The sequence below is a fragment of the Ornithorhynchus anatinus genome, chromosome 2 (genome assembly GCF_004115215.2).
Source record: "Ornithorhynchus anatinus isolate Pmale09 chromosome 2, mOrnAna1.pri.v4, whole genome shotgun sequence".
Classification (NCBI taxonomy): domain Eukaryota; kingdom Metazoa; phylum Chordata; class Mammalia; order Monotremata; family Ornithorhynchidae; genus Ornithorhynchus; species Ornithorhynchus anatinus.
Genome location: NC_041729.1, coordinates 53,028,596 through 53,605,311, shown reverse-complemented (window position 1 = coordinate 53,605,311; position 576,716 = coordinate 53,028,596). Strand labels below are relative to the sequence as shown.

Here is a 576,716-nt window from a genome sequence, read left to right as displayed (position 1 = left end):
TTGTAGCAGATTGGCTGCTACTCGCTAGCCACTGGCCAAGTTAGGAATGGAATGGATAGGCCTCTGCTTGTCTCTCCCTCCCATAGTTGAGCCTGGTAGAGTACTGGAAACTCTCCAGGTGTTAGAGTATTACTATTAATGCTACAACTATTATTACTATTATAATTACTACTATTATTCTATTACTGCCCCAAATCCAGTTACGCCTCCAACCCCTCAAAGCAGTCTACATGCCTTGAGCATCCCACAAAAGAGTTAGAGTTTTCCAAAAATATGGACAGAAATATGCAGTAACGTATTTACAGAGGACTAATTGAGTCTTCATTTTATCCATATGGTAAACACATTAATTATGGCTTTCATTAAATCACACTAGTAGGAAGAATAACTTTTTAAACTATTGATTTTCAGCTTTTGCCTGCCATGAAATTTTTGTTGCAGTTGTTTTGAGAATTAAAAAGTTGAGCATGAAAATGTATTATTGATCTTCTCTGTTCGTCTACCTCTTGCACTATTGATTAAAACACTCAGCAACCCTAACCTTTCACTGGATCATCCCAAGGTAATTTTTTTTTTCCCTGAGAGCAGCCAACAGTCAGTTCTCTAAGTTTCTGCTTACAGGGGAGTTGAGGTAATTAGTGGGGCATCTTTGATGAAGAGACATAAAAGGTTCTTGTCAATAACACAAGGGATCCCTGCCAGAAAAATAAAGGTAGGCAATCTTAGCCAGTTTACAAAGTCCTACAGCCTTGTGAAGTACATCTTAGCCACTGTGGTCTAAAAGTCCTTCCTTTCAAAATGAAGGAAGAAAATCCTGATTTGGAAAGATACTGAAATCATTTGCCCGAGGACAGCAGAAGGGAAGGAAAAGAGTGGTTGTCAGCATGTCATCTGAAACCTCCAAAAAACTTAATCAGAAACCTGCGCTGCAGGAGAAATCTGAACGAAAGTCTCATTTTGTTTCCCTGGATGTTCACTGATTGGCTGGATTAGGCTACGGTCCCTTCTATGGAGTCCCTTAGGCTTTCTGAGTGCTTGAATTTACCCCTGTCAAGGATAAAACCCTTGGGCCAAAATGACTTAGAGATGTGGGTGGAATAGATCCATAAATGCTACTTTCATGTCTTTAGAGCCTGTAATGAATCAGTGTTCAAAGGAGTTGGGGAAGACCAACTCTAGTATATGAGGAATCAGAGTGGAGTTTGGATATTCGAAGAAGGGAAGTTGTCAAGTTTCTTTGTGTCTTAACGCACAAAAGTGGCAGCATGGCCTAGTGGAAAGAGCACAAGCCTGGGAATCAAACCACCCGGGATCTGATCCTGGTTCCTCCATGTCTGCTGTGGGACCTAGAGCAAGTCACTTGACTTCTCTGTGTCTCAGTTACTTCATCTGTAAAATGGGGAGTAAGACAAGAGTTCTATGTGGGACTCGAACTGTGTCCATCATGCTTAACTTGTATCTACCCCAGCTCTTAGTACACAGTTAGCACATAGCACTTTAGACTATTAAGGAAAAAACAACAACACCCAGAATGGGCTCAGAGAGAATAAGCCAAAGATTGGAGAGAGAAAAGATAATGTAAAGACAAACAAAGAAAAGAATAGATGTTTGCCTGAAAAGTCAAAGGCACTTGACAGGCATGAAACAGAATCCACTGCCTGGTAGTAGCTTGGAAGAGTGAAGAATAAAGCCAAACAGGCCAACTGCTACAAAAGTCCCGACAGATGTGAAGATCTCTGCCACCAGCTGGAACTTAGCGATTATATTTATGACACCACCACCCCCAACTAGTTTATTGGTCAGCAAAAAAGCCACTCTGGTTTTATAGTTCTGTCTTATCTTTGCAATTTGGAAAAAGGAGCCTTGCCCTTATGGACCCTGATTAATTGTCCCAGACAAATACACCAGGGTCAAATGAGAGCCACAATAGAGGAGAGTGATTCCAAGCTCTTCCAGTAGATAATGCAGGGCACTGAAAATCAGCTCCTTCAGAAAAGACTGATGTTATGTAAATGCAAAATCATTAACATTAACCCCACTAGCAGAGTCATCCAAGAGAGACATGCAGGTCTCCTTGGTCTTTAACTTGTAACATTCGCAAGTAAATGTGTTGAGTATTGAAAATTACACACCGTGGAGAGCATTTTAATATGCACACAGACTCCCTCCCCGAACTTCAGCCCCACACACTCAGAATGAGAGTCAAGAATGACAATGGTGTGATGACAAGGGGAAAGACGAGAACGGCAGGGGCAGGAGGTTTGACTGATGCCATGGGCTGGAATTGCCAGTCTTTGACGAATCACGTCTGACCTAGTAATTGTAGAAGCGAGTGATTATTCATTCATTCAATAGTATTTATTGAGCGCTTACTATGTGCAGAGCACTGTACTAAGCGCTTGGAATGAACAAGTCGGCAACAGATAGAGACAGTCCCTGCCCTTTGACGGGCTTACAGTCTAATCGGTTATTGGGGTCCCAGTTGACGTCTATCAGCCTGGCATGTCTTTAGGGGTTCTGCTGTGTTTTCTAACAGTGCAACCACTCTCCTCAAATTCAAATCCTTATTGAAGGCACTTCTCTAAGAGGGTTTCCATGACTAAGCTCTCTTTTCCCCTTCTCCCTTCTGTGTTGCCCTGACTTGTTCCCTTTAATCATCCCCACTCCCAGCACTACAGCATTTATGTACATATCTGTAATTTTAGAAGTGTTTGGCAAAGAGTAAGTGCTCAACAAATACCATAATTATTAATTTTATTTGCATTGTCTGTCTCCCCCTCTAGACTGTAAACTCACTGTGGGGAGGGAATGTGTCTGCTATATTGTTATACTGTACTCTCCCAGGCACTTAGTACAGTGCTGTGGACACAGTAAGTGCTCAATAAATGCAACTGACTGATTGGGTGGGGATAGACACACGGTTTTGCCGAGGTGGTTAAGCACAAAGACCAAGCATGCGAAACATGAATTCTGGGTTCACGGAAGGAGAAAATTCAGGCTAACTGCATCATAAGTCTTATTCATCCACTCTGGGATAGAGTTAGTGGGATTTTGGTGCTGGGCCTAAGGCACCATTATGACATCACTGAAGATCCCTGGCTTTCCTGTGTCTGGGAGCCCCTGTGTAAGGCACAGCCACTCTAGGGAGTAGCATGGCACGGGCTTGGGAGTCAGAAGATCCTGGGTGCTAATCCTGGGCTCTGCCACTTGTCTGCTGTGTGTGGATGTGGCCAAGTCACTTCACTTCTCTGGGTCTCAGTGACCTCACTTACAAAATGGTGATTGAGACTGTGAGCCCCATGTGGGACAGGGACTATGGCCAACTTAATTTGCTTGTATCCACCCCAGTGCTTAGTACGGTGCCTGGTACATAGTAAGTGTTAACAAATACCACTATTATTATTATTATGGCACAGGGGAGATGGACATCTGAGGTGGTATAAACCCAGACCTGGACTAAAGAGGATGCAGGGGTCAGTTTGAAGCCGGTCCTAGCCCCGGGTAGCACTGGACCTGATCTGAAGACCTGTCTGGGACCAGAGAAGACCTCTGGTATTTATTGAGTGCTTACCATGGTCAGTTAATAATTGTGGCGTTTGTTAAGCACTTACTGTGTGCCAGGCACCGTACTAAGCCCTGGGTTGAATTCAAGCAAATCGCTGGGGTAGATACTAGCTAATCAGGTTGGATACAGTCCATATCCCACATGGGGCTCAGTCTAGGAGCTTACAGAGGAGACATACACTAAGATAAACTACAGTTAAGGAGAAGCAACAGAGTTTAAAAATATGTACGTATATGCTGTATATGTGATGTGTGGGGAAGTGAGGGTGCTCTTGCGGGTAGGGTAAATGCTTGAGTCCGTGGGTCACACAGTATGGAGGGAGAAGGGGTGGAGAGGGAAGGCTTCCTAAAGGAGATGGAATTTTGGAAGGGTTCTGAGGATGGAGAGAGTGGTGTCTGTCAGAGGTGAAGCAGGAGGGAGCTCCAGGCAGGAGGGAGGATATGAGAAAGAGGGCGATGGCAAGAGAGACAAGATCAGTGAGCAGGTTGACCCTTCATAGTTCAGCTCTAGGGTATTTCCCCTCTCTCTCCTTATTACCCTAACTATCCCAGCATGGGAGAGAGTCAAGGGTGGATACTCAAGTTTACTGCTTGGAAGGAGGCAATGGTAAACCGCTTCCATATTTTTACCAAGTAAACTCTATGGATACACTATCAGAACGATTACAGAGGGAGACAGGGCATTCTGGGAGAAACACGTCTATGGCACTGCTACAGTCGGAGAGACCTTGATGGCATAAGACAAAAATGCTTCTAGCTCTGGTGAGGAAAAAGTGCATAGGATGCTGGGAATTTTGTGGCGCATGCTCAGTTGAAACTCGCATCAGTTTGAACCAAACATCTATTGTTGACATTCGGCCAGTCAGATGGAAGAGATGAATGACTATTATTCTGTCTAAACAATGACAGTCTGATTTTCTGTTTACTCACCTTCCCCATAGAGTGAAATAGAAAAAGATGTGAGAGAAGCTGAGAAAGGAAGGAAAGATTTGAAGCCTCAATGGCTAGGTAAAATATTCAGCAGAATTTTCTAGTGTTTAGGATCCAGAAAAATGAGTTAGACAACCTGACTGAAAACCCAGGGGAAAGGTACTGATTCACTGAGAAGAGCTGCACCATGGAGTTAGGGGAAAAGAGAGCAGTGGGGGAAATTCCATTCCTGGCACCTCAGACACTGCAGATTAAAATCGCAGGCTATGGGTCTGGGCCTCTGGTTCAGGAGAGCAGATCAAATCAGAGACAAGTCCAGGCTAAAATAAACAGATAGGCAAAGAGACACAAGGAGAGAACTGTAGAATATTTCCCTGGGAACCAGGTCTTAAAACCCTTGAGACTCTGCCTTTCATTTTGATTGATCTATTTAGGACAACATGGTAAAAGGTCAGGGGACTCTTCCACTGAGAAACCAAATAAAACATCATTGCCTGTCAAGTATTTCTGTTAGTGCTCTTCAAATTAGCATTCATTCCCCTGGTTTGGAGACAGCTGCTACTGAAAAGACAGTGCCCGTAAAGAGGTGTGAAGTTCCTTCCTCTCTCAATAAACCTGGCTCTTTAGGTTTCCAAGAGAAAAGGGAGGAGAGAGGAGAGAGGGGAGGAATTTTGGGATTCCCTATCATCTGGTGGGTTATGCCGCTGAGCTGACTGATAGATGACCTTTAGGAAGAAGTCCCCGCAGTTGCACTCAGGGGTCAAGGTGAAGCTGAGAAAGGAATGGGGCGAAGCTTACATGGCTGAGTTTGTCGGGATCGATACTGGACAAGAGACAACACAAGTAATCCCTTCTCACTCCCATCTTCCCCATCTGTGAAAGATGCACAAGTCCCAGGAGGGCTGGCAATGACTATCTTTCTCCGTATTACTGATTCAATTTGGAGTTGGGTTGGGTTTTTACTTCATGTAGAGATTTGATGGAAGCCAACATTTAACACTGCCAATCCAAGGGGTGATTCTAACAAGGATCAGTTAATCAATCCATCATCTGCATTGAGCAGAGAGGCATATCAAACTCTTGGGAGAGCACAGTGTAACAGAGCTGGTAGACATGTTCCCAGCCCACATGGAGCTTACAGTTTAGATGGGGAGACAGACATTAAGATAAGCAACAGGTATGTACATATGTGCTGTAGGCCTGGGGGTGGGATGAATAAAGGGTAATGATAATGTTGGTATTTAAGCACTTACTATGTGCCAAGCACTGTTCTAAGCACTGGGATAGATATAGGGTAATCAGGTTGTCCCACGTGAGGCTCACAGTTAATCCCCATTTTCCAGATGAGGTAACTGAGGCACAGAGAAGTTAAGTGACTTGCCCACAGTCACACAGCTGACAAGCGGCAGATCCGGGATTCGAACCCATGACCTCTGACTCCCAAGCCCATGCTCTTTCCACTGAGCCACGCTACCAAGCCAAGTGCGAGGATGACACGGGAGAGGAAGTAGCAGAAAAGAGGGCATAGTTGAAGAAGGCCTCTTTGAGGAGATGTGTTTTAAATAAGGCTTTGAAGGTGGGGAGAGTGGTGGTCTGTCTGATCTGAAGGGGGAGGGAGTTCCAGGCCAGAGGCAGGACACGGGTAAGGGGTTGGTGATGAGATATGAGAAATCGAGGTGCAGTGAGTGGGTTGGAATTAGAGAAGTGAAACAAGCATACTGGGTTGTAGCAGGAAATCAGCAAGGTAAAATAGGAGGGGGAAAGGTGATTTAATACTTTAAAGTCAATGGTAAGGCATTTCTGTTTGATGAGAAGATGGATGGGTAACCACTAGAGGTTTTTGAAGAGTGGGGAGACATGAACTGAACTTTTTTGTAGAAAAGTGACCCAGGCATCAGTGTGAAGAATGGACTGGATTAGGGAGAAACAGGAGACAGAGTCAGCAAGGAGACTGATGCAGTAGTTAAAGTGGGCCAGGGTAAGTGCTTGGATTAACACAGTAGCATTTTGGATGGAGAGGAAAAGGTAGATTTTAGCAATGTTGTGGAAATAGCACCAACAGGATTTGGTGTCAGATTGAATATGATCCTGCAGGGCTGTTGATGTATTCATTCACAGGGGATATCTTCTTATGAGATTATCAACCCTCCTTCCTGCCCAGCCCTGCCTAAAACATCCACTGAGTAGAAAATCAAGGACTTTAAAGTAGTCTCATCCTCTTAGTCAATGAACTCTAAGCCAGTGTTGAAGCCACATGGTCAGAGACTGGTCTTTGCCCACTTGAGATTCCCCTGCTTTCTCAGGCATCAGGCAGGCTTGTGAGGGCAGGGCATTGCACAATAATAACAATAATGAATAATAATTGTATTATTTGTTAAACATTTACTACCTGCCAATCAGGTCCCACATGGGGCTCACAGTCTAATGTGGAGGAGAAAAGGTGGAGAAGTCAACACTTTGCAGATGAAGTAACTGAGGAATGGAGAAATTAAATTACTTGCCCAAGGTCACATGGCAGAATAGTGGAGGAGCAGGGATCAGAATAATTGTAGTATTTGCTAAACGCTTCCTGTATACTAGGCACTGTACTTATTGTGGGAGGTGGATACAAGCAAATCAAGTTGGACACAGTCCCTGTCACACATGGGGATTGCAGTTTCAATCCCCATTTTGCAGTTAGGCACAGAAAAGTGAAGTGACTTACCCAAGGTCAAACAGCAGATAAGTGGCAGAGCCAGAATTCGAATCCACAACCTTCTGACTCCCAGGCCCTTGCTCTATTCACTATGGCACACTGTCCAGGTGAGTACTGGGCTCAATCATATTTTCACGGACTGTCTCGGGCAGTCTGTCTGGAACAGAAATATACCCTGCCAGCTCAATCGCCAGTGAAATAAAACAATGCCGGGGGTTTTTTTTGGAGAAAATCTCCTCAGCTAGGCAAGGTGCCGGGTGAATTACAACTGTTGTGTCTACCTCAAGATACAGTCACCAATGAATCCATCCCTAAGTGGTATTGAGTGCTTACTATGTGCGAAACACTGTACTAAGTGCCTGGGCAAGTATAGTACAATAATAATGTTAGTATTTGTTAAGCGCTTACTATGTGCAAAGCACTGTTCTAAGCGCTGGGGGGATACAAGGTGATCAGGTTGTCCCTCATGGGGCTCACAGTCTTCATCCCCATTTTACAGACGAGGTAACAGGCACAGAGAAGTTAATTGACTTGCCCAAAGTCACACAGCTGACAAGTGACGGAGCTGGGATTAGAACCCATGATCTCTGACTCCCAAGCCCGGGCTCTTTCCACTGAGCCACGCTGCTTCTCTACAATAGAGTTAATGGATTTGATCCCTGCCCACAGTGATCTCATATAGTCTAAAGGGGAGGCAGAAATTAAAATAGTACAGTCTTTAGTAGAGTGCTTTGCACACAGTAAGCGCTCAAACACAAATGAATGAATGAAAATAATTACAGATGGAGGAAATGGCAGAGTATAGGGATGTATACATAAGTGCTTTTGTGCTGAGGGTGTAGTGAGTTTTAAGTGCTTAAAGTTTAATAATAATAATAATGTTATTTGTTAAGCGCTTACTATGTGCAGAGCACTGTTCGAAGCGCTGCGGTAGACACAGGGGAATCAGGTTGTCCCACGTGGGGCTCACAGTCTTAATCCCCATTTTACAGATAAGGTAACTGAGGCACAGAGAAGTTAAGTGACTTGCCCACAGTCACACAGCTGACAAATGGCAGGGCCGGGATTCGAACCCATGACCGCTGACTCCAAAGCCCGTGCTCTTTCCACTGAGCCACACTGCTTCTCAATGTCTGGAACCCATTACTTCCACTGCACTTCTCTAATGAGTACTTACTCATTGTACGTCAATCACTTCTATCTTGCCACCAGTCCCTTGCCCATGTTCTGTCTCCGGCCTGGAATTTCCTCCACCTTCATGTCCAATAAGACCATCACTCTCCCCACCTTTGAAGTCTTATTCATAATAATAATAATAATGATGATGATGACGATGGTATTTGTTAAGCACTTACTATGTGTCAAGTACCATTCTAAGTGTTGGGGTAGACACAAGCTAATCAGTTTGGTCACAGTCCCTGTCCCACATAGGGCTCACAGTCTTAATGCCTATTTCACATTTGAGGGAACTGAGGCACAGAGAAGTAAAGTGACTTCCCCAGAGTCACAGAGCAACCAACTGGCAGAGCCAGGACTAGAACGCAGGTCCTCTGATTTCCAGGCCCATGCTCTCTCTACTAAGGCCATGCTGCTTCTCCCAAAAGGAAGATTTACATATATATTTAAATAAACACACATAGGCTGGGGGAGTTGTGTATTAATGTGTGTTCAGGAGTGTGGATGTGTATATGTTGAGCTATATATGTATGCATATATGCTGCCACAATCTAAGAGGTAGGAGAAGCATTATTTGATTCCCATTTTACAAATGAGGAACTGAGACCCAGAAAGTTAAAGTGACTTACCCAAGGTCAGCCAGCAGAAATGTAACAGAGATGGAATGAGAAGTCAGATGCCTGATTAAGCCTTCCTATCCCTTATATCATTATTACCAAAATGTACCAGATGTACCAAAATGAGAAGCAGCACATGGCGTAGTGGATAGAGCACTGGCCTGGGAGTCAGAAGGTCTGGGTTCTAATCCCAGCTCTGCCATTTATCTGATGTGTGATCTTGGGCAAGCCATTTAATTTCTCTGTGCCTCAGTTACTTTAACTGCAAAATGAGGATTGAGACTGTGAGCCCCACATGGGACAGGGACTGTGTCCAACCCGATTTGCTTGTATCTACCCCCAGTGTTTGGTATGGTGACTGGAACTTAGTAAGCGCTTAACAAATACCATAAATATATAATATACCATGACCCCCAGCTCTTTCCTGACCCCCTTTAACAACTGTCCTACAATGGCTCTGAAAACCTTATTTATGAACATTTTCCTCTCTCCTTCAGGCCTAAACTGGAGTCCAAGCATCCTAGTCTGCAGAGAAAATGCCTGAGAACCCCGAGCATCTCGCCTGGATACACATAAATGAAACTTTATACACTTACATCAGGTGCAGTATATCACAGAGCCACTAGTTAGTCCTCTAGCTTGTCAAAATATGAACCCTCTAGTTTAAAGTTTAATTCTGGGGTTTAGTTTTCCTTTTAAGTACATTCAAATTGTTAGCCCATTATGCACATTACACAGCTGCAATATAAATCTGTAACATTTGGGAGCAGTGCTTGCCACTGCCGTTTCAATGTTTAAACATTTAAATGTTTCATTCTCCCTCGTCCCATATTCCCAACGGTTGCCTTCTCAGTATGAAAGCATGAGTAGCATTGACATTTTCTACTGAGATAATTTTATAAGGAAATTCTAAAATAAGAAATATGACCTAAATGATTCGGTCTGTGTATTTTAATCTCTCTCCATTCATATTCAAGAGCCTGGGGAGTAAGGGGTGAGCTCTTCTGAACAAAAGGCAAAGAGGGGAGAGAGCGCATTAGGAAAAGGCTAAAGGACTTGTCCTCGAGCAGGAAGCACAGGATCTGGGAGTCTATCCAAAGGCAGAGACATCTGCACTAAGAGAATAGTGCCAATAATGAGGAAAGCCTGCATGAGCCAGGAGGAAAAAGATTGGGCAGAGGGAGCTCAGAAACGAGGCTAAGGAGGGAGGTGGGAGGTTAGGGGGAGTAAAGAGCAGCATAGCTTTGCCAGGACAGGATGATTCATTTCGCAGACCTTCCATTCGGAGTCATTTTGGATGAACGGTAGTTCTCAAAGGAGGGATATTCTGAACCACAAACCACCAATCGTGTCTGCACCCTGCACACAAGCCCAGTGTTCTCAAGTAAAGCACTTGCCTTTGAGGGTGGAGGCTCTCTACCCTTCCCTCACCTCCTCCAGCCAGAATTCTGGCATCTTTGCGGTCTCTTTAGCCAAACAGGAAGGGCCAAACTCACTGAAGAACAAAGTTTACAGTCTAAGACTTGGACTCTCCCACATTTCCCTTTTCCAATTCGCCAGCAAACAAGGGGCCAGCAAGCTGGAAAGAGAGGTCAGAATCAAGAGGCTGGAAGTTCAAGGACCAATTCAGCATATTATACTTTTTTTTTCTTTTTATAATATTCGTTAAGTGCTTACTGTGTGTCAAAGTTAAAGTTCAAGGACCAGTTCAGCATATTATACTTTTTTTCTTTTTATAGTATTTAAGTGCTTACTATGTGTCAAACACGGTTCTAAGGGCTGGAGTAGATACAAATCAATCAGGTCAGACAGTCCCTGTCCCACATGGGCTCACAGTCTAAGTAGGAGGGAGAATGGGTATTGAATCCCCACTTTAAAATTGAGGAAACTGAGGCACAGAGAAGTTAAGTGACTTACCCAAGGTCACACAGAAGGCAAGTGGCAGAGCCAGGATTAGAACCCAGGTCCTGACTCCCAAACCAGTACTCTTTCCAATAGGCCACGCTGCTTCAAAGGAAAGCAAGGCCATGCAATCACCGAGTGTGGAGCTAGCGCTCACAGTAGCACTGAGCGTTGCAGGAAAGATCAATCAATGCGATTTATTGAGCAGTTACTGTGTAGGGATCCCCATTCTAGGTACTTGGGAGAGTACAACGCAACAGAGTTGGTACATACCATCTCTTCCCTCAAGGAGCTTACAATCTAGCGAATGTGGCCAAAGAAAGATGTGTGAAACTGTAAATTATTTTATATCTGTGTTTTCCTTTAGATTCAAAGATCTTTGTGGTAGATTCAGAGATCTTTCTTGTCTTCTACTCTTTCAAGTACTTTCAGTTCTTGTCTTCTACTCTCCCAAGTACTTACTCCAGGGTGCTATCCATAGTAGGTACTCAAAGTATTTTGCTTAATAACCCCCAAAATAACAGGAGTCTGTTCAGTAGTGGAAAGATTATTCTAAGAGGAAATGCTGGGCACTAGAGCAACTAGTAAGTCAGTCATATTTATTAAGCGCAGAGCATTGTATTACACACTTGGGAGCGTACAACACTGAACAGACATTCCCTGCCAATACATATGAATGAATGAATGAATAGCACTGGATCTGCCCCTTACAAGGGTAGCATCCAATCGCTTCCTCTTTCACTGTGAACACATATCAGGAGGCACCACATCCATTCCCACTTAAAGCCCTAACTCCCCTTCCCAGCTCCAGCCAAGGGAATAGGTAAAGGGAGTTCTCTAAATAAGATTTAGATGGGAGTCTGCCATAGAGGTCAGGTACTAATGGTAATTGGACTTGTGTTATTTAGAGTAATGTCACTGTGATCAACTATGGACTGTTCTAACACTTGATTCTATTTATTGCTATTGTTTTTGTCTGTCTCCCCCGATCAGACTGTAAGCCCATCAACGGGCAGGGAGTGCCTCTATCTGTTGCCGAACTGTACATTCCAAGTGCTTAGTACAGTGCTCTGCACGTAGTAAGTGCTCAATAAATGCTACTGAATGAATGAATGGAGACAGGGACAGACCAGAGCAGGGTTAGGAGGCAGTTTCCCTTTCTCCTTCCTTTCCTGACCAGCCCTGGAGGTGGAGAGGAGGTGCCTGAGAAGCCAGCCATCTGGGCATGCTTTGAACGACATTTAAGAAAGAGCCAGAGAGACCCGAGTTTGGGAAAAGAGGGGAAGAATGGAAACAGCAGAAGCAACTGAATAATGAAAGAGGTGGAAGCAGGAAGGGATAGAGTAATTTTTAAGTTACAATAATAATGGTAATTGCAGTATTTGTTAAGCGCTTACTTTATGACAGGCACTGTATTAAGCGCTAGGTTAGATGCAAGCAAATCGGGTTAGATGCAGTCCCTGTCCCATGTGGGGATCACAGTTTTGATCCCCATTTTACAGATGAGGAAACTGAGGGCCAGTGAAGTGACTTGCCCAGGGTCACACAGCGGACATGTGGTAGAGCCGGGATTAGAACCCACAACCTTCTGAATCCCAGGCCCATTCTCTACCCACTATGCCATGCTGCTTTTCTTGCTGCTACCACATTAGTACAATCACTTATCCTATCCCACCTACACTTCTGCATCAACCTTTCTGACCTCCCAACCTCCTGCCTCTCCGCACTCCAGTCCATACTTCACTCCGCTGCCTGGATTTTCTTTCTACAAAAACATTCAGGGTATAGCACCCTGCTCCTCAAAAATCTCCAGGGGTTGCCTATCCACCTCCGCATCAAACCAAAATTCCTCACCATTGACTTTAAAGCACTCCATCACCTCGCTTCTCTCCTCCTACAACCCAATCCGTACACTTGGTTTCTCTGGTGCTGTCCTTCTCACTGTGCTTCAATCTCGCCTGTCTCAGTGCCGACCCCTGGCCCACATCTTACCTCTGGCCTGGAATGCCCTCCCTCCTCAAATGCTCCAGACAATTACTCTCCCCCCCTTCAAAGCCTTACTGAAAGCAAATCTCCTCCAAGAGGGCCTTCCCAGACTAAGCCCCACTTCCTCCTCTCCCATTCCCTTCTGCATCACCCTGATTTGCTCTCTTGGCTCTTCCCCACTCTCCCCATCCCACAGCACTTGTGTATATCTCTGTAATTTTATTTTTATTGTCAGTTTACTGGTATTGCTGTCTCCCTCCCTCCCTCTAGACAATGAGCTCCTGTGGGCAGGGATTGTCTCTTTATTGCTGTATTATACTTTTCTAACACTTAGTACAGTGCTCCGCACACAGTACGTGCTCAATAAATACATTTGAGTGAATGAAGTTGCAGAGCTGGGATTAGAATAATAATAATATTGGTAATTGTTAAACACTTACTATGTGCACAGCACTGTTCTATGCGCTGGGGTAGATACAGGGTAATCAGGTTGTCCCACTTGAAGCTCACAGTTAATCCCCATTTTACAGATGAGGTAACTGAGGCACAGAGAAGTGAACTGACTTGCCCCCAGTCACACAGCTGACAAGTGGCAGAGCTGGGATTCGAACCCATGACCTCTGACTCCCAAGCCCGGGCTCTTTCCACTGCTCCACACTGCTTCTCTATTAGAACCTATAACCTTCTGACTCCCAGACTGCTCTATCGACTACGCCACGTTGTTTCCCCAAATCATCTTCTGGCAAGGCACCTAAGAAATTGCATGCAAGGTGATGAGAAAATGTACCCATGAAACAGCCACTCACGGTACAGGCACTTGGTGAGAGTGGTGATACCCCACGATGTCAGCTATGAGGTAAGCCTGCAATGACAATGAAGTCACGTGAACTAGACTTGCCCTCTAAGCTATTCTTGAGAAGTAAGTTGGATTTGCTTTAGAAAGTTAACTATTCAGGAAGTGTCCTGGAGCCTGAGAAAGTGACGGCAGCTTCCAAACTGTCTAACCTATTTGCAGGCAGAACTTAGATGCTCAATGAAACTGCTTCATTAAGACGCCAGAGTTTTTTCGTCACAATGTACACTGTTTAGCACTCCAAATGGCTCTGGGTTTTCTCTTTGCACCTTCAGTTTTCAAATTTCTTTTACCAAAGGATATGTAACTAAATGTTCAATGTAATACAAATGTATTTATATTAATGATGCATGATCCTCTAATCCATGTTTTATTAGCATAAATAAACCATATGTTAATTAGGATTTCACAATCAAATAATTCTTTTCCAATCTTCTCCTGACACCAGTCTTATTTCCAGAAAAGGAAGAATAGATCTTCAATTATCTGCTATAAATCATTTAGCACAATCCCTCCAAAATAGCAGTGTCTATAACCTTTCATGGGATAATCTTCCAGATTCCCCTACTCTACGAGGATCCATCCTCAGAGGTCATCCTGTATCTGAACAAATCACTTCTCTGTGCCTCAGTTACTCGAGCCCCATGTGGGACAAGGAATATGATCAACCTTACTAGCTTGTATCTATCCCAGCGCTTAGTAAAGTGCCTGGCATTGTAAGCCCTTAACAAATACTATAAAAATAGAAGATATCACTATTTTTCTCGTAAACAGAAATGAAAATCATTCACATCAAAAGAGCCTGCCAAATTGAATTATCTAGCTACCCTCATCCCTCAGTAGGATTGACATGGGATATTAAACTATGGTTGCACATCATACTGCTCCTGGATAGAGCACTTGTCCTATTTGTTAAACTGTAGATTGACTCATAATATGAACATGCTTTTGAACAGTCTTACCTGTGATCTTGGACTGGCATAATTGGGCCCTGGCTGTTTCCTTCACTACTCAGGAAATAAGGGAGTCTCTCAGGAGTTTGTAACTGCAGGATATGTGTGTAACCCCAGTAGAGACTTCATCTGGCCCCGCTGAGAACACACAAATCTGGTCCAATTCTAGAGACCCTTATTGGATTCAACTCCCGGGCCTGTACACTGCAGCAGAAGGAAACCAAGAAAAGAGGGGGAGTAGAAAGAACTAAAAAAAGTGTCAGTGTTTTCACCGCCTCCTATTTTCACCACAACCGTCCTCAAGGATTGAAACCACATTTTCAGGACACCAACTTCCATAAAAAAAGGCGGAGGTGGTCTTCCCATAATAACCTGAATGTCCTTTCAATGATGATGATTTATAACATTTCAGGAAAAAACCTAGGAAATATATCTCTAGACATTAGCTCAGACTGAATTATCTGTGTGACCTCTGTTTCCATTCTCTAATCTTTGAAAGATATGAAGAAAACCCAGGTTTTGGTTGCAGTCAAATGAAGCAGCTCCAAGCACTCCCTTCCACCTATATTCTTGGTTTTCTACAGTCAATCAATAATAGTATTTACTGAATGCTTTCTCTAAACATAGCACTGTACCGAGCACTTGGGAGACTACTATAGTTAGGAGACGTGATCCCTGCCTTACAAATTAACAGGGTAGACCGACACTAGAATAAATTATAAGTAGGAATAGGCAACAAAATTTAAAGACATTTACATCAGTGCAGTTGCAGGAAGAGACAGTGGGCCCCATGCAGGACAGGGACTCTGTTCAACCTAATTAACTAGTATCCACCCCAGCATTTAGAACAGTGTTTGACACATAGTAAGTGTTTAACAAATACCACTGGGGGAGGGGGAAGTACCTGAGTACATGGCTTAGTTGAAAGAGCCCGGGCTTGGGAGTCAGAGGTCATGGGTTCTAATTCCACTCTGCCACTTGTCAGCTGTGTGACTTTGGGCAAGTCACTTAACTTCTCTGTGCCTCAGTTACCTCATCTGTAAAGTGGAGATCAAAATTGTAAGCCCCCATTGGGACAACCTGATAGCCTTGTATCTATCCCAGCCCTTAGAGCAGTGGTTGGCACACAGTAAGCACTTAAATACCCTCATTATTATTATTACTTAATAGATGATGATGACTCAAAAGAATAGGTGATGCAGGATGTGGGGGAAATGGATGGGGAAATGAGAGATTAGTCAGGGAAGGCTTCCTGAAGGAGATGTAATTGAAGAAGGGCTTAGAAGATGGGGAGAGATGGAAAGATGAAAAGGGTGAGGGAGTGAACAAGAAGTCATTGGTGAGAGAGGAGAGCTAGACAGTGAGCAGTTTGACTTTTGAGATAAGAAGCATGAAGTCAGGGTTGTAGTCGGAGCACAGTGAAGAGGTGAGGGGATAGAGCTGATTTAATACTTATTCAACATTTCATTCCAGGTCGGTCAGCATCGTATCAAATTCCACGTTGCAGAGAGGCTCTTCTCTCAAAGAAATATTTCGTGTGTGTCTTTTTTGGTGCTTTGTTTTTTATGGTGTTTGTTAAGTTAGAGAAGCAACAGAACATAATGGATAGAGCACAAGCCTGGGAGTCAGAAGGTTGTGAGCTCTAATCCCAATTCTTCCCCCTGTCTGGTGTGTGGTCTTGGGCAAGTCACTTCACTTCTTGCTTCAATTTACCCCATCTGTAAAATGGGGATTGAGACTGGGAGCCCTGTGTGGGCCATGGACTGTGTCCAACCCGATTTGCTTGTATCCTCCCCAGCGCTAGTACAGTGCCTGGCACATAGTAAGTGCTTAAATACCACAGTTATCCTTACTAATGTGACAGGCACTGTATTAAGCACTGGGGAGGTACAAGCTAAACACCTTGGACATAGTCCATGTTCCACAAAGCATTCATAATCTTAATCCCCATTGTCCCAATGAGGTAACTGAGGCACAGCAAAGTGAAGTAACTTACCCAAGGTCCCCCAGCAGGCAAGTGGCAGAGCTGGGATTAGAACCCAGGTCCTGCTGACTCCCAGGCCTATGATCTATTCACTAGACCACAGTATTGTCCCCATAGTCTAAATGAATAGAACCAGCATCTCTCAGGAGTTGAGTGAATGGCAGACCAGATTCCACCCCAAGGGCTCTGGTGAACTATTAGTATGTCAGGGGACTGACTCACACATTCTTCTCTCTTGGCCCTGTCCAGAAGGACTTGCTGGCATTAGAATTAGCCTGGCATCATCTGCTATTCTTAAGCCCGTGTATGTCAAGCTCTCCTCCGTACCAGTACCTCTTCATGCCCTGGTGGGCTATTGGGAAGCCCTGACTTAAAAGTCCCATGAAAGAGTAATCAATCAAATTTGTTGAGCATGTACTGTGTGCAGAACACTGTATTCAGTGGTTGAAAAAAATATAACAGAGTTGGTAGATATAATCCCTGCCCATAATGAGTTTAGAGGAGGAGACAGACATTAATATAAATAAATTACATATTTAAACATTAGTGCTGTGGGGTTGAAAGAGGTGAACAAAGAGAGCAAATCAAGGTGACACAGAAGAGAATGGGAGAAAAGGAAATGAGGACTTAGGGATGGCCTCTTGAAGGAGATGTGCCTTCAATAAGGCTTTGAAAGCAGGGAGAGTAATTGTCTGTCTGATATGAAGAGGGAGGGTATTCCAGGCCAGAGGCAGGGCATGGACAATAGGTCAGTCGTGAGATAGACAAGTTTGATGTACATGTTTGGCATTAGAGGAGCAAAGTGTGAGGGCTTGATTGTAGTAGGAGAGCAGCGAGGTGATATACGAGTAACAGAACTTCAGTCCATCTCTACCTAGGGGTTTCCATGTTCTCTGAGCACACTCTGTTCTTCTGGGAGTTTGCTGTGTGTATAATTAGCCAGAAACTGGTTCATTTAGCACTGGCTGATTAAGGCCTGTCCAGATGAGACTTTGTGAGCAGACAATGGTTCCCCCTGAGCAACTGTCTGTGAGCTTCCGCTTCAGGAGTGACTGTATCCTGGCGTGCTTTCACATTCAATGACTTCCTTCCTGTCCCCCAATCCCTGAGGCTGAGAGAGGCACTACAGTACATGGCCTAGTGGAAAGAGTATGGGCCTGGAAGTCAGAGGATCTGGGTTTAGATCCCTGTTCCACCAAAACTGTCTGCTGTGTGACCTTGGACAAGTCTCTTAACTGCTCTGAGCCTCAGTTTCCTCATCTGGAAAATGGGAATTCAATGCCTGCTCTTCTCCTCCTTAGCCAGTGAAGGACTGGCTCTGACCTGGTTATCTTGTTTCTACCCCATTGCTTAGTGCAGTGTTTGGGACTTATGAACATGTACCACAATTATCATTGTCACTAGCAGCCCAACTCACTAATTTTCTTTGGAAACTAGTGAGTTCATTTTAGCACCATATCTCCAGGGCTGCTGATTGTGATTCTAGCCCTTCCCTGAGCATTTGGGCTAAAACAGGACAACTTAAGTTATTCTCTTCACCTGCAGGGCAAGGATCAATATCCCAATATCAGTCCCACTCCAGGGGAAATTATTTGGCACCTAAATAGGGTCACATCCCTAACCAGTTCCACATTACACATGCCTGAAATCATCCACACAAATAGGCCAATGCCACTCAATAATAATGGTATTTGTTAAGCATTTACTATGTGCCAGGTAATAATGTTGGTATTTGTTAAGCGCTTACTATGTGCAGAACACTGTTCTAAGCACTAGGGTAGATACAGGGTAATCAGGTTGTCCCACGTGAAACTCACAGTCTTAATCCCCATTTTACGAATGAGGTAACAGGCACAGAGAAGTGTACAGGACATCCTCTGGGGTGGTACAAGCAAATCAGGTTGGATATAGTCCCTGACTCATGTGGAGCTCAGTCTCAATCCCAATTTTACAGACGAGGTAACTGAAGCACAGAGGAGTGAAGTGACCGGCCCAAAGTCTCAAAACACCACACACACTACAACCAAGGTCTCTTTGCAGCTACTGGTGTTGGCAACTTTGGCTGGAGTCCTCTTTCTGAGTTTTCCAAGCAGTGTTATATAGTGAAAAGAGCACAAGCCTGGGAGTCAGGAATTACCTGGGTTCTATCCCTGCACTGCCACTTGTCCTCTGTGACCTTGGACAAGTCACTTCATTTCTCCATGACTTAGTTTCTTCTTCTGTAAAATGTGGATGAAGACTGTTAGTTCTAGGTGGGACATGGACTGTGTCCAACCTGATTATCTTGTATCTACCATTGCGCTTAGTATAGTACTTGGCACATATTAAGTGCTTAACAAATACTATAATTATCATTGTTGAGCCCAATATTCATTGTTGTCTTATGCTGCCGAGTCCGGTCCGACCCATAGCAGCACCATGGACACATCTCTCCCAGAATGCCCCACCTCCATCTGCAATCCTTCTGGTAGTGCACACACAGAGTTTTCCTGGTAAAAATACTATTCATTAGGGCTCCGCAGGACCACAGGGTTCTTCCACCCTCCTTAATGGCTAATTCAAAAGAAGCAAGATCTTAAGTCTCCTTGACCTGACCAGAGGCTCAGATCATGCCCTTCAGAGAAGCAGTGTCTTGGTGGAAAGGACATAGGGCTGGGAATCAGGAGACATGGGTTCTAATCCCAAATATACAACTTGCCTCTTGTATGACCTTGGGCAAGTCACTTACTTTCTCAGTTTATTCATCTGCAAAACAAAGATAATAATAATATAGTATTTATTGAGTGTTTACCATGTGCCAAGCACTGCTCTAAGCACCAGGATGGATACCAGGTTATCAGGTTGTCCCACGTGGGGCTCACATTCTTATCGCCATTTTACAGATGAGGTTACTGAGGGACAGAGAAGTTAAGTGACTTGCCCAAAGTCACACAGCTGACAAGTGGCAGAGGCAGGATTAGAACCCATGACCTCTGACTCCCAAGCCCATGCTCTTTCCATTAAGTCACACTGCTTCTGTAATACTTGCTTGAATGTGAGCACTGTGTGGGACAGGGATTGTGGCCAATTGCTTTGATTCTACCACAATGCTTAGTACAATACTTGACACAGTCGAAGTGCTTACCAAATATCACTATTATTGAGACCTACTCCAACTAAGCTCTCATTTCATCTTCTTCCTGCTCTCTTCTGTGTTTCCCTTGCACTACGATTTGCAGGCTTTATTCACACCTCTCTCAGAGCTACAGCACTTTAGTACATTTCCATTGTTTCATTCATTTCATGTCTGTCTCCTCTATGGTGAAAACTCATTGTGGACAAGGAATATGTCTATCAACTCTATTATACTGTACTCTCCCAAGCATTGAGTACAGTGCTCTGCACACAGTAAGCACTCAAATACAATTGATGATGACGATGATTATTGTGATCTGTTGTTGGAACAGCCTTTCCAAGACCTCAAGAAAATGTTCTGCACAGAGATCTACATCGCTCTGGTCCAAAGAGTTTGAGAAGCTTCATCCCCTCATTTTTTTCCACAGCTGAAAAAAATGGCATTTTAATTATTGAAAAGATAGCAGAAAATCCCCCCCTCAAAAGATCAGCAAACTTGATCTCTAGGACTCCCCCCCGCCAACCTCTAGGACGCTTCCTCCACAGGAGGAGGGGAGGGAGACAAGACTTGAAAACAAAAATATTCTCAGGAATTTATAAGCATTTGCCCTCAAGCCTAACAGGTCTTTCGACAAATATTCTCTACAAAGAATTTACATTCCCACAAATTTATCATCTTCTCCCCAAAGGGTTCATTTTCATTCCAGCCCCAAGAAGCCTCTCGGCTAGGCCAAAATGAGATTTTTGCCTAAAACCAACAGCTCAGTCACAAAAACGCCTGCCGAAAGGGTGACAAATGGAATTAAGTGGCTGATGATATTACAGTGAGTATAAAAGACGTGTCATTTTAGGACTTCCATCATTCTGCAGTGAACGACTTTCCTGAGCAGAGTTAAACGGATATAATTAAAAGAATGTTTCTTTTTGGAATGTGACAGGCAGAACTGGTACATAAAACAACAACTGTCAGTCACACAGCTTCTCTCCCACCTTGCCTTTCAGACAAAACCAAAGCTGGAGAAGGGCTGGTCAGGCCTGGGGACTTGGTTTGGAGCCAGGAAGGACACTTGAAAATTGGCTGTGATGGCGGTGCCACTCAACTGTGGCATGAAGGTGGCATTTCTGGGTTGTAGTTCTGAGATAAAATTCCCAAGGAACTGCCACTACCCTTTTCCCTTTCCCTACCATCCTCCACTTCCCACTCTTCCCCTGGACACCCTGACCCCTGGGTCCCCTTCTGTTCTACAGATAGGAATTCCCCAGATCTGGCTCAACAGGTGGGGTGTAAAGGTCTCTGGGGAAGCCCAGCTCCCAGAAGAACCTGGGGTCTAATCCCAGCTCTTCCACTCATCTGCTTGGTGACCCTGGGTACATCACTCCTCTGTGCCTCAGTTCCCTCATCTGCAAAATGGCGATTAAGATAGTGAGCCCATTGTGGGACAGGGACTGTGTCCAACCTGATTAGCTTGTACCTACCCCAGGGCTTAGTATAGTGCCTGGCACATAGTAAGCACCTATATACCATAGAAAAAAGTTCTGAAATGCAACAACGAGGAAAGAATTGCAGTGAGGAAGATTCAGTGATAGGCCACAGAAGAGAAAAAACAACCACTTATTGCCAATGTGCCCTGGATTTGAGGTCAGGAAGTAGGGGCATAGACAATTCTGCTCCTGCCCTGTGGAGCTTGTGGGTTCAACCTCAGTGATTAGAAATACTGCACACAGTAAGCACTTAATGAATACTAACTGAATGAAATGGCATCCGGGAGGATGGTCAAGATCTCATGCAGATTTCAGGATTGGAGGTCTTGTCTTCCTCTTCCACCCTGGCACTGCCATCCCATCTTCTCTCCCACCCTCCACCAGCCCCACAACACTTATGCCACATAAATAAATTATGGATATTGTCCGTCTCCCCCTCTGGACTGTAAGCTCATTGTGGGCAGGGAATGTGTCTCCCAGTTGTATTGTACTCTCCCAAGCGCTTAGTACAGTGCCTTTGCATACAATAAGCACTCAATAAATGCAATTGATTGATTGAAAAGGCAAAGAGAAGTTACTGTGGATGTGGAGTTTAAAAATACAGCAGAGTTGAAAGTTCCTGGCTCACTCTAGCAGTCTTCGGAAAAGTGAGTGTTTTGTGGAATCTTACCTCCAGGAAATAACTATGCGGAAGAAAAAAAAACATCGGCTGACCTCAGGTAAGATGGGGCAATTCTGCCTGGAAACAGGGGATGGAATTATTGACCCCTGGAGAATTCCCCAGATCTTAGCATTTGGGAAAATGTAATAATAATAATAATGATGGCATTTAAGCACTTACTATGTGCCAAGCACCGTTCTAAGCACTGGGGTAGATACAAGGTAATCAGGTTGTCCCACGTGGGGCTCAGAGTCTTCATCCCCATTTTCCAGAGGAGGTCACTGAGGCACCGAGAAGTGAAGTGGCTTGCCCAAAGTCACACAGCTGATAAGTGGCAAAGCTGGGATTCGAACCCATGACCTCTGACTCCCAAGCCCGTGCTCTTTCCACTGAGCCACACTGTATTTTCCTTTGCAGTTGAATTTGGCAACCAACACTACCTGATGACTCTACAAGGAGGCCAATTTAATCCTGCCGGGTCATCAAGTGTCCAGAGACAACTCCTCAATGGCATCTTCAATGTTTAAGACTTTAAACCAACCATCCAAAGCAATGCTTTCCCCTTCTTATTCCCCCACCTTATTCCTTTCTCCCTCTATCTTCCCCATCCCTTCTCCCTCCCCACAGGTCCCTATCCCAAAGCCTCTGCGGGATTAACTCCTCCATCCCAAAGTTATGACAATCAGTTGCATTTAATATGTGCTTAATATTTGCAGAGCACAGTACTAAGCACTTAGGACAGAACAAATAACAGACTTGATAGACACATGGCCTCCGCCTTCCAGCACTCTCTAAAAGCAGCGTGGCCTAATGGATAGAAGATGGACCTGGGAGTCAGAAGGACATGGGGGTCTAATCCCGGCTCCACCACTTGTCTGCTGTGAGACCCTGAGCAAGTCACTTAACTTCTCTGTGCCTCAATTATCTCATCTGTACAATGGGTTCAGGGAACTTGTCTGCTAAATGCTATATTATACTCTCCCAAGTGCTTAGTACTGTGCTCTGCACATAGTAAGCACTCAGTAAATGTGATTAAGACTGTGAGTGAGCCCCATGTGGGACAGGGACTGTGCCCACCCTAATAAGCTTGTACCCACCCCAGCACTTCGTACAGTGCCTGGCACATAGTAAGCGCTTAAATGCCATAAAAAACAAAAAACAAAAAAACCCCACAACAGCAGGGGCTCTAGGCCTGAGGCCAGGGGAGGCAAGGGCACACTTCATTCTTCTAATGCTAACCGTCTCACTTTGCCTCGGTATCATCTATCTTGCCACCCACCCTTTGCCCAAATCTTGCCTCTGGCCTGGAACGCCCTCCCTCTAGTCAAATCCAACAGACAATCATTCTCCCCCATTTCAAAGTATTGAAGGCATATCTCCTCCAAGAAGCCTTCCCTGACTAAACTTCCCCTTTCCTCTTTTCCCACTCCCTTCTGTATCGCCCTGACTTACTCCTTTTATTCATCCCCCTCAAGCTCCAAAGCACTTTTGTCCCTATCTGTAATGTATTTATTCATATTAATGTCTGCCCTTCTAGATTGTAAGCTCACTGTGGGCAAGGAATGTGCCTGTTTATTATACATCATCTTATTACATTGCTCTGTGTACAATAAGTGCTCAAAAAAATATGATTGAACAAATGAAAGGAGTCCATGTGGTGATTCCAAACAGCATGGGGTCTGCTCACGAAACCCCAGGAGGCTTGACAGGGGGAACCATCTGGGCTGTGCTACATACAGTCATGACAAATCAACAGCATTTATTGAGCACTTATTGTGCACAGAGTACTTACTAAGCGCTTGGGGACAGCTCAATGTAATAGAGTTTAGACATGCAGCCTCTGCCTTCCAGCACTTGCTAGATGTAGTTACAGGAAAGTGACTGGAAAAGAATAAAGAGGACCAGAGGGGGCTGAAAATAACGGCAAATGATTCTCCCTTTAAGGAAAAGTCTTCACACGGGGTCCTGCTATTCGCCATCTGGGTGCGTCTGTTCATAGCTATAAATCTGAAATGGAGATTCCTTCCTTGCTTTCATTATATTATTAATTAAGCACATGGGTTACAGCACACCCTGGGTGCAACCGATAGTTACATTTTTCATTAAGCAGCCACCAGGCTGGTGGGAGGCTGGCTGGCTTAGAGGATGGAAACCACAAGGATTTTTTCCTTTTAAAACTGCTTTAAGGGAGGGGAAGGGTGGTGGTGTTTTTCATGCTTTAGAAAATCAGGGTGGGAGACTTTGAGCTATGCTTTCTCTAAAAGCAAGAAAGGTACAATGTTGTTTTCATATTTTCAAAGAAAATTAAAAAAAAAAAAAAGCTGTTCCTTTTCTCATCCACCCCACCCCAAACATGCCTTTTTTCTATGGAGCATCATCAGTCCCGGAAAAATATAGTGATCTTAATGACAATACTAGTGGTATTTGTTAAGTGCTTACTTCATGCCAAGTACTGGATTAGATACAAGATAATCAGGTTGGACACAGTCTCTATCCCAAATGAAGTTCACAGTCTAAAAGGGACGATATGTATTTTATTCCCATTTTACACATGAAGAAACAGACACATCAGTTACGTCACTTGCCCAAGATTACACAAGATGGCAGTGCCGGAATTAAATCCCAGGTCCTCTGACTGCTTGGGAGAGTACAATATAGCAGAGTTGGTAAACACATTACCTGCCCACAAGGAGTTTACAGTCTCGAGGGGCTTATAGTCTGCAGTCTCGTCCCACTAGGCCACTCTTCTTCCCCAACACACCCACAAACACGTCATCACATCACCCCTAGAATTGGGTCGATGGAATCTTACTCCTCACGAAGAGGGGATTCTAACCAGAAAGGAGAGGACACCACCATGAACTCCAACACTGACTTCCATCATTGGGGAGAGACATTCTAAACAGAAAACTGGTCAGCTTTGGGGGACGGGACCCCCAAATAACACATGGATAAAACATTTCGTGGTATCATGTCACTGAGGCCTTGAGTCCTCACACTTCAACTACCTCATCACCTATACCCTTGAGTCTTCACCTTCCATTCTCTTCGATACCTCACTACTTTAACCCACAGCTCTTCTAGACATATCTATAAACTTCATTGCTTCTCCCTACTTGTAATTTTTGTTAGTGTTACCCCCACTACGTTGTAAGCTCCTTAAAGACAAGAATCAAGTCTCCTAACTGTATTTTAATCTCCCAAATGCTTAGTAGAATGCTCAAAAATACTTTCCAATCAATCAATTGTACTTATTGGGCACTTACTGTGTGCAGAGCACTATTCCAAATGCTTGGGAGAGTACAACACCACAGTATAACAGACACGTTCTCTGTCCATGACCGGCTTACTGCTGGGACACTGTGTTGAGTTTGAGAATTTTCCTGATTTCAAGACTTCCTTTTAGTATCCTGAATGTCATGCTTACACTTCTGTTTAAGGAGAGTAACCTTGCTGCTGTTTGCTGCTCAACAGACGTATACCTTAGTAATCTCCCAGAAGTCCAATGCATCACTAGGTGTAAACCTGTCTCCCTAAAAAGGAACTCAAGTGCTCTAGGTTCAAAACAGTTATTAGCTCCCAGCCTACCTAGAAAAGCTCTTGAACAAGTTATGCTGCGTCCCTATTCTTCATGCATCATGGTTTTCTGCTGCAATCACATGATCCCAGGATCTGATGTCATCTTATACAAGATCCAAAAGTATCTCTCTAAATCATTTTCTCCAATAGAACAACATCTGCAGCATTCCAACTGGCTGCCCACCAGGACTCATTAATGAAAAAGTGAGGAGGGAACTTGGAGGGTGGAATTAGCCAAGCTGGTCAAATTAGAGAATATTAGAACAGTTAATGCTACATTGCTCATTTTCACAAGTGAAAAGTCAGATTCTCCCTAGACCTAAGCTAATACCAGGGAATGGGAGAGGCTTTCAAGTCTAAAGGGGGCCTCTGCTGAAGGAGGAATCTGTCAAAATAATTTCAGAAGCCAAAGGAATGGGGCCAAAGTTTTCCAGAAGGAAAGTGATGTAGGTTATACGGGACAAGTTTTCCTACCATTGCTGGTTAGCTTTGGTTTGCCTTTGTGGTCTTTCCTATATCAGTTTGCCATCTTGACTGCTAGGCAGTGGTTTAAGTATTTTCCTCTAAATTATTCAATGTGAGCATTTTAATTACATTCTCAACATCCTAATGAGTCAGGCTCTCTTGTGCCTCGGCTACTCTCAGGTTGAAAATTAGGGAATTTTGAAAACTGAGCAAATATTTGCAGGTCACTAAGTCTCCTTCCTTCCACTCCCCTCCAAATTCTCCCTTCCTTCTTTCCTTCACCTTTTCTCCCCATTCTCCCTTCCTCTTTCCTCTCCTGTCTCCCCTCCCTCTCCACTACTATTCCCACTTCCTCCCCATTCCAGCAATGCCCTTTCGCTTTCAACTTCAGGATCCAGGAGGTTCTGAGAAGCGGCAATCATCCCAACACAGAATATTTCCCTTCTTAAACAGATAATTAAAATGATTTTCACTTGCAAATGAGGGCATATAGTAATAATCTGTTACCGAATAAGTTTATGGATTATGTGCTCTCTCTCCCATATATGGATCATTGTCCATACACATGGAAGAGACCACAATCTGTAAACCCCATATTAAGAATGTGAGGTCCATGAGGGACAGGGACAACCTGACAAACTTGTAACTGCTCTAGTGCTTAGAACAGTGTCTGGCACATAGTATGATTAAATACCACAATTATTATTATTTCAGGTTTCAGGGCAACATTGCTGATCGAATTAACTCACTGCAAAGCATGTGTGGCACTCCCTTTTAGACTTCACCAACCAAAAGGTGGTCCTTTGCTGGGAGATTGTATATGCTCTCTGAAGTTTCTGGTGTTTTTTATTTTGCTTCTTGGGATCATTTTCTTTCAGAGGTCTCCTCTCTACAGAGTCACTACTTTTCTGACAGCTACTTATCAGACCAGTGGACAGCTGCTTCTGTTTTCTCCTAGTGGGTCTGAGAAACACTTGTTCACCTCAGGTCAGGCTCAATTCAGGGCACTAATGTTCACCTAGTGGCCTGAAAGAGACAAACTTTTTCTCAAATGGATGGTCAGGGTGAATTTAAGAGATTCCCATATGACCTACAGAAATCACACAAATGTGAAAAAACTTCCTCTAGGTGTTTGTTAAATTGCATCATAAAGGAGTTTGCCAAATCCAATTGATCTCAGAGTTTTGTAACAGTTTGGGTATCCATTTAGCCTTTAAATATAAGCAAAACCACCTTTTTAAAATTGGCTACCAGAAGCTGTGAAAGTGAAACTCCAAAAGGGGATGTAGTCAGTTTGAATGGTTATTAGAATGAAGACTCTTACATTTGTAATATTCACAAAAAGAAGAAATCAGGAGAGAAAGATCCACAATTTGAATTGTTTCTTATCCTTCTTCTGGTCCCCAGTCAGTCAACCAGCCAATGGCATTTATTGAGCATTTACTCTGAGCAGAGCACAATATAAAAAAAAAAAAAAAGAGTTCTCTGTACGTTCCCTGCCCACAGGAGTTTACAGTTTAGAGGGACCTGCAATGTAACATGGTCAAAGTGACCTCTATAAGGATTCATAAGAAACCCAGAGCAAATAAACAAGTCCTAAGAGGATAGTCCCAAAAGAATTAGGATTGCCTAGCCTTTAGAAGAGAGGATTGAGTCTTGTAGTGTAACACAGAAACTTCAGAGTCTTGAGAGTTAACAGATTTCATTGGTATTGGAGACTTTTATATGTTATATCATATACACACACACACACATCCCTCTCAATATATTTATCTAGACTGTGAGCTCATTGTGAGCAGGGATTGTCACTGTTTATTGCTGTACTGTACTTTCCCAAATGCTTAGTACAGTGCTCTGTACACAGTAAGCACTTAATACAATTGAATGAATTAATATATCTCTGTCCATTGTTTTTGAAGATGACACTATTGACACCCAGTCGATTCCCACTCCCTTGCAGAACTCATTCACTTCCATGGCTTCAATTACGTCTATCTGGATGATTCTCAAATCTACCTCTCCAGCCCTGACCCTTCTCCCCACAGCCTTGCATTTCCTCCACCTTTCCGACATCACGACTTGGACATCCCAGACACCTCAAACATTTCCAAAACAGAACTTCTCATCTTCCCACCTGATCCTGTCCTCCCCATCACTACAAACAATACTACTGATCCCTGACTCACAAGCCTGTAATTCTCACAAACCTGGAACCTCGGCATTGTCCTTGACTCAACTCTCTCATTCAACCCATACACCCATTCTGTCACTAAGTCCCGTCGGCTCTTCCAAAACAACATTGTTAGATGCGGATAGAAATGGGAAGCCAATGGAGCTTTTTGAGGAATAGAGGTGTTTGCTGAGTGATGCTTCAAGAAGATCACCCATTCAGCAGAATGAGGTGAGCTCCTTGGGGGCCAGGATCATTTGTTTAATCCTCCACCCATATGAAAGGAAACAATCTCAAAGTTCTATAGTTCAGTCAACTCTATTATATTGTAGTTCCCCAAGTATTTCATACAGTGTGCTGCACACAGTATGTGATATATATCATAGATTGATTGGAGCAAAGAGAAGCTAAAGGCAGAGTGACCAATGAGGAGGTAGATGCAATAATCTGACATCATATGGTGCTTAGATCCAGGGAGTAGCAGTTTGGGTGGAAAGAAATGGTCAAATATGGGAAAATGTTATTCAGACTGTAGGATAGGGGCTGTCTGACCTGATTAACTTCTATTGCTCCAGTGCTTATTATGCTGCTTGACAAATAATAAACACTTAAACATAATTATAATAATTATAATGTGTTATGCACACTTGCTCAGCTATTTGCTCATTACCAAGTGGTAACATAAGTGCCAAGTTTGAGATTAACTCTCTCTACCCAAACTACTCTCATTATGATCAAATCCTGTATATAGAGTCAGTCCTAAGGTCTTAGGACTGAGCCTCATCCACTATTCATCATCATCAGTATTCGAGTGCTTAGTATGTGCAGAGCACTGTACTAGGTACTTGGAAGAGCATATTATAACAGAGTTGGTATGTTCCCTATCCACGATGAGTTTACAGTCAAAGAAACACTCCATCATTGTCATCATATCCAAGTGTTCAATTGAGATGATCAATGCACAGAATGTAAATGGGAAATTCCCTCACTGGTGCTAGTTTGGGTGAAATTTTATTTTTATTTGATCCATCCCAACCAGTCTTCCTGTCCTGAGCCAGCCAGAATTCCCTGCTTTGAAGATCTCAGGTTTCTAGTCCTTCCATCTAGTGGATAGAGTCTGGAAGTCAGAAGGCTGTAGGTTCTAATCCCAGCTCCACTAATTGTCTGCTGTGCAATCTTGGGTAAATTCATTCATTCATTTTATTCAACTGTATTTAATGAGTGCTGTGTGCAGAGCACTGCAATAAGCACTTGGGAGAGTATAACAATAAAAAGACCCATTCTTTGCCCTCAGTTAGCTTATCATCTAGAGGGGGAGGCAGACATTAATATAAATAAATTACAGACATGTATATAAGTGCTTTGGGGCTGAGGGGCGGGATGAATAAAGGGAGCAAGTCAGGGTGTCACAGAAGGGAGTGGGAGAAGAGGAAAGGGAGGCTTAAATCAGGAAATGTCTCTTGGAGGAGATTTGCCTTCAATAAGGCTTTGAAGCCGGGCAGAGTAATTGTTGGTTGGATTTGAGGCCGGAGGGCGTTCCAGGCCAGAGGGAGGACGTAGGCAAGGGGCTGGTGGCAAGATAGACGAGATCGAGTCACTTCATATCCTTGGGCCTCAGTTCCCTCATTTGTAAAATACGGGGATTAAGACTGTGAGCCTCAAGTGGGACAGGGACTGTGTCCAATCCAATTTGCTCATATTCAACCCAGCACTTAGTACAATGCTGGAACATAGTAAGTGCTTAACAAATACCACCATTAGGGATGACCCTATATCTGGGTCCTCCCTAGACTGTCAGCTCATTGTGGGTAGGGAATGTGCCCATTTTTATATTATACTCTCCCAAGTGTTTACTACAGTGCTTTGCACGCAGTAAGTGCCCAATAAAGAATATCTGGGCCTCTATGTTGGATTCCTTGCTTGTTCCCTTTCATGTCAACAATGGCCAAGTACATATTTTCCCACTTCTAAAAGATCCAAGACACTACCTGGTGATTATCCTAGAGCTTGTGGACTTCTTAAAATTAGATAAGCATTCTTTTTAGATAAGGCACCTAAGGTTTAGAGCAAATACCTCAAAGGAGGAACACTAGCTCTCTAACTCTTTCTTTCTTTCTCTCTCATCTTCCCCACTTTTACCAATGGGATGGAAGACCTGCTGGAGTCATCTTACAAACCAATTCCCCAGTCCAGCATTCAGAAGCAAACACAGAAACTGTTTTTGTGATATTTTTTCACCCTTCATGTTTCAGTCTGGGAGGGTAGCAGACCAAATTTATTCATCCAAACCTTCTACCCCATGCATAGTTGAGAACAATGTCGATACAATTTGGGAATGCCAACAAGAATAATAATAATAATGATAGTGGTATTTGTTAAGAGCTTACTCTGTGACAAGCACTGTATTAAGCAGTGTGGTAGATACAAGATGATCAGGTCAAACACTGTCCCTGTCACACTTGGGGATCAAGTCTAGGAGGGAGAACACATAATGAAATCTCATTTTAGATAAGAAAACTGAGGCACAGTAAAGTTAAGTAACTTGCCCCAAGTCATCCATCAGGTACGTGGCAGAGTCAGATTTAGAACCCAGGTCCTCTGACTCCCAGCCCCAGGTTCTTTCCACCAGGTCACGCTGCTTCAATAGTACGCTATTATATCAAGCTATATGACCTTACTATAAGCCAAGAGCCCAGTCACCCTCATTTGGTTAAATAGCTGGCACAGATTCTTTAGAAGGCTGGACAGTAAAGAATCTATCCATGGTTACTTTCAATTCACTTGTTCATAATGTAATAAATCCATAGTATTTATTGTGCACTTACTGTGTGCAGAGCACTGTACTAAGCACTTGGAACAGTACAATATAACCCTATCACAGTCCCAGTCAACTGAAGGAGAGCCCATCTGCCTCCATCTTCACACTGGATTTCTTCCCTTGGAGAAGTGCAGTGAGGGCAAACCAGGTTTTAGAAGGGGAGGAGCTAATAATAATAATAAATTGTGAAATCTGTTAAGTACTTAATATGGGCCAGGAACAATACTAAGCACTGGAGTAAATACAAAGTAATCTGATTGGATACAGTCCCTATCCCACATGGGGTTCACAGACTCAATCCCCTTCTTACATATGAGGTAACTGAGGTTCAGAGAAGTGAAGGGAATTGCTTAAGGTCACACAGCAGACACATGGCAGAGGCAGAATTTGAACCCAGGTTCTTCTGACCCTCAGAGCCGTGCTCTATCCACTAGGCTAAGCTGCTGCTTCTGTGTGCAGTGGTAGCAAAGTGGTCTACCTGTTGGGCACAGGGGCATCCTGGCAAGCAGATCTGCTATCTTGGCCAAACAAATGCTTGCCACTGAAATAGATGTATGGCACTGGACATGGGCACTAGGCCAATCCAGCAAGTGGGGACTGAAAGGAAGTGACCTAGAGAAGAGTTTGGAAGAGCAAGTGTCGGGGTGGAGGACCTCAAAGCATGTTCAAACTGATCCAGTCAGTGTGCAGCATTTACAGTGAGGAAGATAGGCCATCCATGGTGCAGGACTGATCTTACATCAAACTGTGAATAAAAGAGATGTAGGGTAAGGGCTAGGGAAGACAGAAATTCTGTTTCCTTAAGTCACAAACAGTAAAGGAAAGAGATGGAGACAAGGGCTAGAGGGGACACAACTCCCGTTCCCTAAAAAAAAAAAAACAAACTGTGAAGGAAAGAGACACAGAAGAAGGGCTAGGGAGGACAGAAATTCTATAGGAAAGAGACATAGAAAAAAGGCTAGGGAAGACAAAAGTCCTATTTTCCTAAGAAACGAACTGTGAAGGAAAGACAGAGAACAAGAGTTAGAAAGAACCGAAGTTCTGTTTCCCTAAGAATCAGTCTTGAAAGTACAGAAAGAGTCAATAGAAGAAAAATATATTTTTAAAGAGATCACTCAATAAATGGTATTTACTGTGTGTTGAGCACTGTATTAAGTCCTTGAGAGCACAATATAATAGAATTGGTAGACCCATTCCCTGTCCAGAAGAGGGACAGACATACATTAAAAGTAATTATGGATAAGCAGGGTAGCAATTATGGATAAGCAGAGAAGCAGGGTAGCTCAGTGGAAAGAGCAAGGGCTTGGGAGTCAGAAGTCATGGGTTCTAATTCCAGCTCTGTCACTTAGCTGTGTGACTTTGAGCAAGTCACTTAACTTCTCTGTGCTTCAGTTTTCTCATCTGTAAAATGGGGATTAATACTGTGAGCCCCATGTGAGGCAACCTGACTACCTTGTAACTCCCCCAGTGCTTAGAACAGTACTTGGCACATAGTAAACACTTACCAAGTGCCATCATTATTATATGCACATAAGTGCTGTGGGGCTGAGGTTTGGATGTATATGCTTAAAGGGTACAAATCCAAATGCATAGGCGAGGCAGAAGCAAGAGGGAGCAGGGGAAATGAGGGCTTAATCGGGGAAGGCCTCTCAGAGGAGATGCACTTTAAATGAGGCTTTGAAGGAGGAGATGGTGGTGGTCTGTAGGTTATGAAGAGGAAGATTGTTCCAGGCCAGAGGGAGGATGTGGGCAAGGGGTCGGTGGCGAGATAGAAGAGATTGAGGTACAGTGAGTAGGTTGGCGTCAGAAAAGAGAAGGGTGTGGTTTGGGTTGTAGCAGGAAGTCATGGAGGTAAACTGGTCTCTAGGTGGGTAGACAGGAGAAGCGGCATGGCATAGTGGATAGAGTGGGGGCCTGGGAGTCAAAAGTTCAGGGGTTCTAATCCCAGCTCCTCCACTTGTCTGCTGCATGACCTTGGGCAAGTCACTTCACTTCTCTGTGCCTCAGTTACCTCATCTGTAAAATGGGGATTGAGGCTGTGAGCCCCATGTGGGACAGGGACTGTGTCCGTCCTGATTTGCTTATATACAGCCCAGCATTCAGTACAGTGCCTGGCACACAATAAGTGCTTAACAAATCCCACAATAATGATTAAGTTCCCTCAACACCCTCCATGCCACTGGCATTCTTCAGTTTCATATGCTGTGGTCTCCAAACCTTGACCCCTGGGGACCCCCAGAAATCCCACACTGCTGCCTAGAGGGACGGACTGACCTTCCAGCCATTCTACCTTCTTTTCCAAAACAGGGGTTTATGACTCATCCCGTCTCAAAACATTGCCTTGTCCTCTAGACTGTAAGCTCATTGTAGGCAGGGAACGTGTCAGCTAGTTTTGTTGTATTGTCCACTTACAAGCACTCTGAATGGTGCTTTGTACATAGTAAGTGCTCAATAAATACTATTGATCACCTGTTTAATAAACTGCTTAATCCTAGGAGTGGTCCAGGCCCCTCTGCAATCTCTCCTTTCTCCTCCTGCTCTTCCACTTGGGGCCAGCTAGCATCCTACTTCTGGTATCCTGCAGTGACTCTGTGGTCTTTCTTTTTCCAACAAGCTTTTGTGATAAAGTATAAATCAACCCTTCAACATCAGTTAATGTTTTCTGGTGCCTCCAGGGAAAATGAAAGCTGAAAGTGATTTCTCAACTCTTATGAGTGTTCTAATTCCCCTCTCTGTAATCTTTCAGCATCTGAGGAGCAGCATGGCCTGGTGCATAGAGAGTGGACCTGGGAATTATGGAGGTCAAGGGTCCTAATCTTAGCTCTGCCACTTGTCTACTGTATGGTCTTGGGCAAGCCATTTCACTTCTCTGTGCCTCAGTTACCTCATTTGTAAAATTGGGATGAAAATTGAGCCCTGAGCCCTATGCTAGTACAGATCCTGTATAAAGCAAATACTTAAGTACCATTTCTCTCCCCCTGTAGGCTGTAAGCTCCTTTTGTGTGGGGATCGTGTCTACCATTCCATAGTGTTGTAGTTTTCCAGCGCTTAGTACAATGCTTAGCATACTGCAGTCACTCAAAAATACCTTCAATTGATTGGATATAAAACTTATGAACTAGGTAAGGGTCCCATAGGATTTGCTGTCTGAGGAGCCTATCACATCATTATTATTACTAGTATCATTAAACTACAGTGCTTACTACACACCAAGCACTGTGCTAATGCTGGGGAAGATACAAAAAAAAAGCAAAATCAGATCAAACACAATCCTAGACAGCAGATCCTTTTGGTAATACCTATTTAGAAATGCACTGTTCCCCCGATAAGGAAAGAAAGTAACCAATCAATAGTATTTATTAATCATAATGTTTGCAGATCACAGTAAGCACTGAGGCGAGTAAAATAAAATTTAGGAATTTCCTGCCCTCAAGGAGCTTAGAATCTAGCAGCAGAGGAAGACACTTGGAAAAGTTAGAGATAGGCACCTTATTGTGTTTTCATGTGTACAGAAGCTGTCCTACTTAGGCTACACTGATACAAACAGATCAAATTCCCACAGCAGCAGCCTGTTTGAATATAAAAGGGAAACTCTTCCAGAGCTCCAAAAGTTCCTCAAAGAGTGGAGAACCTGCACTGTAATGGATAACAAACCAGTTTATTTCACAGCTTCTGAGAACCCAGTTACTAACCCACTTCCAATTTTAGCTTCTCTGAAACCCAGAAGATCAATGCTAAAACTTCCCAGCTGGGTTCTCAGATTATATACATTACACAAGTTCAGGCATTCCAATTCTACGTGATGAAAGAGGGGATTAAGGTAGCACAGCTTTAATGACAAGACCCTGAAAAGATTCTAAACTTAAGCTTTAATTCGCAAACACAGACTTCTGTTCCCTCAGCCTGCCCCATAGCAGCTACCACGAGCACTTCCATCTTCGAAGGTATTTAATGAGTGCTTACTGTGTGCAGAGCACTGTACTAGGGCTTGGCACAGTAGAATACAGCAGAGTTAGCAAAAACATCCCCTGCCCACAACGAATTTACAGTCTACAGGACTTTTCAATTATGAAGGCCTGAAGTTCCTTGCCCATGACAAGCTTACAATCTAGAGGATTTTCAAATTAAGAGCACCCAAAGTCATTTCCCACCGCAGATTGGCTAACCAACCCCATCACTGGTGGTACTTCCTAAAAGCTTACTATGTGCCTGACACTGTACTAAGTGCTGGGGAAAAGCAGCATGGCTTAGTGGAAAGAGCATGGGCTTGGGAGTCAGAGGTCATGGATTCTAATCCCAGCTCTGCCACTCATCAGCTGTGTGTCTTTGGGCAAGTCACTTAACTTCTCTAGGCCTCAGTTACCTCATCTGTAAAATGGGGATTAAGACTATGTGAGCAGTGCTTGGCACATAGTAAGCACTTAAATACCATCATCATTATTACAAGCAAATCTGGTTGGACAGAGTCCCTGTCCCCCATGGGGCTCGCAGTCTTACTCCCCATTTTACAGATGAGGTAACTGAGGCACAGAGAAGTTAAGTGACTTGCCCAGGGTCACACAGCAGACAAGTGGCAGAGTTGGGATTAGAACCCAGGTCCCAAATCCCAGACCCGTGCACTATCCACTACAGCAGCTGTAATTTATCATTTGGATTTTAAGTTTTTGGCCAGACAGGAAGGGAGTCGTATGGTGTTCTATAGTAGTAATTGTGCCGTGACCTACCTCTGGAAGGAGGGGATGGGTTCCAGTTGGATTCTAATTTTTGGACAAGTGAGGTGCTATAGTTCCCTCCTAAAGCCAGGACAGGAGTTGTAAGGGGTTTAGAAGCAAGTTGTAGGGGATTGAGAAGCAGCATGGCATAGTGGATAGAGCACGGGCCTGGGAGTCAGAAGGTCATGGATTCTAATCCCAGCTCTGCCACTTGTGTGCTGCATGATCTTGGGCAAGTCACTTTGCTTCTCTGTGCCTCAATTACCTCATTTATAAAATGGGGATTGAAACTGTTAGACCCATGTGGGACGAGAGCCTATGTCCAACCCAATTTGCTTGCATCCACCCCAGCACTTAGTACAGTGCCTGGCACATAGTAAGCACTTAAATGCCATAATTATTACTACTGTCTAATGGTAGTTATTAGAGCATGACCCTCTGGGGAAGCAGCGTGGCTCAGTGTAAAGAGCCTGGGCTTCGGAGTCTGAGGTCATGAGTTCGACTCCCGGCTCTGCCACTTGTCAGCTGTGTGACTGTGGGCAAGTCACTTCACTTCTCTGTGCCTCAGTTACCTCATCTGGAAAATGGGGATTAACTGTGAGCCTCACGTGGGACGACCTGATGACCCTGTATCTCCCCAGCGCTTAGAACAGTGCTCTGCACATAGTAAGCGCTTAACATATACCAACATTATTATTATTTGGACAGAGGGAATGGCTCCACGGCCCTAGGGGAATCTGCCTTAAACTCATCTTCAACCCCTACCTCATCCTGGGCCTAGCTGTTTTCAGTGGACATTCACAAACACAAAGGAAAGTTTACTGAGTCTTGGAGGACTGCTGAGACCCCCACGTTAGTAGCCCAAACAATAGACCCTCTATTCACAGCTGTCCTTCACACATGAAGAAGGTTCTTCTGATGGGAAAAGCCTCCTATCAATCAGTGGTATTTACCGAGAGCTTACTGTGTGCAGAGCGCTGTACTAAGCTTCTGGAAAATATATTACGGAGTTGCTAGTCACATCTCCTGCCCACGATGAGCGTACAATCTATAGTTGTATACGTTCCAGTCAGTCACCAAAACCTAGCGGTCTCACCTTCAAAACATTGCTAAGATCCACCCTTTTCTCTCTATCCAAACCGCTACCACATTAAGTGGTGGTATTTGTTAAGCGCTCACTATGTGCAAAGCACCGTTCTAAGCGCTGGGGGATACAAGGTGATCAGGTTGTCCCACGTGGGGCTCACAATTTTAATCCCCATTTTACAGATGAGGTAACTGAGGCACCGAAAAGTTAAGTGACTTGCCCAAAGTCACAGCTGGCCAGCGGCGGAGCTGGGATTAGAACCCACGACCTCTGACTCCCGAGCCTGCGCTCTTTCCACGGAGCCACGACATTAGTACAAGCACTCATCATATCCCGACTGGATTACTGCATCCGCCTCCTTTCTGATCACCCAGCCTCCTCTCTCCCCCTACTTCAGTTCATTTTTCACTCTGCTGCCCAGATTATCTTTCTACAGAAACATTTTGGGCACATAACCCCACTCTTCAAAGATCTCCATTGGTTGCCTACTAATCTCCATATCAAGCAAAAACTCCTCATTAATGGCTTCAAAGTTCTCCATCACCTTGCCCTCTCCTACCTCACCTTCCTTCTCTCCTTCTACAGCCCAGCTCACACACTCCGATCCTCTGCCACTAGCCTCCTCAATGTGCCTCGTTCTCCCCTATCCCCATGTCAACCCCTGGCCCATCTCCTACCTCTAACCTGGAATGCCCTCCCTCCTCAAATCCAAACTAGCACACTTCCCCCCCTCCAAAGCCCTACTGAAAGCTCACCTCCTCCTCCAAGAGGCCTTCCCAGACTAAGCCCCCCTTTTCCTCTGCTCCCCAACTCCCCACGGCACTTATGTGTATATATATATATGTACATATTTATTCTATTTATTTTATTGATGTGTATGTATCTGTTATTCTATTTATATTGATGCTGTTGATGTCTGTTTACTCGTTTCCATGTCTGTCTCTCCCCTTCTAGACTGTGAGGCCATCGTGGGCAGGGATTGTGTCTGTTGCCGATTTGTACTTCCCAAGCGCTCAGTACAGTGCTCGGCACAGAATGAGCACTCAAATACGATTGAATGAATGAAAAGGTCAATGTGAAGCCCACGGTCTCTACCACAATATTCTCACTCTCTCCCTCCCCAGTCTCCTCCCCTCCCCCCACCACTTTTTGTGAAGCAGCATAACTTAAGGGATAGAGCCTGGATCTGGGAGTCAGTCTGTTGTGTGACCTCGGGCAAGTCACTTATCTCTGCCTCAGTTACCTCATATGTAAAAATGTGGATTAAGAGTATGAGCCCCATGTAGGACAGGGACTGTGTACAACCTGATTAACCTATATCTACCTCAGCCCTTAGAACAGCGTTTGGCACATAGGAAGTGCTTAACAAGTACCATAATTATTATTGTTTTGCTGCTACTCTTGTTGTTTGAACTGCCAGGTACTTTTTTCACCTTTACATCCTTATATCACAATCCTAAAGAGGAATCTGCTTTAAAAAGGACTACTTTCCCCATCTCAGCTCTCCACGCTGGACCAGCTGAAGCAGACTCTGTCTCTGCCCAGTTTTCAGCCTAGATGGGGAATCTTCTCCAACTTTGCTTTACTGCATCCTTAAACATTTTCCTCCGTCCTCTTTGCTTTGGGTTTTCCAATTTCAGCTCATCAGTTGTTTCAGACTCTGGATGAGTTAAAAGAAATTTCCCAGAGGAATAGAGGTATGTTGTAACACCTGTGTCCAGGTTTCTTGCTGCATCCTCTAACATAGTAGCATCAAATAAATTGAACAGACTCGCTATGCGTCTCCACTCTACATCATTTGTGATGACAGCCATCCCCCCCCCCACGCATCTAACCAGAGCATCATTGAATTATTTTTCGTTTTTTTTTTCCTAAATGGTATTTGTTAAACACATACTATGTGCTAGGCACTGTACTAAGCTCCAGGGTAGATATAAGACAATCAGGTTAGACAAAGTCCCACATGGGGCTCAGAGTCTTAATCCCCATTGTCCAGATGATGGAACCGAGGCACAGAGAAGTTCAATGACTTGCCAAAGGTGACAGCATGTAAGTGGCAGCAGCAGGATTAGAATCCAGGTCCTACCACTCCCAAGCCCATGTTCTCTGCACTAGGCAATACTGCGATTCACATTTCAGGAAGCAGCCATATTCACTAAGTAATTTCTAGCATCTAACCTATTGATGGTGTCAAAAACATTTGTAAGGTCACTGAAAACCACATAAAGGGTTTGGAGTTTCTCTCTGCACTTTCCTCTCAAGATGCAAAGATCAAGACTGCTGTGATTTCCCCTCTAGATTGTAAGATCACTGTGGGCAGGGAACATGTCTTTCAACTCTGTTATATTGCACTCTTTCAAGCTTTTAGTACAGTGCTCTGCACACAGTAAGTGCTCGATACATGTGATTGATGGGTCCAAAGCCAGACTGTCACTCTAAGAACATTTCATCAACAATATTTTTCATTGTTAGGTTAGGCTAATACAGCAACATACCCATGTTACAGCAATGTTGACCGAATCCCATCGGTTTAAGACTATCCCAGACACTGCCTTCACCATTAGGAGTAGTAAAGGTAGTTATGAAATAGAGCACAGGCCTGAGTATAAGAAGGACCTGGGTTCTAATCCCAGCTCTGCCATTTGTCTGCTGTGTGACCTCTCATATCACTTATCGGTGCCTCACTTTCCTCATCTGTAAAATGGGGATTAGGACTGTGAGCCCTGTGTCGGAGCGTTTAGTACAGCGCTCAAAATATAACTGATTGGGGACTGTGTCCACCACAATTATAATAATAATGTTGGTATTTGTTAAGCGCTTACTATGTGCAGAGCACTGTTCTAAGCGCTGGGGTAGATCCGGGGTAATCAGGTCGCCCCACATGAGGTTTTCAGTTAAGTGACTTGCCTAAAGTCACAGCTGACAAGTGGCAGAGCTGGGATTTGAACCCATGACCTCTGGCTCCCAAGCCCGGGCTCTTTCCACAGAGCCACACAGACCAGAAAGTCCCAACCTTTGGACTCCAAGGTTTTAATCATCTTGTATCTACCCCAGCACTTAGTACAGTCCCTGGCACAAAGCAAGAGCTTAAATACCATGAAAAAAAAAAAGGAATCCTCCTTCAGAGTGGTCCTTTCCTACCAGCCCCATTTCATAACCAAGTTTGCTTGTACCCACTCCACCGCTTAGTACAGTGTTCGGTACATAGTAAGCGCTTGAATACCACAATTTGATGGCTGAGGGTGATGGTCTTTCCTTCTCATTAGAATCATTCCTGGAGCTTCTGCCTCTGATCAGGGGTTGTCCTGGGTTGTCCTTTGGATACCAAAGAAACGTGTTGGCTCCAACTCAAGAAATGTTTGGCAAATCAGAGGATGGATCTGAGATCCGGGTCGAAGGTGCAGTCCTCATGAGAACCCAATTTAATCGCTAGGTGGCAGCAAAATCCCCCAGCAATCCCACTTATTATGTAATATATGGTGATCTGATCAAATATAGACATCAGGAAAGTAATAAGATGTTTAGACAATCCACAACTTTTTCTTTCCCCATTTACAGAACTGGTTTCTGAAGAGATCTAACCAACCCAATTACCCTGACCTACAAAAGAAAAAAGAGAGATGGGTCTCCTCTGTTCTTTACGTTCGTGATTGTGGCCCAATACACCACAGCAAATAGTTCTTAAATGCGCTAGCCTCAATTTTCTTACAGGGCTACTTCTCTGAATAAAGTGCCAGGGGGTCCACATTAATAAAGGCAACACTGCTTGCCCCTGACTGGTCCACAGATGAAGAGCTCAATACAATCACCTATTTTCTGTGTAGGACAACGCCTCCAATTTGGAGCAAGCTCTCTCATCCTGTTCCGGAGAAGAACGCTCATCTCAGTCACGACAAGTTCCCAGATAAAAATAGTCCTGGATGCATACATAACATCCCTTCAGGGGAGCTGGAAGCTGAAGGCAGGCCTCCCCTGGACCTGGAACAAAATCATTGTCTTGCAAAAGGCCCCTCTCTTTAATGATTATAAAAAGTCACAGTCTGACGCTGCTTCCCTGTCGGTACATCTTTGGACAGAAACGTCCTGTCTTAGTTCCTTGCTGACCATCAGGTGTTGAGCTGTGGATGGTAAAGTGCCAGGTGGCCTGATGTTGCAGACTCTGTCTGACAGGATGTAGTGTGGTGGTGATGACACAGGGATCATAGTCTCACTGTCATCAGTGATATTTATTGAGTGTTTACTGTGTGCAGAGCACTGTACTAAGCACTTGGGAAAGTGCGGTAGAGTTGATAGACACGTTCCCTGACCACTGTGAGCTTACAGTCCATCATCACTGGTACTGATTGAGCGCTTACTGTGTGCAGATGACTGTACTAAGCACGTACACTCCCCAGTGTACTTAGCTTTGGCATTGATTAGGTTTGCTGGACCCCCTTACTGAAAATAAGCTCAAGTGCTAATAAGTGCTTGAAAGGGGGACCAGTGAAATGAGTTCATAGGGTTCTAAATCCACAACTCGGACATATTTGCTGCAGGGGGGAGAGGGAGGGGGATACAACACAAGTGAAGAGGCAGGCAAAGATATGTAGATGAAATAAGGCCGATGGTCTGGGATTCAGAGGACCTGGGGTCCAATCCCTGCTCCACCACTTGCCTGCTGTATGACTTTGGCAAAGTCATGGAACTTCTCAGTTTCTTCATCTGTAAAATTGGATTCAATATTTAACAATAACAATGGTAATTGTTAAGCACTTACTATGTGCCAACTATTGTTCTAAGTGCTGGGATAGATACAAGAATCAGTTTGCCCTGCGAGGGGCTCACAGTCTTCATCTTGGCTCAGTGGAAAGAGTCTGGGCTTGGGAGGCAGCGGTCATGGGTTCAAATCCCAGCTCTGCCACTTGTCAGCAGTGTGACTGTGGGCAAGTCACTTCACTTCTCTGTGCCTCAGTTACCTCATCTGGAAAATGGGCATTAACTATGAGCCTCATGTGGGACAACCTGATTACCCTGTATCTACCCCAGCGCTTAGAACAGTGCTCTGCACATAGTAAGCACTTAAATATCAACATTATTATCCCCAATTTACAGATGAGGGAACTGAGGCACAGTGAAGTGACTTGCCCAAGGTCACACAGACAAGTGGCAGAGGCAAAGTTAGAACCCATGTCCTCTAACTTCCAATCCTGGGTTCTTTCTACTAAGCCATGCTGCTTCTACTTAGACTGTGAGGCCCATGTGGGACGGGGCTTCATTAGTAAGCACTTAACCGATGTCTTAATTGTAGGAAGGCCTCAAGTGCTTAGAATAGTGCTCTGCACCCAGTAAGCACTCAAATATGATTGACCGAAAAAAGCAACTTAATAGATGTCAAACCCATATTCCAACAAAGTAAGCAGACCTCCTCTTACCAGGAAACTTCCAATGCACCTGCCCCAGTTCCCACTAACAGAAGCTCAGTGCATTTTAATAGTGGTCTTTGTTAAACACTTACTATATCCCAACTCTCCCACTTGTCTGTTTCTGCTGTGTGACCTCAAGCAAGTTACTTCACTTCTCTGTGCCTCAGTTACCTCAATTGTAAAATAGGGATTAAGACGGTGAGCCCCATGTGGGACAGGGACTGTGTCCAATCTGATTTGTTTGTATTCACCCCAGCACTTAATACAGTGCCTGACAAATGTAAGCACTTCAATATCAAAATTACTACATGCCAAGCACTAGTACTAAGCGCTCAGGGAAATAGAAAATGACCAGGTCCCACATGGGGCTCTCAGCCTAAGTAGGAGGGAGAACAGGTATTGAACTTCCTTTTTGCAGATGTGGGAATTGAGGCATGGAGGAGTTAAGTGATTTGCCCAAGGTCACAGCAGTCACGTGGCAGAGCCGGGATTAGAAGCCAGGTCCACTGAATCCCAGGCCCAGGCTCTATCCACTAATCTACACTGCTTCCCACCTTTAGTCACACAACATCTGTTGTAAGCACTCAATAAATACAAGTGACTGTGACATCACAAAATGGGGCCTGTCCTCCCTTCCCATTAGAAAAAAAAACCTAGGACACTGAAAATAAAGGTTCAATAAAATACCACATAAAACTATGCTCATTTAACAGCCACTTAAGATCAGCACGGCCTAGTGGATCAAGCGCGGGCGTGGGAGTCAGAGGACCTGGGTTCTAACCCCAGCTCCATTTGCCTGCTATGGGACCTGGGCAAGTCACTTATCTGAACTTCAGTTCCCTCACCTGCAAAATGGGGATTCAATGCCTAGTTCTCCCTCCTACTTAGACTCTGAGTCCCACGTTTTACCTTCCCTAGTGCTTAGTACAGTGCCTGGCATATAGTAAGTGTTTAACAAGCACTGTAATTATTTTTATTACTACCAGTTTGTATTTTTATGAACTTCTGCCATTTTCTGTAGACTGCAAGCTCATCTGTGGGCAGGGAACATCTCTACCAACTCCGTTGCATCATATTCAGCCAAGCACTTAGTACAGTGCTCTTCACTCAGGAAGCGCTCAATAAATACCATTGATGATGATGATGATAAATCTTACAAGGATAAAATTCTCTAGCTCCCCTTGAAATGTCTGGGATAACCATTTTTCATTCCATCGTATATGAGCCGTTTACTCTGTGTACAACACTGTACTTACTGCTTGGAAGAGTAAAATAACACGATACACAGACACATTCCCTACCCACAGGACTTTGATGCTTGTACTGTTGTATTCACATAATCAGTGATGTCCTACTATCGGAGGACCAGAGTTCTGGTCCCTGCTCCGTTGCTTGCTTGCTGTGTGACCTTGGGTGGGTCACTTCTCTTTGTCTCAGTTCCCTCATCCATGCCACGTGTGCCAGAGACTGTGTCCAACCCAATCTGTATCTACTCCAGCACTTACCACAGTGCCTAGCATATGGTAAGCCCTTAAAAAATACCAGAATTTAATAAAATTAATTAAATCTTCCTGAGAAGAATGGCTTAGCAGAACAAGCACAACCCTGGGAGCCAAGAGACCCAGCTTCTAAACCTGGCTTTTCCACTTGCCGGCTATGCGACTTTGGGCAATTTTTCAGTTTCAGTTTCCGTCTCCATAAAATGGGGATTAAATGCCCATCTTCCTGCCCCCTTAGACTGTTACTCCCATGTGGGACAGCAACAGATCTGATTGTACTTTATCCAAGCATTTAGCAAATACCACTGTCGTTATATTCTTTTAGTTTTGGCTTTACCTTCACCCTCTGTTCTTGCTTTGAGTGGGATAAAATCGTGGCTCTTTCCCTATGCATGCCAAGCTGATGATAATTCCAGGTTGGAGTTTTAACGTCTCTGTAAATTCACTTAATTTGACATTTATGATGCTCTCGTTATTCTACGTGAAGCCTATCGTCAGGGTAAGCTCACCAACCGCATGAGACTGGTGCTGGGTTTCACCTCATTTTAAATGTACAGTGGGATTTGTAGCTTGCCTCTAGGCCTTTTATGAAATGCTTTTCAATAAAAGTGATTTTATTTTTTCATCAGGAACTGATTGCCAATTAATTCCAACAGCTGATTTCAGTTGCAGAAGCCTCCAAGGAACTACCAAGTGGATACCAGTTAACAGTGATATTCCATTTCCTTTTTTCAAGGGGAGGTATTTCATTTGATCATATTTAAGTGCTTACTATGTGCAGAGCACTGTACTAAACACTTGGGAAAGAACAATACCATAACAAACAGTGACAAACCCTGCCCACAACGTATTTGTTAAGCAATTACTAAGTCCCAGACACTGTACTAAGCAATGGGGTAGATACCAGCTACTCAGGTTGGACACAGTCCATGTCCCTCATGGGGCTCATCCTCTTAATCCCCATTTTACAGATGAGGTAACAGGCACAGCGAAGTGAAGCGACTTGACCAAGGTCACCCAGCACACCATTGGTGGAGCAGAGATTACAATCCGGGTCCTTCTGACTCCCAGTCTCATTCTCTAACCACTTGGTTGCACTGCTCCTCCTCAACCCAGTTGAGTGAATTCTTGTTTCGTTGTTTTGTGTGGGTTTTTTTTTTTTTTTTTTTGACTCACAACATCTTGGAGATTTTAAGCTACATTGAACGTTCACACACCCTGGGTCCTGAAAAAGAACTTCTCTCTGTTGACTGGTATAGAAGTGGTTTCTCTGACTTCACAGGGAAGCACCATGGCATAATTCATAGAGCACAGACCTGGGAGTCAGAAGGTCACGGGTTCTAATCCCAGATCCACCACTTCTCTGCTGTGGCACCTTGGGCAAGTCACTTCACTGTGTCTAGGTTACTTTATCTGTAAAATGGGAATTGAGACTAACAGCCCCACATAGAACAGGGACTGTGTCCAACCCAATATTCTTGTAGCCACACCAAAGCTTAGTACAGTTCCTGGCACATAGTAAGTGCTTTAATACCTTTACTATTATTATCCCCATGCCCAGAAAGGGAAAAGCAAAATAATCACTCTTGGGAACTGCCTTGCTATTTCCTAAACTTTTAAACTAGTCACTACCTATTTTAATGAACAAGGAACTGCTTTACAGGATTTAGACAATGGATTAGGAAATCTGTCCTGCTGTTCAACTTCCTATTCCTGCATAATTTTATGGTATTTAAGCATTTACTATGTCCAACTCTGTTCTAAGCCTTGAGATAGAAAGAAATATTACATTGGACACACTCCCTGCTCCACCTGGGGCTCACAATCTCAACTGGAGGAAGGAGGATTTAATCCTCATTTTGCAGATGAGGCAACTGAGGCACAGAGAAGTTAGGTGATTTACCCAAGATCACACAGCAGTTAAGTGGCAAAACTGGGATTAGAACACACATCTTCTCCCAGGCCTGATCTCTTTCCAATAGTCCCAGCTGTTTTCCTTGCTTCCATACTGCCCAGATCCTTCCAGAAACTTCTCCTTGTAGAGTAAAACAATCTGAGCCCGCCACCATCTTTCTGAATCCCATCAAGTACATGTGGGCAACCACACTAATATGCTATTTGACCGGGCTGATCTTCGTTATGATCGTCGTTTAAGATTAACCAACCGCCCATCCCGTTTTTGAACAAGGGTCACATTGGGGAAGGTCTTCAATTCTAACCAGTTTTATTTCTCCCATTAAAAAAACCCCTGATCCCATTCCACATTTGGCAGCTCTGAATATTAAACAAGAGAATGATAGGGCAGCCAAGGAGTTCGACAGTCAGGAACTCCAGAAGCTTTTTGGCATCTCACTAAGAGGGAAAAATCCATGCCTTGACTTCACCTGCATATCAAGTAGAATCCAGCAGCAGTCATTGAATAATAAATGCAAAACAATTAACATCCCATAGAACTCCTGAGATTGGGGTGTAGGAACAATCTTCTTTAGGCATTTCAATCAGGCTTATAGCGCCTAACGAAGAAGGGGCTATGTTGGAGCAGAGTGAATCACTGCGCCAGGGTTGTGTTGACAAGCTGGGAGCTATTCCCGATAGTCGTGGCCTAGGTGAATTTGCCCAGGTGTGTCTGTCTCTAGATTGTGAACTCGCTGTGGACAGGAATCCGTCTGTTATAGTGTACTCTCTCAAGCACTTAGTACAGTGTTTTGCACACAGTAAGCATTCAATAAACACAACTGAATGAATGAGCACTAAACACTAGGGAGAACACTCCAGAAAGGGAATAAACATTCAAAAATGGATTTTTTATTCAGAAAAGCATTTGAGATACTGTGTGTCATGAGCCCCCAGTTCATACTAACCAGGACCTTCCTGGACTGGGGAAGCCTCAGTGACACATAGTAGAAGTCAAACCACACCTCTGATTACAAATGATACTGTGAAAAGCTTTTTTACTTACTTTTAGTAGCATGCAAGGGAATGACAAATACAGACTCACTCCAAGTATCCAATACCAGTCTGTGATCAAAGGAACCCATTCTGCCAATGCTTCTTCTTTCTGCTTCCAAGTGGTGCTGCCTTCTGCAACTCTCCTGCTACTCTCAGCATATTGAATTCTCTACCTACTTATGCACCTCTAAACCTCCATGCTGCCTCCGGGTACCCCCATTTTATCAGCCTTAGGCATTGCAGCCATTGTTCTATTTGGCACTCAGGTAGAACAGGGAAAGAAGTCCACACCTCCCTCCATGCTCCGCCCCCACAAGCCAGCAATCACCTGTCTCAGGTAGAGCCCATCAGTGGCTTCCCAAAGTCTCTTCCTGTTGTTGTTTACAGGGTCACTAACAGTCCCTAACAAGGCAGCTTGTTGTAAGCTCACCAAACTGTGGATCCTTGTAAGTGGGAAACTGATGCTGGAAATGATAAGGCTGTGTCCGGTTCTAGCCCACAGTATTCAAACCAAAACGAGTAAAGGGGCATACCCCCAGAGTCATTCATTCAATCATATTTATTGAGCACTTACTACATGCAGAGCACTGTACTAAAAGAAGCAGCACAGAGCAGCGGAGAGAGCACGGGCCCCGGGAATCAGAAGGTCACAGGTTTTAATCCCGGCTCTACCATTTGTCTGCTTTGTGACCCTAGGCAAATCACTTCACTTCTCTGGGCCTCAGTTATCTCATCTGTAAAATGTGGGTTGAAACTGTGAGCACCAAATGGGACAAGTAATGTGTTCAAACCGATTTGCTTATAACCACCTCAGTGGTTAACACAGTGCCTGGCACATAGTAAGGGCTTAACAAATACCAATTTTTTTATTAAGTGCTTGGGAAAGTACAATATAACAATAAACAGACATATTCCCTGCCCTGAGTTTACAGCCTAGAGATGGGCTTATCAGATGCACCTGATAGGTCAGATCAAATGTCTTTCCAGTCAATGGAGAAAATCGGGCAAGATGAGCTCACTGTGAACAGGGAACGTGTCTACCAATTCTGTTATATTGTTCTACTGTACTCTCCCAAATGCTTAGTACAGGGCTCCTCACACAGTAAACTCTCAATAAATAGGATTGATTTATTGATGACCCAGCTGTAGAAACTGTGAGAAACTTAATTATTCTAATAACGTTCAGTGCATAGCAGCATGCTCCTAACGGACTAGCTGAAGAGAGTTTTTCACCTGGTGAAAGGAAAACCAGCACATGAAAAACTGAAGTCCGCTGGGTGAGCTGAGAGGAGGCTAAATACATTTTCTTCCTGAAGTCACTCATCACTTATACCCAGATGTTACATCACCTAGGGACAGAAAGGAATGGACACAAGCAGATGCCCCAAAGCTGGGTTAAAAGAGTTAATTTTTTAGATCTGGGTCCATTTTCCACTCCCCCCATCCCCGCAAATCCCACATTTCAAGCAGCTGAATATGAATCACCATACACATATATACCCAAAGTTCAGTTAGTTGTCATGCTCTTTAACAGTTAAATCAGTTTGTAACCAAAAAAACTCAGCTAATTATATGCCTGTTTTTCTTCACTGTTATTATTTGTCAAAGGCACCTGCAGCATTAATTATGCCCTTTTAATGAACATCTCCAGCCAACCAAATGGGAATGCACTTTTGTATCTGGTCTTAAAACTTTCATTTAGGCTACTGCATGCATTAGCAGGCAAATAGTCCTACCCCTGAGAGAAGTAGATTTCCTTTGTTTAGGAAGAAAGATGTGTGTCCCTGGTACTTCAAATGGGACTTTCCATTGTCTTGCTTAATGGCAGAGAGACAAAAGATGGGGCTGGAGCCACCTGCTTTCAGAAATGATCGGCGTGGTTTAATGGAAAGGACCAGGGGCCTGGGAGCCAAAGGAGTGGCGTTCTAATCCTGGTTCTTCCATCTGTCTGCTGTGTGACCTTGGGCAAGTCACTTCAAGTCTCTGGGCCTCAGTGACCTTATCTGTAAAAGGGGGATTGAGATTGTGAGTCCCACATGTGTTCAACCCAATTTGCTTGTATCCATCCCAATACTTAGTAGAGTGCCTGGCACATTGTAAATGCTTAACAAATACCATAATTATTGTTACTGTATTATCATTGCCATGTCTAGCCCGATGGATGTGACTTCACCCTGATAGGTAATGCTGGCATCTCGAGTGGTGCCTGAAGTCAGTCTAGGCCTGGTTGGTACAAGCATTGCAGTAACTGGGTATCAGGGAAGAGCAGAGCGGTGGCTCCAGTTATGGGCATGGGGCTAGACTGATGGAAGATACCTTGGGCACAGAGGAGGGGCAAGGGAGTGGGTGAATAGCGGTCCACAGCCAGGGTGGGAGTCAGGTGAGCAAATAGGACAAAACGTGAAAAAAAGTCATGCACCCATCATCCCGCACTGCTGCCCTCATTCCTCTTCTCCTGAGGGGACCAGAAAACCTTCTTTCCTGGAGGTTTCCAACCACTGAATAAACAGAAATGCAAGATTGTCACCTGTCACATGGGGATGGGTTCGAGGATCAGTGCAGCGAGAGGGAGAGACTAGAGTCAGAAAGGCAGAGCCATGCAAAATTCATTCTACGAGACAAATTGAACTTCCCTTTTGGGAGGAAGAGACTTATTTTAGCTATTCACACGGGGTAATTTGAACTTCCCTTTCAGGAGGTATACACTGATATGTTGCTCACACGGGGTGAAGCACCTAGCCCCCAACCTCGAGCGCTTCTCACTCCAGAGGAATTCATTTATGTGTTACTTGCACACAGTGAAACGTAGCACCTGACCATGAATGCTTCCCATTCAGGGGAATTCACTTATGTATTTCTTGCAAATGGAAAAGCAGCTAGCTCCCTTCCATAAATGCTTCCAATTCAGGAGGAATCCACTTATGTGTTCCATGCACATGGAGAAGTATCCTAGTTTCCAGGAAGCAGCACGGCGTAGTGGTTAGAACACGGGCCTAGGAGTCAGAAGGTCATGGGTACTGCTGAATGGACCTTGGGCAAGTCTATTCACTTCTCTGTGTCTCAATGACCTTATCTTTAAAATGGGGATTGAGACTGCGAACCCCATGTAGGACAGGGCACTGTGTCCAACCGGATTTGCTCGTATCCACCCCAGTGCTTAGTGCAATGACTGGCACATAGTAAGTGCTTAACAAAAGCCATAATTATTATTATTCCAGCTCTCACAAGCATTCAGCGGGTTACTCACCTGTCCTACAGCTGCTCACATATTGTTCTTATCAGGCACATTTGAACAACTGTTACTATTCTCGGCATTAGTAGCATCTTACCCATCTTAAAATCTGAATGACTTTAATGCAAAAAGTCATTACATCAATCAATCATTGGTACTTACTGAGCATTTACTGTGTGAAGACCACTGTACTAAGCACTTGGGAGAGTACAGGGTAATAAAGTTAGTAGACATGATCCAAGACCAGATCATAACTTTGTATCAATGTGGTAAATATTACCAAATTGCCACCCTCTTAGACTTACACAGAAGCATAATGATTTATCTCCAGGATTTGCGCAGGATATTCCTTTCAGCAATCAAATTTCAGATGTCGAAAACATAGGATAGTTTTTCCTGTGGATTCCACAGTACTAATAACATTATCCATCCTTGTCTCTTGTGAGAACTACCTCTTAGAAGCTGGGAAGATACCTATGTTTAAGAAGCTTAGGAACATCGTTGATTATTTTAGCTAGTGATAACTTCAGATTATAAAAGGAAAAGGAAAAATAGTAAGTTGCTATAAGATATTATCCAAGGAATTGAATTTAGTTGCGGAGACCTAAATGTGACCTCATTCTAATAAAGACATTCCCAAGTTCGTCATCATTATCAATGATATTTATTGAACACTTACTATGTGCAGAGGACTGTACTAAGTCCTTGAGAAAGTACAAAACAACAGAGTTGGCAGACACATTCCCTGCCCTAGAATGATGAATTGCAAAGTCCTCTAGAAAAGTAAGGTTTTTGTTTATTTTTTAAGGACATATTATTTGTTCAGAGTCAGAGGGAGCAGGGGAGCTTTTAAATTCAGTATTAAAAGCTAAAACTCACCCCACCCCCGCCAGACATACCCCTAGTCCAACCTTCTTCCTGCCTCAGTAAGTGATACTTGGCCCCGCATTACCCTGTATCTACCCCAGTGCTTAGAACAGTGCTCTGCACATAGTAAGTGCTTAACAAATACCAACATTATTATTATTATTATTATTATTAAGGTACCTTCCACCTTCGGGACACTACCAGAAAATCCCTCCCCATGGGAACATAAGTTTTTCCATCTGTGAGCACAGAATGGTAACACCAGTTACCCAGAAGGCTTACGCAATCACCCCAACAATTAGAAATGCAGCAAATGCTTCCTTGGACATGCATATTCATGCTACTGACAAAGGGTGCGGTTTTGGGTTCCTAAACCTTCTGCTAATTGTAGTAATTATCACAGATTAGTCCACCGATATGCAAATTATGACATTGAGAAGACTCACATGGCTCATTTCTCTAATCAACGAATTTTTATCCTGAAATCCTGTCCACAAAATGCCAGCTCTTTCCAGAGAGATCACCAGATTTGATAAGTGAGGTAAATGGCTACATCTTAGCCCTGTGGAAATCACTTCTTAAAGTGATTGAGGGGTAAGGCTGGAGATAGGGACTTTCAAGGGCACTGGGTTAGTTTTTAACTGCCATTCTTGGGAAAGTGTCACTTTTGGAACTTCTGAGGGCCCCAGAAGAAGGAAAATTAGCTACTCTGCTGGGTAGCTCACTGGCTTCCTCTGTGTCGCTGGGGAAAGCAATTTAGTCTTGTGGCCCCTAATGCAGTCTCAATTTCTTCATCTACAACTGGAGAGTAAACACTGCTACTGTTAGAACTATCTGAAGATGATGTGGGAGAAGTTTAAAAGCACTATTACCACTCTAAACTCACTGTAGGCAGGGAATGTGTCTACCACCTCTGTTGCATTGTACTTTCCCAAGTAAGTGCTCAATACATGCGACTGATTGATTCAAAAGTCCCATATATTTCTCTCCTCATTAAACTTTAATTTAGTTTGACTTTTGGTCATTTTGAAATCAGTGGTTTCCCTCTAGAAAAACTCTCTTCAGCAACCAAGATTCTTGGTTCTTTCTGTTTGGCCGGGTAGGAAGAATCCTTCAGTCAGTTGATCAATCAGTCCCATTTCTTGAGTGCTTACTGTGTGCAGAATTTTGTATTAAGCACTTGGGAGAGTACCAATCAAACAATCAATTGATTGAAGATGGGATGTTCTGAAGAGGGTGTATCCACGGAGTTGCTTTGAGTCAGAAACAACTCCCTGGCATTTGAAGAAGATGACTTTGTGCAGAACACTGTAGTAAGTGCTTGGAGAATACAATATAACAGAACTGGTGGACATATTCCCTGCCCCCAGTCAGCTCACAGTCTAGAGGGGGAGACAGACTTTAATATTAATAAATGAATTTTGGATATGTCCATAAGTGCTGTGCAGCTGAGGGAGGGGTGAATACAGAGTTCAAATCTAAGGGGAAAGGTGATGCAGAAGGGAGTGGGAGAAAAGGAAATGAAGGCTCAGCTGGGGAAGGCAACTTGGAAGAGATGTGCTTTTAATCCAGTTTTGAAGGTGAAGAGAGTGCTCATCCGTCAGATATGAAGATGGGGAGCATTTCAGGCCAGAGACAGGATGTGGTTGAGAGGTCAGTGAGGAAATAGATGAGATTGAGGTATAGTGAGAAGGTTGACTTTAGAGGAGCAAAGTGTGCAGTCTGGGTTGAAGTAGGAAAGCAGCAAGATAAGGTAGGAGAGGCCCGCATGATTGAGGGCTTTAAAACTGATGGTAAGGAGTTCCTTGGTGATGTGGTGGTAGATGGGCAACCACATGAGGTCCTTAAGGAGTAGAGAAACATGGACTGAATGGCTCTGCAGAAAAATGATCCAAATTAAATATAGCCTGGAGTGGGGAGAGACAGGAGACAGGGAGGTCAGCCAGGAGGCTGATGCAGTAATCAAGGCAGCATAGGATAAGTGCTTGGATTAACTTGGTAGCGGTTTGGATGGAGAGGAAAAGGCAGCTTTTAGTGATGCTGGAAGGCTGAACCAATAAGATTTGGTGACGGATTGAATACGTGGATTGAATGAGAGAAACGAGTCAAGGATCACGCCTAGATTACAGGCTCGTGAGACAGATAGGATGGTGGTGCTCTCCACAGCAATGGGAAAGTCAAGGGGAGGATAGGGTTGGGGTGAGAAGATAAGTTCTGTTCTGTACATGTTGAGTTTGAGGAGCTGGCAGGACATCCCAGTAGAGAGGTCTTGAAGGCAGTTGGAAATGAGGCTGCAAAAAAGGAGAGAGATCAGGGCTGGAGATATAGATTTTTGAATCATCTGCATAGAGATGATAGTTGAAGCCATGGGAGCAACCACTCTAGGTTCTTGAGGCGAGGCGTGGGGAAATAGGGACTGAACCTTTTTTTAGAAAAATGTTCTGGGCAGCGGAGTGAAGTATGGACTGGAGTGGGGAGAGACAGGAGGCAGGGAGGTCAACAAGTAGATGATTCAGTAGTCAAAGCAGGATAGGATATATCCTTGAAGTGCAAGTGGTTCTGAAATACGGTTTGCTCTTGCTTGATGTACACTTTCTGACTGCCTCAAAAATTGGATTCCCAAAGGTTTTAAGGTTCCTCACCCTGAGCAAAAGAGCTGTTAATAATAATAATGATTGTGAAGCGCTTACTGTACTAAGTACTGGGGTGGTTACAAGCAAATCATGTTGGACATAGTTCTTGTCTTGCATGGGGCTCACAGTCTTAATTCCCATTTAACAGATAGGCAACTGAGGCACAGAAAAGTGAAGTGACTTGACTACACAGCAGACAAGTAACAGAGTCAGGTTTAGAATCCATGACCTTCTGACTCCCAGGCCTGTGCTCTATCCACTACGCCATGCTGTTTCTCTACTTTCAGTCACACCAAGGACAGAGCATAGGAATCGTAATGGTGCAAGTTGGGCATAAGGGAAAGGAGGAACGGTAGTGTGATCAAAGTCCGAGCTTCTGAGCTTCTGTTGTAAGATGTGGTCTTTGGGCTTGCCTCCTCTATATGCAAGTCGGGCATAGGAAGCTTCAAGAGTTAGGAGAAGCAGCGTGGCTCAGTGGACCTTTGGAGTCAGAGGTCATGGGTTCGAATTCCGGCTCGGCCACTTGTCATCTGTGTGACTGTGGGCAAGTCACTTAACTTCTCCGTGCCTCAGTTACCTCATCTGTAAAATGGGGATTAAGACTGTGAGCCCCACGTGGGACAACCTGATTCCCCTGTGAATACCCCAGTGCTTAGAACAGCGCTCGGCACATAGTAAGCGCTTAACAAATACCAACGTTATTATTATCATTAGGTTCCAGTTCACGGACAAAGCACCCAGAAATGTGCCCCCTTTCAACACCCTTAGATGCACTGGGGTGGTACTCCTGTTTTGTTCTCAATGACTCTTGGGACAAAGTTTCAGTTACATAGCGTTTTTCAAGAAAGCAGTTATGGAACAAGCCCATGTCAGTCCCTGACTCATGGTCAGATTTTTTGTCTCTCACCTGTTCTAAGATGTGCTTCTATAAAGAACCATGCACATTTTACTCCCTCGGAATTTCCTTTCAATTTATGACGTTTTCTTTCCATAAACCATATTAGCATTCCTCACCAGGACCCCTGAGGAACCAGAAAGAGAACAGCCCCATTGAAATCTAGAAACTGTACAATCAATCACCCCACAACCGCGAAGCTTAAACCATAAAATGGAATATAGTTATTTCATTCACTATAAATCAGTCACCCCGAGCATGTTTCTGAGAAGCAGTGTTGCCTAGTGGATAGAACCCGGGCCTGGGAGTCAGAAGGACCTTGCCTATCCACCTCTGCATTAAACAAAAACTCCTCAGCATTGGCTTTAAAGCATTCAATCACCTTTCCCCCACCTACCTCACCTCACTACTCTCCTACTACAACCCACTCCGCACACTTCGTTCCTCTAATACTAACCTTCTCACCGGACATCAGTCTTGTCCCCACTGACCTCTCTCCTACATCCCACTTCTGTCCTGGAACACCCTCCCTCCTCATATCGGACAGATAATTGCTCTCCCCCACTTCAAAGCCTTACTGAAGACACATCTCCTCCAAGAAGCCTTCCACAACTAAGCCCTCCTTTTCTCTTCTCCCACTACCTTCTGCGTCGCCCTTTCTCCCTTTATTCATCCTCTCTCTCACCCCCATAAAACATATATTAGCTGTGATTTATTTCTTTATGTAGTTATATGTGTATATATGTATTAATTTATTTATATTAATGTCTGTCTCCCCCTCTAAACTGTGAGCTCATTGTAGGCAGGGAATATATCTGTTTGTCGTTTTATGTAAGTACAGTGCTTTGCACACAGTAAGTGCTCAAAAAATGTGATTGAATGAATGAATGAAGGATCTGGGGTCTAATCTCATAGCTACCACTTGTCGGCTGTGTGACCCTGGGCAAATCACTTCACTTCTCTGGGCCTCAGTTACCTCCTCTGTAAAATGCGGATCAAGACTATGAGTCGTATGTGGATCAGGGACTGTGTCCAACCCGATTAACTTTGTATCCACCCTAATGCTTAGTACAGTCCTGGTACACAGCGCTTAAAAATACCACAATTATTATCATTATTATTCTGAGTATCACTAAAGTATTCCTACTGGGTTGCTGGAACAGGATCACTAAATGAAAGTTGTACCGCGAGACCGATCTTAGTAATATAGGAAAAAACAGATGGTAACTTGGAATTGCATGTTGCCTCAGAAAGCCTGCTATCCCAAGCATCCCTTCTCAGTGGGATTCACCTTGGGCAGGGAATGTTTCTACTGACTCTCCAGAGTGCTTAGTTCAGTGCTCTGCACATTGTAAGTGCCCAATAAATATGACTGAGGATGACTGCACAGCCTAGGTGGCATCTCAGCTCACTCGCCGTGAGCTGAGCTCCTTCAGAAGAAGGAGCAGTGGAGATGGTGGAGGGAGAGTTGGTGGAGAAGGTGGGAGAAGCAGCAAGGCCTAGTGGAGAGAGCACAGGCCTGGGAGGACCTGAGTTCTAATCCTGACTCTGTCTCTTTTCTGCTGGGAGAATTTAGGGAAGTCATTTAACTTCCCTGTGCATCACATACCTCCTTTGTAAATTGGGAATTAGAGCTGTGAGGTGTGAAGTAAATCACAGGTCCATCCTGATTAGGTTGTATCTAGACTACAAGCACCTTGTGGGCTAGGGAAATGTCTGCTGATTCTGTTGTACTCTTGGAGAAGCAGCATGGCATAGTGGATAGAGCATGGGCCTGGGAGTCAGATGGTTATGCGCGCTAATCCTGGATCTGCCACTTGTCTGCTGTGTGACTTTGGGCAAGTCACTTCAACTCTCTGTATCTCATTTACCTCATCTATAAAATGGGGATTGAGACTGTGAGCCCCACATGGGACAGAGACTGTGTCCAACTAGATTTGCTTGTATCCACCCCAGTGCTTACTACAATGCCTGGCACACAGTAAATGCTTAACAAATACTGTTATTATTATTATTATTAAGCACTTAGAAGAGTGCTCTGAACATAGTAAGTGCTCAATAAATGTCACTGATTGATTGATTCACCTACCCAGTGCTTAATGCAGTGTGGTGGGCAGGTCGCTTAACTTCTCCATGCCCAGATCTCCTGTTTCCGTCCTCAGACTGTAAGCCCATGGAGGACAGAGACTGTGTTTGACAATTCATTTGTACCTACCTCAGCACTTAGAACAGTAATGCATAGTAAGTGCTGAACAAATACAATAAAAAAAGAGTTTGCAGAAGCTGGTTACTTCTAGCCTCATGACATCCAGCAGCTGAGTTTCCAGCTGAGATGAAGCTACTTACCTTGTTCTGTGGTGGCAGGCGGTTGAAAAGCAGCAGTGGACACTGTATTATCTTCAGGCCCATTGTCATCCCTTCTGGTTAAGGATGTCAGGGAGAGAGTGGGATTGCTGTCGCGTTTCCTTTATCGATGTAGATATGTTTAGAGTCTCTTTTCAGGAGCATCACCATGTGAGCGCCTTTTCAATGATTTATTCCGATTTCTAAACAAAGAGATCTAAGGGGGGAAAAAAAGTGTTACAAAAGCAATCTTCTTGAGGTTTTAGAACCATCTCCTTAGGTAGGCTAATATTCTTGGATCGGACAACAGTCATCCACAGGCAATGAATCAACAGAAATCCAACGGCAAAGAGCCCCCAGAATGAGTGCTTAGAGAAAAAACAGACACTAAAAGAAGCAGCATGGCCTAGTGGAAAGAATACCGGCCTGGGAGTCAGAGGACCTGGGCTTTAATCCTGGCTTTGCCACTTGACAACTGTGTGACTTTGGGCTAGTCACTTAACTTCCCTGTGCTTCAGTGGTCTCATCTGCAAATTGGGGATTAAAACTGAGAGACAGTGGCCAACCTGATTAGCTTGTAATCACTTAACATATAGTAAGTACTTAACAAATACCACAAAAAAACACAAATACTAAGATAAATTACTGGCAGAAGGAAGCAACAGTGATGAAAGATAAGGAAGATAAGTGGAACAGGATTGTCCAGGAGTGAGTGCTATAGGAACGGGGTGATAAATGAGACTTTATTTTTACATGTGGATCGTAGCATAGTGTTGCAGTTACACATTTATGCCCTAGCACCATGACCAAATAAGTCGGTTAATATTACTTTCTTTTTTTTGATGAGGGAGTTTGTTTACATTTTTTATGGTATTTGTTAAGCACTTACTACGTGCCAAGCACTGTACTAAGCTCTGGGGTAGATACAAACTAATGGGTTCATTCATTCATTCATTCAAAGTTATTTATTGAGAGCTTACTATGTGCAGAGCACTGTACTAAATGCTTGGAGTGTACAATTCGGCAACAATAGAGACAATCCCTGCCCAATAATGGGCTCACAGTCTAAACTAGTTTGGACACAGTCCATGTCCCACATAGGCCCCACAGTTTTAATCCCCATTTTACATATCAGGTAACTGAGGTAATGGAGATGTAAAGTGACTTACCCAAGGTCACACAGCAGACAAGTGGCAGAGCCAGGACTAGAACCCAGGTCCTCCTGACTTCCAAGTCAATGCTCTATCCACTAGGTCACACTGCTTCTCACGATGTCTGCATAGCCCCTGTCATCTTTACTTCCCATTCTAGGCAGCTTGTTTTTCAGTATTCTTCCAGGACCTGCCACCTTGTAAAAAGCCACACGTGGTTCGAGAGGAAGAAATACCCTCCCTTTCCATGTGCTTAGTATAGTGCTCTGCACACAATTAAGTGCTCAAAAGATACTACCGATTGATTGATTGATTGATAATCGAAACCTTTATCACTGTCGACATAATCCCAGCTGGAAGAACCAGAACTAGAATGCTGGTCCCCTGATTCCTAAATCTTTGCTTTTTTTTTTAATGGTATTTGTTAAGCACTTACCATGTGTCAAGCACCATTCTATGCTCTGGGCAGATACAAGTTTATCAAGGTGGACCTAGGCCCTGTCCCACATGGAGCTCACGGTCTAGGTAGGAAGGAATAGGATTTAACTCCCACTTTTAAAGTTGAGGAAATTGAGGGACAGAAAACTTAAGTGACATGCCCAAGGTCACACATCAAGGAATGGTTGGAGCTGAGATTAGAAGCCAGGTCTTCTGGCTCCCTGGCCCATGCTCTTTTCGCTAGGTCACACCGCTTCTCTACTCGGCCCGTGCTTCTGCCCACACCGTCAGCCGCAGGTTAATAGCAGGACATTTCTTCTGAATGTTTTAGATATCCTGGTGCTTGAAACAGTTATCAATCAATCAGTGGTGTTTCTTGAGGGCTTACTGTATGCAGAACACTGTTTTAGGTGCTTGGGAGAGTTTAATAGAGTTGCTACCCATTGCCCTCAAGAGATACATATAGATGCCCTTTGGGTTCACTGACCACTGGAGTTTATTTTGTGCATCTGGTGTTCTGCAGTGGCTAAAAAGACCAATGCGAGGCTGTCAGTTCCTTCATATGCAGTAAAACATGTCTTCCTCCTTCATTAATCACCTACAGTCCTTGCTACCATTCTTGTTTCTCTCTCTTCGGGTTTCAATCTCCTCAGAGCATCTGCTCTAAAGCAGTCATCCCGTTTTCATTTGCTAAAATTTAAGCTTCTCTCTTCTGCTGTCTTCTGTTTCCCAATTACCAATGACAATGACACATTGTTTGAAGTTTCATTTCCTTGTATCCCTAAAATGTCTTTTCAATTCCCCCTGTTTACAGTTCCTCTATTTCTGCTTGCCCTAGAGCATCTATTTCGATATCCACATCCATCCCTCTCCTTTCAGACGTGATGTGCCAAAGATTGCTTCGATCCTATTGGATTCCACTGTTTCATGAAGTGTGTGTGTGGCATCGGTCAAACTACTCTAGAAGTCAGACAGGGCATTTGCTGATTGGGAAAATTGGTTCCCAGACATCAGCATGTCTTTTGTGTGTGTCCTCTAAAGCACAGACATTGCATCATAGGAGCTTCTGAACACTTGATTTACTAGATTCATTCATTCATTCAATCGTATTTCTTGAGCGTTTACTGTGTGCAGAGAACTGTATCAAGAGCTTGGAAAGTACAATTCAGCAATAAAGAGAGATAATCCCTGCCCACAATGGGCTCCCAGTTTAGAAGCAGGGAGACAGACATCAAAACAAGTAAACAGGCATCAGTAGCATCAATAAAAATAAATAGAAATATAGATAGATACACATTAAAACAAGTAAACAGGCATTAATGTAAATAAATAAAATTATAGATCTGTACATATATACACAAGAGTGGTGGGGCAGGGAGGTTGAGTAGAGCAAAGGCAGAGAGTCTGGGGAAAGGGGAGGGGAAGCTGAGGAAAAGGGGGGCTTAATCTGGGAAGGCCTCTTGGAGGAGATGAGTCTTTAATAGGGCTTTGAAGCAGGGAAGTGTGATTGTTTGGTGGATTTGAGGAGGGAGGGCATTCCAGGACAGAGATAGGATGTGGGCTGGGGGTCAACGGCGGGACAGGTGAGAACGAGGCACAGTGAGAAGGTTAGCACCAGACGAGTGGAGTGTGTGGTCTGGGATGTCGAAGGTGAGAAGGGAGATGAGGTAGGAAAGGGCAAGGTGATCGAGAGCTTTGAAGCCACTAGTGAGGAGTTTTTGCTAGATATGGAGGTTGATAGGCAACCACTGGAGATTTCTGAGGAAGGGGATGACATGCCCAGAAAGTTTCTGTAGAAAGATTATCCAGGCAGCAGAGTGAAGAATAGACTGAAGTGGGGAGAGACAGAAGGTTGGGAGGTCAGAAAAGATACTGATGCAGTAATCCAGTCGGGATATGATAAGAAACTGTACCAACAAGGTTAGGGTTTAGATGGAGAGGAAAGGTTGGATCTTGGAGATATTGTGAAGGTGAGACCGGCAGGCTTTGGTGACAGATTGGATATATGGGGTGATGGTTAGCTCCCTGTGGGAAGGGTTCATGTCTACCAACTCTATTGCACTGTACTCTCCCAAGCGCTTAGTACCGAACTCTGCACACAATAAGCATTCAATGAATAGAATTTCATTCATTCACTCATTCATTCATTCACATTTATTGAGTGCTTACTGTGTGCAGAGCATTGTACTAAGCACTTGGAAAGTACAATTCAGCAACAGATAGAGACAATCCCTACCCAACAATGGGCTCACAGTCTAGAAGAGGGAGATAAACAACAAAACAAAACAAGTAGACAGACATCAATAGCATCAAGATACATAAAAAAATTATAGTTAATAATAATAATAATAATGTTGGTATTTGTTAAGCGCTTACTACGTGCCGAGCACTGTTCTAAGCGCTGGGGTAGACACAGGGGAATCAGGTTGTCCCATGTGGGGCTCACAGTCTTAATCCCCATTTTACAGATGAGGGAACTGAGGCGCAGAGAAGTTAAGTGACTCGCCCACAGTCACACAGCTGACAAGTGGCAGAGCTGGGATTCGAACTCATGAGCCCTGACTCCAAAGCCCTTGCTCTTTCCACTGTGCCACGCTGTTATAAACACATCATTAATAAAATAAATATAATAATAAATATGTATAAGTATACACAAGTGCTGTGGGGCGGGGAAGGGTGTAGAGCAGAGGGAGGGAGTAGGGGCCATGGGGAGGGGAGGAGCAGAGGAAAAGGGGGGCTCATTCTGGGAAGGAATCCTGGAGGAGGTGGGCTCTCAGTAGGGCTTTGAAGGGGGGGGAAGAGCTACTCTGGTGAATGTGAGGAGGGAGGGCATTCCAGGCCAGAGGTAGGATGCAGGCCAGGGGTCGACGGTGGGACAGGCGAGATTATTGATTGAATCTTGATTCAAGATCATCTAACCATAGTCTTGGCCAATAGATTAGATTTTTTTATAGTATTTGTTAAGTGCTATGTGCCAGGGCTTGTACTAAGTGCTGGGGTAGATACAAGGTAATCAGATTGGACACAGTTCATGTCCCACATCGATCAGTTAATCAATCAATCATCCAACCATATTTATTGAGCACTATGTGCAGAACACTGTACTAAGCACTTGGGAGAGTATAATACAGCAATACAGGTGGGCACAACAAGCTCAACAATCTAAAGGGTACAGACTTCAATATGAATAAATGAAATGGGACTCAACATAGGGTTTACAGTCTTAATCCCCATTTTATAGATGAGGTAACTGAGGCCCAGAGAAATTAAGCGACTTGCTCGAAGTCACTTAGCAGAAAAATGGCAGAGCAGGAATTAGAACCCAGGTTCTTCTGACTACCAGGTCCATGCTCTCTTCATTAGATCACAATGCTTCTCTTGACAAATATTTTTAGCCATTACCTGTTCTCTGCCCTTCTTAAGCTGTGAGACCCATGTTGGACAGGGACTGTATCTGACCCGATTAACTCGTATCTACCAAAGTGCTTAGAATGTAAATATATCAGTTTATTATCATATTGTGCTCTCCCAACCTCTTAGTACAGTGTTCTTCACACAGTAAGTGCTCAATAAATATGATTGAATGAATTAATGAACAGTGCTTGACAAAAATAAGTGCTTAACAAATACCATTATCATTATTATTAGAATTATTATTAAAGAAAGGAACCAGTAAACTGGGGAGGGCAGAGAAGGCAAGAGAGGCGAGAGGGTTCTTTGAGACATCGGCGATATCTTGGATTGAAAACAGACGATACGGAGGCAAAGAATTTACTTCATCTTTAAGAGCCCAAGAGATGAAGTTTCTTAATAACGAAGAAAAGTAATGCATCTGTGAAAGTATCTACATTCATCTTCCAAAATAAAACTGGAAATTAACCAGTCATGTGTGCCTGTACCCTCCAGCCAAATGAAAATAAAAAATCCAGATTAGCTAATATTCTTAGCCAAAACCCGTTCTCCCTCTGACTTAGATTGGGAATGGGGCGGGCATTTGGTCCCACCTGATTAACTCGTACCTACCCCAGGTCTTAGAACAGTACTGGACACACTGTAAGCACTTAACAAATACTATAATCATTATCATCTCCAGTGAGAGAGATGGGAGCGAGGCATTGTAACTAGGTTGACATTAGAGGAAGGCAGTGATTTGGATGGGTTGTAGTGGGAGAGGAATCAGGACAGATAGTGGGGAGATGTGTGTTGTATTGGGAAGACAGACATCACTTACCTAACAAGACTTACAAATGGGCCAATCAGAAAAAATAAATTGACCAAACTATTGATTATATATGTACATAATAACAATAATGGCATTTGTAATGTATATGCACAATGTATATGTATATGTGAGTGTGTGTGATTGTACATATATACCTATATGTTGAGGGAGAGTATAAATATGTCAGTCCTAGATGTGACCTATGGTTGATGTAGGAGTTCATGTTTAAGGTAACATCTCCTCCAGGAGGCCTTCCCCCATTCAGTCCTCTTTTCCCCAGCTCCCTCTCCCTTCTGTGTCCTCTATGCACTTTCACTTGTGTATATATATACCTGTAATTTATTTATTTATATTAATAGCTGTGTTCCCCTCTAGACTATAAGTTCACTATGGGCAGAGAAGGGGTATACCTGCTCTGTTGTACTGTACTCTCCTAACACTTAGTACAGAGCTCTGCACAGAAATACATTTAATCGATTGATTGCTGATCAGGTTGGACACAGTCCCTCTCCCACAAGGAGCTCACAGGGAGAGGGATTGGAGATTTAATTTGGGTGCCCCCCACACCCCGTGTTAACGAGAGGGTTATGTAATCATCATGATTCTCACCACTCTTTGCTGACAACTTCTTCTTAGAAGCAATCATTGTCTTCTGCTAAGAAACAACTGTGCTCTCAGCTCAACATTCCAGCTTGAATCCGAAGGGGCTGGACTGGAGATGAAGCTCCCACCGGCATTTCAATTTCTGGCAGGAATCCATCCTCGACCATCCATATCTTCCTGCCTACCCTGATCAACGAAGGTCTCCCCATTAACCCCGGCTGTCTACTTATCTTGTACTCTCCCAAGCAGTTAGTCCTGCATACAGTAAGCACTCAATAAATACGTTTGACGGACCAACTGACTAGTTCATCTGCACATTTCACTTTTTCAAGGGGCAGTAGTGAAGCAGTGGGGCCCAGTGGAAATAGTTTAAATCTGGGAGTCAGAAACCTGGGTTCTAATCCTGGCTTGGCACTTGTCAGCTGTGTGACCTCAGTTTCCTCATCTGTAAAATAGGGATTCAATATCTGTTCTCCCTCCTTGTTGGACTGTAAGCCCCTTGGAGGTCAGAGATTGTGTGCAACCTGATTATTTTGTAACTACCTCACTGCTTACTACAGTGTGTGACACATAAGCGCTGAACAATTATTATTATTATTACCCTTATTGCTATTATCATTTTTACCTTCATAGCGGAAGGAGGATTGCCAGGAAGAGGAACTTTAATTGTTGGAAAGGTTATGTTCCAGAAACTGCACTGATAGAGAGTCAGGGGAATAATTCTGCCCCCGTAAGTTGTGCGTAGCACTCTAGTTCTGCATTTCAGTGATTAATCTGCTCTCCTCGTTCTCTTCGGGGGATGACGTCAGAGCTGTAGTGCCTGCTGTATTCTGCGGAGTACAGCAATATCCCATACGGCTTTGCACTTTTCAATATTTAATATTTTGCTTTGATTAGGCTTCTGCTCATCCCCGGTTTACAGCTAAGCTATTAAACTGTGACCCAGGGGGTGAAATGGCCAGCAATCTAATGCAAGCATTAATAAGGTGAAATGAATCACGTGCACTACTCAAATCTAATAGCAGGCTGAACAGCACTGCTGGTCTATCTCGATGTTTTGGGGAACTGTAATTAAAATGTGTGAAACCAGGCAATCTCTCCTGCAAACCCTACCAGTAGAATAGAAACATCTCACAAGGCAAGACAGACTTCTCGCAGTGGTGACGGTTGCAATACAATAGTTTCTACTTACAGTGGGCTATATTTTGGCTTGCATCGCTCATGAAAACACATCTGTGGAGTTCAGAGTAGTAGGCCAAGGTGTAATTATAATAGTACCTACTAGCACAGTCACTATACTAAGCATTTGGAGAAGTATAACAGAAACAGAAGCAAAGCTGGAGTAGTTTGGAAGCAGTTTGGAGCCGTCCCCCTCTAGACTGTGAGCTTGTTGTGGGCAGGAAAGTGTCTATTTGTTGTTATATTGTACTCTCCCAAGCCCTTAGTACAGTGCTTTACACACTTAAGTGCTTAATAAGTATGACTGAGTGAACGAATGAACAAAGGAGGAGGAGAAGAGGGAAGCTGAATAAGAAAAGATGGGAAAAGGGGAGGAGAAAGAGAAGGAGAAGGGAAAAGAAGTAGGAAAAGGAGTAAGAGAAGGAGTAAGAGAAGGAAAAAGATGTGGAGGAGGATAAAAAGGAAAGCAGCTTGGCTTACTGGAAAAGAGCACAGGCCTGGGCATCAGCGGACCTGGGTTCTTATTCTGGCTCTGCCACTTGTCTGCTGAATGATCTAAGACAAGTTACTCACTTCTCTGTACCTCGGTTACCTCATCTGGAAAGTGGGGATTTAATCTCCCTCCCTCATACTTAGACTAGGGGCCTCATGTTGGACAGGGACTGTGTCCCACCTGTTTACCTTATATTTACCCCAGCCCTTAGAACAGTGTTTGACACATAGTAAGCACTTAACAAATACCATTATTATTATTATTATTATTATTATAGAATATTATTATTATAATACAATATTATTATTCTATTATTATTAGAGAAGCAGCATGGCTCAGTGGAAAGAGCACGGCCTTGGGAGTCAGAGGTCAGGGGTTCGAATCCTGGCTCCGTCTCCTGTCAGCTGTGTGACTGTGGGCAAGTCACTTAACTTCTCTGTGCCTCAGTTCCCTCACCTGTAAAATGGGGATTAAGACTGTGAGCCTCACATGGGACAACCTGATTACACTGTATCTACCCCAGTGCTTAGAACAGTGTTCTGCACATAGTAAGCGCTTAACAAATGTCAACATTATTTATTATTATTATTCTTATCATTTGAATGAAGAAGAGGAGGACGAAAAGAAAGAGGAATATTTATTGAGATTGCACTTGTTTATTATACTAGGCACTGTTGAAGTCAAGAATAACCAAGTGATATATTCCCTACTCATAAGGAGTTCACACTCAAATGAGGAACAGTACTGATCCCTCTTACTCTTGTTCATATATCTATTTTTGTATGGTCTTTGTTAAGTGCATGTTACATGTCAATAATAATGGTATTTGTTAAGTTCCCAGTACAGCCAGGCACTTACTAAGTGCTAGGGTGGATACAAGCAAATCCAGTTGGACATAAACCATGTCCCACACAGGGCTCACATTCTTCATCCCTATTTTATTCATTCATTCATTCATTCAATCAATAGTATTTATTGAGCGCTTACTATGTGCTGAGCACTGTACTAAGCACTTGGAATATACAAATCGGCAACAGGTAGAGACAATGAGATCAGGTAACTGGGGCGCAGAGAAGGGAATGAAGTGAATGAAGGGAATGAAGTGGCTCATCCAAGGCCACACAGCTGACAAGTGGCAGAGCCAGAATTAGAACCCATGTCCTTCTTACTCCCACCCCTGTGCCCTATCCACTCTACCGTGCTGGGTAGATACAAATTTGTCAGGTTGGACACAATCCCTGTACCACATAGGACTCACAGTCTAAATGGAGGGAGGAAGATTTAATCTCCATTTTACAGATGAGGTGACTGAGGCACAGAGAAATGAATTAACTTGCCAAGGTCTCACAACAAGGAACTGGCAGACTCAGGATTAGAACCCAAGTCCCCTGAATCACAGGCTCATGCTCTATCCCCTAGGCCATGCTGCTTCAAAATTTTGCTCTTAATCTTTTATTCTCGTATTATTACATACTCCCATTGTCTGTAATTTATTGATCTTCTGTACGACTCAATAGTGTAAGACGAGACAAGATATGCCTGTCCACCCAGTCACTTGTGAACCTCAGGTGAGAAAGGGAACGTGACTGAACTGTTTATCCTTTTGTCACCCTACCACTTAGCACAGTCCCTGAAATATAGTTAGTGCTTAATAAATACCATAACTAAATATCTTTGGGTATCCATTCATCCAGAAGCAGTGTGGTGTAGTGAACAGAGGTTGGGACCAGGAGTCAGAAGGTCATGGGTTCTACTTCAGCACCCCATCTCTTGTCTGCTATGGAACCTTAGGCAAGTCACTTCACTTCTCTGTGCCTCAGTCCCCTCACCTGTAAAATGGGGATTGAGACTGGGAGCTCCAATTGGACAGACACTGCGTCCAACCCAATTTGCTTGCATCCACCCCAGTGATTAGTACAGCGCCTGGAACACAGTAAGTGTTTAACAAATATCACAATTGTTATTGACATTATTATCAAGTACTGGAGTTCCAAGGAAAATGCAGGTTGAGGAGTGATTTTCCAATGTAATTTAACCATTATGAATATTTAAGAATATTCCTCCAAATATCCCCCAACTGTGACTTCACCTTTTCCTTACTCTGATCCCCTTTGACCTAAAAATGTTCCAGGCAATTGCAGGCAGGACCTGTATTTTCTGGAGAACTATACAACTTGATGGGCCCAAACATCAAAAAACCTCCCTTCCTGTGGTCAGATACTTAAACAGGGCCAATTCAAGCTTGTTTCTTCCCATTTCTTTTCCTTCTCCTCCTCCCCTGACACTTCCTCCTCCTCCCTCCTCCTCTTCTTTCTTCTCCTTTTCCTTTTTCCCTCATAAAGGGAAGGAGATGAACAGGCGTGAAGAGTTGATTGGACACTGACTCAATGGCTAAATGAGTTATCCACTGCAATGAACTGAATTCCTGCCAAGCCAGTCAGGAAATCCTCTGGAAACTGTGAGAGCTTCTCAAACAGAAGTAGAGGGCAACTGGATCCAAATACTTTCTATCCTTGCTGGCGGCCAAGCGAGGCTGAAATCGGTTCGGAGGATTTTCCTAGAAACACAACCCAGGAAAAGACAATATTTTCCCTGGGCTGAGGAAATCTTTGGACTCTGCTTCCTGGGACCCAGGTCAAGTAAACTGGCACAATTTGGTACTTGCTTCTTCCAATGAATTCCCAGCATGACAAGCTTAGCATGTTTCCTTGGTCAGCTGGGTTCTAGTCCCAAATCTGCCACGTGCCTGTTCTGTGACATTGGGTGAGTCGCTTTACTTTCTCTAGGTCTCAGTTTCCACCTCTGTAAAATGGGGATTAAATATCTGTTCTCCCCCTCCCTTACATGTGAGTCTCAAGTAGGACAGAGACTGTGTTCTGGTTGTATTGTGTCTATCCTAGCATTCAGCTCTGAGTGAGCTCAGTGTAGGCAGGGAATGTGTCTATAAATTCTATCGTAACATATTCTCCCAAATTCTCAGTACAGTGTTACCCACACAGTAAATGCTCCATAAAGACAATTGCTTGACTGATTGGTTGCCATGTAACACACTCTCAACAAATCTTCTGATTCTCATTTCCTGCCAATGATGGTGGTTACCTGGAGTGAAGCGGGTCAGACATCAGAGCCCTGTTGATCCCATCCTAAGCCCACCCAGGAATCAACTTTTACATCTTTTCACCAAAGTGATTTAACAAGCAGGAAAGGGAACGCCTTTTCATGAACTAGTGTTGTGTTCTCTTGGCAGAGCCTGGGTAGCCCTCTGAATATCAACCAGGAACCTACCAACTCTAGGATTGTCTGAACATCTGCATGTGATTTGTAAATAATAATATCCCTCTAATTCATCTATATTTATTTCTCTCTGTCATTTTCTTTTCCATATGAAAATAGAACCGTCATACAAATGTGCTGGACTCCCCTATCTTTAATAGTGTTAATAAGCAGAAGAATATTATGTTCTGGGAGCTAACTTTATTGGAATCCAACACTATTTCTGGAATGAAGAAATCAAGTTTGGATTGTTTTGGCTATCTAAAGCAGTGAATATTCTCCTTTTCTCATAAACTTACTTTTGTGTAAAGGGAAGAGAACTTAACATCTCTCTCTCCCCACTCCTCAAAAACTTCCAGTGGCAGCCCATTCCTCTCCTCATCAACCAGAAATCCCTGACCTATGGCTATCCAATCAGCATCCTCTTATCCCTATTAATCCTCGCTTCTCTCCCACATCACCTCAGTTTATACCCTTCTCTCCAGCTGTCTGGCTTTGCTTTGGCCACAGAGTAGCTCCAGAGTAATGCTTTCATCAATCAATCAATGTTATTCATTGAGCACTTACTGTTTGCACAGCACTTTACTAAGCACTTGTGAGAGTACAATAGAGTTGATAGATACATTCCTTGCCCACAAGGAGTTTATGGTTAATCTATCAATATCCTCGTGAGAGCCCTGAAGTTACTGTTTTAGTTCATCTGCCTTCGGATGTTTGTCCCTTTATTGATCCTGAAAAACTTAATAATAATAATAATAATGATGATAATAACTGTGCCATTTGTAAAGCACTTTCTATATGCCAAGCATTCTTTCATTCATTCAATCATATTTATTGATCACTTACTGCGTGCAAAACACTATTTTAAGCACTTGGGAGAGTACAATATCACAACAGACACATTCCCTTCCCACAGTGAGCTCACAGTCTAGAGGACTTAATGGATTGCTTTGCACACAGTAAGCACTCAATAAATATGATTAAATGAATACTAAGCATGGAAGTAGATAGAAGATTATCAGGTTCCACGTGGAACTCACATGCTAAGTAGGAGGAAGCACAGGTATTGAATCCACATTTTGCAGATGAGGAACTGAAGCACAGAGAAGTTGTGACCTAAGGTCACCCATGAGGCAAAGGTAAGACCTGGGATTAAAACTCAGATCTCTGCTCTCTTCATTTGACCGTGCTACTTCCAACAGAATAGATTAGAAGAGTACTCATGGAGCCCAAGAGAGTTATAAGAAATGCCTTCAAGGAGAGGCACTGAAATAGGCTACTTCCCAAGTGAAGTTGAGCAGTTATAGGATGAACTGAACAGTGTAGACAACCCACCTGAATCAAGAACCCTCTCTCCACCCCCTCCCATAGTGAATCAAATTAAAAGGTGCTGCAGATCAGGAGTAAGGGTGGTAATAATAATGTGTTAATTACTTACTATGAACTAAGCACAGGGGTAGATGAAGCAGCATTGCCTAGTGGATAAAACACGGGCCTGGAAGTCAGAAGGACCTGGGTTCTAAATCCTAACTCCACCACTTGTCTGCTGTGTGACCTTGGGCAAGTCACTTAACTTCTGTATGCCTCAGTTACCTCATCTGTAAAATGAGAATTAAGACTGTGAGTCCCATATGGAACATGGACAGAGTCCATCTTGATTAGCTTGCATCTAACCCAGTGCTTAGCACAGTGCCTGGAACATAGTAAGTTCTTAATAAATGCCACTTATAAAAAAAATCAGGGCTTGCTGTCCAAATAGGAAGAAGGAAAGTTATTTTATTCCCATTTTAAGGATGAGGAAACTGAGGCACAAATAAGTTAAGTGACTTGCCCAGGTCACAAAGGAGGCAAGAGGCAAAGACAGTCCTTGACTGTAGGTACTCTGACTCCCAGGCCCAGTCTCTTTCCACTTGGGGAAGCAGCATGGCTCAGTGGAAAGAGCCCGGGCTTGGGAGGCAGAGGTCGTGGGTTCGAATCCCGTTTCTGCCCCTTGTCAGCTGTGTGACTGTGGGCAAGTCACTTCACTTCTCTGGGCCTCAGTTCCCTCATCTGTAAAACGGGGATTAAGACTGTGAGCCCCACATGGGACAACCCGATTCCCCTGTGTCTGCCTCAGCGCTTAGAACAGTGCTCTGCACATAGTAAGCGCTTAACCAATACCAGCATTATTATTATTATTAGGTAACACCGTTTTTGACAGGAAGATCTGGGGGAGAGGAGAAGGAAGTCTGAAAAGCAGAAGTTCCCTTGTTTCTGGCATATCTGGCTTTTACCTCGCTGGGAGCAGCCCCAGGGCTTGGCTCTAGCTAAAGTGGACCTAACTAGACAGGAGACCTAGAAAAGCACTTTGGCTCGGGATATCTCCTCTGAAATCAATTGCAGAATAATCCATCTTTTCCCAACCAGAGGGTCCTAGCCCTTCTGAAAAATCCACCAGGAATGAGAAAGTGGGCCTCAAGGTCATCTGTCCTATGCTTAGTAGGCAATCACAATTATTGAATTTGTTAATCTATCAATCATATCTATTCAGCACTCAGTATATAAAGAGCACTGTACTGTTTGAGAGAGTTTAATATAACAATATAATAGAGTTGATAGACTCATTCCCTGCCCAGTCTAGAGGGGGAGAGGGGTTTATTATGTTCCAAGCACTGGGGTAGATACAGCTTAATCAGGTTGGACATAGTCCCTGTCCCATGTCGGGCTCATAGTCTCAGTAGGATTAAATCCCCATTTTGCAAATGAGGTAAATGAGGCATATAAAAAGCAACATGGCTTAGTGGAAAGAGCACGGGCTTGGGAGTCAGAGGTCGTGGGTCAGAATCCCGGCTCTGCCACTTGTCAGCTGTGGGATTTTGAGCAAGTCAGTTAACTTCTCTGTGCCTCGGTTCCATCATCTGTAAAATGGGGCGAAGACTGTGAGCCCCACATGGAACAACCTGATAACCTTGTATCTACCCCAGCACTTAGAACAGTGCTTGGCATATAGTAAGTGCTTAAGAAATACCATCATCATCATCAACATCATAGAGAAGTTAAGTGCCTTGCTCAAGGTCACCAAACAGTCAAGTGGCAGAGTTGGGATTAGAACCCAGAATCATAAATCTTGTTTCCTAACCCTGCTACTAACTGTTAGGGCAGGACGATTAGCCGAAGTTCCATGGTAGAAGCAGTAGGGATAGTTGTTGTAATAATAGTAATCATTAACTGATTACCGTATGCACAGTACCTAAGAATTGGGAGAAAAGTACACTGGTGGGAATTAGACAAAGGTCCTGGATCTCAGGGGCTGCCAATCTACTCACATAAGTGGGAAAGGGGGACTGGTGATGGCACATAAGGAAAGATGAAATAATAAAATCCTAAAGCCCTCAAAAAAGACAAGGGCAAGGACTCCTCAGTCACATGGAGGAGAGTCGATGTGAGATCCCTGGGAAGCAGTCAGTCAATTATATTTATTGAGCACTTACTGTACTAAGGGCTTGGGAAAGTACAATACAACAATATAACAGACACATTGCCTGACCACAACGACCTTACAGTCTAGAGGGGGAGACAGAAAATAATATAAAGAGCTGGGAGGGGGGGATGATTAAAAGGAGCAAGTCAGGGCGCCGCAGAAGGGAGTATGAGAGGAGGAAAGGAGGACTTTGGCAAGGAAGGCTTCTTGGAGGAGATGTGCCTTGGATAAGACTTTGAAAGAGACTTAGAAGCAGCATGGCTGCTCAGGTAACGGTAACAATGAAGGCCCTGAGATCCGTAATAGAAGGCCAGCAGTCTTGGGAGTCATGATGTGAAGGTTCCGGGTTCCCATTTTATTCGCTAAGCTGAGCCACCATCACCCTGTGAAGTGGAGTGAAACAGGAGCCACAGAAGGAATGAATGGACTGCCGAATCAAGTGCTTGGTGGCTTCTGTTCCTTCTTCCTACTGTTGTTTGTCTCTGCTCTGTGCAAATGTGTGTGTGTGTGCATATGTGTGGTTTTGCATGCATCTGTCTGTGCATTAGGAGTGAACGTGGGTGTGACTGAAAGTAGGGTTTATGATAACCTCCTATGTCCTGCTGTCTTCAGTCTCCCTTTTCTGTCTCCCTCTCTTGCCCTCCTTCTTGGACAGTTAGATAAGACTCCCTGGAAGCCTTTCCCATATTCCATTTTGAGCTCCAGGCAATCTGGTCACTCTAGCAAAAGAGACAGACCTAAATAGTTGCCGAGTCTTCGCTGGGAGAAAAGAGTTTGGAAAAGGGAAGAAATTCCTAGGAAGCAAGGAATGGCTTGAAAATTTGCATTTTTCAAGTTCCCACTCAACAGCAACAACCAAGCCTCCTTCCATTCCCTTGCAGGCTCCCAGAACCCCCTGCTTCAGCCAGGCTTGGCTCTTTGCCCTGGGGCAAAGGAGAGCTCATTTTAAATGGCCAAAAGTATGCATAGTTTCTTAGTTTAATGAAATGCCCCTTAAAGGCAGACCACTGAGTTATTGTTGACCATCATTTGAGAAGAGAACTGGAAATCTGCCCATAGTACTCTACCCTTGAAACCAGTATGAAAAATGATCATCTGCTTACTGTCCAAATAGTCGAAGCCCTAATTAAATGAACAACTGTTCCCTTCCCCTAGTTGAAAGTCAGCCTGGAGAAGCCAAGCCAGGCCTAGGCTGTGGGGAAGAAAGTCAGGAAGTCAGATTCCTGCCAGAGGGTCATGATTTTCAGTAGGGTTTTGTTAAATATCTTTATTCAGTCCGGATGGCCTGCACTTCTGACTTGTTCTTTTGGTCAAAGAACCAGGGTATTAGATTACTTGTGACTTTCACTTTGAACACACTCATTCCTGAGTGAAGTTTAATCAGGATCACATCCTGGTAGACGTAAGAAAAGAAAGAATCTAGGACCCAGAAGCAGAGGAAAGCAAACACAAATGAGAGCCTCTCTCCCCTCAGAGGAATCATGTTGTAGTTTCTCCTACTTGGTGGAGAAAATCAACCAATCATAATAATGTTGATATTTGTTAAGCGCTTACTATGTGCAGAGCACTGTTCTAAGCACTGGGGTAGACCCAGGGGAATCAGGTTACAGATGAGGTAACTGAGGCACAGAGAAGTTAAGTGACTTGCCTACAGTCACACAGCTGACAATCATGAGCACTTACTGTGTGCAGAGAACTATCCTAAGCACATGGGAGAGTACAACCCAACAGAATTGGTGGATACATTCCCTGCCCACAAGGACCTTACAGTCTAGAGGGGGGAGACAGACATTAAAATAAATTACGGATGTGCACGGAAGTGCTGTGGGGCTGAGGGTGAGGTGAATAAAGAGAAGAAGCCCAAGTGCAAGGAGGACCCAGGGGGAGAGGAGGTAGGGGAAATGTGGGCTTAGTCAATGAAGGCCTCTTGGAGGAGATAAAATTTTACCAAAGCTTTGAAGTTGGAGAGTATGTTGGTCTGGAGGATAAGAAGATAGAGGGAGGTCCAGGCAAGAGGTTAAACATGGGTGAGGAGTTAGCGGCAAGAGAAGTGAGATCAAGGTACAATTAGTAGGTTGGCATTAGAAGAGCTAAGTGAGCATGGTGTGCTGTAGTGGAAATTGGTGAGGTAAGTAGAAGAGGGAAAGGTGATTGAGTGCTATAAAGCCTACGATAGTTTGTGTTTGATGTGGAAGTGGCCGGGCAACTACTAGAGGTTCTTGAGATGTGGGGAATCATGGACTGAACTTCTTTTAGAACAATGATCTGGGCAGAAGAGGGAATTGGACTAGAATGGGGAGAGACAGGAGGCAGGGAGGACAGCAAGGAGGCAATTGCATTTGCAAGGCATTGTAGGATATGTGCTGGGATCACTGTGGTAACAGTTTGGATGGAGAAAAAAGGGAGGATTTTAGTGATGCTGTGAGGGTAGAACCAACAGGATTTGGTGACAGATTGAATATGTGGGTTGAATGAGAGTGATGAGTCGAGGATAATGCCAAGAATAAGGGCTTGTGAGACAGGGAGAGTGCTGATGCTGCCTACGGTGATGGGAAAATCTGGGGGAGGGCAGGGTTTGAGTAGGAAACTGAGGAGTTCCGTTTTGGACATGTTTAGTTGGAGGTGTCATTGGGACATCCAAGTAGAGATGGCCTGAAGGCAGGAGAAAATAGAGGAGAATTTGACATGGAGATAAAGATTTGGAAATCCACACAGGGATGTTAGTTGAAGCCATGGGAGCAAATTCCCCCCACCCTTAGACTGTAAGCTTGTTGTGGGCTGGGAAAGTGCCTGCTTATTGTTGTAGTGTACTCCCCCAAGCACTTAGTGCAGGACTCTGCACACAGTAAGCACACAATAAATACAATTAAATGAAAATGGAGAATAGAAAGGGACCAGAACTGAGCCTTTAGGGAATCCTTCATCTAGGGGATGGGAGACAGAGGAGGAGCCCGTGAAAGAGACTGAAAAGAAACAGCCAGAGAGATAGGAGGAGAAACAGAGTGAGAAGCAGCACTGTCTATTGGCCTCTAGACTGTGAGCTCATTCTGGGCATGGATTATCTCTCTTTATTGCTGAATTGTACTTTCCCAAGGGCTTAGTACAGTGCTCTGCACACAGTATGCACTCAATAAGTACTATTGAATGAATGACTGACTGACTGAATGAATGAATGAACAAATGAATAGCAGGCTTGGGAGTCAGAAGGACTTGGGTCGTAGATCTGGCTCCACCACCTGTCTGCTGTGTGACCTTGGGCAAGTCGCTTCACCTCTCTGGACCTCAGTTACCTCATCTGTAAAATGGGGATTAAGACTGTGAGCCCTATGTGGGACAGGGTCAGTGTCCGACCTGATTAATTTCTATCTACCCCGTGGCTTACAACAGTGCCTGGAAATCTACTCACTGAAGCTCAATCTCGTCTTTCTCACCTCCAACCTCTCATACATCCTGCTTCTAGCCTGGAATGCCCTCTCTCTTCATATCTGACAGATGATACTCTTCCCACCTTCAAAGCCTTATTGAAGACACATCACCTAGGAGAGTTTTTCCCAACTAAGTCCTTATTTCCTCTTTTCCCACTCCTTACTGCATTGCCCTTGCACTTGGATTTGCACCCTTTATTTAACCCTCCCTCGGCCCCACAGCACTTATGTACATGTCTGTAATTCATTTCTTTTTATTAATGTCTGCCTCCCACTCTAGACTGTAAGCTCACTGGGGGCAGGGAATCTGTCTACCAGCTCTCTTACATTGTACTCTCCCAAGCACTTAGTACAGTATTCTGCACACAGTAAGTGCTCAATAAATATGACTGATTGATTCATAGAAGAGCAGGAGGGTAAATTCCTGCCTTTTACATTCTGTCATCTCATAACTACACCTCAGCATCACACTGGGTTTTTGAATAACAATATTGCATTGCTGAGTCATCTTGTTTCTCCTCAGCTGGAAGCTTCCCCCATCTTCAAGTCTTTGGTTTTTCTATATTTGGGTTCAGCCAGTCTTTCCCAGCCCAGTATTTAGTGTTTTATGTCTCTAAGTGTGCTTGGGCCAATAAAATTTCATCTATGTTTAGTATTTGTTTGCCACTTTGCTGTAAATCAGCTCTCCCCCTCCTACCTTACCTCGCTGCTTTCCTGTTACAACCCAGCCCACACATTTCGCTCTTCTAAAGCCAACCTCTTCACTATACCTCAAACTCATCGAACTCTCTGCAGACCCCTTGCCCATGTCCTTCCTCTGGCCTGGAACTCCCTCCCCCCTTCATATAGGACAGACCACCACTTCCCACTGTAAAAGACTTCTTAAAAATCACATGTCCTTCAAGAGGAGCTTCCTGACTAAGCCCTCATTTTCCCTACTCCCTCCTGCATCACTTATGAACTTGGATCTGTACCATTTTAGGTACTCTGGACTGTAAGCTTGTCTCTAGACTGTAAGCTCATTGTGGGCAGGGAATGTGGTCTATTGTTATATTGTACTGTCTCAAGTGCTTCGTACAGTGCTTTGCACACAGTAAGTGCTTAATAAGTACAATTGAATGAATGAATGAATGAATGAATGAATGAATGAATTTAAGGACTTGATATTCACCCCTCACTCAGTCAAATGGCACAAAAAGCTTGTCCACCCCTGGCCAAGAGGGACTTGGCCTAAATGAAAGTTCTATGAGAAGCACATGGGCCCTCATAATGTTCATCAGATAGCTACTCCAATCAAGGACACGGCCAGTCAGCTTTCAAGAATCCCATTCAATCAATCAATCAATCAACCAATGACATTTATTGAGGGCTTACTCTGTGTACTGTACCACACATCTGGGAAAGGACATGACAACAGAATTTGTATACCCAATCCCTGTCCAAAATGAGCTGACAGACTAGAGTTTGGGCAAGATTTTCAGTGACATCACTTCCCTATTCACAACCGGATGACGCACTGCTCTCTCCCAAGAAAACGAAGCTCATTGCGGGCAGGGAATGTGTCTGTTAGATTATACCCCCAAAGCATAAAAAGTCCACACTCAGAACTTCACTAACCATGTTGAAGAAGCTGTGACATAAATTCGAGAGAGATTGATCTGTCAGTCAGTGTTTGGATAATGGAACTTGGTTCTAAAGACTGAGTTTGTGGAGAAATCCAAGGCAAGTGGAAAACCTACAAGTTAGCAAAAGCAATAAACACTCAGTGGGACCCTCTTCCTTTTCCCCCCAGACCTCTGCATGACCTGAATTAAATTAGGTGAAGTGCGGAGGAAATGTCTTTGAAGTAGGAGCTACCAGATGCTAGAGCTGGAAGGAAGTTCTTTCAGTCAATTAGTTTGGGCCCCAGTCCTCCAGAGTCTGTGGGAGCACCTTACTAAGACTCGGGAAAGAATACAAAGAGGAGAATTAGACCTGATCTCTGGCCCTCGAGATCAATATCTAAGAACATAGGAGAGGAGAAAGGACTGGTGACAGAGGCATAAGGACTAGTGAGCCAATAAAACAGTATCAAAGACACAAGCCAGCAATTAGTAGGGTTCTGTCTCTAGTAGAGCAGTATTTCAGGCTCCTCATGGCTCAGATTCCAAGGCACAGCCTTAGCCACAGGGACTGCTACAGTAGCCACCAGCCTTTCTGAGGTTTTGCGGAGGCCTCTTTCCCGCTGGGGTAGTGGAAGGCAGGATAGGATGGAGTCTCCTCGATGATGTGGATGAGAGTCGGTGTGGGTTCCAGGGAGAAAGTGTGGTTGTCACTTGCAGGGGAAGGCAGGGTTGACCTATGGCTGCTTATAGTAAGGGAATATGTTACAGGACCTCCTTGCATTGTTTCAGTTGGCCCTGGGTTCTAGTACTTGTTCTGCCACTAGCTTGATGTGTGACCTTGGAAAAGTCAATTAACCTTCCGATGACTCGGTTTTCTCCTCTGTAAAATGGAGATAATAATGCTTGCCTTTCATACCCCAGAGGGATCTCCTGAGGCCTAGATGAAAGAGCATGGGTCTGAGAGTCAGGAGAACTGGGTTCAACCTCAATTAGCTGATCCCCACTCTAATCCAGGCCAGCCCCCCCCAGTCCCTCCCCACAAGTCTTCCCCCACATCCCCCTCTTCCCCTGAAACTCACTTCTCCCCTAACCCTGCCTACTTCTGGTTGCAATTGTCACTTGGACAATTTGCGTGTTTTCTCATTTGGGAGCAGTTTGCTGCATAGAGAGCAGAATTCAGTATCAGAATTTAACTCTGTGTTTTCAGAGAATTCTTGACTGTACCAGGTCTGATTGGTAAACACTGAAATCCAGTAAGCAACTGAAATATATGCAGGTGTGCAAAATCCATGAGGAGATTTTTCTAGAAATTCCCAACAAGAGCAGAAGAATCTACTAAGACACCTGAAGGAATATGTTTCTCTGGATTTTCCTCTCAGCCTGTAGACAGTACAAACATCTGTCCCAGAGGCCCAGTTCTTTGTTTAGGAAAATTTTAAGAAATCTTTTATTGAGTTGCAAAATAATGAGCAAATTAGCACTTCATATTTCTATGTCAATATCTTAAGCACTTGGATGTAACAGGCCAGGCTCGGTGATTTCCACAGGGAAAAACTGACAATTTAGAGGGAGGAAAAGACTTCTTGTACACACAGGACAAACTGATATTTGGAAATTCTAAGCTAAATTGGCATGCGGCTATTTTCATAGTGAGTCAGATACGAAGTTTGGGAAATCACTTCCAAAAGGGTTTTATTTTGTTCATGGAAGATTCTGGGTGGTTATAAGCTTGTTGTGGCAGGAAATGTGTCTACCAATTTGGTTATACTATACTTTCCCTAGCGCTTATATAGCATTCTGCACAAAGTAAGCACTCAATAAATAGAATTGATTGAGATGAAAGGTTTTCAAGGGTTCGTTCTTCTCTACACCTAGATCCCCTCTGGGTCTCCTCTTCTTGCCCCCCAGCCCACTGAGGTTTTGATGTTCTTGCCAAATCCAATGGCCTCTACTCCATCCCAATCCTCCTCGACCTCTAAGCCGCTTTTTATAGTGTCCATCCGCTTCTCCTGGAAACTTTATCCAACCTCGGCTTTGCCGAGACTGTCCTCTCCCGGTTCTCTTCTTATCTCTTGGCTACTTATTCTTAGCCTCTTTTGTGGGCTCTTTCTCTGCCTCCCACCCCCTAACTGTGGGTATCCCTCAAGGTTCAGTTCTGGGTCACCTTCTGTTCTCCATCTACCCACTCCCTTGGATAACCTATTCCCTCACAAGACTTCAACTACCACCTCTATGCAGATGATTTCCAAATACACATCTCCAGTCTTCATGTCTTTCCCTCTCTGCAGTTTCACATTTCCTCCTGCCTTTGATGTCCTGCTGTCACCTCAAACTTAACATGTCCAAAACAGAACTCCTATCTCCCCACCCAAACCTCGTCCTTCCCCTGACTTGCCCATCACTACAGAGCACACGACCAGCCTTCCTGTCTCACAAGCTCATAACCTTGGCATTATCCTTGACTCCTCTCTGTCATTCAGCTCACATATTCAATCTATCACTAAATTGTCAGTTCATCCTTCACAACACTGTTAAAAACTGCCCTTTCCTCTCCATCCAAACGACGCCACCACATTAGTCCAAACACTTTTCCTCTCCTGCTTTGATTACCTTATTGACCTCTCTCTCCCTTCCACTCCATACTTCACTCTACTGTCCAGATCATTTTTCTACAAAAATGTTCACTCCATGTTCCTCCACTCCTCTCGAGTTGCCCATTCACTTCCACGTCAAACAGAAACTGAGGCATATACAAGATAATCAGGTCCCATGTGAGACTCACATTCTATGTAAGAGGGTGAACAGGTATGGAATCCCTATTTTTCAGATGAGGGAAGTGATGCACAGAGAAGTTAAGTGACTTGCCCAAGGTTAAATAGCAGGTGTGTGGAGGTGACTGGGTTAGAGCCCAATCCTTCTGACTGCCATGCTCTTTCCACTATGCCATGCGCTTTGAAGATGAAAGGAGAGAGCTCTGGACCCCTGAAAATTCAAGAAAAATTCCACCTTGGGGAAAGGGATTCATACTGGGGAGACGTCAGTAAGGACATATCTTCAGCCCAAGGAGGTCCATCCATGGGGAATCCAGATTGTCTGCACAAGGTAGGCCAGTTTTAACTTGCTCAGTTTCCTTCCCTAGGTGGATGGGATAACCTCTATAAAACTTCCCAATATTTTTCTGTTTCACTGATCTCGGATGAAAGTCATTTCAGCCAAATGCCAGTGACTTCATTGTCTCAAAAAAGCCAAGAGCTGAAAGATCTTCAAATTAAACTCACAAATGTCAGAATAAATTAAATTGCTAATTGAAGAACGGAGATTAGCCAGCTACCTCAGTGAGTTTGCAAATAAATCTAATAAGCTTTATATAAGAAGAGGGAAAACAAGCAAACAAACAAGGATGAAATGTTTTGAAGACAGGTTGAGAAACTGCAGTTTGTAGATCTCAGCACTGGGTAGAGATTGCAAAGCATGTTTTTCAGTGGAATCTTAGAAATTGCTTGAGGCAGGGAACCAGGGATAATAGGTTTAGGGATGTGGAGTCTGAAGTTGGAAATTAGAGCACCTTCCCTTTGTGGAACCTGCAGTCCCCGTTTGCAACACTGTTATCTTATTCGTGGTCAGCCAATGATTCCCCCTATTCCCCCCGGCCCAACACACACACACACCTCTCCTTCTTAGCCCTTATTTGCAAAACCAAATTTGTATACATTTCAGAAATAGGGAAGAGGCACAGGGATCTCTTCCCTAGAATTTTCTCAACCTCCTCCTCAGACCTCCCTGCTAACAATGGCTGGATGACGCCAGAAGTTCGATCCACCTGTCTCCCGTCTTTTTTTCTTGTACTGTCTGATGAGCTGTTCTGGTTCTTTCTTCATGTCTTCCTCTGTCTATCCTTATCTGAAGAGGGAAGGATTCACACCTGTGAGGTGATTTGAGATCCAACTAAGAAAACTTCTATTCCCCAAAACCTTTCAAAAATATCTTCAGATCTATTAAAGATAAAGGGGCCAGGGGCCATGTCTAGTGCTTAGCCATGTATTCTCTCCAAGCATGCAGTGCACACAATAAGTACTTACTAAATAGTAAATACAGTCACTACTAAAGGGAGATATTCGCCCAACACAAACTGATCCATCATAGGCCAGTTATGTCTTTGGTTTTACAGTTCTTTCCACTCTCCCAAGTGCTTAGTACAGTGCTTTGCACACAATAAGCGCTCAATAAATATGACTGATTGAGTGTGAATGAACTCATGACCTAAGACAATGAGATGTGATAACCTGGAGATAATGATTCTAGACCAAAGCCAGGGCAAAGGGATACACTTAGATTTCTTAGAGAAAGGCGGTTTGAAAACTCCATTATGGCCTCCCAAAGCTCTCCATTAAGAGAAGGGGAAAAGTACCTCTGATAGGGATGTTAATAAGGAACGGCTTTGTGGATATGAGTTATGGGAACTATAGAAAAAGTGACCTTTAGAAATTGACAAGAGATAGAAATGGTTGCCCCCAAATTGGAATGCTAGCCTTCCCCCAGTCCACCTTTCCTCTTACAGGACCATTAAATTTCCTTCTAGAACCCCACAGAATGCGAAGTCTTTGGTACTGCAGGAGTTGGCCCCACCTAGTACAGGGGCCAGAGATGGTGGTGAGTACCATTATCGACACTGTCCTCTCCTAGTTCTCCTCCTATCTCTGTTCACTCATTCTCAGTCTCTTTCGTCGGCTCCTCCTCTGATTCCCACTCTCTGACTGTCGGAGTTCCTTCAAGACGCAGTTCTGGGCCCCTTCTTTCTCCATCGACACCCACTCCCTTGGAGAACTCATTTGTCCCCACGGCTTCAACTACCATATCTATTCAGGTATTCCCAAATCTACGCCTCCAGCCTCGAAGTCTCTCCTTCTCTGCAGTCTAGTATTTCTTCCTACCTTCAGTATATCTCTACTTGGCTGTCCTAACGATACCTCCAATTTAATATGTCCAAAACAGAACGCCTCATCTTCTCAGTCGAATCATGTTCTCCCATCGGCTTTCCCATCACTATAGATGGCACCGCCATCTTCCCTGCCTCAGTAGAACATACCTTAGGCATTGTCCTCAACTCTTCTTGCTCTTTTAACCCACATATTTAGTCTGGCTCCAAATCTTTTTATTTCTTCCTTCATAACATCTCTAGAATCTGTCCCTTCTTCTCTATACAAAGTGCTCCCACTCTGGTTCAAGGATTTATCCTATCCCATCTAGATTACTGCATCAGCCTCCTCAATGACTCCCTGCTTTCAGTCTCTCCCCCTTCCAGTCCATGCTTATCTCTGCTGCCCAGATTATTTTTCGAAATCCTCATTTTGCAAACATCTCCCCACTCCTCAAAAACCTCCAATGGTTGCCCAGCAATCATCGCATCAAATAGAAACTCATTACCATCATCTATAAGGTACTCAATCAGTTCTCCTCCTCCTACCTATCCTTCTTAATCTCCTACTACCTCCCAGCTGTACACTTCATTCCTCCATTGCCAACCTACACTCTGTACCTTGATCTCATCCCGTTTGCCGCCATCCTCTTGCTTACTTCCTCCTTCGAGCCTGAAACTCCATCCTTCTTCATAACCAGCAGAACATCACTCTCTATCTTCAAAGTCCTACTAAAATCACTCCTCCTCCAAGAAACCTTCCCTGACTAACCTCACATTTCCCCACCCTAGTCTCCCTCTCTTCTGTGTCTTACAAACACTTGGGTGTTTACCCCCGAAACACTATGATACTATAATATGCACCACCCCAGCCCCCAGCTAGTATTTTTTGAGCGCTTACTCTGTGTAGAGCACTGTAATAAGTGCTTGAGAGAGTACAGCAGAATTAGCAGATACATTCCCTGTCCACAATGAGCTTCCAGTCTAGAGGACGAGCTTACATTCTAGAGGACGTACCTATCCTTAAACTCTGCCTCTTCCCCATTGTAATTCATTTTAATTTCTGACCCCCCCCCCCCAGTAGATTGCAATTTCCTTTAGGATAAGGACTGTGTCTACGAACTCTATCTCATCGTACTCCCCTAAGTGCTATTGATTGAAAGGATACAGGGGAATTTAGGAGGCAATTTAGTGTACTGCTAGTTTAATGATAAAAATAATAATAATAATATTGGTATTTGTTAAACGCTTACTATGTGCAGAGCACTGTTCTAAGTGATGGAGTAGATACAGGGTAATCAGGTGGTCCCACGTGAGGCTCACAGTCTTAATCCCCATTTTACAGATGAGGTAACTGAGGCACTGAGAAGTGAAGTGACTTGCCCACATTCACACAGCTGACCAGTGGCAGAGTCTGGATTCGAACTCATGACCTCTGACTGCCAAGCACCGGCTCTTTCCACTGAGCCACGCTGCTTAATGATAATTGTTGTATTTGTAAAGCACTGAGGTGGGTACAAACAAATTGGCAGTCCCTGTCCCACATGGGTTCAGTCTTAATCCTTAAGACTGAACCAAACATGGGACAACCTGCTAACCTTGTATCTACTCCAGCACTTAGAACAGTGCTTGGCACATAGTAAGGGCTTAACAAATACCATTATTATGAGAAGCAGCTTGGCTTAGTGGAAAGAGCACGGGTTTAGGAGTCAGAGAACATAATTTCTAATCCCAGCTCCACCACTTGTCTGCTGTATGACCTTGGGCAAGCCACTTAACTACCTTGTGCCTCAGCTACCTTATCTGTAAAATGGTAATGAAGACTGTGACCCCCAAGTGGGACCACCTGATTACCTTGTATCTATCCCAGCACTTAGAACAGTGCTTGGCACACAGTAAGTGCTTAAAAAATACCATTATTATTTTTTTGACACAGAGAAGTTAAGTAACTTACCGAAGCCCACACAGCAGACGGGTGGCTGAGCCAGGATTAGAACCCATGACCTTCTGATGCGCAGGCCTGTGCTCTAACCACTGTACCATCCTGCTTCCCAATGCATCGGCTGCTCCTCCAGGAGACTGAAGGAATAATGCCATTGCACAGAAAGAAGTATATACGTCTTCATACAGAAACTGAGATACCTGTCATAGGTGGGTAGGGCGACTGAAAGGGGAATCTATGTCATTCAGGGGCTCTGGGCTTCAATTAGTGAATCAGTTCTGATTCAAACGCTTAGTGCTTTGTAGCGCTTGTTTGTTTTTAAAATTTAAATTCGTTTTCACTACCAGCCTAATAGCTGCCCTCATTATGGCTGTTGGGGCTCGGATCAGACCCAGACATAACACAGAAAATTCAAAAAATCAAAGTGGAATGAGGCTGGGTTCTTCGATGAAGTTAGCATTCGGGCAGTTTAATAAATGAAAGTATTATCTCCACCTGTCCCCAGCGTTCACCGGACTTGAGCATCTTTAATCACATGCTCTGTTTACTGACAGTTCAGTTATCAGGCATAATGAATCAGTCTAGCAAGTTTTATGTTCATTGCTGGCCTACTTTCAAAGTCCCTTTGAAATCGGAGTTAGGCATTATCTAAATGGGAAGATTTCGTCAACAGTCATAAACAGGATGACTCCTATTGCATGGAGATCGTTTTGCTTTATTTAACCTTTATGAAAGTTCCCCCATTGGGTTAGTGGGAAGCAATCAGCTCCGAGGTAAAAACACACTGCTAAGGTCACCGACTTGGGATGGCATCTGACGGGGAGGGCATAGCAAAGGCCGGCTCAGGGGTGTCATTGTGAGAGACGGTAAGAACTTTTTATGGGACCACAGTAGGCTTTGGCTGAAGTGATCCACGATCCTTCTCTCTCTGTGACCCAAAGAACAGCACCAGCTAATTACTGCTACTTGGTCTGGTTTCACCTTGAAGGATGTGAGATTTGATGGAAAGCAGCGTGGCTCAGTGGAAAAGAGCCTGGGCTTCGGAGTCAGAGGTCAGGAATTCGTTTCCCTGCTCTGCCACTTGTCAGCTGTGTGACTGTGGGCAAGTCACTTAACTTCTCGCTGTGTGACTGTGGGCAAGTCACTTAACTTCTCTGGGCCTCAGTTACCTCATCTGTAAAATGGGGATTAACTGTGAGCCTCACGTGGGACAACCTGATTACCCTGTATCTACCCCAGCGCTTAGAACAGTGCTCTGCACATAGTAAGCGCTTAATAAATACCAATATTATTATTATTATTATGGAATGGCTGAACCTGAGAGGGTGCAGATAGATTCTGTATGGATTGCTTTCCCCATGTTTGCTCTCCCTACTCAGCTGTGAAACCTTAGACCAATCTGAGAAACCTGTTTTTTAAGTGCCAGGTGCTGTACTAAGCACTGGGGTGGGTAGAAGATAATCAGGTTGGACACAGTTTATGACCCATATTCCCATTTTACAGATGAGGTAACTGAGGCCTAGAGAAACTGTGACTTACCCAAGGTCACACAGCAGACAAGTAAGCCATAGCATAATACTAAGGATGATGGTGATGATGATGATGATGATAATTGTAGTATTTATTAAGCGCTTACCATGTGCCAAGCACTGAAGTAAGCACTGGGGAAGAAATGAAATAATCAGGTCCCACATGGAACTCACATTCTAAGTATAGGAAGAGCAAGAATTAAATCTCCTTTTTACAGATGAAAGAACTGTCACAGAGAAGTTAAGTGACCTACCCAAGGTAACCCAGCAGACAAATGGCAGAGCCAGGATTAGAACTCAGTTTAAATGACAGGGAGCCAACTCAATTGAAGGCAAAAATGAGTGCAGAATCCAAGCAATGACTAAAGTGACAAAAATGAAGTGCCGTTTTTCATGTCCAATTTTCGTGTCTTTAGAACTTAAAATTCCAGAGCAGACCGTGAGAGAAAATACCTTGGCACTGAATTTGAAACCAGAAAGCAACATCGTTTATCTGCTTTAACAGCTCCAATCTTCAAATGTTTGTTCTTTCTGAACCTTAAAAAGCAGGCTCTAATGTTTGCATCGGTGGAGGTGAGTGACGTCTCACGCAATCTCAGTCTCCACAGTGGGTTAAGATGCACAGTCAGGATCTCAGGATCTTGAAGTCATGGGGATTTTCCTCTCCTGCTCCAGAGAGTTTCAAATACCCAGAATAGCGGCTCCATGTTGACTGCAGAACTGGAGAAGCAGCGTGGCCTAATGGATAGGACACAGACCTGGAGTCAGAAACACCTTAGTTCTAATTCTGGCTCTAATATTTGTCTGCTGTGTGACCTTGGGCAAGTCACTTCACTTCTCTGAGCCTCAGTTACCTCATCTGGAAAATGGGAATAGCTTTGTGAGCTCCATGAGGGACATGGGCTGTGTCTAACCTGATGAGCTATATCAACCCCAGCACTTAGTAATAATAATGTTGGTATTTGTTAAGCGCTTACTATATGCAGTGCACTGTTCTAAGAGCTGGGGTAGATACAGGATAATTAGGTTGCCCCACTTGAGGCTCACAGTCTTAATCCCCATTTTACAGATGAGGTAATTGAGGCACAGAGAAGTTAAGTGACTTGCCCATAGTCACACAGCTGACAAGTGGCAGAGCTGGGATTCGAACCCATGACCTCTGACTCCCAAGCCCGGGCTCTTTTCGCTGAGCCACGCTGCTTCTACAGTGCCTTGCCCATAGTAAACACTTTAACAAACACCATAAAAAAGGACATGAGCCTAAAATGTTATGGAGCAGCAGCAGTGATAATCATGCAGTCTCCCTAATAAGGATAATTGATTGATTGAATTTACGAAGGTTTTACTGCGCCCAGATCAATGTACTAAGCGTTTGAGAAAGTACAGTACAGTAGAGTTGGTAAACATGATCCCGGCTCTCAAGAAACTTACAGTCTAATGGGGAAGAAAGAAATGAAAATAAATTTCAGAGACAGGAAATGGGAGAGTATACGGATATGTGTATATGTATTGTGAGACTAGAGATTGGGTGACTATCATAGTGTTTAAGGGGTACTGACCCAAGTTCAGAGATGGCAAAGATAGTAAATAAATGAGAGGTTAGTCAGGGAAAGCTTCTTGGAGAAGGTATGATTTTAGTAGGGTTTTGAAGACAGGGAGAGCGGTGGTCTGTTGGAGAAAGAAGGGGGTGGGAGTTCCAGGCCAGACATAGGATGTGGGTAAGGGATCGGTGTTGAGCCAGACAAGATCATGGTACAATGAGAAGTGTGGCTTTAGAGGGATGAAAAATGAGGGCTGAGTTGTAGTAAGAGATTATTATCAATTAATGCCACGTGCAGCCCCTTGTTTTTCGGAGGGATTATCCAAAGTGAGGAGGCTACCCTCACGTGAGTCCCTTTGACTGTAAGCTCATTATGGGCAGGGAACATGTCTGTTAATTCTGTTGTACTGTATTCTCCCAAGCGCTCAGTACAGTGCTCTGCACTAATTGATTGACTGATGTGCGGCTTTCCATCTCCCATACTTGCAGGAATTCTTGGCAGCTGCAATAAAAACCCCTTTCAGCCTCCAGATTGGGAGCACTAATGACAGTTTTTAGCAAAGTGGACAATTCAACAGGACAATGTATTTCCTGCCTCAGAACAGTTGAGAGTCTTTTTTTAAATATTTGCTCATCAGAAACAAGTGAACTTGGTCTCAGGACTAAAATGCACAGGACATTCTGGGTGAGGATGCAACAAGACTTTTTAGAAAGAGGGGTCTTCCCGTAATCAGCTCTGTGATATTCAACCGGGAGCTGGAAGTACCAGAGTGGTGAGCAAAAAATGGTCTCTGGCAAAATTAAGGCTGGAGTGCATTTGTCCCCCTCCTACAGAGAAGAGCCTAAAGTCCATGAGAAAGTGTTTTTAGGATCCAGAAAACAAAGACCAATGAGATTGGCTTGCAATGTTTAAATAAACCTGCAAAATGGATAACCCCTCCCCCAAATTGGCTTTCTTCTTTCCAAAGTGCCTTATGCTCACTACCACCCTATAAATTAGTGCTGTGGTACTACAGAGAGAAGAGGAAGTGAGTGAATTTTGCAGAATGAAAAGAAACTTTGGCAGGTTCAAAAATAAAATCAATTAGCCCATTTGGAAAGTTGCATTGACTCCTCTTACAGGATTGCTCCCACCAACTGAATCGAATTGAACAGTAACTGCCTAATCAAAGAGATGAGAAAGATCCGGTCAACAATCTCTTTGTTCCCCTCTCTCTTTCTCTCTGTCTCTGTTTCTATGTCTCTCTCTTCCTCTCTCAATTTCTCACGTTTCAATTGTGATAATCAAGTAGTGGACATGTAAATCCCATTGTGTGTATTTCTGGGTTCAGCAAGACCATAAGCTCGTCCACTCGACTATGAACTTGTTGGGGGCAGGGAATGTGTCTGCCTTCTCTGTTGCATTGTTCATTCAATAGTGTTTATTGAGCGCTTCCTATGTGCAGAACACTGTACTAAGCGCTTGGAATGTGCAATTCAGCAACAGATAGAGACAATCCTTGCCCACTGATGGGCTTACAGTCTAATAGGGGGAGCCAGACAGACAAAAACAATAGCAATAAATAGAATCAAGGAGATGTACATCTCATTAACAAAATAAATAGAGTAATAAAAATATATACATATGAGCAGACGAGCACAGTGTTGAGGGGAAGGGAAGGGGGAGGAGCAGAGGGAAAGGAGGGGAAAGGGGAAGCTCAGTGTGGGAAGGCCTCTTGGAGGAGGTGACCTCTCAGTAGGGCTTTGAAGAGGGGAAGAGAGTTAGTTTGGCAGAGGTGAGGAGGGAGGGCATTCCAGGACAGCGGGAGGACGTGGGCCAGGGGTCGACGGTGGGATAGGCGAGAACGGGGGACGGTGAGGAGGTGGGCGCCAGAGGAGCAGAGCCTGTGGGGTGGGTAGTAGAAAGAGAGAAGGGAGGAGAGGTGAGAGGGGGCAAGGTGTTGGAGAGCCTTGAAGCCTAGAGTGAGAAGTTTTTGTTTTTGTTTCGTGCGGAGGTCATTAGGCAACCACTGGAGGTTTTTAAGAAGGGGCGTGACATGCCCAGAGCGTTTCTGCAGGAAGATGAGCCGGGCAGCAGAATGAAGAATAGACTAGAGCGGGGAGAGACAGGAGGAAGGGAGATCAGAGAGAAGGCTGACACAATAATCCAGCCGGTATATTATGAGAGCCTGTACCAGTAAGGTAGCCGTTTGGGTGGAGAGGAAAGGGCGGATCTTGGCGATATTGTAAAGGTGAGACCGGCAGGTCTTGGTAACGGATCGGATGTGTGGGGTGAACGAGAGAGGCGAGTCAAAGATGTCACCGAGGTTGCGGGTCTGAGAGACGGGAAGGATGGTCGTATCATCCACGGTGATAGGGAAGTCTGGGAGAGGACCGGGCTTGGGAGGGAAGATGAGGAGCTCAGTTTTGCTCATGTTGAGTTTTAGGTGGCTGGCAGACATCCAGATGGAGACGTCCTGGAGGCAGGAGGAGATACGAGCCTGAAGGGAGGGGGAGAGGACAGGGGCGGAGATGTAGATTTGTGTGTCATCTGTATTATTCTCTCTCAAGCTCTTAGTACAGTGCTCTGCCCATAGTAAGCACTAAATAAATACCATTGATGGTGAGCAAGGTGGTCTCATCGCGTTTTATGAAAGTCCTGAGGGCTTTGCTCATTTCTTATTGCCTGCAAATTTTTTAGCTATTGTACGCTGAACCTTCGGAAACAAGGCAGCATGATCTAGTGGATACAGCACAGGCCTGGGAGTCAGAAGTACCTGGGTTCTAATCCAAGCTCTACCCCTTGTCTGTTTTGTGACTTGGGCAAGTCATTTAACTTCTCTGTGCCTCAGTTACCTCATCTGTAAAATGGGGATTAAGACTGTGAGCCCCACGTGAACAACCTGATTACCTTGCATCTACCCCAGCACTTAGTGCTTGGCACATAAGCGCTTAACAAGTACCAAAATTATTATAATTTACTAGTGAGAGTGTGGAATCCAAGGGCAATGGAGCTTCTGGTGCTTGAAATACACTTTTCTGCCTACACAGAGGTGAAACTCTCTAAGGATCTCACCTGGAGAGTTTCCAGTACTCTACTAGTCTCAGCTATGGGAGGGAGAAATGGCAGAGGCCTATCCGTTCCATTCCTAGCTTATGCAGTGGCTAGTGAGAGAAGGCAATCTGCTACAAGTCAAAACTCACCTGTGCTGGGCAGCAGCTGCTTGGGAGGCAGCCGACGGCAGAGACTCAAGTTTACCGCGTGGAAGGAGGAAACGGTAAACCACCACCATGTTTTTACCAAGAAAACTCTATGGACACACTACCATAAGGATTGCAGTTGGAGGTAGGGCGATCCGGGAGAGATGTGTCCATTGAGTTGCTATGGGTCTATGGTTAGGAAATGACTCGACAGCATAAGGCAAGACAATAGAAAAGTAAGCCTCCATTTCCCTGACCCCTGAATGGAAAATAGATGCTGTATTTTCATACCTGTACACGGAATGTTATTCCTAACACATTCCCTCTCAGTGGGTCTGTAGAAGAAGTGACTTTCAAAAGGAAAGGAGAGAAAGTGGCAGGAACACAGCTGAAACTTCCCTGAATTTTGTTTATAAAATTCCAAGTAAAAGAGAACTAAGCCTCCATTTTCTTGACCGTTGAATGGAGAAAAGATGCTGTATTTCCATGTCTGTACAGTGATTGTTATTCTCAACATGTTCCCTCTCACTGGAACTGCACAAAGAAATGGCTTTCAAAAGGAAAGGAGAGAAAGTGGCAGGAACAGAGCTGAAACTTCCCTGAATTTTGTTTGTAAGCTTCCGACTAATAAAGAATTAAGCTCCCATTCCCCTGACTCCTGAATGGAGAAAAGACGCTGTATTTCCATGTCTGTACAGGGAGTGTTATTCCTAACATTTTTCCTCTCACTGGATCTGAACAAAGGAATGGCTTTCAAAAGGAAAGTCCTGCCAGTTGTTCAGCCCTTAGGCTGACATCAGTTTGCATCCTGGTGAAATAACCCAAGAGGAATGAGATCAACTAGCAAACACATGAAAAAGAACTGCCGGTTCCCTGATTCTCCCTCCTAGGCTCCTGGTCCTTTGAACTCGACCAAAGACTATAACAGCCTCTACACATATGGGTCATTCTACACATGTGGATCATTTATTTAAAATAATCAGCTGGGACCTAAAAGCATTGGGTCCCTGATATCCATGACCATAAGAAGATACAGTGTCCCACTGGGACACTCTTTTGTCTTGGCTTAATATCGCATTGGTTTGGAAGAAGAATTTATCAATCCATTGATCAGTGATATTTATTGAGCACTTACCCTGTGTAGAGTTCACTCAATCTTTGATAAATGATACGTTGTGGAATCTGATAAGCGCTGAGCATGTGCCTGGCACTGTACTATGCACTGGGTTCGATGCAAGCTAATCAGGTTGGACACATGAGGTGCACAGTCTTAGTCCCCATTTTACAATGAGGGAATTGAGGCACAGAGAAGTTAAGCGATTTGCTCAAGGTCACCCAGCAGGCAAATGGAGGAGCTGGGATTAGATGCCAGGTCTGTGCTCTATCCACTAGCCCACACTGCTTTTCATTTGCAGAACACTTTACTAAGCACTTAGGAGAGTACAATACAACAGAGTCGGTAGACACATTCACTGACCACAATGAGCCTATCATCTAGAGGGGAATAATTATTGAATTTGTTAAGCATTTAACAGTCACTCTTCTAAGGCCTGAGGTAGACAAGTTTATCAGGTCAGACAGAGACTTGTTCTGAGCACTTGGAAGAGTACAGTACAACAGAGTTGGTAGACATGCTCTCTGCCCAAGTTAAGACAAATAAATCAATCGGTCATATTTGTTCGTTACTATGTGCGGAGTGTGGTAATAATAATAATAACAACAATGGTATTTGTTAAGGGCTTACTATGTGCCAGGCACTGTTCTAAACACTGGCGTGGATAGAAGCAAAGCAAGTTGGACACAGTCCCTGTCCCACGTGGGGCTCACAGTCTCAATCTTCATTTTACACATGAGGGAAAAGAGGCACAGAACAGTGAAGTGACTTTCCCAAGGTCACACAGCAGACAAGTGGCAGAATTGGAATTAGAATCCATGACCTTCTGACTCCCAGGCCCGGGCCATATCCACTATGCCATGCTGCAGATTTGATAGATACATTCCCTGCCCACAAGGATAAAAATTGAAAGTTACAATAAGATCCCTTTAGACATCTTTGCCAAGCTGACCTCTACTTAACAATGTCAGTGCTATGCGGCTGTGGAGGTCAGCAGGATTCTGAAGCATCAGATTAGGAAACATTTACCAAAACTAGGCCCCCCATTTGAGGTCATTTGTGTGGGGAAGAGGCAGATTAACAATCACTAGGCCTTGGAAACAGTGATGTGTTTGTAGCAGTAAATTGTAGTAGTGAATGTAAGCCCCTGGTATATGTGTTGACTGACACATCCAGAGTAAAAAAATAGTTGGTGGATCCACAGCAATCCATGGTATTTATTGAATGCTTATTATGTTCTGAGCACTGTACTAAGCATTTGGGAGAGTACAGTAGTATTAATAATGTTGGTATTTGTTAAGCGCTTACTATGTGCAGAGCACTGTTCTAAGCGCTGGGGTAGATACAGGGGAATCAGGTTGTCCCACATGAGGCTCACAGTCTTCATCCCCATTTTCAAGATGAGGTCACTGAGGCCCAGAGAAGTTAAGTGACTTGCCCACAGTCACACAGCCGACAAGTGGCAGAGCCGGGATTAGAACCCATGACCTCTGATTCCTAAGCCCGTGCTCCTTCCACTGAGCCACGCTGCTTCTCAGTATTAGAAGATACAATCCCTGCCTACTGGGAGCTTTCAGTCTAGTCAGAGATTCAGTCATTCCAACAAATTCCAGGAAGAAGGAATGGATAAGACTGTAGATAAATGCTATGGGAGTGAGTAAGTATCAAAGAGTTTAGGGGGTACAGACCCAGGAGCATAGGTGATGCAGAAAAGAAGGAGAATATAGTGATTAGAAAAGAGGTTAGTCAGGGAGGAAATAGGGTTTAGGTATTCAGCATCTCTCTCTCTCTTTCTCTATCTCTTCCTCCTCCCTACCTTCTTCTTCCACTCATCACTTACCCTCAAGCATGTAAGGTCAGCACTTAGTCCGGTCCCTGGCATAGAGTAAGTGCTTAACATATACCAAAAAAGATAAATAAAAGCAAGACAATTAGCAGCAGAATCTTTGAGCAGGCAAGTCGATAACTTCCGTGGGCTTATTACTAAGAGAAGCAATCCGAGCGGTGTGTGGACCCTTTTAAACCAAACTCCCTGCATGGGTCATTAGGTCCTTCACTTGATTTTTGTGTCTCTCTTGGACTGAAATTCGATCGTTGCTTAAAGGGAGAACAAACCCCGCAATCCGTGATCCGGAAAGAATCCAAACTGCTAATCCAATCACTTATCTTACCCCGCCTTGATTACCGTATCAGCCTTCTTGTTGACCTCTCAGCCTCCTGTCTCTCCCCACTGCAGTCCATACTTCACTCTGCTGCCCAGATCATTTTTCTACAAAACATTCAGGACATGTTTCCCACTTCTCAAGAAACTTCAATGGTTACCCATCCACCTCTCCATCAGATAGAAACTCCTCACTGCTGACTTTAAAGCACTCAATCACCTTACCCACTCCTACCTCACCTCGCTACTCTCCTTCTACAATCCAGCCTGCACACTCGGCTCCTCTAACGCCAACCTTGTCACTGTACCTCGATCTCGTCTTTCTCGCCCCTGACCTCTCACTCACATCTTGCCTCTAGCCTGGAATGCCCTCCCTTCTCAAATCCAAAAGACAATTACTGTCCCCCACTTCAGAGTCTTACTGAAAGCATATCTCCTCCAAGAGGCCTTCCCTGACTAAGCCCTCCTTTCCTCTTCTCCCACTCCCTTCTGTATCATTCTCACTCACTCCCTTTATTCAACCTCCCCAAGACTCACGGCACTTATGTTCATATCCGTAATTATTTATATTAACGTTTGTCCCCCCTCTAGCCTGGAAGCTCACTGTGGGAAGGGAATGTGTCTTTTTATTGCTACATTGTACTCTCTCAAGTGTTTAGTACAGTTTTCTGAACACAGAAAGCTCTCAATAAATATGAATGAATGAAAAGATCCAGGAGAAATCCAGGCCCTTTTCGCCAACTCACAAATGGATAAAACAAGTGGTCTCTGGCCAAATCCTGGCCCAAATAATGCCCCAGGCCATGAAGATGTCCAACTCCCCTACCCTCATACCTCTCCTGAGCGACAGAGCTAAGAGTAAGGGTGGAAAGGAAAGTAGCCTCAGTGCCCACCAAATTTAGCATCCCCTCCCACCCAGTTACCTGGATATCTTGCCCCCAAATCTGAGACAATTCTCTCTGTATTCCTGCCTCTGGGACTGCTTTTGGGTTTTCTTGTTTGAGATGGCTAATTATCTGTTCTGATTTAAGACCCACCCACAAGAAAGGAAAGAAACACTAGAAGAATCTTGGATGCATACTCTGTAAATTTTCCTTTTATGAAAATTACCTCAGAATAGCTAAACCACTCTTCACCCACTACTGTTATGTGGCTGGAGATCAAAGCCTCATATCCTAGAATCGTTGGCTCCAGCAAAGAACATTGGTTTCCAGTTTCTTGCTTGGCACTTTCATCAGCACGAACCTTTAATCAATATGAATGTGTCGCAGTTCAATCAATTTCCAGCCAACACAGTCTCTCTTTATCCACTGATGCACTGAGTCTTGAATCTCTGACTCTATCGGTTCATCTGCTGTTACTGCTATAGCCAGAGTGCTGTTTGATTACAAAACAAATGTGAATGCCTCCAAAAACATGTACACAGATTTCCTTTAGCACTAACCCTTATAACATCTCAAGATTCATCTCATCTCGAGTCACTCCACCAAAGGAACTGTGGGTACCCCACACAACAATATTTTCTCCTAAATAGCCAGACACCTATTAATATCTTTATTAGCTATTCATCTGCCATCTTGGAAAGAAGGACCAGGTTTCTAAACCCAGCTACTCCTCTTGTTTGCTGTGTGACCTTGGACATGTCACTTGACTTCTGGGTGCCTCAGTTCCCTCATCTGTAAAATGGGATTTACATCTATGAGCCTCATGTGGGACATGGACTGTGTCCAACCTGATTAACTTGTATCTACTCCAGGGTTTAGTACAATGCCTGGCACATAGTAAATACTTAACAAATACTGTTTAAAAAAAGTCTGATTTGGAGTTAATTGATGCACTGAAGGGCGTAAAGGGAGCACGTTTCAATCCGAACTATTTAGTTATTTATGATATACCCAAGTTAGCTCTCTTAATTTGTTCCATGAAAACAGAATGTGAAGTGAAGATGTTAAATGAGGTACAGTTTCTCATAGGAAATAATGTGAAATGTAAACATATTTTTTGAATATGATAAAACACAATATAATTACATGATCAAATAGAAATGTAAATATGTGTTAATTCAAAAGATTTACAAGAGTTTTTTTTTATGTACATGCATGAAAATACTTAATTTTTAAAATGTTATTCACATCCAATTCAGGAAAAAAAAGTCACTTTATGCTAATATCCTAGAAATCTGTCATTATCTATCCTAAACAGATCTGCCATTTTCTAAAGCTCAGGGGAAATGGGTCTTAATCATTCTTTTCAAGTCAGTCCAAACATTTCAAAGGTTGAGTAGAAGAGGAGAGGAAAAGTTCCTAGGCAACTTCAAGTTGAAATGAGGGAACGCTGAAAGAAATACATGCATTAAAATTCAGCTGGAAAATTGGGAAATAAAGTTATAATAGGGGATGTTTTTACAATTAGGTCAGATAATCAAATCAACCTCAGTTTCTGCCTCACCCAGCACTCACTATCTAAGCAGTAATAATAATAAAGTAATAACAACAATTATAATAATTGTGGTATTTGTTAAGTACTTACTATGTGCCAAGAACTGTACTAAATGCTGGGGTGCATACAAGAGAATTGGGTTGGACATATTCCCCGTCCTACCTGGGTCTTACAGTCTTAATCCTCATTTTACAGCTGAGGTAACAGCCACAGAGAAGGGAAATAACTTGCCCAAGATCTCACAACAGACAAGTGGAGGAGCTGGGATTAGAATCCAGGTCTTCTGACTTCCAAGCCCATGTTGTATCCACAAGGCCTCACTGCTTCTCTAAGAAATAGGGAATAGGAGTCTTGCTCCTTTCTACAGATGAAGAGCCTGAGGCCCAGAGTACAGTAGTAATAGCAGCAGTAAGAATATTTATTAAGCACTTACTGTGTGCAAAACACTCTACTAAGCACTAAACACGGTCCCTGTCGCTCAATCTAAGAATTTCAGTTGGGAGAATTTCAGCTGGGAGAAGGGATTGGAGACAGAAGCATCGGGAGTGATGAAACTTAGAAGCGGCGTGGCTCATTGGAAAGAGCCTGCACTTCGGAGTCAGGTCATGGGTTCGACTCCCGGCTCTGCCGCTTGTCAGCTGTGTGACTGTGGGCAAGTCACTTAACTTCTCTGTGCCTCAGTTTCCTCATCTGTAAAATGGGGATTAACTATGAGCCTCACGTGGGACGACCTGATTACCCTGTGTCTGCCCCAGCTCTTAGAACAGTGCTCTGCACATGGTAGGCGCTTAACAAATACCAACATTATTATTATTATTAAAAATGTACTGCAAACATAATATACAGAATAAACTCATAATCTGAGTGGGGTTGGAGGAATCTGAGAACATGTGGGAGCAGATTTTATACCTGGCCTGGCATGCACAGAGCACAGAGAGAAGTTAAGAAACATGTGCAAGGAGAAAGAGCCTGGGGTCTGGGGCCTACTGTCTCCGAAACTCATGCTCTTTCCAGAAGACCAGCCTGCCTCCCCCACTTTAGGCTATTGGAGTCAGATTTCCAGGCTGTCTTTCTTGCCAGATAGAACTGGGAAATTCTGAGATCATGTCTTGGACAAAGGCTACCTTTTGGTACTCTTCCAAGTGGTTAGTACAGAGCTCTGCACACAGGAAGCATGAAATAAATACGATGGATTAAGTTCTGTCACTCTCCCAGCTTCCTGTGATTCAACATGAAGGCTGAAAAGAGGGAGTGGTAATGAGACCTACTCTTTTAGGCTAAGGAAAGGGCTGAGACAGAACCCCAGGGTATTGAAGAAGAGTTAGAAGTGGATTGTAGGGTCTTCCAGAGTCCCTGACCGAAACAGGAGCAGAGCCATCTTTTTACGGTATCCAGTGGTGGCTGCTCTATCGAGGCTGTCCACGGGCTGAAGGGCTTCATACCTCTGGAGCATGGCATAGTTGATAGAGCCCGGGCCTGGGAGTCAGAAGGTCATGGGTTCTAATCCTGTCTCTGCAACTTGTCTGCTGTGTGACCTTGGGCAAGTCACTTCACTGCTGGCAAATTGAGGCTGTGAGCCCTTTGTGGGGCAGGGATTGTGTCCAGCCTGATTAGTCTGTATCTACTCCAGTGCTTAGTAGAGAGCCTGGCACATAGTAAGCACTTAACAAATACCATTATTATTATTATTATTATCTGAGTCCCTTCTGCTCTGATTAAGCTGTTCCTCACTCCACATGTGAAGGGCCACTCTAGGAGCTGGGATGTGATCAGTCAGATGGGCCCTAAGGCTTGGAAATGGGCTCCAGGGTTCCCTGCAGGTATAGCCAGCTTCCTGGGAGGAGAGGCAATTCCTCATCAACTAGAAGTAGAGGAGAATATTGAGCTATTCCTTTTAACTTCTGCTCTGAAGAGGGAGTAAAGAGAAAATGAAATCATGAGAGATTTAGCACACTGAAAGAGGAGAAACAACTTGGCTTATTGGAAAGACCATGGGGCCGGGGAATCAGAGGACCTGGGTTTTAACCTGAGTTCTAATCCCAGCTTCACCGCTTACCTGCTGAGGTACCTTGGGCAAGACATTTAACGTATCTGTGCCTCAGTTCCCTCATCTGCAAAATGGGGATTTAATACCTGTTCTCTCTCCTCCAAAACCGTGAGCCTCATGTGGGACCTAATTATCTTGTATCTACCCCAGTGCTAAGTATAGTGCTTGGCACATAGTAAACTCTTAAGGAATATATCATTATCATTATTACTGACAATGATAATAGAAATAATGATAACAAAAGTTGACTGAAAATTGATATCTTCACCCAACAATGCCTTAGAAATAGTCCCTTCCACAGTGAAGAAAAAAGTCCCACTCAGATCTACTGAAAATTTTCAGGCCTCATTTTGACCCAGTGGTTCTAATAATATTAATAATTATGACACTTGCTAAGCACTTACTATGTTCCAGGCTCTGTTCTAAGCACTTGGGTAGATACTAGTTAAGCAGGTTGGACACTGTCCCTGTCCCATATAGGGCTCACATTCTTCATTCCCATTTTACAGATGAGGGAACTGAGGCCCAAAGAAGTGAAATGATTTCCTCAAGGTCACACAGAAGACACTTGGCTCTGATTGCAGGCTTCCCGTAGCCAGATAGAACTAATCCTTAAATCCCATCAATGAATACTGCCAAAATAGCCTGGAGATTTATAATCAGTATGGAGGAGTTGTAAACTAAACTCCCCAGATATCAATCTTCATTTTCCCATTAAATTTTCCCCAACCTGATTATCGCACTGTCTCTGAGGAGGATCCCAGCAGGAAGAGAAAAACCTGCCTTTTCAAAGAGGGCCCACAGAAGCCAAACTGGTATCAAGTTTATTCATCTTGTAAGATGAGGAAGTTCTAAATCCTGGAGGGTGCATTCTGTACCTCATTTATTCTACTTCAGCCCCAATTGAGGAACTTTGGAGATATATAGGGGTTAGTATTGGACAGAATATTACACTATAAGGAAAACTGAATTGCGTATACAAATCCCAGTTTTAATAATCAGAATTCTTCTCTAGGGGTTGAGTTACCATCTCTGGGATGTGACCTATCTTGACTCTTGACCACGGTTAAATGAGTTCCATTGGTTTAGGTGGCTGGATATATCTCACTATAATCCCTATTCTCTCGTCAAACTTAACAGGCTGTAGGGCCCTTGTTGCTCTTATTTTAGCCAAGAAAATTACCCAGAGTATTATATCATCCTGATCTATTTATGCTTCTTCCTAAACCCTCATTTCCCCTATTTCCTCTTCCTTCTGCATCACCCTTGCTTTTGGATTTGTACCCTTTAAGCGCTAGAAATTCACCCTTCCCTCAGCCCTACAGCACTTATGTAGATATCTGTAATTCATTTTAATGTCTGTCTCCCGCTCCAGACTGTAAGATCCTTGGGATCAGAGAACGTGTCTACCATCTCTGTTTTATTGTACTCTCCCAAGTGCTTAGTACAGTGTTCTGTCCACAGTACGCACTCAACAAATACGACTGATTTTTGCTCTTTGCTCTTACTCCTCTTCCTGTTACTGGCTGACATCTTAGCAGAGAGGTCTTCTTTCTGTTGTTCTCTCCCAAGTGCTTCATTGAGAGCTTTCATAAACAGGAGGCACTCAATCAATATCACTGATTGATTAATCGACTGATTAGCGACCGCCTGGAAGCCAAGGAATGCAACCACACTGAAGCAGAGTGTCCTAGTGGACACAGCATGGGCCTGGTAGTCAGAAGGACCTGGGTTTTAATCCCAGCTCCACCTCTTGTCTGCTGTATGACCTTGGACAAGTCACTTCACTTCTCTGTGCCTCAGTTCCCTCATCTGTAAAATGAGTGTTAGCCCCTCGTGGAACGTGGACTGTGTCCAACCTGATTAACTCTATTTACCTCAGTGTTTAGTACAGCACCTGGCATATAGTAAGTGCTTAACAAATACCATAAAAAACACAACTCCCTTATCCAGGCTTCACGAAGCGATACTGGTGAGAGATGCTTTTGAAGTGGGTTTGATTAAAGTATAGTTTAGCACTTTCTCCATATGGTTAATAGAATGGCAAACACCCTGACAAACACATGAGCTGAAGTATTGCAAGTTAATGGTGCTCTTCCTCCTCTAATCACACACCCATTCCAACATAATGAGAAAGATGACAAGTGAGCCCAGGGCCTGCCTGAAGGAAACAAACCCAGCTGACATTTTTTTATGGTATTTGGTAAGCTCTTTCTATGTTCCAAGCACCGTACTAAATGCTGGGGTAGATACGAGCTAATCAGGTTGTACCCACATGGGGCTCACAGCTTTAATCCCCATTTTACAGATGAGGTAACCGAGGCCCAGGGAATTAATTAATTATAGTATATGTTGAGTACTTACTACGTACCAGGCGCTGTTCTAAGCACTGGGGTGGATACAAGCAAATTGGGTTGGACACAGTCCCTTGTCCCACATGGAGCTCAGAGTATCAATACCCATTTTACAGACCAGGTAACTAAGGCTCAGAGAAGTGAAGTGACTTGCCCTAGGTAACCCAGCAGACAAGTAGCGGAGCCAGGATTTGTTTGTTTGTGATATAGAAAGTCCACTCCTACAGCTGTTCTTCTTGTTGTCTTATGCTGTCAAGTCATGTCCAACCTATAGTGACGCCATGGACACATCTCTCTCTCAGAACGCCCCACCTCCATCTGCAATCGTTCTGATAGTGGGTCCATGAGTTTTCTTGGGAAATTACGGAAGGGGTTTACCATTGCCTCCTTCCACATAGTAAACCTGAGTCTCTGCCTTCGACTCTCTCCCATGTTGCTGCTGCCCAGCAAGGGTGAGTTTTGACTTGTAGCAGATTGCCTTCCACGGGCTAGCCACTGCCCAAGCTGGGAATGGAATGGATATGGCTCCGCTTGATTCTCCCTCCTCTAGTCGAGACTGGTAGAGTACTGGAAACTCTCCAGGTGCGACCCTGAGAGGTTACTCTTACAGCTACTAAGTTCTTTACTTGGATACCATCTTCCCAGAGTCCAATCTGGTAAAAAACTATATCCAAGACAGAGAGAATCCACTCTTCTGACCCAGGAAAAGCAGGTGTTTAAAATTTGTCAGTCAACAGTATTTATTGAACACTTACTGTGTGCAAAGCACTGTACTAAGCACTCAAGAGAGTACGCTATTAAGAGTGTCATAGATGTGTTCACTGCCCACAATGAATCTGTAGTCTAGAGGGACTATGCTTTGTAAGCACTCAGTAAAAAACAATCGGTTGATTGAAAAGCCTCTGGAGATGATGAGTTAAAATGGTTATAATGAGACAAAGCTCATCATTACGGTTTCATGGAATTACCATTAGGACTAGTTCAATTCTTAAAATGCAATTAGAATTCCAGAATTAAGTGACAGATCCTTTGTTCCCGAGCGCTTTTTTGCTTTAGCTCGGGGAGTGGTTGGTACTGTTGGCAGAGCAATTAATCTCAAAATGCACCTTACAGTACATTCCTTTCACGTACAGGTCATATAACAGAAGCCCTGTGGTTGGAACAGAGATGAAATTAAGTTAAGGACTCCATGGAGCTGCACAGATCTTTGGGGCTCATTAATATCCTGCAGAAACTCAAGTGGCCTTTGCGGGATAAAGCAGTTTAAATCAAAATACTTTTTCCCTTATGAATGGGGCTTGTTCATTTTTCCGAGTTGGCTTTGTCCTTGGGTCATTGTTTCTAGGACTGTGCAATTTCTCAATCAACCAGTGGTATTTATTGCATTTGATAATTGCCTAACCCTCAGCTCCACGGCACTTATGTACATTATCTATAAATTATATATTATAAATTATTAGTATATATTGATGTCTCTCTCTCCCTCTAGACTGTAAGCTCATGGATAGAAAATGTGTTTACCAACTCTGTTGCACTGTGCCCTCCCAAGTGCTTCGTACAGTGTTCTGCACACAGTAAGTGCTCAATAAATACCACTGATGAGGAGGATGAGGATGATAGAGTTCAGACTGTGAGCAGAGCATTGTATTAAGAGCTTGGGAGAGTGTAAAATAATCAAGTTGGTTGACGAGATCCATGCTACTTGGTTAGCTTTGATTCCCCTTGATGACTTCACAACTCTGGCAATATCCTCAATTTCTCTTTAGTTTCCTGATTTTGCATTCTCCTTGTCACTGACAAAATCAAAGATCAAACCAAAGTGAAATTTTCCCCACTTCTCTTTCCTCAGTTTATCTTTCCTTTTCAGACTGTGGTGTTTAGTTAGTGTTTACTGTGTGCGGAGAACTGTACTAAGTGATTGGGAAAGTACAATACAATCCCTGCCCACAAGGAATTTGAAGAATCTCATCTGAGTCAGTTGATTTAGCTTTGAACTGGTTCAGTTATGACCATCTTTGGCATCTTCCTGTGTCACTGACAGAGAAATTGGGTTGGGTTGGACTTTGCCACCCTTACAACTAACACCCTATTTGAGTGATCCAATAAAATTAGGTCACTGTCCTGGCCATCTCAATCCCTGGTCATCTCGATTCCAGTCTCCTCAGTCCCTGGCCAAGTATTAGACTGCAAGTTCCTCAAAGGCAGAGATTGCTAGCTGTATTGTACTCTCACAAACACTTAGTACACTGCTGTGTACACACTAAATATTCACAGTAGGTGTACACAGTAAGAGTCCCATTGATTGATTGATTGATTGAATGATCTTCAGATTGATCAAATGGATCACATTTCCACCCTGCTGGTCTCCACTCCTTTACAAGGTCATTCTCACTCCAAGCTATCAATCTATCATTGGATGGTATTTATTGAGAGCTGACTGTGCTAAGCACTTGGGAGAGTACAATATAACAGAATTGGTAGACACATTCCCTGGCCACAAGCTTTCAGTCTAGAGGGAAAACAGGCGGAAGCCACACTCCCTTGACAAATTTCCTATTCCGGCCTACAGCTCTGGATTCCCAGAATTGGGATGGCTGTACCCATCTGAAAGCAGGAACTCCAGACAGAATCGGAAACCTCTAGACTGCAAGCTAGTTGTAGGTGGGGAACGTGTCTGCCAATTGCTCTACGTTGTGCTTAGTACAGTCTTCTGCACATAGTAAGTGCTCAAAAATTGCCATTGATGATAATAGTGAGAAGTGACCGAATTCAGTTTTCTCTAGGAGCATGTGAGAGATAAGAGAAATAGAACCGGCTAGCAGATGTGAACTGTTATATTTTCATAAACGTATTTCTTTATGGTGAATAGCTTATATAGAAGATTTCTGATTCCAGATAGATAGACCTGGCTTTTTAGTTGTTGTCTCCAGATAGGCAGTGTTTGGGGCTTTCGTCTGCTCCACGCTAAAATACATAACTGGGACTTTAGCTTCTCAAGATTTCTGTAAAATCAAGCTATGCCTAAACAGCGCTAATTAGAAATCCCTTTCATGCAGGCCTTTAAGGGTACCTAGAAAATATTTTCTATTCCAGACCCCTACGAATTCTGGTCTTTGTCAGTGATTGTTTTTACTGTACAAGAAGTAGTTTGTTGCATTAGTGAAACCTCCGCTAACCCCTCACCTGCAGATTTCATTGTGTACTTTTTCTGCACTGCAGAACCATCAGATGGCTAGAATTATGACATCCGTGGCCCTCAGTGTGACAGTGAGGAATGATCTAAATATGAACTTTAATCCCCAGAGACCTAATTCTAGAAAAAGTCGTAATGATAGTGCTGACCTACAAATCCCTGTCAAAACGCACCTAGGGAAGCAGCAGCTTCGGCTAGAGGAATTTCTGTATCGTGACATCAAGGAGGACAGAGAGGGGTCATATTCAGCCTTAAGCTCCCCGGGCCTCGATGGGACATAACCAAAAAATTAACCTTCCTTTCTGAACAGTTATCAGTGCAATTTCCTCCTACTGTTTCTAGGTTAGGGTTGCACTGGGGCCTTCGATCAATCACTTTTTTTTTAAATGGTATTTGCTAAGCACTCACTATATGCCAAGTACAGTGATAAGCACTGGGGAAGCACAAGCAAATCAGGTTGGGCACAGATCATTTAATAATAATGTTGGTATTTGTTAAGCGCTTCCTATGTGCCGAGCACTGTTCTAAGCGCTGGGGTAGACACAGGGGAATCAGGTTGTCCCACGTGGGGCTCACAGTCTTAATCCCCATTTTACAGATGAGGTAACTGAGGCACCGAGAAGTTAAGTGACTTGCCCGAAGACACACAGCTGACAAGTGGCCGAGCCGGGATTTGAACCCATGACCTCTGACTCCAGAGCCCGTGCTCTTTCCACTGAGCCATGCTGCTTCATTTCCCACAAGGGACTCACAGTCTTTATGCCCATTTCATAGATGAGGTAATCGAGGTACAGAGAAGTTAAGTGACTTGACCAAGGTCACACAGCAGACAAGTGGCTGATCTGGGATTACCTGCTGGTGGATCTGAGTGATACAGGATTGTCAATGAAGATACCTGAAAGGACAAGGACAAAGATAACATGGAAAAAAAAATTAAAAGTAGGAGGACAAGACTAACTGTGGGTTGGAAACCTGTGTATTAACTCTGTTGAGTTGTACTCTCCCAAGCATTTAGTATAGCGCTCTGCCCACAGTAAGCACTCGATAAAAACCACTGGTTGATTGATGCCGAATTTTACGGAGTTCAAAGACTGGAATCGTAGTTGTTTTTATTCGCACTCATGCTTGCCAAGCTGATGGTCAACTAACGTTGTATGCTGAAATCTTTGTCCTGGGAAATGGCTCATCCCCTCTAGAGAGTTATTCCCCTTGGGATGGCAAGCATGGAGACTTGGCCAAGAGTTCTGCTGTTCCTTTGCTCCTTATCTGAGAATGGGCCTGCTCAGAATCAACATCATCATCATCGTCGTCGTCAATGGTATTTATTGAGCACTTCCTATTTGCAGAACACAGTATTAAATTACTGGGAGAGTACAATCCAACAGACTTGGTAGACACGTTCCCTGTCCACTACAAGCCTAGAGTCTAGAGGGGGTTTATGGGAGCCTAACGGGCCAGAAATTGCTTGAAGCAGCGTGGCTCAGTGGAAAGAGCCTGGGCTTCGGAGTCAGAGGTCATGGGTTCGACTCCCAGCTCTGCCACTTGTCAGCTGTGTGACTGTGGGCAACTCACTTAATTTCTCTGTGCCTCAGTTACCTCATCTGTAAAATGAGGATTAATTGTGAGCCTCATGTGGGACAACCTGATTACCCTGTATCTCCCCCAGCGCTCAGAACAGTGCTCTGCACATTGTAAGCGCTTAATAAATTACCAACATTATCATTAATAGTATTCTCTTAACTTCCCTTTCCCCATCCCCTTTTCTGGGTAAGAGCTGTCCACTATGAGGATCCTCAGAAACTGAGGTGGCTTCCAGCAGGGGTGACACACAGAAAGAGGCAGTCTCTGTGAGAGTGCAGTGTGCAATTCATTTATTCATTGAATTTTATTTGTTGAGCGCTTACTGTTTGCAGAGCACTGTACCAAACACTTGGGAGAGTGCAATAGAGTAATATAATAGACACATTCCTCAACCATGACGAGTTTACAGTCTAGAGGGGGAAACAGACATTAATATAAATACATGGAATCGTGGCTTCCTCTTTGGCCTTTTGCCATAGGTGAATTTCACCCTCCGTGGCCACTTGTTCGAATACAAAAGGACAACTATGCGTATGAGGTACGTTCCAGTCTGTACTGGAACACCCTTTCCTGGAATCTTTTACAATCCCGTGGGGGAGAACTGAACTTCCTCTAAATGTCTGTGCAATCACCATCCTTTGGGAAAGAGGGACCGAGGATGGGAAGGAGTGGGTGTGTGGGAGTGTTTGTGATATGTTGGTTGGGGAAGGATGCTCTATTGCAAATTAAAATGGTAAAAGATAATGAAAATTCAGAAATTAAAAACAAAACACAAACTCATCAAAACTTACTGATACACCAAGTGTTCATTCCTAAAGGGTGGAGCCCATCTGCAGATGGATCCTGTGAGAAGCACTTAGCATAGAAGAGTAGTTAGTCTGCAGGAAACGAGTAAACGATGAGGATTAGCTGCAGGGGGACCAAGTGAGAAGCTCCTCAGTAGAAGAGGACTTAGTCGGCAGGAAGCAGGATTTAAAGTGACTGGAAGAGCAAAACAAAAGAGTTAATGATTTTCCTCAATTCTCTTCGATCACTTGCTGCTTCCCAACACCAAGCCTTTGAGGGACCTCTAGATTTTCTCTCTTCACCATCATTTTAATGAGAGCTGAGGCAGACATTCGATAGCTTAGGAGTGAGTCCCTCGAAGGGACGAGCCTCCGCAATTATTAAATATCAAACGTGTCTGCGGTGGCTAGAAGTGTTCAGCAGGAGGAACACTGAAGGTGAAGGTTTGAAGAGGAATTTGGAGACACAGATGGTATTTCTGGCTCTTCTTGAGACTGACAGAAACCATTAAGAAATCTTCCTGGACATGCAGATGCCTGTGTCCAAGCCATGGGAGTGATGGGTTATTAATAATAATGATAATAATGTTGGTATTTGTTAAGCGCTTACTATGTGCAGGGCACTGTTCTAAGCGCTGGGGTAATAATAATAATAATGTTGGTATTTGTTAAGCGCTTACTATGTGCCGAGCACTGTTCTAAGCGCTGGGGTAGACACAGGGGAATCAGGATGTCCCACGTGGGGCTCACAGTCTTCATCCCCATTTTACAGATGAGGTAACTGAGGCGCAGAGAAGTTAAGTGACTCGCCCACAGTCACACAGCTGACAAGTGGCCGAGCTGGGATTCGAACTCATGACCTCTGACTCCAAAGCCCGTGCTCTTTGGCTCACAGTCTTAATCCCCTTTTTACAGATGAGGTAACTGAGGCGCAGAGAAGTTAAGTGACTCGCCCACAGTCACACAGCTGACAAGTGGCCGAGCTGGGATTCGAACCCATGACCTCTGACTCCAAAGCCCGTGCTCTTTCCACTGAGCCACGCTGCTTCTCCAATGGGTTCTTAAGACTGACCTACAGGGAGACAATAAAGCATCCGGTGCAAAGCACTCTGATCTCAGCTGCTTTTGTTAGCGTTCTTTTTCGATCGACATCTAGTACAGAGCTCCCCAAAGAATTTATTAAGTGCTTACTATAATTGTGGTATTTGTTAGGTGTTTACTCTATGCCAAGCATCATACTGTGTGGGACAGTTCAATAAAACTCAGAGGCTTCTCACGGTAGGAAGTAGAAAAGGAGTTTATTACGATCTCACGACAAAGGGCAACTCACACACACACACTGAGGAATTCTCAGTGCCGGAGAGAGAGCGCGCCGTGGACGGAAAATACAGATTCTTTTATAGGCCCTAATCGCAAACTCCCCCCACCTCCTCCCTAACCCACTCCTTCCAGATCATTGGCTGATCCTTCAGGGTACAATCTAGACGTGAAAATTCTACTCGGTGACAGTGAAAGAATACAGGCTATAGGGGGGTCACTGGGGTTATCTTACAGGGACTAGAAGCTCAGCCATATATGTCATTTTTGAGAATACACAGATGGGGCTATATCCTATCCTCCCTCTTGGAACATCCTGGGGCTGGTTTGTTTCACAGCGAGGTCAGGACCGGGTGTTTCTATACCTTATATTTAAGTTAAGATGAGGGGTCTTCACCATATATAATAATGTTGGTATTTGTTAAGCGCTTACTATGTGCCGAGCACTGTTCTAAGCGCTGGGGGAGATACAGGGGAATCGGGTTGTCCCACGTGAGGCTCACAGTCTTCATCCCCATTTTACAGATGAGGGAACTGAGGCCCAGAGAAGTGAAGTGACTTGCCCACGGTCACACAGCTGCCAAGGGGCAGAGCCGGGATTCGAACCCACGACCTCTGACTCCCAAGCCCGTGCTCTTTCCACTGAGCCTCAATACTAAATGCCGGGCTCCTGTCTTATGCTGTCGAGCCATCTTCGACCCATAGCGACACCGTGGACGCATCTCTTCCGGAACGCCCCACCTCTTTCTGTAATCGTTCTGCTAGTAAGCAGATCCATAGAGGCTTCTTGGTAAAAATCCGAAAGGGGTTTACCACTGCCTCCTTCCACTCAGTCAGCTTGAGTCTTTGCCCTCGATTGTCTCCCATGCCACTGCTGCCCAGCACAGGTGAGTTTTGACTTGTGGCAGATTGCCTTCCACTCGCTAGCCACTGCCCAAGCTAGGACTGGAATGGATGTGCCTCTGCCTGACTCTCCCTCTTGTAGTCGAGATGGGTAGAGTACTGGGAACTCTCCAGATGTGACCCTGAGAGGGAAAAGGGCAGGGATAGATCCAAGATAATCGGGTCCCACACGGGGCTCACAGTCTAAGGAGCAGGGAGAAAAGGTATTGGAACCCCATTTTGCAGATGTGGGGAATGAGGCACAGGAAAGTGAAGTGACTTGCTCAAGGTCACACAGCAGATAAGTGGAAGAGCGGGGGTTAGAATCCAGGTCCTCTGACTCCCAGGCCCATGTTCTTCCCACTAGGCCACGCTGCTTCTCACCCAGCGTACTCTGTGCCAAATTCGGTAAAAAAAAAAAATGGTGGCATTTGTTAAGCGCTTACTATGTGCAGAGCACTGTTCTAAGCGCTGGGGGATACAAGGTGATCAGGTTGTCCCACGTGGGGCTCACAGTGTTAATCCCCATTTTACAGGTGAGGTCACTGAGGCACAGAGAAGTTAAGTGACTTGCCCAAAGACAGAGCCGGCAAGCGGCGGAGTCGGGATTAGAACCCATGACCTCTGACTCCCAAGCCCGGGCTCTTGCCACCGAGCCACGCGGCTTCTCGAAAGAGCACGTCGACTATAGATTCTTTGAAATTCTAAAACTACCCACCTTTCCCCCTAAACCCACTCCTAACCTTTCCAGTTCAGTCGATGGCATAATCATACGAACTGTATTAGGCGCTCATTATGTGCCAAGCACTGTTCTAAACACTGGGGGAGATACAAGATAATCGGGTTGTCCCACGTGGGGCTCACAGTCTTCACCCCCATTTTACAGATGAGAGAACTGAGGCGCAGAGAAGTGAAGCGACTCGCCCTAAATCACACAGCTGACAAGCGGCAGAGCCGGGATTAGAACCCACGAACCTCCGACTCCCAAGACCGGGCTCTTCCCGCTAAGCCCCGCTGCATCCTTAAGCGCATCGCGCACGTTGCATCGGTACTCAGCGCTGGTGTGGATACAAGATCATCAGGTCAAATACAGTCCCTGTCTACAGCAAACGGGGCTCTCAATCTAAGTAGGAAGGAGTAGGTGCTTAATACATACTAGTTCTACTAGTTAGATTCCGGGAAGAGAACATGCTTTATTTACACGAAATAAGGGGAAAATCAGATCGTCCTTTATCAACCCTGCCCCTCGCTTCTTTGCTGCCACCTGGGTTAATGGCCCAATGCCCATCCATGGTAGCCCACAAGACGCCCCTTAAAATGGAAAATCTTGAGAAGCAACACGGCTCTGTGGCTAGAGCGCGGGCCTGGGAATCGGTAGGACCTGGATTCTAATCCTGGCTCTGCCACCTGTCTGCTGTGTGATCTTGGGCAAGTCACTTCTCTGGACCTCAGTTACCTCATCTGTAAAATGGGAAATAGACTGAACCCTGCGTAGGATAGACTATGTCCAACCTGATTAGCTCATATCTACCCCAAGACTTAGCACAGTGTCTGGCATCACATAATAAGCACTTAAAAAATACCAAAACAAAATTCCTTCCCCACCCTGGAGCTCTGCGGTGGGCAGTGGGCAACCTGATGTTGGTCCTTCTCGTCTGTTTCGGCGCTGCCTGCTGTGTGACCTTGGATAAATCACTTAATTTCTCTGGGCCTCAGTTACATCATCTGTAAAGTGGGGATTAAGAACCTGAGCCCCATGTGGGACAGAGACTGTGTTCGACCTGACTCACTTGTATCTACTTCAGCACTTGGAAGAGTTCTTGGCACATGGTAAATGCTTAACGACTACCAATATTATTATCGTTATTATCATTATTAAGGGGAGAGAGAATTGGACCCGCCCGGGGCACCAAGTCAAAGCCACTCCAATAGACATGAGCCCAGCTCTTGTCCACCGTGGATGGACCTATCTCTGGCCTGCCTGTTTCCTCTAGACCGTGAGCTCGTTGGAGGCAGGGCACAGGTCTCCCAACTTTGTAATACTGTACTTTCCCAAGGGTTTAGTTCATTGTCTGCAGATAGTAAGAGCCATAAATACCATCACTTGATCAACCGAACGTCTTTCCCTTCCAGCCTGTTAGCTTCTTTGAAAATGTCACGTTGGACCATAGCCATCGGATTGAATCTGACTGACGGGCTGGGATTTAGATGTCTCTCCTCTTTACACTTCAGCCTTCGCGTTGAATTACATTTCTCAGTCTCATCACGCCACGTTGCTTCGTAACGTGTTGCTCCGTCTAATGTTATAAATCACTAAACCCTGCTCAGATCAATTTGTGTTCTGCTGCGGTGCCGTATCCTCCTGCATTATGTCTTGTTTAATACATCCCTCTCTAGCGAGTTATGGGTCAGCCCTTGGCCTTCAAAGTCCCATCATTTGAGAATCGCACCCTTAGCTACCGCAGTTGGGCAGGTTCAGGTTTCTCCCGGCGGCGGCGTGGGGCGGGGGGCACTGGAGAGTGGCTTCCAGTGCAGTGCTGGCGATTCCAGCCGGGATGCAGTGCTGCCCTGGAGCTGGGACAACTGGGCAGTGGAGGAGGAATCCTGACCCCAGCTGGAGGGGTCTAAGGGGGTTGCATAGGGCCAAGACTAGGTAGGGCACACTAGGATCAGGAGATGGCTTTGGTCTGGTGGAAAGAGCATGGGCCTGGCAGTCAGAGGGTATGGTTTCGAATCCCAGCACTGCCAATTGCTTTCTGGGTCATTTTGAGTGAGTCGCTTAACTTCTCTGTGCCTCAGTTTACTCAACTGTAAAAGAGGATTAAATATCTGTTCTCCCTTCTAATCAGACTGTGAGTCCTATGTGGGATAGGGCCAGTGGTCCACTTAATTAACCTGAATCAACCCAGAGCTTAAAATAGTGCTGGACACAGAGTAAGTGCTTAATGCATATTATAATAGGTGAAAATAAAATAAAAGTTTAAGTGAGCGCTTATTGTATACAAAGAACTTTTCTAAGTGCTTGGCAGAGAACAGTACAGCAGAGTTGTAGATAAAATCTCTAATAATAATGTCGGTATTTGTTAAGAGCTTACTGTGTGCCAAGCACTGTTCTAAGCGCCGGGGTAGGTACAAGGGAATTAGGTTGTCCCACGTGGGGCTCGCAGTCTTCATCCCCATTTTACAGATGAGGTAAGTGAGGCACGGAGAAGTTTAATGACTTGACCAAGGTCACACAGCTGACAAGTGGCGGAGCCGGGATTCGAACCCACGACCTCTGACTCCCAAGACCGGGCTCTTTCCATTGAGCCATGCTGCTTCTCTACCCCCAGGGAGGAAAAGTGTTACCTAGTGGAAATAGCAGGGACCTGGAAGTCAGAGGGTCTGGGTTCTACTCCCAGCTCCACTACTCGTCTGCCGTGTGACCTTGGGCAATAAGCTTAACTTGTCTGTGCTTCAGTTACCGAATCGGTAAAATGGGGATTAACGCTGTGAGCCCTGTGTGGAACAGGGACTGTGTCCCAACACAATTATCTTCTATCTATCCCAGTGCTTAATACGGTACTGGGCAAATAGTAAGCATTTCTCAAAAATCTTTTTTAAAAAGAGTTTATAGTCCATAAGGGGAGACAGATGTTAAAAATAAATTGAAGGTAGGGGAAATGAGTATAAGGATATGTACCTAAGTGCTGTGGGATTGTCAGAGCTTCTTCCTCCCTTTATTTAGGAGAAGACAGAAGCAGCCTGAACTAGAGGATAAAGCATGGGCCTGGGAATCAAAAGGACCTGGGTTCTGATCCCAGCTCTGCCACTTGTGTGCCGTGTGACCTTGGCAAGTCACCCTCAGCACTGAGAAGAATGCTAGGCACGTAGCGCTTAACAAATATGATTGTTATTATTATTATTATTCTCGGTGCCTCATTTACCTCATCTATAAAGTGGGGATTAAAACTACGAGCCCCATGTGGGACATAGACTGTGTCCAACCTGATTATCTTGAATCCAGAGATTAGTGCGGTGCCCGGACCACAGTAAGCATTTAACAGATATCATAAGAAAAGGAAGCAGTCTGTCGGCCAGGTTTCCAGGGACAGCAGTGACGTTATGGAACTTTACAGCTTCGGCAGCAGGGCCTGGGCCTCTGTGGCAATCCTGGAGCTAAAGTTTCCCCTGGATCTTCTGGTCTGGCCTCAGCTCAGCCACAAGGAGCCTCTGGGCTTGGGAAAAAGTCAGTGAAACTGAAACCAATGACATTCTTCTTTCTCCTTTGCTGGTACGGAATTTCAGTGCCTCTTCTTCTCCCCCAACAGGCTGTGAGCCTGTGTATGCCTGGAACTGTGTCTGACTTCATTATTGTGATATTTGTTAAGCGCTTACTGTGTGCCAGGCACTGTACTAAGTGTTGGGGCGGATACTCAATGAATCAATCAAGCAGATCATGTTGGACGGGGTCCCTGTCCCCCATGAGGCTCACAGTCTTCATCCCCATTTTCCCAATGAGGGAAGGGAAGCACAGAGAAGTGAGGTGACTCTCACCCTCAAGAGAAAGTTGCCAGTCAAACTAGCAGAGCTGAGGTGTCCGTGAAAGCACTGTGTGAGTCCCCTCCATTTTAGATTCCCCCCTAGGGGGTCCCACCACCCTGAGACTCTCTGCTGCTTCTGAATCTGAATCTGGAGAAGCAGCATGACCTTGTAGAGAGAGCACGGGCCTGGGAGTCAGAAGGACCTGGGTTCTAATCCTGACTCTTCCACTTGTCTGCTGTGTGACCTTGGGCAAGTCACTTCACCTCCCCGTGTCTCAGTTACTTCAACTGTAAAATGGGGATTGAGAGTGTGAGCTCTATGTGGGACTTGGTTATCTTGTATCTACCCAAGCGCTTAGTACAGTTTTCAGAACATAGTGAATGCTTAACAAATCATTATTACTATTGATCTTAAAATAAATCAATCAGTGGTATTTATTGAGCACTTACTATTTGCAGAGCACTATACTAAGGTCTTGGGAGAGTACGGTTCAACAGAATTAGCAGACTCGTTCTTACACTCCAAAGAAGGAGGTAAACATGAGCGGCAGAGAGGCGTGGTGGATAGAGCACGGGCCTGGGAGTCAGAAGGTTTTAATCCCAACTCTGCCACTTGTCTGTCGTGTGACCTTGGGCAAATCACTTTACTTCTCCTGGGCCTTGGTTGCCCCATCTGCAAAATGGGGATTGAGACTGTGAGCCCTTCACGGGACAGGGACCGTGTCCAATTCCATTTGCTATATGTGTTCAGTACAGTGCCTGGTATAGAGTAAGTGCTTAACAAATAATATCATTATGAATATTATTATTTTTTACAGTTCCCACTCCCTCTACAACCTTAGTCTCCTTGGACAAATCGAAACCTTGAGAAGAGTCAAAGTGAAGAGTCTGTTTCCTTCCAGCAGTTAACTTGGCCTGTCCTGAGGTCTGAACAGAGAGAGAGTTGACTCTAACAGTGCTGCCTGACCCACGATGAGACAACAAGGTATTCTGGGATAAGCACTCCCCAGAGCCCTGCAGATAATTGCAGGTTGATTAAAAAGGGATGGAAAAGAGTTGGTGCTTACTCAAGATATACCAGATATGTACGGAGGCACTCTGGGGTTTTGTGGGTACACAAGTGTGTAGGTGCAGAAGTGATGAAATGGCAGTTGGGGATGATACAACCTGAGCAGAAGAGAAATTGAACCGGGACGTCTTCCCGAATTGTACTTTCTAAGTGCTTGAATGAACGAATGAATAATAACGTTGGTATTTGTTAAGCGCTTACTATGTGCAGAGCACTGTTCTAAGCGCTGGGGGAGATACAAGGTCGTCAGGCTGTCCCACGTGGGGCTCCCAGTTAATTCCCATTTTACAGATGAAGTAACTGAGGCACAGAGAAGTGAAGTGACTTGCCCACAGAGCTGACAAGTGGCAGAGCCGAGATTCGAACCCGTGACCTCTGACTCCCAAGCCCGGGTTCTTATTCAGAAGATGTTCACCCTTTCTAATGTGGCTTCCGACCCTTTCACTCCATGGAAACCACCTTCTGAAAGATCGCAATCACAGCTCATTTTCTTCTTGCTAAATCCAATGGCCTCTACTCCATCCTATTATGCCTCAACCTCTCAGCTGTTATTGACATTTTCGACCAGCCCTTGCTCCTGGAAACGTTATTTAACCATGGTTTCGCTGACACCATCCTCTCCTGGTTCCCCTCCTATCTCTCTGGTCGTACAGTCTCAGTCTCCTTCACAGGTTTCTCCTCCGGCTCTCACCCCCTAACTGTGGGGGTCCCTCAGAGTTCAATTCTGGGTCCCCTTCTATTCTCCATCTACGCCCACACCCTTGGAGAATTCATTCGCTCCCATGGCTTCGACTACCATCTTTATATGGATGATTCTTAAATCTACAACTCGAGCCCTGATCTCTCTCCCTCTCTGCAGTCTTACATTTCTTCCTGCCTTCAAGACATCTTTAATTGGATGACCTGCTGTCACTTCACACTTAGCATGTCCAAAACAGAACTCCTTATCTTCCTGCCCAAACCCTGTCCTCCCCATGACTTTCCCATCATTGATGATGATGATGATGATGATGATGATGGTATTTGTTAAGCACTTGCTATGGGCCAAGCACTATTCAAAGTGCTGGGGTAGATACAAGGTAATCAGGTTGTCCCACATGGGGCTCATTGTCTTAATCCCCATTTTACAGATGAGGGAACTGAGGCACAGAGAAATTAAGTGATTTACCCAAAGTCACACAACTGATAAGTGGTGGAGCTAGGATTAGAACCCATGACTTCTGACTCCCAAGCCCTTGCTCTTTCCACTAAACTACACCATCCTTCCTGTCTCACAAGTCCGTAACCTTGGTGTTAGCCTTGACTCCTCTCTCATTCAACCCACATATTCACTTCATCACTAAGTTCCTGTCGGTTCAACCTTCATTACATGGCTAAATTCCAATCTTTTCTCTCCATCCAAACTGCGATCATTTTAATCCAAACATTTATAATGTTGGTATTTGTTGGTATTTGTTAAGCGCTTACTATGTGCAGAACACTGTTCTAAGCGCTGGGGTAGATACAGGGTAATCAGGTTGTCCCACGTGAGGCTCACAGTTAATCCCCATTTTCCAGATGAGGTAACTGAGGCACAGAGAAGTGAAGTGACTTGCCCACAGTCACACAGCTGACAAGTGGCAGAGCCGGGAATTGAACCCATGACCTCTGACTCCGAAGCCCAGGCTCTTTCCACTGAGCCACGCTGCTTCTTATCCAATCCTTCCTTGATTATTGTGTCAGCCTCCTTGCTGTCCTCCCTGCCTCCTGTCTCTCCATACTTCACTCTGTTGCCTGTATCATTTTTCTACAGCAACAGTGAGTCCATGTTTCCCCGCTCCTTAGGAACCTTCAGTGTTTCCCCTTTCACCTCCGCGTCAAAGAGAAACGCCTAACCATCAACTTCAAAGCATTCAATCACTTGCCCCCTCCTATCTCACCTCACTGCTCTCCTATTTCAACCCAACCTCCACACATCACTCCTCTAATGCCAACCTAATTGTATCTTAATCTCACCAAAGAGCATGGGCTTGGGAGTCAGAGGATGCGGGTTCTAATCCCGGCTCCGCCACTTATCTGCTGTGTGACCTTGCGCAAGCCACTTCACTTCTCTGTGCCTCAGTTACCTCATCTGTAAAATGGAGATTAAGACTGTGAGCTTGTAGTGGATCAACCTGATTACCTTGTATCTACCTTAGAGCTTAGAACAGTGCTTGGCACATAGAAAAGGCTTAAAACCATAATTATTATCACATCCATAATTTATTTATTTATATGAATGCCCGTCTCTCCCTCTAAACTGTAAGCCCATTGTGGGCAGAGAATGTGTCCGTTATATTATTATATTGTACTCTCCCAAGCCCTTAGTACAGTGCTCTCCACATGGTGACTTCTCAATAAATGAAATGGATTGATCGACTGACTGATGGTTAGTGCTCTAATTTGAAAAGAGAGGGAATTGCAGGGAGGAGGAAGGGCTTAAGCAACAGATCGGTGGCAGGAAAGATAAGAACAAGGAGTTGTAGGAGGAGGAGTAACAATAGTAGATTAGAGGAAGTAATAATAACCAAATTTATTGAACTCTCATTTGGTGTAGTACTCTGTACTAGTTGCTTGGGAAGTCTTGTCTTACGCTGTTGCTTTCACCTCTCGTCTATTATCTCCATGCTATGATAGATAGGATAGATATCATGCTATCATCTCCAACCCATAGTGACTTCATGGACTCATCTCTCCCAGAATGCCCCACCCCCCTCTGCAATCGTTCTGGTAGTGCATCCGCAGAGTTTTCTTGCTAAAATTATGGATGTGGTTTACCATTACCTTCTTCTGTACAGTAAACTTGAGTCTCCACCCTCGATTCTCTTCCATGCCGCTGCTGCCCAGCATAGGTGAAATTTGACTTGAAGTAGGTCGCCTTCCACTCTCTAGTTACTGAACAAGCTAGGAATGGAATGGGCTTGCCTCTGCTTGACTTTCCCTCCCAAAGCCAAGACTGGTAGAGTATTGGAAACTGCGATCCTGAGAGGGGGGCTTGGAAAGTACGGAATAACAAATTGGCATGTTCCCTGCCCATGAGGAATCGGCGTGCCCTAGTGGAAAGACTATGGACCTAGAAGTAAGGGAACCTGTGTTCTAATCCCGGTCCCTTCTTGCCTACTGTATGAGCTTGGCCAAGCCACACTTCTCTCTGCCTCAGTTTTCTCACCTGAAAAATAGTTTCATTATCTCTTCTTTCCCCCCATTAGACCGTGACCCTATGTGTGGCTGGGACTTGGTCTAACTTATCTTGTATTTACCTCAGTGCTTATATGATTTTTAGCACAGTGCAAAACATCAACAGACATTATTATTATTTCACTTCAATGGGGAGGGAAAATAACACTTTTTACAATTAGAAATGTCAAAAATAAATAAATTGATCTGTTTTGTTTTTCACATGTGGTTTTAAGATATCAGAACCAACTTCAATTTCAGGTGTTATTTCTGTTGCTTGATTCTTGGTTCAGATAAATCCAGTTATTCTATTTCCAAAGAAAGTCAATCAGTCTTTTAGGCATGAAATAACCACATCAACTGCATTTCCTTTCCATGGATTGAAGAATCTCACAGTATTTACAGAAGACATAATGTTACATCACACAATCATTGCAAGTATGGATTCAAAATTGAGAGACTTCAGAATTGATCAGAGATCCTCATTTTTCACTTTTATGATGTGGAATTCTTCAGCAACTTCAATGAAGGTGTTCTTGAAATTGTTTGCCCAGTAACATTGATTTTTACAGTCACTACTTCACATTCTTCCTTCACGTCTGACAATGGTTTGGGTATTAGAGAGGGACCATTTGCTCTTGGTATTTGTCATCTGTTTGTTAAAGCTACAGAGGTAATGTAAATTCATTATTCTATTCCCCAAAGTGTTATTGCTGAGGATCTTCACTCTCCTGCCAGATTTAAACTGAGGCAATTCCATGGAGCCATCACTCAGTAAATATCTTTAATTTATTGATTGACTGAAAAAAGCTCTGTATTTGATGTGAAAGATGCCTGTCTTTGATGCTTTATCCATACATACCCTATTGCTGTATTCCTGATTCCTAAACCAAGAATAAAGCAGCCAAGTTCATATAGGATCTGATCATCTTTGTTCGCTTTCCATTTGAGCCAGAAATGAAAAAAAAAACCCAACAAAAAAACTATTCTTTGCCTTATTTATTTTTTCAGAAGTCAGGTCAAGGAACTCGGCCATGGACAAGCAGCGTGGCCTCATGGAGAGAGCACAAGCCTGGGACCTGGGTTCTAATCTCAGCTTTGTCGATTGTTTGCTCCGTGTCTTTGGTTGTCACTTAACTTCTCTCTGCCTCAGTTTTCTGAACTGTGATATGGGGTTACTTGTCCTCCAGATTGTAAGCTACTTGTGGGCAGAGAATGTCACCATTAATTGTTGTATTGGCCTTTCTAAAGCACTTAATACAGTGCCCTGCACGCAGTAAGTGCTCAATAAATACCATTGACTGACTGACTGACTGACTGACTGACTGAATGAATGAATGAATGAATGTTCTCCCTCCTTCTTAAACTGTGAGCCTCTTGTGGGACAGGGATTGTGTCCAACCTAATTAACTTGCACCTATCCCAGTGCTTAAAACAGTGTTTGACCCATAGTAAGCTGTTAACAAATACCATAAAAAAGGGAATGAAAATCGATAGACTTTTGTTGGCACTGACCAGGGTTATCTGCAAAACTATTTGCTGTCTTTACCTTCCGAGAATTGTTCTTCTGCACTGGTAATGCCATATTGGGATTAGCTTCATTTGCTCACTAAATCGAAGATACTGGTCATGAGCTTCTTCATTTTGGGTGCCTCAGAAATGTTCAGACAGGATCAAATTTAGATGTGATCTCAATTCACCCAAGGAAGTGGCCATTTTTGTGTTCATAAGTATTTGCTCCTCAGAATTATAATCATCAACATCAACAGTGTTTATTGAATGCCTAGTGTAGGCAGGACACTCTGCTGAGCTGCTGGGAACAGCTGAATGCTGGTTTATTCTAAACTAGGTACTGCATGACTTTATAACATGTCAGCATCAATTGTCAGTGATTCCCATCTTTGTTTACTTTCTGCAGTGAGAGTTTAACTACTGTCTTTATTGCACTGCCTTTATTTCAGTCTATTTAATTGGATTTAAAAATGTCATCATTGGATAATTCTTAAAATTATAATCTTCTCTTGGTAAACTTTTGCTCTTGTAACCGTCCTTTACTAATCCCTATGTTCTTTTTGAACCATAGAATTGGCAGCAAAGACAAAAAGAGGCATCGGCTTTCCTCCATTCTGTCAGAGACTTATTTTCAACCCATTCTCTGATAGGCAATCTTTACTCATTTAAATCTTCTGAAAAGCATCAGTTGTTATCGGTCTTTGGAAAAACAGTCACAGGAAAATCTTTTCACAGGCCCTTTTTCTGCTGAAATGTCTATTGTCTTGTCAAATAAATCAGATCTATTTGGATGAATTGTACAGATCATCTTGAGGAGAAATAGCATCAGAAGAAAGCCCTCTTTACACAGCCTAAACACATTTTGCACCTTTATCCTCTTCCTCAGACCGAGCCTTGATTCAGTATTAGAATCCATTCATTCAGTCTTTTCCTTACTAACCAAACACCAAATATATTTCTTTCCAGAGAACATTTCTTTATCTCAGCCAATTATTTTCATTTTTGTTCTGACTTCTCTCCACTGCCGAGTTGTATCGTCTCTATTTGTCTCTGTCCCAGGAACTGGTTTCAGCCACAACTGTTACAGATATCAAAAGAATCAACACATTTATCAAGTGTCTACTATGAATCAAGCACTTACTCAATCACCTTGTCCCTTCCTACATACCTGACTTCGGTGATTTCCTACTACAACCCAGCCCACACACTTCACTTCTCTAATGCCATCCTACTCACTGTACCTCCATCTCGTCTAACTCGCCGCCGACCCCTTGCCCACGTCCTGCCGCTGGCTTGGAACGCTCGCCCTCTTCGTATCTGACAGACCATCACCGTTCCCACGTTCAAGCTTTTTTGAAAGCACAGGTCCTCAAAGAAGCCTTGCCTAACTAGGTCCTGATTTCCTCTTCTCCCACTCCCATTTGGATTTGCACCCTTTATTCATCATTGCCTCAGTCCCGCAGCACTTATACACATATCCATAATTCATTTATATTGATATCTGTCTCCCCTCGAGACTGTAAGCTCAATGTGGGTGGGGAATGTGTTCGTTGTTGTACTCTCCCAAGCGCTTAGTAAAGTGCTCTGCACACAGTAAGCGCTCGGTACATATGACTGATTGATCTACTGATCGATTGACCTAGGTGTTTTAAGGAACATAGAAAAGAACTACAAACCTAATCCCATCACTGAAGAAGCTTACGGTCAAATGGAGGGGAGAGTCAACATAAATAGATTAATATACCACAATTGTGAGAAAGAGAATAGCTAGCAATACTAAATACTGCTGCCAACAACTGTCCTCTGCTGACAGTATATCAAAATTCCTAGAGGAGAGCCCCCCAAAGAGCCGTGACCCTCTGACCCGAGCAGCTCAACTCTGTTCCCCGAAGAACAAGTCGATTCGTGGAGAGGTGGGAAGGAATGCTGTTTACCTGTGGCAGATGGATTGGATCTCAGCCATCCCTGGATCTCTGGTCCCCTCGAACTGCATAGTGGGGTTTGGGAGATCCCACTCTCCCCCAAATTCCCCCTCGTACTCTATCCAATATCCCTCTTCGCTTCCCGGTTTCATCCCAGGGGTGGGCTTCTTCATCTGGGAATTTATTTTTGAGTGATTTAGGACAGTCCTGTCAGTCAGTCATATTTATTGGGCACTTTCTGTGTGCAGAACACTGGATTAAGAGCAGAACTGTGGCTTAATGATTAGAGCATGACCTGGGAGTCAGAAGGACCTGAGTTCTCATCCTGGCTCTGCCACATGTCTGCTATGTAATCTTGGCCAAGTCACTTATCTTCTCTGTGTCTCAGTTACCTCATCTGGAAAATGGGGATAAGAGTCTGAGCTTATGTGGGACAAGAACTGTATCCAACCTGATTAACTTGTATCTACTTCAGTGACTAGAATAGGGCTTAGCACATAGTAAGCGCTTAATGAGTACCCTAAGTTTTATTATTATCATTACTAAGCACTTGGGAGAGTGCAATATAAGAGACACATTCCCTGCCCACTATGAGCTAACAGTCTAGAGGGGGAAACAGACATTAATAAAAATAATAAATTCCTGAGCTGTATCCCCATAGATCGGGGTGCCCACTGGACAGGATTTTGTCCTCATATCTATTTATCGGCTTGCTGATTCCTGCAACTTGAGGACACATTCAAACGCCAACCTATTCCTTCATTCATTCAGACGTATTTATTGAGTGCTTACTGTGTGCAGAGCACTGTACTAAGCATTTGGCAAGTGCAATTCAGCAGTAAAGAGGGACAATCCCTGCCTGCACCTGGATTATGGAAGCGGGGAGACAGACATCAAAACCCAGTGTGAAGGGTGAATGAGTCAGCGCTTGAGCAGGACTGCACTTGAGCACAGTTTGGGTTCCCCAAATTGCAGGGCTCGCCACAACATGGTGCCCAGACTGCTTTCCCCCTTTCATAAAAACTCCTCACCACTGGCTTCAAAGCAGTCGATCACCATGCCCCTCCTACCTCACCTCTCTACTCTCCTACAACCCATCCCACACACTTGGCTCCTCTAATTCTAACCTTCTCACTGTACTTAATTTCATCTTGCCCAAATCCTGCCTCTGGCCTGGAACATCCTCCTTCCACGTATAATAATAATAACAATGAGGGTATTGGTTAAACGCTTACTGTGTGCCAAGCACTGTTCTAAGCGCTGGATCTCGCAGAAAATTACTGTCCCCACCATTCAAAGCCTTACTGAAGGTACATATCCTCCAAGAGGCCTTCCCTGACTAATCCCTCCTTTCCTTTTCTCCCACTCCCTTCTGCACTGCCCTGGCTTGCTCCCCGTATTCACCACACCCTCCCAGCCCCACAACACTCATGTACATGTCTGTCATTTATTTATTTATATTAATAGCTGTCTCTTCCCACAGACTGTAAGCTCACTGTGGGTAGGGAATGTGTCTGTTTTTTGCTGTAATGTACTCGTCCGAGTGCTTAGTACAGTGCTCTGCACACGGTAAGCTCTCAATAAATACAATTGACTCACTGATAGACTGGACTGGCCTTGCTCAAGTGGCAAAGCCAGGACAACTGCAGCAGTGACATCACAGCTCTCTCAGAGGCAGCCTGCTCCACAGCCAGGCCACTAAGCATCTGGCAAAGCTTACCTTCCGGCTCTTCCACTTGTCTGCTGTGTGACCTTGAACAAGTCATTTCACTCCTTTATGTCTCTGTAAGATGGGGATTGAGACTGAGCCCCATGTGGACAGGGACTTTGTCTAGCCCGATTTTCTTGCATCCGCCTCAGTGCTTAGTACAGTGCCTGGCACATAGCATGCGCTTAACAAATACCGCAGATACCTTCCTGAGGAACTAGCCGAGCACCGCGACGGAGAAGGGTTAGGATATAGGATCTTGCTACCTATCAGATGCCTATACGCACCATCATTTTAAACCCGGGTGTACCAGAGGAAACCTGACCTCTTCAGAAAAAGAGGGTTAGGTTCAAAAGGGGGGTGGAGGTAGGCACCAGGTCCTGTGTGACCACAGTAGAGTTAAAGGAGGAATACCAGGTTGTACTTACGGGGCACGATGAAACGTAGCCTAATGGAAAGGGCGCAAGTCTGGGTGTCAGAAGGACCTGGGTTCTGGTCCCACTTCCGCCACTTGAGTGCTGTGTGGTCTTGGGCAAGCCAGCTAAATTTTCTGTGCCTCAGTTAGCTCATCTGTAAAATGGGGGTGAAGACTGTGAGTCCCATGTGGGACATGGAGTTTGTCCAACCTGATTAGCTGCTATTTACCTCAGTGCTTAGTACAGTGCCTGGCACGTAGTAAGCACTTAACAAATACCATTTAAAAGAAGACCAATGAAGGCAGATGAAATATAAGGGGAAGGCTGGGTGTTAGATGAAAGGTCAGGTGGGCAAAATAGGTAGAAGACTGGCTGTTGTAGAAAAGATACCGTGGTAACGAAGAGAAGAAGCCCATTTAGGAGGTGCTGATGAATGAGTGTGCCTTTGTGACCAAGCAGTGGGATCAAGCAAAGAGGACAAAAGTTGAAGTGGGAGGGAGTATCCCTTTAGCCTATAAATACCAGAATCATTTAGCCTGTATTAAGACTCCTTGCCTGCTGTGGGTTGGAGTGGAGAGGCGGCTCCCTTGGGACAGCATCTGATAAAAAACGGGAAAGTAGCAATAATGGTTATTTTTATATCAACCTTAGGGCTCAGGTTCTTCTCTGTGGAGGGGAAGTTTTGGGACCTCTTGGCCACCGGGATAGGTTTTCCAGAAACACTGGGTAAGAAAAGAAGGTATAACCATTGAATGAAACAAATTATCTGTGATTCTAATTGATCCAAGCCATTCGTGAACCCATTACATGGCTAATTCAAGCAACGGGACTTGGAAAAGTGCATTTTCTTTTCCTCTCTCAGCATAAGCAAAACAAAGAGTACTCAGTGGCTGCATTAAAGTGTTATGTTTCCCTCTAGCAAAAAAAGAATGAAGATCCAATTTTCCATTTTATTTACAGAAGATGCCCATCTGATGACACCTCATTTGTAACTAAACGAGACTCTGAGGTCTTATTCGATGTTTCAGGGTCCTGACAATATTTCTTGGTCATATGTGATTTTGAAGATGTTGCCTAAAATGACCTGATACTGTTTCTGTTTCTGTACGTGTTTCAAGCCACTGCCATCTGCTCAGCGTTTCAGTCCAAACATACATATAGCAATTAAACCTCAAGCAATTAAAAATCATCCACAATAAGGTTGAAATTACTCAGTCAGATGATTGTAATTCGCTCTGTTCCGGAAACATGCTCCTACATCCTAATAAACCTTTCCTTCCTTTAAGGTTCAGAAATTTAGCTTCAGAAATCAAGCCAAAGGGGGAGCATAATAATAATAATAATAAAAATAATAGCATTTATTATTATTATTGTACTAAGATCACTGAAGAGGAAATCTCTGAAAAGTGGTGATTTAAACTTCCTCTTCCTCCTGTTAGGGGAAGCAGTATTGCCTAGTGGAAAGAACACGGGCCTGGGAGTCAGAGGCCCTGGGTTCTAATCCCAGGTCCCCCACTTGCTTGCTGTGTGACCTTGGGCAAGCCACTTAACTTCTCTATGGTTCAGTTTCCTCAACTGAAAAATGGGGATTCAATACCTATTCTCCCTCCTACTTAGACTACGGGGGATAGGGACTCAGTCCAACCTGATTTATCATGTATCAAGCCTAGCACTTAAAGCACTTCTTGACACAGAGTAATCACTTACTAATAAGGATAATGATGATGATGATAGTGATGAAAAGATAAGCTTTTCTACAGTAACTCTGACTTTGGGCCATCCTGAATTTTAGCAGACCCTGGTTTTTTATTTTAATGGTATTTGTTAAGCGTTTATTATGTGCCAGGCAGAGTTCTAAGTGCTGGGGTAGATACAAGGTAATCAGGTTGGACACAGTCCATTTCCCACAGTCTTAATTGATTCTGTTTATTGCTATTAAGTTGTCTCGTTTTTGTCCGTCTGTCTCCCCCGATTAGACTGTAAGCCCCTCACTGGGCAGGGATTGTCTCTATCTGTTGCCAAATTGTGCATTCCAAACACTCAGTACAGTGTTCTGCACATAATAAACACTCAGTAAATACTATTGAAAGAATGAATGAATATAACAGCTAAGGGAACGAGGCACAGAGAACTTCAGTGATTTGTCCAAGGTTGCCAAGCAAGTAAGTGGCAGAGCTGGGATTAGATTCTTGTATTTTGTATCTCTCTGGAGTGTAAGCTCCTTTGTGGGTAGGGACTGTGTTTGCTATATTGTCGAGTTGTACTCTTCCAAGTGCTTAGTAATGCCCTACATCTACAGCGTGGCTCAGTGGAAAGAGCCTGGGCTTCAGAGTCAGAGGTCATGAGTTCGACTCCCAGCTCTGCCACTTGTCAGCTGTGTGGCTGTGGGCAAGTCACTTCACTTCTCTGTGGCTGTTCCCTCATCTGTAAAATGGGGATTAAAAGTGTGTGAGCCCCACGTGGGGCAACCTGATTACCCTGTATCTTCCCCAGCGCTTAGAACAGTGCTCGGCACCTAGTAAGTACTTAATAAATACCAACATTATTATTATTATTATTATTTAAAAAAAGATAATTCATCCCCATTTTACAGATGAGGTAACTGAGGCACAGAGAAGTTAAGTGTCTTGTGCCAGGTCACACAGCAGAAAAGTGGCAGAGCTGGGATTAGAACCCTTCTGACTCCCAGACCAGTGTTCTATCCACTAGGCCTGACTGATTTGTGGCAGACAAATCCATACTTCCATTGTACTTCATTATCCAATTCCATTGTGATTGGCTTCATCCCATCTAGCAGCAGTGAGCTCAAATGGATATCTCCAGGTACCTGGGTTTACACAGCTACACACGTTATCAGTGATCATAAATTATCCCATTATTTCCTGAATCTAGTTCCATTTGTTCGGTGCCCTCCTGGGACACTGCATTTCTCAAGCTTTTACACCGCTCTTCAGAATCGTTCCTCATTGTTAGTTGCAAATTATTTGCCCTGTGCTGTCTCCCACGCCGAGGACAAGGGCAGGAAAGGCTGACCTTCATAACCACCACCAAGCTGCCTCTCCACAAATCATAACTCCGGCCATTCTTGGGTTGGATTTATTTATTTTACAGCCTACTTCGTTTCTAAGCACCTCTGTCCGCAAACCAAATCTGCCTTTTTACTCAACTTCTAACCCTGACAACCGAATCTGTCTTTTCACTCAACTTCTAACCCCGACACCTAGTCCCCTCAGGACAACTTTCAGATTCCCCCACCTACCCCTCCACTCCCTCACATTCTGGTCCCTTTGAGAATTGCTTGGGTTCCCTCCTGAAAGGCCAACATACCGAGGTTTACCTCAGACAACACTCCCGAAGATTATTTCAGTCCTTGAGATTCTCATCAGAGAACAGAGTGGCGATCCCTTCTCCCTAAAGTAGCTTTGCTTTCAGAGAAGGAGCCCAGTAGGCCTTTGTCACACTTCAACTCCTTACCGAGTTTGCCCCCTCCACTTGAATTTGGCAGGACTTCTGGCTATTTTCTACCCGAGGAACTTCTTCCTCCTAATTGACCCTTGGAACTCACCTTGGCTAGGCTGCTCTACTCTTGAGCTCTACAGGACTAGACCATCTGAGGAGTAACCATGCAGAACAAGAAGGCCCACGGGGCTCAGCGCTTATTCGCTTCCTCTAGGACCGTAAGCTTGCTGTGGAAAGGAAAAATGTCCATTTAGTGTTATAGTGCACTCTCCCAAGTGCTTAGTACAGTGCTCTGCACACAATAAGAGCTCATTAAATACGACTGACTGACTTACTGATGTATATTTTTATTTATTTGTCTATTCAAGGATTGATTCAACTATTTCATCCAACTCTATTTGTACTATGTGCTCTTCCTTTGTTTTTCATTCTGCTCCCAGTTGGAAATCAGTTCAGGGTTGTCTGTCACAGCCATTATAAACTCCATGTGGGCAGGGATGAGTGTTTGTGTGTTTGCATGTGTGTGTGTGTTGTTAAGAGCTTAATACAGTGCCCTGTACACAGTAAGTGCTCAATAAATACAATTGAATGAATGAATGAATTCTTAAGCACTTAGAACAGTAGTTAGCACTTGGTAGGTGCTCAATTAATTCTATTGATTTGTGGGTTGTTAGGTCTTCTGGCAAGGAAAGGAGCTTGCTGGGAGTTACAATCCCAAGAAGGCACTAGAGATGAGCACATCTCAGTTAATTGTCCTTTTAGGGTTTCAGGCCCAAACACTGTGATCTGAACATATCCACCGGATGTGTTTTGGATACACAAGGGTCAGACCGCCAGTAGAAGGCAGGAAAAAGGATAAAAGACTTTAAATACCAAGTCTCTTTGGGCACCCTAGTTGTAAGGTTTTGTTGTGGGTCACTTTCCACCTGTGTTTCCAAACATTACTTTTACCTAAAAAAATCCCCAACTGGTTCATTCTTCTCACACCCGCCAGGCCAGACAAGGTTCCCCCAAAGACAAAAACAGAACTTAAAATGGGCTACTCTTTTTGATCGGCTTTAAGGCGCTCAATCAACTTGACCCCTCCTACCTCATCTCGCAACTTTCCCACTGCAACCCAGACCACACACTTTGCTTCTCCAATACCAACCTGCTCATTTGTACCTCCATCTCATCTATCTTACCACCGATCTCTCACCCACCTCCTGCCTCTGGCCTGGAACAACCTCCCTCTTCATATCTGACAGACAATTCCTCTCCCCCACTTCACATCCTTATTGAAGGCTTATCTCCTCCTCATCTTCCCTAAGCCCTTATTTTCTTTCCTCCCCCTCCCTTCTGTCACCCTAATTTGCTCCCTTTATTCACTCCTGTTTCAACTCCAAAGCACTTATGTACATATATGTAATTCATATACTTATATTAATGTCTATCTCTCGTTCTAAGCTTACAGTCTAGACTGTAAGCTCACTGAGGGCAGGGAACATGTCCACCAACTCTATTATACTGTACTCTCCCAAGAGCTCAGTACAGTGCTCTGCACAAGTAAGCATTCAGTTACTTCCACTGATTGATTGATCGATTGATTGTTTGGCCCTCTGCCCTACAGTTCTTAATGGGCAGGGAATGTATCTGTTTATTGTTTTATTGTACTCTTTCTATCGCTTAGTAAAGTGCTCTGCAAAGAGCAAGTGGTCAATAAATACAATTGAATGAATGAGTGGACTTCTAGAAAGTTTGTAACCTGAGGGTCCCAGCTGTTGTCCCTCTCCTTTTCTCAGGACATCACAGTGTTCTTCCTTGTGAAATGTCAAATGAGAAGCAGCATGGCCTAGTGGATAGAGCATGGTCCTGGGAGTCAGACAGTCTTGGATGCTAATCCCAGCTCTGCCACTTGTCTGTTGTGTGACCTTGGGCAAGTTGCTTAACTTCATGTGCCTCAATTCCCACATCTGTAAAATGGGGATTAAGACCGTGAGCTCTGTGTGGGACAGGGACTGGGTTCAACCCAATTATCGTGTATCTGCACCAGCTCTTTGAACAGTACCTGGAATATAGTAAGCGCTTATCAAATACCATAATTATTATTACCTTTCATTCATTCAATCATTTTTATTGAGTGCTTACTGCATGGAAAGCACTGTACTAAGGCTTGGGAGAGTAAATTCTAACAATAAGCAGACTGCCCACAACGAGCTTACAGTCTAGAGGTATCAAGGTCCAAACTGTGAGCTGTGCAGCCTGTGAGATTTCCCTTTGGACAATCATGAGCTGAGCATGAGCTGATGGTCACAGTTACTACTCTGTCACTTCACCCTGAATCGAAGCTCTTCACTGGTAACTGACAGCAAAAACTATGCTCTTCCTAGATCGTCTTTCCAAATACAAACGGCAACATAGTTCTTTAGTAAAGAAGCACAATATCTAGAAAGGAAAGCAAAGAAAGGCATCCTTAATTTATCCGAAAGGTCATGGAGGGATTTAAGTTTGTTCTGTAAACTGTAAATAGAGACTGACTTTTAGGAAAGTAATTTGATGTTCTTCTCTATTTGGTTCATTAACAAAATTCTCTAGTAGCATTTTACTGAAGAATTCTGTTAACTGGAATGAAATGAAATTAATGTACACACGGGTCTGGATGGTAAGTAGTGAGTACTGTGCATTAATTTGTTTGTCAAAGTATCTTTATTTTAATTATTTGTATGTAACCTTCTACTCCCTCACCCATTGTGTATCTGGAAAATTTTGTTTCTTGCTCTCATTAAATTACAAACTCTTCAAAGGCAGGCCATATCTATTATACAATGTTTCATCAGAGTAAGTGTGCATAAATAGAAATGATGATAATGATGGTGATGGAAAATGATAATAACAATAATAATCATGGTATTTGCTAAGTGCTTACTATATGGCACTGTTCTCAGCACTGTTCTAAGTGTGGGGAAGATATAAGATGACAAGGTCAGACACCTCACCTCAGCTGCTACTCTCCTACTACAATCTAGCCCGCACACTTTGCTTGTCTAATGCCAACCTTCTCACGGTTGATCTCGTCTATCTAGCTTCCAGCCTCTTGCCCTCGTCCTGCCTCTGGCCTTGAACACCCTCCCCCTTCTTATCTGATAGACAAATACTCTCCCACCCTCACAGAGCTCACAATTTAAGTAGGAGGGAGAACAGTTATTCATTCAGTCGTATGTACTGAGCACTTACCATGGGCAAAGCACTGTACTAAGCGCTTGCACTGCATTAAGATAAGGAATCCCTGTTTTATAGATGAGGTAACTGAGGCACAGAGAAGTTAATTGACTTGCCCAAGTCACACAGCTGGTACATGATGGAACTGGGATTAAACTCCTAGGCCTGTGGTCTTTCTACGAAGCGACACTGTCCCTCTAGCACTAGCAAATAGTTTTCCCCAGCCATATTTATCCTAGGACCAAGTGAGTTCAAGTTGGTCACCTAACTCATTCCTCGCCTATAAAAATGACATCCTTTTACCTAGAGCAGCCTGGGGAAGAAGATGTAAAACAGGTGAGATGTCACAGGTCTCAGATGTGGGAGCTGATTTTGATGGTCATATGGAAAAGGACCTTCAACTAGCACACAAGGAATATCATCCAGAGACTCTATTTGGAAAAAAAAAATCATGAAAACACCAACTGGATTTTGGAGGAAAAACCATCCAGGCAATAGAGACCTTGTTGTCCCCATTTGATTTGAGAAACGGAGCTGGGTAATGTTGTCCCCACAGCAGGATTCCTTTCTGCCTTATTCATTTAGTATGGTCTAATTGCCCTCCAGCTGTGCCCCCAACCAGGGGTAGTTTACTGGTGGGCCTTTAGGAAGGATTTTTTGGTATTATGCTTCAATCTGACAGCCACACGAGGCAAATTTCCCCCTATGGTTCTTATCAATCAGTAGTTCTCTAAACCAGGTTGTGTGGTGATGATGTTGCCCATCAAAAATGATGGGCAAGTCTCAGTCAAATTAAAAACTTGCATGAGGTGTTAGCGGTTTCAGTGAATTACTTGGTTTTCACATTCCCTCGGGGTGATAAATTCAATCATATTTATCAAGTGCTTGCTGTGTGCAAAACACTGTACTAAGAGCTTGTAAAGCAGCGTGGAATTAGAGGAAAGAGGCAGGTCTGGCAGTCAAAGGACCTGGGCTCTAATCCTGGCTCTCCCACTTGTCTGCTGTGTGACCTCAGAAAAGGTACTTCAAATCTCTGGGCCTCAGTTTCCTCATCTGTAAAATGGGCATTAAATCCTACTCCCTCTTCCTTAGAATGTGAGCCCTATGTAGGACAGGGACGATGTCCAACCTGATTATATCTACCCCGGTCCTTAGTACAGTTCTTGGTACATGGTTAGCACTTAATAAAATGATAATTATTATTACTTTCTACTCTGCTGAACTCTGCTTTGCCAGGGTACCTTTCTCCTTTTTAGATTTGATGTCATTTCAATCTCAGTTGAAAATATTTCTTGTCTAGCGATCCAGCCCTCTGCGTATTCTGGTTATGAATAATACAGTCGGTGCAGATGACGTGAGCAGGAATAGTTGAATATAAAAGGTTGAGAGAGAAAGAGAGAGGTATGGTTAAGGGAGAAAGCATGACAAGAGATAGAGAGACAGAGAGTCAGAGAGAGACAGCGAGAGAGAGCACTGGGCTGGGAGTTGGCACATCTGAGCTCCAATTCCTATACTTTCACGGATGTGTGCTGTGTGATGCTGTGAAAATCAACCAACTTCTCTGGGCTTCAGTCCTTTTCTATGTCTTGCTCTCCTCTTAAGTGCTCAATAAATAAAATTGAATGAATGAATGAATGAATGATCCCAGAGACGTGGTGAGGGAAATTGCTCTCACAGTTATGAAAGAGTTTTGTATTTGGAGGAAAGTGTTACATAATAATGATGATGATAATAATAATCATAAAAATAATAACAATGATAATAATATGCATTAAGTACTTATTAAGTGCCATTAACTAGGGTGGATACAAGATGACCCCAGAGCTTAGTAAAATGCCTGGCACATGGTAAGCACTTAGCAAATACCTTTAGAAATATATGATACCAATGTTAGATTCATAGATTGATTACAAAAAAATGTTCACAGTCTGTCTGTAATAAATGGTTAGACTTTAGACAACATTTCCTTCAGCCCCTTCAGTCCCTAGGCTGTAAGGTCATTTTGGGGTCTGTTTGTTTTTTGTCCTGGGGGCACTTATTAAGCACTCACTATGTGCCAAGCACTGTACTAAGAGCTGGGATAGATACAAGTTAGCCAGGTTGGACACAATCCATGCCCCAAGAGGCTCATGGTCTTAATCCCCATTTTACAGAAAAGATAGCTGAGGCACAGAGAAATGAAGTGACTTGTCCAAGGTCACACAGCATACAAATGGCAGTCACAATTAGAACTCAGGTCCCTCTGACTCTCAAGTCCAGGCCACTCTGTTACTCTTGTTGTGGAGAGGGAACCTATCTGCCAACTCTGTTTTATTGTACTTTTCCAAGCACTTAGTACAGTGCTCTGCACACAGTAAGCACTCAATAAATACAAATTGATTGATTGATAGATTCTCTAATATCCTCCTCCTCCCACCCTCTTTCTCTCTCCACCTCCACCCAAGAAGAACTATCCTCGCCACTCTTCAAGAACCTCACAGTCCTTCAGAGTTCCCTTGTGTCCTTAAAAATTTCGTCCCAGAAATAAAAACAAGGGAGATGACAAAAGTCTCCTCTCAAGTTAAATATCCTTTAAGGTTTTATACTAAATCAATCTATCAGTGGTATTTATTGAGTGCTTCCTTGGTGCAGACCACTGTAATAATAATAATAGTAATAAAAAGTATGGTATTTGTTAAGTGCTTACTATGTGCCAGGCACTGTACTAAGCGCTGGACTAATCACTTGGGAAAGTACACTACGATAAGGTTGGTTTATACATTCAGTGGTCACAGGAACCTTACATCGTAAGCATTAAGCATTAAGAGAAGAGGCGTGGCTCAGTGGAAAGAGCCCGGGCTTGGCAGTCAGAGGCCATGGATTCGAATCCCTGCTCTGCCACTTGTCAGCTGTGTGACCGTGGGCAAGTCACTTCACTTCTCTGGGCCTCAGTTCCCTCATCTGTAAAATGGGGATGAAGACTGTGAGCCCCACGTGGGACAGCCTGATGACCCTGTATCTCCCCCAGCGCTTAGAACAGTGCTGTGCACATAGTAAAGCGTTTAACAAATACCAACATTATTGTTACTGTAGAGGTCACATAGCCAAATAGCACTACAGGGATGGACTGGGAAATCCCATTGCCTTCACAGGCTCTCTCCCTTATCTATCTGCAAACTCTTTCTAGATTATAAGCTCCTCATGGGCAGGGAATGTCGACCACCTCTGTTAGATTGTCCTCTCCCAAGTGCTTAATACAGTGCTCTGCATCCAGTAAACCCTCAATAAATACCATCTATTGAATGATTCGCCCCATCGTCCTCATTCTCCATCCCTCCCAATCTGGCGATGCCCATTTTGAACACTGGCACTAATTTCCCTTCTTAATCACGTCATTGATTCAATCATATTTATTGAAGGCTTCCTGTGTGCAGAGCACTATACTAAGCGCTTGGTAAAGGACAATACAACAGAGGTGGTAGACACATGAGACGTCTCAGTTCCCTGTACCTCACAGGATGGTCTTCTTACTAGATAAAATCCAGCAAGAGATCATTTATCAGGGCGACAGAAGTTTCACATCACAAAGGCAGGGCAGAGACAATCCCAGTCAGAGCTATAATTTATCTTGAGAAGTCCCAGTAGAATAAAATGAGCTATTCACCTCAATGTATGCCCAAACTCCTCTGATTATTCTTAGTAGCCTCTTCTTCCTCGCCCCTGGATTTAGCAAGGGCTGGTTATAGATGTCAGTGTCAGACTAGAGCACTTAGGAGAGCACTCTGGGAAGTGATCTCCCACCAAGGCTCTCCGAATATCTGGATCTCCATCAATAAAAGGAAAACCACACTTCATTTGCTGCCATTTGGGTCAACACAAATAGAGCGATAAATTTTGGGCTGGATCAACCCTGCAAGGCTGAATCGAAAACCAAATGAGAGGTCGCATCTCCACCAAGAGGTCTTCCCCTATTAAGTCCTCTTTTCCTTGGCTCCCTCTCCCTTCTGAGTCATCTAAACACTAGGATCTGTGGTCTTCGGCAGTCAAAATGAATAATAATAATTGTGGTATTTATTGAGCATTTACTATGTGTCAGGCACTGTACTCAGTGTACTCGGGCACTTAGGGTGGTAGGACTAGTGCCCTTGGAAGCTTGATTTTCGAGGGAGCTACTCCTCCAAAATCCACTCTAACATGTTGAATGCTCTGAAAGGCCTGAAAGAGGGGTTGCCTTGTCAGGGGGATTAATAAGGGTAGCTTAGGTTGGGAGAGAATCCGGCTCCTTCGAGGTCCATGCAAACTATATGGATGAAGTTCTGGGAATCAGGAGCTCTGGGAGCTATTCCTACATCATCCCAAAGTTGGCTAAAGTGAAGGAAGACCGCATACTTTCAAATGAGCTGCACCGCTGCCTACCTACTTGCTTGTGACTCTCCTTCCCCCAGTGGAAATCCTCCTGCCAGGCATGGACGAGAATATGAGAGTGGTGCTGTCCAAGGCCGGACACTATCCTTCTTCTGCACGGATTCTCGGTCCCGGAATCCCAAGGCTGACGCTCATCCATCGCTCATGACGGGGGACACGATGTGGCTCGGTGGGTAGGACAGGGGTCCGGGAGTCAGAAGGTACTGGGTTCTACCATCGGCTCTGCAACATTTCTGTTGTGTGATCTTGGACGAGTCACATAACTTCTCTGGGCCCCAGTTACCACATCTGTAAAATGGGAGTTTTTAAGACAGGGACTTTGTCCAAACTGATAAACCTGTATCTACCCCAGTGCCTAGAACAGTGCTTGGCACTTAGTAAGCGCCTAATGAGTACCCTGATTAATGATTAATGTTACTATTAGCTTGAGGACAGAGGCTTACGACACTAAGAGGAAGAAATGAAAATGGTGTCAGAACTACAGGTCACAAATGCAGAAGTGCAGCATGTTGTCATCTTTCAAGCGTACTCTGACAAAGATCTCACCGACAGTAACGTCATCGTCGAATCTGAACGGCTGACAGAGTGTATGTGTGTGTTTGTATGTGTGTATTTGTGTTTGTGTGACCTAGTCCCGGCTCTGTGCAGTTTGGCATCACTCAAACAGCCAACAGATTGCTTGCCCATTCTTGCAGGAAGGAAAGAGAGAAGTGAAAAAGTTAATTTAACAATAAATTATTATCGATCGGGGAACACAAGTAAAGCTCAATAGCTATACGTTTTCCGCCCGCTGCTTGGCTGTGGGGTTATTAAACGCTTCAGCTTCAATTCATCCTTTGAAATGCCTTCCTCGGGAGACAGATCAGCCAAATGTTCATAACTTTCCCGAATCCCTGGATCTTAAAGCCACAAGTGACAAGCGCTCATTATCATTTCGGAAATGAGGCAGCATATGGGGTGAAGAGATGGCAAGTTATCAAAAGTTGGGAGAAATCTGGGCCGCATGCACCCAGAGCCGGCTCTCACCCACGGCCAAGACGACTGGCTTTTTTTGAGGAGGGAAGTGTGATCATTCAGAAAAAGCAATCTGATTGCTCCTTACTGTGGCTCTGGAAAAAAAATGACATCATTTTCCTGCCATTACCACTGTAATGAAGATGTCTAAACTAAAATGTTAGCGTACCTGTAAACTCCCTGTGGGCTGAAAACATGTGTACCGACTCTGTTGTATTGTATTCTCCCAAGTGCTTAGTACAGTGCTCTGCACCCAGTAAGCGCTCAAGGGAAACCACTGATGATGAAGATGATGACATTCTTAAGGCTGCAACATCTGGGATCTTCTTCCCCAAATCAGGAAGGATGGTGGTGTCGTCTACAGTGATGGGAAAGTCAGGAGGAGGACAGGATTTGGGTGGGAAGATAAAATGATCTGTTTTGGACATGTTTAGTGGGAGGTGTCAGCAAGACATCCGAGTAGAGACGTCCTGAAGGCAGGAGGAAATGTGAGACTGCAGGCAGGGAGAGAGGTCAGGGCTGGAGATGTAGATTGGGGAACCCATCTGCAGAGGTAGCTGTTGAAGCCAGGGGAGTAAATGGGTTCTCCAAGAGAGTGAGTTTTAAAATAGAAATAGAAATAAATAACCCTTCTATTTATTAGTGGGTTTCATAGAAGGAAGCCCAGAACTGAGCCTGGAGGGGCTCTCACAGATAGGGGGTGGCAAACAGAGGAGGAGCCCATGAAGGAGACTGAGAATAAGCAACCAGAGAGATAGGAGGAGAACCAGGAGAGGATTGCATTCGGGAACCTAAAGTTGGATGAATGAGGAAGTCAACAGTGTTGAAGGAATCTCAGCTACTAAACCCCTCCTTTCCTCTTCTCCCACTCCCCTCTGCATCACCCTGACTTGCTCCCTTCATTCATCCCCCCCCCCCCCCCCCAACCCCACAGCATTTATGGATGTATCTGTAATTTATTTATGTGCATTAAAGTTTACCTCTGCACTATAAGCTTGTTGTGGGCAGGAAACATATCTATTTATTTTTATATTGTACTCTCCCAAATGCTTAATGCAGTGTGCTGCACACAGTAAGTGCTCAATAAATATGACTGAATGAAAGAATACTAGCTAACCTGGACATTGGACGTTATTTATATCAATGGCTGTGCCCACCTCTAGCTCATTGTGGACAGGGAACCTGTCCCCTGACTCGTTTGTACCGTGCTCTCTCGAACGCTTAGTACAGTGCTCGTACATCAAACCGAGGGGATCCAGGTAGGGATTGTCTCTACCTGTTGCCGAATTGTACTTTCCAAGCGCTTAGTACAGTGCTCTGCACACAGTAAGTGCTTAATAAATACGAGTGAATGAATGAATGAACCTGCCACTTTACAACGTTCATTCTCTGGGCAAATCATCTCCGATTAAACTGGCTGAGACCCATCCTCCCTTCTGCCAACTCTAGCACTCGTGAATTTACTTAAATGCTGTGGAGCACTCGTGCGTTTATGTCTGCCCAGATTAATTATTTTATTCACTCTAGTTCTAAGTATTTTAATATGTGTTTCTCCTATTAGTTTGAAAGCTCCTTGTGGTTGGGGAATCAATGAATCAATTGTATTTACTGAGCACTCAATATGTGCAAGGCACTGTCCTAAATGCTTGTAGGGTCAGTAGACGCATCATCTCATCATTCTGTAAGTACTTGTTACAGTGCTCTGCACACAGTAAGCGCTCAATGAATACCACTGATTGATAATACTTTCCAAGCTACCACTGACTGATAATACTTTCCAAGCTCCTAGTACAGTTCATTATAGAAAGTGGGCACTCAAGATATGCTGCTACTATAAATACTAGCGATATTACTAAATTACTAATACTAAAACCTAGTCAAGTATCAACCAAATACTCAAACCATGAGAAGCAGCATGATGTACTGGATAGAAGAGGGGCCCGAGAGTCAGAAGGTCATGGGTTCTAATCCCAGATCTGCCTCTTGTCTGCTGTGTGACCTTGGGCAAGGTGCTTCCCTTCTCTGGGCCTCAGTGACCTCGTCTGTAAAACGGGGATTGAGACTGTGAACCCCTCTTGGGACAGGGACTTTGTCCAACCCTATTTGCCTGTATCCGCCCCAGCACTTAGTACGGTGTCTGGCACATAGTAAGTGCTTAACAAATACCCCAATTATTATTATCATAGTTAAGTCTCAGTACAAGTCGGTGTGGGGAAGGTGGTGCACCACCTAGCTAGAAGTCAAATGAGAGAAGTGTCACAAAGAAAGGCAGGAAACTGTAACCAGGTGACACTTGGTTTTTTTTTGGTTTTTTTTAAAATGACATTTGTTAAGCACTTACTATGTGCCAGGCACTGTATCAAATGCTGGGATAGATACAAGCTAAGAGACTGGGCACAGACCCTGTCCTCCATGGAGCTCACAGTTTTAATCCCCATTGTACAGATGAGGTAGCCGAAGTCCAGGGAAGTTAAGCGACTTGCTCAGGGTCGCACAGCAGACGGGTTGCCGAGCTATAATTAGAACCCAGGTCCTTCCGACTCTCAGGCTCACGCTCTATCCGCTAGGCCACTCTGTTTCTCTAAATGACATGCTATGAACTCTCCTCTCTGCTTTCTGGCTTGATTCATTCTAATATTATAAAGAAAATGATTTTCTAGCCCACTCATAAGGGCTTTTGGGGTTAACCCCTAGTTATGTTGTGCTCAGGGTGAGGTAGATTTTGAGATAGAGTGTGATTCAGAGATGACAGCACTGGACCACCTAACTGTAGGTTCTTCCCCTAGAAGGAGAGGCCCGACAAGTTATAGGACAGGAAGGGGAACAGCCTAATCCCCTGTCACTGTGAACCCCAGATGGGATAGGGACTGTGTCTGACCTGATTATCTTCTAGTTATCCCAGAACTCATTGCAGCGCCTTTTTTATGGTATTTGTTGAACACTTACTATGTGCCAGGCACTATACTAAGCACTGGGCCTGATTACAGTGGACTGATTACAAGCTAATCAGGTTGGACACAGTCCCTGTCCCACAAGGAGCTCCCAGTCTTAATCCCCATTTCACAGATGAGGTAACTGAGGCACAGAGAAGTGAAGTGACTGGCCCAAGGTCACACGGCAGGCAAGCGGCAGAGCTGGGATTAGAACACAGATCCTCTTGATTCCAAGTCTACGCGCCATCCAGTAGGCCACGCTGCTTCTCAAATAGTAAGCACTTACAAACACCATTATTCATTTTAATTATTATCATAATTTCTATTGCTAGTCTAGTGGAAAGAGCTCAGACCTGGGAAGGAGGAGACTCAGTGTCTCAGTGCAAAGAGCCTGCGCTTCGGAGTCAGGGGTCATGGGTTCGACTCCCGGCTCTGCCACTTGTCAGCTGTGTGACTGTGGGCAGGTCACTTCATTTCTCTGGGCCTCGGATACCTCATCTGTAAAATGGGGATTCAAATCGTGAGCCCCACGTGGGACAATCTGATCACCCTGAATTCCTCAGCGCTTAGAACAGTGCTTTGCACATAGTAAGCGCTTAACAAATAACACCATTATTATCCCGGCTCTGCCACGTGCCTGCAGTGAGACCTCGGACAAGTCCTCCTGTATCTTCTCTGTGCCACAGTTTCCTCATCCGTAAAGTAGGGAATTAAATATGATTTCTACTCTCCCTCTAAGACTGTGTGCTCCATGTGGGACAGGGACAATGCCTGACCTGATTGTACCCAGGGCTAGTATAATACTTGGCGTAGAAGAACTTATCAACAAAGGCCATTATGATCATCGCCATTAGTATTATCATTATTCAGCGTGGCGCAGTGGAACGAGCACGGGCTTTGGAGTCAGGGCTCATGAGTTCGAATCCCAGCTCTGCCACTTGTCAGCTGTGTGACTGTGGGCAAGTCACTTAACTTCTCTGTGCCTCAGTTCCCTCATCTGTAAAATGGGGATTAAGACTGTGAGCCCCATGTGGGACAACCTGATTCCCCTGTGTCTACCCCAGCGCTTAGAACAGTGCTCTGCACATAGTAAGCGCTTAACAAATGCCAACATTATTATTATTATTATTATTATTATTATTATGAAAAGGAAAGATAAATATAGAGGTTCAGTGGTCAAGGATTTCAGAGCAGGAGCAATGGAAGGAAATAGGGGGTTCTTTCAAAAGGGAGGAAACATCCTCAGCCCCACGGAAGGGAGAATGAAAAGCATACAAGGGATTCCTGCCACAGCATGACTCATGCCAGTTTAGCCTATTTCCTAGGGGCGAGCAAGGCGCATTTCTCTCCCACTTGCCGGCCCCAATTAGCACAGTACCATAAATAACCCCCAATCTGTTCCTTAACGTGGAGCTGCCTCCCAGAGAGATTAACAGGCCTGAAAATGTTCCTCTGGTACGTTAGCAGATGTCCTTCAGTGTCTATGGACACTCTCCGTGCCTGTAGAATTCAATATATTTTTAATTACCCAACTGTAAAGAAGTGCAAAAGAGAGTCCTACGCAAACGCAGCCCCGGTGCTCAGCAAAAACTGGGTCAAGGAGCCACTAACTGCAAAGAGAAACTCATTCCATCGCGTATATTGTGCACTTCCTGTGTGAAGAGCGCTGTACTGAACACTTGGGAGAGTACACGGAGTCGGTAGGCACGTTCCTCGCCAATATTGACTTGACAGCCTAGAGAGGGTCAACTGGGGAGAGTCAGATGCTGGAACTAATCTTCCGTTCTGTTGCGCTTGACCATATTTATCAGAAACAGAACAGATTTATCAGAAACAGTAACGTATTTATCAGAGTTGTATTGTGCTCTTCCAAGTGCTTAGCACAGTGCTCTGCACTAAGTGCTCAATGAATACCACTGAAGGAGTGCTCAGAGTACATTCTTCACTGCACCACGGGCAGCATCCCAACTGGGAAAGGAGAAATGTGATAGGAAAAGAAATGAGTTGTCAAATAACGTATTGGACTTTTATCCTACAGAAGCTAAATGTTGCCCCAGATCTTTAGCCTTCTCATCCCCCGATCCGTTCCTCTTTCCCACCCATTGCTGGAGGCGAGAAAAAGTAATGGTGGGGAGATGATGGGGAAATGGAAAATAACCATAGTCTAGTGGAAAGAGCAGGGACCTGGGAGTCAGAGGACCTGAATTCTAATTCTGCTCTGCCAATTCCTCGCAGTGACCTTGGGCAAGTCACTTAACTTCCCTGTGACTTGGTTTCCTCAACTGTAAAATGGGGATTTCAGGTCTGTTCCCCTTCCTACTTAAACAGTGAGCCCTATGTGGGACAGGGATGGTGTTCAATCTGATTAACTTGTATCTACCATAGTCCTTAGAAAAGGCTTGACACATAGTAAGTGCTTAATGGACACTATGATGAGGAGGCCTGCCTGTGCCCCCCAGGGCCTGCCCACCCTCTCCGAACACCCCCCAAGCCTGCCACTCTCTCACAAGGCCTACCTGTCCTGCGACCCACTAGGCCTTCCCTCCACCCCCGGGGCCCGCTCATCCCCTCCATCCCTCCTAGGCCTGCCCGTCATCCCCGAGGCCCCGATTAGACTTTAAGGCCGTCAGAGGGCAGGGATTGTCTCTATCTGTTGCCAAATTGTACATTCCAAGCGCTTAGTACAGTGTTCTGCACATAATAAGCATTCAATAAATACTATTGAATGAATGATGATAATAATAATAATAAGTGGTATCCTCTGCCTACAGTGTTTCCAGATCACTCTCCTAATTCCCATCCAGCCAACTCTTCGTATAAATGGATGAATCAATCAATCGTATTTATCGAGTGCTTACTCTCTGCAGAGCACTGTACTAAGCTTTTGGGGGCGTACAATATAACAGAGGTGGAAGACATGTTCCCTGTCCACAAGGAGTTTACAGTCTAGAGGGGGAGACAGACATTGGGAAAAGGTCAAGCTGCCTCTACTTCAGGTCGTGGCTAAAGAAGAAAAACACCAAGAAGAAAAATGAGAAGCAGCATGGCATAGTCGAGAAGGAGCATGGCTTAGTCAATAGAGCATGGGAATTAGAAGGTCGTGGGTTCTAATCTCAGCTCCGCCACTTGTCTGCTGTGTGACTTTGGGTGTGTCACTTCACTTCTCTTTGCCTCAGTTACCTCATCTGTAAAATGGGGATTAAGACTGTGCATACAATGTGAGACAGGTACTGTGTCCAACCCAACTTGCTTATATCTATTCCAGCCCTCAGTACAGTGCCTGACACATAATAAGTGCTTAACAAACACCATAATAATAATAATAACAATAATATTCCAGTTCTGGGACACCCCCATTCACCCCAAGTTCCTGTGACCTTGGGCTAGTCATGTAACTGCTCTGTGCCTCGGTTTCCTCAAATGTAAAATAAGGATTAAATACCCGTTCTTCCTCCTAGTTAGACTGCAAGCCCCCTAAGGGACAGGGACCACGTCCAACCTAGTTAACGTGTACCTACCCCAGTGCTTTGAACAGTGTTTGACATATAGGAAGCACTTAAATACCATTAAAAAATGCCACGTTATCCTTCCCTAGATTCTTCCATTCCTGTCACCAAAGTTGCCACCCCAACAATTTACAACCAATGAACAAGTGCTCAAAACAAACACAACAAGCTCCTCAGTGAGTAATGGCTGTCTTCCTCCCATACTGCCCAGGGGTGGACAAGATAAATTGAAGTTGATGGTTATTGGACTGTCTGGTTATGAATAATCAGGTGTAGAGCAGAAGCTCCTGGGAGCCGTTTTCATTTTAAAGCTAAATCCCACTGCTAGAGTCAAGACCAACTGCACAGCTAGTGTTACCACTCCTCTGGTCTTTTGCCAGAGGCAAAAGCCAGCCAAGATCAATCTACAGCAAGGTGACACCAGAAACTTGGGACATTTCTTCCACGAAGAGTGACTTAGGCAAGATCACAAGGACAAGCAGTGCCTGAGGTGAGGCTGGATTTCAGCTCTGCTGATTCTCAAAGCAGAGTGCCTCCTAGTCTTCCCAGGAAGCAGCATGGCCTAGTGGATAGGGCAAAGGGCCTGGGCGTCAAAAGACCTGTGTTTGAAACCTGACTCTGCCATTTGTCTGCTGTGTGACCTTGGGCAAGTCACTTGACTTCTCTGTGCCTCCGTTACCTCATCTGCAAATGGAGATTAAGACTGTGAGCCCCATGTTCATTCATTCATTCATTCAATAGTATTTATAGAGCGCTTACTATGTGCAGAGTACTATACTAAGCGTTTGGAATGTACAAATCGGTAACAGATAGAGACAGTCCCTGCCCTTTGACGGGCTTACGGTCTAATCGGGGACATGTGGGACACGGCCTGTGTGTCCAACCAGATTAGTACAGTGCCTGGCAAATAGTAGGTGCTTAACAAATACCATTAAAAAAACCAAAACTCTTTTAGATGACCACTGCCCAGATACTTATTTTTGTGCCCTGTTTACATCTTGGGGGTGTCTCAGGATAGAAACGAGTCTTGGAGATAAAGGAAGCAGTGTTATCTAGTGGAAAAACACAGGCCTAGAAGTCAAAGGACTTGGATTCTCATCCTGGCTCTGCCATTTCTTTGCTGTGTGACCTTAAGCAAGTCACTAAACTTCTCTGGGTTTCAGGTTCCTCAACTGTAAAGTGGGGACTCAAGAGCTGCTCTCCCTCCTACTTAGACTAAGAGCCCCATGTGGGACAGGGACTCTGTCTGACCTGATTAACCCGTATCTACCGCAGCACTTGGAACAGTGCTTGACACATAGTCAGCGCTTAATGAATTCCACTATTGGTATTATTATTATCATTATCATTTATTAGAAAGAATCGAGAAACCGGAGAGGGCAGGGGAGGTTAGAGAAGCAAGAAGGTCTTCGGATACATCGGTGATACCCAATATTGAAAATACACAATACTGAAGCAAATAATTTACTTCATCTTTAAGAGCCCAAGAGATACAGTTCTTAATATGGAAGAAAAACAATGCATCTGTGAAAGCTTCTACATGTATCTTCTAAAATAAAAGTGAAAAAAAGAAAGCCAGGCATGCCTATATCTTCCAGCCAAGCCTATTTTTATTTTAACGGAAACAAAAATTCCAGATTAGATTGCTTATTCTTTGGATGAGGTATAAGCAATTGTAGTGCAGCTGCGGAGGAAAGGAAAAGCAGTTGAAAGTGGTTAAACACTGTTTTATATTCTGGCTTCTACCGACAGCACAGAATCCTCTTGCATAAATCTTTCACTTGGGAGAAACTTTGATTCCTTAATAAATATTTCCCAAAAAAATTCCTCATAAAATCTCCTTTCCTTGCTCACTAGAACTCTTTCTTGGTTAGTAAAGGGAGGACGTACTCTTCCCGCCCTGGTGACGCACTGATATTTTTCAGTTAAGGAAACATGCAAGTTGAGAGTCAAAATGAATGGCCTCCTGTTTGGCTAAATGGTTTTTCTACATCTTCTGAGGGTCTCAGCTGGGCTTCTGGACACCGCGTAAGGTAGTGTCACTCTCCTGCAAGATCCCAAAGCCCCTTTAGGAACTGTAGCTGAGCAGATTTTCATACAAGTGTATCCGGTAGCAGCCTGCATTCAAACCACCCTGGATTTCAGTCATCTGTTCCCTCCCTGCTGCTTGAATGTGTTCACTGCATGGAAGGAAATCATGTTCTTGAGGGTTTTACAAGCCCTGAATGGTAAAGAAGGAGAGCAGCTCATTATCACCATATGCACTGCTTTCCTCTCCATATCAACTTGCCCACCAATTTAGCTTGGAAGATGGAAGTTCGCCATCTAAAGGACTTGGGATCCCAAGTAAATCTGAATGGGTTTTGAAATAGTCTCTGGCAAATCTGCTCCACTCCTGTTGAAAATAAATCTCAGTTCCAAAATGGGTTTCCTTTTCTGCCTTTAATGACCTCATCTGGAAGTCACTCCTTTTTTACAAAAATGCTTTTTGTTAAGCCCATACTTTGTGCCGCGCATTGTACTAAACCCTAGGGTAAATATAAGCTAATCACATTGGATACAGTCCATGTCCAACATAGGTTTCACAGTATTAATCCCCATTTTACAGATATTATAAGTGAGCCACAGAGAATTTAAATGACTTGCCCAAGGTCACACAGCAGACAAGTGAAGTCAGGATTAGAACACAGGTCCTTCTGACTCCCACTCTAGAGACACCACCAACACCCAACTGAGACAAGTGTGATCCAGTATGATGGTCACTTACATTTATTAGGTACTTTTATGTTCATCACTAAATTCCATAGAACTCAGTTCCCTTCATGTAACAGTGGGTCTACCCATCAAACAGTAAAATGAATAAAAATATTTTTCCTTCCTCTCTTCCTCTCCTTCCCCCTTTCTCTATCTCTCTTTCTCTCAATTTTAATCTCTCTTTCTCTCAATCTCTTTCTCCCAATCTTTCTCTCTCTCTTCCTCCCTGTAAACCATTTCCTCTTTCCCCAGAAAGAACTGAAATGGCAAGGATACCAGGAAGGAGCTGCAACCCAAACCATTGCCTAGACGACTTCCCCTTCCTCAAAGTAAAGAAAGAGCCCAACATTTTAAAGCTAATATCTCACGTAATACTTATACTAAAAATCAGGTAAAAAACCCAAACTAGAGTCCACCCAGATTGGAAAAAAATTATTTTCAAAGAAATGCCAGGAAATGGACTTATCGAGGCAGCCGTGATCAAGTGTGTGAGCCGAAACAGGAGCTCGTGGTCTTGTTGTACATCACATTCTGTAAATTGCCAAATAGCTCGCACAATGGCCGAGGAATTAATTTCGCCTGCAGCAACTCTCAGATCTGTGTATTGAATCGTTTGGGGATTTGGATGTGAGAAGCGACCGAAATTATTCCTCTGAAATGAGAAGAATCAGCAAAACACGTGGAAAAGATGAAACCAAAGAGAACTGAGCAAAATGAAACGAGAGAAAAGCCACTGGTAGCAAATGTGCTGATTACTTCTGATGTACCCAGCTTTGGGGGCTTGGGAAAAAGAGTGCATTTCAAAAGGAGGTTTTTAAATAGCAGTTCTGACTTAATGCAGAATCAGCTGTTTACACTGTAGAGGACTTAGAGCTACCTGAAGGAAAGCAAGTGGAAGGATTTGATCTCATTCATGCTGCCTTTTGTGTGGTCAGAGGAAGCCTCACTAAGGTTGGCAGGAGGCCTGAGATAATAAGGTTCGAGTCTCCTTTCTCTATGGCAGGAAAGTGTCCGGTCACTGCTATCCTATATAAACTAGAAATATCAGTGCCTAGGACTTGATTTGTAACGGTATTTGTTAAGTGTTTATTATGTGGCAGGCACTGTAGTAAGCACTGGAGTGGACACAAGTAAATACAGTTGGACACAGTCTGCAGAGCCTCCTGCTTTTTCCATTGTGAGCAGGGAATGCGACTGGATATTGTTGTATTGTACTCTACCAAGCAATTAGTATAGTGCTCAGCACACAGTAAGCGCTCAATAAATACAACTGAACGAATGAAGGTCCGAATGCATGCTCCAAACCTGAAAGAGGCCAGGAAAATGTAGGAGCTGGAAGATAACGGTGGTGGGGGCAGAGGATGGAAAGAAAGAGGCTTTTAAGAAAAGTCATCATTTTGTAACCTCCTGCTAACCAAACCCTCACATTTTAGGAACATGAAAGCTGGAGAAATTGTGTCGATTTATGCAGGAAGCGGAGTCTTAAAAAGATAATTGGTGAGCGGTTCCCATACAACTTCAGATTTTCTTTTCCCCTGCTACCAACTGAATTCACAGTTCCTGGGTGGTTGGTAATCATGAGGCTTCCCTGGAACTATAATTATATGCACAGGACAGGCTCTGTCTCTCCCCTTTGAGGTGCTGTATTTTCAAAGTGGGCTTGTCAAATCTGATTTTTCCTTTAATGAAGTCATGCTGGCTGACTTCCCCCCAAACTGTACCTTTCTGAATTGTGGGCAAGTCTGAGTGCTTTCCCTAGTGCTGCTGGAGGAACAGAAGGGATTCTGGGAAGGCCAGGGTCTTCTCATTTATTCATTCAGTCGATCATATTTATTGAGCTCTAACTGTGTGCAAAACACTGTACTAAGTGCTTGGGGGTGTTCAGTATAATAATAAATGGGCATATTCCCTGCGCACAATGAGCCTAGAGTCTCATTCTCGTCTCTCCCACTGCCAACATTTCGCCCACGTCCTACCCCTGGCCAGAAACACCCTCCCTCTTCGTACCTGACAGGCGACTACCCTCCCCACCTTCAAAGGTTTTTGAAGGCACAGCTCCTTCAGGAAGCCTCCCCTGACTAAGCCCTCGTTTCCTCTTCTCCCACTCCCTCCTGCATGTGTGGGAGAGACATGTGGACACATTTGCAAATAGGTAGAAAAGCAGCGTGGCTCAGTAGAAAGAGCAGAGGCTTGGGAGTCAGAGGTCATGGGATTTAATCCTGCCCCACCACTTGTCTGTTGCGTGACCTTGGGCAAGCCACTTAACTTCTCTGTGCCTCGGTTACCTCATCTGTAAAATGGGGATTAAGACTGGGAGCCCCATGTGAGGTAACCTGATTACCTTGTACCTACTCCAGTGCTTAAAGCAGTGTTTGGGCCGTAGTAAGTGCTCAACAAATACCATAAGTATTATTATTATTATTACCTCACCCTGATTTGCTCCCTTTATTTACCAACACCCTCAGCCTCACAGCACTTATATCCATATCCCCCTTTTATTTATTTATATTAATGTCTCTCTCTCCCGCTGGACTGTAAATTGGTTGTAGGCAGGCAGTGGGTCTACAAATTCTATTATATCGTCCTCTCCCAACTGCTTAATATAGTGCTCTGCACAAAGTAAGCACTCAATAAATACAGTTGATTGAGGGCAAGAGGGAGCACATGCCAGCACCTGTGATCTGGACCCATGTCCAAAGGATGTGGGTAGAGGGAGGGAGAGTTGTGTGGAGTTTCCTCACATACTGATGGCTACAATTTTGCACCTGAGTCTGACCCTTGTAATTCAGATCAATCAGAGACCAATCAATGGTATTTATTGAGTGCTTACTGGGTGGGGAACACTATACTAAGCGATTGGGATAGTACGATGCAACAGAGTTGATGGACATGTTCCCTGGCCACATAAAGCTTATAGTCCAGATGGTGAGAAGCAGAGGAGAGTCAGATGTTGGAATTCATTTCTGGCTCTGTTTTGCATCATCATATTTATCAGATTACATGCCACCCTTCATCATAAGAAGCATCACAGTATAGAAAGGAGAAATATGACAGAAAAAACAATGGCTGGGGAGGGTCTGACCATCGGCTTTAAGGCACTCAGTCGGTTCTCTCCTTGCTATTTATCCTCATTCCTCTCCCAGCTGGCATGCTTCACTCCTCTAAAGTTAAGCTGTACACTCTGCCTCCTTCTAGTTTCTTGCTGTTGACCTCTTGGTCAACCCTCCCTCCTATATACAGCTCCCTTGCCTTTCACATCCAGGCCACCACTGTTCTTCCTATCCCCATAAAAATCACCTCCTCCCGGAGGCCTTCCCTGACTAATCTCTCATCTATCCGCCTTGTTGTTTTTTTATGACATTTATTAATCAGTCGATCAATCCATGGTATTTACTGAAAACTTACAATGTGAAGAGCACTGTTCTAAGCACATCGGAATGTACAATGTAAAAGAATTAGCAGACATATTCCCAGGCCATAATGTGCTTACACACTAGAGACTCATTAAGTGCTTACTATGTGTCAAGCACCATTCAAAGCACTGGGGTAGAAACAAGTTAATAAGGTTGGTCACAGTCCCTGTTATGTAGGGGGCTCACGGTTAAAGTAGAGAAGAGGATGGGTAGTGAATCCCCATTTACAAAATGAGGAAACTGGACAAGTCACTTAAATCCTCTGTGCCTCAAAGTCACACAGCAAGAAATTGGCAGTCAGGATTAGAACCCAGGTTCTGTGACTCTCATACCTGTGCTCTTTCCACTAGGCCACGCTAAGGCCACTTCATCATCTATAGTATTTATTGAGCATGTACTTTGTGCAGACCATTGTATTAAGAGCTTGGGGAGTACAACAGAGTTCGTAGACAAGCTCCCCGACCACAGTGAGCTTACAGTATACAGGAGGAGCAGACATTAATATAAATAAATAATTTATAACGTACAACTTAAAGATATGTACATAAGTACTGTGGGGCTGCGGGTGGGGTGAATATCAAATGCCCAAAGGTCACAGTTCCAGATGCATAGAGACACAGAAGGGAGAGGGAGCCAAGGAAGAGAGGGTTTAATTAGGGAAGGCTTCTTGGAAGAGTGTGGGGATTTGGGAGGAAAATGAAGAGTTCAGTTCTAGTTTGAGCTTTGGGTGCTGTTAAGACATTCATATGGAGACATCCTGGAGGCATAAGAAAATGAGAAACTGAAGAGGAGGTGAGAGGTTGAGGCTTGGAGGTAGAGAAGCAGCAAGGCTTAGTGGATAGATCATGGGCTTGGGAATCAGAAGGACCTGGGTTCTAATTCCAGCCCCACCAGATGTCTGCTATCTGACCTTGGGCAAGTCATTTCACTTCTCTGTGCTTCATTTTCCTCATCTACAAAACTGGGATAAGAGCATGAGCCCCAAATGGATCAGAGACCGTGTCCAACTTGTCCAACTTGTATCAACCACAGTGCTTTGAACAGTGCTTGGAACAGACTAAGTTCTTAAGTACAGTAATAATAATAGTAATATTAACATTTGGGAATCGTCCACAGACAACTGAAGACACTTGGGAATAGATGTACTCTCTGAGGATGTGAGGATAAATTGAAAGGAGAAGAGGTCTCAGACAGCCCCTTTAGGGCCACCACCTACAGAGGTGAGAAGAAGAAGAGCAAACCAGACTAAGAAAGAACACCAGAGAGGTAGGAGGCAAACCAAGAGAAAACTACATTGGTAAAACCGAGATCAATCACTGGTATTTGTTGAGTGCTTTCCGTGAGCAGAACGCTGTACTGAGCACTTGGGAGTGTATAATCCCCCAAAGTTGGTAGACACATTCCGAGCAGGATTAGATTAGTTAATACTTCCAGGAGAAGGGAGATGATTTAAGATATCTTAGATATCTTAGTTCTTATCACTAAGAACTTCTCCCCCGATTAGACTCTTCTCCCCCGATTAGACTGTAAGCCCATCAATGGGCAGGGACTGTCTCTATCTGTTGCCGATTTGTCCATTCCAAGCGCTTAGTACAGTGCTCTGCACATAGTAAGCGCTCAATAAATACTATTGAATGAATGTATGAATGAATGAAGATATCATAGCAGGCAAGGAGACGTAGGATAGAGGAGTCCGCTAGGTTGGGTAAGAAGGAGGTCCTTGGTGATCTTGACCTAAAGGGGCCAGAAACCAGTGGAAGCAGAATGGCCTAGGGAAAGCGGCATGGCTTAGTGGATAGAGCACAGTCCTGGGTTCTAATACCAGCTCCGCCAATTGTCTGCTGTGTGACCTTGGGCAAGTCACTTTACTTATCTTGCCTCAGTTGCCTCCTCTGTAAAATGTGGTTTGAGACAGCATCTTGTGGGAGATGGACTGGGTCCAACCTAATTAGCTTGTATCAACTCCAGTGTTTAGTTCAAGTGCCTGTCATATAGTAAGTGCTTAACAGATATCATTAAAAACACACAACCCCCTGCGACTCACACACAAAAACAGATTGTATTGGGTCAAAAACTGAAGCGGAGAAGAGGAAGTGGAGGCAATGGAAGTATCCGGTCAGTTCGAAATTGGACAGAGACGGGAACAGGGAGATGGGACGACGGCTGGAGTGTGCAGTGATACACAGAGAAAGTCTTTTTTGTAGTGTAGGAGAAAATTGAACATTTCTGAAGGTCAAAGAGAGCAGCAAGGGAGAAAAGCAGGGTGGGAGCATGTGTTTTTAGAAGGTGAAGTGATGGAGTCAGAAGGAGAAGATTTTGAAATCAGGAAAGATTTCTTGAGAAATAGCAGGGAAGCATGAGAGTGGACAGAGGAAAAAGAGGAAGCTGAAGAGGTGAAAACCGATGTTCTCAATTGTCAGCAAAGTAGTTGATTGTGGTATTTGTTTAGCTCTTAATATGTGCCAGGCACTGTACTACTAAGTGCTGGGGCGAGTAAAAGCAAATTGGGTTGGGCACAGTCCCTGTCCCACATGGGACTCACTGTTTCAATCCCCATTTTACAGATGAGGTAACTGAGGCCCAGAGAAGTGAAGTGACTTCCCCAAGGTCACCCAGCAGACAAGTGGTAGATCCGAGACTAGAACCCATGACCTTCTGACTCCCAGGCCAGTGGTCTATCCGTTACCCCATGCTAATAGCTAAGACATAGTTATTAGGGGCAAGAAAGAAGTGCACGTCGGGCAAAGGAGGGAGTGAAAGATTTGAAATAGTTGATGGGTCATTGGTGAAAGGAGTAGATGACAGAGAAGAAGTAATGTAATTGGTCATTTTGAAGAGATGGTGGATTTGGATGGGGAAAGTGAATCCAAGAGCATAACCCTGAAGACAGAAGCTACTGACCACCTACTGCTTTTCTCCATGTTTTTTTCATGCATCCTGCTAGTAAGTAGCAGGGGAAGGAGACATTTAGTGTGTCTTAGACCCCAAAGCAATGAACTTCATCCCTACAATAGGCAGACCTAGTTTAACACATTCCTCTAACACTTACACCTCTGACATTTGGTAATCAGGTTCACAGAGGTGAAAGCGAATCTTCAGCCTATTTAAGGGAGAAGATTAATTTCTGATAAGATCTAAAGTGTCATCAAGCCAGGAGTGATTTGGTATCCACGGTTTTATCAAGGCAAGCCTTCCCTGGAGGTCATTGTGTCTGCATCAAGTTGATCGACAATCCTAATTAATCTTGGCTTTAACAAAACCCGAGTTTGGCTACTTAATGATTAATTTAATCCTTCAAAGGCATGTAATAGGCGAATGAGATAAATAAGGGGAAAAAAAAGCGGGCATAAGATGCCTTCTCCATCTGGAGTCAGCGATTCTCTGAGAGCAAAAGTCATCGGAAAGTGAGTTACTAACGAATCTGGCAAAAATAACTCTGGCAGAAGAAAAATTCTGGACATGTATTCCCCTGATTGTTGTCCATTAAAATACAATCCTTCATTGTCAAGAAGTGATTGCTAGATAAAGAATCTTATGTGAAATAAATAGGAATCAAATTTCCCCATTCATTGTCCTAATGAATGAGAAGCAGCGTGACCTAATGGATAGAAGGCAGGCCTGGGAGTCGGGAGGACCTGAGTTCTAATTATGGTTCTGCTACTTGTCTTTGACCTTGGGCAAGTCACTTAACTTCTTCTCTGTGACTCAGTTATCTCATCTGTAAAATGGGGATAAAGACCGTGAACTCTCTGCAGGACCGGGACTGTGTCCAACCTGATTAGCTTGTATCTGTAATCTGCTTTGCTTGTATCCACCCCGGGGCTTAGTACAGTATCTGACACATAGAAAACACTAAACAAATAACACAGTTATTATTATTATTATTATCTACCCCAGCACTTAGCAAACGCTTAACAAATACCATAAAAATACACATACATTAGAATACACATGAACAAAAGGACCAGATGATACCCAAATCTACATCTCCATCCCTGATCTCTCTCCCTTTCTCAGTTTCACATCTCTTCCTGCCTTCGGGACACCTCTTCTTGGATGTCCATCCCACACCTCAAATTTAACATGTCCAAAACAGAGCTCCTTAATTTCCTACCCAAACTCTGTCCTCCCCTTGACTTTCCCATGATGGTAGACAGTACCACCATCCTTCGAGTCTCACAAGCCCCTAATCTTGACATTACCCTTGACTCCTCCCTCTCATTCAATGCACATATTCAATCCGTCCCCAAATCCTGTTGGTTCCACCTTCACAACATTGCTAAAATCTGCCCTCTCCTTTCCATCTAAACTGTTACCACATTAATATCACTCATCCTATCTTGCCTGGGATTACTATATCAGCCTCCTTGCTGACTTCCCAGCCTTCTGTCTCTCCCCACTCCAGTCCCTAGTACGCTCTGCTGCCTGAATCATTTTTCTACGAAAGCATTCAGGACGTCACCCTGTTCCTCGAAAAACTCCAGTGGTTGCCCATCCATCTCCACATCAAACAAAAACGCCTCACCACTGGCTTTAAAGCACTCCATCACCTTACTCGCTCCTACCTCACCTCGCTTCTCTCCTTCCACACCCAGCCCACACACTTCACTCCTCTAGTGCTAGCCTTCTCACTGTGCCTCGCGGTCTCACCTGTCTCACCACCAACCTCTGGCCCATGTCCTGTCTCTGGCCTGGAACACTCTCCCTCCTCAAATCCTATAGATTTATTGAAGGCACATCATCCTATAGACTTATTGAAGGCACATCTCCTCCCACAGGCCTTCCCAGACTAAGCCCCACTTTTCCTCATTTTCCACTCCTTTCTGCATCACCCTGACTTGCTCCCTTTGCTCTTTCCTCCTCCCAGCCCCAAAGTACTTATATGCAAAGCTGTAACTTCATTTATTTGCATTGATGTCTGCCTCCTCCCTCTCTAGACTTTAAGCTTGTTGTGGGCAGGGAATGTCACTCTCTATTGCTGTAATGTTCTTTCCCAAGTGCTTAGTACAGTGGTCTGCACACAGTAAGTGCTAAATAAATAAAAGTGAATGAATGAAGAAAGGAAAGGAGGAAGAGAGAGAGGAAGAGGAGGAGGAGGAAGAGGAGGAGGAAGAGGAAGAAATGGAGGAAGTGGGGGGGGAAGAGGAGGAGGAGAAAGACAAGGAGGAGAAAGAGGAGGAGGAGAAAGAAGAGGAGGAGGAGGAGGAGAGTTCCTTGCCAAGGGAACCTGAGAAGAGTGAAGGAGGGGTGAGAGGGAGGGGAGTAAAGAGAGGGAAAATGAAGCAAAGAGTGCAGGGCTGTCCAGGAAGGAGGGAGGACTGAAAAGGAAGAAGGGAGGAGGAACAAGATTTGGGAAGACTGTGCAAAAGCAAGCAATAGATGTAGCTCTGCAGGAAGCCCTGCTGGCAGAAAAATACAGCCTGAATTTTTTGAGGCCAAAAAACTAAGGTTTCAAAAAATAAACCAGGAGTAAAGTTGGTGTCACATTTGGTAACCTCCACCCTGCCAAGCCCACAAAAACTAGGATATTCACCTGACAATGGGCTCCTCCAAGGGCTATTCAGTGCACTACCCCTTAAGCTGTGGTGTGTTCAACCTGTCAATCAATCATTAACTTTTTTGAGCATTTACTATTTGCACTTGGGAAAGTAACAATAATAATAATGATTATGGTACTTGCTAAGTGCTTACTATATTGCAGGCACTGTTCTAAACACTGGAGAAGATGCAAATTAATGAGGTTGGACACAGTCCCTGTCCCACCTGGGACTCACACTCTTAATCTCCATTTTAAGGGTGAGGTAACTGAGGCCCAGAGAAGTTAAACGATTTGCCCAAGGTCACACAGAAGACATGCCGCAGAGCTGAGATTATAACCCAGGTCCTTCTGACTCCCAGGCTTGTGCTTTATATACCTAAGTCATGCTGTCGGACAATCGAGTCGGCAGATACGATCCCTGTCCATAGGAAGCTACAGAACAGCCTAGACATCGAATGAATTGAAGCTGATAACAGAAGCTTTGCTTCCTCTCTCCCCGAGTGCATACTGCACCATCCCAATCAAGTAAGAGAAGCAGCATGACCCAGTGGATAGAGCACGGGCCTGGAAGTCAGAAGGACCGGGGTCTAATCCAGGCTCTGCCACTTGTCTGCTGTGTGACCTTGGGCAAATCACTTCACTTCTCTTGGCCTCAGTTACTTCATCTGGAAAATGGAGACTAAGACTTGGAGCCCCATGTGGGACATTGACCGTGTCCCACCTGATTAGCTTGCAGCTACCTCAGTGTTTAGAACAGTGCCTGGAACAAAAAAGCACTAAACAAATGCCATTTTAAAAAAAGGGTGCAGTGAGCATGCCCAGCTGAGTAATGCGTGAGAGGGACCAAGCCCCGCTTTTCCTCCCAACTCCCGCTTCAAGATAACATTCACCTTCTTCTAACACAAGGTGGGTGTGGCGTTTCTTCTGGCCTGTGATTCTGTGTCGCCCAGAAAACACCTATTTTCCTCCCTTTCCAAGTGAGCCACCGCCTTCCATTTGTTTTAGCCCATGTGGTTTAATTTTCATTGAAATAAAATGAGGAGCAGAGTGGCCTTGGTGTAAAAGAGCATGGTCCGGGGAGTCAGAGGACCTGAGTTCTAATCCTGACTCAGAGAACTTGGGTTCTAATTTTGGCTCTGCCTCTTGCGTGCTGTGTGACCTTGGGCAAATCACTTAATTTCTCAGGGCCTCAGTTTCCTCAACTATGAAATGGGGATTAAATATCTGTTCTTCCACTTACTAAGACTGTGAGCCCCATGAGGTACAGGGACTGTGTCCAAACTGAATATCTACCCCATGCTTAGTACAGTGCTTGGCGCATAGCAAGCACTTAACAAATACCATAAAAAAAATTAAAAGAAGGAAGTAAAACCTTGGGCTGCCTAGTTCGGATAGACCAACTACTGGAGACTGACGTCTTAGATGGAGAGATTTTACCTCAGTTATGCGGCTGGGAGCTCAATTTTGAGGATTAACTGAGGATGCTGACGAGGGAAAACAGAAACTGACAAGGGAAAACAGAACCAGTGATTACACTTTTCATGGAGTAGAAACTCCAGTGCACTTTTGCAACCAAAATGTGCTGGTGGTGATTACTGGAATTTTAGGAATTACTTCAAATTACTGATGTTGCATTCCACCATCTCAGGGATATACTTCCTTGTCTAAAAAGAGAAGTCGAAGTCAGCTAGGAATTTTCCTTTCACTACCATCTGCCTCTGGCCTGGAACGTCCTCCCTCTTCATATCCGACAGATGATCACTCTCACCATCTTCAAAGTCGTATTGAAGGCATATTTTATCCAAGAGGCCTTTCCCCACTAGGTCCTCATTTCTTCTTCTTCCACCCCCTTCTGTGTTGCCCTTTTACTTGGATTTGCACCCTTTATTCACCCCTCCCTCAGCCCCACAGCATTTACGTACTTATCCATAATGTATTTAATAATGTTGGTATTTGTTAAGCGCTTACTATGTGCACAGCACTGTTCTAAGCGCTGGGGTGGATACAGGGTCATCAGGTTGTCCCACATGAGGCTCACAGTTAATCCCCATTTTCAGATGAGGTAACTGAGGCACCGAGAAGCTAAGTGACTTGCCCACAGTCACACAGCTCTCAAGTGTGTGTAAACTGTAAGCTCACTGCGGGCAGGGAAGATGTCTACCAATTCTGTTATACTGTACTCTCCCAAGTGCTTAGTATAGTGCTCTGCACACAGTAAGTGCTCAATAAATGCCATTGATTGATGACACATTTTAAAAATTGTTTCAAAAATAGGAAAACATTTTTGCCCTATTGTTTTTCAAGACTTGGTTTCTCTCAAATTCTGAAAATCAATGCAAAAGACCAAGAAAAATTAAGCTGCTGCCAGAGAAAACACTATTTGAATTCAGAAAAATCAATGAGGTAACTACTGTGGTTTTAGTAGTTTGACTACGTTTGACCTCCTAGCAAATGACTGGTGACCTTCTGGGAATTGTCAGAGTGCTAGAAAGAGCCTGCAAAGTGAGGCAATACCCTGAGACCAGGCTGAAGTAATCATACAGAACGAAGGCAAAGGAAGCAGTGTGGCCTAGCGAATAGAACACAGGCCCGTGAGTCAAAAGACCTGTGTTTTAATCCCTGCCCCACCACTTGCCTGCTATGTGACCGCTATTTTCTTTGCTTCAGTTTTCTCAATTGTAAAATGGGGATGCAATAGCGGTTCTCCCTCCTCCTTGACTGTGAGCTCCATGTGGGACAGGGACTATGTCCCACCTGATTATCCTGTATCTACCCCAGTGCTTAGAACAATGCTGGATACAAAGTAAGCACTTAACAATTACCATTAAAAAAAAGGAAGAAGCATTGGGCCATAAATCAGAGAAGCAGAGTTGCCTGGTGGATAGACCGCGGGCCTGGGAGTCAGAAGTTCCCGGGTTCTATTCCCAGCTCTCCCACTTGTCTCCTGTGTGACCTTCGGCAAGTCACTTTAACTTCTCTGTGCCTCAGTTCCCTCATCTGTAAACTGGGGATTAAGACTGTGAGCCTCATGTGGGGCAGGGACTGTGTCCAACCTGATTTGTTTGTATTCACACTAGCTTTTAGTACCATGCCTGGCGCATAGTAAGCACTTAACAAAAACGACTCATTATTATTATGTTTGTAGTCGATTCTGAACTGAAGAAAATGCCAAGAAAATGACTACTAGAATGGATCTGAGGGAATGGATGGCTCTCTGGCATGGTAATGTCAGTGTAGTAGGTCACCAATTACTATCAAGCACAGATTGGTAATGATACTATGCCTTCTCCCTGCTCTGATGTGCCAGCGATTTGCACAACCCCTTGGCAAACTTTAAGAGCTGATTATTCGGTGTCCCTCCCTCAGGTCTCCACTTCCATTGGGCTCCGACACAACCAATTTCATTCATTCATTCAATCGCATTTTTTGAACACTTACTGTGTGCAGAGCACCGTACTAAGTGCTGGGAAAATACAGTTCAGCAATAAAGAGAGACAATATCTACCCACACCGGGCTTACAGTCTAGAAGGGGAGAGACAGACATCGAAACAAGTAAACGGGCATCGATATAAATAAATAGAATTATAGATATATACACATCAAAACAAATAAACAGGCATTGCTTGTGTCTAATCCCAGTGCTTAGTACAGTGTCTGAACATAGTAAACACTTAACAGATATTATTATTATCACAGTAAAGTTAAAACATTTCAATGATTGTTACGTTATTATTAATAATAATCATTATTATTGTATTTGATAAGTGCTTACTATGTGCCAGGCACTATAGTAAGCACTGGAATCTCAACTTCACTGCAGCTAATGGATTTTGGTGGGCTTTCCCCAGTGATATGTGAAACTACTGCATCATACTATATATGACCCCATTGGTGCCATCTTTCCAGTGCTCCTTCCCCGCATTCCCAGTTGAGTCTTCCCTTACCCGTCTCTCCCAGCCCTGAAAAGAAAGAGGAATTACAAAGAAGCCAGTGGAAGAGAAACAGGAAGCTGAAAAAAAGGGGAGAATGGGTGGTCCACGGGGAGAAAGTGAAGTAAAGCTAAAGGGCCAGAGAAAACCAAAGCAGAAAAGGAAGTCAGTCAGTCAGTCAATCGTATTTATTGAGTGCTTTCTTTGTGCAGAGCATTGTACTAAAAGCACGGAAGAGCACAGTTTAACAGTAAACAGGCACATTCACTGCCCACAATGAGTTTACAGTTTAGGGGGGAGACAGATATTAATATAAACAAATTACAGAAAAGTACATAAGTGCTGAATAAAGGGAGCAAGCCAAGGTGATGCAGGAGTGGGAGAAGAGGAAAGGAAAAGCAAGTGTAGCAGAATTAGAACCCAGGTCCCCTGACTCCTAGCCCTCTGCTCTTTCCACTCTGCTTCCCTGCTCCCTTTAGGGGCTTGGTATCCTAACAGTGCCTTGCCCCATCTGCTCTGGAGCATCTAAAATAGTGCTTAACAAATGCCACAATTATTAATAAGCCTCTCACTTCTGAGGATCAGGTGCCACATACCTTCAGGGCAGGCTTTGATTAAAGTCCCCAGTGGCCCAGTTAAAGGCTTAATGGAGTAAAGCTGGACTCTTATTCCGTAGGCATCCAGAAGAGCGGGATTCTGTTTACTGTGGAAAAACACCAAATAAGGGCTCAGCGAATACCAACAGCCATAGCACTAGAGCAGTGCAGTTCAGTTTGGGAGGAAAAAACGTAGAGATATTTGAGGGAAAAAAAATTTTTTAAAGGGCCACATCCACCAAGTAAAGGCTTAGAGCAGGTGGTCTGCAGGACCATCCTCACTGAGGGAATCTGCCAAAAATGAGTTTCCCCATCATCTTCCCTCATGAATCTGCTCTTCTCCTACCTTACTGGTCTCATAGCCAGGCTCAGAACTCAAATCTACAGACCTGGGACACTCTTACAGGAAAAAAGCACTTGAAATCAACAAATCAATCATATTTATGGAGCACTGAACTAAGTGCTTGAGAGAGTACAGAGTTGGTCGACACGTTCCCTGCCCACAACGAGCAGGCCCTACCTAGCCTCTCTCTTCCTCTCTCTACTGTTCTCCAGCCTCCGTAGTTTCCAAGAGAGATCAGGTGGTTTCCAAAGAAACAGGAAGTTAAGTTCTGGAGGTTGTCGGGGAGGCTATACAGGTCTCACAGAAAGACAGGCTGCCCTAAGATTTGCGATTTGTTGGTTTGGAGTCCAGGAGGGGAAGTTTCTATTTACCAAAAGTACCTTGAAGCATATGTTACAATTTGAGGCAGCTTGGTAAATGACAGAGAAAGCTCACTGTGAGTAATTTCCATTCACCCCAGAAATGACATTGGTATTCTCCCCATATGTCAAAGGAAGCTCCTTCCATGGGCCTTTCTAGAAAGTGATACTCTTTTGTATTTGCTCGGTGTCCTGGCTGAGATAACCTGACATCACCAAGGAGAGTCGAGCAGTTACTCACACACAGAGGGCAACCCACTACAGACCCTGCTGGTTTCTGATTTGGTTAACTTCCTTCGGATCACGATTCTACAAAAATATCCTGCCACCTCACTCTCGCTCTCAATCGTCTGAAAAGTAGTATGGGATTCTTGTTAATGAACTTTTTCCTCTTGGAAAGAATTCTTTCAGAGTAGTCCTGAATCTCCTAGAACACTCTTCTGGGAGAATCAATCATTCAATTTCTTGAGTGTTCATTATGTGCAGAGTCATGTCCTAAGTAGATTACAATAGAGTTGTAGACACAATCCCTACCCTCAGGGAGCTGACAGACTAGAGATGTAATAGAAATGTGGTCAGCAGCACTAAGAGGAGATAGGGGTTTTAAAATGCTATGCCTCCCTCTTCTGAAAGGGCATGGCAGCATTAACACTTTAGCTTCTCCTCCATATTGTCTTGCCAAGACAGAGTAATTGCCTGAGAATTCTCTGCCTTCTTCACACTAAATAGATTCTTAGGCCGGGATTTATTTTTATTTATTTTTTAAGTGGGAATTCTCCTAATGGGTAGGTGTGTTGTAGCTAAACACTCTAACCGCACCAAAAGAGTACTGAAAATCACCTTGATAAAGGATATGTGATTATAGTCCATACCCATGCCTGGTTTGCTACCAATAATATTTGTAGTATTTCTAGTAACATGAAAGATTAGCAGCCTACTAATATGCTGGGTTGATTTCATCGTCTCTTTTTTAATGGCATTTGTTAAGCACTTACTATATGCCAAGTACTGTACTAAGTGGTAGGGTATATATAAGATAATCAAGTTGGATGCAATCTCTGTCCCACAGAGGCTTTACAGTCTTAATTCACATTTCCCAGATCGGGCAACTGAGGCACAGAGAAGTTAATTGGCTTGCCACAGACCACATAATAATAATAATGATTATTTGTTAAATATTTGTTAAGTGAAGCAGCGGGAAGCAGCAGTACGGGAAACAGCTGTAGGGGAAGCAGCGTGGCTCAGTAGAAAAGAGCCTGGGCTTCGGAGTCAGAGGTCATGTGTTCGACTCCCGGCTCTGCCACTTGCCAGCTGTGTGACTGTGGGCAAGTCACTTAACTTCCCTGTGCCTCAGTTACCTCATCTGTAAAATGGGGATTAACTGTGAGCCCCACATGGGACAACCTGATTACCCTGTATCTACCCCAGTGTTTAGAACAGTGCTCTGCACATAGTAAACGCTTAACAAATACCAACATTATTGTTATGTGCCAAACACTGTTCTAAGATCCACTAAGATCTAGTGGAGAGAGCACAGGCCTGGGAGTCAGAAGGACCTGGGTTCTAATCCCAACTCTGTCACTCTTCTGCTGTGGGACCTTGTGCATATCACTTAACTTCTTGGTGCCTCAGTTACCTCATCTATAAAATGGGTATTAAGACTGTGAGCCCCACATGGGGCAGGGACTGTGTCCAACCCGATTATCCTGTCTTGTCCAACCTGATTAGCTTGTCTCTTCCCCAGTCCTTAGCACAATACCTGATATAGAGTAAACACTACACAATGGTATTTAAAAGAAAAAAAAAACCTATGTCTTCTGACTCCCAGGGACAGGCTCTTTCTACTAGGTCCTGTTTCTTCTTCAGAATCCTACCTCTTTCTTGGTCTCACATCCCCTCTTCCCGTCTTCTTTACGCTGTTATCACTTCTGAAAAATAAATAGTGGTATCTAATAGCATCTTATATAGCAGATTGAATCTTTTTTTAGCAAAGCATGCAACTTATTTCCGGGTTTAAGATGAGCAAATCAGCACATAGTCACATACCCAGAGCCTAAAATCAATTAAGGGAATCCTCAAAGAAATTAGGCAGCAGTCCTAACAGAAACTTAAATGACATCTTTTCCTATTCTTTTCTCATTTAATTTTTTCCATAACTTGGGTTTTAACAGGGTGTTTACAGTCTTAGCAAGCAATTAGGGGAGTTTAAACATAGGGGATGAAGTGCCTTGGCAACTGTGGGGTAACCGTTTCGGGGGGTTGGGTGAGCCTGAATGTCTAGCAAAATAGAATTGCATTTCTAGGTGTCTGGGCCAGAAATCAGCATAACACATTAGTTCCATTCCTGGGTTAAGTCGATCAGCCAGGTAACAGTATTTTTTGAGTACAGAGTGCAGGTAGACCCTGAGGGGGTTGTTGGAGGGGAAGGACACGGTTTCTGCCCTCAAAACTAATCTAATCCATTTGGTGTGGAAACCCATCAGGGTTTCTTCTCTCCAAAGCATGAAAGTTTCTCTTCCAAGTAGCTTCCATTAATGCAACATTTTCTTTTTAAAGCTCATACCCCTGGGGTTAGCTCATGGAGTTCCTTCTTCCTGCCCTGATTTCCCAAAAAGAATGCGCCTCTGTCCCTCTCCTCATCTACTCTGAGTTCTCCTTTGGTATTTTCTCTCTAAGAACATTTTGGGGCTGGGGGAATGTGGAGGGGGTGGGTAAGCCTCCCGTGCTTTCCTTTTAGGTGTATCCTGAAAGTGGTTCCTAGGGGAAGCAGCGTGGCTCAGTGGAAAGAGCTGGGGCTTCGGAGTCAGAGGTCATGAGTTCGACTCCCGGCTCTGCCGCTTGTCAGCTGTGTGACTGTGGGCAAGTCACTTAACTTCTCTGTGCCTCATTTACCTCATCTGTAAAATGAGGATTAACTGTGAGCCTCACGTGGGACAAACTGATTACCCTGTATCTACCCCAGCACTTAGAACAGTGCTCTGCACCTAGTAAGCGCTTAACAAATACCAACATTATTATGATTAAAAAGCTCACACACTTTGCTCCTCCCAAGTTAACCTGGTCACTGTGCCCCATTTCATCTCTCTTGCCTTTGCTCATATCCTCCCCACTGCCTGCCACTCCCTCCCACTTTGCAGACCTTTACTCTGCTCGTCTTCAAAGTCCTGCTGAAATTTCATCTCCTCCAGGAAGCCTTCCCAGACTAATCTCTCTTTTCTACACCCTATTTCCCCCTCTACTACCATTATAGCACTTCTGTGTCACCTAAACACTTAGGTACACTAATCCCCACCCCACCACCTTCAAAAGCATTTATGTACATACCTTAATACACTATTGTTTCACTCTACCTGTAATTTTAGTGTGTCTCCCCAACTAGAGTATAAACTCCTTGAGGTCAGGGATCGTGTCTCCCAAGTGCTTAGTACAGAGCTTAACACACAGTAAGCGCTCAGGGTAAGTAGAGAAGCAGAGTGGCCTAGTGGATAGAGCACGGCCCTGGGAGTCAGAAGGACCTGGGTTCTATCTAATTCTGGTTCCGCCACTTGTCTTAATTTCTCTGTCTCTCTCTGTGCCTCAGTTCCCTCACCTGTAAAATGGAGATTAAGTCTGTGAGCCCTGTGTGGGACAGAGACTGTGTCCAACCTGGTTATCTTGGATAATAATTAATAGTATCTGTTAAGCTCTTACTACGTGCTAAGCACTGTTCTAAGCACAAGGTAATCAGGTTGTCCCATGAGGGCTCACACTTTTAATCCCCATTTTACAGTTGAGGTAACTGAGGCACAGAGAAGTTAAGTGACGTGCCCAAGGTTACGCAGCAGACAAGTGGCGGAGATGGAATTAGAATCCATGTCCTCTGACTCCCAAGCCCATGCTCTTTCCACTAAGCCACGCTGCTTCTCTACCCCAGGAACTACCCCAGACCTTAGTACAGTGCCTTCTTCATTCATTCCTTCAATCATATTTATTGAGTGCTTACTGTGTGCAAAGCACTGTACTAATAGCTTAAGAGAGTAAACTATAACAACAGATACGTTCTATGCCCACAGTGAGCTTACAGGCTAGAAGGGGGAGACAGAGATTAATATGAATAAATAAATGAGTTACAGATAAATTACAGCACCTGGCACATAGTAAGGACTTCACCTATCTCATCAAAGACAATTTTAAAAATTCCACTGATTGAAAAGAATGGATGAAAACTTCATTTTTTTGAAAGTGGCACAGACTGCTGAAGGTGGGAGGTCTCCATCCAGCCTACCTGTGCCCCCGTGGGGGTGTTTACGACAGACAGCTCTCGGCCACGGAACACTTTCCTATCCTGCAGGAGGCCCCGCTCCTGGACTTTGAGCCCGCCTACCCGGTGAAAAGCCCCCAGAAAGATGGAAAATGGCTGAGTCCGCAGTCAGAACTGCGCCTGGCTTCCTGGCTTGATCGGTTTTTCTGGTCTGTCTGTTGCTCTGTTTTGTGTCACAACAGAGAAGCCCAGATGCCGCACATCCCGCTGGGAGCATGATGTACTTGTGTGTGTTCGAACAGCTTCAGAAATAGAAAGCTCTCCCCTTGTCAGCGCAAAGGGGCTCATCTTATTGGCAGGGGGCAGAGGGGGACAGGCAGAGGAAAAGGCTCTAGAGAAAGAAAGTGAAGACAGTTCTGATCAGCGTCAGGGCTGAGAGTGTGTACTGTCCAGCGAATGGCCACAGAGAAGCTTTTGGCCATCAGAAACGGAGGTACTGTCGGAGTTAGCCACTGGGGACAAGTCTTTTTGAGGCAGGCCAGGAGATTCAGCCAGTGGCCTCAGGAAATAAATAGTGTGGATGTAGGGAGTCATTCATTCTTTCACTCATTCAGTCAAATTTATTGAGAGCTTACTGCATGCAAAGCATTTTACAAGAGCTTGGAGAGTACAGTTTAGCAATAAACAGATACATTCCCTGTCCACAGTGAACTTAAGCCTTACTCTTTTGATTTGTTTTTAACGGCATTTTTGAAATGCTTATTTTGTGTCAAATACTGGTCTAAGCACAATGGTCGGTACAAGTTAATTAGGTAGGACACAGACCCTGTCCCCCTAGGACTCACAGTCTAAGTAGGAGGGAGAACAAGCATCGAATCCCCATTTTACATTCTAGGAAACTGAGACACAGACAACTTTAGTGACTTGCCCAAGGTCACACAGCAGGCAACTGGCAGAGCTGAAATTAGAACTCAGATCCTCTGACTCTCAGGCCATGCTGCTTCTCCACCTCCTTCTCTTCCTTCTCCTCCCTAAACCTCCATCTTATCCCTGTGGAATGACTGAGAGACAATCAATAATCAGCATTCATTCATTCATTCAACAGCATTTATTGAGCGCTTACTATGTGCAGAGCACTGTACTAAGCGCTTGGAAGGGACAAATCGGTAACAGAGACAGTCCCTGCCCTTTGACGGGCTTACAGTCTAGTTATTGAGCACCGACTCTGAGCTGCATGTTACATTTAGTGCTACAACAAAATTAGCAGGCATGATCCCTGCCCTCAAGGAGCTTACAGTCTAGAAGGGGAGACAGACACTAAAATACTTCCTTGGCAGGACAAAGCGAAAGAGTTTAGAGATAACCATTGATGGCATCTACTGAGGGATTTGCTGAGTGCAAGACTCTGTATTAAGAGCCTGGGAGAGTACAATACAACGGAGTTGGTAGATGCATTCCCTGCCCACAGTGAATTTACAGCCTATAATAATAATGATGATGATGATGATGATACAGTTGCTATATGCCAAGTACTGTGCTAAGCACTGGGGCAGATACAAAGTAATCAGGTCCCACATGAGGCTCACAGTTTAAGTAGGAAGGAGAACAGATATTGAATCCACATTCTGCAGATGAGGGAGGAAACTGAGGCCCAGAAAAATGACGTGACTTGCCCAAGGTCATGGCATAATGGACAGAGCACGGGCCTGGGAGTCAGAAGGTCATGGGTTCTAATTCCGGCTCTGCCACTTGTCTGCTGTGTGGCCTTCGGCAAGTCACTTAACTTCTCTGGGCCTCAGTTACTTCATCTGTAAAATGGGGATTAAGACCGTGAGCCCCATGTGGGGCAGGGACTGTGTCCAATCCGATTTGCTTGTGCCTGGCACATAGTAAGTGCTTAACAAATATCATGATTATTATTGTTATTATGTGGCAGAGCCAGGATTAGAACCCAGATGCTCTGACTCCCAGGCCTGCGCCCGTTTCTTTAGACCACACTCCTTCTCTATATGTGGTCATCAGTGCTAGCAGATGGTGGACCCAAGCACTAAGCAGTGAGTACCCCAGTGCTCCCAGTGACACAGAAGTGATGGTGACTGTAGTTAGGGGCCGGGGGGGGAGGGGGGCGCGGGGAAGAGACAACTTTAAGGCAGAAGTCTTGTATGAGATGTGATCTTAAAGGGTTTTAAAGATGGGGAGGACAGTGGTCTGCCGAATATAACAGGAAGGGAATTCCAGGCTGGGAGGGAAGGCATGAGCTAGAAGGGGACATCAAGAGAAACGAGAATGAGTCCCAGGGTGTAGTGAGTGAAATCAGATATTGGTGTTTTCTGAGGTTATCGAGCCCTGTTCCTTAGCAGTCAGCAAACACAATAAAGGACAATTAAAAAGCCAACTACAGGAGTACAGTCTGTCAAAAGCACAGAGCAATTTTACACCAACTTTACAAAGAATGAAAATTAAAAAATGATGGATAAAGGCATTTGGCTGAGTCCTCGGCCAGCAACAAAGACTGACACTCGAGGAGCAGAGCGGGGGTTACGTAAGTGGGAGCTAACGGGTCGTCTATGGAGACTGCGCACTTTCTGCTGAAACCATTTAATGGACTACTGCGTTGATGTATCCCCATGGACACATCCCCATCCTGTCTGTCCTTATTGATCCCTGAGGGTCTCTGGAAGCTCACTGGTGCTGCAGTCAACATGGTCCGACAAGTTCTTCAGTCCCACATCACCTGCGAGGTTACTTAAGGTCTTCCGCGCTCCAGAGCAGAGCACTCTGAAGTGGAGGAGAGGGGAGGGTTTGAAAACCGCAGAGCCTTCCTAGCCCTTTCTTAAATGGGAAACAAATTAGAAATGCCCCAGTTAAATCGACTGAGTCACGGTACGCCTCAGAGCCAGGGACTAGTCTGGGTGCCGATGGGCAAGCTTTGAGCAGCGGCAGGTCACTGAGAAGAGCAAAACCTCTTCTCACCATCTGAGCTAAGACAGAGTGTTTCTTCTCTATCAAGATCATGTCTATCAGTTCTTTGGAGTTGAGAAAAATCGTTAACCAAAACTTACAAAAGAAAGGCCCTGCCATCACTCATTCATGGTAGAAGAGAATAGGAAAATTAAATATCGGATTTGATGATGACCACTCTCTCTGTCAGTAATGTACTGGGATCCCAGGAAGGAAGGTCCCGAAAAGTTATAACCCCCCATCTAGTTCCCCAGCATACTTACCCAAAGACTGAAGCAATGCCATTTACTGGAAGGAGATATATTTCATGGCCATTCCACTGCTGCATGTAGCCCCTTTAGCCCCCCGTTCCCACATTCCACGTCTGCGAGTGTATGAGTGGGTAGACAAGATCCCTGCCCATAAGGAGCTTACGATCCAATGAGGCAGATATTACAGATCTGGGAAACAGCAGATGATAAGGACGCATACATAAGTGCTGTGGGGTGTGGATTGAGATGAGCATAAAAGTGCTTAAAGGCTTTAGACTCCAGTGCAGAGACAAAGCCAAAGGGAGAGCAAGTAAGGTATGGAAATTAGAGATCAGTCAGGGAAGGTGTCTTGGAGGAGATTTGATTTTTGGAGGGTTTTGAGCATGGGGAGAGTGGTGGTCTGTTAAATATGAAGGGCGGGGAAGGGGGAGTTCCAGATGGGAGGGCAGGGGTGAGTCGGGGGGGGTCGTCAGTGAGATAGGTACGATGGAAGTACAGTGAGAAGGTTAACGCTAAAGAAGAGAGGGCTGCTGGCTGGGTTGTAGAGGGAGTTGAGCCAGGCTCATTATGAGGGAGGGAGATGATTCAGTGTCTTAAAAGAAGCAGCATGGTCTAGTGGCAAGAGCAAGGGCTTGGGAGTCAGAGGATGTGGGTTCTAATCCCGGCTCTGCCACTTCTCTGCTGTGTGACCTTGGGCAAATCACCTTACTTTTCTGGGTCTCAGTTACCTCATCTGTAAAATGGGGATTGAGGCTGTGAGCCCCCCGTGGGACAACCTGTTACCTTGTACCTACCCCAGTGTTCAGGACAAGGCTTGTCACAGAGTAAGCACTTAAATACTATAATTATTAAAAGAATTTCTGTTCAATGTGTGGATGGAAGGGCAACCATTGGAAGTTCCTCCCCAGCTCTACCCTCAAAGGCGAGTCTCCTTGTCTCTGTTGTCACTTCTCCCTTGATATGGGTGTTTCTGTATATTCTAGATTGTGTCTGAATATCTGGAGGGGCGGTGGGGGTATTACAGTGGCACCTTTCATTCATTCAATAGTATTTATTGAGCCCTTACTATGTGCAGAGCACTGTACTAAGCGCTTGGAATGTACAAATCGGCAACAGATAGAGACAGTCCCTGCCCTTTGATGGGTTTACAGTCTAATCGGGGGAGACGGGCAGACAAGAACGATGGCAATAAATAGAGTCAAGGGGAAGAACATCTCATTAAAACAATGGCAAATAAATAGAATCAGGGTGATGGACATCTCATTAAACAAAAGAAATAGGGTGATGAAGATATATACAGTTGAGCAGACGAGTACATTGCTGAGGGGATGGGACGGGAGAGGGGGAGGAGCAGAGGGAAAGGGGGGAGAAGAGGGGTTAGCTGCGGAGAGGTGATGGGGGAGGTAGAGGGAGCAGAGGGAAAAGGGGGGAGCTCAGTCTGGAAAGGCCTCCTGGAGGAGGAGAGCTTTAAGTAGGGATTTGAAGAGGGGAAGAGAATTAGATTGTCGGAGGTGAGGAGGGAGGGCGTTCCGGGACCGCGGGAGGACGTGACCCGGGGGTCGACGGCGGGATGGGCGAGACCGAGGGACGGTGAGGAGGTGGGCGGCGGAGGAGCGGAGCGTGCGGGGTGGGCGGTAGAAAGAGAGAAGGGAGGAGAGGTAGGAAGGGGCAAAGTGATGGAAAGCTTTGAAGCCTAGAGTGAGAGGCTTTCTCCACCCCCACCGCCCCCCGTGGTTCTGCACATCTCTTTCAAATGGTAACCACCACCTCAGCTGATATGAGTTTTTTCACTCAGAAAACTGCCTTATCTGGCAACCTCCGAAGGTAATCTCTTTGGGCCTCTGTTTGACTGTAATCTCGACCACCATCTGAAGATAAATTTAATCCTTGATTCCAAGTGCCCCCAAATCTTACATCATAACTGCTCTCAACTTTGGGACCTTATAACTTGGCTGTCTTCAAGTAAGGCTTCATTTTTTGCAGGACTGGCTATGGTTTTCCCCTTCTAGACTGTAAATCTTGTTGTGGGTAGGGAAAGTTATCTACCAACTGTTATGCTGTACTCTCTAAGTGCTTAGGACAGTGCTCGGCATGTAGTTAGTGCTCAGTAAATATGATCGACTGATTGATATTTGTTTCCTGTCATAATATTACAGTAATTATCTTGGGCTATTTTAAGTTTCTTTCAGAGAAATCAGTACTTCATATTTCATTCTAAAGAAAGGTCAGCATTATCATCCCCAGTTTACCAATGAGAAAACGGAGGAAGAGAGAGGATGTTCTCATGGCATTTGTTAAGCACTTACTATGAACCAGGCACTGTTCTAAACACTGGGTTATACACACACTAATCAAGTTGGACACGGTCCACGTCCCACAAAGGGCTCACATTATTAATCCCCATCTTACAGATGAGATGAGGGAGGCACAGAGAAGTTAAATGACTTACCTAAGGTCACACAGCAAACAAGTGGCAGAAGCGAGATTAGAATCCGGATGCTTCTGATTCCTAGGCCTGCGCTCTAGCCACTGGGCCATACTGCTTCTCAAGGTGAGGTTGAGTACCTTGCTGAAAAATCACATAACTCAGTATCAGAAGCAGACTCCAAAGTTAACCGTCTACGAGGCCATGCGCCCTCTCAGAGTGGGGCAACGTGTATCTCAACAAACAGGGGAGTTCCTTTGGTATTTTGGATTTGCTGTTCTGTGATTTATTAAAACCAGAAAGCTTTCAATACCAAGAATTATGTTCCAGAGAGACCACCAAGCATACCTAGACAGCTCCCGTTGACTAGCAATGGGCCAGAAAGTAATCTCAACAAAATGAAATCACCCTGTGTACAGCATATTTGTAAAAAGACAGTGGCACTAACTATTCATATTTTATAGCACTGCTTGCCCACTCAAAAGAGGGAAGAGAAAAAGTGGAGAAATTTGAATCACCTCCCTCCAAGCTCAACGGAACTCTAGTTTAAACCTTTAAATATCATCAAGTCTTAGAAGGATAATAAAAAAATCTCTAAAGCCCTGATAAATGTTCTTAATATCTCTGTGAAATTGTGCCCCTAAGCAGAGACATTTTATAGAATGGTATTAGGTCATTTAAATGGAGACATAAGTCCAACACAAAACAAAGTCCTCGGAGTAGCATTTTCACCTTAGTATTTTTTATTTTCTTCATAATCACCCAGTTATCTAGTGTCTCATGGTGGCGGAATTATTACAAGTGCCCAAATGCCAAGCAGGAAAGACAACAAACTCACCAATACCCATCTTCCAACTCCCCAGGCTACCCAAAATTCACTTTTCTCAGCACCCAGCAACTTTTCTGGCACTACTCTGAGGTTCACCATTTAAAGCTATCCTTAGTAACTCCGCCAGGTAGAATGAAGCTCAACCTATATAACGAGCCCTATTGGTTTCTTCTCTCTTATCATCATCAGTGGCATTTACTGAGGGGCTTACTGTGTGCAGAACACTGTATTTGATGCCTCCAATATTCTAAAGCCATCTTGCCCTATTTAGTCTCCATACGCAAAGTGGCGCCCCTGCTCCTCTCCAACCCTGCATTCTCCTCCACCATCTTTGACTCTCCCGATATTCCCTGTAGTAACTCAAGATGAGATCTCTTGCCTCCCCTCTACAAATATTCACCGACCTGTGTGTTTGGCACATAGTAAGTGCTCAACAAATCCCATTATTATCATTAGTAGTAATTTTGACCCCATCCCTTCATTCTTATTTAAAAACACTCATTCTGTCCCTTCTTCCCCTTTGACTGTTACCTTTAACTGTTCACTTTCCAATGGCGTCTTCCCCACTGCGTTCAAACGTGCTCAAGTATCCCCTATCCTAAAAAAAGCCTCCCTTGACCCCATGGCTCTCTCTAGTTATCGCCCCATCTCCGTCCTACCATTTCTCTCCAAACTTCTTGAGTTGTATATACCTGCTGTTTCCACTTCCTCTGCTCCAATTCTCTTCCTGATGCCCACCAATCTGGCTTCTGTCTCCCCCCTCTAGACTCTAAGCTTGTTATGCTTGTCGGGAAGCAGCTTGGCTCAGTGGAAAGAGCACGGGCTTGGGAGTCAGAGGTCATGGGTTCGATCCCGAATCTGCCACTTGTCAGCTGTTGACTTTGGGCAAGTCACTTCACTTCTCTGTGCCTCAGTTACCTCATCTGTAAAATGGGGATTAACTGTGAACCTCACATGGGACAACCTGATTACCCTGTATCTACCCCAGCACTTAGAACAGTGCTCTGCACATAGTAAGCACTTAACAAATACCAACATTATTATTATGGGCAGGGAACATATCTGCTAATTCTGTTGTATACTCCAAAACATTTAGTAAAGTGCTCTGTACATAGTAAGTACTCAATAAATATCATTAAATGATTGATTACAGTGCCACAGGTGGTAAACACAATCCTGGCTCACAGTGAGCGTACACTATCCCTAATATTTCTAATATAAATTCTTCTTTTAATTTGTTCCCTCAAAATTAAATGTACGTTTCCCTGACAGGAATGTAATCTTTCCTAAGATCAATTTTATAGCTAGTGTGTAACTAATCTGTGCCTTCAGATCTGTCTTATCTATCTTCAACATTACATCACATTCCCTTTGCCAATCGTACACTTTTAAAAATTAATATAAGCACTAAATCATTTGTTAATCCCAAATTGCCACAACAATCTCTTTTAACGATAAATTGAACAATCTCCTTACCTTTAAATTATACTGCTGAATTATGGGAAGCCATGGGTCAGTTGTTTGTTTCCTGAATAGTAGTGCTGAACATTTGAAGAGATTCAATTTCATGTTTTAACTTGATATATGTTGTGATGATTTGTGTCGTTTTATATGGTTGTTTATTAGCTTGAGCACACCTGTTCAAAAAAAAATTTCTTTTTTTCCCATTAGTTTTATATTTCTATTTCCAATTATTTTAGTATTACCTATTATAATGGTCATCTTTATAAATCCACAGTTGTCTTTATTCTTCATTCTAAAGTGTTAATGTGCTGCTATCTATTCTAATAGTTAGCACATGAAGCATAAAGACCCATGTGAGGACAAGGGTTTTGTCCAACCTGATTTGCTTACATCCACCCCAGCATTTAGTTCAATGCCTGGCACATAGTAAACATTTAACGAATACCACAATTATTATTAGTCAATCGTATTTATTATTATGTCTTTACCTCTCTTTTGTTCCCATATTATTGTTATGGTTGCAAACCAATATAAAATGATTACATCCTCTGGAACAGTAACAGATTTCTGCAAGCCTAAGACACCTGGATCACAAACCTCTGCCCTGCCTTTGGCAGTGTAACATTAATCCCATTTTTATTCGCTTGAATTGCTTTATTTGATCCACACTGTCCAAATTCTAATTATCCTCTCTTCTAAAATCTTGTCTGTCATGGTTCCCCATCGGTTGTAGAGGTAATAGAATCGTTTCAGCTGCTTGATATATTTTATTGATTTTGATTAATACCAGTTGAGCTAAGCCAGCCATTTTCCCTATGTCCTCAACTCTTAATTACTATTTGGTCTCTGATTAAGGAATCTGATAACACTCCAAAATTGCAATTTTGACTTACATTCTTTTGCACTGTTACAGTCGCGAAGCTTTCAACTTTGGTCAGCTCACTTACCAGATATCTCAATCTCTGCTGTCTGAATCTGCCACTATTTTGAAGCACTTACATACATATTTATGTTCTAACTTCCTCTTATCTGTAACTTAGTTTAATGTCTCTCCCCCGTGGATTATTGTAAGCCCCCAGAGGGCTAGAATTATCTCTACTCATGGGTCATGGGTTCGAATCCCAGCTCTGCCACTTGTCAGCTGTGTGGCTGTGGGCAAGTCACTTCACTTCTCTGTGCCTCAGTTACCTCATCTGTAAAATGAGGATGAAGATTGTGAGCCTCATGTGGGACAACCTGATTACCTTGTATACCCCAGTGCTTAGAACAGTGCTCTGCACATAGTAAGCGCTTAACAAATACCGACATTATTACTCATTCTTCTGTACTCTCTCAAGTGCTCACTTTAGTGCCCTGCACAAGGTAGACACTCAGTAAATACAATTAATTGCTTGATTGACTTTCAACAGAAGATCTGAAATATTTGGATTATCAGGTTACAATTCTTCTCTTAGGTCTGTGTTCATGTAAATTAAATGAGGAAATTTCTTCCCTTGCCTTATTTAGGAGATTCCACCTTTTAGATTGTCATCTTGCTCTGAGTAATAGGTCAATTTTTCTAGACATGAGAAGTATTAAATGGGGTCAATTTTAAAGCCTCGGGTGCTTTTAGCTGATTCATATGAAAGGACTTCCAAACGTTCCTGACATGCAAATGAACACTCTCACCACCGGAGGGTGGAAGTAATTCCAATTCTCATGGTTCTCATCAATAACGATAATAATAATAATTGGGGTATTTGATAATATTGATAACAGCTTACTATGTGCTAAGCACTGGGGAAGCAGCGAGGCTCAGTGGAAAGAGCCTGGGCTTCAGACTCGGAGGTCATGAGTCCGACTCCCAGCTCTGCCCCTGGTCAGCTGTGTGACTGTGGGCAAGTCACTTCACTTCTCTGTGCCTCAGTTACCTCACCTGTAAAATGGGGATTAACTGTGGGACTCACGAGGGACAACCTGATTACCCTGTATCTACCCCAGCGCTTCGAACAGTGCTCTGCACATAGTAAGCGCTTAACAAATACCAATATTATTATTATTACAAGGTAATCAGGTTGCTTACTACTTGCCAGGCACTGTACTAAGCTCTGAGGTGAATACAAACAAATCAGATTGGACACCACCCCTGTACCACAAGGGGCTCACAGCCTTCGTCCCCATTTTACAGATGAGGTAACTGAGGCCCAGAGAAGTGAAGTGACTTCCCCAAGGCCACAAAACAGACAAGTGGCAGAGCCTGGATTAGAACCCATGACCTTCTGACTCCCAGGCTCATACTCTATCCATTACGCTGTGAGCTTGGGCAAGTCACGTCCCTTTTCTGGGCCTCAGTTTCCTCCCCCATCTGCAGAATTGGGATTCAATATCTGTTCTCCCTCTTAGACTGTGAGCCTCACTTGGGACCTGATTATCTTGTATCTACCCCAGTGCTTAGTACAGTGACTTAAATGTAGTAAACACTTAAATACCAAAAAAAGAAAAAAAACCCTCCATGCCTCAGTTTCTTCATACGTAAACCCATTCACCCTCTCACTTAGACTGTCAGCACCATATAGGGAAAGGATTGTTTTCAAACTGCTTATGTTGTATCTACCCTAGTGTTTAATCCAGTGCTTGGTGGATCATAACAAACGGCAACATTATTCATTTTTATTTGTAAATCTCATTAAAGAGAAAGGAATGTCCACGTGCTTCATTTCAAGCTGTACAGACCACTGGCATTCAAGATTTCTTTCACTGCCCCAGTCACTGCATACCCCAATCTTTAGCCAAATTCAAGATCACTTGAGCTATTTGTGTCAGAATTGACCACCCTAATAAAAAGGAAATGGCTGCTCTTCCTAGAAAGTTCCTGAAAATTCTGCTTAGTCTTTCTCTCACCTCTGTTAGCCGTTATCTAAATGGCAAAGGGATTAATGACCTTGGAAAACTTTATCACTTTAGCCTAGAAGATATAAACTGCATTTTAGCTGAAATATTCACAACTATGTTATAAAACCTTGTCAAACACAGTCATGAAGACTGACAAGAAAGGAGTGAAATGTGCCTTTTAGAGCTGTAATTTAGCGGGGTATTACAGTACTAAAAATGACAGTGGATTGTAGTTATCAGCTCTAATACAATTCTGAAAGGCTGCTCATTTGTAGGTCACTAGCAGCTTTCCTGAGACTTTTCAGACTTTTATAATAAACAGCTAGTACACGTGAAGGAGTCCTGCTGCTTGCAGTCATTCCTAGGAAATAGAACAGATGTCAACTGCTGCAAACTCAAATCAATAAACACAACTGTCTTTGGACCTTGGTCAACATGGCCGAGTGGCAAGAGCGCAGACTTGGGAGTCAGAACGTGGATTCTAATCCCGGCTCCGCCACTAGTCTGCTGTGTGACCTTGGGCAAGTTACTTCACTTCTCTATGCCTCAGTTACCTCATAGGTATAATGGAGATTAAGACTGTGAGCCCCATGTGGGGTAGGGACTGCGTCCAACCTGATTACCTCGTATCTACCCCAGTGCCTAGAACAGTGCTTGGCACGTAGTAAGCATTTACAAGTGCCATGATTATTAACAATGTCAGGTTCAGCAATGTTCTCAAGCCTAGTGAAAAGCCGATCCGATCGAGGAGGCTGCAGGCAGAAGCTGATGAATGTATAGTTGGGAGAAACTGGAAGCTGAAGATGAGGGCTATTCCCTTTCTCCAAGAATCTGCCTCTCCTCCAACAAGCTCACCACCCATCTTGTCCATTCTTAATTGGCCCTCTCCTGATGAAACTAACTTGGAGTCACCTCCGAATATGTTTTGCCAGCCGCGTCTGCATACTTTTTCTCATTCTTAGAACGGGGCAAAACATACATTGCTTGCATTTAATTTTCAAGTGTCGATGATGATGATGGTCAGTATTGAGCTTTTAGGTGATGACGTTGAGAAACGGAAAGAGAAGAAGAGTGGCCTAGTGCACAGAGCATGGGCCTGGGAGTCAGAAGGACCTGGGTTCTAATTCCTGCTCCTCTGCTGTGTGATCTTGGGCAGATCAATTCTCCTCCTCTGTGCCTCAGTTACTTTATCTGTAAAATGGGAATTTAAACAGTTGAGCCCCATGTGGGACAAGGGCTGTGTCCAACACGATTAGTTTGTATCCATTCCAGCCCAGTACCTGGCACACGGTAAGCACTGAACAAATACCATTAAAAAAAAAAAATCAGGAGGTACACCTTATAAAGTGGTCTGAATCTTTTCTGTCATTGCCACTGTCACCATTACAAGGTTTCCTGAGCAAGAACAAAAGAAGTCAACTAAAGAAATGTTTTCATTAGTTATTCGTCTCTCTCTAGTGCTGCAGGCTGATCGAGCAGGGTTAGAAAGAATAGTCTCTCCACATAGAAGCTCACAATGGAGAGTTTTGGCATACGAAGAACCCTGAGGAAGCAAGGTGGAGTATTTGTGTAATGAATAACCACATTCTGCTGCTGGGGGTTTTTTCAGTGTTCAGAATTAGGACTCAGAAAATGTCCAAGGAATTGCTGAGGCAAAAATTCATCAATTTTCAATCCTATATTGCCACACTCATACCAAGGGGTCACCGCATAATAGTAATAGTAGGTGTTGAAAAAAAAATAATCAACAAATCCAAAATTGTACTTTAAACACGTGATTTTTAGGATGGAGGTCAAAGGGTGAGCATGGAGAATCCTGGCCCATAGGTACAAGTGCAGTGGTAAAGGTCTAGAAAGTGCTCCAGGATCTGTTCTGTTAATCAGTGAACCCTATGTGGGACATGGACTGTGTCTAACCTGATTAGCTTCTATCTACCCCAATAATAAGTTCAGTGCCTAAAATGTAGTAAGTGCTTAACAAATACCATTAAAAAAAGAGAGGGGAAGGGGCTGAATTGGCAACAGATACTTAAAGAAAGATGAAACAATAGAACACTACAGCAACATAAACACAATGATGATTACAAAAATAAAAATATCAAGCAGTAGGGTACTATGAGTAGAGGAGCAGAATTTCAAGCTCCTCATTGCATAGATAATAATAATGTTGGTATTTGTTCAGCGCATACTATGTGCCGAGCACTGTTCTAAGCGCTGGGGTAGATACAGGATAATCTGGTTGTCCCACATGAGGCTCACAGTTAATCCCCATTTTACAGATGAGGGAACTGAGGCACAGAGAAGTTGTGACTTGCCCAAAGTCACACAGCTGACAAGTGGCAGAGCTGGGATTAGAACCCATGACCTCTGACTCCCAAGCCCTTGCTCTTTCCACTGAGCCACACTACTTCTCACTAAGCCACGCTGCTTTTCAGACTTACTATGGGCAAAACACTGTTCTAAGCTCTGGGGTAGGTACAGGTTAAATCAGGTTAGACACAGTCCCTGTCTCAAACGGCAGGAATCATGTCTACCAACCCCAATGTTTTAGTCCTCCCAAGCATTTAGTATAATGCTCTTCACATAATAAGCACTCGATAAATACCATTAATTGGTTGACTGATCACAGTGCAGTCAGTACTTTGGGTCCCGTAAAGATTTTTTTTCAGTCACATGAATTCTTCATCCTATACCCCAAATAAGTTCCAGGTAATGAACTCGAATCGACTTGTTCTGATGTTATCAATAGACATCATGTCATCTGGTCTTCTCACCAATTGTTGAATTTAAAAACTACCAGGAAAAAGTTTTTATCGAACTGAAGCACTAAAAACAGTTAAAAACTTCAGGAAATTGTAGGTTCAAAAAAAAGATTGATGTTATCAGGTTCAATTTGGCTTCAGTCATTCAAGTACTGAGCCATCAGACTTTATTATAACCAGTTGATGGTTGCCTAGGTTTTTCCATCCATAAGTTGATGATTGTGTTTATGCAGAATAAGAAACAGCAGCAGGTGATGCGTACTTGGAAACGAAGGAGTTTTCAGCCCCAATTTCCAACAAGGAAAATTGACCTTGCTGAACTCAGGAACTTCTCTGAATCTGTGCAAGGTAGTTGGCAGTTGCATTTAGTGTCAACTTTACCGACTCTTGAGAATGAGGCTTCCAAAGGTGGGAGATGGTCACCTCAGGAGCCTGGACCTGAGCTGGTAAAAGAAAAAAGCTGTGGAAGTAGGTTTTCTGAGGTCTTCATGTCTGTCTCCCCTGCCCACTGAAAATTCCTTGAGAGCAAGGATCTTGTCTATTTACTCTATTTTGCACTCCCAGGTGCTTAGTATAAATAACGATCTTATTTGTTAAGCACTTACTATGTGTCAAGCACTGTTCTAAGCGCTGGAGTCAATACAAGATCATCAGGTGTTGCACAGTCCCTGTCCTACATAAGGTGCACAGTCTTAATCTCCATTTTACAGATGAGGTTACTGAAATACAGAGAAGTGACTTGCCCAAGGTCACATAGGAGAAAAATGGAAGATCTGGGATTAGAACCCAGGACCTTCTGACTCCCAGGTCCATGATCTATTCACCAGGCCAAGCTACTTGTATAGTATTGTATAGTTCTCTGCCCGCAATAAATGTCATTGATTGATTGGGTAGGATTTGGGGGACCTACAGATTTCAGGTGAATGTGTAACTAGAGGTTCAAAAGCTTTTTTGGGTACTAACACGAGCTCCCCATCCCCCCCCCATCCCCAGTTCATACCAACCAGGACCTTCCTGGACCCGGGAAGCCTTGGAGACACATAATACAATCAAACCACACCTCTGATCACCAAGATTACTGTGGAAAGTTTTTTTACTTAGTTTTACCAACATGCAAGGGAGTGACACATATACATACACTCACTCCACTCCTCCAAGGGTCCAATACCAGTCTGTGGTCAAGGGAGCCCATTCTGCCAGTGCTTCCAAGTGCTTTCTGCACTTCTTCCAAGCAGCCTTCTGCTGCTTCTCTGAGTGCTTCTGCTGCTCCCTTCTTCAGTGCTGCACCTACTTCAGTGATGCTTCTTGGATGCTTCTAACTGTGACTCTGTACACCTTCTCTGCACGCTTCAGCATGCCACCTCATGCTTCAAAACGACTGCCTTTAATCTGCCTTAGGCATCGCAGCCGTGGCTCTACGTAGCAGTCATTGATTGGTAGAGGCCTGTTGCTGGGTAGATCAGGGAGAGAAGGGCATGCTCTCTCCCTGTTCCACCCCCACAGGCCCGCAATCAGCTGTCTCAGGTAGAACCCATCAGTGCCTTCACCATTCTCCTCCTTCTTGTTGTTTGCGGGATCACAGATAGTCACTAATAAGGCAGCTTGTTGTGGGCTCACCATAGGTAGCTTGGTGGTGTAACGCAGATTCACCTCAGTCCAGCATCAAGCTTCCTCATTTCTATATTTTCTGCCCAGGCATCATGGGAAAAGGAAGGCGCGTGAAAGCACTCAGAGCAAACTGGCAGCAATAAAGGAATAGTCACTGTATCGTTGACTGAGCCTGTATCGTCATCGCCATCATCATAGTATTTATTGAGCACTTATTGTGCTCAGAGCACCGTACTAAGCACTTGGGAGAGTACCATATAACAACGTAACAGACACATTCCCCGCCCAAAGCGAGCTTATGGTCCAGAGTGGGAGACAGACATCAATATAAATAAATAGTATATAATATGAAATTTATCCATAGGCACATAAGTGCTATGGGCCTGGGAGAGAGTCAAATAGCAAATGAGTTGAATATCAAATGCCCTGATCCAAGTGCTCAGACAACTCAAAAGGGAGAGGGAGTGGGGAAAAGAGAACTTAATCAGAGAAGGCCTCTTGGAGGAGATGGGACCTCAGTAAGACTTTGAATGTGGAGAGAGTGGTGGTCTGATGTATATGGGGGGGCAGGGAGCTCCAGGTCAGGATGAGGACATGGGAAAGGGGCCAGTAATAAGATAGACAGGATTGGGGCATATTGAGCGAGTTGGTGCTAGAAGAACAGAGAGTGATGGCTGGGTTGTAGTAGGAGACCAATGAGGTGAGGTAGGATGGGGTGAGCTGAGTGAGTGCTTTAAAGCCGATGGTGAGGAGTTTCTGTTTGATGTGGAGATGGTTGGGCAACCACTGGAGTTTCTTGAGGAGTGGGGAAACTTGGAGTGAACTTTTTTTTAGAAGAAAATAGCCGTGCAGCAGAGTGAAGCATGGACTTGAGTGGGGAGAGGCAGATGCAGTAGTCAGGGCAGGATAAGTTAAGCGCTTATCTTACATACGAGATAGCTGAGGCACAGGGAACCCATGATCATGCAACAGATGAGTGGCGGAGCGGGGATTGGAACCCATGACCTTCTGTCTCCCAGGCCCATGCTCTATCCTCTAGCCCATGCCTCCTTTCTCCTTTTCCCTCATACTTAGAAGATTTTCTTTTTACCCACTGCTTCACTAAAAAAGCTTTGTTCACTGGGGTTTGCCAGAGCATGAACCTGCCCAGTCAGAATCCTGCTGGGCTTCGGAACAATCATTTTTGTTCCACGGAAAGCTTGGCAGGGAAGCAAAGCTTCTCCCTGTAGCTGAGGCAGGAACTGATCTCCCTATCCTCAAATACCCCCAAAGGCTTCCCATTTCCCTCTTCCTCGAGCAAAAGCTCCTCAAAGTCTGCTTCAAGGCTCTCCACCAACTTTTTCTTCTGTCGCCTCACTCACACTTTCCACCAGCCTGGAACACCCTCCCCGGCTATTCCAGCAGACCCCCAGTGATCCCCAACTTTAAATCCTCCTAAAATCCCACCTCCTCCAATGATCCTTTCCCTACTAACTCCTCCAACCTCAAGTCAAATCAACCCATGAGCCATCTCTAGCACTTAAAGATTTATGTATTTATCCTTTCCCTTGGCAGTGATGGAGATATGTATGATCCTAAGTACAATCTATTCTCATTATGCTATTTGTAGATATTTTTCATTTATATCTCCCTCATTAGAATCCTTATGGACACGGAATGTGTCTCATAATCTGTTGTCCATTTCCAAGATATTAGTACATTGTACTGCTGTGGCTGGACATTTGATAAATGCCTCTGCTATTATTATTACTAGTTCTATTCTCATTACTATTATCATTCCTACTACTACTATTACTATTATTACAAGCCCTGGCATCACAAAAACGCTGAGGGATAATAACTGTAGCACAGTCAGCCAGCCAGCCTGCCAGCCTAGAAATCCTGGGATGGGATTCCATCTCCATTCATGTGCCCCTGAAGACACATCATTACAATCCCCGATCTTCTTGTGCTCTGTGTCCCTCTCCCCTTGGCTTGGGTTGGATAGGCCCTTGGCTGGGATTTCTAGTCCACGTGATCAGAGAAGACTGTAAAAATAGGCCAGTCATGAAAGAAGAAAATGTGGAAAGTCTTGAAGTAGGAAATCTGAGTGGAGCTAATAGCAGATAACATGTCAGGGCAGAATACTGAGTCACAATGTGCGAGAAGTGAATAGCAACCACACAGTCTTTTCTGAACAACGTCCAGACTGTTCCTTTCAATTATTTTTTGATAGGTTTGACCGACAATTGTACTAGAGACTGAGCTCATCAGATATGACAAATCACCTTTTTCTGACATACAGAGACTTTAAACCTTGTTGTTTGAGGGACACTAGACACATTTGAAAAGTTCCATCAACACTATCATATTTCACCTGGGCTACAGAAAGGTTTATTTGCCTTTGACAGCTACGGGTTTATCTTCATGTGCCTTGTTTGAAGTATGCATCATGTCAAAATTCAAATAGACAGATATGGGCAGACACTAAATTCATCACCAGTCCTCTCTTACCAATGGTTCCTGAAAGGAAATACAAACATCTGTCCCAAAATATGGTACATTTTACTTCCTGAAATCCCTGGAATTAGGTAAAAACACCAATATCAAAATAGGCTTCACTAGGAAAGCAGACTCCAAGAAGAGACAATAATAAAAACAACTATGGGATCTGTTAAGCACTTACTGTGTGCCAAGCACTGTACTAAATGCTGGAGTGGAGACAAAAGTTAATCAGGTTGGACACAGTCCCTGTCCCACATGGGGTTCACATTCTTAATCTCCATTATACAGATGAGGTAAATGAGGCCCAGAGAAGTGAAGTGACTTGCCCACAGTCACACAGCTGACAAGGGGCAGAGCCGGGAGTCGAACCCATATCCTTCTGACTCTCAGATCTGTGCTCTGTCCACTAAGACCTTATGATTCCCCAAGAAAAGAGAGAAACCATCTTTACCAAAATTGCAAATAATGTTTTAATTTTGATTCATCTCTTTATCCTTGGGTGAGTGTGCTATCTATACCAGTAGTGACTGGATAATTAAATCTGGTCTAGACATCCCAACTATTACCGCCCTAGCAGTCTTCTCTGGTTAGATGGAATCCAAGCCAAGGACCCATCTAAACCTAAGCCACAAGGATAGCAACCAGGAACTGGCATGACACTGGAGTTAAAATACGAAGAATGTTAGAAACAGAGTATGCTTAAGACCTGGAAAGGATGCTGACCAGTTATTTAAACTGGATCTTCAGATTCCTTATTTATTCTTACTCTTTCTTTATGGACTTTATTGGTGTATTTCATAGTTGGACCTTTTCTACAGTGATGTGTCACCTCCTACTTCAGACTGCAACTCCTGGAGAGCAAGTAGAGTTCAGTTCATTTCAACTTCTCCAGGCCTAACAAGGCTGAACACGTTGTAGTGCACTTGTTTAATCATTGTGACGGTGTTAACAAAAAGGAAGAAGAGGAGGAGGAAGAGGAGAGGGATGTGAAAAAGAAGGCGAAGGAGGACCGAAGGGAGAAAAAAGATGAAAGAGGGATAGTAATTTACATTTCCTTTGCTTGCTCCCCTTGGAACAAAGGCTCACAAAAGAGCAAGAGCATTTCTGTTTTCTTTTGGGTTTTGGTGAAATTCCACCTCAAGAATTTAAGTCAACTTCATTACACCTAACGGCAATCCATCCCATAACAAAGCTGTAAAACACAAAAACCTCCCACTGTTCTCAGAGATCTAAGAATTAGAATTTGGCTCTTGACTTCACATATTCTGTCATCAGATCTGAGGAGTGTGAAATGTGTCTTTCTTTAATGTGAGGTGCACATCACCTTTGAGCCTGGGCTATAAGATCAAGGAATCATCGATTTGTGAAGAGTATCATTCAGGTCATCAGTGCTGCCCGGTTGGCTCAGGGGGAAATTTGTGGTTAGCAAAGGTTTTCAGGTAAGAAAATAAACTGGAGCTGAAGGCCCATGAAAATAAGTAGTGTTTTTTTAATAGAGAAGCCAACAAAATACTACATATTTTATGAAATAAGTAGTGGTTTTTTTTTAGAGGAACCAACAAAATAATGCATATTTTATGAATCAATAATAATGGAGTGTTTGTAAGGTACTGGACATCCTCAGTTCTGCTGTGTGTCCCTGATCTCGGATTTCCTATGCCCCTGTGGAAGATTTCCTCTCTTAGAGTAAGGCGGAGGAGAAGCGAGAGGGTCATGCCCTACCACCATTCCACCCAACCTTAGCTTTCCCAGCTGCTCACTTCAAATCCAAAACAAAGGATTGTGGGTAAAATGGGGTTAGGGAATTGATCATTCAATGGTAATTATTGGGAATTTACTATGTGCAGAGCACTGTACTAAGCGCTTGGGAGAGTTCACTACAACACAATTAGCAGACACATTCCCTGCCCATAGCGAGCTTACAGTCTAGAGATGAGGACTGTGAGTCACCCTGCAGATGGCCAGTGTCCCCACTGCTGGATTGGGAAGGTCATTAGTCAGAGAGAATGGGTTAGGATGGCACAGTCCTGAGAACTACAAGTAGCCACCTCTTTTACCAAAGTCACTCCGTTTCAGCAGAATCACGGATGTTTCCCAAGGAACTCCAAAATGGAACACTCTCTTTTCCCTGTCCTTGCCAGCCAGAAGACCTTTTGGATTCTGAGAATGGGTGCGTAGGTTTGGAAGAACAGGCACATGGAGAGAAATCACTCTCCTTGCCAGCAAAGAAATATTATACAAGGGAACAGAAAGATTGTCGAAGAACAGGATGCCAGGAACCTAGTGGGAAAGAACATTAGCAACAATGAAATTCCATAAGTGCTTTGGAAGCCAGGTAGTTCTTACCGTCCTACAAACAGCCCATGGATAGGCTAGAGATGGAGCAGGGAAGTCAAGTCAGGGACTTGCCCCGACATGTGGGTTTTTGACGGGAAAATTCCTATTCCAAGGACATTTAATGAGAGGTTAGAGTCTGAATTCTCCACAGAAGAATTGCTGGTGCCAGCTGAGAACTTTGAATGGAGTAAATCACTGAGTCCAGATGGCTGGCAATGGAGGACTCTGGTGGAAATAAACTGGGAAAGCGGCAGCGGCTCTGGCTGAAATATGGAACTTGTCCCGAAAACTCAGCCAAGAGGCCCTGATCATCTCAAGTTGTTCCCCGGGAGCTTGATTTTTAGAGAGGAACTAGTGGAGGCTCCAGAGATGAGAGAGAGTCTTGAAATGGCCTGAGAGGAACTGATGGAGGACCTGGTTAAAAGTAGAACAGCATGGCACTTCAATAAACATAATCTTATCAGCCCAGAAGACTGAGGCTGTTACAAGCTATTAGTCAGCTACAGTTATGTGGAAAAAGCTAATAAAGTGGTTGAGAAAAGGGCCCAATGGAAACAATTTATTTGGATTTTGTTCTGACATGCAATTAGTCAGAGGTCTGTAACAAATGGCTTTGTGGGAAGTAAGGACGCTGGGGCCAGCTCCTCCCAGGATGCATCGCTTCTCTGTAGTCATAAAGCTAATCTCCGCACCTATGTTTTCCCCGTGGCCATTCTAGCCCTGGGTTTTTCTGAGACAATTTCATTTATTTTCTTTCTTTTTTTTTAAGAGAACAATCCAACCCTTTGATGTCAAATTCAGGATTGCAATTGTGGGTAACATTTGGAGTTGTGGTTTTCTATCAGGGAAAAGGTCTTAGAGAAAACTCACAGTATCTGAAGTGAGCCTTAGGGCCTTGGCTACAATTTCTAAGACACGGAAAGGAGGTTTTCTTGCTTTAGTTCTTTGCTTTGAATAGATGTTGGATCTTTTTAATGTGAGGGATTGCTTACTTTTAATAATAGTAACAATATTATTTGTTAAGTGTTGACTATGTGTCAAGCACTATAGTAAGCTCTGAGGTAGATAGAGACAGATCCAATCTCTGTCCCACGTGGGGTTCACAGTCTAAGTAGGAAAGTAGGTATTGCATCCCCATTTTACAGGTGAAGAAAATGAAGCACAGAGCAGTGAAGTGACGTGTCCAAGGGCACACACAATAGGCAAATGGTCCTTGTAAGTGTTGTGTCAGTTCTCTATCCTGGATCTATCAGCTGTTTCCCCCTTCCAAGGAGAAGGAGAAGAGAAGCAACATGGCCTAGTGGGAGAAGCACAGGCCTGGGAGTCAGAATAACCTGGGTTCTAATCCCAACTCTACCAATTGCTTACTGTGTGACCTTGGACAAGTCACTTAACTTCTCTATGCCTCAGTTTCCTCCACAGTAAAATGGGGGTATCTGTTCACCCTTCTACTTAGACTGTAAGCTCCATGCAAGACAGAGACAGTGCCTGACCTATTTAACCTGTACCTACCCCAGCACTTAGATCACTGTTTGATACATAGTAAGCGCTTAACAAATAACATAATGAAAAAGAAAAAGGCCTCCCAGTTGATGGTGTGTGGGCAAGCACTATAATGCTTTCATTCAATAGTATTTATTGAGCGCTTACTATGTGCAGAGCACTGTACTAAGCACTTGGAATGTACAAATCGGTAACAGATAGAGACAGTCCCTGCCTTTTGACGGGCTTACAGTCTAATGCTTTGCTGGTGAGGGTATAGGACTGAGCAGAGCCCACTGAGCTGTGAGCTCAAAATAGGAAGCAATAGCTTGGACCAGACTTCTAGTCCCATTCTTGCATCCAGCCCAACTTGGATGCGTAAGGAAAATAGCCCCCCCAAATTTTACAAGGGAGGTGGGGGAGGAGAATCCTAGAGCTTTGGGGAGAATTCTATTTAAATGGCACTCTACTAAATGTCTCACTCTGCTTTTTCAACCTGAAAGGCTTCTGATTAGTCTGTTTGGTGTTGTCGGGACAAATGGTGTAGAGAGAAGACTAGCCTGTCCTGATGAGTCTGGCCCACTGATTGGTTGGCTTACTCTGGCAGAAGATGTTTCAGGAGCGATGTTGTAGACTTTTGGTTTCTCTCCCACTCCCTTCTGCATCACCCTGATTTGCTCCCTTCATTCATTCATTCATTCATTCATTCATTCATTCATTCAACTGTATTTATTGAGTGCTTACTGTGTGCAGAGCACTGTACTAAGCAATACAGCAATGAACGGACACATTCCCTGACCACAACAAGCTTACAGTTCAAAGCTGGGGGAGACAGACATTAATATAAATAAATAAATTACAGATATGTACATAAATACCATGGGGTTGGAAATGGGGGGATGACAAAAGGGAACAAGCAGAAGGAAGTGGGAGAAAAGGAAAGCAAGGCTTAGTTAGGGAATGCCTCTCCCCCAGCCCTACAGCACTAATGTACAAAGTAATATATTTATATTAATGTCTGTCTCACCCTCTAGACTGTAAGCTTGTTGTTGACGGAGAATGTGTCCGTTAGGTTGTTAGATTGTATTCTCCCAAGCACTTAGTACAGTGCTCTGCACACAGCAAGCACTCAATAGATATGACTGATTGACTGATTGGTTGAAAGCAGCTTGTGGTGTCACAGGAAAATAACTGATTGAAACATCCTCTAACATCCACCGGTCATTCCTGAAGTTGACATCTTGAATTGGATGCAAAGGGGTAATCCAAAGACCAGATGCCTCAGAAAGACCCAGGCTTGCACAAGCAATACTCCCACGTGTCTCCATTTTTCAAGGCACACAAGTATTTTCCCTTAGAAATGCAGAGAAAATAGAATTCAGCGGCAGTGCAGCTACCAGCCTAATTATACGAACAACGCGTTTAGTTTATTGAGCTATCAGAGAGATTGAGGTTAGAGTTACATTGCTCTAACTGTAGAAGCTCTCCCCAACTTTCCCCCTGCTTCCCCCACCTGTCCTGGCCACCTAACTACCTGGCAGCTTTCCAAAGTGACAAGCCTATTGTCTCTGAAGCAGAAAGTGCACCAGCAGGGCACTAGGGAAAATCATGAAGGCTCCAACAGCCTTATAATGGAAGACAATTCCCTCTCCCACCAGGCGACCGGAAAGAAAAGACTGTTCTCATTTTCTGTCTGTCTTTTCGCTTCTCCTCCACTGTCTCTCAACGGAGCAAAAGCAAGCCTAGAGGAAGCTGATCACGAAAGATGTCTGGCAGCTCCGCCAGAAGATGTGGGGATTTACTTTGAACGGTGCAATCCCACTACAGACTCAGGTAACATCATCGCATCCCACGTGATAAAACAACTCTGTAGTTGCCAAGTTTGGCAGGAGTCGCGACTGCATTGAACACCCTGATGGTTTTCGGGTTTTCAGGTTTTCCACGGGATTTGGCTGAAAGGAGGAGGACTGGAGAGAATGTAAGATACAAGAGGTGGGGGCTCCTCACTCTGTTTTTGTTTTTTTAATGTTATTTGTTAAACTCTTACTATGGGCCAGGCACTGTACTAAACACTGGGGAAGATACAAGTTAATCAGGGTGAACACAGTCCATGTCCCATATGGGGCTCACGGTATTAATCCCTATTTTACAGATGAGAAAGCTGAGGCACATAAAAGTGAAGCAACTTACCCAAGGTCACACAGCAGACAAGTGATGGGAGTAAGACAATGCGTTGATACCGTTGAGTGACATTTTAGTTCTGAGAAATTAGCTCCTTTATTCCCTCTTTTCCGACTGCCCTGGCATGAAAATGTTTTGGCCTGTCAGGGAGTGAATCTAGGGCACTTGTTCCCAAAATAAATGTGGAATAGGAAGGGATGGAGGTTAAAATTTGCATCCTTTGCATTCCTATTCACTCACTCCTTCACCCAGCTTGCTCCCAGGAGACAACATGTGCCAGGCAGCGCTGACTACAGCTCAACCCCCAAATTCTGTAGAGCCAGACATTGGGCACAAGCCCCTTCTCTGATCGTTCCAACCTGGAGGTTAGCGTGGCCTAGTGGATAGAGCATGGGCTTGTGAGTCAGAAGGACTTGGGTTCTGATCCCTTCCCCCCCCCCCCACACACACACACTTGTCTCTTGTGGGACCTTGACCAAGTCACTAAATTTCTCTGAACTTCATTTATGTAATCTATAAAATGGAGACTAAGACTGTGAGCCCCATGTAGGACAGGGGCTATGTCCAACCTGATTAACTTGTATTCATTCATTCAATAGTATTTATTGAGCACTTACTATGTGCAGAGCACTGTACTAAGCGCTTGGAATGTACAAATCGGCAACAGATAGAGACAGTCCCTGCCCTCTGACGGGCTTACAGTCTTATCGGGGGAGACAGGCAGACAAGAACAATGGCAATAAATAGAGTCAAGGGCAATAAATAGAGTCAAGGGCAATAAATAGAGTCAAGATCTACCCCAGCACTTAGAACAGTGCTTGACACATAATGAATGCTTAACAAATGCCATTATTATCATCATTATTATTACTTTGTGGTGTGGAAAATGATCCTGCTTGATGTTCAACCCTGACCTCAGGAAAATTGAGAAGTGCCATGACCTAGTGGAAAAAGCATGGCCTGGAAGTCAGAACACCTGGGTTTTAAACACTGACTCTGCAGCTTCCTTTGGGCAAGTCACTTAACTTCTCCATGCCTCAGTTCCCTCATCTACAAAATGGGGATTCAATCCTTGTTCTCCCTCCTACTTAGACTGTGAGGTCCCATGTGGGACCTGATTATCTTGGATCTACTCCAACGCTCAGTACAGGACTTAGCATATGGCAAGTGCTTAACAAATATCACAACTGTTAGTTTTACTGTAGCTCAGGGAACTTCATTCCAGGCCTGGCTTCCCTAAAGTTTGCTCTGCTCCATTCTGTGATGCCACACTCACCTCGTCACTGGCCAAGGGTTCAAGAAAACATTGTTGGATTTTACAGTGAGAAAGGAAAGTTATGGTTCATTACTGGATTGACTTGAGATCTTCTTCCCTCTCAATAACCACTCGGCCAAAACCTACTCTCAAGATGGCATTATATCAATTAAAAGAGGGACTGACAGGGTCATGTAGTGAGATTTACTGAAAGGACAAACACAACCTGGGAGGTTTCTTGGTTAACTTATTGTGCGTGGAATCTTGGAAGCTGGTTTTAACTGATTTGGAAATTGCTTAAGGAGATTTCCAATAATTCCAACCAATCCCAGGGCACATATGCATCTTCATGATAGACTTAGCTTTCTGGATCCCAAATGGGCCTAGACCAGACTGTTCCAGGCAGCTCATTCACATATTGTTTTAATTTCGGAATAAACCTCTGGGAACCTAGAGTGGCAACTGGACTGGAGACCGGCCCTTGGCTCCTACTGGACGGGAGCCCCTGGGCAGGTAGAGTGGGTCAAGGCAAGGTGGGCTTGGTTCAATTCCTCTGATCCAGAACTTCTTGACACTGCTTCTGGTCACTTCCCATTTGGGAACCATGGCTCTGTAAAGACTGTGCCAGCCTGGAACTGGTGGGATCCAGTAATAATAATAGTAATGGTATTTGTTAAGCACTTACTAAATGCCAAACACTGTTCTAAGTGCTGGGAAGGTACAAGGTAATCAGGTTGCCCAAGTGAGGTTCACCGTCTTAGTCCCCATTTTCCGGATGAGGTAACTGAGGCACAGAGAAGTTAAGTGGCTTGCCCAAGGTCACACGGCAGACAAGTAGCAGAGTCGGGATTAGAACCTACATCCTCTGACTCCCAAGCCTGTGCTCTTTCCACAGAGCCACGACTTGGGATGGGGAGTGTGTCCAACCCATTTTGCTTGTATCTACCCTAGGGCTTAGTATAGTGCCTAGCACATAGTAAGCACTTAACAAATGCCATAATTATTACTATGCAGTAGTGACGAGGACTTGGCAAGGGCATGGGCAGGGACAGGGAAGACCAGGCTGCGCCCTGGATGCCTTGCTTTTGCAATGTTCTCTTGGGAATTAGGACAAGCAGTGTGACCTAGTGGGTTCTAATCCCTGCTCCCTGCCATTTCTGTTCCTATTTCCACTGTCTACCAATTCATTCCTCAGTTCAGTTCCCCCTTGCAGGTTCCTCTGCTCTTCCACAGTGTTAAAATTCAGGAGAGGAGGAGGAAGAGGAACAGGGGAGCAAGGGAATTGTTGGTTTTCTCTGGGAAGTTTGCCTTTCATGGTATGTAGAAGAGCATAGGGCAGTTTTGATGATATTCTCTCTACCAGCAACCCTTCATCTCAAGCAGCACCTCCGCTTTCTTGTCTCGCTATGAAAGAAGCTCCAAGATCCCTTTTGGCATAGCAGTTGGCCACAGCAAACACCCGAGATAGAAGAGGCAGCAAAGGAGTGATTTTTTCCTTAAGCAGAGACAGTATTGGATTAAGCAAAGAGAAAAAAAACCTGAGCAAGTCTCAGAGCATTTTCCAGCAGAGGAGAGGCTTCTGAAATGTGGTAAGGGAACAAAAATGCACAGCCAAACCACCGAATTCAAACAGGCAGGTTCTTCTAAAACATTTCAGCTGAAGGAAAGATGCAGTCGAGTGGGTAGAACAGCACAAAAGAGTGTCGCCTACCAGCTCTCCCTTGCAGACCTCTCTCAACTGAGTCTACAAGTGAAGTCAGTGTCCTTTAGGCAGAGTTGTTGGCTATTTTGTTTGTCCAAGGGGCAGGGACACAAATTCACCCTTTCCTCTACAGCCAGTGGAAGAATGGAGGGAGAAGAGAGTAGAAGATGGTGGACAGCCTTGAATCCAACTGCGACAGAATTAAATGAGGTGGGAGAAGGGCCGAGGAAGTCGTCATTTCTCCCCTTCACCAGACCTGGGTTAGGAATAGGAATGGTTCCCTGGCTCATGACCTCAGGTTCCAGGGGTCATTCTAGGTCCACCCCAATTCTTCTTGGAAGTCACAGGATAAATTGAACCAGCCGTGGGGATGTTGGGTATGTGGGGGGGAGGTCTCCAAGAAATGAGGGCTGGGGTGTCACTGATACCCTAGTTAGTTGCAAACACCAACATTTTGTCCTGCTGAGAAAGCCATTTAACTGGACTGCTGGATGCATAGTTGGACGTTATAGGAAACTCCTGGAAATTTGACTTCAAGGCTTTCCCGTAGTGATCACCCTCTTACCTTTATGCTCTCTTTTACCACAACACTCCAGCTCATGCTCTTGGTCCCTCTCAAGATCACCAACTAACTATACCTCACTCACAAGTCTCCTATCTCTAACACCGAGCTACTTCACTGTATCCGTTCCTAATGTCTCTCAATATTGACAGCTTACATGCATCCTCCCTCTGGCGCGGAATTTCCTTCCCCTTTATATCTGACAGACCAACACTCTCCCTACCTCCAAAGCCCTGCTAAAATCATATTCCCTCCTAGAGGCCTTAACCTCTAATTTCCCTATCCTATTCTCCTTTCCTTCTGTGTCATCTATGATCATGGAACTCTACCCCCAAATTTTTGATATTCACCCTAGAATGTAAGCTCACTATGGACAGGATACATGTCTACCAACTCTGTTGTACTCTCCCAAGTGCTTAGTACAGTGCTCTTGACTCCCTTCTCAACCCACATATTCAGTCCATCACTAAATCTTGTCAGACCCACCTTAACAACATCGCTAAAATCCGCCCTTTTCTCTCCATCCAAACTACTGCCATGTTAATACAATCACTCATCCTATCCCATCTGGATTACTGCATCAGCTTCCTTGCTGACCTCCTGAAAAACTCCTCACCATTGGCTTTAAAGGACTCCATCACCTCGCTCCCTCCTACCTCGCTTTGTTTCTCTCCTACAACCCAGCCCACATACTTCACTCCTCTGGTGTTACCCTTCTCACTGTGCCTCAATATCACCTGTCCCACCTGTGACCCCTGGTCCATGTCCTACCTCTGGCCTGGAATGCCCTCCCTCTTCAAATCTGACAATCACTCTTTCCTTTAAAGCCTTCAAAGCTTTGGGACTGGGAGGGGGTCAGCGAATAAAGAGAGCAGGTCCTGGCAGTGCAGAAGGGAAAAGGGGAAGAGGAAAGGAGGGGGTAGTCAGGGAAGGCCTCTTGGAGGCGATGTGCCTTCAATAAGACTTTGAAGTGGGGAAGAGTAATTGTCTGTTGGACATGAAGAGAGAGGGCATTCCAGGCCAGAGGCAGGGTGTTGGCAAGAGGTCAGCGGTGTGCTAGATGAGACTGAGGTAGAATGAATAAGTTGGCATTAGAGGAGAGAAATGTGCAGGCTGGGTGGTAATAGGAGAGTAGTGAGGTGAAGTAAGAGTGGGCAAGGTGATTGAGTGCTTTAAAGCTGAGGGTAAGGAGTTTCTGTTTGATGTGGAGGTGGATGGGCAAACCCTGGAGGTTTTTGAGGAATGAGGAAACATGGACTGAATATTTCTGTAGAAAAATGATCTGGGCAGCAAAGTGAAGTATCCACTGGAGAGGGAAGAGACAGGAGGCAGGGAGGTCAGCAAGGAGGCCATTAAAGTAATCAAGGCAGGATAGGTTAACTGATTGGATTAACCTGGTAGCAGTTTGGATGGAGAGGAAAGGGCAGTTTTTAGCGATGTTGTGAAGGTTGAACTAATAGGATTTAATGGATTGGATACGTGGGTTGAATGAGAGAGAGAGGAATCAAGGCTATCAGCAAGTTTACAGGCTTATGAGACAGGAAGGATGGTGGTGCCGTCTACTGTGATGGGAAAGTGAGGGGGAGGACAGGGTTTGGGTGGCAAGATAAGGAGCTCTGTTTGACATGTTACGCTTGAGGTGACAGCAGGACATCCAAGTAAAGATGTCTTGAAGGCAGGAGGAAAGGCGAGACTGCAGAGAGGGAGAGAGATCAGGGCAGGAGTTGTAGATTTGGGAATCATCCGCATACAGGTGGTAGTTGAAGCCATGAGAGCAAATGAGTTCTCCAAGGGAGTAGGTGTAGACGAAGAATAGAAGGGGACCCAAAACCGGACCTCGAGGGACACTCTAAGTTCCCCCAGATAGATGGTAAGCTACGTGGAGGCAGGAAAACATTTTCCCAATCACCTACTGGGCACAGCTTAGAAGTTTAGTCTGCTGCTGCCGATGATGATTCAGTATTTCTGGACTTGAGACATGGATGGATTTCTTTGGATTTTGATGGCAATAGCTTGGAAAGATCCGGAGCCTGGGAATCAGAGAACCTGGGTTCTAATTCCAGCACTGCCAGTTGCCTGCTGTGTGACCTTGGGCAAGTCACTTCGCTTTTCTGTGCCTCGGCTTTCTCATTTGCAAACTGGGGATTCAATACCTGTGCTCCCTCCTACTTAGAATGGGAGCCCCATATGGGACTTGATTATCTTGTAGCTAACCCAGTGCTGAGGACAGAGGTTGACATCTAGTAAGTGCTTAACAAATATCAAATTATTATAATTATTACTATGATTAGTGATTTAGCTTTCTACAACTTGAGGGCTCCAGTCATGTTACCCTTCCCCTACACATACTTTATGGCTTTTTACCTTGGGTCACAAAGCTCTCTGATAGGACGGGCACATTTCCAACTTCTTCCATGTCAGTTTCACACTGGATTGTAGCCACTCTTGCTGTCATGTTGTGAAAATTCCCAGCTATTGGGCCGGAACCATTTCATAACAAAGTATACTTTCCACACTTGACTGTTGGATCTCCTATAATAATAATAATGCTATTTGTTAAACGCTTACAATGTGCCAAGCACTGTTCTAAGCACTCAGTGCGCCAGGTGGCAGGAGGGAAATGGTAAGCCTGCCTGTTCTCTGGGAGAGGAGACTCACCAGTGGAAGCCAATGACATTGGTGGCAGTCATAAATTGCTTCCTAATTAGAAAATAATTACATTCCCCAGTGTGGCTACATGGGTGTAAAGCTGCCTCGCAAATTGCCATTTAGTTTCATAGCAGCAAATGGTATTATTAGTGCCACTTCAGTTCATGTAAAATGGGCCTAAAAGGGCCAAGAGATGACAACACTCAAGCAACAGTGAAGAGGCTCTGGGTGAGTTAGAGATCTGGGGATGAAGCCGGGGAGAGGGACATTATTGGGAGTATAAGGGCAGTGAGCAGGTTGGAGTCTATCCAAACTGGGCTCTGATGCATTCTTCCATTTTCAGACTGGGGGTAAAATGATTCCTTGTGGAAATGTTGCCCTTAAGCTCTTGATGCAATTAAAAAAGGGCTGATAAGAGCAGAAGGAGAGGAAAATACCAAGTTTGTCCTATTCAATTCCACTTCCACCAGAAAGAAACGGACCTCCAAAATCCCTCATTTTTCCCTGATATTAACCCATTACCTCCTCGATTAATGCAATTAGGGTGAATCATCCAAGAATATTTAATCCTTTTTCGTTTTAGGCTTTCAACAGTTCTCATTGCTCCCTCTGGTTACCATGAATTTACCTAAATCCTATCTGAGATTATTGGTATTTTCTGTCAGCATAAATTCTCAACTAGTGCCTTGGCTCACATCATTCCCCAAGCCTGGAACTCCCTCTCCATTCAAATCTGACAGTCCACAACTCTTTCCTCATTTTAAGAGCTTTCCTTAAAACCCAACTCCTCCGAGAAGACTTCCTGATTCATTCCCAATAAGTCCATATTTAATCAACCCAAAAGCCTCCCATAGCTTCATTTATGTCCGCGCCTTACCCCCCACCCCCCGGCACTGTTGAATAGAGAATATTCAACTATTTATTTGGATATATCATCCATTGCGCACCCTGGGTTTTACTCTTTGTAAGATCCCTTCTTCCCTCCCTGACCTCTCTCTTCAACTGTTCACTCTCCAGTGGCTTCTTCCCCTCTGCTTTCAAACATGTCCATATTTCTCCACCTGAAAAAAACCCTCCCTTGACCCCACAGTTCACTCCAGTTATTGCCCCTTCTCCCTCTTACCTTTCTTTTCCTAACTCCTTCAGTGAGTTGTCTACACCCGCTGTCTCAAGTTCCTCTCCTCCTATTCTCTCCTTGACTCCTTCCAATCTGGCTTCCTTCCCCTTCACTCCACAGAAACCACCCTCTCAAAGGTCACAGTTATCTCTTCTTGCCAAATCCAATGGCCTCTACTCCATCCTAATCCTCTTCGACCACTCAGCTGCCTTCCACACTGTCAAACACACACTCTCCAGGAAACATTACCCAACCTCAACTTGCCTGACACTGTCCTCTCCTAGTTCTCCTCCTATCTCTCTGGCCCTTATTCTCAGTCTCTTTCATGGGCTCCTCCTCCGATTCCCACGCCCTAATTATGGGGATCCCTCAAAGTTCATTTCTCAGTCCCTGTCTATTCTCCATCTCCATCCACTCCTTTCGAGAACTCTTTTGTTCCTCTGGCTTCAGCTACTACCTGTATGCAGATAATTCCCAAATCAACATCTCCATCTTTGATCTCTCTCCCTCTCTGCGCTCTCGCATTTCTTTCGGCCTTCAAGTCGTCTCTACTTGGGTGAGCTGCCATCACTTCAAATTTAACATGTCCAATCCTTAACTCCTTATCTTCCCACCAAAAACCTTACTCTCCCTCTATCAGGGCAGGGATTGTGTAGATCAACCGTACTAAACTCTACGAAGTGCTTTCTATACTGCTCTGCACTAAGTGCTCGGTAAATACCAGTGATTGACTGATGGATTGATAACCAAAGATCTTTTCAGCCTAGCCACATATTTCATTCATTCATTCATTCATTCAATCCTATTTATTGATCGCTTACTGAGTACAGAGCTCTGTACTAAGCACTTAGAAAGTACAATTCAGCAATAAAGAGAGACAATCCCTGCCCACACCAGGCGTACAGTCTAGAAGAGGGGAAGCAAACATCAAAACAAGTAAACAAGCATCAATATAAATATAAATAGAAACAAGCATCAATATAAAAGATGCTCTACCCTCTGCCAATCATTTTAATCTTTCCTGGCTCTGTTGTAGACTTCTTAGTAAATCAGTGTGTAGTAGAATTTCAGCAATAATTCCAAGTGACTTTCTCGACTGAATTAGTTCCCTTGCTTCATCCTCACTCTGCAGGAGGCTGATATTTGGTGATGCAAGGCAACTGGAGCCTTCTTCCTTCATTAAAGTCCTTTAAACTCAGTCCCTGGAAGTGAAGCTGTGTTCCTTTTGCATAAGCATGACTGTTTGCCCTCCTTGCCAGTGTCCTTACCGACAGAGGTAAGAGTAACAGCAATCAAGTTAGAGAAGCAGTGTGGCCTATTGGATAGAGCACAGGAGTGCGAAGGACCTGGAATCTAATTCTGGATCCACCACTTGTCTGCTGTGTGACCTTGATCAAGTCACATATTGCCACTACTTATTCCAATGGATTATAAACTCCTTGTAATCAGGAATTGTGTCTGCCAACTTTATTTTTAACAATAATAATAATAATTATTATTATGGTATTTGTAAAGTGCTTACTGTTTGCCAGGCACTGTACTAAGCGCTGGGATGGATACAAATAATTTGTGGTGAACGCAGTCCCTATCCCATGTGGGGCTCACAGTCTCGATCCCCATTTTACAGATGAGATAACTGAGGCACAGAGAAGTTAGGTGACTTGTCCAAGGTCATGCAGCAGACAAGTGGAGTCAGAAATAGAACCCATGACCTTCTGACTCCCAGGCCCATGCTCTATCCACTAGGCCACGCTGCTTGCGGCCTTTCAGCCTCCCTGATGGGTCTCAGGAAGTTGCAAGGGAGACTCAATACCTATCAGGTGACAGGACATGGGAAATTTGAGTGGGTTAATAATGATAATGTTGGTATTTGTTAAGCATTTACTATGTGCAGAGCACTGTTCTAAGCACTGGGGTAGGTACAGGGTAATCAGGTTGTCCCAAGTGAGGCTCACAGTTAATCCCCATTTTGCAGATGAGGTAACTGAGGCCCAGAGAAGTGAAGTGACTTGCCCACAGTCACACAGCTGACAAGTGGCAGAGCCGGGAGTCGAACTCATGACCTCTGACCCCGGGTTGCTCTGGGATGATGTATTTCTGGGAAAATTCTAACCTAAAAGCACTTGGCCCCACATCTCCTTGAAAGACTCTCTGGAAGGGAGAGTAAAGAGGTAAAAAGGTGTAGGGACCTGCAAACAGCATGATGGGGTGAGGGGGTGGGGGGAGACTTTTAGTTTGCTAACATACCTCAGCTAAGGACACAATAGGCTCCTTGTGGTTAGGGAATGTGTCTACCAATTCCGTTATATTGTATTGTCCCAAGCATTTAGTATAGTGCTCAGCATATAATACATGCTCAGTAGATACCAGTGATTGACATGGACTACTGAATTCTTAATGGTATTGGTTAAACACTTACTCTATTCCAGGCACTATTCTAAAGCACTGTTGTATTGCACTGAATCATGTGTTGATTTATAATACACAGCAAGGCCAGAAGGAAAGAGTTCGGCTATATAGTGAGGAGATAATAATAGTGTTGATATTTGTTAAGCGCTTACTACGTGCAGGGCGCTGTTCTAAGCGCTGGGGTAGATACAGGGTAATCAGGTTGTCCCACGTGAGGCTCACAGTTAATCCCCATTTTACAGATGAGGTAAGTGAGGCACAGAGAAGTGAAGTGACTTGCCCACAGTCACACAGCTGACAGGTGGCAGAGCCGGGAGGAGATCCAGGTTTTAGAATCAGGCCTGCCCCTGACCCAATAATCATAGTAATTATGGTACTTGTTAAGCACATACTATGTGGCAGGCACTGTTTTGAGTCACTGTACACTTAACTTCTCTGGGCCTCAGTTACCTCATCTGTAAAATGGGGATTAACAGTGAGCCTCACATGGGACAACCTGATTACCCTGTATCTCCCCCAGCGCTTAGAACAGTGCTCTGCACATAGTAAGCGCTTAACGAATACCAACATTATTATTATAAAGTGCTGAAATAGGTACAAGATAATAGAGTTGGACACAATCTCTGTCCCACATAGGGGTCACACTCTTAATCCCCATTGTACAGATGAGGGAATTGAGGCACAGAGAAGTGAAGTGACTTGTCCAAGGCCACACAGCAGACAAGTGGCAGAGCAGGTATTGGAACCCAGGTCCTTCTGACTCCCAGGTCCATGCTCTATCCCGTAGGCCACGCTGCTTCTCTACTGTATTACTTTGGACAAGTCACTTAACCTCTCTTTTCCTCAGTGTTTTCATCTGTAAAATGGGGATAAGATACAGGCTTTCCCCTCCTCTTAGATCATGAGCCTTGGATGGGACACGGACTGCATCCTCTCATACTGACTCCAACATTTAGCCTAGTGCTTTGGCACATAGTAAGTGCTTAATAGCATTATTATGACTACTACACTTCCAGGATGGCCATAAAGGTCAAGGTCAGACTGAAAAATAAAGACGTGTCTAACAATCGTGTTCAGTTTTAAGGAGAAATTCTTCACCATTGGCTTTAAGAGCACAGCGTGGCTCAGTGAAAAGAGCCCAGGCTTGGGAGTCATAGGTCATGGGTTCGAATCCCAGCTCTGCCACTTATCAGCTGTGTAACTGTGGGCAAGTCACTTCACTTCTCTGTGCCTCAGTTACTTCATCTGTAAAATGGGGATTAAATGTGAGCCTCACGTGGGACAACCTGACTACCCTGTATCTACCCCAATGCTTAGAACCGTGCTCTGTACATAGTCCGCGCTTAACAAATATCAACATTATTATTATTATTGAAGAAACTCAAAACAATTCTCTCTCTCTTCCTTATGCTCGCTCCTCTCCTACTCCAACCCCGTCTGCCCACTTTGCTCCTCTGACACCAACCTACTCTCTGTGCCTCACTCTTCCCTCTCTTGCCATCAACCCCATGTTGACTTCCTTCCCTCTTGTCTGGAACTCCCTCCCCCATCACACCTTTCAGACTACCACCCTACCTGTTCTTCAAAGTCTAACTAAAATTACATCTCCTTCAGGAAGCCTTTCCTCATTAATCTCTCTTCTCCCCATCCCATTTTCTCTCCCTACTGCATCATTCTTGCCCTGCGTCAGTAATAATAATAATAATAATAATAATGTTGGTATTTGTTAAGCGCTTACTATGTGCCGAGCACTGTTCTAAGCGCTGGGGTAGACACAGGGGAATCAGGTTGTCCCACGTGGGGCTCACAGTCTTAATCCCCATTTTACAGATGAGGTAACTGAGGCACCAAGAAGTTAAGTGACTTGCCCAAAGTCACACAGCTGACAAGTGGTAGAGCCGGGGTTCGAACCCATGACCTCTGACTCCAAAGCCCGTGCTCTTTCCAGTGAGCCACGCTGCTTCTCAGTACTCCCAAGCACTTAGGTACTCACCCTACCCGCACAGCATTTAGGTACATTTCCTTATACTCAGTTGTTTCCTCTTCCTGAAGTTTATTATAATGCCTCTCCCCTGTTTAGATGGTAAGTCCCTCGAGAGCAGAAATCGGGTCTACTTAACTCTATTGTTCTTGCCCATAGAGTGCTCTGTGCACACTGAGTGCTCAATAAATGCAACAACTGATTGATTGGTTTGAAGAGGATGTTTGTTATGGACCGGTCCTTCACAAGTTCTTGGGGGAAAATGCACTAGCACCTAAAAGGGCTTTGGGTGAAAATCTGGTCCAACTTCCTCCCAGTCATGTGAGAAACTCCTGCAGATTAGCCAGGAGAAGACTCTTTGTTTCAGGCTCCTGCTGGGCTCTGGGGCAGGATCTGATTCCCAAGCAGGCCTTGATGCTCCTCCATGGCCACGGGAAAAGCATGATCACAGGGAAAGGGAGTTGAATGGAGAATGAGGGAGAAATCCTAAGTCGCGTTTCACATTTCATGAAGAACACAATTGATGAACGTGCCTTGGGTTTTCATTTTCATAGCAATTGGCAGAAATTATCTTTATTAGAAAAATGAAATTCTCATTTATTTACATTTTTACATCATATTACTCGGCACCTCCGTCTTCTCCGAGTTATATACATTTCAGGACACACAGACACTCAAAACCCCATTCCCTTAACGTTTTTCTACACATTGAACAAAAATGGTAACACAGTACAGTAAGACAACCGTATCATATATTTTCTATCATAAAAATTAAGCAAACATATAATTTTGTGTAGATATGTCTGAAAATATTTATACAGTATTAGCACTTACTCATGCAGTGGATTAAAATGACAGGAATAAATGCTGTGGTAAGTGAATATCTACTCTGGAAAATAAAAGTATTAAATAGAGCACAACTCAGTTGTGTGATAGTGTGCTATTAAACAAAGTCCAACTACTGTTATAGGATTTGAAACACATATTCGAATGTGGGGGAGGGAGGTAGAGTGTATGGAAAACAAGGTGATTTTGTTATGTCAATTCTACCTGGATAGTAACGGGCTTGAAATTAGAATTTTTTAAAGCTGCTTTTTTCATTCCATTTTCATGAATTTTTTTGGGAGGGGTGCTCAATCACATTACTCATTACACAGCCAAGTGCTAACATCAGTGGTAAGTGAATTATTAAACCATTTTTTACCATTTGAGAAAGAAGCTATTTTTTCTTATTAGCTCCCCATTCACTTCCCACAATGGAGTATAGTAAACCTCAGCTTCCATTATGCCTTACTGAAAATCCTGTATGGTTATTTCAACTTAAAGCACCCGGAGACATCAAGCAAAGTGTGATGGACTCTGCTGGTAAACGATCTGGCAGGAATTCTCTTTCCCGTCTTCTGTTTGCGCCCGGGAAAATGGTTGAGGTTTCTCAGCGAGAGTTCCCGACACACGATGCCAAATTCTCCTCGTGCACAAAACCAGGGGTAAATTAGGCCTTTGGGGAAGCAATACTTGTAGTACAGGACCATTTAATTTATTTGTGTCTCTCTTGGGCCTGATAGAACAGAGGGAGACTTTTCTGGCTGGGGAGACCATCAGACCATTGGGCTTCAGACCATCATTGGTTTTTCCCCACCATCACTGGCTTTTCCCCTGCCTTTCTATTCCCTATGACATCATTACCTCAGGTTGCTTGCTCATGCAGCAGTCACATAATGAACCCCCCAAATCTAGAGCATTTCACCGGTGTGTGTGTGTGTGGGGGGGGGCACTTAGCCCTTAACCTCTGGCTGCAGGACCATCACACCCTTCTCCCAGGTTCCTGTTTGCAAAGGTACCGCTTCTGACTCTGGCTGGATGCTTTTAAATCTAAAGTCACCACCGCCCTGTTGCTCCTGCTCTGAGCTTGTGCTCTGAGGTGGTTGTCTCCTCTGCCTCCTTCTAAAGGCTGCCTTAATGGAGAGAGTCTGGTTCAGTGGCTAGAGATTGCAGGCTTGTTATTCTATTTGGACTGTGGGGCATTTTTTTTTTTGTTTTCCCTAAACCAATTGCCCCCTGCTCTTTGAGATTTGATTGCTATCATTAAAAACAAACAGGTAATTTCCAGCCAAACCTGTCTTCTTGGGAGCCAAAGGATGAAAAGACTTAGGAAATTCAAGTTTCAACTGCTTTCCTTTTGCCAAAACTGTTTCAGCGCTATCCAATAAATAAGTCTGGATGGGGCCCATTGACTTCCCAGAGTCCTCCGTTTCTAAATGGAGGAATTTCCTGTCTCAGCCTAGGCTCCCACACCTAATAAAGTTAAAATATTTTTGATCAATTATGAGCAGAAATCGATTTTGTTCATTCACTTGAACAGACAGCAAAGAACACGTTTTGATAATAGCCACTTAGGAACTCATATTGAAATAATCAGACTTAGTTCCCATTTAATTTTTCCCTCTGGAAAACCAACACCATGTCTTCAAATTTTTGGACCTTCTCTGCACACTCAGATATCAATATTCTCTTATTCAAGCCCATTAAAAAAGCTTAAAACAGCAACTTTCCAGATCAATGAAAGGCATCCTGAAATGGTGTGAGAGGACATCTGACCATGCTGGAAAGAAATGAACCTTATTAACTCACTGAGGCTGAAGAATTGCTACATGCTAGCTTAATGTCCTTTTAAAAGCTTATTTCAAATCCCGTGCAGACAGGAAAGAGCTGGAATAGGTTATGGACTCTAGCTTTTGCTTGAGGGATATGATGTAACAGTGCAGATCCAGAAATGTATCATTCCATGGAACTGTCACTTGGAAGCCTGAAGGCTATTTTCAAAACTTTGACTCATTTGGTTCTGAGTGGTGGGCCTTAGCGAAGGGATATTGCAATGCCGAGGGGAAGGTAAACCTTTTTGAGTTCTCTAACGCATATAGCAGGGCTAGTGAAGGAGATTTCTTGGTAAACCGGATGGCCAAGCATTCTCCCATGCATTCCTGAAGGGTTTTTCCCCATGAGAGTTTCCTTTTTTCTTTATTTTTTTTGCATGCAGTCCTATAATATAAAATATCAGGGGGTGGGGCAAACAGCATTCTGGAGCCCAAAGCTCTTGCCCCAGAAGAAGGCTCCACAGAAAGCCCTCTTTAACTTTTTTTTTCCTTAGGAAGGGGCCGGGGAACACAGTTTAGATGAAGGTTTACAATCTCAGTCAGAGATAAATGCTCTTTGTCCTTCCAGCCTACAAACCAATCAATCATTGGCAATTATTGAGCACTTACTGAGTGCAGCGCACTGTACTAAGCGCTTCGGAGAGTAGACTACAACAGAGTTGTATACAACACCTTGTCCACCAGACACAGTGGGGGCAACTCTGATCGGTGGGATCACCTTTCACTGGGGATCCTCAAGGGCTCTGGGTGCCCTCCTCTCATTCAATGTCTCATTTTACTGCACGAGAAAGGCATATTACCCTAAGGTTTCAGTAGCCTGTTTCCAACAATCTGAAAATTAAATGTGACCATTTCAGCATCCTTGCATGCCAAGCCTAAACCTCCCAGTGAAATGCTCTTTCACAAGCATATGCTGAACCAGCATTCACTTCTTAGTATCCAAGAGGGATAAGCAAATGCAGTGTCCTCTGAATGGATAATAACATCGACTGGTTTATTAGAATTTTGAAAAAAAAGGACTGCGTGATGACAGTTTTCAGCATTGCTTTTGATGACTTACGCAAAAACGGCATCTCTCATTCCCTGCCCTAGCTCGAAATGAAATTACCCTAATAGAGCCAAGTTTATAAACAATGTAGATGAAGCAAAGGGAAAGAGCCAGGTGTCACATTATGATTTTTTTTTGTGTCTTAAAGATTCATTCAAGGAGATTAGACATTGTTAGTATCTATTCACACACACACACAAGCGCACACACACACACACACACACCATAACTGGTTAATTCAATCTCAAAAAATTCCCTTTGGCTTTAACTGCCCAAATACATCAGGCCGAGAGGACTTGAGAGTTTGAAATATCCACATAAACGTCAACCCAAAGTACGCTGAATGGCCTCAATTATCTACATAGCTTACAAGTCTAGAGAAGTGCATAGAGCAATATTTCAGTGAGTATATAGTTGGGTAAAAGTAATACACTGAACTCAATTTTGTTCCTTTTTTCCAAAGGTCCCATCAAAACTGGGTCTTTTAAAAGCCAGTGGATGTAGTGGGTAGAAATTGTGCCTCTGGCTTAGAGAAAGGAAGGCCAAGGTGTGATTTAAATAACAGTCTTCAAGTCTCTGAAGGAATAGTGTATAGAGGAGCTGAGGAGGAAGTGGAGGCCTCAAGAGAATGTTTCCAAATCTAACATGGGATTGGTCTCGAACTGGATTGATATCAAAGAACTTCCTGATTCTAAAGCTTATAAGATTGGAGCTAGGTGGTTACTAAGAAAAGGCAGGGTTGTGTTCTTACAAAACTTTGTACTGAGGAAGACATGCACTTTGTACACACCTCTTCCAATACTGGGTGCACGCACCTAAGTGTTTTGTTTTGTTTTTAATCGCATGGCACTCGGAGTGCAAAAGGGCATGTCTTGTTGGAAGAAAGCTCCCTAATTCTCTAACAGTGTTATAGTCAAATCGTGCATCGAAAACGCACCCTGTGGCGGAACTGAATTAAGTACCATGTATGGGCTGTGTGTGTCAAAATCACCCTTATCTAAAATGAGTTCCCAGGGCAGAGAGAGGAGGTAAGACTATATCCCTGGGGACAACTGAAATGGTTACCTGAATATTGATTAATTAATTATGGTATGTTTAATTATGTGCCAACCACTTTATTAAGCCCTGGGGTAAAAACAAGATAATCAGGTTGGACATAGTCTTTGCCCCTCATGGGGCTCACAGTCTTAATGGGAAGGGAGAACAGGTATCGGACCCCTGTTTTACCAGTGAGGAAACTGAAGTCACAAGCAGGCAAGGGCAGAGCCAGGATTACAATCCAGGGCCAGTACTCTTTCCACTAGACTTCTCCTGCTTCTCCCTGCTTCAGATCGATAAGGAATCTAGACAGGGGCCATGGCCTCTGGTAAAATGTGAAGAGAAAAGTGGATAATTATCCAGTTAATTTGATCCCTATAGACAACTCAACCAGATCATCCAAGCCAAAATGTTCATAATGGAGTTTGAACTGGGCTGATTGGCTACCTACCGGTACGTTCTAACCAGGCCACTGCCCATTAGCTCTTTGACCCAAGGCTGGATACACCTGGCCCTAAAGTTCCAACCATGAATAATCATCCCAGAGGTATATGACAGTGGACATACCCTCTCTAGCCCGACCTTTGGGAGCCAAAGTTGCAGATTTTTCCATTCTCCCTGAAATGGACCTCGGTATTCTGTTTTTTTGCTGCATTTTGCTGCATGAAATCAGACATTTTATCACCTGCTATAACTGATTTCGAGCATTTATGACATGTCAGGGGATTCTTCCTCTCATCTACTAAGTCCAGAGCAATTTCACTGAGGACTTTGTGCATTTAACATAAAAAAAGAATCTGTTGAGTTCACCCAACTACAGGCTGTCCCTAGGGCAAAACACAGTAGGGTTTTGCCTGATATGAGTTCATAACTAATGTCCAAATTGATTTATTTTTTCAAAATGCAGTTATCCATACAAAAAAAAAGCCAAGAAACAAAAAAAATTAGATTGTTAGAATTTTTTTTCAATTTTACTTATTATCCTTACCAAAATGGACTTTAATTGACTTATTTTGACCACAGAAAAAATAGGATAATTTGAAAGTCAATTTTATACATTTTTGTGAAGACCAGTCAATAATTCTTCTTTGTCATCAATAGAATCAACACATATTTTGAGATGTGGTCTCTAAAAAATGGACTTATTTTCAAAACTTTTTTTTTCTGTAGGATTTCCTTTGCTTTCTCTTGGTAAAGAATGTGGAATCTCCTTGTATAGCTGCCACCGGTGGTCAATTTTGGACTTTTCTGAGATGATCATTTCCCTCCCGCTTACCTCAAAACCAACAGTTGGATACTGTTAAATTGAGAAATGATAATGAAGTCTAATAGCCAACCATCAATCAAGAGTATTGTGTGGTGAGTACTCTGAGCAGGGCCCTATAACAACTTTGTGCATTGGTATAAATGCCAACAGGTAGCTAGAAGATAAAGTATTCTTTAAGCTATTTCTGTTATATCCTAACACCAGAATGAAGAAACACTCTGTCATACAGTTATTGTTATTTTAAAAATCTAAAAACTGAAATTCCTGAAACTCCAACCTGACTTTTATCCACATTAGGAAAGAAAAAAGATTCAAACTCTCAAATGACATAAAAAAAAATCCTAAACCCAAATCCGGTAATCTAGTTATCCTGCCCTTGTTTCTAGGAACATTCTCTTTCATTTAACACATTCAAAAAAGATTTGACATCTGTCAGTGAATAAAATAAAACACACACCTTCACACTGAGGGTGCCTACGCAAGGCATGTGAAGTCATATCAGTGTCATTATCCAGATTACAAGAACCAAACCATCATCTGGAATGGCCAGGAAGTCTGCAGAACAAATATGAGGGTCCAGATCCTGGGGAAATTGCCCCCAAACTTGCCACACCTTAAGTGTCCCAGGGCCTGTGGGGCACTTACTGATCCTACCACCTTACTGACTTTTTCTGCTGCATCTGAGGGGCAGTGCAAAACTCAGGCTGCACATTGATTATTAACATTCTAGAAACTGGCTTCTAGTATAGTCAGACAACAGATGCTTGCAAGGGTGATGGTTGGCTCTCTGGCCTCCTTCTATCATCTAATCTAGAATCCAGAAATCTAGATGACTTATTTTCTGGATCTCCACTACTCCAAGAGAGGTGTTTCCACTGTATTTCTGCAGCCACTGAACGAGTCCCTTGTGACCTGAAGGTATGGAGATTGCTGCTCCCAAAAGACATAACCTAAGTCCTGGACAACTTTTGGAACTTGGTTGTCTGGCAATCTGGGCTTTGTGCTAGATAGTGACTGTATTAACTGGCATCCATTTTGTAAGGAACTGTGTGAGCATGTAGCCATACAAGCCATGAACTGTCTATCTTCCAGGTGTAGGAAAGGCAAGTGGAAAAAAGCTTTGACGAATGTGTCAATGCCATTCATGTTCTATACCGAAGGCACGCCCCAAACTCTCCCCGGCCCATCCATCTTTCTTGTTGAGGGAAAAGGATGTTATTTCTGACCAATACTCAGGGAATGAAAGGCAACATTTAAAGAGCCCATTCAACTCAATTGGGTTTGAATTCTGGAGTAAACCAAACCAATCCTAAACAGGGCTGGGCAGGAAGGGAGGGGAGTTCAAAGACCCTTCACACCAACCTAGGGCTGACAAAAGAACCAAGAATTAATCAATGTCATACTTATTGAGCACTTACTGTGTGCAGAGCATAGTACTAAGCACCTGGGAGAGTACAGTATAATTAAAAATCACCTCAGCGCTCTCTTCTGTTTTCCAACTCACGGGCAAAGGTGGGTGGGAAAGGACCAAGGCACCTAGCATTTGTGGTTGCCCTGTGACTACTCAATCAAGACTTGAAGACCGACTGGTTACTTCCACCAATCCCCGCTGGGTACTGGGCCACTGAGGGGACAGGCCCCCCAAGATTAGACCTAAGGGGAATGCAAGGGGATAAGGAAAAGAATGTCTAAATACCACAGCTGCTCACTCAGGGCTTTTCTTAGGATGGCACGACTGTGGCTTCATCAACAAGCTCGGAGAAGGTTGGATCTGTATCAAACCCTCAGGCCTCTAGCTTCCTGCAGGTGGAGGGTATTTTGCCAACCCTGAACGCATGCCATACCCCTCGCGATCGAGGGTCTAGTTCTTAATAGCCGTATCTGCCTCAAAGAGCCGAAGTCCATTAATAGAAGTCAAGAGGAATCACAAGGCAGCAGTCATGTCACTGAAGGGAGCCATGAGAAAAATAAAAGTGCCATTTGTCCACAAACTTCATTCAATTAAAAAGAAAAGAATGGGTTTTCCAGGTGCTGATACAGAGTAACGGTTTAATCTTAATAGGAACTTTACAATATGTACATTTTCTGGATAATACACTTATATGTGAATTATAGAAACTTAACATGTATAATACATACATGTGTATACTAGCATTCTGATTCACAAGATAAGTGCATTTGATTATCTCTGCTTAGTCTCAGTGATCAGTCTATTTTTCCTACTACAGTGAAACATTACTACAGCACAGTGAAAATGGCAAATGAAATGGGGGAAAGAGCTCACAGAGTCATTCGATGAATTGTGAAAGTACAGTACCTTTTCAGGTTTCAGCCCTGCTCCGTAAGAAGAAGGTGGGTAATCTGGAAGAGATTCTCATGGCGGTCTTGAGAAAGTGAAACAAAATTAAATGCATATTTGGGAAATGATCATGAGAGAGAAATACCTCACATTCTTAAATCTAGCTGAATATGTTCCAGTTTGCACAGACTGTACTTTTTTTTTTTTGGTCAGGATCACATTATTTCTGTACCACTGTTTATCATTCCAGCAATACAAGACTCTTTGCTGTTTGTCCATACTAAAGTACTACGATCCGAAACCACTCTTTCCTTTCAAGGACACTGCATTTTGTGTGGCAATTAACAAGCCTACAAAAACATGCACACACACACACACACACGCACACGCACACACACACACACACACAATGCTAACAGAATATATTTTAGCTCCTCTAAACGGTACTGAAGTCCCTCAAATTAGTATTTATTCAAGGTTTGAAACACAGCAGATTTTAGCGTACAGTGGTAAATGTCAACTGATTATTGAAGCTGGGTTTTTTTTAGCTTAAAAGGAAATTAATTCTTAATTACCTCTCAATTAGCTCACACATGTTGTTTTTATTAACATTTCAATTCGCAAGAAATCTCAGTCATTTGTCATTTCCCCAGAAAGACCAGCAAGATCAAAACCCATCAACAGCAGAAATACCTCATAAATTTGAACACTCTTGTTTAGCTCAAATCTGCTGTGTATCTTTTTTCAGGGGCTAATTATGTGCCTGAGCTATATATCTCCTTAGAATAAAAACAATTTAATTTGCCAACAAGAGTCATATACCCTTTTTTCAGAGGTGATCTGAAATGGATTAATAATAGTAATGATAATAATAATTGTAGGTTTGTGAAGTGCTTACTTTGTGCTAGGCACTGTACTAAGCGCTGGGGCAGATACAAGAATATCAGGTTTTATACAGTCCCTGTCCCTCATGGGGCTCACAGTCTTAATCCCCATTTTACAGATGAGATAACTGAGGCAAAGAGAAGTTAAGTGACTTGCCCAGGTTCACACAGCAGGCAAGTGGCGGAGCCAGGATTTGAAGTCAGGCCTTTCTGACTCCCGGATCCGTGCTCTACCATTAGGCCACACTGCTTCTCAACCATCAATGAAGTTACAGCTTTCTCTACTCCCATTGTATCCACTGGAGCAGGAAAGTGTTGTGAACTCTGGGTCCACAAGTCTGAGGAGGCAAGAGTAAATAAAATAAAACCTAAGAAACCGCTCAGTTGAGAGTGCTGGGCAAATTCAGTACTACCAACAACTTGAGTCTTTAAAACCAGAGTCCAGCACCATCCAGCAAAAGGCTCTGGAGCAGGGCTGAAATCCATGGGAGTAAGCTAGGCTCTTTTGGAACATATATTCCCCTATCGAGGGCCCTGAAGCAGGAAAGTATTTATGGTGGGACAGAGTGATTACAGACTGCTTCCAGGGTCCGGCATAGTCTAATGGAAAGGCTTCCTTTGGGGAAAAAAAAAACCCAAAAAAACAACAGGCTCCATTTGTCCTGAATGTGTTGCACAAAAGCATCACAATAAAGTGCTGTGGAAAATTGACACACAACTACATTTCTGACTAGTTTTTTGGCCTTTCAGAAATTCCTTCTCCACTATAAGTGACATCTCAATCATCTTATCAAGACACTAAAGACCAACAAGTGCTTATGTAAAAGCTGGAAGAGAGTGATGTGGGAGCACAACAAGCGCCATGCTGTGGCGGGAACTTTGCTTGCCTCTGAACCCAAACTGAGCAGAACGCTGAGGTCGCCATCACACGAAGCAGGTAGAGATGGTTGGGATGACAGCTGAGGCCATAGAAAAGCAAGCAAACAATATTTGCCCCAAGTAGGATGACCCCGCTGCCCTCGAGAACCTACTCATTGTTTCGAGTTCCGAAACGAATTTGCTTTTGAAGGGAAAGGAAGTATATTAGGGCCTCTGGGAGAAGGAAAATGTGGTGATAGTGGGGAACAATTAGAGAAGGAAGGGATTTTTTAGTGAGATGGATGAGGGTAAAAGCCGTTGTGTTGGGGGCATGATGCTGTGGCACTTAAAAGACCCCGGTACCAAGGGCAAAGAGTAGATATGTCAGTATTCCTCTTGTCTCTGTGTCCTTCGTGGCTGCTCTTCACTGCTTCAACCCTCTGCACAGTAGCAACCCTTGAGCCAGACCTGCCAGAGAGGTACCGAGACTAACAGCGGGCCTGGGCTCGAAGAACATGAAGAAGAAAAACAGAAACCTAAGGATCGACATTTTCCCCAAGCCCCCCTGCCACCGAGGAAGGGAAACAGTTTCTTAACTCATTCCCCATGAGAACAAGAAGTGGGAGGGCTTCTCCCTTTTAAGGCTTCCCCTTCCTCTCTAATAAGGAGATGATAGGAAGGAACAGAGAGGGAGGGGACTTTCTTGAGTCAACTTTGGCTGAAAGTGCAGAGGAACATCGTGTCGGGTCCTAGACCCCAGACTTTGGTCTTCCCGACAACGGCCCACGCTCTGGCCTTTGGCCACAATTCCACTTCTGGTACTGGTTTGCCCTAAAGCCCGTAGGGTAGGCACAGGGACGGATGGGGGTGGTGGGAAGAGAGATCACGAGAGAAAATGTCACCGCCCCATTCTAGTCCCACCTATTGACACGACAAACCCCCTGAAGCCCTATCTCCAGAAGTCCCCTGACGTTTCCCACATTGGGGTTCCAATATGGAATTCAGTTCCAGAGTGGCCTCTTCCTGATCTAACTGATCTTGAGCCTTGGGAGAGATGGGGGTGAGGTGTGAGCCAAAGTCAGCCGATGAACCTCTCAACTCTCCCTTGGCTTCCCTGATGTGGATTATCTGGCCGATAACCCCGAAAACAAGACCAAAAAAAAAAAAGAAAAAAGATTTCTCCTCTCTCTCGATACTGTCCACTAATTTTTGAACAGAAGAATGGGGGGAGAGAAAAAGTAGGCGCAGTAGATTCCTTTCAATTCTGCAGCTTTCCCCTGACTTTATATTTACAGTGGGAACCCTAGAGCTTTTGATTGTTGAAGGGAGATGAGCAGTTCAGACACTGCTCGTGTCTCTCTATCCACCTAAGAGACCGAAAAGGTGAAACCCCAGAGGGGAACCGTGTCTCACACACGCAACAGCAATCCGGCAAAATGGGAGAACAAGACTCAGTGCCTGGGCAGAGGTGCCGGCAGTTTCGGTGACCAGGGATGGGGTGGGGCCTCAGTTACAGGGAAGAGATGCTGGATGGACTTTAAAGATGTGTGAGACTTTCTTCTGGAGCCGGGAATGCTCCGCCCCAGAGATGCCCCACACTGGCAGGGCAATTCTCTCTAAGACTCGACTCTCTCCGTCCCCTGGGGCAAAACCTGTCCTCACATTTCTCTCTCCCAGATCACGTGGCAATAACTGGGAGTAGAGCCTCACTACTGTGCCGTCTCCTTCGAGCCCTTTAATCGCTCCTTCCATCTGGCTCCACTGAACTTCGTTTGAGAAACTCCAATGGCTCACTATTGCCCTGAGAATTCCTCAGCTTTCTTCTGGAAGCTTCTGGACCAGAATCTGGCATCAAGTGTAGAGGTGAGAGAATCATTAGGCAGCCTTGTAAACAGCCGCAAGCCCATTCACCCGATCAACTACCGGTTTATATTTCACCCGCAGTAGAGAAAGCTGATTTAAATTCACTTTCCTACTACTGTCATCCTCGAAGGACAGACTGCTGTTTCGTTTTAAAAGGAGCACTGGTGTAACTGTGCTTTTTACTTGAAGGGAAGATAGAAGAGAAGAGAATACATCCCAAAGAAGGTGGTAGCAATTGTTTTAGAAAATTAAAACAGTGGACCTAATTAAAAGCTATTTTTACTCCTATAAGAATCTGGATTATGATTCTTCCAAAAGAGCTACCCAGAGAAGTTCAGAAAAGAGTATGGGAGATTCAAATGGTTAGTGCTCACCTAGCCATTCCTTTCAAATTTATAGTAGGTTTATCATAAGTTTATTTACTCTTTTTCATTTGTGTTTTGCCCCCATGGAGGCGGAATCTAATAAAGTGCAGGTAGGGTAGAACATTTTCCTCCCTTTTCTTTCTTTTTTTTTAATTTTTTAAAATTTTCTCATCATGTGGCAAGACTCTATGAAGTGAAGGCTGAATAAGACGGTGGACTCAGAAATCATCACTGCTACATTTTATGAAAATGATTTGGTACCTCACGATGGCTTTGCCACTAGAAGGTTCACGTTGCCAATGAAAAAGAACCAGGACGCTGTTCCTTACGATACGAGAACTCCTCCGGGACTTTAAATCCTTGTATTACAGGCAGACTGACGTCTCCTAAGCCTTCGAGTTGACATCTCTTAAAGCCTAAGCTTCAAGAGGGGGAAAGATCGTGTGTTGGCTCGACCTAGGAGGGAGAGAGTCCTAAACTGTTTTAGCTCACTGATAAACAGATGGTATTGCATCCCTTATTGATTCCATCAAACATATGGCAGGTGGTGATTGAAACAACATAAACAACTTTGAGAACAACAACATACAGTTAATTAGATGCGGCCACGACTTCTTGGTGAATAATGAGTTACGGTTATTTTGGGAGTGAAGGGGTAAGAGATACTATACAGCCCTGAGTAGTCACCAGAAAGGGGCAAATGCAAACTTACGGACATATTAGGCTTCAAGATAAATCATGAGGTCCATCGCTTCAGAGATGGGAGATCCATATATTGATATCTAAAAATATATATTTTCGGTTATGCAGCTGTGAACGCCGACTGCACAGTAAGACAGCTGAGTCTGTGAGTATCTGAGTTACAGTAAGTGCCTGTGAAATACAACAAAAGCATTTAAACAGCAACAAAACCCAATATCCAAGTGGCTTCCTCTGGATTCCTAACCAGTAACAGTTTGGGCCTATAGTTCCTCATCCTTCCCCCGTGACAGACTAGAATGATGGGAGCCGTGTCTGTGCTAACGCACCGGTTTCCTTTTTCTCCTTCAGGGCCCTGAGCTTCGGGGTCATTTTTGATGGCGATCGAAAGCGTAAGAATGAAGTGGGAACTGCTGCAGGCTGCCTTCTAATCTCGTGCAACGGATCCATCTCAGAGCGGCGGAAACGCATTCTTAGCTTTTTTTCTCCTCGTCGTAATCTGTGTCGAATCACATGCATACCCTATTGCTTATTCGGAAGTAGAAAACCACGGACATTTCGGATGAGAAAAATACAAGTGACCCTACCCAAACTCAGACAATCAGAAAATCATAAAGTAACGCGTCTGAAGAGACAGGAACATAAGCGCCAACATACAAGGGGAGGAGCCCCAGAAGACCGTCGTTGCCCGGCAACGATCCATCCTCCAATCGCTCCCCACCCTCCTCGCCAAGGGGTTTTTGTTTTTTTTTCTACACGAGGCAGACCGAGAGCTCAGTCACGGGGTGACCGGGAGGCCCGACCCATCAACTCCCAGCCCCCGGCCCAGAGGAACTGCCCCAAGTTGCCTTTCGACTTGGGAGATGTTGGCAGTTATGTTTCCCCGTAGCTAGAGCGTCAGTGGAAGCTTTAAACGTCGGATTCGATACTAGGCATTTTCTTATATATGCGTCTATTGCTGCAGGAATTAAAAACCCTGGGAGCAGAGTACAGACTATTCTTATTGGCAACGTAAGGCATTGCATGCTCCGAAATGTACACGTCGTTATGGACCCGGCTGTCTCTGGAAGAGTAGGAGGCCGTGGACCTTAAGGAAGACCGCCAGTAGTTCTCATTTCTGGCCTGGGACGGCAAGGACTGCCGGTAAGGGTCAGAGGGGCATCTCCCGATAACGAGGTGTTGGTCATCCCGATAGGAGCGCAGGAATGGGTTGTCCGAGGAGTGGTCGGGGTACAGGGATTTGCTCCGCCGGCCGTCCTCCAAAGTCTGGGAGTAGAGCGAGCTCTGGTTGCCCGCCATTTGGCTCTGGGGGACGCCGAACAGGCTGCCAAACGAACTGCACTCAAGAAGCCTCTCCTTCTCCTTCAGGCTGATGCTCCGGGAGGGCCTCCCCAGGTCCAGCTCCCGGGGCTTGTCGAGGATGTTGTCATACGACTGCTGCCTGTTCATCCGCAGCTTGTTCTTCTGGAGCTGGAGCGTGCTACTCCGCCCCCATTCCGGCTCAAACGTGGCCTCCGGCGTGGCCGGGTTGCCGGACTCCTGCAGCATCTGGTCTTCATCGATGTCGTACAGGTTCCCCATGCGCAGGCAGGCATCGCACTTGTAGGGGGAGCGGCTCGAGTGGGGGCCCGGATAGCTGGGCAAGTTGGACAGGCAGCTGCGGCAGTGGGTGGAGTTGGACCGGAACCGGTCGTTGGCCTCGCCATGGGAGGCGTTCTTGTCCTTGGTGCCGTAGTGCTTGGGGTACAGCTTGTACTGGTCATTGTCCGGGGGGCCGTCGGCATTGTGCAAGGGAGTCCTGTTGGCGGGAAGTGGCGAGTCCCCCCCGGGCCGGAAGTTGTCATTGGGGTCCCGATAGACTTCGGGGAAGGCAGGGTCTTCCGGCAGGACGACGTTCTCGACATACGGCGGCGGGTCAAGGTGGAAGCTCGGCTCCTGGTCGGCGTCGATCGTGTAGATTTGCTCCCGGGGGGCGCTGGCTTGGGTTTTCAGATACGTGAGCTCCACCTCGCTACAGTCCTTGGGGAATTTGGAAGCTCCCGACCGCTTCTTGAAGTTGTCCTTGGTTTTGTGATGCTTATGGTTGTTCTCGGGCTCCAGGTGGCACGGGGCTCGGCTCGAGGCCTCCGAAATGTCCGAATGTGCCACCTCTTCGGGCAGGTATCTTGGGCTCTTCAAGGAATGAGCCCGATTCTCCTCCGAGACATTCTCCCTGAGGGAGCCGGGGTTCTGACGTAGGGACTCCTGCCGCAGGGACTCCACAGATTTCTTCCAAAGCTGCCGAGGCCGGGAGTTCGGCTTGGACTCCGCGCTGACCGCCACCTCCACCGTGTTGGGGTTGGACTCGTTCAAGGTGAGGGGGTGCTGTCCTTGGAAGACGTAATTGTTCAGATTGTCTTTATGCCGGTTGGCCACAAACGTCTGCAGTTCGCTCATGTCATCCCCGAAAATGTTCTCCTTCCCCTGGAAGGATCTGTTGTCAGAGTATACCATGTTCCCCTTGTCCATGACCATGTCCATAATGAGGGAACCTCTCTGGATGAAATCGGTCGATCTCTTGGGGGAGTTCATTCTCGACGGGTTCAGGTTGGACATGTTTGAGATGTTTTTGGCTGAGCGCAGGAGTTTCAACATGTTGGTCTGAGAGCCAGTCAGATTGAAGTCGGGGGACTTCTTCTTTTCTTCGATGTGCACTCCGTGGATGCAGCTGTAAATACCCTGTAAGGGGGAGATATCATGAAAAACAAGGTCATCGACAGCAGTCTGGAAGTCACGTGACCCTATTCTGAGCCAATGAGAACCATCGTTCTGACCATTTACCTGCTCTAGACTGTAAGCTCATTGTGGGCAGGGAAGGTGTCTATTATACTGTTATATTTTACTCTCCCAAGCACTTAGTACAGTGCTCTGTACACAGTAAGTGCTCAATAAATACGACTGACTGACTGCTCAGCAGAACTGCGCACTGTTAGCAGACTACTTCAAGCCCTGTCAGAACACCTGTACTTGCACCATTTTCGTGTGGGGCGGCCTGCAGGATGTCGGCTTCTGGGCAAGACCTTTAATGGACAGCGGAGGGCCGGGAGGCCTGTCTTGACACTGTTTCCATGGAGCTGAGCTCAAAAGGTGCTGCTGCTCTCACCTCTCTGATTCTTTCTGTCTTTACACAATCCTTTATGGAAGATCGATGGGATCCCTACTTTCTTGTCCTGTCAGCACCTTGAGCTCCATCTGTCTCAATCTGACCTCCTCATCTTCTCTCCCATAGCACCTCCTCCTCTTATGTTTCCCATCGCAGTCGACTAAACCACCAAAATTCTCTTTTCCAACTGTGTTACTTTTCTTCCTTTTCTTCAACCTCTGCATTTGGTCAGTCACTAAATCCCATGGTTTTTCCTCCACACAATTTCCAGGATCTGCCCCTTCCTGCCCATCCAGGCAGCTCCAGCACTGGTCTAGGCATCTGTCATTTCCCGGTCGGACTACTGCATCAGCCTCCTTCACTAGGCTCCCCGCTGATCCGGTCCATCTATTCACTCTGCTGCTCAGATCATTTTTAAAAAGCACCATTTTCTGCATGTCTTCCCCACTCCCAACCTTCAACAGTCTTACCGTATCACGTAGAAACTTCTGATCACTGGCTCTATGTCACTTAATCAGCTACCTCTATCTGATTTTCTCACTCCCTTTTCCCATTATACCTAGCTTGTATACTTCAGTCTTCTGAAGATAACCTTCTCTTTGTGCCTCATTCTCATCTCTTCCACCTTTGACCTCATTCTCATCTCTCCAACCTTGGACCTTTTGCCCATACCCTGGCTGGAGCTCCCTTTCCCATCATTCCCATCAAACCCCATCTGCTCATCTTCAAACCCCTTCCTCCAGGAAGTCTTCCCTAATTAATTTTTGTCCTCCCTAGCTTATATCCCCTTCATTGCCATATCAATATTTCTACACCAACTGTGCATTTATATACTCCCAACTACCTATAGCACTTTAGTACTTATATAATTTACCCTATTCCTTAAGCACTGACTCATATACTCCTTCTTCCTTCTCATGGTAAATTATATCAGTGTCTCTATTCCATGCTACATTGTAGCCTCCTTGAAGGCAGCGTTCTTGTCCTCTAGACTGTAAGCTCGTTGTGGGCAGGGAATGTGTCTACCAACTCTGATATAGTGTACCTTCCCAAGCATTTAGTGCAGTGCCTGTCACACATTAAGCACTCAGTAAATATGATTGAGATTAACGCTACTGCTCTCTGCCAAGTACTTGGTACACTGCTCTGCACACAGTAGTCCACCTATGAAAATACTCTAGTTTGAAAGCAGAAGATAGAAGAGTTGGGGAGGAGAGGGTAAAGAAAAAAGAAGGAATGGTGGATGGGTAAGGATCGGGTAGGAATGTTTATTAGAAGACCTAGGGTCATAGCTGACCACGAGCTGAATATGAGATAGTATTTTAGCAATGTAGTGCTACTACTTACAAAGCCAATAAAGAGAAAAGCAACAAAGTTTCAAAAATAGGCCCTTGGTGGACAAGTTAAAGAAATTGAGGTTGTTTAGATCACCGGAGCAAAGCTTGAGATTTGTTTCTATGAGTATCACCAAGTGCATAAAGGGGCTTTATTGAAGGATATAAAGGATTTTATTAAGACAATACTCTCCAGGTTATCTCCCTCGTCTCCAAGGACTAAGCAGGAGGATATGTGGGTTTAAATTACAATGAGAGAGAGTTTAGTTGGACATAAAGAACTTCACCACCAACACGATAAAACTTTAAAAAACCCTAAGGAAGGGGATTATGGAATCTCGCTATCTGGAGATGTTTTGAAACAGGAGTAAGGTATCCATCAGTCCCGTGGTAGAGGCAATGTGTCCACTAATTCTGTTGTATTGTACAGCTTAGTATGGTGTTCTGCACATAGTAAGCACTCAATAAATACCATTGATGAATTGATTAATCCATCTAAGCAGTTGTCATTTGCCATTAAATAGGATACTATTAAAAGTGAGGTGTTACCTCTTGCTGCACTTTGGATCTGATACCCAAAATGCCTACTGCTGATTTCAAATCGCCCTCTTAATCCCCAAATCTCTGCTCCAAGATGGTCATTCCATTTCTGACTGCTGTATGCCAGGCTGGCCTTTCTCCCTCTGTCCACATTGATTAGGTTTTACTTCACTATGTCTTTAAGATGACTCCTCTGTCCATTCTGTTTTCGGTCCTCCAACCTACATCAGATTTGAAATCGTGTTGTTGTCCGTTCTTCTCACGTGTCTTATCAAGGTGAAGCTGTGATGTGACGGATGTTCTTTCGGTACTAGTCACCTAGCTATACTCCAAGACCTTTGGGTTAACGATCAATCGATCAACTAATTAATAGCATTTATTGAGTGTCAACTGCGTACAGAGCACTGTTCTGTACACTTGGGAGAATACAATAGATTTAGTAGACATTCTTCCCGCCCACAAGGAGCTTGCAATTTAGTGGGGGAAACAGATACTAAAATAAATTACAGAGAGGAGGAGGTAATAGGGTGTAAGGATATTCATTCATTCATTCAATCATATTTATTGAGTGCCTACTGGCTGCAGAGCACTGTACTAGGTACTCAGGAGAGTGCAATATAACCATAATATGTACTATACATGAGCTTTTCAGGGTGTAGAGGCCGTTAACTACCTGATGCTCAGGAGGCATCAGAGTACTAAAGTGGCAACTGGAGGTCGGGAGGAAAGGAGTATGGAAGCCTTCCTTGAAAGTGCATACTTTCAGATGGTCTTTAAGGAGAGAGCAGTCGTCTGACGGATTGGGAAGGGTGAAGGAGTTCCAGTCAGGAGGGAAGGAATGAGCAAGAGGTCAGTGGTAAAAGGGAAGCAGTGTGTCCTAATGGAAAGAGCCCAGGCCTGGTAGTCAGAGGATGTGGGCTTTAATCCCAGCTCCACCACTTACCTGCTGTGTGACCTTGGGAAAGTCACTTCTCTGTACCTTAGTTTCCTCATCTGTAAAATGGGGACTCATTACCTGTTCTCCCTTCCCCTTAGGTTGTGGGACCAATGTGATACAGGGCTTATCTTGAATCTACCCCAGTGCTTCCTACTGTGCTTGGCACAGAGTAAGCACTTGACAAATACCACAGCTGTTTCTATGCATATAGTCGATGTTCAGTGAATACTAATGATTGTTTGATTAATTTGATGATAATGCAAATGGGTGAATGTGTCATTTGACTTGTTTTATAACTGCTACCCGTAAGGTCCAGTGGACCCCTCATCTGAGTAGATTAGGATTTGGTGAACAACTACTCCACAGTCATCAAATGACAGCAGGCTCTCCTGTCTGGCTTCCGCCTCTCTGGGATGAAAGATTCAACACCTAGAAAAGTTCCACCAATGCCACTTATGCCAAGTGGCAAGACAGGGGCTCTCTCTCTCTCTCTCTCTCTCCCTCTCTGCCTTTTTATAGTACTGTTAAGCGCTTACTATGTGCCAGGCACTGTACTAAATGCTGGGGCCGAGACAAGGTAATTAGGTGGTAGAAACAAGGTAATTAGGTTGGACACAATCCCTGTCCCAACTTGGTCTCCCAAACTTAATCCCCACTTTACAGGTGAGGTAACTGAGGCACAGAGAAATTACACAACTTGCCCAAGGACATATAGGAGACAAGTAAGTGGCAGAGCTGAGATTTGAACGCATGTCCTCTGACTCACAGGGCCCTGTCCTAGGCCTTACTGCTTCTCTCCTTCCTACTGATCCACACTCCTATCCCACTTTATCTCAGCTCACACCCTTGGTTCTTTATGTGCCCACCCACTCCCTGTGCCTTGTTGAATGTGTCTTCGATAGGTCTTAATGTCACAGCCATACAGGAAGATGAATCCGACAATACACTTTTAGTCAGGCATTCACATGTAATCTAGAGTTACTCACTGAGTTGCTGGTTGTATGATGTATCAAGTCTAGGCTGCCACAAAAAATCAGACTGTCACTCCACAACTCTCTGCTGATTGTGAGAAGTTGTGCAAAACCATTCCCTTTTCCTCTTGTGTGCGTGCCTGCTCTCAGGGCTTGTCATTACCTCGGAGATTTCTTTTACGAGTGATTCAAGTGATTTGAGAAGGAGTGTGGTCTAGTGGATAGAGCACAAGCCTAGGATTAAGAAGGACCTGGCTTCTAATCCCAGCTCTGCTATTTGTAGACTGCTTGACCTTAGGCAAGTCACTTCACTTCTTTGTGCCTCAGTTACCTCATCTGTAGAATGAGGATTAAAACATGAGCCCAATGTCAAACAGGGACTGTGTCCAACCTGATTAGTTTGGATCTATTTCAATGCTTATTACAGTACCTGGCGCATAGTAAGTGCTTATCAAATTCCATAAAAAAGGGTGGAATGAAGTCAATGTCCTCTCCAAGATTTGGATTCTGCTAAACAATGAGAAACCCTAAACAATGAGAAGGAGTGCAGCCTAGTGGAAAGAGCACTGGCCTGGGTGTCAGAGGACCTGGATTATTATCCTGACTCCACCACTCATCTGCTGTTTGACCTTGGGTGAATCACATAACTTCTCTATGCCTCAGTTACCTCATCTGTACAATGGGATTAAGACCGTGAGCCCCATGTGGGACATGGACCAGGTCCAAACTAAATAGCTTGTATCTACCCCAGTGCTTAGTACAGTGTCTGGCACATAGAAAGTGCTTAATACACACTATTTAAAAAAAAAACAACCCTTGACCATTTCCATTCACTTGGGGAAAGTAGAAGGAAAAGTAGGAAAATGTGATCACTTGGAGCATTCATACTTCTGTGCATTTGGCCTGGGAGTCAGAGGACCTGGGTTCTAACCCCAGCTCAGCAACTAGCCTGCTGTGTGACCTTGCGACAGTCCCTTAACTTCTCTGTGCCTCTTTTACCTCATTTGTAAAATGGGGTTTAAATCCTCCCTTTGACTTAGACTGTGAGCCCTAAATAGGGCTGGGACTATGTCCAACCTGATTAGCTTGTATCTACCCCAGTGCTTAGTACATTGCCTGGCACAGAGTAAGAGTTTAACAAATGCCATTTAAAAAAAATCCTGTGGGGGAAATGGGGTTTAGGAGAAGCACCAGCAAGATCACAATCCTTCCCTAGATATCAGATAAAACTATGGAAAGCACTGTAAGTCAAAGTTCACTGTGGAGCAAGATGGAGATTTTGTGCTCTCCGCACAAAATCTAGACGTTAATCTCTTTAATCTAGATGTTCATGCACTGAGCCTTGCATAAGGTCTCGAGAGGGATCGGGCTAGGACATAGGAGGGAGTCATCGCCTCATTTCTGTTAATGATACTCTAGAAACATTACCGCTTTACAGAATTATCCAGAGTATCAGTTAATAACACTTGGATAAAAAATACAAACCAGAATTTGTGAGGAAATGTGATGAGATATTTTTGCTTGCGACACAAAAAATGCACTTGGTAATCCGTAGAAAAAATGATCCTTAATTTGCCACAGTGTTTAACTAGATGCCTATATGATGTTATGTTTAGGCAATCTGTTTACTTGGAAGATACAAAATCAATCAGAAAATATGCATTTGTGCTGCCCCCAGCTTCAACAAATAATTATATGGAGAAAACAGATAGTCCTATGAAATGTACTGTGTGGGATTAATATTCATTTTTTAATTAGCCCAAGTCCTTTAAATTTCCCAACACTTTTGAAGAGCTTGTCTTCTCTTAAGAAACCAACTTTTGCTTGTCCGCACCTCAAAACCAACCGTTCCCATTAGGTTGTACCCGTGATTTCACATTCTAGTGCCTGTCAGGAGTGACCAATTGGATAACAATGTAACTACTGTTATATTGTCCTCTCCCAAGTGCTTTGTACAGTGCTCTGCACACAGTGAGCCCTCAATAAATGCCACTGAATGAACGAATAACACAATGGGGGCAACACATTGCAGCGTGTATGTATGTGTGTGTGTGAGTCTGTCTGCCAAGTCCAGAAAACCTTTGAAAAATGCCTTGGAAGAAAGTGGAAGAAATGGAAAGATATTTCCAATCAGCAAGAAAGCATTGATCCAATTTACGAAGCTCTGAAACGTTACCATTTGTCTGTTTGTTTGTGTGTTTGGCAAGGAAGGAGGAGAGGGAGATTGGGCAGTTATTTCATCAGGGTCCCAGAAAATGGCTGAAAGTTTTACTCACCCTGCTAATGGAGAACAGCAAACCCGGCCTGTCGGTGCAGACCCCGGTGAAGCAGAATCTGAGTTTCCAGTAAAACAGATGTTCCCACACGAAGGTGATGAGACTGAGCGCCATGGCCGCGGCCAGCATATAGAACACCCCTGCCATGTTGTCGATGTCCAGCTGGCTGCTCATCACTTCATTCTTCTCACTGTGGCAGATGCCTGTCAGCCACAGGGTCTCCAGCTCCTCCATCTCTCCTGGAAGAAAGCAAAACATCGGATAAGGTGGAGCAGTTCGGTTTCCTCAGAACATCCGGGACAGTCCAGCTGATAAATCAATCAAACTTACTGAGCTTTTGCTGTGTGCAGAGCACTGTACTGAGCGCTTGGAGAAGTAAAATATAGTAGACACATTCCCTGCCCACAACGAGCTTACAGTCGAGAGAGGGAACCCCAAACACGCTTTATGACCTTGTACCCATCTATCTGTCTGCCCATCTGTCTACCTATCTATATTCTGGATTTATGACCTAACAATCAGTCATCTCTATTGAGAAATTACTATGTGCAGAATACTATACCAAGCACTTCGGAGAGCATGATATAACAGAGTCTGGTTTTCAAAGCAAACAATTCCATTCGCCCATCTCATGCCCACCCTCCCTGGCATTTAACCCACTTTAACGCATTTCTTAGTCACCCTGCTGACTCTTCTTCCCCCTGCACAACAACCCATTTACTCTGCTCTTATGCTTGCTGTGCTGTTCCTACTAAATGAGGAACACTTCGAAGACAAAAACAGGGTTTCTTCCTTAACCTAGGCTCCAAGTACCGGGCATAGTTCCATGTAGGTGCTGAATGGCTTCCAAGGTACACATGACCAAAAACTTCATTCCCCTTGAAATTTTCAGGATGTAGTCCAAAGCTCCCATTCATCTCCTTGTTCCCTGCAGGTTAATCTTCCCTCAGGAATTAGTGGGTGGAAAATGGGAATTCTCCCTCTTCCAAGCAGACATTTGAGGTGGTGACAAGGAGGTAGGAAGGCTGGAAATACGCAGACGGAGGAGGGAGGAGTATGGTAATAATACTGTCATGGGTCTTCGCTGAATTCTCACAGAGAATTCCCATTTCCCCCCGCCACGCTCCTCCAGCTCTTGACGAGTCATGTGACTTCTATGCTTTTTCCCACACTGAGACAATGTCAGTAGGGATACTCTAATTAGCGGTAACACCTTGTAGATCCTTTCAGGGTTTCAGCCACCACGTGGGTCTCTGTGTACACTTTTACACTCCTCTCCACAAAACAACACCAGCTGCCATCAATTTTTAAACTCAAATACGTTGCTCATTCTTGTTTGAAGGTTTGCTGATTCTTGAACCTATAGCTTTCCAGGAAGAAACCGTGCACAACGAATTGGAGGGAGAATTGGAGCTATGATTCCGTGGATTGTGTGGTTCTAAGAAAAATAAACACTCTTGTCTCCTGCAAAATGCTTTTCCTTCTTTTTTCCTCCAACTGGAAAGTTGCTGTTTACTTTTATAAACGAACAGAAAACTCACCAAACCACATTAGATCTCAACATGGAGACAATCCCACAGTTTTCTTTCCAGTCCACACATTTTGCTCCTCTAACAGGAACCTAGCTGTACCTCGATCTCTTCTCTCTCTCCATTGACTCCTTACTCCTGCACTCCCTTCTGCCTGGAATTCCCTCCCCTTTTATATCTGACAGACAACCCCTCTCCCCATCTTCAAGGCCCTATTGAAATCGCATAACAGTAATAATAATAACTGTGATATTTGTTAAATGCTTACTCTGTCCCGAACACTGCACTAAATGCCGGGGTGAATATAAGCAAATCAAGTTGGACACAGTCCCTGTTCCCACGTGGAGCTCATAGTCTTAATCCCCATTTTACAGATGAGGTAACTGAGGCACAGAATGATGAAGAGGAGTCCACGAAAGAGACTGAGAATGAGCAGTCAGAGACATGGGGGGAGAAACAGGAGAGGACAGTGTCAGTGAAGCCAAGGCTAGATAACGTATCCAGGAGGAGGGGTGGTCCACAGTGTCTAAGGCACTGGGAGGTCAAGGAGGATGAAGATGGAGTAGAGGTTGTTGGATGCATGCATGGCTTCAGCTGGCCTTTCAGGCAAGAGGATCCAGGATCAGGAAAACCCTTCACCAAAGCCTAGTGAACCACCCCAGGCTTTCCCAATCAGGAGAGAACTAAATTCGGACCAGCACTAAGATATCCAACAGACAAGACAGCCTATGTCCCCACTGAACAACTGCTGGGAAGAGTCACTTGTTTAGTACAATTGCTGCAGGGCAAATTGCCCATGACCCCCTGCACCACAATCCCCTCTGTACATAGAGCCCCATACTAAGTGCTTGGGAGAGTACAATATAACGATAGGACAGACACATTCCCTGCCCACAATGAGCTTCCAGTCTAGAAGAGGAGATAGACATTAATATAAATAAATAAAAGATATATTTTCATATATAATATACATATACATTATTATATGTATATTATATATACACATTACAGATGTGTACGAGACACTGATATGTCCAGGACCAGCCAGGCTGAGCAGCAAACATACACCTCACATTTGGTGGGGATCAAAATGGGGAGTGGGCAGTCATTCCCACCCCAGCTTTGCCATCTGTTGGAAGGTGGGAACCTCAGACTAATAATAATAATGGCAGTATTTGTTAAGCACTTACTATGTGCCAAGCACTGCTCTGAGCACTAGGGTAGATACAGCTAATCAGGTTGGGCTCAGTCCCTGTCCCACATGAGGCTCACGGCTTAATCCCCATTTTACAGATGGGACAACTGAGGCACAGAGAAGTGAAGTGACTCGATCAAGGGATACCGATGTTTATTTGATGTCTGAAACCCCATTAACCAGTTCCTCATTTTCTTCAGCATCCTTGTACAATACTCCCTGGGGGCTGCAGAAATGTTGTCCCTCTTTTCACGTTGGTTTCATTCCAGCCAGGAGCAGGAGTCCATAACTACCAGAATGGCCAGTGGATAGGACTCTGTATCACCTAATATGACTGTCCCTTTAATTTCTTTAGCATCCTCCCTATCTCTTCCCAAAGTGCTACCCGAAAAATCCATTTGGAACCTCCTCATTTTTACTTCATCCACTGACAGAGACTTTTCTGAAAGCCATAGGTCGGAGATTGCCTTTATTTTCTGCCCGTAATAATCAAGTGCCAAACTGAAGAGTCTTTGGAGATAGATTGCCTTTCCTCTTTCCACTTTGATGCCACATTTGCTCTACAAGAATTTGGAAATAGTTCTGTTCTGCTATATAACTGTGTCCCTCCAGCCTCTGCCCAGAATGGACTTTTCAAGACATTCAAATGGGCAAATATTTAGAGTTTCTGTGATGCCGTCCTAAAATCTCCTACCTAGAAAGGTACAGAGTTCCGAATGGTCAAAGATAATGCTGAATTTCATTTAGCTGTATTTACTGAGCGCTTACTGTGCACATAGCACTGTACTAAGCGCTTGGGAAAGTACAACAATAAACAGACATATTCCCTGCCCATAGGAGGATGGACTGCCAGTTTCTTGAAGGTTGGAACGATGACTTTACTTCTGGGGTACAGTGGTTTCCATCCAGGGCTCTGAACATAGTAAGTTCTCAATGAATAACAAAGCCTGATTGAATAGGTTTTTAGCTTTAGGAAGAAGGGCAGGAGACCTCAGTAGCAGAGGCGGTTTCTGTCTGAGAAGACCTGACAGGGTCACAGACTGTATGGTAAGAGGGGCTGGCCTGGGAGCTGAGAATCCTAGCTGCTCAGATACAGAAAACCAGAAGCCCCCATCAGTTCTAGCACACCTCATATTTTGGACACTGGCTGACTTGTTGCGATGGAAGCTGTTGCCAGACATATCTGGGCGCTGGTCTAGTGGAGTGGGAGATGAGCCCCAGGAAACAAATAGCATCTCACCATCTAATTTCACTACCACACGATCTAGCAGTCCAGAGCGAGAGTTGCAACGACTGATTCCGTGGAGTAGGCTCCTTTCAGCCTGATTTGTCAAGGATGGTCACCATCAGCGAGCAAGCTACTGTCAAGAAAATCGATTGTGGGAATTACCTTGGCCTGCAGAGTGAGGGTCAGTCATTGACTGCCCTCTCAGGTTTCCTCTTATGGATGGCCTAACTGGGGAGGACACACACCATAGAAAGATCCCACCAGGAAGGATCTGGCTGAGTCATTGTATTGTCATCATTATCATTAACTAAGACTTCCGTGAGTGTTGTAACCCTGTTTTCTCCCCTTCAGGTGCTTGCACACAGTAGGAGCCTAATAACTACTATTACTACTGCTCTGCCCGGAATGAAAGCACATCCCCTCAGCAAAGTGCTATCTGGCCCACTTTCCCTGACCACTGGGAGCCCTAGGATAGGAGGCAGAGGATGGTTTTAAAGGCTGAAAGCCTAGCTAGTTTGCTTCATTTTTTTGAACGCTGCTTGTTAAGCGCTTGCTATGGGCCAAGCACTCTACTAAACGCTGGGGTAGATACAAGTTAATTAGGTGGGACACAATGAATCGTATTTTTTGAGCGCTTATTGGGTGCTATTTCATATAAAGTTATGCCTCTTTGTTGCTCTGCATGGTCAATGAGACACGTACATCATTCGGATGATCTCCAAATTTTATTCTGCAGAATGGTCATAATAATAATGTTGGTATTTGTTAAGCGCTTACTATGTGCAGAGCACTGTTCTAAGCACTGGGGCAGATTCAGGGTAATCAGGTTGTCCCACATGAGGCTCACAGTCTTCATCCCCATTTTACAGATGAGGTAACTGAGGCACAGAGAAGTGAAGTGACTTGCCCACAGTCACACAGCTGACAAGTGGCAGAGCCGGGATTCGAACCCATGGCCCATGTGATCATGCACCACACCTCTGGAGGTAATTAGCGTAAGATCCCTGAAGACACTTTTTAGGTGACATTTATACCCAAGCAATAACCCCCCTTCCTTCCCTATAGGAGTATTTCAAACGGGCATCTTGATTCTCAGATAAGGTTATCTTAGTCCCAGGGGTGTTGACACACTCTCAGTGGTCAGCAGTATAAATCAGCCACTATAAAGGAGTGTCCAAACTGGTGGGAACCCTTTAAACTTTTAACATTTTAGCATTTTAAAAGTTCTCTTCCATCTTCCTCGAAAATGTGTTACTTCAGCTAAGGGCTATATTTCCACCTGCTTTGGCTCAGGTATGGCAATTTCATTACATCGCTTTCCACAGTGCAGAGCACTGTGCTAAGCACTTGGGAGAGTGCAAGAGAACAATATAACAGACATATTCCCTGCCCACAGTGGGACAAGCCTATGTCCCACATGGGGCTCCCACTCTTAATCCCCATTTTACAGATGAGTTAACTGAGGTACAGAGAACTGAAGTGACTTGGCCAATGTCACACAGCACACAGGTGGCGGATTGGGATTAGAACCCAGGTGCTTCTGACTCCCAGGTCCCTGCTCCATCCGGTAGGACACACTGCCTCTCCTTTGGGTAGTATGTATTCATGGGTTTGAATCCTGGCTCTGCCACTTGTCAGTTGTGTGACTGTGGGCAAGTCACTTAACTTCTCTGTGCCTCAGTTACCTCATCTGTAAAATGGGGATGAAGACTGTGAGCCTCACGTGGGACAACCTGATTAACCTGTATCTACGCCAGCGCTTAGAACAGTGCTCTGCACATGGTAAGCGCTTAACAAATACCAACATTAAGTAATTGACTAATTAATTAGTACGTCCCTGTGACTATCAACCTCTCTGTCTTAGAGGAAATCAGGCATTACACTTCAGGTCTGTTAATGACAATTTGATGTGACTGCTGATCTTTTCATGATCACCTGCAAAAGCCATTTGGGGAAGTAAACCTATTTTGTGGCTTTTGCGCATCATTTCTTGTCTTCTGAGAAGACTGAAGACTCTTTGGAGAGGCCCGAGCAACAGCTACCCGTGATTCATTAACGTGAGACTTAGGGCAACCTCCTGAGAAGCCTATGAAGAATTAGCTACGTTGGAGATGCATTCCTTTCTGAGGGTGTATTCGCCAGGAAGCAGCTTGCTATATCTGCCTGTGGTGGGGACATTTTGGAAAAATATGCAAGATTCTGTGCATGAACAGGCTGGAGGCTGTTTCTCTATTTCTCTATTTAAATGCTTGCATATCCCTTCCCCACATAGCACTGGGAAGGCAAATCGCTAAACTAAAATAAAAATGATAATGACGGTATAAGCACTTACTTTGTGGCACATGGACTTTATCCAGCCTGATTTGCTTGTATCTACCTCGGAGCTTGGAACAATGCTGGACACATAGTAAGCGCTTAACAAATGCTAATATTAATAATAATTATTATTAATTATATAATATAATTGCATATATTATATAATTATAATAATAAATGCTGGACATTCCAATTTCCATGATCCTGTGAGACCAGTCAATTCAATTAGACCAAGCAGCCTGTGTGTCGGAGACTATTTTGTTATTACTACTGCTCCCAATTCATGGACAGGCCGCTCGTTGGTCAGGCTTATCAATTCATTCACTCAATCATATTTATTGAGCCCTTACTGTGTGCAGAACACTGCAGTAAGTGCTTGGGAGAGTAAAATACAACGATAGACTCATTCCCGTCCACAATGAGTTTACAGCTAAAGAGTGGGGCAGTCTAGAAAGGCATTACAATAAATTATAGAAAACGGAAACAACAGAGTGTAAGGACAGGAACATAAGTGCTGGGAAGGTGGGGTAGGGATGAATATTATAATAATAATAATAACGATGGTATTTGTTAAGCACTTACTTGGTGGCAAGCACTGTTTTAAGTGCTGGGGTAGATACAGGATAATCAGGTTACCCTATGTGGGGCTCACACTTTTAATCCCCATTTTACAAACGAGGTAACTGAGACACAGAGAAGTTAAGTGACTTACCCAAGGTCACACAGCAGACAAGTGGCAGAGGCAGGATAAGAACCCACGTACTCCGACTCCCAAACCCGGGCTCTTGCCACTAGCCACACTGCTTCTCTATCAAAATGCTCAAGAAGTACGGCAAAGAGGATGAGGAATTTCTCTCTGTCTAGACTATAAACTCCTTGTGGGCAGTGAATGTGTTTGTATATTGTTGTATCCTCTCCCAAGTGCTTAGTACAGTGCTCCACACACAGTAAGCGCTCAATAAATATAACCGAGTGAATGAATGAGAGGCTAATCAAGGAAGGCTTCCTGGAGGAGATATAATTTGAGCAGGACTTTGAGGATGGGAAGAGTGGTGATCTGTCAGATGTTAGGAAGAAGGAGATCCAGGTCAGAGGGAGCATGTGGGCAAGATAGACAAGGTCGAGGTACGGTGAGGAGGCTGATGTTAGAGGAGTGAAGTGTGTGGGATGGGTTGTAATGGGAGATGAGTCGGGTTAGGAAGGAGGGGAAGAGTTGATTGCCTGCCTTAAAGTCTATGGTCATGATTTTCAGTTTGGTGCAGAGATGGATGGGCAGTCATTGGAGATATTTGAATAATAAGGAGATGTGCACAGAACATTCTTTTAATAGAAAAATAATCCTGGCAGTAGAGTGAAGTAAGGACTGGAGACAGGGTGGTTAGCAAGGACTCATAAGCAGTAGCTGAGACAGGATATCATAAATCCTGTGACCAGCGTGGAAACCTTTCGGATGGAGAGGAAGAGGTGGATTCTAGAGATGCGGTGTAGGAGCTCCTTAGGAAATGTTACTGTTCATTCAAACATTTATTGAACACTTACTGTGGGCAGAGTTCTGTACTAAGCGCTTGGGAGAGTATATTACACCAATAGATAGTCATATTCCCTGCCCATTACGAGCTTAAGTCTTGTATTTTACTCTTCAGAGAGCTTAGTACACACAGGCACATAGTAAGCACTCAATAAATACCTCTGATTGACTGACTGACTGACTGATGTAGAACTCACAGGATTTGGTGACACAATGAATATGTGAGTTGAATTACAGAGATAAATTGAAGATAATCCCCAGATTACAGGCTTGTGATATCGGGAAGACGCCGGTGTTTTCTACAGCGATAAGAGTCAAAGGGAGGAGTGAATTTGGGTGGGGTGATGATGAGGATATTACCAAAATTTGTAGATCAATGAAAAATATTTTACCAACACAGGTGTTTTAGCCACGCATAATGTCCTGCAGACTGTGAGCTCATTGTGGGCAGGGAGAATTTGTCTGGTTATGGTTGCATTGTACTCTCCCAAGTGTTTAATACAGTGCTCTGCACACAATAAGCGCTCAATAAATAGGATTGAAGTGAATGAATGAATGAATGAAGGTCTGATTTCCCAGTCTCATTTTAAGCTTTTTCAAATAGTGGCTGTCTCATCACAGGGTTGCCAATCCTCCTCACAATGGATCTGATCTAATCTTGTAGTAAAAATGAGTGGAAACAGCTCAACTTGGGCTCTAGATTGTCTTGTTCAGGCCACTGACAATGTTCATGCTAGGGTGAAAACCCCCAAAGCCTGTCAATCTAATGTAAGCTCTACCGTAAGCTCCAGAAGGGTAGAGATGTGTGTCTTAGTATTGTCCTCTACTTGCCATAATTCCTCAACAAATACAGAACACAAATACTATAGATCGATAATAGCTGGAAATGGAGGGACTTAATGGATTTTTAGCATATCTTTTATTTTTTCCCAGTTCCTTAACTAGGTAGCTCTACAATTAGGAAAGAGCAAGCCTAATTTTCAATGATTCTATTTGGGCACAAACTGAAAAAAAAGCAGTTAAATATTTTATGGCTAATGTTAAGTACTCACTATGCACCAGGAACTCTACTAAGCACTGGAGTAGATACAAGATAATCAGGTTGGACACAGTCCCTGCTCCACATGGGGCTCACAGTCTTAATCCCCATTTTACAGATGAGGTCAATGAGGACCAGAGAAGGGAAGTGACTTGTCCAGGTCACACAGCAGACAAGTGGTGGAGTAGGATCAGAACCCAGGTCCTTCTGACTGCCAGGCCCATGCTCTGTCCACTAGATCACACTGCTCGATTGAGTTCTTGCAACTTCTTTCTTTTTAAAATGCTCACCGCAGAATAAGTCACCTGCCCAAGGCACCCGTTCTAGGACAGAGACATACTGCATTATCACGGACAGCTTGAGCTGCTGAGGTTATCCAGGTTACGCTCATACTGCTTACTAACTAGTCTGAATATAGATTTGGAATCAGGGCTCATGAGTTCGAATCCCAGCTCTGCCACTTGTCGGCTGTGTGACTGTGGCCAAGTCACTTAACTTCTCTGTGCCTCAGTTCCCTCATCTGTAAAATGGGGATTAAGACTGTGAGCCCCACGTGGGACAACCTGATTCCCCTATGTCTACCCCAGCGCTTAGAACAGTGTTCGGCACATAGTAAGCGCTTAACGAATACCAACATTATTATTATTATTATTAGATCATCATCTATGAGATTGCTTGGTGGATGGACAGTTGTTCTATGTGCTTGAACATGAGTAACGGAGTGGTGGCAAATAGTTTTCTGCGTAGATTTCAGGGAAACACTCAGGCAGCTACTGAAAACCTGACAGTAGTCTCTCAGTATCTTTAAAAGCTCTCCACCGGACACTCCTCCTCTCTGCCGAAAGAGGAGAAAGCAGGTTTCTTTGCTCCAAATGAGACAGGTGATTGAGGAACATGGAAAACCTGCTTTCTCCAATTTGGCCCCTGCCCTGAACAGAACTGTGTCGGGTCCCGGAGGTTGGCAGGGTTGAGGAGCAGACGCAGGCCTGCAGATCCTCCTTGATTTTTTTCTTTTTTTCTGAAAGGAAAATGAGGTCTTTGGATATGGCCAAGACTGCGTGTCTATTTCAGTTTCAGCTGAAATGAGGAGACTTGGCATTCAAGCCAGAGTTGCCTAATTCCTTGATTCACATGCTGGCCATTTCCCACTTGTTCATTTCCATTAGTGTGGTTCATTCTGATGCAGGGCTGTTTGCCGTGATTTATCTCCAGGATTTCAAAATGCAACACAGCCAAGGTCTTTGGAATTGGGTCCCGAATTAGAAAATGCAGTATATTGAGAAGTAGCAGAATACGTGTAGCATGGTAAACAACCACATTCATTTATCTTCTGTGAAAATTGGTTACTGTTTTTACAGCTCTTGTCGTCGAATAAAGCTGCTACCAAATGAATATCATTATAACTATAAATAATTCACCTAATTAAGAATAATGGCTAGGCGTAAAGCCTTAGAAACATTTCACTTCCATATCCACAAGTCTGTTCCCACCAGGGTTTTTAATCATTGGGGGTTCACAGCAAGTGGTATAACTTGTCTTACACTGCCATTTGACATTAAATCGATCAATCAATGTTATTTATTGAGTGCTTACTATGTGCAGAGTACTACAATAAATGCTTGGGAAGAGTACATTAAATGTCAGATCCCAGAGGGCCGGGACCGTGTGTTCGGTTTGCTATCTAGAGCATCGGCTCTGTAATATGGCACAGAGAACAGTGATGATGTCTTCAATACCTTTTTACATTTTAGCTCAGCCTGCCCCCAAATCTCAATCTAAAATGTGAGCGCGGATTTGGTTACAAAACCCATTTTCTGAAAATAACATCTTGAAATGCTGAGAATTTTGCAGCTCAAATGAACTCGGTGGGGAATTTTCAGAATCCTCATCAGCAGCACGGTGGCCTATGTGAATTAAGAGACAACAGATCCGTCTGCAGGTTTAGCAACTGACGTCTTAGCACTTTCGCTATACTATAACGTCCTGGAGGGTAGGGATTGTGTCTACTCTCTCGATTGTTCTCTCCCCAGGGTTTAATACATTGCCTTCACACAGTAAGGCCTCAGTAAATCCCACCGATTGATTGATTTCCTCCTGCCCTACAATCCACATTGGCATCGAGAAAGAAGAAAAGTTAAGAACACTGCAGGAAATTTGGGAGTGCAGGTTGTTTTTTTCAGCCATATTTAGCTTGTATCTACCCCGGCTCCTAGAACAGTGCTTGACACATATTTAAGCCCTTAACAATACCATTATTTTAATTGTTATTATTACTGTTGTTGTTATTATTATTATCTTTACTTGCAGGGGAGGAAGGATAATCAATTCCCCTGCTGTTCCATTTACCTCTTCAACCCCAAATCCTTTCTCCTTTTTAAAGAAATATTAAACTCACCACAGCCCCATAATACTCATGCAATTTATTTTACACTCCCCATGTCCCCTATTCCTAATCTATTTGAATGCTTGTCTCACCCTGTGCCCTGTAAATTCTCTGTGGGCAGAGATCTCATCTGACAACTGTTGTATATGTTCACTCCAAAATAATAAGCTCAAAATTAGGTTAACTGTTTTTCCTTCTCATCCCCAATGCTCACTTTTTTGTGGCCTAAGTGACCTCAGATGCCTGATAGCAACAGACACTGCTAAGTCATCTCAGGCACCGGATCAATGTCCCAAACAACTACTTTATTATTAACATTATTATTATTATTATTATTAGACTAGAAGCAGCGTGGCTCAGTGGAAAGAGCCTGGGCTTCGGAGTCAGAGGTCATGGGTTCGATTCCCGGCTCTGCCACTTGTCAGCTGTGTGACTGTGGGCAAGTCACTTCACTTCTCTGTGCCTCAGTTACCTCATCTGTAAAATGGGGATTAACTGTGAGCCTCACGTGGGACAACCTGATTACCCTGATTATCTCCCCCAGCGCTTAGAACGGTGCTCTGCACATAGTAAGCGCCTAACAAATACCAACATTATTATTATTATTGTTAGTTAAGCACTTACTATGTGCTAAGCATGGTTCTACATGCTGGAGTAGATACAAGTTAATCAGATTGGACATAGTCCCTATCCCACATGAGGCTCACACTCTTACCCCCCTTTTACAGATGAGGTCACTAAGGCACAGAGAAGTAAAATGACTTGCCCAAGGTCAAAGAGCAGACAAGTGGCAGACCTGGGATTAGAACTCAGGTTTTTCTGACTCGCAGGCCTGTGCTCTATCCATTAAGCCACACTGCTGGGGAAGGCAGCCACACACAAGTTACTAGCAACTAATAAATGAGTCAGAAACTGTGACCTACAAGGCCGGGGGCCTTCACTGAAAACTCAATTCCAGACCGATGTGGGACTAATTGCTCGAGTTTAATGCATTCATTCATTCAAACGTATTTACTGGGAGCTTATTATGTACAGAGCACTGTTTTAAGCACTTAGAAAAGTACAACACAATAATAAACAGAGGCATTCCCTGCCCACAGCAAGCTCACAGTTTAGAGTGGGGGAGACAGACATCAATTCAAATAAATGAAATTACAGATATATATATATGTAAATGCTTGGGTCTGGGAGGAGGAAAAGAAAAGGGAGCAAGTCAGAGTGATGCAGAAGGGAGTGGGAGATGAGGAAAAGTGGGGCTTGGTCTATGAAGGCCTTTTGGAGGAGATGTGCCTTCAATAAGGCTTTGGAGCGGGGGAGAATAATTGTCTGTTATATTAGAGGAGGGAGGGTGTTCCGGGCCAGAGGCAGGGCGTGGGCTAGGGATCGGTGGTGAGACAGTCAAGATCGAGGCACAGTGGGAAGGTTAGCACTAGAGGAGCAGCAAGACTCCATCCGAACCCATTCCCAAACCTGGGTTCTGACCCCCTTGCCAGCTTCAGTGTCTCCCTCCCTCCCCAGGCATCCAGCTTTCTGCATCGCTGCTCCTGCTCTTGCTCTATAAAAGTCCTGGCCCTCAGTTATGTCTCTAGAATGAGGACCACAATCAAACCTGACTCTGACCGGTGGTGGAAACTCAGCAGAGACAAGCCTGGATTTCAGCAGTATGCTCTCACTTGCTCCTCCTCAGCTATCCTTCCACCCCCATGGTCCCTGGCCAACTTTTGCCAACTACTGCTTAAAGAGGACACCAAAATATACCAGAAGAACAGCTCTGATGAGACTTACGCATACACCCCAGAGGATACAAGGTGACAGGAGGACTCATTTATTTTGACAACAGCATTACCCAAAACTTCCATACCCCAAAGTTGAAACACCTAGGGGGGAACCCTTGATTAATAATAATGATGACATTTGTCAAGCATTTACTATGTGCCAAGCACTGTATTAAGTGCTGGAGCGAATACAAGCAAATGAAGCGGGACTCAGACTTTCTCCCATGTGGGACTCACAGTGGCAATTCCCATTTTACAGACGAGGTAACTAAGGTACAGAGAAGTGAAGTGACTTGTCCAGGGTCACAAACCAGACAAGTGGTGGAGCCAGAATTAGAACCCATAACCTTCTGACCCCCAAGTCTATGCTTTTCCACTTGGCCATGCTGCTTCTCTACATACATATCAACTTCTCTCCAGTCCCCTCTCTGTGGCCTTGACTGCCAGAAGCTCAAGTAAGCAGCCAAGGGGACTGTGAAGCAACAAAGTTAAAGAATAAGTACATAAGGGTTATGGAGGGATGGGGAAGGTGAGTATTTGAGTGCTTAGGTGACACAAAATTTCTGGAGTGGCAGTACAGAAGGAAAAAGTGTGGGAAATGAAAGATTAATCACAGGAAGCATCCTGGAGAAGATGTGATTTCAAGATGGGCAGATGGCATGCCGGATGTGAAGGAGGAAAAAGTTCTAGGCAGGATAGAGGGTGTGAACAATCGTGTGATGTCAAGAGAGATGAGAACAAGGCCCAGTGAGTAGGTTGGCTTGAAAGGAGTGAAGCGTGAGAGTTGGTTTGAGGTGGGGGAGAAACAAGGATAAGTAGGGGGAAGGAGTTGTTTGAGTGTCTTAAAGCCTGTGGTCAGAAGTTTCTATTTGATGTGGAGAGAAAGGGGAAGCCATTGGAGATTTGTGAGGTAGGGAGATGTGCAAAATTGCTGTATTAGAAGGGAGAGGCTGGAGGCCTGGAGGTTGACAATGAGGCTGATTCACCAGTCAAGTCAGGATATGACATGCGTGGTGGATGGAGACAAAGGGACAGATTCTGGAGATGCAAAGAAAGAACTGACACGATTTAGGGAGTGATTGAATACGTACCTTGAAAGAGAGGGAGGAGCCTAGGATAATGCCAAGGCTGTGGACTTGACAGACAAGGAGGATTGTGATGTAGTCAACGTTTACGGGAAAGCCAAGGGGAGGGGATGATATGGAAGGGAAAATTAGAAGTTCATTTTTGGACAAGTTGAGTTTGAGATGTCTGTGGGACATCCATATCTAGTTGTCCATGAGGTAGAAAGATGTGCATGATTGCAGAGAAGGACAGGTGGGAGAGGTGACTTCAGAGGGTACAGTTTCAGTGGAGAGGTGACTAGATCAGGCCGCAGAAATATTTTTCGCATTGCACAATCAATCAATCAATGGTAGTTATTCAACACTACTGTGTGCAAATAATAATAATAATCGTGGCATTTGTTCAGTGCTTACTAAGTGCCAGGCAATGTACTGAGCGCTGGGGTGTATACAAGTAAATCAGATGGACAGACTCCCTGTCCCACATGAGGCTCATAGTCTCAATCCCCATTTTACAGATGAGAAACTGAGGCACAGAGAACTGAATTGACTCGCCCAAGATCACACAGCAGACCAGTGGAAAAGCTGGGATTAGAACCCATGACCTTCTGACTCCCCTGCCTATGCTCTATCCACTATGCCATGCTGATTCTAAAATCAAAGCGCCATGCTAAGCTCTTGGAAGAGCACAATACATGTTCTCTGCCCAAAGTGATCTGACAGTCAAGAGAAGGAGACAGATCTCAATATAAGTAAACAAATTATAGGTCTTTAGATAAGTGCTATGAGATGAGGGTGGGGTATCAAATGTTTAAAGGGTACAAGTGCATAAGTGACGCAGGATGGAGAAGGAGTAGAGGGAAAGAGGGGTTAATCGGAGAAGAACTCTTGGATGAGACGTGACTTGAATAGGCTTTGAAGATGGGAATATATGGAGGGGAAAGGAGTTTCAGGACAAAGGGGGTACTTGAGCAAAGGATCGGCAGCATGACAGATGAGATCAAGGTACAGTGAGTAAGTTGGAGTTAGAGGATGACTGGGTTGAGTAGGAAATCAGTGAGGAAAAGGAGTGGGTGAGAGGATCAAGTGCTTTAAAGCCGATGGGAAGCAGTTTCTGTTTGATGCAGAGGTGACTGGGCAGTCACTGGAGGTCCTTGGGGAGTGGGGAAATGTGGACTGAACTTTTTTTTAAGAAAAATGAGCTGGGCAGTAGAGTGAAGAATGGACTGGAATGGGAAGAGACAGGAGTCTGGGACGTCGGTAAGGAGGCCGAAACAGTAGTCAAGGCAGGATGTGATGGTTGCCTGGATCGGTGTAGAAGTAGTTTGGATGGAGAGGAAAGGGCGTATTTCAGTGATGTTGTGAAGGTAGAACCGACAGACTGACTACGTGGGTTGAATGAGAGAGAAGAGTTATGGGTTTATGAAATAGGGACAATAGTGGTGTTGTCTACAGAGATGGGAAAGTCATGGGGAGGACAGGGTTTGGGTGGCAAATGAAGAGTTCTCTCAACCACTCCTTCAGCACTTTCCAACTACACACTTAAGTATTCACAACCATCGACCGCACCTCTGCGATTACATAAGCACTGGCTCTTACACACATCCTCTTTACCTTCTTCCTTCTTTTGGGAAATTATTCTAGTGTCTGCCTCCCCACGAGAGTGTAAATTCCCCAAGGCCAAGGATCGAGTCTACTAACCCGATGCTCCCGAGTGCTTAGAAAAGTGCTCTGCACAGAGCAGATACGCTCTATGTACCACTGAGTAATCGATGGAGTGAGTGAAAATGGTAGGATTCCTTGGGCTGGCAAATATCCTGCAGAAACACTATTGCCAGCATGAGAGAATCCCAGAATCCCCCGCTAGAGGATCTAAGACCCATAAATGGCAGGACTGCTTCAGACATCTGGTTGTCCTGAGGCACATGTGCACATTTACCCTCTTGTTGCACTCCCAACAAGAACACAACTGGCTTGGATGAGAATGTTAATGGCATTGGACAAGCCCCTGTCACTCAGCCACTGCCATCTCTATTCAATTCCTTGGGATGGATTGTTGCTCCTGAAACCTCAGCTCTGAGGCTAAGCCATTATTCCCAATGGAAAATTTAGAGAAGCAGTGTCACCTAGCAGATAGAGGGGGGGCCTGGGAGTCAGGAGGACCTGGCTTCTAATCCCGACGCCACCCCCCACACTGGTCTGCTGTGTGACCTTTGGGAAAGCCATTTTGCTTCTCTGTGCCTCGGTTACCTCATCTATCAAATGGGAATTGAGACTGTGAGCCCCATGTGGGATATGGACTGTGTCCAACCTGATTAGCTCATGTCTACCCAAGTGCTTAGAAAGATGCCGGTCACATAGAAAGCGCTTAACAATCAACAACAATTAAAAAAAAGATTCCATTATCATCCATATGTCAGGCTCAGAACTTTCCGTAATAATTTAAATAGGCGATACCATGGCTTTACTCGGGGACAGGTTGATGCCTTTAGCTTTGTTTTTTCCACAACCGTGTCCTTCTTGATGACGCCCTTCCCTCAGGGGCTATGCACACCTCCTGTGAGATGCTTTTTCATTCATCAAACACTCCACTCCAAAGGTTGTATTTGCACAACGCATTAGGAATTTCTAAATGCTTTTGACACTCATTAAGCTTCCAATCGCCCACCGAAACTACTCCATAACGAGAGATAAATGTTCCATTCTAGAGGGTGAATAATAATTAGCCACTGCTAGACATTTTGCTCTTTAACAGGTCTAATTTGGGAGCATAATTAATCCTGCAGAAGCAGCGTATGATAAGTGAAATATTCATGCAGCTGTGTTCATTTGTATATTTACTCTTTTAGACAGTAATGGACATTGTTTTCCAGTGAGGTTATCTTAAGTTGCCCCTTGAAACAAGATTATTTCCTTCCTTTTGTCTGTCTCCAGCTGACTTCTAAGTGTGGAACCAAGAAAGAAGCTATTTTGGTGCCCCACTGCAGGATGAGGCAGTGGGCTTATGGGGCGGGGAGAAGCAGGGGGAAGGGATTTCCCCTTCAGTGAAGCAGAAAGTGGGAAGTGTTGTTATACTTACTGCCTTGACAACGGAGAATCTGGCCTTTTCCTTTCTTCTCTAATTTTAGCCCTTCACCTTAGCCACATTCGCCTTCACAATAATATAAGCTCCGTTAATAAGTGTTCAAATTGTACAATGGGGTTTTTGCACACCAACAGCCCAACGGTTTTACTCTGACTCTTCTGCACCAAAAGGCTGTCGCCTCAGACCTCGAAAAACAGTGGATCCCCTGCTCAATGGCCATTAGAGGACCAGATCCACCATTTGGACTCTGAAATCGCAGAGCCAGTTGAGCGGTCAATCATTCATACTTATTATGCACTTAATGGTTGGAGAGCACTGTACTAAAATGGGGATTAAGACTGTGAGCCCCACAGGGGGCAACCTGGCTACCTTCTATCTACCTCAGCACTTAGAACAGTGCTTGGCACAGAGTAAGCACTTAACAAATACCATGATTATTATTATCATCATTACTAAGTACTTGGGAGAGTGTAATATAACACAGTTGGTAGATATGCTCCCTGCCCACAATGAGTCAGAGACAGAAAAGCCCAGGAAGGGCTGTGAGGTGCTAGAATGAGATAATATTAAAGATTAAAATAAGAAGAAGAAGAAGAATAGCATTTGTTAAGCACTTACTATGTGTCAAGTACTGTACTAAGTGCTCGGGTAGATACAAGATGATCAGGTCCCACAAGGGAATCAAAGTTTCAGTAGGAGGGAAAATGGGAATTAAATTCACATTTTGCAAATGACAGATGAAGGAACTGAGATACAGAGGAAATGAAATGACTTGACCAAGGTCACCCAGAAGATAAGTGGCAGAGCTAGGATCAGAACCCAGGTCCTCGGACTCCCAGGCCCTTGCTTTTTCCGCTACGCCATGCTGCTTCGAAATGTCCTTCCTTGGAAGCTTTTACTAAGAAAGGTACTGAACATAATCAGATTGGGATTATGTCAGGGGAGTCGGTCCTAATGCTGAGGGATGGACAGTATGATCTCTCTGAATCTTTTTCATTCGTTCATTCACTCAATCATATGTATTAAGTGCTTACTGTGACAAAGCACTGTACTAAGCACTTAAGAGACCACAATAAAGCAACAGACACATTCCTGCTGACAATGAGCTCACAGTCTAGAGGGGGAGACAGACATTAATATAAATAAATCAATGAATTACAGATACATACATAGTCTGAGGAGTCTGATTCAACTGGATTTCACCAGCACGGAACATTAAGGTCCAAGGCCCCACTTGCAGTTGGCCTGGAAAGTCTGTTCGTTGTTTGGTATGTTAAGAAATGTTGTTGGTTTTGCACAGACCCGCTATCAGCGGGTGTTCCTTTCTCCTAGGGTACAGACCAGGAAACACTGCTCCACGTAGACCCTTCAAGGCCCATCTTGAAGCATCACAGTGGAATTTCACAGCCTGGTCACGGCCCTTTGTCCTCCTTGAGGCCTGTGACTTGGAGCTGGACAAATTCCAGGCTTAGGCCCCCGGGATTTTTATTTCAAGTAACAAGGACAGGTGCTCGGTCACTGGGTGTTACTAAGAAAACCACAGTGCATGAAAGACAGAGCAGCAGCTATTTTTTGCCTGGAATAAGAGGCTGAAAACATGGAAAAGGAGCATTTTGATACACGGTGAGAGGTGCAAAACCTGTTGGAACTCACATCCAAATACGTAAACTTCAAGGTTAGTTTCTTCAAGATCAAAAATGTGGTTTAGGCAAAGGTATGCAAAGTTATTATAAAAATTATTGCTAACACATGTTATAGAGGCAGGGGGAAAACAGGAATCTTCATGGACTTCATGTCCTTTTTTAAAAATAAGGAGGGTTTCAAGGCCCTCTGTCAGCCCCTCCCTCCTACTTATCCACTCTCTTCTCCTACCACACCCCACACGACACTCTTCATTCCTCTCAAACCAACCTGCTCACTGGGCCTCTTGTCTCTCTCACCACTGACCCTCCCCACCACCTGGAATTCCTTCCGTTTCACATCCAACAGACCACACAGCCTTCCCCATCTTCAAACCCCTTCTGAAATCTCATCCTCTGAGAGATGCCTTCCTTATAAATCAGTTAATCAGTGAAATCATATTTATTGAGAGCTTACTTTGTACTGATCACTATACTAAGCAGTTGGGAGAGTACATTCATTTCTGATCTCCCTGGCTTATATCCTGCCTGTTTCCTGTACAGCCCTTCTGCATTATCTGAGCACTTTATGTATTTACAATCTCCGGTATCATTGATATACATATCTTATATAGTCTATTACAAAAACCTTAACTCATATAAAAATCCTTTCTTCGTTCTTTTTCCTACTTGTATTTTAGTGTCCCCTCCACTAAATCGCAAGCTCTTTGAGGGCAGGGATCTTGTCTATCCATTAGCTAGCACAATCCCAAGCAATTAGTACATTTCTCTGCACGCAATAAGTGTTCAATAAATACTACTGCCTGATTGATAGATTAGAGACACTTTTATTTTGAAATGAGTTACATTTGGAATTCAGTGCTAAGAAGAACAGGAAGCAAGGTTGCCTAGTGGCTTAGTGGGAAGAGGCAATAACTAGGAGTCAGAAGAGTTGCACCACTTGCCTGTTGTGTGACTTTGGGCAAATCACTTCTCTGTGTCTCAGTTTCTTCATTGATAAAATGGGAATTAAATACTTTCTCTCCCTCCCCCTTAGTCTCTGAGCGTCATGTGTGTCCCTGGAGAAAGGCCAAGTTTGGTGCTAGACTGAACGAAAAGCAGTGCACCTAGTGATTTAGTTGAAAAGCATGGCAATGGAAGTCAGGAGACCTGGATTCTAATCCCAGCTCCCCCATTTGCCTGCTGTGTGACCTCGGGCAAGTGGCTTAACTTCTCTGTGTCTCAGTTTCCTCACTGGCAAAAATGGGGTTTAAATCCCTGTTCTCCCTCCCCCTTAGACTCCGAGAGTCATATGCTGTGGGGATTGTGGCTGATCTGTTTTTCCTGGATCTACACCGAGCACAGCAACGGTACTCGAGATATAGTAAGCGTTTAACCAATACCTCAAACAAGACTCGGTGCTCAAACCTTTTCCCCTGCATGGATGTCCCTCTGCAATTAGATCTGCCAAATCTCCTGCCTCCCAACCTTATCAGCCCTCTTTAAAAACCTCCTCTTCTAAGGGGTATAACACCTGATTAGTCCCTCAACCTCCTGGTCATGACCTGCTTCACCGTTACCCTACAAACTCCTGTGCTACCCCTCTATTTACTATTTATTCAAGTGCTTGTCCTCATTTTTATGATGGGTGTCTCTGCCTTTACACTTTTACTTATCGTCTGTTTGCAATTTGCGTCTGCTTGTCTTCCCTAGTATACTGTGAGGGTAGGGGCTATTTTGCTCCTAACTGCTTAATTCAGCACCCGGCACCTCGGGAGGGATGAGGGCAAACTGATGTTGATAATTATGGTGATGATAATGGGCAGGATTGGAACTGAAATCAATCCCAGGCTTCCCAGAAGACAGTTCTGGGAGTGAGTGGTAGAATACCTAACCCTCTGAATGCCCATCGCAAAACAGAGAATCCACCCCTGAAACAGAGGAAGATCGAAGGGAGAGATGAAACGGAGACCTACCATCGCCTACAAATTGAAGGAGTGCCAGATCGATCTGCCTCTTCCACGGGGAGCCTTTCTGGAGGGCAATGCCGTAGCCGGTGGTGGCAAAGACGTAGCCACTCCCAATGGTCACGAGCTTGCAGCCTTCGTCTCTCCCGGCCTTGTAATTCAGAACTGCGGCATCATAGATGAAAGCATCCAGCTTCCTGAAATGAGAAGGCGACACCAGATAACAGAAACCACAATACGTGGTCACACCGTGCCAGAGACGTCGATAATAGAACACCAGGGAGGGTGAACCATGGTTTCCAAGTCCTTCCGTCTTTATTTTTAACAAAAACAAAAAACGAAAAACAAAATCCAGGAGCCGGAGCTTAGGTTTGCTTTACCTAGCAAGAAACTGCTAAATAAGATGTGAAAAATCCCTTTCTACAGGCTGGTAAATAGCCAAGAGTGCTGATTCATCAAAATAGCCTTGAATGACTTTGAATTTCAAGTAGTTTAAACTAATAATAAACAGATGATTAGACAGGGCAGGCTCTGAGGGGAATGAAGTTGGAAAGACCCAAAAAGATGTATTTAAAAGTCAAGGAAACCAGTTTTCCCCATGCTTTCTCAACTTTACTGTCTCCACCTGAACACCATAAAACAGTGAAATAAAGAACAATAGATGTGCTGGGAAGACAATGGGATGGGGACAATTATATCTGAACAGAAACAGCTGCATAAGTGTTCCCAGACAAGATAGAGGTTCTTAAATTTCCACTCCTGTTTTGCCAGATCCGGGTCGGGGGAGGAATTGAGAAACGTGACTCACCAAAGTTCTAATATCTAATTCTATGTCCTAAATCCTTAGAGAGGAAACTTGGGTTTGGGTTGTGTTGAGATTAACTTAGAGACTCGGAGAAAAAGAGGTTGGTGCAATCGATGTATATGACTAGATTGAGATGTTCTTCCCCTTGACTCTATTTATTGCCACTGTTCTTGTCTGCCTGTCTCCCCCGATTAGACTGTAAACCCGTCAAAGGGCAGGGACTGTCTCTATCTGTTGCCGACTTGTACATTCCAAGCGCTTAGTACAGTGCTCTGCATATAGTAAGCGCTCAATAAATACTATTGAATGAATGAATGAATGAATGAATGAATAGATTGTGGGCTCTGTGAAATGTGGAGGGATAGTGGTGTGGAAGACGGGCAAGGGAGAAAGGGGAGGACTCCAGTGGCAAGAGGTGGACATGGAAGACCAGCCTTGAGAAGCTTGGAGAAGAAGTAGCTACTGACATCTCCCCAGCTCCCCCAACAACCAGACTTATCCAAGACCCCTGTTGCGGCAGCAGAACGGATGACGATTGGTCGAAAACTCAGGAAAACTCTTGCACAGGGCTTCCCTAGCAAGCTAAGAGTATTCTTTCTGGATTGATAGAGTAAGAGTTCGAAGAGCAGTGCAGACAAGGGGAGAATGCCTGAAGAGAGGAAGATCTGGGGAAGAAAGTGGGTGCTCTGTGAGAAGGAGAGTGGCTTAGTGGACAGAGCATGGGCTTGGGAGTCTGGATTCTAATCCTGACTCAGTCACATGTCTGCTGTGTGACCTTGTCTGGGCCTGAGTTCCCTAATCCGAAAAGGGGATTGAGACTGTGAGCCCATGTGGGACAGGGACTGTGTCCAAACTGATTAACTTGTATCTACCCCAGTGCTTAGAACAGTGCTTGGCAAATAGTAGGCACTTGACAAGTACCACAAAACTAAAAAAAAAAAAGATGGAACGAGAGAAGCCCAGAGGATGTTAGAGATGGCTCCTATGAAGATAAAAGGAGTGTGGTTTCATGGAAAGAGCACAGGTCTGGGAGTCAGAAGGATCTGGGCTCTAATCTCGAACCTGCCGCTTGCCTGCTGTGTGACCTTGGGCAAGTCACTTAACTACTCTGTGCTTCAGTGATCTTACCTGTAAAATGGGGATTAAGATTATAAGCCTCAAGTGGACCACGGACTGTGTCCAACCTAATTAGCTTGTAACTGTCCCAGTGCTGATTCCAGTGTCTGGGACATAGTAAGTGCTTAACTAATGCATTTTTTAAAAAAGCATGCTATGAGGCCAAGAAGGCAAAAACCATGCTCTTGAGGGTATGATACAAAGATGCTGGAAGCTGTAACGGGAGAACAGCTTGGAATCAGAAGGCTTTCCTATTCTGGGTGATTTGGGTAAAAGAGGGGATGTTTGCCTGAAATGTCCTTTGTTCCTGAATAAACCAGTCTTTAATAAGACCGTGAAGAGCAAGGGAAATTTTATACTCATGACACATCGGAGGCACAAAATACTTTCAGTTTTTCCATTCTGTCCGCTTTCTGCATCACAGACATCTTTCCTCTCCTAGCTTCCTTAAATAGATTACAGTGTTAGTTTAATTTATATATATATTACACCCAGCCATTCCATGCTTCTTTGGTATCCAGTAGGGCTTATAGCTCAAATCCGCCTGCCAACTCGGGGGTTTGACCAAAACTCTGAGGTCGAGTTGGATTGTGATTCCCGAAAGACAGATTCGTCTGTGACTCGGAGTCCCTCCGCACTAATACCGATTCAGTCAAACCTCCTCCTCCTCCTCCTCACATGGAGTCAAGAAAGAGACCCCAGTACGGATGCTCTTCCCTGGCTTTGTGTGCTCCGACTAATGGATGTGAAATTGTGCCTGCCGTGGCCTCTTTCGCTCCATTGTCTATTCATAGAAAGTCATCTGCTCAGCTGTCACACGGAATAGCTACACCTATGACATGGTGGAAGCTAAATTTCAGGAGTTGAGAAACTGTAGATGTTGCCAAGGATCAGTCCAGGGCCCCACCCACAAGGGGTATCATCCCTCTGCCCACAGGGAACTCACAGTCTAGAGTGAGAGACAGATCTTAAAATAAATTCTAGATGGGGGATGGGAGATCTTAGGGAGATAATATTAATAATTACGGTATTTGTTAAGTGTCTACTATGTGCCAAAGACTGTTCTAAGCACTCAGGTAGATACAAGGTAATCAGATCAGACACAGTCCCTGTCCCACATGAGGCTCACAGTCTTAATCCCCATTTTACAGATGAGGGAACTGAGGCTCAGAGAAGTGAATCGACTTGCCCAAGGTCACACAGCAGGCAAGTGGCGGAGCCGGGATTAGAACCAAGGTCCTTCCGACTCCCAGGCCCGTGGTCTATCCACTAGGCCATGCTGCTTCATCCTAGCCCCATCCTACCTTATCTCACTGATCTCCCTCTAAAACCCAACCCACAGACTTCACTCCTTTAACACCATCCTACTCGCTGTACATCCATCTCGCCTGCCTATCTGTCAACACCTTGCCCACATCCTCCCTCTGACCTGGAACTCACTTCCCCCTCATATCCGACAGATCACCTCTCTCCCCATTTTCGAAGCCCTTCTAAAATCACACCTCCTAAAGACCAGGTCCTCATTTTTTTCATTCTCCGTCCCCATTTTCAACGCCCTCCTAAAATCACGCCTCCTCCAAAACGAGGCCCTCATTTGTCCCATTCTCCCTCCTTTCCAAGTTGCCAATGTACTTGGATCTGTATCCCTTAATAACTAGATATTCACCCCACTCTCACTTAAATACTTAAGTACATCTCGTACATCCCGTCTCTGCCACTTGTCTGTGTGGCCTTGGGCAAGTCACTTCACTTCTCTGTACCTCAGTTACCTCATCTGTAAAATGGGGATTAAGACTGAGAGCCCGATGCAGGACAGGGACTGCATCTGATCTGATTACTTTGTATCTACCCAAGTGCTGATTAGTAGTTGATTCATTGCTCGTTGTGGGCAGGGAATGTGTCTGTTATATTGTTCTATTGTTCTCTCTCAAGTGCTTAGTACAGTGCTGTGCATACAGTAAGTGCTCAATAAATTCGATTGACAAAATAAAGAAACTGTTGGCATCCTGAAGTGCCAGAGACTTGGTTTCCAAGCTGGATGAACCTTCAACCCTTGGCAGGCCTCCAAGCTGCTCAGTGAGTTCACAATCAGCCAAGGGTTCTGCTTCCTCGCTTCCTATAATAATAATAATGATGATGATATTTATTAAGCATTTACTATGTGCCAGGCACTTGATACAAGCAAATCAAGTTGGACACAGTCCCTGGCCCATTTAGGGCTCATAGTCTCAACTCCCATTTTACAGATGAGGTAACTGAGGCACAGAGAAGTGAAGTGACTTGCCCAGGGTCACAAAGCAGACAAGTGGCAGAGGAGGGATCAGAACCCATGACCTTCTGACTCCCAAGCCTATTCTCTATCCACTATGCCATACTGCTTCCTACCCTCACCAATCCCGTGAGATAAAGAGGAAAAATCACCAGTCCGTAGACATGCATGAGGGTTGCAGGGAAGGGGAGAGCGGGACTTCTGTCTCAGTTCCCAAATAAGCAGGAGGATTCCATGGTCCACCACCCCATGCTGGGAAACAGCAAGGCCTAGACAGAAGGAATATGGGGCTGTTGCTATTGACTGGCTGAAAATGATCCCTTAGAGTTCTCTTTTTCTGTCATTCTTGCATCAGTAAGGAGAGACAAAGCCTATTCTGCATCTTAAATGTCTCTCACTGGCACACTGGACTCCGACTTGGCAGAATGAAAGATTCAGGCCTTCTCACGTAGTATTCATCCCACCTTCAACTTCAAAGCACTTATCCACATATCCATTATGAATGTAAATATCCATATTCTTCTAGTCTGTAAGTTCGCTGTGGGCGGGGAATGTGTCTGTTATTGTTATATCGAACTGTCTCAAGCGCTTAGTACAGTGCTTTGTACACAGTAAGCGCTCGATAAATATGATTGAATGAATGAATGAATCCATTATTTGCTTATTTATATTGTCTGTCTCCCAGTCTAGACTGTAAGTTCATTGTGGGCAGGGAACGTGTCTGCCAATTCTGCTGAATTGTACACTCCCAAGCTCTTAGTATAGTGCTCTGCACACAGTGAGTGCTCAATAATTACCACTTGATTGATTGATCAAGAGTCGGCTGAACTCGGCTGTACTGTTCGTGTTAAGAAGGATTGTAGGTTTCCAGCTCGGAACTTTCCTTTTCATTCTCATCGGGTTTTTTTCCCATGTTTTAGGTCCCTCTCCTGGAGTCTTGGTGCATTTAAAGGCTAATTATATAGCTGAGGTTAATTATTCATTCATTAACATTCAAGAAGTCATTAGCAAGGCACCTTTTCTTCCGCTGACTTGTTTTGTTGAATTAATGAAAGCTGAATCTTTTTGTGTTGGAAGCTTTGCCGAAATCATTCCCCAAAATTGTACAAGGATCTTCGTGGTAATTCTGCCATGTTTAAAGTGGGGGAGGGGGTCAGAGCTCCCCAAGAAAGGAGAACTCATTTAGTCAACGTGAGGTCTATTTACCAGAAATAGCCGCTTTCTGTCAATCTGCTTGGATGTCATTTCAGAAGCAGCAGCAGCAGCAAGTCGTACTAATAAGCATCAATTAATGGGACAAGTGCACCATGGGACTCTGTTAATAGGGGCATAGTTCACAGACCTAAAAAACCTGAACATTAGTATTGAATGACAACGCCGAAGGGCTCGGTTAGGCAGAGAAACCTCGATGGTAGCCAGGAGATTTCGTTCCCTCTGGCTCAGTGGCTATTCTAGTGGCCTGATGGGTTCTAATCCTGGCTCCGCCACTGGTCTAATGTGTGTGACCTTGGGCAAGTCACTTCACTTCCCTCTGCCTCAGTTATCTCATCTGCGAAGTGGGGGATCGAGAGTGTGAGCCCCTTGTGGGACAGGGATTGTGTCCAACCTGATTTGCTTGTATACACCCCAGAGCTTAGTACAATGCCTGGCACACAGTAACCGCATGAGAAATAGCACAGTTATTATTATTAATATTATTATTACTACTGAAAGCATGATCGTGCCTTCCAAGTGTCTCGAACTCGCAACTACGAGTACTAATGGCCAAGGGGAGAACTGGCTTTGCTAATGGAAGAAGATGGGGGAAGGCAGTCCGAGGGAGATCAGAAAGCAGGGAGTCTCAAGTGCCTGGGTTCTAAGTCTGACTCTCCCAGGGCCTGACTTCGGTGCTCTGCCCAAGCTTCAAACGGTTCGTCTTAACCATGAGCCAGCACAAACCTTTGTTCTCAGCTTCCAAACAGAACTCTCCGCTCCCAATTCAGGGAGGAGTTTGCAAGAGAAATGCACAAACTGGGAGTTTAATTCCATGAGGAAATTAGCATCTGAATCGATGGAAATTCATTTTAATTTTTATTCTCTCCACAGAGTTGGGGACCTGCCAGCATATCTTCTTGCTTACAGAATGGAATGTAATTCTCTTCCCGAGCATTTGCAGCCTTTAAACTGGCTTGCCTCTGGACCTTTATTTTCCCTGACTTCCCAGGAAGGGTAGGGACAGAGTTTGTCTCTGAGTCCCTTTCCCTCTGAGGTAACCCTCCCCCTCGCCCTCCCGGTCTCCCCATCTGCTGGCTTTCTCTCATCTTTACCCAGGAGGAGAAGTGTAGAAAATTAAAAATGTCTCTGGCCAGTTAAAATGTAAACTGACAAATAAAAAACAAGCAATAAAGGATCTTCACATAAACAAGGCAAAGGAAGACAACAGAAGGAAAACAATCCCTGCATGGTGGGATTACACTGGCCGTGAATTCACAAACAGGAAATGTTGTCCCTTTGGCTGCTTCTGGAAATAATATCATCCAAATGGACTTGGGAAGTTGGACTGACTCTGCTGCTGATCATGGCAGCCGGAAAAATAAAAACCTATCGGAGATTGGGACTGAATATTTGGATCTGGGTCATCTATCGTGAAAATAAACCTGTGTCTAAAGCCAAGTCCTTCTTTCTCTCTTCTCCTTCCCTCCTAGGGAATCTACACCCCAGGGGAGTGAGAAAGAGCTTGGATCTGTTCAGCTTCTTGATTCTGCTGGCACTGCAAGCCACTGCATAGGTCGTTTTCAGCAGTGAGATGATGAAGATACCCTCAGACTAAACCACACTGCTTCCCACCCTGCCAGACATACAGAGGCAAACCCGAAGGCAAGATGAAGAAGTATCACGGATTCCAACAGTCTTAATGGCGCCACTGATATCTGACTCGAAAACCAGCTATTGTTAGGGGAATTTGTTACTAGTTTCCTGTGCCACACTTCAGCACAATGAGCTTGAATGGGTGAAAACAGAAGAATTTTCCTAGAGATACTGTGACATCTTACAGATCTCTTCGTTGGACTGAGAGTGTTGGCCCAGTGGCGCTCACGTCTCACGGGTGGCGGTTGGGTGAGGGACAGAATTAGGGAGTGGAAAAGCCTGAATTGTAGGCAGCTCTGCTGCTCCTAGGAGTTCCAGATAGCAACGTAGGCCAGAATAATGTTAATTCATTCAATCGTATTTATTGAGCGCTCACTGCATGCAATGTCGTGTGGCTCTTAAAATGCTTGTCCTGTTCGCTTGGAGTAATCTCTGCTACTAGCAATAATAATGGAGGGTATTTTAAAGGTCTTATGTCTATTTATTGTCATTTTGTACTCTCTCGAGTGCTTAATGTAGAGCTTTGTATTCAGTAAGTGCTCAATAAATACGCTTCAATGAACAAATGCCAAATACAGTGGTGGATGCAGAACAGTCAGATCAGTCCCAGACAGGGCTCACAATCTAAGAGGGAGAACAGGTATCTTAACCTAATCTTATGGATGAGGAAACTGAGGCACAGAGAAATCAGGTGACTTGCCCAAGGTCACACAGCAGACAAGTGACAAAACTGGAATTAGAACCCAAGTCTTCTGCTTCCAGGCCTGGGTTCTTTCCACTAGGCCATGCTGCTCTGTTACCATTAATGTGGAGTTTAATGTTAAATTGTCCCATGTAGATTAGAGCCAAAAATAGAATTTTCTCCTGGACTGATTCCTCCTCAAGTAAAAGAAGGGTTTTTTTTGTTTAATGAATGCTTCCAAACTCCAAGTACAGTATTCCTGTACAGAGAAGCAGTGTAGCTCAGTGGAAAGAGCACGAGCTTGGGAGTCAGAGGTCATGGGTTCTAATCCCGGATCTGCCACTTGGCAGCTGTATCACTGTGGGCAAATCACTTAACTTCTCTGGGCCTCAGTTACCTCATCTGTAAAATGAGGATTAAGACTGTGAGCCTCACGTGGGACAATCTGATTACCCTGTAACTACCCTAGTGCTTAGAACAGTGCTCTGCACATAGTAAGCGCTCAACAAATATCAACATCATCATTATTATTATTATTCCATACACAGCAGTGATCGATAGATAGTGATTTCCAATCTTGATCTTTCTTCTTCTCTGCAGTCTTGCATATCCTCCTACCTTCAGGATATCTCTACTTGGATGTCTCATTGACAACTCAAACAACACATTCAAAACAGAACTCCACAGCATCTCACACAAATCCTCCCCTCCGAATGACTTTCCCTTCTCTGTAGACTGTACCACCACACTCCCTGACTCACAACTATGTAACCTTGGCCTTATCCTTGACTCATCTCTTTCATTCAATACACGTATTCAATCAATGACCAAATTCTGTCAGTTCAACATCAATAAAATCCACCCATTCCTATCCATCCATAATGCTTCCACGTTCATCTAAGCACTTATCCTATCCTGGCTTGACTATTCTATCAGCCTCCTTGCCGATCTCCCTGCTTCCTGTCTCTCCCCACTTCAATCCATATGTCACTCTGCTTCCCGGATCATTTTTCTAAAAAATTGTTCAGTCCAATGTTTTCCCACTACTCAAGAGCCTCCAGTGGTTGGCCATCTTTCTCTGCAACTGACAGGAACTCCTCAACTTTGGATTTAAAGCATTCAATCAGCTTGCCCCCTCCTACCTTACTGCTCTCCCAGTACAACCCAGCCCACACAATCCACTCCTCTAATGCCAACCAACTCACTGTACCTCTGTCTCATCTATCTCACTGCTGGCTTCTCGCCCACATCCTGCCTCTGACCTGGAATTCCCTCCCTCTTCATATCCGGTGGACGAGCACTCTCCCCACCTTCAAAGCCTTTTTAATAGCACAAGAAGCAGCACTGCCTAGTGGATAGAGCACAGGCTGGGAGTCGGAAGAACCTCGGTTCTAATCCCTAGTCTGCCACTTGCCTGCTGTGACCTTTGGCCGGTCACTTCACTTCTCTGTGCCTCAGTTACCTCATTTGTAAAATGGAGATTAAGGCTGTGAGCCCTTTGTGGGACATGGACTGTGTCCAACCTGATTACTTGGTATCTACCCCAGTGCTTCGAAAGGTGCCTGGCACATAGTAAGCATTTAACAAACACTTTTTTTTTTTAAAGAGGCCTTCCTGGGCTAGGCCCTCACTTCCTCATCTCCCACTCCCTTCTGCATCACCCTTGAACTTGGATTTGTATCCTTTATTGACCCTACTCTCAGCCCCCCAGCACAGTGTGGCTCAGTGGAAAAGAGCCTGGGCTTCGGAGTCAGAGGTCATGAGTTCGACTCCCGGCTCTGCCACTTGTCAGCTGTGTGACTGTGGGCAAGTCACTTAACATCTCTGTGCCTCAGTTACCTCATCTGTAAAATGGGGATTAACTGTGAGCCTCACGTCGGACAACCTCATTACCCTGTATTTACCCCAGCGCTTAGAACAGTGCTCCGCACATAGTAAGCGCTTAACAAATACCAACATTATTATTATTATGTACATATCTGTAATTCATTCATTTATATTCATGTCTGTTTCCCCCTCTAGACTCTAAACTCCTTGTGGACAGGGAATGTGTCTATCAATTCTGCTATATTGTACTCTCCCAAGAGCTTAGTACTGTGTTCTGCACAAACTAAGTGCTCAATAAATATGACTGATTGATTGATGATGGGGAAACTATCCTCAAAAATAAGCTTGGCCTGTATAGCTACAGGTAGGTGTCAGAATAAGTACAGTCTTAAAGGTAATTCAACAGTCTGGATAAGTTCCACATTAACCACTGAAGAGATGAATCCACCCAAATTCATCTGACAAACTGCAAAGAAAACTAGAACAAAGCAAGCCAAGTGAAACAGCCCAGCTAGCTTCTAACCCCGGAGTCATTAGATAATACAGTGACGACAATAGAAATTATCTGGGCCAAGTGAGGGACATGAGGAATTGCAGGCCTGAAGCTTACACTGTAACCTGGCAACTTTTAATAACTCTAGCTAACTTTTGGCTGAAATAAATCAAAGAGAAGCAATGTGACGTCAGGTCTTGCAATCGTCTGACTCTCTGGGTCCTGGCGATGACCCCATCCTCTGTTGGTTTGAAATATCTCTTCTGTGTTTCTGATATGAACCGACCGGTGTTGCGTTTGACACTCAGTCCACTGACAGAAGAGGTATTTGGGGTACCCTGCAATCCATGCCAACTCGTCGGCAAAGCTGCTGTTCACTATTTTATCCGAAGCCCTTGGGTTATCACCACGCCCTGCAGCCGGATCCCCCATGAAGGGTATATTTTAGGAGACTAATGAAATTCCAGAATAGCTTTCAGCCTAGGTGACCCATTATAGTATCTGGAAAGTTCAACAAGCAGAGTAAGTCGGAAGGTAAAGCCCGCCGTAGATTTCCCGTTTTCCTGATGGTGCTGTCTTAGTTTGCTTTGCTGACAAACAAAACTGGCAACAGAAAGTAATTGCAGGGGTGACCTCAGCCTCTGGGGCTCAGGGAGATAATCAGTCAATCAATCGTATTTATTTTGTGCTTACTGTGTGAAGGGCACTGTTCTAAGTGCTTGGGAGAGTACAGCACAAAAATATAAATGGTCTGATCCCTGTCCACAAAGAGTTTACAGTCTAGGGATAAGAAGCACATTTTCCAGTACCAGTATGCCTGCTATCATGCACTAGTTGCCCATCTGAAAATCACCACATTGCCAAAATATGTTGTGCCAACCTTAGTTTCAACGTGAAGCAGTATAGCCTAGTGGATAGATCCCAGGCTTGGGAGCCTGAAAGACTTGGGTTCTAATCCCGGCTCTACCATTCATCTGCTGTGTGAAGTAAATTCACTTCTCTTAGAACAGTGCTTGACCCATAGTAAGCACTTAACAAATACCACAATCATTATTACTTTTAAATGATTATTATTATTATTATTACTTTCACCTCCACTGCATTTTTCAAATCATACCAGTCTACTGTGGTAGACTTTAACTATAATAATGTTGGTATTTGTTAAGCGCTTACTATGTGCAGAGCACTGTTCTAAGCGCTGGGGTAGACATAGGGAAATCAGGTTGTCCCTCATGGGGCTCACAGTCTTAATCCCCATTTTACAGATGAGGTAACTGAGACCTAGAGAAGTTAACTGACTTGCCCACAGTCACACAGCTGACAAGTGGCAGAGCCGGCATTCGAACTCATGACCTCTGACTCCAAAGCCCGTGCTCTTTCCACTGAGCCACGCTGCTTCTCTAACTATTTCAAGAGGGTTTTCTATGTCTCTCGTTTCTCTCCTTCCATCACCACAGTCTCATATCCTTGCAGTATCCAAGAGCACTGAGGGGGAAATAGAGTGGAGTTCTGGATCTCATTTCTTACAGGTGAATAACTAATGTATTTTTTGGACTTATGAAAAATCATTATTTTATCAGCTGACATAAGCTCCACCTCTATACTGTTGGCTTTCGAGCTTAGCGTTTAGAAGTATTCCCTGGGCCTGGAACACTTCTCCTTTGGGTATATAAGCAACGCCTTCCACCCAGGAGGAAGTCAATATGCACTGCTAAAGGGGAAAGTCATGATGGCACTGATGGTGCTTTTGATGTGCTTAGACAGTGCTTGACACATAGTAAGTGCTTAACAAATACCATTAAAAAAAAATAAGTGCTCATGAATCCCCTCAGCAGTTTTCAGCAGACGAGAAGTTCAGTCAAAGACCCGGGTAATTGGCCCACTGCTCCACACATGTGGCAGTCGACGGGGCACCAGTCAAGAGCTCCTCTGAGTGCTCGAGCTGGTTGGGGAGGGAGATTCAGAGGCTTAAGTGAAAAATAGAAGATAGAGCTCTGCAGCTCAGAAAAGATTCAAGATTGGAATGAGGCAAACTAGCAGACCGTAAACAAAACCAGGTCCCACGGGCCTGAGACTTAGGGGGGAAATCTTCCCAGGGTTTCCCCTCCTTCACCATTCAGTAGTGGGGGTGACATTTAAGGTCAATTTCATTCATTCAATCGTATTGAGTGTTTACTGTGTGCAGAGCACTATAATAATAATAATAATAATAATAGTGATGATGGTATTTGTTAAGTGCTTACTATATGTCAAGCATTGTTCTATGTGCCGTGATAGATACAAGGTTATCAGGTTGTCCCACGTGGGGCTCAGAGTCTTAATCCCCATTTACAGATGAGATAACTGAGGCACAGAGAAGGTAAGTGACTCGCCCGAAGTCACACAGTTGACAGGTGGCAGAGTCAGGATTAGAACCCACAGCGTCTGACTCCCAAGCCTGTGCTCTTTCCACTAAGCCATGCTGCTTTTGTACTAAGCGCTTGGGAAAGTACAGTACAACAATAAACAGTGACATTCCCTGCCCACAGTTTCAGCCTCCTGTGCTTTCAGTGACTGGCGTAAGTGTGACAACCCAGACCAGGCTGCACAAGAAGACCAAGTATCGAGCAAAGCGGCCATCTGCTTAAGCTTGTCGAGATGGATGAAGCAATTAAATGAGGTTTCCAGAAAACATTTGGTTCAATCCACAGCAGGAAAAGGGCCCTATTACTCTATCCCTTATTCTTTGCCCTTTAATAACAGTGCTTCAGGAAAGCACACACACACACATACACACACACAATATCTCTGGAGGTATAAAGCAAGCAGATGGAACTATAACACCCCTCCATAAAAGATAGAGGCCCAGAGGAGACAGCTCAATTCTACCCCTTTGTCCTCATCTGAAAGGGTTCACAGCAACAAACACCCTGCTCTCCGGTTTGGACTTCCTTCCACTCAAAATGCTAGCTCTCAACCCTGCAGCAATCTGCTTCATTGAATAAAAGCCTCGCTAATGTAAATCTGCCACTTGGAAAAATAAGAAAAAATAAAGCTGGCTGCATGAATATGGAGTGAATAGGGTCTTTACTGTTACAAGAGAGTTTCCTTGACTAGCGTTTTCATCCCATTAGAGAGGCCCTCAAATCCTTGGAAGAGAAACTCATTCCAGGAAACATTGAGAAATCTGACCATTGGTAAGTGATGTACGTAACCCCTCCAACCATAAGAGCACCTAATCCAAGGCTCGTGCTGAACAGCACAGGGTGACCAGTAGGAGTCTGAACTCTTTATTAAGCTGTAAGGCAAATATAATATTAGGAAACCTCCAGGTATGCCGTTGGGTGAAGTTGATTCAGGAACAGTTTGAGCAATAAACAGATCAAGGAAACTCTGGAATCTCTCTAGGTGGGACAATAGGGCAGGTACAATCACAAGATAATAATAATAATAATGTTGGTATTTGTTAAGCGCTTACTATGTGCAGAGCGCTGTTCTAAGCACTGGGGTAGATACAGGGTAATCAGGTTGTCCCACGTGAGGCTCACAGTTAATCCCCATTTTACAGATGAGGTAACTGAGGCACAGAGAGGTGAAGTGACTTGCCCACAGTCACACAGCTGACAAGTGGCAGAGCCGGGAGTCGAGCCCATGATCCTTGACTCTGAAGCCCAGGCTCTTTCCACTGAGCCATGCTGCACAAGACCAATACTTAAACTAGACTGGGTCTACCAAATCTGTTACACTGTACTCTCCCAAGCACTTAGTAGAGTGTACTGCATACAGCATGCAATCAATAAATACAACTGATTGATTGACTGACTGATTAATCTCGTCTCTCAGCTTGGTGAAGAGAGGAATCTATGTTGCAGTATCTTTCAGCTCAACCTTGCAGATCGCCACCGACCTGACGACAGTAGCAATTCCTGACTGGCCAAGAGTAATGCATGTTTACTACATTTTGGAAATTTTCTGTGTGGTACAATCTTGGAAAATTTATTCTGGAGAATTTTGGGGCAAATATGAAGCCTAAGTGGAAAAAAAAGAGCAGCTCATACTTTGCTGAGAAACGTGAGAAAGTTTCTGAGAAGCAGTGTGACCCGGTGGAAAGAGCATGGGACAGGGAGTCAGAGGATCTGGGTTCTAGTCCCGGCTCTGCCACTTGTCTGCTGTGTGACCTTGGACAAATCACTTCACTTCTCTATGCCTTAGTTACCTCATTTGTAAAATGAGGATTAAGACTGTGAGCCTCATGTGTGATGTGGACTGTGTCCAACCTAATTAGCTTGTATCTTCCCCAGGGCTTAGAACAGTGACTGGCACATAGTGAGTCAAAAAAAACCATAAAAAAAACTAACCAGCCTCTCAGAAGCCTCTTGGGATCTCAGGATCCCTCTCCCAAAAGCAGGAGAACATGGACACGAAGCATGCTATCAAGTTGGGTATCACTCATTCTTGACTCCTTTATCGGTGAGAAGAAAGAAAAAACAAAAGTTCTTACCCAGTTTTCAAGCTGACCAAGGCATCCTCTACCCCTTTCTGGTTGAATTTGGTCATGTACTGATGCATGTAAGGGTAGTTGTTCCTGATGTTCCTCTCGGTGCTGCCATTGGGCACTGTGCCAAATCGAAACGGCGGTGAATAGTCATGAGGCTTTTGGAACTAGGGAGGAAGGGAAGAAAGAGCGGCCGTTAGCTCCCAAATCCTGAAGGCATATGCATCTCCATGGGGAAAAGGGAAATCCAAGGGCGAGAGGTAGAACATGGGGGGAAAAAGGAAATCCAAGGGTGAGGAGTAGATGATGGGGAAAAGGGGAATCCAAAGGTGAAAGGTAGAACCCATCACTAAGGCTGAGGTCCAACTGAAGAATTCTGCAACCGAAAGATTTCTGGAAACTATCTGTAAGGTTGGACTAATTTTCATGGCACTGAATGAACAAGCAACGCTCTATGAGGTAACATCAGTAGGGCGTTCCAGAGTCAGAGTGCTTAGGCTCCATATGAGTGGGTCTGGGTCAAAACTTCCTGTTTCCCCCCATCAAAAAGGGATGTACCCTGGTGGGGCTGAGGAAACTGATAAAGCCATTGATTGCAATGGGGAGGAACTCAAGAGAGCAAATTCCAGAGCTTTCCAGTCCTTTTAGAATGCAAGTCATTAAACAGCAGCAGAATCCCACTTCTCAGAGTCAACACTTTCCATTTCTAACTGGGGCAAATAGGGATGCACCAAAACTAAGAGAAGGGAGGCAAAGGACTGCATGGAGGAGAGTGAATGGGTACAGAATGGGGGCACAGGAGTGCACTCCCAAAGGACAGAAGGAGGCAAGGAAAAATCCATCTGTTCATTGAGCACCAATGGTAATAATAATAATAACTGTGGTATTCGTTAAGCTGTTATTTTGTGCCAGGCACTGTACTAAGCACTGGGGTAGGTAACAAGGTAAGTGAGTTGGGCACAGCCCCTGTTCCACACAGGGCTCACAGTCCTAATCCCCATTTTACAGATGAGGTAACTGGTGCACACAGATGTTAGGTGACTTGCCCTAATCATGCAGCAGACAAGTGGCAGACCTTGGATTAGAACCCAGGTCCTCCTGACTTCCAGGCCCGTGCTTTTTCCACTAAGTCATGCTGCTTCTCTAGAATCGTAGTAGGTGGTTGGTAGAGTACAGTAGATTAAAAAAAAAAATACTACCTGCCCTCACACATTTTACAATCTGAGAAGACAGATACAAAGTGATTTACACTTAAGAGGAAAAGAGAATGGTAGGACGGGTAGGTGCCTAAATATTAGACTGTAATAGGTTCCAAAGGCCTATGAATGGCTGTGCATATGTGAGAGATTGAGGGAGACAAGACCTTGTCATGCCTTATGCTGTTGAGTCATCTCTGACCCATAGCGACTCTATGACAACATCTCTCCCAAAACGCCCCACTCTCCATCTGCAATCGTTCTGGTAGTGGATCCATAGAGCTTTCTTGGTCAAAATACAGAAGTGGTTTACCAGTGCCTTCTTCCGACAGTAAACTTGAGTCTCCTCCCTCAACTCTCTCCTGTGCCACTGCTGCCTGGCACGGGTGAATTTTGACTTGTAGCAGATTGCCTTCCACTCTCTAGCCACTGGTCTTGCTAGGAATGGAACGGATAGGCCTCTGCTTGACTCTCCCTCCCGTATCTGAGACTGGTAGAGTACTGGAAACTCTCCAGGTGTGATCCCGAGAGGGGACATCAATACCTTGGGGGAGGAAAATTAATCTGAGGAGGGTTCCTGGTGGCATTTCAAAAGGACGCTCCACACTGTAGACTGTAAGCTCGATGTGGGCAGGGATCATGTCAACTCTATTGTATTGTACTTTCCAAGCACTTAGTGCAATGCTCTGAACACAGCAAGTGCTCAATAAATGTCATTGACTGTTTGATTGATTGATTGACTTTCAAGATGAGGAGCATTCCAGCCTGTGGATGTGAAGAATGAGGGAGTTTCACGCAATAGGGGCAAGGGGCTGGCAGATCAAAGGTGAGAGTGTTAAAGTGTGATAAGATGCGCTTGGGAGAAGCATAGAGTTTAGAGGGCAAGGATGGGAGTAGAGGGTGAATAAGGGCAGATAAATTAAGGAGTGAGTTGGTAAAAGTTTCCTGAAGCCAGTGATGATGTTTATGGCACTTGTTAAGTGTTAACTATGAGCCAAACACTTTTCTAAACAATGGGGTAGATGTATAATCAGGTTGGACGCAGTCCTCATCCCACAAAAGGCTCACACTCTTAACTCTATTTTACAGATGAGGTAACTGTGGCCCAGAGAAGTGAAGTGAAATGCCCAAGGTCACACCGCAGACAGATGGCCGACATGGGATTAGAACCCAGGTCCTTCTGACTCACAGGCCCGTGCTCTATTCACTAGGCCATGCTGAAGCCAATAGTCAAATGTTCTGCTAGATATAGAGAAAAATGATAGGCACTGGAAGATTTTGTGGAGAGGAATGATGTGGGCAGAATGACAGTTTAAGAAGATGCTCCAAATGTCAGAAATGTAGTATAGACTGAAGAGAGGAGAATTTAAAGCCAGGGAGACCAGTGAGATTGATAAAAGAATCCAACTGGGAGGTGATCAGAGCTTAAGTGAGGGTAATAATAATAATAATAATCATACTTGTTAAGCACTTACTATGTGCCAAACAATGTTTTAAGTGCTGGGGTAGATACAAGTTAATCAGGTTGGACACAGTCCCTGTCCCACATGGGGCTCGCATTTTTAACCCCATTTTACAGATGAAGTAACTGAGACACAGAGTACCTTGCCAGAAGTCACGCAGCAGAAATGTGGCAGAGCCCAATTTAGAACCCAGACCTTCTGACTCCCAGACCCAAGCTCTCTCCACTAACCCAGGCTGCTTCTCATGGACACTTGGTGGACAGGAATGGGAAAATACTGTGAAGACAAAACTAGCAGCACTTAGTGACAGACTGAATGTGAGAATTAAAGAACCGCGACAAGTCGAAGGTGACTCCAAGATTGCAGACTTCTAAGACGTGGAGATTGGCGTTGTCTATATGTAAGCATTTTTATGCCTGTCTCCCTCCATTAGAATGAAAGCTTCCCTGTGAGCAGGGGATGGGACTCAGGCTTCAGCTGTACTTTCCTAAGTGCTTAGTACAGTTCACTGCACCAAGCAGATGCTCAAAAAATGCCACTATTATTATTGTTGTCAACAAATATGGGGAGCTAAGGAGGAATAGCAGGATTAAGAGAAAAGATGAGGGGTTCAGTTTCAGACAAATTGAGCTTGAGCACCAACACACAGCTGGGTGGAAGGACAACATCAATGCTTGGGGTGTCGCAGGAAACACACAACCAAAACCAATCCACAGTATTAAAATGTCCAGGCTTTGCCCTGGTTGCAAACTATTTCTCATTTAGCTAAAACCCACCAAGTTCAAAAGAACATCAGTAAAATCTGTGCAAATATGTGTAAATATTTGTCTCTCTGCCTCCCCCATTAGACTGTAAGCTCCTTGAGGGTACTTACTGAATGTGCTGAGAGTGTGAACAGCACTGTATTAAACACTTGGGAGAGTACAATACAATAGAGTTGGTAGATAAGATCCCTGCCCTCAGGGAGTTAGCATGACCCTTTCTTCATCTGTGTCTATTCAAGTACACAGCACAGGGCTTTGGCACTCAGTATTCATTCATATATTCAATCATACTTATTGAGCGTTTACTGTGTGCCGTGCACTGTACTAAGCGCTTGGAAAGTACAATTCAGCAATAAAGAGAGACAATCCCACACACACCGGGGTGCTCAATAAACACCACTGTGGTTCAAGGCCACCTTGCCTACTTTTGAGGGAGTGTGGAGCAAAGCAAGGTCATTTAACTAAGAACAATCTCAGGTAAGAAGGAATTAACAGAGCAGAAGTCCCAGAGGTAAACAACAAACAGAGAAATTGCGAAAAGGCCAAGCTGTCTGGTGTGGGAGGGGGTTTAAGGAAATGTAAGTTTAAGGAACCCATGAAAGCATTTCGGCCTAAAAAACTGAAAACACCATGCTTTTAACAATCTACACTTGGCTTCAAGGTTAATTAAAATTTTCGGTGGAAATTAATTTCCACTCGACGAGTTGTGCTGTTAACTAATGAGGAGCTAGTTTAATTTTAGAAAGAGCCCTTCATTGAGGGAGAGTGCTGTCACTCTAAATAGAGTTTAGAACTTCTCAGAGGAATCAAAATTTTAATCTATTTTTCATTAGACCATCAAAAGAAGATGGTAGAGTTGAAAAATAGCCAGGGTTGTTTTTTTATAGAGAAATGGGTGGGGACGTAAAAGGGAGAGATAAAAGAATTCAGCCTTAATTCAAAACTAAAGTGCTGCTCTTTGGCCAAAGAAATAGGCCATACCATAAAGCTATAAATATTACAATAGTATACGCCAGGTGTAAACCAAAAAAGATGGACTGAACTCGGACAACTAGTGGACACACAAAACATTTGACTACGCCCAAAATAGAAGCACGAAGAGCACAAAATCCATCATCTGTTAAAACACTTTATTACAGTAGGGTCTAGCATTGGCTTTAAGGCACTTAATAACAACACTAATAATAATGGTATTTGTTAAGCACTTACTATGTGCCAGGTACTGTCCTAAGTGCCCCTGAAATTAACCTTACTGATCTCCTACTTCAACCCAACCCATATACTCCACTACTCTTAACACTGACCTATTCTATGTACCTCAACCTCATCTATCTTGCTTTCTACTATTTTCCCATGTTTTCCCTCTGGCCTGGAATTCTCTCCCCCCACCCCTTTTTCATACATGACTGTCCATCCCTCTCCTCATCTTCAAAACCCTCCTAAAATCACATCTTCTCCAAGAAGCCTTCCCAAAGTAAGCCATTTCTTTCCCTTATCCACCCTCCCATCTGTTAACTATGCACTTGGCCGTGTACACATCATGTAAATGTTATACTCTACTATTTCCTCTCTCCCTAATAATAATGATGATGATGGTATTTGTTAAGTGCTTACTACACGTCAAGCACTGTTCTAAGCGCTGGGATAGGTAGAAGGTAATTATGTTGTCCCACATGGGGCTCACAGTCTTAATTTCCCATTTTACAGATGAGGTAACTGAGGCCCAGAGAAGTTAAGTGGCTTGCCCAAGGTCACACAGGAGGCAAATGGTGGAGCCGGGATTAGAAACCACATTCCTTAATCTATATTCAAGTCTCTCTCCTTTCGTAGACTGTGGGCAGGGATTACATCTACCAACTGAGTTACGTTGTACTTACCCAAATGCTTAGTACAGTGCTCTGCACCCACATAAAAGCTAAATAAATACCATTATTGATTGACTGGGGCTAGGAGTCCAAGACTGGTTTCAGTCCTCGGTTGCACTTGGATGGGCAGGGTGACTCAATGGAAAGAGCCCGGGCTTGGGAGTCAGAGATCATGTGTCCGAATCCCAGCTCTGCCACTCGTCAGCTGTGTGACTGTGGGCAAGTCACTTAACTTCTCTGTGCCTCAGTTACCTCATCTGTACAATGGGGATTAACTGTGAACCTCATGTGGGACACCCTGATTACCCTGTATCTACTCCAGTGCTTAGAACAGTGCTCTGCACATAGTAAGTGCTTAACAAATACCAACATTATTATTTTTATTATGAGAGTATGCATTAGGTTGTAAGTTCCCTGAGGGAAGAATCCTGTCTTACAGAATTACACTCTCTCAAGTGCTTAGTAGAGTGCTCTGCACACAATAAGTATTCAATAAAGCCTTATTAAGGTCACACCTCCTCTAAGAGGTCTTCCTGGTTTAAATCCTCTTTTCCCTGGCTCCCTCTCCCTTCTGTGTCATCTATGCTCTTAGATCTGTGGCCTTTGGGCTTTTGATATTTGCCCCAACCTCAACTGCATAGCACTTACATATATATTTATAACATATATTAAACATTACTCATTTATATTAATATCTATCTCCCCCTCTAGACTCTAAGCTCATAGTGAGCAGGGAACATGTCTACCAGAACGTGTTGTACTCCCCCAAGCCCTTATAACAGTGCTTTGCACACATTAATTGCATAACAAATACCACTTATGATTGATGATGATGATGATAATGAATACCATTGATTAGTTGATTGGATATGTCTGTACTTAGTCACCCACTGTTTGACGGTATACAAAGTCTTTTATACAATTGTTCTTCATGTTCGAAGAAGACACCACTGTAAATCACTTATGAATGCATGTGTGGTTAAAAAGGATAATTCAGGGCACATAGTTCTGGCCACATTGTATACATAAGTATACATAAGTATACAATGTGAAGATAAGTATACAATGAGAAGATGGAAAAGCAGCGTGGCTCAATGGCAAGAGCCCGGGCTTGGGAGTCAGAGATCATGGGTTCGAATCCCCACTCTGCCACTTGTCAGCTGTGTGACTGTGGGCAAGTCACTTAACTTCTCTGTGCCTCAGTTACCTCATCTGTAAAACGGGAATTAACTGTGAGCCTCAGGTGGGACAACCTGATTACCCTGTATCTACCCCAGCGCTTAGAACAGTGCTCTGCACATAGTAAGTGCTTAACAAATACCAACATTATTATTATTAAGTAGGCTGTATCTTGGTAATAATAATGATAATTGTGGTATTTGTTAAGCATTTAAGATGTGCCTAGCCTTGTACTAAGTGCTAAGGTAGATACAAGATAATCAGGTCCCACACAGGCCTCACAGTTTAAGTAGGAGCTGTGGTTATAATTCTATTTATTATGATGTGCATATATCTATAAATATATTTACTTGCATTGATGCCATTGATACATCCAGGAGAACTCTCACTAGGATCTTGCCATTAATGGAGATACCTTAAGCTCTATGCAATTACTGCCATTTGACCTTTTGCTATTCTTCTTGAACATGGTGATGATCTCTGAGATACCGTGACACTTTCTCAGTGGCCCATCTCTTAAGAAAAAAAATCTGTGCAAGTGTTCAAGCAGGGTGACCCCTCTTTCACATCTCAGCAGGTTATGACAACAGTGAAATGTTCTCACCATCTTTGTGGGATTCCTTTTCCGTCTGGATTGAGACCAGAAGCAACTTTTTCACAATCCAGTGATACCGTGCTGGCCTGAACAGGGCCATGTAATGTCTCTAGCAACGTGTAGAAATTTTTGGTTTTGTGGATATCTACAAGACTCTGGATTTCTTCTGTCGTTGACAATTTACCATCTATGTGCGTGTTCCTTAATTTGATTATGTTTTCTTATACGTGGGACAACCTGATGACCCTGTATCTACCCCAGCGCTTAGAACAGTGCTCTGCCCATAGTAAGCACTTAACAAATACCAACATTATTATTATAATCATCTAAGAACACCTTTAAAAGGCAGCATCTGGGAACACTGCAATCCTCACCAATCCATGCGTCATTCTGCTGCCTGGATCATTTTTCTAAAAATGTATTCTGTGCACAACTCCCTATTCCTCAAAACCCTCGATTAGCACACGGTAAGGACTCAATAAATGACCCTGAATGACTGAGTGATTGATTGGACCCTCTTCTTTTGAGGCACCGTGGATCATTGATTTTTGCTTGTTTGTTTTGTGTAATTACTGCAATCTTATTCCTGGCAAACTTTCTAAGTGGGGGTCACAGGACATGACTGCTGAGAGCCAGATGAGATGATCAGTGCAAGCAAATAGTTTTTTTTCTTTGTTTGTTTTTTGCTTTTTTGGAATTTGTTAAGCTCTTACTATGTGCCAGGCATTGTACTAAGCCCTGGGGTGGATACAAGCGAATCAGGTTGGACACAGTCCCTGTCCCACATGGGGCGCACAGTCTTAATCCCCAGATGAGGTAAGTGAGGCACAGAAAAATTAAGTGACTTGCCCAAGGACACACAGTAGACAAGTGGCAGAGAAGGGATTGGAACCCAGGTCCTTCTGACTTCCATTGCCCGTGCTCTATCCACCAGGCCATGCTGCTTCTTGTACAACAAGGAAGATGCCAAAAAACCCCAGAGCCACCAAGCAAACACACACAGCAGCAGAGATCTCCACGTCTTGTGTGTTGCTCCCAGTTAGCACTTTCCAAAATCTGCAGGATCCGCTGCTTTGAAAGATCGAGAGTATACAAGTGTTCCAACTGCAATGGCTTGCCCCAAGTTTATGTCTTCAGAAGAAAGTGCTAATAAAGTCAAAACTTCTAAAATACTGCATGCAATTTAAATTTCCTGCAAACACACTTTATTACCCAGGTATTCATGGAGAAAACCTCTTGGGTACCGTATTAAAATAAATTGAGTCGATATAGATTTTTAGTTTGCAGGCGTTCCTAGCACATATACTATTAATCTTGCAGTAGCATTCCATTTATTTACTCCAAGAATTCAACTGTTGGTTTAAGAGTATCAAACACTTAATTAAAAGATCTATCTGCTTTCTTATAGGAACTGTGAGCTCTGAAGCAAATCTGTGTCTCACTGCAATCCATAGAGTTTCACTAGGTGTTTTCAAGTTGTAGCAGGTCAGACAAATTAGTAACAGATTTAATGAGTTTTCCCAATAACTATGACATTATTCACACCTACGACCTAATGACATTCAGAAAAAGAGCACAGAACTTTCTCCTACTGTGAAATATGAAGGAACAAAGAAAGGAAGGATTACTTCTAATGTAATCCTTTTTAATCAAATTCTAAGCAGCATGGCCTAGTGGATAGAACACCGGCCCGGGAGTCAGAAAGGATTGGGTTCAAATCCCAGCTCTGCCACTTGTCTGCTGTGTGACCTTGGGCAAGTCACTTCACTTCTCTGTGCCTCAGTTACTTCATCTGTAAAATGGGATTTAAAACTGTGAGCCTTATGTAGGACTTGGACAGTGTCTAATTGGATCACTTTGTATCTACCCCAGCACTTAGAAAAGTGCCTAGCACATAGTAAGCACTTAACAAATATCATAAAACACTGTATGCCAGTGACAATTGGAATTTTGCCAAGTTTACCCTTCCCGCTCCATAACTGTAAATCTTTGCTATAGTAAGTTATGCAGCTGATGAGCATATTATGGTTGAATTTGTGTCCTAAAATTCAATACGCTATGGCAATTTAATTTCTTTCCTTTCTTCCTCTGTAAATAAGCTTGGTTAGAGCTTAAGCACTTTACATTAATCCTCATAACACTTCAGTGAGAAAGACAGTAGGTAAAAGGCATTATTCCCATTTGGTAGACATGGAAAACAAGTGAAAAGGAGGGAGTCTTCAGGATTGGTGCAAGATCTCTTAGATGTCACATCGATGGGGTACTGAGACAAGAGGGGACACAAGCAGGGAATACAAAATGGAGTTGGGCAAGGTTTCCTGTTCAGGCCTTCCTGCTCGAGCTTGCTGTATCACTGAAACCTGGAGGTAGACGAAACCCACCCCAAATAAGGAAGATCACCCCATGCCCGAGACACCGCTCCTGTGGCAAAAAAGGACCAATCCAGAAACGCCCGCATTGCCGAAGAAGAGAGGAACTGCGGCAACGCGCAACTATAAAAGGCTGCCCCGCCCAAATGGTGGGGCATCTCATTCCCTTAAGGAGAGGTTGCCCCCCGGGAACGTTACCCCCTTTTTGGCTTATTTGGCTTACTCTGGATCCCCAAATAAAGCCTTTTGCCTTGTTCTTCTCGAGTGTTGGGTCAATTCTTTGACCGCCCGCGACCTTGCGATCTTGGGCAAAACGCTTCACTCTGCCACCATCAACATCTACACAGACAAAGTGGAGGGATGAGGGATTTTCTAGGGAATTGGGGCCTGCGTAGGGAGAGCCAACTGGGATGTTTCAGCCAAAAAAAAAAAGTGTTATTCCCCCCCAAAATAAGAGGGATTCTGGCCTGAATAATAGTGATATTTGTGGCTCCGATGACCGGCGTAGATGGGGGAGGGGATGTCAGGAACAGAGAAGAGAGTGAACCCAATCATGTAGCTGTGGTGGTGACCTCTGTCCAAGTCATGGCTGGGAAAAGGTCATTTGGGCCTTAAGCACTGTTTTCTTTGAAAAGCTATCCAGAATCTGATTTCATAGCAAAGGAGACCAAATGCTGGGTAATTCAGTTTACATGATCTTCTGAAAGTGGCCAATTCAAGCTGCAGAGTGAACTCTGTCAACATCATGACTGGGAAGAGGTCATATGGGCCTTAAGTATTGTTTTCCTTTAAACGCTATCCAGAATCCGATTTCGGAGCAAAAGAAGCCTAAACCCTATGTATCCCAGTTTACACAAACCTTTGAGAATGGACAATTCAAGCTGTAGTGGTGGACTCTGTGAGGATCATCACCGGGAGAAGGTTGTTTGGGCCTTAAGTATTGTTTTCTTTTAAAAACTATGCAGAATCTGATTTCAGAGCAAAGGAGACTGAACTAGAGAAGCAGCATGGCCTATTGGATAGAGTATGGGCTTGGGAGTCAGAAGGATCTGGGTTTTAATTCCGGTTCCACCTCATGTCTGCTGGGTGACCTTGGGTAAGTTACTTAACTTCTCTCACCTCAGTCCCCTCATATGTAAAATGGGAATTGACTTTGAGCCCCTTTGGGACATGGACTGTGTCCAACCTGATTAGCTTGTATCTACCTCAGGGCGTAGAACAGTGTTGGATATGCAGTAAGTGCTTAACAAATACTATTATTATTATCATTACTATTGTCATTATTATTATTATTAATAATAATAATAATAATAATAAATGGTGAACATCCCAGTTTACATAATCCTGTAGAGAATAGCCAATTTAATTGGGTGAAGCAGCCTGTGTGCTGAGAGCAGAGTCTTTGACTAGTTTGTTATTACTACTGCTCCCAATTCATGGCAGAGAAACAGGCCGCTTGTTGGACAGGCTCATCAATTCATTCATTCAATCGTATTTATTGAGCGCCTACTATGTGTAGAGTACTGCACTAAGCACTTGGGAGAGTACAATACAATATAATAATAAACAGACTCATTCCCTACCCACAACAACCTTACAGCCTAGAGGACAAGGCAATCCAGAATTATATTCACAAAGTTCTACATTTATCCTAAATAGGAGATGTCTAAGAACCGTGGAAAGAAAGAACATCGATTTTTTTGAAATGTGGTGTTGGAGAAGGCTTTTGTAAATTCCATAGACTGCCTGAAAAACAAACAAATGGATTTTGGAGCAAAATAAACGAAAGTGGTCTTTGGAAGGCCAAATGACTCGACTTAAATTGGCATATTTTAGACACATAATCAGGAGGACTCATTCTCTGGAGAAGACACTAATGCTGGGAAAAGTCCAGGGAAAATGTGGAAGAGGCAAATCAGGAGTTAGATGGAGACCATAACAAAGATAACAGAAGAACCGTTAGAGAGGTTGCGAATTATGGCAGAGGACAGGTCATTCTGGAGAAAGTATATCCATGGAGTCGTTATTAATCGGAAACGACTCGAGGGCACTGAATAATAATAATGAGAAGAAGCTTGGACCGCACCAGAAAGCTTACCTTTTTATCGCTCAGCCCGGTCACCTGGTCCACAAATTCTTCTTGAATCATGAAGGCAGCCAGGTTGGCAGTGTAACTAGCCAGGAAAATGACCGCAAAGAAGGCCCACACTGATACCATGATTTTGCTGGTGGTCCCTTTGGGATTCTGAACGGGCACAGAATTATTGAAGACCAAGCCCCAGAGTAGCCACACAGCTTTGCCAATGGTAAAGGAAGGTCCATGGGGATCTGAAATGCCAGAGAACAAGCTGTTAGGTTGGCCTGCCCTCAGAGAGAACTAAGATGATATAAAGTGTGCTGTTAACAATTCTGCCTTAATAGAATTCAAGGCTGGCCATTGATCCAACAGCCAAAATGATCCACAAGTTCTTTGCAATCAGTACTCGGGCTTAAGCAGTCATTTTTTCCCTATTTAAAAAAAAAAGAAAGAAAGAAAACTCTGCCTTCAGTGTGAATTCTATCCACGTTTCTACTATAAAGGAAAGAGAAAGCAGATATGCAAAGTCTAAGCTGACGTGCAGGTAGCGCTATGACCTGATTTAATGACGGATTTATTTTTCATTTGAGAAAAACCAATCTTCTTAATAAACTCAGAGCAAGGGTTTCTTCATCAAATTCCTGTTGGAGAGTTTCTCCCATTATTATTCTAACTCGCTGTCATTTAGAGAATAGCTCAGCTGGGCTCATATTTGGTATGTTAATCCACATATTCCTTATTCTTCCTATCAATCAGGCTCAGATGCCTGATGCACAGGATGGGGGATTAAAACCTGAGTTAAATGGAGGCTACATTAAAGAGTGGAAAAATACAGTTTAACTTCTTTCATTCTGAAGCTAGAACACATGTGGATTCAGCTGTGTTGGCAACACTATATATTTACTTGTTCCTTTTCTGTTCCCTTCAACTGTTCCCTTCGGAGAAATTTGAATACATATAGGCTCAGCGGTTTGAAAATGTTTACAACCTATGACCCTTTGGAGAACTTTCTTGATTCCTTTCTGCCACATATCAACTTTTCACGTCATCGAACAAACAAAAAAGCAGAGGATATCCAGGTTATTCAATCAGATTCAATTCATTCAATAGAATTATTGAGCGCTTACTGTGTGCAGAGCACTGTACTAAGTGCTTGGTAGAGACAAATGCCAGGAGGTCATGGGGTGGGAGTTGGGAAGAGGATTGAAGGAAGGGGGAAAAAATCATTTTGGTTCCACCAAGTGATTACTGGGATGGAAGGCTGGGAAACATGGTGTTAATGGTATTCATGGAGAAAAATATGAACAAGGGACTCAGGATAGGTTATGTGATTGACTGGCATGAAGAAGGATATGAGAGAAGGCAGACGGTGGGAAGTGGGAGAGTATGGGATGAAGAAGCAGCTCTAGGCAGGTGGTATGTTTAGTTCCAGATGCTGAGGAAGGGCCAAATGAGAAGCAGAACGGCCTAATGAACAGAGCCCGGGTCTGGGAGTCAGAAGGAGCTGGGTTCTAATCCCCTCTCTGCAACTCGTCTGAGGTGTGACCCTGGGCAAGTCACTTCATTTCTCTGGACCTCAGTTCCCTCATCTGGAAAATTGGGATTGAGACTGTGAGCCCTATGTGGGACAGGGACTGTGTCCAAACTGATTATCTTGTATGTACCCCAGAGCTTAGAACAGTGCCTGGCACATAGTAAGTGCTTAACAAAGACCATTATTTTTATTATTATATTATTACCAATAATAATAAAATGGAGCTGGGACTCCCTCGTACTTGGATTGAGAGCCACATGTGGGAAGCTCATTGTGGATAGGGAATGTCACCGTTTACTGCTGTACCGTACTTTCCCAAGCTCTTAGGATAGTGCTCTGCACACAGTAAGCGTTCAATAAATATGATTGAATGAATGAATAAATAGGAACTGTGCCCACCTGATTAGCTTTTATCTACCCCAGTGCTTAGAACAGTGATTGGCACATAGTAAGTGCCCAACAAATACCATAAAAAAAAGAAGACTAGGCTATCTAGCACCATGACCAAGCAGCTGTTCAGAGCTTAGCTTCTCTGGCTCCTGAAACTCTCCCTCTCCCTAACCCCTTTAGCACCCACAATTAGAGGTTTTAAATCCTAAACGAAGAAACACTGATAATGTCAAATATTGAACACAATATTTTGGAGGAAAACAGACTGTAAAAGGAATTTTTTAAAGCAGCAAACTCTTCTATTAGTTTTGCTCAGGAATCAATTTATGTCCTTGCTTCATGAAAAACCCTCCTTTGACTGGAGGTTAATTGTTTTGTCATTTAAGTAAATGAATTAGGGTGGGGAGGGTGGGGGGGAAAGCCTGCTTTGGCTGGCAAAATAAGCAGGATGCAGTAAACTAAGCCCCTGAAACTGCAGGCTTGTCATCAGCAGTTGATCTAATAGTCTGAATGAAATGCATTTTCTGAATGCTGAAGACAAAAATAAGTGTGTGAAGAACAATGAATAGGATCACTTGGGTTGCTGGTCCCTCAGAATTGGCAGGGCAGGGAGGGGGAGAAGGGGGTCCAGAAAACCATGCCCGCTGACCCAAGCACCCCCAGAAAACTTCCCTGCTCACACAATTTTGTGGGGAGAAGCAGGGGCACTTGGCTTACTGACTGGCTTTCTGTTAGTCCTAACCTATACCAGAGCTTTAACAGTTAAAGGAAAGCCAAACTTGAAGTGACTCAGAATTGAAGTAACTCAAAATTGAAGTGTCTGCCTGCTGGGTCTGATCAGGTTCAATTCTCCCAGGAAGAAAAGAATCTTGCATTCCGTGGGTTTTAGAAACTATTTGCTGTTATAGACTATAAGTTTATTGTGGGCAGGGAATGTGCGTGTTTGTTATTGTATTGTACTCCCCTCTGCACACAGTAAGCACTCAATAAATACGACTGACTGACTGATAAGATATTCCAAACAGCTTGATCATATAATTTCTTTTCAGTTTACACAAAAGCTGAGCGCCTCTCGGCCTTTACAATTTCTGCTACTCTGTAGAATATTGTTAATTTTCCTTTGAAAGATACTTATACTAAGGTTCGACATTTGCCAAGCAACTGTAAAAGAGTCCAGAGATCACTGCTGCTTGGGTGTACAATAAAAGAAATTCTAACCAAATGAATTTGGACATTTCAAACTCAAGACTGACTGAAGTGGGCAATTGCTAATGTCGAAAACACGTTCACTCATGGGTCCGTAATTTCCATTTGAAAGTAGTCATCACTAGCCATCTCCACCAAGCAACTTTCCAGAGCTCTAAAGTCCTGATTCCTGGAACTTTCCCCATCGACACTCTCCATCCCAAGATCTCGGTCTGAGAAAAACTGATAAGATAAAATAGAGACCAGAATATCTGGGGAAGAAAGACTGTAAAAGGAATATTTTCATAATAACCATGATAATTGTGATATTTGTTCAGTGCTTAACTGGGGCATTGGCAGGCAAATGGAAAGGCTGGGATTAGAACCCAGGTCCTCTGACACCCAGCCCTGGGATCTTTCCCCTGGACCAGACTATTACTTTCCTACTTAGACTGCAAGGCCCACGCGGGGCATGGACTGTGTCCAACCTAATTAATCTGGACCTACCCCAAATTTAGAACAGGGTTCGATACATAGAAGTTGCTTAGCAAATGCCATAAAAAAGCTGTTTTTCACATAATGCAATTGATGTCATTGCTCATGAAAGACCCTCCTTTGATGCTTTTTTTTTGTCATTTAAGCTAATGAAGTCTGGATCTGGGGGAATACTAACTCTCTGTATCACTGTTTATCACTGCGTTGAACTTCAGAGTGGTACAAATGTGTGGCTATGTTCATATTCATTCGATGGCTCAGCAATCTGGAAATAAACTACACCACCCATAGAGCATGGGCCTGGGAGTCAGAAGGACCAGGGTTCTAATCCTGACTCCACATGTCTGCTGTGTGACCTGGGACAAGTCACTTAACTTCTCTGGGCCTCAGTTATCTCATCTGTAAAATGGGAATAAGTGTGAGCCCTATGTGGAACAGGAACTGTGTCCCTTCTAGACTGTGAGCCCGTTGTTGTGTAGGGATTGTCTCTATTTGTTGCCGAATTAAATGAATGAAAAAGGAAATAAATAAATACAATTGAATGAGTGACCTGATTAACTTGTATCTACCCCAGTGCTTGGAATAGTGCTTGGCAAATAGTATGCGCTTAACAAATTATTATTATTAACAGAGTACAGTAGAAGACCACTGGAAAGTAAAAGAAAAGGTTCACTTTTCAAGTATACTCAGTTTTGCAATCAATCACTTCAAATCATCAAGGATTTCATATTAATACAACGTTGCATGGTTTATTTCAAATTTTCCTAGATTGCCATTCTCAGTCATTTAATATAATACCTCTGGACCAACACCATTTCTATTGCTCTATATAAACACATACATTTTCAAACCAGGAAAGAGAGCTTTAGATAAATGCACCATCCTCATCATTTGCACTCTTTTAATTCCACAACTAGTGTATACTAAAGGCTTAGAAGTATTTAGTTAAAAAGTAGTACTTACCTTTCCCTTGGGCTAAATTCCTGTTATATCCTACCGGACTGAAATACTCAAAGATAAAAACAGCCATGGCAGACACCATGAGAAGCATCACAAACATCATCACCCAGACAGATGCACTAAAAGGCTCTGAAATCAAAATGGATAAAAGAAAAAGGAACACAGTTCATTAAACTAGTCATGGCACAAAAAGAATTCAAGTCTGACATTGTATGAATTTAGCAATTTTCTCTAAGTTTGAATCTGACACTCTTAGAAAAATAGCAAATAAATTGGTTACAAAGGGACCCTATTTGAGAGAACTAACACCCATCATAGAATTGCGGAATCATATACAACCCCATGGTGTTGATTAAGTGCTTATTAGTGTCAAGCACTATGCTAAACTCTGGGGTGGATGTAAGAGAAGCAGATAAGAACCAGTCCCTGTCCCACACAAGGTTCAAGTCATCTCTGTATTCTAGTCCACCTACCTTACGCAAGTTCACTCCTAAACCAATTCTAGACAGGTGAGACTGTCCTATTTTTAAGAACTGCTCTAGTTGGGTCAAGTTGCATTTCACCTCTAGGAAGTTATTTTCCCTTTATCTTTCATATACAAAATACATGCCCAATGACCTCCATAAAACTTCTATGAATCTACTGATTAGACTTTCAATGATGCAAGAAAACATCTGTTTGGCAGAAGAGTATTTCAACTTGAAAGGATGAACTGAGAAGATTAAAATGGCAGTGGGGTAAAAAAAAAAACAATGAAATTTCATAGAGAAGAGTACATAGGAGAAAGGAAGATTTGTCTTTATCACTATATAATTATAGGAATTAACAGATTAAATGGTGCTATAGAAATGAGTGATGGGTAAAACTGAAGGTCTAATACCTCCATAGTATTTATTGCTCAATAAATGATATTAGTGCTTAGGAGAGTAATCATATTTCATATAGGCAATCCCTGCCTTCATGGAGTTTATAGTCTAGCTGGGGAGCCTGACACTGAAATAAATTACAGGTAAGAAGAAGAAAAAGTAAGATAATAGAGTACACAAGATATGTACAGAAATACAACAGGAGGTTAAAGCACAGGTCTGGGAGTGGGAGGACATGAGTTCAAATCCAGACCCACAATTTGCCTGCTGCATGACCTTGGGCAAGTTGCTTAGCTTCTCTGTGCCTTAGTTTCCTCATCTGTAAAGTGGGGATTCAATATCTGTTCTCCCTCCTACTTAGACTGTAATACCCATCTGGGTCAGGGGTTGTGTGTGACCTGATTATATTGCATCTACCTCAGGGATTAGTACGGAACTTGGCATATAGCAAATACTTAAATACAACCGTAATGATTATTATTACTGGTAGTAATAGTATGTGTTAAATTGGCACAGTGCTACTGAAGTGACAGTTGTGGGGGACATAAAGTGGGAAAAATGAGAGAAAAGTAGACCAGAGGAAGTCTCCCAGATTTCAGAAAGGCTTTGAAGATGAGGTGAGTTGTTATCTGTAGCATGAAGTGGCAGGGAGCTCCAGGTAGTGGGAAGGGTGTGAGTGAGAAGTCAGACGAAGGAAAGAATGAGAGACCTGTACCAGCATGAGAGCTGTTCGGATGGAGAGAAAAGATTGAAACCCAGAGATGTCACGAAGGAGTAACTAAGAGAATCAGCATGGTGTAGTGGATAGAGCACTGGGAGTTAGGAGACCATGGGTTCTAATCTCAGTTCTGTTTTATTTTGTTGTTTGTCTCCCCCTTCTAGACTGTGAGCCTGTTGTTGGGTAGGGATTGTCTCTGTTACCGAATTGTACTTTCCAAGTGCTGAGTACAGTGCTCTGCACACAGTAAGCGCTCAATAAATACGATTGAATGAATGAATGGTTCTGCCCATTGTCTGCGGTGTGGCCTTGGGCAGGTGACTTCACTTCTCTGGGCCTCATTTACCTCATCTGTAAAATGGGGATCTAGACTAAGGGTCCCACATGGTTCTAATCCCGGCTCCGCCACTTGTCTGCTGTGTGACTTTGGGCAAGTCGCTTCACTTCTCTGGGCCTCAGTTACCTCATCTGTCAAATGGGGATGAAGCCCGGGAGCCCCACGTGGGACAACCTGATGACCTTGTATCTCCCCCAACACTTAGAACGGTGCTTGACACAAAGTAAGTGCTTAACAAATATCAGAATTCTTATTATTATTAAGTGGCGGAGGCGGGATTAGAACCCACACCCTCCGACTCCCAAGCCCGGGCTCTTTCCGCTAAGCCCTGCTACCCTCCCCCCTTCGCCGTCTCTTTTTCTATAGTGCCATTAAAGCTCTTTCCTAAAGAGGCCCCTAGACTGTGAGCCCGTCAATGGGCAGGGATGGTCTCTATCTTTTGCCGAATTGTACATTCCAAGCACTTAGTATAGTGCTCTGCACATTGTAGGTGCTCAATAAATACCATTGAATGAATGAATGAATGAATGAAACAGGGGACTGTGTCCAACACAATTTGCATGTATCCACCCCAGAGCTTAGAACAGTGCCTGGCATATAGTAAGTACTTAAATATCATGATAATTAAGGGACCAAGAGGATTTGGTGGCAGATTGAATTTAGGGCTTGAGAGGGAAGGAGGGGAATCTAGACTCTAAGTTCCTTCTAGACTATAAGCTCCTGGCAGGCATGGAACATGCCTACCAACTCTGTTGTACTCTCCCAAGTGCTTATCACAGTGCTCTGCACACAGTAAGTACTTAATAAATGCCATCGATTGATTGATTGAGGATAATGTCAAGGTTGTGGCATGAGATAGGGAGCATGGTAGTGTTTCAGGGGTAATAGGAAGGTTAGGTAATGAAGAGAATGGCACAGTGGATAGAGCATGGGCCTGGATGTCAGAAGGTCATGGGTTCTAATCCCAGATCTACCTCTTGTATGCTGTGTGCCCTTGGGCAAGTCACTTAACTTCTCTATGCCTCAGTTACCACATCTGCAAAATGGGGATTGAGACTGTGAGCCCCATGTAGGACTTGGACCGTATCCAACCTGATTTGCTTGTATCCACCCTGAGCTTAGTAAAGTGCCTCAAGCACAGTAAGCACTTAACAAATACCATATCATTATTGTTATTATTAATAATAAGAGGATTTGGGAAAGAGACTAAGGATTTCAGTCCGGGACACGTTGAGCTCGGCGTTCATGCAGAACATCAATAAAAGGAATTCCTGGGCACAGGAGGAAAAGGTAGATAGGTGAGAAGGAGAGATGTTGGGGCTAATGAGGTAGATTTGAGAATCACCTTAATAGAGGTAGTGATAGAAGACATGGGAGTGGAGGAATTCTCCACGAGAGTGCGTGTAAGAACAGTATGCAAGAACTTCCTCAAAAAGTATCCAAAAAAGAGAATGGAAAATAGGTTCTATGAAAAAAGATGAAAAGGTCCAGGATTGCATCCCTTGGAGAAGAGAAGCATAAGGACCTTGTGGACAGGAAGTGTGTCTGTTATACTGTAGTCTCCCAAGAACTTAGAAGGCTCTCAGAGTCGCATCTGGAGAGTTTCCAGTACGCCACGAGTCTCGGCTATGGGAGGGAGAGTCAAGCAAAGGCCTACCCATTCCATCACTAGCTTGGGCAGTGGCTAGCGAGTGGAAGGCCATCTGCAACAAGTCAAAACTCATGCCCCCGGACAGCAGCGGCATGGGAGAGAGTTGAGGGTGGAGACTCGAGTTCACTGCGTGGTAAGCGGCAATGGTAAACCACCTCTGTATTTTTACCAAGAAAACTCTATGGAGACACTACCAGAACGATTGCAGATAGAGAGCGGGGCTCTCTGGGAGAGATAATAATGTTGGTATTTGTTAAGCGCTTACTGTGTGCCGAGCACTGTTCTAAGCGCTGGGGTAGATACAGGGTAATCAGGTTGTCCCTCATGAGGCTCACAGTCTTAATGCCCATTTTGCAGATGAGGTAACTGGGGCACAGAGAAGTTAAGAGACTTGCCCACAGTCACACAGCTGATAAGTGGCAGAGCTGGGATTCGAACCCATGACGTCTGACTCCCACGCCCGTGCTCTTTCCACTGAGCCACGATGTGTTTGTGGTGTCAGTACGGGTCGGAAACGACTCGATGGAGTAAGGCCAGACAAGACAAGCACTTCGTAGAGTAGGAGCTGAAAAAATGCAGTTGATTGATTTATTGAGGGAAGACTCAATCACTGAGTCCCGTATGAAGGCAACTACCAAGCAGATGTTCTCCCCAGGACTTTAGACAGTACAAGAGAAAATGACCTCAAACAAAGCCAGGAGGGGTTTCAGTTTGACCTTTGGCAGAGTACTGAACTCCTGGGGCTCCTAAAAAGCCACCGTCTGAGGGTAGGTGGCGAGACCTCATCAGTCTGGATTTTTCAGAAAAGTTCAGAGGATCGTCTATCCTGCTGATCCTATTTATCCTCCTGACTAGAGGCAGGGGGCTAGACCAGGAGATCTCTCAAGATTTGTCCCAACTATATAATTATATCAGTCTATTAGTCAACACTTGAAGGCACTAGGGGTTCAGAGAAAAGTCAAAGAAACTCAGGAATGAAAGTTACTCCTTTAAATTCATCTTTAGAGAAGCTCTTTGACATCAATGAGATCATTATAGCTTTCATTACAATGGATTCTGCTAGAGGAAGGCAAGAAACAAAGTCTTAACTCTATACTTTGGTACCAAGGATTTCATTTTTTCTATTCTAAGCAAACCAATAACGGCATTAAGAAGATGTCTATCCAGAGATAATCTGACAACAGGTTATTAAAGTTGGAGTTTATTCTGAAAATATAGTCACTCTTTGTATTCCAAGATGAAACTTTAGATGCTGAAATTTACCCATGGGTAAGAGCAAGGCTTAAAAGACCAAAGCGGAACTGACAGTCCAGAGCAAACCTTGCACAAACAAAGAATGTTCTTTATCTGGGAAATGTATTTACTGTGTGCATAACCTTGAGCCGTTTTAGGTTTCTCCTTGGCCTTGTGATCCTCTCAGCATGATCTAGTGAAAAAAGCATGGGCCTGAGAGCCAGAGGATGAGGGTTCTAATCCAGGCTCTGCTACATGTCTGCTTCGTGACCTTAGGCAAGTCTCTTAACGTCTCTGTGCCTCAGTTACCTCATCTGTAAAATGGGGATTAAGACTGTGAGCCCCGTGTGGGACAACCTGATTCCCTATGTCTACCCCAGCGCTTAGAACAGTGCTCTGCACATAGTAAGCACTTAACAAATACCAACATTATTATTATTATTATTAAAATCTCTGTTTGAGATGAGCCACTCCTCCTTTGATTCTCCTGATTACCAATTTAATAAATCTCAAACTTTATGACCTTAACACAGTAGAATAGTCATAAGATTGAGGCAGCCCAATCTACATGGACTGATTTGGAATCCAAAGAACAAAAAACATTACAACAGAGAGCAATAGGAGCAAATTGACCTAAAACAATCAGTATGAACGTTGTCTCCAGAATCAAGTAGTACCAGGTAATTCGCAATACCCATTCCATGGTCCTCAAGAGGCCACGACAAAAGTTGGTCTCTGTTAATTCTAACTAGAGAAAAGGGCAAAAGAGAGCAATATGGTCAAACGGGGTCATAAACAATATTGTTTCTGAAACTAGAAACAGTTGAATATTGAGGAGAAGAATTAAGGGGAGAGAGAGAGAAATAAGAGGATGATTGGGAGATTAAAAAGTGTTTACTGTCCAAGGGTGGAGAAGCAGGAATGATTAGGTAAACTGAAGGTGCAGTGCATCTCCTCTGAGGAGAAAGGGAAAGTGCTTAGTATACTGCTCTGCACACAGTGACCAATAAATAAATGTGATTGATATAGCAGTGAGAGAGAATCAGTTAAGATACAAGAAATGTTCCATCTTCTGAAAATACTCCATGCACAAAAGAAGCACCTAGATCAAGGTTCCTAGAGAATAATTTCAGGCTCCGTAATTTGTTAGGAAGTGACAGAATTTAGACCTGGAATGGTAAGGGAGTTGCATAAGAAACCTTCAGCCCAAGGTGTTTTATGAAGTTGTAAATTCCCATTAAGCTCCACCTTGGCTGTGAAGCAGAATGGCCTCTGCGGTACTATTCAGAATTACATGCCGATGGGAAGAATGATCTTAAGTGGGCCCACTTTATCCTGCAGAGGAAATATAGATTTGTGAAACCCAAAAATGTGGGATATTTATTTCACTCATATGGAGGTTGTGCTCTCCAAGAGCAACTCGGCCTAGTGGAAAGAGGATGGGCCTGGGAGTCAGAGGACCTGGGTTCCGATCTCAGTTCTGTCAGTTGCCTGCTGTGTGACCTTGATCAAATCACTTAACTTCTCTATGACTTAGTTTTCTCATCTGCAAAATGGGAATGTGATGCCTGTTCTCCCTTCCCCTTAGACTGAACCCCAGGTGGGATAGGGACTGAGTCCAATCTGCTTAACTTATATCTACCCCAGTGCTTAGATTAGTGTTTGACACATAATAGAAGTTTAACAAATTCTATAGCAAACAAATAAATTTACTACTAGAGAGGGTGTTTGGCAAGGGAAGCCCTAGTTAAATACTGGGATCTTTTCATCACAGTTGAAGGGAAATAATTATTGCAGGGTTTTTTTGTTATCTTTTTTAAAAGGAGACAAGAAAAGAGATCTCGTCACTGACTAGCAAGAGCCATCGGTTAAATTTTTCCAGGGACAGTTATCAGTATTGCATGTAAACACTTAGAAGGTGAGTTAATGGAGTTTGTGAAGGAGAAAGCCTAAGGAATAATGAAAAACAATGTAATCAGATTCAGAGTGATCTGGATCTTCCAGCTGACCGGACCAGTGAATGGAAAAAAATGTAGTTTAGCACAGCTCATTATGGGATTCAGAGCCCAGAGCTAATAGCCCCAACTAAGACTGTTCATATAACGGCACAAAGTCACACTTTACCAACCAGGAAAAGAATATTTGGCCAATTGGATGAAAAGGGTTTTCAACAAGCAGTTTTTTGCAAAACAAGAATGATACTACGAACAGAGAGAAAACTTTGGAGAAGGCTCACAACATATTTAGCAGAATCCCATCTAAGTTGCAATGTGGGTGCTGTTCAAGAGACAACAATTCACTGTTCCAGAAAGGGAAATTAAGAGAGTAACCAGAAGGAGTTTAGGTGTAAAATGTGAACCCTTTATCATGAGAGGAGTCAGTGGAGATTTATTAACTGCTACTTCCTTGAGGAAGGAAGATTTCATCCAAATAGAGAGAGGCTCTAAAAAGTTCTATTTACTTTGGGAAGAAGGCAAAAGAAAACTGGTGTTTGAACTAAAACAAGTCTGAAAAGAAAGATGATTGCCAAGTAGAGAAATAAGTTGCTTGATTTGTCCCTTTCCCCCCCACGGTAGTAGAGATTTCTGGCTGTTCTGAAAGTCAAGGACTTTGGGCCGTTAGCCCAAATGCAAATTAGGTCCAGATGACAGACCTCAATCACTTCACAAAGTAGGTATCAAGCCACAGTGAGGAATGAGTTGATGTTATGAACAACGAGCAAAATCCGGTCACCAGCGTTGATTTTAACCGCTTACTGTGATAGTGAAATGGAAAACAGTAATTTTGTGGGACTTCCTGAGGAAAGCCGGGCATGTAATTCTATTAGTCAACATTTCACGTGGGATTAGAACCCAACATTTACTTTCCCGAAGCTAACATTGCATAGAAATGAAGAAAGGTGGAGGCGTGCAATACCTCTTCCTGTTGTTCGTGATGAGGTGCATTTAGCTAATAGATTGAACTTGCAGCACCTCTAACCAGCACATAAACCACTGAGGAGAACCATGCCAGCAAAGTGAAGTAGAAAAATGAGGCAGTAATCGAAGTCATCCAAATAAAAAAGTCTACTTTTCCTCAGTTATATGAATGTTTCGAGCAAAAGACTTCTTTGACCTAAACTGTCTGCAAAAAAGTTTCAATGTTTCAATGCTAATCTCTTATTCTCTTGCTATCTGTTTCTCTTTAGGGTTGTGCTGTACTCTCCCAAGGGCTTAGTATAGTGCTGTGCACATTGTAAGCTCTCTATAAAAACAGTTGACTATTATATGCTGCTAAGTCTGAATTCAGTGGATTCTGGGGGTTATCCTCCTCTCCCATCTTACTTTGACGATTTCCTACTACAACCCAGCATAACACCAAACTACTCACCGTACCTCCATCTCATCTATCTTTCTGTCAACCCCTGGTCCACATCCTGCCTCTGGCTTGTAACTCCCCCGTCCCCCTTCATATCCAACAGACAATCACTCTCCCGCGTTCAAAGCCTTATTAAAAAAAACAGAACACTCCTCCGAGAGGCCTTCCCCAATTAAGCTCTCATTTCCCCTAATTCCTTAGAGGCCTTCTCCGATTGAGCCCTCATTTCCCCTACTCCCTCTTCCTTGTACATCTCCCTTGCCCCCTTTATTCACCCCACCCTCAGCCCCTATGTATATATCCATAATTTATTTTAATGTCTATCTCTCTCTCTAGACTATAAGCTCGCTGTGGGTGGGGAATGTCTACCAATTGTTATACTGTACTCTCCCAGGCACTAGTACAGTACTTACTGCACACAGTAAGTGCTCAGTAAATATGACTGATTAATCATTATTCCTTGTCTGGCTGGTGTATGGCGACCAACATTCTGTTGACATCATTGTGGGGAGATTTGTCTACGTTTCCTGAGAAAAGTCTCTTGGCTACACTAAAACATCTGTTTTTACCACCTCCTCCTGATCCCTTAGACTGTAAGCTCGTTATGGACAGGGAACATGTCTGCTAATTCTGTTGTACTGTACTCTCCCAATCACTTAGAACAGCGCTCCACACATAGAAAGTGCTTAATAAATGCCATCGATTGATAGATTGATTGATAGATTTATCCTGTGCACTTCACTTATTCTTGCTCTCCTCCTGTTTGAGACCTGGGGTATGAAGAGATGCTGGCTGGGCTGGCACACAGGAGATGGAAGCAGAAGTGGGGAGACAGCAGTCAGCTGCTAAATTAAAAAATATTATGGTATTTGTTTAGCGCTTACCATGTGCCAAGCACTGGTCTAAGGACTGGGGTAGATACAAGGTAATCAGGTTGTCCCATGTGGGGCTTACAGTTTTAATCCCCATTTTACAGATGAGTTAACTGAAGCACAGAGAAGTTAAGTGACTTTCCCAAAGTCACACAGCTGACAAGTGGTGGAGACCGGATTAAAACACAACTTCTGACTCCCAAGCCCATGCTATTTCCACTAAACCACGCTGCTCCTCACTGTACTAAGCACTGGGGTAGAAACAAGCAAATCAGGTTGGACACAGCCCCTGTCCCATACGGGGCTCACAGTCTTAATCCCCCTTTTACAGTTGAGGTTACTGAGGCCCAGAGAAATGAAGTGATTTACCCAAGGCCACACAGCAGACAAGTGGCAGAGTCAGGATTAGCACCCATGATCTTCTGAATGCCAGGCCCATGCTCTATCCACTACACCATACTAGCAGAGGGATAGAAAGAGGGTGGACTGCAGTCAGATGGCCAGCCTCCAGTTTCAACTGGCCCAACAGCCTGGTAAGTGGTCCAGAGGCAAGACAGGGGCAAATCTCAACCCGGATGAGGCTAACTCTGACTGCTCTCCTTGTTTGTCCTCCACCCTTGTGCTTCTCCTTCCTCAGTTCCTCCTCTGTGCCTCTTTTGGATGTGCAAATTAATTTTGAAGGATGAGTGAATGAAGAAGTGTTGCCTAATGGAATGATCACGGACCTGGGTTCTAATCCTGGCTCTGCCAGATGCTCTGCTGAGGGACTTGGGAAAGTCACTTGACTTCTCTGTGCCTCAATATCCCCAACTTTAAAATGGGGATTAAAATACCTGTTCTTCCTGCGGGACAGGGGCTGTGTCCATCCTGATAAAGAGAAGCAGCATGGTATAGTGGATAGAACACGGACCTGGGAGTCAGGAGGAGCTGGGTTCTAATCCTGGATCCGCCACTTTCATTCATTTATTCGTATTTATTGAGCGCTTACCGTGTGCAGAGCATTGCACTAAGCACTTGGGAGAATAAAATACAAAAATAAATGGACATATTCTCTGACCACAACAAGCTTACAGTCCCTGTGCAGGGGAGAGAGACCAACAATGTAAATAGATTACAGATACGTACATAAGTACACAAGTGCTTTTGGGCTCCCCTCTGGAGCCCAGATTACTGGTCTGCTGTGTGGTCTTGGGCAAGTCACTTCACTTCTCTATGCCTCAGTCACCTCATTGTAAAACGGAGATTAAGACTGTGAGCCCAGTGGGGGACAGGGACTGTGTCCAACCTGATTACTTTGTATCTACCTCAGCATTTAGAACAGTGTTTGGCACATAGTAAGCACTTAAGTATCATAATTATTATTATTATTATCAATTTGTATCTACCCCAGTGATTAGAACAGTGCTTTACACATAGTAACAATAATAATGATGATGATGATGATAAGAAGAAGAAAGAAGAAATTAAAGGGCTGACATATTGTACTGTATTATGTTCAGTCTTTAGGATGATGAGTGTACTTTAAACTTCCAAAAGGTCTCGTTGACAGCTGATAAGGTTAATTACAGAAAATAAAAGTAGAACTATATCTCCAAGGAAGCTAAAGGGCCGAATCATGACCTTTTGTACATCACAGGAAGGGGCCGCCCTGAGTCGGGGGAACCAAGCCACCTGAGTTCTGTTGATAGGGATGAAGAAAAATCTCCTTTCTTTCACTTTCTATCCTGGTGCAAGCTGATAGAAAGAGTGTTTCCATCTGGCTCTGCTGAGCAGGCTTCAGATGGGAGGGTAAGTCCCTGGCCCTAATTTAGCTGATAGAAAAGGAAACCACAAAAGTGTTGGTTGGTTTTCTTGTGTAAATATTAAATTGTGGTTTTAAATCTCTACTTGAATTTTCTTTCTTGCATTCTTTTCTGTTTTATCTCTGATTAAATTATTGTTTGTTTGCAGACATCAGTAATCAGTTCCATTGTCTAAGGGGTGTACAATAGGTCTGTAGCTTGCTCAGCTAAGTCGTCTGCCACTCCAATAATGAGTGGAAGGCTTCTAGTAAGCCTCTGTTGTTCCAATTTAATTTAATTTAAATTAATTTAATTAATCAATTCTTCCATTTAAAAGATTGCTTTACTATTCTCCCCTCCTGACCCCTCCTGTGATTAGTTCCCCAAGGCAAATCTGCCTGTGGGATGACTGCCATGAGGAATTTGGAGGAATAAGTTTGTCTATTGAGTCAATCAATTGATCAGTGGGAATTATTGAGAGCACTGTACTAAGTGGTTGGGAGAGTACCTCGAGACTGTAAATTCGTCCTCTAGACTGTACGCTCGTTGTGGGTAGAAAACGTGTCTACCAGCTCTCTTGCATTGTACTCTCCTAAATGCTTAGTAGAGTGCTCTATACTCAGTCGAGTTCCCCAGAGACTACTTTCAAAGCAGCGTGGCTCAGTGGAAAGAGCCTGGGCTTCGGAGGCAGGGGTCATGGGTTCGACTCCCGGCTCTGCCCCTTGTCAGCTGTGTGACTGTGGGCAAGTCACTTCACTTCTCTGCGCCTCAGTTACCTCATCTGTAAAATGGGGAGTAAGAGTGTGAGCCTCACGTGGGACAACCCCATTACCCTGTATCTACCCCAGCGCTTAGAACAGTGCTCTGCACATAGTAAGCGCTTAACAAATACCAACATTATTATTATTATTATTATTATTATTAAATGGCTTACCAAAGGGACGGCTCGCTTTCTTAAATGTCCTAAGGCTCGATTCCAGCCCTGCTAGTGGGGAGACGGTGAGAAGGGAGGAGGAGAAGACTACGCCTGCAGCCAGGTCAGGAGTGGGTGGTTGAAGTTTCAGAGTGGGTTGCCCCACATTTCCCAGGGAATTCACTTCTTCCTGGAAAGGCCTCCAAGGGGGCCCCCTTGGGTTCCAGGCTGAAGCAGCATGACATAGTGCATAGAGCACGGACCTGGGAGTCAGAAGGTCATGAGTTCTAATCCTGGCTCTGCCCCTTGTCTGCTATGTGACTTTGGGCAGGTCGCTTTACTTCTCTGTGCCTCAGTTACCTCATCTGTAAAATGGGGATTGAGACTGTGAGCCCCACATGACACAGGGACTTTGTCCAATCCAATTTGCTTGTATCCACCCCTGTGCTTAGTACAATGCTTGGCACATAGTATGTGCTTAACGAATACCACGATTATTATTATTTCTGCTCTTCACACAGTTCAATAAATGTCACTGATGACAATAGAACAGAGTTGGTAGACAAGTTCTCTGCCCACAAGGAACTTACAGTTTAGAGTGTCCTGCACAAATGCCACATTCCTCTCTGGTTCTGAAGGCAAAAGGGTGGGTAGGGTGGGCATTCAGCATTCTGGAAGCAGGCACTACCAGATCACCTGATTACCAGGCCTACACCAAGGCAGGTACTGTGGGAGGCAGGGAAGACCAGAAATTGTACTTATAATAATAATGTTGGTATTTGTTAAGCACTTACTATGTGCAGAGCGCTGTTCTAAGCGCTGGGGTAGATACAGGGTATTTAGGTTGTCCCACGTGAGGCTCACAGTCTTAATCCCCATTTTCCAGATGAGGGAACTGAGGCACAGAGAAGTTAAGTGACCTGCCCACAGTCACACAGCTGCCATGTGGCAGAGCCGGGATTCGAGCTTACTCTGTGCAGAGCACTGTACTAAGCACTGGGAAAGAATACACATGCGGGAATAGGAGGAGGAAGTCTGGATGCAGCAATTGTAATAATAATGGTATTTGTTAAGTGCTTACTCTATGCCACACACTGTATGCTGGGGTGCATGCAAGCAAATTGGGTCGGACAAAGTCCCTGTCCCACATGGGGCTCACAATCTCAATCCCCATTTTACAGATGAGGTAACTGAGGCCCAGAGGTAACTTGCCCAAGGTCACACAACGGACAAGTGGCAGAGCCAGGATTAGAACCTAGGACCCTCTGACTCCCAGGCTGGTCCTGTATCCACCATGCAGCACTGCTTCTCCATTGCTGGTGTCTGAATTGAGGCACGTTGGTCTGGACTTGACTGAACCTGGAAAGGTGGATATGGTGGGCTCTCAGCATCCTGTATCCTGCTTCTCAGGGCAACACAGGCACTCTTTTCCCCAAGTCTCCTGGCTACTAGTCCTGTCCTCTTTCCTTAGCCAAAACAGGAACTGTGGGAGGCAGGGATGAGGGGAGCATTTTTGATGTGACCCGGGCTTGTCTGAACCGAGTAACGCTGGCACCCTCGTGTCCTCCCCAGCCCGGCCTGGAACTCAAGCCGAGTCCCCGGCTCCACGGGGAGGAGAGGGAAGAGGGCACGCCTGGAACTCAAGGGGACCCCTTCGAGACCCCTCGAGGGAGAAGCGAATTGTGGGGAAACGTGGGGCAGCCCATTCTGAACCCTCAACAGCCCACTTCTGACCTGGCTGCAGAGGGAGTCCCATCCTGTCTCCTCCTTCTCCGGTCTCCCCATCTCCGCTAGTGGGGCTGTAACCGAGCCTTAATACACTGAAGAAAGGAAACCGTCCCTTTGACAAGTCACTTTGAAAATATTCTTTGGGGAATTCACTAAGCAGTCACTCTTTGAAGTACTCATGAAATGGGAGGATCTCTGTCCATAAGCAGCGTCGCCTAATAGAAAGCGTACAGGTCTAGAAGTCAGAAGGACCTGGGTTCTAATCCCTGTTCTGCCAATTTTCTGCTGTAGACCTTGGGCAGGTCACTTCACTTCTCTGGGCCTCAATTCCTTCATCTGGAAAATGGGGATTAAGTTTGCGAGTCCCAGGTGGAACAGGGACTGTGTCCAACCTGATTAGCTCGTACCTACCCCAGCACTGAGAACAGTGCCTTGCACATATTAAGTGCTTAACAAAGACCACAATTATCATTATTATGATGAAGTTGCTTGAGCTCCATGATATCTTTGAAAATACTCAGGAGAAGAGTTCTCTTTTAGATTCTGCCCAGATTCCACATTTGTGTCCTTCATTTTGAATGCCTGGTTAGGTGAAGGATGCCTAAGATTTCTTATTTTGGCAAAGCGACTCCTATCCAACATCCAAAACCTGCAAGAATATGGACAGGTGAAATGAAACATGGACAGGATAATCGAGCAGTAATGAAGGCGGAGCAGCATGGCCTAGAGGAAAGAGCATGGGCCTGGGAGTCAGTGCGACCTTGGGTTCTGATCCCAGTTTCACCACTTGTCTGCTACGTATCTTGGGCAAGTCGTTTAACTTCTCTGTGCCTCCGTTTCCTCATTTGTAAAATGGGAATAAAATCCTACTTCTTTCTACTTAGACCATGCTCCCCATATGGGCAGGGACTTTGTCCAGTCTCATTATCTTGAATCTCCCTCAGGGCCTAGTACAGTCACAAGCCGTGGCACATAATAAGCACTTAAGTACCATAATCATTAGCATTCTCCAGAAGCAAAGATTCTTTAACAACAATAATTTGGAGGCATTTTGTGGTCTGGTAGATTTTTCCGTGAGCTGCTTGATAAACTCAAAAAGCATCGGTTCAGCAGACAAGTCTGAATCTGTCTCATCACTTAGGGTGGGAGCTTCACAGACAAAACTCTAGTGGAGAGCTGGGAGAAAGTTCCAGAAAAAGTACTTTCCCTTAGGATATTCTAGACCTGGCCAGAGACTGCTTCTCCGGGAATGAAATGATGGCTGTGTCTTTTGAGCATGAAGTGATATGGGTATTTGACAGCTGTATGGTTAATCTGGTCAAAGCAATTGATCTGATTCTGATCCCAGAGTCGGTTGGGAATTTACAAAAAAAATCTTCAAAAGTCTTTCTGATGTTTTTGAAGTCATTCTTAAACCCACCAGCCCAGATTATTGGTTAAATTCCAATTTCCTCATCTTTATCCCCGCAACTGCCACTTGAGCACTTCGGTACCACCTAAGCACTTTAATTCTCACACAATTTATGAACATATCTTCATACTCACTACCTTGTGCCAATAAGTCATCTTAGTACCCACTAAGTACCCACTTAGTACCCACTAAGTATCTTAGTAGTAAACTGGCCTAGTAAACAGAGCACAGTCTGGGAGTCAGAGGATCTAGGTACTGATCCCAGCTCTACCACATGCTTGCTGTGCGGCTTGGGCATGTCACTTTACTTCTCTGTGCCTCAGCCACCTCATCTCTAAAATGAGGTTTAAGATTGTGAGCTCCAAGTGGGATAATGACTGAGTCCAACCTGAGTAGCTTGTATCTACCCTAAGGCTTAGTACAGTGCCTGGCACATAGTAAGCACTTAACAAATACTACTTAAAAAAAAACTCTTTAAGGGTAAGTATAATGTCTATAATACTATTTTATTCTTCCATGGGTTCAGGATAGTGCTCTGCACATGTAAGCACTCAATACATCTCAATAAATACTATTTATTAATTGAGTCATTTGGATTCCTTCCCCACACTGATCAGATTAACTGGAAAACAAATTCCCAGGTCCAGGTATTCAGAGAATACTCTTCTGGTCATCAGTCAATGGTATTAATTGAACATTTACTATGTACAGAGATCACTGAACTAAGCGCTTGGGAAAGAACAATACAACAGAATTAGCAGACACATTTCCTGCCCGTAATGAGCTTAAGTCTAGAGGACTCACACTTTGCCAGAAAGAGGCCTAACAGAGCTGCCCGGAACCGAACCTACAGTAGGAAAGGGAAAACCCATACCTAGGAAAGCGGAAGGGGAGACGGTGCCGTTACTACGGGACACCATGACGCTGATCCCCGTCTCCACAAATGGCACCGAAAAGTCCACCACCTCCGAGCGCTCTTCGTTAATCGTCAGGGACCCCACGGCCATCACAGCCCGCTGATAGACCACCTGAGCCAGGAAGAGAGCAGGCGGGGACAGAGGGCCACAGGCTTGTTAGCCACACAAAATAGTCTTTTAGTGGCTTCCAAATGAATTCACGACCCTTGACCCCAGTTGCGCCCCACGTCACTCACTTCACCGATCATGCCGTTCCACACGTTGTTGACTTTCTTGCCGTGTTTCCCGTTGGTCACCAGGTAGAGGTCGTACGTGAACTTCACGGTCCTCGAGAGTTTCTTCAGGATGTCGATACAGAATCCCTTGCAGCATTTCTTTACGTTGGTCCCCTCGTTGGTTGAATTGCTGTGAAACGAAAGGTATCGGACGGAGGCTTAAAACCAGAGCTGATGGCTTGAGGATTTAGGTTTCCATGGGCAGTAGGGTGAGAGAAAGCAGCGGTGCGGGTGTCGGTGGCGTTAGACTCTCTCGCAAAGACACACAGGCCATCCCTGTGTATATGACACAGTACCTTACCCCCTTGCCAGCCATCACCTCTCGGGCTAACTCATTATGAGCAGGGAATGTGTCTAGTATATTGTTATATTGTCCTCTCCCAAGCACTTAGTACAGTGCTCTGAACACAGTAAGCGCTCAATAAGTATGACTGACTGACCCTAAGGTGGAGGTGATGGGGACAAGGGGAGTGCGTGGATGCAATGCAGCCCAAGGCCTCACCACTTTATTCATTCCAAACAAGCCAGACTTGAGGGATTACAACCACCAGCAGCCTCCTCTTTGACTGCAACTGAAACACATTGTCTTGCCAGTCAGGTACGGGATGACTGACCCAAATGGCTCAGATACTTTTCATCAGAAAGAAGAACCAAGCCAATTTATAATGCCCTAATTCTTCGTTGCTCTGGGCACATAGCCATCCGATACATATTCCACTGGTTGTAAGTCCAACTCAGTGCCTTGAAATACATCCAATAAAAAGTGCATATTAATTAAAAATGTTATCGTTTAAGGCAGGTCTTCTTTGCTATATGACTAAAGGTCCCTAAGGCCATCCTCTAATTTTCTGAATAAATTGCCCTGTCATATTTCATGAAGGGTCCCAAGAAGTCACGCTAATACATGTAGCTCCACTTGGCGTGATGTAGGTCATTAAAAATATCCTGGCACGCATGAAATCCACTTTCCTTAAGAAGATCAATTCTTAATCTGGAGGCTTTCTGACCACGTTTAGTAAATAAGATCTGTTATCGATAAAGCCACAATCCAGGTTATCAAAATCGGATCCTTAGCTAGATCCCAAGTTTTTTTGAGGCCGACCAGAAAAATGGGGCCAAGGCGCTTCCATGAATCATTGAGACAGATAAGCTTTCTGGGTGCCATCCTGGCACTAGGTCCACATAAATAAGATACACACAAGGCCATGTCACACACGTACAAATCACGTACAAATCAAAATCAGTGTGACACAGTCCCAGCACTGGAAGTTTATGGCTCCCTTCAAGAATCGGAAGGAGACTTAAAGAAAAAGCTAGCAGAATGACCCCTTTTTTTGTCTGGGTTAGATAGACATTGACATTCTCCTTTCTCACTGTGTCTGAAAAAGTGTTACCTTACTTTTGTGCTCATTCATAGGCATGTTCAAGTGTACAGTTACACACTTATACACACAAGTTCACATACCTACATATACTCTTACACACAAACTGATCATTCCCATACACAGTCATGCTCACAGGCTCACAAAATCAATCATATTTATTGGGAGAGTCCAATATAACAATGTAACAGACACATCCCCTGCCCATCCATCCATTCAAAAACATATCCCCAAAGACAGACCTTTCTCTAAACTGTAAACTTGTTGTGGGCAGGGAATGTTTCTGTTTGTTGTTTTATGGTACTCAGCCAAGCTCTCAGTACAGTGCTCTGCCCCCCATAAGCACTCAAATACAGTTGAACTTCCTAAGTATAACTGAACTTCACTCACTCACATGTACATTCTCATATTCAGGAAAACACCACTTCCTTCTTTTGCACTGAGTCTAGGGAAGATCGGGAGAAGACTGCGTTTGGGAAGAAATTGAGCTAACTAAAGAGGAAGGGTATCAGAAAGAGGGGAGCTCTGAGGAAAAAAGGTCTCTAGGAGAGAGGGAGGGGTTGGTGGGGAAAGAGGGTTAGGAAAAGGGAGCAACCAGGAGGAGATGGTATCTAGGGAAAGCAGAGTTTGAGGGGAGAAAGGCATCTAAAGAGAGATTTGCTGAAAGACAAACTCACACTTCCACTCTGACCTCAATTCCTGACTTCAGTGAAACCAAAATGCTACTCATTATTTTTATTTCAGAATCGACAGGGTAGCAGTGGGATAATGAGGGTGTTGGTCAGAAAATCCATCCCCACAGCTATGCTATGCCTCCTTCCCACAGGCCCCGGCTGCCTCCCCACGAAAACCAGTGGCCACAACTCTCCCTCCCTCTCACCCAGTTTTCTGAGGGTCACCAAGAAAACAGGCTGACTCAGGACCTAGAAGACAGGGGAGGTCCTAGCTGTGGCTCTCTCAGGGAAGTGGAGAATTGGTACTGGTGGAGAAGGACGGCTCAGCAGCATTTCCAGAGAAGGGTCTGCTACCTTGAAGGCTGGGGTGGTCTGCCACCACAGCAGATGATCAAGGAAGCTGGGATCCAGAGACACAGTTGGTGACCAACTACCTAGAATTGTTTCAAGACGAATGCTATCCCTCTCCCTCTCCACCCCCTCAGAGGATTCTTTCTTCTCTCTGCCAGTCCAGCTATCTAGAGATGATCAATGAACCAAAATCCTGTGATTAGAGGCCAAGTTCACTTTATGTCCTTCAGATCCACTCTTGAGAATGTACACTGCTGGGCCAGAGAGGAGACTTTCCCAATTCTTCCCAAGAGAAGGAGGACTATTTAGAATGCAGATGAAAAGCAGGTGGCCCAGGGGAAAGACACTGTGAGCCCGTTGTTGGGTAGGGATTGTCTTTATTTGTTGCCTAATTGTACTTTCCAAACACTTAGTACAGTGCTCTGCACACAGTAAGCGCTCAATAAATACAACTGAATAAATCAATGAATGAATGAGACCAGGCCTGAGAGTCAGAGGACCTGGGTGCTAATTCCGGCTCCACCATATACCTGTCGTTTGTCCTTGGGTAAGTCACTTAACTTTTCAGGGCCTCAGTTCCCTAATCAATAAAATGGGGATTCGATACCTGTTCTCCCTCCTACTTTGAATGTGAGCCCCATGTGAGACCTTGTATCTACCCCAGTGCTTACTATGTGCCCAGCACATAGTAAATGCTTAACCAATACCACACTGATCATTATTATTATGTAGATATGTCCTCCTCCTCTGGACTATAAGCTTGTTATGGGCAGGGAACATGTCTACTGATTCTGCTGCAGTGTACTACAGTGCTCTGCACGTAGTAAGCACTCAATAAATAGAAATCAGTTTATCTATCTCATTTACTGGTTGCTTTCTATGTACTGAGCATTGTATTAAGCACCTGGGAGAGTACGATGCAGTAGAATTAACTGACACATTCCCTACTCATATTGATTGATTGATTCCGGCCTTAGGACTGTCTCACAGATGGGTAAAAGGTGGGACTCAGCTCTCTCTATTCACAATTCCTCCCCGACATGTCTCCTGAATGCCCACATAAAACAGGTGTGCTTGAACTCGCTGCCTTCCTATTGGAGCAGGGAGAGTAGAGCACACTGTGCTTCTGGGAAGGAGGAGTTGAGTTCAGGCTTCCTGCTCTTTACCATCGGTAAGAGACACGGGATTCTGGCTAGTAAACCCATTTCTCTTTTCTCTGAAGAAGCATATCAGAAAAGAAATCACGTTGTGCCACACGTGATACTTCTGAAACTTCTGATAGGAGATGCATTTGACTTACTCCTTAACGTTTTGGAAAAAGGATCTTAATTATTTTCAACTCCCCCAGATAAGTCACCATCTTTGATTATCACTTTGCTTAAATTCATTAAAACCTTTGAAGTGACCAAGTGGAGAAACAGGTTCACAGTCAAGAAGTTGAGGACTGAAACTTGAATTTAAACCCATCTAATTCTTTTCGGTTTCCAGAATAAAGATCTAGTTTACAGTAAGAACACCACAAGCTGTTCTCATCTAACCAAGGCTGTGGACAAAGACCTTAAATTTGGAAAAAGGTCTAGGGATTTTCATGTTTTCAACCTCAAATGCTGGTCTTGTCTTATGCTGTCAAGTCACTTCCGACCCATAGTGACACCATGGACACATCTCTCCTGGAATGCCCCACCTCCTTCTGCAATCATTCATAGAGTTTTCTTGGTTAAAAAAAAGGAAGTGGTTTAGCATTGCCTTCTTCCATGCAGTCAACTTGAGTGTCTGTCCTCAACTTTCTCCCATGCCGCTGCTGTCCAGCACAGGTGAGTTTTGATTTGTAGCAGATTGCCTTCCACTCACTAGCCACTGACCAAGCTAGCAATGGAATGGGTATGCCTCTGCTTGACTCCCATAGCCAAGATGGGTAGAGTACTGGAAACTCCCCACGTGCGATCCTGAGAGGGCATTAAATTTTGGTACTTTCTCCCAAATGGGCTCTCAAACCTTCCCAGCTGTTGATTTTCAACGCAGATCGACACTGTATCCAATCGCCCTCATAAAATCAAATTTATATTGTCCTATGATCAGAGATCAAATAGTCTGTATAAAATGACTCCTCACCTTTCCAAGACTTATGATTTGAAATCTAATTCAGCCAGTTAATGAAGTTTAGGTCCCCCACAAAAAACCCTGTACAGATCTTGAAGACTTTGTTGAACTAGAGCACTTTTCCTCAAACCCTCAAAATTCTCAAGATAAACATCTACCTTTCTATTCCCAATTTATAAAGGTTGAAATTCTACAGAGTTAACATTCATGGGAAGCCAATTAACCTGGAAACTGTCAAATGATGAATTGTATGCCACCTTCAGCCTTATCAGAAAATGTTATGTTCCATACATAAGGGGGGGGAAAGAGGAGAAAGACAAAGAACAGCTTAATGGGGAAGAATGGGGTGAAAGGTCTATAAAATCTTTTCAGAGGATGAACGCTCTAAATAGGAGAAGGGGAGAGAGTGATTTCTGATAATAACCCAAGGAGAAAGTCTGCCCTTACTTGATTCTGACGAATTTGCGACAGGGGACCGTGTTTCTGACACACGTCTCCGTCAGGGGGTCCATGTCCTCCACGATGACGAACGGTGCCTCCTCCAGCGTGACGATGCTCAGGTGGTTATCGTCTGGGTCACTGTCCACGAAGGAGCTGAACCGTGGCCACACAGAATGCCTCAGGCTCAAGGACTTGTTCTCCCACTTTCCCACCTGCAGGGTAAGGACAGAAACAGACACATGCTCGGTCCTTGCTAATGTCTTCAGGTCCCAGTTGGGGATTGTGTAAATTGGGGGGCAGAGCTATGTCCTGGAGAGCAAGTTATTTTTAATATTGAGTCACTGCAAACTCTCCCGAACACTTTGCTACTACTAATTAGGGGAGCAGCACGGTCTAGCTGTTAGAGCATGAGCCTGGGAGTCAGAAGGTCATGGGTCCTGATCCCGGCTCTGCCACTTGACTGCTGTGTGACCTTGGGCAAGTCACTTCACTCTTCTGTTCCTCAGGTACCTCATCTGTAAAATGGGGATTGAGACTGTGAGTCCCACATGGGACAGGAACTGTGTCCAACCCAATTTGCTGGTTATCTCCCCCCGCATCAACACACACCTCCCAGTGCTCAGTACGGTACCCCCGATTAATGGCATCAATGGGCAGGGACTGTCTCTATCTGTAGACGATTTGTACATTCCAAGCGCTTAGTATAGTGCTCTGCACATAGTAAGCGCTCCATAAATACTATTGAATGAATGAATGAATGCTTGGCACATAGTAAGCATTTAATGAATACCACAATTACTATAATTAATAATAATAGAGGTATTCATTAAGTATTTAATATCAAGAGCTGGGGGACATACCAGGTTATCAGGTCAGATACAGTCCCTATCCCACATAGGGCTTCCGATCTAAAGCGGAGAAGCAGCATGGCTTAGTGGCTAGAACACGGGCCTGGATGTCAAAAGGACCTAGTTTCGAATTCTGGTTCTGCCATATGTCTTCTGTGTGACCTGGGGCAAGTCACTTCACTTCTCTGGGCCTCAGTTCCCTCATATGCAAAAATGGGGTTTAAAAGTGGGAGCCCCATGTAGGACGGACAGAGTGTCCAACCTGATTGGTCTGTATCTACTCCAGTGCTTAGTGACTGGCACAAAGTAAGCACTTAACAAGTACCATAATCATTACTATTAATGGGAGGTTGAACAGGAATTTAATCCCCACATGAGAAAACCTAGGACCACAAAAGTTAAATGTCATGCCCAAGGTCATACACTTAGATTGTGACCCCCAGGTGGAACAGGGTCTGTGTCTAACTGAACTATCCTGTGTTACCCTGGTGCTTAGTAGAGTGCTTGATCCATGTTAAACACTTAATAAATACCACCATTATTAAGTGATGGAGGAGATATGAGAACCCAAGCCTTCTGATTGCTGGGCCCATGCTTGTGCCAAGAGGCTACAGTGCTTCTCTCAGTTAGCACTCAGAGTGGGAGGGTCTTGTGGGAAGAGTGAAAGAGGAAGAGAGGGAAAGAAGAGAGGAGAAAGGGAAAGTAGGCTGAGGTAAAACCAGGAGGGGGTGAAAGAGATGAGAAAACCTAGGATATGCATCCAAATAAATATCTGGTTTTAAGTTGAAGATTCAGGTGAACACTTCTTAACCCTAGAAACTTTGGGGACTTTCACTGCCTAGGACTCATTTATTCCTGTCAAAGTAGAATCAATTGTATTTCTGGTAAATGATGGTTTGGAATCCCAGCCAAGTGAAATACAAGGTTTCTGGTTTTCAACCTTAATTTTATTTGACAGGTTATTGGCACTACTCATTTAAAGACCAGACTGTCTCTCCTCCAGCTCTCCCTATTTTCGTTCCTCCTCTATCTCCTACCTACAATGATTTGGCACTGGAGGTCAGATTGTATTTACAATATCCACCTCAAGCGAAACTCTGAATCTGAAATGTAAGCACCGGGGATAGACTTGTTTGCATTGACGTGACCTCCTCAGAACAAGAGAAATCTCGCCTCTGCTCAAAGGAGGTTTGAAAATTCCAGAAACCCGAATAATCTTTGGATCCAATTTCTCCACTGGGAGAAATATTCCTAAATTTAATCAGACCTCCTTTCCTGGGTGGGGGTGTGGTCTAACTAGAATGTAGCTGAGCTGGGCACATGGAAACAATCCTTAGACACATATGTGCCTTCAGATTTTTCCACATGGCTCTCTTTGCTGGCCAACAGCATGCCAAATGTCATCTCACATGCGGACACATGCCCACCTGCTCAGGCTAATGAGATTTCTTATGGTCTTATGGTCATTCTATTTACTTTTTTTTAATGGCATTTGTTAAGTGCTTACTTATGTGCCAGGAACTGTTCTAAGCACTGGGCTAGATACAAGATAATCAGGTTGGACATAGTCCCTGTCCCACACAGGGTTTACAGTTTTAATCCCAACTTTACAGATGAAGTAACTGAGGCCCAGGGAAGTGAAGTGATTTGTCCAAGGTCACACAACAGACAAACGGAAGAGCTGGGATAAGAACCCAGGTTCTTCTGACTCCTGAGCCTGAGCTCTGTGGTCATTTAACTCAGGCTGATGGTCCTGGAACCAGGACAACTGGAGAGGAGAATTAAGGAGCAGCAGGGCCTAGTGGAAAGAGCACAGGCCTGGGAGTCAGAGGACCTGGGTTCTAATCCCGGCTCTGCCATATTTCTGCTGTATGACCTTGGTCAAGTAAGTTAACTTCTCTGTGCCTCTGTTACCTCATCTGTAAAATGGGGATAAAGACAATGAGCCCAACCTGGGACATGGGCGGCATCCAACCTGATTAGCTTGTATCTACCCCACCACTTAGTATAGTGCTGGTACATAGTAAGCACTTAATAAATGCCATTAAAAAAACCAAACAAACTGGAAAATGCCCTCTGCCAGCCTGAAAGGCTGAGTGAGGGGGCATATGCCATATGTGCTATGGGACCGGGAAAACTCTCTTCCATATCCCCGTCACATGAGTGACTCAACAGGTAGAGGCAGTTGGCCAGTGAGTTGGGGCTACTCGCTACTACCTCGAGGTTTGGGTTTTCCATGGATTTCTGTTCCCAATCCTCTGTCTTCCTGTCAATGGGAGAAATTACTGATAATGTCAAGAGCAAAGTCTCTCGGAATCATTTATGAGGATTGAGTAAGGCAGGCAGGTAAGTAATCAAGTGGGACCCGGGGCCAACTCTAACGTATCGTCAATGGTCCACACAGCTCCATCAGGTTACTGGTTCCTCTTGTCCCTTCGGACTTCTGCTTCTCACCTCATGGTTAACTTCTACATTTCTTTCTCTAGCCTAAGATTCCTCAATGTCCCACATTGAATCTGGTGGGAAGGGTACCAGGATTTGAGGCAGGAGACTGATATGCAGCTCACTTGCTGTATGACCTTGAGCGAGCCATACAGACTCTCTGTTTTTGTTTCCACCACCATAAGTGGGCAACCTGGAACCAAATTCTCTCTCAGTGACTGAGTTATTTCTTGATTGTACGTGATGATCCTGAGTGAACTGGGTTCACTTCTAATAAAGTGCTCAGTACAGTGCTTTGTTCACTATAAACACTCAGAAAATACAACTGAATGAATGCAGTGAGTTACCTCTACAGGGTTCTGAGTAGCTTCTTAAAGGCCAGGAAAATGATGCCCCTTCCAAAACTGCTGAACTTCCTCCAAGAACTTTGTTTAGACAGAGAATCAATCAACCAATCAAGTGCATTTATTGTGCGCAGAGCACTGTACTAAGCGCTTGGGAGAGTAAATATAGCTGAGTTGGTAGGCACATTCCTGAGAAGTCAGATCAATAACAGCACCTCCTGTCTATCCAACAGCCAGAAAATTAAGGGACAGGAGTTAAAGTGGCTCCAAGCATTTCAGAAGAAAGTTACTGTGGAAATTTGAGGGGCTGAAATTATCATCTCCCAAAGCCAACTTTGACCTTGTTGACTGCTCACTCCTCTCCTTTCTGATGATTTGACAAATCTGTTTTCCGTTATCCAATCATCAGATTGTTCCGAGCTAGTGATCTAACAAGTTCTTTCCAGGTCACACTAAACAATACAAATGAAGCTACCAAGCAGCTCAGAGGGCTTCCTGGGGAGGAGTCACCAGCCCAGAATAAGTGAGCACACTTCAGCTCTTATGTGCTCAGGGCCAATATCCCTATTTCTGAAGGAAACTGAAAAAATTGAAATTTTACCTCAGCACTTTTCATCAAGCCCCTGAAAGGCTAAGAAGAACATTTGGCCCTAAGACTGTTCGAGGAAACATACCCTATCTGATCCTTAATATAGTAGATGTGAACTGGAGCGAGGAGTTCAAGTGATAATAATTAAATTGCTATCAATAGAGATCACTGGCAGTGAGACAGGGACATTACAATTTGATATCTATTTCTGGATTGCAAGCAGATGGTGTGACCACCTGGGAAGATGGTCCAGTGTGAAAACCATCAAAGGAGCAAACCTACTCCCAAGTTGGAAGCCTGAGAAAAATCTGAAGAGACAAGCACATGTGCCAGTGAAGGGAGTTGGTAGTTTGGCAGTCCACTGGGCCTCAAGGATACACCTTCAATCAATCTTATTTATTGAGTGCTTACTCTGTGCAGAGATCAGCATTAACTACTTGAGGGAGTACAACAGATTTAGTAGACATAGTCCCAGCCCTCGAGAAACATTCAATCTACAATCTAGGATGACAGACACCAAAATAAATTACAGGAAAGGGGAAGAAAGTGAATTTAAAGAATATGTATATCGTCAGTCAGTAGCATTTATTGAGCACTTACTTTGTGCAGAGCACTGTACTAAGCGCTTGGGAGAGTATGACATAGCAATATAAGAGACATGTTCCATGCCCACAATGAACTTACAGTCTAGAGATAAATTAACGCCATCGAGGGTGGGTTCAGGGGGCACAGACCTGACAAATGGAGGGTTTTGAGTACTCAAGAGCTGAGGTGATACAAAAGTGCTGGAGAGGTAGTAAATGGAGGAGAAGAGAGGGTAACAACAGAAACCAATACAAAACCAGTCCTCTTCCTTTTACCCTAATATTATGCCTGTCTTTCCCTCTCTCTTTCCCTCTCTGTAACCCCTTAGATTCTAAGCTTCTTAAGGGTAGAAATCATGCCTTCTACAAGATTCTAGCACAGCACTCCGCACAGAGTAGAAACCCAAAAATGTTAACCGTACAATGCCCTTTCCCTCTCATTCTCCTCTCTGCTTTGGGGTTCAGACAGGGATGCTTCAGAAATATGTGGAAAAGAGCTTTTAGTTTTTCTAAGTGGTATTATGTTAAGCACTTACTATGTTCCAGGCACTATACTAAACCCTGGGGTAGAAATAAGATAATCATGTTGGACACAGTCCCTGTCCCACATAGGGCTCACAGTATTGATTCCCATTTTATGGATGAGGTAACAGAGGCCCAGAGGAGTTAAGTGACTTGCCCAGGGTCACACAACAGATGAGTGGGAGAGCCAAGATTAGGATCCAAGTCCTCCTGCTCTCTCCAGTAGGCCATGCTGCTTCTCCACTTCCAGGGACATCAACCAAAATACCCACTGAAAACCAGTGGGAGTTGAGATCTGTAGAGCTAAATACACTCCATCCTCTCATTTGACAGGGGTTAGGAGAGATCTGTCACTGCCAAGACAGGAAGGGAGGAGAATTGATTCATCAGGGAATGTTAAACAACTAAACATCAAGGAATGCTGTGGAAACTTGGTCCCTCCTGACATTTCCAAGTATCACAGTCAACACTTAAGGCCATCAAGACTGCTTCTGACCGTTGCTCATTTTTAGGATGGAAGATTCACTTGTAACAAGAGGCAAAGCCCCTTCTAGATGTTGACGTGGACGCGTTAGTCCTGTCTGGAAGGTTGAGTGATGGTAATAAGGTCGATGGAAAGGACCAGCTGCCTGTCAGCTCTTAAGCTCCTCCACTGGCAAAAGATGAAGCTTCAGGAGACAAAGAGCAGGTGCTGGAAAAGTGGTCCATCGTGAGATAATAATGATAATAATAGTACTTGCTAAGTGTTTACTATGTGCCAGCACTATACTAAGCGCTGGGGTGGATACAAGCAAATTGGGTTGGACACAGTCCCTGACCCCTGTGGGGCTCACAGTCTCAATCCCCATTTTACAGATGAGGTAACTGAGGCACAGAGAAGTGAAGTGACTTGCCTAAGGTCACACAGCAGACAGGTGGCATTGCCCGGATAAGAACCCATGACCGTCTGTTTCCCAGGTCTGTGCTCTATCCACAATGCCATGCTGAGAAAAAATTCTCCAGAGACTATAATGGTCTGATGGGAGACCACCATGGCACTATGCTGATGCCTTGTGAACTTTACCAGGAAAGAAAAAATGAATCAGGAATTTATAATCTATGAGTTGATTCTGGCAGCTGCAGGGTCTGATCTCACGTGCAACAAATACATAACCCACAGGATGTCCGCTAGACCCCCAGCTGAACACTGCCTATCTATTTCTGTTGATAATTCAGTCATATGCTTTCTAAATTTTATTCTTTTAAGATGTACCCCCTCTCCCAAGGACTTATTTCAATGCCCTTCTGTCAGTAAGCTTGCTTTAAGTCCCATTGATTGATAATGCGGAAAAATCAGCTTTTCTTCTTAAGTACTTCACGTGTGTGAAGCTGAGACTTCATTTCACTCTAGATAATACCATCTTATTCACAGGCTGAAGACGATGGGAGTCACTGGGGATGAAAGATGGAGGGGATGAAAATATGAGAGAGGTGCTAGTCTCCTTTCAACCTGTCAAGGCAGTCAACTGTAGGATTTCAATCAATCAATCAATAAGCCAATGGTATTTACTGAGTGCAGAGTGGTGTACTAAGCACTAGGGAGAGTACAGTATAACACAGCAGGTAGATCCATTCCCTGCCACACAAGGATACTCAATAAATCGTCAAGAAAGAATCTTGAAATGATTTAGTTCCACATTTTAGCATAAGCAGCATCTTCTAGGAGCACCGCTTCCATGACTCAAGATTTCTTCCATAAATAGAATGAGGAAACAAGATGATGGCAGGCTTGTACAGAACAGCAGAAATCATGCAATTTAAATAGTGCTGTCATATAGATTTTAAACACTGCCAATTTCTGATTGATTTGGAACCCCAGTAAATAACATCACACAGTTCTACTATTTCATATAAGCAAATGCCAAAATGTTTCTCATCAGCCTAATGTCTTCATGAAACCAGTCTTCATTTGCTGTCAAGCACGACAGGAGCCGGAAATGTTTTTGTTTCCTCATCCAGGAGATTTTTGGTTTCCAGACTGGGCTTTCCAAGGCACTGCTGGTTGAATTGTCGAGAAGTTAAGAGCTTAGCAAAGCAAAGAAGAGGATTGGGATAAGAAATCTCCATCATTCAGGTGAAATATTCTGGAAACAGAAGGGAAGAGAGGAGGGAAAGAAAAGAGGGAGAAGAGAAGGGCTAAGAAGAAAAGGGAAAGAAGGAGAAAGGGAGAAGGGAGAAAGATTGGGGATGGGAGAAGGAAAGAAATGAACAAGAAGAGAGAAGGTGGAGAGGACATAATTTTCTCCTCTTCCCACCTTGAGCTGGATAGGTTCAAGTTTGGAAAAATGAGGTGAGGAGAGCTGACAGGAGCATCTTACTTAAGTTGGGGAAATGGATAACCCACAAAAGCTTGTGAATGGTGCCTGGGGAGAAGGAGAAACTAGTGGGTTGTTCACTCACCCCAGATGCAGTTGCTACAACGGATCACTTGCTCCCTCCCAGGCTGGGGAGAAGAAGGGTCACTGTACATCAGGTTCTGGGGCTGAAACTGGAGCCATCACTGACTGATCGGGGGAGCAGAACTTCTCCCCTCTGAGAAACAGAGCTCATAGTTGCTCTGCTCAAATATGGGGTCATTCTTGTAGCTAGCATCACTGCAAAGAGGGAACAGCTCCCGCCCTTCTCCCATTATCTCTTATCAATCAAAGTGATTGCCAGTTGAATTGACTGATTCATTCAATCGTATTTATTGAGTGCTTACTGTGCACAGAGCACTGTACTAAGCGCTTGGAAAGTACAATTCGGCAACAGATAGAGACAATCCCTACCCAACAACGGGCTCATTGATTCTAATTGGCCATTAGAGCCTTTGTTAAATTCCCCATTCTTGACATTCTTAAATGACCTAAGAGTAATCCAGTTCAGGCTTAGGTAGCTATACATTTTCTTTTCCCCCTGTAATTAACACCCAGCAAATAATCAAATGCCCTTTTGGAGAACCTTGCTAGCAGTTAGAACTGAGTTTGAAGCCAAGCCAATTAAGTAGGAATTCCTCTGGTTCTAATTTTAAGAGCAAATTTCCCTTGTGGCATCAATATATGCCCAGATGAATGGCTTAAAGGACAAAATCAAATTATGCCCATCTCCACTTATCATGTTCACAAAAATGTGGGAAATTTTGCTTTCTTGCCTGAACATTTTCAGTGCTTTTGTCAATGAAATCAGTGGAATTGTAAACAGATCCTCAGAAAGTTGATGCTATGCTTAAACCCTTAAATGACTTAAAATGATTTAATTCATAATTGAGAATGACCAAATATTGAATGATTTTTCAAGGGTCTAATGATATTTCATCAAACCCAGAAACAAACATGAAAAGTTACCATATTTAGCTCATTCTCTGGTTGTCAATAGAATTTCCAGGAGAAATAAACTATCCGAAACAATCAGAGGAAACATGACGTTCACCAGATCTAGCTTTTCAGTGATGCTATAGAGGGATGCTTATTTTAATAATGTTGGTATTTGTTAAGCGCTTACTATGTGCAGAGCACTGTTCTAGGCGCTGGGGTAGATACAGGGTAATCAGGTTCTCCCACATGAGGCTCACAGTGTTAATCCCCATTTTACAGATGAGGGAACTGAGGCCCAGAGAAGTGAAGTGACTTGCCCACAGTCACACAGCTGCCAAGTGACAGAGCGGGAATTCGAACCCATGACCTCCGACTCCCAAGCCCGGGCTTTTTCCTCTAAGCCATGCTGCTTATTTTCCCCCATGACTTCAACTACCATCTCTATGCCCATTATTTTCAAATCTACATCTCCAGCCCTGATCTCTTTCTCCCTCTCTGCAGACTCACATTCCCACCTGCCTTCAAGTAACCTCTATTTAGATGTCCCACTGACACCTCAAATTTAACATATCCAAAACAGAACTCATCTTCCCTCCTAAACCCCATCCTCCCCTGATTTTCCTATCATTGTAGACAACACCATCATCCTTCCTGTCTCACAAGCCCATAACCTTGGTGTTATCCTCGACTCATCTTGCTCATTTAATTCATATTTTCAGTGTGTCACCAAATCCTGTCAGTTCAACCTTCACAACATCACTAAAATCTCTCCATGCAAACGGCTACCAGAATAATCTATGCACTTATCTTATCCTGCCCTGATTACCTTATCAGTCTCCTAGCCGTCCTCCCAGCCTCCTGTCTCTCCCCACTCCAGTTCATACTTCACTCTGCTGCCCGGATCATTTATCTACAGAAATGTTTAGTCCATGTTTTCCCACTCCTCCATAGTCTCCAGTGGTTGCCCATCCACCTCCACGTGAAACAGAAACTTCTTACCATTAGCTTTAAAGCACTCAATCACCTTGCCCCCTACCACCTTACCTCACTGGTCTCCTACTAGAACCCAACCCACACACTTCACTTCTCTAATGCCAATCTACTCACTGTACTTCCATCTCATCTATCTTACTGCCGACCTCTCACCCACTTCCTCCTCTGGCCTGAAATGCCCTCCCTCTTCATATCTGACAATTACACTCCTCACCTTCAAAGCCTTATTGAAGATGCATCTCCTTCAAGAGGCCTTCCCTGACTAAGCCCTCATTTCATCTCCAACCGCTCTCTTCTGCGCCACCCTTAAACTTGAAGTTGTACCTTTTATTCACTCCTCTCTCAGCCCCAAAGCACTTATGTACATATCAGTAATGTATTCATTTATACTAATGTCTGTCTCCCCCTAGACTCTAAGATCATTGTGGGCAGGGAATGCATCTACCAACTTTGTTTTACTGCTATACTGTACTCTCCCAAGTGCTTAATACAGTACTCTGCACAGATTAAGTGCCCTGTAAATATGATTGATTGATTGACCGGAAGAAGACCATAGAGACCTCGCTTGTGGCCAGTGTCGCATTATTCCTGTTGAATTTTGCAAAAATCCTGGGAGAGAAGCAGCATGGCTCATTGGAAGGAGTGGCTTGGGAGTCACAGGTTGTGGATTCTAATCCCGATTCTGCCACTTACCAGCTATGTGACTTTGGGTAAATCTCTTAACTTCTCTGCGCCTCAGTGACCTCATCTAGAAAATGGGGATTAAAACTGAGAGCCCCACATGGGACAACCCGATTACCTTGTATCTACCCAGTGCTTAGAACAGTGTTTGGCACATAGTAAGCGCTTAACAAATACCAAAAAAATAAATAAAATGATTGTGGCTCTTGTGGAAACACACCACAGTCACAGTTTCTGAATCTACAAAGAATGAACTCCTGCTCTTAGGAGAAACGAAGCAGCATGACACAGTGAATAGAGCACAGGCCTGAGAGGCAGAAGGTCATGGGTTCTAATCCCGGCTCCACCACTTGTCTGCTGTGTGGCCTTGGGCAAGTCACTTCACTTCTCTGTGTCTCGGGTATCTCATCTCTAAAATGGGAATGGAGACTGTGAGCCCCACATGGGACAGGGACTGCGTCCTACCTGATTAACTGGTATCTACCCCAGTGGTTAGAAGAGTGTTTGACACATAGTAAGCACTTAACAAATACCACAATCATTATTACCAAACAGAGCAACTGTTAATTGAAGTAAAAACCCACTTTCATCTGAACCGTTGTCATGACAGGATACTAACTCTGCTAGTCTAGGTTTCTAGGTTATCATCTGGGTGGTTATTATGAGAAAAAAAGAATTGAACTGCTGGAATCTGAGCTCTGTTACAATTAGGATTTTTTAGAATTTCAGCTGAGAAGAATTTAATTAAGATGCTAATGGCTGATTAGAGTCCGTTAACTCAGTTGGCGATCACCATTTGTAACCGAAGAAATGATAGCAGGAAGCTTTCCATTCAGGGCCACATTACCACAGATGTAAATGCAAGAACAGTCTCATATTTAGGTCGTTGTGTTTGTTCCTCCCCACTTACTTCATGCAGAGTTTAGTACACCAGCAGTGAGTCCACCCCTCTAGTTAGTAGCTGGGGAAGCTGGGGTGGGGATACCATCTTTCTTGGATTTGGGTGACTCGGAGAGAGGGAGGTAGCGGTGTTTTTTTCCCCCAAATCAGCCATCTCACTACCAATCTCCCCTCCCTCCCTCTGGGACTTCGCCCATTCTCAAGCCCCCTTCCTCCATCCGCCACCCAGTTCCACAGGCTGTGATTCTCCTCTCCTTAGCGTTGTCTCATCTCAGAATCAGAAATTCCTTCCCCACATTACACGGGTTTAGGAGGAAATATGAGGGGAACACTATGGCCAGAGAACTGGGATTTAAAACTAGAAAGAGAGAGAGTGGAGACAACCTGTTATGGTTAAAAAAGAAAGAGTAAAATAATAATAATAATGTTGGTATTTATTAAGCACTTACTATGTGCAGAGCACTGTTCTAAGCGTGGGGGTATACAGGGTAATTAGGTTGTCCCACAAGAGGCTCACAGTCTTAATCCCCATTTTACAGATGAGGTAACTGAGGCACAGAGAAGTTAAGTGACTTGCCCACAGTCACACAGCTGACAAATGGCAGAGCCGGGATTCAAACCCATGACCTCTGACTCCCAAGCCCAGGCTCTTTTCACTGAGCCACACCGCTTCACTAAAATCACTGCCTCTCCTGATGTTCATTCATTCATTCATTCAATAGTATTTATTGAGCGCTTACTATGTGCAGAGCACTGTACTAAGCGCTTGGGATGAACAAGTCGGCAACAGATAGAGACAGTCCCTGCCGTTTGACGGGCTTACAGTCTAATCGGGGGAGACGGACAGACAAGAACAATGGCACTAAACAGCGTCAAGGGGGATTAGGCATGGTACTGTTATTATTATCATTAACTATAGTAGACTGTGAGCTCATTGTGGACAGAGAATATGTCTGTTTATTGTTGTACTGTACTCTCCCAAGCACTTGCAACCGGTAAATGCTCAATAAATATGATTGAATTGAATAATAATGATAGTGGTATTTGTTTTGCATCAAGCACTATTCTAAGCACTGGGGAAGATACAAGATAATCAGGTCAGACACAGTCCCTTTCTCACACAGGACTCACAGTCTAAGTAGAAAGGAAAACAGGTATTCAGAACCCCTATTTTACAGAGGAGGTAACTGAGGCACAGAGAAGTTAAGGGAACCGCCTAAGATCACACAGTAGGCACGTGGCGGAGCTGGGATTAGAACCCAGGTCCTCTGACTCCCAGGCCTGAGCTCTTGCCACTAGGCTATGCTTCTTTTCAATAAATGTACAAAAATAATACTAGTATTTATTAATCTCTTACTCTGTGCCAAGTACTTTGCTAAATCCTGGGGTGGAGGTACAAGTAATCAGATTGGACAAAGTCCCTATCCTACCCCAGCAAGGTTCACAGTCTAAGAGGATGGGAGAAATAGGTATTTTATCCTCAATTTACAGATGAGGAAATTGAGGGGTAGGAAAGTTAAGTAACTTGCCGAAGGTCACACAGCAGCAAAGCAGTGGAGCCGAGAACAGAACCCAAGTCGCCTGATTCCAAGTCCCGGGCTCAGTCCACTAGACCACCCTGCCTCCCACTGCCTCTTATAATGGAGGATCCAGCAGAAGTTCAGGTATATTTCGAAGATCAATGGAATGTCTACTGATTGAACCTCTGAAATAGCAGTTCTAGGATGCTGAAGTCAGCTTGAATCCTGCTTGAATTATATGCTGCAACTTTCAATCCCTCCACAGGCCAAAACCAGTTAAAATTGCGATGCTGAACCAATAGGCGAGGATGCATTTTCTTTTTCTAAGGAATATCAATAAATACTTATCAGACTGCAAATGACGATAAGGCAGAGTTGTCATTAACCCCAAGGGCGGTTCTTTCACTTAAGTTACTGGCAGCTGTTTCTGATGAATAAAATGAAAATAGTGAGATCTTTGGTGGACTTGGAATTGGGGGAGAATGCTACAGTTCATAAAAAGAGATAAGTGTCAGGTAATTAAATTACAGACCGAGTGCCCTACTCTTATTGCATCAGGCAGGATTTGGAAAGCACAGCAAGCCAATCGCTAATGGATTTCCTCACTCAACATTTCAAAAAAGGGCCAATTCCATTTGGGTACAAGCCCTAAACTCTCAGAATTAACCTCAATGAGAGTAACAGTGGACCAATAAATAAGGAGTGGTTCACTGAAGTCGCTGAGTATCGATCGAATGAAAGCTTTTTCTTCCTTGGAATGGGAAAAGTTATTTTGTTAAAAAGTTGAAATGATGAGAATTTGGTATCACACTTCGAATATGCACTCATTTTTTCCCCTCCATTTTCATCCTCAGGATGGAGGTTTCGTATTTATGATAAAATATCTCTAAGTGAGCCAAGGGTCAGATCCTGAGGCTTCTTCTGGTTTGGAGAAGACACTTACTGAAATCTATCAATGTACATGTTAAAATCATCACTTCTCAGAAATGCAGAATGAATCCCAAGTCAGAGATGAATGTCCGCCAGGATTTGGCTGAAAGCAAGATAGTGAGTTGATAGTCCTTATTTTTTTAACTTCTTCTTGGGATAAAATTATCACCCTCTCTGGGTTCTAGGCTAACAGCCTAGCTGAGCCCTGCAAGAGCCCCAGGGAGAGAAGGCTTTAAAATACTTAAACCAAAAGATGATTAAATAGTGAGGAGGTGGTAATGAGCACAATTAACAATAGCTTTGTCTAGCTGCACAGTGCAATTACTGAATGGGATCCCCAAGAGGATGGGCTGAGTTAATCAAACTATTAGGGGAAGGCTGAGTTGGGGAATAATCTTCAAAGGTTGTCAATTGACCCCCAAATCATTTATCACCCTGGTGGCCATTCCCAGCCTTCCCTCATTTTGGACAAGGAGCTGCACACGGAATAACCCTGTAGTTTAGAGGAAAGAGCACAAGCCCTGGGAGTCAGAAGACCTGGGTTCTAATCCTGGCTCTGCAAAATAATAATAATGATAATAATAATTGTGGTTTTTGTTAAGCACTTACTGTGTGCAGAGCTTATACTAAGTCTTTGGGAGAATACAACAAAGTTGGTAGACACATTCCCTGTCCACAAGAAGCTTACAGTCTAGAAGTAGCAGAAACAGTCAGGGGTTAGAGGAGATGGAAAATGGTACGAAACCGGGACGCTTCCCGCACTATTATCATCATCATAGATATTCACTCAGCCTCTCTGTCAACACTTTATTAGGCATAGGGCAATTTTGAGGAATCCATTATACAAAGTCCCTGCCCTAGAGGAGTTAATGATCTGAGAAACCAGAAATACATGATTCAAAAATTCTAATTCAGGAAGGTTTTGACTTCCAACAGGACAAAAACTGACAAAGATAAAAAGTCAGGCATGAGCTAGGGCATCTCTTTCCTGGACACAGAAAGAAGAACAGCCTCCTATCAATGGTAATAATAGTAACTGTGGTATTTGTTATTTGCTTACTATGTGCCAGGCACTGTACTAAGCACTGGAGCAGATACAAGATGATCAGGTCCCACGTGGGGCTCTCAGTATAAGTAGGAGGGAGAACAGGTACTGAATCCCCATTTAGCAGATGAGGGAACTGAGGCACAAATAAGTTAAGAGATTTGCCCAAGGTCACACTGCAGACAAATTGTGGGATTAGAACCCAGGTTATGTGACTATGAGGAACACGTCCTTTCTACTAAATCATGCGGCTTCAATCCCATGCATTCTCTTCAGTAGTCCAAAACCATCTCAAAATACTTTACAACCAACATCAATGAGCCTAATGGCAGCTCAAAATAACCACTGTGAAAGGCTTCCATTACCTTCTGCATTACCTTGACTTGCTCCCTTTATTCATCCCCCATCTCAGCACCACAGCATTTTTGTACATATCTGCAATTATATTTATTTTTTATCAATGTCCGTCTCCCCCTCTAGACTGTTAGCTCATTGTGGGCAGGGAATATGTCTGTTACATAACAGTATGTGTTTAGTACTGAGATGAGAAGCAGCATAGACTAGTGGCTAGAGCACAGGCCTGGGAGTCAGAAGGACCTGGGTTCTAACCCTAGTTCCTCCCCTTGTCTGTTCTGTGACCTTGAGCGAGTCACTTAACTTCTTTTTGCTTCAGTTATCTCAACTGTAAAATGGGGATTAAGACTGTGGGACAGGGACTCTGTCCAAACTGACAACCTTGTATCTACCCCAGGCCTTAGTATAGTGTTTGGCACATAGTAAATGCTTAACAAATATTATTTAAAAAAACAAAACAGATCCTTTGGACTTCCAGTCCCATGCACTATCCACTAGCCAAACTATTGTGTCGATAGCAGAGCTGCAGGTAGGAAATCAACGGCGTTTACTTTCAACCAATGAGCAAGTTTAGTCCCCCAGCCCATTAGTGGTTGGGGCCAGGCTATATCCACCTTGCAACTGGGTAGGTGTTTGATTTCATCATCAATAATCACGATAACCTTATTAAGGTCACATCTTAATAAGGTTTTATTACGGTCCCATGGGAAGTAGCATGATGTAGGCCTGGGAGTCAGAAGGTCATGAGTTCTAATCCCGTCTCTGCCACTTGTCTGCTGTGTGATCTTGGGCAAGTCACTTCACTGGGCCTCAGTTCCCTCATCTGTAAAATGGAGATTGAGACTGTGAGCCCCACATTGGACAGGGACTATGTCCGACCTGATTTGCTTGCATCCATCCCAGTGCTTAGTACAGTACCTGGCACATAGAGCTTAACAAACGTCATAATAATAATAATTATTATTATTATAGTCTCCAAGAGGCCTTCTCCAATTAAGCCGTCTTTTCCCGGACCCCTTCTCTCTTCTGCATCATCTGTGCACTTGGATCGGACCATTTGAGCACTTCATTCATTCATTCACTCAGTCGAATTTATTGAGCGCTTACCGTGTGCAAAGCACTGTACTAAATGCTTGGGAGAGTACAAAGCAACAATAGACACATTCCTTGCCCACAACGAGCTTGATATTCACCCCGCCCTCAGCCCCATAGCACTTATGTACATATCTGTGATATTTATATTAATGTCTGGTCTCTCCCCTTCTAGACTGTAAGCTCACTGAGGGCAGGGAATGCATTCTTCAATTCTGTTGTATTGTATTCTCCAAAGTGCTTAGTACAGTACTCTACACACAGTAAGTGCTAATGAGAACCATTGATTGATTGAGAACCAGACAGACTTTTTTCTAGGATCATATTTTTAATATGCAAGGAGAGAGCATTCGTCCTTTCCTACACTGGCCTGAATTGGGATGCTTCTCATTCACACAACCTTCTCATCGATTGAAACTTTGGCGTTGGTTTCGTCAATACAGTTAAGCCGTCATCGTTTGAACCGCAACGATTCCAAAAATCTTTGAGGGCTTCTTTTCCCAAGAGGCAGATAGATCACTCCTCACTCGCTATCATATGTCCAACTGATATTGTCTATTAATAAAAGTTTCATACTCAGAAAGAAACTCTGCCATAAGATGTTTGTTGCTATTTTAGCTCCATCAACAGCTCTGAAGAGTTGGCAGTTTCTTTTAAACCCATTTGCTGGTTTGCAATCCTGTGTGATTAATGCAGCCATTAATTTCCTACCATAACTGGAATCCGTTTGTTCACAAAGCCTCATGCCAGAAAATGGCCATAAGATCAATACTTGCTGGGATCCAAAAACTCTTTGAAGAGTCAGAAAGGTCAAACCCATCATGAGTCAGGACCCTGACGAGCTCACTTGTTTCAGCACCCTCATCCAAAGAGTTCACCTATAGCCTGAATTCTCCTGTTTCCTATCTAAATTGGGAAGATCCCCGAGGAACTGCAAAGCCAGGCTGCTTTTAGGGTGTTTAGTCTTCCCATTTTTAGCACCCAGAAATCCTCCTGATGTGTCTCCTGCTGTTAGGAAAGGGTGTCCATTTTCAGAGGTATGTGGGAGGGAAAAGTGAAGGTGTTGGCGATGTAATTTATTTTAATGCCTATCTCCCCCTCTAGACCATAAATCTCCTTGTGGGCAGGAACTGTGTCTACCAGCTGTACATTATTGAAGCAGCACGGCTTAATGGAAAGAGCACAGGCTTGGGAGTCGGAGATCATGGGTTCTAATCCCGGCTCCGCCACTTGCCAGCTGTGGGGCCTTGGGAAAAAACAGCAGGGAAAAAAGTAATCATATAAATGAACTTTCACTAGCACATGCATGATCCAGCAGCCAGCCAGTCAGTTTTATCTACTGAGTGCTTACTATAATATGTGCAGAGCACTGTACTAAGCGCTTGGGAGAGTTCGATATAACAATATAACACACACATTTAATTACGGCTCTGCCGCTTGTCTGCTGTGTGTACTTGGGCAAGTCACTTCACTTCTCTAGGCCACAGTTACCTTATCTATAAATGGGGATTGAGACTGAGCCTCATGTGGGACTGTGTCCAACTCAATTTGCTTGTATCCATCCCAGCTCTTAATACAGTGCCTGGCACATAGTAAGTGCTTAACAAATACCATCATTAACATTCTTTGTCCACAACAAATTTACAGTCTAGAGGGGGACACAGATCTTAATATAAATGAATGAATAAATGAATTACAGATATAATCACTTCCTCTACCCTGTTTGAATGTTCATGGGTCAACACTGCAGAGGATAAGGTGTACTAATCACAGGTCACTGACCAAACTGGCTCCCAACCTTCCTCAGCTCCCAGATAAACGTTTCTCGTGCTCAACACCCCCTTCCAGCATATGCAGCATATCCAGCATTCTGTTTGTAACCTGCCTCCAGCATGCTTCAAAGCACCAGTCAGACCTTGGCCAAGACATCCTAAGAGAGACCCAAACTGAGATGTCTTGACATCATGATGCTGCCATTTGTGGCCATGAACAGATTGCCAGGGTGAAAAGCAGTGTGGACTACTGGATAAAGCTCAGGACTGGGAGACAGAGGAGTTGGGTCCAAATCAGTTCTGCTGTGTGACCTCGAGTAAATCACTTGACTTTCTCTGTGCCTCAGTTACCTCATCTGTAAAATGGGGATTAACACTGTGAGCCCGATACGGGACAGGGATTGTGCCCAACTCGATTCGCTTGTACTCCCCCTCCCAGCACTGAGTACAGTGTCTGATGCATAGTAAGGGTCACAATTACCACAATTACTATTTCTCTGTGCCTCAGTTCCCTCATGTGCAAATGGGGATTCAGTAGCTGTTCTCCCTCCTCCTTAGACTGTGAACCCCATGCGGGACCTGATGATCTTGTATCTACCCCAGCGCTCAGTACAGTGCTTGGCATCTAGTAAGCACCCAACAAATACCACAGTTACCAACAATCAATTTGCAGTTTCAACTGTCTGTTCCCTCAGCTTCCAAACAGATGCCACACCAGTCTGCATGGTTCAAATCTAAATGAGGAGAAGCAGGCTGATATAACTGCGTGTGATGCGGATGGCTTTGTGAAAGGATCTGGGCTTCAGACTATGGCATGGAGCCACCCTGACAATAAGGGAGAGGGGATTTCTAGCCCCCTTAATGGATTGGTCAAGGCAGCTCAGCTGCTGAACACAGACCAGACTGAGAAGGAACCATGCTCCAGATTGGTGTGCAGGTGGTAAATAAAGCGAGACAGGTGGACTGTTCGTTTGATTCTAAATCAGTATTTGAAGACTCTAACTGCAAAACGTCCTCTCGAAAATATCCGACCGATAGAGTCTAACACTAAACTAGTCTCCTGGGTTCTGTATATTATCTGACAGGAGAAGGAAGAATGCTTTCTTCTACATACTGCTGGATACTTCACCTGTCCGATGTATTATTCTTTGAGTATGAAGGAGAGCTTATACACACAGGCATATTTCACCATTACGCCTTTATGTGATCCTTGAAAGTGTGGCTGTAACAGGAATGGCTCTAACATGAGCTGCATTTTCCCGTGGACAAAAGCGTGCTAAATTGGATCCTGTTCCCAAAACCTCTAGGAAAATATGGAATTCCTCTATGTGCTATATATACCATTATATCAAGCATCGCTAAAGCCTGTTAAAGTAATTCAAGTCATAGCATTTCTAAACATTATTAGACTTTGTAGGTGGCTGTGAAAGTAAGAAGCTTATTCTGTTAGCTGTGTGGTGGTTTTTCAAACTTGCAGAAGCAAGTGTCCAATTTAGATTGAATAATAGTCTTTTTCTTGTTTTCAAAGTACTTTGTAGCAGGCCAACTCCTTCTTTACGTCTCTTTTTTATGGCATTTGTTAAGTGCTTACTCTAGGTCAAACACCGTTCTAAGCGCTGGGATAGAGGCAAGTTAATCAGGTTGGACACAGTCGCTGTCCCGCAAGGGGCTCACAGTCTTAGTAAGAAGAAGAACAGCTCCCGAATCCCCAATTTACATTTATGGAAACCGAGGCACAGAGAAGGTAAGTGACTTGCTCAAGGTCACAGAGCAGGCAAGAGGCAGAGCTGGGATTAGAATCAATTGATCAGTGGTATTGATTGAGAGCATACTAGGTGCAGAACACTGTACCAAGTGCTTGGGAGAGTACAGCACAACAGAATTAGCAGGCACGTTCTCTGTCCGAAATGAGTATCAGCCTAGAACCCAGGTCCTTGGACTCCCTGACCCAGGCTGTTTCCGCTAAGCCAACTCCTCTCTCTATCAGAGTCTCCAATCATGTTTACATATTAATTTGCTTTCTTTACAATATAGGCGAGATTTCTTAATAACCAAATTTCATATAATGGCGGAAGGACAGAGCATAACTTCTTCATCTGTGCATCTAGTGCATTTTGAAATGATGTATTGGATTGTCAAGGTATCAAACTTAGCTCTCCTATAAAATGTAAGCTTCTCGTGGGCAGAGATTACATCTACCGACTCCGTCGTACCATACTCTCTCTACCTTAGCACTTAGAACAAGGCTTGGCACTCTAGTAAGTGGTTAACAAATACCATTGTTATGAACAAGATAAAATCCCCTAGTCCATTTACCTGCCCCCTCTCAGGGTCACATCCGGAGAGTTTCTAGTACTCTACCAGTCTTGGTTATAGGAGGGAGAGTCAAGCAGATGTCTACCCATTCCATTCCTAGCTTGGGCAGTGGCTAGCGAGAGGAAGGCAATCTGCTACAAGTCAAAACTCACCCGTGGTGGGCATCGGCGGCATGGGAGAGCATCGAGGGTGGAGACTCGAGTTTACTGTACAGAAGGCAGCAATGGTAAATTACTCCTGTACTTTTACCAAGAAAACTCTGTGGATACACTACCAGAACGATCGCAGATGGAGAATAGAGCGTACTGGCAGAGATGCGTCCCTGGTGTCGTTACGGGTTGGAAATGACTCCACGGCATAAGACAAGACAATTTGCCTGGCCTAACTGGATGGATCAAAATATAGGAACCAGATATTTCTATCCTGTATCTTTCCTCGTAAAATGTTGCTATTTTGCATCTTGTGTTCACTTTACTTTGGTTAGCTTAGACAAATACTTTGGTTGGGCTCTATTGCTCTGTTTCATTCAGGTGTGCAAGCTGTCTTCTTATGCATTTGAAAAAAGCAACATGAGGTAAGAAGCAAAAATATACTGAAAGGCACAGCTAGACCTCTTGTGCATGCTAATTACCTAGCTACGGCCAAGGTTTTGCATAATAATGTCAATTGTTCCGTGTGGCTCTTTGAATTAGTAAATATGCAAGAATCGCTGTTTTGATCAACACAAACTTAGTTTTCTTTTCTACCATTTATGCCCTCCGGAGAGGTCTGTGCTCATTATAAAAATTAACAAATTCAATTTTACTGGGCCTTTATGAGGAAGGAAAAGCCTAAACCCTTCGCTCCATTTTATAAGGAGGTAAAATAAATCTATAGTATAATTGCCTCCACATAAAAGTTCTCCAAATCTCAGCTTCATTGTTACTCGTTACATTCTTAGTAAATATTTACTATATACCATGCACTGTGCCAAATGCTGGGATTGAATAAAGATAAGGTAATAAATATAAGATAATGGAATAGGTCCCAATCCACAAAGGATCTCGCAGCCTAAATGGGAGGAAGAACGCGTATTTTATCCTCCATTTTACAGACGAGGAAACTGAGAGGTAAAGTGACTTGCCCTAGGTTACCCAGCAGGCGAGCCGCAGAGCTGGTGCTGTCCTAATCTTGGGGTAGATAAAAGCTAATCAGGTGGGGCACAGGCCCTGCTCCATATGGCAGCGTGGCTCAGTGGAAAGAGCCCGGGCTTGGGAGTCAGAGGTCATGGGTTCGAATCCCAACTCTGCCACTTGGCAGCTGTGTGACTGTGGGCAAATCACTTTACTTCTCCGTGCCTCAGTTCCCTTATCTGTAAAATGGGGATTAAGACTGTGAGCCTCACGTGGGACAGCCTGATTACCCTGTATCTAGCCCAGCACTTAGAACAGTGCTAGGCACATAGTAAGCGCTTAACAAATACCAACATGATATGGGACTCACAGTCTTACTAAAAGTAACTGTTGCACAGAGAAGTTAAGTGACTTGTCCAAGGTCTCAGAGTAGACAAGTGCTGGAGTCAGGATTAGAATCCAGGTCCTCTGAGTCCCAGGCCCATGCACTTTCTACTAGGCCATGCTGCTTCTCAAAGTTATGGCCTGCAAAGGTAAGATTTCTAGCCATCAGAGTTTGCTGGGGAAAAGCTAAATCACGGCTGGTCACAGGTAAAAATCTACCAAAAGTGCTTTCATAAATATTTATGGAAAGAGTTGAAGCAGGTTTTTTGTTGTTGTTTCATCAAGAGTCTACATTTGTAAAACTCTAGAAGGATTAAAGAATCCATACAAATATTGTCTTGGCTTTCACCTCAGCTTGCATCGTACTAAATTATTCCACAGGTAGAAATCTGGTACTCTGGGAGTGGTATTAACTTTTTTTGAGGACAAGAGATCAGCTGTTCAATGTTACAGTAGAGGATCCAGCTTCCTCTCCGGGTAGATTCTGGTGCCATTGTTATCTAAAGACAGATTGATCTTGCAAAGTCATGCCTTCCCAAATTGATTCCAATAAGGGCAATAGCTTTGCAAAAATCGAAGTCAATGCGCAAAATGGTGGGCCAGCCACCTGGAGAATCTGTAAACACTCTGATCGTTTTGCATAATTGTACTATTGTTATTTCCCTTTCAACAATCTGCCTCCCTTCACAAGGTACACTGTGAATTTTCATGCAAGATTTCACTCACCAGAATAATTTGATTGTGATGTGTGCAGAGTGAGGTGAAAGCCAAGACAATATTGGTTTGGATACTTTAATCCTTCTAGAGACTGAGCCTTTACAAATGAAGACTCTTGATTAAAAAAAGAAACAACAAAAAACTGCTACAACTCTTTTCCATAAATGTTTGCGAAAGCACTTTTGCTAGATTTGGGAAAGTATCATGAATTCAAAAACCATGCAATTTGCATCACATAATAACTGTCCCTCAAATAAGTTCCACCGCTGATGAAAAATTCATTAGATTTGCCATCGTTTTGCAATGATACATGCAAGACCATCATGCTGAAGAGAATAACCCATCTATTCTTTCCAAACTTATCAGTCTTATTGCTCCTTCATCATCTCAATTGTGTGATTTTTTTTTTTGGAAACTGACATCTACCTAATTGTGCATGAAATTCAAAAGCAAGGCACATTTGGTTTCCTTTCTTATACAACCTGGAAGATGGAGCTGTCCAATAGTTAGCGAACAGGACACAGTGGATCTGATGAATGCTCCAGCCTCAATTTCAAAGGAGCTGGGCTCAGTTCAAGTCCCCCGTAAAACAATCTAATGCACTAGAATGTCCCAGAAAGAAAGCCTCCGTTTCCAGCCGGGAAGAAGCCCAGGCTCCTTTGCTGTGTACTGAGCAGCTAGGACTTCAAAAGGTGAGAAATCGCATGGCCTAGTGGATAGAGAACGGGCCTGGGAGTCAGAAGGACCTGGGTTCTAATTCCGGCTCTAACACTCGCCTGCCATGTGACCTTGGCCGAGTCACTTCACTTCCTCTGTGCCTCAGCTACCTCATCTGAAAAATGGGGATTAAGACTGTGAGCCCCTTGTGGGACAGCGTCGGTCCAATCTGATTGTTTTTATCTAATCTAGTGCTTAGTACGGGTGCCTGGCACCTAGTAAGAGCTTAACGAATAGCATTAAAAGAAAAGGTGCCACACTTCCTTTTCGCTTGCCCTGACCCCTCTTCAACTTTCCACCTTCCTTCCGCTGGCTCCTGTTGTTGTCCTGGCCCTCCCACTCCTCTCTGCAAACACCAAGCCACAGCCTTACAACTTCAAAGCCCTCCTAAAATCTCACCTCCGGAAAGCCTCCCCCGATGAATTCACACCAAGCCGGTTCAGCCCAACTCCCAATCTTAGTCCTGTCCTCACTGCTTATCTACAGGCGGACAGTCAACTGTACAGTCGATTACTTATTCAGTTAATTTCATCCAGACATGTTTCTACTCCAAATTATTCCTACTCCTGCATGCATGATTTATCACGATTTATAAACTAAGTCCTACTGATGAGAAGCAGCTTGGCCTACTGGAGAAGCAGCGTGGCTCAGTGGAAAGAGCGCGGGCTTGGGAGTCAGAGGTCACGGGTTCTAATCCCGGCTCCGCCGCTAGTCAGCTGTGTGACCTTGGGCAAGTCACTTAATTTATCTTACCTCATCTGTCAAATGGGGATTAAAAAAACTGTGAGCCCCACGTGAGACAACCTGATCACCTTGTATCCCCCAGCGCTTAGAACAGTGCTTTGCACATAGTAAGCGCTGAACAAATACCACAATTATTATTATTATTATTAGTGGATAGAGAACGAGTCTGGGAGTCAGAAGGATGTGGGTTCTAATCCTGGCTCCACCACTTCTCTGCTGTTTGACTTCGGGCAAATCACTTCACTTTCATTCAATCGTATTTATTGAGCGCTTACTGTGTGCAGAGCACTGTACTAAGCACTTGGGAGAATACAATCCAACAATAAACAGACACGTTCCCTGTCCATAAGGAGCTTACAATCTGTCCCTCAGTTACCTCATCTGTAAAATGGGGAAGCCATCAGAGAAACCTCCAGGGAAACTGCCTTGGTGTGTCTCTAAGGTCATTATCTGTCCCACTGGAACTGTCTCCCGCGTCTCTGTTATGAAGAGTGTACCTACCCCAGTGCTCAGTACAGTGTCTGGCACATGGTAAGTGTTTAAAAATACCATTAAAAAAAATTGCAGGCTCAGGGTCCTGGAGCAGAACAACAGAAGGGAATGCCCACACACGGAGTCAATCCATCAATCATATTTGTTGGGTCCTTACTGTGTGCAGGACACTGTACTAAGCACTTGGGAGGGAGCAACACAACAAAATAACAGACACAGGCCTTGCCCACAACATGTTTACAGTGTAGAGGATGGGATTATAGACTAGAGGATGAGTTTACAGCCTAGAGGAGGAGCTAGGCAAAGAGAAAGACTGGCTATTAGCAGTTGGGGATGGGGTCCCTGCCCCTGCATTTGGGGAAGGTTCAAGATGAAGGACAGTTCAATCTGCTGGCCCGCCATCTTCTCTGTGCTGCTCTCCAGGGCCCCGGGTAAATGCAACCTCCAAAATGGAAAAAAAAAAATATGTCCTCAATCATACTGAATAATTGCCATTCCTCCCTGGGATTTATCTTCCTTTTCCTGAGCCTTTGTAACACTGGTGGTGCCATGGCTGGTTCTGGGGAATAACACAACGGCTGTTCACCTGCCTCGCTGCCTTCTCCTCCCTTGGGGACTGAAATGCAAGGAGTTATTCTGAAGGGCAGATCTCCAAAAGAAAACAAAACAGACTACAATTTGGCATAATTTCAGCTTCTACAGCTAAAACTGAAGTCTAAGTCATGTGGATTTTGTTTTTTGTATTTGGGAGGAACTTGACATTTCTCAACAGGAATTGAAAAACTGACACATCAATAGTAACCAATTCATGGAAACTTCAAATTCCAGGCCATTTTTCATTTTGTTACAGTACTCATCTGGAAACCATCCTATTTCCTTCACAAGGAGGCTCCCGGCAATCTAAGGAGATCAAAATGGGGCCATAGAAGTGAGTAAACAGGAATCAAGGACAGACCAAATTTTGTTCCTGAGACATACAACCCTTTTTCGGGGATGCCAATATTTTGGCTATATCTTTTCTTTTCCAGGCAATCCATTACTGTTTTTCTTGCTAGTTTCCAAACTTCTTTTTTTTTTTCTGATTACCACCCCCTCTCCAAATTCTCATCCATTCTTATGCCTACTATTCATTCCCTTGAGATCCAGACTCCCAGTGCTTCATTTCGTAGGGCCTTGGTTTTCCCTGGAGTCTTCTGACTGACCCTTCTCTCCACCCCTGCCATCACTGGAGCTCCTGGAAACTTGGGGGGCCAAACCTGCTCTCTCCATAACCACTGGCCCACTGACACCCTTGTTCTTCTGCCTACCTTCCCATCCAACCACACCCAGCCTCATGTTCCATGCTCCATACTAGGCTATAGAGTTTCACATCTGCACTTGACCTTGGCCTTAATGTTTTCCCTCTTTCCATTTCCATCTCTCCCCTCTAGCTCCCCTTCCTATGGGGCACTCGGGCACTCTTGAATTCCAATCCATTTGTCTAGAGTTTAATTTTTATTTTAAATGTTACTTTTTAAGCACCAACTATGTGGCAGACTGGGATAGATACAAGATAATCAGGTTGGCCACGGTACTTGTCCTACTTGGGGCTCATAGTCTAAAACAGAGGATTTAAAACCCGCTTTACAGATGAGGCAACCGAGGCACAGAGAGATTACCTGACTTAAGGTCACCCAGCAAAAAAGTACTGGAGCTGGATTGGAATCCAGGTCCTCTGACTCCCAGGCCTGTGCTCAATCCACTAGGCCTCAATGCTTCCCTAATCTATCTTTAATCCAACCTTAGTCAAGGTTCCACTCCTTCAAGTTCTTTTGTGTGTTTTTTTAAATGGCATTTCTTTAACGCTTGCTATGTCCCGGGCACCATAGTAAGCATTGGGGTGAATACAAACTAATCAGGTTGGACAGAGTCCATGTTCCATGTGGGACTCACCATCCTAATCACCATTTTACAGATGAGGTGACTGAGGGACAGAGAAGTTAAGTGACTTGTCCAAGGTCACACAACAGACACGTTAGCAGAGCTGGGACTGGAACCCACGCCCTTTGACTCCCAGCCCCCTGCTTTTTCCACGAGGCTGCATTGCTTCTCTGAACTCACTGTTCGGACTTTTGTATAATCTAATGAGAAGCTGGAAAGGCCAGATTATCTTCTATAACCTCTGGATAAGTAAATCTTTGATTTTCTTCTCTGAAGTATGGGGGACTTCCAGACACTCAGCCAATTCCAAGAGGAGATTTGAGCACATCGGCTGGTTCAGAGAGCTATGACACACATTTGGGGGCTTCAGGTATGTGGAAGCAACCGACGGGTGGAAAGAGCAGAGTTTGGGAATCAGAGGATGGGGTTCTAATCCCGGCTCCACCAAATGTCTTCTTTGTGACCTTGGGCCAGCCACTTAACTTCTTCGTGCCTCAGTTCTCTCATCTGTATAATGGTGATTAAGGCTGTGAGCCTCTCACGGGACAATCTGATTATCTTGTATCTACCCCAGCACTTCGAACAGTGCCTGGCACACAATAAGGGCTAAACAAGTATCATTATTATTATTATTATTACTCACTGGGGAGGTTTTTTTTTTCTGTTTTCAAGCTCAGAGCAAAGACAGAATAGTAGGCTTGGTAAGTGTAATAGTAGGCTTGGTAAGATATCTGAAATCACATCTCCAGGCGGCCTTGCCTGATTAATTTCTCATCTCCCCTTCCTATAGTCTTCCCTACTGTTACTTCAGCCCTTTTGTGTCATCTAAGCATTTGGGTCCTCACACACCTCTTCGCCCAGATCTGTGACCCCCCGCCTCACCCCTGTCCCTCAGCACTTGTGTACATATCCTTACATTTTACTGCTTCCTCCTACCTCTAACTGATTTTCATTTCCACTGATAGTCTGTTTCCCCTGCCAGATGTTAAGCTCCTTGATAGTAAGGATCACATCTACTAACTCTTCCAAGTGCTCAGTACAGAGCTGGGCACTCTAGTGGATACAACAGGGGCCTGGGAGTCAGAAGGTCATGAGTTCTAAACACGGCTCAGCCACTTCTCTGCTCTGTGACCTTGTGCGAGTCATTTCACTTCTCTGGGCCATTAGTTATCTCATCTCTAAAACAGAGATTGAGACTGTGAGCCCCGTGTGGGACAGAGACTATAATAATAATGTTGGTATTTGTTAAGCGCTTACTACATGCAGGGCACTGTTCTAAGCGCTGTGGTAGATACAAGGGAATGAGGTTGTCCCACGTGAGGCTCACAGCCTTCACCCCCATTTTCCAGATGAGGGAACTGAGGCACAGAGAAGTGAAGTGACTTGCCCACGGTCACACAGCTGACAAGGGGCAGAGTCGGGATTCGATCCCATGACCTCTGACTACCAAGCCCGGGCTCTTCCACCCCAGTGCTTAGTACAGTGCCACAGTAAGTGCTTAACAAATACCACAATAATAATAATAATAATAATAATATCATCATTAGTAAGCAGTCAAGAACTACTACTGATTAACGGGGAGCATGCAGGAAGGAAGTTGCACATTGAACCGATTATCTATTGACTGCTAAATTCACAAGTTGTATTGGTTGTTTTAGAATCAAAATTCAGGATTTTCTTTTTATTCTTTTGGCCAATTGGGGTGACTCCTGATTATGCCAGGATCCTGTTTTTTGAGCTGACACGTGTGGACACAACATTCACTCTTCAGGCCACTACTGGACAAATTTAGCAATTTCAGCTTCAGCGTCCTACAGAGCCCTCCAGTGGACTGAAAGAGTAAATGAGTCTCCTTTTTATTATTGCTATTATTATCATTAACATTATTAATAATTCTGCTATTTGTTAAGCACTTACTATGTGCCCAGCACTGTTCTAAGCGCTGGGGGAGATACAGGGTAATTAAGTTGTCCCACATGCGGCTCCCAGTCTTAATCCCCATTTTACAGATGAGGTAACTGAGGCCCAGAGAAGGAAAGTGACTTGCCCAAAGTCACACAGCTGACAAGCTGTGACAGCTGACAATATTATTATATTCGTTAAGCACTTACTATGTGCCAGGCACTGTACTAAGCGTTGGATGGATACGAGCAAATCGGGTTGGACACAGTCCCCATCCCAGGTAGGACTCACAGTCTCAATCTCCTTTTTACAGGTGAGATAACTGAGGCTCAGAGAAGTAAAGCCAATTGCCCAAAGTCACAGAGTAGAAAAGTGGCAGAGCTGGGAATAGAGCTCATAACCTTCTGATTCTCAGTCCAGTGCTCTATCCACTATGCCATGTTGCTTCCTCGGTTCTCTGTGCAACTAACGCGCGCAGTGCCAGGACCTAGGCCAGAGGCCGGGTATCTATGGCTCGCAACTTAGTTATTCCTCTCTTTTATGTCAGATGTGGCTCTCGAGCATAGACGCCAATAATAACGATAATAATTGCGGTATTTGTTAAATGCTTACTACGTGCCAGACACTGTATTAAGCACCGGGGTGGTTACAAGCAAATGGGGTTGGACACGGTCCTTGTCCCATATGGGGCTCACAGGCTCAATCCCCATTTTACAGATGAGGTAACTGAGGCACAGAGACTTGCCGAAGGTCACACACTAGAGAAACGGCGGACTCCCATGCCCGGGCTCTATCCACTATGCCATGTTCACCTCCCTCTGTTTAATGCCGGGAGCGGAAACTCCCTCCCCTCCATGTATAGATTGGGGGAGAAGATTCTCGAGCCAGGAAAGGTCAGTTTTGGTCCTGGGGGTCTTGAGGGTATTACAGGCAAAGGATCAGGTCGGTGGAGCTTGCATGTCAGCACCCAACCGCCCCACCTGACACGCTACCTGATGGCAACTGATGCTCCAGGAGGCACGTAACTTCAAAAGACTTCTACCAATTTAGGCTATTTGTCATTAAATAGAATTCTTAGAAGACTATCTTCCTAGTTCTTTTAATACTTCCCGCTTTCTGCTCTCCTTGCCCCTCCCTTTCCCGCCCCCTCTCCTGTCCCCACCCATCTCCTGCCTTTCCCTTTTCCTCATCTCTTCTTTTCTCTTTTCTTCAATGCGTAGTGGAAAAAGCATTGGGTCTGGGAGTCAGAAGTTTATGGATTCTAATTCCAGCTCCGCCATTGGTCTGCTGTGTGACCTTGGCAAAGTTACTTCACTTCTCTCATCCTCAGTTACCTCATCCGTAAAATGGGGATTGAGATTGTGAACCTCATGTGGGACAGGGACTGTCTCCAACCCAATTTGCTTGTATCCACCCCAGTGCTTAGTACAGTGGCTAGCACATAGTAAGTGCTTAACAAATACCACATTTATTATTATTATTAATACCACCTCCCCAATCATATGCCTGCTGGAAGCAATGACTATGGCTAAGAACTGCAATTACTATGAAGCAGTCTCATCGATCAATGACATCACCGGAGTGTATGTACTTTGCCCCATGTGACATAATGAGGTCACGGGTCACACGGGAGACGATACGATCTTGGTGCACCACTTGATTAAAAGATTTATCTTGTTGGGCTCTTCGGCATAAAAAGTTTGTCGACCCCAAACCTAGGCAATGGGGACAAGAGATCCACTTATGTGACATCTAGCCCAGAGAAGCCTTTGGAAATCCCGCAGACATCTCAGATTGCCCAGAATATTTGGAACAGCAATTGGACCCAAGTTGTATACCACAAAAACTCTGGATTCCCCACAGCTGCTTTTGCTCAAAACATGAATCCAGAACTTGCTGGGTGATATGGGAGGCAGAAGGAGGGTGTGTATGGAAGGTGGATTTGCAGTTTTGATTTCACAAGTAGAAGTTCTGCCATTCTACTCCAAGATCAAATGACTTCTATCTTAAACGGCATTGACCAAGAGAATCAGCCAAACCGACACTCTCAGGTTAGACCTCAAATCAAACCTCAAATCTAACCTCAGGTTAGAGAAGCATCATGGCCTAGTGGATTGAGCAAGGGCCTGGGAGTCATTCATCCATTCATTCATTCAACTGTATACACTGAGCACTTACTGTGGGCAAAGCACTGTACTAAGTGCTTGGAAGAACACTCACTCCCTCGGTGAACTCATTCGCTCTCACGGCTTTGACTACCATCTCTACGCAGATGACACGCAGATCTACATCTCCACCCCTGTCCTCTCCCCCTCCCTTCAGGCTCGCATCTCCTCCCGCCTCCGGGACGTCTCCACCTGGATGTCGGCCCGCCACCTAAAACTCAACATGAGCGAGACTGAGCTCCTCATCTTCCCTCCCAAACCCGGTCCTCTCCCAGACTTCCCTATCACCGTGGATGGCACGACCATCCTTCCCATCTCTCGGGCCCGCGATCTCGGTGTCATCCTTGACTCGTCTCTCTCGTTCACCCCACACATCCTACCCGTTACCGAGACCTGCCGGTTTCACCTTTACAATATCGCCAAGATCCGCCCTTTCCTCTCCACCCAGACGGCTACCTTACTGCTACGGGCTCTCGTTATATCCCGGCTAGACTACTGTGTCAGCCTGCTCTCTGACCTCCCTTCCTCCTCTCTCGCCCCGCTCCGGTCTATTCTTCACGCCGCTGCCGGCTCATCTTCCCGCAGAAACGATCTGGGCATGTCACTCCCCTTCTTAAACACCTCCAGTGGTTGCCTATCGACCTCCGTTCCAAACAAAAACTCCTCACTCTAGGCTTCGAGGCTCTCCTTCACCTTGCCCCTTCCTACCTCTCCTCCCTTCTCTCTTTCTACCGCCCACCCCGCACGCTCCACTCCTCCACCGCCCACCTCCTCACCGTCCCTCGGTCTCGCCCATCCCGCCGTCGACCCCCGGGCCACGTCCTCCCGCGGTCCCGGAACGCCCTCCCTCCTCACCTCTGCCAAACTGATTCTCTTCCCCTCTTCAAAACCCTACTTAAAACTCACCTCCTCCAAGAGGCCTTCCCAGACTGAGCTCCCCTTTTCCCTCTACTCCCTCTACCACCCCACCTTCACCTCTCCACAGCTTAACCCTCTTTTCCCCCCATCTCCCTCTGCTCCTCCCCCTTTCCCTTCCCATCCCCTCGGCACTGTACTCGTCTGCTCAACTGTATATATTTTCGTTACCCTATTTATTTTGTTAATGAAATGTACATCGCCTCGATTCTATTTAGTTGCCATTGTTTTTACGAGATGTTCTTCCCCTTGACTCTATTTATTGCCATTGTTCTTGTCTGTCCGTCTCCCCCGATTAGACCGTAAGCCCGTCAAATGGCAGGGACCGTCTCTATCTGTTGCTGATTTGTTCATTCCAAGTGCTTAGTACAGTGCTCTGCACATAGTAAGCGCTCAATAAATACTATTGAATGAATGAATGAATACAATATAACAATAAACAGATAATAATAATAACATTGGTATTTGTTAGGCGCTTACTATGTGCAGAGCACTGTTCTAAGCGCTGGGGTAGATACAGGGTAATCAGGTTGTCCCATATGAGGCGCACAGTTGATCCCCATTTTATAGATGAGGTAACTGAGGCACAGAGAAGTTAAGTGACTTGCCCAGTCACACAGCTGACAAGTGGCAGAGCCGGGAGTCGAACTCATGACCTCTGACTCCTAAACCCCTGCTCGTTCCATTGAGCCACATGGCTTCTCCTGTCCATAGATATATTCCCTGTCCACAGAAAGACCTGGGTTCTAATCCCAGCTCCGCCACTTGTCTTCTGTGTGACGCTGGACAAGTCACTTCACTTCTCTGAGCCTCAGTTACTTCATCTGTAAAATGGGGATTAAGACTGTGAACCCCATGAGGCCAGGGACTGCATCTAACCTGATTATCTTGTATCTACCCCAGTGCATAGTACAGTGCCTGTCATATAGTAAGTGCTTCACAAATACCATAAAAATAAAAATCTCAGAAAGCTTAACCCTTCCTGTCGGACAGGGTGGGCAGTCCTCCAGACAGTGTGGTTTCTCAGGGCTATTTTTCTTGAGCTTCATCTTCTCTGAGCATCATCAGCCTTCTCTGGAAGGAAGCTTGCTTTGCCCCACTGAATTCTGCTCCTACCCAACACCAGTTTCCCTAGCGATTCCAGAATCAGCTGGTATCCCAAGGAGTTTGGAGCGGACGGAGACTTTCCAGAGATGACGCCTCTGGCTCCTTCGAGCGGCAGAGCGGAGTTGCCAAAAAATGCTCACCTTTTCCCACTCCCGGTCCTTGTTCAACACGATCACCACCAGCCTGGGCTGGGCCTGGTAGCCGTCTTCTGTGAAGGACAGATCTTTGCCTTCCCATGTCACATTTACCATGAATCTAGGAGAAAAAAAAAAGTTCAGCGAAAACTTAACGAGCTATCCCGCAGTTCACGAGCTACTTAATTTCAGTCGTCATCTGAACGCTGAAGAACTGTGTCCCAGAAATGCCCCAATCCGTAGAACTGAATCCGGAGGTGGTAGGCGAGGGAGAATAAGGCCACTTTCGAAGAGTAGGCAGAGCATCCTGACATCTGAGTGCATCTCATAATCAGTGACGGATTAGCTCTTCGCTTTAGAGTTATTATTCTGCTTTCCAGCTGTTTGACACTAATAACGCCTCCTGAAGGAGCAGCAAGCAGCCGACATGATGCTCAGCGTGTGTGTGTGTGTCTGAGCATGTGAGTGTGTAGGTGTGTTTAAGAGAGACAGAGCCCATGCCTCGGGAATATGCAGACAGCCTGGGAAACTTTTCGGAGCAAGCTCCATGCTTTGAGATTGACGGTAGATGCCCAGGATTAAGTAATAACGATAATAGCCGTGGCATTTGTTAAGGGCTTTCTATTTGGCCAGGGCTGCACTAAGCACCGAAGTGGATACAAAATAATCAAGGCGGATAAAGTCCTTGCCCCACATGGGGCTCACAGTCTAAATAAGCAGGAGAATAGATATTTAATCTCTACTGAGCTGATGAGGAAACTGAGGTCCAGGAAAGTTAAGTGACTTGCCCAAGGTCATACAGCAGGCAAGTAGCAGAGGCGGGATTAGAAGCCAGGTTCGCCGACTCCCAGGTCCATGCTTTTTCCACTAGGACGTGCCGCTGTAACTAGGAAGTGTTAAGAACCGCAAATGAATCCCTGCCTGGAATACCGAGAATTCTTTGTATCTCTTTTAGTCTTAGGCACCTCTTGCTGGAGGTTAAGCAAGATAATTAAAATATTAATAATGACGATAGTACTAATAATGATAATGATAATAATAACTGTGGTATTTGTTAAGCACTTACTATATACACTGATAGAATTAATTTAAAAGCAATTGAATTGAATTTACAAAGGATAACTGTAGAATTCATTTTACTGTAAAGTTGGATTTTTTTGTTTCAAGTGCTGGAATTTAAAATGTTAGTTGTGCTGAAAAAGCAGCTGAAAAAATGAATTGTATTTTTTGCTGCAATTTACTGTATAATGTAAATCTAATACTTCTGTCATGGTTTTTCAATTTTGCATATCTGCTTTATTTTTATGTTGCTGATCTTTTTTTATTGACTTGGTAAGATTTGCTTTATCAAAACAATTATTATGTGGTGACTTGCCCCTATTGTGAATAGTTTAAGATTTTTATAGGTTTTCAGGTTACCGTACTAAGCACTGGGATAGAAACAAGATAATCAGGTCAGACACAGTTCCTGTCCCACCGTCTAAGTAGGAGGGAGAACAGGTATTTAATATCTAGTCTGCACCAACAGAAGAGGCTCCACATTCGGCCAGCCCCAGAAACCAAAGTTCCCCAAGTGTGACTATTTTTCCAGAACCCTCTCTGTCAATGTGGAAAGCCTCACTCTAGGTTGGTGAAAATCAGGACCCTCCTCCAACTGCAAAAGTGAAGAGAGCATCAAGATATGTGATTTGGTCATCCAATCTCCTCTGCATCTCCTCTGCTAATGCTGAAAGAATGTGGGTGGGTTATCAGTAATGATAATAATAATTACCATAATAGTTCTGGTATTTGTTGGGCACTTACTGTGTGCCATGTATTGTTCTAGAATAAAACAAGGCTGGGAAATCACTGAGGTGACATTCTCAACTCTTGTTTCTCATTTTCAACAATGTACATTTTACATTTTATAGCCACGGTATTAACTCTTCCCCTCTTTTCCAGGGTTTTACAGCTTATTCCTGGTGGCTGCTACTTGACAGTTTTAAAACATTTTTTTTCTACTTCTGCAATGTCATGTAAACCTCCGCTCGATTTACTATTTCCCGTACTCCTTGTGCAAATATGAGGCTCCACAGTTTCCCTCAACTGCTTTTCAATTGCCTCATAGGCCTACAGATGTCTCCCCTCTCTTTTCCCTTGGAGAAGATGGCAAATTGTCTTTTCCTTTGGAAATCTGATTATTTCAAATGTTCTCTAGCATTTTAATTATGTTTTATTTCCCTTTGGTCTCTAATTACTTTACCGTTTCCAAAAATGTCTCCTTTTGTCCCCTATTTACCATTTCTCAATTTCAGATTAATTTTCCCTTCTCTTTATCATTCCCTTGTTCCAAATACAGCTTTCAGAGTTAGGCTGTCCCTCACTGCTTTCGTTCGCTGTTTGGGGTAATCGTTTTCATTTGTCATTTCACTAAATCATTTTGAAACCAGCTATCATTTCTCACATCTTCAGGCAGTTTCAGATCTCTCTGTCTCTCTCTCTTTCTTTCTCTCACTTTAAATCTTTTCATCCTTTGATTCATGTCTCCAGTTCTCTTAATATCCCAATAACAATTTCCTTTCATCATAATAATAATAATGATGGTATTTTAGTGCTTACTATGTATCAAGCACTTTCAGATCTCTCTGTCTCTCTTCTCTCTCTCTCTCTCATTGTAAATTTTCTCATCCTTTGAATGATGTCTCCAGCTCTCTAAACATCTGATTAACCATATTCTTTCCTAATAACAATAATAATGATGGCATTCGTTAAGCATTTACTATATGTCAAGTACTGTTCTAAGCGCTGGGGGAGATATAAGCTAAATAGGTTGGATAGCGTTCTTGTCCCAAATGGGGCTCGCAGCCTTAGTCCCCCTTTTACAAATGGGGGAACTGAGGCTCAGAGACGTGAGGTGACTTGCCCAAGGTCCCAGAATCCAGGTCCTTCTGACTCCCAGGCCATGTTCTAGCCATTGGACATGCTGCTTTTCCTGTCCATGGTATAAAGCTCTCTGCCTTTTAACTAGTTTCAATTTCCTGTTAATCCCTCACCTCCAATCCACTTTGCTTTCTCCTACTATGACTTTGTGCATTTACAACATCTTTTTGGCCTTGATGTCCCATTATTTGGGATTATTTGCGTAGAAGGAGCATGGCATAGTGGATAGAGCACGGGCTTGGGAGTCAGAAGGTCATGGGTTCTAATCCTGACTCCGCCCCTTGTCTGCTCCGTGATCATGGGCAAGTCACTTCACTTCTCTGGATCTCAGTAACCTCACCAGTAAAATGGGGAATGAGACTGTGAGCCCCACGTGGGACAGGGACTATGTGCAACCCGATTTGCTTGCATCCGCCCCAGAGCTTAGTACAGTACCTGGCACATAGCGCTTAACAAATGTCATAATAATAATAATAATAATGATTATTATAATCTTCTCCAAGAGGCCTTCTCCAATTAAGCCACCTTTTCCCAGACTCCTTCTCTCTTCTTCATCTTCTATGCACTTGGATCGGTACCATTCGAGCACTTCATTCATTCATTCACTCAGTCGTATTTATTGAGTGCTTACTGTGTGCAAAGCATTGTACTAAATGCTTGGGAGAGTATTTGCTTGTATCCACCCCAGTGCTAAGTACAGTATCTGGCATATAGCAAGTGCTTAACAAATACCACAATTATTATTATTTCCTGACTCTACTGAACAGACGTTAAAGACTCTACAAGCAGCACGACGATAAGTATTCCATGGTGTGATTTTCGCAACTCTTCTATGTGCATTTCATCTTAGGGTGGGCAAGCTGAGAAGCAGCATGTCCTAGAGGATGGATCATGGGCCTGGGAGTCAGAGGACCTGGATTCTAATCCCAGCTCTGCCAATTATCTAAAAAGTGATCTTTGGCAAGTCACTTCACTTCTCTGTGCCTCAGTTCCCTCGCTGGTAAAACGGGGTTTAAGACTGAGTCCCATGTGGGACATGGACTGTGTGCAACCTGATTAGCTTGTATCTACCCTGTGGCTCAGTACAGTGCCTGGTATATAATAAGTGCTTAACAGATACCTTAAATAAAAAAGATACCTCAACAAGTGTAAACCTCTCAGGACGGTGCCTTGCACATAAGAAGTGCTTAACAAATTCCGTTAAAAAAAAAGTTACCTCAACAAGGGTAAACCTCAAGAACACATTAAGAAAGAAAATACTGGAAAATATTCTGAGTCACCCAAATTTGGGTTTGGAAAAGAACCTTGGGCTATATTCCTAGAAATGTGCAAACCAGATTCAGAGGCGTAAACACTTTTTAGGCCCGTGTGAGTTCAGCAAGGACTGCAGAAAATCATCAGCAGGGTGAAAAAGCTCACTTTGAGCTAAGCTTCGGTTTAGAACCTGTCAGAACAGAGTTAATTGCTATGTCCTAACCTAAATGGGAGCATAAGCATTGTCCAGAACCAGTAATGTAGCTTGACAGCACAGTATAAATCCAGCACTAGCAATGGTGCACATTATGTCTTGGATTTGTGGGGTGGAAATATATCTTTGGAGAGGATATAACTTTATTAGTTACTTCCCAGATATCTACCTTTTTCAGTGATAAGTGTAGAGCCATTTACAAATGCAAAGTGTTTTATCTAAATAACTCATCACCTCTTTGTTGAGAATTTTATGTGGGGAAATCAGTTGAGAAGCATTGTGGTCTAGTGGAAAGAGCATGGGGCTGAGAGTTGGAGGGCCTGGGTTCTAATCCCAGATCTGCCAATTATCTGCCACTTCCCTGTGCTTCGGTTACCTCATCTTTAAAATGAGGATTAAGATTGTGAGCCCTGAGTGGGATGGGGGCTGTGTCTAGCCTGCAGCTTTAGAGAAGCTCTCTAGCTTTAGAGAAACAGCGTGGCGCAGTGGAACGAGCACAGGCTTTGGAGTCAGGGCTCATGAGTTCGAATCCCAGCTCTGCCACTTGTCAGCTGTGTGACTGTGGGCAAGTCACTTAACTTCTCTGTGCCTCAGTTCCCTCATCTGTAAAATGGGGATTAAGACTGTGAGCCCCATGTGGGACAACCTGATTCCCCTGTGTCTACCCCAGCGCTTAGAACAGTGCTCTGCACATAGTAAGCGCTTAACAAATGCCAACATTATTAGCCTGGTTGCCTTGTATCTACCCCAGTGCTTGGTAGAGTGCCTGTCACAGAGTAAGCGCCTAACAAATACCATGTTAAAAAAATTTAAATAGCTAAAGGAGATTGTGGGAACCAATTTCCCAGAGTAAATGGCTGGAGAGCCTGTTACTTTGCCCCACTGACATTTGTCAGAATAATTAGAGAGTTAATAATATAATAATAATAATAATAATAATAATAATAATGTTGGTATTTGTTAAGCACTTACTATGTGCCAAGCACTGTTCTAAGCACTGGGGTAGCCACAGGGGAATCAGGTTGTCCCACGTGGGGCTCACAGTCTTAATCCCCATTTTACAGATGAGGTAACTGAGGCACAGAGAAGTTAAGTATAATAAGTTAATATAACCAACACCGTCATCATCACCACTGACAAGGATTTATTGATAGCCCTCAGGGGGAAAAGTAGGATACAGGCACCACTGAGCAGGAGCTTGGGAAAGAATAAGCCCAGATTTGCATCAAAATGTTGTCTGCAGCCCACCAAAAGGCTGCAAGTAGCATGGAAGTGGCTCCACTTCCAGTCCCACGGCACTTAGTCAGTCAGACAGTCAATCATATTTATTGAGCACTTATGTGCAGAGCACTGTACTCAGTGCTAGGGAAGTACAATATCCTTGAATCTACCCCAGCACTTTGTACAGTGAACACAGTAAGTGCTTAACAAATACCAGAATTATTATTATTATTAATAAACAGACACATTATCTGCCCACTTTAATTATATGAATGCCTGTCTCCCCTTCTGTAAGCACCTTATGGGCAGGAATGTGTCTGTTATATTGTTATAGTTTACTTTTCAAGCACTTAGTACAGTGCTCTGCACACAGTAAGCACTCGGTAAATATATCCTGACTGAGACCTCTCCACCAATAAAGGGAAATTGTATAACAAACTGGAACCAATCTAATTTCATATAATCTTTATTTATATGAATGCCCATCTCCCCCTCAGTAAGCACCTTATGGGCAGGAATGCGTCTCTTATATTGTTATAGTTTACTTTTCAAGCACTTAGTACAGTGCTCTGCACACAGTAAGCACTCAATAAATACGATATCCTGACTGAGACCTCCCCACCAATAAAGGGAAACTGTATAACAAACTGGAACCAATCTAATATTACACAAACAGGGAGAAGAGGTGACAGTGGGGAGAAAGCCCATATTACTGGACACTGAAATAGGGCCCTGGTAGGAGTTTAAAACACAAGTTCACTTTGAACTAGGATCTGAATGATAATAATAATAATAATGATGGTATTTTTTAAAGGCTTATTATGTGCCAAACACTGTATTAAGTGCTGGGGTGGATTCAGCAATTCAAGTTTGAAACAGTCCCTGTCCCACGTGGAGCTCACAGTCTTAAATCCCATTTTACAGATGAGGGAACTGAGGCCTGAAGTGACTTGCCCAAGGCTGCAGAGCAAAGTGGCAGAGCCAGGATTAGAACCTTTGACATTCTGACTCCCAGGCCCATGCTCTATCCACTATGCCATGCTGCTCTCCATGAGATTTCAGTCAAGCAAGGCCTCTCTTCAGGCTAAACTCATTTACTGAGTGCCTTCTGTGGGCACAATCCTGTTCTAGGTGGCTGGAAAGCAAACAAAAGAAGTAAAAGACAGAATTCCTGTCACCTAGTTGCCTACAGTCCAACGGGGGAGACAGTGACAAATTGTTACAAATAAGAGAACAGATATAAATAATAGACAGATGAGAATAAATGAATAACAAATGAATAAGTAGATATTTGTAAGCCCCTAGGAAGAGTAAAATGCATGATTTACTTCTGTTGAACTCCCCTAAGCTTTTAGTTCAGTGCTTTGCATTCAGTAGACGTTCAGCAAATCCCACAGTCTAATGAACAGTGAAGTAGCTCTTAATTAATTGTGGTATTTGTTAAACGCTTACTATGTGCCAAGCACTGTACTAAGCTCTGGGTGGAAACAAGCTAATCAGATTGGACACAGTCCCTGTCCCCCATGAGGCTCACAATATGAATCCCCATTTTATAGATGAGGGAACTGAGACATAGAGAAGTGAAGTGACTTGCCCTAGGCCACACAGCAGACAAGTGGCAGAGCCAGGATTAGAACCCATGACATTCTGACTCCCAGGCCCATGCTCTATCCATTATGCCAAGCTGCTGTCCATGAGAAGGCAGTCAGGGAAGGCCTCTCTTCAGGCAAAACATATTTTCTGAGCACCTTCTGTGGGCACATTCCTGTTCTAGGTGCCTGGAAAGCAGATGAAAGAAGTAAAAGACAGAATTCCTGTCACCGAGTTGCCTACAGTCCAATGGGGGAGACAGTGACAAATTGTTACAAATAAGAGAACATATATAAATAATAGACAGATGAGAATAAATGAATAACAAATGAACAAGTAGATAATTGTAAGCCCCTAGGAAGAATGAAATGCATGATTTACTTCTGTTGAACTCCCCTAAGCTTTTAGTTCAGTGCTTTGCATTCAGTAGACGTTCAGCAAATCCCACAGTCTAATGAACAGTGAAGTAGCTCTTAATTAATTGTGGTATTTGTTAAACGCTTACTATGTGCCAAGCACTGTACTAAGCTCTGGGTGGAAACAAGCTAATCAGATTGGACACAGTCCCTGTCCCCCATGAGGCTCACAATATGAATCCCCATTTTATAGATGAGGGAACTGAGACATAGAGAAGTGAAGTGACTTGCCCTAGGCCACACAGCAGACAAGTGGCAGAGCCAGGATTAGAACCCATGACATTCTGACTCCCAGGCCCATGCTCTATCCATTATGCCAAGCTGCTGTCCATGAGAAGGCAGTCAGGGAAGGCCTCTCTTCAGGCAAAACATATTTTCTGAGCACCTTCTGTGGGCACATTCCTGTTCTAGGTGCCTGGAAAGCAGATGAAAGAAGTAAAAGACAGAATTCCTGTCACCGAGTTGCCTACAGTCCAATGGGGGAGACAGTGACAAATTGTTACAAATAAGAGAACATATATAAATAATAGACAGATGAGAATAAATGAATAACAAATGAACAAGTAGATAATTGTAAGCCCCTAGGAAGAATGAAATGCATGATTTGCTTCTGTTGAACTCCCCTAAGCTTTTAGTTCAGTGCTCTGCATTCAGTAGATGTTCAATAAAGGTCACAGTCTAATGAACACTGAAGTAGCTCTTAATTAATTCATTGTGGTATTTGTTTAACGCTTACTATGTGCCAAGCACTGTACTAAACTCTGGGGTGGAAACAAGCTAATCAGATTGGAGGCAATCCCTGTCCCGCATGAGGCTCACAATATTAATCCCCATTTTACAGATGAGGGAACTGAGGCACGGAGAAGTAAAGTGACTTGCCCAAGGCCACACAACAGACAAGTGGCAGATCCAGGATTAGAAGTCTAGCACATAGTAAGCACTTAAATACTATAATGAAATAAACTGGGGATCAGCATTAAACTCTAGGTTGCCAAGGAAAATAATGGTTATATGTGGAGGCTCCAGAGCATAGGTTGGCATAGAAGATCAGTTTTCTCCATCTAATTAGTCTGAATCTACAAAGCAATTCCTAAATCTCAATAGTGTCTGACATCTATGCTTCCTGACACATCCATTGGCATTACACAGCTCCTGGGAAACTCTCTCAGACTTGTAGGAATGCATGTAACCCATTGGCTTGGAAGGGACTCCAGAGAACACAAATCCGATACTGACGCAGTTTCCAAGAAGTTTGCTCTGGGGTCAAGGAAGGGTTATTTGAGGATTGAGGATACATGGGTGTGTGAAAGAACTGGTGAAGGGGCCATGGGAGAGTGAGCTTTGGAAGGCAGCAGTCAGGGAGGGAAGAAGGGAGGGGGCCAGAGTTTTGAAAAGGTGCAAGAGAGTGGCATTGGAGACACTGGTGGAGGGGAGAAATTTTGAGAAGAGGCAAGAAATCTCTTGAGATACTGCTGGGAAAGATGGGTGAATCAATGCAGGAGGAGGATGGGACTGAAGAGATTCAGGGACGATAGTAATAATAACGATAATAAAAATGGTATTTGTTAAGTGCCAAGCACTGTTCTAAACACAGGGGTACATACAAGGTAATCAGGCAGGACATAGTCCTTGTCCCACATTGGGCTTACACTCTTAATCTCCATTTTTTATAGATGAGGTAACTGAGGCACAGAGAAGTGAAGTGACTCGCCCACAGTCACACAGCAGACAAGTGGCAGAGCCAGGGTTAGAACCCACATCCTCCAACTCGACTCCCAAGCCTGTGCTCTTGCCACTAGGCCATGCTGCTTAGGTAGTTCATGCCCAATGGTTTAAATTATCGATGAAATAGATGGCAAGAGCATTAGTGATGGGGAAATCTGGGAACAAGGAGTTTCAGGAGGAAGTTAAGACAGGTCAGGAAGTTGTGCTCAGAGAGAGGAATTCCAGAGTTGGTGAGGTAGAGATTGTACAATGACCAGAGATAATGAGATCAAGCGGGTATTCACTTTGGTGGGTGGTGAAGTGGAACAGGAGGTCAGTGGAGTTGAGGAGTGAGAAGAAGCTGGTGACTCGGTGATCATCGGGAACGTCCTCACAGATATAGAAATCTCCGAGAATCATTGTAGGGACAGAGAAGGAGAGAAGGAATGTGAGAAAGGCACGAAAATGATTCAAAATTTGGAGGTGGGGACTCAGGGGTGGTAAATATTTGATAGCAACACAAATTGAGAAGCAGTGTGTCTTAGTGGATAGAGCACAGGCCTGGGGTGTCAGAAGGACCTGGGTTCTAATCCCGGGTCTGCCACATGTTTGCTTTATGACCTTGGAGAAGTCACTTAATTTCTCTGGCCCTAAATTCCCTCAATTGTAAAGTGGAGATTAAGAGTGTGACCGGGACCGTATCCAATCTGATTAACTTATATCTACCCTAGTGCTTAGAACAGTGCTTGGGACATAGTAAGTGCTTAATGAGTACCATTATTACTTTAATTGGAGTGGTTAGTTGAGACAGATGACATAGGCTTCAAAGGAGGAGAAAGAGAGGAATGGAAGGTGGGAGATGGCATGAAAGTGGCACTGGGGGACAAGAATCAGCACGTCTTAGTGGATAGAGCACAGGCCTGCGTGTCAGAAGGACCTGGGCTCTAATCTAGGCTCTGCCACGTCTGCTGTGTGACTTCGAGCAAGTCACTTAACTTATCTGGGCCTCAGTTCTCTCATCTGTAAAATGGGGATTAAGAACGTGAACCCCAAGTGGGACAGACACTGTTTCGAATCTGATTAACTTGTACCTACCCCTAGAGTTTTGAACAGTGCTGGCACACAGTAAGTCCTTAACAAGCACCGTAATTATTATTATTTTTTATTATTAATAAGAATCAGGCCAACTCCCCCTTCCCAGTGAGACTTGGGGAATGGGAGAAGATGAGACCTCATAAGGAGAGAGTGGTGGGGGAGGGAGTTTTCATGTGGAATATGAATTTTCAGGGACATTGAGGAGAGGCAGTCAGTGGGTCAGGAACAGGTCAAGGGTAATGGGAAGTTTTCGCACAGAGGAGACCCAACTGCTACATCAGTACTTTTTCAAATGGTTTGGGTTAAGCACTTTCCATGTGCCAGGCATTGTACTAAGCACTTCAGGCTCACCCAAGCATCTGGGTAATCCTGACACACAAATAAAAATCTTTACCCTCCACGGCTTCCTCCTTTCTGTACTTTATTTTAGTGTCTGTCTCCCCCATTCGATTATAAATCAATCAATCAAACAATTAAGTGCTTACTGTGTGCAGAGCACTGTACTGAGCATTAGGGCGAGTACAATAAAACAGAGTTAGTAGACATGTTCCCTGTTCACAATAAACTCCCTGAGGGCACGGATCACACCCTCAGGGAATGGATCATGTCTACTAACTCTACTGTACTTTCTCAAGTGTTTAGTACAGAATAAGTGCTCAATAAATACTATTGATTTATTGATTATCTTTGTCATATCTTCAAGCCCGGTGACCTATAGAAGTTTGCACAGGACTCATCCACTACACATTCTGCTTTGCTCCACAGGGAATGGGAAAAAGGCCAGTTAATCCAGCATGAGCTTGCTGTGGGAAGGGAATATATCAATTGTTATATTGTACTCTCCCAAGAGCTTAGTACAGTGCTTTGCACACAGTAAGCTCTCAATAAATACAACTGAACAAATGTATAAAGGGCAGGACTGAGAATGGTGCGTGGGCAATCAATGCTCATCTTGGAGACTGTAAACTCCTAAAAGTGAGGGATCGTTTCAACCAACTCCACTGTACTGTATGCTCCCAAATGCTTAGTAGAGTGCTCTACACACAGTAAGTGCTCAATAAATACCATTGAAACTGGTCCAGTTTCTCTCCTCCCTACTCTCCAGGCCCTGTCATCTGCAGCTGGGGACAACAGATCTGTTTCTTGCACTGAGCACCTCAAAGTTAGAGCTGTATTTGGGGTTGAGAAGATAAGCCCAAGCTTTTTCCTGAATCTAGGGAGGGAATACAACTTCAAAGTAGAAGCAATTATTCAAATTGGGAAAAAAGCAGGATCCTGAGGAAGGGAAAGGAGAAAGAGGTGAGAAGACCTGAAAAATGCCAATTGGCTATCTGGATTGAATAGAATCTTAGGTATAATTTCTCAGCTTTCCACTGCACTCTACCTGCCTCCAAGAAGTGGCCTCACCCAAAACTTTTCGGCAGCATAGCTTTATTCTTTCAGAAACCCGAAGAGATGAAGTTCAACCATTTCCGCCATTAAATTCAGCTCTACAAAAGGCTCTTTTTAAAGATCTATCTGAGGATCCAAATGCCTTTCAACCAGGAAATCATGTTTTGTCTGCAGTCACTTGAGTCCCCCACGGGTCCATTTCTGCTTAAAATATATGAGGCAAGGAAAGGGACGGGGAGTCTGGGTAGAGAATCAATTCTCACCTCTGCTTTGGGGAAAATCTGTGGGGAAGCGCATACTTTAATTCAAAGGGGTTTATAATTCCTCATTCCTCATTTTTATCAACTGGAGTTTTAACATTCCTTTATGCAGATGCCTGTCTCTGAATGGGGAATTAGAGGAGAGTGTATTAAATCAAGGATCATCCTTCAACTTGGGCTGCCTCTTGGCCAAAGCGAAATTGCTCTTGATTTTTGCAGAAGGTCAGAAATGATTTCCCTTTAGATTTGTCCTTTTTCCTGTATGCACATTTCTTGGCCCCAGAAAAAGGCTGATAAGAATTAGAAAATGACAACTTCTGAGATTTCTGGCCTGACCAGAGATACCTTTGTGGTGAGCAAAACTGTGTAAAACTGCCACTTCCTAGGGATTCCCAGTCAGTCAGCAGATGAATCAGAACTATAGATCTGAGGTATTGTTCAGCAGCTTGGCATCAGTGAGGCGATATCAGAATCATACACAGAGGTGCAAGGTGGCAAAGATGTGATCAACTGCATAGGCGGAGGACTGCATCTATTGTCAACAGCAGCAGTCCATTTCTGGATAACTGGCATCTCAGTTCTGGGGGTCATTTCCTATCATAAGGCAGCATGGCCGAATGGATAGAGCACAAGCCTGGGCGACCTTGGGCAAGTCACTTCACTTCTCTGGGCTTGTTACCTCATCTATAAATTGAGGATGAAGACTGTGAACCCCATAAGGGACAGAAATTGTGTCCAACCTGCTTAGCTTAATAATAATAATAATAATAATAATAATAATAATTGTGGTATTTGTTAAGTGCTTACTATGTGCCAGGGACTGTACTAAGTAATGGGGAGGATACAAGCAAATCAGTTTGGATACAGTCCCTACCCGATCCGAGGCTCACAGTCTTAATCCCCATTTGACAGAAGAGGTAACTGAGGCACAGAGAAGTGCCCAAGGTCACACAGCAGACAAGTGGTGGAGCAGGGATTCCAGACCCATGATCTATCCACTAAGCCTTGCTGCCTTTCTAATCAGCTTGAACACAGTCCTTGTCCCAGAAAGCTCACGGTCTTAATCCCCATTTTACAGAGGAGGGCACTGAGGCACAGAAAAGTTATGTGACTTGCAGACTTAAGTCACGCAGCAAACAAGGGGAGAAGTCAGGATTAGAACATAGGTCCTAATGACTCCCAGACCCATACTCTATCCCCCAGGCCACGCTAGCTTATATCTACCCCAACACTTAGAACAGTCCCTGGCACATAGTAAGCACTTAACAAATACCATGGAAAAAGGAAAAATAATGCAGGACCAGGTTCCAACTTGAGCATGCCTCTGGAGATGTAGAACCCGGTTAAATGGAGAGAACCAAAGTTGACCCTTTGACACCCTGCTCACATCTTTTCTCCTGCCTTAAGTCCTTACCCAATCACGTCTGCTGGCCCACAGCTCTTCCCATCCTCAAAGCTTTCCAGAATTAACTGAAGCCTTCCAGGATTCCTCTTCAGATCGTCTTTTCACAACTACCACCTCAGCACTTATATACTCCAGATACTCAGAACACTTCTGTATAAAATCGATTTTTTGAAGTTGCGTATTTAAGTACTCATTTATTCACTTCTCCATCTTTTCATTCTTTTCTTCCTCCTTTCTGTAAGTGACTTTGTGTATGTGTCTCCCTCATTATTCATTCAATACGTATCTTTGAGCGCTTACTATGTGCAGAGCACTGTGCTAAGCACTTGGGAGAGTACAAAACAACAGAATTAATGGACGCACTCCTGGCCCATAACGAGTTGACAGTCTAGAGCACTGTGCTAAGTGTTTGGGAGAGAACTGGCAAACACATTCCCCGCCCACAAGGAGCTTACAGTCCGGTAAACACTACTGATTGCTTGAATGATTGACAAGCCTGGGTACCAGGCACTAGGAATCACAACAAACAGGGACTTTGGCAAACCAATTTCATTTCCAAGCTGCTGTTGCAGTTTGCATGTTATTACATATTCATGGAATTCTGTACTTGGTGACACGTATTTATTTTGAAGTATTTGTGAATTTATAGTTGTATGGGTTCTGTTTGCATTGAAATTTATGCTATTGCTACCATTTTTATGTAGCCTTACAATCTGCTATTTGCTACTCGCATAGGAAAGATAGCAAAGCATAAATAGGTTACCTAAGAGCAAAGCAAAAGCGTGCAAAAATATATGCAATATATTTAGCAATTTCACAGGGTTTGAAATCAGGAGACGCATTCCCGCCTTGTGGTTATTTACAGAAGGTGCAAATCAGTATGATAAATGTGGAGATGAGTGGGTTAGGGTCTCCACTGAGGAGACTCTGGGCCACCGAAATCAATGACTAGGTTTTTTTGGATTGCTGGGAGAGAACGAGAGGCTTCACTCATCCCTCTCTCTCTCAACCTCCCTTCCTCTCTTCCGGCCTGCCGGAGCAGTTCTCAAACTACACTTTGGGTTTCCACAATCCTCCAGGGGAAAGGGAACTCCTGTCAGAACTGGGAATGTCCCCAGGACTACTGTGAAGTTTTGGGTGCCACACAAGAGATGAGTGGTGGGATTGGCGTTGGGGATTTTAGCTAAACAACCCCCGAGATTTGCACACATTGTAAATTGTGTTCTTCTCATTATAACCTGTTTTTCTTCAACCCCCGCTGTTGTGGAGGAAGCAGTCCATTAGCAGAGGACTAGATCAGCCTGTTCCAAACTTGTCTTTAAGATTGCACTCATTGCAATTAAGAAAGAAATTTGCCTTCAGCTATATTGCGGTGAGTCAATAGAGACATCTAGTGTCCGGAAGAGAAAATGTTGCGTTAGACTCTGCTCTTCGACAGGCTGGATGTACAAAATCACCCCATGTAGCTAGGGCTAAACTGCCAAATCGTGGCAACTTTATTTTTTGATTCTTCTCCCATAGTTTCCTCCCCATCCTGTTCAAAGCCGAGGCCCACCTTTCCTGCCTCACACTCCTATCACGTCACTCTCCCCACCTTCAAGGTCTTATTAAGAGCACATCTCCTCCAAGAGGCCTTTCCCGACTACGTTCTCATTTCCTCTTCACCCACTCCCTTCTGCGTCACCCTTGCACTTGGATTTGCTCCCTTTAATTCACACCTCCCACATTCCCACAGCACTCCATATCCATAATTTCTTTATATTAATGTTTGTAATGACTGTGGGTAAGGAATGTGTCTAACCAACTCTGCAATATTGTACTCTCCCTGGCACTTAGTATAGTGTTCTGATTCTATTTATTTGCTATCGTTTTAATGAGATGTTCTCCCCTTGATTCTATTTATGGCTATTGTTCTTGTCTGTCCGTCTCCCCCGATTAGACTGTAAGCCCGTCAAAGGGTCTGTTACCGATTTGTACATTCCAAGTGCTTAGTACAGTGCTCTGCACATAGTAAGGGCTCAATAAATACTATTGAATGAATGAATGTTCTGCACACAGGAAGCACTCAGTAAATGCCACTGTTTGATTGATTACCAACTCTGTGATACAGTACTCTTCCAAGCACTTAGTACCATACTTTGCACACAGCAAATACTCAATAAATACCATTGACTGCTTGATATGTTCCTGTTCTTCTAGTTTTTCTTTGGTGCATGGAGGTTCAGACTACAACGGAGAGGTTTCAGCCCTCTGTCTTTTCCCTTGAGGAGAAAGCTCTACCTTTCTGTATTTCCCAGGGGGAAAGTGGGGAGGAAAGAGAAGGAAGCAGCAGGCCATGCCTGCCACATATTGAAAGCTCATTACCAAAAGCTCACTGCCACATACCGACAACCACTGATGACCAAGAGCTCATCTCTGAAATCACTGCCTAGCAGCCTGCTACTCTAGGAATCTTTCCAGCCCTCTGACTGGAGGTAGTCCAATCAATCAGTGGTATTTATTGAGCGCTTATTGTGTGCAGAGTACTGTATTAAGTGCTTGAACCTTGGGAACCATTTGATTGGTTGGATACTGAACAATAACACCTTTATCTTGGGGATAAGGCAGGCAGTTTGGAAGGGACTTCCATTTTCCTAGGCCAGGTGAATTTTATTTGTTTATTCTCCAAGGTCTAGCCTACTAAATGATTTCAGGAAGCTACATGGCTAGTGGAAAAGTAAGGGGCCAGGAAGTCAGTAGACCTGGATTCTAGTCCCTAGAATCCACTTGGGTTCTAGGGTTCTCCGCTACCCGCCTGCTGTATAACCTTGGGTAAATCACTTATTAACTGCTCTGTGCCTCAGATTTCTCATTTTTTTATTGGCGATAAAAGACACTGTTGTCCTTCCCTAAGACTGTGAGCCCTGTGGCAGACAGGGATTCTGTTGGATTTGATTCCCTTGTATCTAGTCTAGTGATTGGTGCAGAGTAAAGTGCATAAGTGGTATTTTTCATTGAGGGCTTACTATGTACAGAGCCCTGCACTAAGTGCTTGGGAAGGTACAATACAATAGAGCTAGTAGACACAAACCCTGCCCCCAAGGAGCTTACAGTCTACAGTCCAATAAATATCATCATTATTTTTAGATTCTGTCCTGAAGGAATCCTGCTTTTACCTCCCTTTCCTCCAGCTTCTCCCTTCATAGCCAACACCAACTCTATGCTCCCGGAAACTCCCGGGAGAAACTCACTCCATGACATAGGTCTGACTGAACGATCAAATTCTTCCCTGATGCATTCATATTGATGCTGTTATTCTTTTCTGGTCTCACCACCTCTCCCACTCCTTCCCCCTTCCTTACCCCGTAACCAATCCACTTCCCTAAATGTCTCTTGCCTGCTCCCACAGCCAGGTACCTGATTGTTAACTTTCACTTTGAAAGTGAATCTTTAAAAGCTACCACTTTGAAGAGCTAAAACAAAAAAAAGCCATCCAATTAAAATATTTTGTTTAATCCTGGCTCTAGATTCCTTCCAAAGTTTTATTTTCTTCCTCATGCCTGCCATTGCTTTACTATTCCAGATGCACTGTGGGCAATGCCCAGAGGAGAGAATGCAACTAAGAAACAATTTTGGGGGGGAGACCGGGGGGAGTTTAGGGGAGAGAATTCATAAAATTCCAGATTTATAAGCAGCTCCGATTTTTTTCGAACATAGATCACAAGCTATTGCCAACAGCTCAGTTTCTTCACATATCTATGAGTCAAACACTTTAACAATCAAGGAAAATGGCCCATTATGGTCTGGCAGGTATCCAATACCACTCTAAAATCTTGGATTCCCTTCTATTCCCTTTTTCCCTTTGTTTCTTCATCCTGGCTCCAAGCTCCACTTACCGATGTTTCCATTCAATTTTTTGTATTTGTGGTAATATTTATTGGCCCACCCCAGAGATATGCATAGCAGCAGAGACACCATCCAAAACTAATTTAAAGTTAGTTGATGACTCGGCATGCTGGCTCTCTGCTAGTCTCTTGGGCATCCACCTGGAGGGACCAGGCTCATTCTCTTTAATGTCTATTCTCCTTTGCCCTCAGTTTGCTTTATTGCTGGCAATGCCAATAACAGACCTCAAAGAACAACGGACCTTCGAAGCAGAAAACCATCAGGACAATGGGGCAATCCCAATACATTACATTTTGGAGCCATCCCTCAACTCAGAGTGGCCTAGAGGATAAGGCACTGGCCTGGGAGTCAGAAGGTCCTGGGTTCTAATCCCGACTCTGTTGTGTGATCTTGAGCAAGTCACTTCATTTCTCTGGGCCTCAGTTACCCCATCTGTTAATGGGGATTAAGACTGTGAGTCCCATGTAAAACGGGTCCAATCTGACTACCTTATATCTAACCAGAGCTTAGTACTCTGGTAGTACTCTGGGAAGCAGCGTGGCTCAGTGGAAAGAGCCCGGGCTTGGGAGTCAAAGGTCATGGGTTCGAATCCCGACTCTCCCCCTTGTCAGCTGTGTGACTGTGGGCAAGTCACTTAACTTCTCTGTGCCTCAGTGACCTCATCTGTAAAATGGGGATTAACTGTGAGCCTCACGTGGGACAACCTGATTACCCTGTATCTACTCCAGCACTTAGAACAGTGATCTGCACATAGTAAGTGCTTAACAAATACCAACATTATTATTAGTAGTAGTAGTACAGTTGCTGGTACATCATAAGTGCTTAACAAATGCCATTTAAAAAAAAAAACAACCTCAAATTGAAAGCCTAGAAGAGTGATTTTTCCTTTATCCTGTGGGCATCCTTTTTCTTTCCTTCCCCAACTCCATGCCATTCCTAAATGCTAACATCCTTAATAATGATAATAACAGTATGTGTTAAGTGCTTACTATGTGCCAGGCACTCTACTAAGTGCTGAGGTGGAAGCCCTACTGAGAGCTCACTTTCTCCAGGAAGCCTTCCCAGACTGAGCCCCCCCTTTCCCTCTGCCCCTCCTCCCCTCCCCATTCCCTCTACTCCCTCCCTCTGCTCTACCCCCTTCCCCTCCCCACAGCACTTGTGCGTATCTGTATATATTATTTATTAGTCTATTTTATTAATGATGTGTATATATCTATGATTCTATTTATCTTGATGGCATCGGTGCCTGACTACTCGTTTTGTTTTGTTGTCTGTCTCCCCCTTTTAGACTGTGAGCCCTTTGTTGGGCAGGGATTTTCTCTCTCTGTTTCTGAATTGTACATTCCAAGTGCTTAGTACAATGCTGTGCACACATAAGCGCTCAATAAATATGAATGAATGAATGAAAGAATAGATGTAAATCAGGTTGGAAACTGCCCTATGTGGAACAGGGACTGTGTCCAACCCGATTATCTTGTATCTACTCCAGCACTTAGCACAGTGCCCTGCATATTATAAGCGCTTAACAAATACCATCATTATCATTATTATTATTATTTGGGACTTCACATCTTCTCCTAGTCCTTGATCCCACAGAATTGGAATATTTGCTCCTATCCACTGAGACAGATTCTTCGAGGACCTAGAGTATTATTATTCAATAAATTTTTCTTTCAGTGCATTAAATAGTCCCATGGCAGAGATAATGCATCACTCAAAACAAGCTCACTTATTTCCAGAGCAGAACAGGGGCATTGAGAAGATGGCATTCTGTTCCTTGCTTTTTTCACTGTGTGGATTGCCAGATCCAGGTCTGGAGTTCGTCACCCCTCTCCAACTTTTCCAAATCCTCAAGAAACTCCCAGTGGTTGCCCATCCACCTCCATATCAAACAAAAATTCCTCACCACTGGCTTTAAAGCACTTAATCACCTTAATCAGCATTTAATCAGAAGTAGCATTGCTTAGTGGAAAGAAAACAGGCTTGGGGGTCAGAGGATGTGGGTTCTAATCTGGCTCCACCACTTGTCTGCTGTGTGACCTTGGGCAAGTCACAACTTCTCTGTGCCTCAGTTACCTCACCTGTAAAATGGGGATTAAAAGTGTGAGCCCCAAATGGGACAACCTGATTACCCTTTATCTACTCCAGCACTTAGAACAGTGCTTGGCACATAGCAGGCACTTAACAAATACCATTATTATTATTGTACCTTGCTCTCTCCTAATTTACCCTGCTACTCTTCTACTACTACCCAGCTCGCACACTTCTCTCCTCTAATCCTAATCTTCTCTCAGTACTTCTATCTTGCTGCCCACCTGTCACCCACATCCTACCTCTGACCTGGAATGCCATCCCTCCTCATATCAGATGGATAATTGCTCTTCCCCACTTCAAAACCTTATTGAAAAAACATCTCCAAGAAGCCTTCCCTGACTAAGCCCTCCACTCCTCTTCTCCCACTCCCTTCTGTGCTGCTCTTACTTGCTCCTTCATTCATCCTCCCTCCCAACACCACAGCACATATGTATATATCTGTAAACTATTTTTTCATTTATTTATTTACCTATTTATATTAATGTCTGTCTCCTCCCTCTACACTGTGAGCTTGTTTGGGGCAGGAAAGTGTCTGTTTGTTGCTATAGTGTACTCTCCCAAGTGCTTAGTACAGTGCTTTGCCCAGAGCAAGCACTCAATACATACTATTGATGATGATGATGACCCCTTCAACACCTTTATGGAACTAGAAAGGTGCCAGATCTTCATAATCCCACCCAAAGCTCCTTGTTTTCATTGGTTCCATAAACCACTTTGGTCCCATTAACCACTTTCCCTAATAACCTGATGCCTGGAATTAGCTACTGTGGCTAATACTTGGGTTAACGGGGAACCCCCACAGTCCAGGAGTGAATTGCAAATCAGAAAATGCTTAATGATGCCCAGAGCTGGACAAAGATCAACTAGACCTGATTCAGAGATTAGCCCAACTCAGAAACAGAAAATGAAGGAGGCTAATTTCCCCAATGATCAGAAAGTGGAGCAGAGGAATTGTAAATTAGAATACAAAGAAGAGGTTTTGAGATAATAATAATAATTGTATTTGTTAAGTGCTTACTATGTGCCAAGCAGTTTTTAAGCACTGGGGTAGATACAGGTAATCAGGTTGTCCCACGCTCACAGTCTTAACCCCCTTTTTACAGATGAGGTGACTGAGGCACAGAGAAGTTAAGTGGTTTGCCCAAGGTCACACAGCAGACAAGTGGCAGAACCGAGATTAGAACCCATGTCCTCTGACTCCCAAGCCCGTGCTCATTCCACTAAATCACGCTGCTTGTATTGGCTACATATATGGGCTAAACGATCCTCAAAACCTAGGGAGATCAAGTGCAATAAGAATTAAAACGTCTTGAGAATGAGAGAAGGAAGTAGTACACTCAAATGGAGGGTTTTTCTCTGTTTTGCATTAAAACAAAAGAAATCTCTCTAAGTCTCTAACCTACCATTAATTCTGATGCAATTGGCATCTAGCATTGCACCAAATAATACATTTATAGATGGGTGATCCATAACAGGTGATTACAGAAAAATTTAGTGATGTTAGAAAATATATCCCTAACCAAGATTTTCTTTTATACTACTTGCTCTTCCATACTTTTGTGAATGGCTTGAGCCTGTGAGACCCTACGCTGTTAGATTCTGTGCTCCTTTGAAGGAAGAGACCATGCTTCTTACTCAACTGTACTCTCTTAGCACAGTGCACAGCACCCAATAGGCACTCAACAGATACTTTTGACTGACTGACTGATTGGACGGACCGCTGTCAAAGAGTACATCCGACCATCATCCAATTCCTCCAAGCAACCTTTGAGAAGGAGCCACTGAGGGAGACAGAATCCTGTGCTGAGGAACCAATATGGGCTAGCCCGATATGACATTTCTTCTGTTTCTGTGTTCTCAGAGCCTCATGAATAAAAGAAGCTTACCATCCCTGGCTGCAATATTCAGTGAGGTGCCAACCTCCATAGCGTCAGAAGCTGAGCGATATTCATTTCCACTGTTTAGATGAAATTAGCCAAATGATCCAAATTGTCCGGAAGCAGGCTTAGGGGATACGGACAGTGGCACGCAAGCAACCAACAGACTTATTAACTTATCCATCAAATCCATAAAATCTGATCCAACTCTAGCTTACAGACAGACCTGAGGTGGCACCAACAAGCCGGGCTTTGAGTCAGTCGATCAGTCGATCGTATTTATTGAGCGCTTATGGTGTGCAGAGCACTGTATTAAGCACTAAGGAGAGTACAATAGAACAATATAACAGACACATTCCCTTCCCACAGTGAGCTTACAGTCTAGAGGGAAAGGCCTACTGGGTGGGTGCCGGATGCAGAGGAACTGAAGGTTCTACATCTCCTGTCTGAGTCTTTTCATCATGAGCGGGCCAATGGAAGGAAGCGGGCCTGGAGATGAGGGCATCTATTCCAGTCTATTATCACCTTCATAGCCTTCATGAAGAAAGTAGGATATACATCTAGGCTGGAGCTAATAGTAAATCTGCAACCAGACTAAGTCTCAGGGGTGATCAATCAGCCCATCAGGGCTTGCATGGACTAGAGGATACAGCACGGGCTCGGGAGTTAGAAGGATCTGGGTTCTAATCCCAGCTCCACCATTTGTCCACTGTGTGACCTTGGGCAAGTCGTTTAACTTCTCTGAGGCTCAGCTACCTCATCTGTAAAATAGGAATTAAGACTGTGAGCTCCCCATGGGGCAGGGACTGTGTCCTACCTGATAAGCTTGTATCTACCCTAGTGCTTAGTACAGTGCCTGGCACATAGTAAGCACTTAACAAATGACATAATCATTATTATTCTTATTATTATTATTACAGTGCCTGGTACGTGGCTTAGTAGAAAGAGTCCAGGCTTGGGAGGCAGAGGTTGTGGGTTCTAATGCTGGCTCTGCCACTTGCCATCTGTGTGACAAGTCACTTAACTTCTCTGTACCTCAGTTACTTTATCTGTAAAATGGGGATTAAGACTCTGAGCCCTATGTAGGACATCCTGATAACCTTGTATTTACCCCAGTGCTAGAACAGTGCTTAGCACTTAGTAAGCACTTAACAAATACCATCATCATCATTATTATTGTTATTAATAAAGAATAGCAATAAAATAAAAGTCAACGTAAGGATAATAACAAAGATCTATAGTGTACTGTGGCTAGATGGGCAGACTTGGAGCTCACTGTGGGCAGGAAATGTCATTGTTTATTTTTGTATTGTACTTTCCGAAATGCTTAGTACAGTGCTCTGCACACAGTAAGTACTTAATAAATTTCAGGTCCAGGTTTGAGAAGAATGGCCAGCTTGGTGCTACCCTCCCACGGTCCTATGTCGCTCTCGTAAATGATGCCACAGTAGAACTTTTGGCCCTTCCATCTCCAATTTGCTATCTGAGCATCTATGCTTCCTGAGGTCTCTCCCATGGTCAGACATAAATCAGTTGATCAGGCTACTAAATGTTAAGCGCTGTACTCGTGCCTGGGAGGGAATAAAAGAAGAAAGAATATATTCCCTGCCTTAATTCAAATCGGGGAGGCCTACATTGTACAGTGGTAAGAGCTTAGTGCAAGGCTAAATGCTTAGTATAGTGCTTTGCATACAGTAAGTGCTCAATAAATACGATGGAATTAAATGAATGAAAATGAATTTACAAATTGTGGAAGCAAGAGAAACAACAAAGCTCTAACAGGAAGAAGTACACACATATCACCTTTAATCACTGCCCCCACCCCTGCCCCACAGCCCTTATGGCTTATGTCCACATCTGTAATTTATATTAATATCTGTTTGGCCTTCCAGACTGTAAGCTCACTGTGGTCAGGGAACATGTCTACCAACTCTGTTATATTGTACTATCCTAAGGGCTTAGTACAGTGCTTTCCACACAGTAAGTGCTAAATAAATATGATTTATTGATCAGAATTAAAAAGATGAATGAATAACTAGATGCATATATATGTGTCTATATGTATATGTGGGTATATAATAATAATAATGATGGCATTTGTTAAATACTTACTACGTGCAAGCACCATTCTAAATGTTGTGGAAGATACAAGTTAATCAGGATGGACACAGTCCCTGTCCCACATGGGCCTCACACTCTTAATCCCCAATTTACAGATGAGGTAACTGAGGCCCAGAAGTGAAGTCACTTGCCCAAGGTGACACAACAGATATATGGCAGACCCAGGATTAGAACCCAGGTCCTGCTGATTACCAGGCTATGCATATACATATGTATATATATATTCTTATATATACATATATATATATATGAACATGTTATATAAATTAGCACCTGCATGCACACAAATCAGATTGACATGTGCCCCTAAAGTGCTGAGAATAGGAATAAAATTCATAAGTGCTAATTAATTGGGGAAGGCTTCCCGCAGGAGGTGGGATTTTAGAATGTTCCAGAAAGCCCTACTTCCAGAGTAACTACTTTGGCCCCCTTTTGCCCTTGCAAAAAAGAGACATCTTGCCCTCCCTGACCCTGCCTGGTGTGTAGCTACCCAGCACCGATTCCCGGACCTTCAGTATGCTGAGAGAAGTCAGCTCATTTCCCTCTCTCGACAAGCAAATATCGATCTGGAGCATCCAGACATGCATGCCAACAGACTTGGACACCACGGGCCTAAAGTAGGTCTGGACCACATCGAGACCCCCGAGCCCAGCCCAGGGCTCCAAGTCTTCAGCTGAGCCGGAACGGATTCCAGGAAGCAGCTGGGCCTCAGCGGCCCAGCCATTTTTGAATCCCGTCCTGCAAAAAGCCGTAGAGCCCGAGACGGCGAACCTCAACGGATTTGTCAGAGTCGTTTCCTTTAGCTAGAGCTCTGCTGGACCACAGTGCTGCCTCCTCTTTTGGCTGTAGGTCAGAGAAACCCATATGCCACCCCGGCGATGCAAGTCAATCATTTCAAATCGCTGCAGCATCGGATGAACGGTTCGACGAATAATACGACAGATCAGGACGGGCTTGAGCCGCAGGTTAATGGGGATCTCGTCTCTCTCTGGGGTCACGCACAAGCATAATTATTGCCCAAATGGGAAACATGACCTAAACAATGAAATCAGTATTCAGATATGGTGCCTCCTAATGAGGGTATTCATTGATCTCTCTTCCCTTCCAGGCTAAAAACAGAGAGGGACTCAGTTTTGAAATTTCTTCCTCCTGGTAGTTAAAGTCCTACAAACAGAAGCAGCATGGCCTAGTGGAAAGAGCATGGGACTGGGTTCTAATCCCAGCCCCGCCACTTGTCTGCTGTGTGACCTTGGAAAGTCACTTAACTTCTCTGTGCTTCAGTTCTCTCATCTGTAAAATGGGGATTAAGAATGTGAGCACCACAAGAGACATGGACTATGTCTAACCCGATTAGCTTGTATCTACCCCAGTGCTTAGTACAGTGCCTGGCACATAGTAAGCACTTAACAAACGCTGCTAAAATTAGAGTGGGTATTCCTGCTTAGTTTCAGAGGATCAGTGATTTCCTAACTAAAACATTTCAAATAAATAACACTGAAGTTACAAGGGGCAGCAGAGGGGCAGAGACAATATCTAAGAGGGGCAGAGACCATATCTAATTCCCACTTCTGTATTCTCTCCCATCGTATAGTGCAGTGCTCTGCACACAGAACTTACTATGACTACTACTAGTGAAAGGAGCATGGGATTGGGAGTCAGGAAACCTGGATTCTAGTTCCAGCCCTGCCATTTGACTGCCTTTTTACCTTGGGCAAATCACTAGCTCTCCTCTGTAAAATAGGCCTTGCTCCCTCCGCAACTGTGAGCCCTACAGTTCATTCCTTCATTCATTCTGTCGTATTTATTGAGCACTTAACTGTGTAAAAAGCCCTGCACTAAGCACTTGGGAGAGTACAACACAACAACAGACATTCTCTGCCCACTTTGAACTCATCTGATTACTCAGTCCTTGACATATAACAAGAGCTTATTCAATACCATTTATTAAAGGAAACAGTTACTTTTTCTGCCAATCAGCATTGACTAAAGGAATGTGCTAGGAGTTAAACTTACAAGGATGACACCGAAATGAGCTCAAAATTCTGTTTCTCACCTAGGTGGACTCTAATTTCTTCCCTTCTTATACCGAGAGAGTCCTCGGTTTCTAACTTACAGAAGAGAGGTACGCACAACTTAATAAACAGCTGATTGAATGTCAGGCAGCCGGGAGCCACGGACGACTTCATAATGTTCCCAAGAACAGGAATAAGTGGAAGGGAATTGCTTTTGTCTTTTACCTCCTCAGGCTTCTGCCTAGATGTCCTAGGCTATAACACAATTGGCTTACTGAGCCTGAAACTGATGTGTCATCCCAGGATGATGAGGAGTGAAGGTAAGGGAGTTGGGGAATAAAGGGTGTACGCTCTATCCTCTAAACCATGTCTCTTATAGATTCCCCAAACCAGGCAGAAGCAGTATGGCTTAGTGCAAAGAGAATGGGCCCATGTGGTCTTGGGCAACCACTTGACTTCTCTATGCCTCAGTTTCTTCATCTGTAAAATGAGAAGCAGAGAAGCGGCATGGCTCAGTGGAAAGAGTACGGGCTTGGGAGCCAGAGGTCATGAGTTCGAATGCCGACTCTGCCACTTGTCAGCTGTGTGACTGTGGACAAGTCACTTAACTTCTCTGTGCCTCAGTTACCTCATCTGTAAAATGGGGATTAACTTTGAGCCTCACGTGGGACAACCTGATTACCCTGTATCTACCCCAGTGCTTAGAACAGTGCTCAGCACATAGTAAGCGCTTATCAAATACCAACATTATTATTATTATTAAAATGGGGATTAAATACTTGTTCTCCCTCTCCCCCTTTGACTGTGATCCCCATGTGGAACACGGATTGTTTCTGACCTGATTAATCTTGTATCTATCTCAGAGCAAGCAGTGAGGCCTGATGGAAAGAGCCCAGGTCTAAGAGTCAGAGGACCTGGGTTCTAATCCTGCCTCCACCACTTGCCTGCTCTGCGACCTTGGGTCAGTCACTTAGCGATTTGGTGCCTCAGTTTCCTCATCAGAAAAGTGGAGATTCAATACCTGTTTTCCATCTTGCTGAGACTGCAAGTCCCATGTGGGACAGAGGCTGTGTCTGGCTTGATGAACCTGTATCTCTCCCAGTGCTTAATATAGTGTTTGGCACAAATATAGTGCTTAGCAAATACCTCAATTATTATTATTAACAAACACCACAGTTAATTTCATTTAATTTACTGGGCAGTTGCCTTGCGGCTGTCCCTTTCTCCATCAACCGACGCTGGCTTCATTTGACATCTTGTCTTCTTCAGACCCGATTTAGGCTGATGCCCTTCAAGGAGAAACTGCTCAAAAACTACAGACTAGCTTTCTGAGGAAGCCGAGCAGGCCATACTGCATTTGGGTCCAGTCTCGCTGCAGCCGGTAGCCGTTTCCATCCGCGTTAATGAAAGTCACCACGCTTGTCCTCAGCGCTTTGGCTAGAGAACAGATGTTTAGTATTTTGCCATAGTAAAGAGGGTATTACATAAAACGATGGAGCTATTTTTGAACTTAAAAAGTGCTGACTGCTCTCTTCAAGATCTTTTCAAAGTGCTCCTCGGGAAACCAGGAATATTAACCACAACACTTATTTTTTTCCTCTCCCTCGTTCTTTCTCTGAAAACCCCAGGGACACAGTTAAGGCTGTGCCTGATGCATTACCATGCATTTCCCCATTAAGCACTTAGAATTCAGATTTTCAGCCCGACACTGGCAGTTCAGGGCAGCAGCGGCAGCTCTGTGAAAGGGACTGACACCAGTTGTCTTCGGCCCAGGGGAGGTGGCCAAGCTGGAAGGGAGGCGGGGAAACGGCTGTTCGGTTGCCATCCAGCTACCCACACCATGTGGGTGTCGGGTCTCCCTTCCCCACCCCCTCCCACACCTCCACCCTCCTGCCCGCCCCCCAAGAATGACATTTCATTAAACATCGGCTCAATGGATTCTGCACTGGAGCAGATGATTCACAGGACTTGAAATATTGCTTCTCCGAGGTTGAAATGTCACTGATGGAATTAGTGCATTCAAAGGCGGCACCTCTGGAAATCATCCGGCAGCAATTCCCATAGGTGAGGACTTGGGTTGAGAGCCAGGGGGTTTTCCCTGTGAGGAGATCTGAATGGCAGAGTGATTCACCCAAAACGAGCTCTTATTTGGGGTTTGTTGTTTTTCTTTTTTAAAACCTTTTGAATGACCACAAGTTAACTCATGTTTCTCCCCAAATTAGAAATATTGAAAATTCCAGCTTCGACCTCAGTCTCGTTTTCAGTATTTCCCGTTTATTAGGTTGGCATTTCTCGATTTTCTCACTGCATGGAAAAATGCCATTTCTGCACAAGACCAACCCCCACACCATGCCACATCCGATTTTTCTCTGCTTGTCAACCGAAGATCTGAACATAATGCAGAGCAGCAGGAGAAGGAGAACTAGACAACCGTCAGCTTCAGGAACAGCAACCCTGGTTTTAGAACCCGGTGACGTCTCTATTTCCCGACTCCTCCTGCATGACATCAGGGCACAGGCAAAATTGTGTATGGTGACTTGTTCCAAGGGAGAACATCCTTAAGTGCTATTGATTTAAAAATCTGACAAATCTTTGAGGGGGAGAGGCAGTTAAGTGATGAAACATCACCGCTTCCTTAATGAACTGCATCTGGCCTGACAGTTCATTTTACAAGCGGGTGGAGTCACAAATCACTGAATTTTCCTCATCCAGCCCCAAAATGCAGTGAAGTCCAGGGTGGAATGCAGCAGTTACATAACCGCTGCAGAGAGACACTTTGAGACAAGTTTTCGGCAGGGCATTAAGGACACGGGGGTTGTTTAGCTCTGTAAGACAGGCCCACGGGGCTAAGAATCAGCCTTGTGGGAAGTAGTGTGTCTTGGTGGGGAGAGCACAGGCCTGGAAGTCAGAGAATCTGGGTTCTAACCCCTGCTCTGTCAGTTGCCTGCTGTGTGACCATGGATAAGTTACTACACTTCTATGCCTCAGTTTTCTCAACTGTAAAATGGGGATTTGAAATTTGTCGTCCTTCCTATTTAGATTACGAGCCAACGTGTGGGACAGGGACTTTGTCGACCTGATCAATTGCTGTCTACCCCAACACTTACAACGGTGCTCGACACACAGTAAGCACTTAAACGCCCTAAGAAAAAAGATGCCTCTTTCCACCCAGCTCTGTTTATAGAAAATGAGGCTTTTTGACAGGGTCAAACCAGTACATGAATAAAGCCACGTTTCAGAGAAGCAGAATGCAGATGGATCATGTGGCTGACACATCCCCACAGCACTTATGTCCACATATGTCCATATCTGTAATGTATTTATTTATATTTATATTAATGTCTGCCTCCCCCTCTAGAGTGTAAGCTCCTTGTGGGAAGGGAATGCGCCTGTCTATTGTTGTATTGTACTGGCCCAACCTGTTAGTACTGTGCTCTGCAGACAGTAAGAACTCAGTAAATACAACTGAATGAATGAATGAATCCCAAAACGTTCAGAGCCTCACTTGTCCATTCCCAAAAAGCCCTGAAAGGACTCCACTAACCGGCCTCATTCCGTTTGGGATGAAGAACATGGGATCTATTCTAGTTTTCCAGGGGAAGCCCAAAGCAACGGGTTGAGATGAAATGATTTCCAGGTCACTGTGGATATTTATACTGGGAACATGAGACTTGCTATTACTGAGTCAGGAAAATGTTTTTGCCAGCCTAGGATTCGGCCTCCATCAGGGGCAACTAGTGCTTGAGGGAGAAGAGGAGCAATGGCTACTCTCCTTGACCACCATCCTATTGGCTAACAATCAATCATATTTACTGAGCATTCCAGGCCAGAGGCAGGACATGAATGAAAGGTTGGTGGAGAGATAAGAGAGACTGAGGTACAGTGTGTAGGTTCATTCATTCAATCATATTTATTAAGCACTTATTTTGTGCAGAGCACTGTACTAAGTGCTTGGAAAAGAACAATACAACAATAAAGAGTGTGACAATCCCTGACCACAACGAGTAGGTTGGCATTAGAGGAGCAGAGTGCACAGGCTGGGTTTCAGTAGGTTTCAGTAGTGAGGTGTAATAGGAGGGGACAGTCACTGGGTGCTTTAAAGCCGATGGTAAGGAGTGTGTTTGATGCAGAGTTGGATGGGTAACCACTGGAGATTCTTGAGGAGTTTGGAAACACGTACTTAATGTTTTTGTAGAAAAATGATCTGGGCAGCAGAGCGAAGTATGGGCTGGAAGTACAAGTATGAAGTACAATTGTTGTGTCAACCTTCTCTCTGATCTCCCTTCCTCCTGTCTCTCCCCACTCCAGTCTATTCTTCATTCTGCTGTCCGGCTCATCTTCCTGCAGCAACGCTCTGGGCATGTCACTCCCCTTCCTAAAAACCTCCAGTGGTTGCTATCGACCTCTGCATGAAACAAAAACTTGTCACTCGAGGCTTCAAGGCTCTCCATCACCTTGCCCCCTCCTACCTCTCCTCCCTTCTCTCTTTCTACTGCCCACCCCGCACGCTCCGCTCCTCCGCCGCCCACCTCCTCACCGTCCCCCATTCTCACCTATCCCACCGTCGACCCCTGACCCACATCCTCCTGCTGTCCTGGAATGACCTCCCTCCTCACCTCCATCAAACTAATTCTCTTCCCCTCTTCAAAGCCCTACTGAGAGCTCATCTCCTCCAAGAGGCCTTCCCAGACTGAGCTTCCCTTTTTCCCTCTGCTCCCTCTGCTGCCTCTCTGCGCCCCCCCACCTCCCCTCAGCTAAGCCCCCTTCCTCCCCGCTCCTCCCCCTCTCCCTTCCCCTCCACACTGTGCTCATCTGCTCATTTGTATATATTTTTATTACCCTATTTATTTTGTTAATGAGATGTACATCCCCTTGATTCTATTTACTGCTATTGTTTTTGTCTGTCTCCTCCGATTAGACTGTAAGCCCGTGAATGAGCAGGGATTGTCTCTATCTGTTGCCGAATTGTACATTCTAAGCGCTTAGTACAGTGCTCTGCACATAGTAAGCGCTCAATAAATACTATTGAATGAATGAATGAAAATGAAAGTATGGCTAAAGCTGAAAGATGCTATTCCCTTAACTTTCCCTCTCAAAACTCGTCATGAACTCATTTTGGCAGCAGCCCCAGTCCGAGTCTCCCCAACTGCCAACCTAGCCCTTGTGTCTCTATCGATTTATGGCTCCCACTTACGCATTCATCTCATTTTCTCCACTCTTGCCACTGCCAGTACTATCTATGCTTTTACTCCTGCTCCCTTTCTTTGCCAATAATTTATGTCTCCAGATGGTAAGTGCCTCGTGGGGAGGTATAGTGTCTTTCATTTCCATTGTTCATTCCCAAACTCTTGGTATCACATTCTCCCCATTTATTTAGGGGCTCAATTAATTCTACTTATTGATATGGTCTGTTCTACTCTCAATTTATGCCACCTCCCCACAGAAATCTATTGATATTTTTGGCCCACAAAATTTGGTGCCTGAGAGACCTTCCAAATTCTGACCACCTGCTGAGAGACACGTTCCTTTAGGTTTATTTCAAAGCTACCACCCTTAAGCTTCAGGAGCGCTTCTTCAGCCTAGGATGATGGGAAGTTCTAGGTTTGCCTTGTCGTCACCTGGCCTGGTTCTGAGAACGTTCATCCTATCCCCCTCAGCCTTCATCTTTCCAGATTGAAGAGCATTCGCCTTTTCAATCTAGCCTCAGCTCATCTCCCTCATCACCTTAGCCTTTCTTCTCTGAACCTTTCCTGCTGCGTCACAGGTTGACCTCAGTTGGCAGTGAAATGGGTTCCTGAAAGTGGTGTCTCATTGAAAAGTCATGGGTCAGAATCAAGTTTCTCATTAGGAATGATAATTTTAGTGAGGGATTGGTCCCCGAACTAATATTTGAAACCTGATGCTTATCCCAATTATCTAGAGTGCTCAGTCAGTTACAAGTGAGTAGCACATGATTGATATTATGACAGAGAGACTCCTTGATAGGGCAGCCAACTTTTACTTCAAGGATGTGTCACGTAATCACCGCTACCCTCTCTGCCACTTGGGCTCCTCCCACCCCACTCAACCTCTTTTCAGCTTTCGCCCTCTTCCTCCCCATTTCAGCTTATTTCTCCATTTCTTCTGGACTCCTGTATTCCTTCCTCCTCCACCCATCACCCAACCTTCCAGAGCTGGTACCATAAAGGGCACAGGGGTTGTAAAGTGGAAAACAATGTGTCATAAAACTAGAGTAAATATTCAGAAACACCAGAAGTGCTGATCATCTTAACTCAAAACACGTTTAACCGAGAACTGCACTGAATATCTTTTCTAAGGTGTGGCACACAAAACTGCACACAAAACTCAAGGTATAGACGTAACGTGATTTTGTCAAATGACAAAATAAAGGTTTTTTTGGTGTTTTCTAACCCTTTCCTGATGATGCACAGCATGATGTTGGCCCTCTTGGCTGTTGCCTCAAATTGGACCAATTTCAACAATTGTATGTTCTAGGATCTAAAATTTTAGAGATTTTAAAATCGTCTTCCTAAATCACAAACGATAGCTCAGAGACCATCATCTTGTAACGGTGTCTTGGATTTTTTTTTTGTCCTGAGATGGATTCGTTTGCTTGTTTATCTTTTGGTATTTGTTAAGAGCTTACTCTGTGTCAAGCCCTGTTCCAAGCACTGGGGCAGATACAAGTTAATCAAGTCATATCCAGCCCCTGGGCCATATAGGGCTCCCAGTCTAAACAGGAGGGAATAGTATTTAATCCCCATTTTACAGATGAGGTAACTGAGACACAGAGAAGTCAAGTGATTTAACCAAGGTCTCACACAGCCAACCAGTGGTGGAACCAGGATTAGAACCCAGGTCCTCTGACTCCAAGGCCTGTGCTCTTTCCATTAGACCACACTGCTTCCCCAAATGCAAGTATGCCTTCCTTGCATTTGCTCACTTTGAAGTCATCTCTACTTTTCTGCCCTCTCATTCAGCTTTCCAAAGTCTTTTATTCCCATTGCTTAGTGTTTTACGTCATGGGAGGATTTAGTGTACTCTGCAGTTTTGGAGGTTTCACTGTACAAACTGCCTTCCCTATCACTTATGAGTATGTTTAATAAACCTAGTCACAAGACTGAGTCCTGGGGAAATCCACTTCTCTATTCCACACAGTGGAAATTTATCCCAACACTTGATTTCCAAACCATTTGTCATTTTTCAATCTGTCCCAGAATAATAATAATAACAATAATAACAATGGTATATGTTAAGCACTTACTATGTGCCAAGCACTGTTCTAAGCGCTTGGGTAGGTACAAGGTAATTAGGTTATCCCATGTGGGGGTCACAGTCTTAATCCCCATTTTAAAGATGAGGTAACTGAGGCCCAGAGAAGTTAAATGACTTGCCCAAAGTCACACAGATGATGAGTGGCGGAGCCAGGATTAGAACTCACGACCTCTGACTCCCAAGCCCGTGCTCTTTCCACTAGCCACCTCCCATCCCATGATGACTTGTATTTTTTTTTAATCTAAATACATACAATCCACAAGTTCTCTTCCATCCACATGTTCCATTCACACTCACGAGCAATTTGGTGAGGGCTGATTTACCATCAGTTAATCAGTGGTATTTATTGAGCGCTTACTGTGTGTGTAGCACTTTCCGCCCAGGAAATCATGGCTTTTTAAGTGCTCACAGAATCTATATTTAATTCCAGATTGTGCCACTTTGCCAGGTATAAACATGAGATCACCTCTGGAACCCATCTTTAAGGGAGGCATAGTGTAAGCCATCCCTCTGATCGACAATAAGAAGTTTCATGCTCTTGCCAGGAGTTTCTCTAATTCCCCAACAAATTCCTTCAAAACTTTCAGAAGCATGCTCTGCTTCCATAGATCTTTTCGTGAAGCAGTTATCGATATGGTCTAAAAATCCTGCCCGACTACCACAATTTCATCTCGTTCCTTGGAACTGAGTGCTTAAAAAGCAGCTAGCAAGTGGAAGTGTTCTTAATGTGTTTCTCAGTACAGGCCAAAATAAAGAATTCATTGAGCCTCCGGGACCTCTCCTTTTTAATGTTGAGGGCATATTTGACACCTCAGTGTTATACACAGTTGAGTAGTCAGGCCTAGGTACCCTCCTCATACTTTCCAGGCTGCCCAGCTGAATTCACGTGCAAGATTTTGAGGATTCCAGAACCAACTTTAGTCTTAGATGGAGAGATTAAAATTAAGGACAAGTATCCAGTTTTAGCAGCCCTCTGCGCCTCTAGCATTCATTCATTCATTCAATAGTATTTATTGAGCACTTACTATGTACAGAGCACCATACTAAGCGCTTGGAATGTACAATTCGGCAACAGATAGAGATAATCCCTGTCCAATAACGGGCTCAGTCTAAATGGGGGAGATAGCAAAGCAAAACAGAACAAAACAAAACAAGGAGTCTAGCCATTGGAGAAATGAAGATGATTTCAATCCATGGCACTTACTGAGCACTTACTATGTGCAGAGCACCGTACTAAGCACTTGGGAGAGTACAACAGAATGAACGGTCATGGTCCCTGTCCATAACGAGCTTACAGTCTAGAGGGAATTTAGAGCCCATCAGCCAGAAGGAAGCATTTCCTCCATATGGTAAAAGGAGGTTCTATCCCAGGATTAAACCTAAATTAACTAAGGAATGATGATGTGTTATGGATAGGAAGCCAAGGGAAACACCAATAGCTTTTAAACTGCAATGAGAAACATGAGCAAGTCCCCATGAAAACTCTCACTCGCTCCGCCCCAAACCCAAAGAGCAACAAGAATCTCATCTTACTGGTGCAGAGTTTGGAGTGGAAGCTCGGTCTTTTCTGGTTGCCCATAGCAGCTGGTCTTAGCTTCGGGGATGAAGGAATACTTTTCCAACATGGATGAGGCAGCAGTGGTGATTATCCCGAGTCCGTCTTTCACTCTAGCCTCCAGGGTGTAGTCCCAGTCGTCATAGGAGACCGAGATGAGCCCAGAAGGAAACTCTTTAGGGATGGTCTCGGTGTTTCCCGAAACCAGGCTGGGGACTATCCAGAAATAATCGTACCCTGTGAGGCCCAGGGAACGGGCCTCGCTCAGGATGAAAATGGCTTCCTCCTTGGAGCAGTAGAGCAGGATGACGGACGAATGGATTTTCTTCATCTGAACCTGCGTCTTGGCATCCCCGATGGTAGTATCCAAGGTGATCACGTTCTGCATGTTCCAACCCACGAAGCTATTGTCCACCGTGACCTTGATGAAGCTTATGAAGTCCCTGTACCCAGGAAAGGTGGTGGTCACTAAGGAGAAAACGTGCCAGTCGTAATCCTGCATCATTTTCAGCATGACAATGGCTTGCTGTTGGATGGAGGCCCCGAACTGGAAAAAGGTGGACATCTGGTCCTGCAATTTGCAGAAGAAAACAAAATGTAGGATAAGCCATAGAAAAAGGCACAGGGAATCAGGTGTCTGTCAATTAATCAATCAGATGCACTTATAATGAGCAGACCACTGTATTAAGCGCCATCCAGAGAGGATACAGACAGGAAACAAAGGTTTGGACTAGGTGGGTGGTCAAGCTTCTGTGATTCTCTGATTCTGGGGATCCCCATGGTTTGTAGGCTAATAAAGCTGTAGACTTGGTCCTGGATTTAGCCTGCTCAATTGGAAATGCTCTGGATTTTCTTTGGTTTGAAGACCACTAGAAATCTTAAATGGCCTTTAAGAGGCTGTTGACCATGCCTTTATTTTACATCCTTGGATTTAATGTTTCCTAACCGTGTGCAGCATCGGAATATTGGTTTAAAGTCCTTTGTCTAAGAAGAGTAGGATTCAGGTACTGACATTTAGTAGAATCAATTATGACTCAGATTTTCAGCTCTCTGAATAAAGAAAGCATGTATTCAAAAGATCAGCTCATTTCTCTGGGTGGGCAAAACTGCTCATTCACCAGGGAATATTTTCTTGACCAAAAACAACGAGAAACAGTGTGGTCTAGTGGAAGGAATATGGGCCTAGGAGTCAGATGATCATGGGTTCTAATCCCAGCTCTGCCACCTGTCTGCTGGGTGACCCTGGGGAAGTCACTTCACTTCTTTGCACCTTAGTTACCTCATCAGTGAAATGGGGATTAAGACTGTGAGCCCAATACGCGACAGGGACTGTGTCCAACATGATTATCTTGTTTCTAGTCCAGTGCTTAGTACAGTCCCTGGTAGATAGTAAAGCGCTTAGCAAATACCATTAAAAAAACAAACAAACCAGAAAGCAGAAATCTCACAGATCATTCAAGTGACTGGAGGCAGGAGCCTGGCCAAGATGACCTTTAGATAATCCTCTTCAGCCTCTGGGTTTCTAATGAAGTTCCACTCTAAAAGCAGTTTGGGATGTTAATATCTTTAATGTGATTTGCTAATTATTTATTTTCCCCTCTGGCTTTTCAATGGAAAAATCCAATTTAATTTTTGTTGACTACTTTATTTTTGATCACTTGCATAATTTCATAGCTCTGTCCATAATTTTCTCTCTCTCTCTCTCTCTCCGGGTCTCTACGATTTTTACACCAAAGGGAAATGAAAGGCAAGAGAAATTGGCATAATTCTGTTTCAAAAGTTATCAGATGTCAGAGAAGCTTGAGAGCTAAATACCATTCCCCAAAACAGTGCACTGAATGAACAACCAATAATAGGCATATCACAGAAGAATTTCCCAACGGAGTCAACAACATGACGGGAAATAGAGTCAGAGATAGCATCGGGCAGCCTCACCGGGGAGAATGAGTGCCCTCTTCTTCAAAGCATCGCAGTGAATTCTGGAAACACGCAGTTTAGCAAGTAATGAAAGCCTCAGGCCCTTTTACAAATCACACGAGAGACAACACAAAACCCAATTTGGTATAAAAAGGGACACTGAAATTTCACCATTCACCATATCCATACATGACGATTTGTTCCAAAAGCCTGAGCTAAGAACTTTAGAGGCTTCAGAACTTCTCAACCCATTTCACACTGCTGTCCAAAGAGCAGAACTAAACTCTTCTTAAATCCCTGTACTATTTCCCAATTGTTCCCAATCACTGAGTGTTTTTCATTCCTCTGGGCTATGTTCAACAGTCCTTGATCAAGTACTTGACCAGCCCTTGCATGGATCAAGTAATGAAGGGGGGACATCTGAGAAACAACTGGGGAAAACCTTGCTCTTTTTCCCAGGCTGGTATAGATAGAGCTTCTCTGGAGGGGATACTGTGTGATGAAATCCTTATTTATAGAATCAGATTGCTAGAATTACGCTGACTAGGTTCCCCTGCGCTCTCATGCTTTTAGGCAGGTAAATAGTGAACAACCAACCAAGAGGATAACAGACCTCTAGGGAAACAGAAAAGCCCGCTTCACGGGCTCATTTGGAAGCCAGTGTTTCAATTAGTCTTCTATTTGGTTTTTATAGCTCATATCAAACAGCTTGTTTTAGTGCCTTTGCAAGACAAACCCAGGCATTTACAAAAGAAGAACCATCAGGAAGAATTAAATTAAATTCAATGGAATATTTTCCCAGGGAAATGCATAGAAAACCTCAACAAAGAAATTTAGGCTGAAATATATGAAAGCAGGTTGCCCCATTTACAGCTAACCACCAGAGTAAATTTAATGTAGGCAAAAAATATCCACTGATTCAAGAGGGTTTGGATTAATCCATGGATGAGGGTCATGGCGGGAATTATTAGGAAAATTAGAAGGTTCAATTAGAACCATTAGGATGAGTGTGGAGAAGGGCAGCCATTGGAAGCATCCCCTTCTTACTGTATGATATTAGACTACAAAGCACTCAATAAATACAATTAGTTGAATAAATGATTGAAAGAGGTTTTTTCCTCAGGAAATCAAAGTTAGGGCCACTTTCCTTATATCACAAAATGAGGGCTAAAATGACTGATTGCCCAATGTTCCCTATTATCCAAGGCGGGGCCAAGTGGAAAGACCACAGGCTTGTGAATCAGAGGACTTGGGTTCTATTCTCAGCCCTGCCAATTGCTTTGCTATATGACCTTGGGCAAATCACTTTAGTTTTCTGTTTCTCAGTTTCCCCAACTGTAAAATGGGGATTAGACTACTCGTTCTCCATCCTATTTAGGATGTGAGCCCCATGTAGAACAGGAACTTTGTCCAACCTGATTAACTTGTCGCTACCCAGAACTTAGAACAGTGCCTGACATGTAGTAATCACTTAACAAATATAATGATAATAATAATGATAAAAATAATAATAAAAATCTAGGTAAGAATCAAGCTTGACCAATGGTGGAATGTCTCTTTAGATGCAACACTATTGTATTTTACTTTCTCTAGCTCTCAAGACAGTGCTCTGCATACAGTAAGCTCTCAACAAATATCATTCTTTGGTTGATTGATTGATTTTTATGTTAATCACTACCAAACTAAGAACAATTCCCCATCCCTCAAAAGTTATGAGGCTCCAACAACCCTAATACAAAACCATGGAAGAGTACAGCTATGACCACTCCTAATGCAACAGTGAAGAAACCCTATACTCAAAGCTAGAACACTCCAACTATCTTGTGCATCTGCCTTCAGCCCCTGAGGAGACTGAAGTATAGAACAAAGAGCCAGAATATGAAGACATAACCTTCATTCCACGTTTTGAGAAAGCCACCAGCGTGTTGAAAAGGATAAGAGATTGAAGTCCTCTGACATTCCTTCAGGACTTTATAAGCAAGGAGAAGCCCAAGTCATCAAGTGGCTCCATTCAATTTTCCTCAAAACATGGACCACCAAGGAATTGGCACAAGGCTTCAGAGATGACAGAAGCATCACCATCTTCAAGGAGAAAGGGGAGACAGCTGACTGACTTGTCTCTCTGTACTATATACCACACTTGAGAAGCCACCTGAAGGGATTTGAAAACAGGAGTTAACTTATGCTTCAAATCTCCTGGGAAACGTGTTATGAGGATCATTCATTCATTCATTCAATCAATCGTATTTACTGAGCACTTACTGTGGGCAAAAGTGCTTGGGAGAGTACAATATAACAAGAAATAGACACATTTCTGGATCATCAAAAGTGTTGCAGGATATGGAGTATGCAGACGATTAAGCTACCTATACCTATACGAGAAAACTCAAGCCAAAATGATAGCAGGCCTTAAGAGGTTTAGGGTACACCTAGTTCTCCTATAACATGTGGGTTTCTTTCATGCTTTTTTTGCAAAAAAAGCCACCATTAAGGAAAACTCATTTTGTAGCAAAGAAGCAGCACAGCTCAGTGGAAAGAGCACGAGCTGGGGAGTCAGAGATCAAATCCCTACTCTGCCGCTTGTCAGCTGTGTGACTCTGGGAAAGTCACTTACTTCTCTGGACCTAAGTTACTTCATCTGTAAAACGGGAATTAAGACTTTGAGCCCCACGTGGGACAACCTGATCAGCTTGCATCCTCCCCAGCGCTTAGAACAATGCTTTGCACATAGTGAGCACTTAACAAATGCCATCGTTATTATTATTGTTACCATGTCTGACCGGGTGAACGTATGGACAGATTGTTTATTCTGATCTAGCAGTGAACTGTTTCTAACAGGATCACATGGTGGGAAGAACCTGTCCTTATTCTCTAGTACTGTCCCACTAGAAACATATAGTGTGTTTTGTCAGGACGGTAGGTATTGTGACAAGTCACTGAGTTGCACGGCAAGTTGGTGTTTGCTAAAGCAATAGTAGGGACCAAACTTCCAAATAGCTGTGAATCCTAGACCTACTAAAGAAAATATGACCAGCTTCTTGAACAGTTTCGTCACAGTGAGCCCCCAAACCATCCCCAACATCAAATGACAGGATGAACTACATCCTGGAACACAGTCTAGCAAACCAGCACTGAAGCAATTCATTCATTCATTTAATTGTATTTATTGAACGCTTACTGGGCGCAAAACACTGTACTGAGCACCTGGGAGAGTACCATATAACAATAGACACATTCCTACGGCCTAGAGGGGTGCTCTCATTTTAATCCCCATTTGTTAAGGGCTTAACAACTACCGAAAAACTGAAGTGCAGAGAAGTGAAGTGACTTGCCCAAGGTCACACAGCAGACAAGTGGCAGAACCGGGATTAGAACAGGGTTGAGCAACTACTGCATAGTCACCTAGAGCAAGCGAGTTAACCATCTTGACATAAAAGGGAACTCACGTACTAGGTGGTTCATGATCCCTCCGCCCAAACCCCCACCCAAAGATGGTGGATTCAGGCCCGTTCATTTTAAATACTGAAAATACATTCTCCAACTCTCTCTCCCTGCCCCCTTACCCCCCAGGGAGGGCTGGAGACAGACAGAAAACCCTAATCAAGTCACAGGTTCTAATTAATCACTTCCCATTAACTCATGCAGATGAACGGAATCTGCTCTAGGGAAAAGTCCAGACAGGATAAACAGAGTTTATATGGTGGTGTCAGAGAGACAGAGAGATAAAGAGAGAGTGTAAGAGCATATCTCATTAATTATGACTGCCTGAATTCTCCAGAGGCCAGAGGATAAATCTCCCCAGCAGAGACAGGATTTGAAGGGAAGGGAAAGGAGAGAGGAACCCTCTTAACTAGTCCCCAGAAACAAATCACTGGTCTCCTAGTGTGGCAGGTGGCATCCGTGAATCCCGGCAGCAATAATAAGAGCAGAGCAACTCCCACTAAAGCAAATTCCATTTCGAGCAGCTTCCGTTGATTTCCCCAAGTGCCAACTACCTCCAGTTCTGCCCTTCTCCTACCTCAAGGCATAAAGGGGTTCTGATAACAGGTAATCTAATAGAGGCTAATGGAATGAGAATTGCCTGTGCAAAGAACAGCAGTAGGAGAAGCAGTGTATTAGCTCCCTTTGCAGGGTGTTGACTTATCTGGTCCAACAGATTCTTGCAACGCTTTGAAGAGAAGCCCCTTCTTCAGTGGAGATTGGTGTAAAATCTCTCCCCTGCCTTCCCCAATCACTTCCAATTCCCAGCTTCTAGTCCCGGCTCCACCATTTGTTCGCTATGAGATCCTTGGGCAAATAATAGTAATAATAATGATGGTATTTGTTAAGTGCCAGGCACTGTACTAAGCACTAGGGTGGATACATGCAAACTGGATTGGACACAGTCTCTGTCCTTCAAGGGGCTCACTGACTTAATCCCCATTCCCAGATGAGGTAACTGAGGCACAGAGAAGTTAAGTGACTTGCCCAAAGCCACACAGCAAGTGGCAGAGCCAGGATCAGAACCCATGACCTTCTAACTCCTGTGCCCGTGCTCTGTCCACTACTCCACGCTGCACTTAACTGTAGCGGGTCTCAGTTTCCTCATCTGTGTCTCAGTTACCTCATCTGTAAAATGGGGATTAAGACTGTGAGCCTCGTGTGGGTCACGGACAGTATCCAACCTGATCAGCTTGTATCTACCCCAGCGCTTAGCACAGTGCCTGGCATGTAGTAAATGAATAATACTATTAAAAATCAACCACAAAAAATCCCCTCCCCTTAGTTAAAGCAACCACTTAAGGGATGGAGTATTCTCTCAAGAGAGGTAAAGAGATTTGATTTAGAGACCTAAGGAAGGTTTCCGCATGACCGTAAAGGATCAAAGAATAAAACAAAGTTTAGGGCATGTAATTGTGAAGGATGTTAGGGAAGATAATTATAATGAAGAACTATAGAGATTAAAATTGAGAGTGAGAAAAAGATCGAGAAATAGTAGAGGGGCTAAGGTGAAGAAGGATGAGAGAAGAGTGCAAAATTATTGGATCCTCTCCTCACATATCTACATTTGCTCAATTTATTTTGACAGTGCTGTATTTTAAGCTTGCCTCCCCTGCTAGAGGCTAAGCTTCTTGTGAGCAGGGAGATAATCACTTTGTTATTCTGTAGTTCTCAAGAACAACCACCAAATGGTTGTTCAATAAATTCTGCTGCTTCTGCTTCAACTACCACCATGACCTCCACTGCCACCGCTACTATTACTTCTACTATGGCTTTTCCCAATCAATTGGTCAGTTAATCAATGGCATTCATCGCTCGCTCACCCTCTCGTGCTCGGAGCACTTTTGAAAATACGGACATTGTGCTGACCTCATTCTTCTCAAACTCATCCTCGGTTGCTATAACTCTGCTCTTTCCTCTGCCCAGCAACACGCCTTCTCCTCCCTCTTTGCCTCCCATGCCCATTGCCCCTACCAACTATTTCTTTCTTTTAACTCCCTCTTTAAGCACCCAGTACCTCCACCTCCCTCTATCTCTTGCTCCAGATGACTTTCCTACCTATTTCATTGATACAACTGAAAGCATCAGGCGTGAACCCCCCAGTTTGCTCTCCCTCCCACCCTCATCCACTCTCTCCCTTCACTTTCAAACACACCCACATACCACCTTCTCTCCCTTCATTTTCAAGACTCCCACATAACACCCATTATAAAAATCCCCTCTCTCAGCCCTACCCTCCAGCTCTGACCCCATCTCCCTCCTATCATTCCAGTTCAAACTCCTGAGCAAGATGTCTGTACCCCCATCTCCATGTCCTTCCCTCCAATGCCCTCCTGCAATCCTGCTTCCATTCCCTACACTCCACTGAAGCAGCGCTCCAAGATAAATCAATCATATTAATTGAACATTTACTGTGTGCAGCGCACTGTCCCAAGCAATTGGAAGAGTACACTATGACACATTCCCAACCCACATCTTTCAGGCTAGAGGATCATCTGTGACCTCCTCCTTTTTAAATCTAATGGACTTGATTCCACTCTATTTTTCCTTGACCTTTGATAACATTTCAGGACATCTTTACTTAGATGTCCCACCAACACCTCAAACTCAACATGTCTAAAACTAAACTCCTCATATTGAACTCCTCACCTTACCACCAAAATTCTCTCTTCCCCAATTACCGTTGACATCACCATCCTCCTTGTCTCACAAAACCACGACCTTGGATTTATCCTTAACTCATCTCTCTCTTTCTACCCACATATGCCATTACCAAATCTTGCATTCTATCTTCATAACATCGCCAGAATCTACCCCTTCCTCTCCATTTACACTGCTACCACCCTTATCCATGGATCTGTTATATACTGTCTCAACTACATCATAATAACAATAATAATAATAATATTTATTCAACACTTACTATGTGCTAAGAACTGTACTAAGCACTGGGGTAGGTACTTGATAATCAGGTTGGACACAGTCCCTGTCCCACATAGGGCTCCCATTCTTAATCCCCATTTTACAGATGGGATAACTGAAGAACAGAGAAATGAAGTGACTTGCCCAAGGTCACAGCAGACAAGTGGCGGAGCCAAAATTAGAACCGCCAGGTCTGTGCTCTACCCACTGCACTGTGCTGCTTTTTACTGCTGGTATTATTGTCTCTGTGCTATATCAGGTCCGCCAAGCATCCCTAATCCCTCAATTGCCCCTGGAAAGCAGACATCTGTTGGCAGCTAGGTCTTCGGCCTAGTTCTGGGGTCACCCCAGTTTATCATCCTGAGCCCAGCCTTACAGTCTCCCAGACAAAAGAGCCACTGTCTACTGTGTGACCAAGGGTGAGGCACTTACCTTTTCTGTGCCTCAGTTACCTCATCTGTAAAATGAGGATGAAAACCTATTCCCTCTGACTTAGACTGTGAGTTCCATATGGGACTGGGATTGTGTCCAGTCTGACCGGTATCGGCATCAGTGATTAGTACAGAGCACCTGTCACATAATAAGTACTTAACAAGCACCATTAAAAAAAAAGTGGGAGGCACTAAAATAAGGGGTAGTTCTATACAGAGGAGGAGAACTAAGCCTTTGGCAAACATGACTCCCTTTTATTACTGCTAAAATGCCTTGGCAACCTTAGTGTGCTATTTCCAAACTGAACCTGATTTCCGTTTCCTTTGGAACTGCCATACTAATGCCCAGATTTGTCTCTAGATCACAGTATTCTTATTTTGGAGTCAGGAAAGAGAGACAGAGGATGAGAGAAGGAAAAGGAGGAAGAAAGAGGGAGAAAGAGAAAAGGAGTTCTGTGATGATCCTAAGAGTTTGTCTAGGAGTATGAGTGGAGTTGGAAACACATGATAAGGGTTTTGTATGTAAAATTCTGCCATGCACCTTGTATTTTACTCCCCCTTGCCCATCTACTCGCTTATTATATCCACTGCCCCAGCAGGAACCTGACTGGCAGAGACAGAAAGTGCAAATTGTGCTGCCCAAACCCCTAACATTCTAATCAATTTCTTCCCACAGATTCCTCAAACTTTTGCGACTGAACTAAGGTGATCCATCTTTTACAAGAGACGCCATCATCGTCACCTGCTTCCTCCAATGGGACCAGAGATGAATGAATTGTGTTATTCAGGGAAACGTCAGTCCCTAGATCTGTCCCAGAAAGAGCAACGCTCTTCTTGTTCATCCTCAAAACTCTTTCCAGAGGAGATCAAAATCCAGAGCTGAACTTTTTTGCCTTTATCTCTTTCCTTATTTCCCACTTTTCCATCACAGGATGGTGCCTGCTCTAGTCCATCTTTATTCCCAAACTGCATTTTTCATTCATTAAAAAAAATTTGATAAAGTCTCTGCAGTGGAGAATGGTTTCCTTTCAGGGAAACCATCACTACCAGCTGCTATCACCCAGCCAGGAGAAGTGACAAGTTTCATCTTATAATAATCCCCTATTATCTGAATTGGCGAAACCACCCCTCTTGTTAAGGAAACTCCCCTGATGAGCTGTGTCTGTTCCAGGTGCAATAGCAGAGAGGTTCTTCTGCCATAGAACTAAAGGAATCTACTCTTCTTTATGAACTGTAAGGGCCCCTCGAATTCGCTCAGTGCTCCTGGGATGATGAGGTCTTCACAGTAAACATTAGAGTAAAGGTGCCCAGGTCGACAAGGCCTTGCCTCTTAAAAACGATCCAATAAAAAAGCCTGAGAGTTGACCTACAAATAAACGTCGTCAGGAAAAACAAAAAAATGCCCAGGAATGCATGTAGCCAAATGGCTGAGTTGCCTAAACAAATCGATGGTGCAGTGCATGCCCTCTTTATTTCCAGAGTTTTCCTAGATAGAGATTCCTAATTGAATTTTTCCTCCCTGCAGCTCTTTAGTGGAAGAGACTATGGAGCAATTTAAGATTGTTATCTATTGCCAGATAAATCTCACCTTTGGGAGGCTTCTGTCAGGCATTCCCCAGCCATGACAGCTTTATATCATAGTATTTCATTCTGTTCCAACATGTCATAAACCGTTCCTGGGAGAGACAGCTCTGAATGGGGAAGCAAACATAGAGGGAGGCAGGGGTGGAGAAGACATTCTGGAAGCGAGTCTTCTCGTATGATGCACCATTATGGAGAAGGGAATGAAAAATAATGAGTTAGATGAGAACGAGATTTATCATTTGTCCCAATTATTTGTAGGTCAGTGCAGTGCCCAGACAGATGAAGGCCCAAGGTGAAAAATGATAATAATAATAATTATTATGGCATTTGTTAAGCACTTATTATATGTCAGGCATTGTACTAAGTGCTTGGGAGAGTCTATTATATTGTTATAATAGAACAATATAACAGACATGTTCCCTGCCCACAACGAGCTTACAGTCTAGAGGGGACCATTTCCGGTTAGGAGGAAGGGGTAAGCAGTAATGGGACTATTTCATTCATTTCATTCATTCAGTCATATTTATCGAGTGCTTACTCTGTGCACAGCACCATACTAAGCACTTGGGAGAGTAAAATATAACAGTAAGACACATTCCCTGCCCATTATGAGTTTACAGTCTAGAGGGGGAGAGTGACAGTAATATAAGTCAGAGTGAAGTGACTTGCTCAAGGTCACATGGCAGATGAATGGTGGAACTGAAATGAGAGCCCACGTCCTCCAACTCCCAGATCTGTGTGCTTTCTGGGGGGGCCCTCTCTGGGCTCAGCACCTCTAGAGGCAGAAGCCCTGGCCAGAGGCAGGGTGGGGGCAGGGTGGGACGGCCCCTTAGCCAATGTGGGTGCACACTCAGCAGGGCCAAAATAATATTAGTGGTATTTATTAAGTGCTTACTGTGTAGCAGGCACCGTACTAAGCGCTGGGCTGGATATAAGCAAATCGAGCTGGATGCAGTCCCTGTCCCACAACGGGCTCACAGTCCCAATCCCCCTCTACAGATGAGGGCACTGAGGCCCAGAGAAGGCAAGTGACTTACCCCAAGTCCCACAGTGGACAAGTGGTAAAGCCGGGATCAGAACCCAGGGCCCTCTGACTCCCAGGACTGGGCACTAGCCACTAGGCCATGCTGCTTCTCATAGTTCTGAAAGGGACACCAGGACCACCTTCCGACCCTTGGGTGTCCTCTCTGCCCTTCCCCCAACTTGCACCCACTAGACACTCAGACACACACAGACTCACTTATTTTCCGGGAGGAGAAGTTGCAGAGAAGTGGGAGGCCGGGGAGGAGGCAGAGCTGAGATAAGGCCTGCAAAAGCCAGCTCATTTGTGAGATCTGTGGCCTGCTAAGTTGCTCTTTCAAAACCATTTCCAATCCAATGCCCACCCATCCCCTTCTTTCCCACTGTTGCCCCTGGGGACTCCCTGGCGGAAGGAAGAGCCTTCTCCATCAGGCAGAGAACTCGAGGACACTGATACCCTCGGGCTTTGGCTGATCACAACAACAGCAACAACAGACTGCGTGTCGCCTCCAGACTGTCAGCTCGTTGTGGGGAGGGAACACGTCTACCAGCTCTGTTGTACTAGATTCTTCCAAGAGCTCAGGACAATAAGTGCCCAGTCAGGACCACTGATTGATTAATAGTAATAATGGCATTTGTTCAGCGTTCCTATGAGCCAAGCCGAGTAATGAGTGCTGGGGTTGACCCAAGATAAGCGTCCCTCTCAGCTCCATCTAATAATGAATAATTATGGTACTTGTTTCATGCTTACTATGCGCCAAGCCTTGTTCTAAGTGCTGGGGTAGATGCAAGTTAATCAAGTTGGACACAGTCCCTATCCCACACTGAGCTCACACTCTTAATCCCCATTTTATAGATGAGGGAACTGAAGCCCAGAGAAGTTAAGTGCCTTGCCCAAGGACACAAGCAGACATTGAGAAGCAGCGTGGTTTAGTGGAAAGACCCCTGGCTTGGGAGTCAGAGGTCATGGGTTCTAAGCCTGACTCTGCCGCTTGTCAGCTGTATGACCTCGGGCAAGTCACTTAACTTCTCTGTGCCTCAGTGACTTCATCTGTAAAATGGGGATGAAGATTGTGAGCCCTACATGGGACAACCTTATTACCCTGCATCAACCTCAGAGTTTAGAACAGTGCTTGGCACACAGTAAGCACTTTAACAAATACCATCATCATTATTATTATTATTATGTGGAAGAGATTAGAACCCAGGTCCTTCTGACTTCCTGGTCTGTGCCCTATCCACTAAGCCAAGCTGCTTCTCATACTGCTGTTAGAGAGAGAAAGAGTGCGTGTGCGTGAATCCACAGTCCTCTAGACTATTAGATCACTGTGGGCAGGGAACTTAATAATAATAATAATGTTGGTATTTGTTAAGCGCTTATTATGTGTAGAGCACTGTTCTAAGCGCTGGGATAGACACAGGGGAATCAGGCTGTCCCACGTGGGGCTCACAGTCTTAATCCCCATTTTACAGATGAGGGAACTGAGGCACAGAGAAGTTAAGTGACTTGCCCACAGTCACACAGCTGACAAGTGGCAGAGCCGAAATTCGAACCCATGACCTCTGACTCCAAAGCCCGTGCTCTTTCCGCTGAGCCACGCTGCTTCTCACCAACTCGGTGATACTGTACTTTACCAAGTGCTCAGTACAGTGTCTGCACACAGTAAGCGCTCTATAAATACCACTGATGATGATGATGATGGTGGTGGGTGTGGGAAAGGCTGCCAGAGTGGGTGTGCGAGTGGACCTTTGCTTGAAAATAGGTGTGAGAGAGTAGGGAGTATGTGTGCATGTGTGTGAATGTGAACATGTGTGAGTTTCTTCTCTGCGTCATTCCTTTTCTTGTCTTATTCTCACCCGAAGTCTCCTTCCCTCTGTCCCCGGGCCCACTAGCTCCGTTATTTGCAGGAAATTGGTGAATAGAACTATTTTTGTTCATTTCATTTCCTTCTGTTCTATTTAATAATCATGCATTATGTACTACAATGTACTAGGTGGCTAATTGGTAATTGGTAGAATTTATGAGTAATCTGCAGCTTTTTAAAAAACGCAGCCCACGTACAGCTGTTTAACCTCATCAGTGTTCAGGCTCTGACTGTATTGTCTGTTCTCAGTTTAAGATGGGCCAGAATTAACCTTTGGGACTTTCTCCTACTCTGAAGAGGTTGGGTAGTTTTGCACCTTTCATGCTAGAGGAATTAAAGATTCAAATAACAACTGGGCATTTATCAACCTTGAGTGAGGAATTTACTGATGGCACTGGTTAGCTGAGAACAGGCTGTGCACAAAGACACTTAATACATTCAATGTGTGACTGTTCAGTGGAAAAGCATAGAATAAAGTAAAAGCATAATGGACGTCTAAATAGCAGAGTTTAATCCTTCGTACTGTCATCTAAAACCTGAAAATGCAAGTTTCATTATTAGCCGGTGAGTACTTTCTTTGGCATTAGGTGACATGTTATTCCTAGAACAAAAAAAACCCCAAATTTTCTTTGTAGCTATTCTAATAAGATTTCAGTACATACTTCCTCAGAGCAGATTACTATTTTAAGGTAATAATTACGCAAGGGGTTAGAGATGCGGACACGAAATATTGACTAATGTTTGAAATGCTCATCCAAGTTTTGAAATGCTCTCTCAACTCTCCTAATGTCTCAAATGGAATAATAATAATAATAATAATTGCGGCATTTGTTGAGTGCTTAGTGTGTGCCAGGAACTGTACTAAGCACTGGAGTGGATACAAGCAAATTGGCTTGGACAAAGTCCCTGTCCCACTTGGGGCTCACAGTCTCAATCTCCATTTCGCAGATGAGGTGACAGAGGCACAGAGAAGTGATATGACTTGCTCAAGGTCCCACAGCAGACAAGTGGAAGACCCAGGATTAGAACCCAAGACCTATGGAAGACAGGTGTTACTAATGAGGAAGATGTCCTTACAGCATGCCTTACTAGAAAAATGAACCACCCACCAAAAGTACTGACTGAACCTCTACATTGAGAAATGCACGGTACTAAGCACTTGGGAGAGTACGATAGCTAAGAAACATACATCTGCTCCTCTCAGGGAGCTTACAACCTAATGGCAGAAGACAGAGAGACCAAAATGATTTATACATAGTGCAGGAGAAAGAACAAGGATTTAACAGGCAGTAGTATGAGCATATCAGGATGACGGAGCTGAATAAATAACTGAATATACGGTTGAATGTGCACATTTTAAGGAAAGGCTGAGGTCACCAAAGTGGTAGAGCATCCTTGAGTGACCTGAATCACCAGTCTTCTTGTTATGTACCAAATACATTCTCCCACTGGAACACAGAGATAGCTGACGGGGATACTACCATAAGCCACTGATGTGTACATATAACTAGAAATAGCAGGTTCTAGTGGATAAAGCATGGACCTGGGAGTCAGAGGACCTGGGTTTTAACCCCGGCTCTACCACTTGTCTGCTGTGTGCTCTTGGGCAAGTCATTTCACTTCCCTGGGTCTCAGTTACCGCATCTGTAAAATGGGGACTAAAACTGTGAGCCTGGTGAGAGACAGGGACTATGTCCAACCTGATGAGCTTGTATCTACCCCAGCGCTTAGTACAATGCCTGGCACATAATAAATGCTTAAAAATGCTATTAAAAAAAGATTCACTCGATCCCTCTTCACTGCCTTCCTACAAGCCTCTGCTTCAACCAAAAAGTTGGCAAAGCTGCAAACCTCACAAAATCTGGTAATCTCCCCTTCCCATGCTCCATATCCCCCTTGGCTGTCTGATCTTAATAATTTGGTAATAGCGTCCTGCTTATCAAAGCCTTTCTTCAGGCTTTCATGTCGAGCTGGATTGTCCCTTCTTATTTTATCATGTCCTTCGATGTAATTGCTTTTTAGGAAAGAAAAATGCAGCCGGAGCACGCCTTGATGTTACTGACATTCAGTGTATTAAAGCAGGGACTGGTGATTACCCATTCCAGAGCACGGCTTTGGTCACCACTTCCCTGCTTCCTCTGAACAATGATCTCTGAAGGAGAAAAATGAGGTCGGAAATGGTGTTGAGAGATTTGAAAACCTCAATCTGACCAAGATTATGCATATGCAAAATTCTGTTTCTAATCCGTTTCCCATTGAGAAGCACACTATGCAGTTTTCCTATAATTTATAGACATCACTTTTCTTTCCCGATTCATGTCCGACCCGATGCATCTGATGAACAGCTGATCTATTAATCTCCAGCCTCCCTACAGACATAGGAAGACCTGGAATGAAGAACTACACAAACTTGTTTATCTCTAGGCTGTGAACTCATTAGGGGCAGGGAACATGCCCACTAATTCTGTTGTATTGTACTCTCCCAAGTGCTTAGTACAGTGTTCTGCACCTAGTAAGAACCCAATAAATACCATTGATCGATTGATCACTAAAACAACAAACTGGGTGGATTTGGAACCTACACAAACACACACCTGGACACACACAAACGTGTACACGAGACTCAAACAAGCAACTCATGATCACCATGTGCCTTATATAAAGATGTATATATATTTATACAAATGTTTATGTAGTTTATACATATATATATAAATCATATATGTATTTATAGAAAGACTGAGATGTCATGGCTCATGTGAATTGCTTATTTTTAGGGTCAGTTATACTGCCAAGGAGAGAGCAACAACTTCACTTATGAGTTTGAACTAAAAAAGCAGAAATTAGAAACATAAACAAGGTGGGAAGGAAACATGGCAAAATAGTTGCAATCAATCAACCAATTGTATTTATTGAGTGCTTACTATGCACAGAGCACTGTACTAAGCACTTGGGAGAGTACACTATAACAGAATTAGCAGTCACATTCCCTGCCCATAATGAGCTTACAGTCTAGAGAAGAAAGACTGAGGAGGAGATGCACTGAATGTTTTTGAGATGTGATAAAAGGAGTAAAATTAATTGTCAGCCACTGAAAAGGGCTTCAATTTACTATTTTAAAAGGAGGAAAACAAATCAATAAGAGGCCCATTTATATCTTCACTGCCTCTCTCTGGTGTCTGTCACTGCTGGATCTTGCAGTCATTACCCCAGACCACACAGCTGTTATTTTGCTGTGGGAGAAATATCTGCCAATGAGATGACTAAATCAGCCTATATGTAAAGAGATAATGAGTAAATGTGTAGCCTCCGAGTTCTTCTCTAACACATAAACTGAGCCTTAATTTAATTCAGTAAGGTCAGAGAAGGATCTGTTCTTAAGCCTCATTGCTGGAAAAACAGGAATAAAGAAGTTGTCATGTGACTACAGCACATTTACCAAATTGGTTTTCCCTTCTTTCTCATCCTTTTCCCAAACTGTACCCCCATACCTAGTCAGGAGTACATTTAGCTAATAATTAATTTATCAAGTGCTTACTAGGGGCTGAGCATTGGGGGAGATGGAAAATAATCATACCGAACCCAGCCCTTGACCCACACAATATTCACAGTTAGTATTAGTATTATTTATTATATTTAAGTGCTAAGTATGAGCCAAGCCCTGTTTGAAGCATGGAGTAGATACAATTAATCAAGTGGGACAAAGTGTCTGTCCCACATAGGAGGGAGAACGGGTATTTAATTCCGATTTTACAGTTGAGGTAACTGAGGCTCAGAGAAGTTAAGAGATTGTTCAAGGTCACACAGCAAGCAATTGGTTTAGAACCCTCGTCCTCTGACTCCCAGGCCCGTGCACTTTCCACTAGGGTGAGATAAACAGGTATTTTATCTTCATTTTTACAGAAGAGGAAACTGGGGCACAGTGAGATTAAGTGACTTGTCCAAAGGAAGAACTGGAAACCCAGGTTTCCTGACTCCCAGTCTTGTGTTCTTTCCATTTCTGGGGTGGGAAGTAGAAGGTCGGTAAAGGAGCAGGGAGAAGGGCAATGACAATAAAAACCAAAACATGGTCTTTGGTAGGAAAATGAAGTCATATCAATCTGAAAATCTACCTGGAAACACAAGACAAAGTAACTGAGGAAATGCAGGTATTAATTTGTATCTGTCAAATCTATAAATATATAAATCATACACAGCCCTTCTTTCAGTCTTATACACAGAATGGCCTAGTGGAAAGATCATGGGCTAGGGAATCAGGGGACTTGGGTTCTAAACCCACCTTCACAGCTTGGTTGTTGTGTGACCTTCAGCAAATTACATAACAGCTCTGTGCCTTAGTGTCCTCATTTGCAAAATGGGGACAAAATACCTGTTCTCCCTCCCCCTTAGACCGTGATCCCCTAGTGGGACAGGGAATGTTTCTGGCCTGATTGTCTTGTATCTTACCCCCACACTTAGTACACTGTTGGCACACAGCAAAGAAATATTTAAAAAAACAGGAAATCATCACTATGATTATTAATTATTATTACCTCTGAGAATGACCTCCAGAAAATGCCAGTGAGGATCACTAACTAGAAAATGGAGCCAAACAATGCTTCCCACCATAAGAATTAGTTCGCTCTCGTGCACACCACAAACCATCAATAAATGCCATGAATTGATTTGGAACTGTTTCTTAATCTCCATCAAACCTAATAATAATAATAATAATTGTGGTATTTATTTAGCACTTACTATGACCCAGGCACTATTCTAAGCACTGGGGCAGATTAAAGCTAATCAGGTTAGACACAGTCCCTGTCCCACATAGGGCTCACAGTCTTAATCCTATTTTACAGATGAAGGAACTGAGGCACAGAGAAGCGAAGTGTGACAGCAGATAAGTGGCGGAGCCAGGATTAGAATCCACAACCTTCTGATTCCCAGGTCCATGCACTAAGTTAGGTTTATCAACGTAAATGCTTTTAGTAACTTAATTCAAAGTTGGAACTTATTCTATTGCAGTAGATTGTGGTCAAGTAGGCCAGGAAATCATGACTCGGCCACAGCCTGCTTCCCATAGGTTCTATAGCCAGTAGCGTAGCTCCACTTGGCCCAGAGACCATCTTCATTTGTCTAGGAAGAAAATTGTCTGGATCAAATAAATTGAACAAGTCAACTCCTCGTGAGGTAAGTAAGGTATGAGCCAGGAAGCTGCTCAAGCATTGATCTAAACATCCTGATTCCAGTTAATCCATCAATGGCATTTTTAAGTGCTTACCCTGTGCAGAGTATTGCACTAATTGCTTGAGCCTATAAAATACAGTAGGCAGAACCCTATCCCTGAACTCAAGGAGTTTAGAGTCTGCTTATTTACTGGGCAAAAACTCCATTATGAGTTCTTGCTGGGATATTTACTCCTTTAACCTCCTCAGGTTCTCACTCATGGGGGTCCTGAAACCACAACATATTTCAAGAGGTCAGAATTTTGAATTTTTCCACTTGGAGCTGCATGGCCTAGTGGGGGAAAGCATGGATCTGGGAGTCAGAAGACCTGGGTTCTAATACTGCCCTGTCAATTGCCTGCTGTGTGACCATGGGCGAGTCACTTAGCTTCTCTGTGTCGTTTCCTATCTGCAGAGTGGAGACTTAACGTCAGTTCCTTCTCCTAGAGTGAGCCCCATATGGAAGCAGCATGGCTTAGGGAAAAAACACGGCTTGGGAGTCAGAGGTTCGTGGGTTCTAATCCCCCGCTCCGCCACGTCAGCTGTGGTGACTTTGGGCAAGTCACTTAACTTCTCTGTGCCTCCGGTTACCTCCATCTGTAAAATGGGGATTAAGACTGTGAGCCCCACATGGGACAGACCTGATTACCTTGTAGCTACCCTAGTGCTTAGAACAGTGCTTGGCACATAGCACTAAACAAATGCCATTATTATTATTATTATTATTATTATTATATTATATGGGACAAAGACCTCATCCAACCTGAGATTAACTTGTATCTACCCCGAGCTGAGAACATACTTTGACACATAGTAAGTGCTTAACAAATATAATAATAATAATGATGATAATAATACCCAGATGTTCCTGAAATTACACCTCTTTCTTCCAAGGAACAGCACGTGACTCTTCATACCACCTTGCATTTGCCAGGAAATCTTCAAGAGAGGCCCTGAGACCAAGCACAGGGAAGTAGCATGGCCTAACGGAGAGAGCATGGACCTGAGAGCCAGAAGGACGTGCGTTCTAATCCGAGCTCCACCACAAGTCTGCCGTGTGAGCAAGTCACTTCACGTCTCTGTGCCTCAGTTCCTCATCTGTAAAATGGGGATTAAGAGTGTGAGCCCTATATGGGACAGGGACTGTGTCCAACCCGATTATCTTCTATCTGCCCCACTGCTTATTACAGTGCCTGGCACATAGTAAGTGCTTTACAAATACCATTATTATCATTAAAATACTTGGAAGTCTGAAGTTACATTTTGGTGAAGAAACAGAGTGGAAGCTTGCATTTTGCTGTGGGAAGGGATAGGAAGCAAGCAGAAGTTGAGGGGGAATAGAAATCTGATGCCTCAACTCCTCCAGCACCCAGGGTTCTGACAATTCCCTCCCCTTGCCCCACATCCTTCCGAGAAATCCAAGGGAAACATCAGCACCCCACCACCAGATCTTGAGGTGGCCTAGAATGGACAGCATGAACACTTCCTCTCTCAGTGCTCAAATTGCTTGCTTTAGAATAAGGTGATTGTGAGATTTTTAAGAAATGAAATAAGAAAAAGACAACAAAGGAGATCTTGAGAGCTAGCGAGCCTATTAAAAATTCATGAAAACTATTTTTTCAAAATGCACATTTGAAACATAAATTGAGAAACATGAAAGCCCAAAGAAATCCTGAGCAATTCATACAATAAGTTCTTTTTCCCTGTACAAAGACCTCCTACTCCTCGAAGAGCAGAAGGAAAGCAAAGGGTACGTTTTGTGCACATGGCAGACAGATTGAGACTGGCAGATATACAATGATTTTTTTTTTGAATAAGAGAATGGAAGTGGTTACCAACTTATGCCCACTTCATGCTCGCTCAACTGAATTACCCCTCAAACTGCTTTAGCAAACTTTCATTTGATGAGACAGAACGACACCTGGGATAAAGCTCAGTCCTCGGATAGTAATTACCGTTGGACCCATTCACACAGTTAACTCGTAACTCTACACAGGCAAGCTTCCTTTTAAAACCTTGAATAGGATGAAAATTATGATAACCCTGAGAAGAGAACTGCAGCTGTGCTAATTCCTTTATCACCTACCAGGCAAAACTTTGAGGACATTAATTGTGTCATAATTGGAAGAGGAAGGCCACTGCAGGTAGAGAAATATTTTTACTGAGATTTTAATAAGCTTTCTGATTCTATATTTAATGTATGTGCCAAAGACTCAAATACCTCCTCCAGTCTTGGGCAAAACATCTCAATGAAGAGCTCACAGGATGTGATGTGCCCTGAATAAAACCAGCCAATATTTCCTCGAATCCAGGGAGGCTGATGAAGAAACAAGAGCAATTAGAGGCTTTCTCAACTTTTAAAACACTGGGAAGGCTTTGGTTAAAGGAGGCAGTGCCTGGCATGGTGTAAGGGACAGAACTCAGGCCTGGAAGTAAGAAGGGTGTGGGTTCCAATCCTGGCTCTGACACTTGTCTGCTATGTGATCTTGGACAAGTCACTTCACTTCTCTGGGCCTCAGTTACCTCATCTGTAAAATGGGGATTAAGACTGCAAGCCCTATGTGGGACAGGGACTGTGTCCACCCCGATTATCTTGTATCCACCCCAGCATTCATTCATTCACTTGTATTTATTGAGCGCTTACTGTGTGCACAGCACTTTACTAAGCACTTGGAGAGTACAGTTTGGCAACAAATAGAGACAATCCCTACACAACAATGGCTCACAGTCTAAAAGGGGGGGAGAGGAGGAACCAGACAACAAAACAAGTAGACAGGCATCACCAGCATTTGGTACAGTACCCGACACATAGTAAGTGTTTAATAAATACCATACTTATTATTATTATCATATTGTCCACCCAAACTTTCACCACTCTGACAGTGATGGCCTAAGGGTCAGTCTGGGAGTCAAAGGACCTAGGTTGAAACCCCAGCTGTGTGACCTTGGAAAAGTCACTTAACTTCTCTGTGCCTCAGTTACTTCATCTATAAAATGGGGATTAAGACTGTGAGACTCATGTGGGCTAGGGATTGTGCCCAACCTAATTATTTTCTAACCCCTCCAGCTCATATCACAGTTCATGCCACATAATAAGCACTTTAAAATACCTTAAAAAATAATTCTAACTTGACCAACCATTCCACCAGGGAGTTGCCTAAAAATCTTGGTGAATTTCTCTGCCTAGCTGAATTTGCTTAGCCCCATTCCAGAATCCCTGGTGTGTCAGTGATGTGAAATGATGTTATCAAACGCTCACAAATAAATGTAGCAGATTAGCAGTTGCTCCTTTTGGAAAATGAGTTTTGACCTGTGATATACACACAGGTTCAGCAGTCAGGTTGAGGAGCAGTGTGGCCTAACGGAAAGAGAACGGACCTGGGAATCAGAAGACCTGGAGTCTAATCTTGCCCTGCCAACTGCTTGCTGTGAGATGTTGGGCAAGTCCCTTAACTTCTCTTTGCTTTAGTTTCCCCAACTGAAAAAAGGGGATTAAATGCCTGTTCCCTACTTTTTAGACTGTGATCCCCATGTGAGACTGAGACTACTTCCAACCTGATTAACTTGTAACTAGCCCAGTGCTTAGAACAGTGCTTTATACACTGTAAGTGCTTAACAAATGTAATAATTATAACAATAATAATAATGATCTAGGTCCCAGAACACCAGATATCTGTAACTGTCCTCAGCCACACAGCAATTATTTATCTTCATTAATATCTGCCTCTCCCTCTAGACTTTAAGCTCACTGTAGGCAGGGAATGTATCTACCAACTCTTGTACTCTCCCACGTGCTTAGTACAGTGCTCTGTATATAATAAGTGCTCAATAAATACCACTGATTGATTAATATTCAAAGATGAGGAGTTCAGTTTTGGATATATTAATTTTGAGGGGATGGGAGGATATCCAAGTAGAGATATCTTGAAGGCAGGAGGAGAGGCGAGACTGGAGAGAAGGAGAAAAATCAGGGCTGGAAATGTAGATTTGGGTATCATCTGCATAGACGTGGTAGTTGAAGCCAAGGGAGTGATTGAAGCCAAGGGAATGGGTGTTGATGGAAAATAGAAGGGGACCCAGAACTGAACCTTTAAGGACCCCCCCATTTAGGGGATGGGAGGCAGGGGAAGAGCCTGCAAAAGAGACGGAGAATGAGCCAACAGAGAGATAAGAGGAGAACCAGGAGAGGACAGTGTCAGTAAAACCAAGGTTGGATAACATTTCTAGAAGGGGGTGGGTCCACAGGGTTGAAGGCAGCTGAGAAGTCAAGGTGGATTCCGATGGAAGAGAAGCCATTGGATTTGGCAGGAATTAGATCTTTGATGACCTTTGAGAGGGCAGTTTTGGTGGTGTGAAGAGGGCGGAAGCTATTTTGGAGGGGGTCAACGAGAGAATTGGAGGAGAGGAAAAGGAGACAGTAGGTGTAGACAACTCGATCAAGGAGTTTGGAGAGGAATGGTAGAAGGGAGATGGGGTGATAACTGGAGGGAGGTGTGGGGTTGAGAGAGGGTTGTTTTTTTTAGGATGGGGAGACATGAGCATGTTTGAAAGCAGTGGAGAAAAGGCCATTGGAGAATGAATAGCTGCAGTTGACAGTCAGAGAGGGGGCAAGCACTTGGATAAAGTATGAAGGGATAGGGTCTGAGGTAAAGTTGAAAGAGTGGTTTTTGAATAGGAAGGGAATGCATCTACTAACTCTGTTACACTGTACTCTCCCAAGCACTTAGTATAGTATTCTGCACACATTAAGTGCTCAATGAATACCAATGATTAAGTGACTTGTCTAAGGTTACACTGCAGGCAAGCAGTAGAGCCAGGCTCAGTGGAAAGAGCCCGGGCTTGGGAGCCATAGGTCATGGGTTCAAATCCTGGCTTTGCCACTTGTCAGCTGTGTGACTGTGGGCAAGTCACTTAACTTCTCTGTGCCTCAGTTACCTCATCTGTAAAATGGGGATTAACTGTGAGCCTCACGTGGGACAACCTGATTACCCTGTATCTCCCCCAGCACTTAGAACAGTGTTCTGCACATAGTAAGCACTTAACAAATTCCAACATTATTATTATTATTATTATGAGAACCATGTCCTCTGACTCTCAGGCCCATTCTTGTTCTACTAGGCAATACTGCTTATTTTTTAGGTGGGCACTGTAACTAGTGCTGTGAGACTAACCACAAGTTCTAATTTTTTAATGATATTTTTTATGTGCTTAGTATGTGCCCAGCACTATACTAAGCGCTAGGTAAAAACAAGCTAATCAGGTTGGACACAGTCCATGTCCTACTTGGGGCTCCCAGTTTTAATCCCCTTTTTACAGATGAGGTAACTGAGGCTCAGAGAAATTGAAGTAACTTGCCCAAGGTCACAGAGCAGACAAGTGGTGGAGCCAGGATTAGAACCCAGTTCCTTCTGACTCCTGGGTCGGTGGTCTTTCCAGTGGGCCACACTGCTTCTCTAATTGAGAGTTTGTTACTACTTGGTTATGGCTGTGAAAATGTGTGCCTATTCTGGTGTCCACCAGTGACTTGCTACTCTAGGGGCCAGCTGACCTCATAGGAAGACATTTGATCTGCTGAAACAGCAGCAAAATGAACACTTAGAACAACCTATCACCTCCACTACTTTGCCAAAGTGTCAGTGAAAACCATACCCATCTGTGAACAGAAACAAATAATCTTAAGTTTTAACATGTTCCCCTGACAATTTAAGAAGGAAGCCAAAATTCACATGAATCATGGTTGCCCACACTTCTTAATGAGCGGATGAAAATCTTCCCGAGTAGTCGCTCCAACAAATCAATCAAGCAAAGAAACCCGTTTCCAAAAGATCTGCTTTATAGTCGATAGGACATATGCACCATGAAATTTGTTGATGTGAGACTGCAGAACTTGAGTGATTTATTTTTGCAAGTTAAAAAAGAATCATTTAGATTTATTAAGACACCACTAGGATCTTCGCATCACCATTTAGCCATTAGCTACTTAAGGTCAATAAGCGCATATTTGCAATGCCTTGTGAACTCTTGAAACTATAACATGCACAAATCAGTGCTCATTAAATACCAACTACCTCTGAGAAACCCTAGCCCAAACCAAAGATTTTTCCAGAACACAGATTTTAATGTTACTGCTGAATTCTGCTACTTAGGCAGTACATTAACAATGCATGATGAGGCAAAATGAAAAGCAAAATCCAGAAAGTATCTGCCAAGTTGGCAGACAGAATGTGGCAGGGCTGGGGTATAAAGCTCCAGCTGGGGTATAAAGCTCCATATCCAGTTGAAAGTCAATAAAATGGCTGAATTGGCTGTGAGACTGCAAAAGAACTCCACCGCATGGGCTATTTGAGGACGATGGATGACGGTGATCATCTGTTGGATATGAAAAGGGAGGGCATTCCTAGCCAGGTTCAGGAGGTGGGTAAGAAGACGGCGAAATAGATGAGATCTAGGTACAGTGAGTAGATTAGCATTAGAGGATCGAAGTGTGTGGGCTGGGTTGTAGTAGGACAACAGGAAGTAAGGTAGGCGGGGGCAAGACAATTGAGTGCCTTAAAGCTGATGGTGAGAAGTTTCTGTTTGATGCGGAGGTGGATGGGGTTCTTGGCTACCCTGCTATCATCTATCCTCACATATCCCACCCAGTGAAGTTCTGTTGCTATCTCAGAGCCAACTCTGCTTTACTGTCATATTGTACTCTCCCAAGAGTTTAGTACAGTGCTCTTCACACAGTTAGCTCTCAATAAATATGATTGATTATGCACAGATAGGATAGGCAGAAACATCAATCAATCAGTGGCATTTAATGAGCACTTACTGTGAGCAGAGCGCTGTACTATGAACTTGGGACAGTATACTCTAACAGTGTTAGTAGACACGTTAAATTAAATTTAAGATATAGTGCAGCATCGTCTCATACAATGCAACATAGGGCTGGATGTGTGGTTCGGCTGGGGCGATGAATTGGAGAAAAATCAATCTTAAATGCAGGCCCAGGATGGGCTAAACCCACTAGAACATCACAGAACTAACCTCACGTGCAAGCATGCAGAAGGGATTGTCAGAGTCCGGCATCAACTGGTTTTATCAATCCACCTGCACACATGGGTCATTACCATCCATAATGTCACTTTCTAAAATAGATAGCTATAAATATGCATGTATGTTTATGCACGATATACACCATGGTTAGTATTCTATTATACATATACTATATATTGTACATGCATTGAAGAATGTAAATAATATATGAAGTACATATATATAGTCTGTATTACATGTCAATCATATTTATTGAGCACTTATGTGAAGAGGACTGTACTAAACTCTTGGGAGAATACAATATCACAATGTAACAGAGTTGGCAGATGCATTCATTTATTCATTCAATTGTATTTATTAATAATAATAATAATAGTGATATTTGCTAAGTGCTTACTACGTGCAAAGCACTGTTCTAAGCTCTGGGGGGATACAAGATAATCAGGTTGTCCCACATGGGGCTCACAGTTTTAATCCCCATTTTACAGCTGAGGTAACTGAGGCAGAGAAGTTAAGTGACTTGCCCAAAGTCACACAGCTGGCAAGCGACAGAGCCGGGATTGCTTTCTGGGTGCAAAGCACTGTACTGAATGCTTGGGGAAATACAATATAACAATGAACAGACACATTCCCTGGACACAGAGAGCTTATAGTCGGGGGGGGGGGGGGGGGGGAGACAGACATTAATATGAATAAATTATGGATATGTACATAAGTGCAGTGCGGCTGAGGTGGGGAGGGTGAATAAAGAGCAAATCAGGGTGAGGCAGAAGGGAATTGGAGAAGAGAAAATGGGGGCTTAGTAGAGGGAGTCTTCTTGGAGATGTGCCTTCAAAAATTATTAGAAGGTAGAGAGAGTGATCGTCATCATCTTTCGGATGTGAAGAGGGAGGGCATTCCAGGTTAGAAGCTGGAAGCGGCCAAGAGGTTGGCTGTGAACTGACGAGATCGAAGCACCGTAAGAAGGTTAGCATTACAGAAGCAAAGTGTGTGGGCTGGAGTGTAGTAGGAGAGCAGCGAGGTAAGTAGGAGGGGAACAGGGCGATTGAGTGTTTTCAAGCTGATGGTAAGAAGTTTCTGAACCTCATCTGTATAATGAGAATTGAGACTGTGAGCCTCACATGGGACAACCTGATCAGCATGTATCTACCCCAACGCTTAGTACAGTGCTTGGCATATCGTAAGCGCTTAACAAATACCATAATGATTAATAAGGAGAACAGGAATTGACTCCCCACTTTGCAGTTGAGGAAACTGAGACACAGAGAAGTGATTTGGCCAAGGTCACACAGTAGGCAGGTGGCAGAGCTGGAATTAGAACCCTGGTCCTCTGGCTCCCAGGTCCATGCTTTGTGAGGATGGTGGTTTGAGCCCTTTCTTTTGTCCAACTCTTGAATCAGCCCCTCGTGCCAACCCCACACTGCTTCCATCTCCGAATGGCAGAATTTCCCTGCCTGCCCAAACTGGGAGTCCCAAAACACGGGAACCATACTTCTTTATCCCATCCCAAGATCCTTAATATTTACCTGAGCTTATAGCAGATCTGCAGTTTTCACTGACTTGCAATTGAGCCGTGATCTTTCTAGTTTGTAACCATTTCAATCTGTTTGCATAATGGCTCATTAGTATTTCCACGGAGCACTGAAGCTGTTTGCCACTTTGGAACTTCTCACCTGAAATGATGTGTTCTGGGCGCTCCAGTTCTAATTTATCACACCTGCTTCCCGTTGTGCTGAGTCAAAGAGCTCAAGGAGCTTAGAGAGTGAATCTCTGGGATCAGTGAGGAGGAGCCTACCCTATCTTTTCTTTTTACTGGATTAAAGCAAACAGGAAATCCCAGCCATTCATTACCTCGCTTAAATAGCAGCAGCTAAAGCTGGAATGGAAGGATTTGAGCACCTGAGCTGCAGGATTTGGAGATTTTAAATATTCTCCAAGGCAACAATGAGAAAAATTACAGACAACATCTGAAGCACCGAAAAAACTCACCTCGAAACCGTGACAAGTGCCGAAAAGAGCAACAGAACTCAGTATTCCAGTGAAAATAAATGACTGAGAACCATAATATTCTGAAACCAGATTCAAAGAAGTCTGAAGCTTCCCCAAAATCCAGAATTTTTTTTTTTAAATTACCATGCAAAGTCCTCAAGAAAGGGCTCCCTTCCTTTTGGACACCAATAATAATAATTATTGAGATTTCTTTAAGCACTCACTACGTGTCAACCACTGTACTAAGCACTGGGGTAGAAACAAGATCACCAGATTCACTTAGCCCCACAGGGGACTCTTGGTCTAAGGGGGAGGAAGAACAGGAATTTAATTCCCATTCTGCAGGTGATTAACTGTGGCAAAACTGTGGAGGTCATTTTATTGCCATTGTTCTTGTCTGTCCGTCTCCCCCGATTAGACTGTAAGCCCGTCAAACGGCAGGGACTGTCTCTATCTGTTGCCGACTTGTTCATCCCAAGTGCTTAGTACAGTGCTCTGCACATAGTAAGCGCTCAATAAATACTATTGAATGAATGAATGAACAAAGAAATGAAATGACTTGCCTAAAATCAGACAAGTGGATTTGACATTAGAACTCAGTTCTCCTAGCCCCGTGGCTATTTTTGAAGGAAATGTTCCCCATCATTCAATCAATGGTATTTATTAATAATAATAACAATAATAATGGTATTTGTTAAGCACTTACTATGTGCCAAGCACTGTTCTAAGCTCTGGGGTAGAGACAAGTTAATCAGGTTGTCCTTTGTGGGGCTCGCAGTCTTAATCCCCATTTTACAGATGAGGTAACTGAGGCACAGAGAAGTTGAGTGACTTCCCCAAAATCACACAGCTGACAAATGGCAGAGCTGAGATTAGAACTCATGACCTCTAACTCCTAAACCCATGCTCTTTCCAGTAAGCCACACTGTGCAGAGCACTTCCCTAAGCACTTGGGAAAGTATAACACAATAGAGTTAGCAGACCCATTCCTTGCCCAAAATGAGCATGCCGTCTAGAGGGGGAGACAAACATTAATATGAATAAACAAGTAATTTATAATAAATAATTTAAAGATTTGTACCAAAGTGCTGTGGGATTGGGGGTGGGAAGAATATCAAATGTCCAAAGGCCACAGATCCAAGTGCATAGACCACTCTGAAGGGACAGTGAGTTAGGAAAAAGAGGGCCTAATCAGGGAAGGCCTCATGGAGGAGATGTGACCATAAATATCAACAGTGGTATTTACTGAGCACTTGCTGTGTGCAGAGCACCGTTAGTAGACATGTTGCCTGTCCACACCCAAATGGAAAGAGCAAATTTTTGTCAACTCGGTGGACATTTTGGGTTATCCCTCTTGATAAAAATAATTAATCATAAAGTGCTTAGCAGATACGAGGCACTGGGAAAATCAGATAGACTAAGCAGATTAGACACAGTCCCTGTTCCACACAGGGCTCACGCCCTAAGAGCAGGTATTTTACCCCACATTTTATAGAGGCAAAGAGAGAGTAAGTGACTTGCCCATGGTCACACAGGAGGTCATTGGCAAAGCTGGAATCAGAACCTGAGTGTCCTAACTTCCAGTCCCCTGCTCTTTCCACTAATAGAGAATCAATCGGGCTTCAGTGAAAGGAGAAGAGGCCTTGGGGTCACCCGCCAGGAGAGAACTGTAAGTTTCAAAATCTGTAATAAAGGTATGATAGTGGGTCAGCTTCAAAACAAAGCATCCTGCTGAGCTGATGCTATGGGCAAACCTTCTTTCATTTTCAAGCAATGTGTGTTTTTTTTTCCAATTCAACGGCAACTGGCAGCCGCAATGAATTTGCCGCACATCACTGATGCCCTCGCCGAGAAGGGCTTTTTTCCTAGACACCCGGTGACTGATGGGGAGGAACGTGGACCTCGGGCATTTGCCAAGGGTGATTATCTGCCCGATCATTTAAATCCAGGTTTCATTGGGGCCTTCGGGTGCCTTTTATGGTTGAAAGAAAGTTAAGCACAAACTTCCACGGCTACTTCTGGATTAAAGCTGGTATTTCTGTGCCTTAAAGTGTAGTTTCTCAAAGGCTTTATATGACTCCTTTTTGCACTCGATTAAATTGTTGCTCCAGTTGGGTGAGGGAGTTAAGGTAGAAGTTCCAAGAGTTTTAAATGGCAATAGCAGGAAATGGAGGAGTATTTTCATAGATACACAAAGGTAGCAATACTATCAGCATCATCTTTCAAACACCCAGAACGATCAGACGACGAGGCAAAACATTGCCTTTTTTTCCCTTTCCCAAAAGGGGATTTCCCAAAAATGTATTTTCCTCTCTAAACCATCCTCTGTCTTCTTGCCCCAGAATTTATGCCTCAACACTTTATAATAGAGTGCCTGGCACAAGGTAAATCCTTAACAAGTACCATCAAAAAAAGGCAGAGGGGAAGAAAATGACAGAGAATGAGAGGTTGAAAATGGTGTGAGAAGAGACTTTTCTATTTGTTTTAATGGTATTTATTAAGCATATACTATGTGGCAGGTAGAGGGGGTAGAATTGGAGTGATAATAGCACCTGGGAAGCAAGAACGAATCAGAGGCAGAGAAAAACTCTAGAGATCCGTCTCTAATGCACCTCAAACTTTAAGGACCTTACCTATGGATCTTCTTTTGCTTGGATTTGTACCCTTTTATTCACCCCTCCTTCAATTCCTCGACACTTATCATAGCCAACTGTGATACTGTACTCTCCCAAGCACTTAATACAGTGATCTGTGTAAATGGTTAATTGCTTGATTGATAGTCATAATTTATTTGAGTTTCCCCTTCTGGGCCGTAGGCTTCTTGTGGGGAGGGAATATGTCTTCCAACTCCATTTTACTGTACTCTCCCAAGCACTCAGTACAGTGCTGTGTGCACAGTAAACATCACTGATAGATTTGTATGACTGAGATCAGGTTCTGGTTGCTGAGAAACCACAGAAACCACAAACACTAGGTTGCAAGCTCAAACCCTGGGTCCAGGGACCTTTGACGAAATCAGTGCATCCTAGTGGAAGAAGCATGGGACTGGGAGTCAGGAAGCTTGGGTTCTAGTGACAGCATTGTGCCTGGCTTGCTACATAATCTGACCCAGTTGGCTTCACCTCACTGTGCCCCTTAATTCTTCATTTGTAAAACAGGGGTAAAAGCCCTGTTCTCCCTGCCTCTTAGATGACGATTCCTGGGTGGGTCATGGCCTGTGCCCAGTCTGATCATCTTCTATCTACTCCGGCCCTCAATCAATACCACCGTTCACCCTCTAACTTGTAAGCTCATTGTGGGCAGGGAGTGGGTCTGTTTATTGTTATACTGTCCTCTTCCAGGAGCTTAGTACAGTGCTCTGAATATGGTAAGCGCTCAATAAATATGACTAACACTGTTGCCTCTTCACCTGTCTGTAATCTATTTTATGGCTGAATCCCAACCAACAGGTTCACCCAAGGCACGGTAGGCAAGCAGAGGGTGTTTCGTTGGGTGGGGAAGTGGGAAAAAACTGCAGGAACAACGCTTACAGCCTACACAATCCATTTCCCGCACTAAAATAAACTCAAGGCAGTGCCGCTAAATGGTTATATAAATGATGCACGCCTTCTAGGAGCCTTTAGTAGAAATGATTTGGTAATTTCTAAGACTTGGAGGGAAGCTATTACCCATCAGATGGCGAGACGCTGCAAAAAGTGAGGAATGAGTTTCTTGGGCCGGAATCTTATCAGGCAAATGACTTCCAAAATAATGGATTACGACAAGAGTTTTTCTCCCTTCTGCGCTCTAGATTTGTCTTAACGTGTTTTCTTCCAGCCTATTTGGGGGCAGAAATCGCACCTGGGTTTTTCTAATCATGCAGGGGGAATTATCTCTCCATCTTTGCCATGGAGTCACTATAATTAGGGAGGGCTTGGAATCATTACTCCCACTCGGCCTACTTTCTGGGAGTCAGACCAATACTCCGTGGGGCTCAGGAGATGACAGAAATGGCCTCTAACCCAGAAGCTTAACCATCCGAGACACCTTCCCCTCAATCTGTGTGTGAGGCTAGGTAGGACCACCTAGCCTGGCCAATAAGAATTCATACTTTTGGTATTTGTTAAGTGCTTACTGTGTGCCAAGCACCGTACTAGTAATCATAACTGTGGTATTTGTTATGCCCTTACTATGTGCCAAACAATGTTCTAAACACTGAAGTAGATAGAAGGTAATCACGTTGGGCACCATCCCTGTCCCTCATGGGGCTCACAGGCTTAATCTTCATTTTACAGATGAGGTAACCAAGGTACATAGAAGTAAAGTGACTTGCCCAAGGTCACACAGCAGACAAGTAGCAGAGCCAGGATCAAAACCCATGTCCCCTGACTCCCAGGCCCGTGCTTTTTCCACTAGGCCATGAGCACTGGAGTAGATACAAGATAATCAGGTCCCACGTGGGACCCACAGTCAAAGTAGAAGGGAGAACAGGTATTGAATCCCCATTTTGCAGATGAGGGAACCGAGGCACAGAGAAGTGAAGTGACTTGCCCAAGGTCGCACAGCAGGTAAGTGGATAGGATTAGAACCCAGGTCCTCTGATTCCCAGGCCCATGCTCTTTCCACTATGCCATGCTGCTTTTCTTGGGACAGAGCAGCTACTTCCTAGGAGAAAGTAGTAGTAATTTGTTGCAAGTGATGCCGATGGAGTCCAAGAGACCTGATCCACCCATCAGTGGAATGTGTTGGGTGCTAGCTGTGTGCAGAGCACTGTGCTGAGTGCTTGGGAGGGCGCCTTATAATAGAGTCAGTAGACACGACTCATGTTGCCTAACGTAGCAGGGCCAGGTTTCTGTGCTTTGTACATGTTTAGCCTACACAGAAGCAGTTTGGCCTAGGGAAAGGGCACAGTCCTAGGATTTAGAGGACCCAGATTCTAATCCCAGCTCTGCCACTTGCCGGCTGTGTGATCTTGACCAAATCATTTTAATTTCCAAAGGTGTCCATTTCCTCATCTACAAAATGGGATTAAACACTTGTTCTCCTCCCTAGGGTGTGAGCCCTATATGGGATAGAGACTATGTCTGAACTGATTACCTAAGCAGTGTTGCCTAATGGATAGAGCATGGGCCTGGGTGTCAGAAGGACCTGGGCTCTAATTCCAGCTCCGCCACCTGACTGGTATGTGAGACCTTGAGCAAGTCACTTTATTTCTCTGTGTCTCAGTTACCTAATCTGTAAAATGGGGATTAAGACTCTGTCCCATGTGGGACAGACACTATGTCCAACCCGATTTGCTTGTATCTATCCCACTGCTCAGTATAGTGCCTGGCACATAGTAAGTATTTAACAAATACTCAGCACTTGATACAGTGGTGGCACCTAATAAGTCCTTGAGAAACACAATTATTATTATTTCAGAATGTGGATCAAAACTCTATGTCAAAGCCTTCTCGTACCCCATTCCCTCCCGACCCTAATCTGAGCTTCAGCTAGAACATCGTCGGCTCTACTGGGCCTCGATATGGGCAGCAAATCAACAATTTCTTTCAGAAGACCTGCCATCCCTCTTCCCTCTGATGAAAGGCAGGAGAATAAAAACATTCCTCTGATTGGATTGTTCAGAGGATGAAAACTAGTTGCGACTGAAGCTGAACCCCAGTGACATTGAGATACTAATGGGCCCTGTTTTAATCAAATAATATTTGTGCTTCTGGCTCTCAAGAATTCAAATGGCAAGTTATTCAGCTCACTCAGTGGGATAGAACAGACAGCACCAGATGGATGCTACAATAATGCCTGTTATGTACCCAAAGACTTTTCCAAGACATTAAAAAGTTGGGCCCACATCTCATACACCCACACAGAAACATGCAAAGAAATTCTGACTTCCATCCAAGGAGCATGTCAGAATTTTCACCTACTTTTAATTCTTGCACGCAAGTAGCTTCACTCTGCTGTGTGTGGTAATATCATCATCAATGGCATTTATTAAGCACTTACTGTGTTCAGAACATTGTACTAAGCGCTTGGGAGAGTACAATACAATGGAGTCGGTAGAATTTACTATCAGTAAACAAGTTGATAGTCTATAGTATCATTACTAAGTCCCCCACTCTATCTGCAGAGGCAAAGTATGTTGAGGAGGAAAGTCAATGATTAAGAACTCTGTGAGGTGTTCAATCAATATTATTGATTGATTGATGGAGCCAGTATTGTTTTGGTAATGAGACTGAGTTTGGAATGTTGCAGTCTCTTAGGAGAAGCAGCGTGGTTTAGAGGATAGACCACAAGAAGGATGTCAGAAGGTCATGAGTTTTAGTCCCGGCTCCGCCACTTGCCTGCTGCGTGACCTTGGGCAAGTCACTTCACTTTTCTGGACCTCAGTTACCTCATGTGTAAAATGAGGATTAAGACTGTGAGCTCCATATGGGACAGGGACTGTGTCCAACTTGAATTGCTGTATCCACCCCGGCGCTTACTACAGTGCCTGGCACATAGTAAATACGCAAGTAATACCATAATAATTATTATTATATGGGAGTTTTCCAAAAGAGCTGAAATAGCCTGGCATGGTTGCCTGCCCTCCTGGTTTGATAACCTTAGATTAGATTCTGACTCCTAGGTCCACTAAGCCACGCTACTTCCTCACCAACACTCCCTTCCAAAGGCATGAAGGTCCTACCCTTTCACACTATCCTCTCTACTAAACTCAGCTCTCTTCTTCCCTTGTCCTATCACCCCTCTGCCACTACCAACCCCCAGGCCTGGATCACCACCACAGTCCCTGCTCTTGCTCCTCAGCAAAACTGGGGAAAATCCAAGCATCAAACCAACCTCTGTCAATGAAGATTTACCCTCTCACATAGTAACTTTGTACTTCCATCTGCTCAGCAACACAAAATATTGCTCTCACATTGGGACTTCATTGCCCAGACTCCAAAACAAGTATTCCAAATCCATACCTCTGTGCTGAAGCCATCCTCCCTCTCTACCCGTTGTCAATCAGGCTGACTGCTTCGTTGGCAAGCTAGGAGTCTGATGGGAACTTTCTAAGAGTGTAAATCCTGAGTCTTGCTTCTGTTGTAGTCTCCCAAAGGTGGAGAACAATGTTTCCCACTCAAGAAATATGACAGATGATGATGATGAAGATGATGGTGAAGGGCTACCTTTGAAATCTAAACCCTTTCCTGTTCCCATGTCCTCTTTGCCCAGAAAGTCGCCTGTTTCCTCTAAAATTTAACCCTCCTAATTGCAATGCATGCCATCCCCTTTCGCCTTTTACAAATACTTTGTCCTACTCTCCTCCTTATGGCCTTCAAACATGCTCAAGTCTCCCACATTCTCAAAAAGCCTTCTTGACACCCACTGCTCCCTCTGGTGATCACCTCATCTCCTTTGAACTCTCAGTACGTCAAAAATGGAACCTCTCACCACCCCTACTAAACTTGCCCCTTCCCCTAACACATTCCCAATATGATTGACAACTCCAACACCTTCCTTGACCCAAAAAGCTCATTACTTCGGTGTCATCTTCACATCATCTCTTGTCTTTCACCTCCAAAATTCCCTCCTTCTCTATTACACATTGCTGTTTTCTCCTCACTCTTTCCTGGGGTATCTACTCTTTCCTCTTCACCTTTATAGCCATCAGGCAGGATCAAGACCTTGTCACTTCTTTGCAAGATTACTGCCTCAGCCTCTTTATTGGATTGGCCGCCTCCTGCTTCTCCCCTTGTCATTCCGGCCTAAATGCAGCTACCTTCAATACTTCCTAAAATCCATTTAGAATACATCACTCCTCCTCAATAACCTTCAGTGGCTATTCATTTCTCTCAGCATCAAATGGAAATATCTAATCACTGGATATAAGGCTCTCCACCAGCTCTCTCCTTACTTCCTCTCTCTTCACTCACTTCATCCACAATTGCACTCTTCTCTCTTTCCCAGATAATCTCTCAGGTCCATTTTGCACCTCCTTTCCCTCTCAAACCATATCCCGCTACACCTTCAAAGCCCACCAGACATTAGTCCTTGAATAATCTTCACCTCCCTGGACACACAATTACCACCACCCCTGCCCCGACTTAACTTCTATTTATTCCAGGTTTAATCCATTTATGTATTGATTGACTCACTTTTTTGTCTCATTATGTTTATTCACGTTGCATCTATATTTTTCCTCTTGTTCCAAGATATGTATACTACTTGTGTCTGTCTCTCACTGGCATTACCCTTTAAGGTCCTCATGGCAGGGACTCTGTATTCTGCTTCTATTTTGTTTGCTTCCAAGCATGTAGTAAAGTGCTCTCCACCCAGTAGACACTCAATAAATACAACTGATGATGGCATTGATGATGATGATGACAACCCACCCTGGCTACTTCAACAGATGAAAAGGAAAACGTAATAATAATTGTAATAATCATGGTACTTGTTAAATGCTTCCTAGGTGCCAAGTATTGTTCTAAGGTGCTGGGATAGATACAAGTCAATCAGGTTGGACACAGTCCCTGTCCCACATGGGGCTCACAGTCTAAGTAAAAAGTATGGCCAATAATCCTTTTTTAAAATGGGGAGATTAGGAGTGAGGCAGGAAGTCAGTCATTTGCATTTGTTGAGCACTTACTGTGTGCAGAGCGCTCTACTAAGCACTTGGATGACTATAACAATAAAACAGACACATTCCCTGCCCACAATGATCTTACAGTCTAGTCACTCATTTAGTTAATCATATTTATTGAGTGCTTACTGTGTACTAAGCACTAGAGCACTGTACTAAACACTAGGGAGAGTACAATATAACGATATAACAGACACATTCCCTGTCCACAGAAAGCTTAATAAGATCAATGGAAACAATATGGTCTAGTCCAGAGGCCACCACTCAGATGTACCCCAGCGCTTAGTACAGTGCCTGGCATATAGTAAGCACTTAACAAATACTATTATTATTCTTTACTTGCTGAGGGGCTCATTGGGAAGAAGTAGGTGTCATTTGCTCTATCAGTCATCACTGTGCCATGGTGGGGGTGGTATTGGGCTACTGCTCTATGACTTGGGGAGGTACTGTAATTTATTTATTTATAGTAATGTCTTTCTCACCCTCTAGGCTATAAGCTCGTTAGGGGCAGGGAATGCATCTTTTTAGTGTTATATTGTACTCTCCCAAGCACTTAGTACAATGTTCTGCATACAGTAAGCACTCAATAAATAAGATTGCCTGATGATTGACCGACTGATAAAGGGTGAGGGGCTCAACCCCATCCCTGGTTTGGTACCTTCTGCGACGCTAACACCTGCTCTCCCCCAGTCTCTGTCCACCCCCAGTTCCATCCCACCTCCTTTCCAACCCACCCAAGGGAATGCCTGCTCCTCATTTGTCCCAAAGTGAAACCAGGGTACCCACCATCTCAAGATCAAATGTTATCTTGTGATTGCCCAAGCCAACAAGGCAGAACTCAGGAGTGAGGGAGGGATTTGCCCCACAACGATAACCGCTAGATTGACAGCCAAGCCAGGAATACAGAAAGTGTCCCTCACCCCTGTGCCAATAAAATTAGGTGTGGAGGAGGGGGGAAGGCGGAGATTGGATAAACTGAGGCCAGAAGCTAGAATGGCCTACAAGCACGGGTGATAAATACCTGCAGCCTCTGACTCTTCTGGGTAGCAGATGGAGACTTGCAGAGGTTGGCTGCGTGCTACCTCTGCCTGGAGCTTGGCATGTCCACTCTGCCTATGCAAGTGAGGAGCGGTGGGATGGGTGAGTGTCCTGCTACACTGTCGTGGGGCTGGAAGGTAGGGTGCTTTACCATGGGTGTGGAATGCAGAATGAATTCCACCCAGCTGGGAAGCATTCATGGGTGGGAGCTAGCTGCCTCGCTACATGCTAACAAGGTATAAATGAATTCCACCCAGGTGGGAAGCATTCGTGGGTGGGATCTAGGTGTTTTACCACAGGCGAGTAAAACATAAGTATATTTCTCTCGATAGGCAAGCTCTAAAATCATTAAATAATCATATTCCTCCCAAAAGGGAAGTTCAATTCGCCATGCCCAAAATAGTTAAATAATTATATTCTTCCAAAAAGGGAAGTTCAATTCACCTTGCAGAATAAATTTTGTTTAAATTCAGTCTTTCCATCCCCAGTCTCTCTCTCGCTGTGCCGATTCCCGAATGATCCCATCCTCGGGTGACACCATTCCAGGTGGGGGAATATGTAGCAGTTCGTCACATTTTTTATTTTTACTCCACGGCTCTTCAGGTCAAGAGTCTGGGCCACCCTTGGGCAGTTCAACCACTATCCTGCTGTGTGACCTTGGCCAAGTCCCTTAACCTGTCTGGGCTTCAGTGTGATCATCTGTAAAATGGGAAACGGAATACCTCACAATAAGGATGTTGTAAGGATGATTTAATAAAGAGAGATAACTGGTGTGAATGGGCTTTGGAAAAATAAAAGTATTAAAAATTCAAGACGCTTAAGGAATTGCCAATTATAAGACTTACAGAAATACACAAGGCCCATAAATGGCCGAGAAGTTAAACAGAGGAATTTTGCATTAGATTTTAGGCATATTTAGAAAAGTTTTGACCATCGATGTTCAGTTGAGCTGCCATGATTCAACAGGCAAATGCATTATGATTTGAGATAATTAAAGCTGATAAAAAATTGTACTTTGGAAGCAATTAACAAGCTCATCATCCTCCCTGTCTCATAAACCTACAACCTTGGCATCATCTTTCACTCATCTCTTTCCTTTAAGCTTATATTCAGTCAGTCACCAAATCCTGCCGTATTTTCTTCACAGCATCTCCAGAATCTGCCCTTTCTTCTCCATCCAAAGGGTTACCGTAGTTGTCCGAATGCTTGTCAAATCCTGCCTTGATACTGAATCAGCTTCCTCATTCACCTCCTTGCCTCCAACCTCTACCAGCTCCAGTCTATACTTCCCTCTGCTGCCCATTTTCCTAAAAAAAAATTTCTATGTACATCTCTTTGCTCCTCAAAAAACCTCAGTGACTGTCCATCCAACTCCACATAAAAGAGAAACTCCCGACCATCAGATTTAAGGCACTCAATCAGCTCTCTGCCTCCTATCTAGCCTCATTCCTCTCCCACCACAACCCAACCGACACAATTAGCTCCTCAGCACACCAAGCTGCTCAGTGTGTCTTGTTTTCATCTCTCTCACCATCTACCTCTTTCCCGTTTCCTTCCTTGAACTCCTTCTCCCTTCACATCTAGCAGACCATGGCTCTCCCCATCTTCACAGGTCTTCTGAAATCACTTCTCCACCAGGAGGCCTTCTTTGATTCACTCTTCATCTCCCATTCTATTTTCCACGCTACCAAGTCACCTAAGCACTTGAGTCCATAACCCCAAGCATTAAAGTACTCACCACACCTCTACCCCGACAGCACTTTGTACATAGCCTTCTCCTTGGTTGTGTCCCCTGCCTGCAATTTATTTTAATGCCTGCTTCCTCTTCTAGATTGTAAGTTACGTGAGAATAGGGATCATGTCTACCTATTTTACTGCACTCTCCCAAGTGTTCAATAAAGTGGTCTGCACACAATAAGGGCTCAAGACATACCAGTGATTGACTGCTAGAATAAACCTGCAGCAAATTACAGCATCCGGTTATAAAATGAGGTAGAATGGACTTCTTTGGTTCAGCTCACCATTACTCTTGCAAAAGCTTCATAACTTGGGGACAGAGTGGAAGAACCAAAGGAAAACTTGTCAACGGGGGGCCTTCCAAACCTAGATGGAACAATGACCCCAGAGATTAATTATGGCATTTGTCAAGTGTGTGCTCTGTGTCAAACACTGTTCTTAGTACTAGGGTAGATGCTGGTAAATTGAGTTGGACCACAATTCCTGTCCCATCTCGGGCTCCCAGTCTAAGTGGAAGGAAGCAGATGTATTGAATCCCCATTTTACAGTTGAAGAAACTGAGGCACAGAGAAGTTAAGTGACTTGCCCAAAGTCACACATCAGCAGGCAGAAAAGCAGTGTGACTTGGTGGGTAGAGCATGGGCCTGTGAGTCAAAAGGTCCTGGGTTCAAATCTTGGCTCTGTCATGTGCTGTGTGACCATGGGCAAGTTACTTAACTTCTCTGTGCCTCACTTACCTCATCTGTTAAATGGGGATTAAGACCGTGAACCCCATGCGGAACATAGACTGTGCCTAACCTGATTAGCTTGAATTTGCCCCAGCAATTAGAACAGTGCCGGACCCACACTGAGCGCTTTACAAATACCATTAAAAAAAAGGTGGTGAAGCAGGATTGGAACCCAAGTCTTCTGACTCCCAGGCCTATGTGTTCTTGCCGGTAGGCCACGCTGCTTCCATCGGGCCAATTTTCTATCCCCACCAGGTACTCCCCACCTCTGGGATGATAAAATGGGAGGCCATGACCAGCTGAGTGTTGGCAAACTACATCCTTCTCGTCTGGTGGACCCAGGCAGAGCAACAAACGCTCTCCAGGAGCCTCTACCAACCAGGTCTCATTTGCAGATGAAGCCTCATTTACCAACACGACTGCCTGTGTGCTCTCCAGCTGATTTGCATCCAACCTTAGGGAGGTCAATTACCATGTTGACAACAAAGAATACATCTAATGGCGTTATTAAGAAAGTTAGCAAAGAAGCCAAATGTTTTATGTGCACATTTCCATATGGTTCCTCGCATTGAATGTGAAGAACTTTCCATTTATCCCTCTGGCTCTTGCTTACCCTCACCATTAGAGAGTGATGTTTATTAGTCAGACTTTTTAAAAAGGAGATTAAATCATGAGAACGTTATGATTCTAGCAAAAAGAAAAAAATGCACTACCCATAATTTGATACCTGGTAAATGGAGAATTTATAATCATGCATGTATTTAGCTGAGATCGTATGGGAGGAGTGGCACAGTGAAGTGGCAGAGCGCAGGTCTAGGAGCCAGAGGATCCGGGTTCAAGTTCAAGCTATGCCACTAACCTGCCATGTGACCGTGGCTGAGTCACTTAACTTCTCAGTACCTCAGTTTCCTCATCTTTAAAATGGGGATCATGATACCGGATCCCTCTACCTACTTCAGAGGGTTTCTGTGAGAGCTGAAATGAACGAGTACTTAGTACAGTGCTCTGCACATTCTAAGCACTCAGTAAATACCACTGTTTGATGCTAGGGCTTTTCTCCATGGGAGATGAAAGAGGTTCTATTTCCATCTTTGGATTAACTGAATCCAGTTTCAATACAGTAAGGTGGGGGGGAATTTGCCCTCTGAATCCATGGCCCCATAGGCTCCAGGTTCTCCATGTTCTTAGTCTTCACCAACAGCCCATATGCTATCTCTTTTGAAAGTCAAGCATTCCTCCATAACTGCCTTAAGGACATATTAGAGGCAGCTCACTTTTAAAATATGAAGGCCTCAAAGACTGGGATTCTGCCTGAGGGCATTCAGCCTGCATAGTATTCTCCCAAGAGTTTAGTACAGTGCCCTGAACACAGGAAGAGCTCGATAAATATGATAGATTGATTGGCAGAGCTTTGCCCAAGCCAAGGGATGGGAAGACAACTGCATTCCTCAGCAGTTTCTGGCCAAAGAACCACCTACAGCATTCACTGTTTCCCCCTCTAAACTACAAGGTCATTGAGTTCAAGGAATGTGTCTGTTATGTGTCTGTGCCATGGGAAGCAGCATAGAGCACTGGATAGAGCACGGGCCTGGGAGTCAGAAGGTCATGCTTTCTAATCCCAGCTCCACCACTTGTCTGATGTGTGATCTTACGCAGGTCACTTCACTTATCTTGGCTTCAGTTACCTCATCTATAAAATGGGGCTTACACATGGGACAGAGACTGTGCCTAACCCGATTTGCTTGTATCCTTCCCAGTGCCTGGCACATAGCAAGCACTTAACAAATGCAATTATTATTGCTGTTATTTTGTTATATTGCACTCTCCCAAGCACTTAATACAGTGCTCTGCGCAGAGTAAGCACTCAGTAAATACTATTGACTGACTGACTGCCAGATGGACAGACAACAAAAAATCCTGAAAAGTAATTGTCTAAAGTGGGCAACCCAAACTGTAGCAGCTACTGAGGAAACCATCTGTTGGTTGGGTTATGATGCCATGGCCCAGCATCAGTCCCATGCTATGAACAATTTCGTCATACATGGGTCCTGCACATGAGAAACCTTTGCATGCTTTTCGGGGTGTCTTATCTGGCTGCTCACTCATTGCACTCTGTGACCCAGGAAGAATGAGACAGGAGAGTTCAGACACGCAAACTATTATCACGATAACCATAGCTTCACACGGGTCCTCAATCCTGAAGTCTCAGGGTCGAGCTCTTCCATTCTTTTTGATGTGAGACTCTGTCAGTGTAGGGGTGTTGAGAATAATCCTGCCCTACTAATGGGGAGATGGCACACTGGCAAAGAAACAGTGGCCCTTCTTTTTTCCCCGCCAAAACACAGAGTGTCCTGGGTTACACTGCAGAAGGAACCCAGATCTTCCTAGGAAATCTGTGCCTAGTTCCTCCATTTGTCCCAGGTGCCTGGAACTGGGCAGGACCACTGTAAATGAGGTGAGAAACTGGGTTGTGGGAGGAGGCATAGAGAGATGGCTGAATATCAGGATCAAAGCAATAGCATCACTGCTGTCTAGATTCTCCGTGAACCTCCATTCTCACTGTGTCATTGCCTTATATGTGAAGGTCTAGTTGAGTAGCAGTCATAGTCATATCGAGCCTCCATGTTCATTGCTTTCACCCATTGAATACTAAAACACTCAATTTCCAAAGTAAATTAAGAGTGTTCCCCAAGTAGCTCAAAGAACATCTTCGTTAGCCTGGGAAAAATTCATAACCCAGTTTGGGCACTGATTGATCAAGAATGAACTTGCTTAGAGAAGCAGTGTGGCTTAGTGGAAAGAGGAAAGAGCCTGGGCTTGGGAGTCAGAGGTCGTGGGTTCTAATCCCATTTCCACCACTTGTCAGCTGTGTGACTTCAGGCAAATCACTTAACTTCTCTAGGCCTCAGTTACCTCATCTTTAAAATGGGGATTAAGACTATGAGCCCCAGTGGGACAACCTGATGACCTTGTATCTCCCCCAGTTCTTAGAACAGTGCTTGGCACATAGTAAGCGCTTAACAAATACCAACATTATTAGTAGTAATAGTATTTTTTAAATATTCCCCAAGAAGCCCAAAGAACATCTTCATCGGCCTGAGATAAATTCAGAACCCAACTTCGGTCACTGATTTTTCAGGACTAACTTGTTTTGCCTTCACTGAAAGCAGGGCATCTGGGCTGTAGAAAGTATGTTGAAAGTCTAGGCTATAGAAGCAGCATGGCCTAATGGAAAGATCACAGCTCTGGGAGTCAGAGGACCTGAGTTCTAATCCTGACTCAACCAATTGTCTGTTGTGTGACCTTGGAAAAGTCACTTAACTTTTCTAGGCTTCAGCTCCCTCATCTGTAAAATAGGGATAAAGGCTCTAAGTTCCTTAAGGGACATGGACTGTGACCAACTCGATTAGCTTGTTTGTACTCCAGCACTAAGTGCCTGGCACATTATAAGCGCTTAACAAATCCCACAATTATTATCACTATGATATTATTATTATTATAATTATCATTATTATCTTCTTTTGGCACACCCTTTCACCCCACTGATCTCTCCGAGAAGTAGCATAAATTCAGGAACATTTTGGCTTCACCTCAATTTCTTCTGCCATAAGAACACACCAGACTCTTTTCCACATCAGATGGTTTTGCCAACAGACTGATCTCCCCTTATCAGGTAATGGGCAACTTCCCAATTACATGCAGATTCTTCTCTACTTCAAACTTCCATCAGTGACTTTCTCTCCGACAACTTGGAGAGGGAAAATATGCTCTGGGGAACATCAAAAATGGATGAACAGCTTATCCGTTCCATCAAGGTTAGATTCTTTCAACATCACTGCATCTGGAAGACAACCTGAAATCCCACCCCTGCAAGCAAGGGGACCTGGAGGAATTATTTCTTCTCCTGGACTGACAGCAAGCACTGCTTTCCCTCTCTCTAATTTATTTCAACGACTGCCTCCCCCATTAGTCTGTAAAAAACAGCATGGCAGAGTGGAGAAAGCAAGACCTTGGGAATCAGACGAACTGGGCTCTAATTCCAGCTCTGCCATCTACCTGCTGTGTGATCTTGGGCAAGTCAAATAACTTCTCTGGGCTTCATCAGGAAAATGACGATTCAATACCTATTCACCCTCCTACTTAGTTAATCATGTTTATCGAGGGCTTATTGTGTGCACAGCACTGCAGTAAGTGCTTGGGAAAGTATAATATAATAATAAACAAACACATTCCCTGCCCATAATGAGTTTACAGGCTAGAGGACTGTGAGCCCTATGTGGGACAGGCACTGTGTCCAGCCTGAATACTTTGTATCTACCCCAGCCCTCAGTACAGTGCTTGGCACATAGTAATTGCTTAACAAATACCTCGGTTATTGGGCAGGGATCATGTATACCAATTTTGTTGTGATCTCTCAAGTGCTTCGAATAGTGATCTGTTCACTGTGAGTGCTCAGTAAAGACCACTGATTGATTGGTCAGTGCTGCCAGAGGACACCTTCCAGAGTACCTTCGAGAAGCAGGGTGGCCTAGTGGATAGAGCACTGGCCTGGTAGTCAGAAGGACCTTGGTTCTAATCCCGGCTCCACCACTTGTCTGCTTTGTGACCTCAGGCAAGTCACTTAACTTCTCTGTGCCTCAGTTAATTCATCTGTAAATGGGGATTAAAAATGTGAGCCCCATGTGGGACATGGACTGTGTCCAACCTGATTACCTTATATCTACCCCGGTTCTTAGACCTGTGCCTCACTTACCTCATCTGTAAAATGGGGATTAAGACTTGGGGCTATAGGACATGGACTGCGTCCAGCGTGATTTGCTTTGATCTACCCCAGTGCTTAGACAGTGTCTGGCACATAGTAAGCACTTAACAAATAACATAAAAAATAACTCAATAAAATATTGTCCTCCAGAACAATTAAACATTAAACAAGTAGAACATTAAGAACATTAAAACAAGTAGATCTATCCTTCCAAAGGAGGGGAGCAGAAATAAGGAGGCAAGTGGGTTCTTATTCCAGAGTCAAAGAAGACTTTTACACGTTCATTTCCTAACTGAATTTCAGTATCACACCCATTTCTCTTCCCTTTTCCCTTCCCAAATTCCATTCCCCCTCAGATCCCCCACCAAAAAAGATAAAAATAAATGACTCATCTACTTTGTGGAGTATTGTGTTCTCTGTTTCCTACCATCCTGAACCAATTTTGTATCTTGTACCTACCCCATCGTAAGTGTAGAACAAATACCATCAACGAACAAACCAGTGCCCTCTTAGGTCCACAGAAAACAACACCCCAACATCTCCAACCAAAAGGAGAAAGCAAAAGACATATTGTGGGGCTGGGAGATGTTGGGCCAAAGGCAGGAGCAACCTTGCTGGAAACTGCTCCCGCATTCAATCGAGACTATTTTTTCCCTTCCCGGTCAGTGTCAGTGGCCCAAACATCCCCTCCCAGCCCCACAGCACTTATGTCCCTATCTGTAATTTCTTTGTTTCTATGAATATCTGTCTCCCTTTCTAGACAGTAAGTTTGTTGTGGGCAGGGAATGTGTCTGTATAGTGTTATATTGTACTCTCCCAAGTGCTTACTCTCCCCAGTGCTTAGTACAGTGTTCTGTACTCAGTAAGTGCTCAATAAATACTACTGAATGAACGAATGAGATGTTACGGTGTCTCAGAATCAATTCATGGTGTTCAGTCCTATTTGTTTCCATCCTGAACACATGATTTGCCAGTCTTGCCCAAATGGAAATAATAATAATTATAATTATGGTACTTGTTATGCACTTACTATGTGCCAATCACTGTTCTAAACACTGGGGTAGATACAAGTGGATCAGAATGGCCCTCTCCCATTTGGGGCTCACTCTCTTACCCCCATTTTACAGATGTGATAACTGAGGCACAGAAAAGTAAAGTGACTTACTCAAGGTCACACAGCAGATAGGTGGCGGAGCCGGGATTAGAATCCAAGTCCTTTTGATTACTAGGCCCTTGCTATATCCACTAAGCCATGCTGCTTCTGCTACCCATTGGGCAGGATACTCAGGCTGAGTACCCTAGTCCCAGTGTCCTTCCAGCCCTGGGAGACACTAACCTGTTAGACTTGTCTTATGCCGTTGTCAGTTCTGACCCAGAGTGACATCATGGACACACAGCTCCCAGAACGCCCTGCTCTCCATCTGCAATCATTCTGGTAGTATATCCATAGAGCTTTCTTGGTAAAAGTACAGAAGTGTTTCATCATCGCCACCTTCCGCGCAGTAAACTTGAGTCTCCGCCTTTGACTCCCTCCCATGCCGCTGCTGCCCAGCACGGGTGAGTTTTGACTTGTAGCAGATTGCCTCCCTCTCGCTAGCCACTGGCCAAGCTAGGAAGGGAATGGTTAGGCCTCTGCTTGACTCTCCCTCCTGTAGCCGAGACTGGTGGAGTACTGGAAACTCTCCAGGTGTGACATGGAGAGGGACAACCTGTTAGACTAAGCTTCTCATATTGTAAGTTCTTAGAGGGCAGGACTCGAGTCTACTGCATCTTACTCTCCAAAGTGCTTAGTCCTGGGGTCTGCATTGCTCTGGAGGAGGAGTTTGACCTAGTGGAAAGAGCTCGGGCCTGGGAGTCAGAGAAACTGGGTTCTAAGCCCTGCTCTGCCAATTGCTTACTGTGTGACTTTAGGGCTCTGGGCTTCAGTTCTCCAGTTCTCCCTTCTATTAAGACTTGTGAAACCTAGGCGGAACAGGGATTATGTGCAAACAAATGAACTTATATCTACCCTAATGCTTAGAACAGTGTTTAACACATAGTAAGCGCTTAAGAAATCGCACTAAAATGTCATTAAGTCAATCGATTGATCAACCAATGCTATTTATTGAGCACTTGCTATATGCAGAACACTGGACCAAGCCCCTGGGAAAGTCCAAAACAACAGATTTAGCAGACATGTTCCCTGCCCACAACAAATTTACAATCTAGAGGGGGAGGCAGACATTAATATGAAAAATTATTATATAATTTAATTATAATTATTGCCAGACATCTATAAATACATCATTTATAATATACAATTTCATTATAATCGTTGAGCGGCCGAATCTGGTAGTGCCTTATCTTACCCTTTTTAACAGGGAATTTGGAAAGTTGTCAGTGAGAACTTTGCTCACCATCTGAGCAGTTGTGACCCCAGGTGGGGCAAAGAGTCTCTTTAAGGATGAGGTTCACAGAAAGAGTCACCGCTCAAGGACACAACAGAAAGAGCAAATGGGCAAAGGTGCATAGGAAACTCTCAGTACGGAACCTTAGAGGGTAGTTCTGCTTTGCTTCCTGATCACCATTCCTAGGGAAATTAACCAGAGCTGGGAGTTCATTTTGGTAAACATTTTGGATTTCCCACCACGGGAAGGCAGAGGCTGACTTTGGAAGAGACAATTAAAGCTCAAACAATGCAACGTAGAAGAAATTCTTCAAGAAGCAGCAGAATCTAGGGGAAAGAGCACAGGCCTAGAAGTCAGAGGACCTGTGTTCTAATTCTAGCCTCGCCACATGTCTGCTGTTTGACCTGGGGTAAGTTACTTATTCTCTCTGTGCCTCACTTACCTGATCTGTAAAATGGGGATAAAGACTGTGAGCCCCATGTGGGACATGGACTGTGTCTTAACTGATTAGCTTGTATCTACCCCAGAGCTTAGTTCAGTACCTGGCACAAAGTAAGTAAGCTCACTGTGGGCAGGGAATGTGTCTGTTTATTCTTATACTATACTCTCCCAATTGTGTAGTACTGTGTTTTGCACACATTAAGCACTCAATAAATATGATTGAATAAATGAATCCATGGAAGTGCTTAACAAATACCCTGAAAACAAATGAAAAAATCATTTCTGCTGTCCTTCAGCCCATTTTTCTAGTCTAATCCTTATATCAGGATCTTCCTTTCAGCCCCAAACCCTGCTTCATGTGGATTCTGAAAGTAGAAGTCTAGATTTAGGCTTCCATCTTCTCTGGCAGAGTGGCAGTAGGTGGGAGGTAGGTCTTGAGGTGTTGGGAATTTCCCCCTTTTTGCCTTTCCCAAGCACTTAGTACAGTGCTCTGCACACAGTAAGCACTCAATAAATACAATTGACTGACCGAATGACTACCTAGAGTTCTTGGTAGAAGGTAGAAACATCTTGCGAGGACATTTACAGTACAAGTACATTACAAGTACCTCAACAACATCATTATCGGGTTAGTGAAGCCCCTCACTTGGGTTCCGGCACTAGAATAGGATGCTTGGAGAACCCACGTGATGATTGCACTCCCTGACATTAATCCATCCATGAAAAGCAGCATGGCTTAGTGAATAGAAAACAGGCCTAGGAGTCGGAAGGACCTGGGTTCTAATCCCAGCTCTTGCCACTTGTCTGCCATGTGACCTTGGGGAAATCACTTCATTTCTCTGTGCTCCAGTTACCCCATTTGTAAAATGGGCATGAAGATGGTGAGCCCCATGGGGTACAGGAACTGCATCCAACCCAATTAGCTTGCGTTTACCTCAGTGCTTAGTACAGTGACTGGCACATATAATAAGCGCTTAACAAATACAATGAAAAAAAATCAATCATTGTTATTTACTGAGCACTTACTCACTGCAGACCATTGTCTTATGCTTGGGAGAGAACAATAAAGTAGGCATGATCCCTGTCCTGAAAGAGCTTACGGCCTAGCAGAGGAAATAGACGTTAAAATAAATTACAGGTAGGGGAAGCAACAGGGTATCAGTTTACGAACATGAGGGCTGTGGAAATTGGCCAAAGTGCACAGGTGAAGTGCATAGTGTACTTCCCAAGCGCTTAGTACAGTGCTTTGCACAAGGTAAGCACTCAGTAAATCAATTGGATGAATGAATGAATGGATAGGGAGACTAGAGTGGGGAGATGACAGGTTAGTCAGGGAAGACTTCCAAGAGCAGATGGGATTTTAGTAGGGCTCTGAAGGTGGAATGAGTCAGATATGAAGTAGGAGGGAGTTCCTGGAATGAGGGAAGATGTGAACAAAGGTCAATGGTGAGTGATTCAAGAATGAGGAGCAGAGAGTAGGTTGGTAGTAAAGGCGTAAAGTGTGGGGGGCAAGGTCACAGTGGGAGAAGAGCAAGGAAAAGTAGGAGAGGAGAGGCTGACTGAGTGCTTTAAACCTGCTGGTGAGGTGTTTCTCTTTGATCCCCAGATGGATGAGCAATTATTGGAAGTCCTCGAGGAGTGGGGAGATAAGCGCAGAATAATTTTTTAGAAAAATGATATTGGTAACTTCATGGCAATGGAAGAGCCCACTTTATGGCAGAACTTGATTTTTTGGCTGGCCAGCTCCTCTCCATGTAATGGGGAGCCGTCCTAATGAAACACAGTGTCTCTCTCCTTTTTTACAGTTAGATTGTGAGCCCCCCCAGGGACAGGAACCATGTCTAATTCCCATCTGGCTATTCTTTCCCAGTGCTTAGAACAGAGCTCTGCACATATTAAGCGCTTACTAACTCCTCTCTTTCACTCAATCGTATTTACTGAGCCCTTCCTGTGGGCAGAGGACTGTATTAAGTAAGCACTTTGGAGAGTACAATACAACAATAAACAGACACATTCCCTGCTCACAACGAACTTATTAGGACTCATCTAGTTTCACCCCTCACGTTGGATGAACTCTTTAATTATCCTTTCATTTCAGCTTGATATTTTGAAGCCGCTTTAAGGGTCACTAGACTATAAGGGTCAAGGCAAGGAGTAGCTAAAGCTGCTTTTGTTCATTCACAAAGAATTATAAAAGCCAAGATGGCGGAGTCATGACCATCAGGGTGCCAGGAATCTGTAGAACCCCAAGTGGATGGTAACCATGGGAACGAGATGGCGCAAATGGATGTGTTTACCACTCCTCCAAATGGCATTCCCACATATCCCTCAGACGAGAGTCAGTAACTGCCCGGTTCGGACATCCTGGTCGTGTCCATTTATAATTCTGTCTGTGTTCATTCAGGCCACCTCCCTGGGCACCAGCTTGTGTCTTATCATTACCGAGGCCGCCTATTTCCATCAAGGCTCTGGGCTGGTTTCTGATGAGGAGTGCCCAACACCTGCCGCACTCAAGCATTATACAACATTTGAAGAGCCCTAGCTTCTGATTCCAGCTGAAAGGCTTTCTCCATTGCAATATCTCCCACCCAGGACTCCTTTTATGGGCACCTCCTCCTACCACATTCCCGGTCAAGATATAGAAGCATTGTGACCTTATGGAAAGAGCGTGGCTCTGGGAGTCTGAAGGACCTGGGTTCTAATCCCTGCTCCGCTGCTTGTCTCCTGTGTGACCTTGATAAAGTCGCTTTACTTCTCTGTGCCTCAATTCATCTGTAAAATGGGGATTAAGACTGTAAGCACCATGTGGAACAGGGACTATGTCCATTCTGATTATGCTGGAATTAACCCAACACTTAGTTCAGTGCCAGCTGCATGGAGGGTTTTCTTTCTTAATTCAAACTTTTTTCCCTTCTTTTTCTCCCTCACCCTCACTGTCCTTCTCCCTTTCTCCATAGGTTCCTCTCTCCCTCTCTCCCTTTTTCCACCAGGTCTTCTTTTGCTTCCAGTAAGCACTTGGGGAAGGCCAGAGAAATGACCCTATCTGTGGGGTATGCCACCCACCAAGGTGGATAAAAAGGATCTCTGGCAGGCAGACAAGTAAATGGGCACAATAGTTAAGAATGTTTGTGTCCACATAAGTTATCAGCTTTGTGGGCACAGTGTGTTTGGGCCTATAGGTCCCAGGTTGACTTTTCAGTCACATAAGGGTGAATTTCAATATCAGTGTTGTCTTTGAATATTAAGGACAACTATGTTTAGTTATGCTCTTTAAGTTCACAACCCCCTGTTCAGCAGGTGATCACGCTCCTCTAAATAGAGTTCTGTGGTTGAGATTGTAGTGAAAACACTTGACGGAAGGAATATAAAGACCTATGACCGGAGAGGTGCAAGTCTTCTGTTCTCTACATTACGAACGAGTGCACATTTCATCGCAAACAGTTAATACCACGAAGGCTGCTTAGTGACCTTAAGCCGAAGTCACCACGGTCCTATGAATCTGAGCAAGCCCGGCTTGTGCAGAACAATGCACCGTGGGTAGATGTCATTAGACTGCAGGGAGCCAGCGTTACAACTAATGGAAGAAAATAACGCTCTTGCTCTCTGACAACGCCGACTCTGGTGAAGGTTGCACTTTTCAAGAGGTGCCCCTTCCTGCCTTTATTGTTTCTCCCCTGCTTGCATTTGTGCTTCAAACAGTAAAACTAATTTGGTTGTGTCAGGCTGAGAAATCCATCTATTTGGCACTCCGGAGTCTAGTGCAACCACAGAGAATCAAGACGAACTTCAGGAAGCCTAAACAATACGTGACCACGTCTGCTACTGCAGTCCTGAGCCCAGGAAGGGGACAGGGACAAACCATCCCGAGCACTGGAAAATGAGGGGAAAGGGTAGCTGGCTGCACAGATCACTATTCCTTGACTGCAAGCAAAGTAAGACCCGGTGGAATAATAATAATGATGACGATGGCATCTGTTACGTGCTTACTATGTGTCAAGCACTGTTCTAAGAGCTGTGGTAGATACAAGCGAATCAGGTTGGTTGGACCCATTCCCTATTGGAAATGGGGTCCACTCACAGTCTTAATCCCCATTTTACAGAAGAGGTAACTGAGGCACAGAGAAGTTACGAAACTTGCCCAAGGTCACACAGCAGCCAAGTGGCGGAGCTGGGTTTAGAACTACTAGGCCATGCTGGGAAGAGGAAGAGAGTGACATAAGGACCTGAGGAGAAAGAGAGTGAGGGTGAGGGAGAAGAAGAAGGGAGGAAAGTTTGAATTAAGAAAAAAAACTCCCTGCAACTGGCAAACGATCCAGTCCCTGATCACCCAGTGATGAAGACTGAACAACTTTCAGGAGGAACAGTGTGGTCTAGTGGAAAGAGCACGGGACTGGGATTTAGAGAATCTGGGTTCAATCCCGGCTCTGCTGCTTGCCTGCCGTGTGTGACCTTGGGCAAGTCACTTCACTTTTCTGTGGCTCAGTTACCTCATCTGTAAAGTGAGGATTAAGAATGTGAGCCCCACTTGGAGCACGAACTGTATCTGACCCGATTAGCTTGTTGTATCTATCCCAGCATTTCGTACAGTGCCAGGCACATAGTGTGCACTTAACAAACACCTTAAAAAAAAAATGAAAACTTCCCCTGACCATTTCCACCACCTGGTTCATCCTAAGCGGCTGGTGATGAAACTTTGATTGTTCTGGCTACCACAAATTGGAAATGGTTCAGAAAACAGAACCAAGTTGATCAGGAAGACCGAGGAGGAAATATCAGGATAAAATGAAAAGGGTTGGGACACCTCTGTGATATGATCATTGCAGTATGTATTAATTTATCACTATGCACTGAACACTGGGGTAGATACAAAACACTCAGATTGGATACGGTCCTAGTCCCACACAGGGGTTATGGTCTACAAGGGAGGGGGAATAGGTATTTAATTCCCATTTTGAAGATTACGAAACAGACACAGAGAAGTCAAATGAGTGTCCAAAGTCACACAGCTGCCCATTGAGAAGGAGAGGAAGTGGAACCAGACTCAGAATAATAATTATTAGGCACTTACTGTTCAATAAGTACTGTAGTAAGCACTGGGCTAGATACAAGATCATCAATTTAATCAATCATATTTATTGAGAGCATACTATATGCAGAGTCAGTCAGTCAGTCAGTCAGCAGTAATTATTGAGCCCTTACAGTCAGAGCACTGTACTAAGTCCTTGGGAGAGAACAATTCAACATAATTAGCAGACATATTCCCTGACCATAATAAGCTTACAGTCCAGAGGGGGAGACAGACGTTAATGTGAATAAGTAATTTAAATTATATAATTTAAAATATATATAAAATATAACCAGGTCAGACACAGTCCTTATCCCAGATGGGGCTCACTATTTAAGTAGCAAAGAGAACAGGTATCTTTTCCCCATTTTCCAGATGAGGAAACTAAGGCCCAGAAAAGTTAAGTGACTTGGCCTAGGTCACACAGTAGGCAAATGGCAGAGACAGGTCTAGAACCCAGATCTTCTGACTCCCAGGCCAGGCCTCTTTTCACAAGACCATACTGCTTCACTACATAGAACTGACGAAGGTCTAAAGAGGTTATGATGGAAATTTAAAAAATCACGAAAACTGTGAGCTGGTCTAAAGTCGAATCATTGTGCCTCTCTGACCACAACAGAGATAAGAAGTAGCAGGGCTTACTGGAAAGAGCACAGACCTGGGTTTCAGAGAGCCTGAGTTCTAAACATTCCTCTGCCACTTGCCTGCTCTGTGACCTGGGGCAAGCCACCTAACTTTTTGTAATGGTATTTGTTCAGCACTTGCTACGTACCAGCCACTGTACAAAGCATTGGGGTAAATTCAGCATATTTGGGTTGGACACAGTCCCTATCCTACATGAGGCTCAAAGTTTTAATCTCCATTTTCCAGATGAGGGAACTGAGGCACAGAAAAGTTAAATGATTTGCCCAAGTTCCCACAGAAGACAAGTGGCAGAGCCAAGATTAGAATTTAGGTCTTCTGACTCTCAGGCCCGTGCTCTATCCCTAGACCACACTGCTTCTCTGTACTTCATCTGTACAGGGACTGTGTCCAACCTGATGCACTGTGACTTACAATCGTACTTTTTTATGGTATTTGTTAAGCACTTACTATGTGTCAAGCACTGTTCTAAGTTCTGGGGTAGATACAAGTTTCTTTCCCTGACAGGGGCAGCATAGTCTGTTTGAGGAAAGTACAATTCAGCCAGTACGGTGGCCTTCCCAACTAAAGGGGACTAGCAACTGTAAGCTCAGTATGGACAGGGAATGGGTCTGATTATTGCTATATCGTACTCTTCCAAGCGCTTAGTACAGTGCTCTGCACACAGGAAGCACTCAATAAATATGATTGATTGAATGAATTAATTGAATGAAATGTGCAGAAACGCTCTGGGCATGTCACCCCCCTCCTCAAAAGTCTCCAGTGGTTGCCTTTCAACATTCGCATGAAGCAAAAACTTCTCACTATTGGATTCGAAGCTCTCCATCATCTTGCCCCCTCCTGCCTCACCTCCTTACTCTCCTTCTACAGCCCAGATCACACACTCCGCTCCTCTGCTGCCGCTCACCTCCTCACGGTGCCTCGTTCTCGCCTGTCCTGCCGTTGACCTCTGGCCCACGTCCTACCACTGATCTGGAATGCCTTCCCTCCTCACATCCACCAAACTAGCTCTCTTACTCCTTCAAAGCCCTACTGAGTGCCCACCTCCTCGAGGAGGCCTTCCCAGACAGGGCCCCCCTTTTCCTCTGCTCCTTCTCCCCTCCCTCTACTCTACCCCCTTCTCCACCTCACATCACTTGTGTATATTTTTGCCTATTTATTATTTTCATTCATTTTATTAATGATGTGTATATATCTATAATTCTATTTATCTATTCTGATGCTATTGATGCCTGTCTACTTGTTTTGTTTTGTTGTCTGTCTCCCCGCTTCTAGACTGTGAGCCCGTTGTTGGGTAGGGATTGTCTCCATCTGTTGCCAAATTGTACTCTCTAAGTGCTTAGTACAGTGCTCTGCACACAGTAAGTGCTCAATAAATACGGTTGAATGAATGAATGCACATTTCTTGGCTTTGAGACGTGGCATCGCTGATTGCGCTGCTGCTGCCCTGCTCTACAGATGGGGCTGGAAAGCCTAATGGCTGATACAGGCTGATCAGGGGCTATGCTGTGACTCTTGCCAAGAGGTAATGGGTCAAGCCTGGATCGCAAGACAAGACCAGCAACACTTCCTATGTTGAGCCTCCAAGTGCCATTAGTCATACTGGTAAATTGCCTTGGGATATTGAAGCCTAATTGGCTATGATGAATGATCATAACTTCAAAGAAATGCTGTTCTCCCATAGAACTAGCCCTGCTTTCCCTCCTCCTAGCAGACACCTCAGGGGTCTACCTGAAGCAAGCCTGGACCAGCTCCTCAGGGGAGTAGGGGGCTGAAGCCCTGGCCTCTCCCCAGAACACTCACAGAACTTCTCTAAGCCCCCCTGTGCTACCTCAGTCAAGTTGGCTCTTGCTGTCTCCCGATTCTGGGAACCAGGGTGAATGAACCGCTTGAAGATGCTGGCAGAGAGTCAGCTCTGGGCACAGTGGTTTGGAAATGATCACCTCCTGAGGCCTGAGGTAGGGGATGGTTTGAAATCATTCCAGGCCCCATAATCAGCTCACTGTGGTCAGGGAAAGTATCTGTTATATTGTTAGATTTTACTCTGTCCAGCGCTCAATACAGTTCTGTACACAATAAGTGCTCACTAAATATGACTGACTAACCAACTAACTTAACTGACACAAGCCAGGCCTTCCATTTGATGTTTGACCCAAGATTTGCCAAATGGGGAACAAACAGTGGTGGTGGAGGGACAGAGGGCCCTCTATTTTAATATTAATAATAATAATAGTACTTGCTAAGTGTTTACTATACACCAAGTACTGATTTAAACAGTGGGGTAGATACAAGGTAATCAGTTTGGACAGAGTTCCTGTCCCACATGGATCTCAAACTCTTAATCTCCATTTTAAATAATGCGGTAACTGAGGCCCAGAGAAGTGAAGTGACTTGCCCAAGGTCACACAGCAGACAAGTGACAGAGCCAGGATTAGAACCCAAGTCCTTCTTACTTCCAGGCCCGTGCTCTATCCACTAACTCGGTTTCATAACTCGGTTTCTAGATCGAGTACCCTACCACTTGATGTTAAGAATGGAACACAGAGTAGATACAAGATAAGCAGACTGGGCACAGTACCTGTCCCACACAGCATTAATGGGGACAAAGAACAGTTATCTTATCCCCATTTTAGAAGTGAGGAAATTGAGGCCCAGAGAAGTTTGTCTTCCCCCTCTAGGCTGTAGGCTCACTGTAGTCAGGGAAAGTGGTAATTCTGTTGTAGCGTGCTCTCCCCAGCGCTCAGTACAGTGCTTTGCACATAGTAAGCTCTCAATAAATATGATTGACTGATTGCTTTGCCCAGGGTCACGCAGCAGAGGCAGAGCCAGGATTTAGAACCCAGGCCCAGGCTTTTTCCACTAGGCCATGTTGCCTCTTGGCAGGTGCCGGAGTCCTGCTCTTGGAGGCGGCAGGAGGCTGGCTCTGGAAGAGTAAGCTTCAGTGGCCCTCACTCCTCCAAATCGACAGCTTCCATGCTACCTCTGCCAGGACCTTTGACATCCCTCTCCTGCCTCCAGACTTGACTGCTTTCCCTGGACCAATCACAGAGCCCCAGGGAGCAGTTGGGAGGAGGGGAGATGACACACTTTCCACCTCACAGAAGAAGATCTTCCTCCCACGCTGCCATACAGCTTCAGCTCTTAAGCATCTCCCCCTGCAATGCTGGGACCACCCACCTCAACAGAGAGACTATAAGCTCGTTTGGGGCAGGGAATGTGTCTGTTTATTATTATATCCTCCTCTCCCAAATGCTTAGTACAATGTTCTAAGACTGTAAGACCATCAAAGGGCAGGGACTGTCTCTATCTGTTACCGATTTGTACATTCCAAGCGCTTAGTACAGTGCTCTGCACATAGTAAGCGCTCAATAAATACTATTGAATGAATGAATGAATGTTCTGCACACAGTAAGCACAACTGAATGAATGAACCAGCAGGCTCAGACAGCCACAGCCACCTTGCCCATGCACCAGTCAGTCAGTCAATCATATTTATTGAGAGCTTACTGTGTGCAGAGTACTGTACTAAGTGCTTGGGAGAGTAGAATTTAACTATAAACAAACACATTCCCTGCCCACAACAAGCTTACAGTCTAGAAGCGTGGAGATACCACAGCGAGAAGCAGTCACCAAGGAGTACCAGGAGAAGAGAGCTGACAAAGTCAAGTCTTAGGACCATCTTTGAGTTTCCCCAAGGCTGACACAAGAGGGTCAGCTGAGCTGAAAGGGATCCAGGAGCTCTCTCTCAAGGTGGGTCATAATGGAAAAGCAACATGGCCTGGCATGGGCCTGGGAATCAGAAGGATCTGGATTCTAATTCCAGTTTCTCCACTTTGCTGTGTGATCTTAGTCAAGTAACTTCACTTTTCTGTACTTCAGCTACCTCATCTGTAAAATGGAGATTAAAACTGTGAGCCCCACGTGGGACATGGACTGTGACCAGCCTGATCAGCTTGTATTTATCCCAGTGCGGAGAACAGTGCCTCGCACATAGTGAGCACTTAACAATTGCATACAAAAAAGAACAACGGATCTTTTCTGGTTTGCTGCTAGCCAAGCTGCATTGCAGCATTTTAACGAGGTACTTGAGCTTTGCTACCAGCAGACTTCACTCCAGAACAAGCCCCTGCTGGAATAAGCAAGACTCGGCCAAACCATTTACCTGCGATCCCAAGACGCAAGCATTTTCCTGGGCCAGGTAGCTGTCCCGGCCAAGGTGGGAAAGGTCCCGGATAAATCCTAACCGGGAAGAACTCTGCATCCCCAAACAGAAACCTGAGCATGGAGAGATCTTTCCAAGGGCCACCAAGTTGGAACAATCAGTCCTAGCATTTCAGAAAAAATGTATGATGCAACCATCTTTGGCAAGACACGCAACTCTAGCAGATCTGCCGAGACCAAAGTTAATCGTTTCCTAGGCAACTGGAACTGGCAGGACCACAAGATGCCACCTAGTCCTACCCCTTCCCTCCAAGAAGCTCAGCTCCTTAGTCACCTTTCCTTTCCTTTTTTTAATGGTATTTGTTAAGTGCTTACTACGTGCCAGGCACTGTTCTAAAAGCTGGAGTAGATAGAAACTAATCAGGTTGGACACAGTCCAGGGCCCAAATGAGGGTCACAGTCTTAATCCCCATATATAGATGAAGTAACTGAGGTACAGAGAGATTAAGTGACTTGCCCAAAGTCACACAGCAGGAAAGTGGCAGAGCAGGGATTAGAATCCAGATTCTTCTGACGCCCAGTCCTGGGCTCTATTCCCTAGGCCACTCTGCTTCTCTGCTAAAGGAAAGCTGCTCTGTCTCTTTGTTGGGGAATGGTGGTTTGTGAGTGTCGGTAGAAGAAGGGAGAGGAAGGAAGTTCGAGAAAGCAAGTCCGAGTTAGCTGGACTGCAACATTAGTTACATGGTTTCCAATGCCCAGCTTTCCTGGAGATCAGGGGTCAGACGTAAAATGCCACTGCCTTGTGTATAATAAAGTTTCCAGTGTTCCCAAGAAATGACCCATATGGTGTCCTTCAGAGTGCAATGACTAGCCTCTATCAAGCTGGAAAAAAACAACATATGGGCAAGCATAATTCTCCAAAGCTAGCTCAGATCGGCAGGCCACCTGCTGTCCTTCACTCTGAGCAATGAAAGGGTCTTTGAAATTTGAGGAAAGAGTTCCTTGGGTGGATGCTGGTGTCCTGACAGTGTGTCAGAGGAGCATGGCTCTGAGGTGATTTGTCGGGGGCCTAGGCTGTTTCGATAGCCTATGACTGATGCCCATCAAGAGGTTTATTTTCCCCATCCTAAGCAGCCACCAGCCCAGGCTCGTGGGGCCAGGGATTCCTAGGGTGCATCCAGACCCTCCTCCTTCCACTGCTTTAGAACTTAGTTCAGGACCACTGCTCCTCAGATCTCTTCCCCAGATGATCTCCTCCTCACCAGCCAAAGAGCTCCAGCACTTTTGTCTCTCACCTAGAATATGTGTTAAACAGTTTACCAAGCACCCGCAGGCTCATTAACATCTAATCAGCTCTAATTGGATGCAATTCAGCAGCCTGGATTCTTGGTGGATCTCGTTTCAGAGGAAGGCCGGTGCCAAAAGCTCCAAGTCATCTTTCTCTGGGGCCTCTGAAGGACTGGGGTTTGGAGAGCGGGGAAGGGAAAGGAGGGAGAAGGAAGGAGGAGGGTGTCCTCCGGGCGGTGAGGTTTAGCCATCCCCCTTTTGGAAGTTTCCATTGTGACCAACTCGGACTCCTCTCTTGATCAGTACTTTCCTCCTGCATTGTATTCATGAGCTTTAGGGGCAAGAATCAAATGGTTTCAGGGATGAGAAATGAGACTGAAGCAGAACTGGAGGAGCTAAGCCTTGAAACCCAATTTGGAGGGAACTCAAACCCTGTGTTTGCAAGCAGAAACAAGAGACACAAGATGTAAGCTCCTTGTGGGCAAGGATCCTATCTATCAACTAACTCTACTGTACTGTTTTCTTCCACACTCTTAGTACTAAGTCTATAAATACCACTGATTGGTGGATTGATTCACCCATCCCAAAGCTTAAGACAAACAAACAAAGAAAAGATGCAAACTGTTGAACTGAAGTGATACTGACCAATATCTGGCTCGCTTGGTTTGATAAACTTCATTTCCGAAACGGCACTCACCTCCAGATCTGAAAAAACCAAACATCTCTGGTTTTCAGCATTTTTCAGGCCTTAAATTTGAGCCCTGCTTAGTGCAGATGTTTTTGCTTCAAAAAGTTTTTTCTTCACGATCACCAGCCATTCAATTAAACAGCATGGGATCCTGGGAAGGAAGATGATCTCAGCCCATACCAGGACAACTAGTGTTGGTGAGCAGAGAGGGATAGGTGGCACTCTTGGGGTCTTGTCAGAGTTTGAGGAAAAATTTACACAAAAAAGGCAGTGTTGCCTAATGGATCCAGGTTCTAATCCTGGCCCTGTCATTGATATGCTGGGCGACCTCAAGCAAGTTGCCTAAGCTCTCTGTGCCTGTTTTGTCATCTGTAAAATAGAAAGAAAATATTTGTTCCCCCACAGCACTTATGTACATAACTTTAAATTATATATTATAAATGATTTATATTAGGAATAGTTCAGCATGCTAAGATGCTATTTTGGCAAAAGCTCCTCTAGTTCTAATCTCTTTTATATATCCTTCTAGACTGTAAGCTCATTATGGGCAGAGAATGTGTCTGCTATTTCTGCTCTACTGTACTCTCCCAAGTGCTTAGTACAGTGCTCTGCACATAGTAAGTGTTCAATAAATACAATCGATTGATTGATTGATGCCTGTCTCCCCCCTAGGCTATAAGCTCTTTATGGGCAGAAAATGTGTCTGCTATTTCTGCTCTACTGTACTCTTCCAAGCACTTAGTACAGTGCTTTGTACATAGTAAGTGCTCAATAAATACCACTGATTGATCTATTGATCAATTACTTTGCCAAATGTGGGAGTCCTGAATGGAACAGGGATTTTGTCTGGTCTAATTATCTTATATCTACCCTAGTGCTTAGCACATTGCTTGGCACATGAGTACACGCTTTACAAATCCTGTAATTAGCTGAAAGACAGCCCTTCATGACAGTCAGAATTGAAAGTCTCCTGACAGGGAGAATGTGAGAGTTTGGGCAAGCTCCTTCCCCAGAAATAGGATCAGTTCCTACCTGCTTGGAAGAGTTTCATCCCCTGTTGCAGACTCATCATCCAGCCCTCAGTAGAGTGCTCTGCACAAAGTAAGTGCTTAATAAATGCCATTACTACTGGTGCCATCCAGAGGACCACCATTTTTAAACTGTCCAGTTCTCTGGTCTGTCCTAGTAACTGGCATCCCAGAGATTAAACTTGAGGATCTTCTCGCCCAGGGAAGATCTTCTGACTGTTCCATACCACTTGGGATCACGGATTAAAAAGAGATAAAGTGGAAAAGAACAGACATGGGCAAAGGCCAGATAATAATAATGTGTGGTGTTTGTTAAGAGCTCACTATATGCCAGACACTGAACTAAGCCCTGGGGTGGATACAAGCAAGTCAGGTTGGACTCAGTCCCTGTCCCATGTGGGGTTTACAGTCTCAATCCCCATTTTACAGATGAGGGAATTGAGGCCCAGAGAAGTAAAGTGACTTGCCCAAAGTCACACGGCAGACAAGGGGTGAAGCCAGGATTAGAACCCATGACCTTCTGAATCCCAGGCCTATGCTCTATCCACTACACCATGCTGCTCCTCTTAAACAGATGAGACACTCCCCTCAAGATGAGCCCTCCTGGGTATCAGTTTAAAATAAAAAAAAGAAAACAGATTTCCTCCCTAAGTGGGATATTTTTCAAAGTCACAGGAACAGAGCCATCAGGAGCCATACTAGCAGTAAATTGCAGGGCTTCTGTAAGCGACCCATACCTTTGCCTCTCTGAATCAGAAGCCGAGAGAGTACCTTGGGAGGGAAGGCGATACGCCCACTGAAGATGCCTAGCTCAATCCCAGGTGATGGCTTTAGTGCTGGAGGCAACTGATTCACTCAACAGTCAAAGCAGATTGAGACACACTAAAAGGAGCGAGAAAATCAGCCAGCTAAAGACCTCCACAGACATCTGGAGGGTGTTTCGGCTCCCAGGTCCCTCTGTGGGAAGTTCAAAGCAGGTGACCGGAGAGCAGCGCCAACCTTATTGAAACTGTAAGGCGTGAGTGATCAGGGAAGCACCGTGCCCATGAAAAAGGCAGAGACTGTAAGACCATTGCAGGCAAGGAATGTTCCTGTTTACTGTTGTATTTTACTCTCCCAAGTGCTTAGTACAGTGCTCTACCACAGTAAGCTCTCAATAAATACAGTTGAAGGAATGGAGGTAGAAGACTGGCCGGAGTGGTAGAAGACTGGCTGCTTCACCCTCACGGGGCCAGTGAGACAGTACAAGGACCTGTCCCTCCCAGAAATATTCAATGCTGGTAAAAGATGATGTGAATGTCCAGATTCCAGATTCTCTGGAAGGGACTAACCCAGAACGTCACACTCTCTGGGCCTCAGGTTCCCTTTCTAAAAACAGACAGCTGTGCAGCTGAGAATCCCACTTTCCCAGGTAAAAGGTAGGATCAACTGATTTGGACTGGCCCACTGGGCAAAGATGCAGGTGGCCAGGAGGACTGCCTTAGACATCATTCTGTGGTTTTAGTGTCTTTCTCCAGGGGAGGCCTTCTCTGGTCAGATATCAGCTGGGTCTTGCCGGTGGAGTCCGACACACTCCTTCTCGGTCCAGGGTCTTGGTTAGACCAAGTCGTTCCCCTTGAATCATCTTGGAATGGTCCCATCATTCCCAATGGCTCCGACTCCCTCCTTCCCTCCTTCCCTCGTCCATCGAGGGCTATATTTAGGCAGTGGGGTTCATTTATTCATTCATTTAATCGTATTTACTGAGAACTTACTGTATGAAGAGCACTGTACTAAGCACTTTGGAGGGTACGACAGGATAACATGACAGACAAAATCCCTGCCCACAACAAGCTCACCATCTAGAGAGGAAGACCGACATTATTAGAATTAAATAAATTATGGATATGCACTAAAGTGCTGTAGGGCTGGGAACAGGGATGAATAAAGGAAGCAGCAAGTCAGGATGTCACAGAAGGGAGTTGAAGAAGAGGAAAAGAGGGCTTAATTAAGGATGGCCTCGTGGAGGAGATGTACCTTCACTAAGGCTTTGAAGAGGGGGAGAGTAACTGTCTGTTGGACTTGAGGAAGGAGAGCATTCTAGGCCAGAGGCAGGATGTGAGCAAGGGGTTGTCGACAAGATAGACGAGGTAGAGGTACAGCGAGAGGGTTAGCATTAAAGGAGTGAAGTGTGGGGGCTGGGTTATAGTAGGAGAGCAGCGAGGGTTGTTGTGTGGCAGCCAGTGGGCTATTGCCCTGGACGTTACTGCAACTCCAGTTCCCCGTCTCGGGCATACACCGTATGTGGTACCTCATCCGGGAATGAAGCCCAGTCCTCCCTCCAGCCCTGCTGGATCCTGGCTGAACTCAGCTGCTGGGGTCCCCAGACCCCGATTAGCCAAACAAATCCAGCCCACATAGGACCCTTCCACCCCTCATCTTATGTAGATTCTAGCTGACCTCAGTCAACCACACTGCTGAGAAGCAGCATGGCCTAGTGGATAGACCATGGGCCTGGGAATCAAAAGGACTTGGGTGCTAATCCAGGCTCCACCACTTGTCTGCTGTGTGACCGTGGACAAATCACTTTATTTCTCTGTGCCTCAATTACCTCATCTGTAAAATGGGGATGAAGACTGTTAGCTCAATGTGGGACAGGGACTGTGTCCAACCCAATTGCCCCAGCACTTAGTACAGAGTCTGGCACAGAGTAAGTGCTTAACAGCAATGCAGTTATTATTATTCCAGCCTGCAATTCAACCCCGGAGCTGGAGGACAACGTAGTTGATCATAGACTTAGACATTTTCCCCACCTTCACAACCTTATTGAAGGAACAGCTCCTCCAAGAGGCCTTCTCCGACTAAACCTTCATTTCCCTTTCTCCCATTCCCTTCTGCATTGACCTTGCTCTTGAATTTGCTCACCTTTCTTTATTTGCTCCATTGTACTTTCCAAGTGCTTAGTACAGTGCTCTGCATACAGTAAGCGCTCAATAAAAATAACTGAATGAATTTGCTCCTTTGATTCACCCCTCCCTCAGCCCCACAGGACATATCCATAATTTTTTCATTCATATTAATGTCTGTCTCCCCATCTAGACCATGAGGTTGTTATGGGCAGGGAACATGTCTACTAACTCCGTTATACTGTACTCTCCCAAGGGATTACTACTGTGCTCTGCACACTGTAAATACTCAGTAAATACAATTGATTGATTGACTGATTGTCCAGCAGAAACAGAAACTCTTTAGGATGAGAAGCAGCATGGTGTAGTGGATACATAACGGGCCTGGGAGTCAGAAGGTCATGGGCTCTAACCCCTGCTCCACCACTTGTCTGCTGTGTGACCTTGGGCAAGTCACTTCAGTTCTCTGTGCCTCTTCTGTGAAACGGGGATTGAGAATATGAACTCTACGGGGGACAGGGACTGTGTCCAGTCCATTTGGCTTGTATTCATCCCAGAGCTTAGTACAGTACCTGGCACATAGTAAGCGCTCAATAAATACCATTATTATTATTATTATCTGGAAGTTTTCTGAAAGAGCTGAAATAGCCTGGCATGGTTGCATGCCCGGCTGGTTTGATAATAACCTTAGATTTATTTTTTGTAATATTAGACTCTCACAAAGCCTAACAGGAGGGATTGTTGTCAGAGTGCTTAGCAGGGCTGAGCTTTTGTCTCATCTTTCTTATTTGTGTCTTTCCACTGCCGCTTTCATCCCACTGAGTGGCATGAAGATTGACAGAGAGCGCACTCTGGTTTCAAAGTAACTTGGTTTTGGAATCCATTTCTACCCTGGGGGTTAAAATCATGCAGGCAGGAGAGAGCTGTATAAACAATGAAACCCCACACCCGAGTCCTCTAGTATTCTCCTCACACAGATAACGAGACCAAAGAAGCAATGGCTTTTTTCAGACCACTAAGCAACCCTGAAAACACAGTTGGATTTACTGAGCTGGAGAAGAAATAGGGGAAAAATCCCATGCAAGCAGGTTATTAACGACGCTAGCTACCCTCAATCAACCTCAATCAACCGAACTGCTGAGAAGCAACATGGCCTAGTGGATACAGCACATGCCTGGGAGTCAGAAAGACCTGGGTTTTAATCCCGGCTTCACCACTTGTCTGCTGTATGACCTTGGGAAGTCACATCTGTGCCTTAGTTACCTCATCTGTAAAATGGGGATTAAGATTGTGAGCCCCATATGGGACATGGACTGTATCCAACCAAATTAGCTTGTTAGGACAGTGCCAGGCACATAGTAAGCACTTAACAAATACCATTAAAAAAAAAATTGATCAATGGCATTTATTGAGTGCTTACTGTGCGCTGAGCACAGTACTAAGTGCTTGTGAGAGTACAACAGAAATAACCCCTGCCCTCAAGATGCTTTTATCTCCCTCCTACCTCAAGATACAGAGTGAGGGCGAGGGGTCGAGAGGAAGAGGAAAAGGAGGAGGAATGAGGCAGGGAAGGAAAAGGTGATGAGGATTCTCTGCTAATCCAGCTGGAGGTAGAATTCCAGGCTGACTGATCACCTGGTCTGACACAAGATGGCATTTATTAGGTCTTTAGGTTATAGGCGGAACAGAGTTGATACTTGTGCTTGAGAAGCAGTGTGACCTAATGGATAGAGCACGGGCCTGAGAGTCTGAAGGACCTGTGTTCTAATCCTGGCTCTGCCTCTTGTCTGCTGTATGACCCTCAGCAAGTCACTTCACTTCTTTATGTCTCAGTTACCTCATCTGTAAAATGGGGATTAAAACTTTGAGTCCCATGTGGAACAAGGATTGTGTCCAATTTGATTAGCTTGTATCTACCCCAGCGTTTAGTACAGTCCCTGGCACAAATACCATAAAATAAACCCAAAACCAGTGCAGCTGAGCCATCAAACTTCCATTTGCACTGGAAACACTCTATTCAGGAGCTGACTGAGTTTTTGGAAAGTAATTTACGGAGCAAGATGGAGGTACCTTCTGACGAGCCTCCAGAATAAGCATAACTTTCCCGGGAGATGGAAGTTTGGATACGAGCTTTTAAAAACAGCCATTGACTCTGCCTCAGCCAAATTCTGCCTCATTAGGAGAGCAGAATGTAGGACAACAGAGGAGGCAGGTGGGTAGACGAACTGGACCCTTTCAGACTCCTCCCCCAAAGCCTGAAGCCCTGCCAACTCAAACTGTGTCTGGGGGGAGGGAAAGGGGGCTGCTTCTATAAGGCTAGCCTTCCTTCTCTGTCAGAGGCCAGAGGCAGGGCTGCCCAGTGGTTACTGTGTCTCAGCCAATCCCATCTCTGCTTATCTGGAAATGATGGCGAAGGCAAGATTGAGAGTTTGGCATCTGGCATGTCAGGATCAGTCACAACCCAGACTTCTCCTTTTCATGCCTACACAGCTGAGAATACCAGGAATAGTTAGGGCCTTGACTCAGCCAGGGAAGAGCAGGGCATAAACTGGTATGGGAAGGGGAGGACTAACTGAACCAGAGTCATTTGAGGAGCAATCGAGGAGCAGCATGGCCTAGCGGATAGAGCACGGGCCTGGGAGTCAGAAGGACCCGGGTTTGAGACCACTTGTCTCCTTTGTAACCTTGGGCAAGTCACTTCACTTCTCTGAGCCTCAGTTACCTCATCTGTAAAATGGGGATTATGACTGTGAGTTGGACATGGACATGGACACTGTGTCTAACCTGATTACCTTCTACCTTCCCCAGTACTTCATGCAGTGCCTAGCACATAGTAAGCACGTAATAAATACCATTAAAAAAATCGTATTTATTGAGCACATACTATATGCAGAGCACTTACTAAGCGCTTGGGAGAGTTCAATAAAACAGAATTAGCAGATACTTTCCCTGCCCATAATGAGCTTACAGTCTAGAAGCGGGTGGGGCAGAGGGGTAAAGACAGTGAGGGGCAAGGATGGACTTGGGTCTTATTTAGGAATGTGAGCATGCTACTCAGGGATTTTGAATCCAATTGGTCTGGGCTAGAAAAATCAGTCAGTCAATTGTATTCCTTGAACTCTTTCTGTTTGCAGAGCACTGTACTAAATGCTTAGGAGAGTAAAATACAACAACAAACGAAACACATTCCCCGCTCACAAGCACTGGTGAAGCACCAGACTAGGACAGGCCAGAGCAGGCTTAGGAAGGGGACTTTCCCTGACAAGGGCTCATGTGAGACCACAGGGAGTTCTCAGATTTCCTCCCTCATCAGCTTCACTCACTAGGCAAGGACAGGGGAAGCTGTCACAGTGAGTGACAGATGCTGCGGAGGAATGCGAAAACCCAAGAGAACGGGTTGTGGAAAAACAAAATGGAAAAAAAAGTCCTTTCCTCCACCTGTTTCTCCCACTCATCATCCTCTTCAGATCCTGTGTCTTTCACTCTCCTGTGGTCTCCTACCCACTTGACTGGATGCTCGTCTTCCCTGTGGGCCTCTGGGAAACACCCTCAGCATTTCCCCCTGCTTCCTTCCCCTCGGTCGTCCTGATAGCAGAGGGCTGGACTAACAGACTGAGATGAGGAGCTCAACTGGCTTGGTTTCTCGGCTGGGAAAACAAGAATGGCACATGAAGGGGCGGGGTGAATGTCTCCTAAATATTAATAATTAAGATAATTAAGTGTTATGTGCCAGGCACCGTACTAAATGCTGGAGTGGATACAAGCAAATCGGGTCAGATGCAGTCCCTGTCCCATATGGGGCTCATAGTCTCAATCTCCATTTTTCAGGTGAAGGAACTGAGGCTCAGAAAAGTGAAGTAACTTGTCCAAGGTCACACACCTTTGCTGACTTCTGCATTCAATGGAAGCCCAGGTGAATTTTTTCTTATGGTATTTGTTAAGCGTTCACTGTGTGACAAGCCCTGTTCTAAGCAGTGGGGTAGATGCAAATTAATTGGATTGGACCCACAGTCCCTTTCTCATATGGGGTTCACAGTCTAAGCAGGAGAGAGAGCAGGTAGTGAATCCCATTTTTGCAGCTGAGGAAACTGAGGCATAGAGAAGTGACTTGCCCGAGGCCAAAAAGCAAGCAAATGGCAGAGCCAGTATTAGAACCTAGATCCTCTGACTCCTCTGCTTTTTCCACTAGGCCAGGCTGCTTCCAAGATTTTCCAAAAGCTCCTATCAACCACCATTCTCAAAAAGAATCCTCCCCAACTCTATCCATCAGTGCCATGTACTGAACACCTTCTGTACACAGAACACTGTCTTAATGATGACTGTGATATTTGTTAAGTGCTTACTATGTTCTAAGCCCTGGTTTAGATACAGTAGAAGCAGATCAGATGCAGTCCCTACTCCATACGGGTCTAATAGGGTAAGGGGGAGGGAGGACAGGTAGCTTATCCCCATATTGCAGATGAGAAAACTGAAGTTGAGTAAAGTTAAGTGACTTGCTCAAAGTCATTCAGCAGGCAAGGGCCAGAGCCAGGATTAGGACCCAAATCTCCTGACTCCCAGTCCTGCACTCTTTCCACTAGGCAATGCTGTAAAATGGAGTCACCATCAGACTTTTAATCCAATGAACATGTATGGCCACCGTGTTACCGAGAGACAGCCAGTGATGGGCTGAAGATGGAGTGGAGAAAAACTGTAATAATGTCATTTACTGAACTCCCAGGAAAGCAGTGTGGCCTAGTGAAAAAAGCATAGGCCCAGGAGTCAAAGGCCCTGAGTTCTAATCCCAGCTCCACCTCTTACCCTCTCTGTGATCTTGGGCAAGTCACTTCACTTCTCTGTGCCTCAGTTCCCTCATCTGCAAAATGCAGATTCAATACTTGTTCTCCCTCCTACTTAAACTATGTGCCCCAGGAGGGACTTTATTATATTGTATCTACCCCAGCAGTTAATATAGTGCTTGGCATATAGTAAGCACTTCATATTATTGTTATGCAATGCATTGTACTAAAACACTTGGGGAAAAAGACAAAAAAAGTGACATTCTCCCTACTCACAGGGAATTTACAATTTAATGAGGGGGTCAGGCATGAAAATACTTAAATAGAATAATCAAAATAAATCATTGAATGTGCTTGTGAATAACCTTATAAACCTAAGTGCCACAAGTGGGAATAAATAAGTATGTAAAGTGTTGAAGTATAAGATTCCAGTGTGCAGGGAACATGTCATCTTTATTCTTTGCTTCTCAAATGCCTAGTCCAGTGTACAGCACCAAATAGGTGCTCAAGAAATAGTAGTCCTGCTGATGGGTTTATACAACTCTTGTTCCTGGGAATTAATCTGGGAAGGCATGTTGGAGAAGGTGGGATTTTAGATAGGCTTGGGATGTGGGGAACACCTGTGGCCAGTTGCCTTTAAGGAGGAATAGAGTTCCAAGCCTGGAAAAACAGCATGAGTGAGGAGGCGGAGATAGGAGAGATGAGGTACCGTGAGAAGGTAGTCTCGAGAGGGATGAAGACAGCAAATTGCGCAGTAGTGAGTGAAAAGGCAAGCAGGGGTGAGTTAGTGGAGAGGCTTGAAGCCACCTGGGATGTAGTTTTGCTTAATGGAGGCACACAGGAAGCTGCTGGAGGGTTCTGAGGAACAGAGAGACGTACGCTGAGCAGCTCTTCAAAAAGATGATCTGTGCAGCAATATGTAATAGAGTGCCTGCAGGAGAGACTGGAGCTAAGCAGACCAGAGTAGGCAAATGTAACTGTCTGGCTGCGGTTTAGCCAGTGTCTTTTTTAAAAAAAAGTGGTACTTGTTAAGCACTTACTTATTATTTGCCGGGAACTGGACTAAGGGCTGGTGCTAAGGCAGAAATAAGGTAATCAGGTTGGACATAGTCCCTGTCCCACATGGGGCTCACAGTCTAAGTTGAAGAGAGGACAGGTATTGAATTCCCATTTCACAAATGAGGTAACTGAGGCACAGAGAAGTAAAGTGATTTGTTCAAGTTATCACAGCAGCATTTGTTCAAGTTATCACAGCAGGCATATAGTGGAGTCAGAATTAGAACCCAGGTCCTCTAACTCCCAGGCCCGTGCTCAATCCATGAGGCCATGCTGCTTCCAGGATGGCAACTGTTTGAGTGGGGAGAAAGGGCAAGAGCCAGGAGATGTGCAGGAAGAACCACTGAAATTTTGGCAGTAGACCAAAGGGAGAGTTGAAGGACAGTGCCAAGTAGAGGATCACAAGTCTCCTTTAAGAGAAGCAGCGTGGCTCAGTGGCAAGAGCATGGGCTTGGGAACCAGAGGTCATGGGTTCGAATCCCCGCTCGGCCACTTGTCAGCTGTGTGACTTTGGGCAAGTCACTTAACTTCTCGGTGCCTCAGTTACCTCATCTGTAAAATGGGGATTAAGATTGTGAGCCCCAAGTGGGACAACCTGATTCCCCTGTGTCTACCCCAGCGCTTAGAACAGTGCTCTGCACATAGTAAGCGCTTAACAAATACCAACATTATTATTAATGGGGTGGATAGAGGTGTTCTTGACTAGTGTAGGAAAGGAGAAGAAAGAGGAAGAGGAGGAGGAAGAGGAGGAGGAGAAAGGGGAGAAGGAAGAGAAGGAGGAGGAGGAAGACAAAGGGGAAGGAATAGGAGAAGGCAGAGGAAGAGAGGAGGAGAGGGGAGGAGAAGAAAGAAGAAGAAGAGGAGGAAGAGAAGAGGTGGTGCTGTGGAGGAAGACGAGGTGGAGAAGGAGTGGGTTTAGGAGGAGAGAAGGGTAATTCTTCTTTAGACATATTGCATTTGGGTGGAGAGTGCCTGAGTAGGCACCAATATAGAAGTCCACAGCCCCCTCCTCACCCACCTAGGTGAAATGTGGACCCTTGTGGAGCCTGAAGGCTGCAGCCTGGAAACGAGCATAAAAAGGAGACTGAGAAAAAGGCGACGGCAATCATGCCCAGTGTAACATTCAAATACTCCACAGAGCAATACAAAGTTAATCCTACAGTGTTTGGAGTTTATATAGGTGGCTCTCCTTATCTGTGTTTAGGTCCCGGCTCCACCACTTGTCTGCTGTGTGACCTTGGGTAAATCACTTCACTACTCGGTGCCTCATTTACCTCATCTGTAAAATGGGGATTGAGGCTTTGAGCCCCAAATGGGACAGTGACTGTGTCCATCCCAAGTTGCTTATATCCACCCCAGTGGCTAGTACAGTGCCTGGCATGTAGTAAGCACTTAAAAAATACCATAATAATAATTATTATCCATCCATCAATCAATCAGTGGTACTTACTGAGTGCTTACACAGAGCACTGTACTAAGCACATGAGAGAGAGTACAATACAACGGAGTTTGGAGATATGTTCCCTGTCAGAGAGTCAATCATATTTATTGAGGACTTACTGTGTGCAGAGCACTGTACCTAGCACTTGGGAGAGTACAATATAACAGTAAACACACACATACCCTGCCCATAACAAGCTCACAGTCTAGAGGGAGAGACTCGCTTGTGGGGTTCGCTCATCGCTTGAACAACGCATTCCCTGAAACAAGAAACTAAGAAGGCACTGCACAGTGAGGGGAACAGAATACCGTTCCCACAAACCAGAAGAATCTCTGTCAGTGACTCCACGGAGTATCTTCATTGCATGGTTAAGCATGACCTCAAATGACATGTTAGAGGCAGCGTCTCCCTCCTCGTTCACTACAGCTCTAACCGCTCTTTCAGTCTCTCCTGGTCCCCAAGGCTGGATGGATTTCCTTAGAGTTGTGTACTGATTGAATTAGCAGTCCCTAATAACAATAATAACTATGGCACGTTTTAAGCACTTACTATGTGCCAAGCACTGTTCTAAGAGCTGGGGTAAAAAGTTAATCAGGTTGGACACAGTCCCTGACACATATGGGACTCACACTATTAATCCCCATTTTACAGATGAGGTAGCTGAACCCCGGAGAAGTTAAATGACTTGCCCAAGGTCACACAACAGACATCCCTATAACTGTGCTGCTCTCGGCACGCAGCACATGATGATTTTATTTTCATTCTCGGAATGTCACTGTTTATTTTTGTATTGTACTTTCCCAAGCACTTAGTACAGTGCTCTGCACACGGTAAGGGCTTAATAAATATGAATGAACAGATGAATGAATGAATACCAGTACACCAGAGGGGGCCTTTGGCTTTGATTTCCTGCCTCTATTCCCTTTGTCCCTCTCTCTCAATCAATCTATCACTTTTACTGAGTGCTTACTGTGTACAGAACACTGTACTAAGTGCTTGGGAGAGTAGTATACATTAATATAACAGACACGTTCCCTGTCAACAACTGAGATCACTCTAAACCACATGGCTCCCCCCACTCAATCCCCCAGGAGAGATACTTCAGGGCAGACTAATTGGAGAGAAAGTAGCACCACTTAACTTCTCTGTGCCTCAGTTATCTCATCTGTAAAATGGGGATTAGGTCTGTGAGCCCCACGTGGAACCAGGACAGTGTCCAACCTGATTAGCTTGTATCTACCCCAGTGCTTAGTACAGTGCTTGGCACATAATAAGTGCTTAACAAATACCATTTAAAAAGTAAATTTAAAAATGGGGAACTGCTGTCCTATGTATGTGCTTGAGCTGAAGCAAGACCCCTCTGTTTCCCTCTGCTTGATCAGCCACGTCTGCACTGCTGGCAAAGGATTCAGCATTGCTAAGCAAAAATTAATTACGCAAGTAATTATGCAGTGTACTGACCTAGTTTAGCATTTTAATGGAGGAGAAGTGCTTTTGTCCACATGGAAGGATCAATACATTGTCATGATACCTCTTTTAAATTCATAATTTTCTTATTAAAAGATTTAAGAAGCGAATCCTTTAAAAGATAAGAGCAGTGTGGCCTAGTGGATAGAACATGGGTCTCGGAAATCAGGAGGACCTGGATTCTAATCTAGGCTCTGCCACCTGTCTGCCGTGTGACCTTGGGTGAGTCATTGAGAAGCAATGTGGCTTAGAGGAAAGAGCGTGGGCTTGGGAGTCAGAGGTCATGGATTCTAATCCCAGCTCTGCCGCATGTCAGCTGTGTGACCTTGGGCAAGTCACTTAACTTCTCTGTGCCTCAGTTACCTCATCTGTGAAATGGGAATTAAGACCGTGAGCACCACATGGGACAACCTGATCACCTTGCATCCCCCCAGCACTTAGAACAGTGTTTTGCACATAGTAAGCGCTTAACAAATACCACCATTATTATTACTATTATTTCACTTCTCTGGGCCTCAGCTACCTCTTCTGTAAAATAGGGTTTAAAACTGTGAGCGCACTGTGGAACAGGGACTGTCTTCAACTTGATTAGCTTGTATCTATCCCAGGTCTTATTAAGGTGTCTGGCACATGGTAAGCACTTTACAGATACCACTATTATTACTATTATTATTACTTGGGTACCTACTTTCCCATGTGGCCATTTCTCCTTCCATTTAAAGTCATACCAGCCTCAATTTAGAGCAGAGAAAGCATGTTCACAGTTGCCAACAACCTCCTATCTATTTGATGGTGCTTTTCTCAATGAGGTCTCCATCACAAGTTATGAAATCAAGAAATAACTACTCTATTAATATAAAAACTCTGATGTCAGTTTTTAACTTGCAGAGAGGAAGAAAAAAGCGGGGGGAGAAGAAAGTGCGGGCTTTAAACAGTTCGACTGATGCTAATCTCACCCGGTGAGGGAACGAGATAAAGACTCATCATTGCTGCCACCTACAGAACGCTGAGGCTGATCGGGAGAAATGCAAGGGAACGAGACTAGGACTGGCATCTGTGACAATCTATCCCGGGGACACCCCCTCCCTGGGAGGGAGACCCCCTGCCCTTCACTCTGCGCTGAGTGGGAGGGGGAGGAGGGAAGGCCCTCCAACTTGCAGAGACTCTATCACAAGGTTACAAAAAAGTCTGATTCATCCACGCTCACTCTCCTCTCAATCCTGTATCTCCCCATCTAGACTGTAAGCTCGTTATGGGCAGGGGATGTGTCGGCTAATCCAGTTGTACTGCACTCTCCTAAGCACGTAGTATAATGTCCTGCACATAGTAAGTGCTCAATAAATACCAGTGATTGACTGATTATTCAAGGATGCTGCTGTTGTTGCTAGCGATGTTATTATTTGTGTGTATCACTGGCTTTGAAACTCAATGCCTGCCCCGCAATAGCCTTTGCAGTTCTGACTTGCAAGGGGTGACGGTCAACCCCATCTGGGAGGTGTGACAGCTGCTCATGGTAGCTCCATGCTTAGAGGAAGCAGGGAGGAGAAACTGGGGTGAGGAGGAGGAGGAGGAGGTAGAGGAGGAGGATGAAAAAGGAGGAAGAGGAGGAAGAAGAAGAGGAGAAAGAGGAGAAAGAGAAGGAAGGGGGGTGAGGGAGGAGGAAGAGGAGAAGGAGAAAGAGGAGGAAGGGAGGTGGGGGAGGAGGAAGAGGTGGAAAAGGAAGAGGCAGAAGAGGACAAGGAAGAAACAAATTCCGATGGGCCCTATCTCCCCTGTGGGAAGGTTAGAAGGACCTCTCAGGTGTGGCCAGCTGGAACACAGAGGATTGGAAAAGGAAAAAATTGGTTGTGGGGCCACTACAGAACAAAGCTGCTCGACTATTTAATAATGACTGTGGTTTTGTTTAACTCTTACTATGTCCCAAGCACTGTACTAAGCAGTACAGTAGATACAAGATGATCAGGTCCCAAAAGGGACTCACAGTCTAAATAGGAGGGACAATGGAGAGGGAATCCCCATCGTCCCGATGAGGAAACTTAGGCACAGAGAAGTAAAATGATTTGCCCAGGATCACACAGCAGGCAAATGACAAAGCAAGGATTAGAACCCAGGTCCTCTAACTCCCAGACCCATGCTCTTTCCGCTAAGCCACACGGCTTCTTGGGGAGAGAGGTTTCTGAGATATTCTGGAGAGGAAAACCCATTGGAGATGTGATTTGGGAGTGACAGGTGGCAGGAGAATCAATCTCCTTGAGATCCCTGAGGAGGGGAAATGATCATGAGAATAATAATATTAATAAATTGTGGTATTTGTTAAGTGCTTACTACGTGCCAGGCACTGTACTAAGCACTGGGATAGATACCAGATGATTGGGTTAGACACACTCCCTGTCCTACATGGAGCTCACAGTCATAATCCCCATTTTACAGATGAGATCACTGAGGCCCAGAGAAGTGCCGTGACACCTTACCTCCTCCAAGAGGCCTTCCCAGACTGAGCCCCCCCTTTTCCCTCTGCTCCCCCTCCACCTTCTGCACCTCCCCCTTCCCCCTTCCCCTCCCCTCAGCTGAGCCCCCTTTCCCTCTGCTCCCCCTCTCCTCCCCTCCCCACATCCCTTCCCCTCAGCACTGTGCTCATTTGTATATATTATTTATTAGCCTATTTATTTTGTTAACGAGGTGTACATCCCCTTGATTCTATTTATCGTGATAGTGTTGTCTTGTTTTTGATTTGTTCTGTTTTGCTCTGCTGTCTGTCTCCCCTGATTAGACTGTGAGGCCATCATTGGGCAGGGATTGTCTCTTTCCGTTGCCTAATTGTACATTCCAAGTGCTTAGTACAGTGCTCTGTACATAGTAAATGCTCAACAAATACTACTGAATGAAAGAAATTTACCAAAGGTCACAGAGTGAACAAGTGAAAGAGCAAGGATTAGAACCCAGGTCCTTCTGACTCCCAGGCACATACTCTATCCACTAGGCCATGCTCCTTCTCTGATCTCTGCCTCCACATCCTGGCCCCTCAGAACCTCAAGACCTCTGCCCCTTCAAGGCGGTAGGAGCCCACTGAACCCCAAGACACCTTTCAGTCCAGCATCACCCCTTCTGGGACACACACTCTGCCTCTGATACCTACCAGAATGTCCATCCAACCCTTCCAGGAGTATTAGGACTAGTAACATATATTGAAGCCCCTTTTGGGGTGATGCACTATACTAAGCATTTGGGAGGACAGCATAACAAAGGGACATATTCCCTGCCCTCAAAGAACTTACACTCTAACAGGGGAGACAAACATAAAAGTAATAGCAACTATAGATATCGAAAATAAAACAGAGCGGGCATATAAAACAGAGTGCTAAAAAAAGGGTAAAAAAAGGTCCATAAAACCAAGAGTTAACTGAAGGGATGGAATTACTCAAGTGCAGGAAATTGGGGAAAGTTTGTTGGAGGAGGTGGGATTCTAAGGAGGGATTTGGATTCATTCATTCATTCAATCGTATTTACTGAGCGCTTTCTGTGTGTAAAGCACTGTACTAAGTGCTTGTTAGAGTACAACAACAACAAGACACATTTCCTGCCCACAACAAGCTCTTAGTCTAAAGGGGGAGAAAGACATTAATATTCATAAATAAATGAATGAATAAATATGGGTGAGGGGAGGGCTAGAGATTGAGCCAAACTGGAGGGATAGTGTGAGTGCAGGAGTGAAAGCCGTGAGTGAAGGAGTGAAAGCCCAGAAGCAGGAGAGTAGAGAGCATGGTAAAGCTAGGAAATGTTTTTTTGTTTTGTTTTGGGTGTTTTTTTAATGAAATTTGTTAAATGCTCACTATGTGCCAGGCAATATACTAAGCACTGTACTAATCAGGTTGCACACAGTCTCTGTCCCACATAGGGCTCCATTTTAATCCCCATTTTACAGATGAGATAACTGAAATGCAGAGAAGAAAATTGGCTTGGAAGGGATGAAGGCAGTCGGATGGAAAATAGCAGGAGAAGGGACCAGTTAGGTCAAGTGGGACAGGTAGCAGGCAACCTTGAAGCCAACTGTGAGGAGATTTCATTTCATGCAATGGAGAATTGGCAGCCCCGTTGCTGGGTGCAGATTTATGTCTTTGGGGCAGTGGCACCAGCCGGTGTTGGGGATCAGAAATGAACTAGACCCAATTCTCCGGTTCGTCCAATTCCTGCTTGGGGGACACCTCTCCCCATCCTGTTTGGCACCGGTGCATGATCAGTTTTCCAGAACAGCCAAGAAATGAGTTTTGTAGGGTTTCTATTGAGCATAGGATCGCTGTGGATTGTACTGCAGTGCTCCCAGTGCAGAGTCTTGCAGTGTGAGAGCCCCAAGCCTGTGCATCAGAAGACACACAAAGAGGTGGAAGCTGGGGCAGGCTCGCTAATGCAAGCTCACATACACACACACTCTCTCTCTCTTTCTCTCTCACGCACACACACAGTTCCAGCTAATCTGTATTCCACTTCCACCGGGTACTTGTTCCCAGCCTCCTTTGTCGCTCATGGACTCTTCACTGCAGTTCAAGAAGTGGTCCGAAAGAAAAGAAATCCATAATAGTATTGAAATTTTAGCATTGAAATCCACACATTGTTCGAATGATGCAGCTGCCTTGCACTGGCCCAGAAATGCGTGAGAAGCAACGTGCAATAATGGAGAAAGCACAGGCCTGGGAGTCAAGTGGACCCGGATTATAATCCTGGCTCTGCCACTTGTCTGTTGTGTGACCTTCGGCAAGTCACTTAACTTCTCTGGGCCTCAGTTACCCCATCTGGAAAATGGGGATTAAGACTGTGAGTTCTATGTGGAGCAGGTATTGTGTCCAACCCAAATACCTTGTATCTACCCCAGAGCTTAGTACAGTGCCTGGCACATAGTAAGGGCTTGACAAATACCACAATTATCATTATAAAAGAGAAGCAGCATGGTCTACTGGCAAACGCCTGGGCCTGGGAGTCAGAGGACCTGAGTTCTAATCTGCCAATTGTTCAGCCAATGGCTTGCTATGTGACCTTGGGCGAGTCACTTAACTTCTCTGTGCCTCAGTTTCCTCAACTATAAAATGAGCATTTAATACATGTTCTCCCTCCTCCTTAAGAATGTGAATCCCATGCGGGACAGAGACTGTGTCCAACCTAATTGACTGTACCTTCTCTAAAGCTTAGAACAGTGTTTGACACCTAGTAAGTTCTTAACAAGTACCATAAAACAAACAAACCAAACTCTGAATATCATCAGGCTGCCAATAAACATTCTCTAAATTGATACAGGTTCAGCGATTAAACTTTTTCAAAAATAATGGACCAGCTTCTACCTGAACTCTGGCTTCTGCCTGACTAGAAACTGGGGACCATTTCTTAACTTACATGAAATGCTTGAAACTAGCCTATGAGTCATTTCTCACTTCCAAAAACCATTTCCCAAAGGGGTTTTGTCCCTATACCTTGCTGAATAATGGCTTGGGAAGTGAAGTGACATGCCCAAGGTCACAGAGCAGGCAATGGCAAAGCTGGGACTAGAAACTTGAAACTCCCAGACCCATGCTCTTTCCACTAGGCCAAGCTGCTCCTAAGAGTATTCCAGACAGGAGAAAAGGACATACTGTATAATACTCATGAATCAATCAATCGAACAATCATATTTTTTGAGCTTTTACTACATGTAGAACACTGTACTAAGCTCTTGGGAAAATACAACAGAGTTAGAGTTAGTGAAATGACCTGTTATGGAGTTGACTGTCTGGCAGTGATTTCTAGCTTGTGTCCTGTGCTCCTCCCCAACTCCACCTCTTTTTATTGACTTGCTCTCAACTCTCCTATCTTCGATTCCTTGCTCATCTCACTCTGCTGCCTGGAATTCCTTCCCCCCCTTGAAATCAGCCAGGCTCTGGCTCTGTCTATTATCAAAGCCCTCCACGAAAGCCCATCTTCTCCAGGTAGTTTTCCCTGGATCGATTCCCACCTCCTCAGATCATCTCTTCCCAAGAGCCACCCTTAACACCTATGGATATACTGACACACATTGCTCCTATGCTTATAGCTATGAGATTTTTTATCTTCCAGGTGTAGCTACGTTTCTCCTCCTGTATCCACTATCTGGGAATCATTTTTGTCTATTTCCCTTACCATTAATTCATCTTAATGACCATCTCCCCTTGTAGACTGTAAGCTTCTCATAGGCAGGGGTTGTGACTAAAGACTCTGTCATATTGACAGAGAGGTAGGAGGGCCTAGTGGATAGAGCACGGGCCTGGCAGTCAGGATTTGGGTTCTAAACTCAGCTCCTCCACTTGTCTGCTGTGAGACCTTGGGCAAGTCCCTTCACTTCTCTGTGCCTCGGGTACCTCATCTGTAAAATGGGGATCAGGGCTGTGAGTCCCACATGTGGGAGAGGGAACTGTGTCCAACCTGATTACCTTGTATCTACCCCAGGGCTTAGAACAGTACTTAAATACCATAAAATCCTTTCCCAAGTGCTTAGTATAGTGCTCTGAACACATAAAGGACTCAAAAAATACCATTTGTTGATTGATTGATTTGACTTCTATTGTACTCTCCCAAGCACTTACAATGCTCTGCCCAATAAATGCCATTGATTGGAAAGCTCTTGAAAGTTTCAAAATCAAACAATTATTAATTTTAATTAATCAACAGCACTTGGTGAAAATCTATCGACACGATACCTCACTCCCTAACAGAAGAGACGTGTTACAATTGCCTGCATTTACGCCCCCTCTCTGATGTATACCAGTGAAGAGAAAGGAAGATTCTCTAAAGGTTTCAGCACCGACTCATCACACAGCAGTGCCACTATCTGCCAAGTTAATTGTTATGGGAGAGTTCAACTCGGGCACAGGCTGTGATGCTGAAACATGGACAGAAAATAGAATTGGACTACATAGGATTGGAAAGCTAAATAACAATCATATCCTCCTGCTTCACGAATGGGTCAAATGTTAGCTTATAATTGCCAATCTAATCATCCATTTTCTACATAAGGGAAAAATGGAGTGCACATACCCAAGATCAATCAATCGATCGATCACTGGCATTTATTGAGCGCTTACTATGTGCAGGGCACTAAACTAAGCACTTGGGCAGGTACACTATAACTGAGTTTGTTCCCTGTCCACAACGAACTTACAGTCTAGTTCTAAAAGGAGGCTCCTATAGCCTATATCAGTGCACAATAGCAAGGCCAGAGGTTTGTTTGTATTAGTGGAATGTTGTGTGATGCTGAGAACATCTAACTCTAATGAAACACTTGCTTTCCCCCAACATATTTTCAGTGAGGGAAGTGAAGTGTCTCCCAAATCTGTTGCACTGTATTCTCCCAAGCAATTAGCGAGGTGGTCTGCATACAGTAAGCACTCACTAAATACCACTGATTGATATTCTGTTAGCAAGTTGGGGAACTCTGGTATGATGTGCATGAGCAGAGGCCCTGTGAATTCCACAGCACAAATATTCCTCTAGACTTCAAGCTCCTGGTGGGCAGGGAACATGTCTCCCAACTCTATTGTACTCTCCCTAGTGCTTAGTACAGTGCTCTGCACTGTAATCATTCAATAAATGCCACTGATTGACTAGCACTGAATTTTGCAAGAATGCCACTTCCGCATTTCGGGAGGATTGCATTTTATAATAAATATGTCTTGATGTGATCCAAATTACAACCAAAAACTTCCCAAGAGGTGTCCGAGCCATTTGAGCCACTGAATGTCAAACTTCTGGAGAATGAAGTCACTTGCTCTAAGCTTTGCAACAGCATAAAAGCTGTCCTGGTAGAGCAAGAAATTTCACCAACCTCTACCAAAACAATCAGCACAGACTCAGGTCTATCAGAAAGCCAATTAGCCTGAGGATTATTTTAGCAGGGAATTTTTTTTAATGGTATTTGTTAAGTGCTTACTATGTGCCAGGCACTGTTCTAATTGCTGGGGATATATGAGCTAGTCAGGTTGGACGCTGTCCCTGTCCCACATGGGGCTCATAGATGAGGGAACTGAGACTCCAAAGTGAAGTGACTTGCCCAAGGTCACAAAGCAGACAAGTGGAGTAACTGGAATTAGAACCCAGATCCTTCTGACTTCCAGGCCCAAGCTCTATCCACTAAGTAACACTGTTAGCAACTCTGGTAGAGACTCTAAGCAGGGAAAGAATCTTAAAGAGATTCATTCATTCAATCATATTTACTGAGTGCTTACTGTGTGCAGAGCACTGTACTAAGCACTTGAAAGAGATGCAATAATACTTTAATGATCTCCTTAACACACACTCTAGCACTGGTTTTACCCACCACCATTGCATATGATTATATTATTATCATTATTATTACATTAGTTAAGCATTTACTAAAAGTCAAGCACTGTTCTAGGCACTGGGGAGATAAAAGTTAATCAGGTTGGACACAGTTCCTGTCCCATATGTGGCTCGCAGTCTAAGTAGGAGGGAGAACAAGTCCTGAATCCTTATTTTTGAGGAACAGGCACAGAGAAGTTAAATAACTTGACCAAGCCCCATAGCAAGCAATTGGCAGAGTGAGGATTAGAACCCAGGTACTCTAACTCTCAGGTCTATGCTCTTTCCACTAGGCCATGCTGCTCCTCTATTATAATAAAGTTGGTATTTGTTAAGCGCTTACTATGTGCAGAGCACTGTTCTAAGTGCTGGGGTAGATACAGGGTAATTAGGTTGTCTCACGTGAGGCTCACAGTTAATCCCCATTTTACAGATGAGGGAACTGAAGCACAGAGAAGTTAAGTGACATGCCCACGGTCACACAGCTGACAAGTGGCAGAGCCGGGAGTCGAACCCATGACCTCTGACTCCGAAGCCCAGGCTCTTTCCACTGAGCCACGCTGCTTCCCTTATACTCTATTATACTCGTTTACTTCCTCCTCTCTTATTTAAGGGTGAGTCTCCCCAGCAAGATTGTCAGCTCTTTGAAGGCAGGAACCGGGTCAATCTGTTCTTTAGTATTTTTCCAAGTGCTTACTCCAGTGTTCTGCATACATACATGGTCAGTGAATGCTGCTGCTTTATTGAATCTGATGATTTACCCTCCAAGATCTGCAAATGCAGACGGTACTTCAACATATGGAATACAAAGGAAATATGAGTGGTATTTATTGTGGGCTAAAACTAATGCCAAGCACTATACTAAGCAGAGGGGTAAATACACAATCAGGTTGGACACATTCAGGAGAGAGAGTACAGGCATTTAATCCCCATTTTACGGATGAGAAAACTGAGACACAGAGAAGTTAAGTCATTTGTCCCTGGTCACACAGTAGGCAAGCGCTTAGTACAGTATTCTGCACACTATAAGGATTCACTAAGTATTGATGATGAATTAGTTGATTGAAAACTCCATGTGGGAAAGGGACTGTACCTGAGTGCTTAGCACAGTGCTTGCCATATAGTAAGAGCTTAACAAATACTGTAATTATTTTTAGTAGTAGTAGTATTGTCCTACTTAGACTCTAATCATATCCATAATTTATTTATTCATATTTATGTCTGTCTCACCATTTAGACTGTAAACTCATTGTGGACAGGAAAGATTTCTTCCAACTCTGTTATATTGTTCTCCTCCAAGTGGTAGTACAGTGCTCTGTATACAATAAGTGCTCAATAAATATGATTTATTTATTGATTGAATGATTGTAAGTTCCATGTGGGACAGAGACTGTGTCTAACTCGATGAACTTGTAACTACCCCAGTGCTATGTACCACCTTGACACTGAGTAAGCACTTAACAAATATAATAATAATAATAATTTAGAATCCAGGTTCCCTGACTCTGTCTTGTGCTTTATCCAACAAGTGACTCTGCTTCCCAAAGAAATGCCATAAGATTTTAGAGGTGACATTATTATCGCTATTTTCCAGAAGTTAGTGAAAAAGCTAAATGTAACAGTAGTTAATAGCAGCATCTAAGTGCCCACCTGGTATAGGTACCGTACTAGGCACTTAGAAAATACAGAACAATGAAGTAACACATTCCCCACCCACAAGGATCTTACATTCCAGTATGGGAGAAAGACATTAAATATTTACTACTAGAGAGTCAGTAAGAAATAAAGTAGATATATATATACAAGTGTTGAAGGTGTAAATAAGTTCTGAAGTGGTAGAGTTGGCTGAAAGGATAAACTGTCTACCAACTCTATTGAACCAAACTCTCTCAAGTGCTTGGGACAGTGCTGTGCACACAGTAAGTGCCCAGGACAGATAACTGATTGATTGACGTGGCTCAGGATGTTGGGAAAATGAGGAAAGCAGTTTGGAGGAGGTGGGATTTTAGAAGGGCTAAAATCTCCTAGGAGATTTTAGGAGAGCTGTCGTCACTGTAGAGAGCACTATTTTTTGTAGTAGTTGTTAAGTGCTTACTATGTGTAGGCAGTGTACTAAGCGTTGCGGTAGAAGCAAGTTAATCAGGTTGTACACAGTCCCTGGGGCCTCACAGTCTGAATCCCCATTTTACAGATGAGGTAACTGAGGCACAGGGAAGTGAAGTGACTTCCCAAGGTCACACAGCAGACAAGTGATGAAGCCAGGGTTAGAACCTAGGTCCTTCTGAATCCCAGGCCTGTGCTCTATCCACTAGGCAACAGTGCCTCACTACCATCTTTTCTGTCTCACGAGCCCACTACCTTGGCTTTATCCTCGACTCATCTCTCTCATTCAACCCACATATTCAATATCTTACCAAATCTTGTTGGTTCAGCCTTCACAACATCATTAAAATCCATCATTTCCTCGCCATACAATCTGCTACCATGTTATTACAAACACTTATCTTATCCCACCTAGATTACTTTATCAGCCTCCTTGCTGACCTCCCTGCCTCCTGTCTCTCCCCACTCAGGTCCATACTTCACTCTGCTGCCGTGGTCATTTTCCCACAGAAACATTCAGACCATGTTTCCCCTCTCTTCAAGAACCTCCAGTGGTCGTCTTATCCACCTCCTCATCGAAAAGAAACTCCTTATCATCGACTTTAAAGCACTCAACCATCTTGTCCCCTCCTACCTTACCTCACAGCTCTCCTACTATGACACAACTTGCACACTTCATTCCTCTAATGCCAACCTACTCAATGTACCTCGATCTCATCTCTGTCACCGCCTACTTCTCACCCACGTCCTGCCTCTGGCTTGGGAACAGCTTCCCTCTTCATATCTGACAGACAATTACTCTCTCCACCTTCAAGGCCTTAGTGAAGGCATACTCCTCCAAAAAACCTTCCCTGACTAAGCCCTCATTTCCTCTTCTCCCACTCCCTTCTGTGTCACTTGGATTTGGTCTCCTTATTCATCCCCCTCCCAGCCCCACAGCACTTACGTTCATTTATTCATATTAATTTCTGTCTTCCCCCCTAGACTGTAAGGTCGTGGTGGGCAGGGAACATGTCTGCAACTCTGTTGTATTGTAACCTCCCAAGCAGTTAGCACACAGTACTAAGTACAATTGATTGATTGATTTGCCTGATGTGAGGAGGGAGGAGGCTCCAAGTCGGGGGAATCATGTGAGAGAAGAGAAAAAGGCATGGTCTAGTGGATAAAGCAGGGGCCTGGGAGTCAGAAGGGCCTGGGTTATAATCCCAGATCTTCCATTTATCTGCTGTGTGTGTGACCTTAGGCAAGTCACTTCACTTCTCTGTGCTTCATAAAATGGGGATTAAGAATGTAAGCCCTATGTGGGACAGGGACTGTATCCAACTGGATTATCTTGTATCTCCCCCAGTGCTCAGAACAGTGCTTGACACATATTATTATTATTATGTGCAAAGTACACCTACAATTACAGAAACAATCAGGGGATATTTGTTCACTAGAGCAGGCAAGATCTAGCCAGAATTCTCCTGGACCAGTTAATAATAATAATAATAATGTTGATATTTGTTAAGTGCTTACTATGTGCAGAGCACTGTTCTAAGCACTGGGGTAGATACAGAGTAATCAGGTTGTCCCACGTGAGGCTCACAGTTAATCCCCATTTTACAGATGAGGGAACTGAGGCACAGAGAAGCTAAGTGACTTGCCCACAGTCACACAGCTGACAAGTGGCAGAGCCGGGATTCGAACCCATGAACTCTGACTACCAAACCTGTGCTCTTTCCACTGAGCCACGCTGCTTCTCTAATTCATCAGTTACTGATGAATGTTTAGACTGAGCACAGGCCTGAGAGTCAGAAGGACCAAGGTTTTAAGCCCAGCTCTGCCACTTGCCTGAGTGTGACTTTTGGTAAGTCACAACTTCTCTGTGCCTCAGTTCTCTCATGTGTCAAATGGGGATTAAAACCCTAACCCCCATGTGGGACATGAACTGGATCCAACCTGATTATCTTATATCTACCCCAGCACTTAATAGTGTCTGCCACATAGCAAATGCTTAACAAATACCATAAAAAAAAATAACCCAGTGCTCCCAGAATCAGCGTGTCTTTAGAGCATTTCTGGGTCCTGAAGACATGATCTAAGCAGCAAGCCAGAAATATAGAGAATGATACTGTGACTTCTATATGTGCTGCTCTCAGACTTCTCGTCAGAAAACCCGTTCCAGAAAACTGTCTTGCAACCAAACCTAGTAAGTTGGAAACAATTTTCTTATTGGATCAATGCTATAAATCAATAAACAGATATATTCCCTGCCCACAATGAGTTTACAGTCTAGGGGGACTGGTTTCTGAACCAAGGCCAGATCCCCGGTTTTTACCCGAATGACCCAGAATTGTATAATCAGTCCATTAGAGATGATTAAAATTGCAACTTTAAAGTATTGATAGTCAGAAAGACTTTACAGTACGGGAGCTGATTTTACTTCCTCGAAAGTAAAATGAACACCTCAACCCTCCCAGGTAATTCTATCTGGTGAACATGTAATCTCTTCATCCTCACTTCCTGGATTCTCTCCCCATTACTCATGGACCCTTTTGTGGCTTTTAAGCGACTTTCCATTTCTTCACACTAACCCAGATTGTAAATTTAAATCAACGCCTTATAACCCTAAAGCAAAATGTAAATAACTCTACTATTCCCCCTATCCCCCATCTATTTTAATGTCTGTCTCCCCCTGTAGACTCTAAACTCCTCTTGGGAGGGATTATGCCTACCAACTCTTCCAAGCTCTTAGTACAGACTGGCTCAATCCCAATGACTGACTGAATGAATGTCGAATTGTTGTGTCATTTGTCATAGCCCAAAATTTGTGAAATTGACGATTGCCTGTGAACTGTGTTTATAGTTTTACAGGAGCCTCTGGCACTGTAAACAGACAGGAGATCTGACAACTTCTCACCAAGTTCTGCTGCCTTGAAAAGTTCACTGGGATTCCAAGGTGGCTTCACCACGTGGCTAGCCTTGTTAGAAGAGCATGATCCTCGACGTATTGGAAGCTTCATCCTTCCTTGAATCAGTAATTCAGTAAATCAATCATATTTACTGAGTGCTTGCTGTATAGAGGGCACTGTACCAAACTCTTTGGAGAGTACAACATAACAATATAACAGGCCCATTCTCTGCCCAAAACAAGCTTACAAGAAGACCTCCTGGAGGAGGTGGCTTTGAAGGAAGGCTTTGAAAGTGGGACAGGACAGGGGTTGATGGATTTGAAGTCGGGAGGAGCAGTGGTTAGGGAAAAAGCTACGAGCAATTGGTTGGACTCAAGTGTTGCAAGTGAGACAGACTTAAAAGGTTGCTTGGGAAGTGTGAAGAGTGACCTGGGCTATACTAGGAGGAGAAAGCAAAGAGGGAAGCAGCATGGCCTACTGGAAAGAGCACAAGGCTGGGAGACAGAGGACCTGGGTTATTATTATTAATTACAATGATTAATAATAATTATGGTGCTTGTTAAGCACTTACTTTGTGCCAAGCATTGTTCTAAGTGCTGGAATAGATACAGATCAATCAGGTTGGATGCAGTCCCTGTCCCACATGGGCCTCACGCTCTTTACTTTTTTACAGATGAGGGAACTGAGGACCAGAGAAGTCAAGTGACTTACAGCTACACAGCAGATATGAGGCAGAGCCAGAATTAGAACCCAGGTCCTTCTAACTCCAGGCCTTCTGCTCTATCCACTAAGCCATGCTGCAGATCCACCACTTGCCTGCTGTGAGACCTTGAGTACTTCACTTTTCTGGGTCTCATCTGAAAATGGGGATTAAGACTGTGACATTAAGACTGGGAATTAGACTTTGTCCAACTGATTAGCTTGTATCTTCCCCAGCACTTAGGTCAGTGCCTGGCACATAATAATAACATAATTATTAATTATTATAATAATAGTTAAGCACTTACTATGTGCTCAATCAAATATTATTATTATTATTATTGAGTGCCGTCGAGTCATTTCCGATTCATAGCTATACTTTCTCCAGAATGTCCTGTCCTCTGCCATAATCTGCGACCTTTTTAACGGTTATTTCGTAATCATCATTATGGTCTCTATCCATCTAACTGCTGGTCTGCCTCTTCCACGTTTTCCCTGGACTTTTTCTAGCGTTTGTGTCTTCACCAGAGAATTAGTCCTCCTGATTAGGTGTCCAAAATAAAAAAAAAATAGGTAGAGGGAAACACCTTATCACCATAATGCCAGTGGTTAAATAGGCATGTACTTGGATCTCTTTGCCGAATTTTCCAACGAGAAGAACCAACTGATGCCTGGTATTTGAAGCTCATTTCAGTCAGAAAAGATGAGGGAAATCTGTTGTCCTACTTGTTTACACTAGACAACTGTTAAGTCTCTAAGAGGGCTTTATAGACTGTTAGAGTCCTGCAAGTCTTGTTTTCCTTCTCCATTTAGGTCATGTATTCTACTTCTTAGAAGTCTTCAGCGGTCCGGGACAGGGTTCTGAGCAGTAATCTCAAAAAGGGTCAGCAAACCCTGCTCTAGCCCTCAAGGACTTTACTCAGCTCCTGAGAAGTTGTCCTGCCACCCAAGTGCTGGGGCTGAGGCTCTGGGCGAAAGTGATAGAATTACTTTCTCTTCTCAGATCACCATCATATGCAAAAGCTCTTTCCTTGTTTATTACATGTTTATAACCTGCTCACTTTTCTATGGTATTTGTTAAGCAATTACTATGTTTCAAACACTGTTTTCAGCACTGGGGTAGGTCTACTTTAATTAGGTCAGAACCAGTCTGTGTCCCTCTTGGGGCTCACCGTCTAAGTAGGAGGGCGAACAGATGTCCTCATTTTTTAGTTGAGGAGACTGAGGCCCAGAAAAGTTAAGTGACTGTCCAAAGTCACACAGCAAGTAATTGACAGAGCCTGGATTAGAACGCAGGTCCTTCAGACTCTCAGCCTGTGCTCTCTCCACTAGGCCACACTGCTTCTAATAGGCCCCATTGCTCTGTTCTTGCTGCTGCTTCTGTGGGACAAAAAACACAGAAAAGAATTTTGCCGAATACAGGCTTCTGGAGGTTAGGGCATGTGTTGATCCTCCTTGGACTCTGTATCATGGGATTCCAGGTGAAAATGATAATAATAATAATTAATAATAATAATTATAGTATTTGTTAACCACTTCCTATGTACCAGGCACTGAACCAAGCGCTGGGGTGGGTACAAGCAAATCGAGTGGGATACAGTTTCTGTCCTGCATAGGGCTCATAGTCGTAATCACCATTTTATAGATGCGGTAACTGAGGCACAGAGATGTTAAGTGACTTGCCCAAGGTCACACAGCAAACAAGTGGAAGATCCTGGATTAGAACCTATGACCTTCTGACTCCCAGGCCCACACTCACCCATTATGCCATCCTGCTTGTGGTGAGCGTTTATGAGGACTCTTCAAAGGAGAAGAGAAGAAAGAGACATATAAAGCTGACAGGGCTGAAGGGAATGTAGGCCAAACACATCTCTGACACAAAATCAGCCAAGACAGGCACTGGTCTACCTTTTTCTTTTTTTTTTAACAAATCTCCTGGGGTGGAGGACCTAGGACGATACCCTGTTAATGAGGTACATTGTTTAAATCAACATGTGAAATATTGTTTAGGATTTTAACACCACAACACCTTTCATCTGAAAGAAAGTCACTTCATTTGAAATCAATCAATGCTATTTACTGAGCTCTTACTGTGTGCAGAGCACTGTACTAAACACTTGGGAGAGTACAACAGAGATGGTAGACCCACTTCCTGCCCACGACAAGCTTACAGTCTAGAGGGAAATGCATAGACCTCACTTGAGAGCCCATTTCAGCATGTCATGTGGTTCTTCCTCATGTCTTCCCCAAATCTCTCCTGTTGCAGGTCAAGCTCATTGCCACAGATAGGTCTGGGAGAAGGAAGGGAAACAAATAAACAAAAATCCAATAGAGGCTCTTTGAAGATATTTGTCATTTGAATGAAATAGTTCACTAAATTACCTGCCATCGAGAGAAAACCCGCAGGCCTCAGAAAGAAAAAAGTCTCAAGCTCCCAGAGAAGCTAGGTACCGTGACAATGACTGGGAGAGATGAGAGTTTAAATCACAGTACTTTGAGAAGATCTCATTATAAAAAGCCAATGGTGCCTTTCTCAGGGTTTGCAAGTTATTAAGCTAGCCCCATAGAAAACTGTAAGCCAGTACAGTAAGAAGAAGGACAAGCAGAAGAAGGAGAAGAAGAAGAAGGGGGAGGAGGGGAAGGAAGAATAGGAGGAGGAAGAGAAGGAGGAGAAAAAGGGAGGAGGAGGAGCAGGAGAATTGTTAAACAATGACCATGTACCAAGCCCTGTTCTAAGCACTGGGGTAGATAATAATTAGCCAGTCACACAAATTCCCTGTTACACATGAAACTTACAGTCTAAGGGGAAGGGAGAACAGATATTTTATCCCCATTTTACAGATGAGGTAACTGTGGCACAGAAAAAGTTAAGGGACTTGCCCAAATTCACACAGCAGGCAAGTTTTGGAGCCAGAATTAGAACCCAGGTCTCTTCACTCCCAGTCCTGTGCTCTTTCCTATAGATCACACTGGTATATGTTGAGCCTTGTACACGGACACAGTCCTGGAAGCAAGAAAGGCAAAGATCAGCTGGTGCAAAGTCAATGAGGAAATTGTTAAATACACCACATTTGCCACAGGTTATGCAACAGCCAGTTAGTGAAGCCAGAATTGGTTCTCTGACTCCCAGGTCTGTATTCTTTCCACTAAGCCCCACTGCTACTCAAATGGCTTGACTCTGCAGAAGTAAGGCTCTTTGTTTACACAAGGAATTGTTTCTGGTGTTCGGCTATGGATTATTTTGCCTCCCGATCTTCTCTAGAAACTCTTCTCAGAAGAAAAGAGCTGGGGAGGAGGAAGGTCAAGGGTAACCTAGATCCTAACATTTTTCTGGATCTCAGGATTAGATAAGATCTCATCCGAGTTGAGTGAGGTGAGTTTTGGGAATTCCTAAAGTGCTTTCAGGCAGAGTCTGCACTTAATAAGGAGAGCTTAGGAATTATGGCCTGGCACTCAATCAATCAATCAATCATATTTACTGAGTGTTTACTGTGTGCAGGCCACTGACTAAGAACTTGGGAGGGTACAATAAAACAAAGTCGGTAGGCAAGTTCACTGCTAACGAGTTGCTGACAGTCTGCCTAGGTCCCTCGATATCTGCCACTACTTTTCAGAGTGCCAGGCACAGACACAGGGACTGTGTTACCTGGATAGCGCTACCAAGTCACTTCACTTCTCTGTGCCTCAGTTACCTCATCTGTAAAATGGGGATTGAGACTGTGAGCCCCATGTGGGATAGGAAGTGTGTCCAATCCAATTTGCTTGTATCCACCCCAGTGCTTAGCACAACGCCTGGCAAATAGCTTAGTACAGTGATCTGCACACAGTAATCACTCAATAAATACGATTGAATGAATGAATAGTAAGCTCTACAGTTATTATTACTATGACTTCCCTTTGCAGTCTATTTGCAGTCAGGCATTGGCTGCAGTAAAAGAATGAGAATCTGCTGAATTAAGGGGAAGCAATCCCTGAAATGTTCTTTATCTGAATACTTGAGAGTCAAACAGCCTACTCACTTATCTAAAGTACTGAGTTCACAGTATTATGCTCAGGAAAAAGTCATTTATTTCTATAAATATTTGGAATCTAATAACAGGTGCTTCTAAATTAGGCTAGCTCTTCTTATGGTCAGGGGAAAAACATAACTCTCCCAAGATCAAACCTTTAGAAATACCAACACTGCCTTGGAATTTGTGTGATATGCTGAATTCACGTGTGTGTTTTCTATGACAAAAACATTAAATTAAGTTTTTAGTATGGTCAAGGGGTCAAGCTATTCTGTCTCCCCTTCTGTAAACTCATTTTGCCCAGGGAACATGTCTGCTAATTCTATTGTATTGCAGTCTCCCAAATGCTTAGTATAGTGTTCTGCACATAGTAAGCTCTCAATTAATATGACTGATAGATATCAAAAGTCATATTTGCTTGTATCCACCCCAGTGCTTAGTACAATGCCTGTCACATAATAAGTGCTTAACAAATACCATAATTATTATGATAATTACTATATTAACATAGGTTATCGGAAGAAATCGGCAAAGCGTATCTTTTCCTGGTCTAGAAATATCAGGATTTTCAAAAAACAGTTGCTGGGTTTACTTCCCTCTAGGTTCTCTTGAGTTGCCAAGCTTTCATATCATAGATATCAGCATAAACCATTCATTAATGAGACTGCAAATTAGGCCCTGTGCAAAGTGAGCTAGGCCCAGGTCCCTACCCTCTTAAGGCTTGCAGTCTTTGCCAGTAAGCAGAGCCATTAAGTATACGGGACAAATGGATGTTAAAAAGTCTCCCACCTGTCTTGTTCCTCCACAATCAGTATGTCATTCTCATGTCCCAATCTGAATGACCAACTGCTCTGTTTATACATTTTCCCAGGATAAACAATCCATCATATTCATTGAGCGCTTAATGTGTGCACTGTATTAAGCTTTTGGAAGAGTACAGTACAACAGAGTTAGTGGGTACTTTCCCTGCCCACAATGAGCTTACATTCTAAATGGGTGCAGTTGAAAGGGTGGATACCCACTTCTTGTTTACCTGATGGAGGAAGAGGTGATTTTCTTCAGGGCCCTTGAACTCCAAATACTGCCCATTCTCCCTCCTTCTAAATCCTGCCTCTGTCCACTGATGGTCAGGTGACCTTTTACTATTCATTCTAAGCCACCAGGGATCACAGAAGCCATTGCCTGGTCTCTCTTCCCCTTCCAATAGGCTGACCTGCTTCTGAAAGGCATAATAATGATGGTTAAGCGCTTACTATGTGCCAAGCACTGTTCTAGGAGCTGGAGTAGAAACAAGGTGATCAGCTTGTCCCACGTGGGGCTCACAGTCTTAATCCCCATTTTACAGATGAGGTAACTGAGGCACAGAGAAATCAAGTGACTTGCCCAAAGTCAAAGAGCTAATAAGTGGCGGAGTCCGGGTTAGAACCCATGGCCTCTGACTCCCAAGCTCGTGCTTTTTCCACTAAGCCACGCTGCTCCCTTTGCAACTGAGGCTCTCACCTGGTTGCTCTAAGAGTCTGACCCAGTTGGCCAGAAAAGTGATCACAGAATAGCAATCTGGGAAGGAACCCCAATACGTCAAACACACCAATCGCCCGCTACGCCAGCGGGAGAATGATACAATACAGGGATGGAGCCAACGATTTCATTTCTATCTGTAAGCTCGTTGTGGCCAGGGACCTTGTCTACTAACTCTATAGTATTGTACTCTTCCAAAAGCTTAGTACACTGCTCTCTGCACACAGTAAGTGTTCAATAAATGCTACTCATCGACTGATTAAGCAGCTGGTCTAGTGAAAAGATCATGGGATTGGGTGTTCTAATCCCCGCTCTGCCATTTGCTTGCTGTGTGACCTTGGGCTTTTTGCTTCAATTCCCTCATCTGTAAAATGGGCATTAAATGATCTGTTCTCCCTTCCCCTTAGGCTATAATTCCCTGTGGGGCAGGGACTGTGTCTGACCTGATTGCTTTGTGTCTACCCCAGCAAGTGGCATCTAATAGGTGCTAAACAAATATCATAATAATTATTATTATTAGTACAGAGCTGTAGCCCTTGCCTGTTTCAGTTCTTCATCATAAATACAAGCCAGAAATCATTCCTCATGTCTCTAACTGAGCTCTCTTGCTGCAGTTTCAGCTCAAGCCCTATTCTTTGGCCATTTGAGGTAGTGCAAGCAATTAAAGCTGAAGAGTTGTTACTCAATGTAGGCTGAAGCCATATGCCCAGATTTAGACACTTATTTCTATCATCTCTGACCTTCAGCATTCCATTTCTTGATCCAGATCCTGTTACAAAAGTACAGTTATATTGAATGCTGATCAAATGCCCTCAGACTTGTGACCCTGAAGGATGCGGAATCCTGCCTTATGGGAGCTTGTGTTCTGGAGAGAAGGAAGACTAACAAGCATGGATACATACTTCCAGCCCTCAGCTGCTGACTGAATATAAAATCCAGACCTGAGACATTCTACCAGACATCCTTTTTTTTCTCTCCACCTTCAAAGCATTATTAAGGTCATACGTCTTCCAAGAGGCTTTCCCCAATTAAGCCCTCTTTTCCTGGCTGGCTTTCCCTTCTGCGTCATCTATGCACTTGGATCTGTGACCTTCGGACATTTGATAGTCACCCCAGCTCCAAACCCACAGTGCTTATGTACATATCTTTAAATAATACATTATAAATTATTTGTTCGTATTATTGTCTGTCTCCCCTTCTAGACTGGAAACTCATTATGGACAGGGAATGTAGCTGCTGATTCTGTGGTACTGTACTCTCTCAAGCACTTAGTACAGTGCTCTGCACATAGTATGTGCTCGATAATTACCACTGATTGACTGATTTTCACTGGGAGGAGATTGGTTGAATGGGCAATTACATCATTCATTCAATCGTATTTATTGAACGCTTACTTTGTGCAAAGCACTGTACTAAGCACTTGGGAGAGTACAACAATAAACAGATGCATTCCCTGCCCACAACAAACTTACAGCCTAGAGGTGTGTGTGTTTCTCTGTTCATAAGAGAATATGAGATGTATTTGTGACTTGCAAATGTTACAAGACAGAAAACTCAGTAAAGATGAGTTGTTGGTTTGACTGAGCAGATGCCCAAGGATATTTCACAATCAGGTCTGAGCTTTATATTCAGTCAGCAGCCGTGGGCCGAAAGTTATCTGAGGAGGTCATCTGAACCATCCCCCTGCCTCTAGACTAGCATTCATTCATTCATGCATGCATTCATTCATTCAATCATATTTATTGAGTGCTTACTGTGTGCTCTGGAAGAGTACTGGAAGAGTACAATATAACAACAAACAAACACATTCCTTGCCCACTAAGAGCTTACAGTCTAGAGGGGAAAACAGACACTAATATAAACAAATTACAGATATGAACATAAATACTGTGGGGTTTGGAGGGGGGATGAATAAAGGGAGCAAGTCAGGGTGACGCAGAAGGGAGTGTGAGAAGAGGAAAGGGGGACTTTGGGAAGGTCTCTTGGAGGAGATGTGCCTTACCAGGCTGGAGCTAGCCATCGCAGAAGGATATCCTCCCACCCTCCTTAAAAACCTCTAGAGAAAGAGATCTGGTGCTGCCCTTGCTAACAGGTCAGAGATCTCAAAACCTAGGGCCAGGAAGTCCTTCCTTATGTCTAACTTAGAACGCTTTTGCTGTAAAGTAGCGAGGTTCCTCTTTCTCAATCCTTAGGTTAGTCCACCACACCTCTAACTCATTGGAAAAAGAGGCTCCTTTGCTCTTCCTGGAGCATTTCATTCTCCCAGAGTCAGGGCTGCACCTTCAGACATCATAGCCAAGTCTTTGAAGTTTGGAACCCGCCTTGCCTTTGCCTCCTGGGGGTCTTTACTTCCGCAGGATTGCGCTTCATGGGAGGGTTGGCTGAGCAGAAGCCCAGACAGCTGTCCCCTGGGCCCTTTCCCGCCTCTCATCACGCCTGTCTAATCATTCCCTCTTTTCTGAGGGATGGGTCAGCTATTTATCTTTCTGTCATAAGGACAGGCAGGGAAAATGTTTCAAGGTCACCCAACGTACTATAAATTAAAAGTCACAGAATAGTTTCCTTCGCTTGATGAAGAAAAATGCACTCACAACTGCTTATTCTGATTAAAAGCTTTTTCAACGATCAATGAGATATCCAGCTGGGGGACATTTAACAAGTCATGGCAAAGCAGAAAGGAATGGGAGAAGAGGAAAGGGGGGCTTAACCACGGGACACCATCCACTCTCAGTGTTCATGTGGAAACGAATATCCCCAAAATGCCCACTGACCACCTTGTGGCTTATCGGGATGAAGATTCTAGCTTGGTTCACGAGATGCGAGTCATCCAAACTTTCTCCAGTCTTTGATATTGCACTTCAAATGACGGTTATGGAGAATTAAGACCCAGGAAACAGTGACTTAGTGTCATTATTCTCTGGTGGGCTCAATCAATCAATTAATGGTATTTGTTGAGCACTTACTGTGTTTAGAGCACTGCTCTAAGCACTTAGGAGAGGACAATGCAACAGAGTTGGTAGACACATTTCCTGCCCATAAGGAGCTTACAGTAGAGATGGGGAGACATACATTAAAATAAATTACCTTAGTGACAAGGGATATGGAGAGCAAGGAGAGGGGAGGAAAGGAGAAGAGGGGGAGGGAAGAAGGGGAGAGAAGGAGAAGAGAGGGAAAGGAGGATTGTCTTCCATGGTATTTCTTTAAAGTTTTTTCTTAGATACGTCCCTCTGCCATCCCCAGATTTTCCCCAAGGAATAATACCTTAAGGGAAATTCCTGAGTTTTCCACAATCTGGGCATGATAGAACCCAGATTGCCATTCTCCAGGAAATAAAGCAACAGGAACTACAGTGGGTGGCAAAAGAGAAAGGAGGAAGTTGATCCGCCTCACCAGGAGTTCTCCTGCAATTCTGCTAGACTACAAGTTCCTGGAAGGCAGGGATTGGATCTACTAAATCTGTTGCACTCTCCCAAACACATACTACAGTGCTCTGCAAAGATTCAGATACAACTGTTGACCGATTCCAGGATCTAGCTTGGTCCTGGTAGTAGAAAAGGAGCCTGCAAGTAGGTAGACAGAGCTTCGTAGACGTGGCATCTCCCTCCTGCCTAACCTCACTCATCTCCTGCTACAACCCAGCCTGCATACTTCGCTCCTCTATCCACCCCGGAGCTTAGTGCAATGCCTGGTACATAGAAAGCACTTAATACCATTTCATTATTATTACCACCAACTCCTCAACTGTTATTCAATTTCTTCTCTCTCACTCCCATCCTCCCTCCAGCCCGGAACTCTCTCCCACTCTGTATCTGACAGAACACCATCCTTCCCATTCTCAAAGCCCTACCAAAATCCTACCTCTTTCAGGAAGCTTTGCCTAACTTCTCATTTCCTCATCCTATTCACCCCTCTTTCCGCATTACTTGTGTATATGGGTCTGTACCCCTTAAGCACTTTAATACTCATGCAACTCCCCCAGTCACAAGGCATTTATGGACATATCCTCACCCTCTTTTGCTTCTCCCATCTGTCATTTATTTAAATGTCACTTTCCCCAATAGGTTGCAAAATCTTTGAGGGCAAAGATTTTGTTGTATTCTCTTTTAAGTGCTTAGAATAGTTCTCTGCACAAGTAAGCACTTGATAAATATCACTGATTGATTGATTATTGTAAATATAAGACTCATCTTTATTGAGTACTGTTGAGAATTCATATATATTTCAAAGAAACTAGCTGAGATACATGGGAATTCAGTCATGTAAATGAGGTACAAATTTGGTACAAATTTCTGAAAACAATTGTAATAATCTTTTGGACAAATAAATGTTGCAATTCCTGTGATAAAAGGAATGCAATGAAGAGAGACAGTGTGGCATAGTGGAAAGAGCATGGTCCTGGGAGTCAGAGGATCTGGGTTCTAATCCTACCTCCACCACTTACCTGCTGTGTGACCTTGGGCAAGTCACTTAACTTCTTTGTGCCTGACTTCTCCTGTTCTCCCTCCTACTTAGACTATGATCCCTATGCTGGACAGGGACTGTGCCCAACTTCTTTAATGTATGTATGTACCCAGTGTTTAGAACAGTGTTTGACACACAATAAGCTCTTAACAAATACCATATTAAAAAAAACAAAAAACAAACACATTACCACTGGAAGCTATCCAGGGTAAAAACAGCAGGGATCCGAGACAAGCATAGGTCACAGGAAGGAAAGTTCAGGATATTATAGCTCCTCTCCTCTTCTCCCACTCCCTTCTGCAGCGCCCTGACTTGACCCCTTCATTCATCCTCCCTCCAATCCCCACAGCACATATGTATGTATTTAATTTAATTTATTTAGATATATTAATGTCTGTCTCCCCTTCTAGACTGTGAGTTCGTTGTGAGCAGGGAATGTGTCCGTTTGTTGTTATATTGTACTCTCCCAAGGGCTTAGTACAGTGTTTTGCACACAGTAAGCACTCAGTAAGTACAGCTGATTGATTATATGGAACAATAATGACAACAAGGACTAATGTCAGAGAGGGCAGTCATTACTTGGTTTCCCCAAGAGTTTTGTTGCCCCTCTTAAGGACAGGATACTGGGTTGGATATATTTTAGTTTGCCAGCAGTGCAAGTAATGGCACTGCTTAAGTCTTTACATGATGTTGCTCAAGCAGTAGGTTATGAGGTGGTCTTGCCTAGACACCTACAGACCCAGGTCACCCAAGAAGGCCACTGAGACAGACTCTGGGTGGCACCTAGATTGGCATGATTTGCCAAGGGCAAGTCACTGGCTTCCCTTCACCTAACACCCTCCCCACCCCAGTTTAATGTTACTTCCCTTAAGACACAACAAAGTGTGGCCTAATGGAAAAAGCACAGATCTGGGAGTCGGAAAGCCTGGGTTCTAATCCTGCCTCTGCCACTTTTCTGCTGCGTGATCTTAGGCAAGTCACTTCCCTTCTCTGTGCCTTGGTTACATCATGTGCAAAATGGGGATTAAGAGTGTGAGCCCCATGGAGTACACGGACTCTGTCCAACCTGATTAGCTTATTTCTACCCCACCATTTAGTACAGTGCCTGGAATATAGTAAACATTAACAAATGTCATTATTATTATATTATTTGGGGGCACGAAACATGTTATTTATTCATTCCGTTCTTCCCAAAGAACCTAGCATAGTGCATAGCACCAACTGGGTACCCAATAGATATTACTAAAATGGAGATTGCAGTCATACAGAACACTGACTGCAGTGCTCATGTACGCAACACCCTAACTCGCTGTATCCAAACAGATGTGTGCTGTCAGAAGAACTTTCTCTAATTCTAGCCAAATGCATTATAGCCAAAATGCCTAGTGAACACACATAGAGACTTCTGCCAGAGCACATGACACCCTAGAGAGGCATTGCTCCAACTTTTCCTTAGATGAAGTTTTGGGAAATCATTTTCTAAGGATAGTGACTGGCAGTAGGAAGAGAAGCAGCATGGCCAGTGGATGGAGCGTGGGACTGGGAGTCAGAAGGACCTGGCTTCTAGTCCCACAACCACCATTTGTCTGCTATGTGACCTTGGGCAAGTCACTTCACTTCTCTGGGCCTCAGTTCCCTCATCTGAAAAATGGGGACTAAGACTGTGAACCCCATGTGGGAGATGGTCTGGGTCCAACTTGATTACTAGGGCTTGACACTTAATAAACGCTTAACAAATATTATTTTTAAAAAAAGAGAGCGAGAAGCCTGGGAGTGAGAGAAGACAGTTCTGTCACCTTTCCTTGGAGAGCTATTTCCTAAAGATTTCATCAGGGAGCGGTTGGTTGAGATAAGATGGTCAAAAGAGGGCCCAAAGTATTAGGATTAATAATTATTGTGGCATTTTTTAAATGCTTACTATGTGTCAAGCACTGTTCTAAGCACTGGGGAATATAAAGGATAATCAGGTCAGACATAATATCTGATCTACACAGGGCTTGCAATCTAAGTAGGAAGGAGAACAAGTATTGGATTCCCATTTACAGATGAGGTAACTGAGACTCAGAGAAGTTAAGTGACTTGCCCAAGGTCACACAGCAGACACATGGCAGAGTCAGGATTAGAACCCAGGTCCTTCTGACATTCACTAGGCCATGCTGCTTCTAGATATTCTTATCGGGTGTTTCCCTGGGCCTCCCTTTCCTCACAGTGATGCATAACTTCCCTCCCCTTCTCATCATCATCATCATCATCATCACTGTTATCTATTGAGCGCTTACTATGTGTAAAGAACTGCAGTAAGGGCTTGGAGGAGTACAACAGAGTTGGCTTTCCATACAGTCTTTCAAAATTCTGCCTCTTCTTGATCATATACTTCAATTCAATCATATTTACTGAGCACTTGCACTGTTCTAAGCTTTTGGAGAGCATAGTGTAACAATAAACAAATACATTCCCTGCCCACAGTGTGCTTACAGTCTAGAGGGACTGTTATGCTTTGTTGAAATGTGGAGACCATGAGACAGACTGTCACAATAACCCCTGTGAATTTAAAGCAGTCAGTGACCTAAATCCAACTGTCCGGTCAGCAAGCCGCAGAGAACACACATGCCAAAATTTAAACTGGGGGACTGGCAATTTTGGGTAACCAACGGCCACCAGGCTGTGGATGCCGTAAAGTCTTTCCCCACCTTCCTTTATAGGTCATGAAATGCTAACTGGCACCCACTTATCACTGCCAGGCATGGGATAACATTAAGGAAGAGAAGTTACCATCCTGTGCCCCGTGCAGGGTGTGATAGAATCGTTTCATTTCCGACCTAGAATTCCCCCGCCGGTGACTGAGAGGTTAATGACGTTGCAGCCAGCTGTCCCTAGGTTTCGGTCAACTGTGAGGAAATCTATGATTTGGAACCTGGCAAGATCCTGGAATTACTAGCTTGAAAGCCTGACCCGAAGGCCACTCCCAAAGAGCCACGTCTTGCTCGGAGCTGTTGCTTTTGAGGCACCCCTCAGGCCCGAGGCACAAACCTGCTTGACCTTTCATTTAAAGCCACTTTGCACAACGCCTGTTTTATCCTGGTCCCTGGGGCTGCTGCTCATTGCCGCAATCAAACCCCAGAACAGCCGGAGCAGACACAAAGTGGGTGGTGAGATTTGGGAGCGGGAGGAAGTGTCCCGTACTGCAATAACTCCCTGATGTTCGAACGAACCAGGAGCCAAAGGAACGCGGAGAATGGGGGACTGCTTTCCCCTAGAAGGAAGGAGATGCTTGCTGACCCCTCCTCTATTCCTAACACTCTCACACACACAAACACACACACACACAACACACTCTCCAACACCCATGAAAGGAAATGAGCTTCCTGAGTGTAAAGCATTTTCTCTCCACATAAAAGCATGATATCTTCACAGATCCTTGTGGATGAGGAGTCAGAGCTGTCCCGGCTACTGTCAGGGTAAGGAACACACACTCACACAAACTCACACACCCAGAGCTCGCGGCTACAAAGTGACCTAACCCTGTAACATAGATTCCAGACCCAGCACTGTGCCCTGATCCTGAATCTGATCTCTGATCAGGTAGAACAGAGATGCAGACTGGTCTAGTGGAAGGAGCCTTGAAATCAGGGGACCCGGGTTCTCAAATCCCGGCTCCAGCACCTGCCGGGTCTGTGACTATGGGCAAGTCACAACTTCTCTGTGCCTCGGTTTCCTCATTTGTATATGGGGATAAGATACTATTCTCCCTCCTCCGTAGCTTGTGAGCACTGTGTAGGAGAGGAACAACTCTGTCTGACCTGATTACATTGTATCTCGGCATATGTAAGCACTTCAAAAATATCACAATTATTATTTAAAGCCATACTACCTGATTTGGTCAGGACTAAAGCATTGGCCCGTCAGAAGTTAGTCTTATTCTATAGCAGAGAAGCTAGGAATGACCAGCACTACATAGACTATTTTTTTTTTTGGCATCTGTTAAGCACTTGCTATGTGCTAGGCCCTGTTCTAAGTGCTGGGGTAGATACAAGGTTATCAGGTTGGACACAGCTCTGTCCCACATGAGGTTCACAGTCTTAGTTCTGATTTTACAGATGAGGTAACTGAAGCACAAAGAAATGAAGTGATTTGTCCAGGGTCACACAGTAGAAAAGTGGTGGAGCCAGAATTAGAACCCAGGTCCTTCTGACTCCAAGGCCTGTGGCTCAGTGGAAAGAGCCCGGGCTTGGGAGTCAGAGGTCATGGGTTCGAATCCCCGATCTGCCACTTGTCAGCTGTGTGACTTTGGGCAAGTCACTTAACTTCTCTGGGCCTCAGTTACCTCATCTGTAAAATGGGGATTAACTGTGAGCCTCACGTGGGACAACCTGATGACCCTGTATCTACCCCAGCGCTTAGAACAGTGTTCTGCACATAGTGAGCGCTTAACAAATACCAACATTGTTATTATTATTCTCAAGGCCATGCTGCTTCTCATGATGCTTTGATGATGTATCTCCTCAAATTACTTAAATTTGTGCCCCAACCTCCCAATCCATGGTTATTTAGCCTAAAATCCTAACTTTATGTCAGCGTAAAGTTCAGCCCTTCTATCTCTTCCAAAGTTGACTGAGAACATATTTTAAATTGGGAATGTTAGACCTGCTATTTTCCCCCCTCATTCTGATAAGCTCTGGACTGTAAGCTTATTGTGGGCAAGGAATGTATCTGTTATATTGTACTCTCCCAAGCGCTTTGTACTGTGCTTTGCAAACGGTGAGTGCTCAATAAATACAATTGACTGACAATAATGAATTCATCGATGACATTATTGATGGCCCAGTGCCACTAGGCACTGTACTAAGCACCTGTGATTTACATCACTTACGTTCAGAATGAAATGCCCAGTAGCTATCTGTCACTCCTTCTTTCAAAAAAAAAAAAAGAAATTTGGGGATTTATGGAAATATAAATCTGTTATGACATTCTCCCTCAGCCACTCCATGCTCCCTCCATAACTACCCTGACTTACAGGATAAACAATTAGATGCGTACTTACACACCCAAAAAAATGTGTATTACAGATTTCAAAGCAGGCTCTTAGGAACGGTGCTGATGAGACAGAGCATCAGAATGACGGCTTGATGCCACATAAAGTAGCAAAAGTAAATGTTTATTGCAACATTTGAAACCTCATGATCCATTTGTTTCAATACCAAAGAGTATTGCGAGGGATGCACAGAAAGCCCGAGTAAGGAAGATTTCGAAGGAAAAATGACATGTCTCTGAAAGGAGTTCACAGGAGGGTTGTGAGGGGAGGGAGAGGCGGGGCTTGGTTTGGTTTTTAAAGAAGCGAGATTAGGCTCAGCTCTGTTTCTCTGCTGACTCCAAGGTGCTGACATTAAATTCAGGAACTTATGGTCTTCTTTTCATGGAGTGCTTTATGGTCACTGCTTCTCTCATCCACTAGTTTAAGCCCCTCATAAAAATCTCAGGAGATTAAGAAGCCACAGCTCCTCTTGGCAACATTCCTTCTTCCTCCTTTTTCTTTTCCACACTTGCTTCAGAATAGGGAACACCAAAAGAAGCCCAGAAAGAGAGTTCAGAGCACTACCACCTGGACAAAAATTCCCAAGACCTCAAGAGCATAGGCATGTGATCCCTGCCCTCAGGGAACTACATTCAAGGGAGCATTGATAGCTCAGATGCCAAGGATTAACAGGAGAAATGTTAACTAGAGTCTGAGACTCATGCACTTCAGATGTTTTTGCAGTAAAGGTAATGTGTGGAAGCACTAAGCCATCCACACTCTAATAATGGTGAAATTTCTTCTTTGGATTCTTGGCATTTATGGTATTTGTTAAGTGCTTACCATGAGCCAAGCCCCATACTAATCATTGGGATAGATAATCAGGTCAGAAACAGTTCCTGTCCCTCATGGGGTTCACAGTCTAAGTAGGAGGGAGAACAGATATTGACTCCTCATTGTACAGTTAACAGTTAAGGAAACCGAGGTCAAAAGAAGTTAAATGACTTGCTCAAGGTCACACAGCAGGGAAGGAAGCAGCAGAGCTGGGATTAAAACCCAGATCTTCTGACTTTCAGGCCTCCAGTCTTTCCACTCCTCTCGTTGTTCTCTCGACCAGTGGGTCAGTCAACTGTATTTACTGAGGGCTCACTGTGAGCAGAGCATTATACTAAGTGCTTGGGAGAGTACAATATAACAATAGACAAATTCCTTGCCCATAACAAGTTAGCGTGGCTCAGTGGAAAGAGCCCTGGCTTGGGAGTCAGAGGTCATGGGTTAGAATTCCTGCTCTGCCCCTTGTCAGCTGTGTGACTGTGGGCAAGTCACTTCACTTCTCTGGGCCTCGGTTACCTCATCTGTAAAATGGGGATGAAGACTGTGAGCCTCACATGCGACAACCTGATTACCCTGTGTCTACCCCAGCGCTTAGAACAGTACTCTGCACATAGTAAGCGCTTAACAAATATCAACATCATTATTATTATTGTTTACCATCTAGAGGGGGAGACAGACATTAATAGAAATAAATAAATGGGCAATGTCAGACTGGTGGAAGCATAGCTGTGAAGAAGCAGATGCTGCAGGGAAGAGAGGGCAATATATCCCAGATGCTCAGGCCACCCCAAGAACGGGAGGGGCTGGGACCAGTCCCTGGAAGCCATAAGATCATTGGTCCTTGCAGCTGTTTATCTGCCAGATTCACCTATAGAGCCTCTTATGTAAAAGGAGTCCGCTTGAGTACACGCTGTCAGATTACAGGCCAAATTTGAAGCGGTAGGGATAGAACACAAGCCCAGAAGTCAGAGGGACCCAGGTTCTAATTCTGGCTCCTCTACTTGTCTGCTGTGTGACCAAGAGCAAGACACTTAAATTATCTATGTCTCCGTTAACCTATTTGTAAAACGGGGATTAAGACTCTCAGCCCCTTATGGGACATGGCCTGTGTACAAATTGATCAGGTCGAAACCACCCCAGCTTCTGGCACAGAGTAAGTGCTTAATAATAATAACTGTGCTATTTAAGCTCTTACTATGTGCCATGCACTATACTGAGCTCTGGGGTAAATACAAGCAAATTGGGTTGGACATAGTCCCTGTCCCACATGGGGTTCACAATCTCAATGCCCATTTTACAGATGAGGTAACTGATGCCCAGGGAAGTTAAGTGACTTCCCCAAGATCACACAACAGACCACTGGCGGAGGTTGGATTAGAGCCCATGACCTTCTGACTTCTAATCCTGTGTTCTAACCACTTTGCCATGCTGCCAGGGCACTGCTAACTTACAGATCCAGTCCCTTTATATGAGTGGCCTTCTGGTATTGGGGGTGCTTGGGAGAGCCCAGGCAGGAGGGAGTCCTCAGAGGCAGGAGAGTTTGACCACCCACTACTGCAATCCCCATCTGACTCCTCACTGTCAGCAGCTGATCGTTCTCCTTTTCCCCTTCCGTGACTTCAGGCACAGCAGCTCCACTGGGCAAACGAAGCTCCGAGAGATTCTAGCTGTCTGCTACATTTGCCATTGATTTTTTTCAAACAAAATAGCCTGAAAATGAACATTCTCGACCCGCGGGTGCAGAATAAATCCAGCTGCTTAAAAACAACAAAAAAGCAGAGCCTGTGCTTTGTTACTTCTGGAGGAGGTTTGGACCAACCGAGGCCAAGAAGACAGCTGCGATTAAGGTAAATGCAGGAAACTTAGGTTCTGTTACGTCTCCATAAAATGGCTTCTGAATGGAATGCTAAAGGATCCTTAGCACCAAGAAGATGGAACTCCTGTGTCATCTCTTCTAGCCGTGCCATGCTCTTTACATAGCTGATAACCGTTAGGAGAATGCATGATGCAGGATTCGAAAAGGTGCTGCTCTGTGGAAACCTGAAAGGGGCCCTAGGCAGCTAGGTGAGTGGAATAAACCATATAAAGATATGATGGAGCCCAATCTCAAAACAATGGCATAGCTGCCTTCCCCTCTAAACTATAAACTCGTTGTGGGCAGGGAATATATCTGTTATATTGTTATATTGCACTCTCTCAAGAGCTTAGTACAGTGCTCTGTACATATTAAGCGCTCAATAAATATAACTGACTAACTGACTTAGCAGTGGGTTGTTGGAAGACAATGGCAGTACAGCAGTTTGGAGAAGAGCCATCAGGAGAAGTCTTCCTTTCCTCAAAAAAGGCTTTCCAAAATCAGGACACCAAGAGGCAGCTTTGAAAAAAGAGTCAAGTCCTAGAGCGGATAAATTGATTAAGCAGCATGGCCTATTGGAAAGAACATGGACCGGGCAGTCAGAGGACCTGGGTTCTAATTCCGGCTCTGTCAATTGCCTGCTGTGTGACCTTAAGCAAGTCCCAGAATTCTTCCTGCTGGAAGAATTAGGCAGCATTCTTCTACTAAGAAGGGTCTGTCTAGATATCGCAAAATATGGTAACAGAAGAAAATGCAGTGCAGGTTCAAGCTTGCAGTGTCAGACACAGGATAAATGCTATGACAAAACTTTAATCAATCTATCAATCAATGATATTTATTGAGTGCTTATGATATGCAGAGCACTGTTCTAAGCACTTGGGAGAGTACAATACAAGAGATACTAACAGACACATTCCCTGCCCAAAATGAACTTGCTTAAAGCAGGATTCTGTGAGAACACAAACTCCACATTATAGGAGAATGGAGTTAAATGTACGCGCATTTACACTCACATCCCTATGGAAAACTAAGGAAACTTCTTTTTCCCCCATCCTTAAAGGACAAAAAAAAAAAAGCCCTGAGATTTTGGTGGGGGTTCTGATTGATTTGAGGGGTTTTTTTTGGTTTTTTTTTCTGGAGGGAGAGGGGTGAGGTTACATTCATTTACACATTTCCCAGGCCTCACCTTGATTTCGAAGCCTCTCCCTGCCCTTGTGTTATAATGCGCTGCCTGGAATAGGATTGTTCTTTCACAAGAAACTGAAGGGAAAAATCCTGTTACTGCGATGGCGCATTGTTATTAATGTAATCCTATTTATTCCCAACGGGTGGCCTATCCATGTGGGTGCTTTAGAGCCAGGTTTTGTTTGCTCTAGGCATAAGAGCAGAGACTACTCTCCAGAATTTCTGCAGTCGGCTCCCTGTCTCCTCCCAAAAAACACACACTCCTGTCCCTATCTGCGTTCAGTGGAACAAGTTTTGTACCCTCTCCTGTGGAACCAGAGACTCTTTGCTTTTAGAAGATGATTTTTCACGGTCCGGGTATAGCCGTTGAGCTCATCACAAATCCCAGTTTTCGGCATCAGCTCTAGGGAAGCTTTAAAGAAGTGCTCAAAGTACAATGGGGGGTCTGAAACACCCTAAAGATTCACTTAAGGTTTCTCAGCCATATGATTTGGGAAAGATGATTTGGGATTCATGAACAGCCACTGTTCCAATTTCCCCCTGAAATTTTCTAGCATGGAAAAGGCAGATGAAGGATATAGATACCTGCACAGAAAAGATTGGTCCTCTCTCTAGCTCTGTTTGGAATTACAATTATTTCCCAATGCAGATTAGGTAGCCGCTTTTCATGGCATCAATCGACACCTCTCTATGCTCATAGACTGGAGAGTCTGTCCACTGTGCCAAAGGTAGCCCTGGGCCAGCTTCCAAATTAGCACATCTTTGAAAGTAGCATGAAAATTCCACCCCACTACATTTTCCAGCTAGCTGGCACCTGTACATTCTCTGCCAACTGTTAGCTCAGTCCTGGTCCACGTAAATGGGGAAGTTGTTTCCACAGAGATGAGTTTCCCTAGCACCATGGTGCTCTGAAGGGCCCCAAACTCTCCAAGGGCCAAAGAACAGATGTCACTGACCAACTTCAAGAGCCTTGATGGACCCCATTGCAGCAACTGACCTCAATCCCCCTGAGGCAGATCATCAAAGACAATGATTCCGCTCAATCTTTCTATGGATAGGGGTCCACAGGTTTTACAACGAACTATTTCACACTCCTCGGCCACTCTGCAGCTATTTCCTCCACAGTATTTCCCAGATCCACCCTTCCTCTCTAACCAAAAGACCACCACTCTAGCCCAGGAGCTTGCCCTATCCCAGTAAGACTTTATTGGCCTGCATACTGGTCTCTATGCCTTCAGCCTCTCCTCTTTTCTGGATCACTTCTTACTGCTTGGATCATTTTTCTTAAAACACTGTCCTGTGCACCCCACTTCTCAAAATCTTCCTAAAGTGACCCATTTCTCCCTGCATCAAGTGGAAATCCAGATGGGGTGATAGCTGAAGGGAGCTGTGGGGTCAAGGGAATTTTATTTTTAGGATAGGAGAGACATGGGCATATTTGAAAGGTAATCAAGTTGGATACCGTCCCTGTACCTCATAGCACTCACAGTCTAAGTCAGAGGTAACCAAGACACAGAGAAATCAAGCAACTTGTCTGAGGTCACATGGCAGACAGGTGGCGGAGCCGGAATTAGATCGCAAGTCCTCTGACACCCAGGTTCATGCTCTTTGTACTAGGCCATACTGCTTCCATTTTTCTTCTTATATGAAGTAATTTTGTATCTATCCCCATGATCTAGTTTGAGAACTCCTTGAGGGCTGGAATTGTTTCTTCTAACTATTGTATTCTCCAAGGACTTGATTCCTTTTGGCAGGACACACTAAGAATTCAGTACAGAGAATGATTGATTGATTGAAGGTGAGTCATTATTATTAAGGTATGCATAAGGAGCACTGTGGCCTAATGGAAACAACACAGTCCTGGTAGTCAGAGGACCTAGGTTCCTATCCCGCCTAGGCCACTTGCCTGCTGTGTGACCTTGATCAAGTCACTGAACTTCTCTGTGCTTCAATTTCCTCATCTGTAAAATGGGGATTCAGGGTCTGTTCTCCTTCCTTCTTAAACTGTGAGCCCCAAGTGAGGCAGAGACTGTATCCAAAAAATATCCAAGTTGATTAACTTGTATCTACCCCGGTGCTTAGACTAGTGCTTCACACACATTAAGTGCTTAACACTTTGCACTATAATCAGTAGCATTTACTGAGCGATTAGTATGTACAGAACAGTGTAGTAAGCACTTGGGAGAGTACAATACAAGAGTTGGCAGACACATTCCCTGCCCACAATGTGATAAGCAGGGAAGGACTGTGGGGAAGCAGAGTGGCTTAGTTGAAAAAAGCATGGTCCTGGAAGTCAGAGGACCTGGGTTCTAATCCCAGATCTGCCAATTGCTTGCTGTGTGACCTTGGGCAAGTCACTACTTCTCTGTGCCTCAGGTTCCTCAACTTGTAAAATGGGGTGTCAATAACTGTTCTCCCTTCTACTTAGGGAGATTATCTTGTACATACACCAGCACTTAGAACAGTTCTAGACACATAATAACAATTTAATAAATACTAAAATTTTTATTATTGCTATCATTACTTAGACTGTGAGCCTTTTGAAGAACAGGGACTGTGTCCAACCTATCCCAGCTCCCAGAACAGTGATAGAAAGATAGTAAGCACTTAGTAAATATCAGAGTTATTATTATTATTAGTTAGACTGTGAGCCCCATGAAGGATAGGGAATATGTCCAACCTAATTAACCTGTACCTACCCCAGCACTTAGAACAGTGTTTGACACATAGAGAGTGCTTAACAAATACCATTACTGAAAAAGAATTAGCTTAAGCAAAAAATCCAGGGTCAGATTGGCCAGACCACTCAAACCCACTGCTCCCTACCCGACTCCATTTATCCTCTCCCTTGAAATCCTCTAGGCCGTGGAGATTTCCAGAATTTTCCTGGACTGTCAATTCTCTGCAGGCTCCTAGTGCGCACAGCAGTGCCCCAGGCCAGTGGAGGGATTTGTTCTTAAGATAATACTGTGAAAAAGCCAGAAACATGAAAAGATCTTCCCTACCAGATGCCCAACATAGCTCATGCTGACAGATTCCTGCAAAGATGTATCTCACTGTGGTAGGTACGATGCTTACGTCTCCAGTTATAAAGGACTACACAAATACGTGCACCTCAGTCCTCTAAGACATTGATCTGGGTCAGCTATTCTCAAAGATAAATTACCCTGAGTAAATAGTTGTGCAGGCTGGGCTGGACTGAAGCCCTGAGACCCTTTTAAAGGGCTTGGCTTTATCAAGACATTCAGCTGTCTTAGGAGAGAAAGTTTCTTCTGAACACCAGAGACCTCACCTCCCAAATGTTCTAACAATCACACACAGTGGCAGGCAACACCAAATGCTGTTTGCGCTGATATGTCATATGTGACCTAACAGAAGCAGGATTTTCAACAAAGCAGATCTTTCAGGAACACACACAACTCTAGGGCATTCTGTGTTCCACATGTCAGAAAAATAAGAAAGAGGCATCAACATAATTAAATGGCATGCCTCCTGGCTAGGAGACATTTTTAGAAATGATTTCTCTCGGGAAGAGGTGTGTCTCAATAGCAGCCGGGTGGTCATTTCTCATTGCTCGGGATGGGCCACAAACAAAGTTATCATTTACACATGCTCACCCCTCCCAGAGAAGGCAGGAGATCTCGAAGACAAGGAAACCGCCAGAGGCCAGTGAGGATGAAACTAATACAACTGTGGTTTCTCCACCTAGCTGCAGTGGTTACAATAACCTGGGCGGACCCCAGCAACCCAAAGCAAAGCGTTTGCAAATAATCGGTTCTTTATTGTGAATTAAATACATGAAAAATCTCCCCACATCTTCAAGGTAAACTGGGGGGAAAATAGTTGATCTCTGTGAAGTCAGAGATCTGCAAATATGGCCCTATTTCATGACTCAACCTCTACGAGGCATTTCACCTCTCAAGCTGAGACACAACTTTACTGTGTGCACTTTTTCCCATCGTTTCTTTATGTAATTCACAGGAAAATAAAGCTATCTCCTTCCTGCTTCATTTACCCTTAATGCTCCGAAAGAGCAGGCTGGAGTTGCTTCCCTTTATAGCATCTGATGACCAGAGAGTCATGAAATGCTGCAAACGAAACTTGGTCAGTTTTTTTTTTCCCTCTTGGAAACCAAGAGGTTAGCCTTGCTCCGTTAAATGGGCACCAAGGCAAAAACTTGAGATCCCAAGAAGTTGGAAGGGATGCCAAGCTTGGCAGGAATTTACTCTCCCATTCCCAGGCTGGGCTATTCTTGGAAGCTAAACCAGAGAGCGTGCCTTCGAGGGTGACTCATACAGGGGGATGTTGGGCCGTGATGAATCTCTCAGCTGTGCTAGCTATTCATCAGGGCTGGATCCATAACCGAGAAAACTAAAGGAGTGAAAATACCCCGATTCGCTATAACTTAAAGCAGGAGTCGTTTCAAATGGCTCACTCCTCTTGGTAGTTTCTGTGGTTTTCAATATGTTCGACATTGCTCAAGCTCACCTCATTCCACTCCCACTAGTGTCACCCTCGACTCAGCCCTATCCTTCACCTTCTGATTTCAGCCTACCTCCCAATTCTCCCAGTTTGTCCAGCAAAACATCTCCTAGTTCCACCCCTTCCTCTCTGCCCACCTGGTATAAGCTCTGGTCTTGTCATGGCTAGACTTTTGCATTAGCCTCCTTATGGTTTCTCAGCCTCAAGCCTCTACCCCCTCTGATGTATGTGCTGAAGCAGTGTGACCTAGCAGAAACAGCTGGGTCCTGGGAGTCAGGAGACCTGGGCTTTAATCTTAGCTCTGCCACTGACCTTGGGCAAGTCCCTTAACTTTCTTGGTGCCTCAATTTCCTCAACTGTCAAATGGGGATTAAATACCTGTTCTCCCTCCTACTTTGACTGGACGCCCCACGTGGGGCAGAACTGCATCCGACCTTTTCATCTTGTTTCAACCTCAGTGATAATAACAATAATAATGTTGGTATTTGTTAAGCGCTTACTATGTGCAGAGCACTGTTCTAAGCGCTGGGGTAAACACAGGGGAATCAGGTTGTCCCACGTGGGGTTCACAGTCTTAATCCCCATTTTACAGATGAGGGAACTGAGGCACAGAGAAGTTAAGTGACTTGCCCACAGTCACACAGCTGACAAGTGGCAGAGCTGGGATTCGAACTCATGAGCCCTGACTCCAAAGCCCGTGCTCTTTCCACTGTGCCACGCTGCTTGGCACATAGTGCAAAAATGGCACACTTAACAACTGCACAGATCATCTTCCTCGAACTTCAACCCCACCTACATTTCAGGTCTCCTGAAGACCCTTCACTGGCTTCCTGTGTCTCTTCACACCACACAAAAACTACTCCAGTTGGCTTCAAAGCTATCCACCATCCAGCTCCACCTTACTTATCCACCCTCTTGTCCCACAATTTCCTAACTTTATTCATTCAATCAATTGTATTTATTGAGTGCTTACTATGTGCAGAGCACTATACTAAGTGCTTGGAATGTACAATTCGGTAACAGATGGAGACAATCCCTGTCCAATAACAGACTCACAGTCTAAACAGGGGAGATAGCAAAGCAAAACAGAACAAAACAAAACAAAACAAGTAGTCTGGCGAAGATATCATCAAGATAAATAGAATCATAGATATATACACATTAACAAAAAATAGAGTGATAAATAATATATACAAATATGCACAGTGCTGAGGGGAGGGGAAGGGGGAAAAGGGGAATGGAGACGGGAGGAGGAGCAGAGGGAATGAGGGGGGTTCTGTCTGGGAAGTCCTCCTGGAGGAGGTGAGCTCTCACTAGGGCTTTGAAGAGAGGAAGAGAGTTAGTTTGGCGGATGTGAGGAGGGAGAGCATTCCAGGACAGCGGGAGGACGTGGGCCAGGGGTCAACGGTGGGAAAGGCGCAAACGGGGGACCATGAGGATGTGACCAGCAGAGGAACGGAGTGTACGGGGTGAGCAGCAGAAAGAGAGAAGGGAGTTGAGGTAGGAGGGGGCAAGGTGATGGAGAGCTTTGAAGCCAAGAGTGAGGAGTTTTTGTTTCATGCAAAGGTTGATAGGCAATCACTGGAGGTTTTTGAGGAGGGAAGTGACATGCCCAGAGCGTTTCTGTAGGAAGATGATCCGGGCAATGGAATGAAGAATAGACTGGAGCGGGGAGAGACAGGAGGAAGGGAGATCAGAGAAGAGGCTGACACAATAATCCAGTTGGGGTATTATGAGAGCTTGTACCAGCACGGAAGCAGTTTGGATGGAGAGGAAAGGGCGGATCTTGGCGATATTGTGATCTCTTGCTCTCTTCTCTCCTCCCAAGCAGACCTTCTAGCTGTACCCCTCTCTCCCCTCTCCTGCTTCCACCCTTCGCTCATGCCATTTCCCAGAATTGGAGCTCTCTCCCTCCCTCCTTCCCTCCCTACGTCAGGCAGACACAGCTTTCCCCACAGTCACAATTTCCCCTCTGGAAAGCCCACCTCTGTCAACAGACTTTCCCCTAATTAATGTCCCAGTACCCCAAGCCATACCATCCTGTCAGCCAGCGTGGACTAGTGGAAAGAGCACGAGCTTGAGCTTGCGAGTCAGAGGATGTGGGTTCTAATCCCAGCTCCGCCACTTGTCTGCTATGTGATCTTGGGCAAGTCACTTAACTTCTCTGTGTCTAACTAAGATTTAGAGATTAAGACTGTGAGCCCCATGCGGGACAGGGACTGTGTCCAACCTGATTACTTTGTATCTACCCCAGCACTTAGAACAGGGCGTGGCACATAGTCAGTATTTAACAAATAACAAAATTATTATTGATTATTAACTCTAACACCTACAAACATATTCATATCCTCCTTAAAACTCAAGTATATATGTTTGTTCAATTTATTTAAACCACTCTATTTATAAGTGGGGGTTTTTTAACTCTGTCTCTATCATTTTAGTGAATTCTCCTTGGGGGCTGGGAATAAGTCTCTTCACCACTCTATACTACTTACTGTAGCACCAAACATAAACTTCTCACACTGGTTTTAAAGCACTTAATCACCTTGCCCCCTTCTACCTCACAGAAACTCCTCACCATTGACTTTAAAGCACTCAGTCACTTTGCCTGCTCTTACCTCACCTCACTAGTCTCCTACTACAACCCAGCCTTCACACTTCGCTCCTCTAATGCTAACCTTTTCACCGGGCCTCTATTTCATCTGTCTCGCTACTGACCTCTCGCTCTTGTCCTATGTCACCTGGAACACCCTCTCCCCTCATATATGGCAGAAACAGACAATTATTCTAGTATATGTCTCCCCCTCTGGACTGTAAGCTCATGGTGGGCAGAGAATGAATCTGTTATATTGTTACACTGTACTTTCTCAGTCATTTAGTACAGTGCTTGGCATGGAATAAGCACTTAACAAATACCACGATTATTGTTATTATTAATGAAAGCAAAAGACTTCACTAATAGAAGACAAGTAGAAAGTAGAAGACGTGATCCCTGCCCCTCAAGGAGCTAACAATCTAATCGGGGATCAGGACAACACAAGTTATTTAGAGATCACAAGAGGAGGAAAAACAAAGATATGACTTACTACAGAGAATATGGAAAAAGTAACAGTTGAATAAGTGTGAATTGATATATATAAAAGTTCTTTAAATGGCTATATAACCCAATGAGCTAAAGTTAACCACAAAATCCACTTGGGTGGTAGAAATTAGTCAGGGAAAGCTTCCATGAGGAAGTGTGATTTCCGGAGGATTTGAAGATGTCGAAAGCTTTAGTCTGGTAGAATTGAAGGGGAAGGGAATCCCAAGGAAGTAGGAAGTTCATGAGCGAGGGGTGGGAGATGGGAAAAACAGAAAGGCACAGTAATATGTGCTTGGCAGAAGTGAAGAATGAGAGCTGCGGAGAGCAGTGGAAATACAGCAGGTATCCAAGCCAGAGAACTGGTGAAGAGCTTTGAAGGCAATGATCAGGGGGTACTGCTGGATACAGTGGAAAATTAGTAACTACTGGAAGTTTTTGAGGAATGGAGACATGTACCAAAGATGATCTGGGCTGAGCAGAGTGAAGGGCAGACTAAAGAGGGGAGAAGTTGGAGGCAGGAAACCCAGCGAGGCGACTGATGCATTAACCCACTTGAGGGCTGATGAGAACCTGAACCAGGACAATGACTGTTTGAGTACTGGAAAGGAAAAGAAGGAACTGGGAAATAAGGTGAGGGAAAAGCTGGTGGTATTCAGTGGCAGACAACGTGAGAAATATAATATATCGGGGAGTTAAACACACCTCCAAGTCATGAGCTTGTTGGAAGTTGATCACAGTGGAAAAATGAGGAAGAGGAGGAGTGGGTTTAAGGATGGATTGAAGGCAAGGATGAGCATGTCATGGATGCCTTAAGACAAATAAGAACAAAAGAACCGAAAATGCTATGACTGGGTCAGACCAAATCGTCCATCAGCCCAGCATTTGGTTTCAGATAGTGGCATGGAGTACAGGTGGAGGAAACGGGCGATGATTGCCCTCCTCAACTTCTAACCTAATGGTTATGGATGAACTGTCTAACACTCCCAAATGTTGACTATGTCCCCAAAGGTCCATAAATTAGGGATTTTCATTTATTCCTTTCAACCTGGCTAGTTCTCATAAAGGCAGAAATGACTTATTTCACCCACAACTGCTCCTCTAGTGTCATTGGTAAAGGACGTGGAACATTGATAGGGCTAAGTGGGGTTGAAAAGTGAGTCACAGGAGAATTGTAGCTTTAAAATTCAGCCACCGCTTCAAGTTCCTCATCTGTCTCTAAATTTGTATAGCTACTACTCAGATGCTTAATTCATTTATCTCATTTCATTTCCTTGGCTTCTCAAAAAATCTGCTTAGACAGTGACTTGTTTAGAAGCTTAATTTGGTTCTGCTCCTTCTGAATTTCTATTTTCTGCATTCTTTCTGGGCTCCGGAAAAGTCACTCCAGGTGAGCGGGGCTGAATTAAAAGTATTCAATCACAGTGTCACTTGTTTATCAAGGCATCCAGTGGTAAAAAAGTGTGAGAAACAAGCACAACGGATTAATGTTCTAAATTTGCTCCACATAAAGCCTCATCTCTAGTCATACTGTGCCTCATTAAGCAAAGTAGTACAGTGAAGTCAGAAACCCACCTGGGGAAATTAAGCACCTTGAATGGGGAGATCTGGGACCTAATCTCTAATAAATGCGTCCCCCAGACTAGTGGATTCAGTCCTTTCTGAAAGAAATGATAGTTTCCTACCTGGATAGAAAGCAGAGCGATGGATATCTGCCAGTCTGCATTTATGCCAGTTTCCAGTTCAGGAGTGATTCCGGATCAACTCCTTAGCATCTCCTCCTCCACACCATCCGCAGCAGGCAATTTTCAAGGAGCGATGACTTTCCCAATATGAGGAAGAGGTGCAGGATCCAAAAAGTCCCCCACTCGCCCATTGCACCTTCTATAAATATTCACTTGTAAACCCTCCTCCCCACAAGTGACAGTCTGGTACCCACTTCTGAGTCCCTTTTTTAAGATGAAAAACTAATGATTCGGAAATCAGCCTGCTCAACCATGACTGCTGTGCTTCTCCACTGAAGACACCTAATACCACTTGTGTTTGTTAAGCACCTACTATGTGCCCAGAACTGTTCTACGTGCTGGGGTAGGTTTGAGATAAATCAAGCCAGAAACAGTCCCTTTCCACATGGAACTCACAGTCTACGTAGGTGAGAGAACTGGTATTGAATGTCCATTTTACGGATGAGGAAACAGAAGCACATATGAGTTTAGTGACTTGCCCAAGGTCACCTAGCAGTCCAGTAGCAGGGCCAGAATTAGAACTCAAGTCCTCTGATGGCCAGACCTGTGTTCTTCCCACTAGGCCATGCTACTTCTCAGTTGGTTATGCTTGGTGAAACAAGGCTTCTCTTAAGGGACAGAAAAAAGGCCTTCCTACTCAGTTCTCTAGTCAGCAAATCCAGAAATTCCCCACACAGAAGTTGACTGGAACAAGTCCCCATTGACATCAACCATAGTGAGTGGTTGGGAAGTCGCAGTATTGTCCATGAATTATCCATAAAGAAGCAGCATGGTCTAGAGGTCAGAGCCTGTGCCTGGGAGTCAGAAGGTCCTGGATTCTAATCCTGGCTCTGCTACTTGTCTGCTTGGTGACCATGGATGTCAGTTCATTTTTCTGTGCCTCAGTTACCTCATCTGTAAAATGGGGATTAAAACTGTGAATCCCGTATATGACAGGGACTGGGTCCAACCTGACTAGCTTGAATATACCAAACGCTTAGCATATAGCAAGCGCTTAACAAATGCCACTGGAAAAAAATGCATAAAAGTAGATTAGAGATCCAGAAAAGCATTTATCACCTCCATTAATATGGTACCTGTACAAATTGCACTGAAAGATAGAGTCCCAGACTTCTGGAATTTTCCATTCTAATACAAAAATAAGTGAGGATCTATAATTGGGCATTTTTACCAAATGAAAAAGTAGGCACAGAGGGGTAAGGGAGCAGACAGCTTCGAATATGCTTATTTGTTTTGTTGGTTTTACTGTCATAATTTTCTAATCTGTAGCATTATGACAGGAAATAGCAAGTAGGAAATGAGGGTGGAAGAGAGAGATATCTTGAGAAGTTTACCAGGCTATCTGCATTCCTAGAGGGCCCCTCAGTCTAGCCTGAGTCATCTGAGACCTTGTGATTGGGCCTCGGGGCTAAGTTAAGGCTTGACCCTTCACATGGGACTCAGGCTGCTAGGTACACTTCTTGGCTTTGGGAAAAAAACACGCTAAATACTTGGGAGGAATTTTTCAGGGGAGAAGAGAAGAAAGAGAGAACCTCAAACTTTCTTTCACAGTCTTCTGATCAGTGACCATTTTTTAAGATATTGTATAAAGGATGAGCCAGAGAGAAAGAAGGGACCTGGAAACTATAGACCCAATGAGTTTAGAATCTCTGAGCCTCTATTTCCACATCTCTCAAATGGGGATTTGATACCTATTCTCCTTCCTAATAAGACAGTGAGCCCCATGAGGGGCAGGGACTATGTCTGACCAGATTATCTTGTATCTATTCCAGCACTTAGTATAATGCTTGGTACATAGTAAGAGCTTAACAAATATTATTATTATCATAATTACTATAATTCAGGGTTGGATGGAGTTTTGGCCTGAGCCAGTAATACAAACAAGTGTTTGTCCTACTCCTTAGAGAACTCTAAGGCCATAAAAAAAAAAATTCCAAACCACATCCTCGCCTTAGAATTTTAACAATAAATTACACATTCGCTTGTAGAGCTGCACTTATTCCAACTAAAGAGAATTACAGCCAGCAAAGGCAGTTGCAAGAGCCAGAGAAATAATGATACTCACCAAATCCCAGTTTAGAGGTAAGCATACTGTCCTACCCACAGACAACATCTGAACTATAAGATCAACTTCCATCTGCCTTCACATTATGGATCTTGTCCCCAAACCACCTTTGCTTGATGCAGTTTCTGCCTCTATGTGGCAAGTTATTCTGGAGGGGGTTCCCATGGAGATGTCCCATCTCCTCAGAGGGCATTCAGTCAGTTCGTCGTTGTATTTAATGAACGCTTACTATGTACAAAGCCCTATACCAAACTCTTGGGAGAGTACAATATAATAATAAACAGATACATTTCCTGCCACAATGAGCTTAACATTCCTCAGGTAAAAGAGCTGAGGGGCTCCAGTAAATATGCCCCATCTCCCCTCTTGGTAGCCACCCAGTGCCGTGACACAGACAAGTGCTGGTGAAGTGTTTTCTGGCAGCGAAGTTAATTAGGGTAGGATGAGCCTCTGGAAGGCCTGGTTGACTAACACAAATGGCCACATTTCCTTCTTGCTGTTTAATATCACTTGGGTACTTAATTTTTACTTATGCAAGTGACCTTACTAAAGTTTAGTCTTGATCAACTCATAGGAGGAGCTATAGAATCCCCAAATGAAACTGTGAAGAGATCTCAAGGGATCACTGAGAAGCGGAGAAGCACAGTGGCATAGTGGATAAAGGAGAGGTCTGGGAAACAGAAGGTCCTGGGTTCTACTCTTGGCTCCGCCACTTGTCTGCTGTGTAACCTTGGGCAAGTCACTTCTCTTCTCTGGGCCTCTGGGCCTCATCTGTAAAATGGGTATTGAAACTGTGAGCCCCACATGGGACAGGGATCTTCTCCAACACGATTTGCTTGTATTCACCCCAGTGCTTGGCTCATAGTAAGCGCTTAACAAATATCATTATTATTATCACTAATCCAGCCCAGATCCTTGCCTTCAGAGAAGCAGTGTGGCCCTGTAGAAAGAGCGCAAACCTGGGAAACAGAGGACCTGGGTTCTAATCCCAGCTCTATATCTTGTCTTCTTGGGTAAGTCACTTAACTTATCTGGGACTCAGTTATCTCATCTGTAGAATAGGAATTAAATTCTACTTTCTCTTACTTAAACTGTGAGCCCTTTATGGGACAGGGAGTGTATCCAACATTATTATCTTGTATCGATCTCAGTGCCTAGTACAGTTCTTGAAATGTAGTATTAGCTTAACAGGTACCATTAAAAATCTAAAATCTGTTTGTCCAACAACCCTGAAAGCTCCATCCAGCAAATCCAGGCACACACAGCACCAGCATATTGCTACCTTAAGGATAGCTCTAAACTCCTGAGGGAGGCAAACATTTCTGCAAAGTCCCAAAAGAGCCTAAGCATTTTTTGGGGTTTGGACAGATCTCCCAGATGTGCTGCTTTCTTGAGGCATTTTCAGGAAATGGAGCTGGCCCCTATCTCCCATTTCTCCAGGAGAAACACCTGCTGCACTTTGGCAATAAAGGACAATCTAGAGGCCCCAGATCATTTGTCTACAAAAATGTTCCATCCATTTTTCCCCACTCCTCGAGAACATCCATCTCCACATCAAACAGAAACTCCTCTCAGCTTTATAACACTTAATCACCTTGTTCCCACCTACCTCACCTTGTTGCTCTCCCACCACAACCCAGCCCACACACTTTGTTCCCCTAATGCCAACCTACTCACAGTATCTCAATCTCGTCTATCTCGCCACAGACCTCTCGCCCACATCCTGCCTCTGGCCTGAAACACCCTACCTCTTCATATCCGACAGACAATGTCTCTCCTCACCTTCAATACCTTATTGAAGGCATATCTCCTTCCCTGACTTAAGCCCTCATTTCTCTTTTCTCTCACACATCTGCATCACCCTGATTTGCTCTCTTTATTCACCCCTGCAACCCTCAGCCCCACAGCACAGGTACAGGTACAGATCTGTAATTTATTTATTTGTATTAATGTCTGTCTCCCCCTCTAGACTCTAAGCTCAAAGTGGACAGGGAATGTGACTACTGTTATATTGTTACATTGTACTCTCCCAAGTGTTCTGCACACAGTAAGCACTCAAGAAGTACCACTGATTGATTGATGAGTCAAACTGCAGCTCTTTGCTTGGGTTCCTGGAGAATAGGGACAGAGTTTCTCCCAGCACAGACCTGTTTGTGATATGCCACATCCCGGCAAAGGGCAGACGGGCTGCAAATGCCACGTGGACAACTCTCCACTGAGGCCTAATGAGGATAAGGTGGTGCCAGGCCCTTGCCAGAGCGAGGCCCTCTAAGGGAAAGAGGTCTGCTTCTCACCAGGCCCCCAGAAAACATTTCAGGGCTCAGTTCTCCTTGTACTCATCTTGCTCTTTTCTGGGCCTGGGATTGTCTCCAGTCTCAGCCCCCCTCACCAGTCTCTCCCAGCTCCATGTGTTTTCCTTGGGCCTCTCCCGCTGTCTCCTGTAGGAGGCTTCTTGGCTGTTGTCCTGTGACAGGAGGCTTCCTGGGGAACATACAGTCCTTGGGTCTTTAAAAATCATTAACTAATTTAACACGCCTGGTTCGAAATAAACGGCTGCTCTCTGGGGAAGTTGTTCCTTGGATGTTGGTTGTTTCCAGAAGTTTCTTCTCCTGATTCCTGGCTTTGATCTGGGGGCAAAACACTGCCACCTGTCCCTTAACCCCACAGGGCATCCCTGACCTCATCCAGTGCCAGCAGGGACCATGTCCCTCCACGAACAGGAGAGATGCGTTCAGGCACAGCCCTTCCAGTTCTGATAGAAGGAAATTAGATCGTGGAGCCCAAGAGCCGGGTTGAGTATTTCTTCATGAAGCCAATTCCCATCCCAGGAGGGCTCACAGCCAAGCCTCGGAATAAACTCACACACAAAGGATAACTTTGTTCCCTTCCAGTTTCCATCTGGCTCTTCTTGACTGTCCTACCAAGATCCACTTCTCTGCCCCCTCTGTCTATGGCCTATTAGGGGACGTGGTATTGGCTGCCTTCACCTCGAGCTAGAAGCAGCAGGCTCTGCCCCTGAGTGTTGAATCACAAGAATAAGACTGGGACCCAACCCAGACCATGGAAAAGCATCCCTATGGTGCCCCTTAAGAAGGACGATATGTGAAAATCAAAGGCATTAGAGTGAGGAGGGCAGGGTTCGAAGGTCAGCTTGTTCTTGATAAGACTCTAGTATGAAGGCAACACCAAGGGTGTCTATGGGTGAGGGGAAAAGCCAGAAAAGAAAGCTCAACACAACACAGTTGAATTTTTGCTGCCCTGTTCTTCCAGAAATGACTTGCAAGAATGTTCTAAAAGTAAGAAAAAAAAATCAGCTGGAGAAAATCGCTCATCAAACCCTAGCACCTTCTACATCTTTCCCACATTAGTCTCCTCAGCCCCACAAACACAGAGGGCATTTGTAGTAAGCTTAAACCTCACTGAAATAATTATGAAAATCAATGACCTATTTCGAGATTTCCCACATGGTCAAGCATAAAAGGTGCTTCAAGGCTCAACTTTCTAATGTCAGGAGGTACTTGGTGGAATAAATGATGTGCCATCATCACAAAGCATTCCTGGTCAATATGGGCAAGCTGCCCCCAGCTCCAGGGGTTAAATAAGCCCAGTCGGGTTCTGCAATCAGGGGTCAGACCTTCTGCTGAGAGAGACATTGCTGGTCAGTCAGTCAGTCAATTGCATTTATTGAGCATTTACCGTGTGCAGAGCACTTCACTAAGCACTTGGGAGAGTACAGTGTAACAACAAACAGACACATTCCCTGCCCACAATGAGCTTACAGTCTAGAGGGGGAGACAGACATTAATATTCATAAATAAATTACAGTTATGTACATAAGTGTCGTGAGCCTGAGATGGGGGATGAATAAGGGAGCAAGTCAGGGCAGAAGGGAGTGAGAGAAGTGGAAAGGAGGGGTTCCTGGGGGGGGGAGGCCTCCTCTCTCATTTTCTAAGGCAAACAAACCCTTCACCTGCCTAAGGGGAACTATTCAGTACATTCGGTTCTGCCAGAACAGGTGTATTTGCCGTGCGGTTTGGATCAAACGTGGTTGGGTATCAGGGAACCACTAAATGAGGCTGTTTGGACGCAGGGTGCCGTGGACACAGTGGGGACCAAAGCATGAGGTTTTCTTCAAAGGGGGTTCTGCCCGCCCATAACTCCCAAGCTACAGGAGAAGTGGGTGTAGAGTTCACTGACCAAGATGCCAAGAAAGGCTCTGCGTTGGAAAAGACAGGAAAAGTCTGCTGTGACTCTGGCTGAGAGAAAGAATGGAGAGACTCAAGGCCCAGATTGTCTCCAAGGTTGCAAACCGAAACACAGTGAAACTGGGTTAATTCAAGTGTCTGTGCAGACCAAGTTGTCTCTGACATTTGAACTGGACAGGATGGCAACTAATCTTCTATCACGCCTTCAAGTATCAACTTTACAAAGTGACCCCTAAATCCACCTCGCTAGCCCCAATCCCTCTGCTTCTCTGCAATCTCATATCTCCACCTGCCTCCAAGACATCTCTCCACGGGTGTCCTGCTAACACATCAAGCTCAAAATCAATCAATCCATTGTATTTACTGAACATTTAATGAGTGCAGATCACTGAATGAAGCACTTGGAAGAATACAGTATGACAGAGTTGGTAGACACATTTCTTATCCACAATGATCTTATTGAACTAATTCATCATCCACTATCTAAGTCCTCCATCTAACTTTCCCATCACAGCTTTCTTTTGTTTTGTTCTTTTTCATGGAATATGTTAAGCACTCACTACGAGTTAGACATTGTTCTAAGCACTGGGGTAGATACAAGCTAATCAGGTTGAACAAAATCCATGACCCACATGGGGCTCACAGTCTTAATCCCCAGTTTACAGACGAGGCAATTGAGACACATAGAAGTTACAGGTCACAGGGCAGACAAAGGACCGAGCTGGGATTAGAACCCAGGTCCTCTGATTACCAGGCCCATTCTCTCTCCACTAGGCCACCTGCAGTTGACAATACAACCATCCCTCCAGGCTCTCAAGTACCTCTTGTCTTGTTTTATGCTGTTGAGTCATCTCCAACCCACAGACACATCTCTCCCAGAATGCCCCACCTCCCTCTGCAATCGTTCTGGTAGTGGATCACAGAGTTTTCTTGATCAAAATACAGAAGTGGTTTACCACTGCCTTCTTCCGCATAATAAACTTGAGTCTTCGCCCTTGACTCTCTCCCATGCCACTGCTGCCTAGCACAGGTGAGTTTTGACTTGTAGCCAATTTCCTTCTACTCGCTAGCCACTGGCCAAGCTAGGAATGGAATGGGTATGCCTCTGCTTGACTCTCCATCATCCCATAGCTGAGACTGGTAGAGAACTGGAAACTCTCTTGGCACAATCCCGAGAGGGGCCCAAGTGCCTACGCTTGGCATTACTCTTGTTTCCACCCTCTAAGCTCCCATATTCAGTCTGTCACCAAATCCTGTTTTTTCTCTACAACTGTTCCAGATTCTACCCCTCCCTCTCTATTCAAATAGTATACCTTGGTCCAAGCACTCACATATCTTGATTTGATTAATGCATAGGTCTCCTCGCTGACCTCTCTGCCTTCAGTTTCTCCCTTCTCCAGTCCATATTGCTACCAGGATCCTTTTCTAAGATATAATTTTGTTCATGTCTACCCATTCTTCAAAAACCTCTAATGATGCCCCATTTTTCTCAGAAACTCCTGACCATCAGATTCAAGGCTCTCAATCAGCTATTCGAGGAAGAGGAGAAGGGAGGAGGATTAAGAGAAGGGAGGAAGAAGAAGAAAGAGAGAGAAGGGAAGGGGAAAGGATATGGTTATATTGTACTTTCCCAAGCACTTAGTACATTGCTCTGAACAGTGTGGCTTAGTGGAAAGAGCTCAGGTTTGGGAGTCAGAGGTCATGGGTTGTAATCCCAGCACTGCCACTTGTCAGCTGTGTGACCTTAAACAAGTCACTTAACTTCTCTGTGCCTCAGTTACCTCATCTGTAAAATGGGGATTAAGAGTGTGAGCCCCACATGGCACAACCTGATTACCTTGTATCTACCCCAATGCTTCGAACAGTGCTTGGCACACAGTAAGCGCTTAACACCATCATCATCATCATCACACAGTAAACTCTCAATAAACACCACTGATTAACTGATTGGCGAGAAAGGGGGAAGGGAACGGAGGGAGAAGAGGAAGAAGATGGAAGAGGAGGAAGAGAATGAGGAGGAGGAGGAAGAGAATGAAGCGAAAGAGAAAAGCAGCATGGCCTAGCAGAATGAACACAAGCCTGGGAGTCAGAAGGACCTGGGTTCTAAACCCAGATCTCTCACTTGTCTGCCGTGTGACTTTGGGCAAGTCACTTCACTACTCTGTGCCTGTTACCTCATGTGTAAAATGGGGATTGAGACTGTGAGCCCCATGTGGGACAAGGACTGTGTCCAACCTATCTTTATCTACTGCAGTGCTGAGCACACTGCCTGGCATGGAGTAAGCACTTAATAAATGTTATTAAAAAAATGAGAAAGGAAGATGAGGAGGAGAAGGAAGATAACAAGGAAGAACAGGAGGACATAACTGTTAAAACCTCTCAGCAGAGCAGAATTTCCCATCCCATCCATACAGATAACCAAGGTAAAAAGACACAAAGTCTTCCACTCCAGGGAACTGTTTTCTCTAGCCTTCTCTCAGACCAAGCATCAACCAAGCCCAATTCTCCTAAGGGCCATGATCCTCCCTGGTTGGACACCTAGCCTTTTTCAGGATGGATACCTGTCTGGGCAATGAAGGAGTGACTTTCTTAATCTCCCACTGTCTGCCTGAAAGAGTGGATTAGGTTTCCTGAGGACCTTAATGTATAACTATGGAGTAGCTTAATATCTGAATTTCAGGATTTTCAGCATCTAAATTAAATCTGCTTTCCGGAATTAGCTATAGTTGGTCTGCTGTGGCTGACTCCAGAATAATAATTGGTCTCAGCATTCTGTCAATGAGCTGCTTTTATTAGCACTGGTGGGACCAAGGTTGGCTTTCACATGTACATGCATAAAGCCTGATACTACTAGATCCCATGGCTTCTTGCTGTGTCACTTGTGCTTTATCGAGAATGGGCCAGCTTTACTTTACTAAACATGAATACTTAAAAACATATGAGGGAAACTTTACATTCCTTCCCATCCCCTTCACCTTCTTGACATTTTTTTGGTGGGGGCAGGGGTTGGCAGGGGAAAGCAGCATACCTTCCAACAACCACCCCAACACAATGTTTCCAAAACGAAAGAAAACGAGATGAAAAGGCAACTGTCCTGAGCAAAACATCTTCGCACCTGGAAATAATTCTGATTTGATCAAGGTGGATATATCATTAGGGGTTTATGCCGAACTGAATCCGATAAACAAATCTGCACGCAAGTTTTCTGCCTCTTGCTTCCCACATCGTAGAGTTATTAAACACTTGGTTTGATTTTATGTGCTTCTGGGATCATGAATCTCCCTTTTCATAAAGAACCATCTAGTTCTTTTTCCCCCATTTCTTCCTTCATTCCATTCTCGAGAGGCCCAAATGAGACCTCTGCAACATTTGGAGGACAAATGCTAGATAAATTTAAAAGAGCCCACAAAGAAAAAAAAAGAATAAATAAGTGAGACTCGGCTGAATGCATCCTGTCTTCAGTGAAAAATACCTGGAGTCAACTTCTAATTAGTTTCGGGGAGAGTCCAGAAGCTCCCAAGTTCTCTGCCAAAACCTGACACTGCCTTAGCATTCGCCAGTAGGTGAATGTGTAATCTGCCCAAGCCCACATCAGGGGTCCCGAATCAGAGGAAGCAAGGGAAGAGAATGCAGCAAACCAGCAAGTCCCTGTAAATAATCCCCAGCTCTCTAGATCAGGCCTCAGAGCCGCCCAGATTTCCCCTTGAGGGCAGTGACTAGATCATGAAGTGAGTCTTGGTCCAAGGTGGATTTTGTCCCAGGCCTAAAATCGCCCACTCTGGGGAACTGCTATTATAGTAGTAGTGGCAGAATTATTGAATGTCAGTCAATCGTATTTATTGAGCACTTATTGTGTGCAGAGTATTGTATTACGCACATGAGAGAGTACAACCTAACAGAGTCGGTAGACAGGTTCCCTTCCCAATACTTGGTGGGCACTGTACTAGCCACTTGGGAAGTATAGCATGAGGAAGTGACATGTTCCCTGCCCAAAAGGAGCTTACAGTCTAATGGGGGTAGGCAAGCCTAAAAATATTTACCCCCAGTAGCTAAGGAAACACTCTCTCAGGGTCGCACCTGGAGACTACTGGAGGAAGAGTCAAGCAGAGGCATACTCATTCCATTCCTAGTTGGGCAGTGGCTAGCAAGTGGAAGACAATCTGCTACAAGTCAAAACTCAGCCGTGCTGAGCAGCAGGGTCACGGGAGAGAGTCGAGGGTGGAGACTCAAGTTGACTGCGCAGAAGGAGGCAATGGTAAACCACTTCCGTATTTTGACCAAGAAAACTCTATGGATACACTACCAGAACGATTGCAGATGGAGGTGGGGCATTATGAAAGAGATATGTCCATGGTGTCATTAAGGGTCAGAGATGACTCACAGCATAGAACAAGACAAGTTAAGGAAAAGCTTTCCAAGACAGAAAGTAGTAAACACTGTGTTCCAGGAATAGAGCACATGAAGCCAGTTCTGGGCAGGGACCATGTCTACCAACTCTGTTGGACTGTACTCTCCCAAGCATTTAGTACAGTGTTCTGCACACAGTAAGCACTCAATAAGTACAATTGATTGGCTGAACATATCCGTAGTTTAATTTATACTGCCAGTCTCCCCTTCTAGACTGTAAGCTCCTCTGGGGTCAGAGAATGTGTCTACCAACTCTGTTATATCATACTCTCCTAAGCGCTTACTATAATGCTCTGCACACAGTAAGCACTCAATAAATACCTTTGATTGTTTGATTGATGTGAGCAAAAAGAAGAAGTTGGGAATGGGAGGAGAGAGCTTTTGACTTGGAGTAGGTGGTAGGAGGGGCCATATGGTGAAACTGGTCGTCTGGGGCGAGGACGTGAAGAGCCTGAAAAATCAAACCTGGGGAGCTTGGTCAGGGCAGGGCAGGTGATCCAGAGAAACCACAGGGTTTCAGCAGGTGGGAGAAGAAGCCAAAATATCATATGGGGAAAACCAATGATAGCCTGGTCCATAATCAAAAACATTCCACTCAAGATCAGCTTGCTGTGTCAATACTAAATTTATTCTGAAAAAAAAAAAGAAAATATATCCATTTCTCTCCTACAGGTATCACAAGGTAGAAACAACCAGCAGCCCCTAGAGAACAAGATAAACAAAATCTCGTCTTATGAGCTCTGGTAGCAAACACTGCCACAAGCCAAGTTTAAATTAACTGCAGGTGGTGTCATGGGGAGCACTTACTAGGCCCTGCTGGGTTTGTTTTTATCGTACCTCACTGATTCCGTGTTTCCTTTAAATAAATGAGTGTATCCCTGACAGGGGTCTTTAGTAAATGGCTCTTCAGCCTTGACATATTGAAACTAGGGTTGGAGATGGCAGATGATGCACAGATTTTCAAGAGCGGAATATTATATTCTGGGAGTCATGGCATAGTGGATAGAGTGCAGACCTAGGAGGTCATAAATTCTAATCCCAGCTCCACCACTTGTCTGCTGCGTGATCTTGGGCAAGTCACTTTACTTCTTTAGGCCTCAGTTACCTCATCTGTAAAATGAGGATTGAGACTGTGAGCCCCATATGGGACAGGGAGTGTCCAACTTGATTTACCCGTATCCATCCCAGTGCTTAGTTCAGTACCTGGCACATAGTGAGCACTTAACAAGTATCATAAATATTATTATTATTATTGTATAGAGGCAGGGGTATGGATGGGATGGATTTGGAGAGCCTAGGGAATTCAAGGTTCTCTGATTTTCTCTAGAGGAGGATCCAAAAGGAAGCTGGCCAGGAAGGTGACTAAAAATAATAATAATAATGATAAAAATTGTGGTATTCATTAAACACTTACTATGTGCCTGGCACCGTACTAAGCCCTGGGGTGGATACAAACAGAACAGGTTGGACACAGTCCCTGTCCCATGTGGGGTTCACAATTTCAATTCTCATTTTACAGATAAGGCAAGTGAGGCCCAGAGAAGTGAAGTGACTTGCTCAAGGTCACACAGCAGGCAAATGGCAGAGCCAGGATTAGAACTCATGATCTTCTGACTCCCAGGCCTGTGCTCTATCCACTATGCCATAATAATAAATTATAGTTGTGTGTTTTGTTAAGCGCTGATTATGTGTCAAGCACTGAACTAGGCTTTGGGGTTCAACACATATTGCATCCCCATTCTGTAGATGAGGGAACTTAGGTACAGGAAAGTTAAGTGTCTTGACCAAGATCAAACAGCAGCTGTGGCAGAGCAGTGGTTAGAACCCAGGTTCTCTGACTCCCAGGCCTGTGCTCTTTCCTCTAGGCCATGCTGCTTCTCTATGACTTTTGAAGGTCAATGGATTAGTTGTCTGACCTTTCTATTTATATGGCAGAGCAAGCTTGCTGACAATAATAAAAATTGTAATGCTGTTGGTATCGGCTACGCACTTACTATGTGCCAAGCACTGTACAAAACACACTGGGGTAGATACATGTTAATTAGGTCAGATACAGTCCCTCTCCTACATGGGGTTCACAGTTCGAGTGAGAGGAAGAACAGGCATTTTATCTCCATTTTACACATAAAAGCTGAGGCCCAGTGAAGTTAAGTGACTTGCCCAAGGCCACTCATCAGGCAAGTGGCAGAGCTGGGATTAAGACCCAGTACCTCAGATGTTCAGCTTGTGCTCTTTCTACTTACTGGTGCCTGACTCCCTTTTAGTAGGGAAAGGGAAAGTAGCAGCAATGTCCCTGAAGGGCCAAGATTGATGGAGAAATGTCAACCCTGGGGGCGTTGGAGGTGGCTCTCACACAACCAGTCTGTTCTCATTACTGCACAATCCAGCTACCACCAGCTGCTAGTTTTAAAAAATGAAAAGACTGGCAACATCCCCATCATCAATGGAAATGACCCAAAACTTCCTCACCTCCTCACCGTCCCACATTCTAGCCTATCCCGCCGTCGACCCCTGGCCCGCGTCCTCCCGCTGTCCTGGAATGCCCTCCCTCCTCACCTCCACCAAACTAACTCTCTTCCCCTCTTCAAAGCCCTACTCAGAGCTCACCTCCTCCAAGAGGCCTTCCCGGACTAAGCTTCCCCTTTTCCCTCTGCTCCTTCTGCTGCCTCTCTGCCCCACCCCTTCACCTCCCCTCAGATAAAGCCCCCTTTCCCCCCTTTCCCTCTGCTCCTCCCCCTCTTCCTTCCCCTCCCTCAGCACTGTGCTCATTTGCTCATTTGTATATATTTTTATGAACCTATTTATTTTAACGAGGTGTACATCCCCTTGATTCTATTTATTGCTAATGTTTTCATCTGTCTCCCCCGATTAGACTGTAAGCCCATCAATGGGCAGGGATTGTCTCTATCTGTTGCCGAATTGTACATTCCAAGGGCATAGTACAGTGCTCTGCACATAGTAAGCGCTCAATAAATACTATTGAATAAATGAAGTCTACACTGTAAATCGGCTGTGGGCAGGGAATGTGTCTGCCATCTCTGTAGAACTGTACTTTCCCAAGTGCTTAGAACACTGCTCTGCATACAGTAAGCACTTGATAAATACCATTGATAGTGACAGTGATGATGATGATGATAATGATGAAGCAATTCAGTTTGGATTAATTTTGATCTGAATCTTTATTCTGGACACTAGATGGCTAAAAGGAGAACTCAAGTTGGAAGCAGAACCAATCAATCAATAGTATTTATTAGGCACTTTACTATGTGCAGAGTAATAATAATAATAATTATATTTGTTAAGCACTTACTATGTGCCAACCAGTGTTCTAAGCACTGGGGTAGATACAAGTTAATAAGGTTGGACACAGTCCCTGTCCCACATGGAGCTCACATTCTGAATCCCCATTTTACAGATGAGGGAACTGAGGCCCAGAAAAGTGAAATCTCTTGCCCAAGATCACACAGCAGACAAGTGACAAAGCTGGGAGTAAAACCTAGGTCCTTCTGACTCCCAGGCCCATGCCCTCTCCACTAAGCTACGTTGTTTCTCTGAGTACTGTACTAAGTGTTTGGGAGAGTACGCTACTCAGAATTAGCCTACACGTTCTCTGCCCTTACTGAGCTTACAGTCTAGAGAACCAAGTTTTCTAACCTAAGGTTTTAGTATCTTCAGGGATCCAGGAACAACTCTAGTTCCAGTTTGTCTCACTCATAAGCTTGTAACAGGATCCTACAGTTGGAAAGATCCTGAAATGCTCATCAGCCCTCTGCCTCTGGACAAATCAGCAAGCAGCTTGGAGGAAAGAGCTGATTCTTTGACAAGCTGGGGAGTCAAAGGATCTGGGTTCCAATCCCAGCTCTGTCAAATGGCTGTTTTGTGACCTTGGGAAAGTCTTCTAACTTCTCGGTGCCTCAGTTTCCTAATCTGAAAAACGGGGATTAAATGTCCATTCTCCCTCCCTTTTAGGATGTAAGCATTGTGTGGGACAAGGACTGTGTCTGACCTGATTACTGTGCCTCTCCAAGTAAGTCCATGACTATTTTTACTCCAGAAAAATAAGTAAGAGCCCCATTTCTTTTCACTCTCCAGAGAAAAGGAAAGCAAGCACCACCTCTATAAGTCACCAGCTCTAGTGCTCATCAATCTTGTGCCAACCTAAAAGAAAGCATCCTTGCTGACATCCAGCTCCTATTCAATGATCCATATCTGCAGGAGCCAGGACATCAAATCAGTGTTGCGAGTCAAATCAGTTTTCCTCAGTGTTTTTCCTCCTCTAGTGGGAGCTTTCCCAATTTCCTCTTTGTCCATTGAGTGAGGGTGTGTTAGAGGTAAGGATGAGCCAGGAAGAAGATGAGGAAACTGAGGCACAGAGAAGTGAAGTGACTTGCGTGGGCATACGGCATATGGTCATACGGCAGACAAGTGGTGGTTCGGGGATTAGAATCCAGATTAGAATCAGCAAGCAGCTTGGAGGTTACTTCCCCAGGTTACTCTGCGGAAGACCAAAATTCATTTGGGGCCAAGCACCAAGTGCAGCCTCTCTGAAGTTTTCTTCTCTCTCTTTCTCTCACGGGAGCAGGTGTAGGTACAGCATTAGCTGTTAAATGAACAAAAAATCCCTCCAGTCTTTGAGTCTACTAGATTATAAACACCTTGAGAGCAAGGGTCTTTTTGCCAACTTTACTGTCCTCTCCAAAGCACTTAGAAGAGTGCTTGGCATACAGTATGTGCTCAGTGAAGGCCACTGATTGATAGAGTCCATACACACAAACCTTAAACCCTTCTCAGTTAAACAGGAATCAAGCAAAATCACTCATAGCCAGAGTTAAAAGAAAGTGGGCCTAACTTTTTTTTGGCCCATGGAAGTTACCAACTGAGTCATCATCTCTTCCAAAGAGCTCAGTTTCACTCGGATTCCGGGGTTGGCTTTAAAAAAGAGAAGGTTGTATCAGCCAGAGCAGCTACGAGATTGAGACTCCCTCATGAAAGGCTTCCTCTTCCACCCTAGAGGGGCTTGAGATCATGAGAACTGGTGTGCCTGGTGGATAGAGCATGGGCCTGGGAATCAGAGGATCTGGATTCTAATTCCTGAACCTCCAACTTGTCTGCTGTATGACCGTGGACAAGTCACTTCACTTCGCTGTGCTTCAGTTTCCTTATCTGTAAAATGGGGATTAAGACTGTGAGCACCATGTGGGACAGGGACTGTGTCCAACCTGATTAAGTTGTATCTATCCCAGCACTTAGTAAGTACCGGGCACATGGTAAGCACTTAAGAAATACCATAAAAAATAAAATCCAGGTCTGCCCTGAACCATTTGGGCAGAGGGAACCCTGATCATCATTTGCTTGAGTGTGCCCAGAGATCATTGCATGGAACTTCTCTTCCCCGTTCCTCTCTGCTTGGAGGGAATTTGCTTATTCAGCTGCAATTTCCAGAAAATCTGTCTTGTGACTTGGAAATCACACTGAATTAAAGCAATCTTTGGGAATATGATGAGTCGGTTTAAGAAAGCATGCCTCACAGTTCCAATGCACATCCTGAAGAGGCAGGTGCGGACTGTAGAGCCGTGTTCTGTGGAGCTGGAAAGAGCAATTATGGGGTGTCTTTACTGCATCGGAATCTGGAATGATTATGAAAATCCTAATGCGGGAAGAAAAAAAAACTGTACACCTGGAGAATACAAGCTGGGAACTGTGTTCCCTCAGGAGGAAAGTTAGAGGACTTCACTGTTTTAACAACTTAGGGTTGGAGTCACTAATTTTACCAAAAGAAATAACTGTGAAACTGGAATTTCATCTAACCAAACTTTTCTAAAGAACCTCAAACAAGAAGGAAATAGAAGGCAGGGGACTGTAGAAAATGAAGCTTCTTCTCCTCTGTCAACAAATGTCTGAATTCGGGTTCACTTTCATTCATCATGTAACGTGGGGCAAGTTAGGGTTCATTCGGTACCCATGTCTCTCCAAGGATTGCTGGTTCTGAAAAGGAAAACCTTTTGACAGATGGGTCATTTTTCTTGCTGCACTGAGACAACTAGTCTTAGCTGCAAAATCGTCTAATAACATTTGGCCTCAAAAAAGAGCACGTTACGCTCTGCTAAACTGAAGTAAATAAATTCCTTAGATGGGTAAAGAGCTTGGCATCATAAGTACTGCTCCCTTTTATATGTTGGTCCTCCTTTTCTCTGTCTGATGGGGAAGCAAGGGTTTTTAATTCAAGAGAAGTTGCTTTTGAGAGACTGTTCTTAAGAAATCCACAGAGAGAAGAGAGGAAAAGAGGACGGGAAAGATGCAAAACAAGCAGGTTATTCTGAAAGCTATTTTCTTCCGATCCCTCTAAGTGCCTGGAATGTGAGATTCTTGAAGATCATTAAAGATATAAGGCCATTGGATTCCTCGCTGTAACTTTCGGCTTTGACTAGTTCCTGATGCTTAAAATAAGAGTGACCATTAAAGCCCCCTAAAGTATCTCTATTGTACTTAAAATATCTCGGAGAAAAAAAGCAAGAATTAGATTGGTAATCATTTTACTATAACTGGTAAAAACAGTAGAGCCTCTCCGATGAGATCAAACCAGTCCTCCCAGACGGTGACCTTAGACTACTGCAGAAATGACAGAGAATAGCAAAAAATTCCAGCACATCAAATGACCAAATGCCTTCTCTGCAACTATGTCTCTAACTTATAATACTTTCCATGCAGAGCTTTATTTTATTTTTTGTAATGGTATTTGTTAACTGATTACTCTGATCCAAGCCCTGTTCTAAGCCCTGGGGTAGATACAAAGTAATCAGGTTGGACATAGTCCATGTCCCATAGGAGGCTCATAGTCTTAAATTCTATTTTCCATATGAGGTAACTGAGAAGTAAAATGACTAGCCCACGGTCACACAACAGACAAGAGACGGAGCCCAGATTAGAACCCGCGTCCTTCCGACTCCCAGGCCCGTGTGCTATCCACTAGACCATGCTGCTTCCTTGTACTTCATTTATTCGGCCCACACAGAGAGAGGCTGCATCAGTTTCATTGACTTGAGAAAAAATAAAGAGTTGATGACCAAATCCAAAGCTCTTGCAATTTTCCAGCTCCTCTAAAATGCCACACTGGCAAAGGTGAAGAAGGGGAAGGTTGACCAGTTATCTACTGAATTTGATCACTGTGAACAGGGTATCTTGATCATTCAGGCCACAGGCAACTACTCAGTGGGGTCAGTGATGATGATGATGGTATTTGTTAGGTGCTTACTATGTGTCAGGCACCGTAATAAGTGCTGGGGTGGGTAAAAGCAAGTGGATACAAGCAAATCTAGTTGGACATAGTCCTTGTCCCTCGTGGGGCTCACAGTCTCAATCCCCATTTTCCATATGAGGTAACTGAGGCCCAGAGAAGTGAAGTGACTTGACCAAGGTCACATTGCAGACAAATGGCAGAGGCAAGATTAGAGCCCATGACCTTCTGATTCACAGGCCTGCGCTCTATCCACTAAGCCATGCAAGTGACACCTTTAGCTAAACACCCACAGCTTTGGGGTTCATCTGCCCTGCTCCTCGGATGGGGGCCAGAGGAGAAGCCTAGATGGCAGCTCTACTCCTTACCCTCTGTCAGCAGGATGTAGCCCCGGGCTCAGATTGTTCAATGGGAGCAAGCTTCTCCCTGCCCCCTTTGCCTCTGTAGGTTCACCACCTGCAGCAAGCAGGAGAGTCCCCAAAATCAGTCAGGCTAAACCAGAGCTGTGCTGAGCAATCTTGGAGGAAAGCTGAAAATCACAGCAACTTTGGCCACTACAAATTTATCTTTTCTACATTACGACACTGCCCTTTTGCTAGCAAAACCATGCTATTGCTCCTCCCTCACTAAGTCCCTTGTCCACAGCTCGCACCTGCTACTCCAGGCCTTTAGAATGTATCTATTGGATTCTCCCAAGTGTTGAGTAGAGTTTGCTGCACCCTGGAAGTGCTCAAGAAACACCATTCATTGATCTAAAGGTCTAATGCCCTCACCCTCTCATTCCCTAACTCTTGAAGCTCTCACAAACCACCTCATTATGAAAAAAAACCATTAGACAACCCTCCCTGAAGGGCCTCTATCCAACCTGCCCCTCTGGTACACTTTCCTCCCTCTCAGAAGCTTCCAAGATTTCTCACCTACTCTTGGCTGTGCTTTAGACTTTACTTTGCCTTAGCCGGTCTTCCCCTCTCAAAATCAAAATTCTTGTTCCTCCATTTCCCTGTTCTCTTATCACAATCTCCCATCTCTTTTTCCAACCCTGGACTCCACCTCCTTTTCCAGATCCCTTTCAATATGAGGATGAGGAGAGAGTGTGGGTGAGCACCTTTTTCTTTCTCTTCCTCTTTCTTTCCCCAACCTCTTCCTCTTACCCTCTTCTGCCATCTTTCTCCTGCTCCACTCTTCCTTCTATCTCCTTTCTTTTCTCATCCCCTTCTCTCAAGACCTCTTCCCTTCAAAACTTCACTCAAAATGTCCTGCCCCCTTCATAATTTCTCCCACACCCCCCAAATCCATGCTCCACTACGCAAGTTCAAAATGAATAATTGGCTCCCAACCTGTAACTATTTGGCTGCTCATCAGCTCACAGCATGTTAACTACCATTTCCATGCACACAACTCCCAAATCTATACCTCCAGCTGTGAATTTCCACCTCATTTGCAATCTCATGTTGCCTCCTCTCTTCAGAAAAGTGTCCATCTGGATGACCAACCCACCCCTCACACTTTAGCACCTCCAAAATTAAACTCATAATCATCCCTCCTCTGCCTTTTTATCCTTCCCATCAACATTGTTAACATGCAATCTCAGTGTCATCTTTGTCTCCTCTAATTTGCCTCTCACATTTGGTCCACCTTTATGTCTTGTCATCCTTCTTTAATAACATTTCACAGATCTGCCCCTTCCTCTCCACCATACAAACCACCCACTCTGTTACAGACCTAAATAACCTCACTGCTAAATTATTGCAAATGCCTCCTTGCTTTGCCTCACCTCTCTTTGGTTCATTTGACATTAGGCGACACAAATCAGCTCTCTAAAAACAATCAAATGGCATAATTCTCCTCCTCAAAATTCTCCAGTGTCTTCCTATTGCTTCTCATGTAACATAAAAACTACTGACCGACTTCAAGGTTCTCCATCAGTTGTCTCCTTATCTCTTTGCTCTCTGCACCAGCTGATTATAATAACAATTGTAGTATTTGCTAAAGAGGATAAGCATTGAGGCAGGAGGGCTCGTATGGCTGTTCTTGAGTAACTGAAACTATGTTTGGGGAATACTGGAAGGAGCAGAAGAATGGGGAGGAGCAGGCAGTTCCTGACACTAACACAAAACGCAAATCCCAGGAACCCAGGAGCCACACAATAGCACATAGAACACAAAAAGGGGAATTTTTTTTAACTTTAATGGTATTTGGTAAGCGCTTACTTTATGCCAGTCACTGTACTAAGCGCTCAGGAAGATGCAAGCTAATCAGGTTGGACACATGGGGTTTAACAGTCTTAATCCCCATTTTACTGATGGCACAAAGAAATGAAGCGACTGGCCCAAGGTCACACACCCATGTCCTTTTGACTCCCGGGACCCTACTCTATCCACTAGACTACACTGCTTCTCAGGGCAGTTACCAGCATATAGGAAAATGAACAAGAGGGCTCTAACAAAGAAGAGATCATCCCATCACCACCAGGAATACGACTAAGGGGCAGAGAAACATTTCCCATGTAATCATCCCAAGAAAGCCATAATAGCGGGCCCAACTATGGCCCTTTTGCAAGAACTGTGCAGACTTCCAACCAGGAGACTCCCCAAAATATACGGACTCCCCCTCCCCAGCCCCCCAGCCACAGGAATGCCCTGGACCACCCAGATTAATGACAGAGGTGAGGAGGCCCACCTTTAGGACAGAACTGGGAAGGGACAAGGAGTGTCAGAAGGGTACAATGATCTTTGTTTGCTCTGTGGGCTAGAGTCCACTGGTCTCTAAACCAGTGAATGGGTGAGCGAGTGTTGTGAACCTCTAGACTGTTTTCTCGTTCTTGGATTGGTAATTATACTGGGGTGACAGAAGGGTTCTTTGGGGGTGTTCTCTCAGTAGTCTGTTCATTTCTTATTACACTTGGTATTTTGTAAGCTACATTTGTTGTCCTGTGTATTGCTTGCCTTCACCATTAGATTGTAATAATAATAATAATGGCATTTGTTAAGCGTTTACTATGTGCCAAGCAGCGTGGCTCACTGGAAAGAGCACGGGCTTTGGAGTCAGAGGTCATGGGTTCGAACTCCGGCTCTGCCACTTGTCAGCTGTGTGATTTTGGGCAAGTCACTTAACTTCTCGGTGCCTCAGTTCCCTCATCTGTAAAATGGGGATTAAGACTGTGAGCCCCACGTGGGACAACCTGATTTCCCTGTGTCTACCCCAGAGCTTAGAACAGTGCTCGGCACATAGTAAGCGCTTAACAAATACCAACATTATTATTATTATTATTATTATAAGCGCTGGGGAGGATACAAGGTCAGCAGGTTGTCCCACGTGGGACTCACAGTCTTAATCCTCATTTTACAGTTGAGGGAACTGAGGCACAAAGAAGTTAAGTGACTTGACCAAAGTCACACAGCTGACAAGCGACAGAGCTGGGATTTGAACCCATGGCCTCTGACCCCCCAGCCCGTGCTCTTTCCATTGAGCCATGCTGCTGGGCAGAGGCTGTGCATCATGCTTCTTCTGATGGATCCCCAATCTCCTAGTGCAATGCCTTGTGTTTGGTAAACATTTGGTAAATAATGTTGATAATGAGGTTACTGCTGATAATGGCAATTACTATGTGTAACCCTGACATCTCAAGAAGTGCATCCGGCTCTTCTCCGCCTCTGTGTGTGAGAACACACATCACACATTCCCTAGGACACCAACTAATCTAAAATTTGAAGTTAAGGTCCTGGAACCTTGGAATCAAACTCAATTAAGAGGTAGTGTTCACTAGACATCCAGTATTACCCATGGCAAACGGACAGACATGAGGCGTTTTCCCCTCCACGAATTTCCAGTGATATGAAGCAGCAGGTAAAGCAGTGTGGCCTACTGGAAAGAGCACGTGCCTGTGTGTCAGAGGACCTGGGTTCTAATCCTGGCTCTGCCACTTGCCTGCTCTGTTGCACTTAACGTCTCTGTGACTCAGTTTTCTCATCTATACAGTGGGGGTGACATATCTGATCTCAATTAATCAATGGCATTTATTCTGCACTTACTATGTGCAGATGACTGTACTAAGAACCTGGGAGAGTATAATGTAACCTTCCCTCTTAGTCTGTGAGCCCCATATGGGACAGGGATTGTGTCCAATCAGCTTGTATTATACCTAACTCAGAGTTTGACATATAGTAAGTGCTCAACAAATGCCACAATTATTATTATTCTGCAACACCACTTGAGGGAGGTGGTTGGGCATGCCCTGAAAAAGTCCCCCAAAATCAATCTCACCGTGTGTATCAGAAACTGCTGCACATTAAATGTGTTTCACAAGCTGTGGAGTTAGACATCCCTTAGGGAGGAGGTGGGAGAGGTGAGGTCGAGGAAACAATTCTCTGCTCCAAACATTAATCTGTCTTGGAGCCATGAATGCTCACTCACTGATATTACCAAAGGAAACAGAATCAATCAATCCATCAGTGGCATTTCGTTAGCACTTACTATGTGCAGAGCAGTACACCAAGCACTTGGGGGGTGAACAATACAACAGATTTAGCAGACACATTCCCTGCCCCTAATGAGCTTACAGTCTAGAGTAACAAAGTGAAGTTATTAAGATCTGTAACAGAGTGGGTGGTTTGTATGGTGGAGAGGAAGGGGCAGATCTGTGAAATGTTACTAAAGAAGAATGGCAAGACATAAAGGTGGACCAAATGTGAGAGGCAGTTACTTCAATCAAGCATATTTATTGAGTACCTGAGTGCAGAGCACTGTACTAAACTCTTGGGAGAGTACAGTATAACAGAGTTGGTGATCACGTTCCCTGTCCAAGAGTTTACAGTGGGATAGAGGAAAGAAGGAGGAGAATCAGAGATCCCCTGTCGATCCCTGAGCCACATTGAATGTGTAAGCTCGAATGCATTTCATTACGGCTTTATGACAGGAATTCACTGCCCATTAATTTTCCATTACTTGTTTCCTCATGCACGTGGGGCAATTATTTTCCAATTCCCATAACTCAATTCCAACTGAAGTCTCCAAGGGAGGTTATTTGGCTTCTTATCCAGTTGGAATACACACCATCTCCAGGACCATACATTCTTAAAGCCTTGGACCCCTATAACATGGGCAAGTCACCTACTTAGAATTTTGGTTGCTCTGTCCTCATATTTTAGGTTCTTAGTGGATTATCATTCACAAAAGCCCTAGGTCAGTTTCATTAACCCTTATTTTACATGTGAAACAGTTGAGGGCTCTTCACTAGTGGAAGCAGAATGAAAGGGGCAAGGAGAGGTACAGGAGCAAGGAAGATAAAAGTCAATAGGATTCCCAGAGAAAAGAGATGACAAGATCCCAACAAGCTATCCAGGATTTTTTTTAATGGTATTTGTTCAGCACTTACTATTTGTCAGGCACTGTACTAAGTGCTGCGGAAGATTCAAGCTAATCTTGGGCAGAGTCCATGTCCCATGTGGGTTTATAGTCTTAATCTCCATGTTACAGATGAAGTAACTGAGGCACAGAGAAGTGAAGTAACTTGCCAAAGGTCACACAGCAGACAAGCGGTGAAACTGGGATTAGAATCCATGTCCTTCTGACTCCCAGACTCATACTCTTCCCACTAGGCCACAGTGCTTCTATCTCTGCTTCAGAATCTCAGTTCAACCTTGAAATACACTTGACCCTAAAGTTACCAAGCCATCGATCTGGCTTCCTCCTTGGGTAACCTATGTCAAATAAAAGAGTCAATGTTCTTTGCCACTTCCCTATGCTGATTTTTTTAAAAAACTCACCCAGGGAACCATTGGAATCTTGAAATGTAAAACAAGTCCAAGTCTGGTGAGATCACAGAAAAAATCTTCATTGCTAATTCCTGAGGCATTGAGGGCCATCCCTCCAGGGTCCAGCACAGTGCTCTGCACACAGTAGGCACTCTATAAATGACATTGATTGGCAGCACTGAGTGCAGTAAGACCAAACCCTTGCCTGGGGGGTAACAAGTTCATCATTTCAAAATAGGTCACTGGGAAGGCTCCGGAGGTGAAGTCACTGAGAAAGATGCCGATTTTCCAGCAGTGACGCCGAGGCTCCTCTTTAAGGATGACCTGGATGAAGGAATCCAGGGCATGCTTGTCAGATTTGCAAATGATACTAAATTGGGTAGCGGGGAGGGGAGAAGCAACCCTTTGGAAGACAGGAATAGAGTTCAAAGTGACCTCAACATATTGAAAAAATGATCCTGCAAAAACAGAATGAATTTCAATAGGGACGAGAGCAAGGCAGTTCACTCAGGGACAAAATGCAAAGCCAAAATGTGTGAGATTGGCAGATTTCTGAAACAGCAGAAGAGGATCTTGGGGTCAAAGCTGACCAGGAACTGAAGTTCAAGGCCATTATCAAAAACGCCAACGTGGCATCATCAACAGGAATCTAACACTCAAGACTCATAAAGTCAACCTTCCGCTCTTCTATTCACTTCTAGGTTCTTTAATAGTTATACTCCTCAATATTAAATGGCAAGACAAGATCACAAACAATGAAGCTCTGGAATTTAGTCAGTCTCCGAGCACCGCTGTGCTCACCTTAACCCAGTTACACTAGGAGGGACATGGGAGGTGAATGAGTGATAGCAGGATCCCCAAACAACTGCTGCATGGAAAGTGGATATTAGGAAATTGAAAACAAGGATGAGAGAGGACAAGGTAAAACAAAGACCCAAATGATGTTTCATCCCAGCAGGAAACTGGGAGTCAAATGCCAAGGACAGATTTGCATGACACCCTGCCATCAAGAAGGGAGTAGCAAAAGCTTTGTATGGAGAGACAGGGAGGCAAAAAAAAGAAAACAGCAAGGTATTGCAATCAATAAGTATAACAACCACAAGGGACAACCCTTTTGTATACCCAGTGTTACTAGGATTATGATTTCCTCACTGGCCTTCTCAAGTACATACACACATACGCACACACACTCACAGGTGAACTTCACATTCAATGGTGTCTTCTCCAAATTTAAAAAACAATTCGTAAATGCATATTTGAGGATTATAACCGGTTCTTTTCGGGACACTTTGAATGGGTTTCAAAGAAACTTGAGAGGGTCCAGAAAAGACTTTAAATTATTTTAAGAGTTGGAAAATAGGTCCTATGAGGAGAGACTAAACGGTTATTTGGCCTAGAAAAGTGACATCTAGGGATGATTTAATGACGGTCTATAAGTAGAAGAAAAGTTTGTTAATGGTAATCATGCTGACCAGGTGTTCTCAATGGCCACAGGAGACTTAATATAAGGAAATGGGTTTAGATTAAAGCAAGAGATTTGAATTGGAAAGAATGAAAAGCTGCTTGATTGTCTAGGAGGTGAAAATACTATGACAGAGGCGACTAAGGGATGCCTTGGAGTTTCCATTTCCAGAAAACTTAAAGGAAAAAGAAGAGATATCCACCTGCCTTGGATGGATTAATCATTCATCTGTCTGAAGGCAGGGGCCTGGATCAGATGGCTCCTCCAGGTTCCTTCCAGCTCTAGTACTCTTGTAAGGCCTCCTTCTCCCGACCTACAAGGAAAGTCGTCTGTCCCTTTATGGCAAATGGTGGGGTAGGGTTGCTAGGAGAGAGAGCTAGAACTGGAAGGCAAGAGACCTGGTACTAGTCCCAACTCCACCGTTTACTTGCTGGTTGACCCGCGGCAAGTTAGGTGACTTCTCTGTGCCTCAGTTTCCTCACCTGAAAAATGGGAATTAAATACCTGTTCTCCCTCCCTCTTAGACTGTGAACCCCATGTGGGACGGGAACTCTGTTGGAGCTGATTACAGAAGCAGCGAGGCCTAGTGGGTAGAGTACAGGCCTGGGAGTCAGAAAGACCTGGGTTCTACTCCCAGCTCTGCTATGTCACAGTGTTGTGTGACCTTGGGTAAGTCACTTCATTTCTCTGAGCCTCATTTATCTCATCTGGAAAATGTGGATTAAGACTGTGAGCCCTATGTGGGACAGGGTCTATGTCTGACCCAATTACCTTATATCTACCCCAGACCTTAGTACAGTGCCTGGCACATAGTAAGTGTTTAACAAATACCACCATTATGGTTATTATTATTGTGCCAACCACGGGGCTTAGTACATTGCTTGGCACACAGTAAATGTTTAATGAATTCCACAATTGTTATTATTATGCTTAACAAATACCACAGTCATTAATATTATTGTTATCATTAAGGATGTCTAAAGAAATCCAAAAGCTCTGGGGTACTAATTACCTCAGCCTCTGTAACTATATAATTATAGATTAAGTCCCGATCAAGGTCTACATCAAAACTGCAAGGAAGCCAGTCAAGCAATGGTCTGGACTAAGCACTCACTGCAGTTGTAACACCACACTAGATGTTTTGGGTGTTAAAAAGAAAGACCGAGACACATTTCCTGCCCTTAAAGATCACACAGACTGTGAAGCCAGAGAGACCAGGCACCAACACCAAATTTATAAGAAAAATTAATAGGTGAAGGCCTGCTTAGAGTCAGATTTATGATGCAATTGATCCCTGAAAATCTGGGTCATATCAAAATGTGGTATATCATAGTTTCCAGCATTCCAACAGGAATAATAGTCGAAATGACAGATTGGTTCTTGCTCCAAGGTCGGGTAACCTTTTTTTACCAAAATTACCAAGAATTGTGTGGTCGGTCATTTATGATGAGAAACATAGAAACATTAATACATTTACATTGGCAGAGAGATTCCAAATAAGGCAGTCAATTTTCACTTAATTGAAAGTAAAATAGATGTGTTGACACTCCCTGCTCGACTCCACCAGTCAATCAATTAAATCGCCAATGGCCACTCCCACTCCCCAGTCCCACCTTCTTTAAACTTTTCTTCTCTTTTCTTCCCCTTGTCATGGCTTTGAAAATTGTTTCCCATTTTCCCACAGCTCCCAGAGGTGCCCTTGATTATTGCCATAAGGCGGGCCAGTGCTGGAGACTTGAAACCACTGTGCTATAAAGCTGAAACAGGGTGTAAAAATTTAGATGAGTTGTAAGTGCCCCAGACGTCTTAAATCGAGGCTTGCCCTTTGATGTGTGTATACATGTGTGTGTATGCATGTATAACTAGTCTTAATTTCAAGGATAGCGCTACTGACCGTGAAATCCTATCCATGTGACAGAGAAGACTGATGCCCAGTTGACCTCTTCTGTGTCACCTGCACATACTTTGAGCACTGCTGCATTTATCCATCCAACTCTATCTCGCCAAGCTCTAATGGGTGATAAAGGAAATAATTTAAGACTTCCGTTCTTCTTCTTCAACGTGAAGTTTCCAAGGTGGAGTGACGCCAGGAGAGAAAGCCAAACCGTGGTTACCCGAGCCAGAGTAAGGGTCAACCAGGCAGAAGGTTGAAGGACTGAGCCTTAGCGTCAATTAATCAGTCAATCCATCATCTTTCTTGAGCGATTACCATGTGCAGAGAACTGTACTAAGCGAGTAGGAGGGTGCTTAGTTCGCTATTAGTATACGAATTACCCAGGAACAGCAAATTCCATCCCAAATGGAACAGGGCAAGTACCACAAAATGTGTCAGAACTCAAAGGAAGGATCAAACACACACACACACACACACACACACACACACACACACATTTTAAAATTCCAGAGAGCATTGGCATTTTGTGAGGAATTCACGTTTCTTGGCTTCATGGGTGGAGTGCTTGAGAGTACCAGCGAGGGTCCCTCAGAAGGCCCTCAGCCTCCCTGTTGAACCAATCAATAGCATTTATTGAGCGCCTACTGTAGGCAGAGCACTGTACTAAGTGCTTGGGAGAGTACAACAGAGTTGGAAGACATGATCCCCGCACACAAGGAGCTTACAGTCTATAAGGGGAGTCAAGCATTAAAATAGATTGTGAATAGGGGAAATAGCAGGAATTTAAGAATATTTAACTAAGGGAATAGTTAGAATTACATAAGAGGATATGTCCTCCAGAGGAAAGTCTTCATCTGCAGAACTGGCATTGTCCGGTTGGAAATGAATCTCTGCAAACCAGCTGGGTGACAGAGTCTGCAGAGTAAGGATTTTCCAAACTCTTCTCTTCTGGCCTCTGAAATGAGGGTTAACTGAGGAGGAGTGGAGAAAACAGCAATTTGCATTGGCAGAGCTAAGATTTCATCATAAGGCAGATTACAGAGTGCCAAATTTGCATGTCTCTCTTTCCCTCTTTCTCTCTGTCTCTTTCTCCATGCATGTGTGGATGGATTCAGCACTTAATACTACAGAATTGAGATAAATATCTTGCTGCCAGCAGAAAGAAAGTGACATCAGGATTGGCATGTAGAAAGGTGGAAAGGGGCAGGATTACTTCACTGAGAAGAGTGAAGGGTGAATAAACAGTCTTTTAAGCATTGATGGGCATTTATACACAATCAATCAATCAGTGGTATTTATTGAGCACTTACTGTGTACTAAGCACTGTATTAAGTGCTTGGAAGAGTATAATACAACAGAGGGGGTAGAGTCATGATCCCTGCTCTCAAGGAGCTTACAGTCCAGAGTGGGAGACAGACATTAAAATTAATTATTGACAGGTACACAAGCGCTGTGGGGGTGGGATGGTGCTGGGGGGGAGGGAGAAGAAGTGAGTAGCTGGTAATCTCTACTGAGACAAGAGCAGGAGGAAAAAGATTTAAAACCAGAAGCATCAAGTTTCAGGTTAGACACTGGAGAAGACTGGTCAATACTAGAACAAGTGGCCACATGAAGTATTGGAATTTCTTTCTCTGGGAAGTTTCAAAAAATAGGAAACAGTTCATGGCTAGTCCCTGCTTGGAAGTAGGGGGCAAAATAAATGACCTCTGCAAGACTGGAAGCTAAAAGCGGCAGCATTGGAAAGAACACAGAATTAGAAACCAGAAATATTGGGTTCTAATTTCAGCCCTGCCACTTGCCCCTTGTGTGACCTTGGACAAGTCACTTAACTTCTCTTTATCTCAGTTTCCTTATCTGTAAAATAGGGATTGAATACTGTTCTTCCTCCAACTTAGACTGTGAGATAACAACTATGTCCAATATGATTGGATTGCATTTACCACAGTGCTTGGCATACTGTAAATGGTAACATTCTCAATCCAGCCTCCTCTCTTGCCCCACTTCAGTACACACCTCACTCGGCTGCCTGGATCATTTTTCTATAAAAACATACTGGACATGTTTCCCCACTCCTCAAGAAACTCCAGGGTTGCCGATCCACTTCTGCATCAAACAAAAACTCCTCACCATTGGACTTAAAATACTCAATCACCTTGCCCCTTCCTACCTCATCTCACTACTCTCCTCCTACAACCCAGTCCACACACTTCACTCCTCTAATGCCAACCTTCTCACTGTACCTCGATCTCATTTATCTCGCTGCCAACCCCTCGCCCATGTCCTGCCTCTGGACCTGGAACACACTCTCTCCTCAAATCCGACAAATACTCTCCCCGCTTCAAAGCCTTATTGAAGGCACATCTCCTCCAAGAGGTCTTCCCTGACTAAGCCCCCATTTCCTCTTCTCCCACTCCCTTCTGTGCCACCCTGACTTGCTCCCTTTATTCATCCCCCTCCCAGTCCCTCAGCACTTATGTATATATCTGTAATTTATTTAGTTATATTAATGTCTGTCTCCACCTGTAGACTATAAGCTCATTGTGGGCAGGGAGTGTGTCTGTTTATAATTATATTGTACTCGCCCAAGCACTTAGTACGGTGCTCTGCACATGGTAAGTGCTCACTAAATATGATTGAATGAACAATTGAATTAATGAACCAAAAAACACCATCTTTAAATCTTTTCTAGCCTGGGGATTTGGTAATTATATGATCCTTTTGAATAAACTCCTGATAGTTATTCACAGTAGTGGCATCTTTAAACCTGAAAATCACCTATAGGTAGAGATGGGTGATTGTTCGGGTGTGCATATACAAACTATATGAGCAAGTACATTCATATATAGATATATAACCGACGATGGATAGATAGCTGGTTGTGCTGATGCTACTGAAGCTGAGATTCCCTCTAGACTGTAAGCTCATTATGGGCAGGGAATGTGTTTGCTAATTTTGGTTTATTGTTCTCTCCCAAGTGCTTAGTACAGTGCTCTGCACATAGTAAGTGCTCAATAAATACTATTGAATGAATGAATTCTCTGCATGTAGCAAATAATAAATACCTTTGATTGATTGCAATTGTGAGTGAAGAGACTAATAAGTGGCTGATAACCTGTATGCATTTAATTCCTCTCTGCTGAATCACTGCATTTGCTAGCTGCAGTGCTTCTGAGATTCTGCTTTCTAGAGTCACAGTCCTCTCCAAGTCTCTGCTTTAAGAGGCATGGCCGCCTAAATTGTCGGCTGCTAAGTCTCCCAGTCACACAAAATTAGGTCACATAGGTTCCATGAGGTCAGGAATCATGTCTACTAACTCTCTTGTACTCTCCCGAATGCCTAGTATTGTAACTCTGACCACAGTGCTCAATATATACTACTGATTGATTACCGTCATTGTGTCTTCCAAATATAGCTTTTGTCCTCCTGGTTTAGAGTCACCCACTGTCAATTTTTTTTCACGATTCTCCCAGCAAAGCTGGGTTGTGATGTATTGCTTTGATATTGGAGAGATGACTGGATTCTAAGATTTCATTGTTTGTGACCCTCTCCTGCCCTTTGTTCCTAAAAATGGCATAGAGGTAACACAAATGGAACAGTTCAAGACAACATCATCGACCTCTTGCTCACGCCCTCTTTTCTGCCTGAAACTTCCTTCCCTTCCATCTGGTGGACCAACATTCCCCTCATCTTCAAAGCCCCCTTAAAATTTCATCTCCTCTGGGAGGCCTTCCCTGACTAAACTGCCATTTCCCCCTTCCTGTTTTCTCTCCCTACTGTGTCACCTATGTACTTCATTCATTCATTCAATCACATTTATTGAGAGCTTACTGTGTGCAGAGCACTGTACTAAGCACTTGGAATGTACAATTTGGCAATAGAGACAATTCCTGCCCAACAACGGGCTCACAGTCTAAATGGGAGAGACAGACAACAAAACAAGTTTTGAGTCCTAATTCCCTAAGCACTTAGATACTCACCCCGCTCCCTTCTCCACCACAGCATTTATGTACATATTTTTAAACTCTGTCACTTCCCCTTACCTGAGATTAGCATGGCCTAGTGGATAGAGCATGGGCATGGGAGTCAGAAGGTCATGGGTTCTAATCCGGCTCCACCACTTGACTGCTGCATTACCTTGGGCAAGTCACTTCACTCAGTTACCTCAACTGTAAAATGGGGATTGAGACTGTGAGTCCCATGTGGAACAAGGTCTGTGTCCAACCTGATTTGCTTGTATCCACCCCAGTGCTTAGTATAGTGCCTGGCCCATAATAAGTACTTAACAAATACCATAATTATTATTATAAGCAGCTCCTTGAGAGAAGGGATCATATCTACTAACTCTATTGAACTCTCTCAAGTGCTTAGAATGGTGATCTGCACAAAGCAAATAGGGAAGCAGCATGGCGTAGTGGAAGGAGCACAGGTCTGGGAGTCAGAGGACCTGGATTCTAAGTCCAGCTCCACTACTTGTCTGTTGTGTAATTTTCAGCAAGTCACTTTTTCTTTTTTATGGTATTTGTTAAACACTTACTATGTGCCAGGCACTGAACTAAGCACTGGGATAGATACAAAACAATCAGTCTGGTGGGGCTCACAGTCTCAATCCCCATTTTACAGATGAGGTAACAGGCACAGAGAAGTTAAATGACTTGCCCAAGGTCACAAAGCAGACACGGGGCAGAGGCAGGATTAGAACCCATGTCCATCTGACTCCCAGGTCTGTGCTGAGAGGGAGCTGCACTCACTCTGGGAGGGACCAGAAGAAAAGAGTGAAACACTTCCACTTGGGGATTTCAGCAGAGTTAGACTCAAAACTGACCTCCTATGAGGAAAGAAAAGAATCATCTTCCCAAATGTGGAGTTGTACTTTCCAAGAGCTTATTACAGTGCTCTGCACACAGTAAGTGCTCAATAAATACTATTGAATGAATGAATGGAGTCTTCCCCATTGATCTGCTCTCCATCTGTTCTTTCCTCCCCACAACTACTTCTCCACCCCACCCTTGGGGAAAAAAATCTGCCATTTTTCCCTTTAAAATCTATATCTGAAATGGTCAAAGCTTTCAATTTCTTAGCAGCAGAAAAAAATGGCTGTGGTAATAACTGGGGTAGATACAAAGTGCTCAGTAAGCACGACTGAATGAATACAAGATAATCAGGTGTACACAGTTCCTTTTCCAACCATAACAGTCTAATGTGGAGTGAGGATAGGTACTGAATACCCATTTTGCAGAAAAGGAAACTGAGGCCCAGAGAATTTAAATTACTTCCCCTGACTCCCCAGTCCCAGGCTCGTTCCACTAGGCCACTCTGTTTCTGTTGGAAATAAAGTGGCAATTGCATCAGGGGCTTGTGTTCCTCTAAATCCTTGCTGGCCCTTCAAGGCACTCGACTGGTAAACCTAGAATCCTTGAATTTGAAGAAACCTTGAGGGGTCACTTAGTTCGTTACCATGCCTCACCTGGCACAAACCATATTGAAATCTCTCTCCTTTTATAAAGTCCTCCAGAGAAAATCCCATACCTCATAAAACAGCCCATTCTGGTGTCCAACAACTCAACTGGGGAATTAGTTTTTTCTAACTAACTCAATAAATACAATTGAATGAATGAAATAGAAATCTCCACCTTCACCTCCCTTTGTCCTGTCCTTCCGGGAAAATCAAGAACTACCGATCTGTGCGGTAGGCCCATACTGTTATAACAGCCACTCACCAAGTGCAAATTCACTTTTAGGATCCGGGAGATGAGCCGAGGCCCAGCTTCAAACCTCACTGCTTTTAATGGACCACACTTTAATTGGCCAGGGTGATGCTGAACTGGAACGGAGCTAGATGACTCAGTGGTTGAGGAACTTTCCCACTGAATCGGCGCTCCCGTGGCATCATGCCAGCCACAGACCTATCTAACTCCCCAGAGAAATTCAAAGAGACCCGAGTTTGGCAAGAGCCAATCTTTAAGACACCTCCTTCACCAAACCAATCTCTGAATGAGATTGCTCTTCACCATCCGCCCACATGAATGTATCAGACCTATTCTGTGTGGTGGGGCTGGGCAAGAATTGAACAGGCAAGTGTGAATCATGAATGTGAGCACTAACCCCTTTTTCTCTCCCCTTCTCTTTCTCTCTAGCTGATGATGAGTATAAAAAAATGGAGAAGAGACTCCTTCTTTATGAATATATTTGCACATTAACCATCTCCAAAACCCATCATGCGCTATTACCGAGGAAGAAACAGATGTGGAACAGATGCAAAGAGACACGAAGTAGCCGAGAAGTTTGAAGAATTTAACTTGACAAAAGGCGGAAAGTTTCCCAGGAGAGAGTGTGCTAGTGGGGAGTTTCCTGAAGGCCCAGGCTGACCAAGGTTTAGCTCAAAAAAAACAAAAATTCCACCTGAAAGGACATGAGTCCAACAGTAATTTAAACAGTGATCAGCTTCTGGAAGTCTGGGCTGTCCTTTCATGCTCTCCAGGGAGGAAAGAAAACAAATTATATGCCCCCACTCACTCCCAGGATGTTCTCCCCAAAAACAGACAGATCTCAAATGTCCACTCCCATGGGTACTGAGGGGACATGGACTTTTCTGAAGCATGATTCCCTGAACAGCCAGGGAGAGGCTGCAAGGATTTACAATGAAACAAGACTTTTTTTTTCCTTCAAATGGAACTCGGGACACAAACCGATTTTCCAATCGGTCCTACCCCCTTCCTCCCCACTATTAGGAGGAGTGGGACATTACTTAAACACATCTAAATGGCATAGGAGCAGGTCTATTCTTAACTCTCCTCCCTGTGTCGCAACATCATATGATCAGGTGTTGAGGCTTCCACAGCACAGAAATACTTAGCCATGAGGAGAGAAGCCAAGGGCCTCTGCACCCCTCAAAGCCACGACATCTCTTTGTATTTGTCCCTTTCTCCACCGGCTGTCATCTCTTCATTAAGCGGCGCAGAAGTCTGGCACTGCCAACTCCTGCCAGTCTGGGGAAAAGCAAACAGCTGGGGGAGTCGAGCAGATTATGCTAATACCAGAGTTATCAACGGAGAACGAGGAAGAGTGCAGGCTGCTCTGCTGCTCTAGGCGAACGGAGACGAACCCCAAGTTCAGTCAGATGCCAGACATTTCCCATACCACCCAACAACTTTAACCACCCCCACCCACCCAACCAAAACTTGCCCTAGACCCCAACGCAGGCAAGTGGAAGAGCTGGAATTAGAACCCAGAATTCCTGACTCCCAGACCTGTGCTCTATCAAATTGGCCACATGGCTCCTTGCCCAGATTTTTACCAGGTGTCTTGGGCATCATTTTCACACAGGACAGGGGAAGCGGAGGGGAAATTCCTGTTTTAAAACTGTCTGAAGTAGGGGGTTTGGGTACCACACTGGTTTGTGATTGGTTGGAGTTGGGCTCCCTGAGTCCAGTAAATTAGAGATGGAGATGAGGGTCAATTCCAGGTTCTAATCCCGGCTCTACTACTTACCTTTTGACCTTGGGCAAGTCACTTAACTTTCCTGGGCTTCGATTTCCTCATCTATAAAATGAGGATTCAATACCCATTCTCCCTCTTACTTAGACTGTGAACCTCAAATGGGACAGGGCCTGAGTCTGATCTGATTACTTTATACAGCTTGGTCTAGTGGTTAGAACACGGGCCTGGAAGTCAGAAGGACCAGGGTTCTAATCCTGGCTCCGTCTACTGCATAAACTTGGGCAAGTCACTTAACTTCTCTGGCCCTCAGTTACTTCATCTATAAAATGGGGATTAAGACTGTGAGCCCCATATGGGACAGTGACTGTGTCCAACCTGATTTGCTTGCATCCACCCCAGCTCTTAATACAGTGTTTGGCACATGGTAAACACTTGACAAATGCCATCATTATTATCATTATTATTATTCCTACTCTAGCCCAGTACTTGGCACATAGTAAAACAAACATTATCTAGCAGTGATAATAACAATAGCTCTTTTCCAAAGCCTGGAAGCCGGCCTGTGAGAGTGGAGAAGGGAATCAGTGGGGACTGGCATACTAGGAAGTAGCTGAGGAGTAAAACCATTTCATTTACTAGGGCCAAATATGCCGAGAGCTCTCAATAAATATGAAATGACCAAACCCTCCATAGGTAGCTCACGGAGAGCTCATCAAGAAGAGTGAGACCTGCTGTCCTGGCTAAATACCACATCAATGCTAACAATAAATGTCTCCCCCTTCCCATTGCCCAGATCCAACGGGGCCATTCACATTTAGATTAAAATTCCAAAGAAAACCACTGGAAGGGAAACAGAGCAGGGAGGGGAGAAGTCATCCCCTCCTCCTCCATACCTTATCTCACCTTGGCTTCACGGACTCTGTCCTCTCCTGGTTCTCCTCTTACCTCTCTGGCCGATCATTCTCGGTCTCCTTCGCTGGAGCCTCCTCCCCCTCCCATCCTTTAACTGTTGGAGTTCCTCAAGGGTCAGTTCTTGGCCCTCTTCTGTTCTCCATTTACACTCACTCCCTCGGTGAACTCATCCGCTCTCACGGCTTTGACTACCATCTCTACGCAGATGACACGCAGATCTACATCTCCGCCCCTGTCCTCTCCCCCTCCCTTCAGGCTCGCATCTCCTCCTGCCTCCGGGACGTCTCCACCTGGATGTCGGCCCGCCACCTAAAACTCAACATGAGCGAGACTGAGCTCCTCATCTTCCCTCCCAAACCCGGTCCTCTCCCAGACTTCTCTATCACCGTGGATGGCACGACCATCCTTCCCGTCTCTCGGGCCCGCGATCTCGGTGTCATCCTTGACTCGTCCCTCTCGTTCACCCCACACATCCTATCCGTTACCAAGACCTGCCGGTTTCACCTCTACAATATCGCCAAGATCCGCCCTTTCCTCTCCACCCAAACGGCTACCTTACTATTACGGGCTCTCGTTATATCCCAGCTAGACTACTGTGTCAGCCTTCTCTCTGACCTCCCTTCCTCCTCTCTCGCCCCGCTTAGTACAGTGCTCTGCACATAGTAAGCGCTCAATAAATACTATTGAATGAATGAATGAATGAATGAAAAGCCTTCCCGCTGGCTTTCGTGTGCCATCTGTGAGGTGAATGGTCACGAGCCAGGATGGGGATGCAGCAGCTCCGCAGGGACCATTCACCTCACAGATGGCACACGAAAGCCAGCGGGAAGGCTTTTCATTCATTCATTCAATAGTATTTATTGAGCGCTTACTATGTGCAGAGCACTGCCATTTGACGGGCTTACAGTATCCCACCGATTCTGCCCCTGCCCTCTGTCTCGTTCAGTTTACACTAGAAGGAAGGATGGAGCTCTCTCTGGTCAGCCCAGTGGGCACTGATCCTTGGTTCCTGAGGCTCAGAGGTAACTGGGCACTCTACTATCTCCAAGGTTACTGCACAGGCTGTAAATTCACTGTTGTACTTTCGTTCCACTTCATTATTCTCCCTCTTTCCTTCTCAGCTATGCTGTTGGTACAGGGAAACAGAGAAGACCTGGTAGAAATCTGGGCAAGAAGCCATGTGACCTAGTTGATAGAGCACAGGTCTGGGCGTCAGGAATTCTGAGTTCTAATCCCAGCTCTGCAACTTGCCTGCTATGGGATCTGGATTTTTTTTTTTTGTGGGGTGGGTGTTTAATGGTATTTGTTAACTGCTTACTATATGCCAGGTATTGTACTAAGTACTGAGATAGATACAAGATAATTAGTTTGAACATAATCCCTGCCGCATATGGAGCTCACTGTCTTAATCCTCATTTTACAGATGAGAGAACTGAAGCACAGAGAAGTTAACTGACTTGCCCAAGATCACACAGTAGACAAGTGGTGGAGCCAGGATTAGAACCCAGTTCTTCTGACTCCCAGGCCTGTGCTCTCTCTATTAGCCCACCACATTTCTTCTTTTAAGTGACAATTTCTCTGTGTTCTCAGTTTCCTCATCTGTGAAATGGGGATTAAATAGCTGTTTTCCCTCCCACTTAGAGGGAGCCCCATGTGTACCAGGGACTGTGTCTTATCTGACTGGATCTGCCCAATGCATAGCACAGTGCTTGGCCCATAGTCTGCACCTACAAAATATCACAAGTATTATTGTTACTCCTCATTCTTTATCTAAAACATTACAGAGGGGAGAATGACTCATATCTGTACTAATATAAAACCGACCAAGGAGAAAGCACTCAGATGTCTGCTTAAGCCCACACAACTGAATCTTTTTCACAAAGGAGCAGAGAGGCTACCTGGGTTTGCAGAGATTACAGCTACAAATCCTGAAAGAACTGGCTGAGGAGTCAGTCTAATAATACCAAATTATTATGGCATTTGTTAAGCACCAAATTATTATGGCATTTGTTAAGCTCTAACTATGTATCAAGCACTGTTCTAAGCCCTGGGGTAGATACAAAGAAATCAGGTTGTCCCATATGGGGCTCACAGTCTTCATTTCCATTTTGCAGATGAGGTAACTGAGGCACAGAGAAGTTAAGTGGCTTGCCCAAGGTCATACAACAGGCAAGTGGAAGAGCTGGGATTAGAATCCACATCCTCTGACTCCCAAGCCCGTGTTCTTTCCACTAAGCCATACTGCTTCAATTGGAACACTTCCTCCCTTATAGTATTAGTTCATGCATTCATTCATTCACATTTATTAAGTGCTTACTGTGTGCAGAGCACTGTACTAAGTGCTTGGGAAAGTACAATACAATAATAAACAATAGAAAAATATACAGATAGAGTTTCTGTCCACAATGAGCTTACCACCTTGGACTTGCACACTTTGTTCACTTCTCTCTCAGTCCCATAGATAGCTCTTACATCCACATGTAGCCTTAATTTATATTAATGTCTGTATTTATTAGCATGTGTGTATTGATTATGTATTATACATTAATATCTATATTAGTTCACCTCCCACCCCCTTCTACCTTCCCACCCAATAGGAAGGGAGGACACCTAATAATAATTAGGGTATCTGTTAAGCACTTACTATGTGCCAGGCACTGTACTAAGCGCTGGGGGGGGTTGTTACAAGCAAATTGGGTTGGACACAGTCCCTGTCCCACATGGGGCTCACAATCTCAATCCTCAGTTTACAGATGAGGTAAGTGAGGCCCAGAGAAGTGAAGTGACTTGCCCAAGATCACACAGCAGACAAGTGGCAGAGCCAGAATTAGAACTCATGACCTTCTGACCCTCGGGCCCATGCTCTATCCACTATGCCATGCTGCTTCTCAGCATGTCTAGCTGGACTCAGCTAGTTTGCCAGACTCCATTACAGTAGGGAGAGAGCCCTGGAAGAAAGACAGCAAGGAGGGAGTGAGTGAGAGAGAGAGAGAAGGGACAGGGAAGGGGCTGGGGAGAGGATCCCTATGGGTTTGATTGGAACTGACACACCAATTAGAGCAGCAGCACGGACTAGTGGATAGAACATGGACCTGGGAGTCAGAAGGATCTGGGTTCCAATCCACACTCTGCCATTTAGCTGCTGTATGACTTTGGGCAAGTCATTTCACTTCTCTGTACCTCAGTTACCTCTTCTGTAAAATGGGGATTAAGAATGTGAGCATTAGGTGGAACTGTGTCTAACCCAATTAGCTTGTATCTATCCCAGGGGTTAGTACAGTTTCTGGCAAATAGCAAGCACTTAACAATTACCATAATCATTATAGCTATTATTCTCTGGACCTCAGTTCCCTCATCTGAAAAATGGAGATTCAGACTGTAAGCCCCTTGTGGGACATGGACTAGTTCCAACCTGACTTCCTTGTATCTACCCCAGTGCTTAGAACATTGCCTGGCACATAGTAAGCACTTACTAAATACCATAAAGAAATTCTACAAATGTTAATACACAAATCAGCATGTTCTTTCAGAGTCAACAAACAAATGCAGCACCAGAAGGGTTTGTGGGAAGATGAGCAGGAAGAGAGAGATAAGGATTTCAACAGTCCAGAAAGATAATTTTCTGGAGAAAAAAACAATTAGATATTTCAGCTGATTCTAAATTCCATCTTTTGTTCAATAAATCAAGCATAAGAAGGAAGGAGAATGAGCACCAGTCATTCCCATACTAAAAATGGCAGTCAGGGTTTCATAATCCATTAACTCTGGCTTGGAAATATCCGCCATCTACCTACTCGCCAAGATGAGTAACAATCTGTGCAGTGAGAGGAGAAATAAAATGCCATGCTTTTATATAATGGCTTATTTCCCAAGTGCTTTTCTATCTATTAGCTAAGCTCCCAGCCCTGAAAGTGCATGTACTATCATCCCCATTCCTCATAAAGAACCTGAGGAACAGAGAAGTTAAGTGACTTGCTCAAGATCACACAGCAAGCCTAGGACTTCTTTTGCCCAGTTCAGAAGATAATGTTGATTTATTACTCTGCTCTGTGCACACTAGTTGCTCAATTAATCCTATTGATTTCATCCATTGTACTACACTCAGTTTCCAAACAATGAGAGGTTAGCATCCTCCCAACACCTCACAATAAAGAAAACTCACGTTCTAGTGCTCACCATATTTAATATTGCCCACATGAATACAAACTATTTCTGGTCGGCACCATACTGAATCCCAACAGGCTCGAGTAGTCGGAAGACTATTCACTAATTCCCTAGCGATGTTCTACCCAAAACACACCGGAGTAAGATACATTATGGAAGATCCCAGTGTGTACTTCCTTTAGGAGGAGAATCTGCAAATCTTTCCATATTGTAACCTTACTGTGGGCAGGGAATATGTCTGTTATACTGTTATATTGTACTTTCTCAAGTGCTTAGTACAGTGCTCTGCACAAAGTAAGCTCTTAGTAAATAAGACTAAGTTTTTGTATTTACAAAACTTTTGAAACTGGCTTTCAAAGTGAATAAAGCAAGATTTGGTTCCTTCCTCACCTCACACTAATTCAAAATATGATTTACAAGTTTTCCCCGCCAAGATAATCTCAATAAATGTCCATCTTGGTGGAATGGAACTAATAGAGCACAGGCCTGGGAGTTGGAAGGAACTGGGTTTCCTGGCTCTGCCACTTGTCTGCTGTGTAACCTCGGGAAAGTCACTTCACTTCTCTGTGCCTCAGTTCCCTCATCTGTAAAATGGAGATTAAGAATGTGAGCCTCACATGGGGCATGGACTCTGTCCAACCTTGTAAATACTCCAGCATTTAGTACAGTGCCTGGTACACAGTAAGCGCAAAACAAATACCATTAAAAAAAGAATTAAACAAGAGGCCGCACTCCTGCAGTTCAGAATATGTAATACGATTACCCGGGTTAGGGTTGGAACTACTAAACCCAGGAGTAATCCCTTCCAAACCTGGATCAGAAGTAACTCTGATCTTGGGAGCATGTAAGGTTAGGGCAGTGCTCATTTACAATAGAACCCTGATGCTGCCCCAAATCTGGCCCTCTCCTCTGGGAGCCAGAAATCAGAGTATGGAACCCGGAGTAATCAATTCATCCCGACAGCTAATCTGGCAAAAGTCATTTCAACCATGACATCAAAACTGGAAACTCCTTGTGCACAACAGGCTGCAGGCTGAAATATCCTGATGTTAACCAGAGATCACGACTCACAGATCAGAAGTACTGAGTGGATAATGAATAAATTGCTACTTGGAAAAAACCATAGCAACATTTTGCCACACATTTTCCCCTTCCCTCGGGTTTTTGGTTGACACCTGGGATAGACAGTGTTATGTAAAACTAGATTTGTCCTGGAAGAATGCAACCAATTATCCCCAACCTAAAGTACAATAGAACATCATGCAAACCCCTTTGGTGGACAAAAATTTCACGGCCTAATGCAGACATTCCCCAAAGAGAGAGCAAAAGTTTGGCAATTAAAAAGAGGTTAGAAAAACAAAACTAGTCAGCAAGCCAACTAGGCACAGTTCTGAGAGAAGAGCCGCGGAATATCTGATTAAGTCCGGCCAGGTTGACCCATATTGGACTAAAATATAACGAACTCCCTGAAGTAACTAGCATGACTCTTTCTGAGGCAACTGGGTTGATGCTCGCTGGTCTCCCTCCCCCACTGGCACCTCCAGGCACGGAACATCCTGCCCACCCTCCCACCACGTCAGACACAAGGAAGGAGCTCTCCTCTGCATTTCTGTCTCACCGTTCACAGTCAGGGCTGGCTGCCTTGGGGAGCAAGAGGACAGGAGAAGAAAGCTTTGAGGACCTGTACCTATCCCTTACAACCAAACAGTGAATCAGAGGGTGTCACCTGGGAGCTCAGCAATGGCAAAGATGCCCATGATCAGAGATAACCCCCAAAAGCTCGGTTCTGAAACCCCAATGGGAGCACAGAAAACGGAGGTTTTCAGGTTCGCCGAGGGAGAACTTTATGCCCGGCCCCGGGCATGGCTGAAAAGACCAAACATGACTGACAGTCCCGTCACACTGTGAACACCCAAAGGGAGTTTGTATCCCGGGAGTTTGAGCTGGGGTAGACTGGCTCTCAAAAACATACAGACAACCAAGTTGTCTGGGGAAACTCCTCTAATGCCAGCTGCTCCTGGCATACCACTTGCAGGTTCCATTGCTGTTTGGAGATCAAGAGGGGTCGGTAGCTTCATCCCCCAACTAGTGCCCCCCGGGGACTGCGGGCACAGTGCAAATCACCCCCCATTGGGATTTTCCCAGCATCCCGATTGCAGCTCGGGGATGTTTTCCACATCTTTATGATCCTCCCACAGCTAAGAGCCACTCCTTTCTTGATGGGAGCATACCAGGTTGGTCTGTCTGGCACAACTGTCTCCCAGCATTCATCTGTTCTGCCTTATCCCCCAAAGCTACCCTTTGTTGCATTTCTAAAGTGTTCCCTCTGCCCCAACCTCAGTCCTGGCTTTTAAATGTCATTTCAACTCACCATTTAGCAGTTGTTTGGACTTCCTGCTACTATTCATTCTGCACAGGTCCCCTCCAGCAAAGTGCAGTGAGACTAGATAAGAATAGAGCACTGAAATGAGCTGAAGTGATATCAGTACCTACGTAGATAAATAAGCATTTATACTCATACACATATGGACTTTATATTTTATAGGAAGGCAAAAGCAATTAAATGTGCTTGATTCTCTCCTGGTTTGCACATTACATAGCAGAAGGTTGCATTTGCTCTTGCAGGCCATGGTGAAAGCCATTAGAAAGTTAGTGCTCCAGTGTAGGACAAAGATGCTTCAGAGAGTGACGGCTGCTTCCTAAGATGTCTCATTCACTCAATCTATCAATCGTATTTATTAAGCGCTTACTGTGTGCAGAGCACTGTACTAAGCGCTTGGGAGAGCACATTATAACAGAGTTGGTAGATAAGGGCCCTGCCCAAAACAAGCTTAGGGTCAAGAAATTAATCAAAATAATTAAGTTATGGAAATATACATAAGTGCCATGGAGTTGAGGGATGGAAGAATCAGAAGTGCAATTCCAAAAACAATGACAATGCAGAAGGGAGCAGGAGAAATGGAAATGAGGATCTAGGCAGCGAAGGCCTCTTGGAGGAGACATGCCTTCAGTAAGACTTTGAAGTTGGGGAGGGGAATCTTTGAAGATGGGGAGGGGGATCATCTGTCAGATATGCAGAGGGAGGGCTTTCCAGGCCAGACACAGGACATGGGCAAGAGGTTGGCAGCAAGGTAGATGAGATCCAAGTACAGAGAGTAGGTTGGTATTAGAGGAGAGAAGTGTGTGGGCCGGGTTGTAGTAGAAGAGCAGGAGGGAACAAGGTGACTGAGTGCTTTAAAGGGAATCAGGGAACAGTGGAGGTTCTGGGAGAATCCGATACATCTGCCACCATCACTGATTTCCATGAGCATTTCCTACTGGTAATCATTGCCAGGATTGGAATTGCATCACCATATAGGATAGCCCACATGATTTGACTGGAACACGTACATAGGCATAGTGACTATGAGGGTTTTTAGGTCCATATTTGTCATTTTGGCTTCTTAAAAAAAAAAACCTGACAACTTTGTGAGAAAGATCCTTTTATAAATGAGGGAGAATCTCATCTTCTTGGGATTGTTTTATGTGAAGACTTTTAGGAAGGCCAGGGGATGGCTGAAATGACATCTCAAGGGTCCCTCCCCACTCTAATAATAACAATAATTGTGGTAATTATGGTATTTGCTAAGTGCTTACTACGTGCCAGGCACTGTACTAAAGACTGGGATGGATACAAGGAGATGAAGTAACTGAGACCCAGAAATGTGAAGTGACTTGTCCAAGCTCACACAGCAGACAAGTGGCAGAACAAAGATTAGAACCCAGGTCCTTCTGACTCCCAGCCCATGTTCTATTCACAAGGCCATGCTTCTGCCCCATGAATTCTAGAATTCTATAATTTTTCAAGATGTATTTCCCCTCCATTTTACTCCTCAGCAAAAATGCAGGTACCCCAAAACAGGGATCAAGCCTTCAATCCTCTGCTACAACACTGTTTGTATTTCCCATGCCCCTTTACAACTGAACACAAGTGAACCCCTTCAGAATGCCCTGCTGACATAATAACAATACAGTGCTCTGCAAACAGTAAGCACTCAATAAACATGATTGAATTAATAATAATAATGATATTTGCTAAGCATTTACTATGTGCCAGGCATTTACTAAGCACTGGGGTGTACACAAGTAAATCAGGTTGGACACAGTCCCAATTCCACATGGGGCTCACAGTCTCAATCCCCATTTTACAAATGAGGTAGTTGAGGCACAGAGAAGTCAAGTGATTACCCAAGGACACACAGCAGACAAGTGGCAGAGTCAGGATTACAACCCATGGCCTTCTGACTGCAAGGCCCGTCCTCTATCCACTACTCCATGCTGCTTCTCGACATCAAGTAGGGGCTCCATTCGGAAAGTTTCTGGCCTCAGTGCAGATCTTAGCAACGGTGACAAGCACTTGCAGGTCAAATATCAGACATAGGGTCCAGGATGGGAGAAGAAATGGGTTTCTCTCCTCCAACAATGGAAAAACATACTCTCCACCCACTCCGTCACTTTCAGACATGATTCCAAACCAATCTCAAGGAGAAATGAGAGACTCCCTCCATGATGCTTGAGCTAGTCCATGTAAATTCCCTGGTTCCTATCCCCTTCCAATTAGGTCCTTAATGCTGCTTGGATCCTTTTGCCACCACATAATAATTTCCACAGAACACTTAATTAGCTTCTTAGATAAAAATAACATGCAATTTGTTTGGTAATTATATGTTTCTCCAAATGCTGAAAGCAACTCATTATTGGAATTTGGTGCACTTAGAATAGATTACCTTAATTCCATTTTCTGTTTATCCAATTACATGTCGATCTTAATTGTACTGTAAATTGTGTTGAGCTACAAGGTGATTATAACATCCTTTCCCCATCAGGTTTCATGGATGTATGACATACTCACAGAGTTCCCACATGGTGCCAATATGAATGAAGACTTGATCGTTATGGGCCCATCCTGTTGAGATCTCAGCTGAGAAAATCAAATGATTAAAATTTTACATACCAGGCCTCAGTCTACTAATAAAGTGTCAGGGCCAGCAGCCCAAAATGCAAGTCAACCATTAACTTCCTCTTTGGCCCCCTTTTACATGAAAGAGACCCAGAAAACACCTGTTCAGGATCACGATACATCCCAGAGTCAGAATTACTGTGGTGTTAGACCTATGGAGAACAGTAGAACCCTTTCAGAATTCACTGAGGCTGGATGAATTCCTTCTCCCCAACCAGAGCCTTAGTACGAGCTGCAGATTAGGAGGCTTTCAGACCACTCTTCATTGTCTTTGAAACTTAGGGTTTGGAGGAGCAGTAGATCAGCAGAACTGTTAAGAAGCAGACCTGAGAGATTTGAATTTCACCTCCTTCCTTTTTCCCTCGACTGCCCACTTGCCCCAAAGCAGCAGTGAAATGGCTGAAATCTGGGAGGGGTTAGTAGATGGAGAAGAAACTGAAATAAATGAATAAGAATGGGCAATCACCCCTGCATAGTGAATGCCTGGTTCTTTTTTTTTTTTTTTTTGCTAAAGAACAGACTCGATTTTCCACCACAGCAGAGAGTAAGAAAAGGTTGTCCTATAGCCATGAAGAGGAAAACCAGGATTCTAAAACATTGACTGCCTGGGGCATAAACCGTGTCCTGAATGTTCTTTGTGGGCAATTAATGAGGGCTGCCTACAATCCAGACTTCTTCCTTTCTTCACTCTTCTCCTAAATATTCAGCTCAAGCTTCCTCACCTGGTCACACCATCCACTCCAACCACCCCCAAACCTTGATCTCTCTAAATTTAGCAGGCATAGTTCTGCATAAAGTTCTGACCCCCTAGCCCATGCACTTTCCAATCAATCAAAGGTACTTAGTGACTACTTATTGTGTGCAGAGTGCTGTACTAAACGTTTTCATTTTATCTAATTATTTAACATGTTTGGTTTTCACCTGCCTCCTACATGAGCCTGCAAACTTCTCAGTCACAAGGACCATATCTTATTCTTCCTTTGTAATTCCTCATAATCAGCGTGGCTTAGTGGAAAGAGTATGGGCTTGGGAGTCAGAGGTCGTGGGTTCTAATCCTGCTCCGCCACTTATCAGCTGTGGGACTCTGGGCAAGTCACTTAACGTCTCTAGGCCTCAGTTACCTCATCTGTAAAATGGGGGTTAAGACTGTGAGCCAAGTGGGACAACCTGATTACCTTGTATCTACCCCAGCACTTAGAACAGTGCGTGGCACATAGTAAGTGCTTAACAAATGCCATTATTATTATTATTATTATTATTATAATCCCAAATTCAACACTCTTCATAGCATAGGTGCCCAGGAAGGAGGAAGGAAGAGGAAGAAGCAAAGAAGGAGGGCAAGAAGAAATAAGGCATGTGGCCAAGGCCTAGGAAAGTTGCCCATTTTTCAAATAAAGACACAAAGCCTGAAGACTACCAACTGAAATAGGTCAGTCAGTCAGTCAGTTGTATTTCTTGAGCACTTACTGTGTGCAGAGCACTGTACTAAGCACTTGGGAGAGTTCATTATAACAAAACAGACACATTCCCTCTCCCCACTCCTCGCTCAGAGATGCCCAACTCTGCATCAGGTAGAAACTCCACCCCAGCAGATTCAAGGCACTCTCTCTGCCCCCTACTTATCCTCACTTTTCCCCCACCTCAACCCTCCTGCACAAACACTTCGCTCCTCTATTATTACTATTATTGTATTTTTTATTCATTCTTTCAGTTCATTCAATCATATTTATTGAGCACTTGCTGTGTGCAGAGCACTGTACTAAGAGCTTGGAAAGTACAATTCAGCAATAAAAAGAAAAAATACTTGCCCACATCGGGCTTACAGTCTAGAAGGGGGGAGACAGACATCAAAACAAGTAAACGGGCATCAATAACAGGCATCAATATAAATAAATAGAATTATAGATATGTACATTTATACACAAGTGCTGTGGGGCAGGGAGAGGTGGGTAGAGCACAGGGAGTGAGTCAGGGCAACACAGAGGGGAGGGAGAGCTGAGGAAAAGGGAGGCTTAGTCTGGGAAGACCTCTTGGAGGAGGTGAGCCTTCAGTAGGTCTTTGAAGGGGTGAAGAGTGATTGTTTGGTGGATTTGAGGAGAGAGGGCATTCCAGGGCTTACTACACATCAAGCACTGATCTGAGCAATGGGGGAGTTACAATATAAACAGGTTAGACCTAGTCCCTGTCCCACACATGGCTTCCAGTCTAGCAATCCTTTAACATCAACCTACTCACTCCGCCTCACTCTCATCTCTCCCTCTGTTGACCTCTTGCTACCACCCTCCCTCCTGTCTGAAACGTCCTCCCCTTTCACATCCAACAGGCCACTACACTCCCCACCTACAAAACTCTACTAAAATACGCCTCCCCCAGGAAACCTTCCCTGACTAATCTCTCATCTCCCCATCCTATTTCCTCTCCCTACTACAGTAACCTAAGCACTTAGATGAAGGAACTGTCTTCTACCCCCTCCCCTCTCCCCACCAAAGAGGGCCCCTCCTCCTGAAATGCTCTGTTAAGTGCCAGACCGCAAGGATCTGAGCAGTAGCTGAGCATTTTAGGCCTCTCTCCACCCCAGCTGAGAGAATGAACCGGTAATTTTAGCCTCGCCTCCCTGCGTGTTCTTGGCTCCTCTCCACTGCAGCCGAGAGAAGGAACAGGGAATGCTGCAGCCTTCCCTCCTCATCACCAAGGGCCCCTGCACCCGACATTCTCTGAGGATAAAAGCTGCTTCTGTATGCTCTCCATGTTCCCGGAGAGCTCTGCCACTTTCCTGGAACCAGGACCGGCTCTCCTCTGTGACCTCCAAGGCAACTCCATCCTATCATCATGTTTTGCACCACCCCGGAGGGAATGAGAAAAGATGCCACAGAAAGAGGCTTCTCTGACACCTCACCTGCTGGAGTTGTCACAGTGGCTATGGCTGTGCCTTGGACTCCGAGGCACAGTGAGCCTGAAATTCTGCTCCTCTGGCCATAGCACCCTACTGCTTTGTGTTTCAATGCTGTGCATGTATCTTTGTCTTTTATGCTCTTTAATAGTTTTATTGTTTTGTCATTCCAGATATGTCCATCTCCAGTCCCTTCTTCCCCACTTGTATTCTTATGAGTTCTTTTGTAGGGCAGGGATCATGTCTAATTCTCACCTCTGTACACTTTCCCCACACTTAGTACAGGGCTCTGCACACAGTAAGTCCTTAATAAATACTCCAACTACTATTACTTAGTTCACCACTCCCTCCACTGCCTATCCCCACAGTCCACATGGAGATATCTGTATGCTTGCCGCTTCACCTATCTGTATCTGTCTCCCCCCTTAGACTGTAAACTCCTTGAGGATAGAGATTGTCTACTTACTCCATTGTACTCCCTCAAGCATTTAGTATGTACTCTGCACACAGTAAACACTCACTACATATCATTGATTCATTGATTGATTGAAGGCAGCACAGAATCCTGGGTAGCATCCTGTGAGATATTCCCTCACTCAGATGTGATCATAAATATTGGTCCTGCGCCCGGAGGCTTGGGATGAGTCCATAATGAACTCACCCTAAAGTTGAATGTGTGCCCCATGTCCAAGAAAGATGTCACCCTGTAGTTGGATGAGCCCTTCAGCACCATGTTGGGAATTGAGACGCAGCGTGGCCTAGTGAAGAGAGCCCGGGTCTGGGAGTCAAAGGATCTGGGTTCTAGTCTCAGCTCCGCCAATTGCTTACTGTGTGAACTTGGCCAAATCACTTACCTTCTCTGTGCCTCAGTTCTCCTGTTCCCCCTCATACTTAGACTGTGAGCTCCATGCGGGACAGGGACTGCGTCCCACCTAAATAACTTGTATCTAACCCAGCACTTAGAATGTGGTTTGACACATAGTAAGTACTTAACAAATACAATTTAAAAAAAATCCTTCACCAAAACTATCGTGGAAAATGTCAGCTAAGTTAGATTTGGGCCAGGGATCTAGTGCAAAATCTCATCCATTACTCCCTCGGCCATAGTTCTCACCTACACTAATTTATTACATAAAACAATCAATATATCACTGGTATTTGTTAAGCACTTACTATGTGCAGAGCACCGTAGTAAGCGTTTGGAAGAGTACAAAAGAATTAACAGACACATTCCCTGTCCATAACGAGTTCACAGTCTAGAGAGTCCCCATCCATGAGTTTGTGTAGAAATGCTACTATTCACCAACACATTAAAACAGAGAGTACCAGATCAAATTCATATAAACTCTACTGATAGAGGGCTGAACAGTTCAGTGGTCATGTGACTAGCAGTTCCTCTCAGTTTTACTGCAAGGAACAGTTCTTCACTTCCAAGATAACCAGGTGAGAAGATGGTGAAGTAGCATCCATGAGTAGGTCTTTAAGAGAGAATCTCATGCACACTTTGACCAAGAAAACACAATAGTAGACTTTTTTACAGCATTTGTTAAGCACTTACTATATATGCCAGGTACTGTACTAAGAGCTGAAGTAGATGCAAGATAGTAAGGTTGGACAAAGTCCACGTCCCACATGGGGCTCACAGTCTTCTTCCCCATTTTACAGATGAGGCAACTGAGAAACAAAAGTTAAGTGGTTTGCCCAAGGTCATACAGCAGACAAGTGGCAGAGGAGGAATTAGAACCCAGATCTTTCTGACTCCAGGCCCTTGCTCTATCCACTAAGCCATACTGCTTCTCCTTTCCCTCCCGGTGGGGTGAGCATTGCTCAGATAGAATTAGCGGGGTCTCTTGTAGCTGTCAGTTGAATAAAAACAAGCAAAAGGGGATTAACGAAGGTTAATCTGTAACACCCTATTTATTATGAAATACCTTTTTCTTTATTTTGCATGTGTATTAGGTAGCTATGTAGTTTGACTGCATGATCCAGCCTTACTTTCCATACCAGGTCCTGCAGACCTGGGTAAGGACCAGGTTCACTGTCCCTTCATTTCCATCAGGTGAGCTCTGCCGGGAGCTCTGGTACAGATTACTGGTTGGAGAAAAGAAACAGGCAAACAGACCCTCAGTTAGCTTAGGAAGAGGCCACAGTACCGGGGTGTTTTGATTTCTCTCACATTTTACCTCCAGGGGAGGCCCGTTCCTACCCCTCAGCCTTGTTTCCTCATGCTGTCTTGCTCTTGTACTTCTATACTGTCTCTGGGGAAGCCTGAGGACAACTGAAGAGAGACTGTCTCTGGTCTTCTCTCCTTTAAATGATTGAATCTTTGGCTGCTATAAACTTAGAGTCCCACATCCCCAAGGTATACTGGAGGGCGAAGTTGTAGCTAGAACATTTCCTCAACACTTGAGAAGCAGCGGGGCCTAGCGGATACAGCACAGGCCTGGGTGTCAGAAGAATCTAGGTTTTAATCTCCGCTTCTCCACTGTTTGACCTTGGGTAAGTGGCTTCATTTCTCTGTGCCTCAGTTACCTTAACTTTAAAATGGGGATTTTACAGCATGGCTTATTGGATAGAGCAAGGGCCCAGAAGCCAGAAGGACCTGGATTCTAATCTCGGATCTGCCAGTTGTCTGCTGTGTGACCTTGGGTAAGCCATTTAACTTCTCTGTGCCTCAGTTATCTCATCTGTAAAATGAGGATCGAGACTGCGAGCCCCATGTGAGACAGGGACTGTATCCAACCTAATTATATTTTATCTACCCCAGCATTTAGTACAGTGGATAGCACATAATAAGCACTTAACAAATACCTTAAAAAAAGACCTAAAAGGGGCAGGAAGAGGGATGGAGTCGGGTATATGGCATTCCACTAACAATCAGCCAATGGTATTTATTGAGCACTTACTATGTGCACAGCACTGTACTAAGCACTTGGGACAGTACAACAGAATTAGCTGATGTGTTCCCTTCCCATAATAATAACGATGATGATGGTATTTGTTAAGCACTTACTATGTGCCTGACACTGTAGTACCAAGCGCTAGGGTAGATACAAGATAATAGAGATAGACACAGTCCCTGTACCACATGGGGCTCACAGTCTTAATTCTCATTTTACAGATGAGTTAACTGAGGCACAGAGAAGTTAAATGACTTACCCAAGGTCACACAGCAGACAACTGGAAGAGCAGGATTAGAACCCAGGTCCCTCTGACTTCTGGGACCGTGGTCTATCCACTAAGCCATGCTCCCCATGAGGAGCTTACAGTCTAAAGGGAACATGTTAGAGATGACTGATCCCTGCACCTGAGATACCAAGAAGCCCCTCTGACATGAAAACGTTGGAACCAAACAGTCAGTGAACTCACAAATCAGAGGCTCCAAGTGGAGGTGATGCTTATCCCAATATTTGTCCCCATTTCTATTGTCCCCATCGATCAGTGGCATGAATTGAGCACCTACTCTTTGCCAAGCACTTGGGATAGTAGAATAGAGTTAGTAGTTCTGATCTCTGCCCTCGAAGAACTTTCAATCTATCTTCCCCTCCCCAATCTCACCCAACCAGACAGAACCAAGCCGAGAACAGAATTCGGGAATTGTGAAGCTGGAAGAAAGAGGAACAGTGATGGAAAATCAGACTTTTATGGAAGCACTAGAATAAGCTCAAAGGGATAGATGATTCTCCCCCAGCTGGGTAGGGTGCTACCAATAGTCCACTGGCCAATGTAACCACAGCAACTAGAATCGGGGCGCAAGCCCAGCCCAAAGCCACCCCGGGCCCTGGCATCTTGGATCTCTCCAACGTCCAAATCTCCCGACCCACCCAAGAAAAGAAGAAATCCCTTACATAAGGCTGTTCGGTCATTAAGTCTGGTCAGCTGCGAAACAGAAACAAAAACCCAAACTATTAAACTGTCACTTCGAATTAAAGGGAGCATGTTATCAAGGCAGCTAATGGATGAGTAGTGAAAAAAGAGACGTGTTTGACACATACAATATGGATCCGTCTTCTGTTTCACTCCCAATATTCCCTGATAAGAGGGCCAGTCCCAGAGGTGGCCTGTGATTGTTTCAAATAGGCGTTATTTCATTCTTTATGAACAATAAATCACAGTATGGTTCCAACCGGCTGATGGACCTGTTTCCTAGGGAGGTGGGGAGGGGGAGTCTCTACCCCTTTTTTAGGGCTCTAGTTGGGGAGAGGAGGGTCCATGTAGGCGACAAAAAGCATGCTGAACTAATATGCAGTTAAAATGATCCCAGCCCTCTAATTACTCAACTGGGAGGGGAATGGAATTCATTAGCACAGTCCTACTGGGTTGTTTTGTAAAACACACACAAACACACCAGTTTGATTTAAGGAGTGAAACTGTAGCCTCTGATTTATCTACTTGAGTGTGTGTCAGAACGCAAAGCCCTATTTTAAAGTGGACTGATGATCTAATTCCCCTCCCAAGAATTCTTACAACCTTTAGGTCCCTTTATTCAAGATTCAGGGAAACGGGGTTTTTTTAAATGGTATTTGTTATACACTTACAATGCGCCCGGAGCTGCACTGGGCTTGCAATAGAGGAAAAGAATGGCAGAGAATGGCACGAGTGCTAGATAGCCACTTAGACATTAGCCATGTGTGAACCTATCAATCCTCCCATTCAATCCGCTACCATGTGTTTGCCTGCAGATAGCTCACCTGGACAAAGAGTAAACTGAAGGAAATTAAGTAGAAGTGAGCGTGCTTCTGTATAAAACCCTTTTTAGCTTGGAACCTCATCTTGTCACTTATAATCACCTGCAAAAACTCTAAACCCAATCCAAAGAAGAGAAATTGAACCAATGAGCCATCCATGGGTGTGCTGCCTTCTGTCAGAGAAACCCAGAGCCCTGAAAGGAACGGTAGCCGACCTAACTCAGGTTTGAACGAGTTTCTGCCTCTATAGGGTTATTAGGCCCTGCAGTCCCTAATCTGAACTGAGATTAAGGAAAACCCAATATTTCAGCTAATGAAATGACACATCTGCTCCTTGTGTCCCTTCATGAAACAAGTGAGAGAGGTGCTCTTTGATAGTCTGCGATGTAAAGTCCAAACTTTACACAAAATTCACCTTCTGCCAGGCTTAGAATGGTCCACGAACAATTTTCCAACTGAGAGAATAATTCTAAGAAAGAAATTCTAGTTTCCAAGATTCCCCTTTGGGGTACTCAGCTTTTGACTACAAGCACTGACTTTAAATCATTGAGAGGCAGTGTGGCCTAATGGATAGAGCGCGGGCCTGGGAGTCAGAAGGACCCAGGTTCTAATTCCAACTCTGCCACATGTCTGCTGTGTGACCTTGGGCAAGTCACTTCATTTCTATGGACCTCAGTTACCTCATCTGTAAAATGGGGATTGAGTGTGAGCCCCAAGTGGGACAAGGACTATATCCAGTCTTATTAACGTGCATTTACCCCAGTGACTAGAATAGTGCTCAGCACATAGTAAGCACTTAACAAGTACCATCATCATTATTATTGTTATTATCAAACCCTTTGTAAAACATTTACAAACATTTACAAATTTACAATGCTTTAAAATCTCTTTCTTGTGGCTCTTTCATTTTACAGGCTCAGACCCCGAGGTGAGGGGCTGTAGGAGTCGGGGGTGAGAGGTGGGGGCTCAGCAAGGTGCAGCCTTGAAATGCAGCCTGTGGCTGCGTTTGGAGCTGGGCTAGGCCTTCTCCGAAGAGACAGGGCTCTCTCTGCTCCCTGCCAAGAGCTCCTCACCAAGGACTTACAGTAGAGTTAAAGAATCAACTCCCAGCTCTTCCACCGGTCTGCAGGTGATCTCGGGCTAGTAGCTTCATTTCTCGGAGCCTCAGTTCCCTCATCTGCAAAATGGGGATTGAGACTTTAGGCACCATGGGGGACATGGACTGTGTCCCACCTGACTAGCTTGTATTTATGCCACCACTTAATAGAGTGCCTGGCACATAGCAGGTGCTTAACAAACACCATTTTTAAAAAAATCCAGGGGCATGGGAGCTAAGTGAGGAGGGGGAGCCTGTTGAACTGGGAAAACACAAGCATATTTCTTCATTTTTCACACTGACCCCACCCCAAAGATTGTGCGGGATCAAATGACAGAACTCTGTTCTTTTGTTATGTTTTTTTAATGGTATTTGTAAAGTGCTCACTATGTGCCAGGGACTGTACTAGGTGCTGGGGTAGATACAAGCTAATCAGGTTGAACACAGTCTATGTCCTGCATGGGTCTCACAATCTTAATCCCCATTTTACAGATGAGGTAACTGAAGCCCAGAGAAGTGAAATGACTCACCCAAGGTCACACAGCAGACACGTGGCGGAGCAGGATTAGAACCCAGGTCCTCTGGCTCTGAGGCCCCACCTCTATCTACTAGGCCATGCTGCTTCTCTGCATTAGAAGTCTCCTGGCTGAGATTTTTCAAAAACAGCTCAGAGTTTTCTTTGCCAAAGCAGCAATACCTAATGTCTAGGCAGTAACAATCAAGTCCTGCTACTCTGCAGTCAAGTGACACTTTAACATGGCACTGGTTGCCAGTCCATCAGAAAACCATTATAGAATGCCCCGAGTCCTAGAGTCCCCTGATTTACCTATAGAATTGGTCATTTTTTTAACCATCAGAAGGCAATAATGCAAGATCTGGCTGCATTCCACAGGCTGCTCCATGCTGCTCCCTATATTCTCCTAATTTCAGAGGGAGGAAGCAGATCAAAATGCACTAGACTGTCGACAGAAGATTTAAAATGGCAGAGAAAGATGTTTGCATTTTGCAAAGCACTGCCCAGAGGAAAAATGCAAAAACTATCAAAATACCACTCAACTAAACAACAACCAGGCAACCAGGTGAAACGAGGAAAGAAGAGAAGAAAGCTCACTGCTACACTGCTTTCAAATCCACTGGCCATCAAGTCGCTTGGCTCTTCGAGACTCCAAAGGCGCTTGGGGCATTTCAGATACTATCCATGAGGCTGGATGTATCTTGGGCTCCGAAGATGATATGATCGAGAAGGATGAAAAAGGAGCCTTCCATACTGAATGCCAGAACTTTGTATAAGGACATAACTTTTCAACTTTAGTGACTTTCAGAAGTCTGTGCATGAATTCACACCAGAATGTTTTTTTAAAAAAATCTAGGCAGGAGTTATGCAAAGGAATCTTAATTTGGACTCAAAATAAGTCCTACAATCTTCACTATTCCGTGTATCGTTGCATGTTAAATATGCATTACTAAGAGACATCTTTTCAGGTTACGAGGAGAGTATATTAATGTAACCCACTAGAATTAACAGGAGTTGGCCACGTAAATCTATTTTCATCAAAGTGGAAATTTGCCCTCTCTCTATACTTAGAAGTCTCACATCAATCCCAAGGAAAGGCAAATGATGAGCACTGTATGCAGAAGACATTCTCTTTTGACCTAATCTTGGGGAACGGGAGTCAGGTTAATAAGGGTCAAACAATTAGGGCCCCAAATAAAACCCCAGTGTTTCAAAAACCCATAAAAACCAAACCATTTAGCTGCAAATTCACACACAAAAAAAGTATCACCAGAGTACAACTGTGGCAGCTAAGTTATTATCATTGCTTCGGGCCCACTGCTCGACACACCCCATTTTGAGACCATCGGCAAATTATACCAAATATTATTCCCAGCAGATGCACTTCCAGCCAGAAGCCCTTGGGCTGGTATTGCAATGCCAGCTGACCTACATTTTTTTCCTACCTTTCCTGTTTTTTCAAATACCGTCTGTCCCTCTGGGTGTTGCTAAATCCACAGGGAATTAGAGATGGCGTCGCCACTCCTGAAGTGCAAATCCCTCTCCCGGGCAGAATAAATTTACCTAGGATCACTCACACACTCAGGGAAAGGGAGGTTATCAGTGGTCAGGAAATACTGTGCGTCCCAACTTGGGGAAGGAGAAGGAAAGCCGGGAGACGAAAGTCACACAGTGAGTTGGAGGAATGACAATTTAACCAAGTCAGCAGTGGGAAGCTGCATGGCCTAGTGGAAAGAGCACAGAACTGAGAGTCAGAAGACTCGGATTCTACTCCTGGCTTTATCACTCGCCGGCTGTATGACCCTGGACAAATCACTTCTTCTCGACACTTCAGTTTCCTTACCTGTAAAGTGGGGATTAAATCACCTTCCCTCCTTCTTAGACTGTAAATCCCATGTGGGGCAAGGACTGTGTCCAAACTGATCACCTTGCGAGTATCCCAGCACTGAGTTCTGGGGTACTTAGCCGTAACAATTAAACAGATTAAGGTGGTGGGCCCTAGATCAGCCATTTCACTGACTCCACGTCCCAGGTTTAGTCCCGGCCTTACAGTTTCGTACCATTAACCCGGAACATTTTCTCTGAAGAGGACGACAAGGTCTCCCACAAGCATTTCCTTAGCATTTCTTTCTTCCCACCCTGCAGGCACTTGCAAGGGCCACTTGGCAGAGTTGGATGTCACCAACACTTCACTGGGGGCCTCTGGTTACTTGAGAGAAACAAACTGTAACATCTGGGGCAGCCCTGCCACTCCAGCCCTGGAAATTAGTTTTGACTCTTAATCGGCCTAACAACCAGTGGTATTTATGGAGCGCTTACTGCACCAAATGCTTGGGAGCGTACAATACAACAGTGAGCAGATACATTCCCTACTCACAATGAGCTTACAGTTCCTTAGCAAAATGCTGCATTCTTTTCACATTTCACCTGCTCCTAGCTACAAATCTGCCTAACATAGAATTCCCATATGTGAAAATGCCTGTCAGCTCTTCATCAGCAAACCAAGGTTATGCAAAGAAAAAGAAAATTAAAGTCCTATGCCCCTCTCTTGTTAATTGTCTGCTGGGAGGGTGATGTGAGGAAAAGTGGATAATAGCAATAATGATATTAATAATAATAACTATAGTACTTATTAAGTACTTTGTATGTGCCCAAAGATAATCAGGTCCCATATCGGGCTCATACTCTTAAGTAGGAGAGGGAACATTTTTCGGATGAGGAAACTGAGGCGCAGGGAATGTAAACGACTTTCCAATGGGTACACGGCAGAGTCACATTAGAACCCAGGTCCTCTGACTCTCAGGCCCATGTTTTTCCACTGAGCCACACAGCTTCCCTGGATGAAATGCAATTCTGGGATATGGTCTAGATTCCTGGAACCAGTGGTTTCCAACCCTAAATGGGCAGGGAGGGAAGGAGAAACAGGTGTGATGCCTCCAATGATCACAGAGTATCCTGACTGCCACACCTAGGATCAACAGAGATCACACACGTGACCAAGAAGTTCCCACAATCGCTTTAGGGGTTGCTAGGACTATGCTGACCTGCTCCCTCTCCCTCATCATTCTGTTTTCCATTTGCAATGGGAAAATCTCTCACCCCTAACTCCCAGTACAACACTGTCACGCTTCCAGAGTGACATGAGAGGTCGGTGAGGATGTAGGCAACTCTGCAGAGGCACTGGAATAATACTAATCCCATGCAGAAATTACATTTTCTGCAAAGCTAATAGCTGGGAATCACTGATCAGCAGTTACTTAGTAAAACTAATAAGACTATTTTTTTCATCCTTCCCAAGTGACACCCAGCAAATCACTGTGCTAGTTGTCTCCAGTCATCCTCACTCTCCTGGAAGGAAATCCCTCAACCAATCAATCAATGGCATCTTTTGCGTGATTACTGGATGCAAAGCACTGTACTAAACGCTTAGGAGAGTCCGATATGACAGGTAGTATAGGCATTCCTTGCCCACAAAGAGCTTAGAGTCTAGAGGGAGACTAAGTGCGGGGGTAGACACAAAATAAAATGGTCCCTGCCCCCACTTAGGGCTCAAAGTCTATCATCCCCATTTTACAGATAAGGTAACTGAGGCATTCTTCCACAGATATAAAGAGGGGCCACCTGACAGGCTGACTACACATCTGGACAGAGAGTGAAGGTGTTCCCATCCAATAAAGGTTTCTTCCTGTTCCCCTCTCAAATCCACCACCTCAGGTCACTCTCAATGAGCCCAACCTCCCCTGACCCCACAACTAACCCCTTAACTCATTGTTTCCTTCACCTCCAACTCCCTGTGCCTGACATCTTCTCCGTGTTCCCGAATCCCTCTTTAACGTTTCCCAGCTCAGTTTTGCTGCTTGTCACCCCCAAAGGCTCCTGGACTGAGATCACTTTTGATGCCAAGCCCAATTCTGAAGGCTTCTCCTCTACCCTCTTTCCTTGCCCATCTACCTTGCCCCATCCCTGGGCCCCTACCTTTCTTTCGTTGTCTTCCACATTTGGGCTCTTCAAGAACTCTCTGGAAGGTGATCATCCTTCTGGTCTGGGTTTCGAAGGCTCGGCTTTCCAGACTCTGCCCTATCCCTGAGAGGCCAAGTCCCCTCTTGCCCCCCAGCCCCCCACACACAGAGGAACTCCACATCTACTCTTCCGTCCTGCATAGACAAGTCTCTTAACTATTCCTCATCTCTTCAACTGAAAAGGAGGAAAAGGAATCCAGGCCATCCCCAGCCAAATAAAGGACAGGATATGCTGCAGAACACGTTTTGATTACTCTTTCATGCTGGATCTTTGATTTAAAACATAAAGAAAGGAACAGACAACCACTGATTGAAATGGATGTGCTAACAATTTGTTAGTACCTTTATATCCCTCATTCTCAGTTTTTCTGGTTTAAATATGTTTGCCATGCAACAGATAAAAGTTCCTAAAGACTTCCGATACTTTATACTGTCCTGCATTCTTTCTTAACTGCTCAGTGCTTCCCACTCTGATCAGTGACCACCCAATCCTGCCTCTCAGCCTCACAAGTTTGAGATTCTTCAGGTTTCTGCCGTGTTAGCGCAGATGTTGGCTGCTTTTGAGCATCTCCCGAGCACGTAAGGAGTCATCAACCAAAATCTGTCCTGCCTCAGTGCCAGGGAAAAAACCGGCCGGGAGAACATCCCCCTCTGCCTCCCTCTCCCCTTCCCTCTTCCTTCTCCCCATCTCTCCCTCTCCCCTTCTTTCCCATCTAGCTGGGAAGAACCAACCCATCCACCACTATCCCTCTCTGGATCAGCAGGAGGTTGGAGGCTGAATCAGCATTCAGCTGTCACCGCAGGGCTCTCCTTCCCACTTGCCTCTCCTCCCACAAGCTCCCCTAGGTGTGTGCTCTCTCTCTCTCTCTCTCTCCCCCACACCACTACCTGCACCACCAAAGATCCCCCCCAGCCCACTCCCACTCTGAGTCCCCATCATTTGATAAGGCCCTTTGTCATAACAGTAAAGTTTCCACTTCCATATTCATAAACAGCTTTGGGGTCCAGAAGGGTTATGGGGGTGGCGGGCAGAGCGGGGAGGGATTACTTCCAATCAAGGAGGAGTCGACTGCTGGAGAGAATATGGCCGAACCTCTAAAAAGACACTTCCTTCTGAAGACCCTCTAAAAATCCAGGGTATGAGCATCTCCGGCTCCTGCAGTTTGCAAATCTCCCACAGCTCCTAGCTGATGATGGCAATCACAGAGCTCTTCCACGTCCCCTGACGAGCTCTACCCCTGGCCGGGGGTTCCCATTCCCCAGGGGATTCGTGCAAGCCTCGCTTTGAACGACTCCCTCTGCAGGGTCCCACGTTCAGCCTGGTGCCACTTGAGGCCACTCGTTCCTCCGCAAAACCTCCTAGATCCACCCCCAATCCAGACTCCAGTCACGTCATTACCCCACCAGCTCCTTGCTAGCTACCCCACCTCCAGCCTCTCTCCCCCACATCGAGTTCCCGGCTAAAAGAGTCTCTCACATCTGTGGCTTGGATCATGTCACACCCTGTCAAACTATCAAAAACTCTCCCACAGCTCCCGGTCATTTTCGGCTTTGAGACCGAGCTCCTCTTCCTCAGCTCCGATGCCCTCAGAGCTCGGCGCCGCCCTGATGCCCTCGGAGCCTGTGGATTACCCAGGCCTTTCGCTTCGCCTCTTCCTTCCTCCTGCCGCTGCCCTCTGACCTTTCCTCGGGCCAGTCAGCGAGGGGAGGGAGAGGTGGAGAAACTCCAATCTGGTCCTCTGGCTTCTGTTCAGCAGCCGTGGTACAAAATTTGTCCAGAGCAGTGGACCCAACTACTGGCTGGCTTTCTCCACTCCTCCCAAACCCTGACACTCCACACCCACGGCAAACCCCTCTAAGCTTCCCGCCAACTTTCCCCACGCTCTCCCCAATCTTGGAACAACCTTGGAAACGACCTTCCACACACATGCAAACGACCCTGCCCAGCTCCCTCTTGACAAGTCTTCTGCCACCGGGGAGGCCTTCCAATTCCACGCGGGTCTCAGGAGAGAGGAGAGGTCCAGGTCCGGGCTAGGATTCCCCTCTCCCTCTTCCCCGGGGTGAGGGAAGCTGGTCATTGTCAGCCCGTTATGGGCAGGGATTGTCTCTCTCTTTAGTGTTGTATTCTACTTTCCAAGCACTTAGTACAGTGCTAGGCACACAGTAAGCGCTCGATAAATACGACTGAACGAACGAATGGTCGTGGTTGCTCTCGCCTGAGGAGGCGGCCGAGGGTCCGGGAGAGGGGAGCCGAGTCTGCGCCGGCGGAGCTGGACATAACGCGGCCCTAAGGCCCCCGATCCCGCGCTCTCCCCGCCCCCTCCTCACCTTTTCGGCCATGATCATGGAGGCGCCGCCGTGGATCCCCAGGATGGGGATGAAGGTCTGCGAGGAGATAAAATCCAAAATCTGCGCGATGGCCTCCTGGTCGGTGTCGTCCCCGAACACGAGGCCGTGGATGCGGGCCCCCGACATGAGGTCGCACACGTGCGTGATGAGGCTCTTGGGGTCGGTGCGGTTGACCAGCAGGGCCACCACGTTGACGTCAAGGGCCAGCTCGGGCGCCTGGTCCCGGCTCCACAGGCCGCGGATGTCCCGCTCGGTCACGTCGTGGCTGCGGCCCAGCAGCACGGCGATGTTGAGCGCGGGGGGGCCCTTCTCTGCACCGCGCCCCGCGCTCCGCGCCACCAGCAGCGCCGCCAGGACCGGCAGCGCCCAGGTGCCCACGATGCCCATCGTCGCCAGCTGCCGTCCCTGGGGGGTGGACACAGGGAGAGGGCGGGGAGGTCACCGGCCGGGACACTTGCAGAGTGCCAGTGGGGATGCCCCCATCCTCTGGCCTGGAACGCCCTCCCTCCTCAAACCCGCCAGACTCCCCCCCTCCCCAACCCCTTCGAAGCCATACTGAAGGCACATCTCCTCCAAGAGAAGCAGTGTGGCTCAGTGGCAAGAGCAGGGGCTTAAGAGTCAGAGGACCTGGGTTCTAATCCCAGCTCGGCTGCTGTGTGACCTTGGGCAAGCCACTCCACTTCTCTGGGCCTCAGTGACCTCATCTTTAAACCACGTGGGGCAACCTAATGACTTCGTAGCTACACCAGTGCTTAGAACAGTGCTTGGCACAAAGCAGCATGGTGTAGTGGATAGAGCAGGGCCTGGGAGTCAGAAGGTCAGCGGTTCTAATCCTGGCTCCGCCACTTGTCTGCTATGTGACCTTGGGCAAGCCACTTCACTTTTCTGAGCCTTATCTGTAAAACGGGGTTGAAGACCGTGAGCCCCACAAGGGACAATCTGATGACCTCGTATCTACCCCAGTGCTTGGAACAGTGCTTGGCACAGAGTAAGTGCTTAACAAATACCACAGTTACTTGTTATTAAGAGGCCTTCCCAGACTAGGACTTCCTTTTCCGGGGAGAAAAGGAAGCCCCCCTTTTCCTCAGCTCCCCCTCTTCTCCCCATTGCCCCGACTCACTCCCTTCGCTCAATCCCCTGCCCCACAGCACTTCTGCATATATGTACCTATCTATAATTCTATTTATTTTACTGCCTGTTGACTTGATGTGTATATATCTATAATTCCATTTATATTGCTGCCATTGATATCTGTGTCTGTCCTCCCCCCTTCTAGACTGTGAGCCCGTTGTGGGCGGGGATTGTCCCTCTTTGTTGCTGAATTGTACTTCCCAACCACTTAGTACAGTGATCTGCACACACCAAGCGCTTAGTACAGTGCTCTTCACACAGTAAGCGCTCAGTAAATACGATTGAAGGAATGAATGAATCTCCCACTCCTTCCAGCATCGCCCTGATTCCCTCCCTTGGCTCTTCCCCCCCCCTCCCCGCCTTACAGCACTTATGCATATATCTGCGATTTTCTTTATTTGTATCGATGTCTGTTTACTTGTACTGATGTCAATCTCCCCCGCCCCCAGGCTGTGAGCTGGTGGTGGTCAGGGATTGTCTGTCTTTATTGATGATGATGATGACGGTATTTGTTAGGCGCTTACTATGTGCCCAGCACCGTTCTATGCGCTGGGATAGATACAAGGCAATAATAATGATGGCATCTGCTAAGCGCTTACTATGTGCCAAGCACTGTTCTAACCACTGGGGAGGATACAAGATGATCAGGTTGTCCCACGTGAGGCTCAGTCTTGATAATCCCAGCTCCGCCACTTGTCAGCTGTGACTGTGGGCAAGTCACTTAACTTCTCTGGACCTAAATTCCCTCATCTGTAAAATGGGGATTAACTGTGAGCCTCACGTGGGACAACCTGATTCCCCTGTATCTACCTCAGTGCTTAGAACAGTGCTCTGCACATAGTAAGCACTTAACAAATACAGGCATTATTAATCCCCCTTTTCCAGATGAGGTCACTGAGGCATAGATAAAATTAAGTGACTGGCCCAAAATGACACAGCTGGGATTAGAACCCATGACTCCCAAGCCCGTGCTCTTTCCACAATCGCTGCACTGTACTTTCCCCAGCGCTTACGACAGAGCTGTGCACGCAGGAGGCGCTCAATAGATATGAATCCGCGCTGGCTGCTCAGCGGCTGGAGAGGGGCTGGCCTCACGCCCGCCGCGGAGTGGGGAGGGAGCGCCCTCTGGCGGCCGCCTGTCCGCGGGTCGCCCGCCGGTCGCCGCGGGGCGAGGAGCGCAGAGCGGGGAGAGGGCGCCCTCTGGCGGCCGCCTATCCTCGAGTCTCCCGCCCGTCCGCCGCGGGGCGAAGAGAGAAGAGCGGGGAGGGAGCGCCCTCTGGCGGCCGCTTGTCCCCGGGTCGCCCCCGCGGGGCGAAGAGCGCAGAGCGGGGAGGGAGCGGGGCGCCCTCTGGCGGCCGCTTGCCCCCGGGTCGCCCGCCCGTCCGCCGCGGGGCGAAGAGCGCAGAGCGGGGAGGGAACGCCCTCTGGCGGCCGCTTGTCTCCGGGTCGCCCCCGCGGGGCGAAGAGCGCAGAGCGGGGAGGGAGCGGGGCGCCCTCTGGCGGCCGCTTGCCCCCGGGTAGCCCTCCAGTCCGCCGCGGGGCGAGGAGCGCAGAGCGGGGAGAGGGCGCCCTCTGGCGGCCGCTTGTCGCCGGGTCGCCCGCCGGTCCGCCGCGGGGCGAGGAGCTCGGGGGGGAGGGAGCGCCCTCTGGCGGCCGCCGGTCCGCGGGTCGCCCGCCGGTCGCCGCGGGTCGAGGAGCGCGGAGCGGGGAGGGAGCGCCCTCTGGCGGCCGCTTGTCCGCGGGTCGCCCGCCGGTCGCCGCGGGTCGAGGAGCGCAGAGCGGGGAGGGAGCGCCCTCTGGCGGCCTTGCCCCTGCCTCCCGCTCCGCTGGGCTCCGACCGTTGTCCGCGGCGCCCCGCCGTTCCCCGCCGCTCCCCGCCGTTCCCCGCGCCGGGACGCTTACCGGGATCCACGGAGAAGGTGGAGGCTGCGGAGGGGCGCGCTTCGCACTCGGGCATGTCGGCCGCCTCAGCGGCAGCCGGGGTTAAGGGGTGCCCCCATCCTGCGGCCCCAGCGCGCTCCTCCCGAAGCCGCCCCGCGTCGCCCGCATCGCCCCCGCAAGAGGCGGCTAGCCCAGCAGGAGGGTCTGCAGCAGGGCTCTGCCGGGAGAGAAGGAGGGACACAGGAGGAGGAGGGAAAGAGGAGGGAGGGGAGATGAGCCGGACAGAGGCGGGTGGCACGGCTGGCACGGGTGGGACCCCCCCCCCGCCCCGCACCCGCCCCGCACCCGCCCCGCACGCGGGAGGATCTGCGTGCTGGGCACGGCTCCCGCTCCGGCCATGTGCCAGGGCGAGAGACGGCACAGAGGCAGAGAGACCCCCCCACCCCCCTCCAATGCGGCTCCTCTTGAACCCAGAGCCGGGCGGTCCGAGTGGGACGGGCCAGGCGGGGAACCCCCCGCTCCATCCCCGCCGCCCCCACGCAACCCGACGGCCCGTCCCCCCATCCTTCCACCCCCGCTGCCACGCCCGTTTTCCCCAGGACCGGCGGGCGGGAGAGGAGCCGGGGCGGCCCCGCTCCCTCCCCAAAGGTGCGGGTCCGAAGGCATCCCGCACCACGGGGCTCCCGGACCTCCCCTCTCCCCCCTCCTCCAGCCCCCGGGAGAGGTCGGGGTCCCGGAGGGGGACACACACACGGACCCCCAGCCTTCCCGGAGGCTGGATGAACCCGCACCCCCCGCCCCCCGCGCCCAGACTCACCGCAGCCCCCCTCCGCATATTTCCCAGCGCCGCCGCCTCCAGGTCATCTCCGAGGCCGGGAAATGCGGGCTCTCCGGAGCTCGTCGACCCCCTCCCCGCCAGTCCCTTTCCTCTGCGGGACGCCTGGGGGTCCCCCCCGCCCTCCCCCCGCCCCGGACAGGTGCCCCCCGAGAGTGCGGGGTTGTGCGGGGCGCTGCCAGTCCTTGGGGTCCGAGGGGAGAGACAGAGAGACGGGGGGGGGGTTGGAGGGGAGGTCGGGGTGCGGGGGTCTCCCCGCTCCGGCCTCCGCCGTCCCCTCCAAGGCCCGGAGCGAGGAGGACGCCCCCCGGCTCGCCGCAACGCTTCCAGCAGTGCCAACGCGGGGGCTCTGGGCGGCTCCCCGCGGGCCGGGGAGGGGGCGGACCCCCGGGCAGGGAGGGAGGGAGGGAGGGGAGGAGGGAGGGGTCCTTAGGGCCGCCCCGAGCCCTCCGGGACACTTTATTCGGCGCCCGGCCCCGGCAGGGACGCCCCCCGCCGCCGGACACCTGCCCGGGGCATCCTCCCCACTCCCCCTCCACCCCGCACTCCCGGCAGGCGGGAGGGAAAAATAAGAACCCCTTGGCCTCTGGCGGGGTCCCGGGAGGTGCGGGTCACCGGCGGGCGGGCAGCGGGGGCCGGGGCCGCCCCCCAGCCGTCACCCGCCGACAGACGCTGCCCAGGGGGCTTCTCCACCTAAGTGCCTCTTGCCAGTCCTTCCGCGATCCTTTCTTTCCCCTCCCGGCTCCTTGCCGGTCCTTGCCGGCCCCTTTCCCTCTGCCCCTTTCCCTCCCTGCTCTTTTCCCTCTCTCCTTCTTTCCCTCTCTGCTCTCTTCCCTCTCTGCTCCTTTCCCTTCCCGCTCCTTTCCCCCCCTCCGGCGCAATTGGAGCCCCGGCTTTATGATGCCACGGGAGGAGAATCAATTCTTCCACGCTCAGCGGCGCAACCCTCCTCCCTTTACCTAATAGCCGCCCCTTCCCCCACCCCGCACCCCAACACACTCACACACACACACTCACACATCTTCCCTCCTCCCTCTCCCCCCCTTCTCTGCACACTCTCTTTCCCTCTCTCACACACACACACACACACATATCTCCATCCCCCTCCCCCAGGACCACCCCCTTCTCTTTCTCCTTTTCCCCAGGACCCCCAAGACTTGGGGTCTGGAAACTCTTCCTTTCTGGGTGGTGGTGTGGGGGGGGGGGGGGAACCGGTGGGCAGATCGCCCCCATCCCTGCCAGCTGGAACCAGGGGGATGAGAGAAGATGGGAAAAGGAAGCTGGGGGAGGGAGCCACACTCTGTGTGGGCTGTTTCCTAAGTTACAGCGACCACAGCCATCCCGGGCTCAGCTTTCTCGGCTGCCTTTCCTTCCAGGAGTCTCTGGGGGAGCTCAGGGGGAAACTGGGGTCACCAACACCCGGACCGGTCGGCGAATCTCCCCGATAGTCTCATGGTAGGGGTCCGGATGGAACCCCGTCAAACTCGTGGGTCGAAGCATTTCCACCAGACGGGTTACACAATAAAACCGCCCTAGATTGTCCACTTATGCCCGTTCCACGGTGAACAGCGGCTCTCCCGGTGGCATCGGTTTTGTTCGGGATTTCAACGTGCGTTAGGGTAAAGAGTCTCATTTCCTGATTCATCCCATCCACCCCTTCCTACCTCTTTGGTGGTAAAACTAAGGGCCTTCCGCAAGAACGTTTGACACCAAAGAATAGCCCGGGAGGAAAAGCTTATTTAAGCAGCATGGCCTAGAGGAAAGAGCATGGACCTGGGGGTCAGAAGATCTGGGCTCTAATCCCAGCTCTGCTACTTGTCTGCTGTAGGACCTTGGGCAAGTCACTTAACTTATCTGAGTCTCATTTCCTGCAACTATCAAACGGGGATTCATTACCCGCTCTCCCTCCTACTAAGATTGTGAGCCCCATGTGGGATAGGGGCTGTATCTGGCCTGATTAACTTATATCTGCTCCAGCACTTAGAACAGTGTTTGACAAATAAAAAGCACTTGATGACTAGAATAATTTAATAATGTGATGATAATATTAATAATGATGATGACTCAGTCTAGGTCCTAGTTAATGGACAACCAGCTGATTCCCTGAATCCTTCCCGGGAATCTGGTGTCCAGGGGTTCCAGGGTCAGAGAATTCTCCAGCCTGCAAGACCTTCATTCTAGAAAACCCCCGTCCTCTAGCTCTGAAGTGGCCTAACCTGTGGGTCAGCCATCATGGTCAGCCAGAGAAGAGTCTCTCCATAATCATCATAATCATCATCACAAACAGCAATTTCTGAGCTCTACTTTGTACAGAACACTGTACTGAACATTTGAGAAACATGCTATTAGAAGCCAAAGACATAGTCCTTTCCCTTGAAATGCTTATAATTCATTCATTCAATAGCATTTGTTGAGCGCTTACTATGTGCAGAGCACTGTACTAAGCGCTTGGAATGTACAATTGGGCAACAGATAGAGACAATCCCTGCCCAGTGACGGGCTCATAGTCTAAACGGGGGAGACAGACAGCAAAGCAAAACAAAACAAGACATCATCATCAAGATAAATAGAATCAAGGGGATCTACACCTCATTAACAAAATAAATAGGGTAATAAATAATATATACAAATGAGCACAGTGTTGAGGGGAGGGGAAGGGGGAAGAGCAGAGGGTGGGAGAGGGGAGGGGACGGGGAGCAGAGGGAAAGTGGGGGGCTCAATCTGGAAAGGCCTCCTGGAGGAGGTGAGTTCTCAGTAGGGCTTTGAAGAGGGGAAGAGAGTTTGGCAGATGTGAGGAGGGAGGGCATTCCAGGACAGCGGTAGCACTGGGCCAGGGGTCGACAGCAGGACAGGCGCGAACGGGGGACAGTGAGGAGGTGAGCGGCAGAGCAGCGGAGCGTAGGGGGTGGGCGGTAGAAAGAGAGAATGGAGGTGAGGTAGAAGGGGGCAAGGGGATGGAAAGCTTTGAAGCCAAGAGTGAGGAGTTTCTGTTTCGTGCGGAGGTTGATAGACAACCACTGGAGGTTTTTAAAGAGGGGAGTGACATGCCCAGAGCACTTCTGCAGGAAGATGATCCGGGCAGCAGAATGAAGAATAGACTGGAGCAGGGAGAGACAGGAGGAAGGGAGATCAGAGAGAAGGCTGACACAATAATCCAGTTGGGATATTATGAGAGCTTGTACCAGCACGATAGCAGTTTGGATGGAGAGGAAAGGGAGGATCTTGGCGATACTGTGCAGGTGAGACCGGCAGGTGTTGGTGACGGATTGGATGTGTGGGGTGAACGAGAGAGCTGAGTCAAAGACAACACCAAGATTGCAGGCCTGTGAGACGGGAAGGATGGTAGTGCCATCCACAGTGACACGGAAGTCAGGGAGAGGACAGGGTTTGGGAAGGAGGATAAGGAGCTCAGTTGTAATGTGGGAACAAAATAGTAGAAATAGATATTCAATTGGAAAAAAAATAGATCACATTGTAAAAAAACACACCAGCAATTACATAGCTAATTAGCAATCAAATAAGCAGAGAGATACATGAACAGTAAAGGGACTAGGTGACTGCTGACTAGCTCATTGTGGACAGGGAATGTATCTATGTCATATTGTACTCTCCCAAGCACTTAGTACAGTAGTCTACATACAGTAAGCGCTCAATAGATCCGATTGAATGCATGAATGACGACGGAGGATTTTGATTTGGTGGAGCAGAGTGGGCAGGGCATTCATGGGGGGGTAAATATCAAGCTAATATGCCACAGCTGAGAGAACTGACAGGTGTACCGCCACAAGGCTGATTTGGGAGGAGTGCAGAGTGCAAGCTGGTATATAGCAGTAGGAGAGATGAGAGAGAAATGGGAGGTAGTGGGTGAATAGCCTCGAAGCCGGTCACGAGAAGGATTGAAGATTTTTGAAGAAGGGAATGCTGTGCTCTGAAAGACACTTCAGAAAGATGAAATGTGTCATTGTACCAAGGATAAACTAAAGAAGGGAGAACAGAGGCAGGGAAACCAGGCTAAGGTCCATTTCCGGGCACCTGGTGAAAATTAACATTTACCACATTCTCTTCCGTCTGATCCTGTGATCAGAGCTTCTGTGCCCCAGAGAAGTCTTTACAATTTTTTCAGAGAAGCAGTATGGCCTAGTGGAAAGAGCTAAAGACTTGAGTTCCAATCCAGACTTTACCTCTTGTCCGCTGTGTGATCCTGGGCAAGTCACTCCACATCTCCGTACCTCAGTTTCCTCATCTGTATCATGGGGATTAAATCCTACTCCCTTCTACCTAGACTCTGAGCCCCATTCCAGGTAGGGACTGTGTCCAATATGATAACCCTGGATCTACTTCAAGGCTTAGAATAATGCTTGGTACATAGTGAGCCCTTAACAAATACCATAATCGTTCTTATTTACAAAGCTTTGATCTCCGTAGGCTTGTGGCCAGATAGAATTACAAGCAAGAGTTATAATAGTGCTGGGGACACTGACTAAGGACAACTGCCCCTTCCCTCACGCCCTCCCTTCCTCCCTGAAGAGGTGCTGAACTTCCTGTCAGGAAGCAGTGTAGCCTAATGGATAGAGAATGGGTCTGAGAGCCAGAGGATCTGGGGTCTAATCCTGGCTCCACTTGTTGGCTGTATGACTTTGGGCAAGTCACTTAACTTCACTGTGCCTTCGGTTTCCTCAAATGGGAGAAGGGGTTTCAATACCTTTTCTCCCTACTACTTGGACTGTGAGTCCCAGGTGGGACAGGGACTGTAATGACCTGATTAACTTTCCCTCTATACCATAAGGTCATTGTGGGCAGAGGGAACATGTCTACGAAGTAGGTTATTTTATCTTCTCCCAAGCACTTAGTACACTGCTTTCCACACAGTAAGCACTAGATAAATATGATTGTATTGTATTTATCCCAGAGCTTAGAACAGTGCTTGGCACATACATAGTAAATGCTTAACAAAAATGAATATATAAATATATAAATAAATCACAGAACCTGGAACCTGTGGACCCTTACCAGTGTTCTGGTTAGATTTTTTTTTTTTTGTACTTTCAGCACTGCGCTGGCAGAGTAAGTTAGACACAGCCTGCCGTTCCCACTGAGGCAGATTCAGAACGTGAGAGTAAATGAACTTGAATATCCATTCTGATTATGTTTGTTTGGATCTCTCTCTCTGGGAGACTGTTGATATACAGAACGGTTTGTCCCATTCCTTGGCATTGTGAAACTTCCCTTGTTGTAGCTCCCATCCCTATTCCTCTTCCATATTCTAAGCCAGCTTTCTAGAGAAGGACAAACACTAACCAGCTCTCTCCTCCCACCAGCTCCCCCCCGACAAAAAAATCACCTATCAGTCTCTTCCCTTCTTGGCCACTTTGATTACCTTGGGACTGAAATGAATAAAGCTGGAATACTTTCCCATTCTCCTTCCATCCAGCAATACAAACTCCTTGCCAGGCAGGGAAGCTGGGGTTTTTTTCTTTTATTTAATAGTGTCAAGCCACCCTTTGAGCAGAGAAGTCAATGTTATTTGGTAAAGTATATTTACTGCTTCAAAATACATATGGGCATCCATCTTCCTGTGAGGAAATCCCCTCTGAGTCCATTTCTTCCTAGTCTGTAGGCAGTCCCCAACCTCACACACCTAAATACACACACACACACAGACACACACACACAGATACACTCCCGTAGAAGAGCAGCATGGCGTGGTGGATAGAGTACAGTCCTGGGAGACAGAAGGTTCTAATCCAGGCTCTGCCACTTGTCTGCTTTGTGAACTTGGGCAAGTCACTTCACTTCTAACTAGTTGCCTTATCTGTAAAATGGGGATTGAGACTGTGAGCCCCACATGGGACAGAGACTGTATCCAACCTGAGCTGTCTATATCCACCACAGTGCTTAGTACAGTGCCTGGCACATAGTAAGTGCTTAACAAATACCATAAGTATCATTATTGTTATTATTATTAGAGACTACTTGGTTTCTCCTTTCTCCTCCCTCTCCACTCCCTACTCTCTTATTTGCAGCCCCATGTTTTTCTTCCTCCCTTGGATTTCAGGTCTGTCCAACAATAATAGAAATAATTATTATTATTATTGGCATCTGTTAAGCACTTACTATGTGTCAAGCACTGCATTAAGTGCTGGGGTAGATATAAGATAATCAGGCCAGAAACAGTTCCTGTCCCATATGGGGTTTACAATCTAAATAGGAGGTAGTAAAATTTAATCCCCATTTTACAGATGAGGGAACCGAGCCACAGGGAACTTAAGTGACTTGCCCAGGATTACACATCCAGCGAGGCAGGGTCAGGATTGAAACCTAGGTCTTCCTGAATCCCTGGTCCACGCTCTTTCCACTAGGCCAAACTCTTTCTCAGCCTCTGACCCCACAGAGCTGAATTTCCAATTCTCTAAGGGGGTTCTTCGAAACCTCATTTCCCCTCAACTCCTTTCTGTTAGAATTTGGAGGTCAAAAGACTCAGCTACTGAGAAAGAGACAGTCAGATCTCTTAGGGAGCTCAAAATCTGCAATTAAAACTCGGACACTTAAAGGAACATTTCCCTCAGATTGTTTTTATTTTCCTCGGTGTACATTTATATACAGAAAGAGGTGGTACAGCAGGACAAACAAATAAAGAAAAGAAATTGCTAAAAAAAGGAAATAAAGACTGGAAGAGGAAAGGGCCGGGTGTACTTCCTGACTTGCCCATCGATCCTTTCCCAGCCACCCAGAAGAGTAGCTATGCTGAGCTTTTCGGGCACTTCTAATGGTCACTTCCTAAACTGCCTGCCAATGACCTAATTAACGAGCCCGCACTGTTCAGCTTTTCCTATGGCGTCTGCTCAGTGCAGTGATGTCAGTCAACTGTTACTTTGCCTAAATGTGGGCCGTGTGTGTGTGTGTGGTGTGTATAAGAATATTTACAAAGTGCAGTGTCTCTTTTGTTTTTCCAGTAGAAAAGATTAATTTTTTGGATTTCACTCAAAACTGGTGGCAAGAACTCTTCTCACTAGCCGGAAATAGACTCCTGGATTCTGTGGTTCTTTGGAAAGTGATATCTGGAGGGGGCACCTTGGGATAAAGGCATGGGAACAAAGAACCAAAACTTCAAATTACTCCTCAGATGCATCCAATGTCAGGCAGTAGAAAGACTCTACCTACCCTGTTTGCCAAAAGATTTTATGATCCTTTAGCCCTCTCCTCACAACTCAGGCTAACAGGTGACTTTCTCCCCTTCTAGATTGTAAGCTCATTGTGGGCAGAGAATGTGACTGTTGATTGTTGTATTACTCTCCCAAGCATTTAGTACAGTGTTCTGCACACAGGAAGAGCTCAAAAAATATGACTGAATGATGGGACCTTCCTTTCTGGGACTATACCTATCCACTGGCAGTCCTCTTTTTTGCACAATTCCAGGCCCAGCTCTACTGCTACACCAGCTCCTGGGGTCTGATATAGGAAAGAGGATCTCAGATGCTGCAGCTTTCAGAGTTGTAGAGGGGTTCACGGAAGAACTTTGTTACCATTTGAAGGTAAAAGATGAGAAAGAGGGCCTGAAGGACCCCCAGGCCCAAGCGGAGACTTTTTTTAGTTGCCCCAGCTAAGACTCCTAGATTCCGTACAGTGGTATTATGCATGATCAAACAGAATCAGCATATTCCTGGGAGGAAGGCCCCTGATAAAGAATACCTGCATCTCGGGGCCAGGTGCAGAATGGCCCAACTTCAGAATATAGGTCTTATCTCATGAAGAGACGGGGGTTATACACCATAGTGCAAGGATGAACCCAAGCCCCTGCAGTGTGGAAAAATACTGGACTAGGTCAGGACGGAACTTCAAAGATGATCATGCCCCCATAGTCCACTCCTTCTAGTGTTTTTAGTCAGTCAATCATAGTTACTGAGTCCTGTGTGCAGAACAGTGTACTGAGAGCTTGGGAGATTACAACATAACAATATAACAGTCACATTCCCTTCCCACAGTGAGTTTACAGTCTAGAGTAAAGCTTACACCCGAGCTACACTTCAGGGTAAACTGGCACAGTTTATAAAAATGTGCTGCTTATGCCTTGCTACTGGGACTCGCCATGGACCTTATGATGCCTGGATTTCCCCTGCAGCCACTTTGTGGGGCCTTTGGGTCTCCCTCTGCTGGAGCACGAGCATCTACTCTTCCTATTTCTGAATAAATAAGCTAAGTACCTACCGGTTGTCGGCTTGGTGTGGTTGCTCTAACTCTCGGTTATCACTCTTAAACCTGTTAGAGGAGTGTCATAATCATCAGTGGTACTTACTGAGCACTTACTGTGTGCAAAGCACTGTACTCAGAGCGTGGGAGGACAATGTAACAGAGTTGATAGAGACTGTAAGCTCGCTGTGGGCAGGGAATATGTCCGTTTATTGTTATATTGTACTCTCCCAAGCTCTGCACACAGTAAGCGCTCAATAAATATGACTGACTGAATGTACCCTGCCCGTAACGAACTCACAGTCTAGAGGGGAGACAGACAATACAAATAAATAATTTGTAATATATCATACATAGAGCTGTACATGAGTTCTCCAGGGTTGAGGGTGGGGTGAATATCAAATGTCCAGAGGTCACAGATCCAAGTGCAGAGCTGCCTCAAAAGGATGAGGAAGCCGGGGAAAAGAAAGCCAATTCTAGCCCCCTTCTCTTCCTTCCTCTTCTGCCCCGGCACTATCCCAACACATTTCCATCTTTCTCAAGCCCCAGATTCTCTCTTCCCAGTGGGAAAATAAAGGGTCACTACTTATTTTTCTGGGAGTCTGTATGATTTTTAGTCTTTCCCCTCTTCTTAGAGGTTGCCTGATCTCTCACGTTGTCCCAGGCTGGCCTCTGTTAGAGTCTTGTCTTATGCTGTCTAGTCATCTCTGACCCATAGAGATAGCCCAGAACGCCCCTCCTCCATCTGCAATCATTCTGGTAGAGTATCCAGAGAGTTTTCTTGGTAAAAATATGGAAGTGTTTTACCTTTGCCTCCTTCCATCCTTCATTGGACTAGTCAGATTTAACCCATTATCCCTAGTCTAAGTGCTGGCAATGATCAAGGGTGGAAAAGCCAAGTGCTTTACCCTGGTCCAAAACTGGGAGCTTCTTGAAGGCCCAGGTTGGTATACTTTTTATTCAGAAATCCTGACTCCATTGCCTGTCTTCATTAAGGGGCTTTTCCCCCAATCAGCAGTCAACTCTGATGGCACAAATAACCACCCCCTACTGACTGGTATTTGTCACCTAACTCAGTAGCTCCATCCTCTGAAGTTGATGTTGACACCAATCCCATGATACCTTTAGGCCCAGACTGTAATCAATGAGGATTATCAAACAATCAATCAATTGTATTTACTGAGTGCTTACTGTGGGCTGAGCACTGTACTAAGCTCTTGGGTCAGTAAAATATAACACTGTAACAGAGGTGGTAGACACATTCCCTGCCCACAGTGGGCTTTAATTCTTGCTTATGATCCTCAACTATTTCTCTGGAACTTACCTGAGTTTTTCTACACCTTCTATTCTTCTGCCGAGTTAGGTAGGAGACAGAGGTAATTAGCCTCACCCCATCATCTCTCTAGCTACTAGTCTCTATCCAGGACTTTCAGAAGAAAGTGGGCTTATTCTTACTCCTTAAAGAAAGTTCTGACCCTTTTCTCAAAGCCTCAGCTCCAAATCAAATGAGTCAGTCAGCCAAATGTATTAAGTGCTTAATGTGTGCAGACCACTGTACTAAGCGCTTGGGAGAGTTCAGTATAACAATAAACAGACATGCCCTGCTCACAACGAGGTTGCAGTGTCCTTTTGATTGTAAATTCCTTGAGGGCAGGGAACGGGTGTTTTGTTTTTTCTGTACTCACCCAGATGTTTAGTAAAAAGCGATGCACTTGGTAAATCCTCAGTCAGTTCCATTGATTGATTGATTGATTGATTGATTAAGTTGCTCACTCGCCCCAAGTCAGCACGTTTTTTCCTGGGTGAGCGATAGAGGAAAAAGACGACCATGTTCATTTTGCTGCCCTAGCCTTTCCTGAAGGGGTAGGTAGGGTTTGGGAATGGGGTGGGAAATTTGCAAACTGGGAATGTTTTCAAGTTTGTTTGGCAAGGCCAATGGACTCCTCTCCCTCCCCCTCGCCCCACACAGAATCAGATAAATATCTTTCAAACTAATGAACAGTGAAAATCACCCCTGGACTCAAACTGCCATCTGTGTAACCCCAAGTGAATCAGAGACGAGGAAAATACCAGCAATACGCTTCCTATTTATTTGATTGCTTGCTTCGGCGAAAGACAAGGGTCCCATCTTTAAACGGATGAATTTTCATGGACCTTATTGCTTTGATGCCTTGAGTATGCACGTACCTGGGGGTGGTCCAAACTGGGTGGTCTGTGTGGCACCAGGGCTGCCAGGATCGGGCCATGCCACGCTCTGGGAGCAGGGCAACCGCTACATGGCAATTAGGCCGCCCAGAACAGAGGAAACCCGCTGATTCCCTGCCGAGCTGCCAGATCGCAGCCTGAAAGGCCCCAGCTGGTTGGCGGAAAAGCTTGGCTCGTCTGCCGCCGCTCTGACCACGGATCGGGTGGGGTCACTCTGTTTCTCCCACAGCACAACCTAAACAGCCGTGCCAGCCCTGCTCTGCTTCTATCAGCAGGCAAATCTGGTACTTCCTGAGTGCCAGGCTCGTAAGAGGTGGAACAGCAGCCTTGTAGAACGACAGAGTCTGAGAGATGGAAGGGGCCTCAAGTAATCACCTGATCCAGCCCCCTGCCTCCAAGGCTGGTGAATGTCTGAGCCATCCAGGGCAATGGGGCTGCTTCACCATCTTCTGAAAGATCTCAAGGGGCGGAAAGTCCACAGCCTCCCTCAGAGGTCTATTACAGTTTAATCCCCTGTTAATTTGGTGGTTCTTCTCTGTGTATTACCCAAATCCGTCCTGTGGCCATTTTTTGGCCTTTCCTCTTGTTTGGCTTTGTATGGAACTTGAAGATACCTAGTCAGTGTCCCCCTGGAAGAAATCCTTCCGGTAGGCACCGAATTTCCATGCAGCAATAGGAAGCAGCTGGAGAAGCTGCTATGTACCACCCACTGCTTTTCAGCAGATTGACTCCACCTTCAGAGAAGTCCTGCTCCTGGACCCCCAATCTCAACAGTGGGTGACACCAAATCTAAAACAAGACTTTGGCCGGGTGCCAAAAACTCATTACTCCCCTTCTGTTCCTTGCCTGCAGGCAGGCCCACATTCCTCACATTCCCCTGCCTCCCCTTCCCCAACAAAATAATCATAATAATTGTAGTATTTTAATGCCCTTCACTATGCGCCAAACATTGTACTGTGTACAGGGTTAGATACATTACAATCGGATCAGACACATTCCCCATTCCACATGGGGTTCACAGTCTAAATAGAGGGAAAAGTGGTCAGCTCATTGCAGGCAGGATTGTGTCTGTTTATTCATTCAATCATTCAAATGTATTTATTGAGCTCTTTCTGTGTGCAAAGTACTGTACTAAGTGCTTGGGAGATTACAGTATAACAACAAAGTGATAACAACAAAGTGACACATTCCTGCCTACAATGAGCTCACAGTATAACTTCAATTGTTATATTGGACTCTCCCAGACAATTAGTACAGTGCTTTGCACACAGTAAGCACTTAAATATTGATTGAATATTCCACTCCTATTTTACAGATGAAGAAACTAAGGAACAGGGAATCAAGCAATCATATTTATTATGTGTTAACTGGATGCAGAGCACTGTACTAAGTGCTAGAAAGAACAGTAGAACACAACAACATAACAGACACATTCCCTGCCCACAGTGAATTTACAGTCTAGAGGGGAGCTCCTCTGGCCTAGAACTTCCTCCCTCTTTTTAGCTGAGACCCTCCACTCTGGCTCAGTGGAAAGAGCCCGGGCTTTGGAGTCAGAGATCATGAGTTCGAATTCCAGCTCTGCCACTTGTCAGCTGTGTGACTGTGGGCAAGTCACTTAACTTCTCTGTGCCTCAGTTACCTCATCTGTAAAATGGGGATTAAGAGTGTGAGCCCCACGTGGGACATCCTGATTCCCCTGTGTCTACCCCAGCGCTTAGAACAGTGCTTGGCACATAGTAAGCGCTTAACAAATACCAACATTATTATTATTATCCATCTTCAAAGTCCTACTAAAGAAGTTAAGTGACTTGCTCAAGGTCACCTAGCAGGCAAGTGGTGGAGCTAGGACTAGAACCCAAGTATCCTGATTCCCAGGCCTGTGCTCTTTCCACTGGGCCACCCACTTCTCCCACTCATCAAAACAATGAGAGCAAAGAAGCCAGCTTGATCCACATGTGTGTATAACACTAATGAATAATAATTATTATGGTATTTGTTAATAATAATAATGGTATTTGTTAAGCGCTTACTATGTGCAAAGCATAGTTCTAAGCACTGAGGGGATACGAAGTGATCAGGTTGTCCCATGTGGGGCTCACAGTCTTAATCCCCATTCTACAGATGAGGTAACTGAGGCACAGAGAAGTGAAGTGACTTGCCCAGAATCACACAGCTGACAAGTGGCAGAGCTGGGATGACCTTCTGCCTCCCAAGCCTGTGCTCAATCCTCTATGCCATGTTGGGACTCAGGAGCCAGAAATCTTGTCTGGTTTACACCCCTTTCAGAGCAGGAATGGGGTTGGGGGGTGGGTGGCGGGAAGACCTGCCAGACTTCTAACAAAGAATCACAAAATCTGATTTCATTCCATTTACAATATTAATGCAGCATGAATGCTAGTTGGCTATGAGACACTCTTGAACAAGCTCCTTGTGGGCAGGGAATGTGTCTGTTTTATTGTTATATTAGACTCTCCCAAGCATTTAATACAGTTCTCTGAACACAGTAAGTACTGAATAAATATGGTTGAATGAATGAATACAGTGCTTTGCACACGGTGTGCACTCAATAAATACAATAGATTGAATGAATGAATGAACACCAGTGCCAGGCTCCTAGGAATGCCTCGTTGCGGCTTGAAAGAACTCTTTCCTGTTTGAGACTGAATGGAATGATCAATTCCCAGTAGTTTTTAAGTTGCTGCAAAGCACTTGCTGAGGCTGCTTTTGCAGCCGCCTCTGAATCATGAGGCTTTTCTTGACACTGAATTCAACTCTTTAGGACAATGCTGTGGGCCAGCCTTGGAAGGATAGCGTTAAAGGTCAGGCTTATCGATGGATTGCTTAGCTCACTTATCTTGAAAAGGAGTCACATTTTATAATCCTAGAGCTGGAAACACAAACAGTATTCTGAATATAACACACAATAAATACCAATGATTGAAATAGTACTGACTGGAAGAGTTTTCATGAGGTCCTTTTTCTGTTGTTTTGTTTTTGCTGTTTTTTTCAATATTTATTTAACGTTTGTTATGTGCCAGGCGCTATACTAAGTGCTGGGGTAGATGCAAGTTAATCAGGTTGGACACAGTCACCGCCCCACCCGGGGCTCAGCCTCAGTAGGAGGGAGAACCAGCACTGAATCCAAATTTTACCGATGAGGAAACTGAGGCACATAGAAGTTGTGACTTACCTAAGGTCACACGGCAGACAAGTGGCAAAGCCGGGATTAGAACCCAGATCCCCTCACTCCTAGGCCCTTGTTCTTTCCATTGATCCATGCTGCTTCTCAATAGGCCCTTTGTTCCAGCCCCTTACTTCCAGGCAGGGGAACACTTAAATCACAGAGAACTGAGGCCTATTCTATTCTTAAAGGTCTCCAAGACTGGAGACTCCACAGCCTTCTTTGATGGCATGTTCCCATGTTGTCATCCTCATACCTTCTGAAAATTCCCTATAATTTATCACGAGAGATAGGAGAATTTGGACTCTTCACTGGCAGAATTTTTGAGATACATCAAGCAAGCTCAGTTGTTTAGGGGAGATACCTAGACGGGATCGAGGCTGGTCTCTCCCTGTAGCCATGGGGAACACATGTGCTTTTTCCGTCAGCAAGGAGAGGAAATCTGTGTTTCACGAAATACAGCCTACGGTGCTTTTCAGAATAGCTTTGGCATAATCCGATCTAAACAGACACTCTGGGTCCCCGTTGGGGCAGTGCAGCGTGTGAGAAGACGGAAATGGAAAGGCCAGTGAAGCAAGAAGCTGGGGCTGAAAACGAATCTGGGGTCTCTCAGGGGGTCTTGCCATCTGGGTTGTCTCCACGGGGAAGGGAGGCAGCATGGTTTGTTGGGTTTGGGGGGGTGGGGGAGGGCGGCGTTGACAGCATCTGGGCTGGGAGAGCCGGGAGTTTTCAGTGAATAGGGTAAGGAACACTTCGCCAAACTCAGTTCACTCCTGGTCCAGACGGGCAGCATTTGTCCTGGGTCTTACCAGATAGGTAAATTTTCAGCTGGCCTCTCCCATGTCTGGTACCATACAGCTCTGGATGCTTTCATGTCTGATATTTTTATTTTAAGCAAAAGAAAGCAGTGTGGCTTACTGGATAGAGCACAGGCCGGGGACTTAGAAGTAACTGAGTTCTAATCTGTGCTCCATCACTTATCTGCCGTGTGACCTTGGGCAAGTCACTTCACTTCTCTGAGCCTCAGTTACTTCATCTGGAAAATGGGGATTAAGACTGTGTGACCCATGTGGGACATGGCCTGGGTCCAACCTGATTACCTCATGCTCTACCCCAGTACTTAGTACAGTTCCTGGCACGTAGTAAGTGCTTAAAAAATACATTTTAAAAAAAGCAACCAGCTTTTCTCCACCTCGGTTCCTACCACCAAGTCCCAGGACACGGAAGCAGCACCGGCATTCACAGGGACCTGAAAGGTGAGCACAACAGATCTGGAGAATGTTGGCAGAGAAGTGGGGGGCCCCCAGAGAAAAGCTTTGGTTCAGAAAGACATCTGCATCATCACATCACCCGGTGCAAGACGCCAAATACATCCGCTTGTCCTGCCTTTGCAAGCGCTCCCAACAGCCACTCTAGTCCAAGCTGAATGGTCGCTGCCACTTGTCACTACTCTGTGTCCATGGGGAATCCAAGAAACGTGAGCCAGGTCTTTCTCCTCTGGGGTTGAAATGCTGGGGGAGGGAAGGGGATGACCACCCTCTTGCAGGGATAAGAGCCAATTACACCTGACTGACTGACCCCCAGATGGTCCTTTTCATCTCTTCATAATGAAGCCCCCGGAGACCCTGCTGGTTCCTTCTTAACAGACGCTGCTTTCCTCCTCAGCAGGAAGCCCTCTAGGGAAAGCCCTGTTATGCCTTATTCTTCATCTTAAGGCAAAGGCTTAAGAAACTTGGCTTATTGGGTAGAGCATGAGCCTGAGAGTCAGAAGGAACTGGGTTCTAATCCCACTCTGCCTACATTTCTGCTGTGTGACCTTGGGAAAGTCACTTAACTTCTCTGGGCCTCAGTTTCCTCACCTGTAAATGGAGATTAAGACTGTCATCCCCATGCAGGCAGGGCCTATGTCCCATCTGATTAGTTTTTATCTAATCCAGCGCTTAGAATAATGCTTGGAATATAGTAAGCACATAACAAGTACGATAATTTCTTAAGGTGCTTTCCTGTATATGTTATTTCAATCTTTCTTTGGACATCTGTCATTGGATCACCAACACACAATAGCCATTGTGAGCCCTCGAGAACTGTTCAGGATGAGAGTGATCATCCTAGTTCTTTCCTCAGTGTTTAGTGCAGGGCTCTGCACATAGGAAGCACTCAGTAAATATGAATGACTCCTATCCCTGCACCAACTTCAAGGGGTTGCCATTGCAGCTGTCCAGCATCCCTCACAAATAGGTTTTGATTCTAAACTGAGGCACAGAGAAGCGAAGTGACTTGTCCAGGGTCACAGGGCAGACAAATGGCAGAGTCAGGATTAGAACCAAGGTCCTTCTGGCTCCCAGGTCCATGCTCTATCCACTACTCCATGCTGCTTCCCATACCGGCTGGGAAGATGGAGGAAAAGGGAGGATCTCGCCCATTATCACTGCTCTGTGGGATTTAATAGTTGTGGTATTTGTTAAGCGCATACTATGTGCCAGGCACTGTACTAAGCTCTGGCACAGTGGAGTCCTGATGCCAGTTAGAGCCAATGGTCTTGGTGTCTCTAGCCAGGAAGCAAATGGACAAAAACCATGAGTTGTTTTTTCTTTGTTTGTTTTTAATAGTCTCTGTTGAGTGCTTACTATGTGTCAGGCACTGTTCTAAGCACTGTAATAGACACAGATTAATCAGGTGGGACACAGTTCCTGTTGCGCACAGGGCTCACAGTCATAATCCCCATTTTACAGATGAGGTAACTGAGGGTCAGAGAAGTGAAGCGACTTTCCCAATGTCACACAGCAGACAAGTGGGGAAATCCAGATTAGAACTCAGGTCCTTCTGACTCCCAGGCCCATGCTCTATCCATTATACTGTGCCACTTCTCTTTTTTGAGCCAAGGAGCTGGCAGAACTGCATCTCCCTTCCAATCCCCCCTTCATCTCCATCTCCATTTGTGACTCCCCCTGGGTGTCTCCCTTTCTTTTTGCCTTTTGGTCCTCTCCATCTCTCTCAGCTATAATTTATCTTTATGTGCATTTTTATCGGTGTCTCTTGCACTCCCGCTCCCTCAGAAGAACTGAAAGATTCCCCAATCAACACTAAGAGAAGCAGCAATGTGTAGTGGATAGAGCACGGGACTGGGAGTCAGAAGGTCATGAGTTCTAATCCCAGCTCCACCTCTTGTCTGCTGTATGGTCTTGGGCAAGTCACTTTACTTCTCTGGGCCTCAGTTACCTCATCTCTAAAATGGGGATTAAGACTGTGAGCCCCATGTGGGACAGGAACTGTGTCCAACCCGATTTGCTTGTATCCACCCCAGAGCACATATTTATTATTCTATTTATTTCATTAATTATGTGCATATATCTCTAATTCTATTTAACTATTTTGATGCTATTGATGACTGTCTACTTGTTTTGTTTTGTTGTCTGTCTCCCCATTCTAGACTGTGAGCCCATTGTTGGGTCGGGATTGTCTCTATCCCTTGCCAAGTTGTGCTTTCCAAGTGCTTAGTGCAGTGCTCTGCACACAGTAAGCGCTCAATAAATACCATAGATGACGATTGCTGTTGATTGGCACCAGCTCTGGCCAATCCCATCCCAGGCAGGGGGAGTGTAGTGGCTTCTAACGTCATCCCGCTTTGTAGGGCTCTGACGTCGTCACTCCCTGAAGCCTGAGCATGGCTCCTCTGACCTCTGGTCCGAGGTTCACCTTCTTGGGATGGTTCCTGGCCTGGGCCACTGATGTGTGGCCAATTTCAGAGATAAGTGGAGTTTAAAAAGCCACTAGGATTAGTCCTTATGGAGTCCTTGGTTATGGTGGAGTCCTTGGTTAACCCAGGCTACATGCCTTAAAACCTACAAGCTACAGGTCCCCATGAGACAATCAGGAGAGACGCTAATCTTCAAGGTTCATTCTCAAGGTATAATTTCTCCTTTTTCTCTAAACAACCAAGGAGGAAGATACGGAGAAGGAGGGGAACAAGGAGGAGGAAAACAAGGAAGGGATAAACAAGGAGGAGGAAGAGGCACATGCTCCCAGAAGACCAGCAAAGCCATCTCCGTTTCCCTGCCACCCTGCTTATTAGGCAGAATACAACAGTGATGCTTTCGCTGATGGCAGAGGTGGGGCTCATGTCTGGCACACTTGAGGGAGAACCAATAAGCTCATTATAGACAGGGAACGTGCCTGCAGATTCTGTTGTATCATACTCTACCAAGGCTTGGTACAGTGCTCTGCACATAGTAAACACTCAGTAAATACCATCAATTGATTACATTACAGGCTTACATTAAAGCCTGGAGAAGGGAGAGAAGCGGGGTGTGGGTGGGGAGATGGGGGGGAAAGGCAGATTGATTTTCTGTCTCCCCTGAGATGCAGGTCATACTTGCAACTGCTTCCTTCAGCCTAGAGCAGTCATCCTGTCCTAAGAGGTAAGACTCAGAGAATTTAGAGGGACCAAGCATCTGGAAGAGGGGACAGACTCAGTCAACCCCCCAAAAATGTCCGGCTGGCAGACTCTTGCTGAGGGCTTGAGATGGCTTGAGAGAAGATGACAGCGACTGATTGTCCATGTCTCTGGTCTCCTCTAGATTGTAAGCTCTTTGCTGTCTACCAACTCTGTTAGATTGTACTTTCCCAGTCGCTCAGGACAGTGATCTGCACACAGTAAATTCTCAATGAATACAACTGACTGATTGACTGAAACCTTGTTAAAGTTCTGTAAAGATATTGGGGACCCAGGAAACAAGAGCAGAAATGCAACTTGATTTGAGCAACTGCTAATTTCTCTTATTATGAGAGAAAAGGTTGACACAGTGTTTCTTCCCTGTGCAAATTGTGAACCAGCCCTTGGTAGGCCAAAAAGTCAAGTGATAAACTCGGTGTCAGCCTCTTTCCCATCATTTTTGCCTTTTTTTTCTGGTATTTGTAAAGTGTTTTCTAGGTGCCAAGCACCGTACTAAGCGTTGGGGTAGATAAAAAGCTTCTCAGGATGAACACAGTCCCTGTTCCACATGGGCCTCACAATCTTAATCCCCATTTTACAGATAAAGTAACTGAGGCACAGAGAATGAAGTGACTTGTCCAAGGTTACACAGCAGACAAGTGACTGTGCTGGGGTAAGAAGCTAGGTTCTTCTGACTCTCAGGCCCATGCTCTATCTACTAGGCCATTCTGTTGCTCTTTAACTGAACAGGTTTCACTCAGAATTTACTAAAGTTGCATCCCTGTAATTCCTGCACTAAGGTCTCTGACTCTCTCTCCCGCCACCCCATTTGCTCAGGTAAACCTTCTCTCCCACTCAATCTGGTCTCCCTCCCATCCACTCTCTCCCACTCCCCAGTCCATGCACTCTTTTCTAAACCTTTGTTTCCTCCTTTTCCTAGCTTCTGTGGTGCTTCTTCACCTCAGTCTTTCTGCCTCACCTTTCTCTCTTCCTTCCATTTCTGCCTGTGCCCCATCATGCCCTGTCTTCCATGAAATTCCTGGTGGCCTAAACCCCTCTCTGCAGTTTGCTGAGAATTTCATTTTGTTTTTCTCTTCTTTCTTATATCTCTGCTTCCTCTCCCATTTTCTTTTTCTCTTCTGACTTTCCTTTCTCCTCTTTTCCTTATTGTTCCTCTGTCTTTTATTTTCCCCTAGTTCCACTTACATTCTCTCAAGGACCTCTGCCCTCCCTAGCTCCTATCCCTACTCGAGCAGAGAGCAAGATGGTTGTCTTGGGCCCAGCACTTTCTGGGCCCAGAGACTGCAGGGATCTGGGGGGGGGTCTCACTTGTGTAAAGCCTCACTCTCTGCCCAGGCCAGAGGGAGGGATTAGCAGATGGTCTCAGGCTCCTGATCAACTTCTCCTTCTCCCAGTTGTCCTCCTGCCCAGATAAATCATCACTAATTCACAGACATCCCTCTGAGAGCAGCAGTCGTCCTCTCTGGGACAGACGAATGGCTTCTTTGACCTTACAGACACTAGACCGTAAGAAGGAAGGTCTGTCCTCTCTGAGGAACTAAGGAATTTGAAAAACAGGGCACTTGCAGGCTCTGCAGGAGCATCTGAACAGTCCCTCCGCCTCCTCCTCCTCCTTCCTTCTCCTCTTCCTCCACTTCTTCTTTCTCCTTCTCCCCTTCTTTCTCCTCTCCTGTTCCTCTTTCCTTCTTCTCCTTCTCTCCCTCCTCGTCCTCCCTCCAGCTTGGGTCTTCTTCAGGGGTCTGCAGAGCACCCAGAGTCACGCCAGAAGGGTTAGGCTGGGGGGTTGTTCTGCCATGGGGACAGGCCCATGCACTGAGCGTCTGCAGGGGCCAATACAGTGGATAACAATAACTGTGGTATTGGTTAAGCTCTTACTATGTGCTAAGCACTGGGGTAGATAAGAGGTAATCAGGTTGTCCCATGTGGGGCTCACAGTCCTAACCCCCATTTCACAGATGAGGTAACTGAGGCACAGAGAAGTTGAGTGGCTTGCCCAAGGTCACACAGCAGACAAGTGCAGGAGCGAGGACTAGAACCCAGGTCCTGACTTCCAGGCCTTTAAACTAACCACAAGGCAAAGAATCTAAATACACACAGTTATGCATGCACCCCTACTTAAACATACATGCAGGGACACATACAGCACCTGTTTGGAAGCATAGTTGGATTTGGAAGGGTGGAATAGGTTGGATTTGGTATTGGAAATATCAAAATGAGAAGCAACCTGGTCTGGTGGAAAGGGCACAGGACTGGGAGTCAGGACACCTGTTTCTAATACCGGCTCCACCACTTGCCTTCTGTGTGACCTTGGGCAACTCACCCAACTTCTCTGTGCCTCCATTTTCTCATTTGTAAAATGGGGATTAACTACCTGTCTCTCTTCCCCTTTGTCTGTGAACCCCATAAGCAGCATGGTGTAGTGGATACAGCACAGGCCTGGGAGTCAGAAGGTCATGAATTCTAATTTCGGCTCCATCACTCATCTCCTGTGGAACCTTTGACAAGTCTCTTTACTTCTCTGTGCTTCAGTCACCTCATATGTAAAATAGGGATTGAGACTGTGAGCCCTATATGGGACAGGGGCTGCGTCCAACCCAATTTTCTTATATCCATCCCAGCACTTAGTACAGTGCCCCACACATAGTAAGCACTTAACAAATACCATAATTATTATTATACGGAACAGGGACTCCATCTGATCTTATGATATTTTATCTTCCTCAGTCCTTAGCATAGTATTTGGCTCAGAATAAATACCACAATTATTATGGCAGATGGGTTTAGTGTTGTTTAAGGACATTATTTTCTTAATATGAGGATTCTTTGTAGAGGAGGTGAGATGCTACTTGTGCTTTAAGGACTAAAAATCAACCCTTCTGCCTTCACCATCTTTCATTCTCATGCTTCTTAATCCCCATTATCCTCATTACCATCACCATCCTCATCATCAGTGATAATTGAGTAATTACTGTGTATGTGCTGGGCAGTTGGAAACACAGAAGTAAAAAAAAAAAAAAGAAAAAGTGTTTCCCACCTTTAAAGTGCTTGCAATCAAATGTGAGATTAAATGGACCTAAATTGCCTAACATCTGTAATAAAAAGTAAGATTTGGAATGAAAATACAAACAGTAAAATCAAAAGCAGGCCATTAAACAGATCAATACATAAATCAACAGACATTATTCTGAAGTCTAAAAGCCCCTAGTCCAGTGGGATGCAACCACTAAGGTGGTGCCCTTTCTGAACTATAATCCCCAAATCCTGGCCTCAAGGCTGCCCTTGAGATGTAGAACACCACGGATTCTCAGGACAGCCACTGTCTGAAGCTGACACAGAGAGAGGAGTTCTAAAGCAAACTAATTCAAACACTAATCAGAGCTTCAAATGTGCTTAATCAGGGCAGCTGCTGAAAGCTCAAATTCCATTGGAGGGATATGCAAATGTTGGACCTCCGACAAACTCTCTGATTGCTATAGAATTGTTCGCTAATTCAGAAATAAACACACTAGTGGCTGCATTCACACTGATGACTGATTCTACTCTTTCCTGTAGATCAGAGTTGGATGGGCGGCTTAGTCAGTGATTCCTATGTACACGGTCTGCACGTTAGAACCACTGTAGATCGCTGCTACATTTTGGGTAAAATTACTAGCAAATTGAATTATTACAAGGGAATAAGCAAAATGAATATGGGGACTAGAATTGTCTTAGTGTCTTGCAGACCTAGACTTCAATGGAGCAGGAGGAGAAAAAGGCAGGAAAAGGAGACACACATAGATTTGCATACACATACACACACCCTCATACACACAAACAAGCGCATGTAAAGCACATCCACACATTTGTCTATATACCCCCTCTTCGCCCACACACACACCCCCAACTGATCTTCCCCCTTAGACAGCCACTACAGCCGGAGTGTGGCCTAGTGGAAATAGCACGTGACTGGGAGTCCAGAGACCCGGGATCCATCCCTTACCTGCTGTGTGACTCTGGGAAAGTGACTATCTTTCTCTGTGTCTCAGTTTCCTCATCTGCAAAATCATCTCTCCTTCCTCCTGTAGTCTCTGAACCCCGTGTGGGACAGGGGCTGTGCCTGACCTTATTATCTTATATCTGCCCCAGGTCTTGGCCCAGACTAAATGCTTGAAAGATACCATCATCTTCATCAACATCAACATCATTAGGAACACCCTAGCCCTGCCCAACAGAGAATGCCCAACCCCCCCCCCCCCCCCCCCCGCCATGGCCCCTCACCAGCCCCCAGGCCTCTGACTCTGCCAGCAGATCAGCTCTTCCCTCCAGGCTGAAGGAGGGACTGTTGCTGCTGACTCCTCTTCAAGGGATGGTTCTCCAAGGAACTGTGGTCAACCAGATTCCCTGGGGCCCAGAGACCCACAGCAACATGGCTAAGTGGATAGAGCAAGGGTCTGGGAGTCAAAAGAACCTGGGTTCTAATCCAGTTCTGCCACTTGTCAGCTGAGCGACCTTAGGGAAATCACTTCAACTTCACTGGGCTTCAGTTACCTCATCTATAAAATGGGGATTAAGATTATGAGCCTCATGTGGGTCAGGGACTCCATCCAACCTGATTAGTTCGTATCAACCCCAGTACTTAGTAATAATAATAATAGTAATTGTGGTAGTTGTTAGGACTCACTATGCGCTAAGCACTGTACTAAGCGCTGGGGTGAATACAAGCAAATCGGGTTGGACACAGTCCCTGTCTCACGTGGTGCTCACAATCTCAATCCCCATTTTACAGATAAGTGAGGCACAGAGAAGTGAAGTGACTTGCTCAAGGTCACACACCAGATGAGGGGCATAGCTAGGATTAGAACCCAGGTCCTCTGACTCCCAAGTCTGTGCTCTTTCCACTAGACCACTCTGTTAATGGGGGAGGTGATGAGTGCACAGTAGGTACACAATGAGCGATCATGATCAGAGATAAGAAGGAGAGAAAATACCTAGGTGAGTAAAAGCAAAATGGTCATTTTGAAGATCCCTCTGATCTACCTACCAATAGCTGTTCAGACCTCCCCAGCTCCATTCTCCAGGATTAACTTCAGCAAGAGATTTCATTCCCCGGAAATCAACAGCTCTGGGATTTATTTTCCTATGAGAAATAGTACCGACACTTCCATTAATGGCTCAGAACACAACCAATAAGACAATGCCAAACATCCAGTGCAGGGTTTGGTTATTTATTATCAATAATTTATGGCTCAAAGTGTATTTTAATATTAACATTACTTATTTTTAGCCCTGCCTGCAAGAAAGATAATGGTTTGTTGTTATGGAATCTCGAGCGTGTTAAATCAACTTAATTGACACATTTATAGCGTGCAACATGCCTGAAACATTTGTTCTCAACTTCAAAACTGAGTAATTAACACACTAAGGAAAGAAGGACATAATGTGACCTTCAGGGTTGGGGGAAAGGTCGCAGAGGAGCCAAGATTGACTAAGTCTCCTTCCTGAGAGCACTGGTGAGAACAGAAGGGCTCTGATTTCGAGAACTAGGCCCGATAAGACGGTTGAACATTTCACACAAGTAAAAATGCACTGTAAATCCTTCCAGCCTCTCACTATCTCTTCTTCACCACATCCCACTCCCTCCCCCAAGTCTCCCCTAAACCTCCCCAATTTGCAGCAGTTTTAAAGGACCTCACCTCCCTCCTTGGCACCCTGAATGTCATCCTACCCTCCCCAGCCTCCTCAGTTCCACTGGGGCCCTCAACATCCCAGAGCTCCAGTATTTTTTTACTAATCATATTGACAGTCAAAGCTTCAGGTGCAGAGAGATGGCCAAAAAAGCAGTGACAGCGGCAACCCAGAAGTGACGTGGGAGAGGGTTGCACCATCTCGTCCTGTTTCTCCCCACTCAGTCTATACTTCACTCTGCTGACCAGATCATTTTTCTACAAAAACGTTCAGTCCATGTTTCCCCACTCCTCAAGAAACTCATGGCTGCCCATCCACCTCCATATCAAAGAGAAACTCCTAAAGACGGACTTTAAAGCACTAAATCAGCTTGTCCCTTATATCAGCTTACCTTTTCTTGCTGCTTTCCTACTACAACCCAACCCACACACTTAACTCCTCTAATGCTAACCTGCTCACTGTATCTAGATCTCATTTTTCTCACCACTGACCTCTCACCCAAGTTCTGCCTCTGGCATAAAATGCCCTCCCTCTTCAAACTCGACAGACTATCTCTTCCCTTCTTCAAAGCCTTACTGAATGCACAACTCCTCCAAGAGGCCTTCCTGATTAAGCCCTTATTTTCTCTAACTCCCTTCAGTGCCACTTGGATTTGTACCCTTTATTCACCCCTCTCTCAACCCTACAACACTTAGGTATGTACACATAGTTTATTTATTTGTATCAATTGTCCTTCTCCCCTCTGGAATGAAAGCTCGATGTGGGCAGGGAAGGTGTTTACCAACTCTTTTACATTGTATTCCCCCAAGCGCTCAGTACAGTGCTCTGCACACAGTAAGTGCTCAAGAAATACGATTGATTGATAGGGGGCAGGACAGGTGCAGCTGCCACTGGAATTGCTATTGTTAGTTCAAAAAAAGTAGCAGAGTGAGGTGGGTGGTGGTAGAGTGGGAAGGCAAGGGGGCCGAGTTAGGATCCAGGGGAGGGGAAGGGAATAGAGAAACTGCTGACCACAGGAAAGACCAGCAGAGGCAGAGCAGCGAGAGGGAAGGAGGGAGCAGGCGGGGAGGAATTGACTTGCCTGCAGTGATTGGACAAAATGTCAGAAATGGAGATTGTGTGTGCCGGAGGGCAGGTGGTTGCCCCAGCTTGTATTTATTATATGGTGCTCATAATTCTGGGTACAACCTTTCCACCATCTCTCTCCGTTGTGCGCACACACGCGTGCGTGTGTGTGTAAGAGGTACCATCTGTGGGCCGATAAGCCCTCCGACTGGCTTACTGATGGTCCAGCCAGGGATTTTCTGGGAGGGTTAGCCAGGGGGTGTACATCTTCCTGCCCCATAGCTTGTCACATTGAACATTTACAATAGTCAGAACACTCTACTATTAAGCTCTGGGAAGGATTCTTGGATATTAATTCGGACACAGACCCTGGCCCACCAGGAGCTCCCTTGAAAAGGGAAGAGCAGGAGGGAGGACAGACACACAGGAAAAGCTTAACAATTCAAATGAGTCAGAACAGGGAAAAAAAACCCCAGCTAAACAGAGCACTCAGGCAGTTTGTGGTTTAGGGGAGTCAGGAGACCTCCAAGACCCTGGTTCTAGTCTCAGCTCTGCCACTGGCCTACTGTGTGATTCTGGGCAAGTCACTTATCTTCTCTGTGCCACAGTTCTACCATCCGTAAAATGGGGATGAGATACCTGTCTCCCTCCCTCTTAGATTCTAAGCCCACTGTGTAATAGAAACTGTCTAAATCCTATTATTTCATATTCATTCATTCAATCATTTATTGAGCACTTACTGTGTGCAAAACATTGTACCAAGCGCTTGGGAGAGTACAATATAACAACAAACAGACATATTTCTGCCCACAGAGACTCATAGTCTAGAGGGGGAGACAGACATTAATATAAATACATAGATAAATTGCCGATATATATGTGCTGGGGGGGTGGGAGGGAAGATGAATAGAGGAGCAAGTAAAAGCAGCGCATATGGTAGTGGGAGAAGAGGAAAGAGGGCTTAGTCAGGGAAGGCTTTTTGGAGGAGAAGTACCTGTAAATAAGGCTTTGAAGTGAGGGACAGCAATTATCTGTCTGATATGAGGGGGGAGGGCATTCCAGCCCAGAGGTAGGATGCCGGAGAGCATTTGGCAGTGAGATAGATGAAATGAGATCGAGATACAGTGAGAAGGTCAGCATTAAAGGAACGAAGTGTGTGGGCTGGGTTGTAGTAAGGGAGTAGTGAGGTGAGGTAGGAGGGGGCAAGGTGATTTAGTGCTTAAAGCCATTGGTGAGGAGTTTTTGTTTGCTGCGGAGGTGGATGGGCAACTACTGCAGCTTCTTGAGGAGAGGAAACATGGTCTGAACGTTTTTGAAGGAAAATGATTTGGCCATGGTTCGTACCTACTATTTCAACCCTTAGCATACAGTAAGTGCTTAATAAATGCCATTCTTCAAGCAGTGCAGCAGTACTTTACTACCCAGTCCTTGTAGCCCTCACTGCTCTGGTCACACCGGTGTTCAGGGAAAAAGCCACAGCTTTCCCAGCATTCAAACTTGTGCAGGAAGCTTCCGCCCTCCTTGAACTCTTAGAGGAAGCTGGGCTGCTCAATTCATCGGTAGTATTCATTGAGCATTTATTTTGTGCAGAGCACTTGGGAGAGTATAATATAACAGAGTTGGTTGACATGTTCCCTCCTCCTCCTCCTACCCCTCTTTGGAGGAAGAGATGGTGGTGAAGAAGGGGCGGGCGAAGCCACTCTGGTCCTCAGGGAGTCGTTCGTTGAGTCCCTCGTGGACCTTGAAGCCTTAATATCAGGGTAACTCTGGGCAGGTTTTAATGCATTCATTCAATCATATTTATTGACCCCTTTCTGTGTGCAAAGCACTGTACTAAGCGCTTGAGAGAGTTCAATATAACAACAGACACATTCCCACCCATAATGAGCTCATAGTCTAGAGGGGGAAACAGGCATTAATATAAATAAGTAAATAGATAATTAAATTACAGATATATACAGATATATACATGTGCTATGGGGATGAGGGAAGATGAATGAAGGAGCCAAGTAAAAGCCATATAGAAGGATGTAGAAGAAGAGGAGAAGAGGGCTTAGTCAGAGCTTTTGCTGGCCTTCCCCTCCTGAGTTGGGGAAGGGGTCCATCTCCTTCCTTAGCCCTATGTCCCAGAACAGTGTAAGCTCATTGTGGGCAGGGATTGTGTCTGCTTATTGTGATAGTGTACTTTCCCACGTGCTTAGTACATTGCTTTGCATACATTAAGTGCTTAATATGATTGAATGAATGAATGAACAAATGATGCAGCTGAGATGAAAATGGGGATTTGGGTGGGGGCCTGATGACCTGCCCCTCTCAGTCCTGCCCCCCATGGAGGCCCAAATCCTCAGAGGAGGAGAGACCCCCACCTCTCTGCCCCCTCACTACTGCCCTGCTGTGAGGCAAAAGTCTCCTGGGTGGTGATGGGTCTTCTATGTGCTCCCCGCCATCAGCCCACACTGTTCCCATTGCCCTGACCAGACCCCAGTTCCCACTGCAGCAAAATTCCTGTGATAAAATCCCATGGAGACAAAGGCCAAGCCCCTCATCCTCTCACCAATTCCCTGCTATTTCCATCCTTACTGACTCCCACATCATCTCTGGTATGTATTCCAAGTCTGCATGTGTGTGCTCATATGTGTATGTGTGTACATGCAGGCAGGCATCCTTATTGCCGCAGACATATATATGTGTGTGTGTGTGTGTGTGTATGTGCATATATAGTATATGTGTATAAATATGCATATATACATACCTAACTATATATCTATATATGTAAAGATACATATGCATATATATGCATATATTTACATACATCTATCTATAGATAGATAGATCTACAACTGCATTAGGATCTAGGTTTTGTGCAGTTTTTCTATCTTTTGAGTTGGTTTGTGTCTCGGTGGGATGAGGCAGGGAAGTGGGGAAACCCACCTGAGGAAAGCATGGATTGTTCAGCTACTACAGCCTGTTCTGTAATGCCAGGGCCATGTTCCCCAAAAACCTCACATCAAGAAGAAGATACGCTGTAGTCCTGACTCATGTTACGTGTTATGAAACACACACACTTGGGCACACGCCATTTCTTCTAACATTAAGTCATGCCGTATCTAGACAAGCTGATGGACTTCTAGTAACAGTATTAAGTGTTTACTGTGTGCAAAGCACTGTAAACAGCTTACTACACTGGAAGCTTCTTGTGGGCAGGGAATGTGTCTGTTTATTGTTTCAACGTACTCTCCCATACAGTACAGTGCTCTGCACACAGTAAGTGCTCAATGAATAAAATTGAATGAATGAATGAATACTAATATCTGGGGAAGACCACACAGGTGTCATTTACACAGTCCCTGGCCCTCAGTGGGGTCACAATCTAAGAATAAAAGGGAACTGGGGAATGGCAATAGACAGAATAAAACTAAAACAGTGAGAATGCAAAAATAACATCAAACACATTGAGAAACAGCATGGCTTAGTGGGTAGAGCACAGGCCTGGGAGTCAGAAGGATCGGGGTTCTAATCCCGCCTCTGCCACATGTCTGCTGCATGACGTTGGGCAAGTCACTTCACTTCTCTGTGCCTCAGTTACATCATCTGGAAAATGGGGAATAAAGACCATGAGCCCCCTTTGGGACAGAGTCTGTGTCCTATCTGATTAACTTATATCTACCCCAGTGCTTCCAACAGTGCTTGGCACCTAGTAAGTGATTAACAAGCACTACAGTGATTATTATTATTAATAAAGATAAGGATAGGGATAAATGCAAAAATTAGCCTGAAGAACATTCCTTAGATCCCTAATGCTTTGCAGCCTAAATGCCTAGTGCTGGGCAGAACTGAATGTTGCTAACAGGCAGGAGGGAAAGCACAGTTGCCGTGTGAGCAAGAGAGACAGCCGCCCCCATCTCCAGGTATGTGGTATCCAGGCCAGGTCCACCATGGGGAGGCTGAGAAGCAGCAGTGGTCATCACAGAAGGTGCATCAACGACACCGCGGCAAAGCCGATCGGCTGAGGGGTTCCTGGGTCCAGGCCGTGGCCCTTCCTGGGGGCCGAGATGAAGACCAACTGCCAGGAGGAGGCAGGGTGTGGACAAACGGGAGCTCCGTCACCAGCTGCGAAGTCAAGCACATTCGCTTGGAAAACCAAATGACTGGAGCCCACACGGAGACGAAAACCTGCCTCATTTGTGCGGTGGGGCTGGATGCCAATGAGAAGCGGGCACAGGCCCCAGCCCCCGGCGGGGACTTTGTCTCCCTGCCCGGGAAAGGAGAAGAGCTGGTGAAATATGGGCAGGAGGGAGAACTGGACAAAGCCATTCTAGAGCTTCTTCCTCCCTCCATTCCTCACCCCGCTAAGTTGAACGCTGACTCCCGTCTTCCCTCTGGGGGGATCCTGGGTCCTCCATGGACACAACCCCCACCTCACTTCCCACACCTCCCTGATCGACCACTGAAGAGATGACCCTCGGAGAGGCTGCTTCTAGCTCCTTTGGAAGAGCTCCGACATGGACCAGAGGAACTGGCAGGATCCCTGGAATCCAACCAGCCAGAGTGCCTGGCCGGATTGCAGCTTTGTAATGTTTTTAACAGCCTGTTTTTCCTTCAGCAACCTAAGGGAGTGGTAGTGGTGGGAAGCAGTGTTGCCTAGTGGACAGAGCAAGGGCCCGGGAATCAGAGGGACCTGGGTTCTAATCCCTGCTCCACCACTTGTCTGCTGTGTAAATCTGAGAGATGACTGTGACCCCACTGTGATTTCTTCAGAGGGCCTCAGTGGTGCGAGGGGCAGAGGGAGCTGAAATGACACCAAGCTTCTGCGTGTGTGTAAATACATGTGATGGGGGGTGGGAGTGGCAGGAGGAGGGGAGACCCGCCTCCACGCCCCCTCTCATGGAACAGCCCCTGCTGGCCCCATTCTGAGGAACAGGAACAGGGGAGATGGACAGGGACCACCAGGATTCCACAGATCATCCCTGCCGCCCCTAATGGGAGTGGGGCAGGGCTGCGCTCAACCCCTTGATTCGAAAACCAAGGAGTTCGCGGTGTGTGAATCTAATTAATAACTACATTTGCTATGTGCTAAACACTGTTCTAATCTCTGGGGTCGATAAGAGGTAATCAGGTTATCCAGTCTTAATTCCCATTTTACAGATGAGGTAACTGAGGTACAGAGAAGTTAAGTGATATACCCAAGGTCACAAGACAGACAAGTGGTGGAGCCAGAATTAGAACTCACATCTTCTGACACCCAAGCCCGTACTCTTGCCACTAGTCATGTTGAGAAAGATAACCAATCCCTGTTCATTAGAAAGGGAGTCGACCGATTAGAATGGCAGACCAGAACTTCAACAGTGTATGGGAGCTAGATATTTGGGAGAAGAGATGCAGGCACAGTATCCTGTGCCATGGATGATCCTTGGATCACAAGAACATTTGCGATGAAAGTGGAGAAATTAGCTTTCTGCATACATTCTCCAGGCTTTATTTCTCAAAGGTCTTCATGGCTCAGTGGAAAGAGCGCGGGCTTTGGAGTCAGGGTTCATGAGTTCGAATCCCAGCTCTGCCACTTGTCAGCTGTGTGACTGTGGGCAAGTCACTTAACTTCTCTGTGCCTCAGTTCCCTCATCTGTAAAATGGGGATTAAGACTGTGAGCCCCACGTGGGACAACCTGATTCCCCTATGTCTACCCCAGCGCTTAGAACAGTGCTCGGCACATAGTAAGCGCTTAACAAATACCAACATTATTATTCAAGGCCACAACAGAAAGTATTTAAGGGTTAGAAAGATTAATTTGGTTTAGGTACACCTCCTGCCACTTTGGTATCTCTATTGCCATTGTATCTTTATACAATAAATGGTATCTTTATTGCCATTGTTCTTGTCTGTTCTTGTCTGTCTCCCCAGATTAGACTGTAAGCCCGTCAAACCGCAGGGACTGTCTATCTGTTGCTGACTTGTTCATTCCAAGCGCTTAGTACAGTGCTCTGCACATAGTAAGTGCTCAATAAATATTATTGAATGAATGAAAGGCTTCCAATAGGAAGGGTCCACTGAGCCCCCCGGGAATCAGATTCTGGGCATGATTTCTGGGAGAAGGGGAGAGACATTGGCCTAATGCAGGCAAGGGAAAGAACCAGGTTCAACTCCACTGGGTCCTGTCCAACAGCTTCCAATACAGTTTCAGCTGTTATGGACATTCCTAGAGCCACTCAGGGCTTCTAATTCACAAAAAACTGGGGGGTTTCTAGAAGCTGTGAATCCCAAAGAAGCTGGGTAGGGAAGTCAAGAAAGAGGAGTAAGGAAGAAGCAAGCTGTCCAGTGAACTGGTTCACAAAGACTGGGTATTACAGCAGTGAATCAAATGCCAAGGAATCCTGTTGACGCAGCTGGGGTTACATTGGATAACCATTTCCTTGACTTCTCGGTATTATTCCAGACCACTGGAGGGAAAAACCAGACAATTAATCAGTCAGTCAATAAGTGCTTATTAAACACTCACTGAGGACCTAAACCCAGTGAGGCTATGCTAAAGAATAAACATGCTCCAACATTCAGGGGGCTCGCAGTCCAGTAGACGAGACAAGACAGATGAGAGGAAGTAAGGCCTAGGAGAAAAAGCCCAAGACTAGAAATCAGGAGATCCGATTTTAGCCTCCCTACCTCCATTCCCCCACACAACACTAGCCAGCCAGGTGACCCTGGGATAGTCACTTTACTCCTCCAGAATAAGCTCGTTTAAGGCAGGGCGTATGGCTACCAACTCTGTTGTATTGTGCTCTCCCAAGCACTTCAATTGTTTTTCAGCTTTATTTCCACATCCTCAGGCTACCTTCTGTAACAGCTTTATTCTTCTTCCTGCTCCTGTTACTCATAAATAAATGTGCCTGTTTCCCCAATTCAATGGCAAACCCCAAGAGTTCAAGGATCATGTATTTTGCATCTGGTGTGCTCCCCCAAGTATTTAGTACAGTGCTCTGCACACAGTAGGTGATGAATAAATGCCCTTGTTGATGATGTTGATTATGTTTATCTGCAGATAATTACAAAAATGGGAGGAAGGAGAGGTGGGATAATAAGGGATAGAGAATGAGTAGGATTAAAACAGGAAATCTTAGCCAAGAAGTAGGGATTTTCTCCTCCACATTCTCATCACCCACATTGTTATGTGTTTATAGTTCTGGTTCATAATATCTATTAAGTCGAAATCCAGCCTAGTAAGAAATGGGGGGGAGGGTGGGGGGGATGGAGGAAGTGTGTGTTTTGTCTCCTTGAAAGAGAACCTGCCTCTCCCCCATAGGGTGGTGTGGCTGGGGATGTGGGGGTGGGGGCTTCATCTATGAAAGCTTCATGTGGCTGAGCCCTCCGCCTTCTTCCAAGACCCCTTCCTACAGTAAGCCTTCCTAGATGAACCTCCCACTGGCCTGCAATTCTCTTGCCTGCAATATCATCTTCACTACAGCATTTGTGTTGACTTTAACAGCGCAGTGGAATGGGAGGGTGGGAGGAATTTGCTTTCTTATCTGATAACAGTTTTGTTATTTGGCAAATACCGATTCTAATAACCCATTTCTCCAAGGGTGAATAGCTGTTTTCCGGGGCACACACAAACCACTGATTGGTTAGATGTGTTTTCACATACCACCAATTCGCTTTGGCATTGCTGGAGTTAAGTGTGTCAATTGCCTCTTGAGTTGACAGGCAAGACATCAATTTCCCAGAGTCCAGTCCTGACATTTCCTTAACTCCCATTCTCTCCTAGACCCCCTCCAATCTGGCTTCCGTCCCCTCCACTCTACCGAGACTGCTCTCTCTAAGGTCACCCATGACCTCCTTCTTGCCAAATCCAATGGCTCCTACTCCATTCTGATCCTCCTTGACCTCTCTGCTGCCTTTGACACTGTCGACCATCCCCTCCTCCTCCATACCTTATCTCACCTTGGCTTCACGGACTCTGTCCTCTCCTGGTTCTCCTCTTACCTCTCTGGCCGATCATTCTCGGTCTCCTACGCTGGAGCCTCCTCCCCCTCCCATCCTTTAACTGTTGGAGTTCCTCAAGGGTCAGTTCTTGGCCCTCTTCTGTTCTCCATTTACACTCACTCCCTCGGTGAACTCATCCGCTCTCACGGCTTTGACTACCATCTCTACGCAGATGACACGCAGATCTACATCTCCACCCCTGTCCTCTCCCCCTCCCTTCGGGCTCGCATCTCCTCCTGCCTCCGGGACGTCTCCACCTGGATGTCGGCCCGCCACCTAAAACTCAACATGAGCAAGACTGAGCTCCTCATCTTCCCTCCCAAGCCCGGTCCGCTCCCAGACTTCTCTATCACCGTGGATGGCACGACCATCCTTCCCGTCCCGCAGGCCCGCAATCTCGGTGTCATCCTTGACTCGTCCCTCTCGTTCACCCCACACATCCTATCCGTTACCGAGACCTGCCGGTTTCACCTCTACAATATCGCCAAGATCCACCCTTTCCTCTCCACACAAACGGCTACCTTACTATTACGGGCTCTCGTTATATCCCGGCTAGACTACTGTGTCAGCCTTCTCTCTGACCTCCCTTCCTCCTCTCTCGCCCCGCTGCGGTCTATTCTTCACTCCGCTGCCCGGCTCATCTTCCTGCAGAAACGATCTGGGCATGTCACTCCCCTTCTTAAACAACTCCAGTGGTTGCCTATCGACCTCCGCTCCAAACAAAAACTCCTCACTCTAGGCTTCAAGGCTCTCCATCACCTTGCCCCTTCCTACCTCTCCTCCCTTCTCTCTTTCTACCACCCACCCCGCACGCTCCGCTCCTCCGCCGCCCACCTCCTCGCCGTCCCTCGGTCTCGCCTATCCCGCAGTCGACCCCTGGGTCACGTCCTCCCGCGGTCCTGGAACGCCCTCCCTCCTCACCTCCGCCAAACTGATTCTCTTTCCCTCTTCAAAACCTTACTTAAAAATCACCTCCTCCAAGAGGCCTTCCCAGACTGAGCTCCTCTTCCCCCTCTACTCCCTCTGCCATCCCCCCTTTACCTCTCCGCAGCTAAAGCCTCATTTTCCCCTTTTCCCTCTGCTCCTCCACCTCTCCCTTCCCATCCCCACAGCACTGTACCCGTCCGCTCAACTATATATATTTTAGTTACCCTATTTATTTTGTTAATGAATTGTACATCGCCTTGATTCTATTTAGTTGCCATTGTTTTTACGAGATGTTCTTCCCCTTGACGCTGTTTAGTGCCATTGTTCTTGTCTGTCCGTCTCCCCCGATTAGACTGTAAGCCCGTCAAATGGCAGGGACTGTCTCTGTTGCCGACTTGTTCATCCCAAGCGCTTAGTACAGTGCTCTGCACATAGTAAGCGCTCAATAAATACTATTGAATGAATGAATGAATGACATTTGGTTGCATCACTTCGCATGCTCACTAAACCGGGCCAGGCCTCAGCCTCGCAGAGAACCTTAGCTTCCCTGTTCCCTTATCCTGGGCACAAAGACTTTCATCTGGCAGTCCCACCCCCAACCTTTTCATTTTGGGGTGGAGATGGGTCTCTCCAAGGGAAGATATTATTCCGTGTCCAACATAGCATAGTGAAAAGAAGAGACATTCAATAATCATTTGTGTTTGGCTGAGACACACTGTCTTGACTCCCCTGTCTCCCAGGGCATCTATGCCATTTCTATTCTTCATCCTGCTCCCTTCTTGCTCCCTGAGGCAGGTCGCCTGAGACCAACAGTGCAGGCATTTCTGCCACCAAAACAGTTGGCTGCCCTAGGTCGTGAGGTCAGAAGCAGCATGGCCTAATGGATAGAGCATTGGCCTGGGAGTCAGAAGGACCTGGGTTCTAATCCCAGTTCTGCCACTTGTCTGCTTTGTGACCTTGGACAAGTCACTTCATTTTTCTGTGCCTCAGTTCCCTCATCCGTAAAATGGAGATCAAGACAATGAGCCCCATGTGGGACAGGGACGGTGCCCAACCCAATTGCCTTGCATCTATCCCAGTGCTTAGAACAGTGCCTGTCAGGTAGTAAGCACTTAACAAATGCCACAATTATTATTATTTTGCCCCCAACAGTGAAGTCAGAAGCCCCAGGGCAGTGAGGTCAGAAATGCCAGGAATTGAGGTCAGAAGCCCGAGTCAGTGAGTTTGGGCTACTCGGTGCCAACTTCCGCCTCTCAGGTGCCAAGGACAGCATTTTTGTAGCCCCCCAGCACTCCTCCAGAAGGCAGGAGCTGGGCCCGCTCTCAGAATGATGGCAGCTCACAGCGGAGGAAGGCATAATAGCTGCTCGGTGGTTGCTCAGCCTGAGGCTCCAGCCTTCCAAGATTATAATTATCCCATTTGCCCCGCCCACGGCTCGGCTTCTCCGCAAAGCCAACGTTCACAGGCTCCTCTGTAATTATGTATTAGACATGAGGCATTGCCTGGGCTCACTCTTCTTCTGACAACAGAGGGTGCGGGGTAAGAGCTGGAGAAGGGACAGGAGGTGAGGTGTTCCGGTTAGTCACGTGGAGCGGGAAGAAGCGGTGTGGCTTAGTGGATAGAGCACAGGCTTGGGAGGTAAAAGAACCTGGGTTCTAATCCCAATTTTGCCATTATTCTGCTGTGACCTTAGGGAAATTATTTCACTTCTCTGTGCCTCAGCTCATCTGTAAAATGGGGATTAAGACTATGAGGTCTATGTGGGACAGGGGCTTTCTCCATCACAAGTAGCTCACATCTACCTCATTTCATAGTACGGTGCCCGGCTCAGGGTAAATGCCACAGATCAGTATTATTTCCATTATTAGTTCCCCCATCCCGAGGTTGGTATGCTGCAGAATGTATCCTATGCAAAGCAGATGCCCAGAGTGGCACCATCATAGTGGCCGGTTGGCAACCTGGAAGAATGAGGGAAGCCGGTCACCTGAGCTGGTAGCCTCCCTTTCCTCCACTGCCTCCCACCCTCCCTTCCTCCCTCCCAAGAGACAGAGACCTGGGAATGAAGACTAAACGGCTCCTTAGGCTATGGCAACTGAGGCCCTCTAGTCTGTAAACTCGTTATGAGCAGGGAATGTGTCTTTTATATTGCTGTCTTGCACTCTCCCAAGTGCTTAGTACAGTGCTCTGCAAACTGTAAATACTCATTAAATAGGACTGACCACATTTAAATACTCATTAAATAGGACAACCAGGAGGATGGGAGAGGTGTCAGGGAGCCCAGAAGGGGCCTGCAAAGCGGAACGGGGTGCTGGTGCCGTCTGGCCATCCGAGGGCTGTGACCGCCCTCCCCAGCTGAAGGCGACATAAGGCATGCCTGCCTGGGTGTTTTGCTCCCTGTAGGCCTCTGTGATAGATAATTCAACCCCCAAAATCTACTCTGGTGTCTGAATTATTACCCATTTGAGCTGTCAATGTGGACTAATTAATCAATCAGTGGTATTTATTGAGCGCTTTCTATGTGCAGAGCAGTGTTTAAAGTCCCTGAGAGAGTACAAGAGAATGAGCAGACAGGTTTCCTGCCCACAATGAGCTTACACTGAAATAAGTGTTTGGGGGAGTTCAGTACAACAGAGGTGGTAGTCATGTTCCCTGACCGCAGTGAGTTTACATTCCAGAAGGGGAGACAGACGTTAATACAGATAAATATAAATATAAATCAACTGGATCACTGTTCACCTTCTATCTTAATTTAGATGGACCCAGATATTACTGAGCTCGCTTCTCCAAACCTTGGTGTTGCTCCTGGGACCTGTAATCCTGGGTTTAGATGTTCCTAAACTTCGATTGGCTCCATTTCAAATCCTGGACCTAAAGGTATAAGTGTTTTCACAGCAAATCCAAGCATATTCTTCATCCAAAGAGAGCCACCCAGGGGCTTCAGACTCCAGCACAACCACCACGCATCTTTAGAATCCTGGAGATTGCCCTGATTATACTATATATCAACAGCCCAGATAGGAACAGAGGTCACTGGATTGTGTCATCCCAAATCCAGTGGCCTCTGTTCCTGTCTGGGCTGTTGACAGATAGCATAATCAGGCCAATCTCTAGGATTCTAAAGGTTTAAATAGATACTTAGTCTAGGGAATGGTTTTAGTGGACAGAGCATAAGTCAAGGAGTCAGTTGATGTAGGTTCTAATCTCAACTCTGCTTGCTGGGAGGCCTTGGGCAAGTCACCTAATCTCTCTGGGCCTCAGTTTCCTCATCCATAAAATAGGAATAATATAGACTGGAGGTTCATGTGGGACAAGGATCATGTCTGATCTATCTACCCCACCACTTAGCACTTAGTAAGCAATACGTGTTATATTATTATTATTATTATTGTTAACCAAGTCAGTGAACTGACTAGTGTTAGAGATCTGATTCCCAAAGATTTGGGCTGGAGGAGCTGAATGAGAGGGGTGGGATTCAAGGGAAGGAAGTGAGTGCTTTCCCTCTCTTTATCCAATTGAGTTGGATCTGCCTTAGTGAGAAATATGGAACTACGTGGCCCATTGAGGGCACTAGCAGCCTGAATATTCTACTTCTGGGAATTGCATTCTAGGGGATTCCTAGACCTTCCTCAGCACTTCTTCCATCATAACCTTCCATTTGAGCTTGGCCCTGCCCAGAGAAAATGACAAAGAAATGCACAAACCACATGAACTAGGCCCCGGCAAGCTGGGGAGACCAAAGCCTGAAGAGATCCCAACTTCACTGTCTCCATTTCCATTCTGTGCTATACACATGGAAATTCCAGATGAAGGCAGAAACTCTGGCAGGAAGAGAATCTCGAGGAACAGGCAAGTTTGGCTTCAGCCTCCTGAGAAATCTCTGCCTCCATCCTGGAATCTGGGGAAAAGAGTCTTGCAGATCACACAGTGTAGCAAACACCTCTTCCACCTCAGTTCTGTGAGGGGGCTGAAGCCGTCTCCCTGGAATCTCCTGCCGACCTTTGTCTCTGCTGCAGCTACAGGAAGGGAGCAGGACCAGAGGCAGAGTTTCACCGTCCTGTCTTTCCACAGTAAAGCAGAGTTGCCTAGTGGATAGAACACAGGCCTAGAAGTCAGAAGGACCTGAATTCTAATCCAGCTCTACTCCTTGTCTTCTGTGTGGCTTTTGACAAATCATTTCACTTCTCGGTGCCTCAGTTACCTCATCTGTAAACTGGGGGTTAAGACTTTGAGTCCCATGTTGGATAGGGACTATGTCCAACCTGATTAGCTTGGACCGACCCCAGTGCTTAATATATTAATATCCGGCTCCACCTCTAGACTGTAAGCCTGTTGGGGGCAGGGAATGTGCCTATTTATTGTTATTATGTACTCTACTGGGTGCTTAGTACAGTCCTCTGCACATAGTAAGCACTCAATAAATTTGATTGACTGTCTGATAGGCACATAGTAAGTGCTTACCTAATACCATAAAAAGCCAAAAAAAAAAAAAAGGACCAGGTCATTCAGTTAGCCAACAAGGCAGTCCCTTCAGGGCACATCCTTAGAGAGGGAGGCCACGGGGGGCTGCAGGTTGTGGACAGTTGAAGATGTGACCGCATCTGATGTCCCTCCACCGAATCCAGAATGGGGCCCAGGGCCCTGAGAGAGGAACGGCCGCAGAAGAACAGAATGGGGGCTAGGGTTCTGAGTGGCCATAACAGGGGAGATGAATCAACAGCATCTGAAAAGGAGGTGGACTTGATAACTTCCTTCTTAAAATGTCCACGACTGTCCGACACCTGACCTATGAAGCACACCTTTCCTTGTCTGAGACTTCCAAGAGAGTCCTTGGCATTCCCTGCCTGCAGCTATCTTCAACCATACAATGTCTCTCTCTTTCTCTCCCCGCTACCCTCCGCCCCCCCACCACCACCACACACACATACACACACCTTCCAGGATGAGTCACTAAAGGCCAGGACTTTAGTCCTCCAGAGACACCTGTTAACAAACCCACAATGCACTGGGATTGGACAACCCATCGTCTGCAGATGTTTTTATCCTCCAAGCAAAAAAAAAAAAAGTGTCGCTCCTCAAGTTAATTATAATAAAGCCTGGTATTTATAGAGCGTTTCTCTTTCAGAGCTGAGAGCTTTTCACAGGAACTATTTAAAGAATCCTCCCCACACGCAATCAAGCATGTATGGGCAAGGATAATATATGTTTTCCTGATGGGGAAACTGAGGCTTCAAGTGGTGAAGTGGCAAGACTCTAAGATGTCTTCATACTGGCAGATACACGCATAAGATGCAGATGGTCCAACTAAGTGATTTGTCTACACCGTTTGCCTTGGAAGGAAAGTAAGTGATGCGAGAGAAAATGAACCAAGGCTTCTAACTCAAACTCTGGACACCACCTAAGAGCCCAGATCTGAAGCATCGTTAAAGAGCTCCATTGTATGGACTGTGGCCACTGGGAAGAAGTGTTTCCTGAGTGATAAAGCTCATGGATAAGAAGAAGAATAAAAATAACAATTGAGGTATTTGTTAAGCACTTACTATGAGCTAGGCACTGTACTAAGCATTAGGATGGATACAAGCCAATCAATTGGAAATCCCTGTCCCACATCAGGCTCACAGTCTCAATCCTCATTTTACAGATGAGGGAACTGAGAAGTGAAGTGACTTCCCCAAGGTCACATAGCAGACAAGTGACAGACAATACAACAATAAACACACTCATTCCCTGCCCACAGCGAGTTTACTACCTAGAGGAGGGGAGACATATCAAAATAAATGTTACAGATATATACATAAGTGCTGTGGGGCTGGGATGGGGGAATAGCAAAGGGAGTAAGGCGGGGCAACACAAATGGGAGGGGAGAAGAGGAAAGGAGGCATGGCAAGGAAGACTCCTAATACGGTGGAAAACATCTCACAGCTCTGGTACTGGGCTTTCAGTTGATCAGTGGTATTTATTGAGAACTTACTACGTGCAGAACACTATACTAAGCTTCTCTGTGCCTCAGTTACCTCATCTGTAAAATGGGGATTAACTGTGAGCCTCACGTGGGACAACCTGATTACCCTGTATCTCCCCCAGCGCTTAGAATAGTGCTCTGCACATAGTAAGTGCTTAACAAATACCAACATCATTATACTAAGCACTTGGGAGAGTAACCATATAAAAGAAATAGCAGACCCGGTCCTGCCTGTAATGAGCTTATATTCTTCACAAGCCAGTGCCTCCAAGGCTCAGTTTACACCCATAAATTAGCTGGGGATTCAGGCCCCCCAAAATACACCCATCTGCCCTTAATTCTCTAGATATTTTGAAGCCAAGTTAGCTGGACAGTGTCCCACTGAGTGAGCCTCAAGTATGGCAGATGTGCCATCCTATAAAGCCAAGGAAAGATTGAGGGAAGTCTCTTTGTCTTACTTCATGCCGTCAATCACCTCTGACCCATAGCGACACCATGGATACATCTCTCCCAGAATGTCCCACCTCCATCTGCAATTGTACTGGTAGTGTATCCATAGAGTTTTCTTGGTCAAAATATGGAATTGGTTTACCACTGCCATCTTCCGCACAGTAAACTTGAGTTTCTGCCCTCATCTCTCTCCCATGCCTCTGCTGCCCAGCACATGTGAGCTTTGACTTGTAGCAGACTGGCTTCCACTCGCTAGTCACTGCCCAAGTTAGGAATAGAATGGCCTCTGCTTGACTCTTCATCTTGTAGGTGAGACTGGTAGAGTACTGGAAACTCTCCAGGGGTGACCCTGAGAGTGGGGAAGTCTCTTTGCCAGCCTGTAAAGAAGTGGAGGGCGTGACAGTAGGGTTTTGGGTTCCAGCAAGACAAGACCAGCCTAATGCTCTCCTTAGAATAAAAAGAACAGTCTACTGGTGAGCAAATAAGAATAATTCATGTAGAGTTATGATGCTACTGTCTAGAGATGCAGCATAACCTAGTGGATAGAGCATGGCCCTTGGAATCAGAAAGATTCTAATCCTGGCTCTGCCACTTGTCTGTTGTATGATCTTGACTTCTCTGTGCTTCAATCACCTCATGTGAAAAATGGGGATTAAGACTGTAAACCCCTTGTGGGACATGGACTTGATTAGCTTGTATCTACCCCATTGCTTAGTACAGTGCCTGGAACATAGTAAGTGCTTAAATAAATAATAATCATTATGG

The 576,716-nt window shown here is 44.7% G+C and overlaps 1 protein-coding gene and 5 non-coding genes across 7 annotated transcripts; 1 reads left to right on the top strand and 5 right to left on the bottom strand.

Annotated features, from left to right (window-relative positions):
• Nucleotides 1-100,099: 100,099 nt before the first annotated feature.
• On the bottom strand, nt 100,100-100,237 carry LOC114809781. Its single transcript, XR_003757559.1, has one exon. It is a non-coding gene; the product is annotated as a small nucleolar RNA SNORA7 (small nucleolar RNA).
• Nucleotides 100,238-107,410: 7,173 nt separating this feature from the next.
• LOC114809802 lies at nt 107,411-107,548 on the bottom strand. The gene has a single exon (XR_003757578.1). It is a non-coding gene; the product is annotated as a small nucleolar RNA SNORA7 (small nucleolar RNA).
• A 102,531-nt stretch (nt 107,549-210,079) lies between these two features.
• On the bottom strand, nt 210,080-535,969 carry GRIN2A (glutamate ionotropic receptor NMDA type subunit 2A). 2 transcript variants are annotated; one of them, XM_029058261.2, is made up of 14 exons: nt 535,871-535,969; nt 535,075-535,270; nt 532,021-532,446; nt 358,094-358,686; nt 323,833-323,947; nt 291,260-291,465; nt 286,267-286,435; nt 285,988-286,141; nt 270,250-270,375; nt 265,704-265,933; nt 254,181-254,341; nt 239,671-239,858; nt 218,934-219,172; nt 210,080-212,451 (listed from the first exon to the last, which is right to left on the bottom strand). In XM_029058261.2, the coding sequence occupies exons 3-14, from the start codon at nt 532,426-532,428 to the stop codon at nt 210,643-210,645; spliced, it is 4,398 nt and encodes a 1,465-aa protein (XP_028914094.1). In that variant the 5' UTR covers nt 532,429-532,446; nt 535,075-535,270; nt 535,871-535,969; the 3' UTR covers nt 210,080-210,642. The 2 variants fall into 2 exon arrangements, with proteins under 2 accessions (XP_028914094.1, XP_039767059.1); XM_039911125.1 differs by lacking the exon at nt 535,871-535,969 and having other exon boundaries at nt 535,075-535,315.
• Nucleotides 255,767-255,904, bottom strand: LOC114809590. Its single transcript, XR_003757366.1, has one exon. It is a non-coding gene; the product is annotated as a small nucleolar RNA SNORA7 (small nucleolar RNA).
• LOC114809526 lies at nt 311,522-311,659 on the top strand. Its single transcript, XR_003757305.1, has one exon. It is a non-coding gene; the product is annotated as a small nucleolar RNA SNORA7 (small nucleolar RNA).
• Nucleotides 404,003-404,140, bottom strand: LOC114809332. Its single transcript, XR_003757119.1, has one exon. It is a non-coding gene; the product is annotated as a small nucleolar RNA SNORA7 (small nucleolar RNA).
• Nucleotides 535,970-576,716: the final 40,747 nt, after the last annotated feature.

Bases quoted from the DNA above. Each gene is read 5' to 3' on its own strand.
- GRIN2A (XM_029058261.2), bottom strand. From the start codon at position 532,428: ATGGGCATCGTGGGCACCTGGGCGCTGCCGGTCCTGGCGGCGCTGCTG. The intron at 358,687-532,020 runs GTGAGGAGGGGG...TGCAAATTGCAG, and splicing joins CCATGATCATGGCCGAAAAG to GACCAGATGTCCACCTTTTT. The intron at 270,376-285,987 runs GTATGGGTTTTC...TTTTGATTTCAG, and splicing joins CTCCCCTTCCGCTTTCCTAG to AGCCTTTTAGTGCATCTGTC.